The 526,550-nt window shown below is 46.0% G+C and overlaps 8 protein-coding genes and 3 long non-coding RNA genes across 23 annotated transcripts; 8 read left to right on the top strand and 3 right to left on the bottom strand.

Annotated features, from left to right (window-relative positions):
* The first annotated feature begins 5,798 nt into the window (after window positions 1-5,798).
* Window positions 5,799-33,211, top strand: LOC128413684 (2-hydroxyacylsphingosine 1-beta-galactosyltransferase-like). Its single transcript, XM_053387984.1, has 6 exons — window positions 5,799-6,071; window positions 19,531-20,375; window positions 23,571-23,710; window positions 25,731-25,807; window positions 31,078-31,297; window positions 32,557-33,211. The coding sequence occupies exons 2-6, from the start codon at window positions 19,539-19,541 to the stop codon at window positions 32,870-32,872; spliced, it is 1,590 nt and encodes a 529-aa protein (XP_053243959.1). The 5' UTR covers window positions 5,799-6,071; window positions 19,531-19,538; the 3' UTR covers window positions 32,873-33,211.
* A 19,707-nt stretch (window positions 33,212-52,918) lies between these two features.
* PITX3 (paired like homeodomain 3) lies at window positions 52,919-76,095 on the bottom strand. Of its 2 annotated transcripts, none has more exons than XM_053387981.1 (4): window positions 75,810-76,095; window positions 56,413-56,525; window positions 55,565-55,770; window positions 52,919-54,501 (listed from the first exon to the last, which is right to left on the bottom strand). In XM_053387981.1, exons 1-4 carry the CDS (start codon window positions 76,076-76,078, stop codon window positions 53,953-53,955), a joined length of 1,137 nt encoding a protein of 378 aa, XP_053243956.1. In that variant the 5' UTR covers window positions 76,079-76,095; the 3' UTR covers window positions 52,919-53,952. The 2 variants fall into 2 exon arrangements, with proteins under 2 accessions (XP_053243956.1, XP_053243957.1); XM_053387982.1 differs by lacking the exon at window positions 75,810-76,095 and adding an exon at window positions 57,858-58,019 and having other exon boundaries at window positions 56,413-56,548.
* On the top strand, window positions 53,497-64,083 carry LOC128413683 (uncharacterized). 2 transcript variants are annotated; one of them, XR_008330402.1, is made up of 4 exons: window positions 53,497-53,582; window positions 56,436-56,596; window positions 58,151-58,265; window positions 63,792-64,083. It is a non-coding gene; the product is annotated as an uncharacterized LOC128413683 (long non-coding RNA). The 2 variants fall into 2 exon arrangements; XR_008330403.1 differs by lacking the exon at window positions 53,497-53,582 and adding an exon at window positions 55,765-56,132.
* Window positions 76,096-79,791: 3,696 nt separating the features above from the next.
* On the top strand, window positions 79,792-165,786 carry GBF1 (golgi brefeldin A resistant guanine nucleotide exchange factor 1). Of its 7 annotated transcripts, XM_053387976.1 has the most exons (41): window positions 79,792-80,043; window positions 85,430-85,535; window positions 87,489-87,555; window positions 120,352-120,483; window positions 121,119-121,237; window positions 121,697-121,805; window positions 122,211-122,271; window positions 124,683-124,737; window positions 131,568-131,694; window positions 132,547-132,764; window positions 133,141-133,309; window positions 133,508-133,719; window positions 133,893-133,991; window positions 134,839-135,033; window positions 135,848-136,034; window positions 136,421-136,546; window positions 137,120-137,208; window positions 138,529-138,731; window positions 140,394-140,517; window positions 141,276-141,401; window positions 142,325-142,407; window positions 142,745-142,981; window positions 143,472-143,565; window positions 144,733-144,909; window positions 146,399-146,463; window positions 147,128-147,251; window positions 148,232-148,303; window positions 149,302-149,396; window positions 149,722-149,875; window positions 150,309-150,531; window positions 150,894-151,048; window positions 151,517-151,763; window positions 152,271-152,473; window positions 155,161-155,311; window positions 157,560-157,690; window positions 159,082-159,183; window positions 160,764-160,877; window positions 161,112-161,289; window positions 162,270-162,407; window positions 164,426-164,586; window positions 165,663-165,786. In XM_053387976.1, the coding sequence occupies exons 1-41, from the start codon at window positions 79,970-79,972 to the stop codon at window positions 165,678-165,680; spliced, it is 5,520 nt and encodes a 1,839-aa protein (XP_053243951.1). In that variant the 5' UTR covers window positions 79,792-79,969; the 3' UTR covers window positions 165,681-165,786. The 7 variants fall into 7 exon arrangements, with proteins under 7 accessions (XP_053243951.1, XP_053243948.1, XP_053243950.1 ...); XM_053387973.1 differs by lacking the exon at window positions 165,663-165,786 and having other exon boundaries at window positions 137,123-137,208; window positions 164,426-165,124; XM_053387975.1 differs by lacking the exon at window positions 165,663-165,786 and having other exon boundaries at window positions 152,271-152,461; window positions 164,429-165,124.
* An 8,015-nt stretch (window positions 165,787-173,801) lies between these two features.
* Window positions 173,802-226,500, top strand: LOC128413680 (transmembrane protein 150A-like). Of its 2 annotated transcripts, XM_053387979.1 has the most exons (7): window positions 173,807-174,406; window positions 196,134-196,181; window positions 209,993-210,064; window positions 211,413-211,480; window positions 212,838-212,965; window positions 217,554-217,733; window positions 223,312-226,500. In XM_053387979.1, the coding sequence occupies exons 1-7, from the start codon at window positions 174,342-174,344 to the stop codon at window positions 223,564-223,566; spliced, it is 816 nt and encodes a 271-aa protein (XP_053243954.1). In that variant the 5' UTR covers window positions 173,807-174,341; the 3' UTR covers window positions 223,567-226,500. The 2 variants fall into 2 exon arrangements, with proteins under 2 accessions (XP_053243955.1, XP_053243954.1); XM_053387980.1 differs by lacking the exon at window positions 196,134-196,181 and having other exon boundaries at window positions 173,802-174,406.
* Window positions 177,898-178,971, top strand: LOC128413681 (uncharacterized). The gene is made up of 2 exons (XR_008330401.1): window positions 177,898-178,057; window positions 178,644-178,971. It is a non-coding gene; the product is annotated as an uncharacterized LOC128413681 (long non-coding RNA).
* A 6,586-nt stretch (window positions 226,501-233,086) lies between the features above and the next one.
* Window positions 233,087-274,977, top strand: NFKB2 (nuclear factor kappa B subunit 2). The gene is made up of 23 exons (XM_053387966.1): window positions 233,087-233,192; window positions 233,957-234,026; window positions 237,097-237,172; window positions 237,472-237,512; window positions 237,652-237,750; window positions 243,612-243,763; window positions 248,749-248,855; window positions 251,794-251,952; window positions 255,006-255,110; window positions 256,336-256,421; window positions 258,668-258,806; window positions 258,910-259,029; window positions 262,004-262,213; window positions 263,740-263,881; window positions 265,386-265,500; window positions 268,097-268,304; window positions 269,950-270,119; window positions 270,242-270,344; window positions 271,610-271,830; window positions 272,481-272,559; window positions 273,102-273,274; window positions 273,378-273,489; window positions 273,582-274,977. The coding sequence occupies exons 2-23, from the start codon at window positions 234,003-234,005 to the stop codon at window positions 273,716-273,718; spliced, it is 2,778 nt and encodes a 925-aa protein (XP_053243941.1). The 5' UTR covers window positions 233,087-233,192; window positions 233,957-234,002; the 3' UTR covers window positions 273,719-274,977.
* A 1,839-nt stretch (window positions 274,978-276,816) lies between these two features.
* On the bottom strand, window positions 276,817-382,528 carry PSD (pleckstrin and Sec7 domain containing). Of its 2 annotated transcripts, none has more exons than XM_053387964.1 (16): window positions 381,560-382,528; window positions 381,337-381,439; window positions 374,370-374,844; window positions 363,739-364,185; window positions 350,137-350,337; window positions 349,485-349,565; window positions 346,103-346,215; window positions 342,967-343,025; window positions 340,208-340,297; window positions 311,661-311,704; window positions 287,410-287,588; window positions 284,235-284,305; window positions 281,023-281,180; window positions 280,428-280,572; window positions 279,840-279,983; window positions 276,817-278,497 (listed from the first exon to the last, which is right to left on the bottom strand). In XM_053387964.1, exons 1-16 carry the CDS (start codon window positions 382,526-382,528, stop codon window positions 278,273-278,275), a joined length of 3,504 nt encoding a protein of 1,167 aa, XP_053243939.1. In that variant the 3' UTR covers window positions 276,817-278,272. The 2 variants fall into 2 exon arrangements, with proteins under 2 accessions (XP_053243939.1, XP_053243940.1); XM_053387965.1 differs by having other exon boundaries at window positions 350,143-350,337.
* On the top strand, window positions 382,506-398,978 carry LOC128413678 (uncharacterized). 2 transcript variants are annotated; one of them, XR_008330400.1, is made up of 3 exons: window positions 382,506-382,614; window positions 396,800-397,209; window positions 397,604-398,978. It is a non-coding gene; the product is annotated as an uncharacterized LOC128413678 (long non-coding RNA). The 2 variants fall into 2 exon arrangements; XR_008330399.1 differs by lacking the exon at window positions 382,506-382,614 and adding an exon at window positions 383,860-384,038.
* Window positions 398,979-413,317: 14,339 nt separating this feature from the next.
* On the top strand, window positions 413,318-419,453 carry FBXL15 (F-box and leucine rich repeat protein 15). The gene is made up of 4 exons (XM_053387967.1): window positions 413,318-413,421; window positions 414,982-415,141; window positions 416,296-416,798; window positions 419,217-419,453. The coding sequence occupies exons 1-4, from the start codon at window positions 413,375-413,377 to the stop codon at window positions 419,404-419,406; spliced, it is 900 nt and encodes a 299-aa protein (XP_053243942.1). The 5' UTR covers window positions 413,318-413,374; the 3' UTR covers window positions 419,407-419,453.
* Window positions 419,454-420,235: 782 nt separating this feature from the next.
* Window positions 420,236-437,391, bottom strand: CUEDC2 (CUE domain containing 2). Of its 2 annotated transcripts, none has more exons than XM_053387968.1 (9): window positions 437,242-437,391; window positions 434,325-434,417; window positions 432,335-432,478; window positions 429,278-429,339; window positions 427,445-427,569; window positions 426,968-427,132; window positions 424,622-424,683; window positions 422,051-422,111; window positions 420,236-420,735 (listed from the first exon to the last, which is right to left on the bottom strand). In XM_053387968.1, the coding sequence occupies exons 2-9, from the start codon at window positions 434,396-434,398 to the stop codon at window positions 420,589-420,591; spliced, it is 840 nt and encodes a 279-aa protein (XP_053243943.1). In that variant the 5' UTR covers window positions 434,399-434,417; window positions 437,242-437,391; the 3' UTR covers window positions 420,236-420,588. The 2 variants fall into 2 exon arrangements, with proteins under 2 accessions (XP_053243943.1, XP_053243944.1); XM_053387969.1 differs by having other exon boundaries at window positions 429,278-429,336.
* Between the last annotated feature and the right edge of the window lie 89,159 nt (window positions 437,392-526,550).

Genomic DNA, 526,550 nt, shown 5'->3' with positions numbered 1-526,550 from the left:
TCCTGTTGCTTGGTCCCTGCTCCTGCCAACCTAGCAGTTCAAAAGCACACCAGTGCAAGTAGATAAATAGGTACCACTCCGGCGGGAAGGTAAATGGCGTTTCCGTGCGCTGCTCTGGTTCGCCAGAAGCGGCTTAGTCATGCTGGCCACATGACTGGAAGCTGTACGCCGGCTCCCTTGGCCAATAAAGCGAGATGAGCGCCGCAACCCCAGAGTCGGCCACAACTGGACCTAATGGTCAAGGGTCCCTTTACCTCTACTAAGGTCTAGGAGTTCTCCTGGATCTGTCAAGGTGGCAGCTAGCACACAGCCTTATATCCGGCTTTGACTGATTTGGGAACGACACTCTGTGCTGTGCAAGGAAGTATCTTTCACCACTCTCAGACGCACCATTGTTCTGTCCTGATTTCATGAAAAGGGGTGTTTGTCTGGCAGCAGTAAGAGATCTTTCCTGCCCAGGAGAGCACGCAGCTTCTGCGTTTTGTGCCAGCTCCCACCTAGGCAGCCAGGAGCAGGGCAAGATCTGGAACAATCCTCAGATAGCCTTAAAAGCCACCCTGATCTTTAAGGCGGAGGGTGAGGCACAGGGGACCAGAAGATCTTCTCCATCTACCCTACAGTGCCTTCTCCCACCACCCTGCTACAGTTAGGTTTTTAAAACCTCCCGGAGCCAGTAAGTGTTCTTCTCCAACCAGAAATACAGCATAGGCACAAGCTTGTTTTGTTGTTGGGGTTCCCTGCCCCTCACCCTTCTCCCGCATCTTGAAAATGCCAGCAACTGGTTTCCAAACCAAGCATTTTCCAAAGTATAATTGCCCTGTGTCTGCAATTAATTGCAGGAGTATCTTGACTCTTCCCACTGCCTGGCTCACACCCCACTCACTTTTGGAATGTGGCTTGCAACAAGAGAGTGAGAGTGACTCTTGACCCAAATAAAATGTCCAGCACCCACTTTTAAAGAACAACCTACCTCGCGGTTAATTGGGTCTCTTCCCCCCGCCCCAATACAAATCGTAACTGGAGTGCTAACTAGTTTTATTAGCTCTCACCTAGTCAAAATTAAGGACACCTGCTGCCCTAGCTGACACAGATGGAAGAGGAAAGTAGAACATTAAAAGTAGAACATCAAAAAAAAGAACTTTGAACACTTTCTTCATATGGCTGGTTTCCAGTGCAACAGCACCCGGACTACGAAATGGAAAGTTGTGGGAACTTCATGCCAAAGGAATTGCAGTCGTCTTATCACTAGTTGAGGCCTGCATTGGATCCGCTATAAAGCCATCCGTCTATTTCCTACCCAACACATGTGATCCAGGATCAGGCCCATGTAGCGTGTCAATTACATAGGTGCAAAAGGAGCGACTTGAAGAGTGCTAGTTAAATGTTAGGCCATCTAGTATCCTCCAGCAACTGTTTAGTTGTGAACGGCTCCTTGAGCAAGAAGGCTCACTTTGAGCCCGTTTATTTTCTGATATCCTTCATTAGTCTGCCCAATCCTTTATTTATTTATTTTTTAAGTCATCTCTGTTAATGGCCAGTACCATAACTAGAGGCGGGCACATCTCCTGCCCAGATACAGATGGGCTTATAGGTGCAATTGAGACGGGGGGGGAGTGTGTGTGCATAGTATCAGTTTAAAGTTGCAGGCTCTCTGAGCACCGGAAAGACTGCCTTTATTACTGGACGCAGCGTTTCCCAAATCTCCAATGTCCTGGAGCCATGTGGCAAACTCAAAAGTCAGCGATCTTAGGCAGCATCTGACAGGCAACTGCACATGTTCACTTAGGAGCAAGTTGGGTTGGATTCAGAGGGATCTGGTTCTCTGGAAATGTGAATAGCCTCATTCTGCAGCCCTAAGTATCTCCTGTTCTGCTACTATCCAAAAAAGTAATGGGCATCAGAGCATCTGAAATGTGTTTGCTACTCGCCTTCAGTTTATTCCTATTCATTTTCCCCTTCTGTGCTATTATGATGTTTGTTTGGGATTTGCATTACAGTGGTACCTCGGCTTAAGTACTCAATTCGTTCTGGAGGTCCGTTCATAACCTGAAACTGTTCTTAACCTGAAGCACCACTTTAGCTAATGGGGCCTCCTGCTGCCGCTGCACCGCCAGAGCACGATCTCTGTTCTCATCCTGAAGCAAAGTTCTTAACCTGAAGCACTATTTCTGGGTTAGCGGAATCTGTAACCTGAAGCATATGTAACCTGAAGCGTATGTAACCTGAGGTACCACTGTATTTAGATGAGATACCTCTTTTATAGGGACAGGGGTGGCGCTGTGGGTTAAACCACAGAGCCTAGGACTTGCCGATCAGAAGGTCGGCGGTTCGAATCCCCGCAACGGGGTGAGCTCCTGTTGCTCGGTCCCTGCTCCTGCCAACCTAGCAGTTCAAAAGCACATCAAACTGCAAGTAGATAAATAGGTACCGCTTCGGTGGGAAGGTAAACAGCATTTCCGTGCGCTGCTCTGGTTCGCCAGAAGCGGCTTAGTCATGCTAGCCACATGACCCGGAAGCTGTATGCCGGCTCCCTCAGCCAATAAAGCGAGATGAGCACCGCAATCCCAGAGTCGGTCACGACTGGACCTAACGGTCAGGGGTCCCTTTACCTTTTTACCTCTTTTATAATGCTCCTGCTACCAAATCTTCAACCTGAATATCTCGGGAGTCAGTAAGACCTGGCACACCAGAGAGCAGCATACAAACAGGCCAGAAGGGAGTTGTTTTTTTGAGAGGGGCTACAGCATCAACCTACCACACGTCCAAAGTGGGCATAACTAGAAGTCTAGTGCATTGCAATTGCTACAACAGGCAGAAAAACAATTGGGTGGTCTGCCCGTTTTCAAGCAGTCCATGTGGCCGTGGGCTGTTTGGAAACAGCTGGTCTGCACTTTGGCTGGAAGTAGCTTTCCTTAAGTTCAGACAGGGCTCTCTCTCTCAGCCCTACCGGGAAATGGCAGGACTTGAACCTGGGACTTGCTGCGTGCAAAACATGACCTGCCACTGAGCCCTTGCTCTATTTTACGGTAACCACTCATAAGAAAAATGACAACTCACGCTTGGTTCCAAGAGGGACTTAGAGCGGATCAGTCTGCTAGGGTTAGGAACCTAGGATTCTGGAATAAAAGAAGCATCTTCCAATGTAAGAGTAGGAAAACAAAAATTCTGGCTGGTAAATACACCATTCTCCTTAATTATTATTATTTTTAAATCATTGTGTTGTCACACCTAATGTTGAGCTGCATCTTTGTGTGGGGTGTCCCCAAGGGCTAAGTGTGCTCTGTCCCCAGTATCAAATCAGGTTCTCTTTCTCTCGCCTCGGTTCCCGAGGCTGTTAGGCAACAGGCAACACAAATTAAAGGGGAATGAACCTGTTCCTAGCGTGCAGCTTTAGTTACAGGCATACAATGCAGTTTTAATAGGGTGGGACACCGGAGGAGAAGAATGGAATCATTGTTGACAAGAGAGCATCACACACATGCGTCAGGGTGGAGTGTGTACCTGTTTGCTCTTCCACTCAGCCATGGCTTTCCATTCAGGTCAGTCTCCCATCTGGCTTTCCATTTCTCTCTAACATTTCGCAGCCACTGCGCCCGACAGTCCCCCATTGGCCTGGTTTGGTGGGCTTCTTCAGAATTGTTTTTCTTCTTCGACAAACTTTGGGGTTTCTCCAGATCTACTGCTACCTCATGCAGGGGTGGGGCCATTTGAACACCAGAAACCATTAATGAAGATTGTTTATTTTGCTGCTTGACGTTGCCCCAATATTGTGCCTCATTCAGCCTACTATTAATAACACTGTCTGAAGGCAAATCTAAAAACGTAGTATAAACTCCGACAAATGGGAAACACTTGCCTGTGAGCGCCCCAATTGGAGAACAGCCTTTATTAAAGGTGTCATGGGCTTTGAAGACACTCGAACTCAGGACGCAAGGGAGAAATGTGCTAGGAGGAAGGCACGCTTGGCAAACCCACACCGTGATCAACTCCCGCCCAGAAACCAATGTCCCCACTGTGGAAGGACGTGTGGATCCAGAATTGGCCTCCACAGTCACTTACGGACTCATTGTTAAAGCCGTGTTTATGGAAGACAATCTGACTCTGCTATGAGTGATCGTCAAAGAAAAAGATGATTAATAATAATAATAAATAATAATGTTCAATGGCAGCTCAGCCTCACAGAGTGGTTGCAATCCATAGCTTGTTTTTAGAGTCTGCTAGCCTGGTTTCAGTAACTCGTAATAATATGTTTTTAATAATCATAAATAATAAATTACAGTTAATAAGTTACGGGTTGCAACAGCCCCGTGAGAGGCTATGCCACTGAGCAGTAGTAGGTGTGGGATTGCTAATTTATTTTTATGCTGCCCACCCGACTAGGTTGCCCCAGCCATTCTGGGCAGCCTCTAACAATTAAAACATTAAGCACAGTAAAACATCAAACATTAAAAACTTCCCTGTGGGCTGTCCCTTCCAACCCTATAATTCTATGCTTCTATGAATAAGGGAGGCAGGGAGAGAAGGGATTCAGTCCTTTGCCCAGTGCCACTCTGCAAGCAGCAGAGAAGGTGCCAGGTTTTTCCCCCCAACCTGCAGGAAGACATCCACTTTGATGCTGATCCCAAATGTGAAACTTACTGGAGCAGCAGAAGTCAGCCTGCCCGCCCTCCTCGTAAAATTGAAACTGGGTGTTGTGGCAAATTGGTACCTTGGTTGCCACAGTTGATGAGAGGGAAACAAAGGCCGCCCCCTTCTCCCTTTGGCGAAGCTTTTCCTTCCGTGAATTTGGCAACAGGCAGCGAAAGATCCGGCTGAGCTTTGATGGGTGGGTTTCAAAGAAGGTGCTCCTGCTTCTTCCTCGCAATGAGAAACAGGTGCCTGCCCATCTTGTGTAGGCTGAATGGCAGCTTGCTGGCATGTCTGTTCCTGTCTAGTTGCACCTGCCGAGCAGCTGCCTCTCCTTAAAAAAAAAGAGAGAGAGAGAGAAGAGGGGTGGTGGTGAAATGAGACAGGCACACACCAGACGGCTTGCTTGCTTGAAGCATCCCCATGTTGCCTTTTGGGTCAGATTGCGCAGGGGGTGCCTTTTCAAACCGCTCTTCCTTTGCGTGCGGGGTCTCTGCGTTGTAACATTTACCTCCCAGCTCTCCTGCAAGGAGCCACAGGTGGCCCGCGGTTCCCCCATTTCATCCTCGCAGCAGCTCTGCGAGTTGGTTAGCGGGCGAGCACCCAGCGAGATGCGCGGGGATGCTAGCTAGCTTTGCTCTCCAAAGGCCCGACGGTGCAACACCTTCAGTCGCTACTACGCCACACTGGACCACCGGGGCCTTAGCTTCCATCTCCTCCTCCTAGAAATTGAACCAACCAGCCGAGCCCAGGATTTACTGGCTTTAAAAAAAAGTGGTGGGAGGAGAGAAATCCCACCACGTTCTTCTGCTTTAAGTCTGTTAGACGGCGAGGGTCCAACCACGCGCTGCGCTGTGCGTCTTGCGCGCGCCTTGGAGACTGGAGAGGTATCCGAAGCGGTGCAATTTTACGCGCTTACCCGGAAGCAAGCCCCACGGGACCCTGCCCCGCCAATTCCCTCAGAGGGCCGCAGAGGAGCCAACTCTTAGGGGCCAAGGTCCAAGCCCCTCAATAAAATATTCGAGGGAGCTGGGCCTCCCCGAAACTGATGGGTATTGCCATTCAAAAATAATGTGTGTGTCCGGGTCTTGCGATCCATTATGTAGGGCAGGGCTTACCTGGACACCCCCCCCAATATGTTATTCAATTGGCACTCCTGGAGAGGGCCCTCTCCCCCATGCTGGGCCAGAGGGACCCCATCTTGGCTTCTGGGCTTAGGCGGAGAGCAGGCAGGGCCGCCTCTGAAAGGCGGCGAGGCCTGGCCTCCCGCTGCTGGTAGGAGTGCCTCGTGTGGGCCGAGCCCCGCCCCGCCTGTTCTCCCCGCCGCCCGGGGCGGGAAGCGCAACGCAAGAAATGGGACAGGAGCAGAGCCAGCCCAGCCACCAGACGAGGCACCGGGGAGCACCAGACGGACGCCAGGGACCCCGCTTCCGCGGGCGGGCAAGGTGGGCAAAGAGAGTCCCGGGTGGATGGGGGTGGGTTGTGGGCTTTTCTCCTTGGGGTTTTCCCTGCTGCGTTGTCCTCCCCCCACCCCGCCACCTCCATCCCCCGTCTCTAAGGGACGCATTTACGCATTAGCATCCTCTTCCCCCTTCGCTTCAATGTTAACTCAACTCCCAGGGGCGCTTCCAGGCCGGGAAGGTGGGGGGGGGGGCTGGGCTCAATGTTTGTTGTTGTGTCCGACTCTTCGTGACCCCATGGACCAGAGCATGCCAGGCACTCCTGTCTTCCACTGCCTCCCGCAGTTTGTTCATAGCTTCGAGAACACTGTCCAACCATCTCGTCCTCTGTCATCCCCTTCTCCTTGTGCCCTCCATCTTTCCCAACATCAGGGTCTTTTCTAGGGAGTCTTCTCTTCTGATGAGGTGGCCAAAGTATTGGAGCCTCAGCTTCAGGATCTGTCCTTCCAGTGAGCACTCAGGGCTGATTTCCTTCAGAATAGATAGGTTTGATCTTCTTGCAGTCCATGGGACTCTCAAGAGTCTCCTCCAGCACCATAATTCAAAAGCATGCTTTGCAATATTTCAGCGATCGCAAACGGGACCTTGGCGGCAGGTTTGGCTTTTTCTAGTTCGCACGACGGGTGTGTGCGGAGGTTGTATGACGACGCCATCGAGTGATGGTCCTTTCTGGCTTGCTTGCGCCCCGGAAGGCTCTGTGACCTCGCCTCCAGCAGTTGACACCCCATCTTTCCCTTTCCCCTCACTTCCCACCAAGGGCGCTTCCTGGGTAGGATCTAATCACTGCCTGGCAAATGTAGCTACGAGTCTTTTAATCGTTTGTTGTGGGTTCGAGCCCTGCATTGGGCGAAAGGTCCCTGCGTTGCGGGGGTTTGGACTAGATGCCTCTTGGGGTCCCTGGAGACTCTGCAGTGCTATGATTCTAAATTCTGGTTGTGCAACTACCCTTGATGCGGAGGCCTTGTGCAATATATAAACCAGTTGCCCCGAAAGATTTGGTGATTACAACAGGGATGTGGAAATGCGCTGGATAATGCAATGGAGGTGACTGTTGCTTGGCTCAGCTTCTTTACCTAATCTCCTGGCAAACAAAGAAAGGATGGATGCTCTACCATCCGGTCTTTGGGAAGCTGAAAAATTGTGCAACCCTGCTCTTGTGCTACCCAGGAGAAGGAGATGAACATGGAGGCAGCAGACACTGCTGCTGCAGCAGCCACCTCTGCTCCTTGCTTGCCTGCGCAGCACAGGCAGGGCTAGAGAGGCAGTGTGGTGCAGTGGTTAAAATGTTGGACCCAGGACCTGGGAGGCAAAGGTCCAAATTCCTACTCAGCCGTGAAATCCACCAGGTGACCTTGGGCTGTCTCTCGGTCCAAACTACCTTACAGGGTTGTTTTGAGCATAAAACTGGGGAGGGGAAGAAGAGTTTGGATTTGATATCCGGCTTTATCACTACCCGAAGCAGTCTCAAAGCGGCTAACATTCTCCTTTCCCTTCCTCCCCCACAACAAACACTCTGTGAGGTGAGAGGGGCTGAGATACTTCAGAGAAGTGTGACTAGCCCAAGGTCACCCAGCAGCTGCATGTGGAGGAGCGGGGAATCGAACCTGGTTCACCAGATTACGAGTCCACTGCTCTTAACCACTACACCACACTGTCTCTCCAGAAGATCTGTGTAAGGTGCCCTGTGCTCCTTGGAGGAAAGGCAGGATAAAAATGTGAGGATAATTATAAGAAAGGCCCAGCTGGGAGCTGGAACAGCAGCTGCAGCAGCAGCAGCAGCAGCTGTGCTCACCTGTCAGCTCCCTCTGGCCAAGAACGCTGGGTCCATCTCATTCTGAGAGTCTGTGGCGGAGTGAGTGGAGGCAGCTGCTTCTTTGAACAGCCACTTACCTGCTTAAGGTAGGAGATGGTGCTGCTGGTTTGCTGGGAGGGAGGGCGCAGTGACCCAGCGGCAACTAGGCAAGATTTGGTTTCTCTAAATCAGGGATGTCCCTGGAAAACAGGGACACTTGGTCTTCCATCCCAATATTTTTGGACTCCAGTTCCCATCAGGTTCAGCTAGCAAGGCCAATTGATGGTAAGGGAAGATGGTGAGCAACATCTGCGGAAGGGACACAGGCTCCCTATCTGTGCACTAATTGGACAGACGAATCTTTGGGTGCCCCTAGACTGCTATTCTGGGGTGGGATTCAGTCACATAGCCATAAGCGCAGGTTGTTCATTTACAGTTCATTGGGATCTAAAGACCAGACTCATGGGCATAGCCAGGATTTACCTTGTGGAACACCCTCCCATCAAATGTCAAACAGATAAAACAACTATTTGACTTTGAGAAGACATATGAAGGCAGCCCTCTTACAGGAAGTTGTTAATAGTTGATGTTTTATTGTGTTTTTAATGTTTTGTTGGGAGCTGCCAAGAGTGGCTGGGGCAACCCAGTCAGATGGGCAGCTAATATTGTTATGATTATGATTATTTTATTTAGAGGGTGTCCCCCGCCCGCGACTGGGAAAGCAAGGCAATGCAGTACCTGACTTCTGTTAGCTTGGCTGTCAAAACCTGTGGCTGCCAGTATTAATCAAGATAGCAGAAAACACTGGAGGAATATTGCTTCATCAGTGTATGTGGTCATATTCCACTATCTCTTGGGAGCGGGATTATTATATTCTCAGGAGTATTCTGAAAAAGTGACGCCTTTCTTGCTCTGATTAAATAATCTTGGTGTGGAAGTCTGTCAAAAGCCGGTTTAAACGATGAAATATCTTAATCAGCTTTCTCACTGCTGGCTATAATTACCTAAGTAGGTGTCACAACTCTGCATTGGATTGGGTGTGCCTAATGGAGATCTTATACCTTTCGTCTGCTTGGCTCAAAACATGCCAAAATCTGAGCAGGGATTGTCTCTGCTCATTGCATAACAGGCCGGAGAGAAAGTAATTCAAAAGAAAGTGAGGTGAAACCTTGTGTTTGCTGCTCTTCGCCTGGAGTCTGCTAGCCTGCACCTTCCGAATTTTTGAACTGGGGCAAAACCCCATTCTTACTCTGGAATCTCAGGCTGGTGAGGCAAATGTGCCACTCTGTACCTCTCTCAGCTTGGCCCTCACAACACTACACAACTCACAATTCCTTCACCAGCTGCTCCCTCTCTCCGCAGGATACATTCCTTGCCAGCCCTGCTTTGCACCCTCCTGGCTGAAATGTGCCTTTGAACTCTGATAATGCCCGTCTGCAAGTTTCTGTAGAAACTAGCCTGCCATGCAAAATTAACATTGATGTTTGCTGATCCACCCACTTTTGCCTGTGGCCCACGGAAAGTTGCCCAGAAGCAAAGGTGGCCCTTGAGATTCCAAAGGGTTCCTCATGCAACCTCTGGAGAGATATCCAGATGCTTTTCCTTAGCATTTTTCTCATGTCAAACTCTGCCCACTGTGGCTTTTGTCGTCAGTTAAAAACTGCCATCTTGATCGGGAGCAGTTGGAAAGCAATGCTCCTCTTTTGGTTTCAGATAGTACAGGGTTTCCCAAACTTGGGTCTCCAGCTGTTTTTGGACTACAGTTCCCTCATCTCTGACCTTGATAGCTAGGGATGATGGGAGCTGTAGTCCATCGCCAGTTGGAGATCCAAGTTTGGGAGATTCTGACATAGTACATGGGTAGATAAGTCTGAAAAAGCCCCAGACACAAATTTTCACAGCCCTGTAGCAGGTATGGTGACTTTCATTTGCCAGAAGTAATGTATTTAGCGTTAACTCCGGAAATGTATACTCAATTCTCACCAAATTAAGCCTCCTGATGTATATTTTTCTCTCAGCTGTTTAGTTTGATCTCCGCCACCTTGGAACTGGACTGTTTTAACACACTAGCAACACATCTGTGGAATTCTATCTGTGATATTTTACCTGCACAATCAGAATGGATTTCAGGAGTGCGCTCCCATCGCTCGGTCCCAGCGCCTGCCAACCTAGCAGTTCGAAAGCACCCCCGGGTGCAAGTAGATAAATAGGGACTGCTTACCAGCGGGAAGGTAAACGGCGTTTCCGTGTGCTGTGCTGGCTCGCCAGATGCAGCTTGTCACGCTGGCCACGTGACCCGGAAGTGTCTGCGGACAGCGCTGGCTCCCGGCCTATAGAGTGAGATGAGCGCACAACCCTAGAGTCTGGCAAGACTGGCCCGAACGGGCAGGGGTACCTTTACCTTTTACCTTTAAGGTCATATTGGCCCCAAAATGGACACTAGGCGTTCTGTTTTGGCAACTTTAACCCTGGTTTAAGGAGCCATTTGGCACCTAGGTTATATATCTGAGTTTCCAACACTGCTGGAGGGCATTACTGCTTAAAAATCTCTACCTACCACCTAGGCAGCACAGTATTGTTCATTCTAAGAAAAGACAGGTGGAATTCCTATATAGAAAAGATGGAGAATCTGTGCCTCTCCCAGTGTTGGCAGACTACAACTCCCATCATCTCTGACCACTGGCTTTGCTCACTGGGACTGATGGGAGTTGGTGTCCCACAACACCGAGAGGGCACAGATTCTGTTATACAGCATATTAGGGAAGCGTTGCATCAACAGAGCAATTCAACTACCAGGTTACCCGACTTCCAACTACAGGTTTAAACTCGGAGATGATTCTTCTCTACTGTTTTCTTTCTTTTTTTTTTAAATTATGTTTATTAAAATTTTCAAAAAAATATAAGAGAAAAACAGAAAAGAAAAAAAAAGAAAGAAGAAAGAAAAGAGAAAGAAAAAACAACAGTTGAAAAAGTTTACCTTAATTACATTCCGTGCCCAATTTCCTTGACTTCCCCACACCTGCCCTTCTTGTTTTCCAATTCCAATTTTTAGCTCAGCAATTTTTGTCCCCCCACTTTACCTTGTTTCCTCTAATTCAATTTACTTAATCAAATTTAACTTCTAAACCTCAATCTTTATATTTCAAAACTTATTCTTAAAATACTTTTCCTAAATTCCCCCCATCAATTTAATTAACCTATTTTAACTTAATAATCTCAGTCTTTATACATCAACACTTATTCTTAACAATCTTTTACTAAGGTCGGCCCCAAATCCCTCCCCAAAGTCCCCATTTTTATGTTAGTGGCAAAACCAACTTAATTAAAACAGAATATATTTATACCCCCTTTGGATTCCCGAAGCCCTACCACCCCCTTTCCCGGTTTCGATCCCCAACCAAAGTCCATCAGTCCATCCGAAATCAGCCTGGCGATCTCACATCCGAGGCACTTAACCCTCTCTTAGTTTCTCTATGCCGGTTTTCTTGATAGTCCTTTATTTTAAATTCCGAATCTCGAAGAGGCTCTGTTCCAATAAGGTCCATATTTCTTCCAGCCAGAACTCCATATTTAACAATGGAGCCAAAATCTTGTTTCTTACTTCTCATAAGTCCAAATGTCCCAAAGGCTCCAAATTCTACATTGGCCATATTTGTATTCCATATGTCTTCAGATCCCCATAAGAGGAGATCTCTCCAATTTCCATTCTTCACTTCCAACCAGATTTTCATCGTCATGTTCTTATTTTCCTTTATGTCCAACTTAACAGGCCTCTGGCTCTCTTTAGTCGTCTGCAACATCACAGCGCCTCCTTCTTTCTCATGTTCCTCTTTATACGCCTCTTCAAATGACTCAGATTCCTTCTCCTGTTTGGCTGTAAGGATTTTTGGATCAGCAACAACACTTCCCTGTTCATCTGCAGGAGCTTGAATCATATCCTTTCCAGGCTCAGCAACTTTATTTACTGTTCCCTTCATTGTTATTACATTCACAGTCAAAACATTTGTCTGCTCCTGTAGTTTTCCCAAGAGAAGGAAGGTCTTTTCCAATTCAGCCAGTATTTTTCCACTTACAGCCATTTTTGTAATGTCCTGAACCCCCTCTAGAGGGATTCTAGTTACTTAATATCTTCCAATTGCCACCCAAAAGACAAATTAACCTTTTCTTCTTTATTTTTAACAATTTGTTACCAAATTGTATCAAATGTAACCAGCAAAGACAGCAGAGACAAAGTTCCCCTTTCCCCCCCCAACTTTGACAGCTAATTTGACAGCTGTCAAAATCTATAAACCTCTTCCGCAGGCTCTCTCCCCGATCGCTCCCGGGTTTTGGGGGAGGGGTGAATTCCGTTCTCAATGTTAGCTCTTATCCTCCAGCGCAGTCACTTAAATTGGCCCAATATAAAGTTAATTGCTTTCTTCCACAAAAAGAAAGGTATTCTCACAACCTTAGTAATAAAATCCTTGCTTTACGATGTTTACAAGGCGGGTAGGCTGACTTCCTTTTAAACACCTTACCCGATCGTGCCGAATTCCCAGAAATAAATTTCCCTTTTAAGTCCAATTACCGTGTTACTCACGGGTCGTTACTTTTGATCCAAATGTTCAAAGGAAGAAGTTAGCGCTCTCCGTCCATGGCATGCGGCTTCACTCAGCAGGGGAAGCAGTCGAACTCTCAGTACCACGCCGCTCTCCGTCCCCCGTTCCAGAGCCTTTAAAAAGGCTCCTTTGCGGGTCGGGGGGGCGCAAATGGTGCCCGCCGAGTCACCAGGTCCACAGGCTTCAGCGCCTGTGGTTTCTAAGGGTCCCCGCGTCGTCGCCGCGGCAGAACCCGACCCCTGTTGAGCAGATTCCCTCCGGAGCTCGGAGGGAATCCACCATTAGACGATGGCGCCAACCCGGAAGATTCTTCTCTACTGTTTTCTTCTTTTAGACAAAGGTTCTTTTTTTTAAGTCCCTCTGACCCAGGGAAACTTTTCTGGCCAGATTTGTTCCAGGGCCTTCCTGGAAAGATCTCAGAAGCTCACCCACAACCCAAGACAATGTGGCAGAGGCAGTTTCTGGGCACCGTGCTGCAGGGGCCACCACAACAGTGCTTTGAAACAGAGCGCGAGAGGCAACTGGCACTGAATGTTAGCATCACACAGGGTGTCGCTAAAATTTGAGAGCCCAAAGTCCACCACTGAATATTACACCTTCTTTTCTCTTCCAGGGGAGCCTCTGTATCTGTTGAGCATCTTTATGTTATTATTTAGACAATTTCTACACCAGTTGCTGTAGAACTTTGCTCCAAAGTGGTGTAAAGCAAACCTGAAAGAACTGCCACAAAAAATACACAATCATCTTCTCTTCTTTGGCGATCCCTCGTAGCCGAGTAAGATTGTCTTCCATAAACACGGTTTTAACAATGAGTCCGTAAGTGACTGTGGAAGCCAATTCTGGATCCAAACGTCCTTCCACAGTGGGGACATTGGTTTCTGGGCAGGAGTTGATCATGGTGTGGATTTGCCAAGCGTGCCTTCCTCTTAGCACGTTTCTCCCTTGCGTCCTGAGTTTGAGTGTCTTCAAAGCCGTTTATAAGTGGTCCATGTTTCACAAGCATACAGTAAGGTTGGTAGTACAATAGCTTTGTAAACAAGCATTTTAGTTTCCCTGTGAATGTCCCGGTCCTCAAACACTCTGCACTTCAATCAGAAGAAAGCTGCAATCACAGAGCTCAGGCGATGCTGGATTTCGGCATCAGTGTTGGCCCTTGTGGAAAGATAACTGCCTAGGTAGGAGAAGTGATCAACATTTTCCAACGTTACACTATTGAGTTGGATTTGTGGCACTGCAGAGGGGTTATTTTGTACTTGTTGGTGCAGCACTTTGTTTTTTTGGATGTTGAGTGATAGGCCATGCTTTTCGTAAGGTTCTGCAAAGATATTAGGATGGTTTGGAGGTCATCCTCTGAGCATGCGCACGCTACGTTGTCATCAGCATACTGAAGCTCTATGATGGAAGTTATAGTAACCTTACTCTTCACTTTCAGCCTCCTCAGATTGAAGAGCTTTCCATCTATTCGATACATGATTTCTACTCCGGTGGGGAGTTTCCCTTCAACAAAGTGTAGGATCATGGCAATGAAAATAATGAATAGAGTTGGGGCAATAACACAACCCTGTTTAACACGTGATCCCACTGTGAATGGTTCACTTTGAGAGCCATTGTTATCTGCGATTGTTGCTGTCATATTATCATGGAGGAGTCAAATGATGTTTACAAATTTATCTGGGCAGCCAATTTTCAGAAGGACAGTCCACAGGGCATTACGATTTACAGTGTCGAAAGCCTTAGTCAAGTGAATAAACGCCATATACAGGGGTTGGTTTTGCTCTCTGCATTTTTCTTAAAACTGTTGAGTGGTGAAAATCATGTCCACTGTCCCTCTAGAAGGCTGAAAACCATTTTGGGATTCAGGAAGTGTCACCTCGGATATTGTTAAGAGATGGTTTGCTAAGATCCTTGCAAGAATTTTGCCAGCTGCAGCTAACAGAGAGATGCCTCGATAATTTCCACAAACATTTCTGTCACCTTTTTAAAAGAGATTGATAATTTTGGCATCCCTAAAGTCTGCTGGGATCTCTTCTCTTTCCCAGATTTTTTGGATGAGCTTGTGAAGTTGTTGTGTAAGTTCAGTTCCGCCCACTTTGAAGATTTCGGCAGGTATCCCACCAGGTCCACTGGCTTTGTTGTTTTTCATTTGGTTAATGGCTGTACACAACTCTCCCAGATTTGGAGATACTGCAAGCTCATCTCTAACTTGTTTTTGCGGAATTTGAGAGAGGATCTCAGCCGCTACGGGGGAGTTGTGGTTAAGGAGATGTTGGTAATGTTCTTTCCAGCGCAGTGCAATAGCTTCTTTATCTTTTAGAAGTGTGATACCGCCTGCGAAGCGTAGGGGGCATATGCCATGATTTATTGGCCCATAGATGGTCTTTGTGGCTTTAAAGAAACTCTGTGCATCATGAGTGTTGGCTAAGTGCTGGATCTCTTGAGCTTTTTTAATCCACCAGGCGTTTTTTCGTTCCCTGGTTCTTCTTTGAACCTCAGCCTTAGCGTTGGCATAGGTTTTTTTCTTAGTGGCACAGTTTCTATCTCTTTGCCAAATCTGAATGGCCTTCCTTTTCCTGTCAATCATGCGTTCAATCTCACTGTCATTCTCGTCAAACCAGCCCTGGTGTTTCTTGGTTTGGTATCCAATAGTTTGTTCACAGGCTGCAATAATGGATGTTTTTAGCTTGGTCCAGTGTTCCTCGATGTTATCAGGGAATTCTGAAAGCAGATGGTCCTTAAGAGTCGTTTGGGAGCAATCCCACTTAAGGGGATCTTGAAGGGCTTGAGTGCTCATTTTGTGCCTTGGTTCACTAAGTATTGATAAGCATATAGTAATATCAGTTATGTCACCTTCTGATGTACACATGCACTCAATAACCCCTTGCTTCCTAGCTCTTGCCCGGGATCCCACCCAAGCACCCTAGAGGAGGAGGAGGAGTTTGGATTTGATATCCTGCTTTATCACTACTCTAAGGAGTCTCAAAGCGGATAACATTCTCCTTTCCCTTCCTCCCCCACAACAAACACTCTGTGAGGTGAGAGGGGCTGAGTTACTTCAGAGAATTGTGACTAGCCCAAGGTCACCCAGCAGCTGCATGTGGAGGAGCGGGGAAGCGAACCCGGTTCACCAGATTACGAGACTACCGCTCTTAACCACTACACCACACTGGCTCTCACCTACAGCCTCAACAAACTCACTGATCATCCCGCTGCCCCCCAAAAAAATCGCACTGAAGAAGGTGCACTCTAGGTTTCCCTTTACAACAGGCACCGAGGTTCATGGAGTTTCTGCAAACTGCCCATTCAGCACTGAACCAGCTGCACACCCAGTTGTTTCAGGCTGCAGCAGGCTGGGTTCGGTGACTTTCCCAGGGAGTCCAGAAGATGGCAAATAGCACACCCCTCCACTCACAGCTCTTTCTCTGCACACAGCTCCTCTTCCAGCCCCCTTCCTCTGTTTCTCTTATCGCTCTCTTATCGCTCTTCTCTTCTGCAACAACTAAATGATTGCCTGTAGCTGCTCCAGAGACCGCAGCAGAGAAGGACTCCTTATTCAGGCTAATGATGCACAAATGCCTGTGTTTTGTCATCTTCTCTGGAGTCATGTTTCTCATCTACCTTTCCAGGTAGATGCTGCTGGAACAAACACCAAAATGGCAAGTGGGTGGGAGCGAAAAGAGGCACGTATAATTCAGTGGCTCGGCTTGAAATCTGGAGGAGAACTCAGGGTGGAAATACTCGGCCTCATATTGAGAGCAAGCTTGGTGATTTCAAGCCTGATGTCTGTTGACTTTAATGGCATCTCTTGTTCAGTCTGGGACTTGCAGTGTCTGAATTAATGATAAGATATTGGAAATGTGGGATTGGAGGAAGAGGAGAGGACCTCTGCAAGTGTATGTTTACATGTTTAGCAGAGTTAGCACCGATTGCATTAAAAGCAGTTGCATAACTTCCTTAAATATGTAGATTACCTTGAGCTGAATGCATTTCTAACAGGTGCCTGTTTTAAAATAACTGCTTACTATGCAGTCAGGTTAGACTGGGTTACACCTTATTTTGCATGTTAACAAAATGCATAATGATGTTCCACCACCATCGCAATATGCTGATCTTTGGAACTGATAACAGTGCCTCTGAACTGTTGCAGTAGCCTTGTACATTTAATATATGTGCTATTATATGAAACAAATAATTGAAAAAGAAATGAGTGAATGAAGGTGACACAAAGTGGGCATAAACATGGGGGCAGCTCCACCACATCCTGAGGAGGACCAACTGCCATAATTTTCCAAGTCCTTTATAAAAGACCGTTGAAATATACTCGGAGTCGAGTGTGGATTTCATGCTCTTTATTCAGCTCATAGTGGTGAGGAATGAAAGTTCCCCCAAAATATCTGCTTTATATACATTATTTACACAATGGGTCGCACGTGATTGGCTGATTCTGGGATTCTCCTGTAGGCCAATCCAGTTGCGGATTCACTTCTACCTGGAGCTGGATTGGGTGGCTCCTGCGGACCAATCATACTGCTGCATTGTTCTAGGACCAATCAGACTGCTGAATTCTGGACCCTATTGTTCTAGAACCAATCAGACTGCTGCATTCTGAATCCTATTTGTTCTAGGACCAATCAGACTGCTGCTTTTTGGATCCTATTCAATTCAGTACATTACACCCGTATAACTTTACTATGGGAAAATGTATTCCTGATCCCCCCAAGGTGAAGAACATTTAGTTTTCTTTAGTTGATATATATTTCCTGGTCAGACAGGAAGATTTCTTCAGGCTTTACTGTGGAGGCATCGCCTCAGAGCTACTCTGCAAAGGTGCACAAGCAAATGCTCCAGTACTTGTAGTTTGCGCCGAACCTTCTCAGACCTGAAATTATGCCTGTAATCAAGCCTAAGCCTGTGGAACTGGGATAACTACATATCCTATGTATGTCTACCATAACTTTGGTAACTCCCATCACTCCAGGGCTGGGATTCAGGCTGGCTGGGGGTTGATGGGAGATGCAATTGACAACCTGAGGGAGGGCGCCATGTTGGCTGTCCCCACCTCCTCTTCATTCTTGTCCCCCTTTTTTCCTTGTCTCAACTTTTACATGGAAAGCCCATTAGGGTTTGAAATTCACCAGGCGCATTTTGCGCCTGGCTATCATTGGATCTGGACTGTTTTCATACACTAATACCCCATCCTGTAGAATTAATAATAATACAGTGGTACCTCAGGTTAAATACTTTATTCGTTCCGGAGGTCCGTACTTAACCTGAAACTGTTCTTAACCTGAAGCACCACTTTAGCTAATGGGGCCTCCTGCTGCTGCGCCGCCACCGCTGCACGATTTCTGTTCTCATCCTGAAGCAAAGTTCTTAACCTGAAGCACTATTTCTGGGTTAGCAGAGTCTGTAACCTGAAGCGTATGTAACCTGAAGCGTATGTAACCCGAGGTACCACTGTAATAATAAATTTTATTTATATCCCGCCCTCCCCAGCGAAGACCGGGCTCAGGGCGGCTAACACCAGATATAAAACAATTGATTAAAATACAACTTAAAAACAAGATTAAAATACAACATTAAAATGCAGCCTCATTTCAGTAGAAACTCAAATCAAAAACTATTGGGGGATAAAAACATCAAATCGTCACCGAGGCCAACTATCGAGACTGGTCCCATGTGGGCCAGAAAAAAAAGCCAGGGAAGTCCCCACAGAAGGAGAAAGGAAAGAGGTGGAGGGGATCAAGTTGATTCCAAGCCAAAGGCTAGGCGGAACAACTCTGTCTTACAGGCCCTGCGGAAAGAAATCAGATCCTGCAGGGCCCTGGTCTCATGAGACAGAGCGTTCCACCAGGCTGGGGCCAGTGTTGAAAATTCTATCAGTTATATTTTACCTGCACAATCAGAAGCAATTTCAGGAACTAAAATGCTTTTTCTGTGCAGCCTGAGCAGGAGCGGTGAACGACGTTACAGTTCATTGTTGTCTCTTGTCTTTCTTTACCCTGTCCTAGTGCCCTGCTCAAAGTTGTGGAGAATATTCTTACGTTATGAATGGTCCATGTCGTCATTAGGAAAAAGAGGTTGGAATAGGGTCCTATGACCCTGGTCCTCTGAACTAGCCAGGTGTTTAACTGAGAATCAATCACAGTCAGTCCATCCTTTGAAAAATAAGGCATTGGGGCCATCTTGCCCCAAAATGGCAACTAGACTTTCTGTTTTGGCAGCTGAAACTGGTTTCAGGAGCCCTTTGGTGCCTAGCCTGTGTATCTGAATTTCTAACAGATTGTTGTACAGATCTGTCGTCATGTGCACCCTGTAAAATGCCAGGCACACTGTTGGTGCTTCACATCTGTATGTATATATAAAAAAATTGCACAGAACTGCAGTTTGTGCGATCAAACACTTTGATTTGCATTACACTAAGTAAGGTAAAGGTAAAGGGACCCCTGACCATTAGGTCCAGTCGTGACCGACTCTGGGGTTGCGGCGCTCATCTCGCTTTACTGGCCGAGGGAGCCGGCGTACAGCTTCCGGGTCATGTGGCCAGCATGACTAAGCCGCTTCTGGCGAAAAAGAGCAGTGCACGGAAATGCCGTTTACCTTCTCTCTGGAGCGGTACCTATTTATCTACTTGCACTTTGACGTGCTTTCGAACTGCTAGGTTGGCAGGAGCAGGGACCGAGCAACGGGAGCTCACCCCGTTGCGGGGATTCGAACCATCGACCTTCTGATCGGCAAGTCCTAGGCTCTGTGGTTTAACCCACAGCACCACCTGCATCCAGTACATCACTTTAAAGGTCCCTCTGACTATGCCTATTAGGCAGTGGGGATGAGCAGACTTGAACTGGGGCTTTCAGGAGACACCCAGTGTCTCCACTTTGAATTGCTACCTTCTTTTGAACTGGTGTCCCCATTCCCACAGCACCACCCGCGTCTCCTAAGTAAGGTAGAAATGCATTTAATTTGCTCTGCTTCCTCCACACCTGGCCCGCACTGTGAGCCCTTCCCGACTTGCACTACTAAAGGATGAGGACTAACTCTTTCTCTTTCTCTGCAGCAATTGACATGAAGCATTGCCTACACCTTGTGGCCGCCCTCTTTGCTGCAGTAGCCATTTGCGTACTTCCTTGCCACAGTGCCAAAGTCCTGCTGGTGCCCACCATCGCCTTCGACAGCCACCTGCATAACTTTGTACGGGTAGCGGAAGCGTTAAGCAGCCGGGGTCACGATGCCGTCCTCCTCCTCCACGAAGGTCGAGTCGTGGAGCCTTTTCCCCGGGGCTACAGAGTGCAAGATTACCAAGGGGTCTTCAGCACGGAAAGCGCTGATGACTGGCTGCAGGAGTTGCTGAAGCGAGTGTTTGAGGGGAAGATGACCTCCATGCAGCTCTTTTCCATCCTGGAGAAGTACCTGGAGAACTGTGACTTGATACTGGGAAACAAAATCCTCCTGCAGCAACTTCAGAGTGAGGACTTCGACTTGGTCTTGGTCGATCCCAACGAAATGTGTGGCTTCATTGTCGCCCACGTCCTAGGTGTAAAATATGTGGCCCTCTCCACTGGCTTTTGGTTTCCTGCTGAGATTGGAGCCACTTCACCTGTGGCCTACGTCCCCGAATTTAACTCCCTGATGACGGATCAGATGGGCTTTTTCGGCCGGACTTGGAACATCGTGGTTTTCATCATCTCTCGTGTAGCCACCAGGCTGTTCATCATGCCCAAATTTGACCACCTAATGGCGAAACATGGAGTGGAGCCACAGAAATCCATCCTGGAGCTTATCCAGGGCTCGAGCCTCTTTTTCCTGTGCAACGAAGTGGTGCTTGACTTCCCGCGACCTTTGCTTCCCCATGTGGTTTTCACCGGGGGGATTCTCACAGAGCCTGCCAAGCCTCTCCCAGAGGTAAGTAAATGGAACGCGATACACCCAGTGGCAGATTTATGGTATGTGGGTGGGTGGATGTGGGGCATTTGTTCACCTAAATAAATGTGAATTCCTGCAAGAAGATGGGTTTATGCCTGGAACAGTCCCCGTGGTGGGTCATACAGAGGGAAAAGGTGATGGTGATAATCATGCCCTGCAATGGGTGCCACCCCCAAAAAAGTGATAATAATTATGATGGTGATAATGACTCTCCACTCTGCAAACAATTGGGGAGCAATCTGGGGAAAGCTGAGAATATCGGCAACGCCTTTGCACTGGCACCTCCCCCCACCCCTCAAAAAGAACCCAACAACTTGAGAACAATCAGGAAATAAATGATGGTGCGACCTCAGCACTGAGCTCCCCCCCCCCCCCGCCTCCCAAAAACAAAACTCGGGAACAATCAGAGGAAATGTGATGCTGAAAATGATGCCTTTGCCCTGGGCTGCATGCACAAATACAGATATGCGCCAACAATTTAGGAATAACTGCTGCTGTGCGGCAGGCATCCGAAACAAGAAGAGGATGCCACATCCTCCCATCACCCTCATATTCAGCTGTGTGTGTTGGGATGTGGAGGGAATTGCAGGAATCGCCCATCACTCACTTTGCTGCCTGCCACATGGCCGGCAGGCAGCAAAATGAGTGATGGGTGATTCCCACAATTTCCTCCACATCCCAACATACACATTTTTTTTTAAAAGTAGCCGCCTGCCGACAGCTTCCTGTGGGTGGATGGTAGCAAAACAAAACAAGTGGAGCAGATCCTGAGCATCTTCCTCCACTGCTCCACACACACATTCCCCCAAAACACTTCCATGAGCAGAGCAGCTCCCTGTTTGCTCCACGAAGCCACTGAGCAGCAAAGCAAAGAGAAGGCAAACAGGCCCCAGCATTCCACCTCCGGTATAGACAGCTCCCTGCACATTAAACTTTGAAATTCTCTTTCTAGAAGGGCTAAAGACTTCCTTAAAAAAAAAAAAAAAGCTCAGAGTCTGAAGCCCCTGCTGGCATGTGTCCTGGTGCAAGGTGCTCTACGTGGGGCTACCTTTGAAGGTGACTCGGAAACTACAACTAATCCAGAATGCGGCAGCTAGACTGGTGACTGGGAGTGACCGCCGAGACCGCATAACACATATCCTGGGCTGCATGCACACATGCACACTAAAGGATCTTCACTGGCTCCCAGTACGTTTCCAGGCACAATTCAAAGTGTTGGTGCTGACCTTAAAAACCCTAAACGACCTCGGCCCAGTATTCCTGAAAGAGCGTCTCCAGCCCCATCATTCAGCCCGGACACTGAGGTCCTCCTAAGGGTCTTCTGCTGGCTCCCTGACTGTGAGAAGCGAAGTTACAGGGAACCAGGCAGAGGACCTTCTCGATAGTGGCGCCCTCCCTGTGGACCGCCCTCCCTTCAGATATTAAGGAGATAAAGAACTACAGAACTTTTAGAAGACACCTGAAGGCAGCCCTGTATTGGGAAGTTTTTAATGTTTGATGTCTTATTATGCTTTCATATATGCTGTAAGCTCAGGGGATTCGAAGGTTGGCGGTTCGAATCCCCGCAACGGGGTGAGCTCCCGTTGCTCGGTCCCTGCTCCTGCCAACCTAACAGTTCGAAAGCACGTCACAGTGCAAGTAGATAAATAGGTACCGCTCTGGCGGGAAGGTAAACGGCATTTCCGTGTGCTGCTCTGGTTCTCCAGAAGCGGCTTAGTCATGCTGGCCACATGACCCGTAAGCTGTATGCCGGCTCCCTCGGCCAATAAAGCGAGATGAGCGCTGAAACCCCAGAGTCGGTCACGACTGGACCTAATGGTCAGGGGTCCCTTTATGCTTACCTATATGCTGTAAGCTGCCCAGAGTGGCTGAGGAAACCCAGGCAGTTGGGCGGGGTATAATTAATAAAATTATTATTATTACTCCAATTGCACCATTACAAATATAGACCTGATAGGGTTAGGGTTACTTATCACTCACAGCTCTGACTTCATTCATTGCTTAAATCACTGGCAGTGACTCATTTAACAAAGAATTTCTTAGACATTGCACATTATAGAACCATAGAACTATAGAGTTGGAAGGGACCTCGAGGGTCTCTGAGTCCAACCCACTGCAATGCAGGAATCCGTGGTGTGCAGTGAAATTTTTCTTAGAGGAATAGTTAGGGCCAGAGGCGCCAGCTTGCGAGGGCGATTGGGGAGGAGGAATGTCCCAATGTTGCACAGGTGAGCATCGCACCTCCCTAAGCGTGGGAGAAGCTTGCCGGAAGGAGGCGCCAGGCTTTAATTGAAATGTAAAGCAGTGCACAGGGATGAGAAATAAAACCACAGAATTGTAGAGTTGGAAAGGAACCCTGAGGATCTTCTGTTCCAACCCCCTGCAGGAATATGCAGCTGTCCCGTTTGGGGATTGAACCTGCAACCTTGGCATTGTCAACACCATGCTCTAACCAATGAGTGCCGTAGTTGAATTTTCTGTCACCGTTCAGGTCACTTTCCAGTTTATGGAAGGTGACTTTCTGCAGCAAGGGAACCTCCTGTCCCCTGCAAGTGCCTCTGAGCCTTTGAGGAACCTGATTTTCCAGAGTTACGTAATGTGTCGGAGCATCAGACTCCCAGCTTCAGGCCTTCCTAGAGTTGCGACGTGACCTGAATTGCAGCAGGAATGGAGCTAGCACATTCATCCCCACAACCCTCCCCCCCCCACACCATCAAATATTCTTTTGCCACGACATGGATGCTTTGTGTGAGCAAGGGAGGCCCGGGTAACAAGTGATTTTAAATAGTAATTGTCCCGCGATTCCTTTCCTCTTATATTCTTTCAGTGCAGAGAGATTTCTGAGTTTGGTGCTTTTCAGAGCCCTGGCGAAGAGGAAGCTAGTTTTGCGGCGTCTGCTGTCTGCAAGGATGGGGATCCTGCGGGAGAAGGGCAGAGAAGTCCAACTGCTTTGCCAGAATTCCTGGCAGGCCACCATGTATGGTCTTACCTGGGCTTCTATTCTCAGCTGAACGGTTTGAAATCTCCCATCCAAATACTAACCAGGCCTGACCCTGCTTAGCTTCCGAGATCAGGCACGTTCAGGGTAGTACAGCCATAGACCTGAAGGGCTTAAAGCGAGAAAGCTTGATATTGCTCTGATCTGCAAATCTGGGGGTACTTTTATACGTGCAGGGCCTGCGTCTCTGGATGGAAGCCGCAGATGCTGGTGTCGTCGTGGTCTCCTTTGGAATCGGTATACGAGTCCTGCCCAAAGACCTGGTGGAAAAGATGGCCGGGGCGTTTGCTCGCCTTCCCCAGAAAGTTGTGTGGAGGTAACACCCGTTATTTCGTGATCCGTAACTGCATTGTGCTTGCGGACAGCCACAAAGCAGAGGAGGGATGGCTCTGCACTGCCGTGGATTCGTGGAATCTACCCCAGATCCCAAATAAATGGGGGCCATGTTCTAGAGGGACAGAACCAATCTGGACACCCCATCAGGCTGCCTTTCCCCCTTTTTCTCTGCCTTCGATGTTTTGCTACCTCGGGGAAAGGTCAAGATGGTGCTGCGCATACAGAAGCCAATTGAACCGTCAGCTGGACCTTAACACCAAAGCTATTAATGGGATAGTGTCCACCATTGCACCTGACTAGGGTGGCAGAATAGTTATGGGGGTACAGGGTGGGCTCAGACAGCTCCATCTGCCACCAGCAGGGGCCTCAGGAGGAACAGTTGTGGGGGGCTGTCACAACTGCTTCCTAGCATCTGCCACCCCCCTTGAGGAGGTCATCTCACTCTGCCAAAGGTCCAGCCCTTCAGATGAGAGTCGCCATAGACATCAAGGACCAGGCTGTTTGAGAATGCACCCAGACACAGTAACAGCCCCTTCCACCTGCCAAAGATGGATCACGTGATCCTGTGCGCGTTTACTCAGAAACAAGTCCCGCTGGGTTCAGGCAGATTTGCTCTAAAGGAAGTGTTTATCTTTTTTCCTATACAGTGGTACCTCAGGTTAAGTACTTAATCCGTTCTGGAGGTCCGTACTTAATCTGAAACTGTTCTTAACCTGAAGCACCACTTTAGCTAATGGGGCCTCCTGCAGCCTCTGCGCCGCAGGAGCACGATTTCTGTTCTCATCCTGAAGCAAAGTTCTTAACCTGAAGCACTATTTCTGGGTTAGCGGAGTCTGTAACCTGAAGCGTATGTAACCTGAGGTACCGCTGTACAGTGGTACCTCGGAAGTCAAACGAAACCCGTTCCAGAAGTCCGTTCGACTTCCAGAACATTCAGAAACCAAGGCGCAACTTCTGATTCGCTGCAGGAAGCTCCTGCAGCCAATCAGAAGCTGCGCCGGACGTTTGGGCTCCAAAGAACGTCCGCAAACCTGAACACACACTCTGCGGTGTTCGGGAGCCAAAACCTTCGACTCGCAAGGCATTCGTCAACCAAGGTACGACTGTACCTGTTTGGCACACTCCTGCCACCACTGGTGTTCCCAGGAAAGCTGCTCTAAGTGGGATTCTCCTCCCCACATTTAACACAGCTAGGTTGCTTTCTCAAGCAGCTGGAGGGATGGTGTTCTTTGCCGTTGGAGAGGAGCAAACAAGAGAAATTGTTTGTGTGTGCACTCTGGCCAGAGAGACCAAGAGGTAGCATATAAAGTTAAAGGTAAAGGGACCCCTGACCATTAGGTCCAGTCGTGGCCAACTCTGGGGTTGCGGCGCTCATCTCACTTTATTGGCCGAGGGAGCTGGCGTACAGCTTCCGGGTCATGTGGCCAGCATGACTAAGCTGCTTCTGGCGAACCAGAGCAGCACACGGAAATGCTGTTTACCTTCCCACCGGAGCGGTACCTATTTATCTACTTGCAGTTTGATGTGCTTTCAAACTGCTAGGTTGGCAGGAGCAGGGACTGAGCAACGGGAGCTCACCCCATTGCGGGGATTTGAACTGCCGACCTTCTGATTGGCAAGCCCTAGGCTCTGTGGTTTAACCCACAGCGCTGGTTGCAATTTACCACTAAATCTTTAGTTGCAGTCAACTGGTATTTACTTATCTTGTCGGTATCCACGTTTGAGATACCTTCTTCCTGCCAAGCGTAAAAGCGGCTAGGGTAAGGTCTTGGTACGGGACATGGGAGAAGGGTTAAGTGGTTATTATATTTTAGACAGCATTTTTTTTTTAATGCAGAACCTGCACATAATTGGCACTTTCGCCCTATGTATTGTTACATCACACACTATGTATTGTTAAACATTTATCGTTTCCTCTCATTCTCCCCTGAGTCAGGTGGGAAGGAACTTATTTTAAGTGACGGATCTTTTGCTGTCCCCCTCCCACTGTCCTTTGGCAGATACTCTGGTCAGAAGCCACATAACTTGGGTGAAAACACACTGATGATGGATTGGTTGCCTCAGAACGATCTGCTGGGTAAGTGAAAAGGGATCAGCCAAATGAGGGGGTTGGACTAGATGGCATTTGGGAGTCCCTTTCAACTCTACCACTCCGATTCTATGAGAGCAAGTTACTTTTAATTGCCCGGAAGGAGAGAGCAAACCGTCCCCTTCTCCCTCCACACTCTATGTGAATAAATGAACTGCTCCAATGTTTTTTCCAGTCTTGGATAGCTGGCAAAGCTAATGGCTTTTTGTTTTCTTTTCTTTTTTTATAAAATTTTTATTGGTTTTTCAACATATAATATAAAACAATACAAAAGACAAACACAAACAAACAAACATATAAACATGTATAATTTCATAAATTTTTTCATATACCCAATTTCAGCGACTTCCCCATGCCCCCCTTTTCTGCATCCCTGTTTTGAACTTTTTTTTCCAGCAACCCCTGATCCAAATTACTTATTAATTCCTTTCTTTAACCTCTTTCTTTCCTCTTATCCAATCATTTATCGCTGCAAATCTGTTATGCTTTACCCATGACATTTTAACATTCAGTAATTTTACAAGAATTTTTAAGATAAAGTTTAAATTTCTTCCAATCTTCTTCCGCCGTCTCTTTCCCTTGGTCACGGATTCTGCTCGTCATCTCTGCTAGTCCCATATACTCGATCACCTTCGTCTGCCACTCTTCCAGTGTGGGTAGTTCTTGTGTCTTCCAATACTTTGCTAGTAGAACTCTCGCTGCTGTTGTAGCATACATAAAAAACATCCTATCTTTCTTTGACACCAATTGGCCTACCATGCCCAGGAGAAAAGCCTCTGGTTTTTTGTGAAAGGTACACTTAAGCACCTTCTTAATTTCATTATATATCATTTCCCAGAACGCCTTAATCCTTGGGCACGTCCACCAAAGGTGATAGAAAGTACCTTCAGTTTCATTACATTTCCAAGGCTTTTTGTTTTCTCCCATAACATTGCTGGTCCAGGATACCTGAACCGATTTAGGACCAGAGTTGAGCATAAAACTCCCCTCCCTTCAGCCAAATGCCAGCGATTTGTTCTTTAAAGAAACTTATGTGCTTAAGGGGACAGATAGCAGAGCAGCTGATGTTTATTTAGTTTGACCTTTGGGTGTTGCAGTGCCCTCTTCAGATTTTGGAAACCTTCTTCTTCTTCTTTTTCTTCTTCTTCCTCCTCCTCCTCCTCCTCCTCCTCCTCTTCTTCTTCTTCTTCTTCTTCTTCTTCTTCTTCTTCTTCTTCCTCCTCCTCCTCCTCCTCCTCCTCCTCCTCCTCCTCCTCCTCTGTTTGGCCCTGTATAGTGGGTTTTCTTTGTAACCCAAATAGATCTATTTATTTTTTCATTAAAGTATTTTTATACTTCCTTTTTGACCCTAACAAGAATTACATGAAAGCTCGCCAGTTTACTGCTCAAACATTCAGGTATTGCCATACAGTGGTACCTCGGGTTAAGCACTTAATTCATTCTGGAGGTCCATTCTTAACCTGAAACTGTTCTTAACCTGAAGCACCACTTTAGCTAATGGGGCCTCCTGCTGCTGCTGCGCCGCCAGAGCACAATTTCTGTTCTCATCCTGAAGCAAAGTTCTTAACCTGAAGCACCATTTCTGGGTTAGCAGAGTGTGTAACCTGAAGCGTATGTAACCTGAAGTGTATGTAACCCGAGGTACCACTGTATTGCTATAGCAGTCACCAGCCTATATCATCAGATATTAGGAGAGCTTACATAAATAATAATCTGATTAAAGAGCCTTTTAATAAGGATGTGCCAGCAATTTTAGGACCTCCCTATGATGGGATGGATGCATGGTTTGAGTTACTGTCTTCAGAGCTTCTGCAGCCTTATTCAGCTTCCGATCAGCCATGCATAGATATCAATACCATTTTTAAAAGTATCTAGTTACATAGTGTAAATCAGATGTGTCCACACCATCATTCGCCAACTCGGGGCTCTCTAGATAGTTTGGACTACAACTTCCATCAGCCCCAGCCAACATGGTTAATGGCCAGGGATGATGGGAATTGGTGGACAGAATGCCTGAAGAACTATGGATGGAGGCTCGTAACATTGTACAGGAGGCAGCAACGAAAACCATCCCAATGAAAAGGAAATGCAAGAAAGCAAAGTGGCTGTCCAACGAGGCCTTACAAATAGCAGGGGAGAGAAGGCAAGCAAAACGCGAGGGAGATAGTGAAAGATACAGGAAATTGAATGCAGATTTCCAAAGAATAGCAAGGAGAGACAAGAAGGCCTTCTTAAACGAGCAATGCAAACAAATAGAGGAAAACAACAGAATGGGAAGAACCAGAGATCTGTTCAAGAAAATTGGAGATATGAAAGGAACATTTCGTACAAAGATTACCATAATAAAGGGCAAAAGTGGTAAGGACCTAACAGAAGCAGAAGACATCAAGAAGAGGTGGCAAGAATACACAGAGGAATTATACCAGAAAGATATGGATGTCTCGTACACCCCAGGTAGTGTGGTTGCTGACCTTGAGCCAGACATCCTGGAAAGTGAAGTCAAATGGGCCTTAGGAAGCACTGCAAATAACAAGGCCAGCGGAAGTGATGGTATTCCAGCTGAACTATTTAAAATTTTAAAAGATGATGCTGTTAAGGTGCTACACTCAATATGCCAGCAAATTTCGAAAACTCAGCAGTGGCCAGAAGATTGGAGAAGATCAGTCTACATCCCAATCCCAAAGAAGGGCAGTGCCAAAGAATGCTCCAACTACCGCACAATTGCACTCATTTCACACGCTAGCAAGGTTATGCTTAAAATTCTACAAGGAAGGCTCAAGCAGTATGTGGATCGAGAACTCGCAGAAGTGCAAGCTGGATTTAGAAGAGGCAGAGGAACCAGAGACCAAATTGCAAACATGCGCTGGATTATGGAGAAAGCTAGAGAGTTCCAGAAAGACATCTACTTCTGCTTCATTGACTATGCAAAAGCCTTTGACTGTGTCGACCACAGCAAACTATGGCAAGTTCTTAAAGAAATGGGAGGGCCTGATCACCTCATCTGTCTCCTGAGAAATCTCTATGTGGGACAAGAAGCTACAGTTAGAACTGGATATGGAACAACTGATTGGTTCAAAATTGGGAAAGGAGTACGACAAGGCTGTATTTTGTCTCCCTGCTTATTTAATTTATATGCAGAATACATTATGCGAAAGGCTGGGCTGGATGAATCCCAAGCTGGAATTAAGATTGCCGGAAGAAATATCAACAACCTCAGATATGCAGATGACACAACCTTGATGGCAGAAAGTGAGGAGGAATTAAAGAACCTTTTAATGAGGGTGAAAGAGGAGGGCGCAAAATATGGTCTGAAGCTCAACATCAAAAAAACGAAGATCATGGCCACTGGTCCCATCACCTCCTGGCAAATAGAAGGGGAAGAAATGGAGGTAGTGAGAGATTTTACTTTCTTGGGCTCCATGATCACTGCAGATGGTGACAGCAGCCACGAAATTAAAAGACGCCTGCTTCTTGGGAGAAGGGCAATGACAGGCCTAGACAGCATCTTGAGAAGTAGAGACGTCACCTTGCCAACAAAGGTCCGTATAGTTAAAGCCATGGTTTTCCCAGTAGCGATGTATGGAAGTGAGAGCTGGACCATAAAGAAGGCTGATCGCCGAAGAATTGATGCTTTTGAATTATGGTGCTGGAGAAGACTCTTGAGAGTCCCATGGACTGCAAGAAGATCAAACGCATCCATTCTTAAGGAAATCAGCCCTGAGTGCTCACTGGAAGCACAGATCGTGAAGCTGAGGCTCCAGTACTTTGGCCACCTCATGAGAAGAGAAGACTCCCTGGAGAAGACACTGATGCTGGGAAAGATGGAGGGCACAAGGAGAAGGGGACGACAGAGGACAAGATGGTTGGATAGTGTTTTCGAGGTTACTAGCATGAGTTTGACCAAACTGCGGGAGGTAGTGGAGGACAGAGGTGCCTGGCGTGCTCTGGTCCATGGGGTCACGAAGAGTCAGACACGACTAAACAACTAAACAACAACAACAGCATCCAGCAGGCGCCAGTTCCAAAGATTGTTCTACACTTACAGCAATGGAATGGCTTGATTGGGGGGCGGGGCAGGCGGGGAATTCAAGGCAGCTGCTAGTAAGGTAAAATAAGGACACAAAACCGGCCGTGCAAACTTTTGTTAATCTTCACAGGGAGCACAATACCTTAATCAGGACTGAAAAGCACTGGTCGTGGTTGAGTTTAAGCGCTGGAATTAACAAGAGAACTTTGTGGTGACTGCATTGTGGCCAATGCTTTTTGGGGAAAGAGGGAGAGCTGTGGGGGGAGAGTGTCAACCCTTGTGTGGAAAAACTTCAACTTGCGTAACTTGGGATGCAACAAAATGTTGCCTGTAAACATATTGATAGGATAAGTTCAACTGTCAATAACTCAAGTGGTTCAGATTTAAGCGTTATATTTCCAATCAGTACAAAGGGCAATAGCAATCTTCCTTCAAATTACAAATTTGTCTGTGGGCTGTTGTAACGCAGCCATACGACAGAGAACCATAGAATATGATGTCAGTCCTTTGTAAAATTGAGGCCCGTGCATCAATAGCTTAGATTTTTCAGAGGAATGTCCTAGTTTTGGAATTGACTGATCCTCCTTACACAAATGTTTGGCTCCCTTTCATCTAATTACCCTATTTTTTGCTCTATAAGACTCACTTTTTCCCTCCTAAAAAGTAAGGGGAAATGTGTGTGCGTCTTATGGAGCAAATGCAGGCTGCGCAGCTATCCCAGAAGCCAGAACAGCAAGAGGGATTGCTGCTTTCACTGTGCAGCGATCCCTCTTGCTGTTCTGGCTTCTGAGATTCAGAATATTTTTTTTATTGTTTTCCTCCTCCAAAAACTAGGTGCGTCTTGTGGTCTGGCGCGTCTTATAGAGCGAAAAATACGGTAATTATAAAACTAGACTGCATCTGTCAATCCAATTTCAGCACAATTTGCAGAAAACATTTAACGGCAAATTTCTACAGTCCTAATCTCAGTGGACCTAATGGTCAGGGGTCCCTTTACCTTTTTTTAATCTCAGTGGATGGTTGTCAGCTAAGCTTTCCTCAGAGAAAACCATTGAAATTAATAGTATTAAGTTAGTTGTGCCTCTTAATTTCAACGGGTCTACTCCTCTGAATAGCTTGAGTGCCTCATAGTGAGTCAGAAAACTACATAATAGATGGTGTTTAGCAGATTTGGTAATTCAAGTAGATATTATGGATGCGAGCTTTTAACATTACTCGATTTCTGTTGCAGGCCACCCCAGTGTGAAAGTCCTTGTGAGTCACTGTGGCATGAACAGTATATTTGAAGCCATTTACCACGGGATTCCAGTTGTGGGCTTCCCTTTCTACGGCGACCAGTTTGATATTATGACGCGAATTCAGGCGAAAGGGATGGGTATCCTCGTGGATTGGGGCCGGGTGACAGAAGACAGCCTCTACCAAACTCTGTCCGCAGTAACAACTAACCCAAGGTAAGTCAGCCTATTAGTAGCCTTATTCAAAGAAGGGCAAAGGAGTGAATCTTTGGTTACTGCATTAAAGAACTGCAAGAGCGGCTCTATAGATAAGTTACTTTCTGTTTTAGCCCCGCCCCCTTTACCTTCTCTCAAAGAACCCTGGGAAGTGTGGTCTGTTAAGGGTGCAGAGTTGTAAAGAGACCCCTATTCCCTTCACACAACTACAGTTCCCAGAGTTGTCTAACAGTCAATCCCTCCCCAAAGGGTACTCTGGAAATTATAGCTGTGAGGTGACTTGGGACCTCCTAACAACTCTGACTTTTAGGAGACTACATTTCCCATGGTTGTTGTTTTTTTGCGGGGTTGGGGGAGGGTAGCCATGGCTGTTCAAAATGGTATGATATTGTTTTTACATAACAGTAGTGGTGATGAGGCCTATGGTTCTGTGACAGTGAATGAACCATGCACTTTATTTCTCCAGTTATATGGAGCACTACTCAGAGACACACACACACCCCGCGCGACTCAATTAACTGTTTTTGAGAGAGGCATTCAATTTGCATGTTTGCTTCTCCGTCTCATGGATTCAGCTGATATAGATTATTCTGTGGGTGGGTGCAGGCACCAGGAGAGCCTGTAGCGCTGTGCTGACTTGGCCAGGTACCAGTAGATGCTTCTGCTGAAGAGACACAAGTTTGTCATGGAGGAATCTGGGAAATATGCAGATGAATTATATGGTGTCCTGTCCCGGTCCTCAGAAGGAGCCCATGGGATGCAGCAAACCAGGCCACTTGCTGCAGCCACAGCACTGTGGAGAGCTCCGAGTGAGCCACATGCTTCAAGGAGGGCCTGAGGTGAGCTGAGGCCATTTGAGCCTCTGCTTCCAGTCCACCTCTCCTGAGCTTTGACTCCTTTGTTGGACAACATTGCTAATACTCTGGCTTGAAGATGGACACTTGACCTTCGCCCTCGGGCCTCCTGCCTGGTGTGCTTCTTGCACCACTGGACTGCAAAGCTCTTCACACCCAGGGGAAGGTCTCTGTGAAAGTCCAGGCCACAGTTCTATGGGTGCCGGGGCTGTGGAACCAAATTCCTGCCTCGGTTTCAGTGGTGGTCCTGTAGCTTCTGATTTAGTGTCCTGGTCCTTGTTGGACTCCAGGATAATGACTGATGGATCCTTTGTGCCGTTGAGTCCTGGCAAGATTTGGTAACGTAGCAATCAGTGGGGGACACATCGTTCTCCTAGCATTATTGTTGATGTTCCTCTTTTGCAGTTTCTCCAAGGTTGCCAAGAAGATCTCAGAAATCCACCTGGACAAGCCCATTCCTCCCCTCAACCGGACAGTCTACTGGCTGGAGTACGTCCTTCGCCATGATGGAGCTCCATTCCTCCGCCCGGCCCTCTACAAACTTTCCTTTTACGAGTATTACTGCTTGGATATTTTGGCGGTGCTGCTGCTGTTTGGGGGAGCCATCATCTATGTTGTCTTCAGGCTGAGCTTGCGGTACAGAAGGTCCGACGTCAACCCAGCACACCTGAATGGCCACATTTTGAATGGGCACGTCTTGGAAGGGAAGAAAGTGCAGTAGGACTTGGCCCTGATCTGAGTAGACTGTGCCTCTCTGAATAGAATAGATAAGGGCGGTGATAAGGCCAAAAATGGATAGGGCTGGACTTTGTGGGACCTTTGAGATGGGATCTAAGTCTCTGAAATGCTGGAGAGAATGACATCCTCTTTGCCATTCTCCCATGCTATGTAAGACAGTGAGGAGAGAGCAGAGATTATGCTTTTTAGAGTGAGTGAGTAGCTGTGGAATGCCACTGCCCCATATTGTGTAAGGATAAAGGGAGGTCCTTTATTATTATTGCAAGGAATCTGAAAAGTGGTGCTTTAAAAGTTTGTTTCAAACGGCTGGTACTCATCGGCTTTCTTTTTTTTTTTAAAAAAAAGATATTTATTAAGATTTTCCACCATAGTACAATAAAAAAATCAAAAAAGAGAAAAAACAAAAAAAGTTTAAAGACACATAAAGTTCACAATCCTTATTTTCTATAACATATTTCCCTGACTTCCCCACACCTCTCCCTCTTGTATTCCAGTTCAGATTGTTGGTTCAACAAGTTCTTATCCCTATTTTTAAACCTTTTTATATTTAGTTCTTTTTTAAAAAAAACAATTTTGCCTTATAGACTTCATATTTATACATCATTGCTTATTCTTTAAACCTTTTTCTAAAATCGGCCTAAATTCCCTTCCACGATTTCCCCAATTTTCATACAAATATCTAAACAAAATAAAAACAGAACAGGTTAAATTATACACCCTTTGGATTCCCAAACTCCACCCCCCCCTTTCCCGGTTTCAATCCCCAACAAACGTCCATCAGTCCATCTACTATCAGCCTGGAGATCTCACGTCCGAGGCTCTTAATTCTCTCTCAGTTCCTCTCTGCCAGTTTTTTTTATAGTCCTTGATATTAAACACCAAATCTTGGAGAAGCTCTAGCCCAATAAGGTCCATGTTTCTTCCAGCCAGACCTCCATATTTAAAAGTGGAGCCTGAATCTTGTTTCTTAATCCTTTCAAGTCCAAATGTCCCCAAAGCTCCACCTTCCACCTTAATCAAATTTGTAATCCTTAGGTCTTCAGATCTCCACATAAGGAGATCCCTCCATTTTTCAGTTTCCGATTCAAACCAGATTTTCATCATCAAGTTCTTATTTTCCTTTGTAGCCATCATGTCAGGCCTCTGGCCTTCCTTTATCTTTGACAACATTGCAGCTCCTCCTTCCTTTTCCTCAGGAACAACATATACCTCTTTCCCCTCACTCTCAAATCTCTCAAGTTTCTCTTCTTGGCCAGCTGCATAAGCTTCCTGAGTCAAATCCTTATCAAATTCAATGAATTTGTTTACTGTTAAGTCCAGAGTTGCAACATTTGTAGCCAAAACATCAACTTGGCCTTGTAACTTTCCCAAGAGAACAAAGACTCTGTCCAACTTAGCTTGAATTTCCCCTCCTTCAGCCATTCTTGTAATGTCCCAAAACCCCCTCTAGAGTGATTTTGGTTACTTAGTATTCCTTCCAGTTCAAATCCAAAAATCAAATTAGTTTGTATCAGTTCTTCCTTATTTTCGACAAAGTATAATTAAATTGTCACAGATATAACCAGCAGAAGCAGTAGAAACAAAGTTCCCTTTTTCCGTCTTGACAGCTAGTTTGACAGCTGTCAAATTCTTCAGTACCTTTCCAACAGGCTTTCTCGCGGATCACTCCCGGGTCTGAGGGGGGGTGGTACCTCAGCTCAAAATTAGCTCTTATCCTCCAGTACAATTACTTGTAGTGCCAAATCGTGAAATTAATGTCTTTTGCCCAATAAAGAGAAAGAATTCTCACGACCTTAGTTAGCAGGTCCTTGTTTTAGGTTGTTTACAGGACGGGGAGACGGGCTTCCTGTTTACGCCTTCCCCGATCGTGCCTAATTCACAGAAGATTTTCTTTGCAAATCCAAATTCCGTACTACTCACGGGTTGTTGTTTTGAAATCCAATTCTCAAGAAGAAGTCAGCACTCTCCGGCCATGGCAGCGCGGCTTCACTCCGCAGGAGAAGCAGTCGACTCTCAGCACCGCGCCACTCACCCCGTCCCCCGTTCCGTAGCCTTTAAAAAGGCTCCTTCGCGGGTCGGGGGGCGCTAATGGTGCCCGCCGAGTCACCAGGTTCACAGGCTTCACCGCCTGTGATTTCTAAGGGTCCCCGCGTCGCCGCGGCGGCGAGACCCAACTCCTACGGAGCCGATTCCCTCCGGAGCTCGGTGGGAATCCGCCATTAGCTGATGGCGCTAACCCGGAAGTCCCCCTCATCGGCTTTCATTGGCACACCGCACTCTTGCCTTTGTGTGATACTGCATCGTTTTTTTTTAAAAAAACCCGCAAATTGCTTCCCTCCAACCAGAGTGTGAATGTGAATTTGAAGGCAGAAGCAGATATTTCAGGTTTGCGGTTCTTGTTGGGATCGAGGTGCAACCAAAGGCAATTTGTCCTACGCTTCGTTTCAAGGGAGGAGCCCTCATTGCTCAACGAGAACGATCTAAATTATTGGGAGAAGTTGAGCAAGCAAGGTTCTGCGCCACTTGTTGTTTAGTCGTTTAGTCGTGTCCGACTCTTGGTGACCCCATGGACCAGAGCACGCCAGGCACCTCTGTCCTCCACTACCTCCCGCAGTTTGGTCAAACTCATGCTGGTAACCTCAGCTCTGGATCTACTTGTACTTGCCCTCCGCTCTTCCCCAGTAGCATGTTGGACGCCTTCCGACCTGAGGGGCTCATCTTCCAGCGTCATAACTTTTATATGCCTGTTGTCTTTGTCCATGGAGTTTTCTTGGCAAGGATACTGGAGTGGCTTGCCGGTTCCTCCTCCAGGTGGATCACGTTTGGTCAAAACTCTCCACTATGACCTATTCATCTTGTGTGCCCTGCTCGGCGTAGTTCATAGCTTCTCTGAGTTCTTCAAGCCCCTTCGCCATGGCAAGGCAGTGATCCATGAAGGGGCAAGGCAGTGATCCTTTCAAATAACTGAAGGAACACTGCCCTTTCCTCCTACATATTATACCTGCCTCTGATTTCACCCCTGAAACCAGCACTTTTGTTGTTGCTTCCCCAAGAACTGCTCTCCCCACTTGGAATGCCCCTGCGTTGTAAACTTGAAGGGGAAAGGATACAAACAGGGAATGGTCAAGGAAGGAGAGAGAGAGGGACAGGACGGGTGCTTCTGACCCCGTGGGCTCCTTTCTCCCTCGCTAGGCCTTCTCATTCTCCCTGCAGTGAGTTGCAAGAATAGCGAAGAGTCTCGCAGTAACTTGCAAGACTTGAAGGTGCCACAAGTCTGCTTGTTGGTTTTGCACAGCGTGCTAATGCAGCAGTTGTGGTTGTGTTTTGGGACATCCTCCTGGTTTCTTCTCAAGTTTTAGAAGCCTCCCCTCTGCAGGGTTATGGTTGCATAACCTACGACGTCGAAAATATAGCAATCACTGTGTTTTTCCTGCCTCCATCTCCATTGCAAACCCAGGCACTGTTTTGTGCTCTGCTCTCCAAGGCTGTCTTTTGAAGATTCCCCCCAAAAATCTCCTACAGATGCTTACTAGGCTACAAAAGGAGAAAATACACATTACTATTGCCATCTCTGTTGGAAGGGATCCCAAGGGTCATCTAGTCCAGCCCCCGGCAATGCAGGAATCTCAGCTAAAGCATCCATAACAGATGACCATCTAACCTCTGCTTAAAAACCTCCAAGCAAGGAGAGTCCACAACCTCCCTAGGGAGACCGTTCCACTGTTGAAGGTCTCTTACTGTCAGAAAGTGCTTCCTGGTGTTTAGTCGAAATCTCCTTTCTTGTAACTTGAAACCATTGGTTCAAGTTCTGCCCTCCAGAGCAGGAGAAAACAAACTTGCTCCCTTTTCCATGGGAGAGCCCTTGAGATATTTGAAGATGGCAGTCGTATCTCATTCTCCTCTTTTCCAGGCTAAAGATACCCATTTCCTTCAACCGCTCCTCATAAGGCTTGGTTTCCAGACCCTTCATCATCTTGGTTATCCTCCTCTGCACACATTTCACCTTGTCAACACCCTTCCTAAATTGTGGCGCCAGGTGTCGTCTGACCAGGAAGAACAGAGTGTGACTATTATTTCCCTTGATCTGGACGCTATACTTCTGCTGATGCAGCCTAGAATAGCATTAGCCTTTTTTGCTGCAGCATCACACTGTTGACTCATGTTAAGTTTGTGGTCCACTAAGACGCCTAGATCCTTTTCACATGAACTACTAGTAAGCCAGGTGTCCCCAATCATCTTATATTTGTGCACCTGGTTCTTCCCGCCTAAGTGCAGAACCTGACATTTGTCCCTGTTGAAATCAATTTTGTTAGCTTGGGCCCAGTTCTCCAATCTGTTCAGGTCATTTTGAATTACGATTCTGTCTTCTGCGGCATTCGTTACCCCTCCCAGTTTGGTGTCATCTACACATTTGATGGGACACGAGTGGCACTGTGGGTTAAACCACAGAGCCAAGAACTTGCTGATCAGAAGGTCGGCGGTTCGAATCCCCGCGACGGGGTGAGCTCCCATTGCTCGGTCCCTGCTCCTGCCAACCTAGCAGTTCAAAAGCACGTCAAAGTGCAAGTAAATAAATAGGTACCACTCCAGCGGGAAGGTAAGCGGTGTTTCCGTGCGCTGCTCTGGTTCGCTAGAAGTGGCTTAGTCATGCTAGCCACATGACCCAGAAGCTGTATGCTGGCTCCCTTGGCCAATAAAGCGAGATGAGCGCTGCAACCCCAGAGTCGGCCACGACTGGACCTAATGGTCAGGGGTCCCTTTACCTTTACCTTACACATTTGATGAGCATCCCCTCAATTCCTTCCACGAGATCTTGCTTGAAGCTGGCACCACGTTACTCCAGTAAGTGTTGAAACAGGACTGGCCGCCCTTGATTACAATCTCATCATTTTAGTCATGAGCGTAGCGGACAGTGATGAATGGAGAGGAGCATAGCAGCAGTGTAACGGGTGACCACCACAAATGCGGTGATAACAGGGCTTTCAAGTTTCACCGTTCCTTGTGACAGATTAGCACAGTGAAAATCATATTCTGTGACTGTCAGTCCATCCCAATAAATTGGACATCATGTTACATGCTGATGCTGTGTGTGTGTGTGTGTAGGATATATCGGAATCAATACAGTCCTCTGCATTTGGGGCGTCCCTCGAGGGTGTGTCTATGGGTGCTATCACAAAAATGTGAAAGTTTGAAAGAGATGGTAACATGACCGCTCTCTTGAGCGTTCTGAAATGAAATTTCAGAAATCTGCCTGATAAAAAGGTAAAGGGTCCCCTGACCATTAGGTCCAGTCATGACCGACTCTGGGGTTGCGGCGCTCATCTCGCTTTACTGGCCGTGGGAGCCGGCGTACAGCTTCCGGGTCATGTGGCCAGCATGACTAAGCCGCTTCTGGCGAACCAGAGCAGCGCACGGAAATGCCGTTTACCTTCTCACCGGAGCGGTACCTATTTATCTACTTGCACTTTGATGTGCTTTTGAACTGCTAGGTTGGCAGGAGCAGGGACCGAGCAACGGGAGCTCACCCCGTCGCGGGGATTCAAACCGCCAACCTTCTGATCGGCAAGTCCTAGGCTCTGGGGTTTAACCCGCAGCACCACATAGCTAGTGTTAAATTCGAACTTCAGCTTAGTCCCTGCGCTTCTGGTGTGGTGGGAGGACAAAAATGCAAAAAAACCAAACCTCCAGTGCCTTTTTTTTATGCATTTTGCCTTACTAATGACATGTATGTTGAAGCTGCTCCCAGTTTGACCCTTTTGTTTTTACTGTTTTCGTAGAATCATAGAATTGTAGAGTTGGAAGGGACTGTGAGGGTCATCTAGCCCAACCCCTTGCAATGCAGGAATCTTCTTTGCCCAGCATGGGATTCGAATCCACAACCCTGACTTTAAGAGTCATATGCTGTACGGACTGAGCTATCCACTATCTGCTATTGTCCTGTGAGTTTTCCTTTCCTAGGCATTTGGGGGGGCGGAGAGGAAGAAATAAACTTGCATATCTGAAAAGTTTGTCCTATTTAACCTCTTTTTCTTTTTCTTTCTTTCTTTCTCTTTCTTTACCCCCCCTTTTCTCTTCATGCTTATATTGTATTTAGAACAAAGTTTTAGTTTGTACAAAAAAGAGGAAAATATATTTAATATTAACTTTTGTAATTCTCTCTATAAACCCTAATAAAATGTATTCAATTTGTGTGTGTGTGTGTGTGTGTGTGTGAAAAGTTTGCCACAGGGCCCACAGCACTGAGACTAACCCCATTGGTTTGTAAGTATTTATTTACCGTATTTTTTGCGGTAAATAAGGGAAAATGTGTGTGCGTCTTATGGAGCGAATGCAGGGGGGAGGCAGGCAGGAAAAGCCCCGAAGAGCCACACACAAAGCTCCGCGCAGCTCTTGCAGGCTTTTCCCCAGGAGGGAGAAGGGACTGATGCGGCCAGTCAGTTCCCTCTTCCTCCTTGTAGAAAAGCCCACAGGAGCCGTGCGCTCCTTAAAGGGTGCACGGCTCCTGTGGGCTTTTGCGGGACATAGGGGTATTGCTGGCTGTCTTGGCTTCTTTGCTGGAGAGGTTGCGCTTGGCTAAAGAGGAAGCCAAGACAGCCAGCAGGATGGCGCTTCCCCTGTCAAGCTTCCCCTGTCAGCCCTGAGCGCAGCCTGTCCGCTTCTCTTTGGGGCTGGGGGGGAAATAAGATTTATTTTCTTGATTTCCCTCTCTGAAAACTAGGTGCGCCTTATGGTCCGGTGCACCTTATGGAGCGAAAAATACGGTACTTGCCTTTGGTGCCCAAGATGAAGGGCAAGTTGTACAGAAGCCAAGCAGACCAGCAGTTGACAGACTCCTCAATCGTGCCTGAAAGCAAGGAAAGTCATAAGGCACACACTATACTGTCTCCTGACATTTTCCACCGCTGCCTACTTCGCAGTATCTGCTGCCTGAGGTGTCTGTCTCCGTCCAAGCAGAGGCTGGAGGGGGCCAGTCTTGTTCACAGCCCTCCCTCCTTTCAGCAGGGCACCCAACCCCAAGCACCAACCAGACCCAGGCCTGCTTAGCTAACACTACAAGGGCCAGGACGCAGATAGCTTTATAAATTGCGGCTTCTACGAGGTATGAATGAACTTGCTTTTCCTGTTTGCCTTCCCCTTCCAATCAGCTTATTAAGAACCTCACCTAGTCATGAGGAAAAACTGCTTGCGGTGGCAAATGGCACCCGAGATAATTGTGATTACAGGAATGAAGAAACAAATGTGTGTGCATTTGGGTGGATAGTGGAACCTAAATATTAATAGAGTTGTGTGCCAGTTCTGGAAGTGTGTGTACCTATAAAGAGGAGTCTCTGTTGTATTGTGGCCGGAATGTGATTTGTGCGCTTCCTCCTTTCTGCTTTCCATAAGATGCTTTTGAAAATAAACAGCTGAGGTTTTTCCATAGAAATAAGTTGGGCTTTTGGGGGTTGTTGTTTTTTTAATTTAGATTTTCAGATTTACAAACAATCATCAAGCGAACAGATAAAACTATTTCCACAAGTTCCATTGGACTTCCCTCTTCCCCGTCTGTGGGTAATTTTGTTAACTTTTTCTCCTGCATCTTCTCTGTCAATCCAATTCTATTAAGTCTCCAATAAAACCATAGTCCAACTTTTAACTACAAGTGTTGTGTGTGTATATATATATATATATATATATATATATATATATATATATATTTCCCATTCCTGATTAACATTTTGGTCTTCCTGATTCCTAATTCCTCCGGTCAGTTTTGCCATTTCTGCATACTCCATCAGTTTAATCTGCCATTCTTCTCTGGTAGGTGTGGTGACTCACAACATAGGGAATGTGCCATAGTTGTGGTTTTGGAAAGAAAGGCAAGGTGTAACTATTTTAAGGAAATGAGGTTCATGGGAAACTTGGGACGAAGCGGGCAAGGCTTAGAAATTTGCATAATTTACCATCTTGCTGACACTATTACTTGTCAATGTCTGATAGCGTGTGCAGAATTCTTGGAATATTTTCGAGTAAGCACTTTACAGCGCTGAGGAAAGCATTTTTAATGTTTCAATTGAGAAGCACTAAATGCATGTTCAGAGGCTATTCTGAAATAAGCAAAAGTGAGACTTGCACAGATTTCAAACTGTGTATGTAAATGTAATATTGTTGTTGTTGTTTAGTCGTTTAGTTGTGTCCGACTCTTCGTGACCCCATGGACCAGAGCACGCCAGGCACTCCTGTCTTCTACTGCCTCCCGCAGTTTGGTCAAACTCATGCTGGTAGCTTCGAGAACACTGTCCAACCATCTCGTCCTCTGTCGTCCCCTTCTCCTTGTGCCCTCCATCTTTCCCAACATCAGGGTTTTTTCTAGGGAGTCTTCCCTTCTCATGAGGTGGCCAAAGTATTGGAGCCTCAGCTTCAGGATCTGTCCTTCCAGTGAGCACTCAGGGCTGATTTCCTTACGAATGGATAGGTTTGATCTTCTTGCAGTCCATGGAACTCTCAAGAGTCTCCTCCAGCACCATAATTCAAAAGCATCAATTCTTCGGCGATCAGCCTTCTTTATGGTCCAGTTCTCACTTCCATACATCACTACTGGGAAAACCATAGCTTTAACTATACGGACCTTTGTTGGCAAGGTGGTGTCTCTACATGGTCCTGTTACATGGGATCAATTCCAATCTGTTACCTCCGAGGATGTGGACAGGCTGCTTGGACAAGTGAAACCGACCACCTGTCTCCTTGATCCTTGCCCATCCTGGCTGATAAAAGCGAGCCAGGAAGGGCTGGGCGATGGGCTCTGCGGGGTGGTGAATGCTTCCCTCTGTGAGGGAGCCTTCCCAGACCCGCTGAAAGAGGCGGTCATTAAACCGCTTTTTAAAAAAACATCTTTAGACCCGGCCAATTTGGCCAACTATCGCCCAGTCTCAAATCTGCCATTCTTGGGCAAGGTGATTGAGCGGGTGGTTGCTGAACAACTCCAAGCACGCCTGGAGGAAACGGACCATTTGGATCCCTTCCAATCAGGATTCAGGCCTCACCATGGGACTGAAACTGCCTTGGTCGCGCTGGTTGATGATCTCCAGCGGGCTAGGGACAAAGGTGAGAGCTGTTTCCTAGTTCTGCTGGATCTCTCAGCGGCCTTTGACACCATCGACCATAACATCCTTCTGGACCGTCTAGAGGGGCTGGGAGCTGGGGGCACTGTCATACAGTGGTTCCGCTCCTTCCTCCTGGGCCGTGTCCAGAAAGTGGTGGTGGGGGATGAGTGTTCAGACCCCTGGGCTCTCACTTGTGGGGTGCCTCAGGGTTCTGTCCTCTCCCCCATGCTTTTTAATATCTATATGAAGCCGCTGGGAGAGATCATCAGGGGGTTTGGACTGGGTGTTCATCAGTATGCAGATGACACCCAGCTCTACCTCTCCTTTAAATCAGAACCAGTGAAGGCGGTGAAGGTCCTGTGTGAGTGCCTGGAGGCGGTTGGAGGATGGATGGCGGCTAACAGATTGAGGTTGAATCCTGACAAGACAGAAGTACTGTTTTTGGGGGACAGGGAGCGGGTTGGTGTGGGGGATTCCCTTGTCTTGAATGGGGTAACTGTGCCCCTGAAGGACCAGGTGCGCAGCCTGGGAGTCATTTTGGACTCACAGCTGTCCATGGAGGCGCAGGTTAACTCTGTGTCCAGGGCAGCTGTCTACCAGCTCCACCTGGTACGCAGGCTAAGACCCTACCTGCCCGCGAACTGTCTCGCCAGAGTGGTGCATGCTCTAGTTATCTCACGCTTGGACTACTGCAACGCGCTCTACGTGGGGCTACCTTTGAAGGTGACCCGGAAACTGCAATTAATCCAGAATGCGGCAGCTAGACTGGTGACTGGGAGTGGCCGCCGGGACCACATAACACCGGTTCTGAGAGATCTGCATTGGCTCCCAGTACGTTTCCGAGCACGATTCAAAGTGTTGGTGCTGACCTTTAAAGCCCTAAACGGCCTCGGTCCTGTATACCTGAAGGAGCGTCTCCACCCCCATCGTTCAGCCCAGACACTGAGATCCAGCGCCGAGGGCCTTCTGGCGGTTCCCTCATTGCGAGAAGTGAGGCTACAGGGAACCAGACAGAGGGCCTTCTCGGTAGTGGCGCCCGCCCTGTGGAATGCCCTCCCATCAGATGTCAAAGAGATAAATAATTACCTGACATTCAGAAGACATCTTAAGGCAGCCCTGTTCAGGGAAGTTTTTAATATGTAACGCTGTACTGTTTTTAACACTGATTGGGAGCCGCCCGGAGTGGCTGGGGAAACTCAGCCAGATGGGCGGGGTATAAATAATAAATTATATTATTATTATTATTATTATTATTATTATTAAAATGTACTTTTTATAGCACCTTACCAAATTGCACATTGTCAAACTTCTCAAATTTATACTTGCAAGCCATCCAGCATTGGTTCATCAGGACTACTTTTGCTGGTGCAGCAGATAATATTCTGTAACGTCTCTGGTGCATATCACTTGCAACTTTCCAGTTTCTCTTTCTCATTCCTGCTGGAAGATCAGGAACTTTGCCGTTGAGTCTTCCTCCATGTAAGGCACTCTCAACTGTACATGAAGCAGGTTGCTGCATCCAGGTTTTTTCCTGATGCAAGCAACCATGCAGTGAATTCATTGCAGTGATAATTTCTGTTCGTGTAGAGATCAAATTGCAATGTATTCAAGTTCTGTACCTTCAGATTTCCCTCATATAGGCATATTGGTGTTTTCAGGGCCAGATTTAGGTTTGATAAGGCCCTAAGCTACTGAAGGTAATGGGGCCCTTTATATGTCCAGCTGTCCTTTGTCAACAACAAATTATCACTATTTTTGTGTTGAATATATGCTATATGGTAATTTATGGACCTAATATGTATCTAAAGCCATTTCCACATAACAAAAATGTATTTTATCAAAGTAATTGTTGAACTGAAATACAATTAAGAAAAAGTATATTATGAGTGAAATACAATTAAGAAGAAGTATATCAATAGTGAAATAATTATTAAGTTCTAACTTAAAATGATTGGGGGCCCATTACTTACATCATAGGAGCCTACACAACACAAAACACTGTTGCTGTATATAGGTTTTATTTTATTTGTTTTTTTATCTTATATTTTAGAAATGTGCATTCAGTTTGGTTTTTTTCCTTTAATTTTTTTGGGGTCCCAATCCGGCACTGGGTGTTTTGCATCCCAAGACTATCATTCTTTCAGGACTCACATTTCCTTGTGATTCAAGCTGAGATGCCCAAATTAGTAATATTTCAGTTTCCAGAAGTGTCAAGATGCTGTCAATTGTCGATGCCAAACAAAACATTACTGGTGCAATACCCAGTAACTGTGCGTGCAAAGACTGTAATCTTGCACCTTTCTTTTCCTATTGATTCTTGCCAGGAATCATAGTCAGGAAGACTGCTGTCGCCCAGGCATATAGTCCCAACCTACAAAAGGAGTGTTTGTCCTTAACCCCCCAGGGAATAAGCTTATCAGGATAGGAGCTGGGAAAGTCATGAATTTCACTAGGGCATGGAATCTCCTGCCAAAATTCCAGGAATAAATTTTCAGGCCCATAGACCTCTCAGTCTATGAGAAAGTACAGATCATCACGGATCTTTCTAGAATCTTAGAGGTGCTGTACATTATATTCTTAATGGCCTGGAACTTGTACTATCTGTCTGTGGTAGAAAGGTCTTTCGAAGATCACCCTAGGAAGTGTGATATGAGCTGCTTAGAGCATTGCTCAGTGCAGTAATAATTTTTGTGCTATGTGATTCTTTGTGAGCCTTGCTGGAATATATGTGTTGCGATTGTAATCATATTTTGTCTAGTCTGTTGTAATAATATTTTGTCCATTGCCTCGTAGCTTCTTATCGGATGAGGTTGTTACAGTTGTGACCTTCAGCATTTTTGGGGGTTGTTATATAGCACTGGGGATGCGGGTGGCGCTGTGGGTTAAACCACAGAGCCTAGGACTTGCCAGTCAGAAGGTTGGTGGTTCGAATCCCCAAGACGGGGTGACCTCCCGTTGCTCGGTCCCTGCTCCTGCCAACCTAGAAGTTCGAAAGCACATCAAAGTGCAAGTAGATAAATAGGTACCGCTCTGGTGAAAAGGTAAATGGTGTTTCCGTGCGCTGCTCTAGTTTGCAAGAACTTGTGGCTTAGTCATGCTGGCCACATGACCCGGAAGCTGTACCCCAGAGTCGGTCACGACTGGACCTAATGGTCAGGGGTCCCTTTACCTTTACTATATAGCACTGTGCCTGTGATTTTGTACCTGACTGTATGCAGACCTAGACAAAAACCTCGTCCTTGATCTCAGGAACAGTAATGCAGAATTTGGCTATGATAGCCAAAGGCATAGCAAACAAATGACTCTCAGAAATGTATAGTATACCAGCAGCCTTAGTCCCAGCATCGATTCTTAATTCTAAGAAACTAAAAAATCAGTGCATTTTAAAAAGGTTCAGTTCACCATCTTGATTCAAAATGGCATCCACTTGTATCCAGGCGTAAATGAAAACCACACCTTGATCCCAGGAATCATAATGCAAAATTTGGTTATGATAGCTTAACAGGTGTTCAAATGTATAGTGATCAGACAAACGACCTCCCATTGACTACTATTGGCATGGGGTGGTAATGTGTGTCACAATGTCATGTGCTCAAATAAATTACTGGGACAGATGCAATGCTACGGTGTTTTGTAGAGGATACACACCTGATTGTGTTGGTGCATGGTTTGTGGTGACTTGAAGCTTATTGTGCAGTACACTGAACACCCCCACTTCCTTATTTGTAAGCATTGCCTGAGGTCGTTGCAAGTTAAAGGGAATTGTACAAAAACAAGTGTTTTGATTGGAGATCTTGTGGATTTTCAAAGGCATGGTTTCTCAATCATGTTAGCAGTTGGCACAAGGGATATGAACTACAGCTCATTCCGCAGTGTGTTCATTCAGCTTTGTTGCAAATTTCTGCTGGAAGTACAGTGGTACCTCTGGTTACGAACTTAATTAGTTCTGGAGCTCCGTTCTTAACCTGAAACCATTCTTAACCTGAGGTACCACTTTAGCTAATGGGGCCTCCCACACCGCCGCCGTGCAATTTCTGTTCTCATCCTGAGGTAAAGTTCTTAGCCCGAGGTACTACTTCCGGGTTAGCAGAGTCTGTAACCCAAAGTGTTTGTAACCCAAGGTGTTTGTAACCAGAGGTAATAAAGAAAATAATAAAGAAATGGGAAACCCCCCCCAGCTGAAACACAAACTAATTTTGAGGTTGAAGAAATGGCTTGAGAAAGAGTCATCGTCAACTTCAGCCCCATAAAACATTAAGAAATCGCTGCATAGCTGAGAGAAACAGAAATTCTCTATTCATGGGAGTTTCCATTTCCATTTTACACAAATATAGCAATGCAGAGAAACTCCTTTGTCAAGGGAGGCTGTCAGCACTTAGGAGATTTGGATCTGTGCATCCTTGACAAAATAGTCAAACTAGCCAAGACCAAGACAACACCGCCCGCCCCGCCCTCCCCCGCCCCCCACATTGGATGGAACTTAAGAGCAAACATAGACTTGAACCCGCCACAGTTAAAAGGGGGAGAGTGAACCACATTGTTTTATTAATCTGTTCCAATATTTCTTTGTCGGTGGCTTTTGAGATGTTGTCGCTCCATTCGTGTGAATTCAGCGGACACTTGTAATGCTCTGCTGCCACCTTCTGGCCAAATATATATTGCACGGCCACCCCCTGAGCAGATGCACCCCTCACTGGGTTGTTGTTCATGGGCGTAGCCTGGATTTTTTGTTGGGAGGGGCAGGCGTTTGTTAGGGAGCAGCAGAACCTCAGATTTGCATTGAGCTGTATTGATTTGTATTGACTGGAAGGACAGCTGCCCCCCCCCTTGGCTATGCCCATGCTGTTGTTGGCATCCGTCTGCCTCAAGAGGCAATGGAGTGCGCCTCCAGGGGTGAATTCAAACCACTGTGTTGCCAGCACTGAAGCCATCTCCCCAAGGCACAAGCCTGGGCAGTGTGTCTGGAGGTTCTGGGCTGCCTAGATAACAAGACCCTGCCGCCTTGGCCTCACTGATGTGGTCCAAAGGAAAGCAGAGCAATATGTTGGCCAATTGGTGCCAAAGAAAGACAGAACATTTTTCATGTATGCAACAACAGCAGCAAGAATACTTCTCGCCAAGTATTGGAAGACACAAGATCTACCCACACTGGAAGAGTGGCAGATGCAAGTGATCGACTACATGGAGATGGCAGAAATGACTGGCAGAATCCGTGACCAGGGGGAAGAATTGATGGAAGAGGATTGGAAAAAGTTTAAGGACTATTTACAAAAATATTGCAAAATGTTTGAGTGTTAACATGATGTGGGAAGTGAAGGTAACAGGGCATGTGGGATTTGGTTAAAAGTGAATGAAAAGAAGAATTTAAAAAAGGAGAAGGGGGTTATGAACAGAATAATATTATGTCATAGTATATAAGATGAGGAATGGGCTAAATAAGGGAAATTTGGGACATAAAAACTAGAAAAATATAATTTTAAGTATGGTTTGAATAAGGGTTTGAACTTGCTGAATTTGATCGGAATAAAGAGGAACACAAAAAAGAGAGATGTGAGGAGGTCAGGACAGAGGGACATGGAATTTTGTAATTTAAAAAGTGGATTTTTCTTTTTTCTCTTCTTCTTTTTTGTTATGTATTCTTGTTTTTTGTTTTTTCTGTGGGCTTTATCTAATGGATTGATCTATGTGAAATGATGAATTTTTTGATTTGTAAAATTTCAATAAACATTTATTTAAAAAAAACAAAGGAAAGCAGAGCAATATGTTTGGCTAGGTCTGCCTTTGAGGAACTAGGAGCCTTGGGGGGGATCCCCACTGATGTCAATAGGGACTCCCCCACCCTCCACAAAGTCTCCTAGCTGTGGGGAATAGTAGTGGGAGGGTGAAGAAATAAGTCTCCCTTGCCAACATGGCCTTCTCAGTAAGAGAGATGCGGGTGGCGCTGTGGTCTAAAAAACTGAGCCTCTTGGGCTTGCCAATCGGAAGGTCAGCGGTTTGAATCCCCACAACGGGGTGAGCTCCTGTTGCTCTGTCCCAGCTTCTGCCAACCTAGCAGTTCAAAAGCACAACAGTGCAAGTAGATAAATAGATACCACTGTGGTGGGAAGGTAAACAGCGTTTCCGTGCACTCTGGTTTCCATCACGGTGTCCTGTTGTGCCAGAAGCGGTTTAGTCATGCTGGCCACATGACCCGGAAAGTTGTTTGTGGACAAACACCGGCTCCCTTGGCCTGAAAGCGAGATGAGCGCTGCAACCCCATAGTCGACTTTGACTGGACTTAACCATCCAGGGGTCCTTTACCTTTTTTACCTTCTCAGTAAGAACTGGGCTCTTCTGTGCCTTGTGCACACGTCAAGTTCCCTGTTCCAGAGCCACACTGCTCTGCCACACACCAATATGAACCTGGAGGTACACCCCCCCCCCGGAACAAAAACAGAAAAGAGGTAAGGTTCGGTATTCAGGCCCAAGGACAGGGAAATAGGTTAGGGAAGACAGCCAAGTGGCAGGCAGAAGTCTATCAGGCAGGAGGCGAGTAATTTGGGTAACCAAAGGGAAAATGTGGCAATATCCCCTAAAATGCCAACTTTGCCCAGAATGAGGGGGTGCAGCAGACTGAAAACTTTACGGCAGGCAGCGACTTTCTGGTACGCCAGCTGACTCTAAGCCAATAACATTTTGGGGCCGTGTTGAGAATATCCCGATTTGACACACAACGCTGTTCACTCCTCCAGTCAGAGCTGGATATGCCGGACTCCCAATTTGAATTCATAGTGGCGGGGGGGGGGGGCAAAGGGACACTTGCACAAAAGTGAGCACTTTGCACAGGTAATAAAAAAAGCCAATAGGATCTTCTAGAGAAGAATTGAAGGCAGTTCCCTAAGCACTTAGACGGCAACCGGGAACCGCAGATCTGTGCCCGCGGCAGGAGTGAAGGGTACAAGAACAAAACAACCCATACAGGTTGTAGGATGTGAAACACAAGAGCAGTCAAGTACAACATTCCAAGAGTGAACATGTTTACACATGGGGAGGGATGTTTGTCCAGTCAGCAGGTAAACTTCCTGTTTCCTTCTGGGATGGGGCAGACTTCCTCTGCATGTGACTGGAGGTGAGTGTGGCCTCACCTGTGCAGGTAATGACAAAAGCACAGGGCAGGGCAGCCATCTCTCTCTCTCTCTTTCACCACATGCATAGAAGAAACAACATCTACTAAGCCAAAGATGTCCTCTTGGCTTCCAGCCAAGAGAGGACAAAGGGACTGTCTTCTTATGAGATAGATTCCAAGTGTATGTTACTTCATTCAGCTAAGTCTGCCTTCTGGGATCTGATTGTGAACAGAATGTAAGTAATCTCTTTTTATACTTTTGTAAAAGACTGTGCCGTCTCTTATATTTTATGAGGGAATAAGGGGAAAATACAGTGGTACCTCGCAAGACGAAATTAATTCGTTCCGCGAGTTTTTTCTTCTTGCGAGTTATTTGTCTTGCGAAGAACGGTTTCCCATAGGAATGCATTGAAAATCAATTAATGCGTTCCTATGGAAACCGCTTGCCGGGCTGGCGGTGCGGAGAAGGGCTTTTCTCCCCACTGCAAGCCTTCAGAACAGGTCCGGGAACAGAGGAGAAGGCGCGCAGCGCTTCTCCTCTGTTCCGAGGGCTTGCGGTGGGAGGAGGGTTTTTCCTCCCCACCGCCAACATTCAGAACAGCATTCTGAATGTTGGCAGTGGGGAGGAAAACCCTCCTCCCACCGCAAGTCTTCAGGACAGGTCTGGGAACAGAGGGGAAGGTGCGCTGCGCTTCTCCTCTGTCCCCGGACCTCTTCCAAAGGCTGGCGCAGGGAGGAGGTCTCTCTGCCCCACCGCCAGCCTTCGGAAGAGGTCCGGGGACAGTGGGGAAGACACGCTGCGCTTCCCCACTGTCCCCGGAGATTTCCCTATGGGCTTTCATCTTGCGAAGCAAGCCCATAGGGAAATTTGTCTGGCGAAGCACCTCAAAAAACGGAAAACTCTTTCTTCTTGCGAGTTTTCCGTCTTGCGAGGCATTCGTCTTGCGAGGTACCACTGTACCAGAACAGTTATTATAGAAGCTTTAGCAAACCTGAGCAAATGCACCAGTTGCAAAGTTTAAAATTAAGGGGAATGTTACTCTGCTGAAATTGTGGAACTTGTTAACACAAGTTGGATAAGGATATAATCAGACAATATATCCTCTCCTGCATCCCTGAACATTCCCACACAGGTGAGCAAAGGAGAAGGGATACCTGATGCCTCTAATCATCTTTCCTCCATCCATGACACACTCCCAAAGCAGGAACACTGAAACACCAATGGTCGCAAACCATTGAATAAACACATTGGATCAACTTCTCTCTCTCTCTCTCTCTCTCTCTCTCTCTCTCTCTCTCTCTCTCTCTCTTATGGGTTTATTCATCCAATACTGGCGAGATGCTCAGCTCTGTCCTATCCTCCTTTGCAGGAGGACAAGCAGAGGGCAGAAAATAGATCCACTAGCTTTCCATGCAATGCACTCTATTGTAAAGCTGCAGCAGGGCTCTATCAGCAAACAAAAATTCAGCCCACACTCACAACCTCCAAATCCAGATCCAGAGGTAAGGAGCGTTGAATTCCACATACATTATGTAAGGGGGGTGCAGGGAGGAAATAGCCTAATTTCCCTTGTTCTACATTTTGCTAGTTATGGGACACGGGACTCGTCCTTCAACCACTTACAAGATTGATTCTGTTCATTCTCTGGGTTGAGTAAAACCCATCTGTGGTCTATGGCAGCTTTTGCCCCAAAAAAGGTGTGCTCTGTGCTGGTGCTGATGTAGCCCCAGAGAGCATCAGATTGGAGAAGCCTGGTGAGAATTCACTGAATGTTCTTGTCCTGGGTGACATCGCTGACCTTTTCAGTCCATTGTCAGGCCACAAAGGGACCGAACCCTTCGCAAAAGTTGTGCTCTGTTGCTGAAATTTGCTGCCATCTGTACACTGTGAAATCCCTGAACAGCTGTCTGAAGTAAACAGTAATGGGCTGGATGAGGGCCAATAAGCTGGTCAGAGAGATCCTGTTACAAAAGTCCTCAGGCAACCACATTGCTTACCAGTTAGTTTCAAGGCCTGATTCAAAATGCTAGTATTGTATGTGAAGCCTCAAATAACGAGGCTATTCACATCCGCTGGGATTGTTAAAGGAGACACCGCTGAGAGTGCGAGACATACAGGTGGCCCCAGACCTCTGCCCAGCCATCTCTTGTACAGTAAAGTGGTAAAAAGGCAAGATTTGAAGATTAGGATGAACTTCACGTTAAAGAAATTAAAGTTTTATGTGCATAAAATGTTGTGTTTGCATGCATCATGTTTGAAAAGTTATGAGGTTTTCATTTGGTGTCTGCTAATCGATGACTCATCCCAGGGAACCGGAAGCCAGCTATCTCTCTCAGCAGGAGCAAGTTGCTTAGATGGAGCTCTCTCTGGGACCAGAGAGAATAGTTCCTGGACAATATTAAATAGTATGATCTTAAAAAGAAGGTTGGCCTGCATTGCTAGTTGTTTAAGAGCAATGTGTTCATTTGTTTTTGCAATGTTTATTTTGTAACTAGTTTAAGACAGTTTGCGGTAGAACTTTACTGTGGTGAGAGCTTATTGATTTATACTCTGCACAAGGTCCACATCAGGAAACTCCACTCACAGCAACTAACACTTCACCCCTGGATGAGGGAGTATTTATCGTGTTTCTCTGCTTCTGCATTGTCTTGTTTTGTTGCGTCGATTTAACGATGCATTGTTTTGGTGTGCAAAATATTTTACATGCTGTTTTGGGTTTGTTAGCAGGGTGCATGTAAAGAATGGAGCGATTAGCTAGCTTGCTTTTCCTATAGGGCAAAGGGGCTATGTCTGTAAAGGAATAGCTGTGGGAAAAGGTTTTGCCAGCTTGAAGGTCCGAAATATTATTTCAGAATTGGCTGCTACACCCAGGGAACCTACAAACTACCAGCATAACCCGGAAGTTTAGGTTTGTGCAATTAAAGTGGATTAAGACACTCGTTTCATGCCAGCACAATAAATAAACTTTTAGAAAGAAATTGATTTTTTTTGTGTGTGGCTTGGAAAATTGCCTGGGAAATGCATTTCAAAGTGTGGGGTGAATGGAAGATTTAATGGGAAGACATGTAAACAGCCCCAAAACAAATCTCGATAAACCCAGGAGGAATGCTCACTGTTATATAACATCCCTGAAAGCAAACCTGAACAAATGCTCAATAAAGACCAGGTACAATGTAGCCTCTGTGAAAGCTTTGTGGAAAGCAAATCACGCTCAATAAATAGGTTGTCTGGAGCAGTGACTGGGTTCATGCTACACGACTGAAGACAGTTTTTTTTAAAAAGGGTTCCCCACGTCAAGGCTGCAGTGAGAACATAATGGATAGACAAAATATACCAGATAAAAATAGGCGTACTTGTGTCAGTTTACATTTTAAACTTTAGCGGGACCAAGAATAGCCTGGGAATGAGACAGATTTCTGGTTTTGAAGTGTTCTCAGTCCACGTCCCCTTGGAACAGTGTTCCACATTAATTCAAGCTTCTAAACTTTTGGAGGCTCAAATACGACTCTCCAAAAACATTATAACTAAAAGCTGATGTAAACGAACACGAGTAAAATGTCAAGAGTACCAATATCTCGGCCTTTCAGTAGAAAACGTGCAATCTACCCAAATATGAAAATGTTAAGACCAACGATCTGCTGCGTGGTGCTATTTTTGACAACCTCGAGAGTAACACCTAATTTTTAGACACTGAGTTCTAGGATTAAAAAAAGGTCTGCTTTAACTTCAGAGCCCAGTTTCTCCACCTTCGGGGGGGGGGGGGGAAAGCAACAGAACGCTTTCATCCTGGGTATTGGCTCCACGTTGCTCTTGCAATAAACAGACACTCATAAAGATTGCGAGGATTTCTTCCGATTTATTTTGTAATGGAATTTATTGTTGGGAGCACGAAAGAGCCATTGACTGTAAGAGGAAAGCAATGGGGTTCTGTAGGTGGATATACTGATATTTAACTCCCGCCTGGTCGAAAATGAAATCCAACAGGGAATGTTTTACTTGCTCATATTTCTGTGTATCTTTTCACTCTTCCCTTCCACAGGTAGGCATGAGTGGGACTATGCAGCTCTCGGTTGTCGCTGTTGCTTTTTTTGCTAAAGTCAAAGTTCTGTATCCCTTTTGGCGACCTGCTAGCAGCTTCTGCTGTAGTCTTAGAAACCAGTGTAAATCGGGGGGGGGGCAGGATCTTATCAATGTGCCCGAGTGGATCTCTCTATTCAGCTGGGTTCCAGACCCTCCCCAAGGCTCATAATCCCTCTCTCGCCCCTGCCTTCACGAACCCTGAACCTTTCCATGAGACCACATCTTCCTTTGCCGACTCTCAACTACAAAAGGCCGAAATCTGCAAAGGAAAAGAAGCAGCAGCGACAGGACATTGTGCAAACATTCGTGAAAGAAGTCTAATCCTCAGTGCACCAATCTGTGGTCTTTCCAGCACAGCGTTTAGACCTCGGAGGGTTTCGTGTCGGCAGGCATGCAAATTGCCGCAGCGCAGAGACATACGTTGGTGAGTGGAATCGGCAGCTGCACTGTTGCCCCCCTCCCTTTCCTGGGTCTCCCTCTCTCCGTATTGTTGCACGAACGGGTTGCCTGTTCTCGGACGGGAGCAGGAGCAAGCCGAGAGCTATCGCATTTCAGCGCCGGATTGACAATGACCTCAGAGCCTGGCAGAAAAGTCCTCTTTCCCAAATGAGCTTTCAATGAGTGGTTGTGTTTACTTTCGCCAAAAACAAAAGAGAGAAGTCGGAAAGTTTATAACAGCATGGTCGTCACGGAGCACATCTTCCTGGAATTTGGTCGGTCTGGGTGTGGCTGTCGGGCTAATGGCCAAGTTCCTGATTATCGGGGTTGGGTGGGTGCGTAAGGGTCCTAGGCCTTCATACTGGCCTGTCCACAGCGTACTGGCAAGGGCTGAGGCTGGAGGCTGCTGTCTGCACTGCCGGATAGGTGAAGTTGGCGTGCTGCTTGGCCTTCAACCTCAGGCTAGCCAGGCTGGAGTTGCACGTGTCCCGGTACGTGTATGGGCTGGCTGGGGAAGCGTATGGGCAGGTACTGGATGAAACGGCCGAGTTAAGGCCGGGGCTGTTGAGGTTGTTGAGGCTGGGGCCTGGCACGCCAGTCACTGTGGAGGGAGCTACCATGGATGAAGGCATGGGCATGGAGCCGATGGAGCTGGGCGTGGAGAACATGGGCTGCGACGAGAGGGGGCTGACGTTCATCGAGTTGAAGAAGGGGAAGCTCTTTGCCGACAGGGTGCTGGTGGCAAGGCCTTTGGTGGCCCAGCTGTTGTACGAGTAGCCGCTGTACATGTCATCGTAAGGCTGCATCAGTCCATTGAACTGGGCTCCAAAGCTGTTCTTGCAGAGTTCGGCCTGTTGGTTCCTTTCTCGCTTCCTCCACTTGGCCCTGCGGTTCTTAAACCACACCTGTGAGAGAAAGGGAGTGTTTCCTTAAGTTAGCATTCTCTGTGTGTTAGCTTGGTGAGAATAATAATAATAATAATAATAATAATAATAATAATAATAATGGTAATAATTTATTATTTATACCCTGCCCATCTGGCTGGGCTTCCCCAGCCACTCTGGGCGGCTTCCAAAAAAATATTAAAATACTGTAATACATCAAACATTAAAAGCTTCCCTAAACAGGGCTGCCTTCAGATGTCTTCTAAAAGTCTGGTAGTTGTTGTTCTCTTTGACGTCTGATGGGAGGGCATTCCGCAGGACGGGTGCCACTACCGAGAAGGCCCTCTGCCTGGTTCCCTGTAACTTGGCTTCTCGCAGGGAGGGAACCACCAGAAGGCCCTCGGTGCTGGACCTCAGTGTCCGGGTAGACACCAGGCGGTGCTGAACTACAACTCCCATCGGCCTCAGTGAACATCGCAAAGGATATTGGGAGCTGAAGTTACAACGGGTCCTCAGCAATAGAACAGGTGGAACTTGCGACAAAATGTGGCAGGCATCCTCACTTCTAAGATGCGTACAGGATCCCAGCCAACCATCATTTCTCACCCCCCAGTGTTCCAACTTTCTTTCCCCTTCTGTTACTCCTCATTCCACGTCTACTGAGCATGCTCAGTCCACAATGGGCTTTTGTTGGTGTTCCTCCTCCCTGTACCCCCCCCCCGCCCCGTCCTTTCAACTTGTTCATGTTTGAGTGGGGAAATGTACTTCTGCAAACCTCAGGCCTTCCTCAAGCATGCAAGTATCTCCCCCTTGTTTCTTAGTGGTCCTACTTTGGTGGCACTCGCCGCTTGAGTTCACTATTAGGAGTGATTGTGAGAGGAGTGCCTCACTTTTTAAAATGCAAGATTTTGAGAGCAATCTGTTCCTCAGAAAGTACTTGCGCTGTATAATAGCTCACACAAAAAGTTAAAAGCCACATGCAGAGGCCTCTTCCATTCTGCTTGGTCTGCTATGTGGTTCGCTATCGAATCCTCAAATTCTGACCACATTAAGAGAAAGCAGAGCGGGTGTGAATGAGGCCTACCCGGACTCTGGCTTCAGTCAAGTTGGTCCAGACAGCAATTTCCTCCCGGGTGCTCATGTCCGGATAGCGGTTCCTCTGGAAAGTGGCTTCTAGCTCCTGGAGTTGTTGGCTGGTGAAATGAGTTCTCTGCCTGCGCTGCTTCTTTTTCAAGGAGCCATCCTCCGGATTGGAGTCATCGGTCTGGTTCTGCTGTGACTTTTCTGTGTCTGCGAAAGCAAAAGCAAGAGCACCGATTTGTTGTAATATATTACTGACTCACCATTGCGTGCAAGAAAGGGTTAACCTGAGCTCAGGTTGCCAGTGGGGGCGGAGCTTAGCAGGCTCCGAGTCTTTTCTCTTCCTGCTTCCTGGAACAAGCAAGAAGTCATGCGGTCATGGCTCCTGGCGAGTGAACCGAATCTCTCAAAAAATGAGATTTCGAAGCCTGTATCTTTACTAACCCAAAGATTGCATGGTCCTTTTTGTAAAGAAGCAAAATACTTTTCTTTTTAAGTCATTTGGAACCTTTTTCATCTCTGTTTTACTGCCAGTGGTTGGAGACTTATTTGCTGTAACTTCTGGAAACTTAGTAAAATATTCACTTACCTGCAAAGTCAAGTGTCTGTGATTTATTCTAGCCTAGGGGGTGGATTGGGGAGATGGCACAGCCTGGGAAATCCCTGAGGGCCAGCTAGAGGCCTGGATTTTGGCCTTCAGGCATGAGGTTCTAAAGCTCTGCTCTGCCAGTTATGATACGCTCATGTCTAAGAAACAAACAGAGCATCTCCCTTTCTAATCAGGCCGGAGCTGGAGGCTATGAAATGAGAAGCACGGTTTGCTGTTCAGAGCAAAGCCAATTTCGTACTTACCGCTGTGCTCTTGCCCCTTGCAGCTGTGCTCATGTTGTGGTGTCCCCGACTCTGAGAGGGAGAGATTGGGACTGTGGGCCTCTGAGTCAGTGAGCAAGTTGAACTCCATCGGCCTGGAATAGGAACTGGAGAATAGCTGAAAAAGAGGCCCAAGTGATGTCTGAGTGGCATATACAATTAGGAGGTCAGTTGACTTGGTGGGAATAAGTTCAGTTATGTGGGGTTAACGTCCAATAAGTGTGCTTGTTGCAGCCACAGGCTAACACTGTGAAGAATTACATAGCTGTCAAGTGTCCCTTATTTGAAGGGACAGTCCCTTATTCCAGCGCCATGTCCCACTGCTGTCCCTTATTGATAGATGTCCCTTAAATGATGTCCCTTAAATTTCAAAGGAAACAGCTCCTCTCCCTCCCTCCCAGCCGGCCAGGGCGGAGGGAAGCTCCAACTGTGTTGCTTGGCTGTGTTGTTCACCCAATATGAAGTCTAAGAACGACTGGGGGGTGGAGCTTGCATGCCTTGTGTGTGGCTAGTTAATGCAAGCTGAGGGGGGTTTTGAATGCTGGACGCCATTTTGTTGCACGTGCTGCTGCAAACTTTGCAGTGCAAAGCCAGGCCGGGGAGCCATCTTAAGTTGAGGCTGCATAGGCCTTGTGGTGCATGTGATTCAGATTCTATTCAGTTGAACCTCTGGTTACAAAGTTGGTTGGACAGTGTTCTCGAAGCTACCAGCATGAGTTTGACCAGACTGCAGGAGGACAGGAAGACTGGAGTGCCTGGAACAGGTGAGGCTGCTGGTCCCTTATTTTCAAATCTGTAAGTTGACAGCTATGGAATTAGTGTCTTTACTCCAGAACAGGTCCTATTGTGCACAGTGGGATTTACTTCTGGGAGTGCAGCTACTTTTCAAAGCTAACAAATAAACCTTCATGTTTGTGGACTGGTAGGTTCATGCCAAATGTTTGTGATCTGGTTACTTTCAGAAGCTAAAGACAGAAGCTAAGCCTCTGGTGCAAAATTTATACCCATTTCCTCAACGCAGGCGGTGTCAAAGCTGGGAGGCAATGCCTGCTTGTAAATTGGTGGCCATCTTCTTCTTTCCTTACCTCACATTTCCCTCCATTTTCATCCTGCACTGTTATTACAGGTAACAGCATATATGCAGTTAGAAATATTTGTGTCCCGTCCCCCCCATCCCCCACCGACTCCTTTTCTAAGATAAAAAAAGGTCAGTGTTTTTAAGAGAAAAAACCTCTGGACAGTTTTCCCCCTCTGCAGTAGACGTGAAGGCAAGCACAGTGGTTTGGCACATGTGCGCACGCATGCATAGACAAGCGCATGTGCGCACGCCACACACATGAAAGCGCACGAGTCGCCCTGGCACTTTGCGATGGTGCACCTGTACGTGAAACGCTGTGAAGGCGGGAGCCACGTTTGCCTCAGTATACCTTTTTCATGCAGCATTTTGTGCAAGGAGGCGAGTCCATCTGCGGCTCTGGCTATTGTCATAGCTTTTGCGTGATTCCTGGAATTATGCAGAAACGCACAGCACATTAATTCCTCGGATTAAGACTTGATTAAGATGTGTGTAACTTTGCAGTCTCAGAATTTATTAAGGCCCCCTTCTCAAGGAAGCAGCAGATGGAATTTCTTCCCAGTGTTTGTAGATGGTAATTCCACACACACACCCCAGCTATTTGCATATGACTGCATCTGCCGACCACAATTTCCTCTCTTCCAGGGATTGATGCTGCAAGGACCGGATTCAAATTTCTCCTTTTCACCTGCTAAAGACCTTAAGCGAGACAGTCGCCCCCTCCAGCAAGAGGTGACAAGTTTAGCCAACTTGCAGAAAGGTAAGTGGCATAAAAAAAGGAGATCTGTAGGCACCCCAGAAACAGGTTTTATTCTGTCTGAAGCAAAAGGTATTTTCTGAACAATTTTGCTTCTGTACAAGAAGCTACACATCACATCTATTTTTGCAGCCCTGGCCCTATGTGTTTCCATTGACTGAACTGGGACACGAACTCAAAAGGGTATGTTTCAGAATACAGCCTCAAATATTTGTTGCTGAGTGAGCAGTAACAGGCAGGGAATTTCTCGTTGTTCTATGCCCTGGCCCCAAATCAGCTTGTCTGCTTGTCATTGTTTTGAAAATAATATTTTTTTGCTCAGACTTGGTGCTGTTTGCTGGTATGAACTAAGTAGGAATTCATCTCTGGTTATTTCCAAGCACAAGAACTACATTTCACTCTTCTCCCTCATCACTGAACAGAAGTACAGTGGTACCTCAGGTTACATACGCTTCAGGTTACAGACTCCACTAACCCAGAAATAGTACCTCAGGTTAAGAACTTTGCTTCAGGATGAGAACAGAAATTGTGCTCTGGCAGCGCAGCGGCAACAGGAGGCCCTATTAGCTAAAGTGGTGCTTCAGGTTAAGAACAGTTTCAGGTTAAGTACAGACCTCCGGAACGAATTAAGTACTTAACCTGAGGTACCACTGTAGATGTTCCGAAGGAAGCCATCTTCCACTTGATGATGTAAATCAACACGCAAACGTATCAGCCGAAGGACAAGAACTACCCAAAGCACAAGAAGAGACGACACAGGACATTTTTAGCTCAACAACAGAGATAGGCCAAACCACAACAGAAAAAAAAACAACTAGAGCTAATTTGAATTAAAACTAGTGTTGTTGTTTTTCTGGTGGTACATGCCAGTACACAGGACCGGCACCCCCCCACCCCAAATCAAAGCCTTGCGCCTCCTTCCCAAAGCCCAGGAAGATTCTGCCTGGCTTACGGAGGGAGGTAAAAAAACACCTGGTCCTAACATCTCCAACATTCCCCTTCTTCTTTTTCCCATGGTTCCTCATGCTGCCTGAGTTGACTTTTGCCAATGGCAGTTCAGCCCCATTCCCCAATTCTCAGTTCCCGGGGAAAGCATTGACCCTACGTATGTGCAAAAGGAGGTGGGTCAATTTGGGGCCTGAGTCATTTGGGGCTTCAAACCCCAACACAAACAGCTTGAACTGGGCCTGGGAGGGAACCAGCAACCAGGGCAGCTGTTTTAAAACAGAAGGGTGTATGAGATCGAAATGGAACAGGAATCCGGATGCTGCATTTTGGGCCCATTGATGTTTCTGAGTTGTCTTCAAGGGCAACCCCACACAGAGAGCATTGCAGCCATTCAGTCAGGAAGTTGCCAGAGCACAGGGAACAGTGGCCAAGTCATCTATATCCAAAAGAGGTTGTAGCTGGCAGAGGCGGAGAAAGCCACTTGGGCGCCTGGGGCGGCATGCCCAGGGGCAAGGTGATCTGCCCACAGAGGCAGGGCGAGCCAGCCATAGGGGCAGGCCACACCATGGGGCCTCTGGAGTCTGCCTGCCTCCTCCCGCTCAAGACGTAACCAGCTGTACTTTTGAATAAATAAGGTACTGCAACCACTACTATGCTATAAGATCCACTATCCTGTAATATTACATATGGTATGTACAATTGTTTATTTTTTTTATATTAATTTTGCTGTAAAAATGTGTGAGATTACGATATTGTATTTATTTGCATTACCTAGAGCCTGTTCTACTGATGAAGCCTAGGATGGCGAAACAAGGCTAATATTCTGGAAATCCTTGTCTTAGTCTCTGTGAAAGGATTCTGTGGAACTGTAGCAACCCTTCATGTGGATTATTGGACTCTATGAACAGACAGGTGGAATAGATATTTATACATTTATGGACCTTATGCATGAACTGACTAGAGAATGAACTGATCCACTGGGTCATTTCTGCTTTATGAGACTTCCGTTGAAATCTACAATTTGATACAATGAATATTATACCTTATTTATTCAAAAGTACAGCCGGTTACAGGGACATGGGTGGCGCTGTGGGTTAAACCATAGAGCCTAGGACTTGCCGATCAGAACGTCGGTGGTTCGAATCCCTGCGACGGGGTGAGCTCCCGTTGCTCGGTCCCTGCTCCTGCCAACCTAGCAGTTCGAAAGCACGTCAAAGTGCAAGTAGATAAATAGGTACCACTCCGGCGGGAAGGTAAATGGCATTTCCATGCGCTGCTCTGGTTTGCCAGAAGTGGCTTAGTCATGCTGGCCACATGACCCATAAGCTGTACGCCGGCTTCCTTCGGCCAGTAAAGCGAGATGAGTGCCGCAACCCCAGAGTCGGCCACCACTGGACCGAATGGTCAGGGGTCCCTTTACCTTTTACAATCACTGTGCAGACTTCCACTCTGTTGCTCTGAAGCTGTCCATTCTGAGGCACCACCAATGGCTCTGTCTAGTCCACATTACTGCTTTAAACACATACCCTGCGCCACCAGGGGAGATGGTTTGTCATTTGGGCTATGTGTGGTGTCATCAGCATAAATATGCACTTCTCTGTCGAACCATGTTCCGGGGACCAGGGCAGCAAATTCAGATCATTTCTGATTTCGAACGTACATTCCAGAAACGCACAAAGTGGGAAAAGCGATCTAAGTTCAAGGAAAGGTCATGAATTTCTTGTATATAAGAATTGGGGGTGGCGGACGGGAGGATAAAGCATCAGGGCAATTTTCCTACACCTGTGATCTTAATGGAATTGAAACGGGAACCATGGGAAACCATTAATCACCGGAAGATAAACAGCCACGATTAGCCTGCTACTCAGAAGTAGCCGAGAGCCTGTCGGTAAGGCAAGGCAAGCTGTAACGTTTCTGCATTATCCAGTCCTCTGTTTCCACCACGTTTATTTGAACCAGCTACCAGTTCAAGGCACAGTGGTACCTCAGGTTACAGACGCTTCAGGTTACAGACTCCCCTAACCCAGAAATAGTACCTTGGGTTAAGAACGTTGCTTCAGGATGAGAACAGAAATTGCGCGGCAGCAGCGGGAGGCCCCATTAGCTAAAGTGGTACCTCATGTTAAGAACAGTTTCAGGTTAAGAACGGACCTCCAGAACGAATTAAGCTCTTAACCCGAGGTACCACTGCACCAGTTATTTAAAGCCCAGTCCCAGCGTAGCCTTAGACAGCACTCTCTCCTGTTTGTTGCCTCCATCTTTTGTGATCAGCAAGTAAGACCAGCAACTAAGGCCAAAGGACCTTTTGTTGTAAGAAAAGGATCATTCACACAACCTATTCACAGTCAACTTCCTAACAACTATATGTATTTTAAATTTTCTGTTGTAAACCTCTGAGCACCTTTTCGATGAAAGGAGCTATGCATTTACAATTTAATATAAAATAAATACGCTACGACTTATTTTTAAAAGTTGTGTAAGTTAAGGGGTAAATGGCCTGTGAAAAACTTGCAGTTCCTTCCTTCCTTCCTTTTATAGACCATGAAAACTACAGAGAGTAGAAAGTTAGAGAGAACCACCTCAATGTCTACATATGCTGTTTCATGCTGAATGTTTAAATGGTTTTCCCTGCCTGTGGAAATCAAATGAGAAACCCAAGGTTTTAATTTACCTGAGACAGGGCGACAGAATGTCCACTCCCAGACAAATTTTCTTTCTGACATATTTCTCTTATGTAAAACGTTAGTTTCAAGTTTGCCGACACTTTAAAATAATCCACCCAATGCAAATGCAGTCTGTGGACCTGAAATTTGAGGGTCAATGCATCTGGGACTGAGAGTGGCTTGTGAGAGTAAACTTCACTCTGAAAACTTCAGAGGGTTAGGCTGAGGCCAAAGGAGTTGCTTGCAGCATCACTGCAATGTGATCTACTGCTGTTGTGCTCTTTTTGAACACTGAAGAACTGTGCTGAAAAGAGCAGCTTACGATAGTCTTGCAATGTAAAGGTAAAGGGATCCCTGACCATTAGGTCCAGTAGCGGACGACTCTGGGGTTGCGGCACTCATCTTGCTTTACTGGCTGAGGGAGCCAGCGTACAGCTTCCGGGTCATGTGGCCAGCATGACTAAGCCGCTTCTGGCGAACCAGAGCAGCGCACGGAAACGCCGTTTACCTTCCTGCTGGAGTGGTACCTATTTATCTACTTGCACTGTGACGTACTTTCGATCTGCTAGGTTGGCAGGAGCAGGGACTGAGCAACGGGAGCTCACCGTTGCAGGGATTCGAACCACCGACCTTCTGATCGGCAAGCCCTAGGCTCTGTGGTTTAACCCACAGCGCCACCCGCATCCCTAGTCTTGCAATGTAGTCCAGTGTTAATATCATGGATCAAGTGGGACATATGCTGGTATGGATTTCTAGCCAAATTATGCCGCCCCCGCCCCCAAAAATAGATTACACTTCAAACTTCTTCGCAAGCCAAATTACTGCTTGTTCAGTTACTTTAAATATTTTATACTACCTTTCAATCATATTCTCGGCTGGGCTTACAAATCCAGAGATCAACTGAATTCAAAAGCCACATTGGCATATCACATTAAGTCAAGCCATGCAAACCCTCCAACATTTCTCCAATGAAAATAGGAACATTGGGGCATTCTGGGATCAAATCAGAAACCAGGACGGCTTCTGTAAATCCAGAACTGTCCCTGGAAACTAGGGACATTGGGGTGCAAATGTACTGGCAGGGGCAAACTTTGGTAATATGGCTCCCCGAGAGAGGACAAAATTTCCGCCTCCCATTTCTTATGATGGCAATAATTCTTTTTCCAATCCCAGTTGCTCTTTTTATGCATCTTTTCAGTAGGTACCTGTAAAGGTAAAGGACCCTTGGACGGTTAAGTCCAGTCAAACTTGACAATGGGGTGTGGCGCTCATCTCCACTTTCAGGCCAAGGGAGCCGGCGTTTGTCCACAGACAGCTTTCCAGGTCATGTGGCCAGCATGACTAAATTGCTTCTGGCACAACAGAACACCGTGATGGAAGCCAGAGCGCACAGAAACGCTGTTCACCTTCCCACCGCAGTGGTACCTATTTATCTACTTGCACTGGTGTGCTTTCGAACTAGGTTGGCAGGAGCTGGGACAGAGCAATGGGAGCTCACCCCGTTGTGCGGATTCGAACCTCTGACCTTCTGATCGGGAAGCCCAAGAGGCTCAGTGGTTAAATATTTGTTATTGTTGTTATGCACACACCCCTTGGCTCAGCGCCTGTGCGGGGAAACTGCCGGCATCGCCTTAAATCCAGCACTGCTGCTGGATCCCAAGGAGATGGTAGCTGCTTTACTCCTCCCTGGCCAAAGTTTGGCTCAACATGTCATCCAAACCCAGGTTTGTGATTTAGCCTCTTTAGCCTTTTATCCAAATCTGGAATCATGGTTAATGCAAGCCTTGAATTAGCTGCTGCCCTGCGCTAATCTGAGGTGAGACTTTGATCTGAGATGCTGCAGCCATCAGGGTAAAATGTGTCCCCACATATCACATGTTGTTGTTTTCATTCTTAACCAGCTCTGCATTGCTTTCAGACTGCTGTTTCCTGCACAACCGTGTCACACATACAACCTAGAATGATCTAACTATGGCAGGGAGTGACAAAGGACTAAAACAAACTTCCACGTTAAGTTAAGAGATGCTGTCTGGAAGCTTTCTAGACAATCATTTTCTCTGGTGTTCTGATGCCACTGCAAAGCCAAAGAGATCCATGGGCCCAGACAATTGCAGTAATGGGGGAACGTTTGATACCACATCCTAAGGTCCATGGGCAAATTAAACAGCAAAATAATGTATTATAAAAGTAATTTATGGATTTACAGTGGCTTATTGAAAGGCAGATCCATGTAGCAAGCTTGGAAGATTTGTCAAAGAGCACAGGCGTCCCTGCTAGCTTATCAAGTGGAAAACGCTTATCAAATATCACACACTCTATAGTCTAAAGATAGGGGGTGATGTATAGGTTCGCAAAAAAAAAGATGATTTTGCATACCCTTCAACATTTCACTCTTGTAAATGAGTGTGTAGTCCTAGGGGCAGAGTCCAAGGCTTGGATTTGCCACAACTAGAAAACAAGAGCTAAAAGCGTGCGCATGCACTCATTCCAGCGAGGCGATAAAAGCTGTGAGGCAAGCCACATACCCCACAGCAGTCCAAATACACATGAAGCACATGTCTATGCACATAGCTTCCTTTATGCAATTTACAACAGGAATTGGGGATCTGTGGCTCTTCAGCACTTAGCTTCCCAACTCCCATCAACCCTAGCCAGCATAGATAATGGTTAGGGATTATGGGAGTTGTAGTCCAACAACATGTGGAGAGTAACCTAGATTTAAGGTGCCATTTGGCACCTAGCTTATATATCTGAGTTTCTAACGCTGGGTAACTGACTGTGAGTTCAACTCAGTGGCTAAGGCACAGAATTCTTAAGCAGATATAAAGAGAGCACTTCTGCACATATGCAGACTGTTTTCCTCTCGCCACTGAGCAACTGCAGGTTTCCCCCTTCCCACACACTTAAAAGTAAGAAGTGGTGCTTACAGAAGGATGGCATATCACTCACACTTCTCATTTTAGAAATTAAGTACTGATCTAACATCAGTTGCAAGCAAATAATGACCAGAGCACATGTACATTCTGTTCTCCTTTCCGCAACACAATCCTGTTCTTGTTTTCCTTTCCCCTGTTAAAGGTAAAGGGACCCCTGACCATTAGGTCCAGTCGTGACCGACTCTGGGGTTGCGGTGCTCATCTCGCTTTATTGGCCGAGGGAGCCAGTGTACAGCTTACGGGTCATGTGGCCAGCACGACTAAGCTGCTTCTGGCGAACCAAAGCAGCGCACAGAAACGCCGCTTACCTTCCCGCCGGAGTGGTACCTATTTATCTACTTGCACTTTGACGTGCTTTCAAACTGCTAGGTTGGCAGGAGCTGGGACCGAGCTGGGACCGAGCAACGGGAGCTCACCCCGTCGCAGGGATTCGAACCACCGACCTTCTGATCGGCAAGTCCTAGGCTCTGTGGTTTAACCCACAGTGCCACTTGCGTCCCCAGTTACTCTTTCACAAATAGGGGTTTTCGTTAGCGGTGAATTTATTCTGCTTTAGTTCTGAAATGCTTCCCTACGCTATCCCTGTGTGGAGAGGCTATAGTGCAACAGAAGAAGAACAAAGATTTGCAGCATAAAAAGTTATGGCATTTCAGCAGGAAGTTATGGGATATGCACAGGTTGGAAATGAAGCTCCTGCTTTAAATCTCCTACATGCTGAAACAGGATTGGAAGCAAGACCAAGTAGGACCGCTCCGAGAACATCATCAGCACAAATCATCCTGTGTGTACATTAAAAAGGCCCTCCGGAGTGGCCCTTTGTTGTTCTGATACACAAGCCCACCAGAACTCAGCCTAGGGGATCTGATATGATACGAGATCTGAGTCCTAGAAGGTAGCTCCACAAATGCTGAATGCATTTTTCTCAACAGTTAACAGGGGCTGCCTCCCGCCTCCCCTCCCATTCAGAATTCAGGAGCTGGCTGTCCCTGAATACATGTTAACATTATTAGAGCTGCCTCCACAATCCGTCCCACACAAAAAACCCACTCCTCACCCTACTTTGCCTTCATTTCAGCAGCCCCAAAGGGTGTGTTTCTTACATCTCAGGAGAGTGGCACTTTTTATCTGTATTGATGTTTCCTGTCCGCACTAGTGGGTGGAGTTTGATAAGATGTGTTTGCTCACTATTTTTGTCCCCTCCCTGCAATTTATTGTGTCATTGACATGCTGCAGAATTCACCTGCAAAAACCCCCAGACCTGTCTGGGTGGGCTCTGGGACAGACCTGCAATGTGTGAGCTTAGGCCAAAAACTACTACGACTACTACTACTAATGTTATTATTTATACCCCGCCTATCTGGCTGGCGTTTCCCCAGCCACTTTGGGCGGCTTCCAACAAAAGATTAAAAATACATTAAAACATCAGTCGTTAAAAACTTCCCTAAACAGGGCTGCCTTCAGATGTCTTCTAAACGCCAGACAGTTGTTTATTTCCTTGACATCTGATGTGAGGGAGTTCCACAAGGCGGGCACCACTACTGAGAAGGCCCTCTGCCTGGTTCCCTGTAACTTGGTTTCTCGCAGCGAGGGAACCACCAGAAGGCCCTCGGAGCTGGACCTCAGTGTCCAGGTTGAACAATGGGGGTGGAGACGCTCCTTCAGGGATACATTAGTGGCTCAAAAAACAGAGAGGTCACCCCCCCCCCAGGTTACATTTCAAGTCACATTTTCACTCTGCTGTGCACCTCGGAGATGGGTGGGGATGCCTTCACCTGATGTGCATTGCCTCATTTCCTGCAATGTCCCCCCCAACTCCTTTTCATGAAACCGTCATTTGTGTAGACGCTGTCATCCATGCAAGCAGAACAGCTATCTCAAAGGTACATCTGAAGACAGCCCTGTTTAGGGAAGCTTTTAATGTTTGATGCATTACTGTATTTTAATATTTTGTTGGAAGCCGCCCAGAGTGGCTGGGGTATAAATAATATATCAAACAACAGTATTTCTCAAGACACTATGAGGTAACGTTGCGTGTACTTGGATTCAAAACCAGAGGCGGGGGCACAACAGATTAAGGTATACACAGCCTTAGAATAGGTAAAGGTAAAGGGACCCCTGACCATTAGGTCCAGTCGTGACCGACTCTGGGGTTGCGGCACTCATCTCACTTTACTGGCCAAGGGAGCCGGCGTACAGCTTCTGGCTCATGTGGCCAGCATGACTAAGCCGCTTCTGGCGAACCAGAGCAGCACACGGAAACGCCGTTAACCTTCCCGCCGGAGCAGTACCTATTTATCTACTTGCACTTTGGTGTGCTTTCGAACTGCTAGGTTGGCAGGAGCAGGGACCGAGCAACGGGAGCTCACCCCGTCGCGGGGATTCGAACCACCAACCTTCTGATCGGCAAGCCCTAGGCTCTGTGGTTTAACCCACAGCGCCACCCGCGTCCCACAGCCTTAGAATGGCAACAGTCAAATAAAGAGAGTGTCCCATTAGGATCACATTAACACTTCCCCCTAGGGGAATCATCCTGCAAATGTTATAGCACAGGGCTGTTCAACTTCCAAGAGACTACAGTGATCTACCCATTGGATTGACCAGAGTTGTTGAGCTTTTTTTGGGAAAGGGACCTGTGATCAACCAACATCGACCAGGGACATCCCACGATTGACCGGTAGATCTCAAGATTGACCTGTTGGACAGGCCTGTTATATTGGAACCAGTCCTTTGTAGCAAATTATACTCCTGGACCTGGAAAAACGCATGAAAATTTGGGTCACTGATTCTCAATCCACTCCTACTTTCTCCCAAGTGTGACACGGAATCACATTTTTGAAGGACTAAAGAGAGTGCTTGCTTGTGGATATAGGTAATTATTAAAGTAACAACAACAGAAATCCTGTTTGCTTTATGTGGGCTGCAACATTCCCATGCATATTAACGGACGATGAGTCAGTTTCCCTGGTGCAATATTCAGAGATGAAAGAAGAGAAGCCGGGAAAGTTGTTTTTAAAAATTATTTAAAGTCAGAAAGATTCTGATTCACTTCATTTCCTATGCAAGGTACAGTTAAGGCAGATTTCTTAGCAGCGGAGCAAAGAAACAGCATTTGGGGAAATGACAAGCTGGAGAGGCCTTGCCTTTTAGGTAAAGGGTTACCTGCTCCAGACAGCGAGCTGAACTTCGCGTCTATGAAACAGGGACGACAAAAGAAAAACGAAACACGCTGTGCTGTTGTTGTGATAGTTCATCTGTTCTGTAGGCTAGGTGGAATTTGCTGACTCGTCCTTCAGTAACCTCTCCGATGGGCTGCTGCAAGAGCTACTAAAACCATGTTAGGTGAGGAGAAGGGGAGACTCAACCACAATTGCTCCGATGGTGAGGTGCGGAGTTTCTCTGGTCTTGCAGCTTTTGAGATCATGTTCTTCTCCAGGGATGGGGGCTGTGACCCTGTGCTGCTGCTGCTGATGATTTCATTGCATGTATTATGATTGCTTAAATTTGTCCTGATGTTACTTGTACTGTATTACCTTGGAAGCTTTGGAAAGGTGAATTTATAATTTTTTTGAAGCAATGGCAAGGCTTCACAGAACTGCCGATTTTCATTCTTGCCCACCATTCAAAGGAAGAGCTCAAGTCCAGCTAAGGAGCTAAGGGTGGTTGATTTATCATTGCTGTTAAACATCCTTTACTCTAAAAGGTCTAAGAGATTAAATACTGAACATTCAGAGGAGAGATTGATAATGTCACTTGTGCTCTGGAACAATTCAGTGTATATTATTTATCCCACCTGCCCTGTTCAGGAAGACGTACAGTGGTACCTCTGGTTAAGTACTGGTACTTAATTTGTTCCGGAGGTCTGTTCTTAACCTGAAACTGTTCTTAACCTGAAGCCCCACTTTAGCCAATGGGGCCTCCTGCTGCTGCCACGCTGCCGGAGCATGATTTCTCTTCTCATGCTGAAGCAAACTTCTTAACCCGAGGTACTATTTCTGGGTTAGCGGAGTCTGTAACCTGAAGCGTATGTAACCTGAAGCGTATGTAACCCGAGGTACCACTGTACTATTTGGTACCATTGGTCCATGCTTACTCCGCGCCGCTGGAGCACGATTTCTGTTCTCATCCTGAAGCAAAGTTCTTAACCCGCGGTACTATTTCTGGTTTAGTGGAGTCTGTAACCTGAAGCATATGTAACCTGAAGCATATGTAACCTGAGGTACCACTGTACACTACTTTATTTTATCTCCTTAGGAATAGCTTGGAAGAGACATCAGGGCTGTTCATCTGTTACATTTAGTGCACATACAGTTTTTGTACAGTGTACACAAGATTGCTAATTTTTACACATATTAATTTATGGATATTCTATACATATTTGGTGGCATATGATCGCGTGCAGCACTTTTTGATAAAAGTTTTTTTCAAATTCTTGCAGAGCCTATTCCAAAGACACAACTATAATATATATTTTGAAATTAGATTTTTTTAAAAAATTGGTTGGGGCTAGAATGCTGCTTCTTAAATATTGTGGGGTGGTATCAAACATTCTGTCAGCTTGAATGGCTTGAAAATCTGGTAGATTGCGATTATGGCAACTTTTGAAGCACTCTCAAAAGCTACAGTGGGATTTATTGAAGCAGTTTTTAAGAATTGCTAAGAAATAGTCATTATGGCTACAATCCTACACACATTATAAAGTTTTTAACATCGTTACAGTTATTGGCATCTTTGGTCTTAATTTTTTTAAACAATATTACATTTTTATATTACGCTTGCTCTTTTTGTGGTATGGTTCTTTTTGTTTCAGAATCTTGTTTAATGTACGAAGAGTTGGACATTACTTTCTCCCATTTTTTCCTCTGCTTTCCCCCATTTTCAATTTTCTAATAAATGAATTTTTTAAAAGGAAGTGGGTGATAAGAGCTTTCAGCCTGTTTATTTCAGTGGGTCTAATGAGTCTAACTGGACGCGGGTGGCGCTGTGGTCTAAACCAGAGAGCCTAGGGCTTGCCGATCAGAAGGTTGGCAGTTCGAATCCCCGCGACAGGGTGAGCTCCTGCCAACCTAGCAGTTCGAAAGCATGTCAAAGTGCAAGTATATAAATAGGTACCACTCTGGCGGGAAGGTAAACAGCGTTTCTGTGCGCTGCTCTGGTTCGCCAGAAGCGCTACATGAGCTGTACGCCGCCTCCCTCGGCCAGTAAAGCGAGATTAGCGCCGCAACCCCAGAGTCGTCCGCGACTGGACCTAACGGTCAGGGGTCCCTTTACCTTTAGTGAGTCTAACTAACGTTGGACTTCACCCAGTTAACATTTCTCCAATTACAAACATTGATTTAACAAGAAGGGAAGAAGCAAAATAAATGGTTCAGAAACAAATATTCAAATTAATGTGGGTCTCTAAATAACTACAGCAACAAAAACAGGAGAGGATAGAGTTCAAAGAATCAGCTATGTAACACTGAGTAATTGGGGTCTCTTAGAGCAGTCTCTGTTCCCGCTGCTACAGTCTTGGACTGGGAAGCAGCTGTAGGATTCATCCTGTCATTCCCTGGCTGCAGAATAATGTTTTAGGACAGGAGACAGCAGTTCTCTGCTCCACTGTCTTATCTGCATGTTGCTTTTTACTCTCTGCCTCTCTCTCTGTCTGTCTCTGTGGTTTCACATGATCTTCCCTCTCCCAAATCTCCCACTCTCCCATCAAAACAACAACAACATGTCCTCTTAATCTCCTGCCAGCAGGCTCCTTAGTGCCAAAACACTTGTGTTCCAGGTATCCCACAGGAAGCCACACTTTACACAGGGTCATGTAAGGTTATAATGTGCGTCCCCATCAGTTCACACGAGGCAGAAGCATTTCAGGAGGGTGGAGAGGAGGGATGTGCCTTGTGGAGAGGGTCTTTGACCCAAGGAGGGGCACAGCCTGAGGAGAGTCCAAAGGACTGGACAGATAAGTTTTGGGGGCTGAATTTCCCCACCCAAATCAAGTAAATAAATAAAAATACTTAACTAAAAGTAGAAACAATCAGAATCATCTTTGAAACTGAAATACTCGCTGAGGTCACTTGGATTTTCAGCAAATCCAAGAAAACTTGTTTTAGTTTAGATTTTTTTAAAAACAAGACCCCCAAAAATTGTTCTTTGTAATTTTGCAATATATACTCGTTAACCACATGAAAGGTACTCCCTGATGTCAATATTTTATTTAGCTTCCTAGTTTTCAAACGACTGACGATTTTGACAGGTCTGTCTGAGCACTTGGGGTCAAAAGAAAGTAATTTGAAACAACTGTTGTTGAGACACTTCATTCTGAATCTGCTAGACCGAATATGGTGACAGGTAGGTGTCCTGCCCCCCCAACATAAATCATGGCTACGCCTATGATCCCCACATTACCTGTATTTATACATATGCACAGGTGTGGATAGGGACGTGAGTGATGCTGTGGGTTAAACCACAGAGCCTAGGACTTGCCGATCAGAAGGTCGGCAGTTCGAATCCCCACGGCGGGGTGAGCTCCTGCCAACCTAGCAGTTTGAAAGCACGAAGTGCAAGTAGATAAATAGGTACCACTCCGGCGGGAAGGTAAACGGCGTTTCCGTGCGCTGCTCTGGTTTGCCAGAAGCGGCTTAGTCATGCTGGCCACATGACCCAGAAGCTGTACGCCGGATCCCTCGGCCGATAGAGTGAGATGAGCGCCGCAACCCCAGAGTCAGTCACGACTGGACCTAATGGTCAGGGGTCCCTTTACCTTACAGGTGTGGATGTATACAATAGATCCCACAATATGTTGAGATTGGCTAGGGAGACCGGGCTTACATTCCTGACAGCCATGTAGCATGGCTGAAAACCTATGCAAGTTGCCTGGCTGGGCAGTAAGCTGCGTCAAACTCCCTGGTCCTGTCTTCTGACTGGTTTTGCAAAACAAAAAGCGCTTGAGTCAGCAGAAACACATTCTTTGTTTAGAATCAGCAACGCAAGCAAAGAAGTGTTACCATTGAGACTGCTAGCATGAGATGGGAACCCGGACAAAGGAAAAGAAAGAAGTATCTAGTCTGATTATTTCTCCACATCTTCTGACATCCTCTACGCTGGTCTGTCTCAAACAGCAGCAAAACTTGAATGCCTCGTTGTCACCTTGTTTACTTGTTGGAGAAAGGAGAATCATACCCCTGCCCCATTAGGCCTGAAAATACCCAGGATGGCCTCAAGTTTTCATACCAGAGAGAATTCAAGGCAACCCTGGTATTTTAGCAGACACAGCAATCCAGGAACATCTCAGGGCTGCCAACTCACAGCCCTGTCTGTGGCAGGAATCCCATTTTCCCGTCATGGATGCAGAAAGGGAAGAATAGAGATTTGGTTCCCATTTCCGGTAAAGTCCTAGTGAAATGACCTCCCATCATTCCCCTCCCCCAAAACAAGCCCGCTGAACTTTACACCACCTTCCCACTTAGCAAAGCTGCCTGCAGGTTAGTCAAAATCCACACACAAAATATGGGATGGGTCGCGATTTGTTGTTCAAGCCAGGGGTTCTCAAAGAATGTGGCAGAAAAAGATAGAAAGTGTGGCAGGAAGATTCAAGGGCAATCAAAGAAACACTTAAACATTTCAGTGTAGTATAGCATAGCATAGCCCAAAACAATTACCGTATTTTTCGCTCTATAAGGCGCACCAGACAAAACAAAACAAAACAAAACAAATATTCTGAATCTCAGAAGCCAGAACAGCAAGAGGGATTGCTGCACAGTGAAAGCAGCAATCCCTCTTGCTGTTCTGGCTTCAGGGATAGCTGCACAGCCTGCATTCGCTCCATAAGACGCACACACATTTCCCCTTACTTTTTAGGAGGGAAAAAGTGAGTCTTATAGAGCAAAAATTACAGTATTTTACTTGCAGAATATGCACAGATGTCTTTTTAAAATGAGAGCAATCCTACTTGTGATTTTATTTCCCAATACATTTCTTCTCATAGAATCATAGAATGGTTGAGTTGGAAGGGACCAAGAGGGTCATATTGTCCAAACAACCTGAAATGCAAGAATATTTTGTCTCCAAAGTGAGGCTCAAACCCATGACCTTGAGATTAAGAGCCTCATACTCTACCAAATGAGCTATTTCACCTGTCAATTAAAAAAACAAAAATCTTACAGCAAATTTTTATTCTGAAAAAAGTTGCCATGGGGGGGGGGAATTTGAGAACCACTGTTCAAACCCATCGGGGCCATCTCATGCGCCTTTGAAAGCCAAACCGGCCCCAGTGGAGCCACTCAGTCAGCACCCTTCCAACCCGCAGCGCTGAGCTCCCGGCGAGCAAGGGACCAGCGGGTCGCCTGCCGTCGAGGCTCGAGGGGGCGCCCCACCACCGCTCCGAGAGGGGGCTGGGAAGGGGCGTCTCTTGCTCCGCCCGCCCTGAGCAAAGGGATCAGGCTGCCAGGATGCGTAGGGGCCGCCTCGCCAATCGCCCACGAGGCGGGCTCTCTCCTGCCAAGCCGAAAGTGGCCACGTCGGGGCGGTCGGCAGCTGCAAGACAGCTGCGCCTTTTCTCGGCCGCGCTGTCCCCGCAAAACCAGGGGGAGCTGGTGGGGAGGTGCCACCACCGAACTGTGGATCGGGACCACGAAGTGCTCCTCCAGCTCCCTCCGCGGGGGAGAAAGTGTTGCAAAGCTTTAGCGGCGAATCGCGCCAGATCACGCGCGGGGAATAATTAAATTGGAGAGATTGGAGAGTTTAGAAGGGATCCGGGGGCGGGGGGGTCATCCAATCTAACCCGCTGCAACGAATGAGAGCGGGGGTGGGTCGGTGGGTGGGGGTCGGGGTGGTATGTCAAAGGGACTGCCTCTTTTTCCTGCCACCATTCCGCCGCTCTCGCTGAACTTGCGCGGAGTGCAAAGCGCGTAACTGACTCCTTTTTCTCTTTACCCAGATCCACTCTTTGGAGAACCGATTGCGGCCCAAACAGCTCCCCACAACCCCCATCCCCTGATCCGAAGCGAGGCAGCGGGGCTGCTCCCTGGTTTGCCCTGAGCTGGGCGGCCAGAAGGCGCCCAAGCACCGCCGCCACTGCGCACACGCGGTTCCGTGGTTGCGCCCCGATGGCAACTAAGACAGAGAGCAGGCGACGGCTTTCCGCCTTCTAAATGCTACGGTGCTTTCTTACGGTGTTTTATATGCAAAAGAAGCGAGCAAGGAATTGCGGAAAAATGATTAGGCAGCAGGGGCCGGCCTCCCCTTGCCCCCCTGCCCCCTTTCCCAACGCACAGCGTGGGGAGTTGGGTGGCGACGTGGGGGTAGTTCAGCTTGTGCGCGAATAGTCCGCCGAGTATTTGGCGTTTTCAGTCCAGATTAGATGTTGAGCTTTTCTTACCCGAGTCACAGTTTGCTTGTGGCACCGACTTAGCAATGCCTGCTGGTTTTTGATCATATGGGATGGGGGGAGTCATTTGTAAAGAGCACAATGTCCCCGCACTGGTGATCAAATGCCAATTAAGCCCTGATAAACTAAAACCACACAGTAACTTCTGCACAATATTCGTGGGGGGGGGGGGGAATGGTTATTATGGACATCTTTTTAATTACGGTTTTACTATGGACATAAAACTTTGCATACCGTTGCATTCCGAGTAAGAAAACAGGCAAAAACTGAAAAGGTACTTTGGTGTCACGAATGTGCAAATTACTGCATTCTATCTTGTTGAATTATAATTGCGATTATTTTAAATTAACGGACAAACGTATTGATATTGTGGTTTATTTAGATGCATTTACATCTTCCTAGTCGCCGTGGTTTTCATTCCGAAGAAAGTCAGGATGCAATATGTCTTTTGAACAATTTTACTGTTAAATTATTTTTGATTTGGCCTTTGAAAAATATTGTCTTCTGTACGTAATGTTAAATTATAAATAGAAACTTGAGTAGAGAAAATAGTCCCAAAACTATTAATCAATAACTATTAATAAAGTAACTGAATTACTAAGGTGACATTAACATGCATTTGGGTTTTGTTTTGTTTTTCGTTTGAGGCTTTCATTTTTGCAGCGGTTTGTCGATTTAATAATCATTCTTCTCTGAAGGGTCTCCTTCCTAGGCAAAATCCAATTTTTATTTTCGTTCACTGAGGACAGATTTTAACCAAAGTTAAAAGTCCTGCTGATAAGGAGTCGTATTTGCCAGCAAAAAGCGGATAAAAATTAAACAAGAGTTCCCAAGGGGAAGACTGAATATCTCCTCTTCTGGGAATCTGCAAGATCCCTCCGGTTGTAAACAGGAGCACGGTCCTTACATAAATATCATTTGTCTATCTGTCCAAAAGCCGACGGGCTTTCCCCGCGCCATTTCGCTTCCTCTCTCTCCCCACTCTCTTTCTCGCACACCCGCAAGCTTGTTTTTAGCAAACCGTTACCTTACAAAAGAAACCCCGGCTCATAATTTCGCGCGTCTACAAGCACCGTTTTTTCGACTCTGCGGCGTCTGTGTTGCAGTTTAGAAAGCAGAGTTTATCTGAGTCGGAGGGATCGCCTCGGCTCTCCTGCCCAGGCGCCTCGACTGTGCCCTAGCCACCGGATCAACTCACCCTCGGGTTCCCGAGCCCCGAGCCCCGTCCGTCAGTGCCTAGGAGCACTTCGCGAAGCCTCGACGGCAAGGAGAGCCAGTGCGCTGCCGGGGAACCGTGGAGTGGGGGACTTTCCACGACTGCAGAAAACCACGCCCGGCCCACCGGCTGCGGCAGGGGGAGGCTGAGCAGAAGAAAGACCGGCCGACCTCTACCACAGGCTCGACGGGAAGGCCGGGACCAAACAAAGGACAAGATGCGCCCTCACCTTTCCAAGAGCAACTGGCAGAATAGGCATCACCACACGCGGCGGCAGCAAGGCAAGGGGCGCGCAATGCAAGCCGTCGGGCGCACCCAGCCTTGTCCCGGCACCCCGCCCCGTCCCGCCCCGCTCTCGGCTGTCTCCGTTGCCTCGCTCCGCGGGGAGAAGCCGGCGCAGCGACCACTTACAGCGCGCGGCGTCCGGGCGCCCAGAAAGAGCCGTCGGCTGTCCTCGCCTCGCCTCCGCGCCAGCCTTCGGGGCTGCCCAGCTCCGGCTCCGCTCGTCGTAAGTCCCTGCGGAGTAGCGCTGCCGAGCTGCGTGCGCTTGGCCGCAGCCTGCTGGAGGAGGGTCCCGCCGTCGAGTGCGTCCCCTTCGCGGGGGCCATCGGCTTTAAGGATGAGGCCATCGGCGCCCCCAGGCAGCTGCCATCGGGCAGCGCGCGCCTAGCCCGCCCCATTCGCAGCCGCGCGGCTGGCCAAGCGCCCCCCGCCCCCTTCCAGCGGCAAGGCGAGGCGTCGTCGGGCCCCGCCCTTGCCAGACTCTGGCGCTCCCCGGGCCCGCCCCCTCGGAGGCCCTCTAGTGGGCAGGGGCCGGCCCGCTCCCTCGGGCGAGGAAGGAGGGGTCGCGGTGGCAGCGGCTTGCCAAAGCCTCCAGGTGACAAGGAAGGTCCCCGCAGGAAGGTTGTCCGTCCCCTCGGGGTTTCTCTGGAGCACCCAAAGACCAGAGAGTTAGTAAATGCAGGCATGACTGGCAGCCTTTTAAACGGTGAACATGATGATCAGTGCCGGATTTATGTACTGTATAGGCTAAGTAGGCTGAAACATAGGGTCTCTAAGTCTAGGGGGCCTCACCAGCCTGCCTTCTCCCCAGTGGGCAGTCTCCCCTCTCCCAAAATTGCAAACCCAAGACTTCATGCAAAGGCAGGGCAACTCAGGCCCAACAACTATTAGACTCAGGGCTTGCCAGTGGGTCCAATTTGAAACAGTGGGGTGTAATTTTAATATTTTTTTTTTTTTTGGTAGGGCCCCAGTTCACAGCCAAAGTCTGCAAAACTTTATATCTTATAGCTACAAATAAAATCAATCTAGATTGCCCTGGTGTGGGGGCCCCCTTAGGAGCGGCTCACGGGGCCCAATTTGGCCCTATTGCTCTAATTGCCTTAAGGTCAGCCCTGATGAGACTGTGCAGGGATTGGACTGACAAGCCCTGCACCTTCTAAGTCCCTGGTGTCACCATTCAGAGTACAAGACTCAAGGACTCGTTATGGAAATAAAGGGGGGGCACTTATTGGAAATCAGTTTTGTCACCTCTGCCTCCCCCAAACCCCGAGATGATGAGCCCAGCCACCTTTTATTCACAGTTGCATAAGCACCACACTACAGCATGGCCATAAACTTGTACATTCAACTGCTGAAATATATACCCAATATGTAACAATGGAGATTTATGTTACTGCTTTATGAATTAACACTGTGTGTTATGAATGGACTCTGTATTTTGTGAATTACCTAAGAGCCACCAATAGAGAGCTCCAGAATCTGACAGCTAACCAATTAGGTACTACCAAACAGCGACCCCTATTGCTGAAAGCAGGTAACCAGCAGGGAATGCTTCAGCTCAGACTTTGCACTGTTGACTGAACACCCCCTGCTGTGCAGATAATGGAGAATTGTATCCCTTCTGGCATCCTGGCCAACTCTATTACGCTGGTGTAAACCCTGGTGCACCAGAAGCCCAGAATAGCAGCAAATAAAATCGGCTCATATGTCAGCAACTGATAAGACTTGTCAACCAGTTCTTCCAAAGTCTTCCTAAATCAGAAAGCTCCAAAATACAGGCCAAAAGAGAGCAGGTCTGGGAAGAGTGAGGCATACAATGGGCACCACCAGTGAAAAGGCCCTGCTCCGTGTAGCTCCTGCCCTGTCATTTGATAGGGTGCCCACTTGCCCTCCTTCTTGACTTGGAATGCTCTCTATTGGAGTCTCCAGGTCCAGTACAAAGACCATAAGAAGGGAGAGCAGGGACCTTGAAGTTCCCAACAGCTGTTAATCAAGCAAGCACACAGGTCACCTTTGTCACAGTCAGGATGCCTATGTCCTGGCCAGGCCTGCACCCAATCTTGTTTTTGTACAATCTTGTTTGTTCTCAGTAACCAAAATTATATTATCAACATATACAAGCAGAAAGTTGTTTTCCTTCATTTGCAAGGAATTGTACAAAACAAAGTGGCACTAATAAAGAAAAGTTCCAGGGTGGCAACAGAAAGCAAACTAAAAATGCTTTTGCAGTTCATCAAAACTATCCAGCAATACCAGGTTATAGGGAAACTGGTGCTATTAACAGTAATCCTTCTAGCTGGTTAATTGGTTCGGCAACTTCCATGCAATTTCCATGTATGATGCTAATTATTTTCCCCAAGAGTTAAATGATTACTAATCAGAGGCAGCTACAGGAGAGCTATGAGATTCAGGTGAGGGTATATACCTGCTGGGATTGCCAAGGCATCTGACCCTCGGCCTGCCCAGGCTGGAGCCCAATCAAAAATGCTTCATCTAAAGATTTTAGCAGGCCTATGCAGAAGAATAAATTCCATCAGATATGTAGATCCCAACATATCTAGGTGGTTGTTGTTGTTGTTGTTTAGTCGTTTAGTCGTGTCCGACTCTTCGTGACCCCATGGACCAGAGCACGCCAGGCACCTCTGTCCTCCACTACCTCCCGCAGTTTGGTCAAACTCATGCTGGTAACCTCGAAAACACTATCCAACCATCTCGTCCTCTGTCGCCCCCTTCTCCTTGTGCCCTCCATCTTTCCCAGCATCAGTGTCTTCTCCAGGGAGTCTTCTCTTCTCATGAGGTGGCCAAAGTACTGAAGCCTCAGCTTCACGATCTGTCCTTCCAGTGAGCACTCAGGGCTGATTTCATTAAGAATGGATGCGTTTGATCTTCTTGCAGTCCATGGGACTCTCAAGAGTCTTCTCCAGCACCATAATTCAAAAGCATCAATTCTTCGGTGATCAGCCTTCTTTATGGTCCAGCTCTCACTTCCATACATCACTACTGGGAAAACCATGGCTTTAACTATACGGACCTTTGTTGGCAAGGTGACGTCTCTACTTCTCAAGATGCTGATCTAGGTGGTTAAAGTCTTGCTTTTGTGTGTGGTCTGCTTCCATTCTGTCCTCTGCACATATGCACTGTCGTGATACTCCCCCCCCCAGTTCATAGTTTTATTGTTCTATCCAAAGGTCATGACAAGGTTGTAGCAATAGCATTACTATTACAGAACATATTTCCATAATAAGTCGACATCCATGATGCCAACCATCTTATATGTAGCTTGATTTCAGATTAAAAACCTCTGACTCACCACAAGTATTGTAAAAGGTTTCTGTTGCATCATTGCTTCCCTAGAAGGGTTCAGTGCAGGTAAGAGCAATTCTTTATTCTGCTAATGTTCATCTGTTTTAGCGTTTTAACTTTTGCATGTTTTTTAGTAAGGTTGTATGTATTTCTGTGTTGCAGCAGGTTGGACTGGATGACCCTTGGATCTCTTCCAAGTCTACAATTCTATAATTTATCTTGATTTTATTGTTTTAGGTTTTTATTAATCCGCTTTAAGTTTGTATTTTTTCACAAATCAAGCAGTGCATACATTTTATGTAATAAAGAATAAAATTCAGTGTAACTAACACGTGACAAGGTAAAAATGTAGTAGTGCAGTAGCCAGCGATGCATTTCCTTATTTTGTTTTTTGGGTGGTAATTTTTGGGAGATCAAAACACACACACACAAAAACACCACACCAATGAGTTGCGCGTTTGACCATTCACACGCTCCCGCAGCCCAGAAATGACAAGCTGCACCCCATAATGCACAGCAAACCTTCGCTCTGCAGTGCAATCACGCTTGATTCTCTCTCTCCCCCGGGAGGCTGCTCACCTATCCGGAGGGTTGGCTTTTCCTTTCCTTTCTCTTTCCCACACAGCTATTGGCAACTAGCGATGCCAATATCGCCAAGCCTTTCTCCTGATTGGCTTTCTCGCTAGGGGGGCGGCGGCGGAAGGGTTTCGCCTTCCCGCCTCCCCGCCAACCTCCCTCGGAATGAGCCGATTCCATTGGGCGGCGGGTGTCCTGTCACCTCAGGTGCTGGTTTCGATTGGCCGAGGTCCCTCCCCGTCCCCGGCAGTAAACGGCGCAGCAAGCTAGGCTGCGCCCTTGTTTCCACGTCAGTGAGGGAGAAGCGAAGAGGGGAGAGGAGCCGGTTCCAGCCGTTCCGCAGGGCGGCTGCCTTTCTCGGAACTAGCGGGCTTTCCGGAGCGGGCCGCCGCCGGTCCGGCTCCCCGGCAATGCCGAGAGGCCCTCCGACGCCTCAGCAACTGCCCTCAGGCGCCGCCATTTTGGATGCCGGTTGGATGGAGGGGTGAGTGAGCCAGCCAGACATTCCCAGCTGCCCGGCCCGCAGCCTAGGTCGGGTTTTGCCTGCTGAGGGAGCCGAGGGCGTTTGGGCCGCGGGGCCTGTCCTGCGTGTGTGGGGGCCGGAAGGTAGTGTCCGGCCCAAGCGGGTCGCGAAGGCCGCGGGTTCCCTGTCTCGTTAGGCAGGGCCGAGGCAAAGTGCAGCAAGGGACCGCTTGACCTTCCGGCCGAGATTATGACTGTGGTTGTTATGGTTATGTATTTACTTATACCCCGCCTGGCGGGACTCGAGGCGGCTTGCTGATAAAAACAAGAACTGCTATAAAAGAAGAAAAAAATAAGCATCGAAATAAGCACCCTCAGCTCCTTGATGGACTGCAACTCCCATCACCCCCTGACCTGCTAGCTAGGGACTTTGGGAGTTGTAGTCCAACAGCTGCTGGAGACAGGGGTGCCGACTTGAATAAAATATTGGTGGGAGGGGGTAAGTCCCGCCCCACATAATAGATCACATGCCATGGTGCACACACGTTATTTGAATGGCAATGCACATCAACTTTGTGGGGACCCGGCCCCTTGAAATATTTTATTTTTTTAGGGTGGGGAGTTGGTTCCTATGGCTGGAGACCCAATAGAATTGAAAACTGCATACCTATCTAAGTTCTGTTTTGAAACATAACCAATAATCTCCATAAGATCAGCATGGCACCAGTCATTACAATAAGAGGCAGCGCTGACACCTTTAATTAAAAGCAGGCGTTCCCAAAGGCCTGTTGGAGTAAGAAAGGTCTTCTTCACCTGCTGGTTGGGAGGACAGCAAGGCGGGAGATGGTCCGGAGGAAGGGAGTTCTGAAGTTTCCTGGGAGCTGCCACCACCAATAAGGCCCTCTCTCATGACCCAACCAGGTGTTACTGTTGAGGGTGGCGGGACCAAGAGAAGGGCCTTCCCCCAAAGATCTCAGGGTCCTGTGCAGGTTCCCATGAGGGAATAAGATCCTCCCGCACTCTTGGGGCACCTGAGCTGAGGTGTTTGGTGACTCTTTGTGAGCCGGCCCAGTTTTGGCAGCCCAGCTGCTGTTGCTGGGGTGCCCTAAAAAGCATCAATGAAGGCCTTTGCTGGTGAAGGCAGTGTGCATTTTGCAAAGCAGAATGCCTGAGACTGTGCCCTCAGCTTCTCTGGTTAAAAGATCTGTGACAGCAGGGCTATAAAAACCTTGCTTGCCTAAGGATCTGGCCATTGGCTTGATTTTGGGACAAGCTTCAGGGTTGGGGAGGTATAGGCAAAACCCTGCCTGCTAGGGTCTGGGCACATGCTTCATTTCATTGGGTATTGTGAATGGTTTTGAAGGAAGTGAACATGTTTTAATTTGTGCTTGGTGCCTGGGAAGACCCAACAGCCTGGGGCATGCAGTTTAATGTGAGAGGAATGAGGCTTGTCAAGTACAGAGGATTTGGGGGTGAGGGGCAGTATCTCAGGTAGTCTGATTTGCACTTTTGGATGGGAGGCAGCATTAGGGTTTAGAGTTATCTCTGGTCTTCTTAGCATGAATGGAGAGATCTTACCATCACCCCAGAGTATTCCAGAGGAGTCCTGGGTGGAGTGATGCCATATGTCTAGCACAATTTTGTGTTTAGGTGGATGGACTATCCCCCAATGAGAGGGAGCACACTGCATCTCATCCTTGCCATTGACACTCCAAGTGACTTAGGTGTTGAGGGTATGGATGTTGGCTCAGTGACCTTCCCAGCTTGCCCAGGTGGGCCTGGGCTGGTAGTCATAAGGTAATGCTTTATATATTTACACACTTTCAAATATGGCTGTAAACACACCTTCAAATATGGCTGTAAGTGCTATTGGAACATGGGGGAAGAACAGATCTGTAAAGTGTCTGCTGGAAGTCAAAGAACTGGGTGTCATTATGAATGTGGAAGTACCCAGAACTGGCATTTGGGGCCTGTATACATGCCTCATGTCCATATAGTGTTCTTCGTTTTTGAGTTGGTGGTGATAGATTCCATGTGACACACAAACATGCCAACTCTGCCATCTTTCCAAAGACTAGTAGATTCAACTTGTCCTCATTACTTTTTGATACATTACCGTGTGGCTATCTAACTTGAACAGAGCTTCCTCAAACCTGATTTGTTGGAGGTTGAGTAATTGTAATGTTTGATTTTTGAAGTTGGGTAGAGTTGCAGCTTAGAGGAAATTGCAACTACTTATGACTGTTGAATATATGCAATATGGGGTAGACGCTGGATTACCTGAACACATTGTCTTCACTACCCAAATGTGTATTTCTATCTGACAAGCAGAAGGGTTAGCTGTCATAATATATATAGACCTCTTAAAGGTGTTTTTGACAGAAAGAGTTGAACCCTTGAGCTACAAAAGTAGTGACCAATCTTTTTTGCAAGTGTGCCACAAGGAAAGCTTAAACGTATGAGAGAATGCCAGTGTTAACAAACACTGGTTTTGGCTCAAGTCTCCTAGATTAGGGAGCAGACACTAGCGCACTTCAGCAGAGTTTGCTGTTCAGTATGCTTAATCCCACAGTACCTCCAACTAACATTCAGGTATGATGTAAACTCCTGCTGCCCATGCCACTTGTGGAGTCACCACAAATGCAGTATTTTATTTTTTCCAGAAGATTTGTATCCTACACTTTTGCAGTGCATTCACATTGCTCATTTTACAATGCCATCTTACAACGGTAGTATCATACTATCAACAATATAAGAATAAAACAATGTGAAAATGAAAAACAGTGCAGTAGATAAAAACCCTAAACAAGGTCCACCATGTGTCATCTGCCCAGCAAGATGAAAGCTTGCCAGGGGAGAAAGGTTTTCACTAATTGGCAGAAATGGCAAGGGAGGGGAACAACTAGACCTCATGTGTTCCATAATCCAGAAGGCCCTTTCTCTTGCCACAAACAATTGTGCCTCCATGACTAGTGCAGCCCAGATATAGGCCTCTCTACCGGATCTTAGGAATAGTAAATATCCAAAAACTTGCCAGTTCCTTGATTTTAATTTTATTTTAGGTTGGTTTTAATTGTGTTTTAACTACATTTTATGCAAGCTGCATTGAGGGCATATACATAAAAATACTATTGGATTTGACTGGAATAATGAACAAAACAATGAAATTATTTTAATTTTATCCTCTGTCCTAGGATTTCTCTCATGATATAACACTCAAAGGCCTATTTTCACCCTGGAATAAGGATGTCAAAATTTATACAATGAGTAGATAACTCAGATCTCTCATTTGTTTCCTTATACAGTGGTACTTCGGGTTACATACACTTCAGGTTACATACGCTTCAGGTTACAGACTCCGCTAACCCAGAAATAGTGCTTCAGGTTAAGAACTTTGCTTCAGGATGAGAACAGAAATTGTGCTCCAGTGGCACGGCAGCAGCAGGAGGCCCCATTAGCTAAAGTGGTGCTTCAGGTTAAGAACAGTTTCAGGTTAAGTGCGGACTTCCGGAACAAATTAAGTACTTAACCCGAGGTACCACTGTAGAATGTAGTAGATAAAGAAATATCAAATGCTGCTGATTCATTTTCAGTTTATTGCCTTTATACAGCTCATTACTCCATCCCGACACTGGTTCAAAACCAAAGCTGTATCTTATTTAGATATAACAGAGAAGCAGTGCTCGGGATTGCTGACACTGTGTCCCAAAGATCATGATGACTGCTCCCAACAGTTTATCTAGATGTTAAATAGTGTTGGGGACAGAATAGTTCCTAGAGAGTGCAGATGTCTGGACAGTGAGGTATGCTTACCCAGTGTTATTCCTTGAATCTTGTCCCACAGATAGGAATCTAAGCATTGCAACACAGCACCCGCAAGTCCGATCTCGTAGAGTTGGCCCAGGAGAATACCATGTTCAACGCTGTCAAAATCTGCAGAAATATCCAGCTAGAGTAACAGGGTTACTCTTCCTTTGTCTGTTTCCTAGTAAAGGACATCCATCAGAACAACTAAAGCTGATTCAGTCTGAAAGCTTGGTCTGGAACCCTTTCTAAAATGGGTCTAGATAATTGGTTTCCTCCAAGTGTTTCTGAAGCTAGGCCATTACCCCACCCCACTCCTGCACAAGCACCTTGTCCCTGAAAGGAGCATTTGTGATCAGCAGCAGTACTCAGGAATCTCAAGGTCCAGATTGGGCTTTTAAAGTAGGGGCTGTACCACTGCCTCTTTCAAGGTGGTTGGCACTACACCACTCATGCAGTGATCCATTCATCACATTCTAATTATCTCAGTCTTCTGCCTTCTACCCCTTTTTCCTTTAGTCCTCTTCCATGGTAGCCCATCTCTGTGACTTTATCAGTGAGATGTCCACCAAATGGTATGCAAATGTACCCTAGAAATTGGGGAGGGAAGCCTCGTCTAATGGGCAGGGTGTGCTTTTGGCTGCTTCCCAGATTGGTAGATATACCTGTGCTTTTCCAAATATTACACTGCTGCACAGATATACTACAGTGGTACCTCGGGTTACAGACGCTTCAGGTTACAAACGCTTCAGGTTACAGACTCCACTAACCCAGAAATACTACCTCAGGTTAAGAGCTTTGCTTTAGGATGGGAACAGAAATAGTGCTCTGGCAGCGCGGCAGCAGCAGGAGGCCCCATTAGCTAAAGTGGTGCTTCAGGTTAAGGTTAAGAACGGACCTCCGGAACGAATTAAGTACCACTGTACTTGGATTGTTCCTCACTTCTGTGTGCATTTCTGATTCTTTGCTTCCGGGCTGCTAACCACTGGCAGGCTTTACTCACTTTTTTTTTTTTACAGTGCTCAGTTGATTGCCAGATTAGTTGTATGCCAAGTACTAACCCATATCTTTCCTGTAGTGGTTTACTTAGCACAATCTGTGGTTTGCTGGGTCTAGACTGAAGTCATGAGTCCTTTCCCCCCAGGTTTATAGTGGCCTTTTAGGGTTTTCTTGCTTTTGAAGCGCTAAAAGTTGTACAGTATCTTAAAAGAAATAGTGAAACTCTAGATGTATTGTACATGTTGACCCTCATTTCCCCAAAGCAAGTGAAAGAAGGAAGGAAGGCTTGACTCTGATTAAACCTTTTGGTTTGATGGGTTCAGTGGCTTGAGAAACTAACATAAAAATGTTGTGTCCTGATTTGTGAGCTGCCTTGGGGTCTCTCTGTGAGCTAAAAGATAGGGTGGAATAGCTATTAATAAAAATATATAAAACAGACCGCACCAAGATAATTTAACTATTTCTCATTTCATGAAATATTTCTATCATTTTTGGCATCCAAAGAGTAGATTCTGGGACATACTTTCAAATTCCTTTTCCTGGTATGGAATAATAATGTTATTTTTTGTATTTGAATGGGTACTAATTTAGTTTCTCAATTCTAGGTCTGTCAGGATTGTGGATAAGAACATTTATATTATTCAAGGCGAAATCAATACAGTAGTAGGAGCCATAAAACGCAGTGCAAGATGGAGTACCCATACACATTTGGTAAGCTGCTGAGTGTTGCATGAAGTGAATCTTGAATCTGTCTAATATCAAACATATATGAAAAACTGAAATAGTTATTTGCTATATGTTGCTGTAGGCAGCTTTGATCTTCCATTTGTATAGGCACTTGTCTAATTCTGGTTAACAAAATAATTTGGAGTGTGGCATCTATTGTATAAGAGACTGAAAAGTGCTGAACTCTGGGACAGGGTACCAACAGGATATTGTGAGCCCACTCTACTGCACCCACATATTGGGATAATAATACTGGTCTAAATTGCAGGGTTGTTAGTATCACAAATATGCTCTCTGAGCACTAGAATTGTGCAAAGCAGTATTATGGGTGCTACATTTTTATACACCCATTCATATAATACCTACTATTTGCATAGTTCATGCATCTGATAAAACAAGATCCTGCTTACAAAAAGTTTATGTAGAAACAAATGTGTTAGTCTTTAAGGATCCACAGACTCCTTAGGTCTTTTTTATTTCACGTAGACTCTTCTAGCACTAAGCACCCTCCTGGCACTATCGCTACCCCCTTTGGGATTGATTGTTAAATTCTGTGTTGTTGGAGGGGTTGGTACAGTCTTTCCACACCTTTGAACTGGAATAAAGGGTTGTCACTTTCTGTTCTCAAATCCTGGTGCCTTGAACATTGTCTTTCAGAGCCTGTCTAAAATGCTTTCTCTCAAAAGCTTTAAAAATGCACACACCCATGTGATGTAATACTTCAGATCAAAGCTTTAAACTTCTGATTGGAGCAGTTTAAGAACTGAGAGACAACAATTTAAAGACAAAGTTCCTTTGAGTATGAAGTAAAGTTCAGAGAATATTGTAAATAAATAATAAAAGTATACAAATTCCTCCCCAGCTTTATAACCTTCTGCTGTGGCAATTGGCAATTCCAGTACAGTTTGCTGCCCAATGTGAAATTCAAATGAACATCCCATTTGAGATAGTCTAGGGATAGGGAGTATGTTGTTGGACTACAGATCCCATCGGCCCCAGCCAGCATGGGCAGTGGTCAGGTATGATGGGCGTTGTAGTCCAGCAACATCCAGAGGGCAACAGGGAGGGAAACCTATGCTAGTCCATCATCTGGAGGTGGGCCACAGGTTACTCACAACTGTGTTTAGCCATTCATACTACTTATTCCATTCATTTCTTAAGGCTGCTGTGAATCTATGCATACTTACCAAGGAGTAAGTCCCATTGAGCCCAGTGGGACTTCTGAGCAGGCCTACATAGGATTGTTCTGCATACCCACTCACACCCCTGCTGACCTGGATATAGATGCATTGTGTGTAGCAGCTGATATCCTTTTGGCAAAGGAACTGCCTGCTACCTCTGTGACCTTCCTCCTAACACCCATTTTGCACAATGCAATCGAGCTGGATTAGCAGCTTGGTGGGAATGGAGTGGCATGCCGGTGCTGCTACTGTTGAACTGGCACAACAGGTGGTGGGCTAGCAAGCTGGCCGGAGCACGAGGCAACATGCTGAAACACTCATTCCCAGCAGTCAATGACCATGTACTACTAGTAGGGCTGGGTGATGTCAGGTTTTCAATATTGTGATGCATCACCAGCCAATCTGGCGATACACCATGATGTTGAAATAACTAGCTGCATTGGCCTCAGCCAACAAGGCGGGGGATGAAACTGTTGCAGCTCTCACTGTGGGAGTTGAGACACTTTCACCCCAACGCCTGGCGGACTGGGGACAACGCAGCTTGTCTCAGCTGGGGAGCGGGAAGGCTCCTGCCCCCCAGTGAGTGAGCCCCAATTTTTCCCCTCTTGCACATGACCGGGAGAGACCTTGGGGCTTCTTTGAATAATGATCTGTTTAAGTGCTTATTGAAAGATGATATAAATATTTTCTCCCTCTTAGTGAGGAAGTTTTAACTTAGTCCAGTTCCTACTTAGTAACAACCTTTTCATGTGTTTAGGATGAAGACCGTGATCCTCTTTTGCACAGCTTCAGTGTTTTGAAAGAAGTGCTGAATAACATAACTGGTAAGCTGTTGATGTTTTTTAAGTTAATACTGGGTATGTAGAGGATCAAGGCACATACCTAAATTCTGCAGAAACAGATTTATTGTTTTTTAAAATAGGGATATGGATTATGTATCAGTACAGAACAGCATTGCATTCACAGCTGGCACCAAGACTGTGGAATCTAGGTTGACTTTCAAACCATTCCTTCACAGTGCAGTGTACGTAATAGGGTCAATACATACATGAAGGGAGACATATTAGGTGGTATTATAATGAAAGAGCATCTAGGCTTTGTAGGTCTGTCAAAGTTTTATGATTTAAAAGTGCAAAACAGCTCATAATTACATAGCCAAAAATAATGAAATGTAGCTTGGAAGATGTATGTTTTTTAAAGAACCTGCACTGATGGGCTCAAGTGCACTTCATTGAGTAGGGAGCTTTATAGCTGTGGTGCCATCATTGAGAAGACCTTGTCTCTTGTGCTTCCAACCTAACCTAGCATGGTTGTTCTTGGGCACCATCTGTAAATGTGTCCTTTCAGAAAGTGTCTAACTTTGTGCCTCTTCAGATCTGCTTTCGTTTGATCCACTTTGTTGTGTTTCTTTGTAATTGTATTGTTTAATCTATTGTGAGCCACCATGACTATTTTGTATACGGAAAAGTGGGGTATAAATTACTAAACCAAACTAATTAGACACTACCCTTTATGCTATTTTGCTGGGAATGGCATGTGAGTTCTTGACTCAATAATGTACCAAGTTTAAATCTTAACTCATGCATGAATGCATCAATGGCATTGGACAGGCAGTAAATGCTTCATTCTCTCCTCCTAGTATGCCACTGGGAGATAATGCTGACCTACCTTATGAGGTGGCTGTTAGGATTGCACGTGCTTTTAAGCTGATAGGGGCTACATCCTCCATGTGGTACAGAATACCTTTCCACATTCGCTGAGTAAGCATAGCGCTCCCCACAACCCTACACTATAGATACCTAAAATTTAGCTGTGCAAATTCATTTGAATTCATAAAATAAAATTGGAGTAGAATGTTTTGGCACTTGATTTTCATTGGCTAGAAACAGAGTGTCTTGCCCTCCATTTCCCTGACCGTGTTTTCTTCCGTCTTCAGTTGTGGATGTGACAATAGCCAAACTAATGACATACAAGCACACAGGAGGAAAGTGATGTAAGAAGATTTTGGGGGGCTGGTTGTTGTGTGTGCGTGCCAGCTGTATGGTTTGGGGCTGAGGGATGATAAAATATTTTCTTCACAAATCTCCTGATTAAAATCTAGAAGACTCTTTCATACTTCATGCTAGGAAAATACTCAGAATTTTGCTTTAGACTTTCTGCCATGATGCATACATTGGACTAATGTGCATTTGTGGAATCAGTAGTTAAGTTTCCTGGTATTCATATCACTTGTGAAAAGACCATGCCAGCCTTCATGTCTCCTGTGTGTAGGTTAATTCTGTCATGTAGCACTGACTGGAAATCCTTCCTAGGTGTTCTTGGGAACAGACTTGATCCTGGGCAGGGTATTGGTGGGCCCTGATGGCATGTTGTGCTGTTGTCAGAGACCTCCACATTCAAGAGGCAACACAGGGGCAGAGTTCAGCTCTTACTTGAATTCGGTTTGAACATTTCTTCATTAAGTTACAGAAGCAATGACTTTCATATTCAAATTTATTCAAGCAGTAATCTTTGACATTTGAGTTAGCTTTTAGAACAGTTTTGCATTTATAGTAATATATATTCTGTATTTCCTCAGTCCCTACTGAGTTTGTTTTAATCTGTGCTGGATGCAAATTTCCAACTGCCTTGTCTCATTTCTTCTCGTGTTCCTCTTTCCTTCTCCCCTCTGTGGACTATGTTTGATCAGGTGTGGCAGGAATATCCTTTCTCAAGCTGCGCCCTTTATATTAGTCAATATTGCTCTTCTCTCCCTCCCGTTCTCTTCCATCTCCTCTGAGCTTTATCAGTTGACTTATAATTTTGGAATTCTCATTGGAGTCTGTAATACAGTTTGTTCATTATTTAAACAAAATCTGTTTAATGAGCAGAGAGGGGCAATGTAAATGTTAGGCATGTTGCAGTAGAGTACCTTTGTTCTCCTTGGAGTCTTTGCTTATTTAACTGTTTAGGAATGATGTTTGGGGTGCCCTGATTTGGGAAAGAAGGTATACCATAGAGCCAACCTAGCCTAGGAATACAGTGTGAGTATCCTAACTCGCCAATAGATTCAATACCTTGTGGCTTTGGATTTGTGTTTTTATCTTGGCTTTAGTTTCTTACCAGTACAAAGTGAAGGTGCAAGTAGAGAACACCTTTTAGCCCTATCCTTGCTCTTTTTTAAACCAAGTCTATATAACACTGTTTCCTTTAATTTTTGGTGCAGGATGATGTGGTGGCCGATAAAACAATAGTTGAGTGATATCTCACATTGGCTACTTGCAGATTGGTTTAGAAACATATGTAACCTTCCTATTGGTACATAATACAAATCTTGAAAAAAGAAGAAAACTTTCTTTAAGTCAAAGAACTTACCTGGCTTAAAAACTTTCCTTTTTTATTTCATTTTTTAAATTAAATTAAAATTAAATTAAAAAGTCTATGTGGGAAAATATTTGGAATTATGAAAGAACATAAAAAAACATAAAGTAAGATCATGATCACACTTACATAGGAGCTTGTCATGGCTGGTGCCCTTTCACAGATTTTAATTGTCCAAAGAAAGGCATAATTCTTCTTGTCCAAACTGGCACCTATTTACTGTTTGTCTTTGGTCAATTTACTTGCAGTCTGAAATGAATGACCAGTCTTTGGAGCAACACTTCTTAACCCTTTACCCTCCACACGTCGCTGTACTGTAGTTCCCATCATCCCTGACCATTGGCCATCCTGGCTGGGGATGATGAGAGTTGTGAGTCGAACAACACCTGCAGGTCCACAGGTTCTCTAGGTAAAAAGAGCAGTTCCGTCTTCCTTCCCATAAAACCTGTGTGTGTGTGTGTGTGTGTGTGTGTGAGAGAGAGAGAGAGAGAGAGAGAGAGAACTATCCTTCCAGACTCATTTGGACTCAGCTGCATATCTCTTTTCCAATGACAAGGCTGAGCTGCAGAATGCTTGAAATAATGGGCAGTCGCTGAGTAGCCAGCCTATGCAATCTAAGGAAAGACTGGGAATGAAAATGTATACAAAAGCATTTCTTTTTTATGCTGACATACCTGTAACTTCTTCAAACCCAAATGGTTAAAGATTTAGTGACCTTTGCATTTCATTTTGCACCAATCCTTAATTATTTAGCCTTTGGGCAGGAGAAAGTAAACAGAGGAAGAGGATATTAATGTTGACTCTGAATCACTGTGGCAATTAGTGAGCCTCAATTAGGTGAGAATGACCTTACAAATCCTGTAGTGGACTAGGGGTGAATGGTGTGGTATTAGTAATATTTTAATAAAATAGTGAATAAAAAGTGTGCTGTTATCTGTTGTGAGCTCAAAGTACTCGCCATTGTGTGGAGCATGGGCAGCAAATATTTTTAAAAGGCAAGACATACTAGGTATGCCATGCAGATCAGGTGCTTTGATGTCTACTCCTGTGCTGGACCAAGTACCAAGGTGGGCATAGCTGGGAGAAACTAACCCCCTGACTTGCTCCTCACCCAGGTCCTGATTGTATATGCCAGGTCGGCATCCTTAACCTTGATTAAATTGTGGGTGAGGGAGATCTTAATATGGATTGACCTGGCATTTACAAGCAGCATATTGAGACCCAACTACATTGTTGACACAGCCACAAGCAAGACTTTGGCTGGAAAAAGGGTCAGGACGCAGGCTGAAACAGTCTGTGCCAGAGTCCAGACTTCAATCATATAAGTGAACATGAGAGAGGCAGATTACAGATTTGGAACAAAAATCTTCATCTTTCCATTTCCAATGTGTCATATTTCCATTTTAATTCTAACTGCAAGGCCACAGAGGACCAACAAGTGGGATACAAATTAAAAACATAAATTTTAAAAAGTGAATCTTTAGATCACAACTACTGAAATTGCCATGTGCTTGTGTGAGGGAATGAAGAGAAATTATTGGAAGGCACTGTTCACCCCCTCAGAGTGCCTGCCTGCAATGTGTGGTTGAAGGCTTTGCGTCCAAGTGTTCTGCTAAAACCGTTAGTATGCATGGCTGTGCTTGGACAAGGCAAGCATGTTAGTTTGCCAGGCCTGTTCACTTCAGAAGTGAAGTAGTTTTTGCTGGAACAGAAATGCTTGCTGCTGCCTTGTAATATAAACTCTCCAGGGCATTTGTTCCTTGGACCTAGTTTCACCCAGAAGTCATTCTTGTGCAGTATTTCTGCAGCACAATCACATTAGCAACAGACTTGCTCTTTTATGTGTGAAAAAGGAGAGCAAATAACTTTGGTTTCAATCTCTTATTTTTCTGAATATAAAAACTGGTCCTGTGTTCCAAAAAATGAAACTTAAAAAATAAGGCAAGAGGTGTTAAGCATGATCAAAATCCTGACAGGCTATAAATTATCTAGATTCTGTTTATAGGTTTTATAAATACAAAAACATTTGGGGTTTAGTTCAGAAGAAATATTATGTGGTTATGTTACATCTCTCTGTTATTAGAGCCAATTAAGTGCATTTTCTGCAATGGGTAATGCTCTGTCTTGACCAGTAGGAAGCAGACTATTCCAAATATCTTTCTGAAGGCTCTCTTTCAGCAGTCTCAGTCCTCAGATGTTTCACTGCCTCAGCAGTAGATGCTTTATTGTTGCTTAGAGGCAGTTAACAAAAACCTCAGTGGAAGAGCAGAAAGCCTGGTTTTCTTTTCCTGCCCTTTGGCTTGTCTCTGCCAATCTTTTAGGAACTAAGCAGAGAGTGCTGAGTAAGTGCTTTGAGGTGATCTTTGATCATTTTTGTTCAGCTCTTATTTTTAAGTGAGCTGACCTAATATGTGGATTGCAATGCTGTTTTCCTTTGGTTTTTCCACTTTTCCAAATGTTAGATATAGTTAATCAGCTCAAAAGAATGTATTAAAATGCATATTTAAATGTGGACAAACATTTATTTTATATTAAAATGCATTCAAAATGCATATTTTAGATTAAATGTGTATTAAAATACGATTTTTTTGTGGGTGAAAGTTTGCAGAAATGGGAAAGAATGAGCTTATGGCTGAACACGGACACAGACTAGAAATAGACTAATCTGTCCATCTCTACTTTTTGATTTGCCCCACAATTGCCATTTCTACCTGATAAGGCCTCAGAAGAGTGTCGCCACTTTTTGCTGTTGTTGAGCTCTGGTAATGACAAGGTAGTAACAGCATGGAGTTTGGTACTATCAGGTGGTGAAGCAGCTTGGAATTGGTGCTAGAGGCCCAGAAAGATGTGTGGTTCCTGTGATTATTGTGTGTTCCTTCTACCTTTTGGTCTTTGCATCGGTCTGATTTGTCTCTTCCTGGTATTGGTTTGAATGCCCACTTTAAAAAAAAAATCATTTATTTATTGAGCTTAAGAATCACCCTCCTCGGACGATGTACAAAAAAAGGATAAGCAGCAAAATTCTATCAGTAATTAAAACAAAAGCAAAACTAAAACATTCATAACTTGACAGTAATTAAAAACACAACCCATGCACTGCTGTTCAAGGCAAACATTAACTTAACAGATTATAAAGACCTGGGTAAACAAATGTATTTGGTTGATGTCTAAATCCCAATAATGAAGGGGACAGACACATTTCCAGTGGGAAATTTGCAAAAGAGTTTTCTATGAGTCTGGTCACCATGAATCCTTGGGGCTATGAGGAGTGCCCTACCCAATTTTAAGGATCTAGTTGGCTGGTATTGGAGGTGGCACTCCTGCAGATGCTTGGGCCCTGAAACAGGAAGCTGCCTTATACGATGGTCCATCTAGTTCAGTATTTTTTACTCCGACTGGCAGCAGCTCTCCAGGGTTTCTGACAAGGAATCTATCTCAGGATCTAACTGGAGATCCCTGGGGTTGAACCCAGGATCTTCTGCATACAAAGTTTGAAGATAAACTGAGTTATGGCCCTTCCCTGAGTTGTTTAGGGCAGTGTTTCCCAACCTTGGGCCTCCAGCTGTTTTTGAACTACAATTCCCATCATCCCTGACCACTGGTCTTGCTAGCTAGGGATGATGGGAGTTGTAGTCCAAAAACAGCTGGAGGCCCAAGGTTGGGAAACACTGGTTTAGGGCTTGATAGAGTCCTGGGTGTCCCATTCTTGTCCCTGCATCCCAAGTCCTCCAGGCACAGGCCAAGTGGTGTTTTAACCTCTTGGTTGATCTCTTTGATTCATATCAATCTGATTCAGGGGAATCCTCTCATACAGGAAGGGAGAAATTCCATAGAAATTCCGTTTTAGGCCCTTCTTCCCCAGCTTTAGTCCACATCTGTAAAGATAACAGTGCTTGACTTTGAGCCTCTTGAAACCCAAAAGCTGTAAGGGATTAGTATTTGCAAGAGCAGCTAGTTACCGTATTTTTCGCTCTATAAGACGCACCAGAGCATAAGACGAACCTAGTTTTTGGAGGAGGAAAACAAGAAAAAAAATATTCTGAATCTCAGAATCCACAGCAACAAGAAGGATCGCTGCACAGTGAAAGCAGTGATCCCTCTTGCTGTTCTGGCTTCTGGGATAGCTGCAGAGCCTGCATTCGCTCCATAAGATGCGCACACATTTCCCCATGGTTTTTAGGAGGGAAAAAGTGAGTCTTATAGAGCAAAAAATGTGGTAGTTTTCTAATGGCACATTTAATGTATTTTGTTCTTCAGCTAATAATAATAATAATAATAATAATAATAATAATAATAATAATAATAATAAATTTATTATTTGTACCCTGCCCATCTGGCTGGGTTTCCCCAGCCACTGGGGGCGGCTTCCAACAAAGATGAAAAATACACTAAAATGTCACATATTAAAAACTTCCCTGAACAGGGCTGCCTTCAGATGTCTTCTGCATGTCAGGTAGTTGTTTATCGCTTTGACATCTGGTGGGAGGGCGTTCCACAGGGCGGGCGCCACTACCGAGAAGGCCCTCTGCCTGGTTCCCTGTAACTTGGCCTCTTGCAGTGAGGGAACCGCCAGAAGGCTCTCGGAGCTGGACCTCAGTGTCCGGGCAGAACGATGGGGAAGGAGACGCTCCTTCAGATATACTGGACCGAGGCCATTTAGGGCTTTAAAGGTCAGCACCAACACTTTGAATTGTGCTCGGAAACGTACTGGGAACCAATGTGGGTCTTTCAAGACCGGTGTTATATGGTCTCGGTCTTGGTATTAGGCCACTATTTGATGAAAGGCTTCTGAAATCACACAACTGCTTCCCAAATAAATTTTATTTATTTATTTAATTCCATTTATGGGTTGCTTCCCGTAAATTATCTTGAAGCAGTGTTACAATAAAACATCAGCAATAGAAACAATTTCACATATAAAAAACAATTATTAGAATTTTTAAAAATTCATAACACTTTTTATGTGGAAACAATTTGAAATCCAATCCAGTGCAGACAATGATAAAAAGGAAGGCTTTTCTCTCTCTTTCCTGCTAAAGGTGAACAGCAAAGGAAGCCTGAATGAAAAGCACAACTATTTCTCTCTCCCTGCCCCCCTGTCCTCCTGGGCATTCTCTTGATTTTCCCTGTGTCCAGGATGATTGGCAGGAACATGTGCCTTAAGTACAGCTGGAAATATGCAACTGACCAAGTTGGGTTGGGTCAATAGCAGGAGCGGGTGGCTGTCAGTTCAAGAGACAAATTGTTCTGGGAAAGGAAGCTTTGTCTTTTTAACTGAGAAACAATTTCTTACCCTTCTGGGACTTCCAATATAGAAGTTGGCAAGAGGCTGTTGCATTTGCTACAGTCTATCTTTTAATCATTGTTTATGGCGACTATAAACAATAGGACCTCTATCCATATAATGGAAATGTTTCCTGAGGATGATAACACTGCTAGTTCCCTCCACTCAGACTATTTCGATTGAAAATGATTCTGAATGGCAAACAACTTTTTAGAAAACCTAAGGACAAGTAGGGCATACTTTTGTTTCTGCCTGTGAGAACTGTAATGTAGTCACATGGGTGGGTCTGAGCAAAAATGAAAGGCTTAAGGAATAAAAAGGGATGTGAGAGATTCCTGTATCCAGAGACTTTGGGGTGAAGTAATATGGGTTGCAGAGATATCTGGGAGTGGGGGAACCAGTGCAGAGAGGTCTGTGAGAATAAGGAAATAAGTAGCTGAGACAGAGATACAGAGATTGGTGGCGTGGAGGAAGAAAAAGGGGGATAAGAAATTGGGCTGCAGGAAAAACCTGTGGAGGTGCGGGGAGAACAAAAGAATGATAGAGAAGATTGCTGAGAGGGAAATTTTGGAACAAGAGGGAGATAGATTAAAACTGCAGAGTTTTGAAAAACTAAAAAACAAAGTGCGAGACTGGCTCCATTATTACCAAATAATGGAGGGATACAATTTGGACAAAAAAATTGGCTTCCAGGTGGAAAAATCAAAATTGGAAATAGAACTGTTAGATCCTAAAACTAAGAACTTGTCAAGAATGTACAACTTGCTGTTGAAATGGAACACTCAGGATGAAACGGTGAAATCAGCTATGATTAAATGGGCACAAGATGTTGGACATAACATTATGATAGCTGACTGGGAACAGTTATGGACCACAGGTATGAAGTTCACGGCATGTAATGCCTTAAGAGAGAATATAATGAAAATGATTTACAGGTGGTACATGACACCAGTCAAGCTCGCAAAAATATATCATTTGCCTGATAATAAATGTTGGAAATGTAAAGAGGCTGAAGGTATATTCTTTCACCTTTGGTGGACATGCCCAAGGATTAAGACTTTCTGGGAGATGATCTATAATGAAATGAAAAAGGTATTTAAATATACCTTTCTGAAGAAACCAGAGGCCTTTCTCCTGGGCATGGTCGGCCAATTGGTGCCAAAGAAGGATAGAACTTTCTTTATGTATGCTACAACAGCAGCAAGAATACTTATTGCAAAGTACTGGAAGACACAAGATTTACCCACCCGGGAAGAATGGCAGATGAAGGTGATGGACTACATGGAAATGGCGGAAATGACTGGCAGAATCCGAGACCAGGGAGAAGAGTCGGTGGAAGAAGATTGGAAGAAATTTAAAGTTTATTTGCAGAAACATTGTAAAATTAAGGAATGTTAGAAGGATGCTGGAATGAAATTATGTGGTTTTAGTGGAAATGTTATAAAGGATTAAGTAAAAATAGATTGTTAATTGGTGAAAGGAGAGAATGTAAAGTTACATCATATTAAGATAAATTATAGAACAAAAATTGGGAAAGATGGAAAGGATTTGCTGAAATAGCTAACTGAACTAGAATACAAAAAAGGGAGGTGTGAGGAGGTCAAGGAAACAAGCAAATGAAAGATAAGTTATGGGAAGGTTCGATTTGTTTTTTTAATTGTTTCTATTTTTCTGTTTTTTTATTGTGATGTGTTGCCTTGTTTTTGTTTAATTTGGTGTTTTTTCTTCATTTCTTTTTGTAACCTTTAAAACTTCAATAAATATATATATTTTTTTTAAAGAGAAGATTGCTGAGAAATGAGGCTGGGTGTAGATGTAACCGAGATGGGGGTGAAATAACATGATAGTGCAGAGAGAACATGCATTGGAGTCCTGGAAAAGAAAACAGAGTGTTATAGGGTGGAGAGAAAATGTTGGATAGCAGAGAGCGGTCAAGAGATCTGCAGTGATGAAGAAAACGAGAGGAAGATATCATGATGTGTGGAATGTGCATGCATGTACAGAAGAAGATTAATAGAAAATGGGTGGAAAACATTGACTTGAGATTGTAACAAAATGTTTTTTCACTGCAAGGCAGGGCTAGCACCAAACTTCAGGGGACCCTCAACCTCCCTCTAGTCTTATTCCCATCTTCCTCTTTGCAAAGGTCCTCCCTCTCCTCCACCCTGCCATACTTTTTTTAAAAGGGCCTTTTTTCTACCTAAATGGAATATTCATATTTTGCTTGGACCTGGAATCTACATTTTTGTGTGTGAAAGATGACTTGTACATAAGGCACCTGCTTCTTCTTCTTTAAAGCTTTAAATCCACCTCTTCTTCCCTTCCTTTTCTGTTGTAAAGGTCACTTTTTAACATCTGTGTGCATTAACAAGATTTAGATAAATCCTTTCATTTTTATTCATACACGTATTGGTGTTTAGTGAGTGGAAATTACCTTGGTATTCAGAGGCAGGCAGAGCTCATTACAGGTTAGGTACAGCAAAACACTCGGTTTCACATTGAATGCACCTCTGAATTTTAATTCTAAATCAGATAGCCAAGGAATGTTCTAGTGAGGACTAACTTGTTCATATCAGTTCTTCTAAAATCAGAATATCATTTAAAGAAGGATTCAGATGCTCTCACTCTTGTGCTTCTCACCAGCATGTGTGTGTGTGTGTGTGTGGCGTAGTCTCACCAGAGGCAGATCTCAGTTCATGAACAGGGCTATCGTGTGTGTGTGTGTGTTTATAAACATTTTAACCTGCCCTCCCTCAAAACAACAAACATAAAATAATAAATAAATTGTAGGGATGTTTTCAGTTGTTTAACACTCAAAGGGACTCTAGCCATCTCTTTAAGTATCTTCCCACACTCATTCCTTTTACAAAGCCTCTGACTATGACTAGCTCCAGGAATGGAGGCTGAACATAGAGCAGGAACAGGTGAACTCTAAAGAAGGCTGCCAACCCAGCAGAAGTACAGAAGAAACTTGCCTCTGTTTGATCCTCAGCTGGGTGATGGCTTGAAGCTTGGTCTCTCTCCTCCTGAGCAAATCTTATCTGGGATTTGGATAAAAGTAGACTTATTTCTTTAAACATTATGAGTTGGAGAATAACTTCTTAGTTAAAGATTTGATTTGTAATGCATCTGAGCATTATAAGGTAGACAGATACTGTATTCCTAGATAATGTATTATAAATCATATAGTACTGGAAAAGAACTCTGTTGTCTGTACCTATGTTAATCACTCCAGACTCTAGATTGCTTAGTGAGATATTTAGCTTTATGCCTAGTACAGTAGTGTTTAAAGATTTGGCTACATATTAGTTAATGAGTCAAGTTCAATGATTTCTGGTTGCCATTGAACACCCTAATAATTTGGTATCAGGATACATTGCAGACTGTGCCCCCTATATAAACCATTCTTTACAATCTTCTGAGGAGACTGTATTGGTCATTTCATGACCAGAAGATTTTTAATTAGTGACACTATAGAATCTGGCCTTCCTGGAGATGGAGCCCACCCTCTGGAAAGCCTTCCATTGGGTAGTTTATGAGGCAGAGACAGTATTGACTTTTAAATGCTTCTTAAAAACATGTATTCCCTACTCCCTGTAAGCTTTCCTGAACTCTTATATTTTTAATATTTCTATTGTACACATCTAAGTTTTATTTGTGTTATAAAGTACAGTTATGTTTCTATCTTTTTACAAGTGATTATATTGAATGTTGTTTGCATTTTCATTGTTATATTATTCTTTTTGTAAACTGTTTAGAGATTTAAGTGGTATATATATATATTTATAAATAAATAATGAAATAGTCACCCCGGAATGGTGTGGGATCACCCAGAGCAATCTTTCCATGAGAATATTAATATGCTCATATTTCTTTGGATAATATCTTGTGTCATTTAATTTATATTATTTGTATTCTATCTTTCAAAAATATATCCAAGGTACTTTACCATTAAACAAGTTAACTGCTATATCAAATCATTTATAAAGACGAAACTATTACGAATATTAGAAGCAGCAGTAGAATTTTGGTTTTTGGCATCCCTCTATCTTGGGAGACAATAGAAGAGTGCATCTTCAGGGATGAAGACAAACTGCTGGTGAGTTACAGCACCTGCTGTGACTGTAGAGACCTATATGGGAGAGATGTGTTTAATTGCTGCTGGGGCAGATGAAGGTGTCCAGTTGTGTTGATGCAGGTGTACCACGGCATTTCTTCTTTTTGCACTCCTCCCAATGATCATTCCATCTCTGGTCACTGCTGTGGATAAAGAACCTGATTGATTGTCTCCAGGGATTCTGACATAGTGGGGTTAATGTTTCTAGCCTAAGCACATTTCAGAGGCAATATCATGAAAAAGTGTACTGGAAAAGAATAGTGATCAAAGCCTGCTTAGTAGTAAGCATTTGTATGCTTATCTCTTTTGGGAGGCAATTCCACACCCCAAGTTCCTAAACCAAAAAAGGCCCCATCTCTTGTACACCTGTAGCAGAAGGGGAAAAGAAAGAAGGACCTCAGAAATTGAACTTTTTCTTAAGAAAGTCCATATGGGAGGAAGTGAAGTCTGAAATAGCTTGGTCCCAGGCCATTTTAAACCTTTAAAGGTCAAAACCAGCATCTTGAATTGTGCCTGGAAACAGTCTGGCAACCAGCACAGCTGGTGAAGAATTGGCAAAATGTGATTTGATATGCTAGTTCCAGATAAAACCCTATTGACTGCATTCTAGATCTCTTGAAGTTCCTGGACTTTCTTCAAGGGCAGTGCCATGTAAAGTACGTTACAGTAGTCTGACTTGGTAGTGACTGAGAAGTGAATGACTGGGCATGCCTCCTTCAGGAACGAACACAGCTGGCGTGCTGGAATAAGTTGGTATAAGGCAGTCCTTGTTGCTGCCTGAGCCATCTAGTCATGCAGCTGCATCCAGGGGTACCCCAAGCTGTGAACCTACTCCTTCTGAGGAGGTGTGAGCCCATCAGTATACAGTGGTGCCTCGCAAGACGAAATTAATTCGTTCCGCAAGTTTTTTCTTCTTGCGAGTTTTTCGTCTTGCGAAGCACGGTTTCCCATAGGAATGCATTGAAAATCAATCAATGCATTCCTATGGAAACCGCCTTCAGACCAGGTCCGGGGACAGTCTGTCCCCCGACCTGTTCTGAAGGCTGGGGGGGCGGATAAGGGCTTTTCTTCCCACCGCCAGCCTTCAGAAGGCTGTTCTGAAGGCAGGCGGTGGGAAGAAAAGCCCTTCTCCCCACCTCCCGCCCCGCAAGCTCCGGGGAAAGGAGGGCTTTGCTGCCGACCCCCAGCATTTTAAAAGCCCCCAGGACAGCGGAGGTCTTCTGAAGGCAGGCGGTGGGCAAAAGTCTTTGCTCCCCCCCCCCCCCCCGCCTGCCTTCAAAAGCTGTCCGGGATAGCGGAGAAACGCGCTGCGCTCTCCGCTATCCCGGGAAGGCAGGCAGGGGGGAGCAAAGACTTTTGCCCCCCGCCGGCCTTCAGAAGAGGTCCAGGACCTCTTCTGAAGGCCGGCGGTGGGCGAAAGTCTTTGCTCCCGACGGCCAGCATTTTAAAAGCGGTCCGGGATAGCGGGAAAGCGCAGCGCGCTTCCCTGCTATCCCGGACCGCTTTTAAAATGCTGGCGGTGGGGAGCAAAGCCTTTCGGCCCCCGCCGGCCTTCCTGGACCTCTTCTGAAGGCCGGAGGGGGGCGAAAGGCTTTGCTCCCCACCGCCAGCATTTAAAAGAGGTCCCCGGAGATTTCCCTATGGGCTTCCTTCTTGCGAAGCAAGCCCATAGGGAAATTCGTCTTGCGGAACGACTCAAAAACGGAAAACTCTTTCGTCTTGCGAGTTTTTCGTTTTGCAAGGCATTCGTCTTGCGAGGCACCACTGTACCTCTGTCAGATGATCCTGTTCCTCCCAGAATAGTTCTTCCCTCTTGTCTTGCTTCATAATTGCCCCCAGGCAATTTGAACTGTTATTTCCTCCCCAAGATACTAAGCTCTCTCTCATTGCCATCTGATTATTTTTCACATTCTGATTACTCCCAGTCCTAATACTCATATGACCTCGCCCAATCATTTCATGTAGAAAGTGAAGGCAGGCTAACATGTTACTAGCGGTATTTTGCTTATTAGGGTATTTATATACCACTTAATTAACAAAGCTTCTGAGAGTTTCTCAGATAATAATAAAATCACAGAAACAGAAATGGCCTGTGGGCATGTAATGCCACATTGTGACTAAGTAAAATTATATATTTTCTCCATTTCACTCTCTATGGGTGGGAACAAAAATTATTTGAGTTAAGAAAAGTTGTCATCCCTACAAGTTTAATGAAAATATTTAGCTTTTTGCAAGAATCAAGTAGGATCTCCATAGCAGTATATTTGCAAGTCAGCAGTGGTTTAATAGTTGTCATTCATACATTTAATTTAAACTTTTTTTTGCCCAGAAAATGGCTGTAGTATATAACTGCTGATTAAACTAACCTTCAGGAACTGTTAGTAATCCAGTCATGTGATATGTTGAATGGAATGTGGCAAATAACTAAATGGGTTTCTGTGAGGAGTCCTGAGCCTCACAAAGTTAAACAAGCACACAGTACCAGGCCTCTTTGTGTTTCTTTATTCTGATCAGGTGTCGGAAATGATTAGGATCAACTATTTTCTTTTTTTGTTTTGTTTCATTGGCTGATATCCCATGGTGTACTCGAGGAGAGAGAAAGGGGGACTAGGCTCAGCAGTTCTGCAGTGGTGTGGAGTGCATTAACTTCTGTCTGACTGCAGATGGACAAAACTGCAGCAGAATACTGATAGAAAACTTTTCTGAGTTTGGTGCCACTGTGTTGGCATCCACCGTTTGAAGTTACTAGAAGTGTTCTGCAAAAACTAGCAGCATACTTGTTAGCCTACCGTATGTGGTTGCAGATATATTTTTTTAAGAGATGAATTCTTCCTTAAATGCTGTGTGTGACATTGCCACAACTTCTGACACGCTGGCTCTCAACCCCCCTGGCATTTAACATCTTCATGCATCATCATTGCAGGAGATGAGGATGATCTCTGGAAGAAGTATGCCATTCTCAGTAACTGGTCATGAAATAGCAACCCAGGAGAAGATGCACATCTTTTCAGGTGTTCAGCAAAGGCTGTAAGGCCACTTTTTCAGGAGGACTTCAATGTACTGTTGCTAAATAGAGCTGTATCTGATTGCTTTTAATCTGTTTTTATGTTCTTTTGCTAATCTCGTGTGTGGGTTTTTATTAGGGCTGGCACTCAATTAAATATACTTAAGCTGTCGAATTGTATTATTTTTAATTGGTTAAATATGCAGAGGAAAAAGCCTGCTTGCATTTAGATGATGTGCATACACATGCACACAAAAGCTCATACCAATAACAAACTTAGTTGGTCTCTAAAGTGCTACTGGAAGGAATTCTTTTATTTTGTTTCGACTACGGCAGACCAACTCGGCTACCTACCTGTAACTAGAAATATTGCAGCAAGTATCGGTTTAGGAGAGACATTCACACAGGTGGGGCTACCTCTTCTAAGATGGTGGCGGTGGCGGTGATTATAATTATTAATAAATTATACAATACACTTTGTCAAATATAAAAATATGCAATATAAAAATCAAAACAGTTACATCAATCTACTTATAATAATAAATAATAATAATGGAACACAGATGATAAGAAAATACAGATTTTATTTGCTATGGGAAGTTTCTATAAGTACATCAATTGGAAATAATTTTAATCATTAAATTTTTTTTTATTAATTGGGGACACTTTTAATTGGATTAAAATGTTTTGATAGATTAAAATAACTAGTCAACCAAATGTTGCAGCTCTAATTTTTCCAGATTTTTGTTTTGTAACAATATTAGAGTTTCTGCAAGAGGTACAAATACATTAAAATATCAAAAATTGTGGTCAAACCTTTTGCTTTACAATGGAATCCTTGGCACCTTTTAGTTTAGCAACTAATACTGGTTTGCAGTGCTTTTAATATATTGCATCAGTTGAGTTTGACTCAAATTATATCATACCACCCTTGGGAAAATTGATGTGTTCAAGATGGCACTCATCAAAGCCAGAAAATAACCAAATATATTATTGCAAGACACAGGAATATTCCCACTCTCCAGGCTCTAATTGTAGGATTTGGGGTATATTGAGGATGTGCTTGTAGCCTTCTAACATATGTGAGAGAAAATAAACCACACCCAAATGAATTAATTACCTAAATATTGATAGTGCAGCACAAATATTAGAACTGCTATCATTTTCTGTTCCCTATATCTTGCAAAAATATACTACTTAGTAGAAGTGGTGTGGTTCAGCTTTCACACTCCTCATAACTAGGGACTGTGTGGTGATTCCATTTTTTCAGGGTCCACCTTGAAATGTTCCAGAACTTTTATTTCATGCAAGCACACTCCCAACAACAGTGCTTTTCACTTCTCTCCCCTTTTCTGTTTGAGGGAAGAGGAGGTGCTGGCCAGCAACTGATACATATGGTGGGGGACAAACTAAATTATTGGGGTACAATAGGGTAGAGGGACACATGTGGATTAGCTTTTTGGATGTAAGTTGCACTTGGTAGAATAAACCTCATGTTTGGCAAGAAGATTTCTCAGAACATAAAAGTTTTGAGAATGGTGTTGAAATTTTGTAAGACACATTATAATTATAAAGTTGGAAAGAATCTCAAATGTAATCTAGTCCAACTCTGCTGATTGCAGGAAACTCACTGTAACAGCATTCCTTATGGATGTTGAGTGCTATGAAAGTCTGGCAGCTGTGCTATCATATCAGAAACTTGAATTGGCAAATCACATCAAGCTTATTTATGTTTTGTAAGAGAATAAATGAAAGGAGAATTTCCATTGCTGATCTCTTGTTTTTTGTGGCATTATGCTCCATATACACTGTATTACTTGAGGGGGGAAAAGAGTGACTACCACCGTTGAAGACAAGGCAAGAGAAATACATATTGTGCCACCATCCAGATGTATGGAGTGATGTTTGATCAGACAAGTTTATAGAAATGACATTTATATGATGTGGACTCAACAAGAATGTCAGCTGGGCATGTTTAGCCTGGAGAAGAGGAGGTTAAGGGGTGATATGATAGCCATGTTCAAATATATAAAAGGATGTCACATAGAGGAGGGAGAAAGGTTGTTTTCTGCTGCTCCAGAGAAGCGGATACGGAGCAATGGATCCAAACTAGAAGAAAGAAGATTCCACCTAAACATTAGGAAGAACTTCCTGACAGTAAGAGCTGTTTGACAGTGGAATTTGCTGCCAAGGAGTGTGGTGGAGTCTCCTTCTTTGGAGGTCTTTAAGCAGAGGCTTGACAACCATATGTCAGGAGTGCTCTGATGGTGTTTCCTGCTTGGCAGGGGGTTGGACTCGATGGCCCTTGTGGTCTCTTCCAACTCTATGATTCTATGATTCTAACATATACACATTGGTGGGAACCACATACTTGTTTTTAGTCTGATCAGCCAATAGAGAGTGGATATACTCGTGAATCCATGACCCCATGAATCCTGATTATTGTCCACCTGGTGCTATGCTAAGCATCATCTTTAGTAAAAATCTGCCAAGAAAAAGTAAACATAGATGATGCACTGGTTAGTAGGTTTTGGGGGAACAAAAGCAGTTTGCCTGAAGGCTTCACTGAACCATTAAGTAGAAATGCCGTAACAATGAATACAATGTGTTCGTTTGGATTGCTATGTGTTTTAACAGCAACCTCATTTATTCCAGGGTTATGTGCTTTATGATGGAGTAAGATATGGACTTCAGAAACAGTTTTACATATGAGTTGGTATCGATACTATCATTATTGTCTTTGCAATTCTCATACCACTTTTGTCACTAAAGTCAGTATTAAAAAAAGAATTTGCAGCTGAAAATTCCCTTCAAGCATCACAGTTACCATTACAGATAGATATGTGGTCTTTTGGATTATCCATTGTCCATCACAAGATGCAATACAAGATTATGTTGACAGATTTGTAATTTACATTGTAAGAATATTGGTTGAATTTCCACGTATAAACATTACAAATAGTCACAGCAAATAGAGCATTAAGAGTACTCCCAAAACAAACCACTCAGGAGATCAAGAGGGCATATGGTTGGGCATATAGCCGCAAGGACCTTGTTCACATTAGCTGATTGCATTAGGTACTTCATCTGGATTGCTATAACTGTAGATTCAAAGTAACTCCAAAGGTGAGCAGTTTTATCCTCAAAATGTTTAACCAGTTGGTCACAGTGGGTCCTTGAATACTTCAGTATCCCCTTCCCCAGGTTGGTCAAGGGTGCCATTGGGTGGTCAATAGACATGCAGCCTCCCCAGTCTGTCTCTCCAGTCCAACCCTCTAAACCCACTCCAAGATCAAAAGCTTTTGTGGTAAAGGAGATGGTGCTTCCTTGGACAATAGCAACACCTGTTTGCTGTTGCTGTACTGAGTACCTACAGAGCTGAATTAGGCGAGGCCCACCCAGCTTACCCATAAATGTCTTGTTAATGCATGCTTTGTCAGCCCCTTCATCCACAATCAAGTTTTAGGTGAGCGTGGTCTTACTATGGACTGACGTGGTGTTCAGTAACAGCACCACCAAACCAGAGGACTCAACAAATAAGTTACCAGAAACTTTTAGAGGATCAGGAGGGCTGAAACAATGAAGTTCTGAAGATCATGAGCTGTAATTGTAACTATACAAGTGAACAGTCATGTTCGGTCGGAAGGTGTCACTGTGGTGCATTTTGAATTTGCCTGCTCTGATTTTTGCAGCTGTTACAGGACAAACAACTGCAGAAATAAAATGGAACAATTGTATTGGTAGCAGTGAGGAGAATGAAGACAACTACAAATACAGAGTCTAGATTTGATTAGCAATTTTGTGCAATTTCTTCATGTCAACCAATAATTGTATTGCTCCTTTGTGCTACTAATTGTGGTCACTTGCAAACACTGATACTCTTTTCAGTGTATGTTTATTAAATATGTTTGATTTCTTTTAAATTCAAATATATTTACAGAGGTAATATTAACAAGTCACAATGCATATCCAACTTGCCCAATTACTTAAGAATTCCTAGTATTACAGTTCAGTATCCAGTTAAAATTGGTTCTCTATTTCTGTGAGGGAGTTAAATAATGGCTAACTCAAAAATAAACATTGAAAGGGATGTGAAAGTCCTCTCTCCAAAAGCCCAATATGAGTGGAAAATTGCTTATAGACCACTTCTGTTTCAGATTGATAACTCAACTAATTTTTAATGTAGTGTGTTTTAAACATTCAAAGGTAAAGGAACCCAGGATGGTTAAGTCCAGTCAAAGGTGACTATGGGGTACAGCACTCATCTTGCTTTAGGCCGAGGAAGCCGGTGTTTGTCCACAGATAGCTTTCCTGGTCATGTGGCCAGCACATGATTTTAAAAATTATTGCTTCTCTTCACTCTTAAGCTGATGTACTGGTTTATATTGCCATCTCCAGGACTGGGATATATTTGTAATCACTGTTTCAGGAAAACTGAAATAACTTGTATACCACACATATGAAGCTAGGGAGATAATTGGCTCATCTAGTCTGGTACATTGTTGACAGCTTTCCAGGGTCTCGTGCAGAGAGGTCTTTCCCAGTACTCCTACCTGAGATCCTTTAACAGAAGCTGCCAGGCATTGAATCTAGGATGTTCTGCACATTAAGCAAGTACCCTCGCTGCTGTTACGTTCCTTGTCTTACAGAGTACTTTTTCTGTGTAAATTGCTAAAAAAGTTAGCAAATGACCACAGATTGATGTGTAATAAATGAAATGTTGTGAATTTCAGTACTTTACATTTAGCCTAGTGCTACATTTTTGCAATATAGTCGTATGAGTCATTTTTAAAAAGGGGACGACGACACCCAATTTCAGCATTTTAAGGATTTTTAACAAATAAAAGTTGTTATTTTGCTTTACCCTATGAAATGTTCTTTTCCTTCTAATCTTGGACTGGCTCATGTATTGCATGTTCCAGTAGCATTAACATTATTTGTTCCTAGGCATTGAAATATAGTTCAGAGGGTCTCTTATCTGTGTTACCACCTTTCGAGGAAATGTTATAACCTCCAAGAAATATTGTCTCTTTGGTGGTGTCCCCAGATCTGTACCATCGACTCCTTTAGGGAGATAGTGAAAAACTTGCTGCTTTACCTGGCCTTTGAGCCTTGAGTTCTATGCAGTTGATTTTGATGAACTATGTTGTACTCTGTTGTTGTTGTTGTTATTATTATAATAATTGATTTTTCATTGAATTGTATTTTGTGTTCAATTACTGTTAGTCATATTTATTAGTGGTTAGTCACCTTGAGGACTGTTGGTCAAAAAGTGAGAGATTAATGATATAATTGGAATAAGAGATCACATTTCTGGAAATGCCAATTAACTGCTATTTCCTACAGCTTAGATTCATGAATCCTGAACTCAAGTTAGTTATAACACTCTGAAATAATGATAATAAAATATCACTCACATGTACAAAACTAAAATACAATTGAACAACAGAACAGATATTAAAAATAGGACTATTAGATTATGTGGCAGGATTTAGTTATAACACTTTTTACTATTGAAATATTATTAAATATTGTCTCCCCATATTTCAGACTATTTTGTTCCCCAGCCTCCATTTGAAGGAGGAAAAAATTGAATATTTGTTCTTCCATCTTCCTGCGTTCATCTTTTTTGGGTGGCCACTTAAACTTGCACTGGAAATTCTGCCATTTCTAGTAGGCTGAGCCACAATATCATTTGGGTGTACAGTATGTCCAAATCAGTTTATTATTTTCAGATCTGGAACACTTTTTCCAGCAGTAGTTCCCATGCCATACAGTAATAAATGACCTTCAGAAACATTTCTGAGCGACATATTTGTAACCCTGTGTAGAATTCATACTACATGGGAGGCTGTTTTTAACATGTCATTGCAAGTAACTCATTTTCTGAAGTGTTTTCTGGATTTTGTCTGGGGCACTATTCTAAGTTTCTAAACTTGATTTTCCATTACAGCTGCTTTAGTACCTTCCTTGACAATATATGCAGAAGAGAAAACTGTTATCATGATTTCAGTTTGGCATTTTTCCCCTGTCTGTCATTCTGTAACTCCTGAATCCTGGGAAATGAACTGGTCTTCTTTGCTATGGCAGAGTACCTGCAGTGAAGGCAGGTATTCTGTGGAACATCTGTTTAATCTCTGAATGAAAACAAGGGTTGGGAACTGATTTTTAGAAGTGGAGAGGAATTATTTCTCAGCTTGTGGACATGGGAAGTTCATGAGGCCTGAAGATTTTCCTTCTTGTGGATTGCAGAGTACAAAATAGAGCATTGGACATACTCTTCTCCAATGGCTTTGAAGTATCTGCTGTAAACAACTGTCAGAAATCAAGTGTATTTTGTTGGGTAGGTTATGTGTTTCTGTTTATTGGAGGTGACATTAGCAGTGGAGCAATGGCAAAAAGGCCATGTTGCCATTGCTAAATATACATCCCTGGCAGTCTGATAATAGGTTCCAGGAAGTTCAGTGGAAAATTAAAACAAAGCAACATTTATAGCTGATTGAACTTGAAAAGCAGTTTTCATGCTGAATGGCAAATATGTGGACTTCAGCATTCCAGGAGTCTGATGCAATCCCCGCTGGATGTGACTGACCTTGTGTGTACAGAATGGACTGTGGATACAGCAGCATGCAAAACTGCTTCATCTCTAAAGTGCTGTATGGGAAGGCAAATTTTGCTCCATACACAGAAACAATTCTTCTATACACATGCCTATATTTATATAGTACACAGAAGACTAAAAAACTTTTCTTATTACTTGAAATTAACACTTCTTAGTCCCCCAGTGAATCATAAACTTGATTTCCCCCATAATACTTGCATGTTATGATAATGCAGTGACTTTGCCGATTGAGAGTGTGTTGGGATGTTAAAGTGGAACTATTCAAATTGTTTCAATAACCTAATAATTTGGAGACTAACAGTACAGTAAGTTCCACTGAGCTCAGTTCCACTGCATAGGTGGAGAGACTTCTGTGTTTAAACATGGACAACATTCTGAGGAATCAAGGTTTTTTGTGGCTTCCTGTAATGTTGTTTTGAACCAATTGAACATTAATTCCCAGTTCACACATTCTGTTCATAGACCATTTGGTGTATAGACTGATAAAATATATAAAAAGCAGAATTTGTGTACAGTGGTACCTCGCAAGACGAATGCCTCGCAAGACGAAAAACGTGCAAGACGAAAGAGTTTTCCGTTTTTTGAGTCGTTCCGCAAGACGAATTTCCCTATGGGCTTGCTTCGCAAGACGAAACGTCTTGCGAGTTCTTGCGAGTTTGTTTCCTTTTTCTTAAAGCCGCTAAGCTGTTAATAGCCGCTAAGCCGCTAAGCCGTTAATAGCCGCTAAGCCGCTAATAGCCGTGCTTCGCAAGATGAAAAAACCACAAGACGAAGAGACTCGCGGAACGGATTAATTTCGTCTTGCGAGGCACGACTGTATTAGCTATGAGTTACTTTTGGAGAAGTTCATAGTGACAAAGTTGGAGAACAACATCATGGAAAATCTGGAGGTATGTTCCCATAGGGACATGATGGATTAGAACAAATAGAGATAGGGGAGGCTACAAAGGTGTAGGAAGGGCAATATGTTAGTCCAAAGCATTTCAATCTTTCTGATTCTCTCTCTAGCAACTATAAATGCAAAATGTATTGCACTCCATTAATAATTATTCTGTGAGACCACTCAGATGTCAAGGAAATAAGCAACTATCCTACTTTTAAAAGGCATCTGAAGGCAGCCCTGTTATGGAAGTTTTTAATGTTTAATGCTATATTGTGTTTTTAATATTCGATTGGGAGCCGCCCAGAGTGGCTGGGGAAACTCAGCCAGATGGGCGAGGAATAAATAATAATAAATTATTACTACGCTGCAACCGCAGTGATAATCCCATATATGAGAATATTGCCTATGCCACCTTTTTTATTTGGCAAAATACAACTACTGAGCCTTTTTGTGGTTTTTTATCCAGGATTTTTACTCTAAGCTTTATCAAATATAGCTCAGTTGTAGAGCATAATACTCTTAATCTAGGGCTTGTGGGTTCAAGCTCCACCTTGGGCAAAAGATTCCTGCATTGCAGCTGATTGGACTAGATGACCCCCATGGTCCATTCCAACTCTACTATTCTATGATTCTATGAACAATCCTATGCACACATACCTGGGAATAAGTCCTGTTGAACACTATGTAGCTTGCAGGTTACAGGATTGCATTATTGTTCTTCAAGAAAAATAGGATTAAGTTAAATAAATGTTGAAAAAATTAAGTTTCTTAGTTTCCTCCATTATTCAGGCTACAGTTTATACTTAAATGTTCATTTTGTGATACTCTGCTTAGTTCTTAAGATTATAAAATGTTTCACTAATGGATTGCATATACATTTTGCTTCTATAGTTGCCCTGAGGAAGAGTCCTAAGATTTTAAATTAATAAACAGTGGTCCCAGGACAGAACCCTGTGGCATCCCACTTGTCACTTTTTTCCAGAATGAAGAAGAACCGTTAGTGAGCACTCAGTCAACCAGCTACAAAGCCACCTATCAGTTACCTTGTCCTTCTCACATTTTACCAGCTTCTCTGCAAGAATATCATGAGGGACTTTGTCAAAAGCCTTACTGAAATCAATATACACTATGTCCATAGCATTCCCCTGAGCCACCAGTCTTGTAACTCTCTCAAAAAAATAAATGAGATTAGTCTGGCATGACTTGTTTTTGAGAAACCCATGCTGGGTGTTAGTAATCAAAGCATCCTTTTGTAAGTGCTCACAGACCCTCTCTATTTTTCTGTTTGGTGCCTAGCTATCATGCCTTTTATCTGATGGTTAATAAGAAACATCCACACTAAGGCTTAATGTAGTAAACAGAATACTTCTATTAGCAAATAGTAATGCCAAATTAAGACCTAGTAACAGATTTTCTAGTGTACTAGGAAAGAAGCCTGAAGTAGTCTGAGTCAGAAAAGTTGGTGTGAAGGCTACTTATGAGTAAGAGAGATGAAATTAGTTTTAATATCTTACTCTGGGTTTTTAACTTTGTATTCTTCTGTTTCTCCTATGAGAAGGAGTTTTACTGTCTGATTTGACTGAAACATTATGATGCAGTTAATTTATGAATGAGTTGGAGAGGATGCTGAGAGCTGCATGGAATGGTTCAAGGAGATTGCGATAGTCTAGTGGAATTTTACTGTATTACACAATATTTTTGAAACTCCTCTTAGTTTGGAATTTGGTGTGTGCTGTTCAGGTTGTGTGTGTGAGGAAAGCAAATATCAAGTCCCCTTGCATACAGATCTAGAATCACAGTTCTTTTTATCTAGGCTGCAATGAAACACTGGGAAAGGGCTTGTGTAGTGGGGTATAAATAGTAAAATAAGGTGTTTCTCATGGAAATGAGAAGAGAGGAGCAGAGGGATGCTTTTCATTATTGGTCAATGGGTAGGCTTCAGTTGTAGTGACATCTGGTAGAATTTACAAATGTGGATTTCCTCCCTCTGGCTCTGGAATGATCTGGTAGTACTCTTTTGTACTTTAACCAAAATAGATGTCAGCTTAACATCAGAGATGGCATTACTAGAGTGTATTGAATTCATAAATTCAAAGTAATTTAACTGAGTAGCTGCCAAGTAGAGCATTTAATCAGGGCAGTTCTTACCATGGTCATACATACATAAGACTATTGACTGTCTTGACGATTGCCTTGTTTTGGCAGCTGAGGTTTCTTTTAAACAGAGACCACAAGGCACAAATTTGCTAGCAAATCTCAGTTTCAGGAATGTGACAGCTATCTTTGAACCATCTGACACACAAATGAGAGGAGTTCCAACCCTTCCCTTCCCTTTATGGGGAAGTAGAATTGGACAAAGTGCTCCCAAACCTACTCTCCTCTTTTCAAGTTCCTGTAACATTTTACAGAGTCTGTGCGCTTGGCAGTTTAATGGGAGATTAGCCCCCCCAAACTGAGTGTAAGCCACCTTTGGGATAGGGGATCAAGATAGCAAAAGGAGAGAAAGAGGTAATATGCTTTAGAAGTTTGGAGACAGCTAGTAGCTGGTGAGACAGGATGGGTCAATGGGTGTATTTTTAAGTACAGAGTGGTGTGCTTGAATGTAGTAGGGGAGGGTCCAAAGAAGAGGATAGATAATGGCAGCACATATAGCAATCAGGAGTTGTGAGAGATTATATCAGAAGGATGTTAGATGTGGAAAATTGGATAGTTACAGATAGGTAGCCATGTTGGTCTGCCATAGTCAAAACAAAAATTTTTTTTCCTTCCAGTAGCACCTTAAAGACCAACTAAGTTAGTTCTTGGTATGAGCTTTCGTGTGCATGCACACTTCTTCAGATACACTGAAACAGAAGTTGCCAGATCCTTCTATATAGTGAGAAGGTGGGGAGGGGTATTACTCAGAAGGGTGGTGGGAATGGGTGATTGGCAGATAGCTGTGATGAGCCTGTTGACGACTCTTAACGACTGCAATAGGTCTTACAGGAAAAAGCAAGGGGTGAGAAGGTGAAAAATGGCTTTGTCATGTATAATGAGATAAGAATCCAATGTCTTTGTTCAGACCAGGTCTCTCCATGGTTTTCAGTTTGCAATTCAGCAGCTTCTCTTTCCAGTCTATTTCTGAAATTCCTTTGTAGTAAAACAGCTACTTTGAGATCTTGTATAGAATGTCCTGGGAGATTGAAGTGTTCTCCTACTGGTTTCTCTGTCTTGTGATTCTTGATGTCTGATTTATGTCCGTTTATTCTTTGGCGTAAGGTTTGGCCTGTTTGTCCAATATAGAGAGCTGAAGGACACTGTTGGCATTTGATGGCATATACAATGTTAGACGATGAAAATTGGATAGTCATTTTGTCAAGTGAGATGTGTGGAAAAGGTTGAAGAAAGGTACCCAGGATAGCAGAGCAAGCAGGAGTAACAACAGGAAATGAGCTCCCTCCTTCTTATAAGCATATTCTCTAGGGGCTCATGTTGTCACAGATAGCCACCCTTTGGCAGCCATCTTCACTGGCTCTCCTGGATTGTGCTAGTTGAACTTGGTAGAGGAGTTGTTATTTTTTTTACCAAAATAAGCAAAGCAAAAGACAAACGCTTGGTGGTGTTTAATATAAATGGAGCTACTTTGTGTTGCAAACATAATGTTAAATTTCTGGCATTCGACAGAACTTTAAAAACGTTATAAAATGAATGATAACAGCAAGTGTCTCTTGCTGTATTAACATTTTTTTCCACCTTTGACACAAGAAACGGTAGCTTTCTATGAGTAGAAAATTCATTCCAACAGTTACTTGTGCAAGCAAGTCCATTGAAATGGCCATAATTTATGAGTTTTGTTCTGTGCTGGGAAATTGAGCAAACCAGCTGCTCTGTGGCCCTTGCCTATTCTTCAGGGTTCTCAGTACTACTGGTTATCAGCAAAAACAATAGTGAATAAGCATTAGCTATGCTAGCTTCAGCTGCCCAAAAGATTTGCAGTGGAGTGCTGGTATGACTGAGTCTGCTGGGGATTCAACGCCCCATGTACTGGGAAGGGGGGTGGCAAATATTTACAGGGTTCATTAATCTTCTTACTCTTGTTTAGGCTTTCCCATGCTGCCCTCTGGCTCTTGTTGGATGGAACAGTTACTATTTTTTGAATAACCTGAAACAGCCAAGATTAATATTAATCCCCTTAATACTGTCATCAGTACTTAGATGACTTTGATATCCTTCCCAGCTAACTGATGTGTTTTATTAAATGAACATGTAAGATTTAGACTGAATACAACTCATTAGAACATGCATCAAATGAATGTTTCTGACACATTGTTTTGTTTTGTTTACTACTCCTTGTCCATAGTTACCCACTTTCGGATTATCAACTGAATCAGCAATTTCATGTGTGTGTAGGGAAGGGAAGCAAACCTTATATATCTCTTATATACAAAATTAGAAAATAAAATTAAAAGATGGGTTACAAATGATATATCACTGAAATAATTCACAATGTATTCAATTTATTTGCTTTAATATTTAGTAATAATGGACACAGTATCTGTGATATTTCTTCCCAAACAAAATCCAGATTTATATTAGTGCTTTATAATCAAGAATTAATCAAAGTGGATCTTTGCCAGTTAGGTGGCAAGCAACAATATGATCTTGTGAATGTATGATTTTTCTGTAAAGTCACTGTAGAAAATCATGAATTAATAGTTATTGTGCATATATTGCCTGTTACTTCAGTTTGCAACATGACAACATGTGTTTGTTGTCACTTTTTGTCATTATTTGTGATCCATTTTATCTATATACCGGTATTTTGTACATTTGCAGTTATGGTTTTTTTCTTTCCTTTACTGTTTCTAACAGACAAACTCTTTTACTTGAATTCAAGTATAAATGGTGAACAAAAATAGAATGTAGCCCATACAGTGGTAGCTCAGGTTACATACACTTCAGGTTACAGACTCCGCTAACCCAGGAATTGTACCTTGGGTTAAGAACTTTGCTTCAGGATGAGAACAGAAATCATGCTCTGGCAGCGCAGCAGCAGCTGGAGGCCCCATTAGCCAAAGTGGTGCTTCAGGTTAAGAACAGTTTCAGGTTAAGAATGGACCTCCGGAACGAATTAAGTACTTAACCCGAGGTACCACTGTATTTTTATTTTCACATCTGCATGCATGATCCTGATTGCCCCCTGGCCTGGTTTCCCTCATCACCTCTGCCACTTTGGGGCCTGTGCAATTCCATGTATTTGTAGATGAAGGCATGTTATGCCGTTGCTGCCACTGCTGCTTCATACAACTGCAACAGTCTTTTTTTCAGAAATGAAAATGTTACTTTTGCTGCTGCCGGAACACATCGCAAAAATAGAAAGCGTTTCCCAAAACATTGCCCCAGAAAAGATACAGTGAAGATTTCATGATACAATTAAGCCAATTTAACCATTGTCTTTTGAGCAATATTCTGCCACTCTGCATAGCACAATAACAAGCTGGAAAGAGTATGTAGATGATTGGCATCCAGCAGTTTATCAGTTCTTTAAATAAATAAAATGAAATTGTGTAATGAGAAATAGGTGCGCATGTTGTGCACCCATTAAAATGCCTTCCCTATGTTTTGCATTGGACATTATGGTGGAAGTGGGAGGTGCTAACACATTTGCTTATCTGCATTTGGACAAATACTACTCAAGTCTTTGCAAGAAGATCAAATTACCTTAGATTTGTGTGTGTATGTGGTGCTTTATTTTATTAGCTTGAAAACTTCAATTAAGTTGGATGTTTCAGTAAAAAACAGAGGTGGGGATTGTGTCATGGTTCTCTGACATGGCCATGCTGGGTCCTCTTGCCCAGTAAATCCATGGAGTCACCAGACAACAGGAGAATCTGCCAGGTGACAGCTGCATTTCAAGTTTCTAGGCTGCAGCTGCTGCCTGTGTTATTATGCACACCCAGCTTCAGGGGGAAGCTGTCAGGAGAGACTTGTTGCAGCCTCTCTGCTCAAGCTGTGTGCTTCCTAGCTGCCCTGATCCAGGAAGTGGAGTGGGAAGAGCAGGAAGCCTCCTTTTGCAAGGCCTATCTTCTCATTCCATTAATCCCCCCCCACACACACACCTTGATGCTTATAGAGGAAAACTCTGGATACTGTCAGTGAATTATATTTACCTTGATCATAAGCAAGCCCTAAATCTTTAGACAGCATATTCAGAAGACAGGAAGGAGTTAATCCTTTATTAGAGGTGCATTTCCCTAAAAGTTTAAACATGTGCAGCAGCCATGACTTAATTTCACACTAGTTCATTTCAGCAGAAAACACAACCGACTGTGTTGCAGAGAAAAGGCAGCCAGCCGCCTTACACAGTTGTTTCACCTGCTGGGTTCTATCAGCAAAGTTAGTGACACATTCCAAGGAATGGCAAAGCCCTTCAACAGCACTCCACATGTGAAACAAAGTGAGATATAGCCATGCAAATGGCATGGGAGAAAGTAGCCTTACTTTGCATCCTGTTTTAAAGAACCATGCTAAGGATACAGTCACAAAAGGTACCCATTGGTAACAATTTGGAAATTGTAATATCCGTGTTTACCACTTCTTAAACAAGTTCTCTTCCATGTTTTTTAAAAAATAAAAGGTTACCTGTCCAGCTCCTCTTGTGTGTTTAAACATTTCTGTCCTTAGAGGTCCAGACATTTCAGCTACAGTGTGGTTCTGTCAACTCTCTTCTCTTTCTCCTCTTGCATGTTCTCTTCATTGTTTTCCCACTATTTACATTTACATAACCAAACCTTAGAAATGATAGTCAACAACAATAGAAGGTATGTCTGATTTTGACTGGAACTACAGCGTAACAAGGGGAAGCTTAATCCCTTCCCCAACTGTAATCCCACTGAAAATCCCTCAGCCTTAGAAAACAAGATCTCAATGACAACTTTAATGAAAGGCTACTATTCATGCCTGTGTGTGTTTCTTCACAATTGCAGTTTAGGAAGAAAGGGTTAAACCTTCTCTCTCCATGTGCTATGTAGTCCTGATGAAAAGCACCCCCCTTGTTTTCTTTAAAACCCTGGTATAGTTTCTAATGATCTTTCTAGCACTACATGTCTTGTCCTAAGATTTGCTGTTCTATTATATGTATTCATTCTTTCTCAGTTCCGGCTCTCTACCTGTGGAATTTGATGCCTCCCAGCAGATTATCATATATATTTTTTTAAAGAACCATTTTACAGCAGAATCTGCAACCCTATCAGTTTAAAATTGTTTTCTTAAAGTAAGAAAGAGACTTTGGCCTCCAATTTCCATGTACCTTATTTCTGCCATGAGAAGTGTTTGGTTTCTTGTTTAACTTTTATACAACATTTTGTTTTACAGTGCTATGGAAATGATATCAATAAATCTTATCCACAACCTTACATCATTAATGTACAAGTAATATATTTTAATGCATATAAAGATCGGAATAGTTGACCCAAGAATGGTTGTCCACTTTTTCACCTGTTATTTTACATGTCTGACCCCTAAGTTAGTCTTTCAGTGATTCGTATACAAAGACCATAATGTTTTTGGTACAATTATTAATCCTTGTTTTGGAAGAAAAGAGAACTGTAAAGTGTCCCTGCAGCTTTCTTTTTTGGCTGTGTTAACCTCTGACATTGGAAAATCTATGATATTGTACTCCTTTAAGGGTTGTTTCAGCATCTCCAAGGCCTTGGCCAAAGATAGATGAAGCTGCATTATTCTGAGTCAGATCATTGGCCTATATTGACCATTATTGTCTACTGTGCTCTAACTGGGAGTGAGGTCCCGAGGTCTCTGGTAGACGTATGTTAATCAATTTTTTTTCCTTGGTAGATATGTAATTACAGTATTGTGTAGCACCTTTTCATTTCAAAGAAATATCAAGGCGGTTTACAGAAAAGCTTTGAAGAAAAGCTAAGTAGACAGATGCAACAGCCAAGATAGTTAACTGAGAACAAAGCTGAAATTCTTGTTTTCAGGCTCTCTAGAACAATAGAATGGCACGCGGGTGGCGCTGTGGGTTAAACCACAGAGCCTAGGGCTTGCCTATCAGAAGGTCGACGGTTCGAATTCTCACGACGGGGTGAGCTCCCGTTGCTTGGTCCCTCCTCCTGCCAACCTAGCAGTTCAAAAGCACATCAAAGTGCAAGTAGATAAATAGGTACCGTTCTGGCGGGAAGGTAAACGGCGTTTCCATGCACTGCTCTGGTTCGCCAGAAGCGGCTTAGTCATGCTGGCCACATGATCCAGAAGCTGTACGCCGGCTCCCTTGGCCAATAAAGCGAGATGAGCGCCGCAACCCTAGAGTCGTCCGCGACTGGACCTAATGGTCAGGGGTCCCTTTACCCTTTGGCTAGAACAATAGAGCATTTTCTTTGACAACAGAGTGAATTGGGAATGAAGAAGTTATTCATAGTGTGCAAGCCATGAAGAGCTATGGATAGTTACTGAATTTAAAGTATTGCTGTAGAAGTTTTTAATTTCTCCTGGGCTTTTCAATTGTCTGCTTCCTTAGTTTTGGCCAGTTATCTTGAAAGAAAAATCTGGTATGAAATCCCACATTGGAGTAGTGACTGAAGAATTCCATAGTGTGTTACAATGTAATTGGTCTTTTTGACATGTGTCAATTTCTATTTGAAAGGTAAAATGAGTGCTTAAATTGACACACTTCAAAACTTGATTCAGAGCATTCTGTCTGTGCAGTTCAAAGGAATTCCTTTGGGTTTAATTTAGCTTTACTGGGGTGCTGGAGCAGTTGCTTTCTCAGTTAAGAGCAGTTAAGAGAATTTTGGAAACGTTGCTTTAATTCTTAGTAAATCCAGGATCAATAACTATCAATGTTTGGTCATGGGGCAGACACATTTGTCATGGGGGGATTGCTTGCATTTTGTCTTAGTTATTTCATTTGGAGTTAAAATCCGTTGCTATAGACAGTCTACAAGCACTGAGCCTTGAAGTTGCTGAGAATTCATTCATGTCAGGGTCACGCAACTCTCAGATCAATTACTTTATCGTGAACCTGTCTTTGAAAACAGTTTGGAAGCTACAACTGGTATAGATGGCAAAGACTTCCTATGAACAATCCTATAAAGTCTGGTTAAGGTGCACAAGTATTGCAAATATACTCCGTACTTAATTTGTTTCTAAATAACAGGTGTGTGTGGTTTTTTTTAAAAAAAATAATCATCAGAGTTAAGCTGGGAAAGGACAACTGTCAGATTCACATGAGTGAATTCTCAGCACCGCCACTGTTTGCCAAGGATTTACTAGATTGATTCTACTGCAGTTGAGTGGATGTCATTACAAAAAGAGGGACTCTCTATGATGCTGGCAAATATGGTTTCAGATGTATGTGTGTGGAAGAATCCTGGTTGTACACAAATTGAGAATATTTTATGCATTATAGCCTCCTCAGCTCTATTACTTATTTTTATATGTATTTCTTCTTTTATAGGATTGTACATGTGATGGGATAATGATTGGGTTCTGTTGCTTTTTATATTTCTTATGTTTCAGTTGTACAATGCTTTGCCTTGTTGAAATAGTCATGAAAGGCCATAACCCCCAAACGATGCCCTTCTGCCCATCGGAAGGCAACCCAGTCAGATGGGCAGCATACAAATAATAAAATTATTATTATTATTATTATTATTATTATTATTATTATTATATTATTATTATTATTATTATTATTCTGGTAGGCAGCTCATCTGATGGTTTCCTAATAAGCATGAGTGATTAGAGAAGTCTAGGAAAAGACTGACTGAACTTTGGTGTTGCAACTATTTATGGTCCTTCTACACTTTGAGAATCGTGTGTCTAAGGTTGTTTTCATTATGTGCTATAAAGGAAAGTAAATTGGTCTTCAATACATTCTTTTATATGTATTTGAGGTATCCAAGGCAAATTATTAATGACTGTTGTAGCTGGTGGGTGCTGAGTGGACCTGGATTTTTGTCTGTGTGGCTAATATGATTGCTGGCATTCAATCAAAATGCTACCATTTCTCTTAGTGAATTGGCCCCGGTATGCCCAGTATGCCACATGTTCGTATTTAAGCAGTGAAACTCGCTCAGGAGTTTACCAAAATATTAAGTTTTATAATCTCTCTGTGTTTGTGTTCCATCCTTCTATTCCCTCTTCTGGGCCTTCTCTTTTTAAATTTTTATTTTTTCCCATGCAGTGTTTAACTTATTTGAAACTTTACATTACATAAATGAAATTGCTCAGTGTGTTGAACCATGGGTTTGCAAGACTTGAGTCTGAGAAGGGGAGACATTGCTCTTCCTGCACTGGAGGTGATGTTACATGTTTTTTTTTTATAATGTTGTGATTTGTCTTTTGCTTTAGAGCTTTCATCCATTGAGCCTATTGTCTTCCTTCGACCTTTTCTGGAAGTTATTCGTTCGGAAGATACTACAGGCCCCATCACTGGATTGGCCTTGACATCTGTAAATAAGTTCCTCTCGTATGCACTAATAGGTAATGATTTGGAATAATTGTTTTGCCTTCTCATGTCAGCTACATAATTTCACGCAGCTGAGTGAATGTCCCAGAAGAAGGACCGCATTTCAATTCTGGGCATGGAGCAAGATACTTTATCTCCTCCCTGCCCTCAGCAGATATACCATATGCTTCTGGGGGAGGGAAACTGAGTCATTTGGAAAATACTGAAAACTGATTACAACTGAAGAATGGAAAGTATATAGAGTAATATGTAGTGGTACTTCAAAACCAATATCTTCAGGGATCCTTTTACATTAAGGGTGGCATAAAAATGCAGCAAATAAGGACTGATCTTTTCTACAACGAATTTTGATGCAGATTGCAAAAGGATTGGTATCGTGTGAAAACCAAGCTACCAAAGTTGGAACTAAAGATAATAAATAGCACCAACTAATTACTGGAGTATTAAATGCATGAAATCAATCCATTGCCAAATAAGAATTTATCTTTTGTTGAACCATAACTTGAACTGTGATTCTAATCTGAGTAAAGAGAGCTTTGGATGAAACGCAGGGAAGGAAAAGGAAAGCCATGGAAATAAGAATGGAGAATTTTGCTGTGGTGCAAAATTCCCCTGGTTTGATAATGTCAAAAAATTCTCTGTTATACAGATTCTAACCATGAGGGCACAGCTGAGGGAATGGAGAACATGGCAGATGCTGTCACACATGCCCGGTTTGTGGGCACAGACCCTGCGAGTGATGAAGTTGTCCTGATGAAGATCTTGCAGGTATGTGAAACAAAGGGGCAATTAGTGTAATGTCTTCTGCCTGGTGCCCTGTTAATCTTGTTCCATGGAGACCGGCTTGGGGAAGAAAAATGGTGTTGGGACTTCTACTTTAGTTTTCATCAATATTTTTAAACTTAGGACTCTTGTACTTGCACTAAAAGCTTTCCAGTGCAAAATAATCCTCAACTGGACTTAGAGAGGAGTTTTTTTGATCTTTTGTAGTGAAAATTAGGCTTCCTTGGTGTGGTAGAGTGAGGGGTGAGAGCCCAATCACAGTATGTGGCAAAGCATTGTTTGCTTTCATTCTTTAAGTGAGAGTAATAGCAGTTATGGCATGCAAGAGATGTAGTCCCCCATTCCCTTCCTTCAGTTGAAGTTTTCAGATATTCTCTGTTGTTGTACATGAGTTCTCTTCCTGACACTGCTGTTGGAATGTCATCTTTATTTGTTCTTTTTCAGGTCCTGAGGACTCTGCTCCTGACGCCAGTTGGAGCTCATCTCACCAATGAGTCAGTTTGTGAAATCATGCAGTCTTGCTTCCGTATATGCTTTGAGATGAGACTTAGTGGTAGGTTTTCAATGCAAGAAAGCAAACCCCAAACTTTCCCAGATGGGTAATGGTTTCTAGTAAATGACCAGAGTTCTGTCTGCAATATGAGTATGCGCTGGAACATAAACAAGCATAAAATATGCTAAATATGCGCAGTTGAACTTAGTAATAATAAAAAAGGTGTTTGCAGACCGCTTTTTGCTCAGTTGCCTGTGTGTTTCTTTCACTCACCCGCTGTTTCAGCTCTGTAGCGCCACTTAGTGTACCTTTGCACATTCTGCTGCGCAGCTGAGGCTGAAGCTGGTTTTAATAAATTTTCAGTAATCCTTTGTAAACAACACTTGGAGGGGAGTCTACTTGGAGAAGCCTCTAGATAATATCACACCAAGTAATGACACCTGTGTTATTTGTTTTTGTCTTCAGAGTTATTGAGAAAATCTGCAGAGCACACTCTGGTCGACATGGTGCAGCTGCTCTTCACAAGGTAAACCTCCTTGTGTTTGTCTCAGCACAGCTCAGGTGGCCCTTCAAGGACAGGAAGAATCCACACTTCAGTCGGGGGTGGGTAGGCAGGCAGGCAGGCAGGCAGGCGTGCTCCTGAATATCACCCAGTCCAAGCATTATCTGGTCCATGCAAATGCTTGGTCCTTGCTGAGGCTCATTCTTAGCATGCTAACTCTGGTTTAATGTGACATCCAAACATGGCAATAGTGTTGGAAATGGTGCAGAGCAATGAGAACATGAATGGTTTGCCACTATTAGTTTTAACTGTGCTGGTTTAGCAAAAGGGTTTATGTTTCAAACAACATGCATCTGAGACGCTTTTTTAAATGCAGGATCCAGTTGGCTTTTACTACTCAATGTATTTCTAGTTAAGATGATTTGTTCCTGCTTACTGAAGTACTTTTTCACCTTGGTTCACTGTGAATCTGGGAAAACTAATTTGGATAATTTGTCTGTGACAAGGAGTCTGTGCCTGAGTTATAAGCTTTCCAACATATCCTGATACACTTTCCAGTTACTGTACCACAGCATTTATTCTATTACGACCAAGGATTTTCAAGAGTATTTCATATGAATCTAGATCAGATTGAGTATTTCGTATATTTGCTGTAGGAAATTGGGACACATAATGCTTAGGTTTTAGAATGTAAAATGACATTGCTTACCTTTTGTACTGTTGTAGTTCTGATATTTTAAAAATGGGTTATTAATAGTTTTTTATCTATATTTCACTCTTAACTATTCAGTTGGATGTTTCCAGAAGATATAGTTAGCTTCTGAAAAAGACAGAAAGGCAAGCTACTCTGTGTACAAAGAGCTATAGGTTTCCAGCATCTTTGAAAGCCTGCTATCTCACTCAGTAAGGATGCAAAATGATAAATGATATATGAAAGAGAGCCCATTTGTCTGTGGTACTTTGTAACCCCAGACATCATTAGCATCCTGAGCTAACTATGCATTTCCTAGTTGCTACTTGCAGATTTTGGTTTAGACTTTTCAGGTAGGCCCTCAGATATTAAGCTGCCTCGATCAAAGGACTGTGATAGAAAGTGAACATTGAACACCATGCATTTTGCATATGGGAGAAGCCTACTAGAGACTGATATTGCAATAGAAATGACGCTAGTTGTTCATTGAGGGTAAGTCCTAGCAGGAGATGCCAAGTACTGCTTTACTCTGTGGTCTTTGACCAAAAGGGCCAAACCTTAGAAGGTGAAAGTTTCACTGAATAGCCTGGCAGATCACATGAATATCAAGAGCATTTCTCTGCCTTTTGCCTCAGTTTTTATCTGAGCTGTACAACCCACTTACCCACCAGCTGATTTAAAAGCTCCAGTACACAGCTTAAGGACCATTTTGAGTTTTAGGAGCCAAGAAGCTCTAAATGGAATTTCTTTGACCCAACTGAGCTAAAACTTGTGCAGATATATCTATCTTTCTATTTCTTGTTGTTGGTCTTGAACCATTTATGGGTATAAATAATAACAATACAAATTTATTAGATCTTATGTCTACATTGTTAGCAATATATATACTTCAGTGCTTTATTGTATTTTTCAGTTAAAAGATTTGAATTAAAAGATATCTTCAGTCTTCTGCAGACCTCAAAAGTACACTTGAAACAATTCATTAAGTTCTAATGAGTTGAGCTGGGGGACTTATCTGCAAGGACTAAAGAAAGATAGCTAATTCACAGTGGTTCTATGCTGAGGGAGGCAGTCTACCCCCCCACCCAAAAAACACCCCCCCCCCAAATAAATCCATTCCATCTGCATCCAGCAAGGCAGTTCTTAATTAGTTTTTACTATGTGGCCAACCCTGCATTTTCAGTAACAATAACCATGTTAGTTTGGCCTTTTAAAAGAAGAAGACTCTTAGCTATAATGTAAAATGTGAATATTGGTGAAAATGCTCATACATCTAGACATTCGACTTTGCTTTTCTCATCCATTCCAAAATAAGTGCTCTACTGAATTAATGGGTCCATATAGAGAAGGATTTCTTCTTCTTCTTCTGGACTGTTAATGTGTTTTAGATACTTCACTTTCTACCATGCTAGGGCTGGCAACACTCAGAGCTAAAGAGCAAATGTTTCTTTAAGTGTGTCTGTGTTAGGAGTCAAAAGATTAGACTTGACCCAGTCATTTTCTGAAAATGTGAATTCAAGTCAAAGCTCTGACCTTTAGTCATTACCCACGAACTGATAAGACCGATTATTCCTTTTTCTGATTATTACACTGTAGTGTAACTTTTGATCAGAAGAGGGCAGATAAACCATATTCCAAGGGGAAGCCTTCAGGGAACTGCAATTTTTCTCTATTTGCTGCCAGGCAGGAAGAAGGCCTTCCCTTATTCCTTGTCCTTAATATATGTATTTTCTTGTTGTTCCAGATTACCTCACTTTAAAGAAGAGCCTAAGAGCTACGTAGGGACTAACTTAAAGAAGGTAAGACCCAAACTGTTGATGGATTCTACTGCTTCTGAGTGTTTGTAGTTACGCTATTCTGGGGGCAAGTGGGACAAATGTACATATGTATCAGTGGCACAGCTCTGAATCTTGTGCAGGCTTATCTAAGAAATGAGTTTGGGTTATCGCTCTTTATGCCAGTGTGAATCAGTCAGTCATCAACTGTATCACTTAACCCAGGCATTGTAAGGAAGTGACTTCTGTGAGCCAGGTCTGTTGCCTCCTTCCATTAACTGGCAGCTTTTTTTGTAATCTTTGTGCACCTGAACAGAGTCAACACCAGGAAATTTTTAGAGTGGTAGCTAAGGAACTGACCTCATGTCTCCCTCCCAGAACAGGGATGTGCCCATACCTCAAAGGGTGGGCTGAATAGCTTCCCACTCAGTTCTTTTCTTGCTGACATGTGGGCAGCAGCTTGTGTGTTTTAGTAAGCATATAATTGTTTCTTTACTTCGGTCTATTTCTCCTGTTTCTCTGCCCCCTTGTTCTCCCGGCTTTCTTATTGGGCTCCAAACTCCTGCTCCGTCTCTCTCCTTTTTAAGGAGATAGGAATCCCTTTTCTTGTGACCACACATCAATAATTCAGCAGTCATCCTTCAAAAAGTGTTATTCTTGTGGGAGTAAATGTCCCAACCATCACCAAAGTCCCTGTCACCTGGGAGGGCGTGGGGCTGAACAGTAAAAAGAAGCAAAGAAACCTGTAGCTTAGCCTGTACTGTAATAACAGGGGTATTTTCTTCCCTGTCAAGTTATACAGGGAACTTTATCAGAATCATAAGGAATATTCAGGACAACATTTTTCCTATTTATAAATCTGATTTGTACAAGAGAGAAAATTCAGTTAACCTTCTGCAACTTCGATATATTCAAGAGCGAAGTGCCATAGGGTGCATGCATAGATCTCTTCCTAGATTGATGCATTAGGAAACATTTTGAGCTCAGGATTTGCACCAGCAGGCTCAGTAGTACTTCTGATGGTTTATGCTTGCAAATACAGGTATATGCTGTGTTCAGATTAAGAGTGTGTCACATAAAGCAAGCCTTAGATGTAAAAGGTGGAATGCTTTTCTGTAAGCATATCCTGTGTGAGAGCTTTTCATTAATCACTGGGTGGCTCCTTCCATCTCATAGAGGCCTTGGTTTTCACTCTTACTGTCCTGCTTTGCTTTTCATTATGTGCTTTACATCATTCCTTGCCTTGTTACATGGATTCTGTCTTTGGGTTTAGTTTTCTTTTTTCTTTTTCAAACGGTACATGTGACTGTCTTTCACAGATTTCTCCATATCTCCTCAACAGACTGGAACTATGTAATGGGGAACAGTCCAAAGCCCTGAACCAGTTAGAGAGAGTACTGCTCTTTAAGAAACTGAAGGTCTCTCTTTCTCTCCTTCCCTTCTGCAAGCATCTGTGGGTGGTAGTTATGTGTTGTGTAGCAAAAGCTTTCATTCATGTTTCTTATGCAGCATGGCTTTGGGGAAGAATGCATGTAGCAAACTGCTTCTGTTTGGGATAGTGTTGGGAGGAAGGCTTTCAATATAGAGGAAGTGACATTGCAGACATCAGAAATGCTGTTGTCAAAATATTCTGAGAATTTATAGAGGACATCAGCTAGAGATGGTGCTATCGATGGCCGGTTACCATCTCCTATCTTGAAAGCTATAGTTTAGTGCAGTTTATGAATTTCTGGAGATATTGGCACAAATGAATGATGGTGGTCATAACTATTTGCGGCAGGGAAACCGACTGCAACTGTAAATATTGCTAGGTTTTATGCATTGTCTAAGGTAGGGTACAAGGCTTAGTATATGGAATCATAGAATTGCAGAGTTGGAAAGGACCCCCCCAAGGGTCATCTAGGCCAACCCCCTGCATTGCAGGAATCTCAGCTAGAGCATGCATAATAGAAGGCCATCCAATTTCTGCTTAAGAACCTCCAATGATACAAAATCCATCACCTCTCATGGGAATCTGTTCCACTGTCGAACAGCTCTTAGCATCAGAATGTTCTTCCTGATGTTTAGTTGGAATCTCCATTCTTGTAACTTGAACCCATTGGTTTGAGTTCTGTCCTCCAGAGCAGGACAAAACAAGCTAGCTGCATCCATGTGATAGTCGTTCAGTAATTCAGTAAAGGAAAAGCTATATGCAGAACAGTATCACAAATATGCAGGATCCACACTTTCCCTTACCAGGTAGCCATTATTCTACAAAGTTGTTTAGCCAGAGCTAGAGTTATGTTTCCAAACTGATTATTACTCATAATAATCTAAGATAAAATTCCTTCCCTTCTAATGTAGCTGGATTCAGAGAGCTTAAGGCACTTCTTCAAACTTCATATTTTAACCATTGTGGTTTAAAGAGTTCCATTTAGAGCTGCATGATGAACACTTTTCTTTTCCACATAGGATTTATGTCAGATTAGATTGTTCTTTGTGGATAAGGCAACTAACAAGTGGCATAAATTGCAATGCAAATTGTGAGATTTCATTTTATGTCCGTGATGAAGGAGGATTACATTTAAATTTCATATTTCACGCTCCAGGTCTGCCCCTAGAAGCTCTGGATGGATTCCTTAGTGCAACGTGTGTGTGTATGTTTCTAGTTCATGTGGCTGCTACATCTGTTGAAGCCCTGCTCACATTGTGGGATATGTAGATGATTGAGGATATAAAGATTATCACTTCTAAGTGCCCTTCCACTGAATACAGCCCATTTGGCGTCCTGTTACACAAGGGTGCAGGAGGCAGCAAAGCAGATGTGATAACAACTTGAACACAAGGCACATAAAACTTGGGCCATAACTGTTCTAACACTGTGTGAGCCTACTTGGTGTCTGAGATGGTGCCAAATAAGCAATACCTTTTTTTTGTCACTGTTGCATCTGCATGGTTGCAGCCCAGTGAAGCTTTCCCCAGTCTACATTCTCCAGTCTACATTCTGATTTTAAGGAACCCTCAATAGCACCATGATTTATTTGCTAAGCACGTCAGGAATAAAAAAGCTTGTGTCTACCTCAACTTGAATGGCACTATTGTTCTTAGTATTGGCTTGTCACAAATGTTCCCTTTTAAGAGAAGGGCTGTATATCTGTTTCTAGATTAACAGTATTGGAAGAAGGACAGGAGGAATGTGACCCTGTTAATTCTCCTGGACCTCTTAGTGGTTTTTGAGTTCATCCACCATGGTCCCTTTCTGTACTGGAGGTTGAGTGAGGTTTGACTGCAACATGCTCCAGTGGTTGTATTCTAATCTGTATGGCTGCTTTCAGTAGGTGATACTTTGAGCCTGTTACTCTGTTCTAAGCCACTTGTACTATGGGTTCTGTCTCCCATACTGTCATCTGCATGAAACCAGTAAGTGAGATCATAAAGTGCTGATACTTGACTCTAATTAATGTGCTGATGATGACCACCTCTGTCTCTCCCCCCCCCCCCATTTTCATCAAATTCAAGTGAGGCAGCAGATGTGCTGAATTGGTGTCTGAGATCAGTAGCGGACAGTATAAGTGCCAATAAACTGAAGTTCAATCCAGATAAGATGGATGTACTGTCTGGATGGTATTGTATTCCCCCTAAAGAATTGGGTTCACATCTTAAGGTTGTTGTTAGACACCCAGAGACAGGACCAGATCTAAGTGTCATCAGTGGCACTTAATAATAATAATAATAATAATAATAATAATAATAATAATAATAATAATCATCTTTATTTATATCCCGCCCTCCTCAGCCAAAGCCGGGCTCAGAGCGGCTAACCTCAAATGTATAACACATTAACATTAAATCAAACAATCAATTAAAATACATCCTCAAATCAGATCAGGATCAGAATAAAATCCAATCAGATGGCAACCCGCAGATTAGGGTGGGGACCTTAAATGCTCACCAGGCCCAACTGTTTGTGCTGAACTTATATGGGCCTGTGAGAAAAATTGGGAGGCCACTTTCATGCAATTTCTTATGAAAGGGGAGAGGGAGTCAGACTGAACCCCAACCAAAGGCCTGGCAGAACAGCTCCGTCTTGCAGGCCCTGCGGAAAGATGTCAAGTCCCGCAGGGCCCTAGTCTTTTGTGACAGAGCCTTCCACCAGATTGGAGCCACAGCCGAAAAAGCCCTGGCTCTAGTTGAGGCCAGCCTTCCACTAGTGCTTTAGTGCTTCCATTAGTGCTTTCCACTAGCTAAGAACCCCTCTTGGCCATAATTATACATGCTCTAGTAGCATCCAAATAAGACTACTGCAGTGTATTATGTGCTGCCCTTGAAGTTTACTTGAAAATGCCATTTGGTCCAAATACAGCTGCTGGACTGTGGAATGGGGGCAGCTGGGCAGCACATACCTCACAAATTCTAAAGCAGTTTCACTGATCCTTAAGTCCATCTCCAAATACAATTCATTTTGTTGGTTTTAACCTTTTGAAGTCCAGTACAACTTGGGCCCTTTTTAAAAAAGCAACTGCCTGCTCACCTATCCAGCTATTAAAATAATGAGCTAAGGTCCTCCTCTGGGTGTGTTTACTGTAAGCGGAGGGGGTGGTGGTGATCAGGGAAGGGGCCTGTTAGTTGAAGTCCTCTGCCCTGGGAAATATCTTCTAGTGAAGCTCACCTGGTGCCAAGTTTAATGAGTTTTAGGTGCTGGCTGAAGTTCCTTTTATTTTCCGCAGACCTTTTCTTTTAAAATCATCATCATCATCATCATCATCATCATCATGCTGCCAGTTGCTGAATTTATAGCTTTTGCTGATGTTCTTCAGTTTTAGTGTTCGTGTGCTTAGGTATTTCCAAGTTTATTTTAGTTTTTGTTCTATTAAGTCATCATGGAAGATCATAGAATTGAAAGGCAGGGTAATAATTTAAAATGAGTGGTATTTTCCCTGCAAAGCAATGTTCTTGCCATCTTGGCTGTGAGTCCTGGAATACCTTCTTCTGGCCTTGTGGGTCTTTTCCCACCTGACCTGTGAGGGGCGGGGCCTTGACTAACTCCAGCTGCAAAACTGAGGCTGCTGACTCATGGGCTGCGGTGTTGTTGTGGGTTGGATGTTGTTGCTGATGGTTTTTTGTATCTTTGCTATAGATCTCGTTGCAGAAATTTTTCAGTTTGGTTGTGTATTTTTTAATGTTTTATTTATTGTTTATGACTACTTTTGTTGCGTTGCAGATATGTATTTTTTCATGTTGTAAGCCACCTTGAGCATAGTTATTGTGGAAAGGCGGCATACAAATAAAATTATTTATGTATGTATCTATGTATGTATGTATGTATGTATGTATGTATGCCTTGCCTACACGCCCCTTAAAATAAATAGATCAAATATACTGAGTATAGCTGAGATCATGCCACTTCAAGATTAGGAGTTAGAACTTGTGTTTTGGTGCCAAGTGACCTGCTCGCATCTCAGGTGCTATGCTTCTATTTCTCACTTTCTTTTCTCCATCAGAGGTTGATGTGTTTTTGCATCTCTAGAGCAGGCATGGGGAACCTGATCTGGCTGCTGGGCCTAATCCTTCCCCCCCTACCATCCACAGGCCAAATTTGGTAGGTGGCAGGGCCACTCACCTGTCCATTGCTTGCTGCCAGGTGATGACCACCAGGACTTTAAAGCACCACACAGGGCTTCTGATGGGCAGTAACTTCAAGCCTAGTTTATGTAGGGACTGGCTGTGCTTCTGCCTGCCCCATACCTGATGTCACAGGGGGGGCATAATATGGTGAGAACAGCCTTGTGAACTAAATTGGGACCTGCGGCAGGCCAAATATGACTCACAGGCCAGAGGTCCCCCACCCCAGTTCCAGAGGCAGAGCAAAATTGCAGTGCTTATTTAAAGAAATGATTTATTATGTGATTAAATGCACTTAAATCTATTAAGTTTCCTTTCATTTGCAACAAAGATGTTCAAGGTGGATTAGAAAGCTGTTTTTATTTAGGCATAGCTATCATTACATTCAAAAGTAATGCTGCCTTTGTAGCTTTTTAATTTGCAAAAGAGATTTCCAGGTTTAAAATCAAAGTTATATTTGGGTAGGCCTTCTGGAAGCATGCTAAGAAATAGCGGGGGAATGTAACTAGTCAAAAGGCCTACGATTTATTTTTTCACAACAGTTTCATAAAAATCTTAAGTGGGATTCTAAAATCCATGTAATAAAGAAAAGCTGGCAGCCCATAATGTAATGCTGCACATATATCCAGGCAATGTCACACACCCACTAGACAACTTACGCTCTTCTTTGTGGGAGGATGATGATCGGAGCCTTCCAACAAAAGAATAAAGAAATATTTGTGAGCAGAGAAGAAAGATGTCTCCACTACAGAAACATTTTTACCTGTTTTTTTAAAACTATGTAACACCATCCTCTTCAACTGTATCCCAGTTTGCAACTTGTTTAATTGGTCCCAGAGAACTCAACAAGAGAACTCAACTCTTCAACAAGAACTCAACTGAGAACAAACTGAGGCTCTCCTCACCTGCATAACTTGGCTTTTGATTCCATTTCTTTATTATGCGAGAATGTGGGAGAATGTTGAAGGAGTGGTTTGTTTGTTTGCATTTACATACATAGGCACACAACAATCAGATTCAGGCTCAACCCTAGACATATCTGTGATAACAATTTTTAATATATTTTATAAACTGAAGTAATACACAGATAATGAATTTCCAACTAAAGCTGGGCTAGATCATGAGTCATGCGATAGGAAGCATGGGTAAGCTGGCATGATCGTAGGGTTCTAGGTCTGATCAAATGCTGTTGCCAATTCTCTTGTGACGGTGAATGGCTATAAGAGATATTTTATGTGTTTTGCTGTTCACAGTTGAAAATGCGAGCAGGGGGAATGAGTGACTCATCAAAGTGGAAAAAGCAGAAGAGATCGCCACGGAACTCTTGCCATGTAGCCAAAGTATCTCAAGGAACAGAGCAGCTTGCTGCCAATGGGACAGGTACGGCAAGTGATGTAACATATAAATGGAAACCCAACTCTAATGATAACCTTAACCATGTTCTTGATAAAAGGTGTTCTCCAAAGATTCTGCAACCACAGAATACACAATAGTATGGATATCGGTGAACGAACAGAGCTGTGACTGTTGGGAACCCCACACCAGTTGGCTTCCTTGTTGGTCTTTGGCACATTATTGCTGGACAGAGTGGCCCACTGCTGTGGAGCCTGTGTTGCAACCACCTGAATCTTCCCCACCTCTCTGCTTCTTTGTTCCATGATTGTAAGGGAGACGAATAAAGTCTTCCTGCTTCGTTGTAACTGAATAGGGAGAAAATTATATGTGGCAATATAGGTAACAAAATTAAAGGGCACCTTAATGCTGCTGTCTTTGAAAGATCTACTACTTAATATACGACAGTTACAAAATACATTGTTTGCTTGACATAAGATATTTGAGAGTGGTACAACCATTAGCAAGTAAAGTATGAACAATTAGCAAATAAACTTTCAGTTCATCAAGAAAATAGCTAAGAAACTTGGGAGGGATTATACTACAACATTACATACATTTTTAAAAGGTGTTTCAAGAATAATAATTTTAAATTAGCAATTCCTGAACACATAGAATTGCACCTTGAATTGTGCCTAGAAGCCAACAGGAAGCCAGTGCAGCCCAGTGGAGTACACTCTGTGCAACCCATTCTAGTGAGGCAGGCCACTGTGTTCTGTGTCAGAAGAAGTAATGAGTGGCAGCCCAATGTACTGTGCATACACAAGTGGGAGTGTGGCCCTGAGCCACTTAATAATGGGTGCATAGCTACTACTTATTGCTGCTGTTTCTTATCAACAGGTGGAGTTAATTTCATTGATGTACCTTCTCCCGTCTCATCTGGAAGTTCAGAAAACGCATCTACTACAGTCAGCCCTTCCACTGACAGTGGCTTAGAGAGCTCCTCTCAGATCAGCTCCAAGGAAGATCTTACGGACTTGCAGTTGGTCAACCCTTTAGGAATCAGTACATCAGTGCCTTTAACTGAGTCTAGAGCTAGAGAGCAGCTAGAGCCCCAGGTATGAACTTAAGCTAGTTTCTGATAAACTGCTCATCTGGAATATAGTTTGTACAATCAGCTGACCTAAAGGAAAGTTCAGGCAACTCTGGTCTTCAACTAGTTGGATAGGTTTGGGTTAAGAATAACATACACATTCTGAAGTAGCAGAGCAATTCCACAACAGTATAAGTAGCCTAGCCTTCAAATATAGACCAGCATTTGCTGCTAATTTAGGTGTCTGATGTCTAGCCACTCAGCCAAACATTGAGGTACGTAGTCTGATTATGAAAATTGATATTATCTGAATGAATAGGGTTGCTTGTGTCAGTGAACTCTTCATGCAGCAATGATAGCTTATACTAATTTTCCTGTATTGTTAATTTGTGTGACTAAAGAATGAATGCCCCCGGGAAGAAAAGACGCCATCTGCCTCAGTGGAGTCTATCCCTGAAGTTCTGGAGGAGTGTACATCTGTAGCTGAACACTCAGACTCTGCGTCTGTTCATGACATGGACTATGTCAATCCCCGGGGAGTGAGGTTTACCCAGTGCTCTCAGAAAGAAGGTGAGTGCTTTGAAATAAAAGCAAGTTTCGTTTGCTTCTATCCATCCCACCCATTGATGGGGGGCGGGGAGAAGTACCTAGCATTTGTCTTTATCAGTAATATTTTTATTTAAAAAATCTCTTGGGCTTATTGGAAAGAGGTTGGCTCAGAAGTGCCATAATTGTGACCTTTCTACTTATACTCCCTCCCCATTCCAGGCACAGCGTTAGTACCCTATGGGTTGCCCTGTATCCGAGAACTACTCCGCTTCCTCATCTCTCTCACTAACCCACACGATCGCCACAACTCAGAAGTGATGATCCACATGGGGTTGCAGCTGCTCACTGTTGCCCTGGAGTTGACCTCTGTTGCAAACTGTCCATCTCTCCTAGGACTGGTGAAAGAAGAATTATGTCGATATCTCTTTCAAGTGAGTTTTGGATTTATCGTAGTCTTATGTCTATTAGACAATATCTGTAGGGATATAGGCCTTGTGTTAGTGTGGTCCGGAAGAAACACGTTGCAGTTTTGGTTTGCTTTTCAAATAAAGGGAAAATGAATATCTCTCCACTAACAATCTTTCAACTTCTAATTCTTTCCTAGTTACTGAATGTGGAGCGACTCAATCTGTATTCAGCTTCACTTAGACTTTGCTTCCTCCTCTTTGAAAGTATGAGAGAACACCTGAAATTCCAACTGGAGGTGAGTCTTTTGAAGTGTGCCTACCTTGTGTATTTGGAAGAGGTAATTTAAACAGCTTTGTGGCTTTGTTCATGGATGTGTATGAAATCCTGTCTAAGAATTTAGGAAAGTGTGTGTGAACTGGAGGTGACCTTGTGACTTTCTGAAGATTGGAAGGCGCTGTGCCTGGGAAGACCATGCCCATTGACAGAAGTGGTGGCTGCTTGGTCGCTTTCCCTGTCATCTCCCATAGAGGCAGCACTCAGATCTGTAGTTGCCTTGATTGGAATTTTGGAGTCTGAGCAGCACTCATGGCCAGATTTGCATGCTTCACTCTCCTCCTACTGACACTACTTTTAATTTCAAAGAATCTCAACATAGCGTTGCATGTGAACCAGAAATCCTGGTTCTTTGAATTAAAGTTCTTTGAAATGGGAAGAAATGGAAGGAGGAGCACACAAGCCTGACTCTTTGCCTGGACTCCCTGAGGATTGGCCACATGACAATAAACTAGGAGTCAGCAGTCAGTGACCCATGAACTGCATGCCACCTTTGGCTTCTTTTCGTGTGGTCCTTGGCATAATCTCATCCTGACGGTATGGAGGGGGAAAATAGGGAAAGGGGGTGGCAGAAAGAGAGAAAGAGAAGGGGTGTTGTTCCATCACTCATTCTAGCCCTGCCATTGCTGGCATGTGACCCCAACAAGTTGCCTTCAAAGGAATGCAGCTCTCAACATAAATATAATTTCTCACCTTTGTGCTTATGGATGGTTCAGCTGTGCTATGTGTAAACTGGTGTCCCAAATGAAATTAAATACTCTGCCTTGTTTTGCATCCCATATACTGAACTCGTCTCTTTTGTCTACCAGATGTACATAAAGAAGCTGATGGAAATTATCACAGTGGAAAACCCCAAGATGCCCTATGAGATGAAGGAGATGGCCCTGGAGGCCATAGTTCAACTCTGGAGGATTCCTAGTTTTGTCACTGAGCTGTACATAAATTATGACTGTGACTATTATTGTGCTAACCTCTTTGAAGACCTCACCAAACTGCTATCCAAGGTCCTGAAAATGAGCTATTTTGCTCTTGTCTTTCCATTAGGATGGCTCAGCAAAAAATAATAATACAGATGTAACTAGATCTGAGTGTGTTTGAAGAATGAAATATCAGCCATGTGCTGATGTGTTGGAGGATGGTCTGATCAGAACCAGGGGAGGTGTGGGTAACCCTCAATCAGTAAGGTATCTCTAGTCTTGCCCTCACAGGATGCAATCACCTTTGGTAGAGGGCACGAAAAAGAATTGCATAGTATCCAAGCTGGATCTCACCCCCAAGCTGCGCTTAAATAATAAAAAACAGCAGGAGAACCGATCATAGGTCTCCTGTCACATCTACTTTTACCAAAGGGATTCTTTCTTTAGAACAACAGACATACTTGATTGGAGCATTGTGAGGAACACAAAGTTTTTAGGGCTTATATCGCCAAACATGTGAGGCTCCACAGCTGATGCATTACAAAGAGCTGCAATTGACTGACTCTCTGATATGTGTCCTACTGAAGGTTTGGTGAGGAGCATTGTTCCTTCATCCTTCAAATGTTACCTGTAGGAAACATAGGTGTAAATGCAGCGAACTTGCCTTCCACCACAAAGTATAAATCCATTTCAGAGTCTTAGTGAAGTTTTACCTTTAATGGGCAACTTGAGAGAGAACATGTTATTTGTAGGGGAAGGATTTTTTGAGGAATGGGACAAATGTTAGGGAGGTTTGTGTGGATGTGTAGAGCTTTGGGGCTGAACAGCTTCTGTGTGAGTAGTTTTCCTTGCTCAAATGATTAAACCTAATTTAATGCTTAGCTATGCTTGATTTTCCCAGAATGCCTTTCCTGTTTCTGGACAACTGTACACTACTCACCTGCTGTCCCTTGAAGCATTACTGACAGTGATAGATAGTACAGAAGCACAATGCCAAGCCAAAGTGCTCAGCAGCATCTACCAGCAGGAGAAGGAAGCACTAAAACCAAGTACAGAAACTCCCTGTAACATGAAAGAAACAACCCATAGTGAGAACCTTTTATATGGTGCCTTCATCTTAATTTTATAGTAACGTCTGTCCTTCCTGACTGTGTTCTAGACAATACTGCTACCTTTGTCCATAAATCCTCCATCCTAACCTTGACCTGATTGCTTCAAAACATCTTAAATGATGCCTTCTTGCTTTCTATCGGATTTTTCTCAACAAGGAATTAATTCATCATTTCCATTTTTTTATTTTGTGCATGAATTTGAGCTGGTCTGTGGATATTCATTCTCTGTTGAATCATATTTCCTCTCTTTGAAGGCGAATGGTTAGGTTTCTTCAGAGTGAGTAATAACTGTATCTACTTAATAACACAGTGACTTTAAAACTTTGTCCTGGATAACTCTGGTTCTCTTCTTTCCCCTGTAGTTGTCGAGGGGCTGCTGACAGATGGCAAATCACCCGGTGCAGAATTGCCAGACACTAATGGCTCCTTGACAGCCAGCCACATGAAGCAGCAAGACAGTCTGAATTTGGAGTTGGGAAATAACGCAGGTAAATGATGAACATTTGTGTGCAATGGACACTTCAAATGTTGACTTCTTTTTGCCGTTCTGTAGCTGTACTACAGCTCGAGGTCTCTGGCACCAGGGAAAATGATGCACGTTTCCTTTCATGTTCTATATATTGAGTCAGGCATTTGTAGATTTGGGATGAGGGTGGTTAAATGTCACTGGATCATGTCATATGTTACAGTAGAGGTAAGTACATGATTTAAAATATATTCTATACCTTATTCTATCCCATAATGTGTGAGGCAGCTACATGTGTACTTGCCCTTTCCCCCATTACTTGTGGTTGCCTACATTGTGTTTCCACTGTATAAACAAAGTGATGGGGGAAGATAGCTACTTTCTCAAATTACATCGGAGAATATGTTTTGCTTTGTACCTCCATCTACTGTAACGTGTGAAGTAGTCCCTTGCAAGACTTGGGCTTATAGAGAAAAGCATTGATGCTAGGATGGGGTTGTGGGGTGGGGTCATGTGGAAAGAGAGTTGTTTTTATCTGTATATTGTAAATCATGGGAAAGGATCCACTGTGAAAACATTCTGCTTTTGTTTTTAGCAGAAAAGACCATTCCAAAGAAGCCTACTCGCTTTTCCTGCGTCCTACCCACAACACAGGAATTGATAATGATTAAGAGCAAAAAGAAGGTAAGGCATGCTGTTGATCTGAAGGATATGTGAGTAGGCATGACACATACAATAAAGAACAGACTTTACCCTCAGACTTACAATTTTAAAATATAAGAATATATTAGAGGAGCATGATGAGTGTTTTGACTGTATTTTAAATACATACATACATACTTTTATTATTTGTACCCCACCCATCTGACTGGGTTGCCAGCAGAGTATTAAAAAAACAATAAAACATCAACCAGTAAAAACTTCCCTGAGCAAGGCTGCCTTTGGATGTCTTCAAAAAGTCAAATAGTTGTTCATTTGTTTGACATCTGATAGGAGGGCATTCCACAGGGTGGAACCTTTTTCTTTCTGAACCTGCTTTCAAATGAGGTGTTCCTGCATGAAGCTGTTATGTTTTGAATCTTGAATGCCAATAACCAGTAATTGAAAATTGTGTTGCGGTGACTGCTGTACCTGGTGAGATATTGTGGGAAGCAGGACTTTGCCAGAGGAACAAAGAAGGATGCTGTTTTGTACGTATCCATAGGAATTGGTCTTACAGTCATCAAAGTGTTGTTTCCTGTTAGTGATGGGCAGTAACCGAGGACTGACATTTATTCTGGTGCTTTAGTAAAGTTCACATAGATGTTTGTGTTTGATCTCTAGTCACACACAACCTTTTAGTTAACCCTCTCTTGGGTAGCTGCTTATGACATTATCTACTTGTATTACGTATTCCTGAGCTTCAGAAACCCAGTTTTGACAAATGTGAATAGTGGTTAACATGTACGCTCTGTGTTTATTCAACAAGTGGCCATATACCTTTAGAAGATGAACCTTAAAAGATGAACTTGTTAAAATTTATTTATATATTGACAGTATTTGAATTGCTGTGACAACAGAGACCTGGTTGTCTTAAATTGTTTTTGGATCATCTCTTACTACTTTAGGTTTTGAAAGACTAGGGCACACCTTGTGCTGAATTATTCCTAAAGCAAAACAAAGTTATCATCCTGCAGCAACATTTTATGTGGATAGTGTCAGATGAAAACAATTAGACTCTTGTTTTCAACATTTTCAACATTCGACCTTACCTCCAAAAACAAAGACAAATACTTTCTATTCTATTTGAAAATACTGAAACAGGCTTTTATGACAAAGAGCACATTTTAAAAGTTGCTTATTATGAATGTGTTGCATCACAGAGGACTTTAGTCAGAAGGTAAAATGCAAATCTAAAAACCTAAAGGAAATAGGTTATTGAAGATATGATACAAATTGGCTATTAGGATAATATTAACTATGTAGGATGTCTTCTGTTAATTATATTATATTGACTTTTTCTAGCTCTTGATAAGTGGTTCAGAGCTGTTCAATCAAAAGCCAAAGAAAGGGATACAGTTTCTTCAGGAGAAAAACCTCTTGGCTACCCCCATGGATAATAATGAAGTAGCAAAGTGGCTGAGGGAGAATCCTCGACTGGACAAGAAAATGATTGGAGAATTTGTGAGTGACCGGAAGAACGTAGACTTGCTGGAAAGTTTTGTGGGGTGAGTAGAAATGTTTGGATTGGTCATAAACAGGAAACCGGTTAGAAAGTCCTGGCATGGGAAAATTCACCTTCCCCGGTGTTCTGGATCTTCTGCATGCTGCACTGCATGAAACCCTTAGCTCTAACCACCATAGAGGTAGCCTGTTTTTAAAGGACCTTGATTTTAATAAATTTAATTACAATACATTCTGTGGTGCTGTGTTGTTGTTGTTTTAACTTCATAATTAGTGATTTTTATTTCATGATTTTTATTTTGCATTGTAAAGGTAAAGGTAAAGGGACCCCTGACCATTAGGTCCAGCCGTGACCGACTCTGGGGTTGCAGTTCCCATCTTGCTCTGTAGGCCGAGGGAGCCAGCGTTTGTCCGCAGACAGCTTCCGGGTCATGTGTCCAGCATGACTAAGCCGCTTCTGGCAAACCAGAGCAGCACACGGAAACGCCGTTTACCTTCCCGCTGGAGCGGTACCTGTTTATCTACTTGCACTTTGACGTGCTTTCGAACTGCTAGGTTGGCAGGAGCAGGGACCGAACAACGGGAGCTCACCCCGTCGCGGGGATTCGAATTGCTGACCTTCTGATCGGCAGGTCCTAGGCTCTGTGGTTTAACCCACAGCGCCACCCGTGTCCCATTTTGCATTGTACTGTAATTTAATTTAATGGTTATGGCCTGGATTAAGCTAACCCAGCACGCTAGCAGAAATCAGTGCAAGGGCTCCTGCTAGTGCAATGCTGCTTTCCCCCCTTCCTCTTGTGCATCCTCTGCAACCCCCTCTCCCCTCCCACCAAATCCTCTCTGGAGGGTCAGGAGAATTCCCAGAACAGTGTACAGGGGGAGGATGAGGGGGCTCATTCTGTCCGACAAACAGAAATGCTTCTGCTGCCGTGCAGAGCACAACATTGGATTCCACCCTGTATTTTTGTAACCCATCCTGGAACCATTTGATAAATGATTACAAATAAAAAATGCTGACTCTTAGACAAAAGTGAGAGAGAAGAGCTTTCAGCAACAGCATCCGAGGTTGGCTGAGCCTTATGGCATGGGTGAGCTACTCTGCGGTGCAAAGCAATGCTATCCTCATCTCCTTTCCTTTGCCAGGATGTTTAGCATCATTGTAGGTAAAGGTAAAGGGACCCCTGACTATTAGGTCCAGTCGTGACCAACTCTGGGGTTGCGGTGCTCATCTCGCTTTATTGGCCAAGGGAGCCGGCATTTGTCCGCAGACAGCTTCCGGGTCATGTGGCCAGCATGACTAAGCCGCTTCTGGCGAACCAGAGCAGCACACAGAAACACCGTTTACCTTTCCGCTGGAGCGGTACCTATTTATCTACTTGCACTTTGACGTATTTTCGAACTGCTAGGTGGGCAGGAGCAGGGACCGAACAACAGGAGGTCACCCCGTTATGGGGATTCGAACCGCCGACCTTCTTATCGGCAAGTCCTAGGCTCTGTGGTTTAACCCACAGTGCCACCCGCGTCCCATAGCATCATTGTAGATTGTACATTAAAACAGGAAAAAACCAAAGCCTAGAGAAATTGAACTCCTTACTGTCAAGTCATAGTTTGGAAATCTTTTTTGTATTTTGACCCTTAAAGATTTTGGGGTATGTGACTGCTTGCAAGCTACTTTCTTCAAGCCACTTTTGCTGCTTATGTTTCAGGACTTTCGGTTTTCAAGGCTTGCGATTGGACGAAGCCCTGCGACTCTACTTAGAAGCTTTCAGGTTGCCAGGAGAGGCTCCTGTAATCCATAGGCTGTTGGAAGTCTTTACAGAACATTGGCGCGTAAGTTCTGAAATTGTCGAGAAGCAACACTTCTCTAGTCTTCTCTGCAGTAGTTGGTCAGCATGGGAAGAAATTACTGATTTTAGTCAGGATGTGTTCATTCTACCTCGTAGCACAGTGAGCTTGAATATTACGTCTGAGAGATGTTGTTGTTCTCACTAGTTTAATTTATTCTTTGCTTTTTGCAACAAAGGAGCCTCAAAGCAACTTAACAACAAAAATAAAAAACTGGCAGCAAGTGACAAGCTGAAACAAAAGTGAATGTATGTAACAAGAACGTCTGAGGTGATGGACTATACTGAAATGGTGAAGTTAACTGCCAAATTTAGAGGGCATAATGACAAAGTGTTTAAGGAAGAATGGAGACCACTGATGGTTTTTCTATCAAATTATCACCCATATATGAAGTCACGGGTCGGATTTGAAATATAAGCAGTGGATTACTGAAAGATTTAATGGTAGTGGGGTTTAGATAATACAAATATATGTGTTATAAAATAGCTAATAAAAAGAAGTTAAAAACAAACATCAGGAAAGGAGAGGCGGGAAGTCAAGAAGAAACTTCGGATGTTAAAAGAAATGTATATAATGATAAATGCTTTGAAATGTTTTTGGATACTTAATAAAAATAATATGAAAAAGAATGTATGGGGCAACATAACACTTGCCATCCAGATGTTAGAAACGACATAAATAGGAATTAAGTGTTGCATTTAGATTGTAATGTGTCCAATTTGTATTGTCATTTTACATTTCAGAAAGCGAATGGGTCTCCGTTTGCCAATAGTGATGCTTGCTTTGCCCTTGCCTATGCAGTTATCATGCTGAATACTGACCAACACAATCATAATGTTCGCAAGCAGAGTGTACCTATGACTCTAGAGGTGAGCTCTGATGTCTTCACACACCCTGCATATCTAGACGTTTTTGCCGGCTTTCACATCACTGAGGTCTATTCTTTCTCCACCACCATGCTTGCTCTTCTTTCTTTCTCTTTGACTTGTAGTATTTTAAAACATAATAGTAAAATAGCCCTCCAGTGGCCTTTCAGAAGGCACGTTGTTGCTGTACATCATACTAAAACTTGCTTGCAAATTGCCAACGCTCAAATATATTGATAACTGATAATTCAAGTGTACCTAAAAGATGCTTTCACCCCCTATATACCCACAAGGTGCTGTGCTTTGCAGGAAAGATTTTGCAGATACCATCCTGCCAAGAGAAAGCTGGCTTGGGATTTTAATGTAGTAGCAGCTACCTTCTAAAATTCCCTCTCATTGTATAAGGGACAGGCACCTTCCCTGTTGTATTTCGGTGCCTGTTAATGACATTCCTCTTTCAATGAGCTTTCTAAGTGGAGATCTTTGTTCCAATTTGTTTATGCATTGGATTTGAATGGATTTCATGTATGTGATGATGTTGTTTTTCCAAACAGTTTTTGCATATACATAATTGCTTTTCTTTAGATCAGGCATAGGCAAACTCGGCCCTCCAGATGTTTTGGGACTACAATTCCCATCATCCCTGACCGCTGGTCCTGTTAGCTAGGGATCATGGGAGTTGTAGTCCCAAAACAACTGGAGGGCCGAGTTTGCCTATGCCTGCTTTAGATTGTTTTTCTTTCTGCAGCTTGTTTTGTATATACTTTATTACGTTGTAAATTGATTTGGGATACCCCATAGGAATCAATTTGTTAGTGACATTTTTGTGCGCCAGTACCTAGCAACGTGTTAAAATAGTTGTGATGTCTGTTTCGAGGCGGCGATCACAACGTAATATTCTGCTCTCTGTTGCTACTGCTTAACAGGAATTCCGAAAAAATCTGAAAGGGGTAAATGGAGGCAAAGACTTTGAGCAGGACATGCTGGAGGACATGTACCATGCCATCAAGTAAGTGTTTTGGCGTTTCCCCTTGCAGAGGGAGGGAGTTATCAGTTCCACACACACTCACTTCTGGTGTGGAGAACCTTTGGATCTTCAGATGTTGCCCATCATATACTTGCTGAGGCTAATGGGAGTTGTAGTTCAGGCACATCCGGAGGGCCACAGCTTCCCCACACCTGCCCCTGGTTGATGTTAGGCCAGCCTTTTCTACCCTTCTTTCCCCAGCTCACTCATCTTGTTGTAAATAAGACACACACAGTGCATCATGTTGGGTACCAACACTTGTGCATTGATGCAGAATGTTAATATGTAAGCACAATATTTCTGTCCTCATCTTGGGTAGAAATGAAGAGATTGTGATGCCAGAGGAACAGACAGGCCTAGTAAAGGAAAACTACGTGTGGAGTGTGCTGCTGCATCGTGGAGTCACCGATGAAGGAATCTTTCTGCATGTCCCACGTGGAAGCTATGATCACGACCTCTTTGCCATGACCTGGGGGCCCACTGTGGCAGCTCTGTCCTATGTTTTTGACAAGAGCCTGGATGAAACAATCATTCAGAAGGCCATCTCTGGTTTCAGGTAATGCTCCTTCACAACATCCAGCAGAGACTCATTTTGTATATATAAATTGTTTTTACTTAGATCAAAGCTTTTTGCATCCAGGGAAAATTAGCTGGCACCGTCTAGTAAACGAGTGGAGCATATATTGCTTAAGCCTATTGAATATCTATTCATGGGTAGGCAAGACTGGAATATGAATTTCTTCATTTTTAAAAGTGTCTACTGGCAGACAGAAATGCTTATCCTAGATGTCATTGAGCTGTATTACCACTGTGGTTTCTGCCTCATTTAATTCACAATTAAGTTCCATCATATCCTGAGCTTCTGAAATTTGAGTGCCATCATTAAAACATACAAACACAAAATTTGTCATTTGAATGTTACCATCTAGAATTGAATTATCAAATTTGATGCAAGTTTTCGACTGAAGGGTGGTGTGAAGACCCTAGAGCTCCTACAGAAAATGCACTGTGTTTCCTCTTACATTGCTGTGGTTTGTCTTTTTCAGAAAATGTGCCATGATTTCTGCCCATTATGGCCTCAGTGATGTTTTTGACAACCTCATAATTTCTCTCTGCAAGTTCACAGCTCTTAGCAGTGAGGTGAGTCTGCAAATGAAAGGAAATGGTGTGAGACTGATTCTAAACGGAACCATGGTCAATACTCATCAGCCGATGGTGTGTTTAGGGGAGTTAACACCTGCTTTCTGCAGGGTTGAGCTCTGTGCGGGAGTTCCCTACAGCAGCCCCCATGTCACATATCAGCTGATGAGTGGGGGAATGGAGGATTAAATCCTGCTTTCTGCAGGGAACAACTGTATATCCCTGTTCCCCACAGCTGAATTGAATTGAACCCCTCCCCATCGGCTGACATTACTTGCCCTTAGGGTGATGTCAGCTGATTGTTGGGCTTTTTTTTTTTTAATGGCTTGGTGAACCAAATTGGAACCCCTGGAAGTTCCCCATTCTGGGAGTGACTTAAAAGAAATAAGGAAGGTGTTTGCATGGAAGGCCGTTTAAAGCATGAAGGGCAGCTAGGGGGAAAAGCCAAAATCCCTGATGCCTTCTGAGCCACTCCATTGAGAAAGTTTCTTACTTCTAGTACAGTGGTATCTCGGGTTACATACACTTCAGGTTACAGACTCCACTAACCCAGAAATAGTACCTCGGGTTAAGAACTTTGCTTCAGGATGAGAACAGAAATTGTGCTCCGGCGGCACGGCAGCAGCAGGAGGCCCCATTAGCTAAAGTGGTGCTTAAGGTTAAGAACAGTTTCAGGTTAAGAATGGACCTCTGGAACGAATTAAGTACTTAACCCGAGGTACCACTGTACAGCCATTGGGAACACCCTGCTTCACATATCTTAACATTCATCCTGGTATGATCATAGAGAATTGATAGTCCAATAAAGGTAAAGGCTCTGCTCAAGTTCCAATGAAATCAGATCACCTTGATTTACATAGGTGATAGACCATCTGTGAAATTGACAATCATAAAGGAAGCCTGACAGGAGCAGGTTGTATGCTTATGGAGGTGAAATCCTGAGCTAAAGATTTCAGTTTGTTTTAAGAGCTGTGCCACATAAAGCACATTACAGTAGACAATCTGTGAAATTACAGAAGCATGAATTCTGGTTCAAAGTCCTTCAGGAAGGGTCTCAGCTAGCATTGTGATCAGCCTGTTGATGACGTTCCACTGAATGGCCTGACTGGTTTGTGGTGAGCCTTCTCCCCACTCACCCCTGACTTCTCTTTACCATTTCTCCTGCAGTCCATTGAGAATCTGCCTACAGTTTTTGGAAGCAATCCCAAAGCTCATATTGCAGCAAAGACTGTGTTCCACTTGGCTCATCGCCATGGTGACATTTTGCGAGAGGGCTGGAAAAACATCATGGAGGCCATGCTACAACTTTTCAGAGCAGAGCTGTTGCCAAAGACCATGGTGGAGGTAAATTGATGGCAGATGCCGAGCTAATTGGGTTGAGAGCGTATGGGACATATATGGGTTGTTGAAATAATAATAGGATGAAATAAAGGATAGATATATCTTTAAAACTTTATTATCAGTAATAGACTGAGGAGGGGTTATAGTTCAGTAGTGGCACATTCCTTGCAGAACATCCCAGATCTGCATCTCCAGATGAATAAAGAATGAATGCTTGATAGCAGGGCTTAGGAAAGACTAAATGGGTCCTACCTGGGATAAGCAGTTCCATGTGCTCACGAATCTCTGTTCTTAGGTGCTTCACTATTGGCATGTAGCACATGTATAGAACCAAAATAACTTATTGTTAATGCTAGAGATGTAACAGAGATGATGTGGATGTTATATGCTTATGGATTTGATTACTGGAGAGATAACTGCACTCAATGATGATTTTTTCGTTTGGATGGTAGAAGTGGTCTAGAGCAGAATCTTGCTGGGCCAGAACTTCTAAATTGAGAAGAATATATTTTAAAAATTGGACTATGTGAGATGGGGAAAAGCACAAAATAGGACATTTTATTTGAAAACATGTGACTAAAAATCCTTAAAACATGTGACTAATAAATCCTTATAACCGGTTTATGCTACTAAAATTGCCTAACATTATGGAACTCTCATTCCTGTTAAAGATACTGCTTTGTGACCCTTCTCCTTCCTCTTTCTTTACTCTATAGACAGTGCAATAGCCATTAAAGCCCATAAACAGGCAAATAGTGCCTTCCCTAGAACCAGTGATGATTCATGGTAGGGTAGACATTTCTTGTAGGAGACCAGAAATAGAAAGATTCTTTAATTCAAAGTACCCAAAGTTAATCAAGCAGCATGGGAGTTAATTAACATCACCTAAAGTGTGCAGTAGGGGATGCGAGTGGCGATGTGGGTTAAACCACAGAGCCTAGGACTTGCTGATCAGAAGGTCGCGGTTCGAATCCCTGCGACGGGGTGAGCTCCCATTGCTTGGTCCCTGCTCCTGCCAACCTAGCAGTTTGAAAGCACATAAAAGTGCAAGTAGATAAATAGGTACCACTCTGGTGGGAAGGTAAACGGTGTTTCCGTGCGCTGCTCTGTTTCGCCAGAAGCGGCTTAGTCATGCTGGCCACATGACCCAGAAGCTGTACGCCGGCTCCCTTGGCCAATAAAGCGAGATGAGCGCTGCAACCCCAGAGTCGGTCACGACTGGACCTAATGGTCGGGGGTCCCTTTACCCTTTACCTTTTAAAGTGTGCAGTATCTCTGAACAGTAATCAGACTTGATTTAGCTTAGTTCCAAGAGGCACTGCCGTCCAAGGGGCAATCCTTTTACTTACAGCGGCCCATGGTTTGTTGTGCTAAACAGGGATGCTCTAATGAGAGCGTCAATTTGAGAAGGGAAGAGTGAGTTGTGAACCCAAAGGACCAAATTAAACCCTTGGTTTGGGTAATACACGTGACGTATTGGCTTAATTTCCAGGTTGAAGACTTTGTAGATCCCAATGGCAAGATCTCTCTGCAACGCGAGGAGACACCTTCCAACCGGTGAGTGGTCTGGAGAGTGTTTACACATTGGCAGGCAAATATGCTCTTCTGTTGCCAGGTATAAGCTATCAGGTGCTAGAGAACACAAGTAGGTTCTGTAACAAAATATTGTAATATGGCATGCCCCTGTTCCACCAGCCAACCTGCACAGTCATGCCCTATTTTGGGATACTCTATTCTATCCTCCCTGCCCCCCCCATCTTTAGATTTTCCCTTAATAGTCTAGTCATTATTTCCCCTAAGTCTTCTGGTACCTCCGTGTTGGGTGTGGATGGTGCTAGTTAGCATTTGGTGCCCTCTGAGCATGCACAGTCCTCATTGGGCTGTTTCTTTGGTTGGAGATGTGTTCCACCACTTGGTTCTCCTGCATGAAGATACTTCCCGCCCGCCCCCCCACTTCTGCAAACTTTTGGGGTTACCAGGAATCTTGTGTGTGTTGGTGTTGTCGTATTGGCTACATAAGCACAGGCACTTCCCCCCGAAGAACAGAAGTGGAGTAGAACAGGTGTGATCCCACCACAAAATGGAGTGCTTCTGCACAGGTGGTGCAGTTTTGGCGACATAAGCATAGGCAATCAAAATCTTGAATTGTTATGTAGATATAAGATATGATACCGTATATCCGTATGCCCTTGATATGACCGAATGTACTTTTTTCTTCTAGTGGCGAGTCCACAATGCTGAGTTTCGTTAGTTGGCTGACACTCAGTGGCACAGAACAATCTGGTATGAGGGGGCCATCTACGGAGAACCAGGAGGCAAAGAGAATGGCCCTGGAGTGTATAAAGGTAATTCATGGTCAGCAAGCTGGGAGGGCACATGTACAGGAGGGCAGTGGGCTCTGCCTGCCCACCTGCCAGAACTGCACTTAGACAGCTCTTGTTTGAACAGGCTCTCTTCTTATAGCACATGATGAGAATTAAATGCAACTTCTGTGTGCCCACATAGTTAGCATAATGTAAGTTTATCTGGGGCAGTGCCTTCTCTCCAAGGAAGCATTTATTTATTATAGCGGCTGGAGCTGTATCCTGTTCTCCCTCCGAAGAGCCGAAAGTTGTAGTTAGGCTGAGAGAGAATAACTTGCTCAAAGTTACTTGGCTGGGTTTTGTTCCCATGCCTAGCCCTGGTTTCAAACTGATGGGTGTGATTCTATAGGATAAACGCCTCATTTTTCTCCCCAGTCACAGTGGGTACAGTCCCTCTGGTTGCCACATGCCCTTCAGGGTCCTCTGGGGAGGCTTTTTTATGTCTATGCCCTTCATGACAAAAAAGTCATTCTGCCATTTAGACATACAGTAAAATGAGCTCCCTGCTGCCCTTTGTGAGCTGTGGGTGTTTCCCCCTCTCCTCTTGTCAGTATTGGGCAGATAGAAAAACCCAAAGAGCTTGCTTGGCAGATAGAAAAACCCAAAGAGCTTGCTTAAAGTTCTGATGCCTCAACACTGAACTAGGGTACTGTTGGTCAGTATGATGGTTTTTGAAAATATATATATTGAAGCTTTATTGAGCTATTAAAAAAAGTTTGGTGTACCTCAACTTGAGTGTTTTACGTCTTAATTTAAAAAAAAAAATGGTGCTGGGTTCAAATCAGAGGCCCTTCCCCTTCACTGGTGTGGGGGATTTGGTGGCAGGGCAGTTAATTCTTGATCTGCTCAAGGACACTTCCTCCTCCTTTTTTGTACTTTGTAAGTTCCAAGAGAGCTCGCTGGCACCGTTAGGCCTTGTTTTCTTCCAAATGCACATCCTTTTTTCACTTTCTCCTCTATAGCAATGTGACCCAGAGAAGTTGATAACTGAAAGCAAGTTTCTGCAACTGGAGTCCCTGCAGGAGCTAATGAAGGTGAGGGTGAATAAGTGTCCCATATAGGTTTGGTGTATATGAACTGCATGGGTATGATCTTGAACTGTGTGCTCAAGTCAACAGGGAGCCATCTTGCCCAAACACCATGGAAGTATTGCATGCTGTGTTGGCACACGTTGCCCACGGGAGACCTGGCCAGTTCCTGAGTTGGAGGTTTCCATGTGAGACTAATGAGCCAGAGGTTCATCCGTTGCAGAGGCCTCTGAACCCTTCTCTAGGTTGTTTTACAGTGTTACTCCAAACAATTGGGTTTCATTCCATTCCTTACCCTGATAGACAGACATATCAAAGTTTGAAAAAATGAGCACCTCCTAGGAGCTCCTTTTCATACAGTTTCCTAGTGGTTTGTTTGATTTTGTAACTTGGATAATTTGAAACATTCATTGTGAACTTGGATTATTTTTAATCTATTTCCCTGCCTCCTTTTTTCCTATTACATTTGTTCAGCATAATTCTTTTCCCTTGACTTTTCTGGCAATTTTGCAGCTCTACTATTAAAAGTTCTTTTTTTTTAGTGCCTGCTGCTTTGGAAATTCTGAGGTGGGGGACTGCAAAAGGGGGTGGGATTCCAAAGACGCAATCAGATTTTCTTCCTTTGATACAAGTCTAGCATATCATGCTGAATAGTGAAGTCCGGTTGTTTGGATTGGCACCATAAGTAAAACTAAGAGCAGCTGACAGATAAAAAACCCCAATTGGCCGTTCTCCTTAGCTCTGTAGCCATTGCTTTGGCTTTGCATCCCCAGAGATATAAATCCATCAGAACAGGAACTGGTGGTCCTGCTACTTCACAGCAGCAGTGCATCAAAGGATGTATGTACAGTGTTATGCCTACATGAGCTTCCTTGCTTTTTCATTTCCATTGCTGCTGCAAGAAGTCCTTGAAGAGAGATCGAGCAAATGTAGACTTCTGTTGTGGGGAATTGTCATTCCATATCATTCTCTAAATATGTCTGGGTATGATTTGCTTGCTTCAGGCTCTCATCTCTGTGACTCCTGATGAGGAAACATATGATGAGGAAGACTGTGCTTTCTGCTTGGAGATGCTTCTGAGGATTGTGCTGGAGAACAGGTGAGTCATACAGATGCACCATCAGAGGCATTCCAGCTTGGAACTGTTCTTTTTATGATCTTCCATATAGTTGCTTTATGTATAGATTTATATTGAACTCATACACTATCTTAGCTTGCTTTGTATTCATACAGTACTGGACAGGGGACATATTCTCTTATTCTTGCCATACCTATTTAGTTGTGGACTCGAGGGACCTGACTTCCCTCTTGGTGTGAATCTGAATATAAAAGTATTTGCACATGCCCAAATGGGCTGCAGGTCTTCTGAAGCTGTGCTTGCATGTGTCTTGTTGTCATAATGTCCTTTCTCCCTCTTTCTCTAGGGACCGTGTAGCCTTTGTATGGCAGGCAGTGCGAGACCACCTCTACCACTTGTGTGTTAATGCTGTGGAGTATTGCTTCCTAGTTGAGAGGGCAGTGGTGGGGCTGTTGCGGCTGGCAATCCGTCTTTTGCGCAGAGAGGAGATCAGTGCCCAGGTAAAGGGGGGCTTTATAGAGTGGTCTGCTCTTATCGTTGGACCTCTTGTTCATTGTATCTCTGGAATGCTGACTTTCTTCTTTAAGTTTTGTGGCTGAAGCACAGAATACCCATCATTCCCTCTATTTCTGAAGTTTAGCGGTGAATACTAGTCCTTATATAACCAAAACAATGACAGCCTTGTGCAAGAGGGAGGAAGCAGCCCACGAGAGCCCTAGGTTTGCATAAGGACTTTTTTTCTAAGGAAAATGTCAGGAGCACACACACAGACAGCTCCAATACCTAAAAGTCCTCCATTTATCCTCCTGTGTTGATAAAGGACCTTTTACATAACGCAGACTGTGGTCGGGGAGTAAAAGCAAAATGCAAGAGTGAAGCTGGTATAGAGATAGCTTGACACTCTAGTACTCACCTTTGCTTCTCTCTGAACAGGTGCTGCTCTCCTTGCGTATCTTGCTCATGATGAAGCCCAGCATGCTGAACAGGGCCAGTCATCAGATTGCGTATGGTCTTCATGAGCTTCTCAAGACCAATGCTGCCAACATCCATTCTGGAGATGACTGGTACACGCTCTTTAGCCTCCTGGAATGCATTGGATCAGGAGTGAAACCACCCCCAGCGCTGCAGGCTACAGCAAGGGCAGAGAATGACACAGGTAAGATTTGTCCTTGTCAGTGACCCCGTCTGTTGGTCCTAGGTTAGGAGTGAGCAGAGAGGTGGCCAAATTTGCTGATGATACTAAATTGTTCAGCATCGTTAAAACAAAAAATAGATTTTGAGGAGCTCCAAAAGCACCTCTCCAAACTGAGTGAATGGGTGGTAAAATGGCAAATGCAACTGAATGTAAACAGGTGTAAAATGATGCATTTTAGAGCCAAAAAATCTTTATTTCACATATATGCTGATGGGATCTGAACTGGCAGTGATATACACAGTTGCCACTAGCACAGCTCTTTGCTGCCATGAAATTGGTATTCCCTTGCATCTTTTGTCTTACTCCGTTTTGCTTATTTAAAGGGGCTCAGTCAGACAGTGAGATCTATCACCCAAATGAAGCCAGCCTAGATCGTGGCTACACTTCTGATTCAGAGGTGTATGCAGATCACAGCAAGCAAGGCAAAATGCATCGTTCTGTGACTGATGTGGATGTGATGAACAGCGGCTGGCTTGTGGTAAGTAGTACCAAGGGCTTCCACCTGCTTTATGCATGTCTTCGTTGAGGCAACAGGCTGTAGAGAAAGCCCAAACCCAAGTCAGATTTGAGGTTAGCACTGCATCAAGGCTCCTATTTCTAAGTCTGGAAACAGTCTTGTTTGCATTGCTAGTCTCTGGCAACCCTTTCACCCAGATTCCAGGGGAAGGCAAGTACAACCGTATAGTTCTGTCCAAAGACTGCAAAAACAGGCCTTCCAGACTTTTCTGCCAAGTGAATTGAGTGAACTGGCCCAAATCCAACTGTCTCCATAGGGATCTGGCTATTTATGAAAAGGCAACATTTTAAGGAAGCAGGAGCCCAGAGACTTGGAACGGCACATCAGGTGGTTATTGGAAGCTAGTACAGGCAATGCAGCCTATTCTCTTGGCTGTAGAGATGCCTGACGGTTGCCCTGTTGGACTCAAACATACTTTTCATTTCACAGGTTGGGAAGGATGACCTTGACAGCCCAAAGGCCATGGCTGGACTCTCCAAACTGGGCAGTTCACCCTTGGTGAATCAGTACAGCCTGACTGTGGGGATGGACCTGGGCCCACACAATACCAAGTCGCTCATGAAGTGTGTTGAGTCCTTGTCTTTCATTGTGCGAGACGCTGCCCATGTCACACCTGAAAACTTTGAGCTCTGCGTCAAAACTATCCGCATCTTTGTAGAGGCCAGTCTAAATGGAGGTGAGGCCATCACTTTTCTGTAACCTGAGTATTTGGCTGTGGAGCTCCAGGTTATATCAAATTAAGGGAGCAATCTACACCCATTAGGCAAGGGTTGGTTTTTTTGTTCTTATAAAAAAGACAGATCAACTAGACCTGCTGTCATGGGCTGGCTGAACACAGAGGAATGATGGGAGGCACCAGCTAGGGAACCCACAAGGGATGAAGGCTCGGAGCTCAGGGATTGGTGGTGGCAGTGAGTGGTCAGAGGGAGAAACCTGGGGGGAGGAGGAGGTGTTAGAAGCTGCAGAGGTAACATATCCTGTTACTGTTGCCAAGGACAGGTATGTTCTTTTAAGAATGACGTAGAACTTAGCATCCCACCACAAATGGTGTAGCTTTCCTCCTTTAATGCTTCACGCCTGGGGATCCCTGAGCTGAAAGTTTCAGGTTGTTTATTTAGCATTAGAATTAGGCACGAGGTGTTCCTGGAGAACCACAACCTAGAGAAATTCTTCTTGTTCTTAGGGTGCAAGTCCCAGGAAAAGCGAGGGAAGAGCCACAAGTATGACCCCAAATCGACCCGTTTCAAGAAGAAAGCAAAGGAGAGTTCCCTGAGGCACTTGAGGGCATCCAGCCAGCATCAGCACCGCTCGGCCAGTGATGAGGATGATGAAGATGAGAGCATCCCTGCCAGTTACCACACTGTGTCTTTACAGGTTAGTCAGGACGTAAGTATAGCCTGGATTTCTTCCTTGTCTTTCCCTGCGGTTATCCTGGTTGCAGTAGCTTTGGGTCAACCTAGGTGTGGCATTATTCATTTTCTTTGGCCTTGCATGACTGGGTTTTATTTTCAGAGTAGTCTGGGAAATAGCTGAGGTGGCAGCGGTTGGCAAGGAGAGAGTGAGTTGGATCAGGACCATGGCTCAAGGGATGAAGGACTTTAATCCAATACCCCCACTGTGGTCCTGATGCAAATCAAGGAAGACCCATGCCTGTTACTCGCAATGGAAGGAAAACATCCATTGGTGTCAGTAGAAACTTTCCTCCCATTGCAAATAGCAGGAGCAGTGGAAGGGGCTAATTCTATTTGGGAACACAATGGGAGCAAAGGTTAAAGCCCCACTTCACCACAGTTCCTGTACAATTTGCCTGCCACCAGCCAGCTATTGTAAAGCACACAGCAGCCAGCCACACAAGGCCAAACAGCATAAATAACATCGCATCTAGTTTGATCCTTAGTGATGCAGCACCTGCAGGGAGTTTCCCTATATTTTGTTTGATACTATAAAATATATGGATACTATAGTACAGTCTAGAGTAGTTTATTGGAAATGTATCTTCAGCAGAAATAAAAAAGAACCATCTTGAATAGGAAGATTTCCTTCCAGGAATATGCAGAAGCCTGCAGACAGTTAGTTCCCTTGATAACAGTGCAAATGAGCACAGAATGACCTCTATGATGTTGATACACCTGTAGGAATAGGACAGCGTTAGTCTGTGCTTCGGGTGACTGAGAAGCTACAGTACTTCTGTCCCTGAAAGGAAACTGAAGCCAAGATGTGGGATTGTGTCTAATGAAGCACACAAAAAGTTTTGAAAGCAAGCTGTGTTTGCTTGGAGGGTGAAGTTGGCAAGGGTTATGTAGGATTAGAGTTTCATTAGTGAAGAATTCTTAGGTGGGTGGGCACAATGTACTGAAGGTCATTGTTGATTGGTGACCTATTGGCCAAGTTCTAGTGCGAAGTCTTGGTGCCTCTTAGGAGCTGGGTTTCTAGTTAAGGTAGACCTTGGTCTATCCTAGCAAGGCACATTTTTTGCTTGAGTGTCTACTCAGGCTCTTTTAATACAGATCTCTTTTATTTTAACTTTTAAAGTGGAACAGTGGTACCTTGGTTTGCAAACAGCTTAGTTGTCGAACAAATTGGCTCCCAAACGCCGCAAACTTGGAAGTAAGTGTTGTGGTTTGCAAACGTTTTTCAGAAACCGAACGTCTGATGTGAATTCTGTGGCTTCCACAGCTTCTGCTTGAGTGCAGGAAGCTCCTGCAGCCAATCAGAAGCCGCACCTTGGTTTTTGAACGGTTTCGGGAGTCAGGCGGACTCCCGGAATGGATTAAGTTCGAGAACCAAGGTACAGTGGTGCCTCGCAAGACGAAATTAATGATGATGATGATAATAATAATAATAATAATAATAATAATAATAATAATAATAATTTATTATTTGTTATTATTTATTAATTCGTTCCGCGAGTTTTTTCGTCTTGCGATTTTTTCGTCTTGTGAAGCACGGTTTCGGAAAAGTTTTGGAAAAGCTTCAGAAATCACCAAAGTCTTCAAAAACCTCAAAAAAGGATACCACACTGCGTGCTATGAGTTGCTCCTCGAAGTCAAGTCGCAACTGTATTAACGGTTTTAAGAAAAAGTAAACAAACTTGCAAGACGTTTCCGTCTTGCGAAGCAAGCCCATAGGGAAAATCGTCTTGCGAAGCAGCTCAAAAAACCAAAAACCCTTTCGTCTTGCGAGTTTTCCGTCTTGCGAGGCATTCGTCTTGCGAGGTACCACTGTACCAGTGTATTGAGTTTGCACGCATACTTTATAGATTTAGCCCAGCCATGGGGATCCTAGGGAGAAAATCATGACCATACAAAACTGAAGTTGCTACACCCTTTGGTTAGACGGATGCAGGTAGTTGGGCGGGCTGTGGGGGGGTACCTCTGGAAAGTGTCCAGAGGGTTGGTGTGGGTGCAGTGTTCCTTTCTGTGGGAATTAAAAAGTGCCTTAGTTCTTGCCTGCATGGTTCTGTCTCTTTTTGGGGTTATGGGGGCATTTTGCTATGAATCTGTATTTTAATACAGAGTAACGCACCCAACTGCATATTCTAGAAGAGTGAGAAATTAAAAATAGGAATTCCCTTCCTATAGATTATGACTTCCTTAATCAAACCAATAATCAGTTGGAACTTCTGAACACGTTCATATACAGTGGCACCTCAGGTTACATACGCTTCAGGTTACATACGCTTCAGGTTAAAGACTCCGCTAACCCAGAAATAGTGCTTCAGGTTAAGAACTTTGCTTCAGGATGAGAACAGAAATCGGGCTCTGGTGGCGCGGCAGCAGCAGGAGGCCCCATTAGCTAAAGTGGTCTTCAGGTTAAGAACAGTTTTAGGTTCAGTACGGACCTCCGGAATGAATTAAGTACTTAACCAGAGGTACCACTGTACTTGTAGGCTTATTCCCTCAAGCCTGGGTGATTGCCCTGTTTCTTCTCCTTCTGATAATCAGATTTGTTTTGACACTACCACGATAACAGGACATTGCTTTTCCTCCATTCTGAGCATTGACGGTGGCTTGTTTTCATGTTGTTCATAGATAGGCAGGTTGTATGTTGCCAACTTACCTCTTCTATTGCAGCTGCTGGACCTGATGCACACCCTTCACACACGAGCTGCCACCATCTATAGCTCTTGGGCTGAAGAGCAGCACCATCTGGAGGCTGCAGGAAAGAAAATTGAAGCAGACTCTCAGACGTTATGGGCCAATTGCTGGTGCCCATTACTGCAAGGTAAGCCTAGCCCATCCTAGCATACAAGAATAGGGTGGTCCAACTTTTTACATCAAGTGGGCTGCAAGAGAACTTTGATATGGAAGCTGCAGGGGGAGGGGAGCGAGGGCAAAATTTGTCACCCCACCCCACCCTGCGCTCACACTGCCCTCCTCAAGCTGGCTAAGCAAAGTGCTGGGCTTTGTGAAGAAGGTGTGAGGCTCTGGCAGGGTCCTAGAGCCCTCACACCTCCTTCCCCAAGCTGGTAAAGTGCTAACGAGGCTTTGGGAAGGAGATAGGAGGACTTTAGGACCCTGTCAGAGACCTCAAGCTTCCTTCCCAAAGCCCAGCGTCTTGCTTACATGGCTTTGGAAAGACAGTGTGAGGGCCACGGAGGGGTGTCAAATGTTGCCAAAAAAGGCCTTGAGCATTATGTTGCATATTGGATCACCCTGGACTAGAAGATAGCAGCCACATGCATCAGAATTGGACATGAGGCAGTTGAAGTAATACACTTTAAGGGAAGAGTGATATTAAACAAAAAAAATGTTGCTAAGCACCCTGTGTTAATTATCATCATCATCACTTTATTATTCATACCACAACCATCTGGCTGGGTTTCCCCAGCCACTCTGGGCAGCTCCCAACAGAATATTAAAAACGTGATAAAACATCAAACATTAAAAACTTCCCTAAACAGGGCTGCCTTCAGAACACATATTCAGAACACGTTAAGAGCAGCTTCGGATGTGTGTTCACCAAAGCAGAGACTGGGCTTATTATATGTGCTTGATATTCTATGCCAGTCTCAAACATGCATTTTTTGAAGGGAGGTTCCATTCAAATCTAGTAGCATGATTAAGCTGCCTTTTGCTAGTAAGCATCTTGCTACCAACCCTGTTATTTACTTTCACTGCACTTTGAGAAGCTCAAATAGTATCCCCCCTTTGCTTTTAAGAAAGATTTTTATGCCAAAATATTATAAACTTTTCCTTACTGGTCCTGGTGGACTCCCTACTGTGATTCTTCTGATTCGTTACACACCGGAACATCTTTTTTAAAAAAATTTTTATTCAAAATTAAAACAAGACATACAGTGGTGCCTCGCAAGACGAAATTAATTCGTTCCGCGAGTTTTTTCGTCTTGCGATTTTTTTCGTCTTGCGAAGCACGGTGTCGGGAAAGTTTTGGAAAAGCTTCAAAAATCACCAAAGTCTTTAAAAACCTCAAAAAAGGCTACCACACCGCGTGCTATGAGTTGCTCCTTGAAGTCAAGTCGCAACTGTATTAATGGTGTTAAGAAAACGGAAACAAACTTGCAAGACGTTTCCGTCTTGCGAAGCAAGCCCATAGGGAAAATCGTCTTGCGAAGCAGCTCAAAAAACAAAAAACCCTTTCGTCTAGTGAGTTTTTTGTCTTGCGAGGCATTCGTCTTGCGAGGTACCACTGTATTATCAAAAAAATATCATCCTTGTTTTCTCCCCATTTCCCCCCCTCCCACACAACCCCCCCCCCGCCCCCACCCCCGACTTCCCTCAGTTTCAGTCTTTGGTTTCTCTGAGACTGCTGTTTTCTGCATGTTACAAAGTTTTATAGATCCTCAAACTGTTTAGCTGATTATTATAGATAAAAAGTTTGTAAATGTTTATTCAAAACCTGCCAAGGAGTCCAGTTCACTTTGTTGCGTCTTCAGATACTTTGTAAAGTTCATCCTTAAAGTCACAGTTATCCTTGTCCCGTAGCTTATATGTCAGTTTTGCCAGTTCTGCATAGTCCGTCAATTTTTCTTGCCATGATTCTTCAGTTGGGGTTTCTTCAGTCTTCCATCCTTGTGCTACCAGAACTCTCGCGGCCGTTGTCGCATACATGAAGATGTTTTTCAGCTTTTTTGGTAGGTCTTTCCCTACAATCCCCAACAAAAATGCCTCGGTTTTTTTAACAAATGTTACACACCAGAACATCTGATTTGAATGGCTCACACAAACAGTTCTCTAGATTACAGCCCTCCAGAAACTTGACAGCAACTCAAGATTGCAATGGAGTAAATTATATTTCTATGTGACAGGCCCATGGGTTGCTGTGACAGATTCATTTTTCAACTGTGCTGTTGTGGAAACCCAGGGCTCTATGCTGGTCCAGGACTACATTTAATAAGCATCGAACGGTTCTGTGCTTTTGGGGAGGTTGCGTGAAGGATGTAAGCAAGGGCTGGAGTTGCTTGGTGCAGAATGAAGATTCTCCCTCTTATTTTAACTTGCGCTCTTTGCAGGTATTGCCTGCCTGTGTTGTGATGCAAGGCGACAGGTGCGGATGCAGGCACTGACCTACCTGCAGCGGGCTCTCCTTGTGCATGACCTGCAGGCTCTGGATGCCTTAGAGTGGGAATCCTGTTTCAATAAGGTATTGTTATATGCCCACATTGGCAAGGGAGTGTGGGCGAATGGGCTCATCTTTCCAAAGGAGGCAATGGAAGCTTGTGGAGGAAGATAGGACTTCTTCTGACCCAAGACCTTGCTGAGTTCTGGTGCAATTTAAACCGTGTAACTTGCTTCCACCTCCTAGTCTTTTTCTTCCCCTGGCAGAATATACTTCTTGAGGCAGGGAGGACATCTGAGAGATTTGTTGAAGGTGAGACAGTAGATCTGCCTGGTCATGACTGGGCAAGGCTCAACCACACACTCTTTATCTGCTATCCTGGCAAATGGCAATGCAGAACAATGGTCAGGCATGAGGGAGAGTTTTCTGGGCTGCAAACGGACCAATTTGTTTATTAAGGTCCCAATTTAGTAATTTATTAAGGTACACAGATGAAAGGCTAAATGTTCAAGGCAAATAGAATGAATGCTCTGTTTTCCTTTATCTAAAAGGTATCTCACCTGTACATTTGAAAATCTAGGCAGGTTCAAAGCATATATTACACGTCTGATAGAAGGGACTGCCCCTATTTCAAGTAGAAACAGCAATAAATCCTATTTTTTTCCAGTTCTGAAGGCTTGGGAGAGGAGGGGGCTTTCATCTCCTTTGAGGGCGAGCTGAGTTTTCCCACTTCAAATTCAAAAAATCCAATGGGAAGCAGGACATTTAGACCCTTTACAGCAGGGGTCAGCAACCTTTTTCAGCCATGGGCCGGTCCACCATCCCTCAGAAACCATGTGGTGGGCTGGACTATATTTTGAAAAAAATATGAACAAATTCCTATGCCCCACAAATAACCCAGAGATGCATTTTAAATAAAAGGATACATTTTACTCATGTAAAAACACACTGATTCCTGGACCGTCCGTGGGCCGGATTGAGAAGGCGATTGGGCCGCATCCGGCCCATGGGCCTTAGGTTGCCTATTACTGCTTTACAGCATAGTTGTAAGTAGGCAGCAAATTCCTACTTGCATAGCATTTGCCAACCTGGTGCTTTCCTGATGCTCTGGACTACAGTTCCCATCAGCCATGGTCAGCACAGACCTTCAGTGAGCCTGCATCTTGCCTCCCTCAGTTGCAACCAATTCACTGGAAGATGTGCATCCATATAAGTCAATAGCAAACTAGCTAGGGTGAAGAGCAGTTCAAGGAGAATTGATATAGTTGCATCATCATTGGAGGAGGTGATTTGTCTTAGGGCAACCTTATTTTTCTTTGTCCCTCTGGACCCATTCCTAATAATCTTTATGTTGTTGTGATCATCTGCTGTCCCCTAGAAAAAGTCAGACTGCAGGAAAGCTTCTTGCTCTCAACCCCTACTATATTTTGCCTCCTGTCCTTATTTACCAGTGTGCTGCTTATCTTGGATAATAGGTGCTGTTTCCTTTGCTGACCAAACTCCTAGAAAATATCAGCCCTGCAGACGTCGGTGGAATGGAGGAGACCAGAATGAGAGCCTCTACTCTCCTCTCCAAGGTGCGAGGCCTCTTACTTTACTTTTCAGAGAGCAAAGCTTTCTAATGTTAAGTAAGGTAAAGGTAAAGGGACCCCTGACCATTAGGTCCAGTCGTGACCAACTCTGGGGTTGCGGCGCTCCTCTCGCTTTACTGGCCGAGGGAGCCGGCGTACAGCTTCCGGGTCATGTGGCCAGCATGACTAAGCTGCTTCTGGCGAAAAAGAGCAGTGCACGGAAATGCCGTTTACCTTCCCTCTGGAGCGGTACCTATTTATCTACTTGCACTTTGACGTGCTTTCGAACTGCTAGGTTGGCAGGAGCAGGGACCGAGCAACGGGAGCTCACCCCGTTGCGGGGATTCGAACCGCCGACCTTCTGATCGGCAAGTCCTAGGCTCTGTGGTTTAACCCACAGCGCCACCTGCATCCAGTACATCAGTTTAAAGGTCCCTCTGACTATGCCTATTAGGCAGTGGGGATGAGCAGACTTGAACTGGGGCTTTCAGGAGACACCCAGTGTCTCCACTTTGAATTGCTACCTTCCTTTGAACTGGTGTCCCAATTCCCAGTGGGAAGTGGTGTAGTAGCCTCCTGCCCTGAATTCACTGTCACTAAACAAAAACAAAGTCTATTCTCCTAGTAACTTTTTCTGTTTATATGTACTTCACCTGCAATCTCTGTAGCAGGGTGAGGACTTTGTTTTAGCTCCCTGTGGTTGGCTAACAAGCTTTAAGGAGCCAGAGAGGATTTATTTTAAGTTACTACATTTTCACCTTTACAGTTGAAATGAAAGGATAACTTGCAAAAAGACAACCCTGCTTGTGCAGGACACCCCCCGCCCATATTTATACACAGAATTTAAAGCTTAACAACAAGTAATATCACCCTGCCTGTCTTAATTCTGGCCATCTGTGTTAAGACTGTAGTGTGTGTACAACCTTGTTCATTTCATTAAATTGATTACTCTCTCAGGATTTAAGCATTGTGGCCCCATGGTCTGGTGATTTTTTACAAGAGGCCCTAAACAAGCTTTTGGGGCCAAGTGTGGCACAGCATTCCCAGGGTTTGGAATCCTTTAACAGGGCAGAGCTGTCTAGGAATAATAATAATAATAATAATAATAATAATAATAATAATAATAATAATAATTTTATTATTTATACCCTGCCCATCTGGCTGGGCTTCCCCAGCCACTCTGGGCGGCTTCCAACCGAATATTAAAATACAATAGTCTATTAAACATTAAAAGCTTCCCTAAAGAGAGCTGCCTTCAGATGTCTTCTAAAAGTCTGGTCGCTGTTTATCTCTTTGACATCTGGTGGGAGGGCGTTCCAAGGGTGCCACTACCGAGAAGGCCCTCTGCCTGGTTCCCTGTAACTTGGCTTCTTGCAGTGAGGGAACCGCCAGAAGGCCCTCGGTGCTGGACCTCAGCGTCTGGGCAGAATGATGGGGGTGGAGATGCTCCTTCAGGTATACTGGACAGAGGTCGTTTAGGGCTTTAAAATAACCTTAAACATACCCTGTGGTGTCAGAGCAGTCACCTTAGGTTCCTCTTCCTCTCATGCTATATGCTTACTGTGTGATCTTCTGTTCTATCCTAGGTCTTTCTGCAGCACTTGTCTCCACTGCTCTCCCTCCCAACCTTTGCTGCACTATGGCTGACAATTCTGGATTTCATGGACAAATACATGCATTCTGGATCCAGTGACTTGTTGGTATGTATTTGCTGCCCCTTCAGGTTTCTAGGATCTCTCCTTGGTAGGCCCATGTCTGAAATGCATGTTAACACCCCTCTGGGCCTTTCCACCCTTCTTGGTCTTCCAGTGATCCAGCCCCATGTTAACCTCTGATAGTGATCTAAAAACAGGACTTGAGGGAGCAGTTGATTCAGAAGGAAGAAAGTGTATAGGATCTCAGATTTTAGCTCTTAGATATGTCTTGCCTTGCAGCCAGAGGCCATCCCTGAATCACTGAAAAATATGCTGCTAGTAATGGACACGGCTGGAATATTCCACAGTGCTGACTCACGAACAGGCTACTCTGATCTCTGGGAGATCACCTGGGAACGCATAGACTGCTTTCTGCCAAAACTGAGGGATGAGCTCTTCAAACAGACAGTCATCCAAGGTATGCAAGCCAACCGCTTTGTGTTATGTTTAGAATCTGTGAGCAAGCTTCATGTTCTGAGAGAGGCACTTGGGGGTATGTAGAAGTGGCCATGCAAGGTTCCTTGCAGAAAGAAATGAAACAAACCAAACAGGAAAGCACCCTTAGTTACTCACTGATGCAAAGCTCTTTATTTTAGCTCAGCATGTTTGGTAGTAAAACTCCTTCAGGACCTTAAAAAATGTGCGAGTTCTTAAAATTTCAAGCCACCTTATTCTTCAAATCTAACCAACTTGTAAACCTAGTTCAGTATAGATGGCGAGGATTACATTCCTACTTTTTCAAGCTGGTTCTTGAGTTGGTTAGAGTTTGAGTACAAGGTGTTTTTGAACATTAATAACACAAGTTTTTCAAGCTCCCGAAGGGGCAGTGTTTTACTCTGAAATGTGTTGAGCTGCAATAAAGAGTTTTTCATCAATGAGCACCAGAGCCTGTTCTCCTTTTCATTTTGTTCTCTTAAGGCATTTCTTTTCCCCTTTTCTTGTGCTCCTTGCAGAAAGGAGCCAGTGCTTGGGGCTTGAGATGGACCCTAGAAAGCAGTAGATCTGAGGCTTTACTAGGCAGCAACAGAAATGGAGCTCCAAGCCAATCCCAAAACCAGTGTTGTGCATCTCTTGCTTTCTTTGCCTGAAAAGATGACTGGGCACAAACAGTCCTGATGGCTAAGTTAAGATTCACACCACAGTTCATGCCTTGGTTCCCTTGATGGTGCAGACTATTGGGGAGCGGGGCTGTTGCACAGATCGTGCTAGAATAGACTCCTGATGTCTTGTCATAGCAGAGAATACTCGTGTGTGGGTTGGTGTGTATAGTCTTGTCCCGTGTTGCCAGAGCAGCCTGATCTGACATGAGTGGGAGCCCGCAGTCTTGATTTAAGGGAAAGCCTTTTTCCTCGAGAGGTATAATCTTTTTTTTCTCTTTTGCTTGCTGTTTTTATTTAGACCCAGTTCCTACCTTACCAATAGAGATGCATCCTTCCAAGCCAACAGTATCTTCCCTGCCACATTCCCCTGGAGGGGATACAAGGACTGCCACTCATTCAGCTCCCTCTGAGAAATCTCCTGAGCTGGCGGCCATTGGTAAGTCCTACAGTTCCTGCAAGAATGAGCTGCTTCTATCACCACCACCACAATCTAATAAGACATAATATAAAAGGAATGGGAAGAGGAAGAAAGCATTGGAGAGGTGTTGTTTCACTGGCTAATGAATGGGATCATGTTTGTCTTCTTGCCATATTCTTCCTGAGAAGCAAGTGGCCTACGTCACTTAGCTGGTGGCAGAAACGAGAGTTTGCCACCTTTTCAGGCAGGCAGCGAGGAAACAAACCCCCTGCAGCTGATCCTTTTCTGTCTTAGGGGTGGGACCAGATCTCTTTTTTGCTGCAAACTGGTGGCAGTAGTAACAGCAGCAGCAGCAGCAGTATTGCATGAGTAATTTTTCAAATCTCCTCATCACTGAACATGATGCTTTACAAACTAATGCAAGTTAAACAAACAACAAACCAGCAACAAACATATCCCTGTTCCAGGTTACTTACAGTCTAAAGTCTTAGAATGTGGGAAGTACAGCAAACAGAGGATAGGAATCCGTATTTGTTAATTTTATATTCTTCCTTTCCACCAAATGGTGCTCAGGGCGATTAACGGCAGTAAAATACAAAGTAAAAATAAAAACAAGTAGGTAAAAACATCAGTAAAACGCATCAATTTGTATATTTACAGATGCCTTAACAAGGTGGGTAATGAGGCCACAGGCTTGTCTGACTAAAAGTGCTTTTGACTGCCGGCTGAAGGGTTAAAGATGGGGCTAGACCAAGAAGAGGTAGCGCTGGATAAAAGAGAGAAAATTCAGTTGCACTGCTTAAGCTTCAGTTAGAGGTTAAGCCAAAGCATTCTCATAAAAGATGAGTTTCAGGGTGAGGTTTGAAGGGGAGAAAGAGTTGGCGTCACATGTGTTTGTGTTCTGGGAGTTCCAGCCTAAGGAGCACCAAGGAAGAATGGGTAAAACGATTTAAGAGGGCAGGAATCTGTTGAGCTGCTAAAGGTGTAGAGTTAAAGAAACAAATATATGCAGAATGAGAAGCAGAATGGGAAACTAGTATAGGAATCGGAAGAGGCACGTCACATGGGGTGACTGAAGAGGCAGTGCGATGATGATGACGACGATGATTTATTAATTTATTGAATTTATATGCCGCCCTATACCCGGGGGTCTCATGGCAGTTCACAGAATAAAATCAAGATATAAAACCACATAATACCTAATAAAAATAAAAACAACAACCCAGTAGCTACCCCCCCAAAAAAACCACACATTTTAAAAGGGCATAGGATGTAAACAGGATCAACCAAAGGCCTGGTTGAAATTTTGCCTGGCGTCTAAAGGTGTATAATGAAGGTGCCAGACGAACTTCCCTGGGGAGAGCATTCCACAGATGGAGAGCCACTGCAGAGCAGGCCCGTTCTTGTGTTGCTACCCTCCGCACCTCTTGAGGAAGGGGGAACACAAAGGAGAGCCTCAGAACATGATCTCAGGGTCTGGGTAGGTTCATCTGGAAAGAGGCGGTCCTTGAGATATTGCAGTCCCTGGAACAGTTCCAAGATAAAAAGGAATGATTTGTGTGTACTTATACACACCCAGAGTGAGCTAGATGAAGCTTGGGGAGGTCATGGAACATATTAGGTAAAGGTAAAGGGACCCCTGACCATTAGTCATGGCCGACTCTGGGGTTGCAGCGCTCATCTAGCTTTACTGGCCGAGGAAGCCGGCATACAGCTTCCGGGTCATGTGGCCAGCATGACTAAGCTGCTTCTGGCGAACCAGAGCAGCGCACGGAAACACTGTTTACCTTCCCGCCGGAGTGGTACCTATTTATCTACTTGCACTTTGATGTGCTTTCGAACTGCTAGGTTGGCAGGAGCAGGGACCGAACAACGGGAGCTCACCCCATCGCGGGGATTCGAACCACCGACCTTCTGATCAGCAAGTCCTAGACTCTGTGGTTTAACCCACAGCGCCACCCGCGTCCCCATGGAACATATTATCTGGTGACTAATTTTCCTCTTGAACAAGTGAAAAATCTATTCTCTTCTCTCAGCAGACCCTGAGACGGCTTCAGTTCCAAGCAGTTCCAGTCTCTCTGGACCACAGTTTCACCCTCCAGCAGCAGCACCTGTGAAAGTGAGCTCGGCGAAAGATGCACCTCAAGCGGTGGCACAGCAACCTCTTATTCTTCAGCCTCTGGCCTCCCCCTTGCAGGTGGGAGTGCCACCTATGACTCTACCTATTATTCTGAACCCAGCCCTCATAGAGGCCACCTCTCCTGTGCCTCTTCTGGCCTCCCAGCGGCCGACTGACCCCATGACAGCTTCTGAAGTCAACTGAGGAGAGGAGTAAAGAGGACAGTTGGCTGCAGGGGTGATGGTGGTACAGGATGCTCTGTCTAGTAGAAGCCATGATTGCTGTAGGGAAGACCCTAGCAGAAGTGTGGAAGGCCACTATGCAATGTGGCTGTGCTCCCCAGTGGACCTAAGGCCAACATTTCCATCCCAGCTCATCTGTTCCATGGCCCTTGGCTCCTTTTGTGCAGAGGCAATCTCTGTGTGGGTAATGGCCAGCTTCTCTTCTCTTTAGAGTTAGGGGGCAGCAGTCAGTTTTTCAGCACACACCTTCTGCTGCCTGGGATCTAAAAGAAAAGAAAGAAGGTAGGCGTTTCCTGCAGAGTGGAGCAGAGGAGCTATATTCCCTAGGAAATTAAGCAGAGATGCTCCTATTACGGATATTTGCTTGCCTATTCTCATTGACTTGAGAATGTGACTTTTCCACTCTTTGGCTTGACTCTTCAGCTACTCTGCTGGGTAGCGAGAGCTGGGGGGAAAATATCTGCCCACTGGACAAGACCAGAGAATGTGGGACCGGAAGCAGAGGCCTGGGCCCAGGACAGGGAAGGGGAACCTCTGCAGTGCTGAGCGAGCTGTACCATCTTGACTAACCCTTCTACTGGAAGCTCTCCTCCTTTCAGTTAAATCTCACTGGGTGCCCTCCAGGCATTCTTTGCTTGCACTCACAATCACACAAGATAACTAGACTTGGTTGATTAGTGCCCGATAAAGTGAGAGGCTTCTGGGAGCAGGCAGGAATTGGCCATACATGATGCTCTAACTCATTTGGGAACAGGCTGCTAAATTTTCCTTCTGGTCGCTTTCACTTTAGGAGGATGCTGTTACCCCCTCCTGCACCTCTGGCCTCTTAGCACAAAAGCAGAGTGAAATGTGTCTCATCTAGTGCTTCCTTCCTCTTATGCGTTAGGCTAAAATTCTCCACATTTATTGCAGAATCCCATTGGGAACTGAAGCCAGTGTCTACTGTGTGGAACGGCAGGTGACTGTGTGTGTGTGTATATATATATAAGGAGTCTATTGACTTTTTACAGTGGAATAAATATGACCTGTAAATGAATTATTTTGGCTTAGCAGTTCTTCTCCCCTGCCCCATCCCTCCCCCACCAGGGGTGCCAACTTGAATAAAATATTGGGGATCCCAGGTAAGCCGCCCCCCCATATAATCAGTCACATGATGTGCCACACCCACCATTTGAATGCCTATCAACTTGGGGGGGGCGACCCCCTCAAATATTTTATATTCTCCTACCACATTCATATTTTGATGCCATTTGAGGGCGTGCATGTTTTATCACCCTTAACAATTGATGATAGCTCCTCACGGACATGAGGTTCTTGTCCCTACCTTGGGGACGCAGCCAATCCAGCCTTTTCAGGTGTTCCTTCAGGGTGGTGGAGGTGCTGCAGATGGCCAATTGTCTATTGTTGCCATTAGGTAAGCCCACATGGTGGCGCATACAGTCCGTTGACACCACCCTGCTCCTCACTCACCAATCTGCTTGATGCCCACTCAGGCATGTTGCGGTGGAGCATGTGCATCCCATGAACACATGGAGTGCACAGCCTGAAGTGCCTTCCTCTCTACCGCCTCAGTCTATTCTGCCTTTCCCGACAGTACTGCCTGCGATGCACTGAAAAGGAGATTAGGCAAGACAGCCAGTTACTCCAAGCCACTAATAAGCAAACATTACTTGGGGAGGGGGTGGTGTCAGGATGAATGGCCAGGGGGCTGTTTCCCCTCAACATCCCCCTCTCCCCTTTCTCACACTTGAGACTTGGTAGAGCACTCCTAGGTTGCAGTTAGGAAGGAATACAGATTTGTGTGTGTGTGTGTGCACCACAAAATTGTTGCCTTCAATTGCAGTGTGGCTAGAATCCAATTTCTGTCACTGTAAAGTAGGGATTAGCAATTATGAAGGCTTCGGGGTCAAGTCTGCCCCTCTGTGTGATACCAGCTGGTCTCCCAATTGCCCATATTAGTGCACATATTACAAAGATGTGCGTGCAAACATGTCTGTCTATATAAGCGGGAAAGAACATTAGCAATGGCATTCTGCTAAGACAGATTGTTTGCAAAAATTTGTACGTTAGGCAAAATGGCATAGAGAAATGGATGCGTGGGTATAAATGCACCAAAGTGTTATGAATTTTCACAAATATTCTTTTTGTAAAAAAATGCAAGCATATGTGAAGATTGAACAAACTGAACTTAAGATTGTAAAGATGACAAACTCAGAGAAACCGAGAATGAGAAGGTTTGTCAATCCCTCATAGGGAAGCCATACATACAGCATCCTCCACACTGTTCCATTCTACCGAGTATGTAGACCACCATTAAGCCTGTTACTGAATCTTTCCCACCTTAAAACTGCTGAAATTCCTGATACACTTTTGAACTTGAGTAGCATTAAAAGGCCACTTTCACAAAACGTGTCCACCTAGTTCTAACATCCCAGCTGGAGAAAACATTTTTTAGTGCAATCCATTGCTATGAAACTGTTTATCACAGGTTTGTGTTCAGCCTCTACCTGATAAGAACATCCAGAGTTTGCTGAAGTAAGCATAGGGATCCTCTCTGCTTATACAAATGACCCAAAGAGTGCAGTTTCTTTCCAGCTCAATGCGTGTGTTTGACAAGACTCGTGTGATTAGCTCCAATCACCCTATTAATGTATTTTAATCGTTATGTGAATTGAAAGTAATTGCAGTTTGAAAATGCAACAACTGGTACAGGAAGAATGAGGTATAGTTGCTCAGGGTAAAGACAAATGTGAACAAGCGGATTGTCCCCGAAACATTTGTTTGCTTTTAAGAGTCAGCAGTTATTTGCAGAATATTTACCTATGAATACAAGAGCTGTCTTGCAGGATCAGAGCAAGGTCCATGTAGTTCAGCGTTCCACTTATCACAACAGAAACTTGGATGCCGATGGAAGATCACCAGCAGGGAATCAAGATGCATAGAGCATTCTGGAATATTCTGCTTGCAAACTGAACTGTCATTCAGCTATTGCAGCTAATGGCAGAGACTTTTTAAAGCAGCCATCTCTGCTTGTGGTCATTACTACATCTTGTGGCAATTAATTCTATGTTACAAGAGTTCCACTGAATCAGACGAAGGGCGGATCTAATAGTTACCAACACTGCCCAGAAATTTATCCAGGAATCTGACATGTAGGGCAAGAAAACAACACCCCTCTCTCCTTGTGTTAGTTGCCCCTGCCCAAGCAAGTGGTGTTCTGAGGCTGTCTCTGAAAATGGAGATTCTAGTTTGTGGTCGTGGCTTAATAACAACTGATAGGCTTGGATCAGTTTGCCTGATCCTCTTTTAAGTGTTGGCCAGGCGAGTGACCATCAACACAACATGTGGCAGTGAATTCTCTGTGTGTGTTACGTGTTGTTTGGCAGTGGATGCAGGATACTTATTCAATCAAGTGTCATTGAGTGGTGCAGAGTTCTAGTATAATAAAGAGAAGGATATGGAATGAGGAAGTACCCAAAACATGCATTTGGGGTGGAGGTGAAGGAAGGGATGCTGCGCTGTGGACCAGATAGGAAAGCACCTATCAGAAATCATGCCAATCTTTTGCACTGTTTGTGCTACAAAGCCTTGGTTTTGTTTTGTTTTGTCAGTTAACACTGCTTTTAGGGAACTCCTTCCTCTGACAGTAAAGTCAGAAGATTAGTGTCTACATGTAAGCTCCAATTAAACTGCGGCTGTGTATTTCTGCCCTTATTGAAGAACTGGCTAAGGAAACTTTAAAAGTCAGCAAAATTGTTCAGAGATTATAGCTGGTAGAGGTACCTATTTTGACGGTGGAGATGATGGCATTGTGTACCTCTGCCACAGAGGTCTTGGCAAAGAGTGGAATCTATGCTTGAAAAACACCAAAAAGAGCTGGCCTCCCTGACAGCTAGAAACATGGCTCTGTAAGGGCAAAGTAATGTGACTGGGTAGGTCTTCCACAGTGCACACAAGAACACAAGGTAAACTGAATTTGTGATGGCTTTTTTCAAAGATCTGCTGTATCTGATTAAATGTGCAACTGGATCCTTTAAACCTTCACCTGCTGGAGGTATATTCCCCGAGCATCAACTTCAACATGTTGCACTTTTCCACCAGAGAAGACATTGTGTGTTGTGCAGCATAGAGGGTGACTAACATGAAATTTGCTCATTGCTCCTCAGGAGTTCCAGGGCTATTGCTGCATTAAACTATTGAACAGGGGTAGACTCTGTGCTGCTCTCGTTACTGTTCACTAAAATTCTGATCACCCCAACCATTGGCTATTATGCTGCCTGAGGCTGATGTAAGTTACAGACCAACATCTGGAGGCTACTACATGGACTAACACTACTATATTCATAATTAAAGATGACCGCTAGAGGGTCTGGAGAACCAGCATAAATGTTCATTCAAGTTGGACAAGTAGTCTCTCTTGTGTGTCTAATATTCAATGGCCTTTGCAGCTGAAGAGTGTGATGATCTGTGCCCTTTGTAGACTATGCAGGCACATACATGGGAAAACCCTGCACAAGGCATCTTCCTAGGGGTGGGCTCACATCTTCCCTGATTTTATTTGAGCACCACAATGATTTATGGTCAAGGTTATTTATGATTTAAGGTTCAAGAGGAACCAGGGGTGTTTCCAGACTGTTGCTGTTTTTTGTTTTTGTTTTGCATACTGGCAAATTCAGGTTGCACAAGTACAATGAATTTGGAGCTCCAGTACAACGAACCCGCACCCCCAAAGAACGGGCATTTTGCAATAAGGAAAGTGGTGGAGAAACGCACTGGAAAGTGTCAAAGGATGCTTGATTTGATGGAATATCATCTAACCTCCCTGCAAACAAACCATAATAAACTGGCCATTTGGAAACACTCGGCATCTATGTTTTCTTCCTTTTGGGTGTGTTTTCATTTTCACTGTGTTTTCCCATACTTGTGCCACCATGCTTTATGGCACAGCAGCTTCCTCCTTAAGGAGTGTATAGGATGTGAGGTCAAGCTGCTGCTGCCGCGCCAGCCATGGAGACAGACTTTTCTCCTTGTGGGGAACCTCTGACAGTGAACGAAAGAATCTACAAAGAGGTCCACCAAAGCCCTTCTACTTTTCTTTGTGGGACCTGGAAGGTGTGATCTCTTTCCTGGCGTTATAGTCAAAATGGAAATGGATGGAAGGGTTGCGAGGGTGGTGGGTTAAAAAGCAGGGGGAACAGAAGTGTAGTATAGAACAGCCCACAAAGTCTGACTGGCTTTTGGATCTGCTGGAAGAGACATTAAATGTTGCTAAACCTGTTCCCTTATGCCTTGGATGTCCCCCTTCTTGGGCTGTGTGTGGAGTAATTCTGGAACATTAACCTGGCTTAGATGTCAGATAGATCCTGAATGGGAGCTGGCGGGTAAGAAATGGTAAGAAACAAGTTGCTTCCTTTTCCCATGTCTTTAAATATGGCAGTCTGGATTTTAAAAAGGGCTGGGATGATGAAGCTGTACTCTCCAGTTAACATCATCCCTCACCAGCCCACACTAACAGGGTCTGATGGGAGTTCTCCAACAACAGAAGGACCCAGGGTCTCTATGCTTGGGTTGGGGGATCCTTAGGGTGCCTTTGGTGCTGAATTCTGCAAGACTCAACTAATGAAAGTGGGGGAGAAGGTTAGCAATTTGGAGGTCTGTGTACTTTATTGGATATTGAAGGTGGGATATGTTGGAATCACAGTGCAGCCTCCGCATAATAAACGGAGAGTTGATTGCCCTACCCAAAGAGGGCCAATCCAAGACATTTTGCCACCTGAGGCAAAGTCTCTCTTTTTTAAGGGAGGGGAAGGGGAAAGAGATCTGGGACTTGGTGCAAATAGCTGGGGCTCCGCCTTTGGGGACCACCCCCAATAGCACTCTGCTTCCATTGGCACTGATAGAAAGCTCTTTTCAAGCATAACTGCAGTGTAGGGTTTGGGTTTTGGTCAGAATACATGGGATGGGCGGGTTAATTCTTTTCTCCCCAGTTGTGAGTTAATATTTACTTATTGTTACAGTATATGTATTAGTCTTTTTTCTTACAAAATAATTTGAAGTAAATTACATCTTGAGCTAGGCAGAATTTACTCTCAGATGGCAGTTACTTTTAAAAGTGTGGCTGGGAGCAGGGAAGAGACTGCTGAAAGATCCAGGTCTTAATCCCTTTGGTGTCCCCCTCCACTCTGAGAATACTTGGGCCTGCGGATGTGGCAAGATGACCACGCATGTAGCCTATGCCTTCCCATGGAACTAGGGCTTTGATGAGTTACACCTATACGTGTAGTGTTCTGTCTTCAGTTTAGTAAGAGATTTACACAGCTAAGCATCTCTGAGATGCTTAAGTATTTTGCCACCATGCCTGAAGGTGTACCACAGGGCAGTCCAACATTTCATACCAAGTGGGGCCACAAGAGTAAAGGTAAAGGGACCCCTGACCGTTAGGTCCAGTTGCAGATGACTCTGGGGTTGCGGCGCTCATCTTGCTTTATTGGCCGAGGGAGCTGACGTACAGCTTGCAGGTCATGTGGCCAGCATGACTAAGCCGCTTCTGGCGAACCAGAGCAGCGCACGGAAACGCTGTTTACCTACCTGCTGGAGCGGTACCTATTTATCTACTTGCACTGGCGTGCTTTCGAACTGCTAGGTTGGCAGGAGCAGGGCCGAGCAACGGGAGCTCACCCCGTCGCGGGGATTCGAACCGCCGACCTTCTGATCAGCAAGCCCTAGGCTCTTGTCGTTTAGACCACAGCGCCACCCGCATCCCACTTTGACACAAAACCCACAGGCCACACACTGCCATCATCGTCATCATCATCATTTGTTTAAGAAGGCATGAAATTGATGGTGTGTTAGCCAAGGTATTTAGGTGTCCCCTAGTTTGTCCTGTATTTCCTGTGTTGGCATGGATTTGTTGTTTTTGTAGAAGTGTTTTAGACAGTGTAGACCTTTGGCTTGCCAGGTTTTTATCTGGAGGTTTTGTGCTGCGTGTTGGAATAGTGGGTGATAGGCCGGGGGGGGGGGTTAGTGAGGGTGGGCATGGGGATAGTTTGCCTACTTTTCCCTCCTGACACACACTGCCTTGTTGTGTGGCGGGGGTTGGGGGGAAGGAGCCAGGCCAAATTTGACCCTCCCATCTTGCAGCCCTTGCACTGCCATCCCAAAGCCAGCTGAGGTACTGGGTGTGTGAGGCTCTGGCAGGGTCCTGGAGCCCTCCCACCTCTTTCCTGACAAAGTGTTAACTAGACTTTAGGAGGGAGTCATAGAATCCCAGAATTGGAAGGGACCACAAGGGTCATCTAGTCCAGCCCCCTGCAATGCAGGAATATTTGGCCCAATGTGGGCTTCAAACTCATGAGCCTGGTACTAAGAGTCCCGGGCTCTATCAACGGAGCTATCCCAGGAGGTCCTTGTCAGTTGTCACAGCCCTCATGCCTCTTCCCAAAGCCTTGCTTACCCAGCTTTGGGAAGGCACAACGAGAGCTAGGGAGGGGGGCATGTTGGACAACCCCTGTCTACCAGGACAGGACAGGTGCTACATTGTAGAGTGTTGAGGTGGCTAAAATGCCACTTGCTCTCACCCAGGAAGGAGCAGTAGGGCACTACCACCTAGACTGGGCAGATCTATCCATACGAGTATAAGTTGTTTCAAACGATTTTCAGCACTATATTTTTTAATTGCTGCAACGTGTAACCTGTGCTGCAGGTTGAACTATTTTGGGGGGGGGAGGGGAGAAGCTAAGTCCCACAAGACATGATACAGGCCCACTATTTGAATGGCAATTCCCATCAACTTTGGTGGGGCCCGACCCCCTTAAATATTTTATTGGGGAGGCCGAAGGGACCTCAGCCTCTAGGAGTTCACTCCTATCCTGTCCTGGGACCTTTTGATAAACTGGGTAGGTAAGAAATCACCATCATACCCTGACTTACCGTATTTTTCGCACTATAGGACGCACCGGTCCATAGGACGCACCTAGATTTGGGGGGGGGGAAATAAAGGGGGGAAATTTTATTTCCCCCCCCCCCAGGCGCGGGGCTGGGGCGGGGGAAGCCCGAGCTTCCCCCTCCCCCAGAACGGGACCCAGAGCCATGCCGAAGCTGCGCGCAGCTTTGGCATCGCTCTGGGAGCTTGCGGGGCTGGGGGAGGAGGAAGCCCTCCGCCAGCCTCCAAACCATGTCGGGAGACAGCGGGATGGCGCGCTGCGCCCCTCCCGCTGTCCCTGAATTTGCGGGGCTGGTTACGGGGAGGAGCAGGCTTCTCTCCCCCCCCCCGCCAGCCTTCTAACCGAGTTGGTGGACAGCGGGAAAGGCGCGCTGCGCCTCTCCCGCTGTCCCCCGAGTTTGCGGGGCTGGCGATGGGGAGGAGCAGGCTTCTGCCCCCCGCCAGCCTTCTAACCAAGTCGGGGGACAGCGGGATGGCGGCGTTCCGCCTCCCCGCTGTCCCCCGAGCTTGTGGGGCTGGCGGTGGGGCTCTCCAGGCTTCAGCGAAAGCCTGCATTCGCACCATAGGACGCACACACATTTCTCCTTCATTTTTGGAGGGGAAAAAGTGCGTCCTATAGTGCGAAAAATACGGTAATCCACAGGTCTCCAACCCACCTGTAACCAAATGGAGAAAGTGGCAGCACTTTAAAGAAAAAAACCCTGCCCATTATGGCGGGGGAAGGGGATGTATAGGTGACTTAGCAGCCACTTAGTCTCGGCTAGGCCAGGTCACTACATCCATATGTGTGTGTGTGTGTGGAGAGAGATTAGAACCAAAGTTTATTGCGGGAGTGCGGCAGGGCTGTGGGTTCAAGCCCCGGCATCCTCAGATGCAGCTGAGGAAGCCGCTCCCACTCCGTGAAACTCTGGACCACTGTCTCCCAAACTTTGGGAATTTGGAACTACAATTCCCATCACCCCTGACCACTGGTCTTGCTAGCTAGGGATGATGGGAGTTGTAGTCCCAAAAAATCAGACGGCGACCCAAGTTTGGGGTAACCTTGCGCCTGGACCAATGGTCTGTCTCGGTCTCCCGACAACTTTCTTACGCTCTCCTCTCACACGCGTATTTGCCAGAAGCAGCGCCAACTCAACTTCCCCCTCTTTGGTAACTTTCCAAGCCTCGCCGAGCCGCAAGCGCGAAAAGCACAAACCAGGCCTTGAGGGGGAGAGACGGAGAGCCTCTTCTGCCGAAGAAGGGCGCTTTCCGGCGCGCCGCTCGCTCCCCTCAGGAAAGGCACAGCCTCTCCCTTTCGCTGAGGCGAAGACGAGCGCGCGCAGAGCTCTCCCTTCCCCGACCTCTCCAAGCCGGGGCGGGCAGCGCGCGGAGACCGGCCCCCGAGGCGGGGGCGCCCCGTCCCATGCCGGCCTCGCTCCTCCTCCTCGGGGGGCGGGAAGTTACGCTTTGGCCGCCGCCGGGCTGGAGCCCCGCCGACTTTGGCGCCGTCGTCGTCGTCCCGCGCTCCAGTCAGTCCGCTGCGCAAGGGGCCGAGGGCCTTGGTAGGGGCCGGCGCCAGGCGCGCTGCAGCCGACTCCCTCCTGGCGCCCACCGGACGCTGGCTGGGCGGGCGGGCGAGCTCCCCCTGTCGGGCGCGCCTCCGCCCCAAAATGCCCGCCTGGGCGATCCTGCCTATCGCCTTGCCCGCCTTCAGCATCACCGGCATGTGGATCGTGTGAGTAACACAGGACGGGGCGGGCGGCGGGGCGGGAAGGGACCCTCGCCAGCGGACCCGCGCGCCACGCTTCCAGCCAGCGGCGTTTCTGCCCCGAGTGGCTCTGGGGGCTCCGGCGCCGCCGGGGGGAGGCGAAGGTGGCGGGCTGCGCTCCGGAGCCGTGGCTGCCGCTGCTTCTCCGCGGCTCCGCCTGCCCGCGCCCTGCCCTGGCCTGGCCTCTCCGCTCGGCCCTGCGCCCGCGAGCCTGCCCTCCAGACGGAGCCGGGGATGGCCTTCGCGAAATCTCCTCGCATGGCCCCAGCCTCGGAGCTGCTCGAAAAAGCGCCTCCGCTTCTCCTCCACCCGTGCAAGGCGGGGTGGAAGTGAGGCAGTGCCAGTGGAAAGTTTCAGGGCTGAGACCTGTTAGGGTGGAGGGCAGCATCTGCGTGGAAGGATGCTTTGCGTGTCGTGTGTTTGTGTCGCGTCCGCCCGGAAATGCGCCCAGCCTGCCACATGTTTCCAGAGTGCTGCTTATACAGTAGTGCGATGCGCGCTCCTCGTGCGTGCCCGAGGTGTCTTCCCGACGACATGCTTATCAAGCATTCCTCCGGATTTGTTTTCGCGCAGTTTTGCGCACGCGTTGGATGGCGCCCCGGGTGTACTGAGCATTGATTCTGATTCGTTTGGCCAGAGATGTTCGGACATTGCATCAAGCAATGAAAGGAGAAAGGAGATTCCGTCAGAACTTCAGGAAGAACTCTCTTGTAGTAATAGATAGGTAGCCGTGTTGGTCTGCCATAGTCAAAACAAAATTTTTTTTTTCCTTCCAGTAGCACCTTAAAGACCAACTAAGTTAGTTCTTGGTATGAGCTTTCGTGTGCATGCACACCTTCCAGAAATAGACTGGAAAGAGAAGCTGCTGAATTGCAACTCATTACCAAACTTAAAACCATGGAGAGACCTGGTCTGAACAAAGACATTGGATTCTTATCTCATTATACATGACAAAGCCATTTTTCACCTTCTCACCCCTTGCTTTTTCCTGTAAGACCTATTGCAGTCGTTAAGAGTCGTCAACAGGCTCATCACAGCTATCTGCCAATCACCCATTCCCACCACCCTTCTGAGTAATACCCCTCCACACCTTCTCACTATATAGAAGGATCTGGCAACTTCTGTTTCAGTGTATCTGAAGAAGTGTGCATGCACACGAAAGCTCATACCAAGAACTAACTTAGTTGGTCTTTAAGGTGCTACTGGAAGGAAAATTTTTTTTTTGTTTTCTCTTGTAATAAGAGCTGTTGGACAGTGGAACAGTCTCCCTCTGGAGGTTGTGGTCTCTCCTTCCTTAGAAGTTTTTAAGCAGAGGTTTTTAAGTGCATTTCTCCTCTGTCTCCTTCATTTACAGTTGATTTCCTTTTTTTTATATAATATTTTTTATTAAGAAGTTTTTATAACCACAAAACATAACATAAACACAACAGATACATAAACAAACAAAAACAAAAACAAAACAAAGAACAAGTACAATTTCATATCTTAATTTCTTATACCTTTCTTCCCCGACTTCCTCATGCCTCCCTTTTCTGTATTCCAGATTCTAATCAATTATTCAGCAAATCTTCCCTTATTTTAATTTAAATTTAATTTAATCTTCCTTATTCTCCTTGTCTTAACCATTACTAATAGTAACCGTTTACTTTCCAGTCCAACATCATTCTAACTTTCATTAATTTTGTAGTATTTCTTTAAATAGTCCTTAAACTTTTTCCATTCTTCTTCCGCTGCTTCTCTTCCCTGGTTTCGGATTCTGCTCGTCATTTCTGCCAAGCCCATGTAGTCAATCACCTTCATCTGCCATTCTTCCAGAGTGGGTAGTTCTTGTGTCTTCCAGTACTTCGCAATAAGTATTCTAGCTGCTGTTGTAGCATACATAAAAAAAGTTCTATCCGTCTTTAACACCCCTTGGCCGACAATACCCAAGAGAAAGGCCTCTGGTTTCTTAGGGAAGGTATATTTAAATACCTTTTTCAGTTCATTATAGATCATTTCCCAGAACATTTACAGTTGATTTCCAAACCTTTGCAATGTTTGACCAGGAATCAATCAGTTACTGGTAAATTCCATTTACTTCATCATGCAATTGGGTTAGAATAGTAGAGTTGGAAGGGACCGCGAGGGTCATCTAGTCCAACCCCTCAAGGCAGGAATCTCAGCAAAAGCATCCGTGACAGATGGTCATCCAAAGGCAAGGTAACTGCTTTTTACAGAAGTGAAAGCCTTGCCAAAATGAAGGACTGACAGAACAAGGGCAAACCTTGTTCAAACCTTGCCAAACAATATGGCAAATCAGAAGGAATGACAAAAGGGCACCCCCTAAAGGTGCTTAGGCGAAATAATTGAGACTTCTTGAAAAATGCACCAGACAGGTACTGCAGCTGTTAAGATCAAAAAAGGTGTAAAGGGAGGGGGCAGGGAAATCACAGAACAGCTAAATAAATCCTTTGCCCCTGCCTACAGGGGTTTAGAGACCCACAAGTGAACTATATATATACATATATATATATATGTATGTGTGTATATGTATATGTATATGTATATGTATACACACACACACACACATTAGTACTGCACCTAAGACATGCAAAGGATGGGGCTACAAACATTTTAGAAACTGGCAGCTTAAAACCCAGCTTCCCATTGTCAGCTGGCATTTACCCAAGGAGCTCCGGGGTAGTTGGTTCCTTACAAGAGTGGAAGGTGCTCAGCGTTCCACTGCCCAACTTCAGAATTTTACAGGAACTCCTGAAGTCTATACTCTGCTGCTGAACTATTTCAGTAGCTATCGCGATAAAAAGCATTGATCTCAGAAGCCTAAGAAGGAGGAGGCTAGCTAAGAACAAGATATATCCTAAGCCTCCATTAAAGTTGGTTTGGCACCCTTACTCAACAAGCCTGATCCCCCCCCCTCCAATTGGACTTCTTGCTATAAGGAAAGTGACATGAAAAAGCACTGGAATGTGCGGCAGAACAAATTGCTTGACCCAGTGTCGTATACCCTCCTGGAAAACAAATTGGAGTAAATGTTCAGTACGCAGCCAGTCACTTTCTAAGCTCCCCACAAACTTTGCGCAGGCAAAATTGGGAAGCAATTGAAAGATTTTCCATAAGTACACTCAGTCTCTCTGTTTTCAAATAACAAAATGCTTCACACAGGTCCATTACAGTCAGTTTGAGATGTTTTTGTTGCTGTAGCAATGTGGGGTTGATGAAGGAAGAGAGATGGGGAGGGAGAAAGGAGAAAACAGAGAAAGAGAAAATAAGAGGGGGGTGAGGGACTTCCATTATTTACATAGTATATGAGTGGAGATTTTTTTGTCCACATCGCATGGGTAGGTGTCTTATTTTTGCTGGCAGAGCGAGAGATCAGAGGGCCCAAGTTATGGTTAGTTGCAGTTGACTGGTTGCAGGGTGTTTTGTTTGCGTATGAGAAGTGGGCATCACTGGGTTAAGTTAGCCCTATTGATTCATATGTTGTTAGGGCAGGGGAGGGGGTCATTGTCTTGCTGGCCTTTGTATGTGATAAAGAGGAGCCACACAAGGGGGAAGGCCTCCTTCTTTGTTTGATCCCATGATAGATTCAGTCTGCTGATTAGTTTTTCTAGTAGCGCTGTTTCCCATGCAGTTGTTTTTTTTTATAAAGATATTTATTAAATTTCCAATTTTATACAAACAAAAAGAAAAAAGCAAAAAGAAAAAAAAAACACATACAGTTCTCAATACTTAGTTTTCAATGACATATTTCCCTGACCTCCTCAAACCTCCCCTTCTTGTATTCCAATTCAAATTATTTACTCAGCAAATCCTTATCTCAAAACATTACAGCTGAAGACCCCTTAATTTCAATCCAACATCATTCAACATTCTTTAATTTTACAATATTTCTGTAAGTAGTCCTTAAATTTCTTCCAATCCTCTTCCGCCGACTCTTCTCCCTGGTCACGGATTCTGCCAGTCATTTCTGCCAATCCCATACAGTCGATCATCTTCATCTGCCATTCTTCCAGAGTGGGTAAATCTTGCGTCTTCCAATACTTTGCAATAAGTATTCTTGCTGCTGTTGTAGCATACATAAAAAACGTTCTGTCCTTCTTTAACACCAATTGGCCGACCATGCCCAAGAGAAAGGCCTCTGGTTTCTTCAAGAAGGTATATTTAAATACCTTTTTCAATTCATTATATATCATTTCCCAGAAAGCCTTCCCATGCAGTTTGGTACCAGTGGTCCATGTTCACTGCCAAAAGGCCTCTCCAGTGTCTGGTAAATATTGACCCATGCATTTTCCCCTGCTCAGGGGTGCCAACTTGAATAAAATATTGGGAGGGCGGACAGGTAAGCTCCACCCCACATAATCTATCACAAAACTAGGTACACATACAGTATTTGAATGGCAATGCCCATCAACCGGGGGGGCGGAGGCTCAAATATTTTATTGGGGGTGGCTGAAAGTACCTTGGCCCCTAGGAATTGGCTCCTGTGCCCCCCACCCTTTTACCCTTTCTGGGGGAAATACCCACAAAGTTTTTTTAAAAAAAAAAACAGCAGCAGCAGCAGGAACACCTTGTTGCCAAGAACCCTGATATTTCCTTGACCTGTTCAAAACATTAAGCCCTTCCCTGAAAACATGCACAGTCGCCATTGTTTGCCTGGCTTGAGAGTAAATCCTATGGATTAGTGGGATTTACTTCTGAGTAAGCATGCATAGTGTTGGGCTACTGGTTTCGCCTCGGACTAAAAGATCAAGCAACCTGTCTAGCAGCGGTGGGGCTCAGGGTTGCCTGTCAGTACCAGATGGCTGCCTACCCTTGATTGGTGTGTTTAGTTAGCAGATTCTTCCAAGCTGAATCACTTTCTAGGCTTCTTGTCAATTCTGGACAATGCAGGAGAGGCAGACGGTTGCCTCAAAACGTTTGCGGTGCCTCAGGCAGGAAATCTGCATTGTCAAAATATGCGGCTAAACTAAATTACAACTGGCTGCCCTTTACAGATATTCCGTAATGTGCTGCATGAGGAAGGCTGCCTCAACCTGACTGATTGGTATCTTGTTGAATCTGTCTTGTCTGGTTGTAAGGAGACAGTTGCCTGCCGTTCGTCAGCTGCAAGACAACGCGTTTGGGTTTGTTACGGAAAGGGGGGGGGCATGTCTTCTTCATCTTCTTCTTCGCTACAATATATCCATTTATTCCCAATTGTCAATGTCAAAAGGGACTAAAATCTATAAAATCCATAGAAAATCAACGTGCCAATTTGCTCAATTTCTCTAGGACTCTATGACACCTCCCCTGTCCTCCATAATCCCTCAAGTAAGGTGCTTTGCCAAGCCTTTCCTCCGGGCAATGCCAGGTGGCAGACTATGCATACATGGACCATTGTCTTCCCATCACCGGCACTCAGGAAGCGCTTATCTGCGCATATCTCCAGCTCTGCATATTCCCCCCTCCCTCCTCCATATGTTAATCCGGTGTAACCCAACCTCTCCTTAATGTATTCATGATGTAACTGGGATGTATTTTGCACTGTATTCTGGGACATGGGGGGAGTTTCAAAAGTTCATGTCACCCCTTTCTCGCTGTTCAATCTTGCCTTGAACCTGTTGCGCAATAAACTTGGATCTTCTGCAGTTTGCTCCTGTCCGGCTGAGCTCATTTTCTTCCGCAGGGACCCGCGGACTTACTTAGTCCGACGAGCTGGGTGGCAGAGCAGCCTCGCACCCAGATTTTACCATAGCAGGTTGTAGGGAGGGAGCAAGATGCAAATATTCAAATGACTCCAGGTATATAGGGACATAGGAAGCTGCATTTTGAGTCAGGCCATGGACCGTCTACCTCTGTATCACCTACACTGGCCAGCAGCAGTTCTCCAGAGTTTCAGATGAGGAACAAATAATAAGTCCCCTCTCGAATGAAAACCCAAGATGGTTCCTGAAATTCATTCTGACTGGGCAGATAAAATATAACAGATAGAATTTTGCAGGGTGTGTTGTTAGCGTGTGAAAATGGTCAAGCTCCAAGGAAGCCCAGGCAGCCACCTCTAGATGGTGGAGGCGCCAGGCGTCATCCTGGCGCCCGGGCATCTTCACTTGATTGCAAGTGGCTGTTAAAGGTAAAGGGACGCCTGACCATTAGGTCCAGTTGTGGCCGACTCTGGGGTTGCGGCACTCATCTCGCTTTATTGGCCGAGGGAGCCGGCGTACAGCTTCCGGGTCATGTGGCCAGCATGACTAAGCCGCTTCTGGCGAACCAGAGCAGCACACGGAAATGCCGTTTACCTTCCTGCTGGAGCGGTACCTATTTATCTACTTGCACTTTGATGTGCTTTCGAACTGCTAGGTTGGCAGGAGCAGGGACCGAGCACTCATCCCGTCACGGGGATTCGAACTGCCGACCTTCTGATAGGCAAGTCCTAGGCTCTGTGGTTTAACCCACAGCGCCACCCATGTCCCAAGTGGCTGTTAGCCAGGTGCAAAATATGCCTGGCAAATTTTGAACATTGTTCCTGGAGTGTTGGCTGCTGCCGTTCCCAGATGCTGAGTAGAGTTTGCAAGAAAATGGGCAAAGACTTCAGAAGGATTCACAAAAGTGAGGAGGGAGCGGGTAGGTTGGAGCTTCATAGGGCAAGGGATTCGCTTTTGGCTTGTTAATAAGCCAAACTACTCCCTGGTTTTTGGCAAAAGCAACTTGGTTTATTTCTGAGTCAGTGTTGATACAAGCCATAGGTGACTTGCCCATCACTCCCACCAATATAATGTGCTGCAAGGCATTTCTGGGGAGGCTGGCCAGAGATCCCCTATTTTATGTGGCCAACTTGCAAGCACAAGCAGTGGAGGTTTATGGTCTAGGTCTTAGGAGTATGAGAGCCTGTGGGGCCAGTTTTGGATGATCAGGTGCAGAGCTGTATATATACTTTTGCACACATTGAAGAGGCACTGTGTTTCACAGGCTGGTTTTGTAAAAACCAAAACCAAAAAACCATACCCTTTTGGACTGGCTCTTTTCGGACTCTTAGATGGCATGCCTCATCTGTTCCATACCTGCTTCTTACTGCAAAGCATCACAGTTTCCTTAACTACAACGGGGCACCTTATTCCAGTGGGTTCCCTCCTTTGAAGCGACCGTTAATAAAAGATAACAAAAAATCCTTGCGGCAGCTACTTTGTTGATGCAACCTTATTTTCAGAGTTGGTGGTGAGGTGGCACCTCTTCTCCCACTCCGGGTGTTTCCTTAAGAAAGGCCTTCTGCTCCCCCACCCACACTTCCCTTCTGTTGATCATTAGCTGTTGTTTATTGTCTGTCAGCCCATGTGACAGCACTTGTATCTCAGCCAGTTTGCATTAATTTCGAGAACAGCGTTGCATGAGCTACTGCCTCGAAAGCTCATAAGGCAACCAGCAGGAGTTACAACGCTGGGAGTACACGTCTGTCATCGAATTCTTCAGAATTCACACGTAGTCATGTCTTCCTGTTGTTTGGCTTGGGTTTGGTTTCTACCTGTAGATAGCTCAGCCTGTAGAGCATGAATCTCCTAATCTCAGGGTCATGTATTTGAGCCCCACATTGGATAAAAATTTTCCTGCCTTTCTGGGGCTTGGTGACCCTTGAGGTCTCTTCCAACCTTGTTTCAATGATTATCTACCTCCGCTTGCCAATCTGCAAAGCAGAAATACAGCGGCAGCTTCCTTAAGCTGGTGGTTGAGGATACATAAGATAATGCCATTTCCCACTTGGCTTGTGAAGATCAGCAGGTGGTCACTGCCAACCTGAGCTTTTTCTCAGGAATGCTACGCAACTAAACGAGATCTGCTGAGTGGAGGGGACTTCCGGTATGATGGCGACCAGCACTCTACTAATGTGAGCCTGTTGATTTTATCTTTTTATTCTCTCTTACTCCTTTTAAAGACTATTTTAATGAACACTGAGCTCAGATAAATTTAAGCTCCTCACCGCATTCTATCCCACGCTTTGTATTCCTGACTCTTCTTGGAAGTTTAAAGCTGAATTGACTATCTTATCACACTGCGAAGAGTTTACAGGAAGACTCATGGGCTGTTCCCACCACAAGTTTGGAGGCACAGACGGAGCATAATTTAGTGTTATGCCAATAACCTTTGGCACACTCCTCCTCCTTGAATAGGATACTTTCAAGGAAAATACTCCCTCGACTCTTTGAAAAACCTAGGGAAGATAGAAGAGCGAGGTAAAGGGAGAGATGACTCAGCAATTAGACAGCCCTGCTGATGCGAGGAGGGGAGTTGGAAAACGCTGCAGAGAATCTGAGGACTTAGAGGAAATGGCATGTTTGCCCCTCACCAAGCAAACCAAAATCAGCGAATTCTTTTATGGAAAAACAAAGGATACTTTTAATATTCCGACCTCGAATAGCTTCTCTCCATTAGCAGAGATAATAGATAAGGAAACTACACCGAAGGAACTATCCGCTAAACAACCCACTAACCCCTTAAACAACACCATCACGAGACCAAAAGGTCCCAAAAAAGTTCCAACTATGCCCATTCAGGCAGAAGACTGCATCAGAGAACAAGAAAACCATCTCTCTGAATTACTACTTGAACACTCTACCACGTTAGACCTAGTGGCTAAAACCGTGGACTATATCTTTAAATATATAAGAGACATCAAAGGCTCCCTAGAGAAGATTATATCCTTTATATCCCCAAAAGTTAATGTCAGCCCCGTAGATGCTTCATCGAAGGATAGGGCCGAATCAACACCTAGAGTACCTATCCTACTGCGCTCAACTTCGCAGACTGGCTGCAAATTTGAAAATGAACAAACTATGGAAGATTTACACACCATATCTTCCTACAATCTTTCACTACAAGCCACTAGACTTTGTTTAATTATCCTCCCCTTCAAAGGTCAGGTTGTTAACTGGTCGTCTATACATGTCGCAAGAAGGCATCTAGCTGAGCTTTTGGGTGTAAATCCCCTTTCCATCGATCTGAAATCCACTGTCCACATTTACAGCAAGCCACACATGCAGAGGATACTGCTCACCTTCGAATCTAAAAAGTTTCCAACTTATATGATGTCCCTACGAAGCTACCTGACTAATTATGGAATTTTTATTACAAGAGTTTTTATCAACACTAAGATTTGCCCTCTTATACCCTACTCTCCAGCTAAAAGGAAAGCAATTAAAAATGAGGGCACCCCACCTACTACGAGCTCTACCTCTCCACCCTCAGACTTAATAAGTTGGACAGAGACCCCCATGCCCCTCCTATCAAAGGCTACTCATCTAGAGAATTCGATGGAGCAGGAGTTACTTGTTTCCTTCTCCCATCTGCCAAAAGCCGAACAAACAGAGATAACGGACAGAATAGATGAGTTATTACTCTATCTCCACAACTCTGAAGACCTAGCACCCACAAAAGAGGCAAATACTCCACCTAACTTGGAGCGAAAAATGGGATATGAATCTCCTCAGGTCACGTCAGAACACATACCCCTACTCTGCCCAACTGAAATCCACGCCAAAATCTCTGTGGCGCCCCTAATCACATTACCGGAGACTTCACCATCCAATGGATGCATCTTCCACGACCCCGGGAAAGCCCTAGATGCTATCGAAGAGACAAAATGACTCTCACCTCTACTACTATCCTGGAACGTTGCTGGATGGCAATCGAAAACAATGGACAAAGACGTCCTAACCTACGTATCACAGTTCAAGATCATCCTGCTCCAAGAAACCTGGATGCAAAATCCTTTTGAACTACACAATTATTTTGCTTTCCATTCCTGTGCCTCAATCGGCCCAAAAGGCGGAAGACCGGTGGGAGGTCTGAGCACCTTCGTATCGACAGATCTAGGAACCTCCCCTATTCAATTGAAAACCGATAAAAAATGGATTTTGGCTGTTAAAATATTCTCTACCCACTTTAAGATCATATGCATCAATGTTTATATTCACCCACTTATGAAACAAACTGATCTTAAAAACATCTGGAACGAACTGGAAGATTGCATTCTCCTTCTCTCAAATAAGTTTCCCTCTGCCTCCTTAATTATTGGTGGGGACTTTAATGCAAGGCTAGGCCACTCAGACGAACAGCTAATCAACGAAAGTGGAATGGGTCCCCTAAATGCTAATGATGAACATTGGCCCCTATTCAGGCGTCATTCACTTGACCCAGTTACCAATTTTGCTGGTACATGTCTTTTTCTAATGGCATTTAGATTAAACCTTGTTATTTTAAACGGCCTCTCCTCGGGAGACTGCCCTGGCCAATTTACTTATTGGTCAGGCTTACGGCATTCTGTTATTGACTACATCCTTGTCTCCCAAGAACTCTTTGATGAATATATTGAATTTACCGTAGATATAAGAACCGAAAGTGACCATCTACCCCTAAATCTTAAAAGGACTGAATTTTGGGAACCCTCTAGATGTGGGCTCGCCCCACAGACACCTGATCCTAATGTTCTCCAACAAATAGGCAGATCCAGAACTAAATGGTCCCCTTATGTTAATAACAATTTTAGCATTTGGACACAATCAATGGAAGGTCAACTCCTCTGGGCTGATCTGACCTCCAACGACACTGAAGAGATCTCCCCAATTGACCATTATAACACTTTAATCCGAAAACTCCAACCGTTATTGTCAAGACTCAGGAGACCTAACCACAATGAGTCCCCTACCAACAAAAAATGGTTTGACCGCGAATGCATCCAGGCAAAACTTATACTCAGGGAATGCTTTAAGGTCTTCCAGCAAAATCCTAACCCTATCACCAAATTAGAGTTACAACTTAAAAAAAAGAACTACAAAGAGTTACTAAAAACCAAAAAAAGAACCGCAGACTCTCTCATCTGGCAGGCCCTCATAAAAGCGTCAATAGAAAAAGACAATACCAACTTCTGGAAAATTATCTCCAGTCAAACCAAAGCTCCTAACGAGGGCACAATAATCCCTGCAACTAAAATACAGTTTTGGGTTCCTTAGAGGAAAAGAGATCAGGCAAGCTGTAGCAAGAGTGGCTTTGATATAGAACTGTTGCGTCCAGAAGAAGCAGATGATGAGCTAGGTTTGCAGACTGCACTTCCTTGCTTATAGTGATCCCGGGGTGGTTCCCAAAATATCACAAAATAAATAGCAGTTACAAAAATATACAAGCCCTGGGTTTGGTTTTGGTTATGAGGTCCACGCTTTTGTTGCATTGGTGTGCTGTTTAGGGGCAAGTCAGGACAGTCCCTTCTGCTGCTTCAAGAGAGCTTCTGTTTTCTGAATTGGCCTCTTTCAGGATTGTATTGAGTTCTACCTAAACAGAAGAGGCGCTCTGTTTCTCCCTGATCTTGACTTCTGCTGTGATACTCATCCAGCTCTGTCCATAGGTATTGCAAGTTCAGAAATGCTTGCAAATATTTGTGTTTCTCTGTCTGAAAGTTCATTGGGCTTTGCTGCAGACAGTACCAGCAAGGTCGCTTCCAGACAACCTTCTTATCGAGCATCCTGATTTGTTTACCGGGGTGGTGCTGGTGGTCCAACTATTTATTGAGCATTCATTCAGATTTTTTGTTCACAGAGAGTTTAGACCATGCTGAATCAAGCAAATGTTACCCGCTTCACTTTTCGCTGCGTTTTTCTCTCACTTGGCTTTTCCACAAAAAGTCCAGTGTTTTGAGGAAGTTGAGTTTATTGCGCAAGGCTTCCCAACGAACAATAATTGCACAGCCTGAGTTTGCTAGTATGTGTTTGAATGCCACCCAAAAATATCAACAGTTGGGAAGCGCCCAGAAGAAACTATGGGTGAAAGCTGAAGGTATCAAATAAAGCAAACCCCCTCTGAGATCAGTGTTCCCAATTGGTTGGGCAGCGCTCATATCCTGTTGTGGGTCCTAGCCACTGAGGGTTAAGTCTTTTGGCGGGTCTCTTATACTTCTCTTAGGGGCAAAATCCAAAACTTTTGATCAGGTAGCCTACAATCCTTTTTTTCAAAACATGATTTAGATCTTCTTGCGGGGGGGGCAGTTGTGTAAATAATGGGTTTTTGTTTGGTAATTTCCACATACTACAAGATCATACAGGGCAAGAACATTTACAGTACAGTGGTACCTCAGGTTACAGATGCCTCAGGTTACAGACTCTGCTAACCCCAAAATAGTACCTCGGGTTAAGAACTTTACTTCAGGATGAGAACAGAAATTGCACAGTGGTGGCGCGGCAGCAGCAGGAGGTCCCATTAGCTAAAGTGGTACCTCAGGTTAAGAACAGTTTCAGGTTAAGAACTGGCCTCTGGAACAAATTAAGTTCTTAACCTGAGGTACCACTGTACTGGAAGACAAAGGCCAGGTCCAAAAAATATATATCATGAAACTAGTTACATGAGCCCAAGGGTCTCAAACAGTAACCTCTTTTTCTCATGTTACATGTTAAATTGGTTTTGAAACTTGAGTGCATGATGTACAGTATGTATTTTACAGAAAAACATTGGTTTGACAAGAGGGTCATGGACTCAGTTTTAAGAGATTGTGTGTAAGCTATTACAGACCCTCATTGAAATTCAAATTTTGCTTTAAACCACATTACTATACCATACCTTCCAACGTTTTTCTGAGGGACGTCCCATTCCATAATGATCATTTTACTATTTATACCACCACACATCTGACTGGGTTACCCCAACCACTCTGGGCAGCTTCCAACATATATAATAACATAATAAAACATTAAATATTTTTTAAAAAAACTTCCCTATACAGGATTGCCTTCAGATGGCTCGGGGGTTGGAGAATCTCATACCCTCCAACATTTCTCCGATGAAAATAGGGGCATCCTAAGGAAAAGTGGGACATTCCGGGACCAAATCAGAAACCGGGACGGCTTCTCTAAATCACGACGTCCCTGGAAAATAGGGACACTTGGAGGGTCTGCTGTACAACACAGTAAAGGATAAAACCATAAATAGAAGCAGTGGATGCAATGACATGAAGGCAAGCAGAGCAGACTGGATGCTATGCTATGCTTACACAAAGCAGGTTGGATGAGGACCGTAGATGAAGCCATTGTTGTTGTTTAGTCATTTAGTTGTGTCTGACTCTTTGTGACCCCATGGACCAGAGCACGCCAGGCACTTCTGTCTTCCACTGCCTCCCGCAGTTTGGTCAAACTCATGCTGGTAGCTTCGAGAACACTGTCCAACCATCTCGGCCTCTGTCGTCCCCTTCTCCTTGTGCCCTCCATCTTTCCCAACATCAGGGTCTTTTCCAGGGAGTCTTCTCTTCTCATGAGGTGGCCAAAGTATTGGAGTCTCAGATGAAGCCATGGCCTTGTGAAAAAGGAAGGAGCCCTATGCTTAGAATTTTGAATGTGGGCACCCAGCAACAGGAAGCCCCTCCTCCCCAGTACACCTGAGAAACTGCAGCTCCAGGCCCAGTCATAGGGACTAATTACAGCATTTAGCCAATTGCTAGTTTCTCTTGCATGATTCAGGACGTCTGTGGTTTCGTCTGGGCTCCTTCATCCCATCCAGCCACTATTCCTCCATGTTAATTTGCTTGGCTGGCGGTGCCGGCTGCTTATTATACCTCAGCCATAAATAATGGAAGTGTGGTTGGTAGCCTAGGGTGAATGATGCTTGTACGTGGCTGGGCATGGTTTGGGCACTTCTTGGGGTCTTGCCCGCTGATCCTACCCCCTGGAGAAAGCTGCTATTTGAAAAATAAAATCTGTGAACTTGGCATTGGCCAAAGCCATTCTGACTTCGAATCGTAGAATTGTAGCGTTGGAAGGGACCATGAGGGTCTTCTAGTCCCAACTTCTTGCAACGCAGGACTCTCTTGCACAACGCAGGGCTCAAACCCACAGCCCTGAGATTAAGAGTCTCATGCTCTACTGACTTGCACCATGGTAGTGCCAGTAATGTTGTCTTCCTGCCTTTGCCAGAGAGTGAAGGGAGCTATGAGTTTTGTTTAGCGGTAGGAGCAACCAACCTTTAGAACTGGCCGAGCAGTCTTGGATTTCTTGGACCTATAAGTAATAAGTAAGCAAATGAATGCTGGGATGCGGGTGGTTCTGTGGGTTAAACCACAGAGCCTAGGACTTGCCGATCAGAAGGTCGGCGGTTCGAATCCCCGCGACGGGGTGAGCTCCCGTTGTTCAGTCCCTGCTCCTGCCAGCTTAGCAGTTCAAAAGCACGTCAAAGTGCAAGTAGATAAATAGGTACTGCTCCGGCGGGAAGGTAAACGGCGTTTCCGTGCGCTGCTCTGGTTCGCCAGAAGCGGCTTAGTCATGCTGGCCACATGACCCGGAAGCTGTACACTGGCTCCCTCGGCCAATAAAGCAAGATGAGCGCCGCAACCCCAGAGTCGGTCATGACTGGACCTAATGGTCAGGGGTCCCTTTACCCCTTTACCTTTAAGCAAATGAAAGCTTTCCATAAAGCTATAACATCATAGACTGGGCGCTGCCTGTTATTTCTTTATTTATAAATGATGTGAATTTAAGCAAGCAGGTCTTTGCAAACAGAATGTTGCAGAGTGTATAATTGGGGTGCGTGCTTGTGGTCACTTCAGACAACCTGTTTACTGAACATCCAGATTTATTTGGACAAAGTTTGCAGGTAGGTTATATGTTTATTGAACATTCATGCAGATTGAATGAGGTTAAGTCAAGCAATGGTTTTTCCAGTACATTTCGTAACCCCCTTTCTTATTGCAAAAAGTCTCATTTTTTGCAGATAGGGGAGAAGCAGGTTTATTACATAAGAGCCCAAATCCACCATAATTGTGCAATGCCCACTTTCTGGTATGAATTGAAACCCACCCACAATACAGTGACAGCCTGGAAGTGCCTGGTGTTTCCTGTTTTACCCTGTGGTGAAGAGAGTTGAAAAAACACACACAACCCCATCAAAAATGGGTTGCGTGCGCTAATTTGGCTCTTAATTCACAAACAATTTTGTTTAGATTTTAAAATTTTAAAAGTGCAACCAGTCTGCATGCAAGTCAGCAAGCGATTGAGTTAAGTGGGTTTGGCCTGGGAGGACGTCTGACGGTGACTCTATCTCAGGGTTGGAATTTCACAGAGAGTTACTTTACAGGGCTTCTGAAAGCTGCCCTCCTTCCCACAACAGAGTGCAACAGTACACTATATCAGAGGGTTATTGTAGGCTACTCTCAGCCCAACCTGCAATGTGGTAGTTGTAGTGAAGGCCCAGAATCCCTTGTGCTCCGAGAGAATATTATGAAAATGATATACAGGTGGTACATGACCCCAGTCAAGCTTGCAAAAATCTATCATCTGCCCGATAATAAATGTTGGAAATGTAAGGAATCCAAAGGTACATTCTTTCACCTTTGGTGGACGTGCCCTAGGATTAAGGCTTTCTGGGAAGTGATATATAATGAATTGAAAAAGGTATTTAAATATACCTTCTTGAAGAAACCAGAGGCCTTTCTCTTGGGCATGGTCGGCCAAGTGGTGCCAAAGAAGGACAGAACGTTTTTTATGTATGCTACAACAGCAGCAAGAATACTCATCGCAAAGTATTGGAAGACGCAAGATTTACCCACTCTGGAAGAATGGCAGATGAAACTGATTGACTGTATGGGATTGGCAGAAATGACTGGCAGAATCCGTGACCAGGGAGAAGAGTCGGCAGAAGAAGATTGGAAAAAATTTAAGGACTACTTACAGAAATATTGTAAAATTAAGGAATGTTGAATGATGCTGGATTGAAATTGAGTGGTTTCTAGCTGTAATGATATAAAGGAATATGAAAAAAAGGATTGGATAGAAAACAAGGTGTTATTATAAGCTGTAATGCTTTAAGTTAAGGATTTGCTGAACAAATAATTTGAAATGGAATACAAGAAGGGGAGGTATGAGGAGGTCAGAGAAATATGTTATTGAAAAGTATGTATTATGAACTATATGTTTTTTTTAATTTGTTTGTTTGTTTTTTGTTTGCATAAAAAATTGAAAACTTTAATAAATATCTTTTAAAAAAAACAAACAGAATCCCTTGCGCTCCATTTTGCCTTGGCAAAAAAGGTCACATCCAGCGGCACGGCATCAGTTGCTGACACCCCAGGGGGGTGGGTTCACCAGCCCTCGCCACCAGAACGACCCCACCCCCTAGCGGGGCTGTGCTGAGCCATCTGCCTGCCTGCACAGAGGGGAGCCTGGCTGGCCAACATGACCCTTGATAGGCAGAGAGGAACATCAGGCCACTCTGCGGTGAGGTCACCTGGTTTGTGCCCACTCAAAAATTGTGTGCGGCACCCCCCCATGCCATGTCCCTGGTCACGTCTCCCCTTGAATACACAAAAGTACAGGGTAGGTTCAGGGATGCGGGTGGCGCTGTTGGTTAAACCACAGAGCCTAGAACTTGCCGATGTTGTAAATAAAACATTGCCTTTTCCCAGAAAGCAAAAAATTAGATTACCAGTCAGATGAAAATGGACTTGGCACAAAGACATCGGGTTTAGAAAAGAATTATTATTAAATAATACAAAGATATTATCAAAACCGCACAGATTACTACTGGACTGAAAAAATGGGAAAACAATGAAAAAAGGCTTAAAATTCAACATGTGCTATCTGATAAAAGAACTTGATGAAAATGACTTTCAACATGTGATGGACATGTCCCCAAAGTAACACACACACACACACACACACACACACACACACACACACACACTGACCTATGAGGAACCAAAAATAAATAAATGCTAAGACACACAATTTTTATGAAACCTGACAAATGCAATGACTTTTCTGAGAATCTTGGGTAGAGAATATTTAAGTTACTGTTTGTATCCCCCCACTTTGTGTGTGTGTGTGTGTGTGTGTGTGTGTGTGTGTGTGTGTGTTGTGGGAGAAAAGAAGGGACAAACACTTTGTTAGAGGTTCCCATATCCTGTTAAAAGGGAAAATTATATAACAAAACCTGTTATAGAATTTAAGTCCCTTCGTGGTCGCCATCTGTTGTAAATAAAAAATTGCCCTTTTCCCTTATGGGGTATCCAAGAGCCCATATAGAGGCCTTACATAGGTTCCCTATTGGTAGGAGAAAATAACAGGCCAACCAGAGAATATTGAGAAGCAAAGCAGCTAGTAAGCTTGATCTTTATTGATCTGTTGCAACAGGGTGCTCCCCTCACACGCAGGAAAGGAGGAGGACCCAGAAAAAATAGTGTGCAAAGCCTTATAAAGACTTTTGAAATTCCACCCTGTAGATCAAGACCACCCTCAGAAACATCATACATACATCACAGAAAAAGGCGGTCTAAACAGAAATTTAAATGTTGTTTTTCTCTTGTCCTTGTTTATCACCTGTCTGGCAGGTTACTTGATTGGATTGCCTGAGGAGCCTTTGTAGTGATAAACACTTATTCAAACACCCTTACACCCTTAAGACAGGATTTTTGAAGCAAAAGACAATGGGGAGACTTTTCCACTTTCACCATGCAGAGAAAACATTTGCTCAGTTTAGGAATAAAAATGGTTCCAGGTTGGCCTTCCTGTGCTGATCTATGTATGTGCTTGGTTGGTACACTTATGAACATTACCATATATCTAAGACCATAAAATTCCTATTACACCGCTCAGAAGGTCGGCAGTTCAAATCCCCGCGACGGGGTGAGCTCCTGTTGCTTGGTCCCTGCTCCTGCCAACCTAGCAGTTCGAAAGCACGTCAAAATGCAAGTAGATAAATAGGTACCGCTCCGGCGGGAAGGTAAACGGCGTTTCCGTGTGCTGCTCTGGTTCGCCAGAAGCGCTTAGTCATGCTGGCCACATGACCCGGAAGCTGTACGCCGGCTCCCTCGGCCAATAAAGCAAGATGAGCACCGCAGTCCCAGAGTCGGTCACAACTGGACCTAATGGTCAGGGGGCCCTTAATAATAATAATAATAATAATAATAATAATAATAATAATAATAATAAATTATTTGTACCCCACCCATCTGGCTGGGTTTCCCCGCCACTCTGGGCGGCTTCCAACAAAGATGAAAAATACACTAAAATGTCACATATTAAAAACTTCCCTGAACAGGGCTGCCTTCAGATGTCTTCTGAATGTCAGGTAGTTGTTTATCGCTTTGACATCTGATGGGAGGGCGTTCCACAGGGCGGGCGCCACTACCGAGAAGGCTCTCTGCCTGGTTCCCTGTAACTTGGCCTCTCACAGTGAGGGAACCACCAGAAGGCCCTCGGAGCTGGACCTCAGTGTCCGGGCAGAACGATGGGGGTGAAGACGCTCCTTCAGATATACTGGACCGAGGCCGTTTAGGGCTTTAAAGGTCAGCACCAACACTTTGAATTGTGCTCGGAAACGTACTGGGAGCCAATGTAGGTCTTTCAAGACTGGTGTTATATGGTCTCGGCGGCCGCTCCCAGTCACCAGTCTAGCTGCCGCATTCTGGTTTAGTTGTAGTTTCCGGGTCACCTTCAAAGGTAGCCCCACGTAGAGCGCATTGCAGTAGTCCAAGCGGGAGATAACCAGAGCATGCACCACTCTGGCGAGACAGTCCGCAGGCAGATAGGGTCTCAGCCTACGTACCAGATGGAGCTGGTAAACAGCTGCCCTGGACACAGATTTGACCTGTGCCTCCATGGGCAAGGATCTTTACCTTTTACAGGGTAGGTTCTGTCTGGCACTACTGTAGCCCATCTCCCGAAAGGTGCCAAACCATCTCCCTGACTGATGTGACTGACTTGTGAAGAGCTGCTGCCTTGCCACTCTGGCAGCTCCTGCAAGGGGCTTCCCCTCCCTGATCCACTCTTCCCATTGTGTTTACTCTGGTGGGATATAAATGACCTGCTACACATGCTATTAGATTGTAATTTTTATCTCGCTTGGACTACTGCAATGCGCTCTATGTGGGGCTACCTTTGAAGGTGACCCGGAAACTACAACTAATCCAGAATGCGGCAGCTAGACTGGTGACTGGGAGCAGCCGCCAAGACCATATAACACCAGTCTTGAAAGACGTACACTGGCTCCCAGTACATTTCTGAGCACAATTCAAAGTGTTGGTGCTGACCTTTAAAGCCCTAAACAGCCTCGGTCCAGTATACCTGAAAGAGTGTCTCCACCTCCATCGTTCTGCCCACACACTGAGGTCCAGTGCCAACGGCCTTCTGGTGGTTCCCTCACTGCGAGAAGCCAAGTTACAGGGAACCAGGCAGAGGGCCTTCTTGGTAGTGGCACCCGCCCTGTGGAACGCCCTCCCACCAGATGTCAAAGAGAAAAACAACTACCAGACTTTTAGAAGACATCTGAAGGCAGCCCTGTTTAGGGAAGCTTTTAATGTTTAATAGGTTATTGTATTTTAGGGTTCTGTTGGAAGCCGCCCAGAGTGGCTGGGGAAGCCCAGCCAGATGAGCGGGGTATAAATAATAAATTATTATTATTATTATTACCAAAAAGTTTGAGCCCATGCCTTTGCATCCAAATAGAAAGGTTCTGCTCACCTCTTGTTTTAGCAGGGGGCTGAAATTTAGACCCTTCTTTTCTTTGTTAGGTTTTGACAGAGGCAGAAAAGGATTGCCGTGGTTAAAAAAAATCAAGTGCATACAAATATATATGCAAATTGGGACTTGCATTCTTTCTCCCACAGCTCAAACCTGGCTTCACCACTGTTTTTGGACACAGATTTGCTGGCCAGCCTTTCTATTATTCAGGCAGACCGTTTGCATTTAAAAAGAATTATTTTAAGCACCGCCTGTTAGGGATGGGCAAGGATCTGTCGGTTTGGGCTTCTCTTGGGTTTTTCTCCCCTTCTCCACCCCCCCCCCCCAGTCTTCATTCAGTCCACCACATTTCTGCATTTTTATTTTGAAAAGTGAACGCAAAAATGTGTGAATTGATTAATACTGCTGTTATATGCTAAGAATGTGGAATCTTAGAAATTGGTGATTTGGTGGACGATCCTTAAACGTGCTGATGGTTATCATGCCAATTAACAATGTTCAATTAAATGGAAAACGGCAGTCCTGTGGCTGCTTTAGCAGCAGTGGTGAGCAGTGGTATGTGGATTGCCTTTCCGCACGTTGTCCTGCTAACGCAGTGTGCTGGTTACTGGCCTTGGGCTGCAACCTCCTGGAGTGCTTTTGCCTGGTTGGAATGTTTACTTGACCTCTGAACCTGGCTTCTTGCTTCTCTGGACGGAGGATGCAGAGGGATGTGCGATTGGGTCTAGAACAGCTAGTAGAAAGTCGTCTTCATTGCTCCACCCACTTTTGGCCCTGACCCCACCCACTGCTGGCATGTGGGCACTGCTGCCCAGAAGCAAATGCAGCCCTGAGGCTGAAAAATCTTCCTTAAAAGGTTGCTATCTAAGGGGTGGGGAGGCATTTGGAGCCGTTTTGCCTGGGATGCATGTCGGACTCTTATCACTAGACAAACACTGCCAAGCAGATAGTCTGCCAGGGGAAGGAGCTGACTCCAAGTGCAGGGGTGGCCCCCACCTTAGCTAGAGTGAGGCAACGGCCTCAGACAGACGATGCTATAATAAGGCACCCCCCTCCCACTGCCTGCTATTTCTCCAGAGTTCATCAGCTCTTCCCTTCTGCTGGAGGACAGCAACACATGCCAGCCCAGCTCCATTAACATGTGGACCCCAGAATTTCGGATCCCCCCAAAACCGATGCCAAAGCTTACTGCTGGTTTTCTGCCACAAATCCCGCGTTCCTTGCCGCGCCCCTCCCCCAAACCGAGTAATTGACACAGCAAATCGGGGTCACAAGTAAATAGCCAAAAACCCAACGTTGTCCGTTTGACTGGTGCCAAAGATGTGTGCTGGTTTTGTGCCACAAACCCCACTTTCTGTGCCATCCCCAAAACTCTGTAATTGACACTCAAATCAGGGGCCACAGTTACATCCCAAACAGTGTTCGAAACTCCCATTGTTCTAGGTGTGTTTTGCGACAGGGAATTTCATTAGCACAAGCTGTGTCTGAGCACTGGGCGCAGCACCGCACGTAAGATTTCAGATTAAAACTGCGGAGTGGAAGGAAAGGAGGACCCTTTTCTGCCTCCCTACTTCCAGCTACTCCCTGAAGACTGGAGAAGAGACCCTCTTAAGAATATTAGGGGGGTGGGCAGGGGAAGGACTAGACCATGTGAAAAATGAACCTAATATTTTAGCTGCTGTTCATTCATTTTCAGCTTTGTATTAAAAAAGCATGCCTAGATGTTCCGCTGTTGCGTCCATAACCTCTGTTTCAGGTGCCATTTAGCTCCTAGCTTTCATATCTCCATATCTAACACTGACCCCAAAGCCCAGGCTTGTCCGATTGACTGCACACTGGTGTCAAAGTTGTGTGCTGGTTTGGTGCTCTATCCTTAACACACCTGTTGCCTCCAGGTGTGATGGAGGATGCTACTCGGTTGCTTAGGCTGAACTGCGGTGCAGCATGACCCAGATTGCCTCAAAATCTCTACCAATCCACTTTATTGATGGACAGCAAAGGTTAAGAGAAATGACTTGCTGAAGGCTACGCACCGAATCTGTGGTTGAGGAGGCAGAAGTTTGAAGACTGACTGCCACCTTTGGCCTGAACACCCTGTTTACTGGTTTACTGTGCATTCTTAATGGAGGCTTGAGCATTGGGGCTGCTCCTAGGCTGCAGAGAACTGAGAAGCAGCCGTTGGGTGTTTGAGGAGAGCAGACACGATCACTTCTTTCACTTCTTTCTTTTATTCCCTACAGGTATGCCATGGCACTGTCCAACAATCACATCTGCCCAGTCCATAATTGGTAAGAGTTCTTCCTCCCTTTGCACCATGGCTTTTGTTGGTGGCTCTGCCTGTCTGTGTGGGTTTTCCTGGGCTGGTTCTAATATCCTTGCTCATTTGCTTGCATTCTGCTTCTAGCCAGGAGGGGAAAGACCTTGATCTGGTATTTAAAGCGCAAGATTCTACGGTTTACTTAGACTCTGTGCTTGCATAGTCTTTTCATTTTTTCCCCCCAACCCAAAGTCGGCCGCCTAGATGATGTAAGTAGCTAAAGAACTCTAACTATGAAAGCCTGAAGATGTGAAAGTTTGCAGTTTTGCCAACAATTGCACGGTGCACGTAGTCCGCTATTTAAAGCACAGAGTCTACTCACCCACTGCATTACAGGGTTTTAAAAAAACAAACCACCACTTGGTGGTCTTCATGCTTGTGGAGAAAAAAGGAGCTAGACAGTTTCACCTTAAGTGGCGGCGAACATCCAACCTGCAGGCATCGTAATTCAGATTGTTTTGCCCAAGGCATGCCCACTTTCCCTACACTTGATGCCATATACAATGATGCCTGGTGTGGTTTGCAGGGATCAGCCATCAAGCCGGAGGGGCTTGATTTCATTTTTTTTTTTTATAAAATTTTTATTGGCTTTTCAACATACATTATAAGACAATACGAACAACAAACACAAACAAACAAACATAAAAACATGTATAATTTCATGAATTTTTTCATGTACCCAATTTCAACGACTTCCCCGTGCCTCTCTTTTCTGCATCCCTATTTTAAACTTTTTCAGCAACCCCTGATCTAGATTACTTAAAAATTCCTTTCTTTAACCCTTTTCTTTCCTCTTGTCCAATCATTTATCTCTGCAAATCTGCTATGCTTTACCCATGACATTTTAACACTCACTAATTTTACAACAATTTTTAAGATAAAATTTAAATTTCTTCCAATCTTCTTCCACCGTCTCTCTCCCTTGGTCACGGATTCTGCCCGTCATCTCTGCCAGTCCCATATAGTCAATCACCTTCGTCTGCCACTCTTCCAGCGTGGGTAGTTCTTGTGTCTTCCAATACTTTGCTAGTAGGACTCTTGCTGCTGTTGTAGCATACATAAAAAACGTCCTATCTTTCTTTGACACCAATTGGCCTACCATGCCCAGGAGAAAAGCCTCTGGTTTCTTATGAAAGGTACACTTAAGCACCTTCTTAATTTCATTATAAATCATTTCCCAGAAGACCTTAATCCTTGGGCACGTCCACCAAAGGTGGTAGAAAGTACCTTCAGTTTCATTACATTTCCAACATTTATTATCAGGCAAATGATAAATTTTTGCAAGCTTGACTGGGGTCATGTACCACCTATAAATCATTTTCATGATATTCTCTCTTAAGGCATTACATGCCGTGAACTTTATACCGGTGGTCCATAACTGTTCCCAGTCAGCAAACATAATGTCATGACCAATGTCCTGCGCCCATTTAATCATGGCTGATTTAACCGTTTCATCCTGTGTATTCCATTTCAACAGCAAGTTGTACATTCTTGACAAATTCTTAGTATTGGGTTCAAGCAATTCTGTTTCTAACTTTGACTTTTCCACCTGGAAGCCGATTTTCCTGTCCTGTTTAAAAACTTCATTTATCTGATAATAATGAAGCCAATCTCTTACTTTAGATTTCAGTTTCTCATAACTCTGTAATTTCACATTTCCTCCTTCTTGTTCTATGATTTCCCAATATTTTGGCCATTTAGATTCCATATTGAGTTTTTTAACTTCCTTAGCCTCCATTGGTGACAACCACCTAGGGGTTTTATTTTCCAACAAATCTTTATAACGAATCCAAACATTGTATAATGCTTTCCTAACAATATGGTTTTTAAAACCTTTATGAATTTTTACCTTGTCATACCATATATATGCATGCCAACCAAACCTATTATTGAACCCTTCTAGATCCAAAATGTCTGTGTTCTCAAGAAGTAGCCAGTCTTTCAGCCAGCAAAAAGCTGCTGCTTCATAGTACAATTTTAAGTCCGGCAGGGCAAACCCCCCTCTTTCTTTTGCGTCAGTTAATATCTTAAATTTTATTCTGGGCTTTTTGCCCTGCCAGACAAATCTCGATATATCTTTCTGCCACTTCTTGAAACAGTCCATTCTGTCCACAATCTGCAATGTTTGAAACAAAAACAGCATTCTTGGCAAAACATTCATCTTAATAACAGCAATTCGGCCTAACAAGGAAAGTCTCAAATTCGACCATATTTCTAAATCTTTCTTAATTTCTGACCAACATTTCTCATAATTATCTTTAAATAAGTTCACATTCTTAGTTGTTAAATTAACCCCCAGATACGGAGGGGCTTGATTTCAAACCGTGCCGGCGAAGGGAGTGCGATGTGCAGGTGCTGCTGATCAGGTGCAAGTGCTGCCTGGAAACGATGCCTTATGAGGAACGGCTAAGGGAGCTGGGCATGTTTAGCCTGGAGAAGAGGAGGTTAAGGGGTGATATGATAGCCATGTTCAAATATATAAAAGGATGTCACATAGAGGAGGGAGAAAGGTTGTTTTCTGCTGCTCCAGAGAAGCGGACACGGAGCAATGGTTCCAAACTACAAGAAAGAAGATTCCACCTAAACATTAGGAAGAACTTCCTGACAGTAAGAGCTGTTCGACAGTGGAATTTGCTGCCAAGGAGTGTGGTGGAGTCTCCTTCTTTGGAGGTCTTTAAGCAGAGGCTTGACAACCATATGTCAGGAGTGCTCTGATGGTGTTTCCTGCTTGGCAGGGGGTTGGACTCGATGGCCCTTGTGGTCTCTTCCAACTCTATGATTCTATGATTCTATTCTATGATTCTATGATCAGCAGAATGTTGGCGCTTGTGAATACGTGTGACTTTGCCTGTGTGGTTTGAGTTGAAACTGCAAGGGTGAAGGAAAATGACATCGTCCTGATGTCAAAGGACTGACAGGTAGGTGGGCCCAGTCCTCCTGCCAAAATGGATTGAGAGACATAAGCACTCACCCTCCTGGCTGGAAAAGGGACCTCTTTAATCTTTAAAGGCTCCAAATCCTAAAGGAAGGAGGGGCTGGAGTCTTAGTCTTTATGAACCTGGATAGCTCAGCTGTTTGGAGTGTGGTGCTGATCAATGCCAAGGTTGCAGGTTCTATCCCTGTATGGGACAACTGCTTATTCCTGCAATCACAGGGGGTTGGACTTAGATTATACTCAGGGTCCCGTCCAAGTCTGTGATTCTCTTTGGGGGAACTTTTAACTTCTCAGCAGGATACGTCAGCGTCATGAGGAACCAATAGGCTTTCAGGATGAATAGATCAAGTAGTTAGTAAATAGAGACGCAACATAGACTGGCTACAAAGCATAGCATGAAAACAATATTTTGACTCCCTCCTCTTCACCGCTTACAAACCTCCCTCCACATTAAAGTATTTATTGTACATAAGGATATGTACAATTTTAATGCCCACAGTGCAGCTCCATTTATTATATGAAAGGAATGCCCTTTTTGACTAAAAATGAATATAAAAAATATTATTACACTTTCCAAGCTCTCCCTATTTTAATGTAGCACTTAACATTTTTTAGCAGGGTGCCAGTCGATGGACAATTTTGGGGCAGGGACTAAGGTTATTTTTTAACCCAAAGCTGCAGTCGGGATCAGAGGTTCATGTAGAGGAGACGTGGATATGCATATCTCTCTCTCTGTCTCTCTGTGGGCCTTATCTAAAAGATTTCAGCCAGGAGTGTTTCCTAGCCCTGTCTGGAGCCACCAGGAATTGAACCTAGGAACCTCTGCATGCTAGGGACAATTGCATGGATCCAACAGCTCTGGCATCCTGCAACTTTAAAGGTCCTGCCTCGCACTTGGAACAGGAGGTGCACAGAGGATCACCTTTCTTCTTTCTCACTAGGACACCCCACCTTCCAAAGACCTACCAACCAGTTGTTGTTGTTTAGTCGTTTAGTCGTGTCCGACTCTTCGTGACCCCATGGACCAGAGCACGCCAGGCACTCTTGTCTTCCACTGCCTCCCGCAGCTTGGTCAAACTCATGTTAGTAGCTTCGAGAACACTGTCCAATCATCTTGTCCTCTGTCGTCCCCTTCTCCTTGTGCCCTCCATCTTTCACAACATCAGGGTCTTTTCCAGGGAGTCTTCTCTTCTCATGAGGTGGCCAAAGTATTGGAGCCTCAGCTTCAGGATCTGTCCTTCTAGTGAGCACTCAGGGCTGATTTCCTTCAGAATGGAGAGGTTTGATCTTCTTGCAGTCCATGGGAGCCAGCTGCAAAATGCATGTGTTTAGAATTAAACAATAGGGTGTCTCCGAGAGCATTCAGACCCCAGGAATTTATTTTCAGCACCAGAACTGAACTGGGCTCACAGTCCTTTGGCACAAAAGTCTACCCCTTGTTTACCTTCCTTCATTTCAGCTAAGTTTGGTAGGAAATGTTAAGTCTGTTTGTTGTTGCTGCTATTGTTAAGAAAAAATCAGGCTCAGAAATCCTCTCTGATCTGCAAAGTCCATTCTACCAGCTAGTAGAATCTACTGTCTGCTCCCCCCTGCAACTTAGAGAATCCAGCTGCAGGGGGCCACCTGTGTGGACTTGTGTGTGTTGCATTCTTTCTTGCTCTGTGGCTGTGGAGTGTCTGTTCCTATCAGGGGAAGCAAAGAGGCACAAAGAGCCACCCAGACAGAGGATTTTAGAGAATGGAAATGGAGCAGGGCAAGTATATATTAAGTGAGTGAGCAGAGATCTCATGGAAAGTGGAGGATAGTGAGGAAACAGAAGGAAGTGTACCAGTTCGCATCAGGTCCTGATGAACCAAAGGGTTGTGGCGTCACATTTCAGCCATTATTCCCTCCAACTCCCTTTTCACAAATTGTCGAAACTTTATTCCCCACTCATATCCCATGTGCTGCTCTCTGAACACAGGGGGCTCTTAGGAGACCAGGTAGCTGCCTTCTGCTGACTGAGTCCATTGGGCCATCTAGCCTGATGGTGTTGTAAATAAAAATATGCCCTTTTCCCTTATGGGGTATCCAAGAGCCCATATAGAGTCCTTACATAGGTTCCCTATTGGTAGGAGAAAATAACAGAGGCCAACCAGAGAATATTGAGAAGCAAAGCAGCTAGTAAGCTTGATCTTTATTGATCTGTTGCAACAGGGTACTCCCCTCACACGCAGGAGAGGAAGAGGACCCCCAAAAAATGCTGTGCAAGGGCTTATAAAGACTTTTGAAATTCCCATCCTCTAGATCCAGACCACCCCCAGAAACATTATGCATTCATCACAGAAGGGGTGTAACCTAAGACCACCCCTCAGATAAGGCGGTCTAAAACAGAACATTTGCATGTTGTTTTCTCCTGTCGCTTTGTTTATTTCCTGTCTGGCAGGTTACTTGATTGGATTTCTTGGGGAGCCTGGGCAGTCTTTTGTAATGATAAGGCTCACACCCTTATTCAAACACAGATTAAGACAGGATTTGTGAAGGAAGAGACAATGGGGAGGCTTTTCCATTTTGACCATGCAGAGAAACATTTGCTTAGTTTAGGAATCAAAATGGTTCCAGGTTGGCTTTCCTGTGCTGATCTATGTACGTGTGGTTATGAACGTTGCCATATATCTAAGACCATAAAATTCCTATCACAATGGGCAGCAGCAGCCCTCCAGGGTTCAGACAGGAGTGTTTCCTAACCCTACCTGGGATTGAAACTGGGACCTTTCGCATGCATATGCTCTAAGACAGGCATCCCCAAACTTGGCCCTCCAGATGTTTTGGGACTACAACTCCCATCACCACTAGCTAACAAGACCAGTGGTCAGGGATGATGGGAGTTGTAGTCCCAAAACATCTGGAGGGCCAAGTTTGGGGGTGTCTGCTCTAAGATGAGGCAGGTGGCAGCTTTGGGGTGCCATCAAGGGCGGGAGAGTGAGAGACTTGTGCTCTTGGAGTCACACACACGTTCATGATGGAAATGGTGGTGGTGTTTTCACTTAGATGTTCTACTTTGGGCACCAAAATTCCTCGAGCTAGCCTTGTTTATGAATTGACCCCATATCCCTTGCAGGTGGGTGTTGGTAGAACCGGTTTCCAGAATTGTTGGCATCCGTGTGTCTTGAAAGACAATGGAGTGCTCCACCAGGGGTGAAGTCAAACCGCTACATTAGGAGCACTGAAGTGAACTTCCTGGGGTACAATCCTGGGCAGTGTGCATGGAGTTCCTGGGCTGCCCAAACAAGACCCCACTCTCTGGTCCAAAGGGAAGTAGAGCAATATGTTTGGCAGCAGCTTGGCTGCAGGAGTTGCTGGAAGGAGGCGTACAAGGCTCCATGCAACCTTCCTAGGGTCCTCACTCCAGATTTGTGTAGGGTTTACTCCTTAGCCGTTTCTTCTCCTGAAGACGTCCTTCAAAACAGAGAAGGTTTAGGGTCAGAGTTCTAGATGGGCTACTTTCCTAGGTAAATAGGACCGGGTGAACAGCTTTTTCAGCATTCTGTCATTACGAAGCACCATAAATTCTATTCAGCATAATATGATGACAATTTGTCCCCTCGGCTGAAAATTTGGCATGGGAAAATCTTCGTTTCCGCTGGAGAACAGTCAGTTTCTCTGGAGACTTCTCATTTTTTTGCTGCTGTTTTATTTTAAGTCGTCAAATAGCTCCAGTGGGAAATGCCAGGAAAGTGATCTCTGCTCCGTTTTTGTCATGCTAGTTATTTCATAGAATCGTAGAATTGGAAGGAATCCTGAAGGTCATCTAGTCCAACCCCCTACTTTGCAGGCTGTGTCCCTGCTCCAACTATTGGAGCATTCGTCTAGCCTTATTAATTATTATCATTTGAACAAATGTGCCCCTAGACACCAAAAGGGTGGCTCAGCTCAGTTGGTTAGAGCATGGTGCTGATAATGCCCAGGTTGCGGGTTCGATACCTGTAGGGGGCAACTGCATATTCCTGCGTTGCAGGGGGTTGGACTAAATGATCCTCAGGCTCCCTTCCAAATCTACAATTCTACGATTTCTAAAAGTTTATGTTCAATGCTCTTCCCACTTTTCCCTCTTTCCTCACTGGCATGTGGATACCAGAAAATTGCCCAGAAGGAATTATAGCTCTCAGGCTAAAAATTGGTCCCCAATTCCACCTTAACTAGTTAAGAGGGGAGCCTATTTCTCACCGCAAGGTAGCTTGTGGGGAGATGGACCTTATCCCTTCACGTATCAGTATGATTCCCTCCCATGCAACTAGGAAGACACCAATGAATTGTCCACACCCCAGTCTATTATGTTTGACAATTGGGCTTGTGCAGGGGTTCGGATCTGGCACTGACTTGTTGGTTGTTGTTTTTTATTTGTACGTAAAAGCCTTTAGAATTAGTTTTGATACAGCCAATATTTTTATTATTATGAAGAAGAAGAGTTTGGATTTGATATCCCGCCTTTCACTCCCTTTAAGGAGTCTCAAAGCGGCTAACATTCTCCTTTCCCTTCCTCCCCCACAACAAACACTCTGTGAGGTGAGTGGGGCTGAGAGGCTTCACAGAAGTGTGACTAGCCCAAGGTCACCCAGCAGCTGCATGTGGAGGAGCGGAGACGCGAACCCGGTTCCCCAGATTACGAGACTACCGCTCTTAACCACTACCCCACACTGGCTCTCAGAAAGGCTTCTGTTAGCTCCCTTTGAGTTGAATTCGGAGCACAATTATGCCCCATTTTTCGGCACAACTGCCCTTGCATTTTTTTCAGAAGTAGTCAAGGATGAAAATCATTCCGGAGAAGTTAACAGGGTGTGCTGGGAGATGAGTCGGAGAGATAGCAGAATATGTTTCTTGGAAGCTCTTTGTGGCCAGGCACTTCAGCCAAGAAAAAGACTTATATTTAGTTTGATTCCGCATTTCCAGCTGGGAAATAGCTGATAGAAAATATGGGTGCACATACTTGCCCTGGAAAAGAATCCACCAAGTTTTCTCAATTGCTTCTGTCGCATAAACAGGGGGGGAAATTATAATATTGAGCTGGGCCAAGAATGCTGTGGTTTGGGGGAGGTCAAGGAGGGAGAGAGGAGGAAGGAGGTTGCCACTGTTTGTGTTCCTGCCTTTAAATAAGTTCAGGGTGTAAACAAAAGAGCTTAGGAAGGAGATGGAGAGACACCAAATGTCATCTGTCTGGTTTTGTGGGGATGGGCTGAGGCTTAGGAGAGAATTTGCCATTTTAAACTGCACATTTCTGAGCCGGTTCAAATGAAAATATTCCCGGCAGTGCCTGTCTCTTGCTAGACTAGAACCTGAGAGAAAGGTAAAGGTAAAGGGACCCCTGACCATTAGGTCCAGTCGTGGCCGACTTTGGGGTTGCGGCACTCATCTCGCTTTATTGGCCGAGGGAGCCGGTGTACAGCTTCCGGGTCATGTGGCCAGCATGACTAAGCTGCTTCTGGCAAACCAGAGCAGCACCGTTTACCTTCCCGCTGGAGCGGTACCTATTTATCTACTTTCACTGGCGTGCTTTCGAACTGCTAGGTTGGCAGGAGCAGGGACCGAACAATGGGAGCTCACCCTATCGCAGGGATTCGAACCGCCAACCTTCTGATCGGCAAGTCCTAGGCTCTGTGGTTTAACACACAGCGCCACCCACGTCCCTGACCTGAGAGAAAGCAGGGTTCAAATTTCCACGTGGCCATGAAGCTCACTGGGTGAGCTTGGGCCAGTCACTGCCTCTCAGTCTAACCTACCTCACAGAGCTAGTGTGAGGATAAAACGAGAAGGGATCAAGCATGGGGGTGCCTGCGTTCTTGATCTCCCCCTGCCCAATTTTCCAGTAATGCTCTCGAGACATCTTTGTTTGAATAGCTCAGGTGGTTAGAGGCCGTGGTGCTGATAATGCCAAGGTTGCAGGTTCGGTCCCCGTATGGGACAGCTGCATATTCCTGCATTGTAGGGGGTTGGACTAGATGATCCGCAGGGTCTCTTCCAACTCCACAATTCTCTGATTCCATATCCGAGCCCTTTGCTGCAAATCATTTGCATGGCAGTCCTTCCAAATGCATGCAATTAGGAAAACCCTTGTTCTGCTGTGCTCATTCTTCCTCTGGCAATCCTGTCGTTCAAAATTACTGTATTTTTCACCCCATAGGGCGCACTGGCCCATAGGGTGCACTTATTTTTTGGGGGGGGAATAAAGGGAAATAAATTATTTGCCCCCTGAGCCCCAAAGAGCAATGAAGCCATGACAGTGAGCGGGATGGATCCCGCTAGCTGTCCTGGCTTCGTTTTTAGCCTTGGGAGCGCAACCTCGCCATCGCTCCCGGAGCTTGCTGGGCTGGGGCGGGGGAGGCCCGAGCTTCCCCCAACCCCAGCCCCCAGAACAGGCTGCTAGCCGCAAGCCGTGGGAGCATGGCAGGAACTCCCGCCGGTCTCTCCAGGCTTGCAGATATCTGCCCGAAGCCCGGGGCGTGCCCCGCTGCGCTCCCTGGGTTTCGGGTTGCAGGCTGCTGTCCGCAAGCCTTGGGAGCCCGGCGGGAACTCCTGCTGGGCTCCGCGGGCTTGCGGATAGCTTCCTGAAGCCTGGACAGCGAGAGGGGTCGGTGCGCACCAACCCCTCTCACTCTCCAGGCTTCAGCGAAAGCCTGCATTCGCCCCATAGGACGCACACATATTTCCCCTTCATTTATGGAGGGGAAAAAGTGCGTCCTATAGGGCGAAAAATACGGTAGTTCCAACTCCTGATAAGTTAGGGAATCGGTCGTCTTAAAAACCATTCAGCTGTATCATCTTATTTATTTACTGCATTTATATCACACCTTTTTTACTGAGACCCAAATTGCTTTATTATGTTTTATTATTCTTTGTGTGCTGTGTTTAAAACCCTATATAAGCTTTGTTACAATTTTGTTCTGGGCAGTCTTTTCTAACTGGTTCTGCTGAACGATTGGTTGGCAAGGCCGTCCTATTGCAATAGTTCCTAAACCAGATCCCTAACTGGATTCGCTGATGCTTGCTGCAATTCTCTTGGTTCCGTGTTTTATTTAAAAGGTGTTCCCTCACCTGGGCAATGAGCAGGTGGTGTAGAAGCCAAATTCTTACCCCATATGGAACAAGTTGTTTTGGCTTTAGCATCTTGCAGGGTGAAAGCAAGTGTAGCTGGAGGCTTGGCTGTGCCAGCATCGTCTTGGGAAACTCTGTGTGTACATATAATAAATCCCTTCATATTTTACAAAAACTATACCATTCAGTATTCCATTATTGCAACCATCAAAACTTATTCACACTGTTGAATTTATCTTAATGCTGCCAGCGTTTTCAGCTGTACACAGTTATTTCCCATATATTCAATAAACGTTTTCCAATCTTCTCTAAACGTATGCTCTTCTTGTTCTCTTATTCTATATGTTAAGTCTGCAAGTTGTGCATATTCTGTCAACTTAAGTTGGCATTCTTCTTTGGTTGGGACCTCGCTCGTTTTCCATTTTTGGGCTAACAAAACACAGGCCGCAGTAGTAGCATACATAAATAACCTTTTTTGACACCTGAAAATTTCAGTCTGAATCATCTCCAACAGGAAGGACTGGGGTGTTGTTGTTTTTTTAAAGTACTTTTGAACAATTTTTTCCGTTCATTATGGATCATTTCCCAATACTCGTTTACCCTTTTACAAATCCACCACATATGAAAGAATGTTCCTTCCACCTCTTTTCATCTCCAGATGCGATGCAAAGAGAATCTGCTTTTGTGTCTTAATAATCCTGCATTGAAAATTTATTTCCCTCGATCATTCTTCACCCATTCATAAGAAAAGAAATTGCATTCTAATATTACCAAAGGGGACTTTGGTGAAATTCTCATGCATGGAGTGCAGGGTTTTTGTCACACTTTATGTATCTTTTGATGGGGCCAAGGGATTTTGCAGATGTGTTTTTCTTCCATTTGCAAATCATCTCTCCACTGCATTCTGCAGTGAATGCCTGTCCCGAAAACCCCATGATGTCCTTGGCTGGGCTTTCTGGAAGCTAGAGAGGCTGTGCTCCTGACAGATGTGCATTGTTAATTCTTCTTAAGGGAAGTCCTTTTCTCTTTTAAAATACATCAGTGTGGAAAGATGGATTAGAAAACAGGAAAGACTTAGGTTAAAAGCAAAACCAACAAATGCGCCAGTCTCAGGGGCTTGGTAGTTAGCCTCCTTACCAGTTAAAGCCCAGGGGAAGAATTGGAGAGCACTGGAAAAACTTTCAATGGCAACTAAACACAAACACGGGACACGGGTGGGGTGGCACTGTGGGTTAAACCACAGAGCCTAGGACTTGCCGATCAGAAGGTCAGCGGTTCGCGGTCCCTGCTCCTGCCAACCTAGCAGTTCGAAAGCACGTCAAAGTGCAAGTAGATAAATAGGTACCGCTCCAGTGGGAAGGTAAACGGCATTTCTGTGCGCTGCTCTGGTTTCGCCAGAAGTGGCTTAGTCATGCTGGCCACATGACCTGGAAAAACTGTCTGTGGGCAAATGTCGGCTCCCTCGGCCAGTAAAGTGAGATGAGCACCGCAACTCCAGAGTCATTCGCGACTGGACTTAACTGTCAGGGGTCCTTTACCTTTACCTTTAAACACAAACACACACCACCCTCGGCCACTTCTCAACTGGTAAGGTAAGGTCATTCCCACAGCCATCAAAATGATAAAGGAAAGCACCCGTTAGTGAATGGGACAAAGAAACAGAGGCTTCTTTCATGGGGGGGGAAAGACTTTCAAGAAACTGGAAGACCAGTTTCAGCAAGTCCGGCTTTGTTTCCTCTCCCCCCTTGAGGTTTCCCCCTTAGGGCAAAGCCACCTTGTAATTTCTGGGAATGGTTGCATCCTCTGGCCAAACCCGTGCATGAGTCATGTCTATCCCAGGGAAATCTCTCCCCTCCTCTGGGCCATTTGGAGTCTGTTGAACTGGTGGCTCACTTCCGCTTTCCAGAACCAGCCTCAGGAAGGCCTGGCTCTGTTGCCTTTGAAAGGGAGGTTCCCCACCTGTTAAGTTGTGGGCGAACATATCAGACGACACAGTGATTCCTCCAAAGCAGCTCTTTAGTTGTAAGCTGGAACAGAACTGAACTGAGAAGCTCAGTCAGCCTGCTTATATAGAGCTCCACTAGAATGCAACAGTCACCATTTTCTGTAACTAGCCAATCACTGAACGTCACTTTCGATCCTTCATTTGCATACAAACTATCCAATCACTGAACGTCACTTTCGATCCTTCATTTGCATAACTATCTACAGTATCCCCCTGCTGGCCCAGGGTGAGAACTTCAGTACATAACACCACCCTCATCTGCATCTGATCTGTACAGTGGTACCTCGGGTTACATACACTTCAGGTTACATACACTTCAGGTTACAGACTCCGCTAACCCAGAAATAGTGCTTCAGGTTAAGAACTTTGCTTCAGGATGAGAACAGAAATCATGCTCCGGTAGCGCGGCAACAGCAGGAGGCCCCATTAGCTAACGAGGTGCTTCAGGTTGAGAACAGTTTCAGGTTAAGTACGGACCTCCAGAACGAATTAAGTACTTAACCCGAGGTACCACTGTATTTCCAAGAAGGCATCCGAGGAAAGAAGAGTGTTTGTTTTGTTTTGTTTTTTAGAGCTTTCAGGAGTGCTAAACTAGTCCACTATGCTTGGGGTTATTTGCCCAACACAGAGCAGTATCTAGGCAAGTTTTAAAAACACCAAGCTTCCATCAAAATGGCCACGTGAAGAGGAAAGCCTTTGTGGTACAGGAAAAAATGTCAGTGTCAGCACCAGGCAGGCTTCACTTGGGATATCAACCAATGATGAACTGAAAAGACTTCCCTAGTTGCCACCCTCCGAACCTCTCTGGGAGGGACACACAGATAAGGGCCTCAGACTAGGCTTATATGTTTGAGAAGTCTTTGGGTCTTCAGAATCCAGCCTTGTCCCTAATATTGTTGCTCTCCTGCTTCATTCAATGGCTGCAAATATGAAAAGAGCTGCTCTTCACAGCCATTCTTCATGGGTGTAATGGTTATGGGGTTGCTTGTGCGTAAGTTGCCGCCACTCCTGGGTAGGTGGCCTGGTTAAACCTTTCCTGGCTGGACAGCCCCTCACTTCGTGGCTGCTCAGTCGCTGGCAGAATCCGACAGTGGGCGTTTCTTCAACCTTTTCCAACATAAAAGTTGTTTGACGCCCAGTCTCCTCCTAGCCTCCCTGCGCGGAAGCCTTCTGCGCAGGGTGGGCGTGGGTAGCGGAGGACCTGTGCTCTCTCCGCTGGTGTCCAGTGAAGAGTCTCTGAGCCTGCTCTCCGCTTCCCCCATTGGCCCCCCTCCATCCCTGGTGTCGCGCTGAATTTCTTCCCCAACAGGAGACCTGCCTCTCTCCCTACTTGGCCCCTCTCCAGCATCGTCGTGGAGCCTCTCCTCCTCCTCTCGTTCCGATGGCAGTTCCCTGACAATGGGGATAGATATAACGTTTTTAAACAAAAAATTGGAATTCCATGCTTGCCCAGCTGTTGTGTGGCATTGCAGAATATCTGTCCTTGGGAATATATATCTAGTTGGAGAGTATGCTGCTTCCTGGTTCTTCTTTGTATTCTCTGTATTTGGGAAATCTACTGCACCTGTCATTCTTTGTTGCTGGCCCATAGAATTCGATGCTAAGTGATATTTGGGGGAGTTTGGGCCGTTTCTAGACAGGATGGCATCTTTCTGAATGGACCCAAACTTATTCTTCTGTTATTCCTCTTTGGGGGGAAAAAAGATTTTAAAAATGGTTTGCCTTGTTTAGAGGTGCAAAGCCTTCATGTTATGCGCTCTGCTTTCCTTTGCAGGATTTATAATCAGTCTTGTGAGCTGGATAGCCCTATTTCCTGCTGTACGTTGGATCATATCCCTCTTGTCAGGTAAGGAACGCTATTCCTTGCTCCCTGGGGCAAGTTGGTGGGTGATTTCTGGAAATCAGAAGCAGCCTTGCAGATGCAAAATTTCAGGCCAAATATAGCCCTCCATTCCTATCCAACTGGCCTTCAGGACTCTCCCCTGGCCACAACTTCTCACCAGCCCAGTTCTGCATCCTCCTCACATGCTTTTGCCTGGCTGGAGTGTGTCCTTAAATTGTACTATTGCTTGCTTGACCAGATGATTGCTGGGGCTTATAATAAAAATTTATTTTTTGTTCCCTGTCCATTCGACGAGGTTGCCCCAGTCACTCGGGGCTTCTTCCAACAGAATATACAAAAGCACAGTAGAACATCACACATTAAAAGCTGCCTTCAGATGTCTTTGATCAATTGTGTAATTGTTTATTTCTTTGACATCTGGGGGTACGACGTTCCACAGGGAGGGTGCCACTACTGAGAAGGCCCTCTGCCTGGTTCCCTGTAACCTTGCAGTGAGAGAACCATCAGAAGACCTTCAGAGGTGGACCTCAGTCTCTGGGCTGAACGATGTGGGTGGAGACGCTCCTCCGGTTATACAGGTCCAAAGTCATTTAGAGCTTTAAAGGTCAACACCAACACTTTGAATTGTGGTTGGAAACACACTGGGAGCCAATGTAGGTATTTTTGAACTGTTGTAATATGGTCCCGGCTGCTCAGTTTATAAAAGCCGTAAGCATATTTATAAAAGACGTAAGCACAAACAGATGGGCCTGGTGAGCATTCAATGTTCCCATCCCCTATAGTTATAATCCATGGGTTGCCATCTGATTTTATTCTGCTCCAATTTTGATTTTAAGTTGTATTTTAATCAATTGTTTGATTTATGCTTTTAATGTATCATACTTTGATGTTAGCTGCCCTGAGCCCAGTCCTGGCTGGGGAGGGCGGGGTATAAATAAAATTATTATTATTATTATCAAAGTGCAATTAACAGCACATTATAATAAATGAATCTTTGAGAAAGGAAAATATAATGTGGCTGTTGCATGCAAAGATTACAATTTAAACACTGCTGAATTGTACATTGCCCCTCCTTCCTTATTTAAATCTTCCAACATAATCTGAGCTGTCCTAACTACATGACCTTTTAGTTCTCTTGAGAGTTTATTTACCAGGTCAGAGTGAAATTCCAGGCTAGAATATAAGATCCAGGAAAATCTGAACAGAAAACTTTGTTTTCATGCCACAGTGAGGACTAAGGCCTCATGTGATGCAGTATTTGCCTGGGGTGCCAAAATTCCCCGGGCCTGTTCTCCTTATCTGGTCTTATGAGATAACATGCTTTGATACCTTCTCAATGTTCTCCCTACAGCAAGTGTGGTACATTCCCTCCAGAGAGTTGCTTCTTCAGCCTGATCTGCAGCTTGGGCTCATTCATGGGTGAGTCGGTGTAATGGAAATTGGGGTTGCTCGTGCGTAAGTTGCCGCCACTCTTGGCAAGGTTGCCTGGATAAACCTTTCCCTGACTGGACAGCCCTGACTCCGCGGCTGTCTCAGTCACTGGCAGAATCCGTCAGTGGGCGTTTCCTGAACTTCTTCCAGCATAAAAGTTCCTTGACGCCAAGTCTCCGCCTAGCCTCCCTGCGCGGAAGTCTTCTGCGCAGGGTGGGTGTGGGCAGCGGAGGACCCGTGCTCTCCCCGCTGGTCTCTGGCGAAGAGTCCTGGAGCCATCTCTCCGAAGCCCGCCTCTGCCTGCCTTCCTCCCTGGTGTAACGCTGATTTCCTTCCCCGGCCGATGAGTCCCCTCTCTCCCTGCTGGGCCCTTCTCCAGCATCGCTTGGGAGAGCCTTGCCTCCACTCCTGGCTCCGATGGCAGTTCCCTGACAGTCGGTTTGTCCCCAAGCAAATGTTTGGATTTGTTTGTAAGAAAAGAAGTGTTAGAGAACAAAAATGTAAGGGGGGGAAGAATGGGAAACTGTGAAGGAGTGGAATGGTCTCCCTCTGGAGGTTGTGGTCTCTCCTTCCTTGGAGGTTTTTAAGCAGAGGTTGGATGGTCATCTGTCATGGATGCTTTGGTTGAGATTTTGGGCCCTGAGTACTGTAGCTGTTTTGCTTTTGGTGCTGGCATGCTTTGAAATAGATAGATAGATGATCGATAGATAGATAGATAGATAGATGATAGATGATAGCTAGATAAGCCAAAGGCTAGGAATATCTTTTTCTCTTAAATGAAAAAAGAGATTTTTAGGCATTAGCTGCCTCATATATTTCATATGACGACTGGACCTAATGGTCAGGGATCCCTTTACCTTTATATTTAGGGACGCGGGTTGCGCTGTGGGTTAAACCACAGAGCTTAGGACTTGCCGATCAGAAGGTCGGCGGTTCGAATCCCCTCAACGGGGTGAGCTTCCGTTGCTCAGTCCCTGCTCCTGCCCACCTAGCAGTTCAAAAGCACGTCAAAGTGCAAGTAGATAAATAGGTACCGCTCCGGCGGGAAGGTAAACGGCATTTCCGTGCGCTGCTCTGGTTCGCCAGAAGCGGCTTAGTCATGTTGGCCACAGCCAATAAAGCGAGATGAGCGCCGCAACCCCAGAGTCGGTCACGATGGACCTAATGGTCAGGGGTCCCTTTACCTTTATATTTCATATGAGTTGCAAGAACTCATTTGGTGGGGCATCAACGTTCTTGCTCTTTTTCTGGCTTACGGTGGGGGCAGAAATGCCGGTCTTGTGTGGAAGTTAGGTGGAGGCTTTTCAGGCAATGGTTGAGGCTGATTCTTGCTTCCTTTTCCTAGTGATGCTGGTTGGCCTGCTGAGATATGCGCACGTTATAGAACATTACGGCTCTTCCCTTCTCAACACTTTGGGGCTGGCTTTAGGCTGGATCTGTGCAGCTGGCCTCATTATGGTGGGCAACTTCCAGGTAAGACGGCTGACTCCTCCGTTTGTGTAAAGTGTGGTAGGGACTCTGTGACCTTCCAGGTGTTGTTTGATTGTAACTTTTATCACCCCTGCCCATTGGCCATGCTGGCTGGGAATGTTGGGGGTTGTAGTCCCAGAACATCTGAAGATACACAAACTTTCAGTCTCTGATATAAAGCCTTAAGATAGGACAGGGCATTTTGAGTTTAAAGAGGAGAATGCATATCTCTTATCTAGGGTGCTCTGCTTTTGAGTATCGCACAACAGTGGCCTTGATTACCTAGTCATCTTATGCTTATATGAGCATTGTAGAGATATTTTATGTTATTTTTAGATAATTTCTGTGTTGTGCTATCACAGAGTGAGTGGGGTGAAATGTTAAATTTAAGTGGCATGTCTATATTTCAGGACACAGATTGAGGATTAAATCTGTAAATTAAAATTAAAACTTTATCCACGTGATGGAAGAAATACAAAAGTAAGCAGCCTGTGAAACCTTTTTAGCAGGGTAAAACACTTATATGTTTTGTGGCTTACTAAGGTTTATATGTTTTTAAGGTTTATATGTATATAAGGTTTATATGTTTTGTGGCTTACTAAGGACACAGGTGGCGCTGTGGGTTAAAGCCTCAGCGCCTAGGACTTGCCGATCGAAAGGTCGGCGGTTCGAATCCCCGCGGCGGGGTGCGCTCCCGTCGTTCGGTCCCAGCGCCTGCCAACCTAGCAGTTCGAAAGCACCTCCGGGTGCAAGTAGATAAATAGGGACCGCTTACCAGCGGGAAGGTAAACGGCGTTCCGTGTGCTGCGCTGGCTCGCCAGATGCAGGTTTGTCACGCTGGCCACGTGACCCGGAAGTGTCTGCGGACAGCGCTGGCTCCCAGCCTATAGAGTGAGATGAGCGCACAACCCTAGAGTCTGGCAAGACTGGCCCGTACGGGCAGGGGTACCTTTACCTTTAAGGTTTAGAAATTACACAATTACACCTTTTAATCCCTTTTATCTGCTGACCGCCCCCTCTTCACCCCCGTTGCAGAGAATGAACCACACGTTTTTAGTAAGATAAACAAAAAAGGCTTACTTACATTTCAATGCAGGCAGCAAATAGAACACAAGTAAGAAAACTTCTCAGGTACAAATTATAAAAAGTTGGCTTGAAAATTGACTGTGTGTGTCTGGAGTGCCTAGACGCGTCTGATCATTTTGGAAGCATGGTGGAGAGAGAGTCTCCTCAGAGGCAGGAGAAAGTATCAAAGGTTATCTCCTTTGTTACCAAATTCCCTCCCAAAGGAGGCAGGGGAAGTGACCTCACAGAAGGCCCTCTCTAGGAAGTTCAAGAACTCTCTGTGTAGTAGCCCCGTGCTTGTCTAGCAAAACATGCATTTGTGGTTTGGCTGCAAACTCCACATATATGTGGCAAAACTTCACTAGTGTTGAGCCTAGGGATAGGAGTGTCATTATTGACACTAGGATCCGTGGAGAAGGAAGCCATCGTAGCATGGTTAACTCTAGTGTCAGACACTGGCAGAGTTCCTCTGCTTTTAATAGTCATGGAAAAGGAGAATTCTTCCACCTGTGGCATTTTCTCTCACTGCCGCATTGTGACCTGGCAATTTTAAGGGTGCAATAAAGGTCAAGGAGCAGTGTGGGAAGCTGAGTGTCACATATATTTAAACCCGCCAACCAATTATTTGGATGCAGGTGTCTTGTAAATTTATTTAGCAGCCTGGCTATATTTGCTACTATATTTTTAGTTCCTTTTCTCATAATTCCTCATATTGCATTTGCCTTTTTCACCGCTGCAAGGCGCTGAATGGAACTTTTCATTGGGCTGCCCTGCCCAAACTCCCTCTTTTGTAGGTAGCCACAGCCCCATTCACTCTGAACCACATGGCCTGAATCAAACCGTTGTGGGTCAGACTAGACATGAAGTGGAAGCTTTGTGTTTGGATCTCCTAACACCCGTCCCCCCCTGAAAAATATGTGAGGGCATTTGGGATTGAAGTCAGGAGAGGGGGGTTAACCTTTCGCCCCTGCACCGTGGCCCCAGTTTCAAAACCCTCCTCAAGCTCTGATAAGCTGTGGAAGAGGAAATTTGTGGGCTTTAAGAACGCAAACCCAAAAGTTTTCCCTCTCTGTAGCTAGTAGCATATTTGGACGTGGGGCGAGAGGGATTTGGAGTTGCTTTGTTAGAAAGCAAAGTGTCTCCGGAGATACAGCCCCCTCTTCCGGTTTAGTTTGACACTGTGGCTTACACCAGGGATGTCCAATAGGTCGATCGTAATCTACTGGTAGATCCCCATGAGGTTTCGGTAGATCGCGGGTCGATCTCTGGCTCCCTTTCCTCAGTGTCATTGAAACTGACTCCTGCCCCGTCCCCTCGCCCTCCATTATTGTCTGATCAGTGGAAGGGAAGACTGAGCTTTCTCTCTGTGGCTGTTTTCATTCAAAGCGATATTATTATGAGTGACTTTTTCCCTTTGACCCTTGCCTTTAAACCCCCCCCCCCCAATGGAACTTTCCCCCTAAGAAAGTAGATGTATAAAAATGGGGCTTTTCTCCTCCCTAAAAAATTCAACAAATTTGACCTGAACCCCCCAAAAACGGGGGAGATCATTGCCAGATTTTAATTCTGAAAGTAGATCGCAGTCTCTCGGGAGTTGGCCACCCCGGCTTACACAATTGCAGTTCCTCTTCTGGCACAAAATCAGCTGTTCTTGATAGACCCCAGTCTCTGCCGCTGCTCACTCCCCCTAGAGTTTAATGATGCCCATGACTGCTTTAGCGGTTTGTACTAAATAAGCTAGGATGACAGAGCAGCCGCAGTGGTTGTTTTCATGGTGCCCAGGACGCAGAGGGCAAACAGAGCCTGCCGTGTGCCAGCCCAGCCCTTGCCGCCGATGCCACCAGAGCAACACCAGCCCAGTAGGCTGGGACCCGGGGAGGGCAGTGTGAGGATGCACCAGCCATGTGCCCTTCAACCCCAGCCCCTCAAGGGCAACGCTGTGATCGAAGGGCGCGTGGCAGCCTTCTTATGCTGCCCTCCCAGAGCTTTGCAAAGTGTCACAGGGCTGGCTCGGAGAGGGCGACATGAGCCACACGCCCCCCAGAAAAATGTGCCTGGGGCAATCGTCCCAGCAGGGCCCCTCCCCCACGCTACGCCCCTGGCATAGAGAATCCCTAGCAGGAATTGACTGGGAGACGAAATGTTAAAAGAGTGTCCCTAGACGTCCCTGGATGTCTGCAGATGATGTCTCTAGAACATGATGTAGGTGTTTTTAGGCATTTTCTACATTTGCACTCAGAAGGACGCGGGTGGCACTGTGAGTTAAACCACAGAACCTAGGACTTGCCAATCAGAAGGTCGGCGGTTCGAATCCCCGCGACAGGGTGAGCTCCCATTGCTCGGTCCCTGCTCCTGCCAACCTAGCAGTTCGAAAGCACGTCAAAGTGCAAGTAGATCAATAGGTACCACTCCGGCGGGAAGGTAAACGGCGTTTCCGTGCGCTGCTCTGGTTCGCCAGAAGCGGCTTAGTCATGCTGGCCACATGACCCGGAAGCTGTACGCCGGCTCCCTCGGCCAATAAAGCGAGATGAGCGCCGCAAACCCAGAGTCGGCCATGACTGGACCTAATGGTCAGGGGTCCCTTTTCCTTTACCTTATACTTGCACTCAAAGTTCCCCAGCATTTTGTGACACTTGGCTTCCTCCAGCAGCCTGGCCAAGCACTTTCTTTTCCTTTTGTTAGTTGCTGAGAGGCCTGGTAGCTGACTTGGGGGCAATGGGAACCTGCTGCACCCAGAGGAGCCAGGCATATTAACTGTGTCCTTGTGTTTGCTTTCCCTTCGTTTGGCAGTCGTGCTTTGGATGTTTGCTGTGTCTCTGTGAAGAGAGGAGAGGGAGGACGGGGCTGCCTGAGCAGCTGATGCTTTATTGCAGTGTCTGGCTTTCTCTTCCTGCCTCTGACTATTCTTAATGGGCGCGGAGGGATGTCTGTTCAAAGCCGAAGGAGCTGGGTCTGCCAAGGCCCGACCCCTGCAAATCATCCTGGCAACAAGCTCTCTGTAGCAACTGGCTGCGAAAAATGGAATCAGAGAAACATTCTCATTCTCCTGCACGTGTAGACTGGGCAACCTAATTGGTTGTGTACTGCTGGGATAGCTCCATTGGTAGAGCATGAGACTCTCAATCTTAGGTCGTGGGTTCGAGCCCCACATTGGGCTGACAGATTCCTGCATTACAGAGGGTTGGGTTAGAATCAAGGGTCAGCACACTTTTTCAGCAGGGGGCTGGTCCACTGTCCCTCAGCCCTTGTGGGGGGGCCGGACTATATTTTGGAAAAAAATAATGAACAAATTCCTATGCCCCACAAATAACCCAGAGATGCATTTTAAATAAAAAGGCACGTTCTACTCATGTAAAAACACGCTGATTCCCGGACCGTGCACGGGCCTGATTTAGAAGGCGATTGGGCCGGATCCGGCCCCCGGGCCTTAGTTTGCCTACCCATGGGTTAGATGACCATCGGGGTCCCTACTGTTCTGTGACTGCGTGTTTTGGATTCCTAATCAGGCACTGCTTCTTTCTCCTAGGTGGACCATGCTAAAGTTCTGCACTACATCGGGGCAGGTGTGGCGTTCCCTACCAGCATGCTTTTCATATTCCTTCAGTCCATCCTGACGTACCGCATGGCAAAATCCAGAGGACATTACTGGACTGGGCATCTGCGCAGCATCCTGGCAGCCCTGGCTTTCATCACCCTCATCTTCAGTATCCTTTCTGCAGCAACGTGGTTGTTGGTTTTTTTGGGAGGGGTGTGTGGAGTAGATGTATCCAGAGGCAAACAGGAGTGATGGATCAGATTGAATTAGAGTTTGGCCAGGCGAGCCGAGGCAGAGACTGCAGAGAGGTCTGCCTGGCTATAAATAGGGCCCTTAATGCATTTGGGTTGTGGAAACAGAAGGGCCAGACTGCGTATTAAATCATGTAAACGTTGACTCACAGCTACATCTCTTTGGGAAGAGCCATGCGCTTCCCCTAAATTGCAGGGGTCAGAGTCACATCGAGAAAATGGAGCAGAATGAACAGCTGATATCCTGCCCCACGCCACCTCTACTGCTGAGGTCCTTGTGCAATTGAGGAGGTGCTGTGGTTGAATTTTTAAGAAATGTAAATGGGACGCGGGTGGCGCTGTGGGTTAAACCACAGAGCCTAGGACTTGCTGATCAGAAGGTCGGCGGTTCGAATCCCCGTGACGGGGTGAGCTCCCGTTGCTCGGTCCCTGCTCCTGTCAACCTAGCACTTTGAAAGCACATCAAAGTGCAAGTAGATAAATAGGTACCACTCCAGCGGGAAGGTAAACGGCGTTTCCATGTGCTGCTCTGGTTTGCCAGAAGCGGCTTAGTCATGCTGGCCACGTGACCCAGAAGCTGTATGCCCGCTCCCTCGGCCAATAAAGTGAGATGAGCGCTGCAACCCCCAAGTTGGCCATGACTGGACCTAATGGTCAGGGGTCCCTTTACCTTTACCTTTAAATGGGTGAAAGAAACTGCCATGAACCTCCAGCGACTCTTCCAGTTGGGCCCTGGAATACTCATGCTGGAAAGGGTGGGCAGTTCTGCGATGGACCTAATAATAGGTTCCTTCTGGAGTCCACACTCCACACTCCAGCTCCTTGCAGCGTGAAACTTCATAGTGCCTGCTATAGGGGTCGGCGGGGCGGGGTGTTATAAATAAAAATATGCCCTTTTCCCTTATGGGGTATCCAAGAGCCCATATAGAGTCCTTACATAGGTTGCCCATTGGTAGGAGAAAATAACAGAGGCCAACCAGAGAATATTGAGAAGCAAAGCAGCTAGTAAGCTTGATCTTTATTGATCTGTTGCAACAGGGTACTCCCCTCACACGCAGGAAAGGAGGAGGACCCCCAAAAATGGTGTGCAAGGGCTTATAAAGACTTTTGAAATTCCCATCCTCTAGATCAAGACCACCCCCAGAAACATTATGCATTCATCACAGAAGGGGTGTAACCTAAGACCAACCCTCAGATAAGGCTGTCTAAAACAGAACATTTGCATGTTGTTTTCTCCTGTCGCTTTGTTTATTTCCTGTCTGGCAGGTTACTTGATTGGATTTCTTGGGGAGCCTGGGCAGTCTTTTGTAATGATAAGGCTCACACCCTTATTCAAACACAGATTAAGACAGGATTTGTGAAGGAAGAGACAATGGGGAGGCTTTTCCATTTTGACCATGCAGAGAAACATTTGCTCAGTTTAGAAATCAAAATGGTTCCAGGTTGGCTTTCCTGTGCTGATCTATGTACGTGTGGTTATGAACATTGCCATATATCTAAGACCATAAAATTCCTATCACAGGGGGGAGGAATTGGTTGGCTGGGAGAAGAAAGAGGGGCCAGGAAGTCCTGGACTTGTGGCATTTCTGAGGAAAGGACAAGGAGCAGTAGATGGAATGTGCAGAGAGCAAGAGGTTTGGGCTAAATATTACCCTAAACCTCCCTGGAAAGTTACAAGGTGCCTGCCTTGGGAGATTTAAATAAACAAAGGCGAAATGAGGTTTTATCAGGGTTGCTCAAGACAGAAGGCATCCTACCCCGGGGGTGGGGTGGGGGGGGTTGTATGGGAAGATGCATTAGAAGTCCTCCTTTCCTCAGAAGGTGAAATCACATGTTAGCAGAGTTCATTGCTGCTTTTTAGGGGTTGTTATTGTTTTCGCAGAACACCAGCTGACAAGAGAGCAATTTGAAAGGGGCTGGTGCGGAGGGGCTTCTTAATATTTTCTTCTTGGGCTGTTTTGCAGCTGGAAAACTGCATCCTAGCCGCTTTTAGTACCACTGGAGAAAGCCAATGTGCATCTCATTGTTTCCCCTGGCCAAGGGATAAATGGCGGGGGGGGGCATTTGTCACTGGAAAAGAGCCTACAGTGTGGAAGTTAAGAAGCCTTTTTCCTCCTCGGATTTCCAACTTGCAGCCACATTTTGCCAAAAGAAAAAGTCTCCCTAAAAAGGGATCTTTTCTCTCCAGAGATGAGAACCCTATCAATAGCGGTTGTTTTGGCCGACTGTTGGGGAACCGTCCACATGATTGTTGGGGAACTAGTCAAGGTGTGGAATCAAGCAGCCTATGTGAGTTTTAACTTCCACACTTCGTTCTGGCTGTGAGGCCAATAACACTTACATTGTCAAATGCTACAGAGGAGTGGCTTTCTGTGTGGCTGAAGTCCCCCACTACCCCCCCCCCATCCTCACTGCCATTGGATTTATAACTGATAATCAATATACATCCTAATATTCTATGATAGGCGGATGCTGCGATATCTGATGTGAAGGATAATGGAGGGAGCAGTCAAAAGCACTTGCACTCAGAATAAAAGTATCACTGCTGTGAAAAGGTATTTAAAAATGCTGACTGAAGGTACTCCATGAACATTCACTATAATGTAAAGGTTTCCTGTGATGAAGCTTCAGTCTTGTCTTAGTACAGAAAGATGTCCAAAACCCAGTTTGCACTGAGGGCAGTGTGTTGCCTGCTTTAAAACACTGGCCAAGGTGTGCTTTAAAACACTGGCCAAGGTGTGTATAGTTAGCTGTTTTGCAGACATGGGACATGCTCTCTCTTTGGGATATATAAAAATATATTTAATAACCATGACCTATGGGACGCGGGTGGCACTGTGGATTAAACCACAGAGCCTAGAACTTGCTGATCAGAAGGTCGGCGGTTCGAATCCCCGCGACGGGGTGAGCTCCCGTTGCTCGGTCCCTGCTCCTGCCAACCTAGCAGTTCGAAAGCACATCAAAGTGCAAGTAGATAAAAAGGTACTGCTCCGGCAGGAAGGTAAACGGTGTTTCTGTGCACTGCTCTGGTTTGCCAGAAGCGGCTTAGTCGTGCTGACCACATGACCCGGAAGCTGTACGCCGGCTCCCTCGGCCAATAAAGCTAGATGAGCGCTGCAACCCCAGAGTCGGTCACGACTGGACCTAATGGTCAGGTCCCCTTTACCCTTTACCTTTATGTTGCCTCTGAGGCAACAAATGTGCCACATTTAGTTGGGCACGAAGCCTGACACTCTAGATCAGGCACCCCCAAACTCGGCCCTCCAGATGTTTTGGGACTACAATTCCCATCATCCCTAGATCAGGCACCCCCAAACTCGGCCCTCCAGATGTTTTGGGACTACAATTCCCATCATCCCTGACCACTGGTCCTAGTTACAGGTAGGTAGCCGTGTTGGTCTGCCGTAGTTGAAACAAATTCCTTCAGTAGCACCTTAGAGACCAACTAACTTTGTTATTGTTATGCGCTTTTGTGTGAATGCACACTTCTTCAGATACACTGAAACAGAAGTCACCAGACCCTTATACAGTGGTACCTCGGGTTACATATGCTTCAGGTTACATACGCTTCAGGTTACAGACTCCACTAACCCAGAAATAGGTTAGTGCTTCAGGTTAAGAACTTTGCTTCAGGATGAGAACAGAAATTGTGTTTCGGTGGCGCGGCGGCAGCAGGAGGCCCCATTAGCTAAAGTGGTGCTTCAGGTTAAGAACAGTTTCAGGTTAAGTATGGACCTCCAGAACAAATTAAGTACTTAACCCGAGGTACCACTGTATATAGTGAGTGGGTGGGGAGGGGTATTACTCAGAAGGGTGGTGGTAATGGGTGTAAACAGGTAAACCTGTTGATGACTGTTAACAACTGCAATTGGTCTCACAGGAAAAAGCAAGGGGTGAGATGGCTAAAAAGCTTTATCATGTATAATGAGAGAAGAATCCAATGTCTCTAGTCAGGTCTCTCCATGGTTTTAAGTTTGGTAATAAGTTGCAATTCAGCAACTTCTCTTTCCAGTCTATTTCTGGTCCTGTTAGCTAGGGATGATGGGAGTTGTAGTCCCAAAACATCTGGAGGGCCGAGTTTGGGGGGGGTGCCTGCTGTAGATATTTAAAAAGTGGGGAATAAGTAGCTAAATACACTTGACGTGGCACATCTTTCCCTGTAAATGTGTAGTAGCAGGTTCTAGGTTGTTCCAGTTCAGCACCTCTCTAAACTATCCACGAATAATTAACTTGTAGGTTGCCGGGGCGAGAGGAGGGAATGAATGTGATGTGAGGGCACTGGATTTTCCCAGGGCTTGAGACGGGTAAAAAAAAGAAGAAAAGAAGCAAGGGTGTTAATATACATCCAAAGCCTTTTGAGGTGTGATGGGTGACAATTCCAACAAATAACAAGAGTGGTGTTTAGGGCCTTGCATTTTTTAAAAAGTTGTTGTTGTTTTCATGTTTATTTGAGTTAGTGTGTGATCTCCACGCCCCCACGCCATGGGGACTGTGTTTTTGTATTCCCCAGCCTTTAGCCCAGAAATGGCTCAAGACATTTTGTTGCCTGAGGCTCAGGATAAGATGGCGCCCCTCCCAATCCCATGTAAAGAGGTCGATTGGACTGGCAGTTGAATCTTACTTCAATGTGAGAGATAGGACAATGTCCTCAGCCGCTGCAGAGCAGGGCTCATGGCACAGAGAACAACTCTGCAGCCCAGGAAGAATGGCGCTGGGTCTGCTTCTTCCACCTCTTCCCTAGCATCTTCAGCCTGAGGCAACCATGACACTGCCTAATGGTTGTGCCGGCCCCTGACTTTACCTGGGATGGGATGCTTGGGAGACAGGCAAAATGAGGTGAGGTAGACCATTTTTCAGCTTGCCGTCTTCCTAATGGGCTGATATTGCCAGAGATACTGCAAAAGGAGAATTCATTAGCTGGGGGAAACAGCTAATTCTGAACAGCAAAGAGAGTATAGCTCATTCAAAAGGGAAACAAAACGTTTCACGTCAGATAGTGGCATTTAAAGTTGCTGCTGCGGTTTTTGCCTTTTTACAGTACGATGAAACTTGATGTCAAGAGGCCAGCTCAGTTCAAATAAGGTTTTATGAGGCTGAGATCATAAGGAATGCTACACTAAACGGCTGGGGATTTTCACAGGCGGTGCTTGCAGGCCCCTGTTTGAACTCTTCACTTTCTGTAAAATTAGTGAGTCTGCTGAAGTTCAGGGGAAAAAAACACCCCAAACAGGTAAAGCTGCTCAGAGTAGCATTCTGAATAGGTCTTTCTTGCCTTAAGATGCTTAAGTGTTTGACGAGGCTGTTACAGGTGTATATATGCCGGTTTTGCACTTGCGTGGGCTACTCAAAGCCAGCTGTTACCAAGCTGACGAGTCTGGATCCCGCTGATGGGAGCCTACCACCACTAATTTTACTAAGCCAGTTAGGCCCCGCCTTGTCCTGTTTCTGGTGAGATCCTTCCCAAGAGCTTGTTTGCCTTGACTTCAGCACCCCCATGTGGCGTATTTTTCATCCAGCAGAGTTTCATCCTGCAACACCTAGCCGCCCTCTGCGAATGGATGTTCATCATAAACGTCCTCGTCTTCTACGGCACCTTCACGGCTGAATTTGGGGCCATCTCCACGGACACCTTTCTGGTTCTCCTGAAAGCCAGGCGGACTCCCAAAAGCTTCAAAGTGGATAGCAGCACGCCGAGCATGTCACATGTTCACACCCATTTGGAGAACATGGCCATGATGGGAAGGGACGGCTAGGAAAGCGGTTCCTCGCAAGAGCCGGGATGAGCTGTGCTTACCAGGACTTCCAACGATACCAAAAAAGGGAGAAAAGACAGAATATTGTTGTGAAACTTGCCTTAAGAATCACCTCTTGTATTTATTTTGCCTATGTGCCACACTAACAGTGCCCTGGGTATTTTGCTCTGAAGGCATAGCCACATTCCAGTATCACCAGTGGCCTTTATGGAGCAAGATTTCCGTATCCTTGGATCAAAGACTCTCCTTCCAATGCGCGCAAGAGGAGGGAGAGGATGACAAACGGCAATACTAAGAGGTGTACGTGGGGTACTTGTTGCCATTTGACGAGAGTAAGACAGATTTCATTTTGGGTGGCACAGCGCACCTTTTTGGCACCTGCAGTTTAGTACCTGGGTTGAAGAGACCTGGATTTCAGACCCACAGCAGACATGGACTTTTTTCTTTTTAACCTGGGACTTGGAATCAGATGTGAGCTGTCCCTATAAAACGTGCTCCTTTCATCCAAGAAGTCCTCTTTTAACGTGGCCTTAATTTCTTCAGGACCAAAAGTATTTGTTGCATGACTTGTTGCTTTTTGCCAACTTAGTGCAGTTCTGTTTACTCGAGCAAGAGCAGTGAGCAATAATTACAAGAGGTTTTATTTTATGTTCCTTGAAAAAGTCCCAGCTGAGTTGGTGCCCGATTGCTTATCAAAGAAGTCTGGGGCAAGTCCAGAGTGTCTCCGATTAGAGATGCAGCGCTTTAGCTCTGGGCCTCATTACTAAATCTCACCGGAAGGATCCTTTGCAGCGCAAGTCGACAGCCCTGGTGGTGCTGCCCCACATAGGAGAAGTCTTGGGAAACCCAAATCTTCTGCGTAGCTTCCTTAGAGATGTCATCCTCTCCCTGTTCTAGGTGCTAGCAACGGTTGTTGCCTCCAAAGAGCTCAACGGGGACTGCCCTCCTGGTTTTCTTCGCTATGCTCCCCATCCCTGAAAATGCAGTTCTAAAACTGTAAGGACTTTGGGATACTTGTTTTGTTCCCAGCAGAGAGCTGGAAAGTCTGCAGACCTAGGGAGACAAACTGGTGCGTTCCAAGCCGTCACAAAAGTTGGTCAGATTCTGCACCCTTACCTTGTGGAACAAGACAAGACTTTGGTTCACCTAGTGCTTTACTCCATACCGAAATGCCTTTAACATGCTCAGCAGTGTTTTGTTCAGGAATTTCAGTGTTTCTGAAATCTGTGTTCTCTCACAGGCTCCTTTTGTACTACTCTTGATTATTCAGGCAGGGTTTCTCAGGTCTGCGTCTCATGTTACTTTGCCCTGTGTACATTCTAAAGATTTATGTGTGGGATGAAAGTCCCAAAGATGTGTGCCTTAGAATCTTTGGAGCGCTCAGCTAGACGGCGTTCAAAACTTCCCAGAAGCTGGTTCACAGAACCTTTGCCTGAAACACACGGCTGATTTCTTACATTGTAAGAGCTGTGAGATTCTGGTCAATCTGTGCCACACATTTAAAGCATATTCAACAAACGTTGAAAGCACATAGCTTTCCGCGAAGTGCAGTTGTTAAGGTTGCTGGGAACTGTAGCTCTGTAAGGGTGAAACTATAGTTCCCAGGATTCTTTCGTGGGGACTCATGTGCTTTAAATGTGTGTCGAATGTGCTTTTAAATATCTGGCATGTGTCTGCAGTTATGTTATTGCTCCTTCCTCCAAGATCCTCTTTGTAACATCATTGGAATGCCATGAAAAGGAGCCACACGAGAGTTTTAACACCACTGTTCTTGTAACAGATGAATTGGCCTTGATTCATAAAAGCAAGATTTTGGGAGCATTTTTTGCTACTTCCTCGCGCTCCTCTTTTGAACGAGTAAATGAAAGTACCAGGCAGAACAGCTTCACTTTCTTACGACATACTATCTCGAGACAAGACCAAAGTGCATAAACCCCACCGAATTATTCCAGTTGCATCCCGGCCCCCCTGCTCCTGTTAACCTGACACCCCATGCTAGCTGGAGTGTGATATCCTGTCCTACGCAATGGATGAGGCCGGGATCGCTGCTTTGGCGTTGGGAAACGCGTGTGCTATAGGGAGCGGAGATGGAGACACTGTGGAAATTGAAAAAGGAACAAGAAAACGAAAAACACAGCAAGCTGTTGCTGTGGAATGAGGAGTTAGACTTGAGGTTTGCCATGTGAAAACAATATTTAAAGGGCTGCAAGGATGAGTCTGTGCTTATGTGTCATAGTGGGGAAGTACCTACTGCCCAAAGCAAAGATGCAGAGCTTGCAGATGCTGTTGGATTGCACTCCCCTCCCACTCCAGCCTGACTGACCCATGGCCCAGGGGAACTGGAGTCCAGCGGCACCCAGAGGGCAACAGGTTCCCCCACCCACTGGTTCTTAAAATCAAGGATAAAACATTTTTGTATGTTTACAGAATGGTGCACATGGGGAGAAATGTGTCATTTCTTACCTATGATATCTCAGGCACGGTTGGATACCCGCTTGCGCAACGGCACGCCACACACAGCACTCGTGATTTCGAGTGACACCGTCACTTTGGGAAGAATCGCACTCAACCGCGGCAAAATAAGGACAGGGGAAATTTAGTATAGCGACAGTTAACAGCATCACGGTGGGGGGCGGGGAATAGGTCTGAATCCCATGTGACACCCGAGCTGCAGCTTGCGTTTTTATTTCACACCCTCGAAACAAAAATGAAAAATGACATCATCTAGAAAGCCCCTATGGTATCTCTTAAAAAAAAATAATACAAAGGGGAACTTGGTGAATTTGAAGTTCCTCTCTTCCCATTTGCTGCTTTATGTTTAGTGGAGCTGCTCCTCAGTTGAATTGAGCTGACCTGTATATACTTTCGAAAGGACCATTCTGAATATTTTATACATGTAATATATACAATGAATGTGCAATAATTTAAAACATAGACGTGGTGTGGTGTGTGTGTTCCCTCCCTCCCGCCCCCTCCCCATGTCCTGTGACTTATCTTGGAGATCTGTTCTGCTCCAAGATCCTTGCTCTGGAAAATGATTGTTTGTTCTGAGGAGCTTCGTGGTGGGATTTAGATCAGGGAAACTGGGCGAAGGAAGGTTTGTTCCACCCTTCCCCTGGCAGCTTCCTTGGCCTTCAAAGTAGGGACTATTTACCTTTAAGGAAGGTGGGTGGCCCTGTGGTCTAAACCAGAGCCTAGGGCTTGCAGTTTAGAAGGTCGGCAGTTTGAATCCCCGCGACGGGGTGAGCTCCCGTTGCTCGATCCCAGCTCCTGCCCAACTAGCAGTTCGAAAGCACATCAAAGTGCAAGTAGATAAATAGGTACCGCTCCGGCGGGAAGGTAAACGGCGTTTCTGTGCACTGCTCTGGTTGGCCAGAAGTGGCTTAGTCATGCTGGCCACATGACCCGGAAGCTGTCTGCGGACATACGCCGGCTCCCTTGGCCTATACAGCGAGATGAGCGTGCAACCCCAGAGTCGTCCGCTACTGGACCTAACGGCCAGGGGTACCTTTACCTTTATTGATTAAAAGGCCGGAGGAGCTCCTGAACATGCATCTTCCACACCATGTACCACTTGATCTACAGACTTAGGAGGACACCTTTCCATTTGGAGGGACACTGGGAGCAGCAGGTCTGGGGATCACCATCGAAATACAAGCACTGTCCCAGTCTATTTTTGGGACCCTAACCAGAGTAAGTAAAAGGGACAGGGCCGAGCAGGCAAGTAGAAGCAGCTCCAATCTATCCACCATCTCTCTTGCCAGTCCCGTCTGGAGGCAGCGCCCTGCTCACAACTTCCTGCCTGCCTCCATACCAATTTCCTCTGCAATTAGACTACAGCGGTACCTCGGGTTACATACGCTTCAGGTTACAGACTCCGCTAACCCAGAAATAGTACCTCGGCTTAAGAACTTTGCTTCAGGATGAGAACAGAAATCGTGCGGCGGCAGCGGGAGGCCCCATTAGCTAAAGTGATGCTTCAGGTTAAGAACAGTTTCAGGTTAAGAACGGACCTCCGGAACGAATGAAGTACGTAACCAGAGGTACCACTGCAGTAAGGTTTATGTGCAGCATTTGTACACCAACCAAAGATGCGCATCAGAAGTTCCATTGCCTCTCTCTCGAATCGAGGCAGCCTATTCCCCTTTTATGCATGTGCAGGACAGGAGGTGGGGGTTGCACCCCCCCCCGTCTCCCCGTTTTCTGCTTGACTGCAGGCTGCTACTATCCTTAAGAGTCTGCTGTACAAAGGGCAAAACTCTGCAGCCTTTCAACATGACAAGAGGAGATAGCAAGGATGCAGCTCGCTGCCTGTGGCTGGAAACACCCCCCCCCCATGAATTTCTGTTCCTGGGGACCTGCAAGAGAGGAGGAGTCATCCCAAACTCAGAGTGTCCTCGGAACCTCCGGGGAATAACATAATTATTATGTTGGCCAACAAGGAAACTGTTTCCATGTTCTCGTTTCTCTGGCGATTGACTAATCTGCGACCAACACTAACGTGGGGAGGAAAATGATTTTGAAACGAGAGTTTAATTGTTTCTTTTCTGATTTGGGGTTCTGCTAAAACGTCAGGGCTGCCAAATCCAGACTTCTGAGAACTGTGTAAATGTGTTTTTTTCTCCAGAGTTTGGGGGTATGGGGGGGAATTACAGTAGTAGAAGTAACATTTGACATCATTGCCCCTTCCTCATATTCTGGTGAGGAATTTGCTTGCTCCTTACTTTGAGTGTTTTACCACCCCTCTCCCAAAATATTGCAGATATCCATGCATACATAATTCCTGGATTACTGGAATGTACACTTCCTCCTTTTTCTCCCTATGTAGACTCCTTCTCCTCCTGGGGCGTGGCTGTCCTCTCTTGCCAGCTATTCTCTGAATTTCCTCTGGCACGCTGCTCCTGCTCTCCCTGTTCTTTCCCTCAGAGTCTCTCCTGCAACAACACCCTTCCCTGTGACTGGCTGAATAAAACCACTTAACAAGGGATAACTGCCAAAATGGGCTTGTGACCACTTGGTAAGGTGTCCTTCTGTGCTGCCTCGCCTTTTCTGTGGAATATTTCCTGTAAAATCACTCCAGGCTGGTTAGCCCAGCTTCCCCCACCCGCCTGCTAAGACCTGCTGATAAACCAGCCATTTTTAAAGAGAGAAGGAATGATAAGATTTCTTCAGCCTATGGAGTTGTGTATTCCTGACCTGCAAAAGTGTGGGTGGGGGAGATAGTAAAAAGTGGGGGGAGACATAGGTAGAACTCCGTCCCCCCCACAAATGATATATAAATCTTTTTTTCTTAAATTTTTTAAATTAGTTTTCACAATATTATAAACACACACACACACGACAAACATAAATCATAGCCTTGTTGAAAATTACACTTATTAACTTTGTTAAGTGACTTCCTCGCTTCCCCTTGGCTGAATTTCATTGCATGCCCTTTTAACGGTTTTCCAAATCCCAATTCTTATGAAATTTAACTTAAACATTAACATCCTTAAATCTTCACCTTATGGAATTAAGCATATTAATTCATCACTTAAATAAAATCCTAAGCCAATTAAGTATCTGCAAGCTATTTTCAGTTAATTTAACTTAACAAATTTAACTAGATAATCATTAAATTTATTCCAATCTTCCTGATACTCCTCCTCCTTCTGGTCGCAGACTCTTCCGGTTAGGTTGGCTAGCTCTGAAAAATCCATCATCTACAAAATGATATATAAATCTTAGGAAATAAAATAAATAACAAGAGATGGCTTTAAAAGGTAAAGGTAAAGGGACCCTTGACCATTAGGTCCAGTTGTGGCCGACTCTCGGGTTGCAGCGCTCATCTCGCTTTACTGGCCGAGGGAGCCGGCGTACAGCTTCCAGGTCATGTGGCCAGCATGACTAAGCTGCTTCTGGCGAACCAGAGCAGCGCACCGGAGTGGTACCTATTTATCTACTTGCACTTTGATGTGCTTTCGAACTGCTACGTTGGCAGGAGCAGGGACCGAGCAACGGGAGCTCACCCCGTCGCGGGGATTCGAACTGCCGACCTCCAATCGGCGAGCCCTAGGCTCTGTGGTTTAACCCACAGTGCCACCCGCGTCCCTGCCTTTAAAAGAGGATTAGACAAATTCACAGAGGCTAAGGCTATCCATGATTACTGGCAGTGTGCTTTTAATACCAGTTGCTAGAGATCACAAGAGGGAAGCGGCTTTTATGCATTTATGAGTAAAGCTGCATAGGACTGCCCTCTTCAAAAGGTTAGCTGAATGTTTAGAATTTACCCAGAGCAGAGGAAGTCTGATGTCACGACAAGCCATTTCCCTGGTTTTGCTTTTGGGCAAACAAGTTCAAGTTCGATCTTTCAACATTTCGGACTTATGCTTTTTTTTGGGGGGGGGGCCAGAATAAACAATTTGGAATTAAAAAGCATGTTGTTGATGTTTAGTTGTTTAGTCGTGTCTGACTCTTCGTGACCCAATGGACCAGAGCACACCAGGCACTCCTGTCTTCCACTGCCTCCCGCAGTTTGGTCAAACTCATGCTGGTAGCTTCGAGAACACTGTCCAACCATCTCGTCCTCTGTCATCCCCTTCTCCTTGTGCCCTCCATCTTTCCCAACATCAGGGTCTTTTCCAGGGAGTCTTCTCTTCTCATGAGGTGGCCAAAGTATTGGAGCCTCAGCTTCACGATCTGTCCTTCCAGTGAGGACTCAGGGCTGATTTCCTTCAGAATGGATAGGTTTGATCTTCTTGCAGTCCATGGGACTCTCAAGAGTCTCCTCCAGCACCAGAATTCAAAAGCATCAATTCTTCGGCGATCAGCCTTCTTTATGGTCCAGCTCTCACTTCCATACATCACTACAGGGAAAACCATAGCTTTTACTATACGGACCTTTGTTGGCAAGGTGATGTCTCTAGTTTTTAAGATGCTGTCTAGGTTTGTCTTTGCTTTTCTCCCAAGAAGCAGGCGTCTTTTAATTTCATGGCTGCTGTCACCATCTGCAGTGATCATGGAGTTTTGGTGCTGACCTTTAAAGCCCTAAACGGCCTTGGTCCAGTATACCTGAAGGAGCGTCTCCACGCCCATCATTCTGCCCGGACGCTGAGATCCAGCGCTGAGGGCCTTCTGGCGGTTCCCTCATTGCGAGAAGCAAAGCTACAGGGAACCAGGCAGAGGGCCTTCTCGGTAGTGGCGCCCGCCCTGTGGAACGCCCTTCCAGCAGATGTCAAAGCAATAAACAACTACCTGACATTCAGAAGACATCTTAAGGCAGCCCTGTTCAGGGAAGTTTTTAACGTGTGATATTTTACTGTATTTTTGGTTTTTATGGAAGCCACCCAGAGTGGCTGGGGAGGCCCAGCCAGATGGGCGGGGTATAAATAATAAATTATTATTATTATTATTATTATTATTATTATTATTATTATTATTGAGCCCAAGAAAGTAAAATCTCTCAATGCCTCCATTTCTTCCCCTTCTATTTGCCAGGAGGTGATGGGAGCATAGTTGTTATTAAAGACGAACATACTCCTCCTGAGACCCTTCCTCAAGCAACTCTTCCCTGAACCTGAGTTTTGTTTAGTTTCACAAGCCATGTGCCTCCACCTCCTCATCACAGGCAGGCTTTCTCGCTGTCTTGCCTTCCCAGAACTTCAGTTGCGAAAAGTGCTCTCCAGGACTCCGCATAGGAGTCCCATTTTCAGTAACAGCACCACTGAGTCCTCGAAACAGAAGTACCTCTGAGCACGTGCAGAGTGTGACTTCCCATTCCCACTGAATAAGGGCCGCCTCCTGCCTCTTCAGTACACTTTAGAATTCAGGAGCAGGATTGTTAACATTACAGTACAGCCCACAATCCTTTCCCTCCAGAACATACATACATTTAATTTCTACACTGCTCTTCACTCGGGGATCACAGTATAAAAACACAAAAATACACAACATAATAACAAACAAACAAAATACCCCCAAGTTTAATAATAATAATAATAATAATAATAATAATAATAATAATAATAATAATAGTTTATTATTTATACCCCACCCACTCTGGGTGGCTTCCAATCAAGTGTTAAAAACAATACAGCATTAAACATTAAAAACTTCCCTAAACAGGGCTGCCTTCAGATGTCATTTAAAGAGAAGATAGCTGCCTATTTCCTTCACATCTGAAGGGAGGGCATTCCACAGGGCGGGCGCCACTACCGAGAAGGCCCTCTGTCTGGTTCCCTGTAACCTTACTTCTCGCAATGAGGGAACTGCCAGAAGGCCCTCGGTGCTGGATCTCAGTGTCTGGGCTGAACGATGGGAGTGGAGACGCGCCTTCAGGTATACAGGACCGAGGCAGTTTAGGGCTTTAAAGGTCAGCACCAACACTTTGAATTGTGCTCGGAAACGTACTGGGAGCCAATGCAGATCTCTCAGGACCGGTGCTATGTGGTCTCGAAGGCCACTCCCAGTCACCAGTCTAGCATTCTGGATTAATTGCAGTTTCCGGGTCACCTTCAAAGGTAGCCCCACGTAGAGCGCATTGCAGTAGTCCAAGTGGGAGATAACTAGAGCATGCACCACTCTGGCAAGACAGTCTGCAGGCAGATAGGGTCTCAGCCTGCGTACCAGGTGGAGCTGGTAGTCAGCCGCCCTGGACACAGAATTAACTTGCGCCTCCATGGACAGCTGTGAGTCCAAAATGACTCCCAGGCTGCACACCTGGTCCTTCAGGGGCACAGTTACCCCATTCTGGACCAGGGAGTCCCCCACACGCTCCCGCCCCGTCCCCCAAAAACAGTACTTCTGTCTTGTAAGGATTCAACCTCAATCTGTTAGCCGCCATCCATCCTCCAACCGCCTCCAGGCACTCACTTAGTGAGGCCCCCAGATAGTTAAATGCCAAAGGCCTGGTTACAGAGGAAAGTTATTGCCCGGCACCTAAAGATATGTAGTGAAGGTGCCAGGCAAGCCAGGGAGCCACCACAGAAAAGGCCATTTCTCCTGTTGCCACCCTCCAGGCTTCTTGTGGAGGGGGCATTCGAATAAACACCGGGTCAGTTCATATGAGGAGAGGCGGTTCTTGAGGAAGTGTGGACCTGAGCTGTTTAAGCAGAGGCAAAACTAGGCCTTATTTCTCCCAGGTCAAAGACCCAGTTTGGCAGGGCATTCACCTACACACACACACACACACACACACACACACACACACACACACACGTTGGGAGCCTCAGTGGCGCCTCTCTGGAGGCCTCACCCTGGGCAAAAAACCCACTCGTTCTATCTATTGCACTGGTTCAAGCCTTTATGGGTCAAAAATCAGGACTTTGAACTGGGCGCAGAAACTGATCAGCAGCGCGCGATCTCCTTTTTTCGCCAGCGCGCGTCAGCTTTGCGCCTCTTCCGCGTTTAGTTTGCAAGCGGCCTTTGCGCCTCCCGCCTGGCGAGGGCGCGCGCGGGAGCGCCGGGCGTGCTTTCCGTTGCCCGGGCAACTAGTCCCCGCCCCTTCAGAGCGGCTGTCAGCTGATTGCTAAGAACCCTCGAGGGGGGAAAGGGAGGAAGGAAGGGCGTGGCTTATCCCAGGGAGGGGGACACCCAGAGGACTCCAGACTGGGCGCGACGCCGAGCCTCGGAGGGTCTCTGCCCCGAAGGTAAGCGGCTCTAAGGGTCTCCAGGCCAGTTCCCCTCTCTCCAAGCCCACCCTCCTTCCTCTGCCGGTGGAAAGTGAGCGTGCGTGCTTGCGGATCTCCCTGCTTCATTAGTGCTTTAATTGCACTGCAGGTGGGGTTGGACTAGATGATCCCTTGGGCACCCCTATTCCGACTCTGCGATTTGTATAATTCCGGTGGGTCTTTTTTAAATGCCCACAAACGGAGGCGAGGGGGGGTGGGGGCCCTGGGCTTGGATCCACTGCTAGAGGAGCCGTTTTGTTCTCTTGTTGCGGAGTTTCTGCTGTCCCGAAATGCCCCATCGGGGGTGGCGGGTGTTTGTTTCCCCGGAGTGGGACAAAATCGCACCCCCTTACTCGGGAGCAAGGGAAGGTGGAGGCCCCGAGTGGCCTGCCAGGGAGGCGATCGCTCGCTTTGTCTTTCCCTCGGCAGACGCGCAAAGCGCCGTCGGGGCGCCTGGCTGCTGGCTGTGCGCCCAGGGCGCAGAGCGCACGTGTGGATATTCCGGGGTTTCTGGAGCGCAGGCGGAGCGGGTAGAGTCGGGTCGGCGGGGCCGGGCCAAGTCCGTCGGGAAGAGTAAGCAAAGCCAGCCCCTCCCTCTCTCCTTCCGACTCGGCTGGGCTTCTAGGGACTTTCCATCGGCGTTTCCTCGCCCGCCCAGTTTCCGCCGGAGGCTCTTTCGGCAGCAGAGGCGGTGCTCGCTCGTCTCCTCTTGCCTTCCTCGGGCTCTCCGTTTTCTTTCGCAGGAAGCCCTAAACTCCGGGACTGCTGCTGCCGCCGCCTCGACCGGCCATGGATTGCGACGGCTACCCCGCGGTGAGTCGCCCACAAAGGGGTCCATCTGGGCTCATCTTGTTCGCTGGGGTGGGAGGGCGTGGAAATTCCCCCACTTCCCCGCCCCATTTCCCAGGTTGAGCCATATGCAAAAAAACCGGGGCCGCTTGGCTTCCCTGCAGCTCCCCTTCCGGCTTCTAGTCTCCAGAGGTTAACATTGCCGATTAGTAAGGCAGCACGCTCATTTTGGGAGACAGGAAAACCCCAAATCTCTGTTTTTTATTTGTTTTGTGTGCCCAAGACAACCGCAGCTCCTTGCCCGGATGGATAGTGGCCACGAGTCCCTTTCTAGTGAAAAAAAAAACAGAATATAAGTATTATAATAATATGCAAGAAGATGAAAATGGCTGAGTGATAGAACTAGTCAGTGCTTTTTTTGCTGGGGGTACTTGGTACGCAGAACCCCCCTTTCCCCAAATGTTAAAAGTGTGGCACTTACTATAACAGCTTCATGGTGAGTGCCAATGCCATTTTTTCTTTTTAAAACCCCCCGCACTGGAACTACTTAAGCCACAAGGAATAAAACAATCCAGTACCAGTTTGAATTGTAAACCACTTTGAGGTATTGTTGCAATCAAGCAGTATTATTACAATCAAGCCTTTTCTGTGGTGGCTCCCTGATTGTGGAATGCTTTCCCCAGAGAGGCTCGTCTGGCTCCATCACTACAGGCAGAAACATTCCTCTTTAACCAGGCTTACGACTATTAAATAATCTATGGCCCGTGAAAGTGTGTGTGGAGACAAACTGTTATTATGTTGACTGTTTTATGATTAGGCTGTCTCATGTCAGTAGGCTTTTTATTACGTTTTTATCATTGATGCTCTGTAATGTGTTTTTAATGTTGTACACCGCCCTGGGATCTTTTGATAAAATGTGGTATTATAAATTGAATAAAGAATAATAAATATTGTGAAAGCAGTTGATAACACTGTGCTCCTATTTGCCTAAAGAGCCTGTCCACAAAAGAGAGTACCTGCTGTGTCTTTGGAGGGAGGTAAAACCAAAGTCTGTGCTAGAGGCTGCTCTGTATTTTCCCTAAGCAGCGAAGGAGAGTGCCCTTTGCACCTAGCCATAAGGCACTGTTTTGCCTCTTTCCAGTTCGGAGGCACGATCACACCTGCTTTTCCTGAAACTTGGTAGGGTAGGTGATTTTTTTAAAACATCCTGAAGCTCTCCTGAGGCATTCCAAATTGGTGTTTGTGGGGGTGGTGCTACCTGGCCCCTCCACCTCTTGTCTTCCCATGACAGGAAGCCCTGAAGAGTGTTAGCATGCTTTATTGAAAAATTTCTGTTTCTGGAGCAGGTGGGAATCCTAATTGTGCAGGATTCAGTCTCCTGGGTCTGGTAATAGAGGCTTCATTTAGCTATCGCATACCCTTAGCAAATGGTTTAAAGCTTGCCTGTGCATCGACCTGTCTTGAGTTTATGTATTTCGTACAGTGAGGGGGGGAAAGTATTTGATCCCCTGCTAAATTTGCCCGTTTGCCCTTCTGACGAAGAAACGACCAGCCCGTAATTTTAATGGTAGGTTTATTGTAGCTGTGAGAGACCGAATAACAACAGGAAGACCCCCCCAGAAACCCAGAAGACAAAAGTCAAGAGATTGATGTGCATTATAATGAGTGAAATAAGTATTTGATCCCTTTGCAAAAGATGACTTAGTACTTGGTGGCAAAACCCTTGTTGGCAATTACAGAGGCCAGAGGTTTCTTGTAGGGGGCCACCAGGTTTGCACACATCTCAGGAGGTATTTTGTCCCACTCCTCTTTGCAGATCCTCTCCAAGTCAGTAAGATTTTGAGGCTGATGTGTAGCTACTCGAACCTTGAGCTCCCTCCACAGATTTTCGATGGGATTAAGGTCTGGAGACTGGCTAGGCCACTCCAGGACCTTAATGTGCTTCTTCTTGAGCCACTCCTTTGTTGCCTTGGCCATGTGTTTTGGGTCATTGTCATGCTGGAATACGCATCCTCGACGCATTTTCAGTGCCCTGGCTAAGGGAAGGAGGTGCTCACCCAAGATTTGACGATACATGGTCCCGTCTATCGTCCCTTCGATTCGGTGAAGGTGTCCTGTCCCTTTAGCAGAAAAACACCCCCAAAGCATAATTTGTCCCCCTCCGTGTTTGACGGTGGGGATGGAGTTCTTGGGGTCGTAGGCAGCATTCATTCCTCTGCCTCCAAACATGGTGAGTTGAGTTGATGCCAAAGAGCTCGATTTTGGTCTCATCTGACCACAACACTTTCACCCAGTTCTCTGGGTCATTCAGATGTGCATTGGCAAACTGCAGACGGGCCTGTACATGTGCTGTCTTGAGCAAGGGGACCTTGCGGGCTCTGCAAGATCTCAGTCCTCCACTGTTTTCATGGTGACTATGGTCCCAGCTGGCCTGAGATCATTGACAAGTTCCGCCCGTGTACTTCTGGGCTGCTTCATCACTGTTCTCATGACCGTTGCAACTCCACGAGATGAGATCTTACATGGAGCCCCAGACCGAGGGAGGTTGACAGTTATTTTGTGTTTCTTCCATTTGCGAATTATTGCACCAGCTGTTGTCACCTTCTTGTAGCCCAGTCCAGCCTTGTGCAGGTCTACAATCTTATCCCTGACATCCTTGGACAGCTCTTTGGTCTTGGTCATGGTGGCTACTTTGGAATCTGCTGGATTGATTGCTTCTGTCGACAGGTGTCTTTTGTACAGGTGCTGTAATGAGCAGGGATTGCAGGTAAAACCTCTCCCTTACAGCAGGTGCCTCTAATCTCAGCTCCTTACATACAGTGAAGATACCAGGTAGCCTGACATCTGGCTGGTTGATAGGGGGTCAAATACTTATTTCACTCATTATAATGCACATCAATCTCTGACTTTTGTCTTCTGGGTTTCTGGGGGTTTTCCTGTTGTTATTCTGTCTCTCACATCTACAGTAAACCTACCATTAAAATTATGGGCTGGTCATACTCCCCCCTGCCCACTGTAATTCTGTGGCCCTTCTGTCACACTTGTGCCAAATGTGTCGTAAGATTTCTGTCTTGTCCCCCTATTCTGTCTGCAGTGCTTGGACGGGATAGAATACGACGATTTCCAGTTTGGCCCTCATTTGAATGAGCATAAGGATCTCATGGAAACGGGTAATGAATGCTTTTGGGAGTTTATATGTGCCTGGGGGAATGATAAATTACAAGGGAGGGGAAGTTTCAGTTGAGCTTGTGCATATTGTCTTATGGCTATAAACTGTTGCTCAACAGTCGGTGCTTCTCAAACTTGGGTCCCCAGCTGCTGGGACTACAACTCCTATCACCCCTGACCTCTGGTCCTGCTAGCTAGGGATGATGGGAGTTGTAGTCCAACAACAATTGGCTTAATGGAATTGCATGTGGTTGTGTATACATTGGTCCAATCAGGATATTTTCTTTTTTTTTACCCACAGTTGAAGGCCCGTTCCTCACTATAATTGAGCAGCCAAAGCAGGTATGGATGTAATCATTTGTCACTGAACTGAGTTGCCCCAGCTATATATATGCTGTTGCAAGCATGCTTTCCCCAACGGCTTGGTTTGGTGGAACTGGACATGTAATGGGATGTCTTTGTTTTCCTTTGTCTTCCACAGCGAGGTTTCCGCTTCCGATATGGCTGTGAAGGTCCCTCCCATGGTGGACTTCCTGGAGCATCTAGTGAGAAGGGACATAAGACTTACCCCACAGTTAAGGTGAGCATCAAATATTTTTTAAAAAAATGTATATTCTTCATTGCAAGATAAAATGTACATAAGAGTAAGATAAGACACAAAAATGGGACGCGGGTGGCGCTGTGGGTAAAACCTCAGCTCCTAGGACTTGCCGATCGCATGGTCGGCGGTTCGAATCCCTGCGGCGGGGTGCGCTCCCGTTGCTCGGTCCCAGCGCCTGCCAACCTAGCAGTTCGAAAGCACCCCCGGGTGCAAGTAGATAAATAGGGACCGCTTACCAGCGGGAAGGTAAACGGCGTTCCGTGTGCGGCTCTGCCTCGCCAGGGTAGCTTCGTCACGCTGGCCACGTGACCCGGAAGTGTCTGCGGACAGCGCTGGCTCCCGGCCTATAGAGTGAGATGAGTGCACAACCCTAGAGTCTGTCAAGACTGGCCCGTACGGGCAGGGGTACCTTTACCTTTTAAGACACAAAAAGAAGAAATGGTACCCATGTAGAAAGCAGAACAACAACAAAATTGTATACATTATCCCCCAAAAACATTGTGGTTAACCAGACCTTAACCTAATACTGTACAGTATTTATAAAATGAATTTGAAATATTGTTGAATTTGTCCATGGCAAGTCTCCGTTTGTATGCAACTTGTTCATGTGTAGCGAGTTTGGACATATATTCAGTCCAGTCGTTGAAGGGAGCTGCTTTATTTTTCCCAGTTTGTCAATATCTGTCTTTTTGCCATAGGGCACGGAGAGTCCATTCATATTGTGCCAATTGTTAGATTCAGTGTGTTGAAATATAGCCCAACCAAATATTGATTAAACTGTCTGAAGGTGAGAGCATCAGATGGTTTAATCAGTATTTGGTTGGGCTATATTTGAACATCTTTAAATGATTTCCCCCCTTTAAGAACAGCCATACTCTCGTGGGCCAATGATATTCCCACTTAGAATAGCCTTTTTGACTAGCAGATGGGTATCTGTTGCTTTGGGAAGAGTACAAAGTGCCAATGAAATACTTTGTTTGTAGTCTTCATCTGCCTGCGCTTTAGGCCACACTTTGCAACATTATACCTGGCAGGTGTTGTGAAAATATCACCTTGCTCTTGTCGGCTGCTTTGCTGAGGAGCTGAGGTGCTTAGTTGCTTAGGGATCAAAGATGTTTTGCCATCCAGCTCTTCTGAAGGAATGGAGCATTTTCATTTAGCTTGAATCAGGGTGGATTTGATTTAAATCACTAGTCAGTAAGACTTGATTTAAATCATTTTATTACAAAAAGAGTCATTCTTGCTGGTATAATCTTCATACTTACAGCCAGATGGAGGGTTTCATTTTTGGAATTCTCAGAGTAGTTCTTACAGTTATATAAAAATAAACTGATTTGGTTATACTATTAGAAATACACAGACCGATAATTATGAAATTATTGTGAGGTTTAATAAGTTAACTGTTTATATTTGGATAACTTTTCTGCTGTACTTTATTGGAAGGAGAAAAACAATCATTTACTTTAAAACAATTAAAACAATTTATTTAACTAAAACAATAACATTATAGCATATGTATCCATGTTTGTTAACTGATGCGGTTAAACAATTAAAAAAAAAACTTAGTCGGAGTTTTAGCACACATGAAAAACTTAAATCCTTATTTCCTGATGAATAGCCTTTGGACTGTAGTGTAACTTAAATAGAAAACTATCTTTAGAACGATTTTTCCTCCAAAAGCATTCTATTTTAAAAATCCAATTTAAATAATAAAAAATCCGATTTTTAAAAAAATCTGGGTTTTTTTTAAGTTTAAAAAAATCATTGATTTTAATCAATGGAATTAAACATTGGGGGCAGGTTGAGTCACTGGGAATAAGTTGTGAAGAGACCCCAGAGGCAAAAAGTGTAGAGCGGATGGGTTGAGTCATCTGATGGGAAGGCTTTTAGTGGAGGGTGAGGCTTGAGGAAAAGGAGGTGGAGAATTGGGGAAAGAAGGGACTTAATTAGAAGGCATTAAAACTTCATAGTACTTAATATCAGGAATGTCTGTGTGCCATGAAGGAAGCGAGCGCTGGAGAGGCTGACGATTGCTCAGTTTCCCTTCAGCTGTGCAAAGCAGGCAAGGACATGAAAAGCAAGGATGTGAGGCAGTGCTGGATTTACATATTGCAGCCCAGGGCCTCGTAACCTAGTGGGGCCTTGGTCTCTTGCCATTTTTTGTGGGGGAAGGAAGGCAGAGTTTACTCTAGGCTAGGCATAGGCAAACTCGGCCCTCCAGATGTTTTGGGACTACAGCTCCCACCATCCCAAGTTAACAGGGGCAGTGGTCAGGGTTGATGGGAATTGTAGTCTCAAAACATCTGGAGGGCCGAGGTTGCCTATGCCTGACTAGGCCCAGTTGCTTTTGTTGTTGTTTAGTCGTGTCCGACTCTTCGTGACCCCATGGACCACAGCACGCCAGGCCCTCCTGTCTTCCACTGCCTCCCGCAGCTTGGTCAAACTCATGCTAGTAGCTTCGAGAACGCTGTCCAACCATCTCGTCCTCTGTCGTCCCCTTCTCCTTGTGCCCTCCATCTTTCCCAACATCAGGGTCTTTTCCAGGGAGTCTTCTCTTCTCATGAGGTGGCCAAAGTATTGGAGCCTTAGCTTCAGGATCTGTCCTTCCAGTGAGCACTCAGGGCTGATTTCTTTAAGAATGGGTAGGTTTGATCTTCTTGCAGTCCATGGAACAGTAAAAAAGAGAACAAGGTTTCGTTTCTCATGATCAGGTGCTGTTGAGTTTGGGCCTCCCAAAGTCTCCTAGTCAAAGGCATCCAATTGCTTTAATCTGGGCCTGATGTGAGGGAACAAAAAAGTGGCAGAGGCCAGGAAGATGGGGAAAGTAGTACAAGGCAAAATGGCACAGGGGCTGCGAGTGAGAGCAGCTGTGCCTTATTATTGGGAAGGAAATTGGCAGGTTGAGGCGTCCTGAAGGACTAGTGACTAGGCCGATGTACTGAGTCGAGACCTTCTGTCCTCCTGGCACTGATGGAAGTTGTATTTGAGCAACCCCAACCAGCACAGCTGGAGGGCCAGGGTTGGCACAAGACCATAGGGCACCTGAGGTAGACCACAAAATGGCGGCTGCTCTCCCCCGCGAGGGAAGAAGGTGTGGGTGATGATCTACCTCAGGAACAATAGAAGGGGGAAATAAAGATCTACAATGGGAACAAAGGTGGAAGGAGAACAGCAGTGTTTCTTAGTGGCATGAGATGGCACAGTGGGTGCTGCTAGTTGCAGGATTGCAGCATTGTGAAGGGGCAGCAGATACCTAGATGCGGCAAATCGCTTTGGGATTGAATTTCAGGTGAATTGGCCATTTTTATTTTTAGCTTCAGGCTTGTCATTTGAAGTTTCCTTGGGCTTCACAGATTGACTGGTATACCTGAGCGGTCCGTTTTAGGATGCATTGCTAAACGAAGGTGTTAATGATTTTCCACAGCTCCGCCTGGTTTTTCTCAGAACTTTGTTGCTGCTGCAGCCTTTATTTTGCGGGGCAAATTTTCCCAAGTGTTACTGGATGGGGGAAAAATAAACAATTGCAATAGATAGGAGTTAAAGCTCTTGTTCAACATTAGTGTGGTGAAATCGATTTCAGATGCTAAAAAGAAGTAAACAACCATTCCCTATCTAGTTAGTCTAATCCACTCTTCTGCCTTACTTTTAACATTTGTCTAACCCCTTCTTTATAAGTAAACTATTTTGTCTTTTTTTCTAGTTTTTCAGTTCTGTGCAGTTACTAGAGCTGCACGAAGTGCTAATATTGTCAAGACACCATTGATTGGTGACATTATTATTATTATTTATTCTATAACTCCTGAGCGCATTGGCTTTCTGATGGCTACTTATAGTGTAAAGATTCATTTTGTGTAAGGTTGCCTATGTCGGGATCTGTGGCAGCAGAAAGAAAAGTTGACTGTAGTCTTTGGAGATAATTTGTGCTACGTTTGTGTGAGGCCCATCCCTTTTAGACAAAAAGAAAAGGGGGGAAAAAGAGTCCTGTTTCAGGTGTACACAAAGTAGAGTCAGGCTTTGTTGTGAAGAAGCCCAAATCCTGCACCAGCGTTTTTTATCTTTGTAATAACAGAAAATGAATTACTTTGGCTACAATTGCATTGCATACCTTATTTTATCTGTATCTGGCTGCAATCTGCATTTTAAAATCTAAACTTCTAACATTTAATAATTTAAAATTGTGATTGTGAAATCTGGCTGTAATGTAGAGTCCCTTTAGAGGTGACTCTTAAAGTTTACACCAGACTAGTAAACTTACTTTTGTTACTTATTTCCGGACTGATTCAGGGGCTTGTCCTGAAATTTTTACTGAGTGCTTTGTTGGACAGTTGATGGTTGCTTTCAAAGAGCTATGCCTTGAAAATGGCTTTGTGCTAGGTAAATCGTGGCTGTGTTCCAGCACAATGCTAAACTGTGGTTTAGATTACAAGAATGTATAGAACAAAAAATAAGAAATGTTGGAAGTGTGGAGAGGTGGAGGGTGACCTCTACCATATGTGGTGGACCTGTAGTAAAGTGAAGGGCTTTTGGGAATTAATCTATAACGAACTTAAAAAAAATCTTTAAATACACTTTCCCAAAAAGACCTGAAGCTTTTCTACTGGGATTGATTGGAAAGGAAATTGAAAAAAAAGATAAAAACCTCTTTCTATATGCCACGACAGCAGCCAGAAATATGTTAGCTCAGAATTGGAAAACAGACATAATACCGAATATAATGGACTGGCAGGTTAAAATGATGGACTACGCAGAACTGGCCAGACTATCAGGAAAATTAAGAGATCAGGACGAGCAGAAGTTTCAAGAAAATTGGAGTAAATATTTGATGTATATAAGAAACAATTGTAAATCTTTGAAGACACTGGTAGGGTTGGAATAACTCTTACAGCGTGTAGCTGATAATATGATATATAGAGTACGTGACATTAGAACTTTATTTGATACTTACCAAAGAAATGGAGGGAAGTCAGAGACATGATAGAGCCTAAGTTAAATATGTAACCTATATATGTGTAATTTATGAATGCATGTATGTTTACTGAAAATCATTAAAAATTTAATTTGCAAAAAAAAAAAAATTCAACAATGAGCCTACCATCTTCCCTGACTTGGGTGCTGTCCCTCTCTGTGAAGAGATTGGAACCTTCTACTTCCACTTTGGATTAATCATAGCATAGCATGTTGTCTGAGTCCTAAACCAATTAATCTTAACTGTGGCTAGCAAAAACGACCCAGCTTCATAAACCGTGGCTTGAAGTTGCCCTTCTTCTGCTATCTGTGGTGAAGATTTAACTAGTTATTTCTACAGTCATACCTCGTGTTGCGTCCGCTTCATGTTGCGTCTTTTCGCGTTATGTCCTGCGGCAACCCGGAAGTACTGGCACAGATTACTTCTGGGTTTTGCCGCCTGCGCAGAAGTGCTAAATCGCACCGTGTGGCTGCACAGATGCAGCACTTTGAGTTGCGGGCATTTCACGTTACGGATGGGCCTCCGGAATGGATCCCGTCCGTAATACAAGGTACCACTGTATTTGGATGAAGCAGCAAGTCGCAGTTAAAAAATAAAATAAAATGGAATCTTCCACATTCCTTGCAGCTATGTTGAAGGAGGCTGGCAGGTAGTTGGGGTGGGAATGTACGAACCCAGGTTGAGGCGAAGTCTATTTTCACAATGCGAAACTGTGGCTTACTCTGGTTTCAAATTAACCCAGTAATATTGCTGATGGGAATTCTGGGGGAAAAAACTAATCCATAGGCCTAAAAGTATGTGTTACAAACAATTGTCCTCTCTCTGGCTGGACTCTAATCACTTGGACTTCTCTGTTCTTCTTTTTCATTGCCAGATCTCCAATTATTTTGGGATGGCTAGGATAGAAGTGGACCTGGTGACTCATACTGACCCTCCGCAGGTGCATGCCCACAGCCTCGTGGGAAAGCAGTGCAACGAAGCTGGCAATTGCATTGTAACTGTGGGCCCAAAGGACATGACGGCACAGTACGTATCAGCTGGCGGGTGGGGAGTTGTAGATAGCAATGCTTTTTTGTAAAATTCAGATTTTGTGAAAAGCAGAATTTTGACTATATTTTTGGCTCTGGCGAGCTAGAGCTAAGCGTTTCTTTAGGGAAATGGCACTTAACTCACAATACAGAGGTACCTCTGGCCTTGAACGTAATCCATTCCGGAAGACCGTTCAAGTTCCGAAACGTTAGAAAACCAAGGCGCAAAACCAAGTCAGCAAATTCAATTGAGAAAATTGAAAAACACACAGAGGAAACTGTTCAACTTCTGAGGTGTGTTTGAAAATGGAAGCATTTACTTATGGGTTTTCGGTGTTGGGGTTCCAAAACATTTGTCAACAGAGATGTTCGAGAACTGAGGTACCACTGTACAGCTGGATATTGTACACTGTACATTGCACACTTAACCAATTAGTTAGGAATTTTGGAACAGTCATTTATTGCAGTATAAAATATTGAGAGCATTTCCTCTTCCTGCACTTAGCTGGGGGTTGAACTGGCAACTTCTAGACCACAGCATGCTCTCAGAACCAGATGGCTGAGCCTTATGTCGCCGTTAGGCTCTGATGTCTTAATTAGTTTTCTTATTTTTTGTTGCACTTTTCTTTATTGTAAGATAAATTTGATGAGTTTAATGCAAGCATAAAACAGAATTGTTCTTTCTCAGAGGAGGAGGATACACTGTGAAGAGTAAGTTTGCCCATCTCTTTCTGGAGGCAAGTCTAGCTGACCATCACATCTCCACAATTCCAGTGGTTAAGAATCCTTCCCCAATTCTTAACTGACTTTTGTCAGGAGGGTAGAGTGTTTTTTTGCTCTAGAGCTATTGGCCCTATTTTTGCTCTTCAGATTCCCCCCCTTGCTCCCCCAGACTCAGATGGGTGCCTTTCTTTTCCTTTCCTGTGGGAAAATATATTGTTGAAATGCAAAGTAAGAGTAGCTTACAACTAGGAAGCTAACTCTTCTAGGTGATAACTTCATTGTAATGACTATACATTGTCCAGACTCTTTATATTCAAAGAGAACTTTACTTTCATTAACTGAAAAGAATGTATTCACAACCTCATGCTTATTCACTTTGTTCGTTATAGAGAGCTTCTGCACAGATTTCTTCTTAGTAACATTTAGGGTTCTTTTTCTGTCTGTTTTGAAGGAGGTGAGGACCTCCTGAAAAGGCTACAGTTTTGCTTCAGACAGCTCAGACTGACACAACATTGTCCTCAGCGGTATCCTGAAAAGTCTCTCTCAGCAGCCATTCTCACAGAGAGCAAAAAGCAGTTAAAAATGACAGTTACTGGAATAACAGTCACAACACAACAGAATGCCTCTCTCATGTGACTCACAGCCAGCCAATCACATGAGAGCTGCTGCAAAAGGAAAAAACCCATGTTAAAACTACACAGTAATTTTACATAAGTAAACATTCCCATTTCAGGAATTAAATCATTATCCTTAACGGGGGTGGGGGTGGGGGAAGGAGACGAGGAAGAGGACTTTGCACTTGCACATTGAGAATGTATTTGGTGTCGAGCCCATGTAAATAATGCCTTGAAAGCACCCATAAATCAAATTCTTTCCTTCAGTCAAGTCTGGATTGAGGCCTTTGTCTAGGCAGAGCAATCATCCATGGCATTTTTCAGTATCCTGGGTTTAGTCTGCAGCATGTCCACATCTTGCCTATGAATCATGCACAGCACTTTCTCAACAGTGCACAGATTTCCTGTATGGAAACGTTACTCTGTTTGAACTCTTGTCTCTCTTGAACCTGTTTGCATGAGTCCCATTAAGCACCTGACCTTTGGCTGTGTTTGGCTGGCTCATGGAGGGCTTTTAAAAAAATGTGTTTGTCTGTGAGTAAGCTAAGTTTGTGTGTGTGTGTGTGTGTGTGTGTGTGTGTGTGTGTGTGAGGAGCTACACTGTGAGCCTTGTCAATGGGTGGAAGACTCCCGCCCCATATTGTTTTGTGTTTACTTCACTTTCTTCCACTGCTAATTTTCTAAAATTCCCTCAGGTGCCAGAACTCACCACGAACTCCTTGCTTGTTCTCTTATAATAGCACCTGAGAGGTGCCAGAACTGAGTTTTGTAAATGAACTGGTTGGATGCTACTGGGAAAGTCTCCTTGCTCCTCCACCCATTAATGACTTCAGCTTTTCTAGACTGGTGCAGGATATGGCCTCGCAGCAGAATCAACACTGCAGCCCCCTTTCTGTTGCTTTCAATCCTTATTGGCTGCCAATGCAGCAGCACATCTCCCTTCCTTGTTCGGAGGAAGAGAAGGAGGCCCTTCCTCAGTTCTTTATATTTTCTTAAAGTATGCCTAACCACTTCCTTCCCTCAGAATAAGGCAGAGAGGAGGGGAAGAGGCACTGCTGCTCTGCTGCCATGTTGGCAGTAGTGAAACATTAAAAATAGAAGGAGGCTGAGTCGAGTGGCAGATGAGGCAGATGAGGAAGGGCCAGTGTGGTGTAGTAGTTAAGAGTGATAGACTTGTAATCTGGTGAACCGGGTTCGCGTCTCCGCTCCTCCACATGCAGCTGCTGGGTGGCCTTGGGCTAGTCACACTTCTCTGAAGTCTCTCAGCCCCACTCACCTCACAGAGTGTTTGTTGTAGGGGAGGAAGGGAAAGGAGAATGTTAGCAGCTTTGAGACTCCTTGGGGCAGTGATAAAGCGGGATATCAAATCCAAACTCCACCTCTTCTTCATTTTGATCATTTTCCAAGCACAATTCAAAGTGTTGGTGTTGACCTTTAAAGCCCTAAACGGCCTTGGCCCAGTATACATGAAGGAGCATCTTCACCCCCATCGTTCTGCCCGGACGCTGAGGTCCAGCGCCGAGGGCCTTCTGGCGGTTCTCTCACTGCGAGAAGCAAAGCTACAGGGAACCAGGCAGAGGGCCTTCTTGGTAGTGGCGCCCGTCCTGTGCAACGCTCTCCCATCAGATGTCAAAGAGATAAACAACTACCAGACCTTTAGAAAACATCTGAAGGCAGCCCTGTCCAGGGAAGTTTTTACTGTGTGACATTTTGATGTGTTTTTAATCTTTGTTGGAAGCCGCCCAGAGTGGCTGGGAAAACCCAGCCAGATGGGCGGGGTACAAATAATAAATTATTATTATTATTAATGAACTGGGCTTGACTGGGAGGTGGCTTCGTCCTCTTAGTGATGAAGACAGGACGGTCAAAAACCCTTGTTCCAGAGATTGATAGGTGGGGTCACCCTTCCCAGGACATTGTCCTAATGTTGAGGAGAATGAATGTTCAATACTCTAGTCATGGCAGCCCACTGGATAAATTTTACTGTTTCTTCCGATCATTTAGCTAGCTGCTGGTGCTCTAATATAGATAGGTTCATGGGTTCTAGTCAGATCTTGATGTCAATATTGTTTATCCAGATCCAGCAAAAAAAATGAAATCCGATCTGATAATCTTTATTGTCATTGTCCAATACAGAACAGTGGAATTGAAAAATCTACATAAAACATTCAAAACCTAACAAGCCTGCTATCCCAGCTATCCCTACCTGGTTAGCCCCTTAAAAACTCTGATACCCCATTTTAAAATACAATCTACTCCCATAGAGACTCCTTACACTGCGTTTAAAACCAAAATCGCATTTGGGTAGAAACTGTTTCTTAGGCGGCTTAGTCCTAGTCTTTATAACCCTGTACCTTCTTCCAGAAGCTGAAATAGATCATTTCTGGGGTGCGCACTATCCTGCACTATCTCTGCAGCTTCCTTATGGCATAGATTTGATCCAAGGTGGGAAGAGTGCACCCAATTATGCTCTCCACAGTCTTTACAACCCTGGACAGCATTGTTTTTCCCCTGACCGCACAGCTTCCAAACCACACACACAGACCATAAGTTAATGCACTCTCAACGGTACAATGGTAAAATGCCATCAACAGGTCCTTTGAGTGATTGTTTTTCCACCCTGACAGCATTTCCTGTAGGTAGTGATGCCCATAGCTCTAACATCCCTGTTGGAGCCACTGTTGGTGTCACCTCAAATCGGGCAACGAAGGTATTCAACTCTTCCACCAAGGAAGCAGTACTTTCTACCACTGATGAATTTCTCGATTTATAACCAGTCAGATGTTGAACTCCCTGCCACATTTGTCTAGTACCATGATTTCTCAGATGGTCCTCAATTTTTCCTCTGTACTCTGCTTTTCTTTCCTGATACCCCTCTTCAAGTTCGCTCTTTCTATACCATACAATATCCAAACTTAAAATGGAGATTTGACCAGGTAGATGTTTACTTGCACTGTTTGTTTTCACTGCACAGGAGGCCTGCAGAATTTAGAGCAAGCAAAGTACAGTACTCTGTAGCTTCTTCCATTTCTTTTAGAAGAGCAAAAGAGAAAAGCTGATGCATTTTAGATTCCATTGCGGTTAATTGATGCTGCATGCACAACAGCATGACCGCCTCTTGTTTATTTGTCATGCCTCTTTGTTAACACAGGAGAGCTCCCATTGCTTTGTCCCAGTTCCTGCCAACCTAGCAGTTTGAAAGCATACCAGTGTGAGTAGATAAATAGGTACCATTGCGGCGGGAAGGTAAACGGCGTTTCCATGGGCTGTGGCACTCGTCACAGTGTTCCATGCACCAGAAGCGGTTTAGTCCTGCTCGCTACATGACCCGGAAAAGCTTTCTGCGGACAAACGCCGGCTCCCTTGGCCTAAAAGCTGAAATGAGTGCCACACCCCATAGTCAAATTCAACTGGACTTAGCCATCCAGGGGTCCTTTACCTTTTACCTTTTATTAACACGGGGAGTTAAATAAGTTGTTTTTATTCTGACCTCTTGTTATCTGTGCTTTTTGTCTTCCATTAAATATTTTCAAGACGTGTTCAGCCCCAGAAGTGGTGACTGGGATCTCCTGCTCTTGTTCTTGGGTGCATCGCTGCCCAACTAGGCGCTTTCGCTGACATGAGGTGTTGATTTGTCCTTTCTCAGATTTAACAACCTGGGTGTGCTCCATGTGACCAAGAAAAACATGATGGAGGTCATCCGGGACAAGCTGAAGAAGCAGAAGTTGCGGACCAGAGTGCAGTCTCTGACAGGTGACCTTGAACTGGGAAGGAAACATCTGGGGAGCGGTTTGATAGGAACTGTCTGCCCCTCTACCTGTTACACTATTTGGGGGGTGGGGGGGTGTTGAGGTTCTATAACTGATTTGGAGTACAGTGGTACCTCAGGTTACATACGCTTCAGGTTACAGACTCCGCTAACCCAGAAATAGTGCTTCAGGTTAAGAACTTTGCTTCAGGATGAGAACAGAAATTGTGCTTCGGCGGCATGGCAGCAGCAGGAGGCCCCATTAGCTAAAGTGGTGCTTCAGGTTAAGAACAGTTTCAGGTTAAGAACGGACCACTGGAACGAATTAAGTACTTAACCCGAGGTACCACTGTACTGGATCAGTCCCAGTTCACTCTGGGACTAGAGGAGCAAGATTCATACCATGTTTCTCACTTGAAATGCACAACAAGTTAATTGGTGTAAAGTGTTAGCATGGCAGACAGTGGTTAAGCATGAATGAAAAAGTGTTACTGGCCAGTGACAAGAAGTTTCACACAATTTCCCTCTTAATAGCATTCTTAGTTTACAAAACATGACTGAGGTTTTGGATATGCCTGGCTTCCCCAAGATAGCAGTCAGAGAATTAGAATTGTAGAGTTGGAAGGGAGCCTGTGGGTCATCTAGTCCAACCCCTTGCAATGCAGGAATATGCAGCTATCCCATACGGGGATCGAACCTGCAACCTTGGCGTTACCAGCGCCACACTCTAACCAACCGAGCTATCCAGGTGATAATGAGTCTACGCATCTGACTTTAAAGGATCTTGGGTTTCAATGCAGAACTGTGCCTCTGAGCATGTGTAGAAGGCATTGCCCTCTATACAGTGGCTGGAATCTGATCCCACTACGTCTGGAATTGGAAGGAAGGCCCTTTAACTCAAAATCACCCCTTTCTGGGGTATGGGGGGGCTTGAAATCTGGTGTACCTAATAGGGGCAAGGTACAGGAAAGGGGAGGGACGCGGGGGTGCTGTGGGTTAAACCACAGAGCCTAGGACTTGCTGATCAGAAGGTCGGCGGTTCGAATCCCCGTGATGGGGTGAGCTCCCGTCTTTCGGTCCCATCTCCTGCCCACCTAGCAGTTCGAAAGCACATCAAAGTGCAAGTAGATAAATAGGTACCGCTCCAGCGGGAAGGTAAACAGCATTTCCGTGCGCTGCTCTGGTTCGCCAGAAGCGGCTTAGTCATGCTGGCCACATGACCCGAAAGCTGTACGCTGGCTCCCTCAGCCAATAAAGCGAGATGAGTGCCGCAACCCCAGAGTCGGCCACGACTGGACCTAATGGTCAGGGGTCCCTGAAATTAGGGGAAGACTGAAATTAGGGAGAGGAGAGTGGTGAAAGGGCAGAGCAGAACAGGGTTGAGAACAGAACACAGCATGTGAGAGGAATGGCTTGCTGGAGCTTAGCATGAGCTTCCCTTTCTATTGCCAGGCCCTTGGGCTTGAAACCTGGGAACAAACAATCGCATTCGAGCTTGTTTAATGTTCCTTTTTTCTTCGCTTTCTGTAAGATTGCCCCTTAAAATAGGGGCCAGCATTGAAGTATGACTTTCTAGAAGCTGGGCTCTTCAGTGGCCCTAGTGGGAGCTTTGTGCTTCCAGTGGAAAACTCACTTTCATGGGTTTGATTAAAATGGGGCAACTTGTTCATGTGTTTTTCCAGGAAGAAGGGCGTAATGGTCGAAAAGCAAGTCAGGGTCGCCCCTTGCTGTAGGTTTTGTTTGAGACATCAGAAGCTATTATGAGGGATTGACTGACATAACTTTCTAACCAACTCAGTTCTGCTTTTCTCAGTATGCCCGGTATAATGTGGACCTTTATGTCTTTTCTATATAATTTGTAAACTAGTTTCCTGCACAGTTATCAACCCAGTAAAGGTGCAGGAGCCCAGAAATTCTGGGTTCGGATCTTTGCCTCTGCTGTAAACTTTGTAGGTGTCTTTGGGCCAGTTGCAATTTCTTGACCTTGGATCTCCAACCTGTAATTTGGAGATCGTGATTCTGACCTCTCTTACGCGCAGTTATTGCAAGGATCATATGGAGCACTTCAAAAACTCAAGGCACTATGCAAGCGTTAGGTAATTGGCTTTCCGTTTGCCAACAACAAGGACACACTTCAACCCCCATCCTGCCACATGGGAGCCACTTCCAAGAAGCCATGTGCTTTAGTAGAGTGTGGGGAAAGCCCACCGGGGTCCCCCAGGGGTAGGAGAGAAGACACAGCAATTGCTGCAAGAGTCTTAGCGCCATGTAGATCCAAAATAATTTCTCTCCCAGCTGTTGGTTCATATGGTAGGCGGAGATTGCATACATGACATGCGTTTGCAAATCGCTGAGAGCATCCTGCCTCATGCATAGTTACTCTGATAGCAAGAGTAGGGCTGGGTGATATAGTGACATATCGCCCAAAACCGGTTTGAAGTCCATATTGTGATATCTGTTTTGTAATTTTTGACCTGGCAACATATCACAAGTCATGATGTGTGTGTGTGTGTGTGTGCTATTCAAAAATATGGGAAAAACTGAAGCCAGCCCAATGCCTCTACATAGCTCCATCCTTATTCCTGACATTCTGATATATCAGTATATTGCAATGTTTAGTTGGTGATATATTGTGATGTTTAATACCAGATATCGCCTGGCCCTAAACAAGAGGACCATTAAGCCGGGGCTGTTCAAACATATCTTTCAAAAAAACCTTTGGTGCCCAGGCTGGACAGATCCAATCATCAGAGATGGCATTATTTTCAAAGGCAGCCCATACAGCAGGGATGGGGTCCTTGTTGTCCTTCAGAGACATTATGAGATGACCTCTTGCCTTTGGTAGGGAAGGGTACACTTAAGACGTGGGCTATAGGACCCCCGGGTTTGTGGATGTAGTAGCCCTTGTTTGCCAGGTGTATAATTCAGCATCTACTTTGGCAGAATCTGAAGAAGAGGAGATTGAGCAAGAGGCTAAGGAGCTGAAGAAAACAATGGACCTCAGCATTGTCCGGCTGCGATTCAGCGCCTACCTTCGTGACAGCAGTGGGAACTTCAGCCTGGCGCTGAAGCCGGTTATCTCGGACCCTATCCATGACAGCAGTAAGTCTTCTCTCTTGGTCCATAGACTGACCTCAGTTGGGGTTTCACTCTTGTTTGGAGGAGTGCCATGGAGCAAGCAACTGCCACTGTGTCTGCTGCTTGGCCAGGTTTTGAACATAGGCATCTGGTTAGCCACAGTATGGTCCAAACCACTGAGCCTCTTGGGCTTGCCAATCAGGAGGTCGGCGGTTCAAATCCCCGTGACGGGGTGAGCTCCCGTTGCTCTTTCCCAGCTCCTGCCAACCTAGCATTTGAAAGCACGCCAGTGCAAGTAGATAAATAGGTACTGCTGTGGTGGGAAGGTAAACGGCGTTTCCGTGCCCTCTGGTTTCCATCATGGTGTCCTGTTGCACCAGAAGCGGTTTAGTCATGTTGGCCACATGACCCGGAAAGCTGTCTCTGGACAAACTCCGGCTCCCTTGGCCTGAAGCAAGATGAGTGCTGCATCTGCATAGTTGCCCTTGACTGGACTTGACTGTCCATGGGTCCTTTACCTTTACCATTTTACCTTGCTGGGATGGGTGGGGCTTTGACCTTATCCAGCTACTTATGTTCTTAAGAAGAGTTCTGTTGGCTCGCAGCAACTGGCTTCCATTTCACTTTTTATTTGTATACCTCCTTTCTATATTACTATATGGAAGGCAGTTTGCAAGCTGAAGAGATGACAGAAATCACGCACACACCTTGTAACAAGCTGATCAAGTACAAAAAAAGTCATAATGCATACATAACATTAAAATAAACAACTTACTTCAAATAAAGCAACGCTCAGTAATCCATTAGAATATAATGACTGACCGGACCCAAAGGGTGCTCACCAATGGTTCCTCTTCATCCTGGAGAAGAGTGACTAGTGGGGTGCCACAGGGTTCTGTCTTGGGCCCGGTCTTATTCAACATCTTTATCAACGACTTGGATGATGGACTCAAGGGCATCCTGATCAAATTTGCAGATGACACCAAACTGGGAGGGGTGGCTAACACCCCAGAGGACAGGATCACACTTCAAAACGACCTTGACAGATTAGAGAACTGGGCCCAAAACAAACAAGATGAATTTTAACAGGGAGAAATGTAAAGTATTGCACTTGGGCAAAAGAAATGAGAGGCACAAATACAAGATGGGTGACACCTGGCTTGAGAGCACTACATGTGAAAAGGATCTAGGAGTCTTGGTTGACCACAAACTAGACATGAGCCAACAGTGTGACGCGGCAGCTAAAAAAGCCAATGCAATTCTGGGCTGCATCAATAGGAGTATAGCATCTAGATCAAGGGAAGTAATAGTGCCACTGTATTCTGCTCTGGTCAGATCTCACCTGGAGTACTGTGTCCAGTTCTGGGCACCACAGTTCAGGAAGGACACTGACAAACTGGAACGTGTCCAGAGGAGGGCAACCAAAATGGTCAAAGGCCTGGAAACGATGCCTTATGAGGAACGGCTAAGGGAGCTGGGCATGTTTAGCCTGGAGAAGAGGAGGTTAAGGGGTGATATGATAGCCATGTTCAAATATATAAAAGGATGTCACATAGAGGAGGGAGAAAGGTTGTTTTCTGCTGCTCCAGAGAAGCGGACACGGAGCAATGGTTCCAAACTACAAGAAAGAAGATTCCACCTAAACATTAGGAAGAACTTCCTGACAGTAAGAGCTGTTTGACAGTGGAATTTGCTGCCAAGGAGTGTGGTGGAGTCTCCTTCTTTGGAGGTCTTTAAGCAGAGGCTTGACAACCATATGTCAGGAGTGCTCTGATAGTGTTTCCTGCTTGGCAGGGGGTTGGACTCGATGGCCCTTGTGGTCTCTTCCAACTCTATGATTCTATGATTCTATAATGGTGCACAATGAAATTAAATATCAGCAAACCGTAATTAAACATAAATTCTTAACGCCAGGGGTCAGCAACCTTTTTTAGCCGCAGGCTCATAGAATTAGAGTTGGAAGGAAGGACAAGGGTCATCTAGTCCAGGGGTCAGCAACCTTTTTCAGCTGTGGGTCGGTCCACCGTCCCTCAGACCATGTGGTGAGCCGGACTATATTTTGGAAAAAATAATGAATGAATTCCTATTCCCCACAAATAACCCAGAGATGCATTTAAAATAAAAGGACACATTCTACTCATGTAAGAACATGCTGATTCCCGGACTGCCCGTGGGCCGGATTGAGAAGGCAATTGTGTCGCATCTGGCCCACGGGCCTTAGCTTGCCTATCCCTGCTTAACGCTCTTAACAATTGCAGTAAATAATTACTAAACTTAGCAATAAAAAAAGAACAGCAAGTCACAATGTGTAAAATGCCACAATACATACAAAACCATGTAAAAGGGTCAAACAAATGCACACAACTTATCACGTTGTTGTTTTTAATCCTGGAACTCCTGTCGTCAGCGTGATCTCTGATATTGGGAAGACCACCACAGCTGCATTTAGGCCTCAAGGTTGACACATCTGTTGAGAGGAGTATGCCATCCTTCTCCCCAGGGCCTGATTGTTGATATTTCGGGTCTTACAGACTTGGTAGAACACTAATTTCAAGTTCACATTTGTGCTGGAGAGCTTACAAGCTCAGGTGGGGCGCGGGGAACTAGGCTGTTTGGGAGACACCACAAACTATGGCCACCAGGTGGCAAGTAGTAGCCATAAATCACTTCCTGTCTGAGCGTGTAGTGAGGCCTTCTACCAAGATCTCCTTGCATTGCACAGAACATGGAAGAGTTGAATCTCTCTCTGCACCACATTTTGGAGGTCCCCCCTCCTCCTCCTCCTCAGTTTCTATAGCTTCGCACAAATGGAAAGACTGACACATTCTTTCCCTGAACCTTCTGGGTGCATGGCTGGAGTACTTGAGAGGGGAGGGTTGATGGTAATCGCAAAAAAGAATGGGCTGCCGAGGCTAGCCAAAATTTGTGAACCTCTAGGCGCACATTTGGCTTGAAGTAATGTGGCTCTCGTATGGAGTCCCTTTTCTTACATTTGTACGCATGATTACATACAAAAACGCATCTCTCCAGCTGCCTGGATCTCAGTTACACAGCTCTGCCTTTTCCTTGCTCTTCAGAATCCCCCGGGGCTTCCAACCTGAAGATCTCAAGAATGGACAAGACAGCTGGCTCCGTGCGAGGCGGGGATGAAGTTTACCTGCTGTGTGATAAAGTCCAGAAAGGTGAGCGCTGTCCCTTATTTTCTTATCTTTCATTTGTTGATGTTTTTGGGGGAGTGGCATCCGAGGTCTTGAACATTAGGAAGCATCAGACGGGGTTGCCAACAAGGTGACTTGAGATCTTTCCTGGGCACCCAGGAAGCCACTGCCTCCTTGGTCGTGAGGTTATGATGATGGCTTCTCTCGGAAGATTTTCCAAGAGCAGTGGCACATTTATTATTTCATCTCTGCATGCTTCTGAAGGCTCAGATTGATTCACTTGTACTCAGATCCATTGGGAAAGAAGCCTGTGCACATGGTCCTTTTCTGTGGGCTGGGCTGGGGGTGTTGATCTGGAGGAACAGAAGTGACCAGAAAAGGATGTCCTCACAACATCCGTTCAAAAATCCATATGTGCCCACAGGCTTTAAGAGGTTGGAGGTACCCTGTCCAATTATGCCCGAGAGTCTTAAGAGCTTGATTCCTTGTACTCCTGTTAAACATTCTTCAGAAATCTGGATGGAGACCAAATTCCGACCCGGTTGTATTGGTCGTTTCTTTGTTCTCAAGTCTACTTCACTTGGCTAGGATTTTCCAAATACAGATATATATGTATTTTTGTTTGTTTATGCGCTTTCTTACCTGCCCTTTCATCTTAAGGTCCCAGGGAGCCCAGTTACAACCCTAGAAAATAGGATTGCGAAAAGTAAATAAATTAGAATGGAACAGGACAACTTGTTGCGTTTCTGCCAGGGTTGCTTCAGAAGAAGCAAGTGTAGACATTGCTTTTCAAGGCAGATGGTCCCTTTGTAAATTGGGCCTCGGAGGGCTCTTCATTAGCACAAGGAGAAGGAATGAAGGAAAACCCCATGTGGCTGCGGAGGAGACTTGTGGCCTGAAAATGGCCTGGGAAAGGGAGAAAATGATGCTCTAGAGCAGACATCCCCGAACTCTGCCCTCCAGCTATTTTGGGACTACAATTCCCATCCCTGACCACTGGTCCTGTTAGCTAGGGGTGATGGGACTTGTAGTCCCAAAACAGCTGGAGGGCAGAGTTTGGGGATGCGTGCTCTAGAGGGCTGGGCTGTGGTCACATAGAGGGATTGATTGCACTGAGAATGTATTGGGGGGGGCGGGGAGAGAAGACCTTAATAAATGAGACCCTGTTCTAGTTCAGATGCCTGGGACCTGAGACAGGGTGGGTTGGTGCTTGCTCACAAGGGAAATAATTTTTCTCTTCCTCCTCCAGATGATATTGAGGTGCGGTTTTATGAAGACGATGAGAATGGCTGGCAGGCCTTTGGGGACTTCTCCCCTACGGATGTACATAAACAGGTACCGGTTGGGTCGTGGGAGACCTGGGTCCCACTCAAAAGATCAGTCTTGCAGAGCAAATCCCTTGTCAGCTTGAGCAATTAGATGTCAAGATTGTGTAGCATTCCGTGTGGCACCAGGCTAAAAGACCACCAGGTTTTGTGTGCATAGGAATTTAAGGATTGTAAGTGTGTGCTTGGGGTTTCATCTGCCTGGGGAAAATGAGAGGTTCTGCTAGTATACATAGGTCCTAAGCATATAATGATGATGATGATGATGATGATGATGATGATGATGATGATAATATAAAGAACAACAACAACATCATCTGGCTAACAACAACAACATCATCTGGCTGGCTTTCCCCAGCCACTCTGGGTGGCTTCCAACAAAGCTTAAAAATACATCAAAATGTCACACATTAAAAACTTCCCTGAACAGGGCTGCCTTCAGATGTTTTCTAAAAGTCTGGTAGTTGTTTATCTCTTTGACATCTGATGGGAGGGTGTTGCACAGGGTGGGTGCCACTACCGAGAAGGCCCTCTGCCTGGTTCCTTTGCTTCTCGAAGTGAGCTTCTCGAAGTGAACTGCCAGAAGGCCCTCGGCCCTGGACCTCAGCGTCTGGGCAGAACAATGGGAGTGGAGATGCTCCTTCAGGTATACTGGGCTGAGGCTGTTTAGGGCTCTAAAGGTCAACACCAACACTTTGAATTGGATCATTGTCGCCTGTTAAACCTGATGCGCTTCGCAAGATCTTTGGAAAGCCCATCTCCTTTCCCTGGTTTGCTCGCCTCTCGCGACCAGTGAACACAAGCCCTGGGAAACTGGGTTTTTCTTCCAATAAAGCATTTGCTCGGAGTGCAATAAAACTCTATTCTGCATGGTTGTGTGACTTAGGTCATGAACCAGGCAACTACTTGCCCATTTTCATTGCTATTCCTGGGTGAGGTGAGTGACTTGGCAGCTGCAGGGGATCCAAGGACGAAACTGATTTCTTCAGACACATCAGTTGGGTCTCCGGGCCAAGATGTGGAATAAGCTGCAGCAGTTGTCCTAGTTGATGATCCATTTCTAGAGGTATATTTCCCTGGGTGCCTCAGCTCTGTTCAATATCGTAGGCTCGTGAAATCCTGCCGAGCTATTTTTGGGCACTACATTGTGATGGTTCTCCTCCTGGCTGGCGGGTTTTTAGAAGGGTTAATACTTAACTGGGCAACGGCTTTAGCTCAGTGGCCTTCTATGCAGTGGGTTCAATCCCTGGTGTCTCTAGGTAGGGCTAGAAACTTCTCCCAGATACCCTGGAAGCAGCTGCCAGACAGTGTAGACAATACTGAATAATAATAATAATAATAATAATAATAATAATAATAATAATAATAATTTTTATTTATATCCCACCCTCCCCAGGCAAAGCCGGGCTCAGGACAGCTAACAACAATAAAATAGTACAACATTCTAAAATCATTTCATTCTAAAATTAATTCAAATCAAATTGATAGCAACCATTAGGCTAAAGTTCTGTGAAGATTGCCAAAGGAGGGAGTCAGGCTGCGCCCTGACGAAAGGCCTGGTGGAACAGCTCTGTCTTGCAGGCCCTGTGGAAAGATGTCAAGTCCCGCAGAGCCCTAGTCTCTTGTGACAGAGCGTTCCACCAGATCGGAGCCACAGCTGAAAAAGCCCTGGCTCTAGTTGAGGCCAGCCTAACCTCTCTGTGGCCTGGGACCTTCAGGATGTTTTTGTCTGAAGACCGTAAGTTCCTCTGTGGGACATACCAGGAGAGGTGGTCCCGTAGGTACGAGGGTCCTAGGCCGTATAGGGCTTTAAAGGTCAAAACCAGCACCTTAAACCTGATCCTGTACCCCACTGGGAGCCAGTGCAGCTGGTATAGCACCGGATGAATGTGATCTCGCAGCGAGGACCCCGTAAGGAGTCTCGCTGCAGCATAAGACGGAGCGATGGTCTGACTCAGTAGAAGGCAGCTTCCCATATTTCTAATATTTTGCTGCTCTGTCTCATGGGAATTAATCTGTCGGGTGCTGCAAGAATATCTTTCTATCAAACCGCTATGGGTAGGAGGGAGCCTGTCAACTTTGAGCTCACTTTTCTCTGTGTGCTTATGAAATCCAACTCTGCTTTTGATTCTCCTTTAACCCACGGCAGTAGTTAAGTCCTTTACATTATGATACATCGACTCTGAATCAGTCGGAGCTGCCTCTTGGGTTGCCATTTAAGCCCTATTCAAGTGTTCACACTTTGTGTCCTTGCAGTACGCCATTGTGTTCCGCACGCCACCCTACCACAAGACCAAGATCGAGCGCCCGGTCACCGTGTTCCTTCAGCTGAAGCGCAAGCGAGGGGGTGACGTGAGTGACTCCAAGCAGTTTACCTACTACCCGGTGGTGGAAGGTACAGGGAGCTTGTACCAAGAAGTGTCTTGCTACTTCTGTTTGTCCAGTGCCAGTGCAGGGCCTTGTCTCTGACGACTCTCCTCTTGTGTTCTTGGTTGCAGATAAGGAAGAAGTGGAGAGGAAGAGGAAGAAGACCTTGCCCCAGTTCCCTCAGCACTTTGGGGGCGGCTCGCCTATGGGAGGCGCTGGGGGTGGAGCTGGAGGATTTGGTTCTGGCGGAGGTAAACGTTGCTCTTTGTTGACGGAGGCTTGGGGAGTTTGGAGTGCCTTGCTCTTTAGGTGGCTTCCTAGTTTTGAGATGGAAGGCTTTTCATTGCAATAGTTTTGGCAGCAGAGTATAGACTCCAGGAGAGCCTGTAAAATTCTGGCACTGGGCAGTGGAACCCTGAGCATCTTCCACTCTTGTAGGAAGCCAACTACCCCTGCAGCTCCTTGGGGGTAAAGGCCACCTGACCACAGGAAGCTGGGTTTTCAGCTGTCAGTTTATAAAACGTTGATAGGCCCATCCTTGCATGGATGTTGGGATACTGCCAGGGAGATAAAGTCCATCTGAGCCCCAAGCTCGGTGCCGGACGATCCATCGACCTCCCGTAGTCACGCAGTATCAGCAATCAGCGGCACGAAGCCTCAAGAAAAGATAGCCACATTCTTGGACTTGTGCACACTCTTTCAGCAGAATTCACACAGCAAAAGTTGCACAGCATGAGAGCATATTTACAGTTTATTTGGCGTTGGTCAGAACAAAAAAGACATGACCGTCTGCTCCGACTGCTCAGGCAAAACAGCAGAAAACGAAAGGAACAGACAACAGAAACATCCTGTGAGACAGGAAATGCGCAGGCTGTTATACAAACATCCTGCTCCCTTTTAAGGTGGAACGGAAATATCCTAACATGTCTTAGGTGCAAAAAATAAATGGGTTTGGTTGTGGGTCTCTCCCCAACATCATCTGACATGTAAGGAGGGGCAAAGGATTTCTTTAGCTCTTCTGTGATATTCTCACCCCCTCCCTTTACACCTTTTTTTCATCTGTCTGGTGCTTTTTAAAAAAAGGAGTCTCCATTATTTAGCCCAGTGTTTCCCCAACTTGGGTTTCCGGCAGTTTTTGGACTACAGCTCCCATCATCCCTGACCACTGGTCCTGTTAGCTAAGGATGATGGGAACTGTAGTCCAAAAACTGCCGGAGACCCAAGTTGGGGAAACAGTGATTTAGCCTAAGCACCTTTAGTGACGGCCTGTCGTCTTTCCTTCTGATTAGCCATATTATTTGGTTTACACTTGTTCTCCTGGTGTAGCACGTCCTTCATTTTGGAGAGGCTTTCACTTCTGTAAAAAGCAGTTGCCTTGCCTCTGGAAGACCATCCGTCATGGATGTTTTTGTTGACATTCCTGCCTTTCAGGGGGTTTGGATTAAATGATCCTTGGGTCCCTTACAGCTTGACAATTTGATGACTCAATGGCCACTTTTTTGCTTTTCTCATTCTGTGCTTCGTGTGATAAACATCTTCTCTGTGTTGGCTTAGAGATAAAACAGAGAATCTGCATAAGCAGTTTGGTGTAACGGTAAGGCAGGTTAGGACCATAAGAAGCTGCCTTAAGACTATTTGTCCACCTACCTTAGTGTTGGGACGCGGGTGGTGCTGTGGGTTAAACCACAGAGCCTAGGACTTGCCGATCAGAAGGTTGGCGGTTCGAATCCCCGCGACGGGGTGAGCTCCCGTTGCTCAGTCCCTGCTCCTGGCAACCTAGCAGTTCGAAAGCACGTCAAAGTGCAAGTAGATAAATAGGTACCACTCCGGCGGGAAGGTAAACGGTGTTTCCGTGCGCTGCTCTGGTTTGCCAGAAGCGGCTTAGTCATGCTGGCCACATGACCTAGAAGCCGTATGCTGGCTCCCTTCGCCAATAAAGCGAGATGAGCGCCGCAACCCCAGAGTCGGCCACAACTGGACCTAATGGTCAGGGGTCCCTTTACCTTTACCTTAGTGTTGCCTGCAGTTGCACTGACAGCGACTTGCCAGGAATTCAGGCAAGTCTCTCCCAGCCCTACCGGGACATGCTGGTGATTGGACTTGGTGTGTAATGCATGCAAAATAGAAGCTCTAGCCACTGAGCAACAGCGAGTCCCCATCCCACTAAAGAGTTGAGGGAGGGGGTGCTACTGTAGTTCAGTTCTACAACATTCTTTGATATGAAACGATTCTATCTCTGGTTTTAAGTGAGCCACTGCTGCTGATGGTTGGGGTGGAATTGCTAAAAGAGCGCAGAGTAGTTTACTTAATTAGACGTAGAGAGAGAGAGAGAGAGAGAGAGAGAGAGAGAAGGCTGATCTTCCAATGCAATTTGTTGAGGCAGTTCCAATTCCTGCAGCAAGTGGAAACTGCTAATTACCATTCGCTTTACACCTTTCCCCGTGACTCGGGAGGCGAGCGTTCTTTCCAAAGACAAAACCACGCACTCTTGAAGCAGGCAGCCCTCTGACGGAGTCATTATTTTAATTTACTAGCTTGTCTTTGGCACAGAGACGGGGGTCTGGATAACAAGGCTCTGCAGAACAAACGGCAGGCGTGTCAGATGTTGCAGAATTAGTAAGCACTGAGCTGAGCATGCCCAGGGGGCTGGTTTCTATTTTAAAAGGAGAACGTGCCGCAGATCAAGGTTTCTGGGTTGCAAAGCGGGGAGCAAAGTCTAGTCGCCGTTGACGACTAGAATACAGGCTCACAAACTCTCCTGCAGTAAACTGAGCAGTGCCGGTTTCAAATGTGATACCTGAAAGTCCTAGGTTGAGCGGTGATTTTGCCAGTGCGTTACTGGCTTGGGAGCTACTGCTGTGTCTTTGCTCAGCTGGTGACGAAGCAGTGCAGAAGTGCAGACCTGACTTATTGGGGCTTGCCCCCCTTCTGCTTTCCAACAGCTACAATTTGCGAACTGTGCGTAGGGGGCTTGCATGCTGGACATAACCGGACGTGGTTCGGACCGCCCCCTCTCCCACCCCTCTCTCTTTCTTCTCCCCTCTCTTCCCTGCTTTTCCACTAGACTGCCAGGGGAGGGATGGGTTCCTTTTGCTAGAAGTCTGAAATGTTTATCGAGGGCTCCTGAAATTTAGCCACGCGTCGCCTAACCCTGTGAGCACAACTGGGCTAATATAGAAACCTCTCTCTATCTCTGTGTTGTGTGTATACGCCTGCCTACCCCAGCTGGGAATCCTTGGCACTCAGCAGGATACAGCTCTTGCAGCAACAGCAGCATCTACCTCTCCGGCACCTACCCGATGGGCAACTACCAAGGAGGGAGGGGCATCCACATGCCAGGAACTTCCAAGCCGGAAGAGGGGGAGCAGCAAACATTAGAAGATGGGAGCCGGATCTCCGCGGAGGAAAAGCGCTACGCAGAACTGCTGCAGCATGGTACGTCTGTGAGACGAGTGCTGTCCAAAGTAGTCTGGGGTTAAGAGGTGTTTTGGAAGCAGCTTACCTGCTGGAGAGTTCTCTATACACGTATATAGAATGAAATATACACATTCTATATGAAAGAGCCACAAAGGGCAAACCACCTAAGAGGTATGCTGATGAGTTTGCTAAAACAGCTGTTGTTAGTAACTCGGAGAAGGTTAGGGAACCTTCAAGCTTCCAAGAGGTCCAAGATTTAACCTCAAAGGATGCAGGTAAAGGTAAAGGGACCCCTGACCATTAAGGCCCAGTCGTGACCGACTCTGGGGTTGCGGCGCTCATCTCGCTTTATTGGCCAAGGGAGCCGGCGTACAGCTTCCAGGTCATGTGGCCAGCATGACTAAGCCGCTTCTGGCGAACCAGAGCAGCGCACGGAAATGCCGTTTACCTTCCCGCTGGAGCGGTACCTATTTATCTACTTGCACTTTGATGTGCTTTCGAACTGCTAGGTTGGCAGGAGCAGGGACAGAGCAACAGGAGCTCATTCCGTTGCGGGGATTCGAACCGCCGACCTTCTGATCGGCAAGTCCTAGGCTCTGTGGTTTAACCCACAGCGCCACCCGCGTCAATGGATTCAGAGCCATGTTTAAAACCCATGAAGGCTGAACTTGATTCCTTAGAGAGGAACAAGAACTTGAAGAAGTTGTGCCAGGGCTACTACGAGTGGCTGCTGCAGACCCAGCAGGAGAGTGCCCTGATGGATCTCCGCAGCGGCAAGGCTGAGAGGGGAGATGCTCCAGCTGGGACCGAGCCAGCTGGCTTTTCATCCCCCGGTTCCGACAGCCATAGCCACAGCAGCCCATCTCTTCTCCTTCCTTCCCCGCTCCCCCAGGAGCCAAACCGATGGTGCTACAAGCTGTAGGACTCTGGCATGTGCACATAGCTGGGGGGGCACTCTTCATCCTCCAAGCACCACCGGCTTTTTAGTTCCACACTTATTTAATTAATCTGGGAATGTCTGCTTGTAAAAGCCATGTGCTCTACCACGGACCTGTGACCTTCCCCTGTTGCAGGGATGGGGAGAACTATTTTCAGCCAGGGCGGGGTGTGTTCAGCCATGAGCATCCATTTCGAGGGGGGGGTGGCACATGATGACACAGGGCCCAGAGGAAAAAGTGGGCAGAGAGACTCCCACCTTTTGTATCAGTAGGTTGCACTGCAGCCTCGCAAAAGGCGGTTTTCTGCACACACATTCTCCGCCCAGACAAGCAAGAAAAACATTATCGGATGCCATGAGCACGTTCCACCCAGGCAGAAGCAGCAAGAGGAGGTGGAGCAGGAAGGTGTGGGTCCCAATAGGAGAGAATGGAGGGTTGCATCTGGACCCTGTGGGGCCCCTCAACCCCCTGCCCTAGTAGGGCAAAGCTTGGCAAGGGCGGTGATGTGTCCAGGGGGATTCAGGCACAGTGACCGAGTGCAAGATGTCCAGTTTGGCCGCCGGCAGAGGGTTGCAATCACACAGTGCCTTTTCCCTGTCCCCCTAGCTCAGGAGTGCAGCTCGTGGATGCTGATGCTGGCTCGGCGCAGCTCCCGGGCTCTTCTCGACTACGCAGTCACGGCCGACCCACGGATGCTGCTGGCTGTGCAGAGGCACCTGGCTGCCTCTCAGGACGAGAACGGAGACACGTGAGTCTGCTGCGGACAGAGCGGGGCCTTTGGGGCAGGCGCTGTCTGGTGGGTGGGAGGAGGCGGGAGAAAGCAGGCTTCCTCAGAAACTCCACAATTTGGGGGACAGTTGCCCGCTTCCTGCAAGCCTTCAGGCAAGAGTCTGAAGGGTGGTGCTAGGGAGGAGCCACAGCCAGTGTGGTGTAGTGGTTAAGAGCGATAGACTCGTAATCTGGTGAACCGGGTTCGCGTCTCCACTCCTCCACATGCAGCTGCTGGGTGACCTTGAGCTGGTCACACTTCTTTGAAGTCTCTCAGCCCCACTCACCTCACAGAGTGTTTGTTGTGGGGGAGGAAGGGAAAGGAGACTGTTAGACGCTTTGAGACTCCCTAGGGTAGTGATAAAGCGGGATATCAAATCCAAACTCCTCCCCTTCTTCTTCTTCTTCTTCTTCTTCTTCTTCTTCTTCTTCTTCTCTCTGCCTCTTGAGATGTGGAAAAGGAAACAAGGGCTCATGGAAGGGAATTCTGCTGCCCGCTTGAACAATATATTCAGTCTCTCTCGGGCTTAGGAAACATTTCTCAATACCTTTTCCCCCAATCTAATGTTAATATTTTATCGGAAGGATTTCAGTTATAAAGAAAGTGATACAGAGAAGAAAAGGAGGGAGTGAGGGTGGGCAAAAGAACAAAGAGGTGTATAAGGGACAAAAAAACATACAAAAATGCAATGTATACAATCTTATTTAAATTGATATCATGTTATTTCTTAATACCTGATCTAAGCCCTTTAGTATAAGCTCCAAGAAACTGCCGATCCCTTAATATAATTGGCTAGGTTTTTAGATATGTTGATAAAAGCTATCCCCTTTTCTCAGTCTTTGGTTTGTGTCCATTTTTCCAGCTTTTTTCTTATACATTGCGCAGACTTGAAAATCTTAGTTTTCCTTTGAAATTCCTTTAAATTGTGAGAACAGCAGTTCTCACCAGATGGTGAGAACAATGGGTGCTTGTGGCGGCTGTTGGTTTGTATTGTTCTTGGGTTTTAGTACGTATTTTGTGTTTTTATTTTGCATTTTTATGCTGTGAGGCAGGTGAAGGGCCATGAGGCAGGTGAAGGGCCATGAGGCAGGTGAAGGGCAGGGTTACATATTTAATAAATAAATATAGTAAAACAAGTGAGCACAGAGCTGTAGCGGAGGCCTGACCAGAACTCCTTGTCTGGTCTTCAGCTCATCCTCTGCCGTTCCGCAGTCCACTCATACGAAAACGTGTCCCATTTGCAATATTTAATTGCCTCCAGTAGTTTCTGGAGCAAACATTTTTCTTCTTTGGACCAGAAAGCCCCCAATGTAGGGGGAGTTTTGGATCCTCCTTTGCAAATTGTAGAAGGGGGGACTTGGTGACGCACACAGACCATAGCTAGGAGTTGGACTCGCTTCTTGCCCCGTCTTCGACTGACTGCACAGTTCCCGAGAACTTCATCTTCCTGCTCTTAAGACAATAATTTTATCTGTCCCCACAGACCTTTGCACCTGGCTATCATCCATGAGCAGACAGCTGTGATTGCACAGCTGGTCCAAGTGGCAGTCAGCATCCCCAACCAGCAGATCCTCAACATCGCAAATCACTTGCAGCAGGTATAGTAGATGATGTTTCAGGGTGCAGTTTCCCCGCCCCCTGCCCCCCTAATCCTTTTGTCCGCATTCCCTAGCACTGTTTGGCTTGTGTGTGTCGTGAGAGTGAGAGAGAAAGGATCTCTCTCTTTTCCCTGAGAGCCAGTGTGGTGTAGTGGTTAAGACCGGTGGACTTGTAGTCTGGTGAACCAGGTTCGATTCCCTGCTCCTCCACAGGCAGCTGCTGGGTGACCTTGGGCCAGTCACGCTTCTCTGAAGTCTCTCAGCCTCACTCACCTCACAGAGTGTTTGTTGTGGGGGAGGAAAGGAAAGGAGATTGTGAGCCGCTTTGATATTCCTTAGGGTAGTGATAAAGCGGGATATCAAATCCAAACTCCTCCACACCTTCTCTTCACTAAATCCACCCATCCTTCCAAGTTCTAATCCTGACATGCCTTTGCTCTTGGTGAGCTGTGATGGCCTTGCACAGACTCCTCCTTGGCTTTGTCTTAAGAAGGAGCTGCTGCTGGACGATGCCGAATCACCAAAACTAGCAGCTAAAACAAGAGAACTTAATGATGACCGTTTTATAGAAGAATTGGAAGCCCTTTTTTGCACCATTTAAAGAAACGTTATAATGTGATGAAGATGTGAGCAGGATTTGAACTACGACAACAGAAAAAATGAGAGATTTTTGTTTTATGGTCATGATATAGAAGAGCGAAGAGTGCAGCAATGGGACAGATTTTTTTTAAAAAAAGAACACAGAAAATGGGATGGGAAGTTGACAAAACTAAAGAAAAAATAATTACGTATTGGAATTTTTTGTGAAATGTGCGGAAACACACACACACACACACACACACACACACAGAGTAGTACCTCGGTTCTCAAATGTAATCCATTCCGGAAGACCGTTCGACTTCCAAAACGTTCAACAACCGAGGCACAATGAGTGGTCTGCAAAATCCATTGAAAAAATGGAGAAACACGCCTCGGAAGTCACTCGACTTCCAAGGCGCGTTCGAAAACAGAATCATTCACTTCTGGGTTGTTGGTGTTCAAAAGCCGAAGCATTCTACTTCCAAAGAGTTTGACAACCGAGGTACCACTGTATAAAAGAGCTGCTGCTGGCAGAATCCGAGACCAGGGAGAAGAGTCGGTGGAAGAAGACTGGAAAAAATTTAAAGATTATTTACAGAAATACTGTAAAATTAATGAATGTTAGAAAAATGTTGGAATGAAGGTATATGGCTTTAGCAGAAATGTTATAAGGAATTAAGTACAAATAGATCTTTAATGTATTAAAGGGAAAAAATAAGGTTAGAATAAGCTAAGATAAATTACAGGACAGAAACAGAGGAAGATGGAAAGGATTTGCTGAAACAGTTAATTGAAGTGGAAGACAAAAAGGGAGGTGCGAGGAGGTCGTGGAAACAAGTGAATGAAAGATAAGATACTGAAATTATTGGATGTGTCTTAAATTCTGTTTGTTTTGTGTTGTTAATTCAATGTTTTAGTGTTAGTGTAATGTAGTGTTTTTGTATTGTATTGTTTTGTTGAATTCTTTTCCTCTCTTTTATAGTCTTTAAACTGTTAATAAATATTATTTTTTTTAAAAAAAGAGCTGCTGAAAGCAGACCCCATGGCGTTGGAACGTAACCCCATAACGAGTTAAGAAAATGAGCTGGTCCCAACTTTTCCCTTGTCTGCTGGGATTCTTCCTTGTCAACTTCCTGTTCACTTTGGCTCTGGCCAATATGGCGCCTCCAGCTGTTGCTGGGCTGCAACTACTTCTATTCCTCTCCATGGGCCGCCCTGCTAGTAGGAGTTAAAATCCAAGAACATCTGGGTGGAGGCACTGTGTCAGCCTCCCCTGCTTAGTTTGAGGGCAGCAGCGAGGAGTGGTCCTAGTTTCCTTGAACCAGTTATGAATCCACATAGAGTATGCCTGTCTGATCGTTGCTTGCGCAGGTAGATGATTGAGTCTTGTACGAGGAAGTGCCTCCTTCTCCTCTGTTACTCAGGTGGGAGTGGAGAGAAAGTGGCCACCCCAGAACGTTGCTTAGATGTGAAGGGCGTAGCTGTCAACTTACAGATTTGAAAATGAGGGACCAGCAGCCTCGAAAATAAGGGATCAACAGCCAAAATAAGGGATTTTAGTCAACTAGCTGAAATGCGAAGTTAAAAGGGACCAGATAATTTTGGAGAGCAGTGCTGGTTTTTAGCCCTTCATTTCCAGAGGTTGCTGCTCAACACACCAGCTGATGAAGCACTGCAATTAAATAACTACAAGCAGCAACCACTTTTCGCGCAAAACGAAGTCCAAGCTACGAAGATGCTGCTGCAGTTGGAGCCTCCCTCCTCCCTGGCCGGCAGGGAGGGAGGGAGAGGAGCTGCTTCCTTTGAAACCCGGGAAATTTAAGGGACATCATCAATAAGGGACAGCAGCGGGACATGGCGCTGGGATAAGGGACTGTCCCGCCAAATAAGGGACACTTGACAGCTATGGCGAAGGTGCGAAGGAAGTTTCTCTGGCCTCTGCACTTAGGACAAACACCTTGATTCCTTGCCCTGTTCTTTGGCTAGAATTAGACCTGTCTCCCCATTTTCTTCGCAGACACCTTTGCACCTGGCTGTGATCACCCGCCAGCCCAGGGTGGCTGGGTTCTTGCTGCAGGCTGGTGCGGACCCCACTCTGCTGGATCGCTATGGCAACTCCGTAGTGCACCTGGCGCTGCAGCTGGGGGATGAAGAGATGCTGAAGACCCTCCTCTGTCACCTCGGCTCCCACACCCTCCAGCTCCTGGAAACACCTAATTATTATGGTAAGCGGAGGGATAGTTTTGGAGGCTCAGGCAGGTGAGAGCTGGCTGGCTGGTTTCAGAGTGAATGTCTCGAAACAAGAGGGGAGGGCAGTGGATAATCTGCAGGAGGTGTGCTGTCTAGGGATGGGCGATATCTGGTTTTCAACATCAGAATATATCACCAGCTAAATATCATGATATTTTGATATACCGTCTTTTTCGCTCTATAAGATGAACCAGACCATAAGACGCACCTAGTTTTTGGAGGAGGAAAACAAGAAAAAAAATATTCTGAATCCCAGACACATTTCCCCTTACTTTTTAGGGAGGGAAAAACTGAGTCTTACAGAGCAAAAAATATGGCATATATCTGCGGTGGCAGAGAGCCCTGCTGGGCCTCCCTGCGGGGGCAGAGAATCCTGCCGTACCTCCCCACAGCGATGGAGGGCCTTGACGAGGCTCCCTGCAGCAGTGGAGGGCCTTAAAATGTAAAGTAGTAGATCAAATAAAAATATTAGATAAACTTCCATATATTACATTTAATATATTTTCAAGTGATTTACTAGTCAAGTTGCATCTGCTTCCCCACCCAGAGGTCTAAGTGGAATCTGTGCATGCATAAGTTCAACTAAACTTTCTTTTTCTACTTCCCTGGGAGTAAGCCCCATTGAATTCAGTAGGGCTTGTTTGTGAGTAGACACACATTTGCTTTCACTGTTTACTGAAAAACAGCCTCCCCGTCATTCTCGCATAGTACCCAACCTCCCATTTCAGCATAAGGCAGCTAGCTAAATCTTCTCCCCTCCATTTCCCCCTGACACAGAAGGACTCCCCTATCCCACCAATTTATCTTTTTTTTAATCAAAGGAAGGGAGGGAGGGCAAGCAAGCATGCAAGCAAAAGGATAAAGGTAAAGGGACCCCTGACAATTAGGTCCAGTCGTGGTCGACTCTGGGGTTGCGGCGCTCATCTCGCTTTATTGGCCGAGGGAGCCGGCGTACAGCTTCCATGTCATGTGGCCAGCATGACTAAGCTGCTTCTGGTGAACCGACCTTCTGATTGGCAAGTCCTAGGCTCTGTGGTTTAACCCACAGCGCCACCCGCGTCCCTTAAGCAAAAAGATAGTCTCATTTAAATTAAAAAACACCCTTTTTAATATGGAGGGAAGCTATTTAGGGGGGAGCAACAACATAATCACCGCCTGAAAATACTCTTCCCCCTCTTCTTTTCACTGGTGAGGGAAGAAAGAAGTGCTTTCCAGTTGTTTACTTCGCCTCTTGGGTTGCTCCTGAATTGTTAGCAGGCTCTGCATAATTAGCTGAGCTCTAAGTGGAAAGATAACTGGAAGCTGAAAGAGTTTGTTGGTTTGTGTGAGGGCTTATCTTCTTTCTTATTGGTTAGGAGGGAGAGAGCTTAACAAAGCTGGAGACATCAGTGCCTGCAAATTATCTACAAAGTATTGAGCTATCCCCGGGAAGCTGTTATGTCTCTACCTTTTATTCACGGGTGCATATTGCCTAGCTGAAACACTTATTTCAATACCTGTATTCAAATTCAATAATAAAACGATTTTATTGCACAGCCTTAGTGCTGTCCCTAGAGGGGTTTCCCAGTCAAAGGAAGCTTTTTGGTGCTTCAGTCCCACCAACCTTTGCTCCTTTCTTAGGCCTTTTCCCTGTGCACCTCGCTGTGAAGTGCAAGAACCCGGCCTGCATCGAGCTGCTTGTCGAGAAGGGAGCGGATGTGAACGCAGCCGAGCGGCAGAGCGGCCGGAGCCCTTTGCATCTTGCTGTGGAGATGGAGAACCTTAACCTGGCGACGTACCTGTTGAAGAAGGTATGCGGGGTTTGGCTGTGTGCAGTAATGGCTTCCCCATCCTCCTTCATGTATGTGGGAAAGGGTGGCTCTTTTCTGAGAACACTTGCCAGCCTTTAATCCGATGCCCTTTCTCTGTCCAGCTGGGAGCTGATGTGAATGCCCAGACGTCGGCTGGCAATACGCCTCTTCACCTGGCAGCAGGCATGGGCTCCCCCATCCTCACCAGGATGCTGATCAAAGCAGGTAAATCATCTCTCCAGGGTCCCTGGGACTCAGTAGGGCTCAAGGATTCCTCTGGGAGCTGGGGGGCTGCCCACGTTCTATTCTCACCATTCTGGTTTAAGAAGAGCTGAAACTTTGCATTGACCGAAAGTCATCTGACTTCCTACTAGGTATTTATTTCCACTTGATGCCAGACACTTATTTCCACTCATAGTTAAAGGTACCCCTGATCCATTGAGTCCAGTTGCGGACAACTCAGGGGTTGCAGTTCTCATCTCACTCTATAGGCCGGGGGAGCTGGCGTTTGTCTGCAGGCAGCTTCAGGGTCATGTGACCAGCATGACTAAGCCGCTTCTGGTGAACCAGAGCAGCGCACAGAAATGCCATTTACCTTCCCACCGGAGTGGTACCTATTTATCTACTTGCACTTGACGTGCTTTTGAACTGCTAGGTTGGCAGGAGCAGGGACCGAGCAACGGGAGCTCACCCCGTCATGGGGATTCGAACCGCCGACCTTCTGATCGGCAAGCCCTAGGCTCTGTGGTTTATACCTCAGTTACTTAACAGCAAATAACCCTCCTATTGCTTTGCATATCCGTTTGTATTAAGTGCTTCCCAAAACAGCAAACACGTTGAGGGTCCATCCAGCAGATGACCTGGGTCATCTGCAGCCATAACTTTACTCACTCAAGAGGGAGCAGTTCTTCCTGGGATGGGAGGTGGGGATCTTGGGACCCAGTCCATTCCTCAGGAGAGGAGCCCGTGCTCAGTTGCTCAGTTCTAAGGTCTCTCTGTCTTGTCCACTTATTTTTGGGTGCAGTCTAGACAAGAAATGTTGCATTAGTTAGACTGGGGTGGGGGGGAATGTGCTATGTAGTTGATTTCAAACGGAAGATGACATTGAATAAATATCCCAGACTTTTAAAAGTTTGGGGGAAGGAGAGGGTGGGCAACAAACTGGTACAGTGAAAGATTGGAATTCAGCACTGACAAGCAGAAAGGCTTGGGCTAATGGGACAATCTCTCATCTCCTCTACCCATGTGCTGTTCTGGGGGCGTTTCTGTGCCTCCAGTGGATTTGGGGGAAGAGATGGGGGAAAGCCTGTTGCACTAGTTGGGAGTCCTTGCACTGGCTTCCAGTAGCAGAAAGGGTTTGTTGAATCTGGCCCTAAAATTCCAGAACAAGGCGCAGATCAGTCACAAATGGAGCTGCCCGATAAACCCCCTGATATACTTTGTCCTGTTTGAAGCATTATGCCAGCTGAACTCCCTATTGAACTCCCCAGGGGCAGATGTCCTGTGTGAGAACGACGAGCCCATCTCGGCCCCCTCGTCTAACCCAGGCAGCGATGTGGAGTTGGAGCAGGAAGAGGAGGAGGAATGGGTCATGGAGCTGGGAGAGGCCCTGGTGGAGCCGGGTGCAGACAGCGTGGCTGAGCTGAAGAGCAAATGGCCTGAGAAGCAGGGGCGGGGGCACACGCCATTGGACTTGACTTCGAGCCAGAAGGTATGTAAAGTTTTGGGGGGAGGTTCAGATTGGACCCTTGCTGCAGTAGAGCCATTCCTAGTTGTAACGTATGCAATGTTATAGGCCAGACTTTCCCCAAACTTGGGTCTCCAGCTGAGTGTTGGTTGTGGGGGAGGAAGGGAAAGGAGATTGTTAGCTGCTTTGAGACTCCTTAGAGTAGTGATAAAGCAGGATATCAAATCCAAACTCCTCTTCTTCTTCCAGCTGTTGTTGGACTACAACTCGCATCATCCCCATCTAGCAGTACCAGTGGCCAGGGATGATGGGAGTTGTAGTCCAACAGCAGCTGGGGACTCAAGTTTGGGAAACCCTGTTCTGGACCAGCCTCTTCTGGACCGCAGCTCCCATCATTCCTGGCTGTCGGCTGAGGCTTGTTGTGTTACCCTCCCAGGTGTTGTGAGCTACATTGTCCACCTCTGGTCTATAGAGCGTCCTGCAACTAAGGCAGTTTGGATCATCGCCCACCTCTGATCATAATTGTGGCTCTCTGTGTACCCCTTTGCACCCCATGTTTTGTGATGGGACGGGCCCCATCCCCATGCACTCAGTAGAAGAAACTCTCTTTTATCTCTCCTGATATAACCTGCTTTGGGGACAGTTAGAGGTAACCAAGACTTCTTTCCTTCCAGGTGCGGGAGATACTGCAGCAAGCCTTGCTGCAGAACCCAGAAAGGGAGCAGTCTGCCGAGACTCCTGCTTCCAGGCAAGGTGAGTGAACGCTTCTGTTCCGCTTGGGGTCCCGCTGAGAAATAACCCCTGTGCATCGTTTCAGATTTGGACTCGGGGGTTTTGGCCATCCATACACATAAAATTCCAATACATATTAAAACATCTTTTCTTTTATGTTACTGACTTCCCACCCCATTTTCCGTGATGTTTTTCTTACCCCCCCGCTGAACCCTGCCCTCCCCTCTTATTTAACATAGTCGTAACACAATAATCTTTAGTTGTTACGTCGCTCACAGTTCAAAACCTGCTCGCGGATTCGTCCTGTTGTAGTCTTTCTTCAAATTATCTGAAAAGGGCTTTCATTCTTCAAGAAAAACAATTGTCACTAAGTTCTCTTATTTTAGCTGTTAGCTTTGCTGATTCAACCTATTTACTTATCCATTCTTCTTTAGCGGGGGCCATTGGTGCTGCTTTCCTGCTTGGGTGTGGGGAGGAGTCAATGGCTTTCGGGGCAGAGACTGGCACCTTTGTGCAGAGAAGCAATCGCCTGTCATCCTCTGTCTCTGATTTCTCTCCTCCAGGAAGCGTCCTGTCTCTGAATAGCGACACCCTCCAGAGTCTAGAGAAGCTTCTGAACCATGACTGCCAAGGGGCAGACTGGGCAGAGCTAGCCAAGAGACTGGGCCTCTGCAGCCTGGTGGAGACCTACAGAGGAGCAGAGTCGCCCAGCAGAAGACTTCTTCTGAGCTACGAGGTTAGTAGATCCTTCTCTGTCCCTTGCCCTTCCCCTCTCCTCTGTCACTGATTCCTAGCAGGTCCCCTCTGAACCCTCTATGTTTCTCTCTCTTCCCCCCCAGCTTGCTGGCGGCAGCCTCAAGGGTCTGCTGGAAGCGCTTGACTCCATGGGACTGACGGAGGGAGTGAAGTTACTGCAGAGACCAGAGACGTTCGTCAAGCTGCAGAATACAGGTACAGATACGGAACGTTAGAGCTGGGGTTGCAGGGACAGGAAGACTGCATCGGATAACTTGCTGACGGCTATCTCTGTCTGCCTCTCTCAGAGCTGAAGGAAGATAGCGCCTATGGGAGCCAGTCCGTGGAAGAGGAGCCAGCAGCCCTGCCTGGGAAGCTTCCACCAGCCTCCTCGCTGGAAGTCCCACCTTTCTTGCCTCACAGCCAGCAGGAGCAAGTGCACTGATACGAGAGAAGCCGGAGCCTCGCTGGGGGAGGGGTGATCTCGGACATGTGCCTCTTGGACCCAGGACTTGGGCATCAGGAGCTGGGAAGGCCGTGCAGAGCTCGGCGCAGCTCTGATTTTCACGGCTGGTCTGCACAATGTAGGAAGGACTGTTGCAGTTAGCTCAGCCCGCCTTGCATTCACCAGACCTTCACCAAATGTGGGAGATGGGGATAAGCAGTTGTTTTGTCCTGGTGCCTTTTATCCAATTCTGATTCCAAGCCTGATCAGGACTTTGGGTCTTCTGCTCTTCCTGAGACAACCTTGCTCCCCGGCATCAGCCATGTCACCTGTGATGGGTTAGGTTTCGTTGGACAATGGATGCTGTTTACTCCTGAGCTCCTGGACTGCCCCACAAATTGGTCCCCTTTTAGTGCCTTTTTATAGTCCTAGTGATTCAGGTGCCTGTCTTCTCCTTGGGAATTAATGGCTCTACAGAACTGAATTTTCACCTGTGGCTTGGTAATTTGGGGCAGAACCCCCAAAATGCGTTCAGACGAAAGAAACCCTACGTTTGGCACAACCCTCGTGTCATGCGAAGCAGGGTAACAGCCCTTTCAGAACCTTGTGAACAAATTTGTTGCTTAGTCCTACGATCTAATTTGGATTTGAGCAAACCCTTACGTAATGGCTCATCTTGGAAAATTTGCTAACATGCAATTTTAACAATTGCCTATCAGCAGGTGTCCAGTCTGCACATTGTTTTCAAGTGACAAAGAATGCCATTCAATGTCAGTAAGCAGTTTCGACAAGTGAAGCAAGAAGGATGTTCTGGCCGTTGGTAGCTGCTGACAGTTGTGCTTCCTAGTCAGAGGTGTGTGAGCGGGGAGAGCTCTTGCAATGTTGAGTAGCTAAAACTTTGATGTAAAGATTTGCAGTTAGGAATCCATGCTGGTTTGTTGGGGGGGGGGTCTTCTGAGCTGAAGATTCCAACCTTGGCTCAGAACCCCCCCCCCCCCCCAGTTCTGTTAAGGGAATAAATGATGCAAATTTGCATGTACACAGCAAAGAGGCCTTTTCAGGAGAACTTGGCCCTTTCGATAGAAGAAGGAAACCGGCGCATCAGAGGACAAAAGTATCGAGTGGATGACTGACAAGTTCTGCCACAACCGCACTCCAATTTCTAAGCCTTTGTAGTTTTCAAAAGACTTCTGTCATAGAGAACAGACTTGTGCTTTGTGGATAATTTTTTTAAATAAATAAAAATCCCAGGGTGATTATGTCTGCATCAAAAGTACATTCATCATTGATGCTTTAGCTGAGACTCCTGCAATTTGCAGAGGGTTGGACTAGATGACCCTTGGGTCCCTTCCAACTTTACGATTCTATGCTGATTAATGCAATTTTCTAGACCCTTTGCCTTCCAGGTGTCCTCCAGACGTTTTGGACTATCTCTCCAATCAACCCCAGTGTGGTCCAAAAGAATCTAGAGAGCATAAGGTTAGTGAATGCTGTTTTAGGCTGTTAAGAAAATGTTCTGTTAGCTTATCACAGGCTGTGTTTATATGTAAGACTAAGTCAAACCATTGTGAGCATGCTGGTTTCAGAGGAGGAGAGTGGCGCTGTTTGCCTCCTCGGTCCATTTTAGCTTAGTGCAACGTGGCAGTTTAGCCAAGGTTTTAGTGTGCTGTTTGAACCCAGGTTTGTGGTTGAGCTTTATTTCCCTCTTGGCCAGAGTTTCTGCTGCAAGGTTTTGTCTAGGCTGCAGATGGTTCTTGAGGAGGAGAGCTTAGTCAGGACCCCAGCAAGTGACAGACAAGTGGCTGTTGGGCAGTAAGAATCTGGATTGGTGTGTTGCTGTGGCTTCTGGCATTCAAGAGCAGAGTTCTCTCTTGCAGGGATGATGCTCAGAAGCCAGCCTTTCTTCCAAAGCAGAGCGGTTTATATATGTGCCACTTTTCTGCCAGCCTTGCTTATTAATGTTAGGGAAGATTCACTACCAGAAAAGGGCTAGTTGAATGATCTGGCCCTTTCCAAGTACCTCTCCTCTTCCACATGGCCCTGTGTTCCATGCAGTAAGCCTTTCGAACTGCTTTTACGAATCATCAGAGTAAAAATTGGAACCGCCATTCTCTACCCCTCCTCCCAAGTTTTCAGAACTTCCTTCCTTCATTGTGTTCTCTTACTGCTGTCGCTCTACTCTTCAGCTTCTCCTTTTATCCTGCTGTTCCAGACACACCTCTATTTTTGCTTGCTGCTTTATTTTGAACTCTGTATAGACTTTGCTCTAGTTCCTGTCTGATTCTTTTCATTCTCCAGTCTCTAACCTTGATAAACCCCGGGTAGCATCCAGGGAGTTGCACAAGTTGGAAGGCGGCTGGCAAAGCCATTTCCCTCCCACCCCTCTGCAGCTCCTTTTGGGCTGTGTTTCTTGGAGAATGGCAGCAGAGAGAGAGAGAACTGCCCCAAATTAGCTGGAGGGCTCTTGGGCCCTAAAACGTATTTCACTGTGTTGCTATTAGCTTTGTAGAATTCTCTTCCACCTGATAGCTGCCTGGTTTTGTCTGTTTCCTTCCTTAACCCTACTGTTGTTGTCACATGCTACATCTGATCCTTTCCCCGCTCCAGCTCAGCCCTTCATGGTGTCTTTCTTCAGGTCCCCCCCACCCCCCAGGTATGTCCATTTTGTTTGTGTATGCATAGCAACCATGCGTCTTTACTTCTTCTGTTTAGCTTTCTCCAGCCCCTACAGTATTTCATGTGTCTGAATAGTGGTGCGCCTTGTTCCCTGTGGCCATGGCCTTGCTCCAGGTAACTAGTTACCCAGGAGCTGCTTGACCTTTGCTCCTCTCAGCCATAGTAGGCAGCACGGCCAAATGGTCAGGGATGGTGGCAGTTGGGCATCCCAACGAGAGCTGTGGGATCCCTACTGTCCACAAGGGTCAGGCAGCTTCCTGCTCCTTATATGACCCAAGTGTGTTGAAAAACAAAATGGCCGCCCTTCTGCCATGGCAGTGGCCCCCTCTGGCTATCTTTTTTCAGTTGGGTAGGAGCAGCTGTTGTAGTTGGTTTAGGACAGCAGTGTCAAGATGCTTTTGGCTCAGGGAGAACCAGGTCAATGAAGGTGCTTGAATAAGTTTTACTTAGGTAATTAAAGGAAGAAACTGTACAGAGCTCTTTAGGTTTGTTTTTTTACAGTCAATTCAAGAGCAGAATAAAAAATGGACACATTCAGAGAGTCAGTGCTGGAAACAGCCAGCCAGTCCCCTGCCCCCCCCCACTTTGCCCTTCTTTATGTCTGCAGAATTTCCCTTTTGCTTTTGTCCCATTCCCCCCCCCCCCGACTGTCACCTGGGGCTTTCTTTAACCCATCTCCTGCTGTTTTAAGCAAGTATTGGAGCCACAGCCTTAAAGCCCTTTGAAGTGACACGTGAGAAGGAGCAGGCCGGCTGTGTGCAGCCGGGGGGGTTGCCGTGTTTTCTTAAACTTGGGTCCCTGGCTGTTGCTGGAATACAACTCCCATCATCTCTAGCAACAGACAGGACCCAGGTTTGAGGAAACACTGGCTGAGGGGTGGAAATGCTCCTGGCAATTTCAGAACCCTCCACCCACCCTTGTGAGATTAATCTATATGTATTCTGGCTAGGACTATGGGCCACTCAGTTCTGGCCCCTGCATTGTTTAAGCCCCACATCAACTAGGCCAAAAAAGAGTCCAGCATGCTCATCGTCCACAGTGATCTCCATAGGGGGGGGAGGAGGGATTAGAGGGGGTGTGCTCTTGGGGGGGTTCCCCACCCCTACTATGGCTTTGTCAGGCTGCCACCCGGGAGGCATCCGTTGTCCCTGGTTACCCTGTTAAGTGCTGGTCCCTTGAAGCCAAAGGGCAACCCCCCCAAGCCCCGAACAAGTATCAGGGTGACTCGAGGCCCAGCTTGTGCTGGTGGACAGCTGCTGGTGGTGAAGAAGAAATTGGGCATCCGTGCAGGAGTTGCTTGTGCTCCTGTAGGCAGCCAGTGCAAGCGTCGTGTCTGCAGGAGGGATCGGGGCCCTTGCCACCCCGAGCTTTGGGCCAAACGGTCCCTGCTTAAACGAAGCAAGTGTCTTTTTTTAATCTGTCGCCAGTGTGATTCAGTGTTGCCGGGTTACTAAAAAAATGTAAAATATTATCACAAAAACGGTAAGAAACGGGCAAGGAAAAGTGGGGTGGGGTGGGGTTGCAGTGTGGAGGCAGCCAGGATTCAGCCCTTTCCACCCCTTCTCACTTTTGCAAGAAATGGGGGTGGCGCAGGGGGTGGGGAGAAAAAGGAAGGTTCTTGCCGCTGTGTGTGGTTTGGAAAACAGCCCTGTGGTTTTTGTCGCACGAGGGTTTTTGGTCGCTTCACTCACGCACGAGACCAGGAAGGCTGCTCACGCTGGAACTGTGGTCGCCCCTCCTCCTGGCTGAAGTGGATAACAGGCTCTGTCCCGCAGCGAAGCCTCGGGCCTTCTGTGGTGCGGCTCCCGGCCACCGAGAACGAAATCATGCAGGTTTGTAGGACAGGCACGGCACCCTCCTGGCAGGCCCCTGACCCTTCTAGGACTTCTGCAGACCGCTGGCAGCTTGTCGGCTACTGCGCTTGATCCTGGGCCCCCCGCCGACCGGCTCCTGGCTCAGGGAAGGGATGGACTGCGACTTTTTGACACTGTTCTCTGCGCCGGCTGCTGTTTCAAACAGGGCGGCCTCTAGCACCGTGAGGTCCTCAGAGCCTGTCTTCAGCTTGGCCCGCATCAGGGTAGCGTAGATCCCATAGCGCGTTTTCTGCAGGGAAGGGAAACGTGAGAGGCAGCTGGTTGGGGGGGAACCCCTTTGCACATCACACCCCTTATTAAGCCTGTTTATTCAGATCCCATTTCTGCTCCAGGGAGGAGCTGGACTGCTCTCTGCCCTCAACAATAACCCTGAGAGGCAGTGAGTGGCTGAGTGGGGATTTGAGCCCTGCCCATCCTTTGAAATAACTGTGTGTGGTTCTTATCCCCCATTTCAAAAAGGGTATTGTAGAGCAGGGGAAGGCACAGATCAAAGGAGTCTCAGCATCTTTCCTACAAGAAAGACCTAAACATTTGGGGCTAGTAAGTTTACATGGGAGAAAGACTACTATGTGAAGGTTTATAAAAAAGGTGGGCAAGAGATAAAAATTCACAAACTGCTGGTTTGGGAGAATCAAGGGTGTTTTACACACAATGCATAATTACCCTAAGAAATCCAATGGGATAGGCAACAGAGACACATTAAAATGTTTTTAAATAGTGTGATTAGACACGGGGAAGGCTATAGCAGTGTTAGAAACTCAGCTATATAAGCTAAGCGCTAAATGGCAGCTTAAACCAAGGTTACAGTTGCCACAGCGGAATGTTTATTTGCCAGGGGGATTGGAATGGATGAGTCTTGGGGTCCCTTCCAACGATACGATTCTATGATCTCAACTACATTGCTCGACTGTAGCTTGCTCGTACCACAGTTTGCTTGTCCCAGTTATGCAAGGAGGAGAAACACACATGGTATGGACTAAGGCAGAGGTTTTAAAACTGGTCACAGGCCCAGAAATCTCCATGTAGTCGTAATTCAACCTGTGCCAGTAGCAAAATGTGCCTGGCTTGTTTCGAACAATGGGCTACAGGTGTCTCAGCAGCTGCTGAATGTACCTCCAACTACAGAGGAACTGTGAGCAGGATTAAACTATAACCCATCATGTCAATGCAAGGATTTCTGCTTGTGCAATGGGTCTCTGCCCCCTATGCTCTCCCCAAATCTGCTCCAGAAAGCTGGGGGGATTCAGGGAGAGGAGAGAGTTTCCCTTCCCAAACAGAAGCCCGTGTTGATGAAATGTTCACGTAACGCTACGCTGGGCTTCCACCCTGCTCTGCCTGCCAATGTCAGCTGCCTTGGGACATTTCTGCCTTGACTGTGGGTTTCCTGGTGGGCTTTGGTCTGATCCAGGAAGGGCTTGCAAAGCACGACTGTCCCTGGTGCCGGGTCACCTCTCTGGTGAGCAGCCCCAGTATAGGACTGATTTGGCTGTAAAGGTGGCGCTTCCCTTGCGAGAACTTCCACCACCAGGCTGTGGCAAATTCGGGGGGCACCTGCCCGCTCCCTTACTGACCTCGAATATCAGGTACTCCTCCTTTTGCTTCAGCTCTTCGTACTCCTTGCCCTTGACCTTCTTCTCCGGCAGGGAGGAGCGGTGCTCAAGCAACTCTGCTGCCATGGCTTTGAATTTGGCCTCGTGACTCTTTACTTGCTCCTCCTGGGAAAAGGAAGGAAAGAAGTTCCCTTGACTTCAGCTGTCCAGCCTCACCATCTAACTTCCTTTCCCTCCATTCCCCTGCACCGCAGCTCTTTTAAATTTGATTATAACCCCTTTTCAGAGAAGCTGAGAAGCTGCTGGCATGGGTTTTTGCAGCACCCCTATCCCCCCCCACTGAGCTAAACATGTACAATGACTTCCACCCATCCTTAAGTTGGTGCCTTCTTATGCTGTCTTCTGGAAGTATCTGCCCCCCCTCCACAAAGTTATGTAGACTGTGTATGACATCCCTGCCCCTCAAGGGAGCTGCTTTCTAAACATGGCAGTTCCTGCTCCATCCTTTGTTAGCCTTTAAGGTGCCCACAAGCCTCTTTGATCCTGCAACCCTACCACGTCGTCTTTCTCCAATTCCTCTCGGTGGCAGAGGCCTGGTCCTCCGCTTACCTGAGACAGCCGTGTGGTGGAGCTGGGCAACAGCGGGCGGCTAAACTTCTTCTGAGACCCAATAGCAGCTGGGAACGGGGGTGCGGAGAACATGGCTGCCACCACATTGATGCGTGTGATCCAGGAATTCATTTGCTCCGTGTTCCTGGAGGAAGATGCAAAAGTCAACAGATGAGGTTCCCCTTCCTTCCTTGCACTAGGACCGCAGCTTCTTCCAGGTTTTGTATTAAAAAATGGAAAAAGTGTTTTGTGTGTGTGTATGTATTTGTCTTAACAAGGGACAGGCCTAGGACAGGGCTGAACTAACCAAAGCATACTCTGTGACTGGAGAAACGCAACCAAATTGAGATGGAGATTGTAAGTGGCTGGGACACTTTTAAGGAAGGGAAAAATTAAAGCAGAGGCAACTGGAGCAGATCTGAAGCAAGGTCTGCTCTGGTTAAGCTCACAGAGGCGGAATCTGAGAAAAATCTGAGAAAAGGGGGCAGTGTGGGAGCGACAACTTCCCAGCACGCCATTTCCCTTTCTTGCTCTCCCTCCCCTCTTGTCTGGATGCCCAGGGCTTTCAACATGGGCCCCAAGACGATCAACTTACTGGGCCTGGAAGAGGAAGACTCTCCAGTCAGCCGTTCTGAGGTAGAAGACGTTGGGCCTCTTGTTGTAGTCCGATGCTTGGGTGGCCAAGGAGTGGTGGATGCTGATGGCATTCTTCAGTTCCTCCTCGGCCAGGGCCTTGCCAGGCTTGTACTCCTCCTGAAATGCAGGCAGGCAGACAGTGGGTGGGTCTGGTGAATTTGCTCCTCCTGACCCCAGCCTAAAGGGCATGGGGCTCCCCCTCCCTCGCATCTCAAGAGTCTGATCTTAGGTCAGAGTGTGATGTAACCAAGAGGCTTCTAGGACTGCAGATTGGGACTTTGTGCACATCCAGAAAATCCCAAATAAGGGGACCTCAGATCTGGTAGGCAGGACATTGGACTACAGCAGATATACCATTACATGTTTCAGTTGAGTTTTGTGTGTATATATACGTATATAAAATTTGCATCAGCTTAATTTTTACTTAGATGTGTCAGAAGGTGGGCATTTTTGTAAAAATGCATGGAAACCAGAGGAGCTCTCTGAAAGACTCTGGGTGGCATTTTTCTTCCCATTCATTATTGGTCTTGGGTTATGACCTGCTCTTGCCATTACGTACTGCAATATCCACTCTGCCCATTCTCCTAACCAAAATTCATAAACACTCTGCCACAAACATATTAAACATCCACATTCGGGGAGGGGGGATTCCTGTGCAAAATCTAAGTCATGCAGTTGTCTTGCTATAGCTGTCCAGTTCATTCCAATTAAGGCACGCAGTGCAGACCACAACTACCCTGGCTGACTGGCCCTTGCTTCTTTAGCAGCGCCCAAGGAGACAGCTAAAGCAGGATGTGTTTCTGCTTAACAACGTTCAGGAATAAATGAGTAGTCCCTCGCTGCCCAAATGGAGCTCTGGAAGTATTGACAGATATCCAGCATTTCACAGGACTGCTCATTACAAGGGCGTGGGGGCATCTGTCCCTGTTAGCTTCCAGCAGTATGAGTTTGGCGGTGAAAATAATTCCTTGATACAAATACGGCTTCTCTGAAATGGCTGCTCCTGCAAGGCCATCCTCACAGGTGCCTAAGAAGTGTCCCGATATATGAGGCCAAAGGCATAGCTCACCCAGCATCCCATTCCACCCAATGTTCCCTACCAAATTTGAATCATGTTGCATCTCTTCTAACACCCTATGCCAGCCATGGGCTTCACCGCCTCCTGTTCCTTCCTCTGCCCACTGGCATTGACTGGCACCAGTGCCACATCTCTTCTGTGGCAGACTGAATCTGAATCTGTCCCGACTGTTTGTCATCTCCCTGAGGCTTCCATCACACAGCCAAGTGGCTACCGAAAACTGAATCTAGGTAGTCATTCTACTTGCTGCTTAGCTTCCACTAAGATCAGGGCTTTCCAGACTGTTTTTCAACTACAACTCCCATCATCCCTAGCTAGCAGGACCAGTGGCAGCTCCCACAGCAATGGCCACCAACCTGGATGTCTTTAAAAGAGGATCAGATAAATGCATGGAATAAAGGTAAAGGGACCCCTGACCATTAGGTCCAGTCGTGACCGACTCTGGGGTTGCGGCGCTCATCTCGCTTTATTGACCAAGGGAGCCGGCGTACAGCTTCCGGGTCATGTGGCCAGAATGACTAAGCCGCTTCTGGCGAACCAGAGCAGCGCATGGAAACGCCGTTTACCTTCCCGCTGGAGCGGTACCTATTTATCTACTTGCACTTTTGATGTGCTTTCGAACTGCTAGGTTGGCAGGAGCAGGGACCGAGCAACAGGAGCTCACCCCGTCACAGGGATTTGAACCGCCGACCTTCTGATCGGCAAGCCCTAGGCTCTGTGGTTTAACCCACAGCACCACCTACGTCCCTCTCAAAATGCATGGAGAGGAGAGGGCTATTGAGGGCTGCTAGATACAACGGCTATGCTCTGCCTCCACAGTCTGAGGCAGCAATGCTTCTGAAACCACAAGAGAGGGGAGGAGTCTTGTGCTCGAATCCTGCTTGCAGGTTTCCCCAGAGGCAACTGTTCAGACACTGTGAGAACGTGATGCTGGACCAGATGTGCTGCTAGCCTGATCCTCCATGCTCTTCCCATGTTCTTCGTTTGCAACCCTTTGGGAAATTGTGCATCGCGTTGGCTGCATCAACACTGCCTGCCGAGTGGGGAATTTCTCTTTTTTTGCTGAAATAATTTCTCTCCCGCTGCAGTTCAGCCAGACTTCTGGTGTGGAAGCTGACATGTATGTAGGCCTGTCCCTTTTTAAAAAATGTGCACAATCATCACAATTATCTCAGGCTCGTCTTAAATTGGGGAGGATGATTCACCCTTCAATTTTTCTGGGTTAACGAAAGCAAGAAGAGTTGCAAGATGCCCCAAGAGTTCTAAAAAGGGAAATGATGCCGTTTCAGTTTGGATGAAGACCCGTAACACTTGAGAGGCCTACTACACAGGGCTATCGCGAGGCTAACTATAACAGAACCTGCAAAGTGTTTCGCAACCTTTAGCTGCTGCAGAGCAGAATCTGCGAAAATGCAGTATCCACATAAATTTTGCACGGCAGGAATATGAATGTTTCATGCAAGCTTAGTGTCCCGGTTTTTAATCCTCCGGACCCGGCCACCCCTGCAGGACCTAAGCAGTCCGGTGAAGTGAAGGGTGTCAAGACAGTACGCATCAGTTAGGCAGAAGCGGAGCTCTTTCCCCCTGATATTGCAAGAGACACTCGTCTCGACAGCACTAAGGCAGATGCAAAGCCAAGCCAAGAGACTGTCACAGCAGATGATCTTCTACATTGACTCTGGTCTGCGTGACACATGGCTGGACTTTCCATGCAGTCTCACTTTCAGTTCAGAAAGGGTCTAAACAACATCCTGAGGACAAGAGAATATAATTTCTCTGGCCGTGTAGGAAAGCTCATGCTATGGGCAGAGTTGGGAAAGATGTCAGAAATTGCACATGTACGTAAATGAGGGCAGGGGCTTGAGATCAACAACTTGGCAGATGGAGCAGGGAACTGGCGGGGAAAGAGGAGATTCCCAATGAATTCCATGCCCAGCCAATCTCAATACTCCTCGTCTTCAGTCCCAGCTTTCCTAGTCAACATTTCAGTTTAATGAACGGAGTTATTGGAAACAGAACAAAACATGCAAAAACCATGGGGAAAACTGGGTTGGCTCCCTTATTCCAGCCAATGGAAATCATGCTTTAGTTACCTTCTGTAGATACAGGATCATGCCCTTCAGGATTGCGTGGAAAGTCTTCCATCCCCTCTTCCCTCTTGGGGCTGCCAAGGAAAAGGGAGAAGAGTCATTGCAAAAGCTAAAGGCCTCAGTGAGAGGGGGGCAAGATCTGTGGAGGCATGAATTTCTGGGGGCCTGGGAATGAGCACATTCTGTATGGCGGGGCTGGCAAGGACAGGGCTGGTCCCATCCTGCTGTTTTCTAGGGCAGAGGCATCAGGAAGCTGTTGAAGCTCCACTGAGAGGAAGCAGGCGCAGCGAGTGGCTCCTGCCAGGTAATTCTGTCCTCGGCAACAGATACGAAGCATACAGGCACAGCATCTAATCAGATCAAAAAGGCATTAGCTGCCTGGGATTAGGAAGGATTTTGCAGGGAAAATGGAGGGCGCAGCGTGGATGCATACTTTGGGATGGGCAGGTACCTTCACACCAGGCAAATGACTTTGTTCCCCGAGTGCTAACTGCCCTCTGTGAACCTGGAAGAACGTCCTCGCCTTGCACCCCGCTCCCCTGCCCCTAATTGAAAACCATGCCCAGACAAAGTGACCTAAGGGAATAGGCTGTCACCTGGCAGAATGAGCTTAGTTTATACCCAGCAATCTCTCCAGTACAACCTTCCCCCCCCCCACCAACCGCTCTGTGCAACCTTCCCAGTGCCCTCCCTGAAGGTTATGCATGGTCCCATGCTGCCAGCCACATCTGGCACAAAATTGCAATGGTATTAAAAACCCAGCAACCTGCAGGAAACAAAAAAAAAAAAAAAATCCCCACATCCCGCCCCCTTGCCCCAGGCTAGAGATCTGCGGCAGCTTCCGCAATCCATCCTGAGGAAAAGCCATACTTGACTCGAACGTTCCTGACCTGCTCCTGCAACACATGTCGTTTGGACTCCACCCTAGCCTGCAATCCTATAGACACTTAAACTCAGTGGGGCTTGCTTCTGAGTACACATGCATGTGGACAGAAGTGCTTAAGTGGCCCTGTTCAAAGAAGCTGAAGATAAACACCAAGAACACTGCTAAGGCAAATATGAACCACCATTTATCCTTGGATAAGATGTTCTAAATAAGGGGTCGGCAACGTGTGGCCCATGGGCCGAATGCGGCCCATGAAGACCGTTTTACCGGCCCAGGAGCCACCCCTGAACTGAGCCACCCACTTGGCGAGTCCCCCTAAACCAGCGCGGCACAGGGACTTGCCGAGCAGCGCCAGAAATTGCGTCTGCACACATGCAGATACAGTGGTACCTCGGGTTAAGTACTTAATTTGTTCCGGAGGTCTGTACTTAACCTGAAACTGTTCTTAACACTTTAGCTAATGGGGCCTCCTGCTGCTGCTGCGCCACCGGAGCCCGATTTCTGTTCTTATCCTGAAGCAAAGTTCTTAACCTGAAACACTATTTCTGGGTTAGAGGAGTGTGTAACCTGAAGCGTATGTAACCTGAAGCGTATGTAACCCGAGGTACCACTGTACTGTAAATCGTGTCTGCGAATGTCCAGACGCTGAAAATTGCTTCTACGCAGGTGCGATTTTCAGCGTCTGAGCATGCGCAGATGCGATTTCTGGCGTCATGCTGTGCCAGTCCGGGCCACGGACGATCTCCGTGGGAGTGATCCGGCCCATGGCCGGTAAACCTTGCCGACCCCTGATCTAAACCATACCATCACTGCTTTTTTTGTTTGTTTTTGAATTGCAACCTGTTCCTCACCAGATTTCCACTGATGAAGCGGGAGATATTAAGACGCAGCCTGTATGTGGCGCCATCAACACAGTACAGCAACCCATCCTAGACCCTTTAGGAATGGCAGAGACTCCACAAGACTGCAGGAGGGGAAGAGTAACTTTGCAGAGCTTGTACAAAACACTTTAAGGAACAGGGAAGGACAAAGGACTGGCTGGAATTTGTGAACGGAGCCCCTTTGCGACAGCAATTGCTGGTTAAAACAAACTCCCATAGAATCTGAATCGGTCAGAAAAAATGGTGGGCTTTTGTTTCCGGCAAAAAAATTGCAACTCCCTTTGAATTGTTTTGAAATAAGAGAGGGGGGTTGATTTTAAATAGGTGCCCAATAGGTGCACCTCAAGCAAGATAATCCAAACAATATGCTGTGTGGGTAAGGGCAGAGGAGTTAGTCATACAGGGAGTTTCCATGAACATAAAAGGGGGGGGCGGGTCTTTCCTCATGTGAGACACGGACAAAGACTCTGGTGACCAACATCCTTTTTTTCCAGGTGCAGCAGACCTGGCTGCCATAGATGTTTCACCACACAATTCTGGACATGTGAGAACATCAGTAGCGGATCACATACTAGCCCCTCTGGGTTGTTTTTAAAAAATTAATAAATTACTGGGGAGGATGTCTTTCTGCATAAGCTTTTATACAACAACAACAACAACAAATTATTTATACCCTGCCCATCTGGCTGGGTTTCCCCAGCCACTCTGGGCGGCTCCCAACAGAATATTAAAAACACGGTAAAACATCAAACATTAAAAACTTCCCTAAATAATAATTTTTTGCTTACACACTCCTTGGCAAAGCTGAAATATTTGCAAGGTGTGTTTCTTGGGCCAAAGACAGGGCAAGGATCCTGCCTTCAAAGGCGATGCCATTTTAAAAGTTTCCTCCTGCCTGTGTGGGGCTAAAAGGAAGCGGTGCCCAGCGCAGACCAGCACCTCCTTGCTCACTTCCTCATGTGTGGTCAAGGGCAGCCCGTGCCATTGCCAAGAGGAAGCCCCCTCATTGCGCCGCACACCACCACCAATATCTTTTTTAAAAAAAAATATGTTTATTAAAATTTTCAAAAAAATATAAAAGAAAAACAGAGAAGAAAAAAAAGAAAGAAGAAAGAAAAGAAAAAGAAAAAAGCAACAGTTGAAAAAGTTTACCTTAATTACATTCCGTGCCCAATTTCCTTGACTTCCCCACACCTGCCCTTCTTGTATTCCAATTCCAATTTTTAGCTCAGCAATTTTTGTCCCCCCACTTTACCTTGTTTGCTCTAATTCAATTTACTTAATCAATTTTAACTTCTAAACCTCAATCTTTATATTTCAAAACTTATTCTTAAAATACTTTTCCTAAATTCCCCCCATCAATTTAATTAACCTATTTTAACTTAAAAACCACCACCAATATCAGACTTACTCTTCTTGCAATCTGGCTCGGCGTGGCTCTTGCGGACGAGGAGGCTGTGCTTGTATGTAGCGATGCTGGGATCCTGCGAGAAATCCAGGAAAGGGTTGCTGCAGCTGCTGATGCGCTTGATGGACTTGGGGTTGGGGTCTGCCAGTTCGGAAAGCGACTTGCGCAGTTCCTCTTCGTCTCTGCACGGCAAACAAGCAGCGTTTTAAAATCAGCTCAGGCCCCACACCGGCCCCACCAATAGCTCACCCTGCCTATGGTCCAGTCATTGTGCCTTGACCATTTTCAAGTGGACGAGGAGGAGGAAAGCCCTGCTGCAGGAAGACAAAGCCCTTTTCCTAGATCCTGGCTGCAGTTGCTTCTTCTAGCCTGGGGGTGAGGAACCGGTGGCCCTCGCAGTTGCTGCTAGACCGCAGCTCCCATCGTCTCCACCAACTGGCCTTGCTGCCTGTGGCTGATGGCAACCCATCAGCACATGGGAGGCCACAGGTCTCCCCCACCCATACACGCCAACGGCGATATGAAACTGACAAGACTCATTGTTGGCATCTGTCTGTCTCCAGAAACAATGGAGTGCACATCTGGGGGTGAAGTTAAACCACTGCATTAGCATCATCGAAGCAACCTCCCTGGGGTGCAAGCCTGAGCAGTGTGTCTGGAGGTCTTGGCCTGCCCAGTTGACAGGACCCCCTTCTCAGCCTCAATGATGTGGTCCAAAGGAAAGCAGAGCAATACGTTTGGCTTGGCTGCAGGAGTTGCTGGAAGGAGGCGTACAAGGTGCCATCCAACCGTCTTAGGTATTCTACTCTGGATCTGTGTAGGGCTTACTCCTTAGTCTTTTCTTCTCCCAAAGATAACCCACAAGGCAGCAGAGGTTTAACATCAATTATTTCCTTCTTCTAGATGGGCTACCACCCACCTACCTCCCACTTCCCTCTACAGCAGACGCAGAAACCACCTTCTTAATAATAATAATAATCATCAATCAATTGACATCGCTTGTAGGGTTGCAAGAAGTTTTGAATTATATGAATTATTGCGAAAAAGGACTAAGAAGGAGTTTATTTAAGCTTTGGATTTTATAGCAATAACTATTAAATTAAAATGCAAAATCAGAAAGAAAGTTAGAAAACCATTAGTCGAGGTTGACGGAAGTCCTAGGCTGTGATAGCCAAAGTTTTAGTTATATTGTATAAGATGGGATGTTATGTTTGGAAAACGTGTTCAAAACCAATAAAAATGATACATATATAAATAGCTGGAGGGCCAAGTTTGGCCATGCCTGCTGTAGGGTCATGTAGGGTCAAAAGTAACCAAATCTATTCACTGCATGATCCTTTCTTAAGTGTGGCAGGCATGTGGCTTCCTTTTAAGTCTTCGGTTTTCACCAAGACACATTTAAGGGATTTGCCAGGTAGAAAGGACCCTAGGAAACTGCTTTATACAAGAGTTAGATCACTGGTTTGTCTAGCCTGGTATTATACCCCGCCCTTCCCGGTTCAGGAAACTGGGCTCAGGGCGGCTAACAAAACACTTAATTGATACTACAAAAAAAGCATAAAATACGGTATAAAGTGTAAATAACAATAAAATCAAGAATCAAAAATCAATTTAGGGGGGAAATCCAGCCAATAAACATTGGGTGATCACCAGGGCTAGCTGGCTAAATTAGTCCCACTTGGGCCAGCGAGGAGACCAGGGGAGAACCAGCTGTGGGATCCCAGAGCGGGCAACCTTCACAAAAAGGGGAGGGGGAGGGAAGGAAGGGGAACAAAAGATCAGGCTTCTTGACGGTTGGACCCACTATTGGTCTTGTCCATTTAATCTGCTAGAGCCTGTCTTTGCATGGAGGTGAAGTCCCTAACTTACTGAGAGTCTGAGACTCAATGGCTACCCTCCCCTGGTTTAAAAGGTAAAGGTACCCCTGCCCGTACGGGCCAGTCTTGACAGACTCTGGGGTTGTGCGCCCATCTCACTCAAGAGGCCGGGGGCCAGCGCTGTCCGGAGACACTTCCGGGTCACGTGGCCAGCGTGACAAAGCTGCATCTGGCGAGCCAGCGCAGCACACGGAACGCAGTTTACCTTCCCGCTGGTAAGCGGCCCCTATTTATCTACTTGCACCCGGAGGTGCTTTCGAACTGCTAGGTTGGCAGGCGCTGGGACCGAGCGACGGGAGCGTACCCCGCCGCGGGGATTCGAACCGCCGACCTTTCGATCGGCAAGCCCTAGGCGCTGAGGTTTTTACCCACAGCGCCACCCGCGTCCCATCTCCCCTGGTTTAGCTGGCCAGAAAAAGTCAAAGAACCTAATTCTGGCTTGAAAGGGGAAAACACACACACACACACACACACACACACACACACAAATGGATTTTAAAAGTTAAGAAATTGCAGAACATGATTATCTAGAAAGAGGCAGCCTTTTGCTGCTTTCAAGATGAGTGCGTATGCAGACACTTTTGACTTAACCTTAAAAATCAAGAAAAAAACTGATCTAAACTTTGCATGTATATTACTCATCATGTGAGTCAAGGGAGGGGGGTTGTTGTTTTATTTTTAAAGAACTAAAATGATTAGTTGTAAGCATGCAAATGTCCTGTACATTACTTAAAACACAACCCACCCACCCACTACAGAAGTAGGAAAAAAATGCACAAAACTAATCTGACCACGGAGGAGTGGGGTGGGACGAGCTTTGTGGGTGGGGAATGTGTTGTTCATCACGGTAGCTGAGCTGAAAGAGCACAGTGAAGAAAAAGCAATGCCTATACTGTAGACAACGTTAGCCAAATATAAGAGAGAGAGAGAGAGAGAGAGAGAGAGAGAGAGAGAGAGAGAGAGAGAGAAAGCGCAGAACAGAATTCCTGCATTGCAGGGAGTTGGTCTAGATCCATGTTAGGAACTCGGATATATAAGCTAGTCACCAAACAGCTCCTTAAACCAGGTTACAGATGCCGAAACAAAATGCCTAGTTGGCTTGAGCTGAGATAGCTTGAAAGCCGTTGTATTTTCAAGACGTCTTTTTGGTTCCTGAAATTCATCCTGATTGTGCAGGTAAAATATAACAGACAGGATGTGTTGCCTGTGTGTGAAAGCAGTCAAGCTCCAAGGATCCCCAGACATGCACATCCAGATGGTGGAGACATCAGGCGCCATCCTGGTGCCCAGACATCTTCACTTGGTTGCAGGTGGCCGATCGCCAGGTGCAGAATGTCCCTAGTGCCTGGACTAGAAGACCCTTGGGGTCCCTTCCAACTCTACAAAATAGGATCCAAAATGCAGCAGTCTGACTGGTCCTAGAACAATAGGATTCAGAACACAGCAGTCTGATTGGTCCTAGAACAATGCAGCAGTATGATTGGTCTGCAGGAGCCACCCAATCCAGCTCCAGGTGGAAGTGAATCCACAACCTGATTGGCCTACAGGAGAATCCCAGAATTAGCCAATCACGTGCGACCCATTGTGTAAATAATGTATATAAAGCAGATATTTTGGGGGAAACTTTCATTCCTCCTCACCACTGTGAGCTGAATAAAGAGCATAAAATCTATTCTCAACTCTGAGTATATTTCACTCAATTTTATGATTCCTTGAACATAGTAAACCTATCAGGTTTATCCATCTAATCAGTCAATCAAGCCATCAATCGTCTATTGTCTTTCATTCTCCCCACAATATTCTACTAAGCTATCATCTGCACACAGCCCACAGTATGGTTACGGCTCGGGACGAGTTTGGGTTATTCTTTCTATCAGTCCCCAGCTTTGTTGAAATATAATTTTGGGGTCATAAAGGCCTCAGAGGCAGAGACTTGAGGAGCTGCAGCGAAGAACAGGAGGTAGGTTAAGTGCGAATGACCTGTTGCTCCTCTGCCTTATTTCCCAGCGCCCTTCAACAGAACCTGCTGCTTCTGCAGCCTTGGCAAAGACCTGCCTCTTATTTCAAAAGGAAGCTGGTGTTCTGCGCATCTCTTAATGCGGAAAGGCCTTGCAGCTCCCCAATATCAAAGGGATCTCTACAGAAAAAAGAGAGAGAGATTCGCAGATACGGAGGGAGGCGTCACGGACAAAAACCTGACCGCAAATGAAGACGAGAGTTGATTCTGTCTCCCCACCCCACCCCGCCCACAAAGGCGCACATGGAAAAGGACCCTAAAGCAGGCCGGGGTGTGCGCACACAGTGACACATCCCTTCGGGGTTGGGGACAAGTGACGGGTCTCTCCTGCGCCGTCTGCCTCATGAATCATGGCTCGGTACTGGCTCCACACCGCGCCAGGGCGGAGGGAAGCTGGCACGCTGCATTTTCCCTCACAAACACAACGCAGACTTAAATGCATCAAGCCCAAGCCGAGCTGTCTCCATGGCGACAGCCTCGGCGATGCTGGCTTGGCGCCAGGGTTGCAAACCAAGATGATTAATTCCAACAAATCCATTGAACAAGTCGGTGGGGAGGGAAGCCAAGTGGGCAGATGAGAAAGCTGGCACAGCCCACGTCACTTCAGGTTGGCGGAGAGCAAATGCCAGAGTGAAGGGCACTCTGTTTGCCCCTGCCCCTCCCATGGATCCTGTCCCAAGCTCGCCTTTCAGCGCAGCTTTTGCTTCCGAGGGACCAAAAATATAGCACAGGGCCCAAATCGCTAGGTCTGACGCTTCTGCGATTCATTGGATGATGGCAATCAATACTAACACTAATAATAGTACTTTAAAAACTGTATTATTTCTACCAAATATGGGATGTCTCGGGTTCCATGATGGATGGAAGGCAGCACATAAATGTAAGAAAAGGATAAAATAAATAATACAGCACTTGAAAACACAAAAAGCTATATAGAAGTTAAAAAACAACAACCAAATCTGTTACCCACAGGTTCACAATCTAATTACCTTTACAAAATGCTAAGCATGTTAGTAGAAACCACCTCCAAGTACAGTAGTAATAATCATAATAATTTATTATTTATACTCCGCCCATCTGGCTGGGTTTCCCCAGCCACTCTGGGCAGCTCCCAACAGAATAATAATAAATAATAATAATAATAATAATAATAATAATAATAATAATAGAAAAGCTGTAAAACGTTAAAAATCTCCCTAAACAGGGCTGCCTTCAGATCCTTCAGAATAGATCCAAAAGCATGGCTGCCCCAGCCAATCTCACGTTATGGGGTTCTGCAAGTGCTCCCTGCGATATCCAAGACTCAGACCACTTAATGGCTTTATGGTTTATAGACAGCACCTTGGCTTGGAAACATATTGGTAGCAGTATAAGGAAGAGTGCCCTCTCATCATTTTAGGACTGTATTGAAACCCCTCACTATGTATCCATGGTTTACATGAACTGCGGGGTAATCACCTTGGCGCTTCTAAGGCTTTCTCTCTGCCGGTATCTTTGGTGGCAGCCGCAAGAAGTGTGCTCTTATTTCCTCCGGAGAGCAGCCTGAGAAACACCAGAGTTGGATTTAATGCTCTTTATTCAGCTCATAGTGGTGAGGAGGAATGGAAGTTCCCCCAGAATGTCTGCTTTATATACATTATTTACACAATGGGCTGCACGTGATTGGCTAATTCCTGGACTCTCCTGTAGGCCAATCAGGTTGTGGATTCACTTCCACCTGCAGCTGGATTGGATGGCTCCTGCGGACCAATCATACTGCTGCATTGTTCTAGGACCAATCAGACTGCTGCATTTTGGATCCTATTCAACTCAGTACATAACAGAACCTGTTAGAATCATAGAATTGTAAAAGGTAAAAGGTAAAGGACCCCTGGATGGTTAAGTCCAGTCAAAGGTGACTGAGGTTGCGGCGCTCATCTCGCTTTCAGGCCAAGGGAGCCGGTGTTTGTTCACAGACAGTTTTCCGGTTTCTGTGGCCAGCATGACTAAACCACTTCTGGCGCAACGGGACACCATGCCAAGTGCCAGAGTGCACGGAAATGAAGTTAACCTTCTTATTTATCTACTTGCACTGGCATGCTTTTGAACTGCTAGGTTGGCAAGAGCTGGGACAGAGCTCACCCCGTTGCGGTGAATCGAACTGCCAACCTTCCGATCGGCAAGCCCAAGAGGCTCAGTGGTTTAGACCACAGTGCCACCTGCGTCCATGGCTTCCCGTCGGGGAATCGAACCCCGGTCTCCTGTGTGACAGATGGGGATACTTACCACTACAACCATGGTAGCTAGATTCATGAGACAGCCGTGTTTTGCTAGTAAAGGGACCCCTGATCATTAGGTCCGGTCGTAACCGACTCTGGGGTTGCGGCGCTCATCTCGCTTTATTGGCCGAGGGAGCCGGCGTACAGCTTCCGGGTCATGTGGCCAGCACGGCTGAGCTGCTTCTGGCGAACCAGAGCAGTGGATGGAAACGCCATCTACCTTCCCGTCGTAGTGGTACCTATTTATCTACTTGCACATTGATGTACTTTCAAACTGCTATGTTGGCAGGAGCAGGGACCAAGCAACGGGAGCTTACCCCGTCGCGGGGATTCGACCCACCGACCTTCTGATCGGCAAGTCGTAGGCTCTGTGGTTTGACCCACAGCGCCACCTGCGTCCCTATATGTTTTGCTAGGTTCCATGGCAAATCTGAAAAAGGCTACAGAGTGCCTTTAAATTGCCTAGCAACTGCAAAGGGTGCTATCACTCAGCCCCTCAGTCTTGCAACACAGCACGGATTCAAACTGCCGACCTTCTGACTGGCAAGCCCAAGAGGCTCAGTGGTTTAGACCACAGCGCCACTGGCGTCCCTCATAGAACTGTAGAGCTGGAAGGCACCACAAGCGCCATCTAGTCCACTCCACTGCAATGCAAGAATCTTTTGCCCAGCATGTGGCTTGAACACACAACCCTACTGTCAGAGGCTCAGGAGCAGAAGCACAGGGGAGAGAGCAAATAGAGAGCGGAGGAGAGGAATCCGAGGGGAGCGTAGGGGAATATGACAGTGACCCGAGAGATTCCATGAGCTTCTCCAGCGAATCAGAAGATTCCCAGAAGGGGGCGCCGATGGTAAGGGCAAGGGGGGTCCCAGGGGGGACGCACCAGAAGCAAGGGGCCAGCGGGGACTCCCAAGGGAGCAGCGGAGGATCAGGACCAGCTCCCCCACCAGCGCGCAGTGGGGGGGAAGAGTCACATGAATCAGGACCAGCCTCTCCTCCAGCGGGGAGAGAAGATGAGTCAGGGCTGACCACGCCCCCATCGGAAAGTGGAGAAACGGAGGGGAGGTCAGGTCCAGCTAGCCTCCCCGAAGGAGGGAGCAGTGACACAAGTGTAATGGTCAGAAGGAAAGTGGGAGGCTGCGCGCGCGCGCCAAGTTCAAATGTGGAGGAGCGCGGGACAGCAGAAAACCCGGATTGGGAGCCAGGTCCTAAAGCCCGAAGGAGGGAGGGGGAAGAGTCAGGGGACTCAGCGTCAGAAGAGTCTAGGAAGGGTGAGACCCCGACTAGCAGGCGGACCCAGAGAAGGAAGGAACAGAGGAAGAGGTGGAGTAAGGCTAGAATCTTAAACTGGTGTCAGGGGGGAGGAGATTCAGACGGAGCTTCGGCGGCCTAAGGTTACAGACGTAGCGTTGCACGCTGCGCGTGTGGAAGTGAAACTGAACTTCAATAAAGACTTTTATACTAAAGAACGAAGCAGCGTTGGTCTTGTGTGAGCTGGGACCTCGGGCAGCGCTGACACCTACGCTTAAGAGTCTGGCCCTCTACCGACTGAGCTACCAAGTGTTCAAGAGCCCCCAACAAAGCAGTCCTCCCAAATTCAGGTGGTTGGTAAAGAGGAGCCCACTAAGGAAGGTAGTCTTGCCCCTCTCCTTGGTGGCATTCTGAAGTCTTGTGAGGACCCTTTTCCTCTTCTAGAAGAAGGTGTTTGATGGTCAAAGCCATTGACTGCTTTAGTACCCTGACATACCAGGGGGTATGTTTTGTCTTAAATACAGTGGTACATACGCTTCAGGTTACAGACTCCGTTAACCCAGAAATAGTACCTCGGGTTAAGAACTTTGCTTCAGGATGAGAACAGAAATCGTGCAGTGACGGCATGGCGGCAGCGGGAGGCCCCATTAGCTAAAGTGGTGCTTAAGAACAGTTTCAGGTTAAGAACAGACCTCCAGAACGAATTAAGTTCTTAACCCGAGGTACCACTGCTTGCTGTCGTATTTTCCTATTTCTTGTTTTTACTGTCCCTGGTCTTTAAATCACTTCACATGCCACCTTGAGCTTCTTAAAGGAATGGCAGAGCATAAATTTTTCAAGTGAATAAATAATAAAAGATTAACTAACTGAAAAATGGCAAGGTTTAGCACTAGTGTAAAACATAAAGCAATGAGGGAAGGGGAAAGGAGTAAAAATGGCGCCCGCCTGAGAGATGCCAGAACTGAGTTCCTGTGAGTTCCGACTAGGTAAAAATGCCCTCAATAAAACTATTTTTAAGTTCAGCAGCACACTAATATCACCAAGGGGCAAATTCCAGGCCTTGGAATTGACTGCAGATGCAGCCCTGACTTTTCCACACTTCCTATATCTTGCCAGAGGCAATGGACCCAAATAAATTCAAACCTAAGGGGTTTGATCCAAATGCTTACTTCGCTGCACTCAGAGCGAATATGTCTCAGCAAGGGACCTCCATTTTGCTATCTACTCTACTTCTTTTCTCTCCGGTGGAAGTTGCGACTCTCCTGGGACCGGGGCTTCAGAGATTTGAGATTCATTGCCTTGCTCTCCGCCGCCCTTCTAAGCGCTGCCTCAAATGTGCACATTCTTAGTTCCACGTGTGAAGGCGAAATTGACAACGCAACCGTTTCATCCTGGTCCCAGACTTAGTGGGTTGAATTTACTCAGAGTAGAACTATGAAAATGAATGGACCTGAGTTAGATGTGTCTATTAAACTTCCACTCTGAGTGGAATGGGTGTTGAATACTACCAAATAGTCCAAAATCAAACAAAACTTTGTAGGGGGACCACTTCAACTGTGTTCCAAACAGATCTACTCCAGTTCGGACTTCAGGGGAGAGGAACCACTCCTGCTCCTTTCTAATTGTTCAGAATACCTGGAGCCAGGCGGTACTTAGGGTGAACAAGGTTACATCGCAGACAGGACTGCTGCTTTGCAGTTCCTTACTTGGGCAGTGAGGATGTGTGGGTGTTTTGGAGAGCGACATGAAAAACTGCATGTGAATTCCTCAGATTTGTAAATGGAAGGAAAGGGACACACTGATAATCTGATTTAAACATGAAAAGAAACCCAGTTCACTCTTACTTTCTATATTGTCTTAACAATCTTCCGAAATGACTCACTTTGAGACTTTCAGGGTATGTAAACTCCTTTCCATCAGCTAGTAAATTATATGGTAAGTGGGGGGAAATGACCTTAAAGAAATGCCTACCATCAGAGCGGGGGAAAGATATCTAGTAGTGCCCCCCCCATTTCTGGAAAGAGGAAGAAATACGAGAATTGCTACGGAAATTCCGATGAGCTCTGAGTGAATATATTGGGGCAGCCATGCAAATAACCATTGACCTAGTCATCAGTGATGAATAACAAGAGAAGACAGATCTTTCTAATGTTTTGAGCATTAGAGTGATGAGTCTCACTCCCCCTCGGTGCCATTCCTACTCTGGCTCCCTCACCTGGAATTGTAGGGATGAAGCCTAGAAAGCAATCGTTCTGCCCCAGCTCCCAACAGCTGCACAGCGTTGGAAGAAAAGCCCCTCCCTGCTGCAAACCAAGAGGGAGGCAGCTCCAGCGCAGAAGTAGGGCTAGCTACCGTGGGAGTAACTCGTTTCTATGCACGAGTTAACATTGCGCAGGAGAGGGGAGCGGCCGTGGGGAACAGGATGCGAACGGCATGACTTGGCAGAAGACAAGAGATCCGTTCCATGTCAGATGATCACAACGAGATCCAAACCTTCCCATCCTGCCAAACGTGCCGCTTTGCACCCGTTTCTGCTGCGCTGCAGGGTAGCCGGCGTTTCTCCTCCCTGTTCTCCTGGCAGGCGCTGATCATGTAACACAGTTCATTGCTGGGATTCGGAAACACAGGCCCAATTCTTGCTAGTCCAAGGGAAGAAAGGGGGAGCCTGGACTGCACTTAAGGAGAAGCACTGTTCATCGATACAACATATCTTCTCTATACACAGCAAAGGAGGTCGCACAGAGCTGGCGATGTTCCTGTTCACCTTGTAACGTTCCTTCCATTTTTGGGGGCTTGAAGCGCCTCTCCTAACTGAAGCGTGTAACGCTTTTCACTTTGCACCTTATGGCCGTGTTAGTCAACGTACAGTGGTACCTTGGTTCCCGAATGGCTTGGTTCCCAAACAAATCAGCTCCCGGATGCCGCAAACACACAAGTGTTCCGATTTACGAACGCTTTTCAGAAGCCAGACGTCTGACGCGGCTTCCGACTGAGTGCAGAAAGCTCCTGCAGCCAATCAGAAGCTGTGCCTTGGTTCTCAAATGGTTTTGGGAGTCGGACAGACTCCAGGAATGGATTAAGTTTGAGAACCAAGGTACCACTGATGTGCTGGCTTCCTTCTCTGGCTGAGATGAGGGTCCAGGAATCTGAATATGCTCACCAGCTATTGGTTCTAGGCCACCAGCACCTTCTGTTCTCCAGCAGAAATGGTCCCCAAGCAGCTCAAGAGGAATGTCACCATCCCTATTCCCATCTCCTTCCTGTTCTACTGCTTCCACTCTACTTGGATCTGGTCCCATGCCCTCCCCCTTTCCTAGATGTGACTGAAGCTTACTTGCATCATTTTGCATTTTAGCTATTGCCCCTGAGCCCTGACAAGAAAGGCTCCTACAGTTTTCATTGTACTGATCTCTGGAGCTTTCATGTACTGGAAGCCAATGGTCTCCAGTCAGACCCTTTTACAGATCTACTTTCTGAATGAAGCATTGAAGGTGGCAGTTGGAGGATGCAGTTATCCAATTAGGTCTCCTAGCATCCTGAGTGGCATCAAAAACACATGATATATGCACCACCACCAATTCCCAAGCGACGGCATCAAGAACGGCAGGCTGTAACATCATGGCTCAGTTCAGCTGTTTGTTTTCTTCTCTACTCTACCTACTGAGCTGAACCAGTCTGAACTTTCTCTCCAATCTCCTTAATTCTGCCTAGCTGTTCCTTCTGCCGAAATTCCTTCTTTGCCTCTCTCGGAGTTTCAGAATCAGATATACCGTATTTTTCGCCCTATAGGATGCACTTTTCCCCCTCCAAAAATGAAGGGGAAATCTGTGTGCGTCCTATGGGGCGAATACAGGCTTTTGCTGAAGCTTGGAGAGCGAGAGGGGTCGGTGCGCACCGACCCCTCTCGCTCTCCAGGCTTCAGGAAGCTATCAGCAAGCCTGGGGAGCCCGCGGGAGTTCCCGCAGGGCTCCCCACGCTGCGGATAGCAGCCTGCCGCCCGGCGCGCAAGGTGCCCTGAAGCAGAGCGCCCCGCGTGCCGGGCAGACATCGGCCAGCCCCATAAGCTCAGGGGACAACGGGGAGGCGCAGCGCTGCCATCCCCCGACCTGGTTTGGGGGGGAAATAAAGGAATTTCCCCCCCTTTATTCCCCCCCCCAAATTAGGTGCGTCCTATGGGACGGAGCGTCCTATGGGACGAAAAATACGGTACTAACTGAAAAGCTGTTATCGTATTAATCCCACTGCAGAGACATCACATAGAAATGTACTGTATGCCAGCTTTCCAAACTTTTCACGTTGGTGACACATTTTTAGACACACATCATTTTGCGACACAGAAATTCAGTTTTACTAGCAAACCGGAAGTTAAACTAACCTCTTTCCAGCCCTGGGAGGAGTACAGGGTGCATTCGTGCAACACACCTACACACTGCAGCCGATACACTAATGTGTCGCGACACACAGTTTGGAAAGCTCTGCTGTACGTTGTGATCCAAAATGCTACACTAAAAAAATACTGTTGAGGAACCCTAATAAAAATCTTTTAAAAAGTATGGTTGTATTCTGGGCGGGGGTGATTGTTGAATGGTTTATTTAAATGTAAAGGTTCATCATTGTTGCACCCGATGTGTATGTCTTTAAGGGGCCAGAGCAAGGGCCAGAGTAAGATAACGAGACCCAGCTTTACAGCTGTGAAACGTAGCAGGTGCTGCTGAGTTGTATTTGATTAAGGTGTGTCAGCATTTGGGTGTAGTATATAAGGAGCAGCACCTAGCTCTCCCATTACCCTGGGGGATGGGTTGGTGGTTGGGTCTGGTTTGGTTGTTAATGTACTTAGTGTAAAAGGAGTTTTTGTTTTTCTTATTAAAACCTTTTTTAAGTTATTTTTGAGTCCTTTATTTTTTAATGCATGGTCTCCCCAGCAAGCTCTCTGCGCTACTAAACTGCAAACAGCCAACATCTTTGGTTATGGGCCCAGTTGCTGAGTGGATGACTGCATATTTTTGGACTCTGAGAAAGGTTTGAAAACTCCTTCTCCTGTTAGCGTAGTTCTGTGGGTCTGGAAGAGTTCCAGAATGGTTGACCGGGTTCCTGAAGCTGAGAAGGCTCTGGTCTTCCCACAGCTAACAGATGAGAACTATAGTTTATGGTCTTTTCGGGTGGAGGCGCTTTTGACCTCTAGAGAAGTATGGACCTATGTAACTGATGACCCTCCTGACCCTGTGACTAATGCTTGGTCAAAAGGAGATGCAAAAGCCAGGGCGATAATTAATTTGGCAGTCAGTGACCAGCAAGTAGTCTATATAAGAAATAAGAAAACTGCCAAAGAAATGTGGGACAGTCTTGCAGCAGTGCATGTTAGAAAAGAGTCAGCATCTGCATTGACGTTTTTCAAGCAGTTGTACCAGACGAAGTTGCAGCCTGGTGGTGATTTGGCAGCACACTTGAGACGTCTGGAAGCAATACGCGGTGAATTAATTCGAAGGGACATGGACATACCTGATATTCAGTATGTTTTTATCATTCTATGTTCCCTTAATGAGGACTTCGATGGTATAGCTAGCCAGATATCTGCCGTTCCACCAGCACAATTAACTGTGGAAGGGGTGACGGCAAGATTAATGGGCGAGTTGGACAGAAGGGAGGCTTGTGCCATAAGCACTCCTATTTCCAGAAGTAATGAGGAACGCCATATGCAAACCTGTGGTGATACAACTGCATTTAAAGCAGCAAAGCGTTGTTGGTTCTGCAATAAGCAAGGACATTTTGCAAAGGACTGCAGATCCAAAAGAAAGCAAAGTACTCCCAAGCCTGTTTCTGTTCGTCAGTCACGGTCGTCAGCCCAGCAGCCGACATTGTATAGTAGAGACAGAAACGAGCCGCGAGTTTTCCATGCTAGGACAACAGATCGTAAAAGACTTAAACGTGCCAAGTGGAAGTCTTTTGTTGTGGACTCAGGAGCATCTCAGCATATTTGCAACGATCGAAGCTTGTTTATTTCTTTCGAAGAGGAAATTGGTAATGTACATTTAGCCAATTCACAAGTCTTGCAGTCGCTTGGCAGGGGTACCGTTAAACTTGACTCTTTAAACATTACAATAGCGAACTGCATTTACTGCCCGTCAGTGGACAATTTATTGTCAGTAAGGTGCTTTGCTCGTCAAGGCATAACTGTGCGTTTCTTAAAGTCAATGTGTGAGTTTTTCGATGGGAACAAACGTCTATTATATGCCCGGGAATCTGATGGTTTATATAGACTGTATTTTCGCACCTACTCACAATTGCCTATTAACTGCAGAGCAGCACAGTCAAGCCAGGGGTTGAGGAATGTAAGGCCTCATTCCGGGTGTGTCCACGAGGCACACAGAATTCTGGGACATCTGAATTTTGCTGATGTGAATAAGACAAAGAATATTGTTAATGGCCTCAACTTAAAACCATGTAAATTCTTTATGCAATGTCTATCCTGTTGCAAGAATAAGATTAAGGTTGCACGCAAGGGTAGGTGCTCAGATAGGAAAGTAACTGAGCCATTTGAGCGTGTACATTGTGATTTAGTTGGGCCACTCCCACCTTCATTAGGAGGTTCTAAGTACTGGCTCACTCTGATAGACCAGTATAGTAGATATTGTTGGACTTATGCAATAGCTGAGAAGTCCCAAGCACTTGAGAAGTACAAAGTTTTTTGCAACTGGGTAAAAACGCACTTTAACAAACCAATTAAGAACCTATTTTCTGACCGGGGCGGGGAATTTGTTTCTGAGGATTTTGAGAAATTCCTGGAAGCGCAGGGGACTACTCATGAGTTATCTTGCCCCCGAAGTCCCTGGCAAAATGGGCTTGTTGAAGTTGTGCAGCGTGACCTACAGGCAGGGGTTAAAACGTATCTGCACGATGCTAATCTGCCCAAAGACTTTTGGGCTGAAGCGCTTAATGCGTTTTGTTATGTCAGAAATCGCAGTTATCATTCTGGTTTAGATGTCACCCCCTATGAGAAGCTGTTTAAAAAACGCCCTAATCTGAAATACCTACGCATTTGGGGTTCAGATGTAATTATGCATTATCCCGCTAAGCAGAAATTGGGTGAACGTAGTGTCCAGGGAAAATTAATGGGCTACCAGCAGGGGGCATACAGAATTTACGTACCAGCAACTGGCAAATTTCATATTACCAGAAGCATGATACAAACTGTAAATTGGAATGGAGTTGCTGTCTTCCAAGATACTGATGGTATAGATAATACTGAGGAAGAAGAGGAAGAAGAAGCAGCAGCAGGAAATGGTGCTTCTGAATTAATGGAAAAAGACAAAAAGTCTGTTGAATCTGATTTGTTTGATGATTTAAAGTCACAGGCACCCAAGGGGAGGTTAGATTCTCTTGAGTTTTCTGATCGTGAGCTTAGCCTACAGGCATCTCTTCAATCTGACAATGGTTTACAACCTGAAACTAGTGGTTCACTTAGTCCCATTAAGTCTGAGGAGTCTGACTCTCCTTCCGGACTGAGACGTTCAGATAAAAAGAGACAGAAGCCACAACGTTTTGCAGATGAACATTTTAATACTGTGTATGCCAATAAGGCAGTTTTTGAGCCAAAAAGCTACAATGATGTTCAGAAATTACCTAAGCAACAAGCTGCAAATTGGTATAAAGCTATGAACTCTGAGATAGCTTCTTTAAAAGAGCATAACACTTGGTCTCTTGTACCACAAACCCCAGATATGAGACTTATTGATTCAAAATGGGTTTATAGAGTTAAAATGAATGACAAAAATGAAGTTGTAAGGTACAAGGCTAGATAGTTGCTAGGGTTCTCAACAAATTACAGGTGAAGATTATGATTTGTGTTATTCACCAAGCGTAAAATTTGAAACAGTTAAGCTTTTGTTAAAAGATGCATCACAACGTGGACATTCTGTTTTGAAAGACATGTACAAAGTATGCTTTATGTTTTTGTTCCACAATGATGAACCGCAGGGGAAATGTTGAATGGTTTATTTAAATGTAAAGGTTCATCATTGTTGCACCCGATGTGTATGTCTTTAAGGGGCCAGAGCAAGGGCCAGAGTAAGATAACGAGACCCAGCTTTACAGCTGTGAAACGTAGCAGGTGCTGCTGAGTTGTATTTGATTAAGGTGTGTCAGCATTTGGGTGTAGTATATAAGGAGCAGCACCTAGCTCTCCCATTACCCTGGGGGATGGGTTGGTGGTTGGGTCTGGTTTGGTTGTTAATGTACTTAGTGTAAAAGGAGTTTTTGTTTTTCTTATTAAAACCTTGTTTAAGTTATTTTTGAGTCCTTTTTCTTTAATGCATGGTCTCCCCAGCAAGCTCTCTGCGCTACTAAACTGCAAACAGCCAACAGTGATATCCGCCCCATTCTGTTGATAGCAAGGACAGAACATAAATGCATATGGTAATTTGTTAAATGAAATCATTGCAAGTGGGGTTGACTTCTACAGATGACCGACACAGTTGTTGTGCGTGATGAAACACAAATTCAGATGACATAGTCACACAGTCGTGCATTAATGGGACAGTCACAAAGTTTTGCGGCATTCATCAAGATAAAAGGAAGTCCCTGTGAAACCCTCTAAGTCTTATACCACACCGCCCCCTAGGGTGGCCAGGTGAGAAAAAGAAAGAGAGAGAGGCCAGGACTTCTGCACCTTCAGAAGTTGGGTAGAAGAGGAGATCACAGAAAGTGTTCCTTGAACTACAAGCTACAGCTGATAAAATTCTCTCTTACATGCAGTTATTATAGCTGCAGGACCCCTGTTTTCTCTTTTTCACCTGGCCACCCCACTGCCATCCAACTAGAAAATAATTCATCCCTTTACATTATAGGTTCATTAGTAAATATTGGAGAAACTGTAGCATCTGTGTCTTGTAAACGCTTGCAACACTTGAGATGTGTATTTTTGAGATTATATGTTGCTTTAAACTGTTTTTAATATAATGTTTTAATGCTCTGAGACCTCGGGGTGAAGAGTGGGTTGTTGTTGCTAAAAGTATAGTTATACTTTTGCCAACAAAGGTCCATATAGTTAAAGCTATGGTTTTCCCAGTAGTGATGTATGGAAGTGAGAGCTGGACCATCAAGAAGGCTGATCGCCGAAGAATTGATGCTTTTGAATTATGGTGCTGGAGGAGACTCTTGAGAGTCCCATGGACTGCAAGAAGATCAAACCTCTCCATTCTTAAGGAAATCAGCCCTGAGTGCTCACTGGAAGGGCAGATCCTGAAGCTGAGGCTCCAATACCTCATGAGAAGAGAAGACTCCCTGGAAAAGACCCTGATGTTGGGAAAGATGGAGGGCACAAGGAGAAGGGGATGACAGAGGGCGAGATGGCTGGACAGTGTTCTCAAAGCTACAAACATGACTTTGACCAAACTGCGGGAGGCAGTGGAAGACAGGAGTGCCTGGTGTGCTCTGGTCCATAGGGTCATGAAGAGTCAGACGCGACTAAACGACTAAACAACTAAACAACAACAACAACAACAAATACTTTTAAGCAGTGCTTTTTTTCTTAAAAAATGTTTAGGGGTACTCTTCTTTTGACTCAAGGAAATCACCATTTTATAGTTCAAATTGGGGGAAATAAATACAGTAAACGGACAAAAGTACAAAGATTCACAAAATGTTTAGGGGTATGCATACCCCTGCGTACCCCCAGAAAAAACCACACATTGCTTTTAAGTATAAACAAAAAGGATCACAATAGCAAAATATTTAAAAAGAGAAAAGGGGGATATTATACTTGTGCATAAATATCAAACAGCAGCATTTGCATTATTTGCCAAGTCTGAGATTAAAGGTAAAGGTAAAGGTACCCCTGCCCGTACGGGCCAGTCTTGACAGACTCTAGGGTTGTGCGCTCATCTCACTCTAGAGGCCGGGAGCCAGCGCTGTCCGCAGACACTTCCGGGTCACGTGGCCAGCGTGATGAAGCTGCTCCGGCGAACCGGCACCAGAGCAGCACACGGAAACGCCGTTTACCTTCCCGCTAGTAAGCGGTACCTATTTATCTACTTGCACTTAAGGGTGCTTTTGAACTGCTAGGTGGGCAGGAGCTGGGACCGAACGACGGTAGCTCACCCCGCCGCGGGGATTCGAACCGCCGACCATGCGATCGGCAAGTCCTAGGCGCTGAGGTTTTACCCACAGCGCCACCCGCATCCCTAAGTCTGAGATTAGAAGACATCTATCATTCACGTGCCTCAGCCAAAATCAAAGAATATTGCTAAATTTTATATATTCTTTAAAAGTTCTATGCCACCCTTCCATAGAAATTTTCAGGCAACTTAATTGACCTTCAGAAAAACAAACAACACACCTGAGTAACAAGTTTTAAAAGCATTAAAATAGTGGATAAAAACTGGGCAGCAGTAACATCATCACAGTTAAACAGTGAATGCCTGGGAAAAGAAAGCGATTATTGCTAATTAAAAATCTGGTGCCCAAAAGATAGCAAAGTGGGTACCAGACGGGCCTCTCTGGAGAGAGAATTATCTAAGTAGGGCACCACAATTTAGTAGGAGTTACCTAGCATTTTGGGAAAATGTAATTAGGCAGACAAATTATTTGATGCTCTGGGATGGCAGAACTGAAGAAATGCATGTTTTGGCTCATTAATCGGCCAGGGAACCAAGGACTGTTCAGTTGTGTGGGTTTGGGGTCTGCGTGTCTTTGTGCATATATATATATGTGTGTGTGTGTGTGTGTGTGTGTGTGTTTATTTATTTATTTATTTATGTGCTCGCTTTGGCAGCACATATACTAAAAAACTGGAACGATATATATTTGTGTGTGTGTGTGTACACATGTACATTATTACAACTGATTGTAAGCTGCCGAGAATCATTTGTTCAAAAGGCAAGGTATATATCAAATGAATAAGCTAGCCGGTTTGCAGGAGAGCAGAAAAGTAAATCAACTCCATCAACAGACCCATCAGCTATTATCCAAAGGCAATAATAATAAATCCTTAGAGCACACAGAAGCAGGTCCTATTGTGCTCATTGGGGTTTACGCCTTATGTCTGAAAGTCATCTCTTAATGCCAAATAAATGAAGATCCCATATAGTATGCAGTGGAAACAAAGTGTTCTAGGATGACACTGAATTTTTGTCAATGGTATTAAAAAAAAAATAAAAAAATTCCAGACATTTATGTCTGCTTGAAAAACCAACCCTCCTAATATCAGCAACACTGCAGGAATGGGACAGAATGAAAAAGATACATCTAGTTTGTCTTATTACCTCTTTGTTCCTCTTGGATTTGTTATAACGTAACTAGATTCGAAAATACACTATCAAACGGGAACTGTATAATTCATGCCCAAATTAGTACCGAGGTGGAAATCAATGCCTTGTTGGGGTTACTTTATTTTCAGTTGTGGAGTTTCATATTGTAGATCCTTAAGTCTGGGAAGGTGAAAGTAGAAACATCTCCCTTCAAGGAGATTCATTTGTCATGGATGCTTTGAGTTGAGATTTCCTGCATTCCAGGGGGTTGGACTAGATGTCCCTCAGGGACCCTTCCAACTCTACAGTGCTAAAACAACCATAACATTTGTGATATTACCATGCAAAAATGACAAAAAATTAGTTGGGGGAGGCAAGGGATGGGGTCCCCGGACCCCTAATAGGGAACCACTGCTTTAGATCCAAACTGAGGCTTAATCCAGACAAGACAGAAGTCCTTTTGCTTAGTAAGAACCAGTGCAGGGTAGGGTGTTGAGTGTCGTTTTGATGGAGTGCATTTGTCCGGCTTCAGCTTGGGTGTCAGCTGCAACTCTTCCTGGAGAAAGCAGATCTGGGCCTTGAAATGTGTTTGGAAACGGCAGCGGACGCAGGAGCTGTTTTGCCAGAATGCTGATGGGAGCCTGGGCATATTAAACTGATATAATAATCCAATTTTCACTGGCCCCCAGTTTATTTCTGAGCCCCTTTCAAAGTGTTGGCTGTGTTTTTACGCCTTTAAAGTTCTAAATGACTGGGACTGGGGTATTTAAGAAGGGATGCCTACATGATTCTGCCTGCCCACTGAGAACTTCAGTGAAGGCTCTCTTTTGATGTACCGGGTAGGTCATTATCTGGTTTTCAGCTTTGCAATCTATCACCAGCTAAACATCACGTTATACAGATATATCACAGTGTCTGAAATAAGGATGGAGCTATGTAGAGGCACTAGGGGACGCGGGTGGCGCTGTGGGTTAAACCACAGAGCCTAGGACTTGCTGATCAGAAGGTCAGCGGTTCGAATTCCCACGATGGGGTGAGCTCCTGTTGCTCGGTCCCTGCTCCTGCCAACCTAGCAGTTCGAAAGCACACCAGTGCAAGTAGATAAATAGGTACCACTCCAGCGGGAAGGTAAACGGTGTTTCCATGTGCTGCTCTAGTTCGCCAGAAGCGGCTTAGTCATGCTGGCCACATGACCCGGAAGCTGTACGCCGGCTCCCTCGGCCAATAAAGCGAGATGAGCGCCGCAACCCCAGAGTCGGCCACGACTGGACCTAATGGTCAGGGGTCCCTTTACCTTTACCTTATGTAGAGGCACTAGCTGGTTTCACAGTTTTCCCTGCATTGTGATTTTGGCCAGTGCCTGCTCTTGTGATTCACTGCCTCCCACATGAGGCAGGGGTGAGATGAGGCAACTGAGTCAACAGGGGCTGCAGGAATTGAGAGAAGCATTGGCTGGTTTCATGGCTTTTCCCACATTGTGATTTTTGCATAGCATACGCACATACGCACGATGTTTCGCAATATATTGCCAGGTCAAAAATTATGAAACTGATATAATGATATGGACTTCAAAGTGGTTTTGGATGACATATACTGGATGATTAGTTTGTTGTTGTGACTAAGTATTGACCATGTGACATTTTTGTTGTTGTTGTTGTTGATATTGAATAGCTTAATCATTGACCCAAATGGTCATCTATTCCACCCCCAGCAAAGATCTCAGAAACCCGTTCCACAGCAGCTTGGAGCAGGACTTTTAGTGTTGCTGCCCTTGTTCTATGGAATAACATTCCCGTCAAAATAGGATAGGCACCCACTATCGGTGCTTTTTTGTTCTGAATGGCTTTCCCAGACAGAGAAATGGGTCTTTATCTTGATAAGGCTACTTTGTATGGTTTTAGCTTCATCTTAAAAATATTTGCTGTTTATGACTTTTAAACTCTCTTCAATTATCTTTAGTGTGCATCCCCTTGAGATGATTGTTTAGAATGTGATTAATAAGTCAATTATATCTTTATTTTTAATAATCATCATCAGGGTTTTTTTCAGCTGAAACTCGCCGGAACTCAATTGCGGCACCTCTCAGGTGGGCGCCATTGGCATTCTAAGAGAACGAGGGAGGTGTTGATGGTAAGTTCCGGCACCTCTTTTTCTAGAAAAACAGCACTAATAATAATAATGATGATCGTGATGTAAGTCATGAGTCTACCCAACTCTTTAAAGTACTCGTAAATCCTGTGGAACAGCTTTTCCCAAACTGGTGCCCTTCCAGATGCTTCCAAAATCATTAAATAAATGTCCATTTTAAGAAGAAAACATAAACACAGAACTGAGCAACAGAAAATAAAGTATAGTCAGCCTAACTAACCTTTTATTCTGGTTTAATCTGGGCAATATTTTTAAGCCACAGACCTACAAAACTGAGTTAACTACATTGGAACAGTTGGAGATTTCCACCAAAAAGAAAGGACTTACTCCCGAAGACAGTGACCAAGAACGCAATGTGGCAGCTTCACACTTTTAAATGATGCCCGATGGAAACTGACTTAAGTTCTTGTAAATGGCAAACCTTCTTTCTCAAAACATTCACCACAAATTAGACACTTGCGCTCCGAAGACCTAAACCAATTGCCAACCAAACCTATATGCAAGATTGCAATTTCACAAAAGGACTGTGGTGTGCAGTTTGATTTTTTTTAACACTCAAAAAGCAACTGCAGAAGGCTGGAATCTTAAAGAGGGAACTGGTGGGTGGGGTAATTTTCCAGCTACTTCTCTCCCAGAGGAGAAAAAGATATGGGAACTTGTATCCTTCTCTCTTTGGGAAGAATAGAAGCGGGGTGGAATGTTGAGCAGAAAAAAAGAACTGAGTAACTCTTCCCCATCCACTCATTGCCTGCTTAAGACTGCAGCCTCCTATAGCTACTTTTCGTTTAACAACAGCAAAAACGACAGCCTGGCACCTCAGTTTGGTCCAAAACGAGGCAGTGAGAGATTTTACTTTCTTGGGCTCTATGATCACTGCAGATGGTGACAGCAACCACGAAATTAAAAGACGCCTGCTTCTTGGGAGAAAAGGAACGACAAACCTAGACAGCATCTTAAAAAGCAGAGACATCACCTTGCCGACAAAGGTCCGTATAGTTAAAGCTCTGGTTTTCCCAGTAGTGATGTATGGAAGTGAGAGCTGGACCATAAAGAAGGCTGATCGCCAAAGAATTGATGCTTTTGAAATATGGTGCTGGAGGAGACTCTTGAGAGTCCCATGGACTGCAAGAAGATCAAACCTCTCCATTCTGAAGGAAATCAGCCCTGAGTGCTCACTAGAAGGACAGATCCTGAAGCTGAGGCTCCAATACTTTGGCCACCTCATGAGAAGAGTAGACTCCCTGGAAAAGACCCTGATGTTGGGAAAGATGGAGGGCACAAGGAGAAGGGGACAACAGAGGACGAGATGATTGGATAGTGTTCTCGAAGCTACCAGCATGAGTTTGACCAAACTGCGGAGGCAGTGGAAGACAGGAGTGCCAGGCGTGTTCTGGTCCATGGGGTCACGAAGAGCTGGACACAACTAAACAACAACAACAAGGCACCCGGCTAGGTGGTTTAGAGTTGCAGGAATAGTCCATGAGATAAAAATTTGACTCCTTTATGCTTGTCTAACATAGATCAATGTTTTCCATCAAGGCACAGGTTGCATTTAGTTTTACTGGCTATAATGCTAGCATCTCTGCCCCAATTTCTAACTTTCCTTTTATACTGCAGTACCTGTTTGCTTTATGGAAGTGTGGCTTTTTGATGCTACCACCAGGGCATGCGAAATTTTGCACAGTGGGAAATAACCGTTTGCCGGAATATCACCCCAAAGTAACGGGTGGCATCGTTGTTAAAACCACAGGAAAGTTACAACTGAAAGCTCCTGCGATCTTCCATGGTAACAGAGTTGTAGATCATAGAATCATAGAATCATAGAGTTGGAAGAGACCACAAGGGCCATCGAGTCCAACCCCCTGCCAAGCAGGAAACACCATCAGAGCACTCCTGACATATGGTTGTCAAGCCTCTGCTTAAAGACCTCCAAAGAAGGAGACTCCACCACACTCCTTGGCAGCAAATTCCACTGTCGAACAGCTCTTACTGTCAGGAAGTTCTTCCTAATGTTTAGGTGGAATCATCTTTCTTGTAGTTTGGATCCATTGCTCCGTGTCCGCTTCTCTGGAGCAGCAGAAAACAACCTTTCTCCCTCCTCTATGTGACATCCTTTTATATATTTGAACATGGCTATCATATCACCCCTTAACCTCCTCTTCTCCAGGCTAAACATGCCCAGCTCCCTTAGCCGTTCCTCATAAGGCATCGTTTCCAGGCCTTTGACCATTTTGGTTGCCCTCCTCTGGACACGTTCCAGTTTGTCAGTGTCCTTCTTGAACTGTGGTGCCCAGAACTGGACACAGTACTCCAGGTGAGGTCTGACCAGAGCAGAATACAGTGGCACTATTACTTCCCTTGATCTAGATGCTATACTCCTATTGATGCAGCCCAGAATTGCATTGGCTTTTTTAGCTGCCGCGTCACACTGTTGGCTCATGTCAAGCTTGTGGTCCACCAAGACTCCTAGATCCTTTTCACATGTAGTGCTCTCAAGCCAGGTGTCAAGCCAGATGCTTCCCCCCCGCCCCCCTTTCTGGAAGCAGTTAACATAGAAGTGAGCCATAAATTTAGATTCCGGAAATGGCTTCCATAGTGTGTAAAAGATCACACAAAATGCAAAAAAATAATAATTGACAGAATAAAGTGCCATCTGAATGCAGCAACATTGCAGACAATGGAAGGAAAGTGATGGGACTGCAGTGAGCCTTCTGTCTACAACAAACCATTTCCCTTCCTCGTCCCCCAGTCTTTTGCAGGAGAGCGATGTGGATATGCAAGAGCTCCGAAAGACAAATACCAATTTCTGTAATTAATACAGGCAGGACGTTACACGCCTGCAGCATACTTATTGCACGTGCTTCGTTCTAAGGACAAGCTTGCCTTTTTCCTGCTATAAATGCTGAAGGTAAATGGCTCAGGACCGCAATACCTCAAGGACAACCTCCCAGACCCAGCGATCATCATGTGTGGCCCACCTTCGGGTGCCTCCTTCACAAAAGGTCTGGAGGGTGGCAACACGAGAACAGGCCTTCAATATACACCTTTAGGCGCCAGGCAAAAATGTTCCTCTTCAGCCAGACCTTTGCTGATTGACACCCGATGCCCTTTTAGATGTTGTTGTGGGAGGGGAGATTATTGGCTTGTTTTCATTCTTATTTTTATTATGCATTCTGTGTTCTTTATATTATGCTGTGAACCACCCTGAGATCTACGAATGAAGGGTGGGATACAAATAAATAATAAATAATAATAATAATAATAATAATAATAATAATAATAATAATAATAATTTGTACCCCGCCCATCTGACTGGGTTTCCCCAGCCGCTCTGGGCGGCTTCCAACAAACATTAAAAATACATCAAAATTGAACAAATAATGATGACAGCAAGAGATCAAGGAAGAGGAGAAAACAAGAGGCTGTTCAGAGAAAGGGAAAAATAAGCAGAGGTACTCACATAGCCCACTGTAGCTTTTCGTTCTTGATGGAGCTATACAAAGCCTGCGGAGAGAAAAAGAAGAATAAGTGTCGTCAGAATTTTAACCGAGTTTAACAAAGAGAAAAATGAGTGGAGTTCAACCAGGGACAGTGCTCCCTCAGAACCAACTGTACTGAAATTCTCACCCTGGGCCACCAGGGGGATACTGTAGATAGTTTTCACTCAGGTCCACATATGCAAATAAGGGATTGAAAGTGACGTTCAGTGATTGGATAGTTACAGAAAATGGTTACTGTTGCGTTGTAGTGGAGCTCTATATAAGCAGGCTGGCTGAACCCTTCAGTTCAGTTCTGTTCTGGCCTGTGAATAAACAAGAGCTGTTTGAAGAATTGCTGTGTCGTCTGATATGTTCACCCACAACTTAACACCAACATTTCTGCTTCCAATCCAGAGCAAATTCCTCTCTCTCGCCCCTCTGCGCACTGTTCTGGGGGTCCTCGGACCCTTCCAAGGGGATTGTAGGAAGTTCCTAGCTTCACTAGCAGGGCTTTTGGTGCTTGCTTCCACTAGTGCAACAACTCGGCCCAGTGTTCTTAAGATGCATATATCATTCATGTTTAGAGTAACGATAAAAGGCAACTCAGCATTTAATCCTAAGCAGTGGATGCAGCCCAGTTTGAGATGTCAAGTGCTTGGAAACGAGAACCAACGCTAGCCCAGTTCGTATGCATGGGAGTGAAAATTGTTCAGAATGTGCAACACAGTGATAAGAAGGGATTAGATAAAAGGGAGCTGAAATGGCAGAGGGGGGGAATCAGGAAGGTCAACTGCCTCCAGGAAGACCAGAGGTTATTTTTTTTTTAAAAAAACTAATCACAGAAGCTCAGATAAAAGATACGCAATCCAAAATGATGCTACAGATGAGTAGCAGAGGCAAACAAGCTACGGGAGCCAGAAAGGCAGTTTCCAGGGGTTAGCAGCGCTGAAAATTTCTCCTCCACAATCAGTGGAAATTGAATTCGTAGCTGTAGTGTCACAATCTTGCACGTGCTTATGTGAAAGTAAGCTTCGCTGAAAACAGAGACTTTCCTCCGGGGCAGGGCCGTCTTACCCATAGGCGCTAGGGGTGCGGGGCACCCAGGCGCCTGGCTCTCAGGGGCGCCAGGCCGAGAGTCCAGGGACCAAGAGTTGAGTCTGGGGTCAGACGAAATTAATGGACTATGGGGCTATCTGTTTAGCCCATTTTAGTGTTGGCTAAGTTCTAAAATCTTCCTGGATGTTTTAACAAATGTACTTTTTTCTGCTCCATGATCACTGCAGATGGTGACAGCAGCCACGAAATTAAAAGACGCCTGCTTCTTGGGAGAAGGGCAATGACAGGCCTAGACAGCATCTTGAGAAGTAGAGACGTCACCTTGCCAATAAAGGTCCGTATAGTTAAAGCCATGGTTTTCCCAGTAGTGATGTATGGAAGTGAGAGCTGGACCATAAATAATAATAATAATAATAAATTTTATTTATATCCCGCCCTCCCCAGCCGAAGCTGGGCTCAGGGCGGCTAACAACAATAAACAATACAAAAGTACAACACAAACAACACTCTAAAATCATTCATTATAAAATTAATTAAATTCAAGCCACTGGCCACTATTGGGCCAGAGCTCCGCGAAGATTGCCGAGGGAGGGAGTCAGGCTGTGCCCTGGCCAAAGGCCTGGCGGAACAGCTCTGTCTTGCAGGCCCTGCGGAAAGATGTCAAGTCCCGCAGGGCCCTAGTCTCTTGTGACAGAGTGTTCCACCAGGTCGGAGCCACAGCCGAAAAAGCCCTGGCTCTAGTTGAGGCCAGCCTAACTTCTCTGTGGCCTGGGACCTTCAAGATATTTTTATTTGAAGACCGTAAGTTTCTCTGTGGGGCATACCAGGAGAGGCGGTCCCGTAGGTACGAGGGTCCAAGGCCGTATAGGGCTTTAAAGGTTAAAACCAGCACCTTAAACCTGATCCTGTACTCCACCGGGAGCCAGTGCAGTTGATATAGCACCGGATGAATGTGATCTCGCAGCGAAGACCCCGTAAGGAGTCTCGCTGCAGCATTCTGCACCCGCTGGAGTTTCTGGGTCAGTCTTAAGGGCAGCCCCACGTAGAGCGAGTTACAATAATCCAGTCTGGAGGTGACCGTCGCGTGGATCACAGTGGCTAGGTCAGGGCGAGAGAGGTAAGGAGCCAACTGCTTAGCTTGGCGGAGATGGAAAAATGCCGCCTTTGTTATAGCTGCAATCTGCGCCTCCATGGAAAGGGAGGTGTCGAAGATTACACCCAAACTCTTAACGGACGGTGCTGGCACTAACTGCGCCCCCGCAAGAGATGGGAGTTGCCCCCCCAATCCCATATCGTCCCGTCCCAGCCACAGGACCTCTGTCTTCGAAGGATTTAGCTTCAACCGGCTCCCACGTAACCATCCAGCCACAGCTTCCAGACATCTGGTCAGTGTGTCTGGGGCCGAGTCAGGATGGCCATCCATCAACAGATAGAGTTGGGTGTCATCGGCATACTGATGGCAACCCAGCCCAAAACTCCGGACAAGCTGGGCGAGGGGGCGCATAAAGATGTTGAAAAGCATTGGGGAGAGTATCGCACCCTGAGGTACTCCACACACCAAGGAGTGGCGCGATGACAATTCCCCCCCAAGCGCCACCCTCTGTCCCCGACCAGAGAGAAACGAGCGCAGCCATTGAAGGACTGTGCCCTGGATCCCCACGTCGGCAAGGCGGTGGTCCAGAAGTTCATGATCGACCATGTCGAAAGCTGCTGACAGATCTAGAAGAATCAGCAGCCCCGACCCGCCTCGATCCAGCTGTCTACGAAGATCATCTGTTAGGGCAACCAGAGCTGTCTCGGTCCCATGACCAGCGCGGAAGCCAGACTGGAATGGATCCAGAGCCGATGTTTCATCCAGAAACCCACCAAGCTGTTCAGCAACCGCTCTCTCAATCACCTTACCCAGGAACGGAAGATTCGAAACCGGGCGGTAATTGGATAGATCTAAAGGATCTAATGATGTTTTCTTTAAGAGCGGGCGCACCACTGCCTCCTTCAGTTCCCCTGGGAATGTCCCCGTGCCAAGGGACAAATTGATGATATCCCCCAGGAGGGCCCGCACCTCGTCTGGACACGCTCTAATCAGCCAAGACGGGCACGGGTCGAGAGGACAGGTGGTGGGCTTTCCAGCTCGGAGGAGTCTGTCCACATCGGCTGGGGATATCCGGTCAAAGTGGTCCAATACTGGACCCGAGGACAGTCGAGGGGCCTCCAGTTCCTTTATTGTATCCAAATTGGCAGGGAGGTCATGGCGGAGCAACAAGACCTTCTCCGCAAAAAAGCTCGCAAATGCCTCACAGCCGAGTGTCAAATTGTTATTTAAATTTGGCTGTCCTTCAAGGGACGTTAAAGACCTGATTATACTAAATAATTGCGCCGGGCGAGAGCTAGCGGATGCAATGGAGGCCGAGAAGTAAGACTTCTTAGCAGCCTTCACCGCCATCTCGTAGGTTTTCATAAAAGCCCTATAAGATGTTCTTGAGGCTCCGTCACGGGCACCCCGCCATACTCGCTCTAGCCGTCTGAGGTCCCGCTTCATTTTCCGGAGCTCCTCGGTAAACCAGGGAGCCCGGTTTCTGCGGGGTCGCAGAGGGCGCTTCGGTGCGATCTCATCGATGGCTGCCAGGAGCTGGATATTCCAGCCCTCAACAAGCTCAGTCAATGAGTCGCCAGGGGGAGCAAGGTCCCGCAAGGCTTGGCGGAATCTATCAGGGTCCATCAGCCTCTGCGGGCGAGCCCAAATCGGCTCGGCACCTAAGCAGGGTGGGGGTGGAAAGTCAATCCTGGCTTTCAGAGCGTAGTGATCAGACCATGGCACCTTCATCGAAGGAGACATGATCACATCTATACCTACACCAAAGATCAAATCCAGCGTGTGGCCTGCTTGATGTGTGGGGCCCGAAACAAACTGGGAGAGCCCTAGTGTCGCCATGGAAGACACCAGGTCCAGAGCCTGTGAGGAGGGAGTGGCATCAGCATGGATGTTGAAGTCCCCCAATACCAATAGGTTAGGGAACTCCAAGGCCCAGCCGGCCACCGTCTCCAATAGGCCTGACAGGGTGGCTGCTGGTGCGCTAGGTGGCCGGTACACCAGCCAGACAGCCAAGCTCTCCTCGGAGCCCCACACTAGGCCAACACATTCAATGCCGGGGATCGATGGTGATGGTAGAGCCCTGAAAGAACAATCTTCCCGGATTAATAATGCCACCCCTCCCCCCCGGCCCACAGTTCGTGACTGGTGGAGGACGGAGAAACCCGGGGGCGCCATCTCTCTTAAGGTAGCTGTTGCCCCTTCGCGCACCCAGGTCTCCGTCACACAAGCCAGGTCGACCCCCTGCGAGATAAAGAAATCTCGCAGGGTGGCGGTTTTGTTGCCTATAGACCTGGCATTGCACAGCACCAGTGACGGAGGTGAGTAGTCCTTGCTCGCCCTACCCTCGTCCCTCGGGATGAGGCGCAGATTGGAAGGGGTACGAGCATATCCATATCTCGATCCCCTTCGCCTATAACATCTGCCCCCACCGCCATACCTCCCTCGCCCCTCCACGGTAGCAATCCCAAGCCTCATAGTAGCCTCCATTGATGGCAATTAATGTTATTCTTTCGCAGCCTAAAACAATAAAACCTTAAAACAATAAAAACAAAAAACAAAACAACCCAGAAAACAATAAAACAATACAAATAAAAACTGCAAAAATTACAAATTCATCAAAATCTAACGCATTCCCAAGCCCACCCAAACATCCATCCCACCCCCATATATAAAATCTAAAGGGAAAGGAACATTTTAAAACATGTTAAAAAGAACTCTGCGCCCCTCCGGGTCCTCCTGGGCAGTAGCAGCATCAGTGGCAACAACCGTCCCTGTGAGGCCCCACCTGGGCCAGATAGTGGCAGGAGCAGTCCTTGTGAGGCTTTAGGCCCCGCCCAGGCCAGATGGTAAGTGGCAAGAGCAGGACCCTCAGACATTCACAGGGGAATCCTCCTGGGCAGCAGAGCAGTCCTTTTGAGGCTTCAGGCCCCACCCCAGGCCAGATGGTAAGAGGCAGGAAGGAGCAGGACCCTCAGACACTCACAGGGGAGTCCTCCTGGGCAGCCGAGCAGTCCTTTTGAGGCTTCAGGCCCCGCCCCAGGCCAGATGGTAAGTGGCAAGAGCAGGGCCCTCAGACACTCACAGGGGAGTCCTCCTGGGCAGCAGAGCAGTCCTTTGAGGCTTCAGGCCCCACCCCAGGCCAGATGGTAAGTGGCAGGAAGGAGCAGGACCCTCAGACACTCACAGGGGAGTCCTCCTGGGCAGCAGAGCAGACCTTTGAGGCTTCAGGCCCCGCCCCAGGCCAGATGGTAAGTGGCAGGAAGGAGCAGGACCCTCAGACACTCACAGGGGAGTCCTCCTGGGCAGCAGAGCAGTCCTTTGAGGCTGCAGGCCCCGCCCCAGGCCAGATGGTAAGTGGCAAGAGCAGGACCCTCAGACACTCACAGGGGAGTCCTCCTGGGCAGCAGAGCAGTCCTTTGAGGCTTCAGGGCCCACCCCAGGCCAGATGGTAGGTGGCAGGAAGGAGCAGGACCCTCAGACACTCACAGGGGAGTCCTCCTGGGCAGCAGAGCAGTCCTTTGAGGCTTCAGGCCCCACCCCAGGCCAGATGGTAGGTGGCAGGAAGGAGCAGGACCCTCAGACACTCACAGGGGAGTCCTCCTGGGCAGCAGGGCAGTCCTTTGAGGCTTCAGGCCCCACCCCAGGCCAGATGGTAAGTGGCAGGAAGGAGCAGGACCCTCAGACACTCACAGGGGAGTCCTCCTGGGCAGCAGAGCAGTCCTTTGAGGCTGCAGGCCCCGCCCCAGGCCAGATGGTAAGTGGCAAGAGCAGGACCCTCAGACACTCACAGGGGAGTCCTCCTGGGCAGCAGAGCAGTCCTTTGAGGCTTCAGGCCCCACCCCAGGCCAGATGGTAGGTGGCAGGAAGGAGCAGGACCCTCAGACACTCACAGGGGAGTCCTCCTGGGCAGCAGAGCAGTCCTTTGAGGCTTCAGGCCCCACCCCAGGCCAGATGGTAGGTGGCAGGAAGGAGCAGGACCCTCAGACACTCACAGGGGAGTCCTCCTGGGCAGCAGGGCAGTCCTTTGAGGCTTCAGGCCCCACCCCAGGCCAGATGGTAAGTGGCAGGAAGGAGCAGGACCCTCAGACACTCACAGGGGAGGCTGATCGCTGAAGAATTGATGCTTTTGAATTTTGGTGCTGGAGGAGACTCTTGAGAGTCCCATGGACTGCAAGAAGATCAAACGCATCCATTCTTAAGGCAATCAGCCCTGAGTGCTCACTGGAAGGACAGATCATGAAGCTGAGGCTCCAGTACTTTGGCCACCTCATGAGAAGAGAAGACTCCCTGGAGAAGACACTGATGCTGGGAAAGATGGAGGGCACAAGGAGAAGGGGGCGACAGAGGACGAGATGGTTGGATAGTGTTTTCGAGGTTACCAGCATGAGTCTGACCAAACTGCGGGAGTTAGTGGAGGACAGAGGTGCCTGGCGTGCTCTGGTCCATGGGGGTCACGAAGAGTCGGACACGACTAAACGACTAAACAACAACAACAACAACAACAAACTTTTTTCTGACTGACGGTCGAATGGACTATGCAGAATTGGACAAAATGACAGGAAGGATTCGAAACCTGCGGGACCAGAGATTTACAGAAGATTGGAAGAAGTATATGAATTATTTGAAGAGCAACTGCAATCAACAAATTATGCTAGTAGGACTACAAGAAGTTTCGTAAGGAGAAATATACGAAGTGTTACAAAGTAGAAAAAGATAGAGATATTGGTTATGAGTTTGAAAGGTAATAGGGAAGATAAGACATGCATACTGAGAGATTAGATTGGAAAATTTTCAGACAGGATTGATGGAAGTCAAAAATTTGAATAAGATGTGAAAGTATGTTTAACTACTGTTGAAAATGATATGTTAAAAAAAACAACTAAATTTTTTAATTATTTTTTTTTTAAGAGAGAGTTGAGTCTGGGGTCTCAATCTCCACTGGTTGGAGCACTGCGCCAGGCTCTTCTGCTGCGGGCAGCTCTGTGCTGTGAGTTTGGGGGAGACCAAGCCAGCGAGACACTAGGGCAGCCGGCCAGCTCAGCCCTCCTGCGTGCCTGGGACTGGGCAACCTGGGGGGGGGGGCGCCAGGCGGATCTTTGCACCCCGGCGCTGCATATGCTTAAGACAGCCCTGGTCCAGGGTCCTTGTACATACCATTGCATTGCTAATTATAGTGTTTACCCTCATTAACAGGGAAGAAGAAGAAGAAGAGTTTGGATTTGATATCCCGCTTTATCACTACCCGAAGGAGTCTCAAAGCGGCTAACATTCTCCTTTCCCTTCCTCCCCCCACAAGAAACACTCTGTGAGGTGAGTGGGGCTGAGAGACTTCAGAGAAGTGTGACTAGCCCAAGGTCACCCAGCAGCTGTATGTAGAGGAGTGGGGAAGCGAACCTGGTTCACCAGATTACGAGTCTACCGCTCTTAACCACTACACCACACTGGGAGATTGCAGGCTTACAGAGAGATCTCAAGAATGTTTACTCCGATTATAGAAGTCACAAATTTAATAAAAAAAGATCTGTATATCATCAGCATATTGCTAACAATGCACCCCAGAAACCTACTTTACCAGATACAGGAAAAACGGTAGATCTATTCTATGTGGGCTAACCAAAAGCACTGGAGGGAATAATTATGGGACTGGAAGTGATGGTCCTCAGCACCATTTAGGGGGCTGGATCTTAGCCCTCTGGTCAGCTGGCGGGTCTGCAGGCTGGATTGATTCTCCAAATGCAACTGCTTCGAAACCCCAACGACCCTGCCAAATGCCAAACTACAAGTGATGAAAAGCTTTCCTCCGCTTCATTTAAAGGGGAACAAAAATGTTTCCAAAGGTTACAAAAGAGAGCCCACATTTTTTAATTGTTAATATCCAGGGCAGTGGATGTATTAAACCAGGCATCCTCAGCCTGCAGCCCTCCAGATGTTTTGGCCTACAACTCCCATGATCGCTAGCTAACAGGACCAGTGGTCAGGGATGATGGGAATTGTAGTCCAAAACATCTGGAGGGCCGAAGGTTAGGGATGCCTGTATTAGACTGATATCTGAAGCTCAATTCAGGTAAGGCTGGAGTTCTGTTAGTGTGTGGGGTCCTAGGCTGGACAGATGAGGCACGGCCTGTTCTCCTTGAATTACATCCCCTCTGAAGGTGCAGGTGCATAGCTTGGGGGTACTTCTGGAGCTATTACTGTTGCTTGAGGCTTATGTGGTAGCATGAAGGGCCTTCCATCAGCTTGGGCTGGTGGCCAAGCTATGTCCCTATCTGGACAGGCATATCCTTACTTTTCTTGTCTACGGAAATGCGTTATAGGTGGGGCTGCCTTTGAAGACAGTTCAGAAACTGTGGCTGTGCCCCATCTGAGAGAGGTCCAGAGCATGGGTAGGCAAAAGGCCCGGGGGCCGGATCCTGCCCAATCGCCTTCTAAATCCAGCCTGCAGACGGTCCGGGAATCAGCATGTTTTTACATGAGTAGAATGTGTCCTTTGATTTAAAATGCATCTCTGGGTTATTTGTGGGGCCTGCTTGGTGTTTTTACATGAGTAGAATGTGTGCTTTGATTTAAAATGCATCTCTGGGTTATTTGTGGGGCCTGCCTGGTGTTTTTACATGAGTAGAATGTGTCCTTCTATTTAAAATGCATCTCTGGGTTATTTGTGGGGCCTGCCTGGTGTTTTTTACATGAGTAGAATGTGTGCTTTTATTTAAAATGCACCTCTGGGTTACTTGTGGGGAATAGGAATTCGTTCATTTATTCCCCCCCCCCCAATATAGTCCGGCCCACCATGTGGTCTGAGGGACAGTGGACCGGGCCGCTGCTAAAAAAAAGTTTGCTGTCCCCTGGTCCAGAGGGTGGCAACTCAAGAACAGCCCTTCTCTATGGTGGCTCCTCATTTACGGAATGCTCTTCCCAGGGCATCACACCTGGCACCATCACTGCCTTTTTTTTAGGTGCCAGGCAAAAATATTGTTATTCACCCAGGGCTTTGGACCTTAATTTTCTACCTATCTTTGAGTGGGGTGGGGCCGGATCTGTTTAATCCGGATAGTACTTGCGTGTTTTAGGATACCCATACTTATTCAGAGATATACAAAAAATACATGCCTGTTACAAAGTATCTTTTTTATAATAGGCTGATGTAAAATAGCTACTTAGTCTAAAAAAAAAAAAGCAAGAAAGGAGAAAAGACGAGGGGAAAAAAACCTAAAGAAAGAAAGAGAGAATTAAGAATAAAGAATAAAGATACAGTATTCAGTCTGTAAGATCCAACCATTCTTTCTATAAACCAGTATTTTCCCCCATTTTCAAATCCAGCTACTACAAGTTCATTTTCTCTTTCACTCAAAAGGTCCGTAAGAAATTTCTAATCCTTAACAAATGCCAGTAATGGCGTTTTCGCTAATTTTCTTTAATTAAGCATGTTAACTTTGCCATCTCAGCCAAGTCCAATAGTTTTACCAGCCAGTCTTCTATAGTGGGTAAGGCTGCATTTCCCCATCTTTGTGCATTTTTATATTTGTTTCCAATGTTCATTTTGGTAAGCTGCTTTGAGCTTCACTTTTTGGAGGGAGAAAAGTGATGAATAAATATAATAATAATAATAATAATAATAATAATAATAATAATAATAATATTAAGTAGGCTGTTTGTTTATTCTAAACAGAAGTCTGAAAGAGCAAAAACCATGGAGCAGCTTATGTAAGGTTGCTGATAAGTAAAATGCAGACACCTGCAGGCCTTGCCCTCAATATGGTAGGTTTTTTTTTTTTAAGGAGGTGGGGTTACTCCCCGACGTATATAAAAAAAGCAGACTTTAAAAAAGATATGCTTTTGGAGTTTCAGTTATAATAAGTGAGTCTTTTAAAACTGATTTAAGACAAGACCAGCCTTTTAACAGAAATATGTCAAAAAGCCACACACCTCTTACAAGTCAACCCAATACTTTCTATCCACACACACTGAATAAAAGCCTGCTTTTATATCTCCAAGGAAAACAAGAGCAGAAGATCTGGGAATAGATGCCTGACCCTTCCCTACGATTCCCATCATCCCTGACTCTTGCTAGCTAGGGATGATGGGAGTTGTAGTCCAAAAACAGCTGGAGACCCAAGTTTGGGAAACACTGTAGGGCAGGCATGGCCAAATTCAGCCCTCCAGCTGTTTTGGGACTACAACTCCCATCATCCCTAGCTAACAGGACCAGTGGTAAGGGATGATGGGAATTGTAGTCCCAAAATAGCTGGAGGGCCGTATGTTCGATAAAGAGATTTATAAGCATGATAAAAAATTGTTTTTATATGTGACAACAGCAGCAAAAAAACTATTAGCCCAGCGATGGAAGCAAGAACAACTACCAACAAAAGAAGAATGGCAAATGAAACTGATGGACTATGCCGAGTTGGCGAAATTAACTGGAAAAATTTGGAACCAGCAAGACCAGACTTTCCTGAAAGATTGGAAGAATGATATATTTGAAAGGCAATTGTAATCAATTGACATCGCTTGTAGGGTTGCAAGAAGTTTTGAATTATATGAATTATTGCGAAAAAGGACTACGGAGGAGTTTATTTAAGATTTGGATTTTATAGCAATAACTATTAAAATAAAATGCAAAATCAGAAAGAAAGTTAGAAAACCATTAATCGAGGTTGACGGAAGTCCTAGGCTGTGATAGCCAAAGGTTTGTTATATTGTATAAGATGGGATGTTATGTTTGGAAAATGTGTGCAAAACCAATAAAAATTATATATATAAAAATAGCTGGAGGGCCAAGTTTCGCCATGCCTGCTGTAGGGTCAAAAGGAACCAAATCTATTCACTGTATGATCCTTTCTTAAGTGTGGCGGGCATGTGGCTTCCTTTTAAGTCTTTGGTTTTCACCAGGACGCATTTAAGGGATTTGCCAGGTAGAAAGGACCCTAGGAAACTGCTTTATACAAGAGTTAGACCACTGGTTTGTCTAGCCTGGTATCATTGACACTAAACAGCAACTTCCTATGGTTTCAGGCAGGGGTCTTTTCAAACCTGAAAGAGATGCTGGGGACTAAATTTTTACAGCTAAATTCTACAACTAGGCTAGGGCCTTCCCTGGGCTACAACTCCATTTTCAAGGGGGAAACTAAATCAGAGCTGGAATGCTCAACTATGGGTTACATCTACTATGCAGTGTTAGAACCCCAGATATATAAGCTGGGTACCAAATGGCTGCTTAAACCAAGGTTACAATTGCTGAAATTGAAAGTCTAGTTGCAATTTTTGGGCAAAACGGCTCTAAAGTCTTCTTTTTCAAATGATGGGAGTGACTGTGATTGATAGACTATTGTATTTTAATATACACTATTGTATTTTACTATTCTGCTGGAAGCCGCCCAGAGTGGCTGGGGAAACCCAGCCAGATGGGTGGGCTATAAATAATAAATTATTATTATTATTATTATTATTATTATTATTATTATTATTATTATTATTCTCAGGTAAACAGCTGGCTAGTTCAGATGACAACCTTGAGCTAGGTTAAAAACTCTAAGAACTTAAGGAAGGAAAGTCACTTGATCCAGGGCCAGTCCACATATCTATTGACCTATTCCGAGCTCTTTTTCTTAATGGTGACATGAACCATTCATAAAATAAGAATATTCTTCACAACTGTGAGCAGGACAGATGGGTGGTTAAGTGAAAACAAGCAACAACAGTTAACTGTTCATTGCTCCTGCTCAGGCTAACAGCATTTAGGTTCCTGAAATTCATTCTGATTGCGCAGATGAAATATAACTGATAGAACTCTACAGGGTGGGGTATTAGTGTGTGAAAACTGCCCCGATCCAATGATCCCCAGGCATGCACCTCCAGATGGTGGAAATGTCAGGCACCATCCTGGCACCCAGACATCTTCACTTGGTCTCAGGTGGTGGTTAGGGGACCCCTGACCATTAGGTCCAGTCATGACCGACTCTGGAATTGCAGTGCTCATCTCGCTTTATTGGCTGAAGGAGCCGGCGTACAGCTTCCAGATTATGTGGCCAGCATAACTAAGCCGCTTCTGGCGAACCAGAGTAGCGCACGGAAACGCCGTTTTCCTTCCTGCCGGAGCGGTACCTATTTATCTACTTGCACTCTGACGTGCTTTCGAACTACTAGGTTGGCAGGAGCAGGGACCGAGCAACGGGAGCTCACCCCGTCACGGGGATTCGAACCGCCGACCTTCTGATCGGCAAGCCCTAGGCTCTGTGGTTTAACCCACAGCGCCACCAGGTGGTCGTTAGCGAGGTGCAAAATGCGCCTGGCTAATTTCAAACACTGCTGTTAATGTTATGTGAACCTCTTGCACTTTGAGCTGAAATCACTCACAAAACCAGCTACCATCGTTAAATTCACGGATCCTTTCCTCCTCATATTTGAAACCTTGAAGAATTTCAACCAATGCACCATTCTGCCCCCCGGGAGATGAAATGTGCCGTCAAAAATAGAAGCAATTATATAGCTGCCCAGGATGAGGCTTTATGAACCGTAAGAAAAACAGCTTCATTTTTCTTCTCACCTGAGTTAGTTAAAAGCTCTTCATTAACTCTGGGCAGGCAGACGTCAAAAACTAAAGCAGCCACAGCTATATTGATGGGAGAGACTTTTTAGGAAGGTCACAGCCTTCTCTGGAAGAGCGCAGAACTTGCTGGCCTCACCAAAAATGTTCTTCCCTCAGCCTGGGGCAGGCAATTTCCAAAACCTCAGGGAAAGAGATAAACTGTTGCCTTCCAGATGCTGGAAGCCTCATGTTGCAGTGGGTTAATGCACCTGGCTGCTAACCAGAAGGTTGGTGGTTCGAGCCCACCCAGCGATGGCTGTGGACAGGTTCCTGCATTGTGATTCTATGAAATCTAAGTCCTTTCACCCTGACCAGTGGCCATACTGGAAGCAGGAGTTCCACAACATCTGGAAGCCCTGAGGTTAGCCACTCCTGGCGTAGAGGAAACACCTGCGACCCATCGGCAGGCTGTGCAGACAGGATACGAGCAGCTTTCTAAAGCAAGGCAAGGCAAATATTTGGCTGAACAGTGAGTAAAGCAAAATCAAAGAGGTAGCCTTTCTCACCAGATAATTCACCTGTCTCCCTCACCCTGGGGAGAATGATTTGCAGAAGGAAAGGGAAGCTGAACATCTCAATCAATCCATCAAGTTAGGGGTAATTGCATTCCTCACCTCTCAAGTAATGGCCTCTGTGTGATGATGGGGAGGATGGGACGGGACCTGAGCTCTGCCTGCAAAGGGGAAAGATAACTCTAATGTTGTGGACGTGTTAGCAAAGAGCTGGTGCTCTCTGAATCAGGCCCACATCAGCAGCTGTGGTTCTTTTCCTTACGCTTTTCTCCCTGTTTGTCCCAGAACCCGCATTGTCCTATATACTTCCACTTACTGAGCTGCGGCTGGGGGGAATGACCAGGGGAGACAGGGAGGAGGAGAACTCAAGGGAACTAATTAGCCGCTCCTGCTCTTCCTCCAGGAAGTCCCTTGCACCTCCAAGGGATGGCTGGGGGACACATTTCATTGAATCACAGACAGTCGTACCTTGGAAACCGAATGCCCTGGGAGTTGAATGTTTTGGCTCCCGAACCCGGAAGTGAGTGTTCTGGTTTGCAAACGTTTTTTGGAAGCTGAACGTTTGAAGCAGATTCTGCGGTTTCCGACTATGTGCAGGAAGCTCCTGCAGCCGATCAGAAGCTGCACCTCGGTTGTCAAACGTTTTCGGAAGTCGAATGGACTTCCAGAATGGATTCTGTTCAACAACCAAGGTACGACTGTAATTGCAAGTTAGAAGGCTCTCCAAATGGCCGTGCCTTCGGGTGAATTATCAGCTTAACTACCGTTTTTTTCGTTCTATAAGACGCACCAGACCACAAGACGCACCTAGCTTTTGGAGGAGGAAAACAAGAAAAAAAATATTCTGAATTTCAGAAGCCAGAACAGCAAGACGGATTGCTGCGCAGTGAAAGTAGCAATCCCTCTCCCTGTTCTGGCTTCTGGGATAGCTGCGCAGCCTGCATTCACTCCATAAGACGCACACACATTTCCCCTTACTTTTTAGGAGGGGGGAAAGTGAGTCTTATAGAGCAAAAAATACGGTACCCTACCTGGTCCTCGGGCGCTCCTTGGCCACGCCCATCCCCCAGGCCACGCCCTTCACAAGCCCTGTATGATGCCACCCTTGAGGGCTTCTTCCAGGCTGGAATGTGTCCTCAAACTCTGATGGTGCCTCTTGCCTGGATGGAAGTTGGAGAAGGGGCTTGTGTAGAAACTAGCCTACACAACTGAGGGGCATTTTTACTGCTCCGCCCACTTCTGGCTTTGGTCCTGCCCACCACTGACATATATATATATATATATATATATATATATATTTTGCTGAGAAGTGAACACGCTAGCCGTCGTTCCACGCGAATCCTGAATAGCTGCCGCTGAGTGTTGGGTGCCAAGAGCTGCTGCATGCTGGCAAACATGCTGCAGCTTCTGCCTGGAAGCAAAAACGTGCCAAAAATCTCTATGCGCGTCAGCTGAGCGACGGAAAGCACCGAGCCTCCAACTGCTCCACACTTTCATATGGAGTGCGCCATTAGGCTTGGTATCCTTCCCTACCCCACCCTCTCAAAAAACACCCCCTACTCCCTTGTATGAACAGAACTGAACGCTCACACACACACAAAGATAAAATAAAAATTAGAAGAAGTCCAAATCCCCAACTAACTGGATCATAAAGGTAAAGGGTAAAGGGGCCCCTGACCATTAGGTCCAGTCATGGCTGACTCTGGGGTTGCAGCGCTGATCTCGCTTTATTGGCCAAGGGAGCCGGTGTTTGTCTGCAGACAGCTTCCAGGTCATGTGGCCAGCATGACTAAGCCACTTCTGGCAAACCAGAGCAGCGCACGGAAACGCCGTTTACCTTCCTGCCAGAGCGGTCCCTATTTATCTACCTGCACTTTGACGTGCTTTCGAACTGCTAGGTTGGCAGGAGCAGGGACCGAGCAACGGGAGCTCACCCCGTCACGGGGATTCGAACCGCCGACCTTCTGATTGGCAAGTCCTAGGCTCTGTGGTTTAACCCACAGCACCACCCATATGGTCCCATAACTGGACCATAAAGATGAGTGGAAAACTAATCAAATAGTGCTGCATCTCTTCATAAAAATATTGTGGCCCGAAGCAGCTCTGAAGCAGGAAAGAAAGAAAACTTGACATGGCCACTTTTATTTTGAAGACAGGCAGCTCTGCGCTCAGCTGTTGAGTTAGAGAGCTGACCAAACAGCTTTTCCAAACCTCCCAGCAGAGTTTAGAAAAAGCAGGAGGGAGAAAAGGGCACCCCCTAACAAAGTCAGGAACCTCCCATAAACTCCCCTTCATGTTTGTTTTGTGCCCTATAAGGCTCTTTTTCCTTCAAGGAGCTCAAGGTACAGCATGTCGTTCACCCATTCCTCATTTAATCCCACAAACAACCCTGTAAGGTAGGTTAGGCTGAGAGCGAGGCAGTGACTGGCCCAAGTGGGGATTTGAACCCTGATCTCCCAGGTCTGAGTCCGACACTCAAACCACAACACCACTCTGGCTGTCTTGCAGCTCTCTCCCTCTGAGCTGAACTGTGGTGGGAAGCAAAAAGAAGGCGGCAGCGGCAGCTCCTGTCTCCTCTTTTAAGCAACGCAATATGGAGTAGCTAGGCTGGAAAGAATGTTCAAGTTGCCACTGCTATCTGCGCACTCTCTCTCTCTCTCAGTGCAGCTTAGAGGGCTGAGCATGCAAAGGGAAGACACCTCATCTTTGCGGGTACAGGTTCTCTTTCTGGGTGCTGCAGCACTGGGGATTCAGCCCAGCCAGCCCAATCCCTCTCGCAGGGCCACCCAGAGGGAGACGGAGCCAGAGGAAGGCAGCTGCTAACTCTGTACAATTGCTCAGCTTAGTTTTCTCTAGGCAGCAAGGACAGGGCAAGGGTTGGTTCCTGCTGCCAGTTCTCCACCCCATTCCTCTGCCCTCTCTTTCTCTCCCACTTGGCAGGGCAGCAAGGAGGGCTTCCCAAATCCAGCGCAATCCCCAATGATGCACCACCCAGAGGCAGACTCCGCACACAAATTTCAAGTTCCTAGGCAGCCCCATGGACCCCGTTTCTCCGCCAGTGCTGCTACCCACTCCAGACTACAATGAATTATGACGCTTAGCCCAGAGAACAAAACAGAAACCCCTTCATTTCCGAATCTCCCTTTCCCCAGCCCCATTTGTCAAAGGACAAAATGTACAAAAAGACTACAGAGTAGAACCAAGTAGAACCAATATATTAATTAGCTGCAAACTAATTTTTCTATATCTTACAGCAACCAGTTAGCAGTGTGGAGGAATTTCTCGTTCAGAAAACGTACGAGCTGCGAAACGAGAAACTTTTTTTTTTAAAAAAACCCCACCACTGATTGAAAAGGACTATTTACGTCAGCACGATTCGTACCAAGCCCATCGCCCCTGCGCGAAACAAATGTACCCGAAGGCGTGCACCCAGAGGTGTGGGTGTCGATGGGAGCTACCCAGGGCTGTGCGTGGGTTTGCCACATGGCATGCCTACTCTGACTCGCAGGATGCAAGACTGTATGGGCGACAGGGGCGGTATGGGCGACAGGAGCTGCCATCCTCTGCGCACCTGCCCGCTGCATTTCTAACTATACGTGCGTAAGGTGCAGCCGCGAGTCTGCAATTGGCCACGAGACGAGGAGGAAAAGGAGGGTGGGGGAGAGAGGGAGAGGCGTCATCCGTGCTCTGCTTTCAACTCATGCCCGTTTACACCTGTGGGGAGGAAGCCTCAGGTGCCACGCGGCCCCAATCGTGTGCGCAAGAGAGAGAGAGGAGGGGCAGCCAAGCCCCCTCCGCCTGGGCGTTGCTGGGTGTGCAGGGATGCCAACTTGAATAAAATATTGGGGGGGGGGAGAGAGTAAGCCCCGCCCTGCATAATCAATCACAAGATGCCGTGCACGCACATCTGAATGGCAATCCCAATCAATTTTGGGGGGGGGTCGGTCCCCTCAACTATTTTATTGGGGGGACCTGTGCCCTAGGAATTGGCTCCAAGAATATTTCACTGGAAGGGGTGGGGAAAGGGGCCTTAGTCCCTAGGAGTTGGCTCCTGTGGCTGGGCGGGAGCGCGTGGAGCGGAGAAGCGAGGCCGGCGGTGGCGCAGACGCGCGCCACGCTCCGGCTTTTTCCGACGGCAGTACCCGGGGCGAGGCTCCCTCCGGCGGCGGGCCGCCTCCTTTTCCCCGTTGCCCACCCCACCCGGCGCCGCTCGATCCCTTACCGGCTGCTTCTTCTTCCTGCGACTCTGCAGGCGGCTGACCACCAGGTCGGTGTAGAGCACGGGCTTGAGGGTGCGCGAGCGCTGCGGCCAGCCGTAGCAGAAGGTCTCCATGCCGCGGCAGTTGCGCCCATAGCGCACCGAGCACATGGAGCGCGAGCGGAGGCGCCCGGCGCTGCCGCTGCTGTTGATGCTGTTCACGCCGATCATCGCGGCCGGTGCGCGGCTCCGGCAGGCCGGCTGCCTGGCCAAGAGCCTCGCCTCCCGGGAACGGGGCTCCGCGGGCTTGAAGGCGGCGGAGCCTCCACCCTAGCGCAGGGAATCGGGGCCCGGCTCCGCGCAAGGGCTGGCGAGCGTCTCCCGGCTCCTGTCTCGCCCTCTCCGCAGCGGCCAACGGCGGGCGGGGAGCGCTGCGCAGCCAGGCGAGCGGCGCGCCGAGGAGGCTGCCGGAACGCAGGGGAGGGGGAGAAGAGAGGGAGGGAGGGGAGGGGACTGAGATCGGAAAGGGGGAGGGCGGCGGCGGCGCTGCTACACGTGCGACCTCCAGAGTCGCGCTTGGAAGACGGAGGAGAAGCGAGCGCAGTGCCGAGAGAAAAGGCGTGCGCCGCGAGGAGAAAGGGAGCCCTTTTCCAAATGACCATCTTGTTGCTAAGCCTTAGCGGGGGTGGGGGGTAGCCAGGTTTTTCTGCCCCGGGTGCAGCCTTCAGAGGGGCGCCATGGAAGCTCCCAACCTCTGCCTGTGTATTCAAATATGTGGGGAGGGTGCCAAACTGTGGGAAAGAAATTCTAGTTTCGGCCCTGCCTTGTTGCAGCGCGGGGCTTGCAGCTGTACAGCGCCTTTCCTGCAAGACAGACCCTTGTCTTGCAGGGTTTCGGGACAGTTCGGGCCAAGCATGCTTGCTATAGGCCACGGGTGCCAACTTGAATAAAATTGGGGGTGAGGTGGGGTGGGGTAGATAAGCCCTACCCTGCATAACCGATCACATGATGCCGTGCACACACACCGTTTGAATGGCAATGCCCATCAACTTGGAGGGGGGGCAGCCCCTTCAAATATTTGGGGGGGGCAAGGCAAGGGACCTCAGCCCCTAGCAATTGGCTCCTATGGCCCATAGCTTTTAAAAACAAAAAGCGAAGCAAGCAAACAGGTGGTGCACATTTCAATGTTTGGGGCAGAAGCGCATCCCAAAAGACGACAAAAGTGGAGAGGAAACTTCACAAAATGGAAGAACTGTGAATTGCCCTCACCCTCGCATTTTAGCGGGTATAGTGGACGGGTAAAGCAAGAAACACTCGCCTGAAACAAGACAAAAAGGGAGGTACAACAAAGAAAATGGTACCCACCCTTCCTGAGGCACTCATTTCATTTGCTTCTTCCATTTGTTTCCAATCAGCCAACTCCTGAGAGACTTGACAGCATTTGCCACCAAGAATGGCAGCCGAACTAAAACTGGAATCCTTGCTCACTGGGTAACCTTGTGCCAGTTACTGTCTCTCAGCCTAACCTACCTCACAGGGTAGCTGCGAGGATAAAATGGGGAGTAGAGAACCATGCATGCCCCATTGAGCAACTTGGAGCAAAGCTGGGATATAAATAAAAATAAACAATACTCAGTTCAGCTGGGGCCACTGCAAGGGATTTCAGAAGCTCTGAGCTCCCACACTTTGCAATCAGACTCAACTGAAGGCACAACCAGGATTCTGCCCACAACACTTTTAAGAAAAACTATCCCAGATGAATTTTTTGTGGGAGGTGACTTTTGTATTATAATTTGTATAGACAATGTGGAGGGGAAAACAGCCAAGCATGTCTCTGCTTTTTATCCAAGTTCTGGCTAACACAGCTGTGCAAATGCCCCAAAGGTTTAAGGCTCCAGGGAACATGCAGTCCCTGGGCTAGACCACAGTGCCTGAGCCTTGGAAACACTAAGGATCCATCGTTCCTGAGCTTATATGAGCAACGTAAACGAGTTTGAGGTTAGGCAGAGCCTTTATACTCTTTGTAAGACACCCAAACCCAAGTCATGAGAACTGCAGTTGAAATGTTGCAGAAACTGGGGGTGGTGCAGAATGCTGCTGCCGGTTTATTAAATGTGGAAGTCTGATGGAACCCTCATTCCATCGAACACTGATCCCAAAGCTCTGAGCTCAGTCCCAAGTTGTTACTAATGGTTTACTGCATGCTAAGCTAGGGATGATGGGAATTGTAGTCCTAGCTTCCCTGCTAGCTAGGGATGGTGGGAATTGTAGTCCAAAAACAGATGGAGACCTAAGTTTGGGAAACTGTAGTTTACCAAAAGCCCTAAACTGCTTGGTAGCCAAGTATCTGCTGGAGTGCCTCCTCCAATACCAGCCAATTTGATGCATAAAATTGGTGGGGGAAGGTCAGGCTCTGTTTGCAGTCAACAGCAGGATTTGGGGAGAGGGGACAAATGGGAGGACCGTCTCCATGGTGAAGCCCAACTTCAGAATGATTCCCCCATTACAGCCAGGCCTGTCACCCTCACTGATAGCTTTCAGACATCAATAAAAATGTTTTTTTATTTACCCAGGCTTTGCGGTGTGACAGTGCGATGTTTAATCCTTAGTAGCAGTATCTGGTTAGTGTTTTAATTACCTGTTAATATGTTTCATGTTATGTGTTTATCGTAAATCCATATTACCCAATGACCCTGTTCGCATTCCCCCCCCCCCTCCTTCGGCTTAGATTTTAATCCAAGCTGGATAATAAATCCAGTCAGCCAGCCTGCTCTCAAATCCCCACTTACTCCATGTGTCAGCGTGAACTGATGGTAGAAAACTGAGTGAGGTCTTCCATTTCCCAATCTGTTGTTCTAGTTGCTTTGCTTAGCAATGCAAAGTAGCCTCTGGGAAATAATGCAATAGTCCTTGTAAACTAAATTCCAATGTGTTCTTTGGCTTGGTGCATCTCTGTCAGGTGGTCCAAAAGGAGGAGAGGGGGAAATGGAAGACCTTTCTGCTGCTTGGGGTAGGAAAAATGGGGGGTTATTAGGGGATAAGTAGGGTGGGGGAAAGGGCTGGGTAGATAGGGAGATGAGTTAATGACTCAGTGGGGTGGGGTAGAATTCAGGTTGTCTTGGGGAATGAAAACTCATCCATTGCTAACGGAGACTGTATCAACAGACGCCGACAAAGCTCCGTTTGGTCAGGGAGACTCTGAGAAAATGGAATTGCAAATTAAGGAATGATGAAGGTCATTTAAACCCAGTTTTGGGGGAATGCCTTAGTTGGTGGACTAACTCAAGGTTTTCACAGTGCTGCAGAGTTCTAAAAGCCAGCCTTGTGGACTTGATTAATATAAAGAAATATGCATGAGAAATTGTTTGAAAAATAGATGACATTTCAAGGAGCAGTGAAAAGCAGATACAAAAAACGTGGGGTGGTTGGGAAGTGGTCATGAAAGTGAAACGTAACAGTTTCAGCTAAGTCAGGGGTAGGCAACCTAAGGTCCGTGGGCTGGATGCGGCCCAATCGCCTTCTCAATCCAGCCCACAGACAGCCCAGGAATCAGCATGTTTTTACATGAGTAGAATGTGTCCTTTTATTTAAAATGCATGTCTGCGTTATTTGTGGGGCATAGGAATGCGTTCATCTCCCCCCCAATAATCCGGCGCACCACATGGTCTGAGGGACGGTGGATTGGCCCACGGATGAAAAAGGTTGCTAACCCCTGAACTACCGTATTTTTTGCTCTATAAGACTCACTTTTTCCCTCCTAAAAAGTAAGGGGAAATGTGTGTGCGTCTTATGGAGCGAATGCAGGCTGCACAGCTATCCCAGAAGCCAGAACAGCAAGAGGGATTGCTGCTTTCACTGCACACCAATCCCTCTTGCTGTTCTGGCTTCTGAGATTCAGAATATTTTTTTTCTTGTTTTCCTCCTCCAAAAACTAGGGGCGTCTTGTGGTCTGGTGCGTCTTATAGAGCGAAAAATACGGAAAGTTGTACTGGAGATGTTGCATTGCGTTGTTCCATACAACACCCCCCGGTTACAGATTTAGCATATCGTACAGGGCAGGAAGCAAATTGCATTTTGTCACTGGAACCTGATGCAGAACACCCCATGTCTGCCAGTGTGCATCAGTTAGGTGCTTGCAAGAGCCAAGCATCGCCAGCTCATACAGGAAGCCATGGTGCAGATGAAAAGCTGCTAACATCTTCTGTTTGGTTTAGGAAAAGCTGTTCTTTTTAGTGCAGAGATCTGAAGGAACAAGAGATCTGAAGCCCGAGTGAGATGTTAAAGAGAGATGTGTGGGCATCACTGATCCACACCTCCCCAGTAATGTTGAATTGAAAGCCTGTGCGGTGTGACATTATCATATTAGTGTGTTCCTGTTCTGCAACGCTGGCTCCTGCTCAATAGACTGAGAAAATGCTAACTTGGATGATCACATCTCCCTGCCCCCCCCAGCTACACTTTATTGGTGAGACATGTTTTGATGGTACCCAGTGCATTTTCCTGCAGCAAGCACACTGGTCCTGGTGCAAATGTATGCTAGCAGAGGAATGCAGAATCATTTTCAACCTGCATTCCCTTCTGAGCTACCTTCCACAAGCCGGTAGTGGGAGGCAAGAAGCAACAGTGGGCAGTGCGACAGGTGTGGATTTTGCCGTTTCTATACACACACTCACCCACCCCTCTCTGGCCTCCATCCAGGCAAACAAAAAGGACGACCAGGGTTCAAGGACAGCGCTAGGCCAGTGAGGTGTGTGGTTGGTGTGTGTGTGGCCTGAAGAGATAAATTCCCGATAGGGATGGCCTGGAGAGAAGCATTTGGCTCCTGGACCAGGTGTTCCCCATCCCTCTGCTGGAAGGATGGAAAGAGGAAGTGCTTGCAAGGGCCAGTGTGGTGCAATGGTTAGAGTGTTGGACTAGGGCCTGGGAGAGCAGGGTTCGATTCCCCACTCGACTACAAAGCTCACTGGGTGAGCTGGGGCCATTATAAGAGAACAAGGAAGGTGTTCATGGTGAGTTCCGGCATCTCTTTTTCTAGAAAAATAGCACTGGTTGTGAGGATGAAACAGGGAGGAGGAGGAAAACCATGCATACTACCTTGAGATTCTTGAAAGATAAATGCAACACATAAATAAAACATGGGAAAAGCACCAAAGTCATGTGCCCTTCAAATGGTAATGCTTCCTGAAGTGAGTCTGAACTGCAGTGGACCCAGCAGTGTGTGGACAGAATCTGGAGGATCCAAAAACTTTTGTATGCCAGGCTCTTGGCACCTGCAGGAAAGGTCACTTGATGTGAGCAGAACAAGAAAACCAAGCTGGATTCTATGATGACAGGTAAGGCACAAACAGGGATGGTCAAATTTCAAGGATGCATCGCAGCACGCCAAAACACTCCAGAAAGATGCAATACAAAGAGTGAAGTCTGACATGGGGTTAAAATCAATCCCACCCAACAGATATCATTTAGTATAACTTGTCCACAAAAGGAAGTTCTAGGCAAACACAGGTCCACTCACACCTTGTCTTTGGTTGTGACTCTCATTTGGGCCCCAAAGGTGGGTAAGGGGGAAAAAGATTTGGTTTAAAGAAGCAGCAGAGAAACTGCTTTTCTGAATCCAGTGAGTCAATCTGGGTGTTTGGGAACACATGGGATATCAGGTGATTTGAAAGTGAATGTCTTTTCAAAAGGTGAGTTCCAGGTGTCACAAACAAGTGATTATTCTTCCTGAGATGCCTTCCTTCCAAAGGTATCCCTGCTTCCCCAGAGCTCAGGTAGCAATGGGCCCTCACCCAAAATGTGCCCAGAGCAACAACGGAGAAAAAGCTGCGCAACTGCAGCTGCCCAAGCCCAGCCACACCAGATTGCAACAGTTTTTAGGAGTTACGTTCTTTTTTTTTTTTTAAGAAAAAAAGTCTGTCAATGGGAAGCACTCACACTGCTGTGCCACTAAAGGGCAGAAGCCCCCGGGGGAGCACTTCAAAAAGGCAGCCACAGGGTCACCTACAATAATGCATCACTATCTCTGCTTATAGGGGATGCGGGTGGCGCTGTGGGTTAAACCACAGAGCCTAGGACTTGCCGATCAGAAGGTCGGCAGTTTGAATCCCCGTGACGGGGTGAGCATTCAAAAGCACGTCAAAGTGCAAGTAGATAAATAGGTACCACTCTGGTGGGGAGGTAAGCGGCGTCTCCGTGCGCTGCTCTGGTTCGCCAGAAGCAGCTTAGTCATGCTGGCCACATGACCTGGAAGCTCCCTCGGCCAATAAAGCAAGATAAGCGCCGCAACCCCAGAGTCGGCCACGACTGGACCTAATGGTTAGGGGTCCCTTTACCTTTACCTCTGCTTATATTTTCTTCCTAATTCTAAAAATAAAAAAAAATCTTTCAAAGGATGTGTCCAAATATATGAACCAATTGTTGCTGGCATCTGTCTGTCTCAAGAGACAATGGAATGTGCCTCCAGGGATGAAGTTAAACCCCTGCGCTAGCAGTGCCAAAGTGTGTATGGAGGTGCTGGGCTGCCCGGATGACAAGACCCCTGCCCTCTCGGCTACGCTGATGTGGTCCAAACAAAAGCAGTGTAATACGTTTGTCACCACCGTGATGGAAGGAACTGCCAGGAGGCAGACAAGGTGCCACCCAACCATCTTAGGGACTCCACTCCTGATTTGTGCAGGGTTTACTCCTTAGCCTTTTCTTCTCCAGGAGATATCCCGCAAGGCAGCAGAGGTTTAGGATCAGAGTTTTCCTTCTCCTAGATGGGCTACCATCCCAGGTGGACGAGCCCCATCTGCCCATCGGTTCCCTCTACGGCAAGTGCAGTAACTGCTGCCTTGACCACTGGACCCACTATTCGTCTCGTCGGCTCAATCCACCACAGCCTGTCTTCCCAAGTCCCTAACTCGCGGAAGGTTCGAAGCCTATCAGATACCCTCATCTGGTTTGTTGGCCAGTTGAAGCCACCTTCCAGGGCACAGGTGCCAACTCCCTGGAGCCCTGGGTGCCCAAGCACCCACAAAATTTGCCATGAAGAGGCCAAGCACCCACAAATTTCAGTGCCAGGGCCACGCACGCTGCACGGCACTCATGGTCCCGGGCACCCACGGTTGTGGGGCCAAGTTGGCAGGGTGTGGCCGCTGTCGCCTACGGACAGCTTCTAGGAGCCACAGGTGAGAGATGATTACAAGGTGGGGACCAAAAGGGTAGACAAACAACCCCTGAAGGAGCACAACATATCTCCCACCAGAGGTACTACCACTCCCCTAACACCCCAAACACCCCAGCATATGGGGCGAAGAAATATCCTGGCGGAAGGGACCGCTCTTAGGCAGAGGCTGTGACCAGCAGCTGAGAGAGACCTTGTGCTCCTACGTCCTTGGAGCACTATTGAACTATGAATCAGAAGCTATTCTAATTTACTTAGCCTCACTGTCTAAGAACACCATTTAGCTGACGCCGAGAAGGTCAGCGACCGTACCCACTGTCTTGGTACGTGTGGGAGAGCAGGGGCGGGGGTCCTCTTCGCTGCTCTAATTGTGGAAAGAGTGATGATGGAAGAATTTCAGGCTTCTACTCAGACGCCTGAATCATGCCGGTGATGCTCTTATTCCTTGCTTGCCGAGGGCAGATGAAGCCCCTTGCTAACTGGCTGTTTGCACAAGTTGTGTTAGTGCGTGCAGGAGTAGCAGGAGATCTGAGCAGGAAGCCATTGCAGGGCTGCATCGCTAAGCCAGCAAACCTTTAAGAGATGTCTAGCCTGTTCCAGGACCTCTGCAAGACAGAAGGAAGAGGTGCAAAGCTCACCTACCCACCTCCTTGGCAGAAATGGCTGGTTGCTCAACATGCATTTCTTTTGCATATTTCTAACTCACCTTTCTTCCTGGGATTCAGTGCCAAGAGATACAGCACCACCCTTCTTTTCTTATGTAGAACAAGTGTGGTGTGTTCTACAACCAGGGACACCCTCCCTCTCCGGTCAGCCATTAACCTCACTGGGTGACCATGGGGCAAATACCAAAACTCTCAGCCTAACCTGCTTCACAGGGCTGTTTTGTGGATAAAATGGGGAGGGGGAAGAGAACCATGCATACCAGCCCGAGCTCCAAACTGTGTGTGTTCAGGACATCCCTGACGGGAACGGGTCCTTGCAGAATTAAGTGGGGAAACTGAGGCATGGGTGCTGCAGAAAGCACATAGCAGCAGATCTGTATATGGAATACAAACTGCTTAACTGCTTCCTAGACCGATGTGCTACTGAGAAGATGAAACTGTTTCTTTCTGTGCGGCACCATGAGACTGGTGTCAACACAAAGATGAACAAGCAGAACAGAAGAGGTTGTCCTCTGACACTTGCACTGTGTGTACTGAGACATCGCTTCTTGCGAAGAGAAAAGAACAGAGAAAGCACACGGGTGCAAGGGAGAATAAAGGCCGTTGTCTGCGACATGCTTGTTTCGTTCAAGCCCTGGCTGCAAGATGGGATCCGTAGGCAATCACACCTTCCCGCCCCCAGTATACAACCACGCTGAAGCAAGAGCAGTGAGAATGGTTCCCGAATGCGTGCTTCCTTCTTCCCTCCTGAATAACTTTGATTTTTGCTTATTTTCTATTAGGCTGTGAGCCTATGCTCAGAACGGTCTTATTTTACGATGCTGTATAGCTCTTAGAAATGGGACGCGGGTGGCGCTGTGGGTTAAACCACAGAGCCTAGGACTTGCCAATCAGAAGGTTGGCGGTTCGAATCCCCGTGATGGGGTGAGCTCCTGTTGCTCGGTCCCTGCTCCTGCCAACCTAGCAGTTCGAAAGCACGTCAAAGTGCAAGTAGATAAATAGGTACCGCTCCGGCGGGAAGGTAAACGGCATTTCCGTGTGCTGCTCTGGTTTGCCAGAAGTGGCTTAGTCATGCTGGCCACATGACCCGGAAGCTGTACGCCGGCTCCCTCGGCCAATAAAGCGAGATGAGCGCCGCAACCCCAGAGTCGGTCACGACTAGACCTAACGGTCAGGGGTCCCTTTCTTTACCTTTTTATAGCTCTTAGAAAATGTGTGTGTCGGGGGGGGGGCAAGCGTTTTTCATAAGTGTTTATTAATAATAGTGATCCCTTCTTGCCTCCTGATTCTCCTCTTCAAATGCTTCCCTTCCTCAGATCTTAGATTAGTGATATGAAGGAAATGAGGTCAGAGGGGTTCCCCCCCATAAGGTCTAGTTCTGCCCTAAGATGGTACCTGCCACCCATAGTTCCTGTACATTCTTGTATTGAAAACACCGTATTTTTTGCTCTATAAGACTCACTTTTTCCCTCCTAAAAAGTAATGGGAAATGTGTATGCGTCTTATGGAGCAAATGCAGGCTGCGCAGCTATCACAGAAGCCAGAACAGCAAGAGGGATTGCTGCTTTCACTGCGCAGCGATCCCTCTTGCTGTTCTGGCTTCTGAGATTCAGAATATTTTTTTTCTTGTTTTCCTCCTCCAAAAACTAGGTGCGTCTTGTGGTCTGGTGCGTCTTATAGAGCGAAAAATACAGTAATTAAGAAATGCCCTTTGAAAGAGTCACCTTTTAATTGCTCCAAAGCATGATAATTGGATAAATGTTGTAGCCCTACTTATTACAGGTTTTGGCTTTTTATCAGGCTCAGCCATCAGAGGAGTCGGGAGAATTCCCGTTTCAGCAAAATAAAGACTTCTTGGCTATGTCTGACACCATATTTCCCCTTATTATATATTGAGTAAGTTGACAGGAAAGTGGCCAGGAAATCGCAGCAGAAATGCATATTTGAAATGTGACATTTGAACCACATCTTGCAAAGACCTCCCCTCACCCTCCAAGATCTTCTAAAAGGTGTTTGGGTGTAAATTTGTATGTTTTGGTGTAAATTTTCAGACACTGCAAAAAATGCATTTCTTCATCTGTTTCCTGATTGCTTCACCCAATTTTAAGGGCAGCCCAACTTTGTGACAGCAGGGGGAGTCTTTGAACAGAGCTGCCCTTGGGCTTTAGGGTGGCTGAGTCAGGACCAGCAGAGCTCTCTGTACCTCTGCCTTACCCCTGTTCTTTATCTATTTGCCACCCCTGGTTAGCTCAGTCCCCAAGCAGTCTGTTTATGAAGGGCTAAGCAACTTGAAAGAGCACCCCTCTTTCCAAACTTTGTGAGCTGGTGGCCCCTGCAACTTCTTCAACCACCACCAACAGCACTACCCCCCGTGGGAAATTCACAGAGGGCCAACCAGCTATTTATCCTATGGGTAGGTTAGCCCTGCAGGACACAGAAACTCAGGTCATTGGGAAGTTTTGGCAGACACAGTATGTGCATTTTCAAAGAAGTCTTCCCCAATACAAGGCCTGCATTTTATTTAGAGGTGGGGAGCCCTGAAGAAGCCAGAGGTTTTTAGGGTTCTTAGCCACATACTAGATTCCATGAAGGCAGTGGCATAGCATGGGTTGCTGGTGCCCGGAGTGGGGCAAGTGTTGCACCCCCTTGTGGACTGGGCAGCAGGGATGGAGGCATGCACCAGTGGGTGGGTGGGGGAGACTTCCCACATCAGGTGCTTTCCTGCCTTCCTCTCGGCCAGGCCAGGTGGCACGTAGGTGGCGGTGGCGAGGTGCGGGGCTGAGGGGCATGCTGGTAGGCATCTGAACCAGGAGAGCTCAGGGCTGCCCTCGCGTGTCCTCTTTTGCCTTCCAGCCATAGCTCCCTGCTGCTGGCGAGCTCAGCACCAGGAACACTGAGAAATTCTGGGCCCGGGGCCACCCTCCCCCATGCTATGCCACTGCATGGAGGATTCTGCTCACTTTGATAACTACCAGTGTGCATCTTCAGTGTGGAGAGTAGAGATCCTCTTCTGTTTCCAAGCATAGCAATCTCATAGCCATATCGCAGAATAAACGTCCTGGCTTCAGAAAGCCTCTGTTTGAAAACGTTGCTGGCCAGGACAATGGTGCCACTTTTTCCTATTCAAATGGCCTCTCTTGGATTGAGGAGTAGAGAAGCCCCTATTGGCCTGGGCAATTGTCCCAGAAATAATGCCATGCAAACAGATACCACAGCCTCTCCTTGCCCTGCACAAGAAGAGCTCTTAAGGGATTTACCTTGAGCAGTTCCCGGGGGAAGTCACTGCCTTCGTTGAGTCCTTCCAGGTTCCCAATGAAATCCGAGCAGGACATCCGCTTCCCAATATTCTGTTGAGGAGGAAAGGGGGAAGGAGTAAAGAGTGACAGAGTCATGAGAAACAGAAGCCATGAAGTCAGATTTATTAGGTTAAGATGTCAGAAGATATGGTGATAAGTGCTGGGTTGTATAGCATTATAAAATAAAAATGCTTAGGCAATGTAATGGAGGATAGGTGTCCAATGTTGGCATTTAGCCATGGTTGCTTAACACAATCTACATATCTAAGGTGGCAGCTGCTTGTTGCAGTGTGGGGTGCTGAGGTGCAGTGTTGGAAGACATTGCTGTATGGAATGATGGGGGTATTCTGTCCCATTGCCAGAGGTGAGGAAAGATTCAACTGTCATTCTGGTCACCTTCTTTATGTGAAATTCAGCTTGGGTGTGTAGGGATCTTGTCCTTTATCCAGGGACGAAGCATGGGAAGGGCCAGGGGGCGCACAATTTTGAGAGTGCGTAAACAAAGTGCCCCCATGCAGGCTCCCCGTCCCGCCCTGCTTGCTGTCAAGGGTCTCTAGGTGGCCCTGAAGCCTGGCCTGGCCGCCACGTCCTTGACCCCCTTACTGAATGGCCGCCTGGCCAGCATTGGGGGGATCCTCCAGCCAAGGGCCGCATCGGCTGGGCGCCCCCCTGTGTAGGTGGGTGGGTGGGCAGGCACAGCAGTGCGGCCCCGTGAACCCTCTGTGCAGGGCTGTCTTAAGCATATGCGGTGCCGGGGTGCAAAGATCCACCTGGCGCCCCCCCCAGTTGCCCAGTTCCAGGCGTGCAGGAGGGCAGAGCCGGCTGGCTGCCTCAGTGTCTCGCTGGCTCAGTCACCCCAAACTCACACCGCAGAGCCACCTGCAGCAGAAGAGCCCGCCGCGGTGCTCTGACCGATGGGCGGGCTCTTTCCAGGACTCAACTCTCGGGCCCCGGACTCTCGGCCTGGCGCCCCTTAGAGCCCGGCGCCCGGGTGCTCCGCACCCCTAGTGCCTATGGATAAGACGGCCCTGCCTCTGTGGCCTGCACCCGGCTGGCAGCATCGGTGGCAAGGGCTGGGCTGGTGTGGCAGGTTTTGTTCGCCCCTGGTCCTGCCCAGCACACATGCCCCGGGCACTGGCGAACGACGCAACGGCACTACCTTTACCTCTGGCTGCAAAATGTACTGAGCTGATTCTGGCTCGGAAGCATTTGGAGACCTTTCTAAGTCTTAGAACAACCATCTCTTATTCTGGGATGCTGCAAGTATGTATGCATGTATATATACATATGTCAGGGGCTCAGGAGCAGAAGCACAGGGGAGAGAGGAAATGGAGAGCGAAGGGGAGGAATCCGAGGGGAGCGTAGGGGAGTATGACAGTGACCCGAGAGATTCCATGAGCTTCTCCAGCGAATCAGAAGATTCCCAGAAGGGGGCGCCGATGGTGAGGGCAAGGGGGGTCCCAGGGGGGACGCACCAGAAACAAGGGGCCAGCGGGGACTCCCAAAGCAGCAGCGGGGGATCAGGACCAGCTTCCCCACCAGAGCATAGTGGGGGGGAAGAGTCACATGTGTCAGGACCAGCCTCTCCTCCAGCGGGGAGAGAAGATGAGTCAGGGCTGACCACGCCCCCATCGGAAAGTGGGGAAACGGAGGGGAGGTCAGTTCCAGCTAGCCTCCCCGAAGGGGGGAGCAGTGACAGCAGCAGTGTAACGGTCAGAAGGAAGGTGGGAGGCTGGGCGCGCGCGCCAAGTTCAAATGTACAGGCGCGCGGGACAGCAGGAAACCCGGGTTGGGAACCAGGTCCTAAAGCCCGACGGAGGGAGGGGGAAGAGTCAGGGGACTCAGCGTCAGAAGAGTCTAGGAAGGGCGAGACCCCGACGGGCAGGCGGACCCAGAGGAGGAAGGAACAAAGGAAGAGGTGGAGCAAGGCTAGAGTCTTAAACTGGTGTCAGGGGGGAGGAGATTCAGACGGAGCTTCAGTGGTCTAAAGTTTGAGACGTAGGGCTGCACGCTGCGGCTGTGGAAGTGAAACTGAACTTCAATAAAGACTTTTATACTAAACAAAGAAGCAGCGTTGGTCCTTTGTGAGCTGGGACCTCGGGCAGCTCTGACAACATACATCAGCCAATCTTTCCCCCTTGCCTTCCTTTGTGTTGGTCATCTTTTGCCACCCAGTCTTTTCAGTCTCTCACCTCTTTCTCCACACCCCCCATGCTTACTTAATTTTGTCCCCATCCTTGTTTACAACCCCCCTTCTCTTAAATCGCCCCTTCTATTTTGCTGCAGTGACATGGAGCATTGTGCCATATTCTGGGAGGTGGCTCATTGCGAGCCAACCCTCCTCTGCACCCCCTTCCAGACTCAGAATCAGGATGTATTTCAGCAAATGCCATTATTCTGCTTCTGAGCTAGGTCAGCTGCTGGCATTTTTAAAAATCCCCCATGTTCCTTTGATTTGCCATGGGGAAATTGCCACTGTGTTCTGGGCAGCAGGGAGTTCTAAAGGAAGGTTGTAGGAAGCAGAACAGGCATATTTGGCACACAGGGGAGCTTCCAGACAATTGCACAATCTGGCTGCGACAATACACCATAGCTCATTTAGCTTAGCAGAAAGCCTTCCCAGCTCAGCAAAGGACATTTTCCTGCATAGCTGCCTTGACGTATGTCAGTAAAAGGCTTTCAGCATACCAGCTAGAGAGTGGGAGGATAGAAGCACTTACATGGCCGTGGAGGTCTGTGTTTAAGAGCATCAAGGCGCAGGTCAGAGTGTGGGCTCCATCTGTAGCACAAGCACCAGAGAGAGAGAGAGAGATCATCAGCCCCCCATCCAGCCACCCTTCAATTTAGCAACCCCTTTTGCAGCTCGGTTACTTTCTCTCTGCCATGTGTGTTTACATGCTGCGTGAACCATTCCAAAATTTACATGAAATAAAAGAGGCCTGAGAGACCAATACCTCAAGAAAGCCTTCCCAGACCCTGAGATTGTCCCCTGTGGACCTTCTTCGTGTGCCTTCTCTACAAGAGGTCCAGAGGGCAGCAACATGGGAACGGGCCTTTTCTGCAGTGACTCCCTGTTTGTAGAATGCTCTCCCCAGAGAAGTTTGCCTGGCGCCTTCATTACACACTTTTAGGTGCCAGGCGAAGACGTTCCTCTTCAACCCGGTCTTTGGCTGATTAGATGTGTTGTGGGCAGGGAATTATTGGTTTGTTTGTTTTTCTTATCTCGATTACCCATTTTGTGATTTTTATTTTGTAATTTTATGTTGCGAACCAGCCTGAGATCTACGGGTAGAGAGTGATATACAAATTTAACAAATAATAATTACAAAATGTAAGTTAAGAAAATAGAGCTTGATCCCAGTGTTACAGGATTTGGCCATTGGTTTGTGGCTTGATATAGGTAAAACAGCATTCTTTAATAGAAAAATATGGCTGAAGTGGGCAAACCTGTTTCTTTGTTGGGTTTGGGTGGGGGGGGGTTGTTGCTTTTGCTGTTTGTTGCTATGTTATGCATTTTTGTGTTTTTATAGTGTAAACTGTCCTGTGATCCTCAGATGAAGGGCAGTATAGAAATTTAATAAATCATCATCATCACTGGTCAAAAGCTTCCCCAATGAGGACCACACCGGAGCTAAAAAAAACTCTTTTAACTAGCTCAAAGGGTTGGAATAGTTCAGTCGACAGAGCATGAGACTGTTAATCTCATGGCCCCATGATGAGCAGAATATTCCTGCACTGCAGACTAGATTACCCATGTGGTTCCTTCCAACTCTAAGATTCTATGTCTTGCGTGCATGGCACATATAGGAAAGTGAACGTGAGACAGGTTAAAGCCCCTGTACAAGCAACAACAACCCTGAGAACTAGATTCATAGCCACATGAGTGGATATTTGGAAGGAAAGCAACATGAGGTTTTTGCACACCACAAGTGACTGAAGCAGTTATCTCCTATATCTACATATTGCCCAAGGAGTTTAGAAGGGGGCATTTGATCTTAGAATTTTCATTTAAGATGGGAGAAGTTGCTTTCCTAAGCTCTTCCATAGGCACCTGCACACCTGCTGTCACTTTCAGATAGGGGCATGTTTTAAAATATTTATTGTGCCATGTTCATCTTGGTTTTAAAATTCAAAAGAGTGTTGTCTTCTTCTCAAGCGCTTTCAGCTTCGTGCACAAGTCAAACATTCAATATTAGCTCTTGGGTGAATCATTGTGTTTTCTGTGTATTCCTGGTGACAATGTGAGCTTCCATAGCAGCAGCTCATTATGCTGTGATTCAGGCAACCATTCCTTTTGTTAGGCACGTTGCTTGATATTTCATCAATGGGAGCTAATGGATGGGAGGTTGCCCCTCCCCCCCAGTTGATAACCTCTCTGTGTTTTTGAATGAGCTACCCAGACAGGCTGTATGCAGCCTAAAAACTCAGTGCGGGGGAAGTTTTATCCCCGGTTACACAATATGCTTTACCTGTACTCATTAAGGCTGTATTAATTACAATGAAAATGATCATTATTACTGTTACCTGCACAGGCGCTGTAGGGACAGCAGGCTAGGTTGGAGTGGCCAGAGCATCCTTCAACTGCCTTTCCCTCTATTCTTCACCTCTTCCTTTTCATCCTTCTATCCAGCCCAACCTACTCCCTCCCTCCTTCTCACAACCCTTCTGATCTTTGGAAATTCAGCTTCTTGGCCTTCGCTTCCCTTTTGTGAAACAGCAAGTAGTGCCTCAAACAACTCACTCCAACCCCATGAAGCAGAGGTTTTCAAACTTTTCAGGTCTACGGCTCCCTTGACCAACTACCGTATTTTTCACTCTATAGGACGCACTTTCCCCCCTCCAAAAATTAAGGGGAAATGTGTGTGCATCCTATGGAGCGAATGCAGGCTCCTTGGCTTCAGCGATAGCAACACAAAGCCTCTGAAGCGCAGAGGGAGCGCTCCCTCCGCGCTCCAGAGGCTTCGCATTGCTTTCGCTGAAGCCTGGAGAGTGAGAGGGGTCGGTGCGCACCGACCCCTCTCGCTCTCCAGGCTTCAGGGATAGCCGCCTGAAGCCAGGAGAGCAAGACTCTCCTGGCTTCAGCAGAGAGGGAGAGCTGTGCAGCACCCCTTCAGCCAAGTGGGAGGAGAAATGGAAGGGGCTCCATTTCTCCTGCCGCTTCGCTGAAGGGGCGCTGAGCAGAGAGGGGGAGATTTTTTCTTCTTCTTGTTCTCCCCCTCTAAAACAAGGTGCGTCCTATGGTCCGGGGCGTCCTATAGAGTGAAAAATACAGTACATTCTTTCTGTGACATTCCTGTGGGGCTCAGGAGCCCACTTAGGGCCCTTGCTTGCAGAGCTGGCAGCCCTTCACCCTTTTTCGAATGCCCTCCCTTGTAGAGTGTTCCCTCAGCCTCCTCTCCACTTCCCTATCCTTGGGAGTCCTCTGGGCAGCTGCAGCTGCCACCCCTGGTCTCTGAGCCAGCCCCCCCTGCCCCAAAGAGAGGCGCCTCCTCACGCTGCCCCACATGGGCCTAGGAAGCACTCCCTGGCCAGCCCCAGAGGCGCCATTCACCTGGGGAGCTTGTAGCTGGGGCTGCTGCAACAAACAGCTGTGAAAGCCTTTGGGAGGCAGAGATGTGAGAGGGCATCAGAGGAGGGAGGGAAGGGAAGAGGGATTGAGGCCAGTGTTGCCCGCGGCACCCCTGACCATCATTCAAGGCACCCCAGGGTGCCATGGCACGCTGGTTGAAAACTACTGCCACGAAGCATAGAGATGCCTGCTTGTGGCACTGCATGAGACGTCTCTGTGAACAGAAGCAACTTTTTGGTCCAGGAACCTCAACTGCCCCTTTCCTCCTAGTTTCACAATTATCTCACCCTCAGAAGAGATGGCCTTGGGGTTGCACTCATAATAACGCTGCGAAAAATGAGCCAGGACTCTCTCCCGCTCCTGAGTCTCACCCATGAGGGCCAGCTCCTTTAGAAAAGATCTGGAAAGGAAACAAAGTGATGGTGACTCCTCAAAGCAATACCCATTGCCCTCTGACATCCTGATGTTTGAGCAGAGCACCGGAAACCTCTCTTCCTTCGGAGGTACGAAGTTTAAAGCGGCATTCACAGTGCTGTTACCACGGCCACCTGATCGTCCCATCTCTCCCTTCTTATCAGGTGCCGTCAACACCCAGGGACGACGCAGCACCCTTGTACAGTGGTACCTCGCAAGACGAATGCCTCGCAAGACAAAAAACTCGCTAGACGAAAGGGTTTTTTGTTTTTTGAGCTGCTTCGCAAGACGATTTTCCCTATGGGCTTGCTTCGCAAGACGGAAACGTCTTGCAAGTTTGTTTCCTTTTTCTTAACACCGTTAATACAGTTGCGACTTGACTTCGAGGAGCAACTCATAGAAAGCAGTGTGGTAGCCTTTTTTGAGGTTTTTAAAGACTTTGGTGATTTTTGAAGCTTTTCCAAAACTTTCCCAACACCGTGCTTCGCAAGACAAAAAAAATCGCAAGGCGACAAAACTCGTGGAACGAATTAATTTCGTCTTGCGAGGCACCACTGTATCATCTTCATTTGATTTAAAAAGGTAAAGGGACCCCTGATCATTAGGTCCAGTCGTGGCCGACTCTGGGGTTGCAGCGCTCATCTCGCTTTACTGGCCGAGGGAGCCGGCATACAGCTTCCGGGTCATGTGGCCAGCATGACTAAGCTGCTTCTGGCGAACCAGAGCAGCACATGGAAACGCCGTTTACCTTCCCGCCGGAGCGGTACCTATTTATCTACTTGCACTTTGACCTGCTTTCAAACTGCTAGGTGGTCAGGAGCTGGGACTGAGCAACGGGAGCTCACCCCGTCACAGGGATTCGAACCACCGACCTTCTGATTGGCAAGTCCTAGGCTCTGTGGTTTAACCCACAGTGCCACCCACGTCCCTCATTTAATTTACATGCCTCTTAATTGCCAAGGTGGTTTGCCAAGAGGTTGACAAATAGGAAACCAGTTGCAAAGACTAAAATCAAACGCAATTACAATACCATACCACCCAACATTCCTCAGGTGAAAATAGGGACCTTTCTCACCCTCCCAACTGGCCCTCCTTGACCCCCCCCATTTTTGTATCTTCCCCCTCAGAGCACTTCCACCACCATGACACCAATGGGGCACAGCACACATGTCCTCCGCTGTCCTGAAAAAAAACCCTTAATCCTGATTTTATTTTATTCTTTGGCAGACTGACAAAAAGAAAAAGGCACACCAATAAATAAATTTTAGAAAGGGGCAAGATTAGACACGGATGCACAAAGCATTTTTTTTATTTTAAATCAAGACTCCTTGTACTCCACTCCCCCTTTCTTCTCGCTCAGGGTGCCCCTGCCCTCTGCATGCCCCTCGAAACTGGTGTGTCACTCAGGACTGGGCCTCGGCGGCTGTAGTCTCTCCTCCTCCTTCACCCACCCTCCAGAAGCTGCCTTGAGCCGCCCAAGAGAGGAGGCTGGTAGTGGCGGCCATGGAGAGGCAATGGGATGCGCCATACAGCTGCCACTGCTGTCATCGCCACACAGGACAAGCACTGGCTCACCCTCTTCCCCAAACTCGGTGGTGGTGGTGGCGCTGGCGGGGGGAATGGGGACATTCCAGAATCAAATAGAAGCTGGGACAGCTTTCGTAATTGTGGGACTGCCCCTGGAAAACAGGGGCAATTGGAGGGTATACAATGCATGATCAAACTACTCAATCTGAACATTAAAACAGACATCTGCAGTAAAAATGGACAGTAAGAGAAACCCACGAGCACAGGCAATGGAGCGCTGCCGGCCTGCGGGCTTGTGTGGGTCGGCAAACTAAGGCCCGGGGGCCGCATCCGGCCCAATCGCCTTCTAAATCCGGCCTGCGGATGGTCCTGAAATCAGTATGCTTTTACATGAGTGGAATGTGCCCTTTTATTTAAAATGCATCTCTGGGTTATTTGTGGGGCATAGGAATTTGTTCATCCCCCCCCCAGTATAGTCCGGCCCCCCACAAGGTCTGAGGGTCAGTGGACCGGCCTCCTGCTGAAAAAGTTTGCTGACTCCTGCTCTAGACTAGGGTTGCCACCTTTGTTCTAGCAAAATACAGGACAGGACAGGGTGGGGCGGGGCAGTTGGGAGGAGATTCCCCCCCCATCCGGTGCTGAAGTGACTTCAAAGCAATCCAGTACAATCTATTGCAGGGACGCGGGTGGCGCTGTGGGTTAAACCACAGAGCCTAGGACTTGCTGATCAGAAGGTCAGCAGTTCAAATCCCTGCGACGGAGTGAGCTCCCGTTGCTCGGTCCCTGCTCCTGTCAACCTAGCAGTTCGAAAGCACGTCAAAGTGCAAGTAGATAAATAGGTACCGCTCCACTGGGAAGGTAAACGGCGTTTCTGTGCGCTGCTCTGGTTCGCCAGAAGCAGCTTAGTCATGCTGGCCACATGACCCGGAAGCGGTACGCCGGCTCCCTCGGCCAATAAAGCGAGATGAGCGCCACAATCCCAGGGGTGCCTTTACCTTTACCTACAATCTATTGCAACCTAACAGGACGGCGCTTCTGGAATCTGTCACACACACATGTGTGCACACACATAGATGTGAATTTATAAATCTGTGCTTTGCTACCCAGAGCTAAAATACATGACTTTTCAGATGCCCTTTCAAGCACATGCATTTGAAGAGGATCCCTATCTTGGGGCGGGGGGGGGAGACCTGAAATACAGGACAAACTGTATCAATACAGGACATAGCATTTACCTTGCAATATGGGACAAACCTGTATTATACAGGACAGGTGGAAACCCTAGCCTAGACGCACTTCGAAAAAGAATAATTTGTATATGCCCTGCCTAAGTCAGGCCCCCTTCTTAGTGGAGACGACCCACTATGCATTGTGGTCTACCAAGAGAAAGACCCCACCCCACCCCAAAACCCTGTTTTTGCAGTTCCAGGTAGGCTTTAAAAACAGGAGGCTTATCCAGTGCTGGTGAGTTACCATGAACTTCTTTGAGGTTTCTGCACAGTCAAGAAATGTATGGATTTTATGAACCAAAGAAAGAAATGGCTGGCTTCATAAAAGGACAGATGAAAGTACGTGAGTGCTGCCGCATTCTTTAAAATGCAAATAAAGGGTAATCCTGAAACCAGTCTCACTGCTGCTCCAGAAGGTTCCATTTCCCCCTTGAAGTTCTACTAAACTCCCCGCAACCCTCCTTACAGATTTCTGGAGATTTCACCCTTAAACACTTACCTAAGGGCTTGATCCAGACTCATTCCAGTGAATTCAAAGAACTTGAGGTACTCGCCTGCTACCATCTTACTAAAATCGTTACTGGAAAGGAGAAAGGTGGCGGGTGGGAGATAGATAGATACATTTTAAAACCTGTATATATTAACACAAGAGAGGGACAAAGATGGAGGAGATGAGATCTCGGGGAACATCAGGGACACTGCAGCAAGGGAAGAGGAAGGCAGAATTATTGAGGCAGGATACACACCACTAGATCCGCAAGAAGCATGCACAGGTCTTTGGCGAAGGACTTTGTCATGCGCCCCTTTATGTGCCTTAATCTCTCGGGAGAGCTTTTATTCTCCCGTGACCATCTGTGTTAGGAGCGGAGGCGCATGTGGCGAGTGCGAATGTTCCTGTCAGGCCTAGAGGAGACAGGCCATCCCTAGGGCATAACTATGTGGGCCACAGAGAAAACGCCGCCTTCCTAAGAGTGCCTGGTGATGAAGGCAAGCTAGCCAAAGCTTTGCTTGTCATTCTGGAGGGAAGGCTGCCTTCTGAGGGTTGTCCTCCTCCACAAGACTTCCCTGTGCTTAGGGTGTTAGCAGGCTGTCGCATTCCCTCGGGGAATTAACAAAGCTCTGGGGGAAGAATCTTTTCTCCTAATACCCACACGTACTTCTTCCCCAGGTGGCGGGCCACGTCTGCTTTTTTGAAGCCATCCAAGTTGTAGAGCCTCTTTGCCAGGCGTTTAGCGGCCTCCAGATCAGCCTTGTGCCCATTGGAGAGGGTGTCTGTGCTGCCCAGGGCGAGTTGCTCTGTGCTGTCCATCTCGGAATCAGAGTCAGAGACCAGCTGGCTGAGAGGATGTTCACTAAAATGAAACAAACACAAACACACAGAGAGAGAAGCTGTCACAGAAGCCTTTGTGCTCTTGCCCTTCCCCGAAGGTGCATCTGTCATCCCCAGCTTGTACAGTTTTGCACCTGGAGGGCACCAGGTTGACAAAGGCTACATAGACAGGAGTTGAGGCATGTGCAAACTGGTTCAAAGTCGATATCAGGATATTGGCTTCATAATTTTTGACCTGGCAATATATCACGAATTGTGATGTGTGTGTGTGTGCTATGCAAAAATCACAATGTGGGGGAAACCGTGAAGCCAGCCAATGCTTCTCTCGATTCCTGAAGCCCCTGTTAACTCTGCCAGCTCATCTCTTCCCTGCCTCATGCAGGGAGCAGCGAATCAAAAGAGCAGGGGCTGGCAAAAATCACAATGCGGGAAAAACTGTGAAGCCAGCCAATGCCTCTATATAGCTCCATCCTTATTTCAGACATTGTGATATATCAGTATGTTGTGATGTTTAGCTGGTGAAATATCGTGATGCTGAAACCCAGATATCACCCAGTCTTAGGCGTGTATGTGTGTGACGTATGCCGATTGGGACTGTGGAAAATTGTTATGTACTGAGTTGAATAGGATCCAAACTGTAGCAGTCTGATTGGTCCTAGAACAATGCAGCAGTATGATTGGTCGGCAGGAGCCACCCAATCCAGCTCCAGATAGAAGTGAATCCACAACCTGATTGGCCTACAGGAGAAGTCCGGAATTAGCCAACCACGTGCAGCCCATTGAGTAAATAATGTATATAAAGCAGATACTTTGAGGGGACTTCCATTCCTCCTCACCACTATGAGCTGAATAAAGAGCATGAAATCACATTGCGACTCTGAGTATATTTCAAAAATACTGTTCTGGTTACTATTATTCCAAATAGTAAACCAGAGGCTAGAAGGAGCAGCGTGGGTGACAAAAGTATTTGGTATCCTGAAGGATCTTTCCCCTGCCACTCCCAGTTTTGTGTTCCAGGGCTAAAGACATCACCAAAATGATATCCGGAAGCCAGAAATCAGCAGGCAGCAATTTTGGAGGCCCCCCCACCATTTAAACATGAAAAGAAGTGGTTCCAATTGGAAATGTTCCACCTGTTTGTATGAATGAACTGGTTCAAGGAGACAGGAAATGGAAAATCTCCACTGCGTCTGTGGAAGGTGTTGTCATTTTTTCTTTACAACAATCCTGTGAGGTAGGTTCGGCGGCGAAGTTGCAATTGGCTCAAGGTGAACGATGTCAATGTGAATATGACGCCTCTGTGTGTGGCGAGATCAAATGCGAGAGAAGCTTCTTGAGGTAGAAGAGGATGCTCCTATCTTCATTGAAGAAATGTTGGGAGGGGATGGAATTAATTGGCTCCGCTTGGGTCTGGGTCTGGCTTCCAGCTACAGTTTGGGCTCCTTTCCTTCTGCCTTACCTGTCACAATGGTCACCAGCCCGCCCCCTCCATTCCCACCTGGCTCCACTATGTCTGACAGTTCTTTCGTAGGCAGGAAGATGAAGAGAACTATGTAGCCTTTATGGATGTCAAGGCGGCATTTGATAAACTAAATGGAAAACTTGTTGTGGGAAAAGTTATCCAGAACCAATCTGACTACTCTTACCCTAGTTGTAAAATGTATATTCTGCCACTACTCTAGTTGTGTTCAAGAGCAACATCCCCCTATAGAACAATGTGAACCAAGGATACACAATAGCTCCTTTTCAGATTACCTTCTTTATCAATTGCATGATTTATGATTGTCAATCCTGAAGGCGCTAATCTAATTCTAATCTAAACTCCATCCAAAGCTCATTTTTGGAACTGAGGTTTTGGGGATTTAATGTTCTTTCTGTGCCAATAAAAAGAGTATTAAATGCTATCTTAAGCACCTGTGGGTGTTTAATTATGGGATTAAAATTACAAAGATGACAACTGAGAGCCTCCCTAAAGTGTGTGTGTGTGGGGGGGACTCATTCTGGTCCACCCACATGAACCCAGAAATTCATTCAGATGAGCCACTGGCATGAACTCCGTTTATGATCCACATAGCCTGGACTTTAACTTGTTTATGTAGCAGGATGTCTGTCTGTTAGGAGCAGAAGAAATAGCACCGTGGTACAGAAGCAGTTTTAAGTTTTAACACAAACTGGAGAACTGCTTGGTAGATCATTTACACTTCTTTATATTTTCAGCTAGGCTTAGATATAGATATAGATATAGATATAGATATAGATATAGATATAGATATAGATATAAATATAGATATATAGATGATATAGATATAGATATAGATATAGATATAGATATAGATATAGATATAGATATAGATACACACACACCCCAGATTTCGGAAGAATATGCAAACTGGCCAAGCCAGTAGAAATCAGAATGGCTTTTGACAAATGATAGTAAAGACACCTCTTGCTGCTTACGGGCTGGCAAAACCCATTAATGAAAATGTGTTGATTGCAAGATGGGCTTCTACGCTAATTCATTCTGTTTCAACCAGTATGATGTTCAGCTGACTCTTCTTCTTATGCTGGTTTAGCCGTTCCATCTTAATTTGCAGTTCGTTTCTATGTAGTCTATGGTGAAAACAGCATTTTCATTCTAAATGTTGTAAGAGAAATTGCCCAGCATCTCCCTAAGCTTCCTTTCTCTGCAGCTCTGCAGCTTGCTCTGACTGGTAGCGCTGAGTTTATTATAGATCCGGAAGCGGTTGGCTCTGCGTGTCAAAATATTTCCTCCCAGCCCTCAGGCCATCGTCTGGAGAAGAGAGATCTATAGCTATCCCTGCTTTCGACAAAAGCCAGCCACAGACACAGCTTCTAAATCACAGGACAGGAAAGCACTGGCTTTGCCCCTTGTTGTGGAGAAAAGTAATTATTGGTAGCTTGCTTAGCACAAGGAGAATTACCACTTTATTAGATTTCAAGCATGAGATTAGTGGGATGGGAAGGGGCCTCCGCACGTGCGCAGGCTGCAGTAAACGTCGCTCTGATCACTGGCAGAGGAGAGATTGTGACTTGAGGGCAGGAGACAAGTGAGGCTGTGGAGGGTCCTCAGAACATAGCTGTCAAGTGTCCCTTATTTGAAGGGCCAGTCCCTTATTCCAGCGCCATGTCCCGCTGCTGTCCCTTATTGATGGATGTCCCTTAAATGTCCCTTAAATTTCAAAGGAAGCAGCTCCTCTCCCTCCCTGCCGGCCAGGGAGGAGGGAGGCTCCAACTGTGTTGCTTGGCTGTGTTGCTCACCCAATAAGAAGTCTAAGAACGGCTGGGGGGTGGAGCTTGCATGCCTTGTGTGTGGCTAGTTAATGCAAGCTGAGGGGGTTTTTGAATGCTGGACGCCATTTTGTTGCATGTGCTGCTGCAAATTTTGCAGTGCAAAGCCAGGCCAGGGAGCCATCTTACGTTGAGGCTGCATAGGCCTTGTGGTGCATGTGATTCAGATTCTGTTCAGTTGAACCTCTGGTTACAAAGTTGGTTGGACAGTGTTCTCGAAGCTACCAGCATGAGTTTGACCAGACTGCAGGAGGACAGGAAGACTGGAGTGCCTGGAACAGGTGAGGCTGCAGATCCCTTATTTTGGCTGCTGGTCCCTTATTTTCAAGGCTGCTGGTCCCTTGTTTTCAAATCTGTAAGTTGACAGCTATGCCTCAGAACCTCTGGAACCAACAAGACCACTCTCCTAGGCAGTATCAACCCAGATAGAATCACAGAATTGTAGCTGGGAGGGACCACGAGGATCATCTAGTCCAGCCCCCTGCAGTGCAGGAATCCTTCACCCAACATGGGGTTTGAACCCACAACCCTGAGATCTCATGCTGTACTGACTGAGAAGTGTGTGTAGTGGGGTGTTAGGGGAAGGGTAGTGGGGGACACTTTCTGGGGTCGTTTGTCCACCTTTGGTCCCCACCCTGCACTCCGCTCTCACCTGTGGCTCCTAGAAGCTGTCATCATGCAACAGCGGCCACACCCTGGGAAATGCCTTTGACTGGCCGGTTAAACCAGGTGAGGGTCTCAGACCCTTGGTGAGCTATGGACGTCCCCTGCATGCAAAGACAGAGTCTGGTGGATTGAGTGGATGAGACAAATAGCAGGTCAAGAAGGTGGTTTCTGCATGTGCTAGAGAGGGCAATGAGGGGGCAGATCCTAAACCTCTGCTGCCTTGTGGGATATCTTTGGGAGAAGAAAAGGCTACACAAATCCGGAGTGAAGTCCCTAAGGTGGTTGGATGGTGCCTTGGGAAGGAGGCATGAAGCTCTGGCAGGGTTCCACCTCTTTCCCAAAGTTGGGGAAGCTTTAACTAAGCTTTGGGAAGGAGGTGGGAGAACTCAAGGACCACGCCAGACCCTGTGTGTTGGACCATTGTGATCAGTACCCTCCCCCTTCCCTTATTGGACTTGCCAACAGGAATATTGGTGTGGAGAGATGCAAGTTTCGGGAGGAGCAAAGGGAAAGGCTGCTTCTGCTACTTCCATCTTGCACAGCTCTCCAGGATCCCCCTCTCCACCTCCATCCCCTCCATATCTTTCTCCCACTCCTCTTCCAGTTGCTCTCATTCTGCTGCCATCTCCCAACGGTCCTGCTTAGGATTCTGCTGCCAGACCCTCCTTGTTGCTAGGCACCCCCTCCATCCTTCTCCTCGTTGCCATGGCACCCACTGTTAAGGTAGGCAACAAGCAGGAGAGAGCAGTGAGCAGCAGCAGAGAGCCAATTCTGGTAACTAACCCATCTTTATTAATTAACTGGCGCTGTGCCTGCCAATAGGACGGATTGTGATTACTCTCTCCCGCAGATGTCCACGGGAGCCGCTGAGGGGGTCACAAGAAAAAGCACAGGGGCTGAATGAGAGGCAAAGTTGAGGCAGGAGCCAAAAGTTCCCCTGGCCCCACATCTTGGCTCATCCAGACCAGGGGCAGGATTTGCTTCTCCACTGAGAACCTTTCCCGACGCAGCTAAATTTCCTTTCCCCTCGTAAGTCATGAAGGAACCGCTGGGGTGTGTGTGTGTGGGAACAGAACGGGTTCTCTCAGGGTCACAGCGGAGGCGAAGACAAAACCTGCCTCCCACCTCAGCAGTGATTTACTTCCTGTTGCTGACGGCTGCTGTTCACTTCTGCGGCAGAAAATAAAGCAAGTTGCGGGCAGAACTTCAGAGAAGCGGTAGTGCGCAGGAAAACCATAAATGAAAAGGCTAGCCACAGGGTAGATAGGGCTTCATCTGCACTATGCATTTCATAGAGTTAGAAGAAAGCACAAGGGTCATCTAGTCCAGGGGTCAGCAACCTTTTTCAGCCGTGGGCCGGTCCATCGTCCCTCAGACCATGTGGTGGGCTGGACTATATTTTGGAAAAACATATGAATGAATTCCTATGCCCCACAAATAACCCAGAGATGCATTTTAAATAAAAGGACACACGCTGATTCCTGGACCATCTGCGGGCCGGGTTGAGAAGGCAATTGGGCTGCATCCAGCCCACGGGCCTTAGGTTGCCTACTCCTGATCTAGTCCAACCAAACACTGGACTTGAACCCACCACCCTGCGATTAAGAGTCTTATGCTCTACCAACTGAGCTATCACTATACAAAAAACGCTCTTGAGCTTTTTTTCTACAATCAACTGGTATACAGTGGTACCTTGGTACTCAAATGGCTTGGCTCGAACAAATCGGATCCCGGACACCGCAAACCCAGAAGTAAGTGATCCGGTTTGCGAACGTTTTTCGGAAGCTGAACGTCCAGCGTGGCTTCCGCTTGAGTGCAGGAAGCTCCTGCAGCCAATTGGAAGGTACACCTTGATTTTCAAACAGTTTCAGGAATCGAATGGACTCCCAGAACAGATTACGTCCGAGAACCAAGCTACCACTGTATCAATTATTTTGGGAGGGGGAGAAGCAGTATGATATCACTATGAACAGGATTCCTCCAAAGAATCCTGGGATTTTTTGTTTGTTAACGGTGCTGAGAAGTTTCTTTTTAGGAGGCCCCTATTCCCCTCAAGAGGGACGTGCGTGGCGCTGTGGGTTAAACCACAGAGCCTAGGGCTTGCCGATCAGAAGGTCAGCGGTTCGAATCCCCGTGATGGGGTGAGCTCCCTTTGCTCGGACCCTGCTCCTGCCAACCTAGCAGTTTGAAAGCACGTCAAAGTGCAAGTAGATAAATAGGTACCGCTCCGGCGGGAAGGTAAATGGCATTTCTGTGCGCTGCTCTGATTTGCCAGAAGCGGCTTAGTCATGCTGGCCACATGACCCGGAAGCTGTACACCGGCTCCCTCAGCCAATAAAGCGAGATGAGCGCCGCAACCCCAGAGTCAGTCACGACTGGACCTAATGGTCAGGGGTCCCTTTACCTTTACCTTTATTCCCCTCAAAGAGGTACAAGTCCCAGAGTGGTTTAATGATCAACCCTTCTTCGCAGGGAACTCTGGGAACCGTAGCTGTATGAGGCGAATAGCGGGTCCCCAAAGAACTCTCAGTCAACACCCTTAACAAATTATAGTTCCCAGGATTCTTGCAGAGAGAGGAGCCGTGACTGTTGAAAGTGGTATGATACTGCTTTAAATGAACAGGTGGATCTCATCTTATGTGGAGGTTACATGATATCCTCCAACATTTTCCCAATGAAAATGTCCTAAGGAAAAGCGGGACATTCAGAAACCAGGATGGCTTCTGTAAAGCTGTAACTGTCCCTGGCTATCTCAGGTACAGCAAAATCGCATAAGCCCATAAAAACATTTTTAAAAGCCCAGCAAATCCCTCCAACATCCTCTGCAACTCTCTCTGGCCTCCTCTGATCTTTCTCCAGTCGCTTCCAAAACTCTCTGCGACCTCCTCTGCTCTCTCCCCACACTCCACCGACTCCCCAACCACACCCAACCACTTTCCTAATGGTACCCCGCTGCCCGCCAGGGAAGACGGGTGAGTGAAGGATCTGCTGGTCCTAAGGATCCTGCCACCTGAGGTGGTTGCCTCACCATGCCTCATGGTTGGGCCGGGCTGGAACACCCATCAGTTTTAAGTTATGTTGCCTGCCGTAGTAGAGGCCAGAAAGTGTAGGCTCTCTGAATACAGATCAAGCCAGGTATGTAAATACACACTGGAAAGAACACAGTTAAGTCAATACATCCATGAGATGGGCTTAAGCATGATCACTATACATCTCCAGCAATACACAGTCCATTTAAAAACTAGAAACCCCACACCCATAGATGTGAATGGGCGTTTCCCTGCCTTGTGTCCTTTCAAACACTTTTGCTTTCAAAACTTACATCAAACCTGCAACCTTGACATTATCAGCATCAAGTTCTAACCAACCGAGCTATGAAGTAGAACCATGAAGCACCCACACTTTACTGGCTCTAGAGACATTGTGCTCAACACAACAGAGGATAACAGACTTGGAAGGGAGTCATAAGTCGGTCAGTTAAGCCTTCTTCTTAAAAGCAGGATTATCATGCCACCAGCAACAGCTTGCCTTTCTAACCACCCAGCGTCTGCAGAGCAAATACCCCAAGGAGGAAATAGCTCCAAGCAGGTGGCTGATCATAATTTTTGTGGGTACATACCAGCTACGGATTAATCCCAGAATCTGTACTCTTAAAAAAAGAGAGTACATTTGAGCACCTATAGAGCTTATTTCCCTTACCAGAGAATAATCACAACCATCCAAGCAGGAATAAAAGGAAGGGCCCTGGATCTCAGCTTCCAGGGAAACTTGACTCTTGTAACTTTTCATTATGATCTATAAATACCAAATCCAACATAGCACCATGAAAAAGCAATTTTGCACGTAGGAGGGCAGGTATATGGGCCGGGGGAGAAAGAGAGAGAAGCTGGGAAAAGAGGGTTGAAAATGTACATTTCTCGTTGAGTCAGTAAACCTGTTTTTAGGCTGAACGACTTCAGACAAAGCTCACATGACTGAATGCCCTTACATACAATAAAATATTCCACGCACTGCAACAAAATGTCGAAGTATCTCTCTGTGCTTAAGAGGAGTGCTCCTCTCCAGGGTTCCAGCCATCCTGGGATAAAAGCCTTTAGCTCCTCTTCAGGCATCTTAGAGAAGAGTGAGCTTGTGGAAGGCAGAAAGGGAAAGGGATCCTTTCCCCCTCTTCTCTTTTGGGGTCCCAGGCTGGTGGACACAATCCCATTCTGCCCACTCCATGCATTCAATGAAAGTGCTTCTTCTCAGGTGAGAACTGGGCATCTGAGTACTGTATTTTTTGCTCTATAGGACGCACCAGACCACAAGATGCACCTAGTTTTTGGAGGAGGAAAACAAGAAAAAAAATATTCTGAATCTCAGAAGCCAGAACAGCAAGAGGGATCGCTGCGCAGCGAAAGCAGCGATCCCTCTTGCTGTCCTGGCTTCTGGGATAGCTGCGCAGCCTGCATTCGCTCCATAAGACGCACACACATTTCCCCTTACTTTTTAGGAGGGAAAAAGTGAGTCTTATAGAGCAAAAAATACGGTACTTTTACATGCCCACATAACACCCAAACTTTATTTCAAGCCCGATTGTTTTAAAGGAACATTTAGTCTGACTGGTTTCTAAATAACATTTTAAATGGAAAAAAAATAAATGGGGGAAAAATATGACTCTTCAGTTTTAAAAGAACTATTGTGGTGTTTTTTTAATCTGTGCAGACATTTGCCGCTCTTTGAAAAAGCATGGCTGAATGAATCTCCCTTTGCGGAGACTGTGCAACCACAGGGAAGCAGACTACCTCCAAAGGAATTTCCTGCTTTCTTCCTCGCACCTTGGGAAAGGGAGAAGCATGTCTGCATGTTAGAAAACAAACTAGAATCCATAAATACAGGGAAGAGGATGCTGTAAGATCTCTTGGCCGGCAGAGGTAAGATTCCCATAACACTGTGAGCATGATCAATGCGCTGCTTGAAAAACAAGTGATACATCACCCTCAGGAGAGAACGGCAGACTGGAGAAACGAGATCCTGTGCCAAGCTGCTAGCCTGCAAATGTTCTGGGTGATGGCTAGAGCTCCCTCCAGCTCCAATCAGCATGAACATAGAATTGCAGAGTCAGAAGGGATCCCTAAGGTCATACAGTCCAACCCCCTGCAATGCAGGAATCTCAGCTAAAGCATCCATGACAGATGGCTACCCAACCTCTGCTTCAAAACCTCCGAGGAAGGAGAGTCCATAACCTCCTGAGGGAGACTGTTCACTGTCAAACAGCTCTTACTGTCAGAAAGTTCTTCCTGATGTTTAGTTGGACTCTCCTTTCTTGTACAGTGGTACCTCGGGTTAAGTACTTAATTTGTTCCGGAGGTCCGTTCTTAACCTGAAACTGTTCTTAACCTGAAGCACCATGTTAGCTAATGGGGCCTCCTGCTGTTGCCGCGCCGCCAGAGCACGATTTCTGTTCTCATCCTGAAGCAAAGTTCTTAACCTGAAGCACTATTTCTGGGTTAGCGGAGTCTGTAACCTGAAGCGTATGTAACCTGAAGCGTATGTAACCCGAGGTACCACTGTGTCTTAAAGCCATTGGTTCCTCTCAGTCTTCTCCCTTCCAGCTGAAACATCTGGCAGGCTGGCCTCTGTTCCGGGTTGACACCTTCCTTTCACAAAAATTCTGGCACTTAGAGCTAAGGGTCTCTGAACATGTACAGAGGCAGTTTCCTTTGTGAAGAGAATGTCTCTCCACATGTCCTGAAAGAGCAAAGGCTCAGGCTCTGCTCAGGCACGCAGTCACACAAAACGTACCCGAAAGAGGTTCTAGCCCAGTGTTTTCCGAACTTGGGTCTCTAGCTGTTTTTGGACTACAATTCCCATCACCCCTGACCACTAGTCCTGCTAGCTAATTTGGGAAACACTGCTCTAGCCACATCTATGATCTTGTTATTATGGGATGGAGCACTATGTGGTAGCTGGGAATATCGCCGGCATTCATATTCTATGGCTTGGAAATATGTATATCCATGGCTCAGAATGCTCACCTCAAATAAAAGATAACACTGCAGCCCCTAAAGTTCTTCTCTGGCTCAGATTTAAATTTAAGCCAGAGGAAGAAAATGTCCTCCCTTTGGCCCATTTCCTTGCTGCTTTTGGGCAATTCAGTTCTTTTCTCCAAACTGCACAGACATCTCCCTTGAACAATATTCTGCAGTCTGCATGAGAGAAGGAACTCATCCTAAAGCTGCAGCTGCAGTCAGCTAAACCCTGATCCTCCTCATCTCTCTCTCTCTTTGCCCCAGAGCTAGGAAATTTAGTACAGTAAGTGGCAGATGCCACCTACTGGGGAAAATAAATAATTGCATGGGAAATGGGGGAAATGGATGGAGGACCGGCAAACAACTTCTTGGCTGGCATCTCGAAGACAGTTGCAATTTATAGATTTTCACATTCCCAAGATGATACACCTCGCTCCTCATCTGCACATCAGACCAATCTTGCCCTGAATGTTCACACGCACAAATTATGCGAAATCACAGTTCTTTGCACAAGGAAATTCGAATCCGCATTATATTCCAATGTGGACAAGTCCTGCTGGAAAAGAATTTTTTGCAACAGGCTTGGAAACCAGCTCAATTTGATAGTACCTACGCTGTGGGTTAAACCACAGAGCCTAGGACTTCCCAATCAGAAGGTCGGTGGTTCAAATCCCCGTGACGGGGTGAGCTCCCGTTGCTCGGTCCCTGCTCCTGCCAAACTAGCAGTTCGAAAGCATATCAAAGTGCAAGTAGATATATAGGTACCGCTCCGGCGGGAAGGTAAACGGCGTTTCCCTGCGCTGCTCTGGTTCGCCAGAAGCGGCTTAGCCATGCTGGCCACATGACCCGGAAGCTGTATGCAGACAAACGCCGGCTCCCTCGGCCAATAAAGTGAGATGAGCGCCGCAACCCCAGAGTCGGTCATGACTGGACCTAATGGTCAGGGGTCCCTTTACCTTTAGCTTTAAGAGCATCTCCGGAAAAAGATTTATATTCAAATCATACTGCTGTGCATTATGGGGCACAGAAAACTGTCACATTCATGAGTCTTGCAAACCTTATGTCTTGTGAGAGCAGTATGCTCTGATAGGAGAGCATTGGCACTAAATCACAGAGAGGCAGAAGCTCTGAGCCTTTTCAATGAACATTGCTGGGAAAGCCTGGCACTGCCCCACCAGCCTTAGTTTAGGCTGAATCGACAGAAGTATAGTGTCCCGATCCTGTAAACGTCCCGCTCTATTCTGCCTTGGTCAGGCCGCACCTGGAGTCCTGTGTCCAGTTCTGGGCACCACAATTTAATTAGGATATTGACAAGTTGGAACATGTGCAGAGGAGACAACCAAGATGGCAAAGGGTCTGGAAAACAAGCCTTATGAGGAACGGTTGACGGAGGTGGGTATGTTTATCCTGGAAAAGAGGAGACTAAGATCTAAAGGGCTGCCACATGGAAGAGGGAGCAAGCTTGTTTTCTCCTCACCGGTATAAAGTTTACAGCATGTAATGCCTTAAGAGAGAATATTATGAAAATGATTTATAGGTGGTACATGACCCCAGTCAAGCTTGCAAAAATCTATCATTTGCCCAATAATAAATGCTGGAAATGCAATGAAACGGAAGGTACTTTCTACCACCTTTGGTGGACGTGCCCAAGGATTAAGGTCTTCTGGGAAATGATCTATAATGAAATTAAGAAGGTTCTTAAGTGTACCTTTCATAAGAAACCAGAGGCTTTTCTCCTGGGCATGGTGGGCCAATTGGTGTCAAGGAAAGATAGGACGTTCTTTATGTATGCTACAACAGCAGCAAGAGTTCTTTTAGCAAAGTATTGGAAGACACAGGAACTACCCACGCTGGAAGAGTGGCAGACGAAGGTGATAGACTATATGGGACTGGCTGAGATGACTGGCAGAATCCGTGACCAAGGAAAAGAGACGGTAGAAGAAGATTGGAAGAAATACAAAGTTTATCTTAAGAACTGTTGTAAAATTAATGAGTGCTAAAATGTCATGGGTAAGGTAAAACAGAATTGCAGTGGTAAATGATTGGGTAAGAGAAGAAGGATTAAAGAAAGTGAATTATAAGTTAATTGAAATCAGGGGTTGCTGGAAAATTTTAAAACAGGGATGCAGAAAAGGGAGGCATGGGGAAGTCAGTGAAATAAGGCTTAAGAAAAAGAGGTTATGAAATTATACGTGTCTATATGTTTGTTTGTCTATGTATTGTGAGTTGTAATGTGTTTAATTCATGTTGGAAAACCAATTAAAAAAAATTTTTTTTTTAAAAAAAGCTTGTTTTCTCCTGCTCTGGAGGGTAGGAACCGAACCAATGGCTTCAACTTACAACTAAACATCAGGAAAATCTTTCTGACAGTAAGAGCTGTTTGACGGTGGAATGATCTCCCTTGGAAGGTGGTGGACTTTCCTTCCTTGGAGGTTTTGAAGCAGATGTTGGATGACCATCTGTCATGGATGCTTTAGTTGAGATTCCTGCATTGTAGGGGGTTGGACTAGATGACCCTAGGGGTCCCTTCAAATTCTACGATTCTATGATTCTAGAATTAGTTGGATCTGCCTGTGATTGCCTCTGGCTCTTCTATCATTGCCTGCAGCTCTAACTACCGTTTGTCTCCCTGTCTTCTGCCCTACCAAGTCCCAATGGGCGTCAGCCATCACTGCCTGCTGCCACCACTGGCTTTGCAATTCTGCACAAGCCACACACCCTAGGACAGGCACAGGCAAATGCGGCCCTCCAGATGTTTTGAGACTACAATTCCCATCATCCCTGACCACTGGTCCTGTTAGCTAGGGATGGTGGGAGTTGTAGTCCCAAAACATCTGGAGGGCATAGTTTGCCTATACCTGCCTTAGGATCATTGTGAAACTCAGGCCCCTCTCACTGTCCGCAGAGCGGGAATTTATAATCATCACCCTTATCGTCGTCATCATCTAGGCACACAGTAAGAGACTTCGAAAAGTAAAATGCATAGCAACAACTTGGCAGGTGGACAGTGAAGACAGGATCCTTTCAAAAGCATATAATAAACAGAATCAAGGAAACATCAGCTCAGGTGAACAATTGAGCCACACTTGCATGGGGGGAAACCCCCACTGTGAAACAGTGGACGACCGTGTTTTTCACAGAGCTTTAAAAACCTGTCAAAACAGCAGCTTTCACAAGGCTATGAAAATGCACCACAGAACTCTAGCAAAGAGCGATACGCCCCATTATAAGACAACATCTGCCAGGTGCCTAAAGATCATTTTCTAAAGGTCTGAGAGGAAGGGTCGTGGATGATCCCTTCATCATCCTTGCCAGTTTGTGAGATGGCAGAGTTGTTGCAGAGTCCACAGGTAAAATAAAAGGTCAGCTGGGATCCTAAACCACCCAACGATGTTATCTCATATACCCCCTGGATAGAATTAGCTTCATTCACTCACCTTATGATGGAGGCCAGGGGAATTCCTAGGCTGTCGTCGGAGTGACAGGGACTCTGTAGGCTGCCTTCCCCACCTTGTCTCGGCTCCTCCTCTCGCTCGGTCCAGGGGGCATCCGTGGCGGAGCTTGTCCCGGAGTCTGGCTCCAGGTGGGCCAGGGGGGCGAAGTTCTGCTCAATGAGCTTGGCACTGTCTCGAATTTGCTCTTGTACTTCCGGGGTGAGAGTTGGGAGGTCGAAGGTGAAGTACGTTCCGCTGTGCGTTTGGGCCGGGGAGGACAGGATGTCAATGGAGTCAAGGCTGGTGTAAGAGGTCCCTTTGGCTCGGTGAGACTCCATGATGCTCTCAAAATGCCTGCTGAACGAATCCATGCCGTCCCTGGAGAGGCTGTGTCCAAGGAGAAAGGGCACTGGGGACTTGAGCAGCCCTTGGGCGTCTCTGTTGATGATCCTGGAGATTGGGGATGAGGTGGTGAGAAAGAGGGAGCCACAGGTTGCAGAGAAACAGACACAGCAGTCAGCAGCATGGGCATAGCGGGGGGGGGGCAGGAGGGAAGCTGCCCCTCCTGAATCAAGTAAATAAATAAAAAACCTTAACTAAAGGACCAGGGAGAAGAACTGATGGAACAGGACTGGAAAAAGTTTAAGGACTATTTACAAAAATATTGCAAAATGTTCGAGTGTTAACATGATGTGGGAAGTGAAGGTAACAGGGCATGTGGGATTTGGTTAAATGTGAATGAAAAGAAGAATTTTAAAAAGGAGAAGAGGGTTATGAACAGAATAAAATTATGTCAGTATATAAGATGAGGTATGGGCTAAGATAATGAAAACTTGGGACATAATAATTAGGAAAACATAACTGTAAGCATGATTTGAATAAGGGTTTGAACTTGCTGAATTATATTGGAATAAAGAGGAACACAAAAAAGGGAGATGTGAGGAGGTCAGGACAGAGGGACATGGAATTTTGTAATTTTTTAAAGTGGATTTTTCTTTTTTCTATTTTTCTTTTTTGCTATATATTTTTTTGTTTTCTGTTTTTTCTGTGGGCTTTAATTAATGGAATGATCTATGTGAAATGATGAACTTTTTGTTTTGTAAAACTTTAATAAACATTTATCTAAAAAAAAAAAAACCTTAACTAAAAGTAGAAATAATCAGAATATTCTAGTGATTCTTCTTGCGGAAAGTAATGACCCGGCTAAGGTAGACAATGACAGGGGAGCATCTCAACTGGCTATGCTTACTGAAAAACTGCATTGGGGGAAAAAAGGAGTACTGGTAAATTGAAAAGGAAGTACTGAAAAGATTTTCAGCAAATCCAAGAAAACTTGTTTAGATTTTTAAAAAAGATGAAAAAGGTGTGTTCTTTGTAATTTTGCAAAATATACCTGTTCAATACATGAAAGGGACTCTCTGGTGTTAATTTTTTATTTGACTTCCTAGTTTTCAAGTGACTGGGTATTTTGACAGATTTTTCTGAGCGCTTGGGGTCAGAACAGAAAGTAATTTAAAGCAACTGTTGTTGAGACATTTCATTCCAAATCTGCTAGACAGAGCAAGACATAGGATGATGGCAGGTGGCTGTCCTGCCCACCCCCAACAAATCCTGGCCATGGTCAGGAGCTAACCAGAGTCAGCCTCTCTTCTGCCAAGCTAAGGTATAGGGAAGATCTATGGATTCTGGCTCTCCTGTTGGGAAGGGAAGTTTTTGAGGTCTAGCCCAATGGACTGGTGTGTATCTGCACTGAGCTTCTTCTGCAAGTTTTGCTGGGACTAAATCCCTTTTTGCTTAGTTTATGCAACTGACATCAAGAATGTATAACTTGCTGTTGAAATGGAATACACAAGATGAAACGGTTAAATCAGCTATGATTAAATGGGCACAAGACATTGGTCATGACATTATGTTTGCTGACTGGGAACAGTTATGGACCACCGGTATAAAGTTTACAGCATGTAATGCCTTAAGAGAGAATATTATGAAAATGATTTATAGGTGGTACATGACCCCAGTCAAGCTTGCAAAAATCTATCATTTGCCCAATAATAAATGTTGGAAATGCAATGAAACGGAAGGTACTTTCTACCACCTTTGGTGGACGTGCCCAAGGATTAAGGTCTTCTGGGAAATGATCTATAATGAAATTAAGAAGGTTCTTAAGTGTACCTTTCATAAGAAACCAGAGGCTTTTCTCCTGGGCATGGTAGGCCAATCGGTGTCAAGGAAAGATAGGATGTTCTTTATGTATGCTACAACAGCAGCAAGAGTTCTTTTAGCAAAGTATTGGAAGACACAAGAACTACCCACGCTGGAAGAATGGCAGACGAAGGTGATAGACTACATGGGACTGGCTGAGATGACTGGCAGAATCCGTGACCAAGGAAAAGAGACGGTGGAAGAAGATTGGAAGAAATACAAAGTCTACCTTAAGAACTGTTATAAAATTAATGAATGCTAAAATGTCATGGGTAATGTAAAACAGAATTGCAGCAGTAAATGATTGGGTAAGAGAAGAAGGATTAAAGAAAGGGAATGTTAACTGAAATGAGGGGTTGCTGAAGAAAATTTTAAAATAGGGATGCAGAAAAGGGAGGCATGGGGAAGTCGGTGAAATAAGGTTTATGAAAAAGAGGTTATGAAATTATACATGTTTATATGTTTGTTTGTTTGTCTATGTATTGTGAATTGTAATGTGTTTAATTTATGTTGGAAAACCAATAAAAATTTATTAAAAAAAATAGTTTATGCAACTGACAGCCCACACTGGCCCAAGGGCTTTTGACGAGTACAGACAATGTTCTTTGCAGTGGCGCTACCTCTAATTCTGTCTTTCTAAGAAACCGAGGGAACCTATCCAGTTCCATTCTTCTCCTCTGGCAGAGAAAGTGATCTCTGCAGTGGCTCCTGGCTGCTGTGGCCCCATCTTTCCTTTTAGCTAAGAGGAGTGGAAAGGATAGAGGTGCATACACTCCAACATTTTGCCAATGAAAATAAGGATGTCCTAAATAATAATAAAGGGACGTGGGTGGCGCTGTGGGTTAAACCACAGAGCCTAGGACTTGCCGATCAGAAGGTCGGCGGTTCGAATCCCTCCAACGGGGTGAGCTCCCATTGCTCAGTCCCTGCTCCTGCCAACCTAGCAGTTTGAAAGCACATCAAAGTGCAAGTAGATAAATAGGTACCACTCCGGCAGGAAGGTAAACGGCGTTTCCGTGCGCTGCTCTGGTTCGCCAGAAGCGGCTTAGTCATGCTGGCCACATGACCCAGAAGCTGTACGCCGGCTCCCTCGGCCAATAAAGCGAGATGAGCGCCGCAACCCCAGAGTCAGTCACGACTGGACCTAATGGTCAGGGGTCCCTTTACCTTTTAAATTATTATGATTATGATGATGATTATTATTTTACTATTTATACCCCACCCATCTGACTGGATTGCCCTAGTCACTCTGGGCAGCTTCCAACACATATAAAAACACAACAAAACATTAAACATTAAAAAACTTCCCTATACAGGGCTGCCTTCAGATGGCTCAGGGGTCGGATAACTCCATACCCTCTGATGAAAACAGGGACATCCTAAGGAAAAGCGAGACACTCCAGTATCAAATCAGAAATCGGGATGGCTTCTGTAAATCCAGGACTGTCCCTGGAAAACAGGGACACTTGGAGGGTCTGGAGTTGTGCATCTTCACCCAGATTTGCCTTGAGATATGATTTGTCTCCAAGCCAAGTGCACACGACATGTGTCTACCATTTCAGTATTCTGGGGCTGTATTCTTTTGGCCTGCATAGCTGGTCATCCTTCTCCCATGTCTCTGAGAGGCATTTTACTCTCATAAACTCCAACTCCCGCTGTTCCTTGGTTACCCCTTTTTCTCCTGACACCACACTGCTCTTTCAGAATTCAGAATCAGAAGAATCTTTATTTATATCAGCCACTAGCCCTAGCAATAAAATAAAATAAAATGTACTGAAGATAGAGGTAAAAACTTAACTATAGGAAGTACATTTTGGGGGTTTACATCAATAATCAAATAATGGATCATATTCTAATTGCCCCCGCTAGAATTTTTGCAGTTTTTGCTGTCACCTGATCATCTTGATCTGCTAAAAGAAAAGGACACAATAGCAATGGTTGAGCGACAATAATAGAGGGGTAATAACCTCACTGCTCAAATCTTTATAAAGAGTGCAAGCCAGAAGCACATGAGCCACGGACTCAATGCTGCCATCTCCACAGGGACATAGCAGCTTTTCTGGAGGAATTTTTTGAAATCGACCCTCAAGTAAAGCCAAAGACAGCATATTCTTTCTTGCGAAAGTGAAAGCATGCTTGCATTTTGGAATTCACAAATAGGGTGCCAAAGTGTCAAAATGAGGACTTCCGGGTTAGCGCCATCGATAATGGCGGATTCCCTCTGTCTCTGAGGGACCAGCTCCGCGGGATCGGGTCTGACCGCTGCGGCGAAGCGGGGACCCCTCTAAAAATCACAGGTGGGTGAAGCCTGTGAGCGTGGGACTCAGTGGGCACCTTCAGTGCCCCCCCAATTTGCAAAGGTGCCAAATAGGGTGCCAAAGTGTCAAAATGAATAGGTGGAATATAATCATACCACAGACAAAATTTCCTTATTGTGGCCAGATTATTCTGTCGTTCGATATCATATAGGTGTTGTCTAATTAAATTATTTGCTTTGCTTTTTTTTTTAAGATATTTATTGAAATTTTCCACTTTAATACATTAAAAAAAACCCAAAAAGGAAAAACAAAAAAGTTTAAAAACACATAGAGTTCACAATCCTTATTTTTCTATAACATATTTCCCTGACTTCCCCACACCTCCCCTTCTTATATTCCAATTCAAATTGTTAATTCAGCAAGTTCTTATCCCTAATTTTTTACCTTTTTCTATTTAGTTCATTTTAAAAAAGCCAATTTTACCTTATAAACATCAATATTTATGCATCAATACTCATTCTTAAAACCTTTTTCTAAAGTCGACCCAAGTTCCCTTCCACGACTTCCCCAATCTTCATACAAATAACAAAACAGAATAAAAACAAAAACAGATTATAATTATGCGCCCTTGGGATTCCCAAACTCCACCCCCCCTTCCCGGTTTCAATCCCCAACAAATGTCCATCAGTCTTAATCTACTATCAGCCTGGAGATGTCACGTCCGAGGCTCTTAATTCTCTCTCAATTCCTCTCTGCCAGTTTTTTTTGATGGTCCTTAATATTAAACACCAGATCTCGGAGAAGCTCTAGCCCAATGGGATCCATGTTTCTTCCAGCCAGACCTCCATACTTAAAGGTGGAGCCCGAATCTTGTTTCTTACTCCTTTCAAGTCCAAATGTCCCCAAAGCTCCAACTTCCACCTTAATCAGATTTGTAATCCTTGGATCTTCAGATCTCCACATAAGGAGATCTCTCCATTCTTCAATCTCCAATTCAAACCAGATTTTCGACATCCAGTTCTTATTTTCCTTTGTAGCCATCATGTCAGGCCTCTGGCTCTCCTTTGTCATCTGCAGCATTACAGCTCCTCCTTCCTTTTCCTCAGGAACAACATATATCTCTTTCTCCACACTCTCAAAGCTCTGAAGTTTCTCTTCTTGTCCAGCTGCATGGACTTTCTGAGTCAAGTCCTTATCGAATTCAATGAGTTTATTTACTGTTAAATCCAGAGTTGCAACATTTGTAGCCAAAACATCAATTTGGCCTTGTAATTTTCCCAAGAGAACAAAAACTCTGTCCAATCTAGCTTGTATTTTCCCTCCTTCAGCCGTTCTTGTAATGTCCCAAAACCCCCTCTAGAGGGATTTTGGTTACTTAATATTCCTTCCAGTTCAAATCCAAAAGTCAAGTTAGTTTGTATCAGTTCTTCCTTGTTTTCAACAAATTATAACCAAATTGTAACAAATATAACCAGCAGAGACAACAGAAACAAAGTTCTCTTTTTCAGTCTTGACAGCTAATTTGACAGCTGTCAAACTCTTCAATACCTCTTCAATAGGCTCTCTCGCGGATCACTCCCGGGTCCAGGGGGGTGGCACTTCAGCTCCCAAAATTAGCTCTTATCCTCCAATAAGATTTCTTATATTGCCAAATCGTGAAATTAATGTCTTTTACCCAATAAAAAAGAAAAGATTCTCTCGACCTTAGTTAGCAGGTCCTTGCTTTAGATTATTTACAAGACGGGGAGACGGACTTCCTGTTTGCGCCTTCCCCGATCGTGCCTAATTCAAAAAAAATTTTTCTTTGCAAATCCAATTTCCGTACTACTCACGGGTTGTTGCTTTAAAGTCCAATTACTCACAAGAAGAAGTCAGCGCTCTCCAGCCATGGCAATGCGGCTTCACTCCACAGGAGAAGCAGTTGACTCTCAGCACCGCGCCGCTCACCCCGTCCCCCATTCCGAAGTCTTTAAAAAGGCTCCTTCGCAGGTCGGGGGGGCGCAAATGGTGCCCGCCGAGTCACCAGGTTCACAGGCTTCACCGCCTGTGATTTTTAAGGGTCCCCGCGTCGCCGCAGCGGGAAGACCCAAATCCTGCGGAGCCGATTCCCTCCGGAGCTTGGAGGGAATCCGCCATTCGCCGATGGCGCTAACCCGGAAGTTCAAATTATTTGCTTTGCTAAAGCCCAGTGTTAATAACTGTTGTGGTGATAAACCAGGAAAGTAAAGATTTTGGTTGACAATTTTAGTCTAAGCGCTCTCATGACAACCTTGCAATACTAAGGGTAGTAGACCAGTGGGGTTTAAATTTAGGCAAAGCCAATGATTAAATGTCCTACACCAAATCTGTAATTCAACAGAGGGGAGGTCAGGACACTGCTATTTATTAAAATGTTCTCCCTCTTGGAAAATGGTGCAGAGTAAGCCATGGGCATTGACCAGGCTTCCCCTTCAAAACAGGTGGGAAGAGTGGTTCTTAACCCTTCCTGCCACTTTTATTCTGCAGTTGCTTCTTTTGATTTTGCAAGTAAGTTGGAAATAGGGGATATTATTCTGGTCATCGCTAGACTTCTCTCTGACCTCCTTTTTTTTACACCCCAGTCTTTCTACCTCTAGGCACAATTCTGCCATCAAAACCATTCCTATCTCTCCATTGTTCAAACCATTCAACTTGCCCTTCCTCAAATCTTTTCAATGGCTTCTCTTCCCCTTCCGCCAGGACCCAAAACTCCCTGTGTGCTTTGACAGCTCAGCTGCCGACAGAGGGAGTCACTATACAGGATACCGTTGCCTAGACAGGGATCTTGCTGTGCTGAGACAAGGCTTTAAAATCCTGTCAGAATCTGAAGTCTGCTGAGACTACTGAGATCAGCACACTTTAGCATGTATGGAGCATTTTCATGGAGAGCTGAGATTTTCAGGGTCAAGAAGAGTCGGCGGAAGAAGATTGGAAGAAATTTAAGGACTATTTACAGAAATATTGTAAAATTAAAGAATGTTGAATGATGTTGGATTGAAATTAAGGGGTTTCCAGCTGTAATGATTTGAGATAAGGATTTGCTGAGTAAATAATTTGAATTGGAATACAAGAAGGGGAGGTATGAGGAGGTCAGGGAAATATGTCATTGAAAATTAAGTATTGAGAACTGTATGTGTTTTTTTTCCTTTTTCCTTTTTCCTTTTTGTTTGTATAAAATTGGAAACTTAATAAATATCTTTATAAAAAACAAAAGAGAGATTTTCAGGGTCGAAAGGAAGGAGCCACATCTGACATAGCCAGAGAAAATGAATTTCAGCTGCTTTTTCTACTCATAATCAGTGGAGTGCAGAGTCTGCAGCTAGGAACAGGGTTTCCATGAGGAGTAATAATTAATAATAATAATAATAATAATAATAATAATAATAATAATTTATTATTTATACCCCACCCATCTGGCTGGGTTTCCTCAGCCACTCTGGGCGGCTTCCAACAGAATATTAAAATACAATAGTCTACTAAACATTAAAAACTTCCCTAGAAACGAAATACGCAAAAGGTGAATTTATCCCCCAAGACATGTTTGTGGGTATACTGAGAGTCAGGGCCGGCTTAAGACATTTTGGCACCTGAGGCAGACCACAAAATGGCGTCCGCCCTCCCTGTGAGGGAAGAAGCGGCAAGTGAAGGTCTACATCAGCAACAAGCGAGGAATAAAGATCTACATTGAGATCTGCTGCCCCTGTGGATGTTGCCGTCTGAGGTTGTCACCTCACCTTGTCTCAGGAGCTGGTCTATCATGCTGTGAATCTTAATAAATTTTCCCCCCATGGGCTCAGGACAGGTTAAGAACTCTTTTTTTTTTTTGCAGGGATGGAGGGCATACCCAATAATACAAATATATGTGTATATTTGATCACGAGTGATTTGCCTCATCTTCAGCTGCTGAATGCCAATCCAAATAGGAAAGTCTTTCAACATTCCCAGAAGGAATTTAATGGACCTCTAGAAAACAAGAATACCTTAGTTTCCAAAACCCTACACCCCCCCCATGTGTGTGTGTGTAATTACCGTATTTTTCGCCCTATAGGACGCACTTTTTCCCCTCCAAAAATGAAGGGGAAATGTGTGTGCGTCCTATGGGGCGAATGCAGGCTTTCGCTGAAGCCTGGAGAGCGAGAGGGGTCGGTGGGCACTGACCCCTCTCGCTCTCCAGGCTTCGCGGACCTCTCCGCAAGCAGCGGGAGCCAGCGCTGGGCTCCCACGGCTTGCAGAGAGCTGCCTGTTTGGGGGCTGGGGTCGGGGGAAGCTCGGGCCTCCCCCGCCCCAGCCCCGCGCCTGGGGGGGAAAAATAATTCCCCCCCTTTATTTCCCCCCAAAAAACTAGGTGCGCCTTATGGGACGGTGCGTCCTATAGGGCGAAAAATACGGTAGATGGTTAGTGCAGGATTCAATTAAGATGTTGTGCTTGCATAAGCCAGAGCAAGGATTCCTGCTAGTGCAATGGGGCTTCCTCCCCCCCAAAAAAATTCCCCTGTGTGCCTCTGTACCCTCCTCAAATCTGCTTGGAGAACCTCCAGAACAACACACAGGGAGGAGGGAGGAGATACCACCCTGAGACCTCTGGGTATAGGGCGATATATAAATCCAATAAATAATAATAATAATAATAATTCCACCTTGCAAGCAGAAATGTTTGCACTGATGACACAACCTCCTCAGTACAACATTGCATTCCACCCTTTGTCTTGCATCTCAACATCATTTGTTCATTGAGTTTCCCCAAAGTAACCAGGTAGCAACCTTGCCACCTGTTGCGTCCTAGCCTCTGTTTTGTTGCCTACCTTTTCTCTGACCTGATTTGTGGCAATTGTTTTGAGTTAAAACGCAACTGCAGCCTAGCCTGTCCAAATCTCACAGTGCTGTTGAGACTTGCCAGAACCTTTAATTTTCTGCCCCAGCCTCTGTCACTTTAAGTGGTTGGTTCCTGTTCACTGACATACCCAGCATTTCCCTGAATCTGCCCATCAGCCAGTCACTTCAAAGAGGGACAAGTTTAATTATTGTACTTTCCCCTTGCGGCCAGAACAACTGTTCATTACTATTATTATTATTGAGTTTTTATGAGCTGAATTTTGCCCCTGTGATACTGAAAATGAAATAATTAATGAGCAATTGATCTGGCTTCAAAGAGGACACAATTTTCTCTCTCTCCTTTTTACTTTTGGGTTAATGTTTGAGTTTAGACAAAGAAGATTCCAATGAACTCCTCTCACATGGGAAATTCAGGGCTGATTCAGGAACATCACCCATATGAGTGAAAAGGAAGCTGTCAAAGTGCTAGAAACAGAAGCTACTTCAAAAGAAAGAAGAAAACAAAGGGATAGCTGCGGAAAGAAGGGTGCATTTGCCCAAAAGAATGGATTTATAATAGATTCTTGCCGATGGAAATGGACACTGTGAGATTTGCTTTATGGGGAATATGCTGTGTGGAACAGCTCTTCTAATTTGCTGCAGCTAATTGCAGACAACCAGTGCCTTTGTGGCACCAAAGTGTCGCAGTATTGAAGCAACACAATGGGAAGCTGCTTCGCTCCGCCTCCACTTTGTGTCCGAGAAGTTCATAATGACAATTGTCACCAGCTTCAATGGCTGAAAAGGTTCCCCAGATGAGTTTTGGCAAGACCCAACCCAGCCTTAACAGGAAAGAAGTAGCTTTGTATGAAGAGACTAAGTCAAGCAAGTAAAGCCTATGCTTTGTTTTGAGCGTCTCCACCCCCATCGTTCTACCCGGACACTGAGGTCCAGCACCAAGGGCCTTCTGGCGGTTCCCTCACTGCAAGAAGCCAAATTACAGGGAACCAGGCAGAGGGCCTTCTTGGTAGTGGCACCCGCCCTGTGGAACACCCTCCCACCAGATGTCAAAGAGAACAACAATTACCAGATTTTTAGAAGACATCTGAGATCTGTTTAGGAAAGCTTTTAATGTTTGATGTATTACAGTATTTTAATATATTTTTGGAAGCCGCCCAGAGTGGCTGGGGAAGCCCAGCCAGATGGGCAGGGTATAAATAATAAATTATTACCATTATTATTATTATTATTATTACTATCTCGACCTCTGTAAGAACAAAACCAGACAATATTGCTCAATACAAGGGACAAGCTTGGTACTGACCAGACCAGAGAGACCCTCACCTCTCCTGATGCTGTTGGATGGCTTCAAATACCTCGTCATCTTCAATGTCCTGTGTCTTGTTTCTCAGACACTTGTCATCATCTTCTCTTGTGTGCTGAGCAAAGGGGTCTCCTGGAACAGCACACCCTTTCCCCAAGATTCCCGTGAAACTTGGATTGCTCTCGCTGTCTTTCTGGCTCTCGATGGCTGAATCCGCTTCATCTTTCTCAGCCAATATATCATCGATGTTGGTCTCGTGGTAGCACCTCAAAGGGACAGAATCCAAGTCAGTCTCTGAGTACTTTATGGTTCTGCGGATAATCCCCGTTTCACAGTTTCCAGGTTTTGCACTGCCTGGTGGAGCCATCTCAATTTCCACCTCCACGTGGCACAAGCTATGCTCGGGTCCCGTCCAATCTGGCTTTGGCTGAATCTGGTGGTTGGATTTCTTGAGCTGCTGAGGTGGAGGATCGGGTGTGTTATGAGGACGCATCCCTGGAATAGAGAGATCCCGGGTTACAAATAAAAACTACTCACTAAGTCCTGGCAGATGCTGGATCTCTGAGCCTTACATGAGAATCATGGAACTCACAAAGGGGGGAAAGGACCCCTGGACGGTTAAGTCCATCAAAGGTGACTATGGGGTTGTGGAGTTCATCTCGCTTTCACGCTGAGGGAGCCGGCGTTTGTCCACAGACACCTTTCCAAATCATGTGGCCAGCATGACTAAACCGCTACTGGCACAACAGAACACTGTGATGTAAGCCAGAGCGCATGGAAACGTTCGTTTACCTTTCTGCCACAGCGGTACCTATTTATCTACTTGCACTGGTGTGCTTTTGAACTGCCAGGATGGCAGGAGCTGGGACAGAGCAACGGGAGCTCACTCCGTCTCAGGGATTCGAACTGCCGACCTTCTGATCGGCAAGCCCAAGAGGCTCAGTGGTTTAGACCACAGCACCACCCACGTCCATATGTCAACACCTCTGGTTGTACAGTACAGACTGTGTATCCCAATCAGACAAAGAGAAAAATGGAGAAGAAAAACAAAAACAGACAGCGGAAGGAAGGAAGGAAGGAAGGAAGGGCCAGGTTCCCCCACATTCTAAAGTGTTTAGCATTTGTTAAAGGCTCCATTTATTGAGATTAATCCCAATTTGCTTGCCCAAAGCTTATGCTGAGGTCAGACAATATCTGGTCATTACTGAGCATTCAATTCAACTTGTTTATGGGGAGGTTATACACCAATGAACCTGTTGGAATCATAGAACTGTGGGGTTGGAAGGGACCACAAGGGTCATCTAGTCCAACCCCCCCTGCAATGCAGGAATGTTTTGCCCAACATGGGGCTCAAACCCATGACATTGAGATTAAAAGTCTCGTGCTCCACCAACTGAGCTATTCCTTCATCCTGAATTGCCAAGTGTATGGTAAGACTTATTTCTGAGTAGACATGCCTTAAGCTGGGGTGGGGAAGACTGTTTTGAATTGGGTAGGGTGAGCAACAATGGTTTGCTCCTTTCTCTCTCTTACTTTAAATAGTTTTTTAAAGTTACAACTCTTGACAAGATGTATTTTTTATATTTGCAAGAGCGCAGTTGTTCTTGGTGGCTGCCATCATCATCTCCCAGAATATTCCTGAAGTGACACTGCTTTCTTTCTTTCTTTCTTTCTTTCTTTCTTTCTTTCTTTCTTTCTTTCTTTCTTTGTAAACTTTTAAAGGAGAGGGGTGGGGTTTACTTCAGGCAACCTGTTTATTCAGCATTCATTCTCATTTGCTTCGCACAGAGCTAACGCAGTGGCTAGATTATGTCTGGCCTATATTGAACATTCATCTTGGTTTGTTCTCGAGGTGTTTCCACATCACCCTTTTGGTCAATCGTCCATCTCACACTTATGAGTGCATTTCCCTGTCACATTCCTAACTGCAAAAAGTCTGTCCTTTCTTTCTTTTTATAGTGAATTTGTTGTGCTAGAGCAACAGAGTGCTTTAGTGCGCTTTAATTGAGCAAACCCAAATTTCTGTTGTGAACTTGAAACTCTCCCACAAAATAGTTTTGCAATTCCCATCATCCCTGACCACTGCTAGCTAGGGATGTTGGAAGTTGTAGTCCCAAAACATCTGGAGGGCCTGCCTAAGCCATATGAAGAATTTTGCCCCCCTCCAAAAAAGTCAATGAAATCTGCCTGCAACTTGCCCTTGTATGGGCACCTTTTCCAGCGCTACTTTAAAGGTACAGTGGTACCTCGGGTTACATATGCTTCAGGTTACATACGCTTCAGGTTACAGACTCCGCTAACCCAGAAATATTACCTCGGGTTAAGAACTTTGCTTCAGGATAAGAACAGAAATCGTGCTCCGGCGGTGCGGCAGCAGCGGGAGGCCCCATTAGCTAAAGTGGTGCTTCAGGTTAAGAACAGTTTCAGGTTAAGAACGGACCTTCGGAACGAATGAAGTACTTAACCCGAGGTACCACTGTATCCCTAATATATTTTAACAATCTGCATATGCGGTGTTATGTATTCCCCCCTCCTTCAAATAAGAATTTAATTTATCTCAAATAAGAATTTAATTCCACCTTTTAACTTCGTGATTATTTGTGTATCAGCTAAAACACACATTATTCAATCGTCATAACTTCCTTGAAATTGAATAGTGCTTGGGGAGTAATCAGAGTTCTAACTCCAATTTCACAGACTGTTAAATCTTTTAAGGACTGTGGGGGTGATGGAAAAATCATAAGCAGAAGCTCTTTCTGAAATACTTCCCCACCATTTTTTATATTTATGTTTTCTAATGGACTAACTGATATAATTGAAAAGATTGATAGGAAGGAAAGCATTTATTGTTCCTTTTCCTAATTAGTTCTTCATATCTGCAAATTCCCCTTCTTGCTTTTAATCATTTTAGTCCACTGAAACCAATTCTAGCATTCATCAAGGTCCATCCCAAATTCTTCAATGTCAGTGTTAATTGTCTTAACAGATACGCATTTCATCTTGCAGTTTCTTTATCTCATTCTCATTATTGTTTGTTTGTTTGTTTCTTTCTTTGTTTGTTTATATCAGGGGTTGGCAAACTTTTTCAGCAGGGGGCCGGTCTGTCCCTCAGACCTTGTGGGGGGCCAGACTATATTTTGGAAAAAAAAATGAACGAATTCCTATGCCCCACAAATAACCCAGAGATGCATTTAAAATAAAAGGGCACATTCTACTCATGTAAAAACACGCTGATTCCCGGACTGTTCGCGGGCTGGATTGAGAAGGCGATTAGGCCGCATATGGCCCCCGGGCCTTAGTTTGCCTACCCATGGTTTAAATAGCTCAAGACTGGAAAAAAACATCTTAGCTCACTGAAAGACCATATTCCCTCATACAAACCTGCCTGGGTCTCTGAGAAGGGGGGGGGGCGCTTCTCTCAGCCCTGTCACCCTCACAGCCATGGTTGGTAGAGATGCAGGAAAGGGCCTTCTCCGTGGGGGCTGCTCCCAGACAACTTTGGAACTCCCTTCCTCAGAGAACCCAGACTAGTTCCCTCTGTGCTATTCTTCTGCCGACAGCTGGAGACCTTTTGGCATTTGGGAACCGACTGATTTTACTGAGGGGGCTGGTGCCAGGTTGTGTTTATGGTACAGTCATACCTCGGGTTGAATGGGTTGAGCGCGTTCGAGTTGCGCTCTGCGGCAACCCGGAAGTAACAGAGCACGTTACTTCCGGGTTTCGCCACTTGCGCATGCGCAGACGCTCAAAATAATGTCACGCGCATGCGCAGAAGCGGCGAAAAGCGGCGTGCGCGTGCGCAGACGTAACATCACTAGTTCCATTTGCTTCTGGATGCGAATGGGGCTCCGGAATGGATCCTGTTCGTATCCAGAGGTACCACTGTAATTATCTATATGTTTTTAATAGCTATCAGACACACACAGAGTTGTTTTTTAACGACCCCCATATTTAGTTGTTCTTATTTTATCTTTAAGACGCCTTAAGTCCCTGTCAGGGTAAAAGGCGGGGTATAACTAAAGAGATAATAACAACAATAATAATCTCTACTTGATTCTATATTCAGGTAGGTAGCCGTGTTGGTCTGACGCAGTCGAAATAATAATAATAATAATAAAAGTCCAGTAGCACCTTAGAGACCAACTATGTTTGTTCTAGGTATAAGCTTTCGTGTGATGCACACTTCTTCAGATACACTGAAGCAGAAGTCACCAGACCCTTATATATAGTGGGAGGGTGGGGTGGGGTTTTTCTCAGAAGGGTAGTAGGAGATGGTTGATTGGCTCAATGGGCATGGTAAACCTGCGGACAACAGTTAACAACTGCAATTAGTCGATACCCCACCCCACCCCACCCCACCCCACCCTCCTACTATATAAAAGGGTCTGGTGACTTCTGTTTCAGTGTATCTGAAGAAGTGTGCATGCACACAAAAGCTTATACAGTGGTACCTCTAGTTAAGTATTTAATTTGTTCCGGAGGTCTGTTCTTAACCTGAAACTGTTCTTAACCTGAAGCACCACTTTAGCTAATGAGGCCTCCAGCTGCCGCAGCACCGCCAGAGCACGATTTCTGTTCTCATCCTGAAGCAAAGTTCTTAACCTGAAGCACTATTTCTGGGTTAGCAGAGTCTGTAACCTGAAGCATATGTAACCTGAAGCATATGTAACCTGAGGTACCACTGTACCAAGAAGAAACTTAGTTGGTCTCTAAGGTGCCTACTGGACTATTTTTTTTTTATTTTTTATAATCTCTACTTGAGACTTTATAAGTCAGTCTTAGGCTAGATGGGCCAATATTTATGGATGCCGCATTAGGCAGCTTCACACAATCAGCCTGCAGGAAGGGGGTTAAGAAGCACCAGGCGGAATCAAACAAAGAGCAGGGCAGGCTCTGGTGCTTACTGATAAAAATATCTTATCAGTAAGCACCCGCTCTCCTCTTTGTTTGAAGGTTCATGCAATCACTCTGCCATGTCACATACTTCCATGGCGACTGAGGTTGTGCATGGATGAGGCCATTCCTTTCTTTTACATCGCTCCACTTGGTCGCTGTATGTTTGCGCACTGTTCTTTGTACGGGTGCAGTCAAGAAAGATGTGCATCACTCACAAGTGTAGCTCTGCTGGGAAGCTTATGGGTAGATTTTTGGGGATGGAAACGCTTCCGTTTGCTCCCTTTTGTGCCTGCAGCCTCTTTTCCTTTTTTGTCTGCCCACAGTCACAGCATCCGCTTGCAAGGAAAGGTTCTTGCCCAGCTTTTCCCAACTTGGTTCCCTCCTGGTGCTTTTGAATTACCACGCCCATCAACCCCTGCCAGCATGGCTATGCTGACTGGAGCTTATGGGAACTGTGGCCCAAAACCAAGAGGGGACCAGGCCTCTCATGTAACACTGTCAATCTCTTAGTTAATATTTCCCTTCCTCGCCGAACAGTGACCTGGTTAGCATATCACTGCTAAGTCAGAGTATGGCTTATTGTGACTTCACAAATGGCCTGGCTCCCAGAGAGTAGCTCATCCCTGCTTCACTCCTCCCCTGACTTTTGAGGTTAGTGCAGGATGGCAGCTAAAACGTAAAGGGACGCCTGACCATTAGGTCCAGTCGTGGCCGACTCTGGGGTTGCGGCGCTCATCTCGCTCATTGGCCGAGAGAGCCAGCATACAGCTTCTAGGTCATGTGGCCAGCATGACTAAGCTGCTTCTGGCAAACCAGAGCAGCGCCCAGAAATGCCGTTTACCTTCCCGCAGGAGCGGTACCTATTTATCTACTTGCACTTTGATGTGCTTTCGAACTGCTAGGTGGGCAGGAGCTGGGACCGAGCAAGGAGCTCACCCCATCGCGGGGATTCGAACCGCCGACCTTCTGATCAGCAAGCCCTAGGCTCTGTGGTTTAACCCACAGCGTCAACTGCTAGGCTACAGTTAACTTAGCATTTTGCCCAAACTCAGGATCATTCTTATAACCATAGGAGGAACCCTGGCTATGGATTGTGGTTAAGGTGGAGAGATGCTTAGCCATGCTCTGGGTTCAGACGATGCACTAAACCAAACCTTGGCTTAGCTGCTGCACTTATTAAAAAAGTCCAGGAAGGAGCAAAGTAGCTGCAGATTCCTCTTCGAGAGGCAGCACTAAGCCACGGTTTGTCTTAGCATGATGTGCAAACGCAACCACTGTCTATCTAGACACTGCAAGGAACGTATTCCAGGGGAAAAGAGCACCTCTCTCCATTTTTACAAAGCTTGCTGTTGTTGTTAAAATTTGTATACCACGCTATACCTGTAGAACTCAGGGTGGATCACATCCTAAAAAGCTGTAACAGAGTCTGAATGAGGAGCACCTCTAGCAGGAAGTATAGAGTGTATCAGTTGCTTCTGGGGCATATCCCAAGAAAAATAGCTGGAAAACCACTATGGAAAACCACTTCCAGCTTTCCTAGCCCTCAGGCCTTTGCACGCAACATCCCAGGGATGCACCTATGAAAAAAGGAGGAGTTTCTCAGGATCTCTAGCAAATGGTAAGTCCACTTCCTCATAGGAAGTGAATGCTGCAATTCACATTTCAACACTTACAAAGGGTTGGACGAGGGTCCACCTGTTCATCTCAGGTCTTTCCCATAGCTACCTGTGCCTTGTTCCACACCCATGAATTTGATTCTTCCCTCCTTACATATTTCCCTTGTTGAATTTCAGTTTATCACCACCCAACCAGCAGCCCAGCTAATGAGAGCCCATTTTGCATTTCAAGCCTGCTATCTAAGGGTGCACGTCTACCGTTCCTGCGTTGTCTGAATCTGGCAGCCACACTGGACATTGCTTTATAAAAGTCTTCAACCGCCAGCATCCAAATGCCCCCCTGCTGTGACAGCATCCACCACAGTATGTGGAACCTGAGCCAGGACACCGTTTGGGAGGGTCGAATGTTGCAGAGATGCTGATTTTCATACATGCAAACGCTCTCCCCTACCAGTACTTGCATCGAGCCCATTACCTGTTCCAGGAGGGTCCAGGGAGCCATAAAAGAATTCCCACTTAGCCTTGGCGATGCGCTGGGCGTGGGCGGAGCTCTCTCGGGAATATGCCCATGGACTCCCCTGTAGAAAAGAGAGAGAGAAAATGCTTATTGGTGAGGTTCCTTGCATGGGATGGAGGAAAATGGAGGAAGAAGGGGCAGAGGAGATGCCATTCCTGGCAAGGAAGGGACTCTGAAGTACCTGGTACTGGGAGTCCCCGCTCTGTGGGCTTCTCCGTAGCGCTGAGATGTCGTTGGAAGGGCTGATCATGCCGTTGGTAAGGGAGCTGGAGAGGCAGTTGGCATTGAGAGAATGTGGGCTCCCATTGCCCAGGCTCAGGGAAGACTGTGCTCCCAAAAGGAACCTGTTTCCAGCCAGGAGAGGGTCCGAAGCAGATGTCTCCAGCTTCAGCTTATGACTAGGGTGCTCCTGGCCTTTGCCACTGAGGGCCAGTGGAGCCTGTTCCACAGCAGGACCAGTACCGGCCAAGACGGACTCGTTCGTCTTCACTTTGATGCTCTCGCTTGCCTCTTGAGCGACAGGCTCCGGGGACGCTGCGGTGTTACGCTGTGGGGAATGCAGATTTTGGGCCACGGGGCAACCGCTTCCCTGCTTCCTTGCCGGGCTTCCAAAATGGAGGGCTTCCCCAAGCTCCAGACTCCTGCTCAAGCCACTCTCCTTCCTGGACTCCACCAGAGGGAGGCCATTTAAAGTTTTGACGCTGGCCTTCTCGATGAAGCGGAAGGTCACCACAGAGCTTTGACCGCCGGGGGCTGAGGCGACCAGGGGGATGCGGCTGCCTGGAGAGCCCAGCGAGGGCGGAGGCTTGCTCCTCAGCGGTGTGCATGGAGCTGTCACTCTCCCTGAGTTGGGGCAGTTGCTGTTGCCAAGGTAACCCATCTCCGTGACCTTCCGGATGAGGGAGCCGGTGCTGTTATACATGCCCAGTTGGGAGCGCTTGGCCTCCACGGTGAGCCCCTTGCGGAGGAGGTGGATCCTGCCGGCGTTGAGGTTGGGCGTGAGGCAGTGCTGGGGGTTCAAGGCAGCAGGTTCCGCATTCTTGGACGGCGACAGCCAAGGCCTCCTCTTCAGCTCTCGGGCAAAGCGCTGAGGGGACATGGCGTGGTCTCCCTCAGGGTGGAAGCACATGACTGCTCCGGCCTGGGACATCCTGGAGGAAAGAGCGGGCGAGACGGATTCGGAGCCGAATGGGGAAACGTGAGGAGCAGGAGCAGAACTTCCCAAGCAGTGCTGAGGTAAGAAATCCAGCGGGAGTAAGCCGTGCTACGTGGCCCTGAAAGCGATAGCAAAAAGTCAGAGGTGAGGATCTCAGTGGCATATTTGATTTAGAGACATTCTGAGATAGGGAGGGAGAGCTTGCGAACTGACCCGACATTGCAGGAGTCCACAAACAAGGCTAGAGAACAAGGAGCCGGGAATGAGGGATAGCTCAGTAGGTAGAGCACGAGACTCTTAATCTCAGGGCTGTGAGTTCAAAGCCCGCATTGGCAAAATATTCCTGCATGGCAGGGGGTTGGACTAGATGATCCTTGTGGTTCCTTCTAACTCCATGATTTTAAATTTAGAAGGAAAAACCCCACATTTTTCCAGCCTGGAGGCCACATTCTCTTCTGCGCAACTTTCTGAGGGCCACATGGCAGTGATGGGCAGGGCCAGAGGCAAAAGTGATCAGGGCAAAAATGTATATATATATTTACTTGGTTTCATGGTTTATTAAGCATTCTTGTGAGTGAGTTACTTTGAAATTATGTTGCCCAGTCATCCCGTTCTTGGAAAAATCTCTAAAACAAAATGATTTTATTTTACTTATTAAAATATTAATAGGCTGCTATTTCATTCACAAAAGCAGTTTACAACAAAAAATGTGTAACACCACAGAAAAAAGTTAACTACAGACATCAATTAACCAGTGCAGAAAGATGTATTCTTAGTTGGCTGCACAGGCCTGGAAGAATAGAAAAAGTTTTATGTGTAGTATTTTATTGCCTTTTATACCCCACATTTCCACAAGCAGATCAAGGTGACGTACACGATTCCCTTCCTTCCATTTTTATCCCCACAGCCACCCTATTAGGTGGGTTCAGCCGAGAAGTCCAAGGTCACCCTAGGAGCTTCGTACCCAAGTGGGGATTTGAACCCTGGCCACTCAGGTCCTAGTTTGACACTCTAACCACTACAACATATTGCAGGCGTTCGGAAGTTTAAACAGAAGGTGCCCGCTGAACCTCTAGTGACAAAGTGTCCCACAATAATGGTCCAACAATACTATTTCATGTTATCAAGTGAGCCTCGCCAACTCGGGTATAAGGGCTCAGGCAATTCCTGAGGTAAACCTTGACCTAAGTTGTTCAGTTATGCAGATAATGTTTGGAGAAGCCTTATTTGATTAATAGAATACCCGGCCTCTAGTGGGCAGGGCTTTTAGGCTGCGATCTAGAATCTAGAATCGGCTCCTCCAGGTTGTCAGTTTTTTCAAAAAAGAGGCTAACTGTCACATACCTCAAGGTGTTTCATTTCTCTCAGCCAGTATGTTACTATGCTACATTTCTCTATTAATGCTTTGTTACACACACACACACACACACACACGTGTGAGCTGTTTGCTTTACTGAATGAAAAGAGAAACTAAAGAAGAAGAAGGTGGAATATCTTACACTGGGTGAGTAATGAGATAGATCCCATTAATCTCATACCCTCCAACATTTCTCCAATGAAAATAGGGATGTCCTATTTAATAATAATAATAATAATAATAATAATAATAATAATAATAATACCCTGCCCATCTGACTGGGTTGCCCCAGCCACTCTGGGCAGCTTCCAACAGGATATACAAAAACACAACAAAAACATGAAACATTTAAAAAAACCTTCCCTATACAGGGCTGCCTTCAGATGTCTTCTTTTAGGTTGTATAGTTACTTATCTCCTTGGTTCGGGAGTCATGTAACTCCATACCCTCCGACATTTCTCCGATGAAAATAGGAACATCCAAAAGAAAAGAAAGACATTCCAGGACCAAATCCAAAACTGGGAGGGCTTCTGTAAATCTGGGACTGTCTCTGGAAAATAAGGACACTTGGTGCTGTGATGTAGTATCGATCTCAGGGAAAGAAAGAGCACACATGTACCATTCATCAGGTATGAGGAATGGTGCCATGGTTATTTTGCTCCTCCAAGTGCTCAGGTTGGGAAGCTGATGAATAATAAATAATAATAATAATAATAATAATAATAATAATAATAATAATAATTTATTTATACCCCGCCCATCTGGCTGAGTTTCCCCAGCCACTCTGGGCAGCTCCCAATCAAATGTTAAAAACAGTACAGCATTAAATATTAAAAACTTCCCTAAACAGGGCTGCCTTCAGATGTCTTTTAAAGATAGGATAGCTGCTTATTTCCTTCACATCTGAAGGGAGGGTGTTCCACAGGGTGGGCGCCACTACCGAGAAGGCCCTCTGTCTGGTTTCCTGTAACCTCACTTCTCGCAATGAGGGAACCGCCAGATGGCCCTCGGTGCTGGATCTCAGTGTCTGGGCTGAATGATGGGGGTGGAGACGCTCCTTCAGGTATACAGGACTGAGGCCGTTTAGGGCTTTAAAGGTCAGCACCAATACTTTGAATTGTGCTCGGAAACGTACTGGGAGCCAATGCAGATCTCTCAGAACTGGTGTTATGTGGTCCCTTATGTGAAGAGGCTCTCGCCACATAGAAACGACATCCGGCATGAAGTGGCCATAGAAAATATCTTGAGCTCACCCAACATGCGTTGGTGCTTGAGGCTTATAAATGAGAATGGGGCCTCCGCCTATCTCTAGTGGGTACATACTAATGGTTGTGTAAAGCTTATGTCCATTTTAGTGTTATGTGCCTGTGCAAGAAACACTCCCAGTGTAGTGTGCAAGATTTGTCTGCCGCCCACTCCACCTCCCCAAATCTTCTCTCTCCGCCTCTGACAGTCCCAAGTACCTGCAGCATTTTCTTCAAGATGGCCCTGGAGATTTTAGCCAGAAGCTGCCATAATAAGCTGCCCGAACGTAAAGAGGCTTTGTTAAAAGTGAGGGCAAGGACCAATTACTCTCATCATTCAGCACAGAAAGAGCAAGAGATTATGGGATAGCAGTAATGGGCTTTGGCAGCATCTGGCAAAAAAAGGGGGTGATTAAGAACCTGCTCAGCAGTAGATGGCCTCCCCAGCAAGTCACAGCACGGATTAATCAAGACCTCCCATTACTTATGGCACAGAAAGCTCATCAACAGGACAAGTAGAAATGTCGGGATCAGCATCTTCTCTGGTGGGGGAAGGGATGAGCAAAGGAAGATGCTCACGATAGCCACCTTGCCTGCCGAGAGTAGAATGCGCTTTATTTTTCTTTATTAAAGGCCAGTCTACAATATTGTTTTCCATTGGATTATTGGAAATCCCATTGAATCGTTCCACCGGCATAAATCTGGGAAGTAGAGTGCTCTCAAGAAGTGAGACGTTGCTAGTGCCACAAATGCACACCAATAATAATAATAATAATAATAATAATAATAATAATAATAATAATTTATTATTTATACCCCGCCCACTCTGGGCGGCTCCCAATCAAGTGTTAAAAACAGTACAGTGTTAAATATTAAAAACTTCCCTGAAATAAATCACTCTGGACCACAGTAAGGGGTCACAAATTCAGCTGATAAACAATTCTGAACAGGAATTGGCACCAGTACATTCAGAAAACTGATGGGCTTAGTTTATGTCCTTTGGAGGGAAAGGGCATCAAAGACGAGGCGTGGTTGTACGCCATACTTCTTGTTCCCAGTTTCTCCATAAAGGAAGTCCAGTTTCTATGCCCCAACCCACTCTCATTGCGATTGCAAAAATCATAGGTTCCAATATATGATTATGGTGGTGAGACTTTTATATGCACAAAAATGGAAAGACACGTCATTACCAACAATGGAGGAATGGTTGTTAAAATTATTGGATGTAGCTAAGACGGCAGAATTGACATGTTTCATCAAAGAAAAGCTATTGCTAACATTTGCTAAAGAATGAAAGCCACTTATCGACTTTTTGCATGAAAAAGAAAATGAATTAACAACATTTGGGTTTGTGGATTGAAGATATTGTTGGTTCATAGAAAGTAGTTTTGTTGGGTGTTATATTGGAATGGATGAATTGAATAACTTATATATAGCTGACAGGTGCAGAACTGGAAGTTCTTTATTTTCTTAACTTTTTCTCCTTTTCTTGTTTTCTTTCATTAATTTCTCTCTCTCTTTTCCCTTTATCATCCCTCTCTCTATCTTTCTTTTCTTTTTGGTTTGTGTTTTTAATTAGATAAACTTTTAGTTTCGATAAAAACAGATATTTGATAGTAATCTCTGTATCCCTTTTTTCCATATTCTATTTTTTTTAAAAAAGAGATTACAAAAATCAGACTTAATATAAAATTGGGCTCTTTATAAAAGTTGTACTGTGAAAAAAAGGAACAATGCAGTAATGGCTTCATGTACCAGGGGCAATGAGGAAGAATACAAAACCCATGTGCCCAACAGCTGTGGTATCTGGAGACTTTTGTAAGTATTACTTGCCCGTTATCAAAGTCTACTTCTACGTCTACAGTATTAGAAAATATGGAAAATATGGAAAAGAATTAGTAGGAGAAAGAGCATTTGGTTTGGTGGCAGGACATGAAGAAGAACCAACAGAAGTGGAGAAAAGAGATAAATAAAGGACAAGATGGTGTTGAAAATCTTAACTTGGAATGTAAATGGACTCAATAAAACTAAAAGGAATAAAATCGAACATGTGGCAAAAAAGTTAAATTTGGACGTGATCTGCTTTCAGGAAATGCATATTGTGAAGATACATAGAATAATTCTGATCAATAGAAGATTGGGAAAGGACCTTGTGGCCTCTGACGTAGGAAAGAAGAAAGGCATGGTAATGTATATAAAACCAGAATTAGATCCAAAGCAATTATTTAAAGATGAGCAAGGAAGAATATTGATAATACAGATAACATCACAAGGAGGAAAAAAAATGTTAATAGGCGTATATGCACCAAATGAGGAAAAAACCTGACTTTTATAAGAGACTTGAATAAATCCTATTTAAATATTTGAAGGAAAATACAATCTTGATGGGAGATATGAACGGTGTAGCTTCCCTGGAATGGGACAGGACTACAAGAAGAGGCGATACAAAAGAAGGGAAGTTACCCAACAGGCATGGGGGCAGAAGTGATTGCACACAGAGCAACTGTGACGAATTCACAACACACAACTGTGCACCTGCAATGTCCCATTCGCTTTTGCGACCACACTTACCAGTGCAACCCTATTGCCTCTCTGGGATCTTTGCTATATTCAGGCGCTGGAAATCCCAAACCCCAGCACTGAACATTTCTTCTGCCTACGTGCCAGTTCACAAGGCAGATGCTAGAAGAATGACCCAGTGGGTGAATGGAGCTGTCTAGGTCAGGCATAGGCAAACTCCAGCCCTCCAGATGTTTGGGACTACAATTCCCATCATCCTTGACCACCGGTCCTGTTAGCTAGGGATGATGGGAATTGTAGTCCCAAACATCTGGAGGGCCATATCTGGCCTTGCCTGCCCTACAGTGTTTCCCAAACTTGGGTCTCCAGCTGTTTTTGGACTGCAACTCCCATCATCCCTAGTTAGCAAGAGTCAAGGATGATGGGAATTGTAGGGAAGGGTCAGGCATCTATTCTCAGATCTTCTGCTCTTGTTTTCCTTGGAGATATAAAAGCAGGCATGTGTAGATAGAAAGTATTGGGTTGACTTGTAAGAGGTGTGTGGCATTTTGACATATTTCTGTTTAAAGGCTGGTCTTGTCTTAAACCAGTTTTAAAAGACTCACATAATATATATCTGGAGGGCCGGAGTTGCCTATGCCTGGTCTAGGTTGAAGGTGGAAACTTTTTTTCCTGGGAAAGTGGTCCTGGAGTTATTGGATTATTGTCTGTCTGTCCCCCGCTCAAATCCCCATAGACTTTTTTTGTTCACAGTTGTAAACAGTAATCATGGACCACTAGAGATGGACTTTCCCAGTAGTGATGTACGGAAGTGAGAGCTGGACCATAAAGAAGGCTGATCGCCGAAGAATTGATGCTTTTGAATTATGGTCTGGAGGAGACTCTTGAGAGTCCCATGGACTGCAAGAAGATCAAACCTATCCATTCTTAAGGAAATTAGCCCTGAGTGCTCACTGGAAGGACATATTGTGAAGCTGAGGCTCCCATACTTTGGCCACCTCATGAGAAGAGAAGACTTCCTGGAAAAGACCCTGATGTTGGGAAAGATGGAGGGCACAAGGAGAAGGGGACGACAGAGGACGAGATGGTTGGACAGTGTTCTCGAAGCTACAAACATGAGTCTGACCAAACTGCGGGAGGCAGTGGAAGACAGAAGTGGCTGGCGTGCTCTGGTCCAGGGGGTCACGAAGAGTCAGACACGACTAAACGACTAAACAACAACAACAGAGATGGACAAAATCACTGGGTTCCAAAAGATTATTCCAAAACAATTTTTGATTTCTCAACACCACAGAGTCAAAACCTTTGGGAGGTTTAATAAAACAGACAAACATTGGAGGCAGGGGTGGGGAAGTTGGTTTTTATCTAGATCCGCATTCTCCCAGGATAAGCTCTCAGGCTGCAAATTGGGGTCACCTTGTCTTTCTCCCTCTTTTCCTGTCCCAAATTTTCTCTGCCTCCTCTTTTCTTCACAGCTGCCACCCCAACAAAAATCACCTCCCCCTGCCCTGTGCGGTACTTAGGCTTAGAAAGAAGACCCCCCCCCCAAATTGCCAAATTGTGATGAGTGGGACTGAGGAGAAGAGGCCACAAGACCTGACCTGTGGGCTGCTGGCTCCTTCTCCCAGACTGAAGCCTTATCCTAGATCACAGCAGCTGAATTAGCAATTTATGCATATAGTTATAATTCATTGTTTTTGTAATATGCCGAGGACAGCTGTCAGTCAAAAACACAGCACTGAAATGTAATTAAGTGGTGTGAGATAAGCCTGACACCTTGAGCTGAACTGGGAATGGATTTTTTTGAGGATCCAGGTTATTAGGTCATTAAAGGTCACAGTGCTAGCTTCTGAATGTACAGTGGTACCTCAGGTTACAGACGCTTCAGGTTACAGACTCTGCTAACCCAGAAATTGTACCTCAGGTTAAGAACTTTGCTTCAGGATAAGAACAGAAATTGGGCGGTGCAGCGGCAGCGGGAGGCCCCATTAGCTAAAGTGGTACCTCAGGTTAAGAACACTTTCAGGTTAAGAACGGACCTCCAGAATGAATTAAGTTCTTAACCCGAGGTACCACTGTATCTAACTAGCTTAGGTGGGTCTACTGTTTTGCTGCTGTGGCTCCAACAATTTGAATGGAAATCGCATAATTTCTTTATAAATAATGGAAATCTCCTTAGTTCTGTTGCCAAGCCCAAAGGTCTACCCGTACCTTAATTTCTAGGAATTGTTAACCAAAGAAATGCACAAATTAAATCAGAATTAAATCTTTGACCCAGAAGCTTTTACTGCCTTTTAATGGACATTTATGATAAATACACAATACAATTCCTTAAGTTACTCCTTACCCCATTTAAGCACCTTGCCTTGCTTACATGCCCAGTTCTTAACGAGAATTTTCCCACCCCAGGATTTCTTAAGCATGATAGGGGCAAGTGTGTTCAAGGAAAATCCACCCTGAGCCAGAGGGGAAAGCTTAGGTGAACGGATCAGCTGACTGGAGCATAACTGCTCCTGTGAAATAACAGCCACCACTGATTTTCCCTTTTAAATTTGAAATGGGATCTTCCTCCCATTGTATATGGAGGTGTTCTTATTGGAACCATATATGCATAGGAGACCTCCACAGCAAAGAGCACCTATCAACAGATTCAGCCGTTGCATCAACTGCACCCTGTTTTGGATAGGGATAGCTTGACCACTGTGATTGACACATCGGTAACCTCACATTTGTACTACTGTAATGCATTATATTTGGTGCATTCCTTGCAGCTGATCTGCAGGCTGCAGCTGGTGCAGAATACTGCTGCCCGGGGAATGAATGGTGCGCCATACCATGCCTGTGCTAAGGCACTGGCTGCCTATTAGCCACCAATCCACTTCTAAGGCCTTATTACTCACGTATAGTTCAGTCAGTTAGAGCATGGTGCTGATAAGGCCAAGGTTGCAGATTTGATCCCCGTATGAGACAGCAGCATATTCCTGTGTTGCAAAGGCTTGGACTAGATCAGGAGTGTCAAACTCAAATTCATCGGGGGCCGCATCAGCAGTTTGGTCACCCTCAAAGGGCCAGTTGTATCTATAGGACTCAATATGCGCTCAATATAAAAACAAGTGGAGGTTTCCTGAATGCATGTAAAGTGGAGGTTTCCTGTGTAGAACAGCCGGCGCCGCTAGAGGGCAAACGTTCTCTGGCTTGTAGGCTGCCGCGCATGCGCTGAAGAGGCGGCTTTCTTGTGTCAAAAAAAAAAGGGGGAGAATAAAAGGTGAAGGCTGGCGGCTGCCGGTGGCTACACGGGCCACATGACGAAGTCTGGCGGGCCGGATTCGGCCCGCGGGCCTTGTGTTTGACACCCGTGGACTAGATGATCCTCTGGGTCCCTTCCAACTCTATGATTCTATCTGTGTGCAATCCTGACCCCCACAAACTCCTCATGATATAAAACTCTGAGCAACTCTGGACCAGCTTATCTGAAAGACTAACTTCCCCTCCATTGCCCAGTAAGGGCATTATGGTCAACAAGTGGAACCTGGATAGTCATACCACAGCTTACTGGTTATCAGCTTGTGGTGATGTGGACATGGGCTTTTCCACTGATGGCACCAGAGCTGTGGAAGGCACTCCCTGCTGAAACAGGAGAGACTCCATTTGTGCTGGCATTCCACCGACTTCTGAAGATGCACCTATTTACATAGGCATTCCTTTGATCTCTTGACCCAAGTCTTTTGTGCAGTGCAGTTTTAATAGGATTGTTTTACTGTACTGCATATTTTTAAAATGGCTGGTTATATTGTAACGTTTTAATGGGATTGTGTTATTGTGTATTTTGATTGCGCCGTGTTTTCAATTATTGTCTCAAATCTTCCATTCTTGGGCAAAGTGATTGAGCGAGCGGTTGCCGAACAACTCCAGGCACGCCTGGAAGAAGCGGACCATTTGGATCCCTTCCAGTCGGGATTCAGGCCTCATCATGGGACTGAAACTGCCTTGGTCGCACTGGTTGATGATCTCCGGCGGGCTAGGGACAAAGGTGAGAGCTGTTTCCTAGTTCTGCTGGATCTCTCAGCGGCGTTTGATACCATCGACCATAACATCCTTCTGGACCGTCTTCAGGGGCTGGGAGCTGGAGGCACTGTCATACAGTGGTTCCGCTCCTTCCTCCTGGGCCGTGTTCAGAAAGTGGTGGTGGGGGATGAGTGTTCAGACCCCTGGGCTCTCACTTGTGGGGTTCTGTCCTCTCCCCCATGCTTTTCAACATTTACATGCAGCCGCTGGGAGAGATCATCAGGAGGTTTGGGCTGGGTGTTCATCAGTATGCGGATGATACCCAGCTCTACCTCTCTTTCAAATCAGAACCAGTGAGGGCGGTGAAGGTCCTGTGTGAGTGTCTGGAGGCGGTTGGAGGATGGATGGTGGCTAACAGATTGAGGTTGAATCCTGACAAGACAGAAGTACTGTTTTTGGGGGACAGGAGGCGGGCAGGTGTGGAGGATTCCCTGGTCCTGAATGGGGTAACTGTGCCCCTGAAGGACCAGGTGCGCAGCCTGGGAGTCATTTTGGACTCATAGCTGTCCATGGAGGCACAGGTCAAATCTGTGTCCAGGGCAGCTGTTTACCAGCTCCATCTGGTACGTAGGCTGAGACCCTATCTGCCTGCGGACTGTCTCGCCAGAGTGGTGCATGCTCTGGTTATCTCCCGCTTGGACTACTGCAATGCACTCTACGTGGGGCTACCTTTGAAGGTGACTCGGAAACTACAACTAATCCAGAATGCGGCAGCTAGACTGGTGACTGGGGGCGGCCGCCGAGACCATATAACACCGGTCTTGAAAGACCTACATTGGCTCCCAGTACGTTTCCGAGCACAATTCAAAGTGTTGGTGCTGACCTTTAAAGCCCTAAACAGCCCTGGCCCAGTATACCTGAAGGAGCGTCTCCACCCCCATCATTCTGCCCGGACGCTGAGGTCCAGCGCTGAGGGCCTTCTGGCGGTTCCCTCATTGCGAGAAGCAAAGCTACAGGGAACCAGGCAGAGGGCCTTCTCAGTAGTGGCGCCCGCCCTGTGGAACGCCCTTCCAGCAGATGTCAAAGCGATAAACAACTACCTGACATTCAGAAGACATCTTAAGGCAGCCCTGTTCAGGGAAGTTTTTAATGTGTGATATTTTACTGTATTTTTGGTTTTTATGGAAGCCGCCCAGAGTGGCTGGGGAGGCCCAGCCAGATGGGCGGGGTATAAATAATAAATTATTATTATTATTATTATTATTATTATTATTATTATTATTATGTATTTTAACAATGTTGTGTAATTGGTTTTTATGCTTTGTGAACTGCTTAGAGGTCTATTTGGGCATTACACAGTATCCTAAATTCAACAACAACAACAGTTGTCCTGTTCTTCACAGGGAAGCTACGCTACAATTTTTTAAAGGCTCTTTTAAAAAGCCTTAACTGGTGTAAATCTGTGCTTTAGGCGGATGCACTGCACACATTGGCCCTACCCTCAGCTCAGTAGTAGTAGTTGTTGTTGATAAAATTGGTATACCGCCCTATACCCGCAAGTCTCAGGGCAGTTTGCAACATAAAATCACAATATAAAAAACTACAAAATACATATTGAAAATAAAACAACAGCCCAATAATCTCCCCTCCCCAACACATTTTAAAAGGAAACCGGATGTCAATTGGCCAAAGGCCTGGCTAAAGAGGAACGTTTCTGCCTGGCACCTAAAGGTGTATAATGAAGGCACCAGCCAAAAGCTCCCTAGGGAGAGGTTGACTGCACTAAACAGGAACAGAGGTCAGGTCTGTTAGAGTCATGGAGGGATGTACAGGCATTCCTGGTTCATTCCCAAAGGGGTTAAGGTGGAGTGTGTCTGCTGCATATACGCCATACGTTCAAAGCACACCCTCCTCCCAAGAAACCTGGGAAGCGTAGTTTACCTCTTGCAGAGCTACAGTTCCCAGCACCTTCAGCAAACAAAAGTCCCCAGGATTTGTGGTGTGTGTGTGTTGCTTTAAATGTATGGTGTGTATTCCAGCCTTACCTTTGGGCAGGCAAAGGGAAATCCAGAGACAGCAGTAACCACAGGTGCGCTCAGCAGAACATTTTGCCTTGTTTTGTTTTTCCTACAAGGCCCCAAGGGAAACTGCACCATTTATGGGGTGGGGCTTCTCCCTGGAATAGACAGCAGCAGCACTTTTCCACTGGGAAAGCTGGAACCCAAAATCTCAGCCCTCAGGGGCGAAAAAGATGTGCTGCTGAGAGCTGGGAGCACCTGCAGTTGCCACCACCCCTTCAGGAAGGCAGAGGCTCCCAGGATTAGGGCTGACACTGCTTGTAGTGGTCACCTTGATCCTTTCAGGGTGAGCGGGGAGAGAAAGAGAAAGATGGGGCAGCATGCAGGAATGGAAGCAGGAGAAGCAGAGTCAGAAACAGAACACAACTCCCACTTTAGATTTTCCACGGATTTTTTTCCACTTCTAAAAATGCATTGTTTCATAGGATTAATTAGAAATGTAAGTAATGGATGCAATACCCATAAATAAGGAAGTTTCAAAGTTGCTGTTTACTTTTTCAGATAACCATGTCTCTCTCTTTATTATAAAGGAACATGGGGTGCAGCCTAGAACTGAGTTGGACCACTGGTTCATGTAGCCAGGGGCATAGCACTGGGGTGCTGGGGGGTTGTGGCCCAGGGGACACAATTTTTGAGGCGGCACAAACCAGGCGACTCCACGCAGGTGACCCCAGCATGGCAAGGGCTGGCACTCCCTGCCCAACACATGCACCCTCCTGCCTGGCACACACCCTGGGCGCCTGCAACCAATGCTACACCACTGCATGTAGTTCAGTATTGTTGACGCTGAACAGCGGTAGCTCTCCAGGGTTTAAGGCAGGGGGCATTCTGGCCCACCGGGAGATGCCAGGGATTGAACTCAGGTATTTTCTGAAGGCAAAGCAGATGCTGAGCTACAGCCCTTCCCCCAATGCAATAAGTAGGATGGCAACTGCGGACCTGGGCTTCATCTCTGAGCATTTTGCAGAAGGTGAGAGCAGGTTGTATATATATATAGCAGGACTGTACCTTGGTATGACTGGGGTTTCCAAGCATCTCACACAGAGATCAGTGTGCAATTCTGCCTCCCCCCCCGCCCCCCACTGCATGCATTGGACAAACATGTGGATGCAACATGAGAAAGGAGTTCATACCCATGAAATACCTATATACATCCATGCAGATCTCTTTGGTGTGAACAGCTTTCCTGTTCTACATTTTGTTCTTGCATTTGAATAATGCAAGGTGAAGAACATGCCACTGAATTGTCAGGTCTTAACATATGTACAGGTATCTCCTTCATTCATTTGAATATAACGACAACATTCGTGTCACAATTCTAAACACACATTAGAGACCAAAACTCATTTTATCAGAAAATACTCATGATTGCACTGTAAGTGTGCTTTGATTCCACCTCTGCCTCCCTGTCAACTATCTCAGTGGTTGTTGGAAAAACTTTGATATACTTGTGAAGTATATCCTACAATTAAGATGTTGCTTTGTTGGTTTATTTATAAGTCAAATAAACACACCAAGTCAGATTCAAAGTGATTTAGGGCACCGGACTCCCCCCCCCCCCCAGAAAACCCACATCATTGAGTAGAGTACATGTTTTACAGCAGGGAAAAGACTTCATGATAAGGGACCAAACCCCAAAGAATCATTTAAGTTCTGCTCAAGTATGAATAATACCTTGCCCAGCACACATTGTGCGCACATCTGACTGCACTCATATGCAATCCTGAGACAAGCTCATACTGCTTAACTCTCCACAGATGAATCTCAAAGCATCACCATCCTCCATATACGCAACCCCACAAACTAGAGTTACCCTCCACACATCAATATGGGAAATATATAGGAAGAAATCCAGTTTTCTTAAACCAGTCTTTAACCAAGCTGATTAGGATTTCCAAATTGTATTATGGGGGTTACCATCAAGGGAGTCTCTTGAACTAGGCATAGATGAGAGGGCAGCACACAATGAAAGAAGAAGGGTCTCTCACACACAACACAGCATTCCTGGACTTGGGCATAGTCCTTTGCCCTTGCTACCTCACCTCACCAAGCCTCGCCTCCGGCCAGAGTGATATTTACAGTTCTGCCTGCCAGTCCCTCCCACCTGCCTACTGGGAGACACACAGCTGATCCTCACCCCGGATCGGCCCAGTTCTCTTGGCTCAGCAAGGATCAGCTCTGAATAGATGTGACATCCATCTGTACCAGCAGGGAATGAGCTCCTGGAGAATCCAAGAGACAGTAAACAAGTTCCGAGCCACTTTTAACCCTTAGGCTCCAAGGCTCAGAGAAAAAGCCAAGCAGGTGAAGGTGGCCCTTCCAGGGTCACGATGGGAGAGAGCGTCAATTGATGCAGGTTAGGTTTAAGTTGGGGAGGCAAAGGAAGCTTTTTTAATGACTGTGATGGTATCTTGCCAAGGCAGCTGTTGATATGATCAGGAACACACCTAACAGATAAGTAGCAGAGCAGGTCTGGTCTTAATAGCTATACAATTAATTCCGCCTTTGATAGTGTGGAGGCTACTGGCTAAAGCGCACACAAAGTCAAGGATGGGTGCTGGGGATTGCTGTTTCGAGAAGGATGGGCCTACCTGCCAGGATTCTTTTTAAAACCCATTGGTAACATATATACAGTACACACTCATCTTCTTATTAGGAGACAGGGTGTTTGGATCTCCTGGGGCTCTTGTGTCCAGGCTTACGGGGCTCAGCTCCTTCTGCTCAGAATGCAAATGTCAGAGATGTACTGAGTAGCAAACTGAATAGCTTATTCTGCTATCTGCTTTGCACACCCCCACCCTCATGCTTTAGGCAGGCTGTCCTTTATTTTTAAAATGCCATATGTAATTCAATGACTTAAATGTATGTTCATCCCCATAATTTAAAATAATAATAATACATTTCTTGGGGGGGGGATTGCTTCAAGGAGTGGGGGGTGAAGAAGAAAAGGTGGCTTTCTGGTATCTCCAGTTCCAGGAAAATGCATAGATGGCTTCCTGCAAGTATTTATAACCAATCTCTCTCTCTCTCTCTCTCTCTCTCTCTCTCTCTCTACCTCCAGCTTGATATGGAAGAAAAGATGGCACATTTGAAGAAAATATGTTGAGTGCACTTTCGCAGCATAATTGCCACCACTCCAATTATGTACAGTTATATGAGCCCATAATCTCTTTTGTAGTTGCTGGATTTCTCATTAGAAGCTCCTGCTGTTTCGTTTTCCACTTCAAGCAAAGAAGCCATTTGGGATGTGCTAAGCAACTGTCCAACTCTATTGAGTCACCTACCCAGGTGATGAACATCAGGCCTGTGTTGAGCTGTACTCGTGGTTGCTTATGAGAAAGATGCCAGCACGCCTTGAGGCCATCCTTTTCATCCAGGAAATGAGTCTCAGCATATTTGTTGATTCAGGCAAGAGCTTTGATGGGCTCAGCCCATGACAACATCAGATGCACGAAGCAACTACCTTTGTAGGTAAAGGTAAAGGACCCCTGACCTTTGTAGGTAAAGGTAAAGGACCCCTGACCATTAGGTCCAGTCATGACCGACTCTGGGGTTGCAGCGCTCATCTCGCTTTATTGGCCGAGGGGGCCAGCATACAGCTTCCAGGTCATGGGGCCAGCATGACTAAGCCGCTTCTGGCGAACCAGAGCAGCGCACGGAAACACCGTTTACCTTCCCGCCAGAGCGGTACCTATTTATCTACTTGCACTTTGATGTGCTTTCAAACCGCTAGGTTGGCAGGAGCAGGGACCGAGCAACAGGAGCTCACCCCGTCGCGGGGATTCGAACCGCCGACCTTCTGATCGGCAAGTCCTAGGCTCTGTGGTTTAACCCACAGTGCCACCCACGTCCCTTACCTTTGTAGGTAGATGGTAGAATTCCCAAGCTGACCCCGAAATGGCCTGGAAGGAACGCAGCTGGTGCCATGGTCCCTATCACTCCAGGCTATACACCACAGCGTGGGTGCTGCTCATATCCTCAGCTTGCTCTGGACACAGGACCAGTGCTCTTGCACCATATCCTACTACTACAGCAGACCCTTCTGACAGAGCTGAAAGCTGGGGGTGTCAACTTGGAACAAAATATTGGCCCAGGTAAGCCCTTCCTGCATAATTGATCACATGTTGAAGTGCACACACATCATTTTGAATGGCAATACCCATTGACTTTGGGGCAGGGGTTAGCCCCCTCAAATATTTTATTGGGAGGCGGGGGCTGAAAGCACCTTGGATCTGCCTCCTCTACTTAAGGAGCTGGGGGGGGGGTCCCCAGAGCCCCTTCTTATGGCATTTCCCCTGATTTGCTGGCCATGTCATTGGCAGCTCTCGAGGTGTCTCCCATACATAGATCTCAATCTTTCTGTACACTGCTATTGCAGATATGGATGCAGACGTGGCCCCCCTCACCCTGTTCTCCTCCACAGAGCACCGTCCAAGCAGCTGGGTGCAAACTTCCCCGATTCTCTACCCCACCCCACCTCAATAAACTCGCGAGCGGCCCCTCCCGCGCAGTCCAGGCATGATTTAACCATAGCAACCCCTCCCCCTTGCAGGTGGATGCAGGCAGAGCATCTTCCAGCTGCCACAAAGGCTGCGTGGAGAACGGGCAGCTTCTCTCTCTGTAGCCACCAACCCGTGCAAGGGTGCCAACTTGAATAAAATATTGGGGGGGGGGGGGAGGGAAGGAAGCCCCACCCCGCACAATCAATCACAAGACACAGGGAGCACCTACCATTTGAACGGCAGTACCTATCACACGGGGGGGGAGCTGGACCCCACAAATATTTTATCGGGGGTTGGCTCCTATGCACTCTGGGGATTCCCTCTTCACGGAGCTTCGCAAGACTCAAGGACCTCACCAGTACTGGGAGAAAGAGAGAGAGAGAAAGGGAGGGAGGGAGGGAGAGAGGACCCCCTCCCAAGGCGCTGCTTGCCCGTCTGCAGCTCCCTCCCTCCCTCCCTCCCTCCATCTGTCCGTCTCTTCCTCGGCAAGCTAATTCCCTGCTATTCTGGAATCGCAAAGCCTCGCCTGCCTGCCTGCCTCTCCCCGGCGCGGATCTCCGGGCGCAGCGCTCGGTGGCCGGGCTGCAAGAAACAATGACGGGCGTCGTGCTCCGGGCAGCCCGGGGGAGCAGCGCAGCGCAGCCCAGCTCGGGCGCCTTTGTCTCTCCCTTTCCCCGGGCTCCACTCACCTCTGGCAGGCTGGTGCTGCAGGCTCGCTCGCCCGCCTCCTCCTCCTCCTCCTGAGCCCGGGCGAGGGGCCGGCCCGACCCGCCAGGAGGCGTTTTGTATGAGGCTGGTGGAGGGGAAGGTGCCGCAGCCGCTCCGCCCCGCTCAGCGCGCGCGGAGCCACCAGCAGGTAGCGGCCAGCAGCGCCACGCTTGGGCCGCGGAGACCCCGCCCTCCCCGGATGCGCCACGCCCACTCGGACACCCCCCCCCCACTAGCAAGGAGCCAATCAGTGGCCGAGGTGGCAGCCCTCCTCTCCTCCCCCGCAGCTGCTAGAGTCCCGCGGTGCACGAGTAGCAAGCCAAGGTCAGCAGCGGGCTGCACTTCTGCCCAGCAGTGATGCCCAACAGTAGAGGGCAGCTCTCCTCCCTGCCTTTGGCTCTGACCCACCCCTTGGCCTCATGCTTCCGACTGAGCTAGCCGGCAATGTCTCAGAAACTTTTTCAAGGGATGTAAGAAGGGCTCCCCAAGGTTCATCTAGACCAACCCTCTACAATGCAGGGAATCACTTTTCCTATAACTTGAAGTCATTGGTTCAGGTCCTACCCTCCAGAGCAGGAGAAAACAAGCTTGCTCCATCTTCCATGTGACAGCCCTTAAGATATATGAAGATGACCACCGTATCTCCTCTCAGTCTCCTCTTTTCCAGGATAAACATACCCAACTCAAGTTACTGTATACCTAGCATAAGAAACTGCCAATTGCTCCAGGACATGTTGTTGTTGTTTAGTCGTTTAGTCGTGTCCGACTCTTTGTGACCCCATGGACCAGAGCACGCCAGGCACTCCTGTCTTCCACTGCCTCCCGCAGTTTGGTCAGACTCATGTTTGTAGCTTCGAGAACACTGTCCAACCATCTTGTCCTCTGTCGTCCCCTTCTCCTTGTGCCCTCAATCTTTCCCAACATCAGGGTCTTTTCCAGGGTGTCTTCTCTTCTCATGAGGTGGCCAAAGTACTGGAGCCTCAGCTTCAGGATCTGTCCTTCCAGTGAGCACTCAGGGCTGATTTCCTTCAGAATGGATCGGTTTGATCTTCTTGCAGTCCATGGGACTCTCAAGAGTCTCCTCCAGCACCATCATTCAAAAGCATCAATTCTTCGGTGATCAGTCTTCTTGATGGTCCAGCTCTCTCTTCCATACATCACTACTGGGAAAACCATAGCTTTAACTATACGGACCTTTGTTGGCAAGGTGATGTCTCTGCTTTTTAAGATGCTGTCTAGGTTTGTCACTGATTTTCTCCCAAGAAGCAGGCGTCTTTTACATACCCAACTCAAGGTACTGTATACCTAGCCTAGGCTGTAGAAATCTGCCAATTGCTCCAGGACATAGCTGCTAACATGTTCTCTCTCAGCTATAGGGTCGCTGTCCATGGTTCTGAAACTTAGTTGAAGATTTCTCTCCAAGGTACTGATCCTGCTTTGCTTCGCCTTCCTGTCTCCTTGAAACATTGTGGTTGTCACCCCATGGGTCAGGACAGCCCAAAGCAGAGAGGAAGTGGAGCAAAACAACAAGGAAGGCTTGCACTGGAGAGCCCAGCAGCCCAAGCTAGGGTGGGTCACAATCATACCATGTAATCCGCAGAGCTTTGGAAATAGCAAATGACAGAAATATCACAGGTGCATGGGAAGGAATGGATGGGGAAAGCTCCAAGCCACCGTCCTGTAAATACATGCTCCTCCCGCAGGACAACAGTTCAGAAAGCACAATACAACGTAAAACAATCACCAAATACCCTGCTCCACAGCATGGTCAATGAAGCACTTGCTGTCACATGCCCGATTCCATGCTTCTACATTGGTTACCAATGACAGAAATCTCCAGTTAACCCCATCACAGGCTTATAACAGGTCACTTGGGGGCAGACTGGGCAAATAGCACCCGTCAATACCGCCAGCCATGATACCAGCTCCTGAGCCCACCCAAATGCTGAAATAACCTGACTTTCCTCCCATGACTGAGGCAAACCACACAGTCTTGCTGCTAATAAATTCCAACGTAACCACCATTGTTCATCTTTCGAAGTTATTTCCAGATGGCAGGATGTTGTGTTCTGAAATTGTTCTAGTCTCATCCAAAACAAGATAAGTCTTTTTCCAAACCTCTGCAAAAATTTGTAAGAACATTAGGTAACGGTAAACGTACCCCTGCCCGTACAGGCCAGTCGTGACCGACTCTAGGGTTGCGAGCTCATCTCGCTCTAGAGGCCGGGAGCCGGCGCTGTCCGAAGACACTTCCGGGTCACGTGGCCAGCGTGATGAAGCTGCACTGGCAAGCCAGCACCAGCACCGCAAACGGAAACACCGTTACCTTCCCGCTAGGTAAGCGATCCCTATTTATCTACTTGCACTTAGGGGTGCTTTTGAACTGCTAGGTGGGCAGGAGCTGGGACCGAACGGTGGGAGCTCACCCCACCGTGGGGATTCGAACCGCCAACCTTACGATCAGCAAGTCCTAGGCACTGAGGTTTTACCCACAGCGCATAAGAACATTATGCATATGTAAATGACTCTGTCCACCACCTCCCACTTGCCATCATAACACATTACCTCTTTTGCAAATGTATTTTATTTTCACTGTGGGACATTGAGGATGGGTGATGGAGGGGAATATTGTTAACCTTTCCCCATATTGTTCCCCCAAAGCTGCTATTTACCCTTCAGGGGAGATATGCAGACACAGTATCATATACACATCATATAGTTGTGACCATAATCTTGTAAATCATCTCCTTAATTAAATAAAAGCATTCTTCTGGCATATTTCTTCCCTATCCTTTTTGTCCAAAATTGCATTCAGATTCCTCCATCCCTCTTTCATAGATACACTGTATTTTCTTACATCTTACCTGGGATAAAAAAATTAATAAATCCCAGAAATCAAACTTTTAGATGTAATATTCTGTGCCAGTATAATCTTTCTCCATTTCTGCAAAGCTATAGGAAAGGTAATGAAATGATGCATCCAAAATTTAAATGATAAATTTTAGCTGATTTTAAGTCCCCACTATTAAAACATTTGTCTCAATCTGTCCTCTTATTACCTCTGCTTCCAAAGACAAGGCAGCTGACAAAAGAAGAAAGGTCCTTTTTGTGGTGACACCCTGCCACAGATATCTGACAGGCATCTTCATTGTTAAATTTTAGGTACCAGTTTTAAAACTTCTTATTTGCTGAAACTTCAAGTATTTTTCTTGCTTTTATCAGCTGATGATTTTCATTAATAGATACCGCTTTTTAAAAAATGCTGCTATTGCACTTCATTGGGTTGCTGTTTAAATCATTTTTTTTTTAAAAAATAAGTGTATGCTGATTTGGAAACTAACTGCATTTAAAAGCATCATATAAATCTTTGAGATAAGTTATTTTGAGGCTGGCCAAACCTAGAGCAAACGCAGGAGGGAATAATAGCTTCTATTTTTATTGAAGACTTATGTGGAGTTGTTATGGTAACTGCACATAAGGCAGCAGAGAGTACAGTGCCCATCTTCCTTATTTTACTCCTTTCAGCTAAATAAGCATTGTGGATTTATGCATGTGATGGAGACTATAATGCAGCTGCGCTGTTAGTACACAGTCCCATATTTGACAAGAAAACGATAAAACTGACAGATTCAACTCACCAGAGCTGACTTTCTTTTTGCTGCCCCCTTTATATCATGTAGACTCCACATCTATTCATTCTTGTAGCAAATGGAATTTCCCACCTGAGGCTTCACGATGTATTGATTGCGTCCTACTGGACAATGTATCCTCTTCTTCCTCACAATAATTCATATCTAAGGCTTCAATTGGGGGCCGGAGCAGGAATTTCCTTCTCAAAAAGGACCTCTCTGCTTTGAAAGTTCCACATCCTCAGAAATTGGGTTCCCTGTGACCGGTGATCTTAGTCTTGTCTGCAGCATGTAGAAATCCTCAACATCTGTGTCAATATCTGCAGTGGAGCTTCTGTTTAGCATTCATGGTAGCCATTCTGGGTGGTGGTGTATGTGTGGCTTCTACTTACATACCCAAGTGAAAAACCCCAGTTCTGGGACTTTGGCTGGAAAAGCTACTGTGGTGCTGAAGGGACAGCTCCGGAACACATGGGCAAAGACAGCAGCCATCAATGGCCACTGCCCTACAAGGGCATTTCCAGGCAGTCGAGAATATGCAGCAGTTTCCAAGGTACTGTGGTCAAATCAGATGCCATTTTCTGGGGAAATCTTTTTGTCGCAGGGATATGGTATTTTTTTCAGCACTTAAAATGGGATGCTATGTAGCTCAGAAAATACAATTTCTCTCTACTCCCGCCCAACCTCCCTTGCTATTGTCAGTGCCATATGGAACGTGGTTGCATGGCTGTCACAGGCACATTAGAATTTATTAGATAGTTCCTCTCATTCTGCTACAGAATATTATTTTGCATACCCAATAATCTGAAATTACTGTAAAAGCCCTGGGATCCATTATATACGGCTTCATCAAGGAGCTAAAAGTTCTGTTATCTTCGGCATCAATAATTTTGCAGCATGACCACTGAATTTATAATATGATTTTCAAGGCTTTATATGGTACTTTGCTTTCTGTCCTTTCTGGACCAGAACATTTGTCTTGGGTTGAAGATAGCCTGCCCATAGAGGCACTGGCATACGATCCTGCCTGACATGAAATGTGAGCAATCACTCTTATTTTGTCAGAAATCATTAGGGCTAGGATCTGGAATCCTCAGCTGTCTGCAGCTGCCTCTTCTGGGTGAACCGCAGAACTGCCGCTTGGAGCATTTCCCAGACTGGCTTCACCCACCCAGACAGCCCACTGGTCTCTCTTAGACAGAAAGAGCTATAAAAGATTTCCTCTTTGGGCTGAGGTTTGGTTAAGGAGCCATGGTCCTCTTTATGGTTGTGTGTTCCAGTGAATTCTCTTTGTTCTGACTCTCAGCTTGATCCTGCAGTTCTGTACACAGCACAACTCCTGGCTCTCCTCTTACAAGTGTACACTTCAGGTTTGTATAAAGGTTTCATGGAGTGCTGTTGACTCTAATACAATTTATGGTGATGTTAGAGGAAGTGAGTGATTTGTCTATCACAATGTCATTTTTTTCAGCTCCTGAAATGTCACAAGGCACTTAATGAATCTGAAACCTTGTCTCTGTTCATGGGAAGATCTTTGCAAAATGTGTTATTGACTTGCCCTCTTCAGAAGAATCAGTCAAGTCCTCATATTTGATTATCGGCTTTAATGCTGAACTATCAGTGCCAGAGACAAGCTCGCTGCTGTGTACAACCAGGAGGATGTTTGCAAATGTTACAGTTGATGAACAGTTAGTGCCATTCAAAGGAAAATGTCAGGGAGGCAATATGCTGTCCAAACCTCCAAGATACAGTATAACATCCTGGTTTGTATTGCAATTCCAAAATGCAATATGTTTATAATGCATTTGATGGCTGAAAGGCACTGTTCCTGGCAACTCTGGGTTTTCAGACTGTTTAAACTGTTTTCAGATTTTTATTTTTTTTAATAAAATGTTTCATTATTGAAAGGTCTGCCACCCTGGGCTGCTTTGGGAGGAAGGGCAAGATAGAAACTGAAATCATACTAATGTATAGAGAAAGTACACCAACTGCTCAAAACACTGGCCAGAAAGTGGCTGAGAAACTAACAACATATTTAGAGCATTCTGAATGGGATACAACAACTGAAAACTTTTTTAAAAAAAACCAGTGTGCCATTGGTTAGGGGATAAGCTAATATAAATCTAACTCTAGTTGGCCCTTTGAGAGAATTTCTGGTTTGATTGTTGATATTTTCAGAGTTCCTCACCCAGAAATCCAGAAATTCCAACAGCAGCAATTCTAGTTTTCAGGAAGATTTGACATTTGTAAGTTATGTGCCAGGGAAAGAAAGGACAGTGATTATCCTTTTCTCAATGCAACAATTTCAGACCAGAATTCCATGCCTGAGATAGTTCTTTATTATATTAAAACCAAATAGGTTATGGACACAGGTGACTAGATGCCAAATACACTTCCTCTTCTTCTTAAAATATGGGGATGGGGGGGGGTTACTGTCTGCTTCTTAAACTTAGTGCTGTGGTCTTTAATGGTCTTTAAGAATTAAAACTCTAATTATTAGGCTGTAGTGGAATCATAGAATTGTAGAGTTGGAAGGGACCACAAGGCTCATCTAATCCAACTCCCTGCAATGAAGGAACTTTTGCCCAATGGGGGGCTTGAACTTACCACCCGGAGATTACGGTAAGTGTCTCATGCTCTACCAACTGAGCTAGCCGGTCACAGTAAGGTGAATTATTTGGGTCCCAAATATATGAGACTGCATCCTTCCCTACAGGCCCTCTCAGGCATTAAGATAAGCAGAGAGGACCCATTTGGCAGTTCTGCCACCCTCAGTAGTTCAGGGGGTGATAGCCCAGGAGAGAGCATTCTTTGTGGCAGCCCCTAAATTGTGGAATTCCTTCCCCATAGAGGTGTGTGCCCAGCATCTTCACAATACAGCTTTCCATATACGCTGAAGGCACACCTGGCCTTTGACACCTGAGAGATGTGTTTTCAGGACCCGCCCTATTCGTGTGACTACAATAGGTTTGAACTGTTTTTAATTCTGAATATTAAATTGTTGCAATCTGCCCTGGAACCTGCTGGTGAAGAGCAGGCAATTGATTAATTGCCGTAAAAGAGCCTGAGTGCCAAAGGGGTGAACCTAATTTTTTTGTGGTGCAAACGTGTTTTCATGGTTTTTGTAACTTCTTTATGTGCAGGTGCCAAAACCATATCTCGGTAACCTTTGGGCAATTTGAAATACAGTCGTACCTTGGATGTCGAACGCCTTGCGAGTCAAACATTTTGGCTCCCCAACGCCGCAAACCCAAAAGTGAGTGTTCCAGTTTGTGAACGTTCTTTGGAACCTGAACGTCCGATGTGACTTCCGCGGTTTCCAATTGGCTGCAGCAGCTTCCTGCAGCCAATCAGAAGCTGCACCTTGGTTTCCGAACGTTTTGGAAGTCGAACAGACTTCCGGAACGAATTCTGTTCAATTTCCGAGGTACCACTGTATTTGGCTCCAAGGTTTCAGCAACTGAGAAAACTGAAAATGCTCATGTAGTGTCAGGGAACTGCCATCGGAGAAGCAGGAGGTGAAAGGGCTCACAGAGGCTGAGAGAGACTATTCAGCTGGGGAGGGGACCAGCAGGGGGAGAGGTGGAGGAGTTCCAAGGGAAAGTGAGTTGGAGGGAGGGCTCAGAGACACTTCCAGCGAAAATAGTGGGGAGGTTTCAGGACCTCCCATAGGGACACCTACTCCTCGCCGGAAACTGTCACGCCGAGAGTCCAGAAGACGCGTTTCCGTTAAGGAGCTTTTATGCTGGAAGAAGTTCCGTAAACGCCCACTGTCCGATTCTACGAGCGACTGATGGAGCCATGCTTAAGGAGCTCCGTCACAGACAGAGGTTTGTGGACTTAGCCAAACTCTGAGGGACTAGGATTTTACGCACAAGCAGCTCACCATCCCATCACATGTAGTAAAGCATGCATGGAATATGTAATGTAGTAAAACACACATGGAATAGGTAATAGCTGCACTACAATCTTTCTGGCACCAGGTTACAAACTTTGGGTGTGCCCTCTTCTGCTTCAAGTATTCTTATTATTTTTAAATTGTTTTTCTTTGAAGGAGATTATGTTGTTTCCTCACACTGTGCTAGAATGCCCTGGAGGAGTTTAGATTTTTTTTTAAAGTAATTAAAAATGAACAGAATAAAATAGAAAGATATAAAACACTAATATTTAGAGGAACAATGTATTTCAGGGGGTGGACTTGATGACCCTTGGGGTCCCTTCCAACTCAACAATTCTATGATTCTATGAATGTAAATTGTTGAGCAAGGTTGCTAAGTAACAGTAATGGTGACATGTCTTCCATTGTGACACCTCCCCCTGCTGGAACACTTGTCAGATGTCTTTGGAAAAAGCAGGTATTTGAGCAGACTTAAGAGAGGGACGCGGGTGGCGCTGTGGGTAAAAGCCTCAGCGCCTAGGGCTTGCCGATCGAAAGGTCGGCGGTTCGAATCCCCGTGGCGGGGTGCGCTCCCGCTGCTCGGTCCCAGCGCCTGCCAACCTAGCAGTTCGAAAGCACCCCCAGGTGCAAGTAGATAAATAGGGACCGCTTACTGGCGGGAAGGTAAACGGCGTTTCCGTGTGCTGCGCTGGCTCGCCAGATGCAGCTTTGTCACGCTGGCCACGTGACCCGGAAGTGTCTCCGGACAGCGCTGGCCCCCGGCCTCTTAAGTGAGATGGGCGCACAACCCCAGAGTCTGTCAAGACTGGCCCCTACGGGCAGGGGTACCTTTACCTTTTAAGAGAGGGAAAAGAGAGGGTAGTTAGGAAGTTACAGCCCATCCACACTTCTGTTTGTCCCGTGATTTCAAGTGATTTCAAGTTATGGGTCCAAGAGGCTGTTTTGGTCCCATCAGCTCCCCATCCAATGGATGTTTGTTCCAATTCAGCAGAAAACAGCGGGTTTTCCAGGATAAAGTGGTGGGACAAAAAACCCCCATCTCAGATCTGTGACTTGAAATCAGGGGATAAACAGGAGTATGGAGGGAGTTACTGGGTTAGTCACGTTAGCTAGTATTTTTATTAGCTAGAGCTTTGTGGCACTAGAGGGGGAATTATACAGAAAAACATCACATCTCTTAAAATGTAAGCTGAATTTCTTTGTGGTTTCTGTATTCTGATTCTGTCACTATCCATGAAAATTCAGTTACAGAAAGGTAGCCGTGTTGGTCTGCCATAGTCAAAACAAAAAATTTTTTTCCTTCCAGTAGCGCCTTAAAGACCAACTAAGTTAGTTCTTGGTATGAGCTTTCGTGTGCATGCTACTTTGACTTAGTACTTTGACTTTGTACTTTTACTACAAAGGAATTTCAGAAATAGACTGGAAAGAGAAGCTGCTGAATTGCAACTCATTACCAAACTTAAAACCATGGAGAGACCTGGTCTGAACAAAGACATTGGATTCTTATCTCATTATACATGACAAAGCCATTTTTCACCTTCTCACCCCTTGCTTTTTCCTGTAAGACCTATTGCAGTCGTTAAGAGTCGTCAACAGGCTCATCACAGCTATCTGCCAATCACCCATTCCCACCACCCTTCTGAGTAATACCCCTCCCCACCTTCTCACTATATAGAAGGATCTGGCAACTTCTGTTTCAGTGTATCTGAAGAAGTGTGCATGCACACGAAAGCTCATACCAAGAACTAACTTAGTTGGTCTTTAAGGTGCTACTGGAAGGAAAAAAATTTTTTGTCATGAAAATTCAGAATCCTAGGGGAACATCCCTCCCCAATCATGGCTGGATTATTCTCAAAACATCGTTTTCAGGACCAGCTTACATGCTTTAAGTGAAACGGCTTGCTTTCTCCTTCATGGGCATATTCAGAAGAAAACCATATCCAGGTTTGGGAGGGTCTTTTGACAAGCTATTCTCAGTGGACCCAACCCCTTCTTGAACTCTCCACAAGTGTGACAGCAAATTCATGTTAAGTCTGGAAGTGTCAGGTGTCCCAAGTTTAGTGCGGCGATATAGAGAAACCAAACCCCCAGTTCCTTACCACCTTCTCACTCTGTCTTAGATTGAAAATCTAAGTATTTGTTTTTGGAGTGTTTGTTTCAGGAAGAAAGAAAGCTCTGCAGAGATTGAGGAGGATTTTTGGCATCGCTGCTGAAAACTTAAAGTCTATCCCTTGGCCTATAAGGATGAGTCCAAGTCCACATCATTTTTGAGTGGCCTACTGCCCCAGGGATGGACAGGACTAGCTCAGATCCTTCAGGTGAGAAAATTACCTGTGCTGATGGAGAATTGTTGTGATGCCAGTGAGAAACTGGCTCATTGGGTAGGGAGGAGGCATGTCTCTGATTCAAGAAAACTTCAGCGGACTGCAATAGCATCCCGTTTGAAGAAGATAGAAAAGCATTTATTTTTACTTATTTTTCATGAGCAAGGTTGCTTGATTCATCCATTTATTTGCTCCCAAAGGGGCCAGAGAACAAGCAAAGGGCATCAAGCATCTTCGAACCAGGGAAAAGGTATGAACAACAACAACAACTTTCCTCACTGCTTTTGAGTTGAAATCCTGGCACTTATAGGGTCAGGGTGGTGCAGAAGTTACAGCAAGGGTCACCAAGTGACCAGAGGAGAAATGACTGCTTGTAGGAGCACAGAGAGAAGAAAAGCCATGGCACACCTGTAACAGCAAAATGGGATGCCTTCCTCTGCCCCAGCTGCAATAAAACATGTCTCTCCTGGATTGGTCTCTACAGCCACTGCAGGCGCTGTAACTCTCCAACAATTTGACTTTACCCTCGATGGTGCACTCTTTCATTGTCTCTTGAGACAGATGGATGTCAATATCTCACCCACTATTGGCATGCGGCCCCTGGAAAAGTGGCCACTCAGTTCCCCCCACCCTGTTTTAATACCACAGTCTAGTGTCCCTGGACAGCAGTATGTCCAACCAGTAACAAAAGGGAGCAGCAAAAGGGAGAGTTCACACTCTTTCTAACCCAACTCCTATTTTTTTGGTGAAATATATTGCTCCCCATTTAAATGCCCACTTTAAAGTCTGACTATTTAAATGCCTCACTCACTGGATCATCACCTCATTGTGGTGAGTGGGCTTGCACGTTCCTGTGATCCTTGTGAGTGAAGCTGTCAGGAGTCTCGTACTCTCAGCAGGGTCACCCAAGGCAGTAAGCTCAAAGGGGAGGAGCTAGACAAAGAATGATCCAAGAAGTCTTCAACGGCAGAACAGGAGAAAGATAATAAGTGGCATGTTACAACGGCTGTGAAGGCAGATGAAGGCTGCAGCGGATAGGAATCTACCGGTTGTTTTGATACTCTTGCCATCGGAATAGAGCCTTACTGCAAAGACTGTGCATTGGTCAGCGTGCACTGATCTACACACACAACCCAAAAAAGTCCCATGATGATTGGCAAATGGTAATGGGGGCAGGACCATGAAATCTGAAAGCCCCTAGTCATGAACTAGCACATGGGCGGTGGATACAGATTCAGTCATTCTGACTCAAGGAATGTGGCAGTTGAGTATCTTGGCAGCTGTATCCATGACTGAGCAGTCCTATTTAGGATCCACTCTGGTCACCCTGAAAAGGGGGAGAGGCTAGAAAAGGTGCCATATATATACACAAAATCTACCTTCCATTTTCCCTGACTGGATTACTGCACCCAGTGGGGTCACCACCCAGCGATTATAAAAGACAATTGAACTTTGGAACATAGAATATACGGACTTTGTTGGATAACACAGATAATGAACATCCCAAACGCAGGACTGCCATCATTGCAAGCGAGTTGTGATGTTTTAACATCAATATTGCAGCGCTTCAAGAAACTCAAAGAGCAGGAGAGGGACAACTGAAAGAAGAAAGAGGAGGCTACACTTTTTCTGGAAAGGTCTACCTGAACAAGAACGTCAAATACATGGAGTAGGCTTTGCTATCAAAAACAATCTTGTGAAAAGTCCCTATTGGAATTAATGAGCGTCTTTCAACCCTTCAAATAAAACTAGCCAAAAACCAACAGGCTACTATTCCAAATGCTTATGCACCAACACTGGATGCCAATGGAGACATTAAAGTAAACAATTTACTCTCAGCTGGATACCATCCCATCAGAGGAGGATATCCTCTTGGGGGATTTTAATGCAAGAGTTGGGCAAGATTTCGATCTGTGGCCTGTGACTATTGGTAAAGAAGGAAATGGCAACATTTGGAATCTTACTTTAGACTACCATATTTTTCGCCCTATAGGACGCACTTTTTCCCCTCCAAAAATGAAGGGGAAATGTGTGTGCGTCCTATGGGGCAAATGCAGGCTTTCGCTGAAACCTGGAGAGTGAGAGGGGTCGGTGCACACCGACCCCTCTCACTCTCCAGGCTTCAGGAAGCTATCCGCAAGCCCGCGGAGCCCGGCGGGAGCTCCCGCCGGGCGCCGCAGGCTTGCGGATAGCTGCCTGAAGCCCAAAGTCCAGGGAGTGCGGCAACCCACTGCGCACCGACGGGCCCCGCAGGCTTGCGGATAGCTGCCTGAAGCCCAAAGTCCAGGGAGTGCGGCAACCCACTGCGCACCGCCGGGCCCCGCAGGCTTGCGGATAGCTGCCTGAAGCCCAAAGTCCAGGGAGTGTGGCACTTTGCACCCCGGGCTTAGGGCAGCTATCCGCAAGCCTGTGGGGCCCGGCGGGAGTTCGCAGTGGGTTACAGCGCCACGCTCCCCAGGCTTCGGATAGCAGCAAGCTCCGGGAGCGATGGCGAGGTTGAGCGCAACCTCGCCATCGCTCCCGGACCCGTTCTGGGGATTGGGTCGGGGGAAGCTCGGGCTTCCCCCGCCCCCAGCCCCGCAAGCTCCGGGAGTGATGGTGAGGTTGCCCAACCTCGCCTTCGCTCCCGGACCCCCAGCCCCGAGGCTATAAACGAAGCCAGGACAGCTAGCGGGATCCATCCTGCTTGCTGTCATGGCTTCTTTGCTCTTTGGGGATCGGGGGGGAAATAATCCCCCCTTTATTCCCCCCCCTCAAATAAGTGCGCCCTATGGGCCGGTGCGCCCTATAGGGCGAAAAATACGGTATATTGTGCAGCGCACAACCTTGTTATTACAAACCCACTCTTTCGACAAAATAAATAAATTTATAAAGCCCAAGCTCTCTGGAAGACTGTATTCCCTCATACGAATCTTCCTGGGTTTTGAGATCTTCAGGAGAGGCCCTTCTCTTGGTCTCACCACCCTCCCAGGCATGCGGGAAAGGGGCTTCTTACTGGTGGCTGCTCCCAGAACTACCTCCCTGGAGAAGCCAGACTGGCTCCTTCCTTGCTGTCCGTCCTTCTGCCAGCAGTTGAAGACCTTCCTATTACAACCGGCCTTTGGCAACTGACTGCTTTTCATAGGCGAAGCCGGGAGGCCAACTGTCTCCACCTAAATCAAGTAAATAAATAAAAATAATTAACTAAAAGTAGAAATTGTAGAAAGATTTTGACAGATTTTTCTGAGTAGTTAGGGTCAAACGAAAGTAATTTAAAACAGCTGTTGTTGAGATATTTTGTTCCGAATCTGCTAAACAGAGCCGGACAGAGGATGACGACAGGTGGGTGCCCTGCCCCCCCTCCATAAATCCTGCCTACGCCTATGGTGCTTAAAATGAAAAGGTTGGTGCCATGCTGTTTTTATTATAATAATTTGTATGTTTTCAATAGATCAGACACACACACATACAGAGCAGACCCTGCAAGTGTCCAAATTTTCCAAGGACAATCCCGGATTTACAGAAGCCGTCCCGGTTTCTGATTTGGTCCCGGAATGTCCTGCTTTTCATCAGAGAAATGTTGGAGGGTATGGAGTGACATGACCCCTGAGCCAGGGAGATAAGAAACTATACAACCTTTAGAAAACACCTGAAGGCAGCCCTGTATAGGGAAGTTGTTTAATGCTTTATTATGTTTTTATATATGTTGGAAGCCTTCCAGAGTGGCTGGGGCAACCCAGTCATGTGGGTGGGGTATAAATAATGTTGATGATGATGATGAATAGGGCGTCCATAGTTTCACTGGAGAAATGTTGGAGTGTATGACACAGGAGCAACAATTTAAAAGCAAATACATATGTTGAATTGCTTTTTAATGATTGTCTCCTCCCTGTCCATGTTTTTACGTTCCCATATTTTATCTGTAAGCTGCCTTTTAATCCCTGTAAGAGGGAAAAGGCATAAATAAGTAACAACAACATTTCATATTAAGACAACTGGAGGGGTTTACTCCTCCCCCCCCAATGTATTTAGCTTCCCTTATTTTATATCAGCTGCCTTGAGTCTCTGTGAAGGGGGAAAGGCTGGGTATAAATAAATACGTAATAATAGTAATAATAATAATAATATTTCACATTAAGACAACTGCGTGGGTTTACTCCCCACCCCACATGTTTTTAGCTGCCCTTATATTATCTGTCAGCGGCCTTGAGCCCTGTGAAGGAGTGGGAAAAGCAGGGTACAAATAAATAATAGTAATAAGAATAACAACAACAACTCGCATTAAGACAACTGGCTGGGATTGCTCCACCCCTCCCTATTTCTCCAGCCGCCTTTATTTCATCCTTCAGTCCCTGTGAGTAATTAAATGCAGAATACTGGCGGTAATAATAATAATAATAAAAATATCAGCAGGACAACCTGGGCGGGTTTACTCTACCCTTCATAGCTCTATGCGCGCGGTCCTTCCCTCCCGCCGGGTAAGGAAGCGGTGGAGGCCGCAAAAAAGAAGCGACGCTTTCGACGCCCGTGACGTCACTTACGCGACGGTGGCTGCGGCTGTCTGTCTGACGGTGCAGCTGCCGGCAGCTCAGAAGGATGGAGCCTCCGGGCGGAGCGCGGCACTCGGGGCCGGCGGGCGCCAGGTGCGGAGAGGAGGGGGGGATGGGCGTCTGGAGAGTGAGGGGGGGGGTCTGGGGAGGAAAATAAACCCCTCCCCACCGAGTCATATAATAGACCTGCCTCGGTGGGGGTGGAGAGAGCCGGTGGCGCGTCTGTCTGGTACCGGAAGGTGGGCGGTTCGAGCCCACGCAGGGCAGGATTATCTGCATTTTGGGGGGGGGGTTGGACTAGATGACACTCCCCCCACCCCCCGACTCCTCAGGTTGTACGATGTTAAGTGGAGGTTGGATGGGCATTCGTCATGGGTGCCATAGTGGAGATCCCTGCATCGCGGCGGATTGGACTAGATGACACCCCCGTAAAAGGTAAAGGTAAAGGGACCCCTAACCATTAGGTCCAGTCGTGGCCACCTCTGGGGTTGCGGTGCTCATCTCGCTTTATTGGCCAAGGGAGCCTGTGCACAGCTTCCGGGTCATGTGGCCAGCATGACTAAGCCGCTTCTGGCGAACCAGAGCAGTGCACGGAAACGCCGTTTACCTTCCCTCCGGAGTAGTACCTAATTATCTACTTGCGCTTCTTGGTGTGACTAAGCTTCACCGTTTACCTTCCTGCCAGATTTACCTACCTATTTGTCTATTTGCACTTTGACGTGCTTTCGAACTGCTAGGTTGGCAGGAGTAGGGACCGAGAAACGGGAGCTCACCCTGTCGCAGGGATTCGAACCACCGACCTTCTGATCGGCAAGTCCTAGGCTCTGTGGTTTAACCCACAGCGCCACCCGCGTCCCCAATGACACCCCGGAGCCCCTTCCAACTCCACAGTTCTATGAATCCCAACCTGGCCAACCCACCAGGGTGGTTGTGCCGGATTTATGTATAAGCTAAACAAGCTGTAGCTTAGGGCCCCACTCAGTTGGGGGCCCCCAAAAAAATTAAAGAAAAAAAAACCCCCACTGGATGTACATTTCTAAGCTATAAGATAAAAAAAAGAAATTAAATAAAACCTACATACAGCAACAGTGTTTTGTGTTGTGTAGGCTCCTGTGATGTAAGTCATGGGCCCCGCCTGCTAGCCTGCTCCCTAAAATATCACTGGTTTGCTCATTTCTATATATAGGGTGCCTGCATTCTGCATGTGCAAATGGCATTAGATACCTGTTAGGTCTATAAATTACTATATAGCATATATTCAACACAAAAAACAGCAACAATTGGTTGTTCAACATATAAAGGGCCCCATTACCTTCAGTAGCTTAGGGCCTCATCAAATCTAAATCCGACCCTGGGGTGAAGGTAAAACTTTGGGTTAAATGATGTTGCCTGAGCTAGGAGACCTGTGCAGGGGAACCTGCCCACACTGTCCTAAATCCGGCGCTGCTCTGTAGGTGGGTGAGATCCTGTCAGGGAAGAAGGGGACATAAATTTATCTATTTATTTATTTACATATATTTATCTATCTAAAAGTTCACACGCTGCTTGATTGTTAAAGCAGTTCTCTTAAGATTACTTTCATGCAGTGTGGGCTGCCGTGCCACACTCCTTTTTAAGCAACTGCTTTCTTGACTTCCTTTTTTTTTATTCCAGAAAGCAGTTATTGGACCTGCCCTGGGAAGACATCCTCTTCCCCCACGTTCTCTCATATCTCCCTCTGAGGCAACTCCTGAGCCTGCAGAGGGTCAGCAAGGCGTTTCAGTCTCTAATTCAGCTTTACCTCACCAACATGCGCTGCTTTGATTCTAGGCAGGTATGGGTAACGGTGTGCATGTGGTAAGAATGTGTGCATTCAGTCACATGGTAGAGTGAGTGTGGGGCTGATTGTTTTCTGTTTTGTTGTTTTTAATATAACAATTTAGCAAAAGATACTGAGCGGCAACACCATCACTATCTGCCGCGCTTTGTGAAATTAGTTGTAGGTGCTTGGATCAAGCTCTCTGGTTTCTCAATTAGTGTTGGGAATAAGTCAGTGTAAGATAAGAGTTAATATTCCTGGTGCTGAACTTTTGAGCTTCAGCAGTGAGTTTGTTCAATAATTGATCCTGGGCAAAAAAGAATTTCAAGCCTAGCTGTGCAGAAGAAAGCAGGGTGACACGAGAGACAATTTATTTCTAGGAAAAATAAACTGTTATCTGATCCTTATTCTACCAGATTTTTGGATGTAAAATATACCGTATTTTTTGCTCTATAAGACTCACTTTTTCCCTCCTAAAAAGTAAGGGGAAATGTGTGTGCGTCTTATGGAGCGAATGCAGGCTGTACAGCTATCCCAGAGGCCAGAACAGCAAGAGGGATTTCTGCTTCCACTGCGCAGTGATCCCTCTTGCTGGCTTCTGAGATTCAGAATATTTTTTTCTTGTTTTCCTCCTCCAAAAACTAGGTGCGTCTTGTGGTCTGGAGCGTCTTATAGAGCGAAAAATACGGTAGCTTGAAAGTTAATAGTTTTACAGGGATATTTGGTCATATAGAAATTTTGACATCTATATGTGATGTGAGCATTGTGTACGTAAAGTTGGTGCTTAAATCTCCAATTATGCATATAAACTTCACAAATTGACTTTTTTTAAAAAAAAGCATTCTCCAGATTATAACAGAAGTTTCTAGAAGAGTTTGCTTACTTTAACGCACTTAAGCCTGTAGTTTGAACTCTCCAGAGGAGTATGCAGAGTCCAAACAGGAATAGTTACTTTATGCAAAGTAATTTTAGGATGGTTAAAATACTCTTGCTCCCTTCAATTTTTAAATTATTATTTACAGATATTATCTTTCTGTAATTTACACCCTACCCTTTAATGCCAATTGCATTTATTAGCTCTGCAAACAAAAATTAGGGCTGGAGGAGAGCACGCTTGGAATATTAAAATGCTGCAACAACAACCCATTTTGTCTTCTTGCCTATGGCAGGTGGGACCAAACATTCCGAAAGCTGCATTCTGCATCCTGCTAAAAGACAACGAGGTGTTGCAACAGCTGGCACTACAGAACTGTTCCGATTGGCTGTCTGACAAGGAGCTGCTTCCTGTGATTGGCCAGAACCATCATTTGCAGCAAATTGAGTTGAATGGCTGCGTGCAGCTGAGTCGCCATGCCCTGGTGGCCGTCTCTTTGAGCTGCCCCAATTTGCGCCGGCTTTCTCTGGCTCATTGCGAGTGGGTGGACAGCCTCTCCCTGCGGAGCCTGGCTGACCACTGCAAGGAGCTGGAGTCCCTGGACCTTACAGCCTGCCGGCAGCTGAAAGATGAAGCCATCTGTTACCTTGCACAGAGGTGTAACAGACTGAAGTCCCTCTCGCTGGCTGTCAATGCGAATGTGGGTGACGCGGCAGTGGAGGAGATTGCCAAAGCCTGTCCCGAACTGGAGCACCTCGACCTCACAGGCTGCCTGCGGGTCAAGAACAACTCCATTAGGTAACAGTTGGACACATGGAGTGCAGCAGTTGCGTGTGTATTTAATGCGTTTGTATCATGCCTTTGGGACGCGGGCGGCGCTGTGGGTAAAAGCCTCAGCGCCTAGGGCTTGCCGATCGAAAGGTCGGCGGTTCGAATCCCCGTGGCGGGGTGCGCTCCCGCTGCTCGGTCCCAGCGCCTGCCAACCTAGCAGTTCGAAAGCACCCCCGGGTGCAAGTAGATAAATAGGGACCGCTTACTGGCGGGAAGGTAAACGGCGTTTCCGTGTGCTGCGCTGGCTCGCCAGATGCAGCTTCGTCACGCTGGCCACGTGACCAGGAAGTGTCTCCGGACAGCGCTGGCCCCCGGCCTCTTGAGTGAGATGGGCGCACAACCCCAGAGTCTGTCAAGACTGGCCCGTACGGGCAGGGGTACCTTTACCTTTACCTTTTATCATGCCTTTGCGTTTGTATCATGGGACACGGGTGGCGTATGGGACATGGGTGGCGCTGTGGGTTAAACCACAGAGCCTAGGACTTGCCGATCAGAAGGTCGGCGGTTCGAATCCCCGAGACGGGGTGAGCTCCCGTTGCTCGGTCCCTGCTCCTGCCAACCTAGCAGTTCGAAAGCACGTCAAAGTGCAAGTAGATAAATAGGTACCACTCCGGCGGGAAGGTATACGGCGTTTCCGTGCGCTGCTCTGGTTCGCCAGAAGCGGCTTAGTCATGGTGGCCACATGACCCGGAAGCTATACGCTGGCTCCCTCAGCCAGTAAAGCGAGATGAGCGCCGCAACCCCAGAGTCGGTCACGACTGGACCTAATGGTCAGGGGTCCCTTTACTTTTACCTATCTTTCTTTCACCCAAATAGCTCAAGGCAAAATACAGGGTTTCATCCTCTTAACAACTCTGATAAATAGCGACTGGCCCAAGGCCATCCTGTGCACCTTTTGGTAGGGTGGGTTTTAAAACCCAGGTCTCCCCAGTTCTAGTTGGACATACTAACCACTAATCAATATAAATCCTATCCTATTATGATAGCTTTTATTCAGTTTATTGCTTATAACCACAGGTCATTCCAATATAAAACACCAGGTGAGGTGGAGGATGATAGATTTTATATGGCAAATGAAATGAGAAATCAATTAAAAACAGTCAAGCATAAATCAATAAATTAAAACATGGAGGTCTTCTCAAATTACCTGGCATGCAGTCCTTTTTCGGCCATTTTCATGAAGGAGTAAATCACATCTTCCATTGATGGATGTATTTAACATGCCACAAACTTTCCACAATACTCTGCAGCTGTTTTTTCTGGTTATTTTTATAGTTGTGTCCCCTCCCGCTCCACTTTTGTTCCTTTAGCTTGAAAGATGTGGAAGCTCCAGCCTTTGAAACTTATATCCGTCCCACTATGTTTTAAGCTTTAACTAAAAATTGCTTTTGCCTTACAATGTTTTCACCACAAGAGCTACATCTTTATTTTTGGAATGCGGATGTTGACATTCACTGTGCTGGTTTTTGGTGTTTCCTTCGGTGGGATTCTTAGATGAACGATGATTCATTAGGACCTGTCAGTTCTAGGCAGGGTCAGCTTGATTTTGAATGTTTAAATAGTGTTGTTACCCTCCTGATCCAGGGAAAAAAGTAAAAAAGTAAAACATACACTGAAAAATCAACCTTGGATTCTTTTGGCTTTTCATAAAGGCAGTAACAGTACTGGAGTTTGTGGAATCCTATACCAAAAGTACAGATTCTGTAGCCTGTAGCCTAAATTTCTCCAGCCGCAGTAAATGCAAATTCTACAGCATCGTGGGCTTACAATTTGTTTGGGCATCTCATTTTGGCTGGGCCAATTTTCAGAGACCAGCAAATGGAAAGAGATTTCTGGTGTTCTGAAAGGCTACTTGGAGACTTGTGGGCTAACGGAGGTAGGGAAAGCCATGGGGAAGAACACCAAATACCCCTCTCCTTGATTACCAGAGACTTTACTCTGCCCCTCCAAGGGTATTTACAGCCACGTTTCATTTTACAAGATGGAACGTCTTCTTGTAACCTCGGGCCAAACTGACTAATTTACAAGACCACGTTCTGAATTTCTTATCAAAAGAACTGCAAAAACACCACACGTCGTACAGCAGTTATGTAACTTAATCCCTCGCTGTCTTTCTCTGCTATGATAGGCAGAGACAATTTGCTGGATATTAGCTGGACAGTAGTAGAGATGAGGGATGGAGGTTTTTTGCTGCTTGCTGTTGAATTTCTTGCAGGATTCCTACAGGTATTGACTCTGGGACCTTCTGAATGTAAAATGTGTGCTTTATTGCTGTAGCCCCACCCCAACCCAGCCAACCCTAAAGGAATATCATGCTGGTTTGGGCAACTCTGATGCTGGCAGGAGACTGCGAACTTAAACTTCTTGCATCTTCTCTTTTGATAGGACCTTGGCAGAGTACTGCCCCAAGCTGCGTGCTCTGAAGGTGAAGCACTGCCACGACGTGGTAGAATCCAGCCTCAGCATCCTTCGCAATCGTGGTGTGGAGGTAGACGTGGAACCTCCACTACAGCGCGCCCTGGTTCTCTTGCAAGATGTAGTGGGTTTTGCACCTTTTATCAATCTTCAGATCTAATGAAGGCAAGGCACTGTCCAGTGGTCCCTGGTGGCTGCCTGCAGGAAGACCTGTTGGATACTGCTGCAGAGGAGCTCAAGAGGCAGAGAGGGTTTACGTCTCATCCCTTCAAGCCGGGCTGGTTCTGAGCTACCAATACCTTGTTGGGAACCTGTACGCGCATTAGAAAAACAAACCCACTTGCATCACAATGGACAGCAAGGATGTGTTTTGATGCATCCTAGCTAACAGATACATAGCATGTACATTCAAGGATATTCTAGAGTTGGATTTTGGGCTTGCTGCTGTGAAGCGACCGCTGACAGGCAGTTGCATTGATGTTGAACCCATTTTACCCAACTGCACTTCATGTGGACCTCCAAAGATAAATAGGGATTTTGGGGTGGGTGGGCAGGCGGGCGGGCGGGCGGAATCTATGATAACTGGAGAGTAAGGTTGACAGCTGGCAATATTAGTATGACTTCCTTTCTGCTTTGAGTTGAGTGCTGGAGAAGTCCTCACCCTCCTAGAGAGAGTGGGGAGAGATCCTTCAGGTGTGCAACAGACTGTTGTGCCCTTAAAGGCTTCAGGATAGATAGTGCTGGTGCCAGAGTGCTGAGTGGCATTCTCCAGATACCCTCCTGCTTTTAAGGGCAAATGTGGACCACACCTGTGCTGGTGCATGTAGCTTCTTCTGTGTATGCGGTTAAAGGGGGGGGATATTTATTAGATTCTCACCTTCTCGCAGCAAAAGGTGAGAATTGGATGAACGAGTGAAATTCTTAGAGCCGATCTTTTAGAAACCAGTCGGAAAATAGCTTTCTAAAAGGAAGCACACTTTTTGACTCAGTAGCAGTCATGGAAGCTAGCTTTACTGTGTTAGGCGAACATGATCATACATTATGCACAAATTTCAAATGACTTGTTATAAAACAACACAAGCAGCACACTAGCGTAGTAAACTCCTGTAAGGAGAAGGACAGAGGAGGAGAAGGAGCAGCAGCAGCTCCTATAGTCACCATAGGCCCTGCTTCTGTATACGGAGAGTTAGTTCTCAAGCATGTAAACACAAACTTCTAATTCTAAATTTCATCCCCCAGATAAATAGGCAGAAGGGTTTCTTCGCTCTTGGCTGGTAGATGGTGAGAAAATGGTTAAAACGAGTACCCAAGCAGAAGGCATGTGATGCGACTTTAGTGGCCCTTAGTGGAATTTATATTTCCTGGCTGGCTTGAGACTGATGTACGTTCTCTTCATTTCTTCACTCTCTGCCTTCTTGATATCCTTGTATCGTTCCCCTTTTGTACTTACTACCTGATTGTCAATGTAGCGAATCATCTTCTTGGGAGCCTAAGGGCAAAGAACGAAAACAGAAGCTGAGTTGCTTTCCAATCTGAATGGGCTGTTTCTTTGTGAATTGGTTGGTGGAATAGTTAATTTCTTGCACAAATTAGTGCACTAACGCAAGGCTCCTGGGAGCTCAAGATGACCCATCCACAGTGGAGACTGGCTGCTACATCTTTGCATGACTCACTGGAAGCTTGAAAGACCAGAACACACGGCCTCTGCTGGGAATTGGGCTGTGGTTGCATTATTTAATGACCTACAAGACAGAGACGCAGCAGAATCTGCTGTTTAAACAAAACGTGTGCTCAGAGGAGTGACATACATAGGGAAATGGCCTCTCTTCATGCGGAGTGTCTTCAGTTTCGGTGCAGAAAATGTGCTTCAGTTATACTTTGGGGAATACTATACTGCATGTAAAGGACTCGTTCCAAAAGGGCTGCTGTGTTTAGATAGGAATTCATTGCAGTGGGGCATCCTCTTTGGGGTTACAGTAACTTAAGATGTAAAGCTATACATCTTGCTGTATTCTAGAAGGGTAGGGACAGTACTTGAGTGATACACTCTGACAAATCACCATAAAAAGAGGGTAGCTTGCAGGATGTAATTGGATTCTTTTGCTTGAAGTTATTTGCTTTTATGAACAGTTCTGGAGGACATCTAACTTGTGATCTCACTTAACTGAAGAGACTGAGGGATGTTGGATTATGTGGACTGGGTTCCCTTCCAACTATTTGTTTTTCATAGGGCCCCCTCCCACCCCACCCCAAAAAAATCCTGTGATGTGAAACCTGGCCTCTTGAGTTCATGGAACTCATGCAGAGCAAATAGTTTTTCCCTACCATTTATTTGCAAGACCCCTACAAGACTTGCCTGTCCCAGAGATTCCTTTCTGAAGCAATTGTATATCTGGAAAAGCATGGCACTATCTGATCTCAGTGCCTGGATGAATGCTTACTGAAATCTACTATTGCCAAGTCCTGCGTGTACATAAAATAGCCCCGATGACATTGGCATCTGTTGCAGTTTACTAAAAATGAACACAAAGACAGTAAAATGAGGCTAGCAATAGTCTGGTGCTAGAGACGTTGCGATGGGGGTGGATGCAACTTTTTAAGCTGTTGTCCACCTCCCCTAGCTCTGAGTGGCAAATCTGCTCTAAAGCCATTTGTCTGCTTTTTGCTGGTTCCAGGCTAGATGCCCACAGTTTTTCTGCCCGACCTCAAACCACTGTAAATAATGATACAAAGCAGTGAGGCTGGGTTATAAAAGTTCTTTCCCCTATTTCAGCTATTGGCGTGCATACGTTTGTGTTGCTTACCTCTTTGGGGGGTGCTGGTCTGTGTGTTTTCTGATCCTCTTCGTTATCTACCATCATGTACCTAAAACACACAAGAAATGCACAAAGCCCTCTCAAGAGCTGGGTCTTTTAGGAAAGTGCAAAACGCTTTGCCGGTCGAAAGTTTCCCCTTCTTCCTTTGGAGAAAAGTTCCCACCCTGTTGGTTTTAAAGTTTGTTATATAGATGACACCCCCTTTCCCACATGGCAGAGCCATATGTGCGATCCACAGGTAACTTAAATTTACCAGCCAGTTCTGCCATGTAGTGCTGATTCCATTGACTCTTCTGTGGTAAGGATGCAGATGAAACAGCATATAGATTTTTAAATAAAAATGCCTCCGCAAAGCTTTGTGACTCTACCTTTTTGCTGTTGTCTCCCCCACTAGGTCCTGCTGTACAGAAATAAGCACCGTATTTTTTGCCCTATAAGACTCACTTTTTCCCTCCTAAAAAGGGGAAATGTGTGTGCGTCTTATGGAGCGAATGCAGGCTGCGCAGCTATCCCAGAAGCCAGAACAGCAGGAGGGATTGCTGCTTTCACTGCGCAGCGATCCCTTTTGCTGTTCTGGCTTCTGAGATTCAGAATATTTTTTTTCTTGTTTTCCTCCTCCAAAAACTAGGTGCGTCTTGTGGTCTGGTGCATCTTATAGAGTGAAAAATATGGTATTTTGATCATCTAAGGTCAAATGTAGAGAGAGATGTAATCTTCTTCTTGATAGTACAGCTGGACCTGTTTTATCCTCTCACATTGTTCAGTTTTCTTTCCAGCCACAGAAATTCAATATATCGGAAATACAGTGCGTCTTGCACTATAAAGAGAGCCCAACAGGGAATTGGGAACACACCCAACTCCTTTCTCTTGACCGAGACCCATTTAATACAGTCCAGGATGCTTAGAACAGTGATTTTGCTTGAAATCCATTGGTTAATTTACCTATTTAAATCAGCCTGGATAGCTCATCTGGTTAGAGTGTGGTGCTGATAATGCCAAAGCTGCAGGTTCAATCCCCGTATGGGACAGCTGTATATTCTTGCATTGCGGCAGTGGCGCCCACCCTGTGGAACGCCCTCCCACCAGATGTCAAGGAAATAAACAGCTGTCTGACTTTTAGAAGACATCTGAAGGCAGGCCTGTTTAGGGAAGTTTTTAATGTTTGATTTTTTATTGTGTTTTTAATATCCTGTTGGAAGCCGCTGAGTGTGGCTGGGGAGGCCCAGCCAGATGGGTGGGGTATGAGTAATTTATTATTATTATTATTATTACAACTACTATGGGGGGAAGGGCTTGGACTAGATCATGGGTAGGCAACCTAAGGCCCGGGGGCCGGATCCTGCCCAATCGCCTTCTCAATCCGGCCCACAGACGGTCCAGGAATCAGCGAGTTTTTACACGTGTAGAATGTGTCCTTTTATTTAAAATGCATCTCTGGGTTATTTGTGGGGCCTGCCTGGTGTTTTTACATATGTAGAATGTGTGCTTTTATTTAAAATGCATCTCTGGGTTATTTGTGGGGCATAGGAATTCGTTCATTTCCCCCCCAAAAATATAGTCTGGCCCCCCACAAGGTGTGAGGGACAGTGGACAGGCCCCCTGCTGAAAAAGTTTGCTGACCCCTGGACTAGATGATTGTCAGGGTCCCTTCCAACTATACGGTTCTGTGAAAGCTGATGTTTGGCACTGATGTTCATTTTTGGTGTCCCAAGCTCATATCGAAAAAGGCAAAAATTGTCAGAGTTGCCTTGTGCTTCAGGGTCTCACCTAGCAGTCATATTTAGTAGCATGAGACTTGGCATCTGTGCCCCCTGCTGAACGACATTAAACTGCAGTAGAATAATGTACACTAATAATACTAGCACTTATGCTGTGTTTATAGGGACGCGGGTGGCACTGTGGATTAAACCACAGAGCCTAGGACTTGCCGATCAGAAGGTTGGTGGTTCGAATCCCCGTGACGGGGTGAGCTCCCGTTGCTCAGTCCCTGCTCCTGCCAACCTAGCAGTTTGAAAGCACGTCAAAGTGCAAGTAGATCAATAGGTACCACTCTGTCGGGAAGGTAAATGATGTTTCTGTGCGCTGCTCTGGTTCGCCAGAAGCGGCTTCGTCATGCTGGCCACATGACCTGGAAGCTGTACGCCGGCTCCCTCGGCCAATAAAGCAAGATGAGCGCCACAATCCCAGAGTCGGTCACAACTGGACCTAATGGTCAGGGGTCCCTTTACCTTTACCTATATTTAAATCAGTATTTGCATTTGACACATCACCATCCATGCCTGGGGTACTGCATTCACTGGGGGATAATTCACTATTGCTACTGTTTTACGGATGGAAAGCTGAACATTCAGGGAACAGGCCTGGAATGTCTCTTATGGGGCAGACCCCATATATAATCCCTTGCTGGTGGCTACAGCCCTGGCAACGCTGACTGCAAGGAAGCTTTTTCCCAATTACAGGTGACACACACATATTTCTAGAGCTGGACTGAAAGCCAAAATCAAGCCCGACCGCTTTGAACCACACTTCCTGAATTGATTTTTGTGGCTTGTTACTTACTTCTCCAAGATAAATTGCTTTAATTCGCCTTGCTTGGGTGTCTTCTGGGATCTTGAAGCTTCCTGAAAGGAAAGAGCAGGACAGGAAACGCAGAAACAGAAATACGAGAAGGTGAGACTCGCATTCAGCTGTTGCCTGGGGAGTATTAATACAGCTTAGACTTAGAGAATACTGGATATTTGTGAGCATCATGATCCCAGCAACCAGTTTCCATAACTGCTATTATGCAGGGAAAGCTGAAAGGTGCCTTGTCAAAAAGAAAAAGAAAAAAAGAGTGTGATCTAAAGTTTTTGAGGTCCATCAGAGAACTATCCATCCCCTGCACCAGGTTCTAAAATAAATATATTACGTGCATGGCTGTTTAAAGCTTGATTATAACACAGAGGTAGAGACATCACCTTGCCAACAAAGGTCCGTATAGTAAAAGCTATGGTTTTCCCAGTAGTGATGTATGGAAGTGAGAGCTGGACCATAAAGAAGGCTGATCGCTGAAGAATTGATGCTTTTGAATTATGGTGTTGGAGGAGACTCTTGAGAGTCCCATGGACTGCAAGAAGATCAAACCTATCCATTCTGAAGGAAATCAGCCCTGAGTGCTCACTGGAAGGACAGATCGTGAAGCTGAGGCTCCAATACTTTGGCCACCTCATGAGAAGAGAAGACACCCTGGAAAAGACCCTGATGTTGGGAAAGATGGAGGGCACAAGGAGAAGGGGACGACAGAGGATGAGATGGTTGGACAGTGTTCTCAAAGCTACCAGCATGAGTCTGACCAAACTGCGGGAGGCAGTGGAAGACAGGAGTGCCTGGCGTGCTCTGGTCCATGGGGTCACGAAGAGTCGGACACGACTAAACAACTAAACAACAACAACAACATAACACAGAGGTAGGAAAAGGACATGGTATATTGTAGGAGTGGGAAGGCTAAGATCAACCTGAAGGAACAGGAAATGCTGGAAGGGCTCCAACTGCACACACCGACAGATCTTGAACTAATCAAACCTTTAACATTTTAAAGCAGAGCTGGGACACCTTTGTTTCATAGGCCGAGTGTGGCCCCCCAGGCGTCTCTCTCAGGCCCTTGGGACCCTCCCTAGGCCATGCCCCTCTCCAGTCTTGCTCCGTGCTGTTCTTGTGTGCATGGCCGCAACACAGCCTTTGAAATGTGATAAGACATCGTTTGCCCGGATGGATATACGCACATGCATAGCAACCTCTGGCTTTCCTGGCTCTGACATGCAGCATAGACTGGCACCTGTCACTCTGCTTGCTGTGGCCTTGCTGTGCAACCTCTGGAAGGAGGAATGCAGCTTGAGAGCTGAAAAGGGTTCCCCACTCTTATTTTAAAGGTTTTATGGATGAAACCTATATTCTCCAATGATAAAGAAAGTGGAATCACGCACAGCTTCTGTACTGAAACGTAGACTTTCTAACAAGCTACCATTTGAATTTTGATTCCCAGCACAGGTGGAATACTTGGCAGTTCGGTCCAGAAACTCCTCTTTCACCTGGCTGAAAATGACCTGGTTTCTCCCAGTCTGCTTCCTGGCATGGCATGGCTATGGGACAATACCAGATTCTCTCCCACTTGGGACTACAGTGGTACCTCGGGTTACGTACGCTTCAGGTTACAGACATTTCAGGTTACAGACTCCGCTAACCCAGAAATAGTACCTCAGGTTAAGAACTTTGCTTCAGGATGAGAACAGAAATCGTGCTCTGCCGGTGCGGCGGCAGCAGGAGGCCCCATTAGCTAAAGTGGTGCTTCAGGTTAAGAACAGTTTCAGGTTAAGAATGGACATCTGAAACGAATTAAGTACTTAACCCGAGGTATCACTGTACTGCAATGTGCTCTACGTGGGGCTACAGGGTGACTCGGAAACTACAACTAATGCAGAACACAGCAGGTAGGAGTGGCCACTGGGAACATATAACACCAGTCCTGAAAGACCTACAGTGCTGGAGCTGACCTTTAAAGCCCTAAATGGCCTTGGCCCAGTATACCTGAAAGAGTGTCTTCACCCCCATCGTTCAGCCCAGACACTGAGGTACAGCTCTGAGGGCCTTGTGGCACTTCCCTCATTGTGAGAGGTGAGGTTACAGCAGGGAACCAGGCAAAGAGCCTTCTCAGTAGTGGCACCTGCCTTGTGGAACACCCTCCCATCAGATGTCAAGGAGATGAGTAAGTACATAAGCTTCAGAAGACATCTGAAGGCAGCGCTGTATAGGGAAGACTTTTGATGTGTAATGTTTTATTTTGTTTTTATATGTGTTGGAAGCTGCCCAGAGTGGCTGAGGCAACCCAGTCAATTGGTGGGGCATGAATAATAAAATTATTACTATTACCTGTATGGTTGTATCCAGGGTGTTGAGTTGCACCTTCTCCTCTAGGATGAGTTGTGCTGCCTCCTCCAGGTTCCCCAAGGCCATGCCTAGAGCCTTTTGGGCTTGGCTCACCGTGCAAGATGGAAACATCTCCAGAATCACTTCCACTGGATCACCATGTGTTTCCTGGTCAAGCCAAGGAAGAAACAGAATGAATCGTAGAGTTGTAAGGAACAACAAAGGTCATCTTGTCCAACCCCCTGCAATGCAGGAATATTTTGCCCAACCTGGGGCTTGAACCCACAATCCCGAGATGTTCTAGCAATGGACCAAACACACATTTATTGCAACCCCACTCTGCAAAGCAAACCCTCTTGGTTTTTAGGGATGTAATCAGATGCAATGGCACGGCGGACAGGAAAAAAAGAATTTCACAAAGAAATCCACCAACCAGAGTTAGCTGAAGAGGCCACTAAAGTTGAACCTCCCAGTCCATACCTCTGCTGGGGCTCCCTCGACCGGGGAGCACGACAGCCTGTTGTCCTCAGACACACTTGCTCCCTCTTCACGAACATGGGCCGTTGCTTCAGATTTTACATGGCTCCTGCTCTGCATGGTGTATTCTGGAAGATGCACAACACCTTTAGACACAAAAGACCCTAGCAGACCCATCTACCTGCCACTCAAAGAGAACAAGACAATTTGTACCGCTTTATTATTTATTTTTATTAAATTTTCTGTTTTACCACACAGTGGTACCTCAGGTTACAGACGCTTCAGGTTACAGACTCCGCTAACCCAGAAATAATACCTCGGGTTAAGAACTTTGCTTCAGGATGAGAACAGAAATGGCACAGCAGCAGCGGGAGGCCCCATTAGCTAAAGTGGTGCTTCAGGTTAAGAACAGTTTCAGGTTAAGGACGGACCTCCGGAACAAATTAAGTACATAACCAGAGGTACCACTGTATAAAATATTCATTTAAACCACCTTAAAATATCAGTGACTTCCTGTCTTCTTTTTCCATGGTTCCTTTTGCATAACATAAATCCCTGCATATTTTATATCAACTAAACCATTCAGTATTCCATTATTGCATCCATCAAAACTTATTTACACTGTTTATCTTAATGCTACCAACATTTTCAAACATACACAATACCCCCCCATATATTCAATATATGTTTTCCTATCTTCTTTTAAAGTATGTTCCTCTTGTTCTCTTATTCTATAAGTTACATCCACAAGCTATGCATATTCTATCAGTTTCAGTTGCCATTCTTCTTTGGTTGGGACCTTTTCCCTTTTTGGGATAACAAAACACGGGCTGCAGTAGTGGCATAAATAAATAACTTTTTTGACACCTGGGAATTATCCCCAACAGAAAGGACTCGGTTTTTTTTTTTTTAAAAGTGCTTTTAAACATCTTTTTCAATTTATTATAAATGATTTCCCAGTAGTCTTTTACAGGTCCACCACATAAGAAAGAACATACCCTTTACCTCATTGCATCTCCAGCACTTATCTGCTTCAGTCTTATACATCTTAGCATGCCATGTGAAACACTGCCTAGGCAGTTTTGTATTTATACTAGACACACTGTTTTTATAGCATAGCATATCTAAATGATGTCAAAATGGACCGTGGACCTCTCACATTTTAAAGCTGCACATATGGGCGAGGTAGCCTGGCTTAAATGAGAAGTTGGCGGCACAGAACTCTACACAAGTGTTTTCATATATCCAGTGTCATGTTTCACCGTGAAGACACTGGCTTGTCTCTTCTGGCACTATTACAGTGGTACCTTGGGTTAAGATCTTAATATGTTCTGGAGGTCCATTCTTAACCTGAAACTGTTCTTAAAGCTAGTTCAACTCTTGACATCTCCAGTTACCATCATTTGTAAGTTTGATTTATTACCTGCCCCCCACCCTAAGCACCATATATTAAATACAACTTTAATATAGTAATCAAGTATTAAAAGGTCAAGCTAAATATTATTAATTATTATCATTCACTGAATTTGTTGGTCGCTTTCTCTTGCCCAAGGCAACTCAAAGCGACTCACAACCCAAAAAAGATTCAAAATGGGTGGCAAAATGCCAGCTGTGCTGGTGTTTTTGTATTCCTCAAGGGCCAGGCCCGGTGTCTTCCCACCCACCCAAAATCACTTTATACTAAGAAATTATGTGTGGTATCCAATACCTTGATGTATCTTAATTCTACCTCCTCTTATTCAGTGTGCTACAAGCTTGTATTCCAGTTAGCTTCTTGGACAACACCTTTAGCCAGACAACACTGCCTGTCACCCGGGTGCTCATCACATGACTTACGTTTACTGCGGGCTTCATGGAGCCTTTCTGAGAGAGAAACCATCATTTCACAAACGTTGCTACTGCAAGAAAAGGACAGCGCGTTATTGGCAGAGACCTGATTGAGGAGAAACTGGGAAATTTCCTCTCCCATCGAAGTATCCTGTTTAGTGGTGTGGCGTTTGCCTCCTAGGTGTGTGACATCATAAAAAAGGTAAAGGTACCCCTGCCCGTACGGGCCAGTCTTGACAGACTCTAGGGTTGTGCGCCCATCTCACTCAAGAGGCCAGGGGCCAGCGCTGTCCGGAGACACTTCCGGGTCACGTGGCCAGCGTGACATCGCTGCTCTGGCGAGCCAGAGCCGCACACGGAAACGCCGTTTACCTTCCCGCTAGTAAGTGGTCCCTATTTATCTACTTGCACCCAGGGGTGCTTTCAAACTGCTAGGTTGGCAGGCGCTGGAATCGAGCGATGGGAGCGCACCCCGCCGCGGGGATTCGAACCGCCGACCTTTCGATCGGCAAGCCCTAGGCGCTGAGGCTTTTACCCACAGCGCCACCCGCGTCCCGTGTGACATCATACTGGGCTCATAAGAAAAGGGTTAACTAATTGTAAAATGACTAACCTATAGGAACCCAAGGGGAGGAGTTAGAGTTAGAGTTGTTAAGAAGTCAGTCTGGAGTTAGAGAAGAGAGAGGGAGGATAAATCTGTGGGTTGGGCTAGTCTGATGTGAGAGAATCTGTTAAGAGGAGTCAGTCAAACAGTTGAGATAATCAGTCAGAAGGTATTAGGAAGGTATAGGCTGGTAAACAACAACAACAACAACAACAATTTATTTATACCCCACCCTCCCCAGCCAAGACCGGGCTCAGGGCGGCTAACAACCAGTAATAAAAACAAGTTGATTAAAATACAATTTAAAAGATTAAGATACAACATTAAAACATTAGGATGCAGCCTCTTCACAGGAGGAAAAAGGAAAAAGAAAGAGAGGGAGGGAATCAAATTGGCTCCAAGCCAAAGGCCAGGTGGAACACCTCTGTCTTACAGGCCCTGCGGAAAGAAATCAGATCCTGCAGGGCCCTGGTCTCATGAGGCAGAGCGTTCCACCAGGCTGGGGCCAGTGTTGAAAAGGCCCTGGCACTGGTTGAGGCTAATCTAACTTCCTTAGGGCCCGGGACCTCTAGGGTGTTGCTATATAGGGACCTTAAGGTCCTCCGTGGGGCATACCGGGAGAGGCAGTCCCATAGGTATGAGGGTCCTAGGCCGTGAAGGGAAACCATAAACTTGTTAATGCTTATAAATAAACTTGTTTATTTGGTTTAATGTTAACAACTGTCTGGACTCAGTGTGTACCCGAGAGTAACAGGTTGGTGGCAGCGGGGAAGCGAGCACAGTGGTGGCACAGGGATCAATAGACTGTCAAATGTCCGGGGACCCTGTGTGATTGCCACAAGCGGAGACACAGGTAAGGAGAGCAAACGCCAAGGAGACTCTATTCATCGCCAAACATTCCAAAATGGCAAAGGCATGCAGACCAATATAATTTGCAGCCACATGATCATTCTGAATAACTTCAGTCAAAATGCTTTGTTCAGACCCCACTGTTTGAAATCTGCAGGACTGAAGTAGCGCTGGGAAAACCTAGACGGACTATATGACGATGACTGTATTACGTGAGACCTCCCATTAAGACATGAGTTCATAAGGCATGGAAGTTCAGTAATTCCTGATGGAAAGAAGACAAAGTCCCTACTAGAGAGGAATGGCAAGCTAAACTGATGGACTACGCTAAAATGGCAAAGCTGACTGGAAAACTCAGGAACCAAGAGGACAAAAACTTTTTAAAAATGGGGGAAAATTATAACTTATATAGGAGACCACTGCAAGAAGATGGAAACATTAGCAGGATTTGAAACCAACTTGTTTGTAACAAATACCATGGATAATATGGATTGATTTAAAATCTAGAATATGGAATATGCAGCTGTAAATGTTGACAATACGACCCATAGAAGGGATGGGGTGAAAGTCTTGAGATTCAGAGTAATCTCTCTATATGGACATGCATTTGGATGTTATAAATTTGTATCTGTAAAATCAAATAAAAATGATTTTTTTAAAAAAGGAAGTTCAGTAACCTCACCCCCAAAAGTTAGAACACAAGTTCAGAAACTTGAAAGCAGGAGACTTTTGTAGGGACGACCTGCCTATTATCTAATTTGTCTCCAAATTAACTGGGGACAAAGTTGGAAACAAAAGATTGACACTTGCTGTAAAATTAATAAGCCGAAATTCTCCACCACTGAAATCTAGCAAATACGAGCAGAAGGAGATCCAAATGTTGACAACAGGAGAGCAAGACTCTGACAGGTATGGCCTAGGCAGCACATATCTTTTTTTTAAAAAAATAATTTTTATTGAATGATTTTATGTTACAAAAAACAATACAGCCATACTACCACTAAATATAATTAAGAAATAAAAATTACATACATCAATATTTAGTTTGTTATTTGTTATTTACCGTCTTATTTCCTCCCAAACATTGCATACAACAACACACATATGTGCAGACACCCGCACACAAAATGATAATAATGAAGGAAAATATTTCCCCCCTTTTATCTTCCAAAATCTTTTCCTCAACTTTGACTTCCTGTCAAGTCCCTTTGCATATCTTTTATCTTACATTTGAATGTACACAAAACAATAAACCTTTCTATATAATTTTTCTAAAACATTCTGAAAACATAATAAATCCTTAATTGTTGTCCACCTCCTTTTAGTTCCTTTATCACTTGAATGCTAGCACGGAGTCAAAACTATTATTGTATTTTTGAACATATCTTCTATAACCATCCCATTTTCCCGCAAATTTTTGGTTTGAGTTTCCTCTGAGTTTACTAGTCAGCTGAGCCGTCTCCACCAATTCCTGTAATTTGATTTGCCAATCTGTTATTTTTGGAGCCTCGTGATCTTTCCACTAGGCAGCACATATCAGAAGAGCTCACTCACTGAGCTCAGTTGGTCCAGCCCCAGGTGTGATCACATCTTTTAAAAGCAATAACATTTACCTGTTGATTTCCGCAAAGCCAGGGACGTACGCTCCCATCATTTCCATAAAGGTGTCCATGTCAAAATTCTCTTCAAACGACTCATGGGACCCAAGCCCTTCCAGGACGCTTGCCATGTAGGAGAAAACAATGTCATCCAGACCACTGGGGTGGGGAAAGGAAAGGAAAGCAAAAAGATTATAGAAACCCGACAAGTTCCATTTGCTTATCACACCCTGTTGGATAAAAGCCACCTGATTCCTTAAGGGGAACTGCAGTTAATGTTTCATTTAGATTTCTTCCCCAATCAGCTTTATAAAACATGTTTATGTTAAAAAGCCATGAACGGAACAATAAAAAATATTGGCGCTCCTTTTTGCTATGTTGTTGCAGCGACCCAAACATTTTGAATCTTGTGAGCAATGTGCTTTGTTAAGTCACTATTCAATAAGCACTGTGCAGTTTTCTTTCCACCCTAGTCAGATTGGCCAAATGTGAGGGATGATGGGAGCTGAATTGCAACAATATCTGGAGGGCTACAGATCTCCCAGCCCTGCTCTAAATTCTTCACCATCGGCCAGGTATCTCCAGAGAGGACCGAGAACGAAACCTGCCTGAGACAGCGTAGACCAAGGTTTCCCAAAGCTGGGCCTCCAGCTGTTTTTGAACCACAACTCCCATCACCTGTAGCTAGCTGGACCAGTGGTCATGGATGATGGGATTTGGAGTCCAAAAACGGCAGGAAACCCAAGTTTGTAAAATCCTGGCATAGACAATACTGAGCAAGATTGACTAATCCTATGAGGCAGCCTATTAAGTCCCTATGGAAAAGCTTTTGCTGCAGCCAGGAACGTATTTTTTTATTTTTTAAGAAAACCTTTGATTCAAAGGCAAAGCCAGAAATTAAAACTGGAAATCCATCTTCAACAATCTCTTCAGCCTCTAGAATAATTCAACATTTGCTGCCTGCTCCCCTACTCTGCTGTCCCAATAATGGACATTTTAAAAATAACTATTTAAAATATCCACATCAATGATTATTTACAGTTCATAGAAATGGAAGCTGAGGGATACTATTTCCACATGAAGGTTGGCTCAGAAATGTACAGTTACACTGCTTATGTAAAATACTGGGTTTACCATAATTTGTGTGTCTATAAAATTATGATTTTTCGTTTTTTAAAGGAAAGAGTCTGACCTTTCCTGAAGTCCAGAGTGCCAGGTAAGCTATAGACAGAAGGAAAGCTTACTGGTGAAGAATAGAGAGGGGAGCAGATAATTATTTTGACACTTAAGCTTCTCCCACGAGACATTTAACAATTATGCAATTATTTTTCTACTGTAGGCACTCATAGCAATTAACAAATTATTAATTAAATGTTACATTCACCATTAATGATGATATCATGTCATCTGACATCTATGAGTACAGCTAAATAAAGACTGAGGAGTACCTATGGAAGTAGGAGAACCAATATGCCATGACACCATTCTAATACTGCGAATAAGACCCTCTTTAAAAAGCATTCAGAGGAAAGGGGGAAAAGGAAAGGAGAGAAAAGGAGGTTGCATCCATAAATTAATTTGTTTACACATCCAGCTTACTCAACCATAACAACTTGTTAAAATTATACACTCCATCACTCTAATTTTCTACAAAAACAAAACATATCGAACCCCCCCAGTGCTACAGCAAGCCAATTTTGGCTTTGCTCCAGTACAGTAACTAAAAATAGTCATTATGTAAAGTTTGTGGTTTCAGAAGAAGGAAGCCCTACAGTTGGACAACAGGCACCGTGAAGGCCGCTCCATGCAGTTTCAGTTTAGGAACTGGATTTGGAACTAAAATATCACCAAAGGGGTCCCAGGGACACAAAGGCTAGTAGATGCCAGCCCACTCTGTAACGCAGTTGCGACACACCGCTAATGAAAATCCACACAGTGATTCCACATGGAAAACAGGACACGCTTCTGTATGGCTGTCCTAGACCCAAAGTGAGATAAAACATACCTCAAGTCAGCACCCGGGATATGATTCTGGATGAAGACTGACAAACTATCTTGGATTATTCTCTCTGGCTGCATTTCCTTTGAGGAGTGGGTGCTGCGGAAGAGAAAACACACACACGCACACAATTTCAAAGTGCAAACTGACACAAGCTCCAATGTGTAATGCTGAATTTGCAAGCCAAAATACGAGACGTGCTCCCTCTGCCAGATCAAGGCACCGCTCAGGTGATTTTGTACTGTACTGAGTGGATGCAGGCATTTCCCAGCAAATGCAAGTATTCCCCAAATCTAAATGTGCCAAGAAAGATCACAGGCCCCAGCAGTTCTTCCCTAGGGAAGCTACTGATTTTGAGCCACAGCCTCAGGAGAAGGAGAAGTGGAATATTCCAGCCAAGAACTCAGCTTAGAGCCAAATTCTGCATGCTCAATGCACGAGTGCATTTAGCATACCAGGTGGGCTTTCTCTCTTAAGCCACCAGGAGTCATGATCAGGATCATGCCCCACTGCATGCAATGATAATAATAATTTATTCTTTCTACCTCACCCATCTGGCTGGGTTTCCTCAGCCACTCTGGGCAGCTCCCAGCAGAATATTAAAAACACGATAAAACATCAAACATTAAAAACTTCCCTAAATAGGGCTGCTTTCAGATGTCTTCTAAAAGTCAGATAGTTGTTTATTTCCTTGACATGTGATGGGAGGGCATTCCACAGGGCGGGTGCGAATACTGAGAAGGCCCTCTGCCTGGTTCCCTGTAACCTTACTTCTCGGAGTGAGGGAACTGCCAGAAGGCCCTCGGAGCTGGACCTCAGTGTCTGGGCTGAACGATGGGGGTAGAGACGCTTCTTCAGGTATACAGTGGTACCTCAGGTTACATACGCTTCAGGTTACATATGCTTCAGGTTACAGACTCCGCTAACCCAGAAATAGTGCTTCAGGTTAAGAACTTTGCTTCAGGATGAGAACAGAAATTGTGCTCCGGTGGCACGGCAGCAGCAGGAGGCCCCATTAGCTAAAGTGGTGCTTCAGGTTAAGAACAGTTTCAGGTTAAGTATGGACCTCCGGAACGAATTAAGTACTTAACCTGAGGTACCACTGTACATGTGTGTCTAGGAATACAATCCTTTCCCAGTCTCCTGTTGAAAAGCACCCCCCTCACCCCCACTACGGACACCAATAGTACTTGGTGTGTGATTTTCATCAGGTAAACATTACATAAACCCCCTCCGCCCTGGAGACTCAGTCCCACCTGCAATTTATTTAGCTATAGATGAAAATGTTTCAGGGACAGAACTGCGAGGTAGGAATAGCACATTCAAGCATTTGTTTTTGCTGTGCTCGTATCGGGATGATGTGATTAAAGCTGTCAAAGGCTCCGTACGTAATCATTTGCGTTCCAGATGTTCCGGAATAACGACAATGATCTGTCTTGGCGCACGGCGTCAAGTACCCGGTATATCCAATGGAAAGGAAGGAGTACCGGGGGAGTAAGCGCATTGATACAAATGAACGTCATTTAACTAAAACCAGGTGTACATATGTGCAAGTACCACAACGGTAAGAAGGATTTTGTGTCCTGCGTTGTAAAGAGTGCCATAGAATACTTTCCCTAGCATGGCAGTGAAGTCATGGGGGCGGGGTGGGGGGGGGTGGAGAGAAAGGTTGTCACCAACTCAGTTTCTGCATGTCAGGCTGCCGTGAAAAGGAACTAAAAAAGGAACAATTTACAAATATGAAGGACAGCAGGACCATAAAGAAGCTGGATATTTCTGCAGTCTGTTGCAAAAGCACACACACACAAATAATTATCATAATATTAATAACCACCAAAGAGATGTGTGTGCTTTTGTAATAATTTGTAATTTGTAACACCAAAGAGATGTGTGTGCTATATCAACTGCACTGGCTCCCGGTGGAGTACAGGATCAGGTTTAAGGTGCTGGTTTTAACCTTTAAAGCCCTATATGGCCTAGGACCCTCGTACCTACGGGACCGCCTCTCCTGGTATGCCCCACAGAGAAACTTACGGTCTTCAAATAAAAACATATTGAAGGTCCCAGGCCACAGAGAAGTTAGGCTGGCATCAACTAGAGCCAGGGCTTTTTCGGTTGTGGCTCCAATCTGGTGGAACGCTCTGTCACAAGAGACTAGGGCCCTGCGGGACTTGACATCTTTCCGCAGGGCCTGCAAGACAGAGCTGTTCCACCAGGCCTTTGGCCAGGGCACAGCCTGACTCCCTCCCACGGCAATCTTCGCGGAGCTCTGGCCCAATGGTGGCCAGTGGCTTGAATTTAATTAATTTTATAATGAATGATTTTAGAGTGTTGTTTGTGTTGTACTTTTGTACTGTTTTATTGTTGTTAGCCGCCCTGAGCCCGGCTTCGGCTGGGGAGGGCGGGATATAAATAAAATTTATTATTATTATTATTATTATTATTATTATTATTATTATTAATTTGGAAAGGGTGTCTAAGCAGCCTCTGAGCATCCTTCGCCCAGGCAGGATAGGAGAGGCCATCATTAGGGTGCCATCATTAGGCCAATTAGGCACTGGCCTTCAAGGGGCGCAGTTTTAGGCAAACTAGTTTTCTTTCGCGCTTGAGAAAGGCAATTTAAGATCGAGGCGCTGCTTTTTCTTGCCATTTAAAATAAACTTTGCAGCTTCAAGTTTTCATTCCGCCCCCCCCCCCACCCTGTAAGGCTTTTGAAAATCGAAGTTAGCAGGGGAGGGGGGCGTTTTGGGTGCGCGCGCGCGCAAGTATTTAGCTTCGCCTAGGGCGCAAAACAGACCCGGCACCGACGCTGCCGCGAGAGCAGCAGGGGACTCCGCCGGAGGGTGAATGCACTCTGCACATGCTCAGGAGGCGGCGCAAAAACGACAAGCAGCTAAAGCAAAGGGCTTCTGGTAACACTCACTAGGGGCGTGCCTGCCTGTAGGTCTGTCTGTCTGTCTGTCTGTCCGTCCGCCGGGCGACCTGCGCGCCTCCTCCGCCCGCTCCCGCGTAGAGATGTTGAAAGAATCACGTGGTTCCGAATCCTCCTTCATCCCAAAGCGGGAGGAGGAGGAGGATGTGGTCCAGATTAGCATCACTGCGCATAGACTTAGAAATGCAGACTGATCACTCGCATCCGAATAGGAGACTTCCTGGTAGCTTTGGAAGACTCACTCGCTCCTTCTTCTGTCAGAGCCAATGTGCGTCTTACTAGCGGGCTGCTAGCGTTTATATTGCGAGTTCAAATTGGATGGGCACATGTGAATAAATCAATCCAGTAAATCAATGCAAAATACACCATGAGAAAGGAGAAGGAACTCAGCCAAGAACAATTAGAAGAGCTGAACATAGCAGACCAAGTAAAAGAGGCAGAAATCTTTCACCCCACCACAAAAAAAGTTCTGCTCGTTTCTGCTGCTCAGCCGCGAACCGAGTGGCCATTCAGTACCTTATGGAGAATAAAGACCTGGCAAAGGTCGACAATGACAGAGGAGCATTGCGTCAGTGGGTGTGCTTACTAAGTGTGCAGAAAAACCACACTGGGCAAACAGGAGGAATTTTAGGTTTTCAGCAAATCAAAGAAAATGTATTTTAGTTTAGATTTTTAAAATATAATTTTGCAAAATATACTCACTAGCTGCAGACCCTCCAAGTGTCCCTATTTTTGAGGATCAGTCACAGATTCACAGAAGTCATCCCGGTTTCTGATTTGATCTCAGAATGTCCCTATTTTCATCCCTATTTCCCCTGGGGAAAAGTTGGAGGGTGTGGAGTTATGCAACCCCAGAGCCAAAGAGATAAGTAACTATGCAAGTTTAGAAGACATCTGAAGGATGGCGGCTAATGGACTGAGGTTGAATCCTGTTTTTGGGGGATAGGGGGCGGGTGGGTGTGGGGGACTACTGAATGGGGCAACTGTGCCCTTGAAGGAGCAGGTGTGCAGCCTGGGAGTTATTTCGGACTCACAGCTGTCCATGGAGGCGCAGGTTAATTCTGCATCCAGGGCAGCTGTCTACCAGCACCATCTGGTACGCAGGCTGAGACCCTCCCTGCCCGCGGACTGTCTCGCCACAGTGGTGCATGCTCTAGTTATCTCCCGCTTGGACAACTGCAATGCGCTCTACGTGGGGCTACCCTTGAAGGTGACCCGGAAACTACAACTAATCCAGAATGCGGCAGCCAGACTGGTGACTGGGAGTGGCCACTAAGACCATATAACACCAGACCTGAAAGACCTGCATTGGGTCCCAGTACGTTTCCGAGCACGCCAGGCACTCCTGTCTTCCACTGCCTCCCGCAGTTTGGTCAAACTCATGCTGGTAGCTTTGAGAACACTGTCCAACCATCACATCCTCTGTCATCCCCTTCTCTTTGTGCCCTCCATCTTTCCCAACATCAGGGTCTTTTCCAGGGAGTCTTCTCTTCTCATGAGGTGGCCAAAGTATTGGAGCCTCAGCTTCACGATCTGTCCTTCCAGTGAGCACTCAGGGCTGATTTCCTTCAGAATGGATAGGTTTGATCTTCTTGCAGTCCATGGGACTCTCAAGAGTCTCCTCCAGCACCATAATTCAAAAGCATCAATTCTTCGGCGATCAGCCTTCTTTTTGCTCCAGATCTCACTTCCATACAGCACTACAGGGAAAACCATAGCTTTAACTAAACGGACCTTTGTCGGCAAGGTGATGTAATGGTTTTACATTCTGTTAATTCAGGAGCATGAAATATTGCTGAACGGGTATCTGACAATTTCTGTCTTTGCGTTTGGAAATGTTCCTTAAATCGCCACTTCCCGATTTTGGCCCTGCTGCACTATTTATGACTACAAACAATAACGTCAATAGACAGCAGTGCCACATTTCAACACTTGATGTCACTCCAAGGCCACATTATTAGCAGCAAGGGTGCTTCCTGCAGAGTTGCCAAAGGATCCAACCCATAATGACAGAACTAGCGCTACGCATAGCAAAATGTCCCCATGGGGGAATTTTTTTAAAATTTCTGTTTTAATTTAGTTTCATCAGCATTAAAGAAAGAAAGAAAATGAAACCTGCTCTTTCAATTCTGGTTCAGACACAAAGTTTCCAAAATACTTCAGCAGCCAGTTTCAGCCACTTTGAATCAGTAGGGATAGATTTTAAACAGAGTATACAAAAAAAAGGGGGGGGGAAGGTTTAAAATTGCAATTTAATTCCCACAAGATAAATACAACAAATATTTCATTTAAGAAAATATAACTCAGCATGCTGTTTTCATGCACCACCAGAAAATCAGGAAGTCATTTACTTGTTTAAGATGTTGCTTTTTGGAACAATCGCCACACAAAGCGATGTACAATCTTTAAAATTCATAACCGTTAATGCCACAACGAAATCCACCAAATTTATCCACCGAAAGGACAGAATGATTTTAATCCCTAAATGTTCTTTTCTGCATTCATTTATACCGCAAGAACTTTAGCTCATTTTGAGTATTGTCCATTTTAAATCTCCTGTTGCTGTAATGCCATTATATACAGGATTCGTACAGCAATGTTTGGAATACTTTGTATGGATACCAGAGCTCAATGAAAGTATATCATGGAGCCATGAAAGTGGCAGAAAAGAAACAAATGGCCAGAAGGAAGAAAAAGAGAAAAGGAGTTGGAACTGACCAGAGAGTATGGTGGTGGGCTTCCCTGTATTGGGAGAGATTCCGCATTCCCCCCCCCCCCGCCCCGCTCATAATACTAGAAATCAGAGATATGCAATGACGCCGATCAGCAACAGATTCAGGATGATACATTCAAGAAGGAAGCAGTTCTTTACAAAGTACTTAACTTGCCACAAGATGTGGAGATGGCTACACTCTTTAGATGGATTTAAATGGTTCGGGCAAGTTCACGCAGCATATGCCAGCCAAAAGTAATCCACCGTGATATTTAAATGGAATCGCTATGAACTGCCTCTGTGTACAGCAGTGGCGTAGCGTGGGGGGTGCAGGGGGGGCCGGCCACACCGGGCGCAACATCTGAGGGTTAGGGTTAGGGGGCGCAAATCCACGGGTTAGGGGGCGCAAATTACTTGCCTTGCCCCGGGTGCTGACAAGCCACGCTACGCCACTGGTGTACAGTATCTATCTATACTGTATAGCAGGAACCAGAACCGGCCCACCCATGAGGCAAGATGAGTTGACCGCCTCAGGTGGCAGGATGCACGGGGGCAGCAGATCCTGATGCAGATCTTCATGTCCCCCTTGTTCCAATGTTTCTTCTTCCCTGGTGGGGAGGGTAGGAAAAAGTGCTTCTGGCTACATTCATTCACCGTAAGTGGATAACTACGTCTTGTTCCATGAGTTGCGGCATTTTCTATTTCCATTTATAGCAAGTACTTAAAACAGAAATGTTTGGCTTCCCACTTTATCTTTATGGCTTAGGCTCATTGGCGGCAGCTGCCCACTGTTTCTCGTAGGGAGAAGATCTATCGGGGCTGTCTTACCCATAGGCGCTAGGGGTGCAGGGCACCCAGGCACTAGGCTCATATCTGTCAACTTACAGATTTGAAAATAAGGGACAGGAGCAAAATAAGGGATTTTCCAGGCACAGGTATGTTCAACTTCTGAGCCAAAGGCAGAAAGCCCAGCCAGCAGCCAAACGAAGCCTCAAGTGGTGGTTCCCACAGTGCAGCAACCCGGCAAAGGGGATACAGCAAGGAAAACCACCGTCACCTCTCCGCTGGGAAGTGCTGAGCAAAGACGAGTCCCCAGGCAACGCGGCCGATTTGATCAGCACAAGGCATGCAAGCTCCATCCCCCAGTCGTTCTTAGACTCCTTATTGGGTGAGCAACGCAGCCAAGCAACACAGTTGGAGCCTCCCTCCTCCCTGGACGGCAGGGAGGGAGGGAGAGGAGCTGCTTCCTTTGAAACCCGGGAATTTTAAGGGACATCATCAATAAGGGACAGCAGCGGGACACGGCGCTGGGATAAGGTAGTTTCCCGTCAAATAAGGGACGGTTGACAGCTATGACCAGGCTCTCAGTGGCGCCAGGCCGAGAGTCTGGGGACTGAGAGTTGAGTCGGGGAAGAGCCCGCCTGTTGGTTGGGGGCGACCGAGCCAGCGAGACGCTGAGGTGGCCGGCTGGCTCCGCCCTCCTGCACACCTGGGACTGGGCAACCGGGGGAGGGCACCGGGCGGATCTTTGCACCCCGGCACCGCATATGCTTAAGACAGCCCTGAGATCTACACAACTCTTGTTGTTTTGCTGAAACAGACTAATACAGCTGCTGCTCTAGAAGTTTTTATCCTCTAAGCCACCCAAACCCTGCTAAAGATTTTGAGCCTTTTCTTTTTTTTCTTTTCCCTCCAGCAACATCCATCTTTAGGGGCCCTCCTTCTGTTAACATTGATCTACAGGGGAAATAGAAAACATGGCCGTGTTGTTATATACCCGGTTTCAATTTCTGCTGCGATGATTGAGTGTACGTACAGAATCTTTGAAACATGGTCACTCTAACTTATTTTGTCTTCCTGTCAATAGCACGACACTTGTTCAAATAATGGGTCGATAGCAGCTGATCTTTTTATGTTAAACTGCCATGGAATTGCCTCTCTTATTAGAGATGCAGTTTTTCTCCTGACAACGTTTAACTCAAGAATTTTGGGGAGGGAAATGGGGAGGAAGGGATTGGTTAGGTGCAAATTATTATCATCGTTATTATTTTAAAAGAGGAATGTGTCCACAGAAAGAAATATAGACAAAAATTTATCCTTAAAGTGGATAAATGTTGTGTGTCACAAGGGCACACAACACTGTGAATTTTAAGGGGGGCAGATCTGTGCTGGGAAGTCCCAGTTACTGGCAAAGGATCTCTGAAACAAAGGTTCTCTCACATGTTGTGTTGAAACATTCACAAACCAAGGTCATATGTACCTGTCCAGCCAGCGATATGGTCATGATGAATCCTTCTCTTTCCAGGTGTAAAGAAGGGTTGTTTTGTAAGGATGAGACATGTTTTTCTCTGAAAATACATAATAGAGATGGAAGGATCACAACTTTCTTCTATCTGTTGTGAAACATCAAAGAATATCATGGAACTTTTAGTTTGGGTCTGACTACGGCTATTTCAGAAACAACTGTCAAACCCTTTCTTTCATTATCTTGAAAAGTCATCGTTCCATATGCGCTGCTTAATTTTATTACTTTTTCTATTGAACCATGTACTTGGAGACAGGAGCAGCATTAAAGGTATAAGAGATAATAACTGTCTGGGGGCAGCCCAAGAGAACACATGTTTAAGGAGAGTGATTTTCCGTGGACTTCTGTCATTTTCTGTTTGCTCCCGGTTCTAGTTTTCCCATTAAAAAAAATATTAATCCTCAAGTTTAAAATATTGGGTGAAATATGGAAGGTAATATGAAAGAACTGCTTTCAAGAACTGCAGGATTAATGACAGAACATGAGTTTATATATGTAAATTTGGCGGGACATTCCCAGGCAGGGATTGGGGAGGAATTTGTTTGATTTGCATTTTTATGCAAACTTGCCTCATTCACATTTCTCAAATGAACAAGTTAACCAAAATATAGCTCTCTTTCAACACTTGCAGCTCTCTGAATTTTGTGATGCAGTTCTTCCATGTATCCATGTATGCACAAAAATGCATATATCTGGGGAAATAATATTCAGAACTACATTACCTTAGTAAAAATTGTTTTTAATAAAGTGCATATTAGGCAAAATTGCACACAGAGGAGCATATATTAGGAGAAATGTGTTTTTTTAAAAATCACAAATTGATGCAAAAATTCAATGAACTAAAGATTGGGAAAATGAGAAATGCAGAGAAACAAAAACTGGTAACATCAATCTATACCCCCAGACTCAACTACCTATTCTAAATGCATGATGCACAGTAATGAATTCCATACAAGCACTAAAAGAGTTTGCAAAGGTTGAACTGGAATCTCCAGGTATTTCAAACAGTTTCAGTTTTAAATATTGTAATATCATTAAGTATTTTTATAATTCCAACAATATGCACGATGCAAAATATAAGCTTTAAAAAAAGCTCAACAACTTTTGTGTCGAGATTTTCACTTTCTCAAATACAGCAACCCTAATATATGATAAAAGATAAATGTTACTGGTCCTATAAAGCCAACGATAAAAATCACTGGTCTTCAAATAATCAAATGAAGTCAGATATACAATGTCAGAAGTCAACTCTCAAATGCTATCAGTTGTCAAATTTCACATCGTGCCAGATGCTAAATAGGTGTCAAACAAAATGCCACGTGTCAATCATCAAATAGCCTCAAATACCAAATAATGATTTCACTGGATGTCAGATATTGACACCAAACACCAGATACTGAATTTTCAAATGGATATTTCACCGTAGAATCGGCAGTGGATAATTTTCAGGAGGCAAAATAGCCCTGGCTGTAGAAGGCATTTGTATGTCTTGTCTGAGCTTCACAATGACCCTCTGCTTTGCTTATCCAAACTATGGTCAATCTGGGAGGCACTTGACTTCACAAACCATTTGCAGGCTCCAAGACATCTTGTCCCACGCATGCTCTACACAAACAAGCCTTTGTCTCTCCTGAGCATTTAAGAGCTCTTGCTCCCGATGAAGAACCTCTTGTGCCAGACAAGTACTCTCTCAAGACGCAGCTGAAACCATGATTCCTTCCCATTCGCCTAATGAAAAAGAAACACAGGATGTGGCCCAACATATTTCCCTTTATCTTGCCTTTGGCTGTCTGTTCTATGCTTCTCTTTGGGTGACGATATCCAACTAAGGCGTACTCCTAGGAGACCCACTGAAATTGGTGTGGACCATGGATACTGAATACCCTCCAATACTTATCTGAAGAAAATAGGGACGTTCTATTCCATAATAATAATTTTATTATTTATATCCCACCCATCTGACTAGGTTGCCCTAGTCACTCTGGGCGGCTTCCAACATATATAAAAATACAATAAAACATTTTTAAAAACTTCCCTATACAGGGCTGCCTTCAAATGGCTCAGGGGATGGATAATTCCAGACCCTCCAACATTTCTCCAATGAAAATAGAGACATTCTGGGATAAAATCAGAAACTGGGATGGCTTCTGTAAATCCAGGACTGTCCCTGGAAAATAGGGCAACTTGGAGGGTCCGTACTGAACAAAATAGTTGCATACCCTCCAACATTTCCCTGATGAAAATAGGGACTTATTCAACAACAACAACAATTTTATTATTCATACCCAGCCACTCTGGGTGGCTTCCAACATATTAAAAAAAAGAACAAAACATTAAGAAGCATTAAGAAACCTATACAGGGTTGCCTTCAGATGTCTTCTAAGGTTAAGATTCTAAATATAAGATAGTTACTTATCTCCTTCCTGCCAGAGTGGTACCTATTTATCTACTTGCACTTTGACGTGCTTTCGAACTGCTAGGTTGGAAGGAGCAACGGGAGTTCACCCCGTTGCGGGGATTCGAACTGCCAACCTTCTGATTGGCAAGTCCTAGGCTCTGTGGTTTAACCCACAGTGCCACCCGCGTCCCTGGATACAGTGGTACTTCGGGTTAAGTACTTAATTCGTTCCGGAGGTCCGTTGTTAACTTGAAACTGTTCTTAACCTGAAGCACCACTTTAGCTAATGGGGCCTCCTGCTGCCGCTGTGCCACCGGAGCCCGATTTCTGTTCTCATCCTTAAGCAAAGTTCTGAACCTGAAGCACTATTTCTGGGTTAGCGGAGTCTGTAACCTGAAGCGTATGTAACCTGAAGCGTATGTAACCTGAGGTACCACTGTATATTCAACTGAGACCAAACCAAAATGATCTATCTTCCCCATTCACAGGCAGCAAACAGGGAGCATTTTGACCAATTTGTGTTGGCCAATTTGTGATGGCAACAGCATCCCACCCCTTCCAGAAGTCCCCACCAGGGCAATGCTACATCATTGCGTAATGTCACTGTTTGGGAGAAGAAATGGGGGCTAGGAAAAACGTCACCATCAACCTTCAGCAGTGGATGCTAAATCCTTCTACAGCGTCACCCCCACCTCCTAACTTTTGCTGGAGTTTGGCTCTTCCAAACCACAAAAAGCTAACTGAAGGGTCTTCCCTGCTTAATACGCATCTGGACCATTTTGTAGCATACTCCAAGCATCCCATTTTGAGTCTGCCATGTTTTGGGGCATGACCATGTCCTCGCCCACCTCTCCTCTCCCATCTTCTGGCACCCCCAAGAGACCGGCCTCTATCCCTCCCTTTTTCTCTTACCCGGACGCCATCGGTTGGTAACCCACGGCGTCCCCACACCTATTCCTTAGAACAATTCTGACACTCCTCCTCCCACCGCCACCCAGACTTGGGCCCTCGTAGAGATGGTGACATAACAGCGGGAAAGTAGAAACCCCCCCAGCCCAAAGTCTCACTGATTATCCCAACAGTCGGTCTCTCCAGCGTCATTGGGGGAGGATATTCCTAATTAACCGTCAGACAAAGGAGCAAGGAGCTGGGGTCCAGGAATCCTGGGGTTTGGCCACCGCTGCTCATGCGTGCAAGCTGCTTTTTGGCTCCCTGGTCAGCCTGGTTCCATGCAGACACCTCCACCCACTACAGCCCACCCCCCCTTGCAACCCTCCTACCTCTCAGGCATGTGGATTTTATGAATGAAACTTTCTGACAGTTATGGCTTTGGCAGGATCCCATTCATTCCGCCAGGGAATGTGTGACCATCAGCCTTCATTAGAGGCTTCTTCCAGTCAGCTGAGAGCTCATTAACTTAAAGTGGCCTCTTGTTTTAAAAACTCTGAGGCAGAGGTTGGGGGCTCCGAGAAGGGGGAGGTGGGCCGGGGGCCGAGGGTCCATTGTTCCACATGCCACCGCTCCTGTGAGATTAGGTGCCCTTGGAGGCGTGTGAGAGAGGCTAAAACAACTTTAATTAGTTATTTTCAAAGATTTCTTTCCCCTTTCCCTCCCCCCCTTTTGTGTATATCAGAGAGGGGGGTTTCTTTCTGTGGTAGTTTTTTCTGCATGAAAGCATTTCTTGTTATTATGCTTAAGTCGAGGTCCTTTGCCTTTGTCTTCCTCCCAACAATAGGAGTTGGTCAAAAGCTTCTTCCTAAATTCCTGGAGATCTGCTGAAAGAGAAGGGCCATGAGGCTACAGATCCCTTTGGTACTGATGCCTTTTCAAAGGCTGCTGGGGGTGGAGTGGGGTGCCAAAATATTTTTTTTTAACTTTAAAAGCTGGATGGTTGGCTGAGGCCCCCACCGTGAACACTGGCCAATATGGTACTTTATGGAGATAAGAGGGGTGACATAGATTGCACCCAAACAAGGAAGTAGATAATGTGTACTTTGTTCCATGGACTCAATGATGGCTGTTTCCCCACTTTGCTTGGTAGTCATGTACAATGGAAGCACAAAGTCTCAGGGAAAGCAAAAAGACACTCCGAGGAGCTGCAACCTGCTCCTTGTGGAAAGTGCTTTCAGGGCACTTCTGTTGTGCCAAATCAATACTGAAATGAATGAACATTGCCCAAGCACAAACACGGCTTATACAAGATGCTACTTAGCTGGTCCCATCACCTCCTGGCAAATAGAAGGGGAAGAAATGGAGGCAGTGAGAGATTTCACTTTCTTGGGCTCCATAATCACTGAAGATGGTGACAGCAGCCACGAAATTAAAAGACGCCTGCTTCTTGGGAGAAAAGCAATGACAAACCTAGACAGCATCTTAAAAAGCAGAGACATCACCTTGCCAACAAAGGTCCATATAGTTAAAGCTATGGTTTTCCCAGTACTGATGTATGGAAGTGAGAGCTGGACCATAAAGAAGGCTGATCGCCGAAGAATTGATGCTTTTGAACTATGGTGCTGGAGGAGACTCTTGAGAGTCCCATGGACTGCAAGAAGATCAAACCTATCCATTCTGAAGGAAATCAGCCCTGAGTGCTCACTGGAAGGACAGATCCTGAAGCTGAGGCTCCAATATTTTGGCCACCTCGTGAGAAGAGAAGAGAAGACTCCCTGGAAAATACCCTGATGTTGGGAAAGATGGAGGGCACAAGGAGAAGGGGACGACAGAGGACAAGATGGTTGGACAGTGTTCTCGAAGCTACCAGCATGAGTTTGACCAAACTGCGGGAGGCAGTGGAAGACAGAAGTGCCTGGCGTGCTCTGGTCCATGGGGTCACGAAGAGTTGGACACGACTAAACGACTAAACAACAACAACTTAGCTGGTACTCCTTCCTCCCCTGGTTAAAACACTTTATCCATAGCCTAGAGCAGGGTGTCCCAAACTTTGGTCTCCAGCTGTTTTCAGACTACAATTCCTAACATCCCCGACCATTGGTCTCGCTAGCTAGGGATGATGGGAGTTGTAGTCCAGAAACAGCTAGAGACACAAAACACTGGTCTGGTGTATCTCTGGAGCAAAGGGTGGATGGGGATGGAGAACCTTTTGTGAAGTGAGATGTTAAGAAAGACTATGGGGGAAAGAAAGGTACCACTTGAAGCACACCCACCCTTCTGCTTATCCTGTTTACCGTTGAATTGGAGCAAACGTCTATTGGGTTTTCTCCAGACTGATGTTTGCTCTCATTTGGTGCTGAAGAGCAGGTTTTCTGGGGGGAAAGTGGCAGGCCAAACAGAAGTGTGGGCAGGTACATAAAATCAGCGCACTTTTGCCAAAAAATTGATGCTTTTGAATTATGGTGCAGGAGGAGACTCTTGAGAGTCCCATGGACCGCAAGAAGACCAAACCTCTCCATTCTTAAGGAAATCAGCCCTGAGTGCTCACTGGAAGGACAGATCCTGAAGCTGAGACTCCAATACTTTGGCCACCTCATGAGAAGAGAAGACTCCCTGGAAAAGACCCTGATGTTGGGAAAGATGGAGGGCACAAGGAGAAGGGGACGACAGAGGACGAGATGGTTGGACAGTGTTCTCGAAGCTACCAGCATGAGTTTGACCAAACTGCGGGAGGCAGTGGAAGACAGGAGTGCCTGGTGTGCTCTGGTCCATGGGGTCACGAAGAGTTGGACACGACTAAACAACAACAGCAGCCTTGGGCACCTCAAGCACACAGATTTGAGCAGGGACATGGTCTGAAAATTGTAAGTAGAATGGTGTCAGTCTGTGCATTTTGCAAGACGATGCCCCACACTTAGTTGCATCGCAAGGTTGCCTACAGCCTCTGAACAGTCAAGGCCCGGAGCTGAGTAACTACCACCCTCTCGATTTCCAGTTTTGAGTGAGTTATTACAAATAGTTTGAGTGAGAGTCTGTGACTGGGGTGGACTGTGTGGATGTTCATGAATGGAGAGTACATGAAGTATCTATTGTGTGAATGGTTTGCATGTGCACCCTTGGCTATGGTTACCAGATTTTTTCCAATGAATCCGGGGACACTTTTTTTTTTTTGAAGCTGAGTAGCAACAGGGAGTCAGTACTGGGGATGGTGAGGCAAAAGATCCTGGGCCCAAGCACACATGCATATTGTATAAGGGTGCAAAGCCCTTCTTTCGCATCCTGCGAAACATAAATGTGCAGAGTTTTTTAAAAACTGGGCAACGGCCGACCGCCTGCAACTCCCGAGTCTCCCCCAATCAGTCAAAACAAAGGAGGAAGGGGGCAGAAGATATATACTGCTGGACGTCCCTGGTTCCCCTTCAGCAGTGGCAGCAACAGCGGCAGTCAGCAGTCCGGAGCCAGCCTGGTAGTGCCAGTTTGCCTCCCAGAAGTCCCCATATGATATGTCTTGTGCACAACACATCATATGGGGACTTCCGGTGAGGAAAAATGGCGGGCGCCACAGCAGCGAGCAGCAAGCAGGTCCTGAAGCCAGCCAGAGCCAGTTGCGCTACCAGGCTGGCTCTGGGCTGCTGAGGCTGCCGCTGCCATGTTTCCCGGGGACAGATTTGCAAATCTGGGGGCGTCTGGTAACCCTACCCTTGGCCCCACTCATGTTAGGATTTGACCTTGTCCAGCACAGCCTCCCTTCCTGCCCAAGGAGACCCAAGAGACCATGTGGTTTTCAGGTGAAATGTGACCCTAAGTTCCTTCCTTCCTTCCCTTTCCCTCAACACTCCATACCTTATGGAAGTTGCAGATCCCTGTCAGTCTGTTTTGGGGGTTAAAAAACATTTTTCTTTAAAATTTATAGACTAACATGTTTCCACATGTTGCTCCTCAAATTTATAGAAACTACAAGCTTCCAGGTGGCTGCATTCTGCCACCAATCTAGTGTACATCCAACCACCTCAGTTCGCTCTTAGAGGGATGAATGCTTTCAGTTCTCGAATTCAGTTTGCAAGCCTTATCTGAAGCTATAGAAGACTATCTTGTGCAAGCTGAACGAAAGGTAAAAGTAACAAAACAGCCATCCAGCTATCAGGACACCAGACTTGCTCTGTTCTGCTTGTAAATTCTAAAGATGTAATTAACATTTTAAGCAGAGGCAACTTGCTGAAAAGGCCAGTCCTGTGCATGTTTACTCATAAATGCAAGACTCACCTCCTCCTTCCTGTTGCTGACTTGTGCGTCACCCTGTCATGAAGCAGTCACATGCTCCAATGCCCACCTGGCCCCAGTCTTCCGTCGCTCTCTGCATCCACCATCTATCAAACTTATTTCCCTCCCACCTTCTGCAACCTGTCACAATTAACGCATGGCGTTCTCCCTACCCCAACTTAAATATAGGGAAAACACAGGGACCTCATGTCTGTTTCCCCATACTAGGCCAGTCATAGAAACAAAACACATGCATTTTAGGGGACAGGCTCCCCTCCGCCGATTTAGTAACAGCACTGGGGAGATATTTTAGCCCCAATGTAGAGTCTCACAGTACCGACAAGGCAGTGAGTAGTTTCAGTCCATACAGCTGGTGGACTGAGCAAACAGAAGGACTTTCCCCAAGGTCGAATAACCCAGGTGCAAGTTAGTCCATCCCTCCCTACTAGTGGTGTAGCAAGGGATATTCAGCAAGCGTTGGCGTGGAGGAATTGGGTAAATCAGTGCCGGATTTACGTATAAGCTAAACAAGCCATAGCTTAGGGCCCCACTCTCTTGGGGGCCCCCCAAAAAATTAAAGAAAACAACAACTGGATGTACATTTCCAAAATAAGATAACAAATAAAATAAAATCTACATACAACAACAGCGTTTTGTGTTGTGTAGGCTCCTGTGATGTAAGTCATGGGCCCCGCCTGCTAGCCTGCTCCCTAAAATATCACTGGTTTGCTCATTTGGGTGCCTACATTCTGCATGGCCATTCTGCATGGCAAGATGTGCTGGACATATAAAGGGCCCCATTACCTTCAGTAGCTTAGGGCCTCATCAAACCTAAATCCGGCCCTGGGGTAAACCCATCCCAATGGTCAAACTCTGGCAGGCATTCAACCGCTTCAGATTGTCATAGTCCTGTGCTGCCAGCCATGACAGAGCTCAGGGGAGGGACAAGCCAGCCAACTGGCCGAGTCTTAGGCGGGTACCTGCCTGGAGACAGAGTCTGTATACAAGGTTCAGTCCAGTCCTAAGGTCAGGAATATCTCTGTTCACGTAGCCAGATGATCTGGGGTGTGTATGTGTGTGTCAAGAAAGCCGAGGGTCCAATGTCACAAGAAGCAGCAAGGTCTGGCCAGGAATGTTGTTTCCAGCAACTGACTGAGGCTGGGAACCCTGCTTAAGAAAGCTGGAGACAGCTGGTTCTCATCAGGAGCAAGAAGGCTGATCAGCAGCAGGTGGAGTCCCTTCGCCTTCTGCTCCTTCAGGCTGCTGCTCAGCAGGTGAAGCCGACTCTTGGCCTATGACAGATAATGGTCAGGAGTGGTGTTTCAGCAAAAAAAATGTTTAGATTGACATTTGTAAAAAAACCAAGCATTTTTGTTAGGTAGGACAAGATCTGCCAAGAAAAATAAAGAACTTTTTTATGTATGCTACAACTGCAGCGCAATAAATAAATAGGTACCACTCTGGCGGGAAGGTAAACGCCTTTTCCGTTCACTGCTCTGGTTCACCAGAAGCGGCTTAGTCATGCTGGCCACATGACCCAGAAGTTGTATGCCGGCTCCCTCGGCCAATAAAGTAAGATGAGCGCCACAACCCCATAGTCGGTCACGACTGGACCTAATGGTCAGGGGTCCCTTTGCCTTTACCTTTACAACTGCGGCAAGAATCTTGTTAGCACAAGGATGGAAGAATGACGAAATCCCAACGAAAGAACAGTGCCAAGAAAAATGGATGAGTTATGCCGAACTGGCCAAATTGACATATAAACTGTGTGAAAAGGACAACTGTGACTTCAAGGAAGAATGGGAACTTTTTACAAACTACAGTGGTACCTCGGGTTACATACGCTTCAGGTTACATACGCTTCAGGTTACAGACTCCGCTAACCCAGAAATAGTACCTCAGGTTAAGAACTTTGCTTCAGGATAAGAACAGAAATCGTGTGGCGGTGGCAGCGGGAGGCCCCATTAGCTAAAGTGGTGCTTCAGGTTAAGAACAGTTTCAGGTTAAGTACGGACCTCCGGAACAAATTAAGTACTTAACCCGAGGTACCACTGTATGGCAAAATATGGTTGTAACTCACACCCCTGTGCCAAAATTCTCCAGGAAAATTGGCCACGCTTTTAGACAGGGTATACAATATGTGGGAAAAGTTCCTAACATTAGAGAGCTGTGCCCAGCCAGAGGAGCACAGCACAGGAAATATTCAACGACAGGACATTTTGTTATCGTGTGTCATACCCAGGAGGTGGAAGAAATAACCATGGCAATAGAAAGCTATTTTCCCTTAGGCTCCATATTTTATAAAGGCCCTAACCCAGCCTGGACTTGAGAGTGAATTTATTTGTGGAGGAATTGTTAATTTCAAAATAGTTTCAGGTGTTAATACCAAGGATTCCGGAACCCTTCAGACCTGTATAAAGCAGATACTGTTTTACACAGCCCAGGGGTTACCCTCCACTGTCTCGGATCCTTTGACATACATGGAAGTGACAAAGAGAAGCGGTTTGTGCTCATTGTGTATATGATATGAGGTCATAACCTGAAGTCTCATCATTGAGGGGAGTAGCTGTCAGAATGGGAAGACAGAAAACAACGGGATGAATGGAAGACGTGTTTGAAGACACAGGATGTTGCTTTAAGACCTGATGCCAAGCCATATCATGTACAAACAGACCATACAGTTCCCATTTGGTTGCTCTGGAGCTGTAAAGAGTGGAGAGATGTGGTATAATTTAAGTCAATTGCCAATCCTCCCTTGTGTTCACCAATGGTCACCAAGAAACAAAATGGGAGAACAGGCATCTGTGCAGATTTTTTTTAAAAGCTTAATGAAGCTGTAGTCAGAGATAAATATTTATTTCCGGTATTAGATGACCTTTTCCCAAAAGGGACAAGTGCCAAAGTATTTTCCAAATTAGATGCCCCAAGCTTTTTTTTTTTAATTTTATATAATAATATTTATTAGGTTTCTTGCACATGTAACACATACAGTAAAACAATTGAAACAAAAAAATAAAAAAGAAAAGTAAAAAATGAAACAAATACAACAAATCACAACAACAACAAAATATAAACAATACAGATTAATTAATTAATTAAACTTCCAACCTCATAAACATATTACTTGACTTCCTCTAATCCTTCCCATCTGAATTTCCTTGTAACTGAATGTAGCAGTTTTCCAATATCATTATTCAAAAACAATATTCTAATTATAATCAATTTTTCAAACTTTTCTTAACATTCTAAATCTCGTTTATTTAATTAAGTCCTAATTTAATCCTAGGCCTAATTGGTACTCTCAAGTAATTTCTAATCTTTAATATTACAATATTTATTCAAATAATCTTTAAATTTCTTCCAATCTTCTTGAAATTCCTCTTCTTTCTGGTCACAGACTCTTCCAGTGAGGTCAGCTAACTCCATAAAGTCCATCATCTTCATCTGCCATTCTTCCACCGTTGGTAGTTCTTGTGTTTTCCATTTCTTGGCTAGATGCCCCAAGAAGCTTTTGACAAATGCCCTTGACAAACAGGAGTGCTAAATTGATTGCACTAATCACAACGTTTGCGATATTTTGTTTTTAGGGTTTGCCATGTGGAATCACAAGCGCTTGCAAGTTTTTTCAAAGGGAGACGACAGAACTCCTTTGAGACATAAAAGGAGCCATTGACTCCATGGGCAATATATTAATATTAATATTAATATGCAAAACCCTCATTTTAAATTGGCTCTATGGATCTGGACTGGGAGCTAAACAATAAGTGTGTGTTTTTAATTATTTTTAATATTAATGCATAGCACTTTGCAGTAACCTTTCCCTACCTGAGACCCCTCCAGATTGTGCTCTCTGGGACTTATAGGAGTTACAGTGGAACAGTCTCTCTTGGGAGGCTGTGGACTCTCCTTCCCTGGAGATTTTTAAGCAAAGGTTGGGTGGCCATCTGCCATGGATGCATTGCAGGGGGTTGGACTAGATGACCCTCGGGGTCCCTTCCAACTCTACAATTCTACGTCTCTATGAATGGTTGATCACTGCAGATGGTGACAACAGTCACGAAATTAAAAGACGCCTGCTTCTTGGGAGAAAAGCAATGACAAACCTAGACAGCATCTTAAAAAGCAGAGACATCACCTTGCCAACAAAGGTCCGTATAGTAAAAGCTATGGTTTTCCCAGTAGTGATGTATGGAAGTGAGAGCTGGACCATAAAGAAGGCTGATCGCCGAAGAATGGATGCTTTTGAATTATGGTGCTGGAGGAGACTCTTGAGAGTCCCATGGACTGCAAGAAATCAAACCTATCCATTCTGAAGTAAATCAGCCCTGAGTGCTCACTGGAAGGACAGATCGTGAAGCTGAGGCTCCAATACTTTGGCCACCTCATGAGAAGAGAAGACTCCCTGGAAAAGACCCTGATGTTGGGAAAGATGGAGGGCACAAGGAGAAGGGGACGACAGAGGACGAGATGGTGGGACAGTGTTCTCGAAGCTACCAGCCTGAGTTTGACCAAACTGCGGGAGGCAGTGGAAGACAGGAGTGCCTGGTGTGCTCTGGTCCATGGGGTCACGAAGAGTCGGACACGACTAAACAACTAAACAACAACAACAACAATGAACGGTTAGTGGTGATGCAAATAGTTACAGATCAGATCATGCACTTCTACACCTTTTGTTGTCACCTGGAAGCACGTGGAAGCACCAGAAACAACCCTCTGGAAGGCTACATCTTCCTCCTCTCCTTATTATGATTAAACAAACTAATAGGCCGCTTCATGGCAGTAAGCCATTGCAAGTTGAAAACAGAATAAAACGCAAAATAAAAATAAAAATCAAGCTCTGAAAAAAAAAAACCAAAACCATCCATACAAACTCCAAAAAAAGGAGGCGAAATAATTGGAGCTAATCAGCATTTCAGTGTGGGGGGGGGAAAGGGGGGGAGCATTCAGACTGAGGAAATGTCATGGGAAGAAAGAGTTCAACGTCTTCTCCCAAAGCACCACTTCCCTGATCTTCAAAGTAGCCTTGCGGAGCTGCTAATTGGTTAAACAAAAACTGTGCGAGAGCCTAATCACATTATCGTCCACATCATATCTAATGGTCAGAGCGAAGAGGGTGGACAGGGGAGGGCATGGCAAGGAGGCGGGAGGGCAAATAATGCCGCAAAATGCAGGAGCCTCAGGTGTTGTGCCAGTTCACACCTGAAACGTCATATTGGAAGCATGGGGCACAGGAATGGAGAACAACAGGGAAAACACTGGAAGGCTGCCATTGTTTGAGGAACAGTGCCTGGATCCCGATGAATACCGTATTTTTCGCTGTATAAGACGCACCAGACCACAAGACGCACCTAGTTTTTGGAGGAGGAAAACAAGAAAAAAATATTCTGAATCTCAGAAGCCAGAACAGCAAGAGAGATCACTGCACAGTGAAAGCAGCAATCCCTCTTGCTGTTCTGGCTTCTGGGATAGCTGCGCAGCCTGCATTCGCTCCATAAGATGCACACACATTTCCCCTTACTTTTTAGGAGGGAAAAAGCGAGTCTTATAGAGCAAAAAATACGGTAAATTGATGAACACATTGTGTCAATACCAGAGGAGAAGGCAAGTGTGGCTATCTTTGATCACTGGCTATCTCCAAACCCCATTTGCTTAGCTGAACAGTTGTGGCAAATCCTGCTTCCAGATCTCACCTGCACATCCATCCTAGGGATACCAGGGCTGGATCTAGACACATAAAAAAAAAACACGCTTCAGGAAAACACGTTGTAAAGCTCATAATGGAAAATCACATCAAACTCTACAGTGCCACCTGGTGCCACAGTGTTATAACACATTTAAAACACCTTTTTTTACTAATGTAGCTGAGTCCCAGGTAAACATGGGTTTGCAAACGTGTAGTTCCATCCTGATGAAGCAGCGTAATTGCATCGCTTTATTCACTGATTGTGTTTATATCCCACCTTCTTCTCCAAGGAGCTCAAAGTGATGTACGCAGTTCTCCCTCCCCTCGTTTCACCTCCAGAACAACCCTACGAGGTAGGTTAGGCTGAGAGTAAGCGATTAGCCCAAGGTCACCCAATGAGATTCAGGGCTGAGTGGGGTCTCCCAGGTCCTTGTTCAGCACTCTTAACCACTATGCCACACTGTCTTCTGCAAACGCGCTGCTCCTTCTGCATTTTCTGCTCCATCCCAGGATGCATTGCAGAAGTGCATCCTTATGCTGTGAAAATGGATGTGGGCCAGAGGCAGGGCACACATGCAGAAGATAATAATAATAATAATAATAATAATAATAATAATAATAATAATAATAATTTATTTATTTATACCCTTCCCATCTGGCTGGGCTTCCCCAGCCTCTCTGGGCGGCTTCCAAAAAAATATATTAAAATACTGTAATACATCAAACATTAAAAGCTTCCCTAAACAGGGCTGCCTTCAGATCCAGTAAAGTCATCGGACATGACCCAAAAAATGGGGGGATGACACAGGGACCTTCTTGAATTTCTGGAAGAGAAGAAGAAAAACCCGCCAATTGAGATATGCAAACTCCATACCCTCGGACATTTCTCCGATGAAAATAGGGACATCCCATTCCATAACGATAATTTTACGATTTATACCCCACACATCTTACTGGGTTGCCTCAGCCACTCTGGGCAGCTTCCAACATATATAATAACATTTAAAAAATTAAACTTTTTTTTAAAAAACTTCTCTATGCAGGATTGCCTTCAGACAGCTCAGGGGTTGGATAATTCCATACCCTCCAGCATTTCTCCAATGAAAATAGGGGCATCCTCAGAATGCCATCATCTCTTGTGTTTAAGTGTGCAGTTATAGTTTTGATTTGTACCTCTCAGTGGATTAATGACATCAGCAACCTTTCCATTACCATCAAAGACCAGGGTAGGTGTGGATAGGTTGGGAGGGGTGGCGGATGAGGCCCGAGGCTTGCAAGCGGAAAGCCTCATGACCACGGCATTGATAAGGCTAAAAGATGAAACAGAGCTTCATTGGCAGAAGAGAGGCCAGGAAATGCCACGACAAATTAGCCCTCAGCTTCACTGCTTTCTCCTTCATTATCCAAGCCCCCTCCGGAGAAGAATGGAGGAGGTTATGACCCTCTCCTGGCAAATGCACTGCTCTGCTTTTCCGTGTCTTCCTCTCAACAGCGATGGATGGAAGGGGCGCAGGGCCCTCTGATGCTTTGCGTTCAGGGGCGGAATCTACACACACATTAAAAAAGTGAAAATGCTTTTTTAAAAATAATAATAACCGTTTTGAAAAATGCGTTGAATTTGCTATAACTCACAGTTGCCATCAAGTGTCAGAATTGCATATTGCACTTCACAACACATTCAAAACATTTTACAGTGGTACCTCGGGTTACATATGCTTCAGGTTAAATATGCTTCAGGTTACAGACTCCGCTAACCCAGAAGTATTACCTCAGGTTAAGAACTTTGCTTCAGGATGAGAACAGAAATCGTGCTCCAGCGACATGGCGGCAGCGAGAAACCCCATTAGCTAAAGTGGTGCTTTAGGTTAAGAACAGTTTCAGGTTGAGAACGGACCTCCGGAACGAATTAAGTACTTAACCCGAGGTACCACTGTATTTGCAGTTGTATAGCTGAGATTGGGGGTTTCTACTCAGGTGACTCCCGCATCAAGCTCCCCACTTCTTCCTCAACCTCACCCAAACAAAGAGACTCCCACAAAGGCATCCCTCCTCTGGCCCACTAATCCTAAAGGTAAAGGTAAAGGTACCCCTGCCCGTACGCGCCAGTCTTGACAGACTCTAGGGTTGTGCGCCCATCTCACTCAAGAGGCCGGGGGCCAGCGCTGTTCGCAGACACTTCCGGGTCACGTGGCCAGCGTGACTAAGCGGCATCTGGCGAGCCAGCGCAGCACACGGAACGCCGTTTACCTTCCCGCTGGTAAGCGGTCCCTATTTATCTACTTGCACCCGGGGGTGCTTTCGAACTGCTAGGTTGGCAGGCGCTGGGACCGAGCAGCGGGAGCGCACCCCACCGCGGGGATTCGAACCGCCGACCTTTCGATCGGCAAGTCCTAGGCGCTGAGGCTTTTACCCAGAGCGCCACCCGCGTCCCACTAATCCTACATCGGTGCAATTCTCCCCATGGGCAACATGAAAACAATATTTAAAATCCTTCCTCGGTGGATTCTCTGTCCTGTGACTCATGATCCAAGCATTCCATCACATAGGTAAAGGTAAAGGGACCCTGACCATTAGGTCCAGTCGTGGCCAACTCTGGGGTTGCGGCGCTCATCTCGCTTTATTGGCCGAGGGAGCCGGCGTACAGCTTCCGGGTCATGTGGCCAGCATGACTAAGCCGCTTCTGGCGAACCAGAGCAGCGCACGGAAACGCCGTTTACCTTCCCGCCAGAGCAGTACCTATTTATCTACTTGCACTTTGACGTGCTTTCGAACTGCTAGGTTGGCAGGAGCAGGGACCGAGCAACGGGAGCTCACCCCGTCACGGGGAGTCGAACCACCGACCTACTGATCGGCAAATCCTAGGCTCTGTGGTTTAACCCACAGCACCACCCGCGTCCCTTATTCCATCACATACCACACAGTTAAACTATGGGCTTGTCCATACACCTGCCTTTCCCACACCTAAAAAAGCATGGATCCGAGTGGTTTTCTGCTGCTCCAGGTTGCTTTCTCGGCATAGGTCCCGGGCAGTTTTGCCTTTGTCCCACTGCTTACCCCAAGAAAGCTCTCTCTTTAGCACTAAATCGGAACCAACGGCAATCGGGGAAAACCAAACTGCCCTTTGTTCCAGTTCTGCGCTAAAGCACAAATTTGCACTGGGGGGAAGCAGCAGGGAAATGGAATTGTGGGTGAGCCCTGTGGAATTTGCCCCCAGAGGAGGTGGCGATGGCTTTAGCAGACAGTGTGCCAAATTCATGGAGGGCGAGGCCAGCGATGGCGGCTGTGTTCTGCCTCCGTTGGTGGAAACAATATGCCTCTGAAGACCAGTTGTTGGAAATTCCCAAGTGGCGCTTGCTGCTGTTGCTTGCAGGTTTTCGCAATGGTACCTGGGGTTGAGTCCAGTCAGGGAGGAAGGTGGCGGTGCAAATAAAAATATGAAAAGAATAAGAATCGGGTTGGAAACTGTGAGAACTCAGTGCAGGATTAGGTGGGTCCTTGGCTTGATCCAGCATTGCTCTTCTTATCTCTTTACCTTGACTATTATCCATGGATAACCTTCTTGAAGGGACTGGGGTGGCGCTGTGGGTTAAACCACAGAGCCTAGGACTTGCCGATCAGAAGGTCGCAGTTCGAATCCCCGCGACGGGGTGGGCTCCCGTTGCTCGGTCCCTGCTCCTGCCAACCTAGCAGTTCAAAAGCGCGTCCAAGTGCAAGTAGATAAATAGGTACCACTCCAGCGGGAAGGTAAATGGCGTTTCCGTGCCCTGCTCTGGTTTGCCAGAGGTGGCTTAGTCATTCTGGCCACATGACCCGGAAGCTGTACGCTGGCTCCCTTGGCCAATAAAGCGAGATGAGCGCCGCAATCCCAGAGTCGGTCACGACTGGACCTAATGGTCAGGGGTCCCTTTACCCTTTACCTTTACCTTAGCCTTCTTGAATCTGTCTAATTACCCCTTTATATCCATGAAATTAGTGTGAAATATTTCCTTTTGTCTGTCCTGAACAGACCAACATTCAACTTGATAGGATGAACTGCAAGGCCTAGTATTATGAGAGAGGGAGAGAAACTCAACAGTGTGCATAATTTCATATACCTGGCTTGTGTCTCCCCTTACGCGTCACTCCAAATACCATATTTTCCCATGTATAAGAGGATGTTTTTTGCTCAAAGAAATTGGGCAAAAATTGGGTGTCGTCTTATACACGGACAGCGAATGCAGAGGGGGGGATGTGCAATTAATGACAGCAGCAAGCAGGAGAATGGCAGCGGCGATTGGGTGGGGGATTGGTTGCTGCGGCAAGGCCTGCTGGTGATTGGCTGTTGCTGCGGCAATTGGGCAGGTGATTGGCAGCTGTGGCGAGGCAGGCAGGTGATTGGAGGGTGGGCTGTTGGTGGCGGTGAGCGGGCAGACGATTGGCGGCTGCGGCGAGGTGTGCGATCGGCAGTGGCAGGCAGGTGGGTGAGCGATTGGCAGAAGTGACCCCCCCCACCCCCCAAAAGCTAAACAACTTCACTTCCTAATTTTGGGTTAAAAATAGGCATTGTCTTATACATGGAGGCGTCTTATACAGTGGTACCTTGGGTTACATATGCTTCAGGTTACATACGCTTCAGGTTACAGACTCCACTAACCCAGAAATAATACCTTGGGTTAAGAACTTTGATTCAGGATGAGAACAAAAATTGCGCGGCAGCAACAGGAGGCCCCATTAGCTAAAGTGGTGCTTCAGGTTAAGAACAGTTTCAGGTTAAGAATGGACCTCAGGAATGAATTAAGTACTTAACCCGAGGTACCACTGTACATGGAAAAATACGGTAGCTTTTCTTCACAGGGAATCTTCCCAGTTCTTACATCTCACACCAGATCCCAGCCACCATTTAGGATTAAGTCTGGGGAGATTTCCTTTCTGGTTGGTTCCATGATGAACTGCTCTAGGGCACAGAAATTAGGGCATCTAGAAGTTTTGCATCTTTGTGCTTACCAGAACATGTGGAGGGGCAGCCAATATTGTACCTATCAGATGTATTGGACGCTCAACACCCATCAGCCCCAGTCAATGCAGCCAGCAGTCAGAGATGATGGGAATTGCAGACCATAATACTAAGAGAGCACCAACTGGGCTACCCCTAATCTAGCGTATGTAAAGGTAATGGACGCTAACCATTAATACCACACTTCCTGTTTTGTATGTCTCCATGATTTCTCTCTCCATCTCCACCTCCATTGGCTAGGGTTGCCAAAATCTGTTGAGCTTTTTGGCAAAATCTCCAAAAAAAGAGAGAGAAGTTTTAAGGTGTGCGTGTGTTTTTTTTGAAATTTGCAAATAAATCAACAACACTTTTGATATGGGCTGTCATACGCCCAGGTTTCCCTTGACATTTTTATGGATGCCATTTTTGATGGGCAAATCCTGGACGTAAGGCAGCCCTGCCATTGGTACTCTCAGAATTTAGTTGGTGGGGGGTGTAGCGGGAATTGTGTCTGAAGTACTTTTGAATACAGTGGTCCATCGGGTTACAAACACCTCGGGTTACAAGCACTTCGGGTTACAGACTCCGCTAACCTGGATGTAGTACCTCGGGTTAAGAACTTTGCTTCAGGATGAGAACAGAAATCACTCGGCAGCAGTGCAGCGGCAGCAGGAGGCCCCATTAGCTAAAGTGGTGCCTCAGGTTAAGAACGGTTTTAGGTTAAGAATGGACCTCTGGAACAAATTACGTTCATAACCAGAGGTACCACTGTAATAATAATAATAATAATAATAATAATAATAATAATAATAATACAATAATTTATTCTTCATATGCCACCCATCTGACTGGGTTTCCCCAGCCACTCTGGGCAGCTTCCAACGAATTAAAACACAGTAAGACATCAACACCATTAAGAACTTCCCTATATAGGCCTGCCTTCAGATGTCTTCTAAAACTCAGATAGTTATTTATCTTATTGACATGTGATGGGAGGGCATTCCACAGGGAGGGTGCTTCTACCGAGAAGGCCCTCTGCCTGGTTCCCTGTAACCTCACTTCCTGCAGGGAGGGAACCGTCAAAAGGCCCTCAGAGCTGGACCTCAGTGTCCGGGCTGAACGATGGGGTGGAGAAGCTCCTTCAGGTAAGTCGGAGTCTGGTATTACCACCCACACAGGTTTTTGGAGGAGTGTACTCCTCATGTGTTTTCTAGTTTAGGTGTTCATGGGCCAGAAATATCATCAGAAGAGTGTTGGTCATTGAAGTGTGTATGTACATCTGTATCTGCCTATATAGATATCTTGCGAATACAGAGAGAGGAAAGATTTTTGTCCCCCTTTTAACAAACTGGTGCTGAAAGGCTAAGAAGCAGGAGCAACAGACCCTCCAAGTTTCCCTGTTTTTCAGGGACAGCCCCAAATTTACAGAAGCTGTCCCGGTTTCTGATCTGATCCCGGAATGTCCTGCTTTTCCTTAAAGGTAAAGGGACCCCTGACCATTAGGTCCAGTCGTGGCCAACTCTGGGGTTGCGGCGCTCATCTCGTTTTATTGTCCGAGGGAGCCGGCTTACAACTTCCGGGTCATGTGGCCAGCATGACTAAGCCGCTTCTGGTGAACCAGAGCAGTGCACGGAAGCGTCGTTTACCTTCCCGCCGGAGCGGTACCTATTTATCTACTTGCACTTTGACGTGCTTTCGAACTGCTAGGTTGGCAGGAGCAGAATGTCCCTATTTTCATCGGGGAAATGTTGGAGGTTACGGAGCAACAGCAGTAGGTGTGTCGTGTGGAACACAAATGAGATCTAGGCCAATGAAGGCAAGTTTCACCCCTCACAAGGATATCTCAACCCCCTCACTCCTCCGACTGGTTCCTGAGCACACTCAAATCCCGCAATGCTGTTACAGTGGTACCTCAGGTTACATATGCTTCAGGTTACATACGCTTCAGTTTACAGACTCCGCTAACCCAGAAATAGTGCTTCAGGTTAAGAACTTTGCTTCAGGATGAGAACAGAAATCGTGCTCTGGTGGCATGGCGGCAGCAGGAGGCCCCATTAGCTAAAGTGGTGCTTCAGGTTAAGAACAGTTTCAGGTTAAGAACGGACCTCCGGAACGAATTAAGTACTTAACCTGAGGTACCACTATACCTCAATCCCCTCACTCCTCCGACTGGTTCCTGAGCACACTCAAATCCCGCAATGCTGTTATTTGTTTTGGAAGCTGTTTCCACCGGGTCTTGGGGATGCAGCAGTCGAACTGTGCTGGCTAGGGTCCACCACAAGAATCTTCTTCTTCTTCTTCTTCTTCTTCTTCTTCTTCTTCTTCTTCTCCGTCGTGCCCCCCCACCCCCCCACTCCAAAGTGAGTAATTGAATGAAAGAGGCAGTCGGTGCTGATGCGGGGAGCTGACTTCCAGCCCAACATCATTAGGAGAGCTGCACACAATGGGGGATGACAGGGAGATTCAAGTGTCCAATTTCTCTCTTGAACTTTCTAAACAGGAGGCTCCAGTCAGGGAAGTCCCCTGCCCGCCCCCCCGCCCATCCCTCCCTTCCCTTCCCTGACAGTTTCTTTATTAATTAACAGAGTTGGCCAGAGGACGGAAACAGAGGACAATAATCAACACAGATGGGGCCATAGACCTATTTTTAATAATGTGCATTGCATCCATCCTAATTGGGAAAGAAACACTGACCTGATTGGAATGGCTGGGCGGGAGCCCCTTGGGCTCGCTTTCTTTCTTTCTTTCTTTCTTTCTTTCTTTCTTTCTTTCTTTCTTTCTTTCTCCCTGTACTCCCAATTTTTGTTTGGTGTAAAAAAATCTGACTCGGTGGGGGGACAGAGGGGCCGGTGCGTAGGAAAGACAAAACCCCGAGCCTTTAAGGGGCAAACGTTGAGAGCGGAAGGGTGGGCAAACTAGGCAGAGGAGCTCAGGATGGAGTTGAGGGGGGGAATCGCCTCATTTAGTGGCAGTATCACAAAAGGAGAGGCGGAAGAGCCCAGCTGCTACCTAGGGAGATGTGTACACGGCCTAGCAGGAAGCCGGGGGGGGGGAGGAGGGGAGGAAGGCAGAGAGGGGTGTACGTGTTTGAGTGTGTGCAAGAGAGCAGGGAATCTCATCGCAAGGGCCAAGCTGCCCGCTGAGCAATTATTACAACCCACGCTACTGTAGCACTTGGCAGCCTTCATAGAAAGGCAAGCACTAGGATCTATATGAGTTAATTTTTTTCTTTTATAAAAAGACATATTAATGGCAGGGCCAAAAATAGCAGGGTGTGTGTGTGTGTGTGTCATAGAATGAGAAGCAGCAGCATAGCTAGGGTGGGTGGTGGGATATAGTAGGCTTGACTTATCTCAGAGTTTTGTTGCCATCCAGTCTGCCCAAGATTTTCGCCTGTCTTCATCCCCTGTCCATTGGCTCAGTAGAGGCCATGCAGGAGAAATGCCGGAGGGTATGGTAAGGTAAAGGTAAAGGGACCCCTTACCATTAGGTCCAGTTGCGGACGACTCTGGGGTTGTGGCGCTCATCTCGCTTTATTGGCCGAGGGAGCCGGCGTACAGCTTCCGGGTCATGTGGCCAGCATGACTAAGCCGCTTCTGGCAAACCAGAGCAGCGCACGGAAATGCCGCTTACCTTCCCGCCGGGGTGGTACCTATTTATCTACTTGCACTGGTATGCTTTCAAACTGCTAGGTTGGCAGGAGCAGGGACCAAGCAACGGGAGCTCACCACGTTGCGGGTATTCGAACCGCCAACCTTCTGATCGGCAAGCCCTAGGCTCTGTGATTTAACCCACAGCACCACCCACGTCCCTATAGGAGGGTATGGTAGGACACTCCTATTTTCATTGGAGATATGTTGGAAGCTATGGAGTTATGCGACCCCCAAGCCAACAAGATAACTAACTCTACAACCTTTAGAAGACATCTGAAGGCAGTCCTGCATAGGGAAGTGTTTTTAATGTATAATGTTTTATTATGCTTTTATATATGTTGGAAGCCGCCCCATCAGATAGGTGTGGTATAAATAATAAAATTATTATTAGTAATATTATGGAATAGGACGTCCCTATTTTCATCGGAGAAATGTCCTTTTCAACATGTTTGTGGGAGGTGGGCTCTTGGTTTTGTCTGTTTTTCTTCTTGCTTTTATTATTTATTGTGCTTTTTCATTTTGCATTTTTATGCTGTGAACCGCTCTGAGATCTTCAGATGAAGGGCAATACAGTGGTACCTCAGGTTACATACGCTTCAGGTTACATACGCTTCAGGTTACATACGCTTCAGGTTACAGACTCCGCAAACCCAGAAATAGTGCTTCAGGTTAAGAACTTTGCTTCAGGATAAGAACAGAAATCGTGCTCTGGCAGCTCGGCGGCAGCGGGAGGCCCCATTAGTTAAAGTGGTGCTTCAGGTTAAGAACAGTTTCAGGTTAAGAACGGACCTCCAGAACAAATTAAGTACTTAACCTGAGGTACCACTGTATTAGAAGTACCTTGCGCAAGTCCCATTCTGAGGCATGGAAGTTCCCTACTCACTCTGGCCTTGCCATTTCCCATCTTTTCCACCCATGGGAGGCAAGGGCGAGTGTTATACCCTCCACCGACAGACGACAAGGACGACAGAAGAATGAGAGGGAATGACGATGGCGCCATGTCATGTCACCTCAAGGAACTTGCCAGTACACCATATAAATCAAGGGCAACACTAACTAATTTCCTGGGTCGTTCATGATGAAAACACCACATTTCATGGCTTGTTGCCTATTCATGGAAAGCTCCCATTAAAACTTGGCAGATTATTGATACAATTTAAACAAACAGCGATAAAAATTGTGCGATATTCGGTGGGCAACAAAACGAAGCTCTGAATATTGAATATGTCGCTGGAATATGTGGTAAAGAGGAAAGGAGACGAGCTTCTGCAGTTCCCCCCTGCCTTTCCCTCTCCACTCAGGAGTATGCCAGGTGGCCTCTAAGCTCTTGCCGGGGTGGGGGGCAACCCTTCAACTGAAATAATTCTAATATAATTCTGTGTCCAGGGCAGCTGTTTATCAGCTCCATCTGGAACGCAGGCTGAGACCCTACCTGCCCACAGACTGTCTCGCCAGAGTGGTGCATGCTCTGGTTATCTCCCGCTTGGACTACTGCAATGCGCTCTATGTGGGGCTACCTTTGAAGGTGACCTGGAAACTACAACTAATCCAGCTAGACTGGTGATTGGGAGCGGCCGCCGAGACCATATAACACCTGTCTTGAAAGACCTACACTGGCTCCCAGTACGTTTCCGAGCACAATTCCAAGTGTTGGTGCTAATCTTTAAATCCCTAAACGGCCTCGGTCCAGTATACCTGAAGGAGTGTCTCCACCTCCATTGTTCTGCCCGGACACAGAGGTCCAGCGCCGAGGGCCTTCTGGCGGTTCCCTCATTGCGAGAAGTGAGGTTACAGGGAACCAGGCAGAGGGCCTTCTCGGTAGTGGCACCCGCCCTGTGGAACGCCCTCCCACCAGATGTCAAAGAGAACAACAACTACCAGACTTTTAGAAGACATCTGAGGGCAGCCCTGTTTAGGGAAGCTTTTAATGTTTAAGAGACTATTGTATTTTAATATTCTGTTGGAAGCCGCCCAGAGTGGCTGGGGAAACCCAGCCAGATGGATGGGGTATGTATGTATGTATGTATGTATGTATGTATGTATGTATAAATAATAATAATAATAATAATAATAATAATAATAATAATAATAATAATAATAATAATTTATTATTTGTACCCCGCCCATCTGGCTGGGTTTCCCCAGCCACACTGGGCGGCTTCCATAAAAACCAAAGATACAGTAAAATATCACAGATTAAAAACTTCCCTGAACAGGGCTGCCTTAAGATGTCTTCTGAATGTCAGGTAGTTATTTATCCCTTTGACATCTGATGGGAGGGCGTTCCACAGGGCGGGCGCCACTACCGAGAAGGCCCTCTGCCTGGTTCCCTGTAGCTTTGCTTCTCACAATGAGGGAACCGCCAGAAGGCCCTCGGCGCTGGACCTCAGTGTCCAGGCTGAACGATGGGGGTGGAGACGCTCCTTCAGGTATACTGGACCGAGGCCGTTTAGGGCTTTAAAGGTCAACACCAGCACTTTGAATTGTGCTCGGAAACATACTGGGAGCCAATGTAGGTCTTTCAAGACCGGTGTTACGTGGTCTCGGCGGCCGCACCCAGTCACCAGTCTAGCTGCCGCATTCTGGATTAGTTGTAGTTTCCGAGTCACCTTCAAAGTTAGCCCCACGTAGAGCGCATTGCAGTAGTCCAAGCGGGAGATAACCAGAGCATGCACCACTCTGGCGAGACAGTCCGTGGGCAGGTAGGGTCTCAGCCTGCGGACCAGGTGGAGCTGGTAGACAGCTGCCCTGGATACAGAATTGACCTGCGCCTCCATGGACAGCTGTGAGTCCAAAATGACTCCCAGGCTGCGCACCTGGTCCTTCAGGGGCACAGTTACCCTATTCAGGACCAGGGAGTCCTCCACACCAGCCCGCTCCTTGTCTCCCAAAAACAGTACTTCTGTCTTGTCAGGATTCAACTTCAATCCATTAGCCGCCATCCATCCTCCAACCGCCTCCAGGCACTCACACAGGACCTTCACTGCCTTCACTGGTTCTGATTTAAAAGAGAGGTAGAGCTGGGTATCATCTGCATATTGATGGACACCCAGTCCAAACCCCCTGATGATCTCTCCCAGTGGCTTCATATAGATGTTAAAAAGCATGGGGGAGAGGACAGAACCCTGAGGCACCCCACAAGTGAGGGCCCAGGGGTCTGAGCACTCATCCCCCACCACCACTTCTGTAAACCTGTCCTTGGAAAATGGAGACCTTTGGAGGGCCTGCCGCCTGCCTGCCTCATGTACCTGTCTTTGCCTCCCTTGGTCTATCTTGCTTCTCCCTTGTAGAGAACTTGCTTTACATGCAGAGAGTTCCTGGTTCACTGCCTGACATTTCCAGGTATGACTGGGAATGTGCCCTGCCTGAACCCCCGGCAGACAATATTGAGCTCGATGGACCAATGGTCTGGTACAATATCAGGCAGCTTCCTGTTCCCCAATGTCAATCTTCACCAGTCCCACACAACTGACATCATCATCCTGTCCCTTCTGCCACAGTCACCCAGCTGAAGTCCTTTTCCACTGCCGAAGACTGAAGCAATTACTGAAGAAATGAACCGACCTTTCGATGTTAAACCAGTGGTGAAGAACTAGTTTTACCATTCTGAAGGAAATCAGCCCTGAGTGCTCACTAGAAGGACAGATCCTGAAGCTGAGGCTCCAATACTTTGGCCACCTCATGAGAAGAGAAGACTCCCTGGAAAAGACCCTGATGTTGGGAAAGATGGAGGGCACAAGGAGAAGGGGACGACGGAGGACGAGATGGTTGGACAGCGTTCTCGAAGCTACCAGCATGAGTTTGACCAAACTGCGGGAGGCAGTGGAAGACAGGAGTGCCTGGCATGCTCTGGTCCATGGGATCACGAAGAGTCAGACATGACTAAACGACTAAACAACAACAACAAACGTGGAGAATGAGGGACAGTGCTTTTCAGGCAAAGCCTGGACTTTCCAGAGAGGAAGTTTTGGTTGCCAGATATCTTACTGGAAACTCTCCTGCCCTGCTTTTGTCATCGGTTTGATGCGCAGAACATCAGGCGGAGAAGCTGCTCGCAACAGGGGGGTATGCATTATCACCCAATGATGCCTGCACATCAAGCTGCTGTTGGAAGTCAGTCACAATGATGAGCTGAAAGGCTGGCAAGCTTTGCTGAAACATCTCCGACAGGAAACAGGAGTGAGGAATAGGAGGGAAATGGAATGGATGATAGCTCAGATGGACCACTGGATAGTACAGTGGGTTAGAACGTGGTGCTGATAATATCAAGGTCGCAGGTTCGATTCCCGTATGGGACAGCAGCATATTCCTGCATTGCAGGGGGTTGGACTAGATCAGGTTTTCACATACAGTGGTACCTTGGGTTACATACGCTTCAGGTTACAGACTCCGCTAACCCAGAAATAGTGCTTCAGGTTAAGAAATTTGCTTCAGGATGAGAACAGAAATCATGCTCTGGCGGCGCGACAGCAGCAGGAGGCCCCATTAGCTAAAGTGGTGCTTCAGGTTAAGAACAGTTTCAGGTTAAGTACGGACCTCCAGAACGAATTAAGTACTTAACCCGAGGTACCACTGTACTTGCGTCTTTAAATGTTGTTGGACTACAACTCCCATCATCCCTAGCTAGCAGGACCAGTGTTTAGGGATGATGGGAGTTGTAGTCCAAAAACAACTGGAGATCTGAGTTTGGGAGACCCTGGACTAGATGATCCTCAGGGACACTACTTCACCTCCAGTTTTTTGAACCAGCAAAGATTCAAAATAGGAGCAAAATTGGCGGTGCTTTGGAACATCAAGTACTTTAGGCCTGCTTTGTCCTTTTGAAGGACAGTGGGTCACCGTGCCTGCTGCCTGCAACATTCAAACAAAGGCTTTTAAGAAGGTGAGGAGGCCAGAAAGCTGGATTGACCACCTGGGTTTGAAAAAGGTAATTGGCCAGCAGGGAGCACCATAACCTTTGTTTTTGCTCAGCGCTTCTCACTTGACTGGGAAAAGGCAAACAGACAGCCGCGCGTTGTGTGTGCAAACACCCACAGACTGCGTTCCTGCAAAATAAGTCCAGCTCCTCTCTGCAACCACTGAGCTCTCAAGCACCCAAACGTGTGACCAAAGGAAGGCATGAAGCACGTTCACTCTCAGAGGAGCTAAAGCAGTTCCTTTCAAGAGGAACTCTTGCCTAGCGCAGGATGGGGAAAATACATATGGCACATATAGGAGACAAGGTCTGCTCTGTTGTCCAGTCTAGTTATATCTCACGGCATCAAACAGTTTTATTATTTCTAAGGTTTCAATAATTCCTGGACAGATATAAGCTGATCCAGGTCCCTGACTCAATCTTGAGCCACAATATAGCAAAGGAAGGCAAATATGTTGGCATTATCATCTGCAAAGTAATGATATTTCCTAGGGGGACAGGGGCTGGGTGAGGGACTCCCCGGTCCTGAATGGGGTAACTGTGCCCCTAGAGGGCCAGGTGTGCAGCCTTGGAGTCATTTTAGACTCACAGCTATCCATGGAGATGCAGGTCAGTTCTGTGTTCAGGGTAGCTGTCTACCAGCTCCATCTGCTACGCAGGCTGAGACCCTACCTGCCCGCAGACTGTTTCACCAGAGTGGTACATGCTTAGTCCCACTTGGACTACTGCAATGCAATCTACATGGGGCTACCTTTGAAGGTGACTAAGAAACTACAACTAATCCAGAATGCAGCAGCTAGACTGGTGACTGGGAGTGACTGTCGGAACCATATAACACTGGTCCTAAAAGATCTACATGGGCTCCCAGTACGTTTCTGAGCACAATTAAAGAGTTGGTGCTGACCTTTAAAGCCCTAAACAGCCCTGGCCCAGTATACCTGAAGGAGCGTCTCCACCTCCATCGTTCTGTCCGGACACTGAGATCCAGCTCCGAGGGCCTTCTGGTGGTTCCCTCACTGCGAGAAGTAAAATCACAGGGAACCAGGCCTTCTCCGTAGTGGCACCCACCCTGTGAAACGCCTTCCCATCAGATGTCAAGGAGATGAGTAACTATACAAATTTCAGAAGACATCTAAAGGTAGCCCTGTATAGGGAAGTTTTTAATGTTTGATGTCCCTACCCTCTCTTTGCTACTTTTACCATGAAAAGCTAAATGGATGAAGCTGTGAACGTATGATATTCCTGTAAAGCACATTTGAAGCACATTCCCCCCCTCAAAGAATTATGGGCACTGCAGTTTAGCCATCACAGAGTTACTACTTCTAGAATCCTTTGACAAACTACAGTATCCAGAATTCATTGAAGGGGGAAATGTGTTTTGAATATGCTTTGAGGTATAGTACATAGAGATCCAAAAATTCATTGGACTGCTGGTATTCCCCACCTTTGAGCATAGATGCCTGTCTTTCCCCTGTTTTGGCATGTACCTATTTTTCGCTCTACAAGACGCACCAGACCACAAGACGCACCTAGTTTTTGGAGGAGGAAAACAACAACAAAAATATTCTGAATCCCAGAAGCCAGAACAGTGAAAGCAGCGATCCCTCTTGCTGTTCTGGCTTCTGGGATAGCTGCGCAGCCTGCATTCGCTCCATAAGACGCACACACATTTCCCCTTACTTTTTAGGAGGGAAAAAGTGAGTCTTATAGAGCAAAAAATACGGTACTTTAATCAAAAAGAGATCCTGATCTGCTTACACAAAATAGAATAAAATTATAGATAGTAGTCCAATATGACAATGATTAATTACAAACACAAAGATGGCATCTCAGTAGTTAAAAGCTTGAAACTGCGTGCTTCTCCAGAAAGCTCCAACGACGGAAGAACTTACATTACCCAAACATCCCCCACTTGTGGTAAGTACTTTTTCTGCAAAAGTGCAGGAGGAAACGGAGGCCACTCAAAACAAAACGTCGTATGACTACATGACATGTTCAAATTGATCTATATCTCTTGAAGAAGTTATAAAAAGGGATGAGGTGAGGGAAAGCAGGTCTTAAATCAAGGAGGCTGAATCACTAAGTTTCGGAGCAAAGACAAAAATAGTACAAGAACTCCAAGCCTTAATCATATAATAATAAATTGTACAGTACAAGACATCCAGATATTAAACTCTATATCTAAAGCATTATTTAAAGGTGCCCTCCCAGCCAAAATGATTTTTTTTAAAAATCCAATATATTTTGGATCACAAATGGAACAATGTAAGAACTATTGACCATAAGCAATTCACACCTAAAAATATTGTTATACGGCTATAGTTCACAATGACGATATAAACTATGGTTATGTTTAATGGTATGTTTAAAACAGGGGTGTCCATGGAAGACAAGATTTGGTTCAGACCTTGCTCCGCTGCTTTGCATAAAGGTAAAGGTAAAGGGACCCCTGACCGTTAGGCAGAGTAGCAGACGACTCTGGGGTTGCGGCGCTCATCTCGCTTTACTGGCCGTGGGAGCCGGTGTGCAGCTTCCGGGTCATGTGGCCAGAATGACTAAGCCACTTCTGGTGAACCAGAGCAGCGCACAGAAACGCCGTTTACCTTCCTGCCGGAGCGGTATCTATTTATCTAATTGCACTTTGATGTGCTTTCGAACTGCTAGGTTGGCAGGAGCAGGGACCGAGGAATGGGCGCTCACTCCGTTGCGGGGATTCGAACCGCCGACCTTCTGATCGGCAAGTCCTAGGCTCTGCGTTTAGACCACAGTGCCACCCGCATAGTGGGGTGATTTGGTGCCAACTGCTTTGGAGACCCACTTTCCATTGAGTCAGAATTTTGCTGAAACTTCATGTCTCCACATTTCAGATCATGGGGAAAGACAGACCCTCCAAGCACCCCTATTTTTTAGGGACAGTCCTAGATTTACAGAAGCGATCCCAGTTTCTGATTTGATCCCAGAATGTCCGTATTTCCATCCCTATTTTTCTTGCAGAAAAGTTGGAGGGCGTGGAGTTATGCAACCCCCCCAAACCAAGGAGATAAGTAACTATGCAACCTTTCGAAGACATCTGAAGGCAGTTAGTACTGTATAAGGAAGGTTTTTTTTAATGTTTACTGTTTTATTATGTTTTTATTTATGTTGGAAACTGCCCAGAGTGGCTGGAGCAACCCAGTCAGATGGGCGGGGTATAATTATTAAAATCATCATCTTTCTTTATCGTCATCATCATGATGGAATAGGGCATCCTTATTTGCATCGGAGAAATGTTGGAGGGTATGAAAGCGGTGGGGAAGCAGGAATGTAGATCAGCCCTGAGTGTGGGGTTTCCATTTCTACTCTAATGTTGGGTTGGAGCCTGAACTGAGAAAAGTTACATGGTTGTAGTCACAACCATTGTGTACCCTTGTGATCCTCCAGCCAGTCTATGTCAGATTTAGATAAATGTTTATTAAGGTTTTACAAATCAAAAAAGTCATCATTTCAGATAGAACATTGCCATGAATAAAGCTCACATAAAAAACAGAAAAAAACAAAGATATATAGCAAAAAAAAAGAAAAACAGTAAAAGAGAAAAAAGAAAAATCCACTTTTTTAAATTTACAGAATTCCATACCCCTCTGTCCTGACCTCCTCACATCTCCCTTTTTTGTATTCCTCTTTGTTCCAATCAGATTTAGCAAATTCAAACCCTTATTTAAACCATGCTTAAATTATATTCTTGTAATTATTATGTCCCAATTTTTCATTATTTTTGCCCATTCCTCATCTTGAATACTATGACATAATATTATTCTGATCATAACCCCTTCTCCTTTTTAACATTCTTCTTTTCATTCACATTTAACCAGATCCCACAAGCCCTGTTACCTTCACTTCCCACATCATATTAACACTCAAACATTTTGCAGTATTTTTGTAAATAGTCCTTAAACTTTTTCCAGTCCTGTTCCATCAGTTCTTCTCCCTGGTCACGGATTCTGCCAGTCATTTCAGCCATCTCCATGTAGTCAATCACTTGCATCTGCCATTCCTCCACGGTGGGTAGATCTTGTGTCTTCCAATACTTGGCAAGGAGTATTCTTGCTGCTGTTGTTGCATACATAAAAAATGTTCTATCTTTCTTTGGCACCCGTTGGCCAACTATGCCCAGAAGGAAGGCCTCTGGTTTCTTAGGGAAGGTAAATTTAAATACCTTCTTCAGTTCATTATATATCGTTTCCCAGTAAGCCTTGACCCTTGGGCACGTCCACCAAAGGTGAAAGAATGTTCCCTCAGCTTCTTTGCATTTCCAGCACTTGTTGTCAGGCAGGTGATAAATTTTTGCAAGCTTGACTGGGGTCATGTACCACAGTCTATGTCAGATTTAGGAAGATATGCACATTTCACAACTTTTTATTTTATTTTATTTTTACATCTAATGCCTAGTATTCTAGAGTTTGGATCTCGTGGGAATTTCAGAGATTAGAAGAGGAACTACATGCCTGCCTGAGCTATGGCGAACTTCGTTACTGCGCTGAAAGTTCGTCTGCCCTGGGTAGTACAGTCATACCTCGTGTTGCGTTAGGTTCATGTTGCGTCTTTTCAGCTTGCGAACGCAGCAAACCTGGAAGTTTATACTTCCGGGTTTTGCTGCACGCGCAGAAGCATTCTGCATGCTTCGCACATGCGCAGAAGCGCCACTCTGGTTGCAGACTTTTTGGGGTGCAAACGACAAAACAGATCGTGTCCACAACTAGAGGTACCACTGTACTTGGACTTGGTACCATTGCGTTTATGGGCCATCTCTCTCTTTTGAACTGAGCTCGCAAACTGCCTGCTTGCACAAAACACATGCCACCCCCATCCCCTCCACAAAGAAACTGGGGCGATGCTTTTGCAAGTCCCGCACAAATGGAAACATTGAGGCTCCGTTCTGGATCTTAAACAAAAGTTAAGTCATTTTGCAGTAGAAGAAAAAGCATTTTCAAAGAAATTGTTCCAGAATATTGGCAACCTTGTGTGGCAGCATGCCAAAAAATCCCACAAATCAGCAACTACAGCACAAGACTATAAGGGGCGATTGCAGAAAGTGAGATCTGTAGTCCTTCTATCCCAGTACTGTACTTCCTGGTGTGACTGGCAATGGCTTTCCAGGATTTCAGCATCCTTGAGATGCAGGAATGGAACCTGGGACCACCCGTCATCCACATCACGGCATCTTCTGTTGTCAGCACTGCTTCTTAGCTGAATTGAGTCTGTCTATAATTTTAGCGCCCGTGGCCATGAGGAGCACGAGGCCATCCTTACTGCCTCCAAAAGGGCTTGTCCTTTTCTTGTTTTGTTTATTACAGTTAGTTAAAGTTTAAACAGAATAATATCCAAAATACAGAGTAGATTCACTGAAATCAACAGACTTTGTCTGCTCTGGGCGTGCTGGATATCACCAGTGCTTTTTTAAGAAAAAAATGTTTAGGGGTACTCTCATTTTGACTCAAGAAAACCACAATGTTCAAATTGGGAAAAATAAATACTGTACAGTAAATGGGCAAAAGTACAAAGAATCACAAAATGTTTAGGTGTGTGCGTACCACTGCGTCCCCCCAGAAAAAAAGCACAGGATATCATTCCCCAAAACTAATCTTGTGTACGACAATCATAAAAGCTATGCAGCTTGCCATCATTGGGGTGGGTATTTTTCAGTATTCATCCTGTTTTGACAATCAAAAAAGAGTACCAAAACTCATCAAAATGTGCTTGCATTAGCTTTGCCTTTCCCCAAAATTTCCTTTTTTATTGAATTTTATTTATTTATTGAAATAACAATTTTCATTGTTTATTGGCATGAAAGCATCTTAGCAGCACAAACAGAAAAATACCTCCGATTCAACGTCAATAATGTTTTGAGAAAGTTGGTATTACTATGACCCAATATGGTCCATTTCTAGCCATATAAGCTCAAAACTGCTTCTTTAAAGTTTAAAAAAATTAAAGATTTTGGACTGAGAGACCATAAACAACATTTTGGTTTAAAGAGACATAATTTCCTCAGATATAATAGTAACAACAACAATTTGTAAACTGTTGTATACCCATAGGTCTCAGGGCGTTCACAGCAGAAAGTTACCATATAAAAGCACAACATACATAATAAAAATAATTGAAACAACAAACAATTCTAATGTATATAAACTAATGAAAAATACCCTCCCCAGCAAAAGCCCCCAACAGTCCCCCCGGCAACAAATACAAAAACCCAAATTAACAAATACAAATACGAGAATCCAAATTAACACTTAACATTTAAAAACAATTTAGAGCAACCTCACCCCCGAATAAAACAACACCCACCCGAGTTAAAACCCCATCTCCCATTAAAACAATATAGCAAAAACAATATATAAAACTTGCCACCTCTTCTTGCTGTAAATACGGCGAATAAACGAGCCCCTGCCCTGTGCATTGACAGGCGTCTATTTCAGCCTATAATAATATTGTTTTAAAAGGTGTAGGCTGTGGGTTCCTAGATAGCATCATCTGTAGGGCTGCCATACATCCAGACATTAATGGGATTTCAAAGACGGAATTCATGCCTGTTTTGGATTTTAGACAAAAAAAAAAGGGTGTGTGTGTGTCCTGGTTTTTGCTTTTTGAAATATGGCAACCCTAATCATCTGTTGGTTTTGGGAGGCCTCCCAGTGTGCTGTAATTGCTTTCTGTCTCAAACCTTTGCAGTGATTGGGAATAAAAAAACCGCAACTATTACCAGAGCTTCTAATTGCTGGTGTACATTACATTTCAGGTGGTGAGTGCAGAGGTGCTTTGTCATCTTTCCGTTGCTTTTGAAAGCAGTTGCTAACGATAGTTTAAGATACAGGAGCAACAACGGAGCGTGACATTCTAGAGTGTCCATTTTTCCTACCTAACAGAGAACAGTTCTCTATTTTGTGGTCTGTCAGAGAATCATCTTTTATTTGAAGGTTCCATCAGTACGAAAGGCTGACTAATCTGTGTCTGGGGAAAAGATAAAAACCCCCAAGAACATACCCTCCAACATTTCTCCGATGAAAATAGGAGAATGAGGATGACCCATTAGCAATGGCAGTAACACAGCTTCTTTCCTTTTCGATGAAGTTAATCTAGATGAGATGTGCTTTCTTACGACTTTTCTCCAGTGAAAATAGGAGAAGCGGGTCTCTCTGGGATTATATCAGAAACCATGACAGCTTCTGTAAAACCGGGGCTGTCCCTGGAAAATAGGGCACTTGGAGGGTCTGCAGTTGTAAAATAAAATGCCAGTTAGAGTCTGGGACCCTTAACACCAATCACAGCAGAGACAGGGGTTTTTTGTGTGTGTACGGCAAGTAGTTTAGTGTTTGGTTCAAACAGTAGAGCAGGGGTTCAGCAAGGCCAGCTTTGGAAAGACAGTCCAAATAGGGAGGATTGTGAGGAATTCTTTCCCCAAATTCTATACAGTGGTACAGTCATACCTCGGGTTGAATGTGCTTCAGGCTGAGCGCTTTCGGGTTGCACTCCGCGGCAACCTGGAAGTAACGGAGCGTGTTACTTCCGGGTTTTGCCGCACGCGCATACGCTCAAAATGACGTCACGCGCATGCACGGAAGCGGCAAAACGCGACCCATGCACGCGCTGTTGCACCATCGCGTCTTATGTTCTGTTCAGGATGCGAACGGGGCTCTGGAACGGATTCCGTTTACATCCCGAGGTACCACTGTACCTTGGTTTAAGAACAGTCCTGTTGATGAACGATTTGGTTTACGAACTCTGCAAAACCAGAAGTAGTGTCCCGGTTTGCGGACTTTACCTCGGTCTAAGAATGGAAGCCGAACAGTGGAAAGGCACCGACGGCGGGAGGCCTCATTAGGGAAAGCGCGCCTCAGTTTAAGAATGGTTTCGGTTTAAGAACGGACTTCTGGAACGGATTAAGGTCGTAAACCGAGGTACCGCTGTATATGACTTTGCATTCCAATTCTTGATGGTCTTGCTTTACACAAGTCTGTGTCCTTTGTGTTGAATCGTGGCCCCCCAATGCCCCCGCCCCCCAAATGCAGCATATTCCCTGCATTAAGGAGATTGTTCCTTCTCCCTCAATGGCCTTCCCCTGTGTGCGCACCAGCTCCTTTGGCCTTGCCTGCCGAATTTATGAAACGCATCCCCCGGGCTTGCGGGAGTCAGCCCTTCCTCCCCCGAGTGTGCTTCTGTGCTCGTGTGAGAGAGCTGATAATTGTGAGCGCTCCCTAGGAGAATCTGTGGGGCCATGGGACACAATAGGCAAGGTTTGAGGGTCTGAAACTGTAGACTTTAATAAAGCCACTGACAGCAAATAAAGAGTCTGACATGTGACTCAGATTACGGACAACAAGGGCTGCTTTGTAGCTCCATCTGCACCCTGATCGGGTCCCATACAGTAGCTGAAAGAACAGAACAAACTGCTGCTGCCTCCAGTAAATACAAGAGTGACACAAAGGCGGCCAAACAGACCAACTTTGTGCAGCTCTGCTACAGCTGAGCTGACCTCCCACCTTCTCCTGCCCTCACCCCCATCCCTAGGCTCAGCCTTCCCTGGGTCCTTCCTTCCCATTGGGAATAACCAGGTGCTAACTAAATATAACACGCAGCCATATGAATTAAAAGCCTGGTTGTTTGTTCCTTCTGCTGAGAAGCAGCGCCGGGAGGGAGATCTCAGAACAGAGGGTGGCTCCCTGCTTTCTCCACCCACTGGAAATCATTTGCAGCGTTCCAGACACGTTGACCTCACAGACAATGCATCTGGAACCCTGCAAGGTTGGGAGAATGACGGCCACTTTCCGTGGAGGCAGGGAAGGTCTCAGGAGTAGCCATCCCCCTGCCAAGGTGCCTCTGACCCACACTGCTTTGCAGGAAACCAGCTTGCCTATAATGTTTAAGGTAAAGGGACTCCTGACCATTAGGTCCAGTCATGACCAACTCTGGGGTTGCGGCACTCATCTCGCTTTACTGGCTGAGGGAGCCGGCGTGCAGCTTCCGGGTCATGTGGCCAGCAGGACTAAGCTGCTTCTGGCGAACCAGAGCAGCGCACGGAAACACCGTTTACCTTCCCGCCGGAGCGGTACCTATTTATCTACTTGCACTTTGACGTGCTTTCGAACTGCTAAGCTGGCAGGAGCAGGGACCGAGCAACAGGAGCTCACCCTGTCGTGGGGATTCGAACCGCCAACCTTCTGATCGGCAAGTCCTAGGCTCTGTGGTTTAACCTGCAGCGCCACCCGTGTCCCTTCTATAATGTTTAGTTGCCATTAATTGATACTTCTCTGGATCAGAGCTGATTTAATAACCTATGTGCATATGTTGAAACAGACAGCATAGTGCATGTTGAAGGAGACCATATATTGCTTTTAAAAACAGCAACCCATTCTACCACCTGTTTGCACAGCAAAACAGGACTAGCTCTGAAACTTGCTGCGCCAGTCCATTCTCCACTCAAGCGGCTTTCGATTCTTTCGGAGCGGCATGCAATGCAAACAAGGAATCTTCTCATTCAGCACTCACCACCCTTGGGGCCTGGATGGCTACTGGCAGTGGCGTAGCGTGGGTTGTCAGCACCCGGGGCAAGGCAAGTAATTTGCGCCCCCTAACCCGTGGATTTGCGCCCCCTAACCCTAACCCCAGAAGTTGCGCCTGGTGTGACCGGCCCCCCCTGCACCCCCCACGCTACGCCACTGGCTACTGGATCAGTGAAGCATTGGGAACTGGCCCAATGGAGTGAATGGGGCACCCCCCCAACTTCAGTCTGCCCTTAGCCAACCCCCATCTGCCTGCCTTCTTACTTACAACCAGCCCAGGGTGTGGCATTGGCTCTCAGATTCCTCCCCCATAGTCACTGATATATAGTCACTCAACAGCAAGGAAGATGGCGGTTGGGAAACAATTAGTCATCTGTACCTATCATAGGCTGTGTCTCCGCCTTCTGTTGGCTTCCTTGACTTCTGCCTTATCGTTCCTAATGGGATTCCATTGCACCTCCAAAGAGGATTCCTCCAGGAGCAGGAAGCTGTTCCTATCAGAAGCACTGCTAAAATGGAGGGTTTTTTGCTCCACTGTAGCTGTTAGGGACGCGGGTGGTGCTGTGGGTTAAACCACACAGCCTAGGACTTGCCGATCAGAAGGCTGGCGGTTCGAATCCCTGCGACGGGGTGAGCTCCCATTGCTTGGTCCCTGCTCCTGCCAACCTAGCAGTTCGAAAGCACGTCAAAGTGCAAGTAGATTAATAGGTACTGCTCCGGCGGGAAGGTAAACGGTGTTTCCGTGCGCTGCTCTGGTTCACCAGAAGCAGCTTAGTCATGTTGGCCACATGACCCTGAAGCTGTACGCCGGCTCCCTCGGCCAATAAAGCGAGATGAGCGCCGCAACCCCAGAGTCGGCCACGACTGGACCTAATGGTCAGGGGTCCTTAGCTGTGGTTTCAATGGAAATTGCTTCCTGCTCCCATCAGCTGATGAATGGTGAGATTGTGCTTTGCTCCAGCAAACTGGGAGCAACCAGGAGCTCACTTTAAGCTTCTGACTGTTCCTTGAAGCCACATCTGCAGGAAAAATCTGCAGCCAAAATGCCAATTTATGTTTACTGTGCAAGTTTATGAAGAGAGCTGAATGCCTAGAGAGAACACCTCCGTGATATCATTTCCTTTTAATTCTGTGGCGGGAAACTTAGGCAAAAGATTTAAATCTTTAGTATTTCCTCCTTGCCTCAGATCACTCTCTTTTTCATCTGCCTGCTGGTGGAGATGGATGTGTCGTTTGCTGTTAGCACATTTTAGAAGCGCCACAACCCCAGAGTCGTCCGCAACTGGACCTAATGGTCAGGGGTCCCTTTACCTTTACCTTACCCATTGGATGTGTCCGGTTCATAGGGATGCCAGTGTTTTTGGCAATTATATGTGTTAACGGCAACAACCAGGAGAAATGTTGGTCTTTCCCTGTTTTCTAGTCATCTGCAACAAGATGTCTGGCTCAAACTGTTTCCAAACCATAAGGTACCCTACAGGAGCATGCAACTACCAGCCTTTGTAAAGTATGAACAATTGTGGAAAACAAAACTTTGGGAGATTCCTAAATTTAGACATTTGACCTTGAAATTTGAAATGCACCAAAATGCATGCTCGCTTTGTATGCAGTCTCTTGGTTCTGGTGAGGTGTTTAGGGGATACAGTGGTACCTCAGGTTACATACGCTTCAGGTTACATACGCTTCAGGTTACAGACTCTGTTAGCCCAGAAATAGTGCTTCAGGTTAAGAACTTTGCTTCAGGATGAGAACAGAAATTGTGCTCCGGCGGCGTGGCAGCAGCAGGAGGCCCCATTAGCTAAAGTGGTGCTTCAGGTTAAGAAGAGTTTCAGGTTAAGAACAGACCTCCGGAACGAATTAAGTACTTAACCCGAGGTACCAGTGTATTTTTGTAGGAGAGAAAAAGGGAAAGCTCGGACTGCTAAGGCAGTCTTGATAAGCATATTTAAGGCTAAACAGCCTAGTCTCAAGTTTCCATTTTACTCTGCAAAGGGATGGCAATATTTTAAATCAGTAGAGTTCTAAACCCCACTCAACTGAGACTGGGGAGATAAATTAAGTTTTATATATCCTCTCCTGCTTATTGAAATCCATCCAACAACTTTGGTACGTGCTCTATAGTAAAGGTAAAGGTAAAGGTACCCCTTCCCGTTCGGGCCAGTCTTGCCAGACTCTAGGGTTGTGCGCTCATCTCACTCTATAGGCCGGGAGCCAGCGTTGTCTGCAGACACTTCCGGGTCACGTGGCCAGCGTGACAAGCTGCATCTGGCGAGCCAGCGCAGCACACGGAACGCCGTTTACCTTCCCGCTGGTAAGCGGTCCCTATTTATCTACTTGCACCCGGGGGTGCTTTCGAACTGCTAGGTTGGCAGGCGCTGGGACCGAACGATGGGAGCACACCCCGCCGCGGGGATTCGAACCGCCGACCTGACGATTGGCAAGTCCTAGGCGCTGAGGTTTTACCCACAGTGCCACCCGCGTCCCTACATGCTCTATACCTGACATAAAATGTGATATCAGATAGGGAGTAGTTTGGTTCGTCAGGAAAAACACCCCCATGGCGGGTCGATTTGGGACCCCCCCCTGGGCCAAATTTGGCCTGTAGATTGGAGGTTCTCCACCTCTGCCCTAAACGATCCAGGATTGGAGTATCTGAGTAATTGTCTCCTTATGTATGAAATTGGCCAAACTTTAAGATCTCCTAATAGGCTGCTCAGTATCTCCCACTTGTCGGTGAAAGTATAGTAAATAGACACCAAGGAGAGAGTCTTTACAGTGCCAAGAAAATGGACTGCCCTATCCAAAGATGTTTGTTTGGCCCTGCTCATCTTTTGGCAGGCAGCTAAGATTGCTTCCAGGGATAGGTCTTCTTAGGCACAGTCTTTTGAAACGGGTTTTGCTTTGTATCTTTGTGTCTTTAAAAATTCCAATCTGTTTCTGAGTCACTCTGTTTCTATCTGTATTTCGGGTCCTGAGCTGCTTCGTATAAAACAAAGCTCTGTGATCTCTATTCATTCTAACGAGGAATCTACAAAGCCTAACTTTTCCCCCTTGGGGGCCAAAGTGGATGAAATTTACAGGCAGAGCCCATGAACCTACAGAAATATAGAGACAGATGAAAACATAAAGCTATACGGTACAGGAACAGCATAGTAGCATCAGGCTTCGTGGGGACCCAACTGGGTTGGGTATTGTCAGGGGCTCAGGAGCAGAAGCACAGGGGAGAGAGGAAATGGAGAGCGAAGGGGAGGAATCTGAGGGGAGCGTAGGGGAATATGACAGTGACCCGAGAGATTCCATGAGCTTCTCCAGCGAATCAGAAGATTCCCAGAAGGGGGCGCCGATGGTCAGGGCAAGGGGGGTCCCAGGGGGGATGCACCAGAAACAAGGGGCCAGCGGGGACTCCCAAAGCAGCAGCGGGGGATCAGGACCAGCTTCCCCACCAGAGCGTAGTGGGGCGGAAGAGTCACATGTGTCAGGACCAGCGTCTCCTCCAGCGGGGAGAGAAGATGAGTCAGGGCTGACCACTCCTCCATCGGAAAGTGGGGGAATGGAGGGGAGGTCAGGTCCAGCTAGCCTCCCCGAAGGGGGAAGCAGTGACAGGAGCAGTGTAACGGTCAGGAGGAAGGTTGCCGGCTGGGCGCGCGCGCCAAGTTCGAATGTACAGGCGCGCGGGACAGCAGGAAACCCGGATTGGGAACCAGGTCCTAAAGCCCGCCGGAGGGAGGGGGAAGATTCAGGGGACTCAGCGTCAGAAGAGTCTAGGAAGGGCGAGACCCCGACGGACAGGCAGAACCAGAGGAGGAAAGAGCAAAGGAAGAGGTGGAGCAAGGCTAGAGTCTTAAACTGGTGTCTGGGGGGAGGAGATTCAGACGGAGCTTCAGCGGTCTAGAGTTTGAGATGTAGGGCTGCACGCTGCGGCTGTGAAAGCGAAACTGAACTTCAATAAAGACTTTCGTACATAACAACGAACCGGCGTTGGTCCTTTGTGAGCTGGGACCTCGGGCAGCTCTGACAGGTATGTTACTGACATCACACTTCAACTTGGGGGGAGAATACCCATCACCCCAACAACTCATGTCTCATTATTTGGTTCCCCCAAAGAGCTGATGTGGACCCCTAGCTTTTACTGCTGCTTTTATTCCTTTGTAAACTGCCTTATACTTTAGTTTTATTTTAGAATTGCATCATCATCATCATTATTTAAAATGCTACCATAGGTGGTCACCTTGATTCTATTGTTTTACATAGGAAAAAAACTGGTTTTAAATGAAATAAATAAATAAATGCCCACCTTGTTTGAAGAAGAGAGTGATCAGGTAAACAATTTACTGACTCCTGACTGCTTTAGATGCCAAACAATCCTCACGGTGTCTCTACACTATGGAAGTGCTCACATGCACTTTTAAAGCAGGAGAAACGAAAAGCTCCTGTTTTCAGCAAAACTGCAAGCCTGTCCAGTTATGGGCCCAGTAAGCTGCTGCTGCTGCTGTTCTTTAACAGAATTTATATACCGCTGGATTGTAAAACAAAAAAACAAGCCCCACCTCTAAAGGATTTACAAAGATATAAAATAAAACATTAAAACTATCATTACAACGTTAAAGAAAGAAGAATGCACAAGTAAAGTGATGGGCTATGCTGAACCGAGCAAGTTAACAGCTAAGAGAACTTAATGATGATTGCTTTAAGGAAAAAATGGACTATTTAAAGAAATATCATAGCAAATTATTATTTATTGGAATGTTTTTGTGAAATTTCTGGAAATTTAATAAAACCTATCTTAAAAAACATTAAAATTATTGTATTTAAAAATATTCAGAAGATGATTAAAATCAACAGGAGCTAAAATGATAAAGCACATGTAACTGATATGTGTCTGGAAAAGTTTGCCTGATTAAAAATATTTTTAGAAGGTGTTACCAAATAAAAAGTACAGCGAAGATGCCTGTCTGATGTAAATAGGTAGGGAGTTCCCAAGTTGTAGGTGTCACGGCACTAAAAGACTGAATGAGCATTAATTGGCACCTGTAACAGTTTGAAGCCAGATGAGTTGATGGGAGTGGCTGCCGAGACCATATAACACTGGTCTTGAAAGACCTACATTGGCTCCTGGTATGTTTCCGAGCACAATTCAAAGTGTTGGTGTTGCTCTTTAAAGCCCAAAATGGCCTCGGCCCAGTATACCTGAAGGAGCATCTCCACCCCCATTGTTCAGCCCGGACACGGAGGTCCAGCTCTGAGGGCCTTCTGGCGGTTCCCTCCCTCCGAGAAGCGAAGTTACAGGGAACCAGGCAGAGGGCCTCCTAGGTGGTGGCACCCGCCCTGTGGAACACCCTCCCATCAGCTGTCGAGGAAATAAACAACTACCTGACTTTTAGAAGACATCTGAAGGCAGCCCTGTTTAGGGAAGTTTTTAATGTTTGATGGCATTTTTAATATTCTGATGGGAGTAGCCCAGAGTGGCTGGGGAGGCCCAGCCAGATGGGCGGGTATAAGTAATAAATCATCATCATCATCATCATTACTATGATCCCGCAAGTGAAAATAAAGAGAATCTTGGACCCTTGAACGGCCTTGGGATTTTGAACCTCATTAGAAAATGAGTGTGAACGATTTACAGCGAGGGGAGTGGCCACTGTGATAGGAATTTCATGGTCTTAGATATATGGTAATGTTCATAAGTGTACCAACCAAGCGCATACATAGATCAGCACAGGAAGGCCAACCTGGAACCATTTTGATTCCTAAACTGACCAAATCTTTTCTCTGCAAGGTCAAAATGGAAAAGCCTCCCCATTGTTTTTTCCTTCACAAATCCTGTCTTAAGGGTATGTCTGTGTTTGAATAGGGTGTGAGCCTGTGACATGGCCCAGGAACTAAGTATTTATCATTATGAAAGACTGGCCAGGCTACCCAGGAAAACCAATCAAGTAACCTGCCAGACAGGAGATAAACAACAACAGGAGAAAAACAATATTAAAATTTCTGTTTTAGACCGCCTTTTCTGTGATATAGGTGTGATGTGTCTGAGGGGTGGTCTTAGGTTACACCCCTTCTGTGATGTATGTATGATGTTTCTGGGGGTGGTCTTGATCTACAGGGTGGCAATTTCAAAAGTCTTTATAAGGCCTTGCACACCATTTTTCTAGGTCCCTCCTCTCTCCTGCAGGTGAGGGGAGCACCCTGTTGCAACAGATCAATAAAGGCCAAGCCTACAGGCTGCTGTTTTGCTCCAAGTAATCCTGGTTGGTGTCTTTGTTTTTTTGTCCAAGGGAGCCCTTGGATTTTCCCGTTAACACCACCCTGTCCTGTGGTCTTGGGGAAGGAGAGCGGTGCCCGCAGGAGAGGAAAGGTCCCCGACGAGAAGCTGTTAGCATCTTTCAGGCCTCGAGTGCAGGAAAAGAGAAGCTGCCCTAGATAACACCAATCAAGAGCAATTTCCCCGCTGAAAGGTGGCCTTGCCGAAGGAGGAGTACCCAGGAGCAGCTGCATGCCACTGCTGTCAGAGTTGGCCAGGTCTGTCAATTAAGAGAACACAGAGCAATCTGTGATCGCTGAAAGAGATCCCTTCAGCCTGCTTGGCGGCTGAGAGACAGGCCTTTTGTCTGCCTGCATGTCTCAAATAGTTTCAGGGTCCTGATAAGAAGGCATCCCATAAAAAAACCGGCCTTATGTGGCAGCTCCGGCATACCTCAGCTGGGGCGCAGGAGGTGGGTGGGAGAAGAGGGAACAGTGTGCCTTGGTTCACCAGGAGGCAAGTTAGTGACAGATGCCTGGTTTGGTGGTCGCCGCGTAAAAACCTGCTGTCACAAACTCTTGTTGATGGATAGCGTAATTTACCTCTCCCATCTCAATGGAGTTTCATAATGGACGAAAGGGTTATGACAGCGCAGAACAGAGGGGCAGATCATCAACTTTCAACATGTAGCAATGCCGGCGATGAAAGCCTCTTTGAGTGGGGAGCAGGGAGAGGACCACCAGCGTTCTTTGAACAGCGTACAGGATTTGAACCCAGCGCAGTTGTGAGATTGGGAGACAAGAGAGAGAATCATGGGACCTACTGGGACGCTGCTTGTTTGAGATGCTTCCTTTCTCTGCCTTGGACAAAGATGGCGTTACTGCAATCATGAAAAAAGATTTTTTAAAAAGTGTGCCAGAGGCAAAATCGTATAACTGCTTCTGATTATTTGACATTTGCAGCCACTATCCATTGGATCGGGGGACGAGGGTGGCGCTGTGGGTTAAACCATAGAGCCTAGGACTTGCCGATCAGAAGGTTGGCAGTTCGAATCCCAGCGACGGGGTGAGCTCCCGTTGCTCGGTCCCTGCTCCTGCCAACCTAGCAGTTTGAAAGCACTTCAAAGTGCAAGTAGATAAATAGGTACCACTGCGGCGGGAAGGTAAACGGCGTTTCCATGCACTGCTCTGGTTCGCCAGAAGTGGCTTAGTCATGCTGGCCACATGACCTGGAAGCTGTACACCGGCGCCCTCGGCCAATAAAGCGAGATGAGCGCCACAACCCCAGAGTCGTCTGCAACTGGACCTAATGGTCAGGGGTCCCTTTACCTTTACCTACCCATTGGATGTGTCCGGTTCATAGGGATGCCAGTGTTTTTGGCGATTATATGTGTTAACGGCAACAACCAGGAGAAATGTTGGTCTTTCCCTGTTTTCTAGTCATCTGCAACAAGATGTCTGGCTCAAACTGTTTCCAAACCATAAGGTACCCTACAGGAGCATGCAACTACCAGCCTTTGTAAAGTATGAACAATTGTGGAAAACAAAACTTTGGGAGATTCCTAAATTTAGACATTTGACTTTGAAATTTGAAATGCACCAAAATGCATGCTCGCTTTGTATGCAGTCTCTTGGTTCTGGTGAGGTGTTTAGGGGAAACAGTGGTACCTCAGGTTACATACGCTTCAGGTTACATACGCTTCAGGTTACAGACTCCGTTAGCCCAGAAATAGTGCTTCAGGTTAAGAACTTTGCTTCAGGATGAGAACAGAAATTGTGCTCCGGCGGCGCGGCAGCAGCAGGAGGCCCCATTAGCCAAAGTGGTGCTTCAGGTTAAAAAGAGTTTCAGGTTAAGAACGGACCTCCGGAATGAATTAAGTACTTAACCCGAGGCACCACTGTATTTTAGGGGACGCGGGTGGCGCTGTGGGTAAAACCTCAGCGCCTAGGACTTGCCGATCGCATGGTCGGTGGTTCGAATCCCCACGGCGGGGTGCGCTCCCGTCGTTCGGTCCCAGCGCCTGCCAACCTAGCAGTTCGAAAGCACCCCCGGGTGCAAGTAGATAAATAGGGACCGCTTGCCAGCGGGAAGGTAAACGGCGTTCCGTGTGCTGCGCTGGCTCGCCAGATGCAGCTTGTCACGCTGGCCACGAGACCCGGAAGTGTCTACGGACAGCGTTGGCTCCCGGCCTATAGAGTGAGATGAGCGCACAACCCTAGAGTCTGGCAAGACTGGCCCGAACGGGCAGGGGTACCTTTACCTTTACCACTGTATTTTAAAATTTGTTAATATGGTTTCCCGTGTCTTGAAGCTTCCTAGCTGGATCGGAAATTGTGTGAAGAAATGAGGGCTGCTCAGAGTGAGGAGTCTCCCCCCCCCCACCTATTGGCCGTTTGAGACAGGCTTGATTGAATCTCCCCTGCACCTCTTTTCCCATCAGACACTTGACTGGTAGAATCCAACTAAGTTTGCCCTATTTTGTACAGGTGTCTTGCAAATAAACTAAAAAGAATATACCAAGAGCTCAGGCCACAAGTTTCAATATAAGGAATAATTCCTACTCGAGAGTTGAAAAGAAAAACGTGTATATTCTGCTAAGAATAACAGTTTGAAGCTAATAGTAAATTTAAACACAACGTGTAAGTACGATAGTTTTAAGGTAAAACGTTTAAGTACAGAAATAATGAGTTTCAAATATGCAGTGATATAGTATAAAGGTACATAAAATACCAGTACACAACAATTATTTTGTACAAGTCTCAATGGCAGTCAAAAGGAGTCCATATTATATAGAATCAGAATAAAGAAGAAAGAATCAAATAGGGCCGAAAAGGAGTATCTGGAGTGTGAATCAGATGTACGACTCAGTAGTGGTGACCAGGACAGGGCCCTGTTTCGGAGTAAACGCCTTCTTCAGCTCGGTTTTTTGAGGACTATAAATCTGTTGGAAGTCTGTATCATTTAATTCTTTTATGTTTCTTTTTCGACATGCGTCTTAGATAATGGAATGCTTCCAAGTTTTCTTGCGTTTCTCTGTGCGTTTCTTTTTAGTGTCTTGCAAATAAAAGCACAGAGGCACTGCTGTTGTTGGTAGCTGCCTGCCAGTGCCCTGGGGCTCCTCTTCCATTGTTTATTTTCCTCCCTGCTTAACACCTTCCCCTCCCAATGCTGGGTGTGTGTGGTTTTCATCAGAACTGCCGCAGAAGGGTTAATTTCTCCCTCCCTGCTTCCCGAAGTCTTGATCCTGATTACGCACCCCCACCTGCTATTTGCGGTTGCTAAAAGATCCACACATCTTAAACCAAAGCACGCAGTGCCACAAGTCGCTTAGTCCTGAAAATCTCCAGATTTTCAGTAAAAGAAAGCACTGTTTAAAAAAGACAAAAGAAGAGACTTGACCTCTGCTAAATGCCTCTTGCGTGATTCTCATAAAGCACTTGATGTGAGAGATCACTTCTCATGGGCCTGTTTCATGTCTGAGTGCTTTGCAAAAATTTTGTGTCATTGTATTTAACTGTTGCTTCTACTTAACACCCGCAGTTTCATGATAATAGATATCCTTGTGTCTACCTTGGAACACTTAACAGATATCCGAAGGATAATTTGATGTTGTTCTAGTAAGGGGCAGCTCAAGACGTTTTGCCGCCCGAGGCAAAGGACAAGATGGCCTCTCCTCCCGGTTTCATGTGTAGGAGCCAACTGGACTGCACTTAAATCTTGCTGCAACACTGGTGACAGGATAGCATCCCACCACGCCTGAGACAGCGGGCCAGATGAGAAAGCACAGAAGAGGTCATGTGGCAACAAAGGAGAATAGTTGGGGGTCCAGAACCGAGGGGCTGCTGCTGTCCTGTGAGCATTTGCCACCTATTTCCCTCTGCCTAATGGTAGGGCTGGCCCTAGCTTTAATTCTTTTCTCTTTATTGCACAAGTCTGTGATTGATCTGGCCTGTTCGCCGTTATTTCATTAACTAACCTCCTTTCGCCTTGAAATCTTTTGATTTATGTACATGTGAACAAAGCTGTAGCATCGCTTCTGTGCTGGTCAGTGTCCGGTGCAACGGCATTTTGTGCATCCCCCCCCCGCTATTGATTTATTGCTTTGGGTGTTTCCAATAATCTACATCATGTCCACTTTCTGGAACAGTGTAATATATGTCACACCTCTGCAGCTGTTTATGGCTGATGTGTGAACACGTTGATGCTGAGTCACAGAGTTTGCAACTAGGAGGAGCACATCCTTTTCACCAACCACTGAAGGTGCAAAGGGATGCTGGCAAAGGAGAGGGCTGCCAGCCTGCTTTTTTTATTACTTTTTTATTCAAAGTTAAAACAAAACATATTGTCCAGAAACATATCATCCTTATTTTCCCCCTTTTTTCTCCCTCAACCTCCCTCCCCCACAGAACCCCCCCCGACTTCCCTCAGTTCCAGTCTTTGATTTCTCTAAAAATGCTGTTTTCTGCATGTTACACAGTTGTATAGATCCTCAAACTATTTAAATAATAATTATCAATAAAAAGTTTGTGAATGTTTATTCAAAACCAGCCAAGGAGTCCAGTTTGCTTTGTTGCGTCTTCAAATACTTTGTAAAGGGTTCCCATTCATCCTTAAAGTCACAGTTATCCTTGTCCCGTATCTTATATGTCAGTTTTGCCAGTTCTGCATAGTCCATCAATTTTTCTTGCCATGATTCTTTAGTTGGGGTTTTTTCAATCTTCCATCCTTGTGCTACTAAAACTCTCATGGCCGTTATCGCATACATGAAGATGTTTTTCAGCTTTTTTGGCAGATCTTTCCCTACAACCCCGAAGAGAAATGCTTCAGGTTTTTAAACAAATGTTAAACGGAACATTTTCTTCAATTTATTATATATCATTTCTCAATTTTTTTTTAATTACCTTACAATCCCACCACATATGATAAAATGTCCCCTCCTTTTCTTTACATTTCCAACATATATTTCAACTAGTTTTGTACATTTTCCCTAACTACACTGGTGTTATATAGCATCTGTACATCATCTTCATGTAATTCTCCTTCAGTAGGGAACAATCTGTAAATTTTAAATCAGTTTTCCGTAATTTTTCCCAATCTTCCATCATAATATTGTGACCTATACCTTGTGCCCATTTAATCATAACTGATTTTACCTCTTCATCTTTCGTCTCCCATTCTAATGCCAGCCTGCTTTCTGAATTAACACAGACCAGGACAGCTCTGTTTTGGGACTCGTTCTAGAACAGAGTACTATTTCAGAGCCCAACTTTGACTTCTGATTTGCTGCCCTGTTTCCCAGATTAAAGCAGCCATCCTTCATTCTTCCTTCCAGGTGATGACCCTGATATTCCTTCCTACTGCCATGAAACTTCCATGATTGCCTTGAGTCTATAGACTTAGGATCCAGTCCTGCCTGGATCCTCAGTTATAGTTCCAGACCCTCAAGTGTCCCTATTTTCCAGAGACAGTCCCGGATTTACAGAAGCCGTCCTAGTTTCTCATTTGATCCCGGAATGTCCCGCTTTTCCTTAGGACTCCCCTATTTTCATCGGTTAAATGCTGGAGGCTCTGGCAGGACATCCCTATTTTCAGTGGAGAAATGCTGGAGGGTATGGAAACATGCAGGGACGCAGGTGGCGCTGTGGGTAAAAGCCTCAGCGCCTAGGGCTTGCCGATTGAAAGGTCGGCAGTTCGAATCCCCGTGGCGGGGTGCGCTCCCGCTGCTCGGTCCCAGCACCTGCCAACCTAGCAGTTCGAAAGCACCCCCGGGTGCAAGTAGATAAATAGGGACCGCTTACTGGCGGGAAGGTAAACGGCATTTCCGTGTGCTGCGCTGGCTCGCCAGATACAGCTTGTCACGCTGGCCACGTGACCCGGAAGTGTCTCCGGACAGCGCTGGCCCCCGGCCTCTTGAGTGAGATGGGCGCACAACCCCAGAGTCTGTCAAGACTGGCCCGTACGGGCAGGGGTACCTTTACCTTTACCTTTTTATGGAAACATGCATGTCTGTTTCTGGGAAGAATGTATGGAGCACTGTACTATCTGCAGTGCCAGGATTCCCATTCCATTCTCCTCTCCTTTCTGCAACTCAATCGGTTTTTTAAAACCTCAATGGCAATAGCAAGGGCTCCAGCCTAAATCCTGTCCCCCTGCTCTCAGTATACGGTACATGCTTTAATTAAAAACATCAAAGGGGGTGCAGGGCCGGGGGGTGGTGGCTTCTCCTGCTTCTGCCACCCTCATAGGTGGCCATGGGTTTTGTGTGTGTTTGTGTGTGTGTGGTTTTTTTGGTTAAATCTTATGAAGAAAAAACGAAGCTCAAGTTTCCACACACTGGTAGGTCCCAAACCTGAGCTGAATGAACCAGTTCAGCTCCCCTCTCCACTTATCTTCCACTGCAGGTGGCAAGGAGGTCGCAGAGAAACTGTCTCCTGCAGTGGTATAGACCATGGATAGACAAAATAAGGCCCGGGGGCCGGATCCAGCCCAATCGCCTTTTAAATCCGGCCCGCGGACGGTCTGGGAATCAGCTTGTTTTTACATGAGTAGAATGTGTCCTTTTATTTAAAATGCATCTCTGGGTTATTTGTGGGGCATAGAAATTCGTTCATATTCCCCCCCCCCAAATATACTCTGGCCCCCCACAAGGTTTGAGGGACAGTGGACCGGCCCCTGCTGAAAAAGTTTGCTGACCCCTGGTATAGACTCTTTCTCTTTCTCATAAAAAAATCCGGGGGAGAGCAGGAAGACACCAGAAAGCAGGGGGTGTAGCAGGTGGAATTAAAATATATAAACAAATAAACAAACAACAATAACAACAACAAGTGCTATTTTTCTAGAAAAAGACATGCCAGAACTCACCATGAACACCACCCTTATAATGGCAATGGCACCCACCTGAGAGGTGCCAGAACTGAGTTCTGGCTGAAAAAAGCCCTGATAATAATAATAATAATAATAATAATAATAATAATAATAATATACCACCTTCTTGCAAGGATACATGTCACAATGCCTGAAATAAGGACGGAGCAATGTAGAGGCATTTGCTGGCTTCACAGGGCTTCCCACATTGTGATTTTTGCAGTGCTTTTTTTTCTAAAAAAAAATGTTTAGGGGTACTCTCATTTTCCTACTCATATTGAAATACTGCCCCTCAAGGAGGCCAAACTTAAGATTCACAAAACTTTTAGGGGTATGCGTCCCCCCAGGAAAAAAGCACTGGATTTTTGCATAGCACACACACACATCATGACTCGCAATATATTGCCAGGTCAAAAATTATGAAGCCGATATCACAATAAGGACTCCAAACCAGTTTTGGACAATATATCGATACATCACTCAGCCCTAGTGCAAACTGGAGTGGATATCATCCAGTCGCAGTGAATTAAAGTGTACTCATTTGAGAGAGGCAGTGGTGTAATTATTTCAAAACTTGGTGTCAATTCTGCAAAGAATGGTTCTCCGGGGATAACTGAGACTGCTCAAAGATCACCCAGCGACAACAACATGAGATATAATATCATCAACCTACAGATTGGTAGCTCGTGGGAAGAAGCTAGTTCAAGTGCATTCTTGGTGAATCTCTTTCTCTCCACCTTTAAGAGACGATTCTGTTCCTGAATGGCTGAAGAAGGAATTGGGCCTCTTTGGGGCTCTTAATGTCTTCACTGCCTCTAGTTTAGCACCTTTTATCTCTTAATGCCCTTAGCCAGCCAGCCAGCCAACCAGCCAGGGAGGTAGCTGAAATCACCACCCAGCCATTTGTGTTTCCTTTATTTTCCCTGGTTGCCTCCCTGTGTGCGAAGAGCCTGATTTCAAGAGAGAGGGAGAAAAAGAGAAAAGAAGGGAGAGAGAGGGAGAGGCGCTAAAAGCTCATTTTCCTGGTAATTTACTCTTCTCTTCAGTTGGGTCCTGCTGCTCAGAAGCCTATTCCTGTTACAATATTAGATATAAACAAGTAAACTGTGTAATGGATCACATTAAGCAGACCCTGCATCTTGAGGCAGGATTTAATTTGCATGGCAGATTATCTTGTCTGCAGTAGGAGAGACGCCCTGGGGCACCAACCGCATTAATAGGATCTACTCTCTTAAAATCCATTAAGTCAATTGAGTGGACCAGTCTATAATCTCATTTCAAATACAGCGTGAAAATGCTTAAACACTGGCCCCTATGACATTGACAGCAGCGGGGAAGGGGCTAAAGGGAAGCTGGAGACCTCACTGTACCATATTGCTCGCCTGCCTGCGGCAAGAGGGAGGGCGAGGGGAGGCGATGCTCTCTTTCAGCAAACTCTGTTCGCAAAGAGCTTGACAGCAGGAAGGAACGGGGACCAGAACAGGAGGCAGGGGCTGCACAGGGAATGAGCCTGGGCTGCGTTCCAAGTCACAGAGAGCTGCTGGAACCAAAGCGCGCCGTTTTCCTACGAGGGTCTTAGGCCTAGGAGAAGGCAGAGTAATGGCAACTTGGCTTTTACGCACCTCCTCACAGTTCTCTGTTTATCTACACACCTGTGCCGATCCCTGCTTGGGTTACTTTGCTCTCGTTCAGACGTACAGTGGTACCTCAGGTTACATACACTTCAGGTTACATACGCTTCAGGTTACAGACTCCGCTAACCCAGAAATAGTGCTTCAGGTTAAGAGCTTTGCTTCAGGATGAGAACAGAAATCGTGCTCTGCCGGTGCGGCAGCAGCAGGAGGCCCCGTTAGCTAAAGTGGTGCTTCAGGTTAAGAACAGTTTCAGGTTAAGTACGGACCTCCGGAACGAATTAAGTACTTAACCTGAGGTACCACTGTATGTCGTAGTTACTCACAAAACAGGGCTCCTAAGTTGCCACAGGTTCTCCCCACACACCATGTGCCAGAACCGAGAAGATGCTGTGTTTGAGGAGGGCGTGCCTGCCAAGCATTTAAAAATACAGTGGAACCTCGGTTCTTGAACGTCTCCGCCGACGAACAATTCGCAACCCGAACGCCAAAACCCCAGAAGTAATTGCTTCGGTTTTCAAACACGCCTCAGAAGTCAAACGGCTTCTGAGGCATGTTTCTCCATTTTTTCAAAGGGTTTTGCTGACTGCCCTTTGATCTTCAGTTTTTGAACATTTTGGAAGTTGACCTGTCTTCTGGAACGGATTACGTTCAAAAACTGAGGTTCCACTGTATTCTGTCCCATACCTTGTTGATCTGGGCCAATTGTTAAAACAACAACAACTAAAGACTTATATATGAAATTGAAAGAAAGTAGAGAGTGGCAGGAGATATGATATTGTTGCCCCTCTTGCCTCTTGTTTAGCCTTGACCACAAAGAACCATCTCCACTGATGGTTAGGAGGGGGGAGATACCAAGGCCTTTGACTTGAGATGGATTTCTCAAGAGAAGGTATTCCACAATCACATGGCAGCAACTGGGAGAAGAGACATTGACTCTCAGGGTCCTGCTCCCCTTTCTGCGCTTTTTCTTCAGCCTTGGAGCACTTGCAAAGAGCATTGGGAAGGTGTTGGAGAACTAAGGGCTGAGTTTCTCCTGAAAGATGTCAACCTCTGAAGATGCCTTCAGCCTTGGCCACAGTACAGATAGAGTTCCACAGGGGAAAGCAATGCATCACCTCATTTTCCAAGAGATTGCAAGTTAGGTGACGATTATTGTCATTCTTCAAATAGGGGAAATGAGGCACAGGTGAGTTGGAATGTTCAACCTGCACACTCTTTCCAATGGACTTGCCTTCTTCCCACCTCAGGGAGACACCCTTGAAGAATGGGTGTGTATGATATTTAGTACATGTGTCTTTACATGGGAGAGCAAGCAATGGCTTGGACCCCAATATTTTGCTGCATGGACTACTACAAAGTTCAGGAGAATCCCCAGAACACCTTATGAGGTAGTGGGTGGTGGTGATACAGATATTGTGTGTGTGTGTGTGTGTGTGTGTGTGTGTGTGTGTGAGAGAGAGAGAGAGAGAGAGAGAGAGATATGCAAACAACAATTTCCCTACTTCAGGCATGTCCAAAGTCTGGCCCAGGGGCCTAATCCGGCCCACCTGTCGAATGAATCCGGCCCCTGTGTCAGTTTATTTTCTTAGGTAAAATCCTAAAACCAGGCCAGCAGCTTCAAACCTAAAAAAAGATCGGCAACTTTGGGGGGAAATCCCCCCAAAAGTTCAACGACTTGAATCCTAAAAAAAGCTAAAGAACCTCAATCGTTAAAAAAGCTGAACAACATTGATGTAAAATCCAAAAAGAAGCGCAACAACTTCAATCCTAAGAAAAGGTCAACAACTTTGGTCGGCCCTCATGCATGTTCACGTCATCAAATCTGGCCCTCTTTGAAAAAAATTTGAACACCTCTGCCCTACTTGAAAGATGGTAGCAGAGGTTCCCTTCTGCTTGAAATGATTGGAGTAATGGATATTGAAATATTATTTCAAACAAATAAGTTGCAGTGAGTTTCCCAAGAACTGATAGTCCTTATTTAAAACAACAACTCTGGAAGCACGTGGTGTGTGTGTTTTAAAGGAGATCTAAGAAAAGCTGCACCTTAAAGACCAACTAAGTTAGTTCTTGGTATGAGCTTTCGTGTGCATGCACACTTCTTCAGATACCTGAAGAAGTATCTGAAGAAGTGTGCATGCACACATATCTGAAGAAGTGTGCATGCACACGAAAGCTCATACCAAGAACTAACTTAGTTGGTCTTTAAGGTGCTACTGGAAGGAAAAAAATTTTTTGTTTTGACTATGGCAGACCAACATGGCTACCTTTCTGTAAGAAAAGCTGCGTCATCCATCATTAAAGAAAGGGCTGACAAAGTGAGGGCCGGAGGTGAGCCTGCAAAACTCACGTCTTTTTACAAAAGGTGTTAAGGGCAATCATGGGAATTACAGGTCTCAATGAGCCTCACATCTGGAGCAGGAAGAATTGCTGAGTAAATCATTAAAGGCAGAGTTATAAATGTCGAGATGTGCAAGGATAATCTAGTCGAGGGAGGCCAGACAGTTTCTGATTGGTAGCTCTTAATCTTGGCTGTGAGAGAATTCATGAAAAACAAAAATAGAAAAGAAGGATACGGACTAGAAAACTACAGAATTGAAAATGGGGCCTTGTCTTGGTATCCTTCACCAACCACCATGGGCATAGCCAGGATTTTTTTTTTTTGGGGGGGGCAAAATCTAAAAAATGCTGAACTTTTTTTGGGAGATCACAGACATTTTCTTTAAAATGTAAAAATCTGCCCTCCCCCAAATACATTACGGGGAGCAGACTTTTGTTTTTTTGGGGGGAGACTTCTGCTGGGGGTGGTGGAGGCAGAATCTCAGTTTCTTAAGTATTTTTAATGCTTTTTAATACTTTTGGAGGATTTACACCCATGCCATGAATAACAATAAAAATAAAAAATCAATTAGATAATCCCCAGGGCTAGCTGGATGAATTGGTCCTACTTGGGCCAGCGAGGAGGCCAGGGGAGAATTAGCTGGGGGTAATGCTTTGGATCATGAAGCTGAGGCTCCAATACTTTGGCCACCTCATGAGAAGAGAAGACTCCCTGGAAAAGACCCTGATGTCGGGAAAGATGGAGGGCACAAGGAGAAGGGGACGACAGAAGATGAGATGGTTGGACAGTGTTCTCGAAGCTACCAGCATGAGTTTGACCAAACTGCAGGAGGCAGTGGAAGACAGGAGTGCCTGGCGTGCTCTGGTCCATGGGGTCACAAAGAGTCGGACACGACTAAACAACTAAAGAACAACAATGCTTTGGAAAAGTAGTACATTGCAGCTATAAAGTTTTGCAGTGCAAAGGAGAGAGATTTCTTTCTCTCTTGAGCAGAATGGCATAAACTCACAGACAAGACAGTAGAAGATCGAGTCACACACATTTGTGGTGTGCGGAGGCCATCCCAGTTTGCCTTCGGGAGAGTGGAGAAGGGAGAAGCAGTTTTGTTTTGCTCTGAGTTGGCCGAGAATCAGTTCTAGCACAACTTTATGCTGCACCAACGTTGATAAATAATGCATTCTGTCCAATGGTAAGGCATCTATTCATGGGACCGAAAGGGAAGTAATTTTCAGTTATACATCCCCCCCTAAGCCTGATTCAGGAGATTGGGGGACCCTCAATAGCTGACACAGGGGGTGAAGGGGACTTTAGTGGGGAAGTGGGGGATTGCTGAAAATTGTTTCCTTCCCCATTCCATTGACGGAAGCCTTATTGTTAAGTCTCACTGTTGGATCCAACCCCCCCAAAATATGTAAAAGAGAGCATAAATCTCCATCAGAGGAAAGCACAGCATGTAAGTATGTCTCCAGTACTGTAATTAGTTGGAGACTCTATGCAGGGGCAGCCAAAATGGCACCCATTGGATATTGTTGGGCTCCAACTCCCAGGAGCTCCAGCCAGCATAGCTCATCAAAGATCATTGGAATTAGCGTCCAAAAACAAGTGGAGAACACCCCATTGACTCTCTCTGCTCCATACCCACAGCTGTAATCCATGTCTCCAGATGACACCCTACCTGAAGGAGCTTCAAGAGGAGTGCTCTTTATTAGGAACCCCATCTCAGCTGCTGTTGTTGTTTAGTCATTTAGTTGTGTCTGACTCTTCGTGACCCCCTGGACCAGAGCATGCCAGGCACTCCTGTCTTCCGCTGCCTTCCGCAATTTAGTCAAACTCATGCTGGTAGCTTCGAGAACACTGTCCAACCATCTTGTCCTCTGTCATCCCCTTCTCCTTGTGCCCTCAATCTTTCCCAGCATCAGGGTCTCTTCCAGGGAGTCTTCTCTTGTCATGAGGTGGCCAAAGTATTGGAGCCTCAGCTTCAGGATCTGTCCTTCCAGTGAGCACGCAGGGCTAATTTCCTTAAGAATGGATAGGCTTGATCTTCTTGCAGTCCATGGGACTCTCAAGAGTCTCCTCCAGCACCATAATTCAAAAGCATCAATTCTTCGGCAATCAGCCTTCTTTATGGTCCAGCTCTCACTTCCATACATCACTACTGGGAAAACCATAGCTTTAACTATATGGACCTTTGTTGGCAAGGTGATTTCTCTGCTTTTTAAGATGCGGTCTAGGTTTGTCATTGCTTTTCTCCCAAGAAGCAGGTGTCTTTTACTTTCATGACTGCTGTCACCATCTGCAGTGCTCATGGAGCCCAAGAAAGTAAAATCTCTCACTGCCTCCATTTCTTCCCCTTCTATTTGCCAGGAGGTGATGGGACCAGTGCCATGATCTTAGTTTTTTTATATTTGTTGTGTGTGTTTGGGTAGAAATCGGACAGGAGAGACAAGTCCAGCTCCAACATTGGGCAGAGTGAGCCAGCTACCTCAGATAGAAGATGCTGGGGTGGAGTAAGGAGAAGCACCAAGTTCAGGTGATTGGTAACATAAACACCTTCCACATGCATATTTGGATTATTGCACCTGGTGGCCCAAGTCTAGTGTGAAGAAGGAGAAGCACGCTGGACAAAGGATAGCTTGGAAGTAGGCCTGTTATAAGTAGTCAATTAATTGGTTAGGTTAATTTCAAAAGAGCTTTCATAGAATGTAGCCATCTTTTACGGAATCATTGTAAAAGAGTCATTCCTCCTTTGACAGTTGGGTGCATCATCTAAAAGCAACACACGCTTCCCACCCTCCAGAACTTCCATTTTAATTATATGCAAACCGTCCAATTAATAGATAAAACTGACATGATTAATCAAAACTCCTTGAACAGGGAGATGGCCTTCATTGCAAGCCTTCTTACACTAGCCCCTGCAAATAGCTCAAGCCCTCCTGAAATCAAGGGAACGATGGTGGAAAAGCTACCCCAAAGAACAATTTCTTGCTGTTGAGCAAAGCCAAAGCAGAACCCTCATCTGCAGGAGCTTCTCCTTCAGAGGAGCAGATCATACTCACAGCGTCTCCACCTCCATCGTTCTGCCCGGACACTGAGGTCCAGCGCCGAGGGCCTTCTGGCGGTTCCCTCGCTGCGAGAAGCCAAGTTACAGGGAACCAGGCAGAGGGCCTTCTCAGTAGTGGCACCTGCCCTGTGGAACGCCCTCTCACCAGATGTCAAAGAGAAAAATAACTACCAAACTTTTAGAAGACATCTAAAAGCAGCCCTGTTTAGGGAAGCTTTTAATGTTTAATAGGTTATTGTATTTTAGTGTTTTGTTGGAAGCCGCCCAGGGTGGCTGGGGAAACCTAGCCAGATGGGCGGGGTATAAAAAATAAATTATTATTATAACAACTGCCATTGTAGCCAACCAAACACTACTTAATGAATCTACTCTACGTTAACCAGATCCATTCATGTCACAGATCTCTTCTGAGTAGGACCCACACTGGATACAGTTGTGGGCTCCTGAATAAAACAATTTCCATGGAGTACAACTCCAATTTCTGCGGCAGTTTCAAAAGCTGTGGACATGTTTATTTGGGAAAGAATTCATTTTTCCCAGGCAGAAAACATTCTGCTTTGCACCTTGACTGTTATCTGTTCAACAAGAAGTACAGGGGGCAAAGTGGGGAAGCAGACACACCTTTCAAACAATATTATTGGGCAGCAAAAAATATTGGAGACTGGAGACAAACAGTAGAAGCATTTTGAAATTCAGTCTTACACACAGTATCTCAGTATCCAACATTTTGGTTCCTGAATCTCACACATTACATTTCAGAATCCAAATATAATTTGAAGAATACATTTATTTATTTTGCTGGGGGGGGGGGATAAAGGTAAAGGTAAAGGGACCCCTGACCATTAGGTCCAGTCGTGAGCGACTCTGGGGTTGCGGCACTCATCTCGCCTTATTGGCTGAGGGAGCCGGCATACAGCTTCCGGGTCATGTGGCCAGCATGACTAAGCTGCTTCTGGCGAACCAGAGCAGCGCACGGAAACACCGTTTACCTTCCTGCCGGAGCGGTACCTATTTATCTACTTGTACTTGGACGCGCTTTCGAACTGCTAGGTTGGCAGGAGCAGGGACTGAGCAACGGAAGCTCATCCCGTCGCGGGGATTCAAACCGCCGACCTTCTGATTCGCAAGCCCTAGGCCCTGTGGTTTAACCCACAGTGCCACCCACGTCCCGGGGGGGGGGGTATTTTCCATTAAAAAAGAAATCAGTACCAAATCAGACCTTGTCTACAAGCAGTGAGATATCATGGCAGACGAAACAACTTCCTCTCTGAGATATGTTGGCCTTCAACTTCACCAAGGGGTGCGCTTCAAGATTCCGTTTTCGAAGTCTCAAAACACCTGATTTTCACTGCGAATCCAGTTCGGTGTCACAGTTTTCTTAAGCTAATTTGAGGTTTTTGCTGGGTTATAGATTTGGGCGGATTGTCTAATGCACTTCTATAAAGCCCTGGGATTCTCTTAAACAAAGAAATGTTTGGAGTTCAGTACCTAGGATAGCACATCATGTTTTAACTAATTTTAATGTATTTTTACATGGTTGTAACTGGCAACTTCCCCTCCCTCACCAAAAATGTTAAAAATGTGGCATTTACATAGCCACTCTCCCCTAGTGAGTAACTGATTCCATTTCCAATACTTAGCCACCAGGATGGTTATGTAAGTTCTCAGAATATTCAGAATTAGCCAAATTGACAGACATAATAAGACAAAAACCAAAAAGTGAAGTTAAAAAAAAGAATGGGAGTGCCTAAATGAATACCTTAAAAGTCAAGGTTCGAGGACAGAAATCTGGCTGAGTCTGGAATAACCTTGTGAAGTGAAAGGATAAGAAAGAGGGATTTAAATCTAGATGTTAGGATAGAGATGAGAAGGAAAACAGGAAGACACAATGAGAGATAAAGGAGGTGCTGTGGGATTGGTGGAAGTCAATGTTTGTTTTTCATTTTAGTGTTTATATTATTAACTTGTAAGATATGGATTTGTTTTTGTTTTGTTTTTTGAATGTTGGTTTCGGTATTTTGTGTATTGTTATTCTTTGATATTTTTCGTGTTGTTGTGTGGAAAATACTAATAAAATTTATATTAAATAAATAAATAAATAAAGATTTATAGTAAGTTTACCACTTTATGGTGAGTACTGGCTCATTTTATTTTATTTTAAAAAGTCCTGGAATCTTATTCTGAAGGGCAGGTAATTATGATGATGATGATGATGATGATGACTTTTAGCTGGTATATAAATACAGAGGAGCAAAAGGACAGAAATTATAGAGGTGCTCCCACTGTTTACTGAATTGTTCCTTCCATCCTTCCGCCACCACCCCCTCGCCCCCAATCTGCCACAATAAAATTGCAGGTATTGCTGCTTCTCTGCCCCTTGTCATTGGGAGTCAGGCAGAAGGGAAAAAAAAAGCAGAAAGAAGGGCAAAAGGAGAAGCGGAATAGGGAGAGAGATTCAAGAGCTGGCTGGCTGCTGTGCGGTGAGCCTTGTGTGTGGCAGAGATTTGTGTGTGTTTGTGTGGAACAGGCACTGTTTAGATAAACAGATGGCAACAAATGGCATAAAATTATATACCCATAATGTCAGTTCATAACATTTTGTTCGACATACTTGATTTAATCGCCTAGCTGACGATTTTGCTTTTGGGCCCATATGGTGGCAAATGGCAAATGAACACTTTTACACAGTAACTCCAATCTGGTACTTTTTTTCTTTTTTTATCACGGAGACTTGGGGAGGAATCCAGGAAAGGAGATGCAGATGGAGGCTAGATGAGCAAAAGCAGTGTGTGGTGTGTGTGTGTGTCTGTTTTGGGGTGGTGGCACTCCAGTCTGAACTCTGGAGGCAGGGGGAGAGAGAGAGAGAGAGAGAGAGAGAGAGAGAGAGAGAGAGAGAAGGAAGGAAGGAAGACCAGGACCCCCTTCTGATTAACAAGCAGCAAATTAAATGGATGACCTTTAAAGATGGGTCTGGCGAGGTTTCCTTGAAAAAGGGGGAGAGCGAGGAGACAGGCAAAGTCAATTGGCAGGGGGGGAAATGAAGGAATTTCAGGAGGAAAGAGACGGGAGAGCGCAGCTCAGTGAATGAACTGGACAAAGCAAACTCTCAGCCGGGAGGGGATGGATGACTGCTAAGGCTCTTTGACAAAAAGAGCAGATAATGTGCAAACTCAGTGCAGGATTTACGTATAAGCTAAACAAGCCATAGCTTAGGGTCCTATTCCCTTGGCCCCCCCTAAAAAAATGTAAAGGAAAAAAACCTGGATGTACATTTCCAAAAAAACAAATAAAATAAGACCCTAAAGAAGGCTGATCGCCAAAGAATTGATGCTTTCAAATTATGATGCTGGAGGAGACTCTTGAGAAGATCAAACCTATCCATTCTGAAGGAAATCAGCCCTGGGTGCTCACTGGAAGGGCAGATCCTGAAGCTGAGGCTCCAATACTTTGGAGTAGAGATGTATGGAAGTGAAAGCTGGACCATAAAGAAGGCTGATTGCCGAAGAATTGATGCTTTTGAATTATGGTGCTGGAGGAGACTCTTGAGAGTCCCATGGACTGCAAGAAGATCAAACCTCTCCATTCTTAAGGAAATCAGCCCTGAGTGCTCACTGGAAGGACAGATTGTGAAGCTGAGGCTCCAATACTTTGGCCACCTCATGAGAAGAGAAGACTCCCTGAAAAAGACCCTGATGTTGGGTAAGATGGAGTCCACAAGGAGAAGGGGACAACAGAGGACGAGATGGTTGGACAGTGTTCTCGAAGCTACCAACATTAGTTTGACTAAACTACGGAAGGCAGTGGAAGACAGGAGTGCCTGGCGTGCTCTGGTCCATGGGGTCACAAAGAGTTGGACACGACTAAACGACTAAAAAACAACAACACATACAGCAACAGTGTTTTGTGTTGTGTAGGCTCCTATGATGTAAGTCATGTGCCCTGCCTGCTAGCCTGCTTCCTGAAATATCCCTGGTTTGCTCATTTCTATATATAGGGTTCCCCTTGAACCAGCATGGACTGGTTGCATGGCAACATGTGCAAATGGCTTTAGATACCCATTAGGTCCATAAATCACCATTTAGCATATATTCAACACAAAAAACAGTGACAATTTGTTGTTGACAAAGACAGCTGGACATATAAAGGGCCCCATTACCTTCAGTAGCTTAGGGCCTCATCAAACCTAAATCCAGCCCTGTGCAAACTGGATTCTTCACAGGAGACAGAGGCTAAAAAGCAGGGTTGGAGATGGGGCATGGGGACTATCTTCTAATGTCAACCAAGATCAGGCCCGCTATTGGAAATGATGGGCACAGCACCTGCTTGTGCCAGGCGTGATGTTCTGGGAAGGCACCAAGCAAAGGGATACCTAGGCTCCTGAAATATACTCGGAGTCCTGTAGTGATTTCATGCTCTTTATTGCAGCTTGTAAAACAGTGATTGAATTGCCCCCCAAACCTCAGACTTTTATATACATTATTTACACAATGAGTCCCATCTGATTGGCTGATTAACTTTCTCCTGGAGCCTGATTGGTCTTTTCCTTCAAGCCAATCAGTTGTTGCATTCTACGATCCTACCAGCCTAATAGGCTGATTAATTTTCTCCTGGAGCCTGATTGCTCTTTTCCTGCAGGGAAGATAGATATAGCTTTATCTATTACACAAAGTTTCTCCATTACAATTATTTTATAGTTCTTCTTCCACTGAGTTTATCTCAAATCCTGCCCGCAATTTCATTTGACCACAGTAATTTTTAAAGTAGTCCACAAAAGGCCTCCTTTCTTGTGTGAAAAGTTCATCATTTTGATATCTGAATAGAAACCACCTTTGGTCTCATCTGCTCAGTCCACCAGAGCTTGTCTTCGCTTGCAGGGGAATTCCTCCCAGCTGTATATTCCCTTGTTAAGTTACTGACACCTGTATGGAGCCTGAATTCCATAGTCAAGATTCAGACAACACAAATGAGAGCCACCACATTAGCTTTCTGTGATTCCACATGGTGTCGTGTCTCTATATGCTACACTTCCATCTTGGCTTGTGTTTGGCATGTGAATTTTGGCACAGTGGTATGACACAATAGCTTCAGGATGTTTTGCAAGAGGGAAGGAAGATGTATGTCAAAGTACTGAAGGGGTTTTAAGGAAGCTTGATTCTTCCTGCTTGACTCCAGAAGTGAGTCCTGTGTGTAGTCAAGGGGAACTCTGCCTGAAAACCAACATCCAGTCCGGATATTTGGTAAAGGCAGCCAGCCCATAAAATGGCATTGGCCCTTTCTGGCACTGGTGGGGAAAGTAGAGTTGTTGCAATTCTGTTGGCATTTGTGACTGTGAGAAAGAGATGCACAGCCGCTTTGTGCTGGCAGGGGGTAAATGACCGCAGACATGAGTTATTGGAGTACTTGCATTACCAGATTCTCCCAAATGCAAGGGAAGGATAAACTGTTGTTTTGCAAAGAAGGGGGAGCTTGTCGTTTCCTCAGTACCGGTGATCTGTGCAGCATCCATGTTGCACCTGAGTTCAGGATAACAAATGCAAGACCAACAAGCAGAGCTTCTTATACAGTCATACATTGGGTTACATACGCTTCAGGTTACATATGCTTCAGGTTACATACGCTTCAGGTTACACACTCCGCTAACCCAGAAATAATACCTCGGGTTAAGAACTTTGCTTCAGGATGAGAACAGAAATCGTGCTCCGGCAGTGCAGTGGCAGCAGGACACCCCATTAGCTAAAGTTGTGCTTCAGGTTAAGAACAGTTTCAGGTTAAGAATGGACCTCCAGAACGAATTAAATACTTAACCCGAGGTACCACTGTATAGTGATCTCCAGCGGAAGATTTTAGTGGCAGCTTCCTTTCTGGGTGCAAACAATGCACAGCATCAAACACCTCTACTTTCTCTCTAGACCATGTGGTGTGTGACCCCCTCCTTTCAGTCCCAGTGTGTTCCTAAATTGCAAGAAGTCAGGGCCCAGAAAGTGCTTCATGGGATGAAGAGGGTACCTGAACCAGTAGCCAGAATCCCCCCTTGCAAATATTTCTGAGAGACGTTGCAGAAATTAGAAGGTCCTGTTGGCAGTTGCTAAAACTGCCTACCCTCCAACATTTCTTCGATGAAAATAAAGGTAAAGGGACCCCTGACCATTAGGTCCAGTCGTGACTGACTCTGGGGTTGCGGCACTTATCTTGCTTTATTGGCCGAGGGAGCCGGCGTACAGCTTCCGGGTCATGTGGCCAGCATGACTAAACCGCTTCTGGCGAACCAGAGCAGCGCACGGAAACGCCATTTACCTTCCCGCTGGAGTGGTACCTATTTATCTACTTGCACTTTGACGTGCTTTCGAACTGCTAGGTTGGCAGGAGCAGGGACCGAGCAACGGGAGCTCACCCCATCACGGGGATTCGAACCGCCAATCTTCTGATCGGCAAGTCCTAGGCTCTGGGTTTAACCCACAGCGCCACCCACGTCCCTAATGCAGTAGAATAGGTTTGGGTAAAAACACCCATGTAGGAAAAAGGAAATGTCTTCGGATGCAGAGCATTTGTTCCCTTCTTTTGTGGCATAATGCAGTTCACTTCGACTGCAGATTCCTGCTTGGCACCCACCCTATTTTCTGTGACTCTATTTTTTATTGTAAGTTTTAAAAGCTGCCCTTAACGTTGCATTTCAAATTGTCATAAGTAACCCACCTTGGGATCTTAGGCTGAAGAGTGGATAATAAATTAATACAATAGGAGCGTAGGTTGGTATTTGGAGATGCTGTCCCTAAGTGAGATGGTTCTGGATTAGGGTTCGCCAACGTGGTGCCCTCCAAGATGCTGTTAGTCTGCAAGCATTGCCCATGCTGGCTGGGGTTGATGGGATTTGTAGTCCACTGGGACGGCACCGAATTGGCAATCCCTGATCTCGATTGTGTCCAGTCTCCATCCCGCTCCTGGGCTGGGCTGGGCTGTGAAAAAGAACAACCTGCCTCTGGCAGCAGCATTTGGTGCTCAGCCAGCTCTAATCTCTGGAACGAATTTCTTCGAGATCCCTCTTTTGTCCGAGCCCCTGCTCTGCTGATTCAAAGGGAGCTGCCAGCCAGTTGCAGCCGCCGCCCAGATCCTGCTGAATCAGCTGTCCACTCGGGTGGCAAGCGTGCCTCTGCGTCGTATCTGATTGCAAATGAAGGACACCCAAACTGGGTCTCTCTGCAGCGAACAGTCTCCGGGAATGGGATCACTCTTTGGCACGTACCTACCTGCTCCAAGATCCCGCTTAGCATCATCTCTACTTGTGAGGGCTCGGTTTACAAGGTAATGAAGGGGATCTTGCAACAGAAGACTTCATCGTCTTCCCCTACACCTCCAGCCTCTGGCCCCGGAACTATCCACCCTTTCTTTTTTTCTCATTTCGTACCATTCCTGGCAGTTGGCAACAGAGACTGCTGGAGACAAGAGAAGCTCCCTGGTGCCTCTTTTAATTGCCATTTAGTTAAATGAGAACAGAGACCTACAAATAAACGTCCCCCCCTCCCTTCCCTACTCCCCACTGCCAGAAGCTCCGCATTTCAGTCAAGTGCTCACTGGAGAATTTGCCCATTTACTCTTGTTATTTGCATGATAAAGGCGGCTGTGCCAGCCTTGGCTCTGCTGCACTCAGCTCGAAAACCCACCAAAGTTGTCCCGAGCAGGCAAGGATAAGGGACGGAAGGTTTGCGGAGCGCAGCTGAAAAGTCCTTTTTTAGTTTCGTTTTCAGTCTTGTCCAAAAGCAGCTGCGCTTGTCAGGGTGGAAGGAACTTTTAGAGGTGTGTTCTATAAAATGGATCAGAAGCTCCCCTAAAAGGCTCCCCTGTAAAGGGAATATCTGGAGCCCATTGCAGTGCTTGCAGCCATAGGAAGAAAGAAGACAATTTTCAATTATGCTGAAGTTTTGTTAAGCTAAGGGACGCGGGTGGCGCTGTAGGTAAAACCTCAGCGCCTAGGACCTAGGTTGGCGGTTCGAATCCCCGCAGTGGGTTGAGCTCCCGTCTTTCGGTCCCAGCTCCTGCCCACCTAGCAGTTCGAAAGCACCCCTAAGTGCAAGTAGATAAATAGGTACCGCTTTATAGCGTGAAGGTAAACGGCGTTTCCATGTGCTGCGCTGGTGCTGGCTCGCCAGAGCAGCTTCGTCACGCTGGCCACGTGACCCGGAAGTGTCTCCGGACAGTGCTGGCCCCCGGCCTCTTAAGTGAGATGGGCGCACAACCCTAGAGTCGGACACGACTGGCCCGTACGGGCAGGGGTACCTTTACCTTTACCTTTGTTAAGCTAAAACTGCAGCAAACGTATACAAAATGCAAAGCAACACCTGAAAGCTGATAATGATCTGTTACAGGCATGGGGAAACTCAGGCCTCAGAGTCAAATGTGGCCCTCAAGGCCTCTGTCTGGCCCTCAGAGCTCTCCCCATTGTTTTAGCAGGGGATTCCATGGAAGCCCCCCTGAAGAGGGGGAAATCCTCCCTTTTAGCAGCAGCTTGCAAGGTGCTTTGAAGTCCCAGCTTTGGGACTTCAAAGCCCCTTAACAAGATATGATTGTGAACTGATGTGATTGACAGGTGCGTAGCCCTGCCCACACATCTGATTTGGCCTGTAAGTGCTGGATGCACTTAAAAAGGCCCTGTATAGGGGCTCCAGTTATGCAGAGTAGCTTACATGCTTTCAACTTACAGGTAGGTAGCCGTGTTGGTCTGCCGTAATAATAATAATAATAATAATAATAATAATAATAATAATAGTAAATTTTATTTATATCCCACCCTCCCCAGCCAAGACCGGGCTCCGGGGGGCTAACAACCAATAATAAAAACAAGTTGATTAAAATACAACTTAAAAGACAAGATTAAAATACAACATTAAAACATTAAAATGCAGCCTCTTCACAGGAGGAGAAAGGAAAAAAAGAAAGAGGGGGAGGGAATCAAATTGATTAGTAGTCAAAACAAAATAAAAAAATTCCTTCCAGTAGCACCTTAGAGACCAACTAAGTTTGTTATTGGTATGAGCTTTCGTGTGCATGCACACTGCATGTCTTCCACCCAACAGTCAAAGGTCTGGGGGTGGAGCCACTGGGGGCAGGGAAGGCTGAGCGTGGGGCCAGCACCCACAGACCCCCTCTTACCTGCCTGTGTTCCTGGAATCTCTGAAAGCCGCTGTCGTGTCTCTTTGCTGCAGTGCCTTAGACCCAACAAATCATTCCCCGTTATTTTCCCCAAACTATCAGATTGGGAAATCCTAACCTGCCCTTTTCTACAGCTTGGCATATTGTATTAAATCACTCCCATACCACCTTACTGTCTTAACAGCATATAAACATTTATTGATTTCTTTTATAACTGAGGATTTTAACAAGGACCTAGGTAGAATTCCAATGATCAGATGAGGAGGCAGAGAGTTAGGTGGGGAAATGAGAAAAGGGATCGTCCCTAGAAAAAGAATACAGTCCCATCATGATAGGCCAGTCCAACTGGTCTGCGATCTGGACATCAGTTGGTCTTGAGCACAGAAGGAACGACTTCACATCACAAATTGGGGCTTTTGTGTGTGGCGGTGGTTCTACTGCCTGTCCCCAAGAAATGCCCCAAGATGTTTTGGTGGCCGAAGTAATACACTGTAATGACACTATCTGGGCGATGACATAAATGGTGCAATCCTATGTGTGCTTATATGCCTGTTGTCTTTGTCCATGGAGTTTTCTTGGCAGGGATACTGGAGTGGCTTGCTGGTTCCTTCTCCAGGTGGATCACATTTGGTCAAAACTCTCCACTATGACCTGTTCATCTTGGGTGCCCTGCTCGGCATAGTTCATAGCTTCTCTGAGTTATTCAAGCCCCTTCGCCACGGCAAGGCAGTGATCCATGAAGGGGGGAAAGAGGAGAGCGCAAAATATGGTCTGAAGCTCAACATCAAAAAAACAAAGATCATGGCCACTGGTCCCATCACCTCCTGGCAAATAGAAGAGGAAGAAATGGAGGCAGTGAGATATTTTACTTTCTTGGGCTCCATGTTCACTGCAGATGGTGACAGCAGCCACGAAATTAAAAGACGCCTCCTTCTTGTGAGAAAAGCGATGGCAAAGCTAGACAGCATCTTAAAAAGCAGAGACATCACCTTGCCAACAAAGGTCCATATAGTAAAAGCTACGGTTTTCCCAGTAGTGATGTATGGAAGTGAGAGCTGGACCATAAAGAAGGCTTATCGCCGAAGAATGGATGCTTTTGAATTCTGGTGCTGGAGGAGACTCTTGAGAGTCCCATGGACTGCAAGAAGATCAAACCTCTCCATTCTGAAGGAAATCAGTCCTGAGTGCTCACTGGAAGGACAGATCGTGAAGCTGAGGCTCCAATACTTTGGCCACCTCATGAGAAGAGAAGACTCCCTGGAAAAGACCATGATGCTGGGAAAGATGGAGGGCACAAGGAGAAGGGGACAACAGAGGACAAGATGGTTGGATAGTGTTCTCGAAGCTACCAGCATGAGTCTGACCAAACTGCGGGAGGCAGTGGAAGACAGAAGTGCCTGGCGTGCTCTGGTCCATGGGGTCACGAAGAGTTGGACACGACTAAACAACAACATGTGTGCTTATTCAGAGCAAGAGAGAGTCAGATGGAAACAGGGTGATCATAACTGGGCTTTCAGATTTCGCAACCTCAGTAGGCAGAATTTTACTGGTGTGCTGGGCTCCATAACTCATCAAACCTCTGGCTATTTTTCAACATCATTCAGGGCATTTGCTGGTCTGGCTTGACTTTACTCTGACAAGAACTTCCAAATACACACAGTACTCAATCTAGCTCTGACTTGGGGATATGCCCTCACTGTATTGAGGAGGCAATCTATGAGCCATGCTGCGCACCAGGTGACCAGGCTGACAGTTATATCACCTTGAGCTCAGTCACAGGTCGGTAGTTGAAAAATGTTGTGAAGGTTAAATTACATGAGGAAATCAGACACATGTTCAGCGTTTTTCCATTGAACATTGGAAGGAAGGAAGGAAGGAGGAAGAAGAAAGAAAGAAATAAAGAAAAGGAGTGCTTTTATCTAATTCATCAAGTGTCTTACTGCAGTGGTGAATCAATTCATGATGCTATCCGAGTACATTTGTGTCCTGACAAAATAATTCTCTGGTCTTTCAAAGGAACTTGGTGTTTCCCTGCCCATAGATGGTAGAAATTCCTCCGGTTTACCTGTTTGGCATTTTGAGGACTCAGACTTATCATTATTATTATTCAACAACTACCAGACTTTTAGAAGACATCTGAAGGCAGCCCTGTTTAGGGAAGCTTTTAACGTTTGATGTATTATAGTATTTTAATATTTTTTTGGAAGCCGCCCAGAGTGGCTGGGGAAGCCAGCCAGATGGGCGGGGTATAAATAATAAATTATTATTATTGTTATTATTTATCAGTGTTGTATGCTGCCTAGGGATAAGCTGTGCGATCTGAGGACCTGGTTAAGAGTGTTTCCTTATGTATGAGTCTAAAGGGACTAGAGAAGCTGGTTTGTTAACTTCTCCTTTAGATTAGTGGTTCCAGGGCAAGCATTTGTGCGATACGATGAGGGGTGCATGGGCCCAACATCACCATCTCTAGGTCACTGTGGGCCCGAAAGCTGATTTTCAGGTCTGGGTGGGATTTTTGGAGAACTACAATGGGGTATTGTTCCGAAGGGATGAGATACTGTTTGAAGTTGAGCTGCAGCCTCCTTCTGATTTAGCTGGCAGGTGGTGTCCCCAGGCCTGCCCTCCAGAACAGGGAAGGGAAGGGGTGATTAGAGACCTAACTTTCCTACGATTCCCAGCCCCATTTTAGTCACAGTTCACCTGTGTGCCGAGGAATTTTCTAATTGCGCAATGCATTTCTTGTGGAGGAATTAGGCCCCTGCCCTTATTAATTCCCTTACTTCTAAGTCCTCCAGGATTGTGTGATTTGTTAGGAATGTATTTTGTGGTGCTTGCAATTCAATATTTTGTTTGTACCACAGTATGTTTCCAGCATGGATGGTGGCATAGCCAGGGCCCCCTCACATCACCAGGTGGAGCATTTTCCAGCTTCAGCTCTATCAACGATTTACTCTTTTTTTGACAGTGCATAAATGGCAAGGCCAGGGCAGGTTATGAGGTATGATTAAGCTATGGATGTTGGCGAGTAAACCCAGGCATCACTCAAAGAAGGTTTCTCCATAATGGTCTTTGGGGTTACTTGGCTTAGGGCACTTGGCACAAGAATCCTCTACTTCATTCGCTAGAAAAGCAATGACAAACCTAGACAGCATCCTAAAAAGCAGAGACATCACCTTGCCAACAAAGGTCCGTATAGTTAAAGCTATGGTTTTCCCAGTAGTGATGTATGGAAGTGAGAGCTGGACCATAAAGAAGGCTGATCGCCAAAGAATTGATGCTTTTGAATTATGGTGCTGGAGGAGACTCTTGAGAGTCCCATGGACTACAAGAAGATCAAACCTCTCCATTCTGAAGGAAATTCTGAAGCCCTGAGTGCTCACTGGAAGGACAGATCCTGAAGCTGAGGCTCCAATACTTTGGCCACCTCATGAGAAGAGAAGACTCCCTGGAAAAGACCCTGATGTTGGTAAGATTGAGGGCACAAGGAGAAGGGAACAATAGAGGACAAGATGGTTTGACAGTGTTCTTGAAGCTACGAACATGAGTCTGACCAAACTGCGGGAGGCAGTGGAAGACAGGTGTGCCTGGCGTGCTCTGGTCCAGGGGGTCACGAAGAGTCAGACACGACTAAACGACTAAACAACAACAACAACTTCATTCGCTTGGTGCTGGGGGACTCTATTAGGCCTTTTTTGGCCCATCTTCGATGTGTGGCTCCCCATAGGAGTGTGAGGAAGGCAGTCGTTTCTCACTCTGTTTGATTTAGGTACCTTGATTTAGGTGTTGATTATTTAAATAGAATTAAAAGTGATTTTAAAAAAAGCACTGCACATCCTTAAGTTAACCAATCAGGCTATAGCCTTTTGTTTTCCATTGTCTTGAACCCTGTCTCTTCCTGTGTGCTATTGTATTTCTTCCTGAAGTCGCTGCAACTTTGTGCATTGTCTCTTTCCCTGTTGCAGCTCTCTGGAAAGTGAGGAAAGAAAAACAGAAAGTGTGGGGTGGGGGGTTTAGGAGAAGCAGCTGTTTCTCACCGTCTCCTCCACCCACTTGCTTGATGGGGTCAGAGGTCAGGCCGGGCAGCTTGCACCCAGCAGACTCCATGCTGTCCCTTCCAAGAGGAGTTGTGTTTTTATGACTGCCTTGAATTAAGATTGATTTTCCCAGGGATTCGCAGCCGCTTCCCCTGGGTCTACCCTCCAAATACCAAGTGACATAGAATGGACTAATTAAAAGCACCATTTATCAGCCTTTCAAAATAGCACTTAGGAGTTTATTTAGGATTTGCTCTGCCCCCCCTTTATTGCTAAGGAAAACTCTTGTGCTTAATGTACTTGTATGCCCCCCCCCAACAGGGGACATTTCAACTGCCATGGGAAAATGGTTAAATCACCCTCTACCCTGCGCCGCCATTTCAATCTGAATTCAACTCCTCTTCCATTTTCTGAAAATGTGGCAATCCCTCCATCTTGTCTCTATGCTTTAAAACACATAGCTCCGTCTATGGGGGCTATTACAGGCAATGGGGTCACCAAGCTAGAAACATGAGGGAATAATATTGGAGAAGGATCTCTGGAGGCTTTGACCAAGCACCTTTCTTACCTGCTGTCAGTAGGTAAAGGGACCCCTGACCATTAGGTCCAGTCGTGGCCGACTCTGGGATTGCGGCGCTCATCTTGCTTTACTGGCCGAGGGAGCCGGCGTACAGCTTCCGGGTCATGTGGCCAGCATGACTAAGCCGCTTCTGGCGAACCAGAGCAGCGCACGGAAACACCATTTACCTTCCCGCCGGAGCGGTACCTGTTTATCTACTTGCACTTTGATGTGCTTTCGAACTGCTAGGTTGGCAGGAGCAGGGACCGAGCAACGGGAGCTCACCCCGTCGTGGGGATTCGAACCGCCGACCTTCTGATTGGCAAGCCCTAGGCTCTGTGGTTTAACCCACAGCGCCACCTGCATCCTGCTGTTAGTAGAGATGCCACCAAATTTCACAACCATATTATTCCTCTACAGCTCTCTTTCTAAACCTGGCATCGTCCAGATGTTCTGGACCTCAGCTCCACCATTCCTGAGAGCTTATGTGGACACTGACCAGAGATGGACTCCCAAACAGCTGAAAGGAACCAGGCAGGGCAAAGGCTGCTGTAGAGAAACTGCTGTTCCAGCCCATTTCCCCCCAGCATGGCGAATGGGAACCACATGCAAGTATAAATGAAGATATCGGGTCAAGCAATAGGTTTTCTTTGAAGAGAAATGATAGGCAGTTAGTTGGCTACAGGAAAGAGGTAGGTTCCGGGAGAATTTCATCCAAATGGTAAAGCTGTGCAAAAATTCCCCAGAGAGGAAAATTGGAAAAGGAAGGGGAATCTTCTAAATCTGAAATTATATTACTAAATAGGAAAGGGATAAATAGCCCTAATAAGAACAAATTTTTGTTTTTAAAAAACAGGGAGCAATATGAAAGGATGGTAGGTATTTTCTAATAAGTTTAAGTATGCAGTCCTAAACTCACTAGCCTGAGAGTTTTTCCCATGGAACTTTATTGAAAAGGATTTACTTCTGAGTAGACATGTATAGGATTGCGCAGCAAGGCTGTAATCCCATGCACACTTACTTGGGAGTAAGCATCACTGAGTTCACAGGCATACGAGTGGGTTGCTTGGTTGGGAAAAGTCTGCGCCGTATCCATGAAGCTCATGAAAAAGAGGAATAGCTATGATAGCAAAAGTGCCTTATCTGTTTAATGTAGAAAAGGTCCTGGTAGATGATAATAGTGTATAGCTACTGGAAAAAAAATAGCCACATTTGGGGCTTTTTGTTTTAGAACAACAAAGGTGTGTGCACAGGGGAAGCCCAATTGCAGCTGTCTGCACAACGTGCAGGAAGTGAATAGAGCTTTTTCTCCTTCAAACACAGGGTCATCAAATGAAGCTTAATGGTGGGAAATTTCAAGAGACATTAAATAAATTTCTTTATTTAATAGTTAAACTATGGAATCTGCTACCATAAGCTGCAATGATGGCCGCCAACTGTGTCATTGTGCTCTCAATTGGATTAGATAGATTCATGGAGAATAAATAATAATAATAATAATAATAATAATAATAATAATTAATAATAATAATAATTTTGTACCTTGCCCATCTGGCTCTAATGGTCAAGATTCCAGAAACCATCCACGGGGGAGCACAAGCAGGATAATGCTGTTGCTTTCGTCTAAACCACTGAGCCTCTTGGGCTTGCCGACTGGAAGGTCGGTGGTTTGAATCTCCACGACGGAGTGAGCTCCCGTTGCTCTGTCCCAGCTCCTGCCAACCTGGCAGTTTGAAAGCACGCCAGTCGAAGTAGATAAATAGGTACCGCTGTGGCGGGAAGGTAAATTAAGTTTCCATGCGCTCTGGTTTCTGTCACGGTGTTCTGTTGCGCCAGAAGAGGTTTAGTCATGCTGGCCACATGACCCGGAAAGCTGTCTGTGGACAAACATTGGCTCCCTTGGCCTGTAAGCAAGTTGAGAGCCACATCCCCTTAGTCACCTTTGACTGGACTTAACCGTCCAGGGATCCTTTACCTTTACCTACTTTGGGGTTTTCCAGACACATCTGGTTGGGCACTGTAGGAAATGGGATGCTGGATGTGAAAGGCCTTTGGCCTGATACAGTTACAATAGTCATGGCACAAAATAAGGGTGTAAACGAGAGATTTCATTGAAAGGATGGTGAGGAAGGGCCCTATTTTTGTAATGTTCTAAAGGAAGAAGCAGGGACATGGGTGGCGCTGTGGGTTAAACCACAGAGACTAGGACTTGCCGATCAGAAGGTCGGCGGTTCGAATCCCCGCGATGGGGATTCCCTGCTCCTGCCCACCTAGCAGTTCGAAAGCACGTCAAAGTGCAAGTAGATAAATAGGTACTGCTTTGCCAGGAAGGTAAACAGCGTTTCCGTGTGCTGCTCTGGTTCGCCAGAAGCGGCTTAGTCATGCTGGCCACATGACCCGGAAGCTCGGCCAATAAAGCGAGATGAGTGCCGCAACCCCAGAGTCGTCTGCGACTGGACCTAATGGTCAGGGGTCCCTTTACCTTAAAGGAAGAAGCAACCGACTGGAATTGGGGGTCAAAAGAGAGGAGAAGAAAGCAAGGGCCTGATGAATTAGGCTTCTGGTGGTGTTCATGGAGAAGATGAGGGCTTGGGAGGAGTAGTGGGAAAGATGAGAAAGTTGGTCTTGGACTTGACAAACTATACCGGCTGGGCTACACACGAGGAACCTGTTCCAATGAGCTGGATAAAAGAATAGATCCGGTGTCTTCTAGGCCCCAGTGCTTGGAAGACACTTGCTCGGGATCAGATGCTGACTTTGTGGGCTGGTGTTCCCTGTGGGCCCCCTGCAGACTGAGCATCGCTTTCAAGGCACGGGTAGGGCATGCTTGCAAGGTGGCCAGGTGCTTCTCAGCTGAATGCATTTGTTCCACAGTATTACAGCCGGCTGTTTCTTTTCCCCTGCTTTCCAAAGCTGCTGCAACAGACGGTTGAGGCAGGCACTTGGGTCGGGTCCAAGATCTCGTGCAGTTCGGTCTCTTCTCTTCTCGGATTCTCACTGTGCACGGAGCTGGCCCCCCTGCCGCTCCGTTTCCAGCTTTTACAGCCACCCTGCCTGTCAGAACAAATGGCACAACTCAGAAAATAAACTTATCTCATTTGTATGAAAACACAACCCCTCCGGTTAGAGTGCTGTGCTGCTGCTTTTAACAAGGCTTTAAGTTCTCTGATTCAGAACATATAACCAGTCTCCAAAAACTGGTCCTGTCCAAAAACTCCCCCACTTCCATATTTGCATGCTCACTAATATACCTAGAACGTAATTATTGTGCTTAGAACACTCTGCAACAGTGTTAGAAACTGAGACAGAAAAAGCTAGGAGCTCAATGGCACTTTAAATCTAGGTTATGGGAGCCACAATGGAATGTCTAGGCGTGCTTTTTTATAACAAGAATGCACAGCTGAAAATGAATGAATGAAGGCTAAAACATTGTGTTCATTTTTCACATGGTCTAGTCCTTCCCCTGCCCACCCCCTAATATTCTTAAGGTGGGTCTCTTCTCCAGTCTTCAGAGAGTAGCTGGGGAAGTAGAAAAAGCTCCTCCTTTTCTTCCACTCTGCAGCTTTAATCTGAAATCTTAGGCGCAGTACCGCGCCCAGAGCCCAGAAACTGCTCACACTACTGAAATTCCCTGTCACAAAATGCGCCTAGGACAATGGGAGTTTCGAACCATGCTCTGCGGACTGTAGAAAGGCAATCTATAACTTCCAGTTACATTTTACAATCATGGCTTTCTCCCTGAAACGAAAATTATAATAGCTTGTTTTTAAAATCTCAGATGTACTATTTATTAAATTTGTATACTGCCCTCCATCCGTAAACGTCGGGGTGGTTCACAACATTAAAAAAAATGTATGGAGAAACTGGTTCTGTGATGAGATTATGCATGGCCAGATGTGTGTGCGGCTTCAACAGTGGATTTCAGTCCATGCAACAATTTCTTTCTTTCAACACCACCTTCAAGAGCCTGTTTCTGTTCTCGCACATCACTTTGAATCATAGTTAAAAAACAAACAATGCCTTATTGTCATAGCTGTCAACTTACAGATTTGAAAATAAGGGAGCACCAGCCTTGAAAATCAGCAGCCAAAATAGGGGATTTTAGTCAACCAGCTGAAATACAAAGTTAAAAGGGACCAGATAATTTGGGAGAGCAGCGCCGGTTTTTAGCCCTTCGTTTCCAGAGGTTGCTGCTCAAGACACCAGCTGATGAAACACTGCAATTAAATAACTACAAGCAGCAACAACTTTTCGCGCAAAACGAAGTCCAAGCTACGAAGATGCTGCTGCAGTTCTGTATCTTTTCTCTCGTGCTCCATCTGCAGTTCTCAGTTCCATCAGGCGGGGCGGGAGGAAGAGAGGGTGGGGGGAAAATAGCGCCTGAAGTAAACCCGCAGATCAGATGATCTATGCTAGTCTACCACTACAAATCTATGGGAGAAGCGCTTGCGGGCCTTCCTCCGCTCCCCCCCTCTATGGTTAGCACTTGGAACACCTGTCTGCGCCTCCTCCTCCTCCTCTCTCTGAACTGCTTTCTCTATGGTTGTCCTTGCTCTCCTCTCAAGGCTCCTCAGCAATTCATAGGCCGCGCCAGGCTGCCCATCTCATTTGGGTCCTTCGGTGGCATAGCCACAGTACGGCCTAGCGGGAGCGGTGGTGGTGACGGGCAGAGGGGAGGCCCCAGGCAGAGACGCTCAGTTCGGCGGCCGCGAGGAGGATGGCGGCGGAAGGGCCCGAGGCTCCCACCAGTCCCGGCGGGGAGGGGCTCCCGGGGGCCAAGGCTGCTGAGAGGAGGGGGGCGAGCCGGGCAGCCTAGCAGCACAGTTGGAGCCTCCCTCCTCCCTGGCCGGCAGGGAGGGAGGGAGAGGAGCTGCTTCCTTTGAAACCCGGGAAGTTTAAGGGACATCATCAATAAGGGACAGCAGCGGGACACTGCGCTGGGATAAGGGAGTTTCCCGCCAAATAAGGGACGGTTGACAGCTATGCTTATTGTGAATGAGCAGTGGGCTGGTTCATGCTGCTGAAAAGTTATCAACCTGCTTCTCCCCCTATGCCTACTGGCACACTGCCGGGAAACATGCCAGAGACAGTCGGTGAGCACTCTGCATATGCTAGGAGATGAAGTTGGGGAGAGCTAGAGCAGGGGTGGATGGTACACAGAGCCAGTGCAGGAGTTGGGGGGGGTACCAAGGGAAGGATAGAATAACTGTATGCACAGGGTGGTGAGCAGCGATTGCTACTGGTGCCAGAGAGCTGGCTTTGTAGACAGAACTTGGACCAGGGATGCTTGTGTCCAAATCATCACTCAGGCATAAAGCTTATGTCATGAGCAGCCTGGGACTACTCACTGTCTTCCAGTGTGACATGGGAGGATAACACTCCGTGGAGCAGGGGCAGGTTATAAATACGATAAAATAATTAATAATACTGCAATAACAAATAATGCATAAATAATACTGTCTTGGAAAAAGAAGCTCAAATCTCCAACTTCAGCTCATGTTAGCTTTTCGACTTTTCCTCATTTGCTCCGATGGAATTTGTCTAACCTCAGAAGTGGTGTTGATGGTGGCAGTGCCGAAAATATGAATTTGAGCTCTCACATCGTAATATTTTCAAATTTTTATCTTTTTATTTAATGCAAATGGGATTTTTTTGTTTTGTTTACTCAAGTACACCCATCTCTCTGCACAGAAAAATATTAATGCTAGATAGATCTTCCCAAGAATTGGTAGGATTGTTCCTTGCTGGCTTTTGCAATGGGTCCGACAAAAACTTTTATCAGCTGAGATTTGTTGCTATTTCTCCTTTAAAGGTGTCTGCATTAAATCTGGAATCATGGAGCCACATGATGTGGAAAAACATATCTTTCCATAATGGTTAACTGATGGTCTCTGATTTATTTATTTTTAATGTGTTTTTATTATATATAGATATCACTGTAAACCACTTTGATATCTTGTTATGATATGGCAGTATATAAATAATTTTATTTTAAAAATACAACCCGAGATCTCTTGACATCTTTTCATTTACATAAAATAGACATGAGGGGAACCTGATTTGGAACAAGGCTGTGGCACTCTTATCGGGGCTAGGGGAGCTAACTATTTCCTCCATGCAAGTCCCCTCCCCGCACTTAGCTGGGAAGGAAGAAACACAGAGATACAAGTTTCTAGCTAAAAGCAGCTCCATGGAGAGGGAGGAGCGATTTGCATCAGAGGATCGGTATGTCTTTAAGGCCTGATTCATCTCTCCTTCAGTACTGGGCCTGCAAACCAAGTTGCCCCTCCATATTAGCTGCTTTTAGGGAAATAGCAGATTGTGCAGAACTGAACTGTAGACTGGAAAACGAGAATCAGAAACGGACATGTTTGCTCCTCCATAGTCTGGTAACAGACTAAATCCACTGTTAGCCTTTTGTGCAGGGCCGGATTTAGGTTTGATGAGGCCCTAAGCTACTGAAGGTAATGGGGCCCTTTATATGTCCAGCTGTCCTTTGTCAGCAACAAATTGTCACTGGTTTTTTTTTGTGTTGAATATATGCTATATGGAAATTAATGGATCTAATAGGTATCTAAAGCCATTTGCACATGCAGAATGTAGGCACCCTATATATAGAAAGGAGCAAACCAGTGATATTATAGGGTGCAGGCTAGCAGGTGAGGCCCGTGACTTACATCATAGGAGCCTACACAACACAAAACACTGTTGCTGTATGTGTTGTTGTTGTTGTTGTTGTTGTTTAGTCATTTAGTCGTGTCCGACTCTTCGTGACCCCATGGACCAGAGCACGCCAGGCACTCCTGTCTTCCACTGCCTCCTGCAGTTTGCTCAAACTCATGCTGGTAGCTTCGAGAACACTGTCCAACCATCTCGTCCTCTGTCGTCCCCTTCTCCTTGTGCCCTCCATCTTTCCCAACATCAGGGTCTTTTCCAGGGAGTCTTCTCTTCTCATGAGGTGGCTAAAGTATTGGAGCCTCAGCTTCAGGATCTGTCCTTCCAGTGAGCACTCAGGGCTGATTTCCTTTGGAATGGATAGGTTTGATCTTCTTGCAGTCCATGGGACTCTCAAAAGTAGGTTTTATTTTATTTGTTTTTTTATCTTATATTTTGGAAATGTGCATCCAGTTTTCCCCCCTTTAATTTTTTTGGGGGGTCCCCAAGAGAGTGGGGCCCTAAGCTATAGCTTTGTTTAGCTTACACCTAAATCGGGCACTGCTTTTGTGCCATGTCAGACTGTGAATGATCTCTGCCTGTAGAATTGGGGGGGCAACCTTCAAAGATTTCCTTCCAGAAACAATTCTTGTAAAGAACAGGCCTACCGGAAGTCGGTTTACCTGAGCGCCAACCTGGTGAAGGGACAGCAGCTCCACAGTGCAGGATCCTCATTTATTCCTAGACAATATAGAGCCGAAGACCTTGAATCATCACTTTGGCCTGCCTGGACCATAGCCCAGAAGAGGGTGAAGCGAGGCCTGAGCTGAGTCAGCGTTCGTTCCTCTCCACCTTGCCCATCTCCTTCAGCCGTGGTCTCAGCTGTGCTTCTCAGAGGGCAGAGCGGCTGCCTCAGAGGGAAGGAGGCCAAGCTAAAGCGATTGTTGCTGCCCACAACTCTCATATTTCATGTCATGCGGAGGAAGCCTGACCGCAGTGGCCAAGGCCTGACTTGGCTCAGAGATTGCCTCATCTTCTTTCCTTTGCTCGGAACCGCCGATTAAATCTCTCTTCTCTCCTTGACGTCTCGAGGGTTACCAAATCCAGGGCTACCAAATCCAGACACGCACTTGTAAGAGCTGCATACAGTGGTACCTCGGGTTACATACGCTTCAGGTTACATACACTTCAGGTTACAAACTCCGCTAACCCAGAAATAGTGCTTCAGGTTAAGAACTTTGCTTCAGGATGAGAACAGAAATCGTGCTCCGGCGGCGCGGCAGCAGCACGAGGCCCCATTAGCTAAAGTGGTGCTTCAGGTTAAGAACAGTTTCAGGTTAAGAACGGACCTCCAGAACGAATTAAGTACTTAACCCGAGGTACCACTGTACATGTGTGTCTAGGAATAAAATCCTTTCCCAGTCTCCTGTTGAAAAGCACCCCCTCACCCCCACTACGGACACCAATACAGGCAAGAAGTTGACCGGGTGCGGCTATTCTCACCAGTGGCATAGCATGTTGCCCTGGGCACAAAATTCTTAGGGCCACAAAATTTCAACGCCTGGTACTCCCTCAATACAGTGGTACCTTGGCTCTCAAACTTAATCCATTCCAGAAGTCCGCTCCAAAACCAAAGCGTTCCAAAACCAAGGCACGCTTTTCCATAGAAAGGAATGCAAAATGGATTAATCCGTTCCAGACTTCTAAAAACAACCCCAACACAGCAATTTAACATGAATCTTACTATCTAACAAGACCATCGATCCATAAAATGAAAGCAATAATCAATGTACAATTAAAATTAAAAACATTACTTACCTGCACTGATGATAGTCATTGTTTGGATGGGGGGGGGGCTTTTATCCATTTCCGCAGTCACACAATCAATCAATCAATCAATCAATCAATCAATCAATCAATCAGTAGCTGAACTGGGTTCCAGACAGTCACAAAAACAAATTAACCGAAAAAATCCGTTCAAAAACAAAAACGCAAAATAGCAAAAACAAAAGCGGAAAACTTAATCTGCTGTGGAAGTCTGTTTGACTTCTGAAATGTTCGAAAACCAAGGTGCATGTGCCCCAGAAACAATGGCCGACAACCACATTGGATGTTCGGCTTCCGAAAAACATTCGAAAACTGAAACACTTCTGGGTTTTCAGCATTTAAGAACCACGGTACCATTGTACAGCTGTGTGCTTCTGTTGCTGGGCTCTGTTGAAAATGGCTTCTTCATGTGAACCAGGAAGTGACCTCTCCAGACAACAGTCGCAACTCTGCAGCTGTGATCTGCTGGGTGATATGGATGCTGTGCCCATTTCCATCCCCACTCCCTTCGCGGGGGCCCGGGCACTGGCAACCCATGACACACCACTGTTTCTCACCCCAGGAGGGACTGCATCTGGCAGAACTTTCCCCACGAGTTTTTTCAGCTTTGCACTTCACTTGGTCACCTTGCCCACACATCTTTCTGGATCCTGTATCTTCCTGCCTAAACAGGATCACCACATTTTCGTTTTCCAGCCTGCTTCTGCTCCTTTATCATTGGTGAGGTGCAAAGCAAGTGAGAATTTTTACCATTGGTTTGCTTAAAAAGAAAAATGCTTGGCTCGCTGAAGGAGGCACAGAAAAAGTTGGCAACCACACTGTCCACTTGTCTGTGGCCCTTTGTGTTCTTAGGGTTGCCAATTTTTCCTTAAGCTAGGGCTCCTGAATCCTTACAAGCTACAAAACAGACCTGTATGTTTGCCCATAACACCACCATTTTCCCGATCTCTCCCTTTCCTCAGCACCATCCATCCATGTGCAATTCATCTTTAAGGTTATGGCATACACACAAACATTACTTATTTTTAGGTGCCAGGTGAAAATGTTAAACTTCAGCTAAGCTTTGATCTGATTAATATTCTACAGCCTCTCAAATGTGTCTGTGGGAAGGGGGGGGGGTATTGTTTTGCTGTTTTGTTTTACTTGTTTTTATCCCGTACTTTAGGGACGCGGGTGGCGCTGTGGGTTAAACCACAGAGCCTAGGACTTGCGATCAGAAGGTTGGCGGTTCGAATCCCTGCGATGGGGTGAGCTCCCGTTGCTCGGTCCCTGCTCCTGCCAACCTAGCAGATCGAAAGCACGTCAAAGTGCAAGTAGATAAATAGGCAGGAAGGTAAACGGCGTTTCCGTGTGCTGCTCTGGTTCGCCAGAAGCGGCTTAGTCATGCTGGCCACATGACCCGGAAGCTGTACGCCGGCTCCCTCGGCCAATAAAGCAAGATGAGCGCCGCAACCCCAGAGTCGGCCACAACTGGACCTAATGGTCCCTTTACCTTTACCTTTACCCCGTCGTTTTTCTGTGAACTGCCCTGAGATCTTATGACGAAGGGAGGTATACATACCCTCCAACATTTCTCAAATGAAAATAGGGACGTCCCATTCCATAATGATTATTTTATTATTATACCCCACACATCTTACTGGGTTGCCCCAGCCACTCTGGACAGCTTCCAACATACATAAAAACATAATAAAACATTAAACATTTTTTAAAAAACCCCCGTCCCTATACAGGATTGCCTTCAGACGGCGCGGGGGTTAGCTAACTCCACACCCTCTCAACATTTCTCCAATGAAAATAGGGACATCCTAATGAAAACTGGGACATTCCTGGATCAAATCAGAAACTGGGATGGCTTCTGTAAATCCGGGAACATCTCTGGAAAATAGGGACACTTGGAGGGTCTGCGGTATATAAATCTAATAAATAAAATAAACTGGACAATCTAGACCTGCTACCTGAACCTAAATCATCTCTATCTTTTTCCTCACAAGTCCAGCAGTGAACCACGTTTAGGGAGTTGTCTGCAATGAAACCTGACAATACTTTACAAAACTCCACTGTTCTTGTCTTCAGCGGATGGCTTGCTGGCTCTTTATGGATGCTGCATTCTTGTACGGTCTGTGCCATTTCTGGGCATGCCAAGGCTGTGGACCTGTGGCGGGCAGTGAGGGGAGCAAGCAAGTGGAAGAACAGGATGAGCGACCGGAGGCCATGTGCCCAAGATGGCTACTTTTTAGTTTTGTGCCATGCATGTTCCTTGGCAAACCATGGCAAGGGATACGGAATGCCACAAGTAGTCATCGAAGTTGGTGTGTTCCGGCTCTCGCTATATGAGTCACCCCAACAGCCCCCCCCTTCCCCAGGCAATGCAAAGATGCCACCAAAAACAAGGAGGAAAGAAAGCCTAAAAGGGTGAAGAAGGATTTTCATTATGAAGTTAATTAGCTTCTCTGAGTCAAGCTGCACCTTTTCAAGAGGAGGAATTAGAGGGATTTAATTGCTTTATCAGCCTTCTCTTTGATTTTCAGCAATCAGGCCGATTCCATTTAATTTAACTGCCACAGATGAGAAGAAAATTGATGCACTCACCTGCCTTGGAGCAGAAAAGAGAAAGAGAGATGGGGGGAGGGGGTGGGGAGGAAGGAAAGGAAAGTCAAGAAATTGGCAGATTAATGAAAACCAACAGCATTTGCTCCCATTTGGAACGATGTGCCTTGCCCCGAGGTGTTGGGATCTTTGTGTGTGTGTGTATGTGTGTTTCTGCAGTGAGGTGCACAGCGATGCGAGACCCATCTTAATGGTAGCAATGGGGAGAAACAGGGGGCTGCTCTGCCTTCGGGAAGCAAGGGAATGCATTCTCAAGGAGGTCGGGGACCAATTAATGCATATATACATGGATGATGTCGAGGAAGAACAAATTATGGCTCAGGAGCTGGTAGCCTACAAAGTCTTGGCTCACTCTTGGCAAGTCCTTCCATTGGGTGATCATCAAATACCAACCGATGCCAGTTCCAGGCTATGGAAATTGTAGGCCTTGCCTAGCTGAAGAACATTTACCACAGGCTTTCTCCCCAGAAAATCTACTTTTATTTATACCTACTTAGTGCCTGATCCCCTCATCTGTCTCCTGAGAAATCTCTATGTGGGACAAGAAGCTACAGTTAGAACTGGATATTGAACAACTGATTGGTTCAAAATTGGGGAAGGAGTACAACAAGGCTGTATATTGTCTCCCTGCTTATTTAACTTATATGCAGAATTCATCATGCGAAAGGCTGGGCTGGATGAATCCCTAGCCGGAATTAAGATTGCCAGAAGAAATATCAACAACCTCAGATATGCAGATGACACAACCTTGATGGCAGAAAGTGAGGAGGAATTAAAGAACCTTTTAATGAGGGTGAAAGAGGAGAGCGCAAAATATGGTCTGAAGCTCAACATCAAAAAAACGAAGATCATGGCCACTGGTCCCATCACCTCCTGGCAACAGAAGGGGAAGAAATTGAGAAAGTGAGAGATTTTACTTTCTTGGGCTCCGTGATCACTGCAGATGGTGACAGCAGTCACGAAATTAAAAGACGCCTGCTTCTTGGGAGAAAAGCAATGACAAACCTAGACAGCATCTTAAAAAGCAGAGACATCACCTTGCCAACAAAGGTCCGTATAGTTAAAGCTATGGTTTTCCAAGTAGTGATGTATGGAAGTGAGAGCTGGACCATAAAGAAGGCTGATCGCCAAAGAATTGATGCTTTTGAATTATGGTGCTGGAGGAGACTCTTGAGAGTCCCATGGACTGCAAGAAGATCAAACGTATCCATTCTTCAGGAAATCAGCCCTGAGTGCTCACTGGAAGGATAGATCCTGAAGCTGAGGCTCCAATACTTTGGCCACCTCATGAGAAGAGAAGACTCCCTGGAAAAGACCCTGATGTTGGGAAAGATGGAGGGCACAAGGAGAAGGGGACGACAGAGGACGAGATGGTTGGACAGGCTACTAACCTGAGTTTGACCAAACTGGGGGAGGCAGTGGAAGACAGGAGTGCTTGGCGTGCTCTGGTCCATGGGGTCACGAAGAGTCGGATATGACTAAACGACTAAACAACAACAACTTGGCTGCATACACTATTGTATTGAACTTTATTACGGCCATTGGCCCATCACACGACAGTTTCCCATACCAACATAATGTACTTAAAGCTCCAAATTTAAAACCGCTAAAACTTACAAAAAAACAGACAAGAACCAAAGCAAAACAAAAACAACAGACCAACATCATACAAGGCTGCATACACTCGTACATTTCCATTCGCAGCATCATTGAGGCACTTGGTTCTTTGCTGTTTCCCAGCATTCTTTGTTTTGAATATTCACAGAGGCATAAGTTGGAGATTAATAGGGGTTCTTATCATCACATCCTTATTAATTCATAGAAATATTTATATACTATTACTTCATAAAATTTATCAAAGCGGTTTAAAACCAAAGTACATAGAGCCATATGGTAGAAACCATGTCAAAAAGATTAAAAGCCAGCCAGCAATTAACTATTGTGGAAAGATACATTTTTAATTGCCTGCACAGGCCTGGCGGAATAGAAAAGTTTTCAGTAGGCGTTTAAAAGGGGAAACAGAAGACACTGCTGAATCTCTACAGGTATTTACAGTCACCCATAACACTGGACCAGTGACACTAAAAGCTCTATTTCTTGCTTTCAAACGAGTCTCACCAACTTGAGGAATGACCAACGGACCTCTAATGAAAACCCTATTAGAAGAAGATTATGTGGATTGTTTCTCGTGTTCAAACATACTTTCCCTTGAATTCAAATCATGATTAATTTTCCAGATTTTGAAAAGTGCCCAAGTGTTAATTATAAAAGAACAACACAGGAACCGAGTGTGTTGTGACTTAGAAACAATTCTGTCCATGGTACTGTTGACTGGATTTGTTGTTGTTGTTGTTTGTTTAGTCGTTTAGTCGTGTCCGACTCTTTGTGACCCCATGGACCAGAGCACGCCAGGCACTTCTGTCTTCCACTGCCTCCCGCAGTTTGGTCAAACTCATGCTGGTAGCTTCGAGAACACTGTCCAACCATCTCGTTCTCTGTCATTCCCTTCTCCTTGTGCCCTCCATCTTTCCCAACATCAGGGTCTTTTCCAGGGAGTCTTCTCTTCTCTTGAGGTGGCCAAAGTATTGGAGCCTCAGCTTCACGATCTGTCCTTCCAGTGAGCACTCAGGGCTGATTTCCTTCAGAATGGATCGGTTTGATCTTCTTGCAGTCCATGGGACTCTCAAGAGTCTCCTTCAGCACCATAATTCAAAAACATGGCGAACAGCCTTCTTTATGGTCCAGCTTTCACTTCCATACATCACTCCTGGGAAAACCATAGCTTTAACTATACAGACCTTTGTTGGCATGGTGATGTCTCTACTTTTTAAGATGCTGTCTAGGTTTGTCATTGCTTTCCTACCAAGAAGCAGGCATCTTTTAATTTTGTGACTGCTGTCATACAGTAAAACATACGGATTTGTTGTTAGTAGTGTATAAATTGAATCACTTATGATTTGAATCATAGGGCTGGAAGCTCATGTGATCCAGCTCCCCACCTT

This window comes from Podarcis raffonei, chromosome 5, assembly GCF_027172205.1.
Source record: "Podarcis raffonei isolate rPodRaf1 chromosome 5, rPodRaf1.pri, whole genome shotgun sequence".
NCBI lineage: Eukaryota > Metazoa > Chordata > Lepidosauria > Squamata > Lacertidae > Podarcis > Podarcis raffonei.
This window is presented reverse-complemented; position numbering and strand designations above follow the sequence as displayed.

Bases quoted from the DNA above. Each gene is read 5' to 3' on its own strand.
- LOC128413684 (XM_053387984.1), top strand. From the start codon at position 19,539: ATGAAGCATTGCCTACACCTTGTGGCCGCCCTCTTTGCTGCAGTAGCC. The intron at 25,808-31,077 runs GTAAGTGAAAAG...TTTCTGTTGCAG, and splicing joins GCCTCAGAACGATCTGCTGG to GCCACCCCAGTGTGAAAGTC. The intron at 31,298-32,556 runs GTAAGTCAGCCT...CCTCTTTTGCAG, and splicing joins GCAGTAACAACTAACCCAAG to TTTCTCCAAGGTTGCCAAGA.
- PITX3 (XM_053387981.1), bottom strand. From the start codon at position 76,078: ATGGGGCGGGCTAGGCGCGCGCTGCCCGATGGCAGCTGCCTGGGGGCG. The intron at 56,526-75,809 runs GTAAGTGGTCGC...TTCCTATTCCAG, and splicing joins GCGCCCGGACGCCGCGCGCT to GCCGATGGAGTTCAACTTGC. The intron at 55,771-56,412 runs GTAAGTACGAAA...TTGCTTTCGCAG, and splicing joins CAAGGGGCAAGAGCACAGCG to ACACAGAAAAGTCACAGCAG.
- GBF1 (XM_053387971.1), top strand. From the start codon at position 79,970: ATGCCGAGAGGCCCTCCGACGCCTCAGCAACTGCCCTCAGGCGCCGCC. The intron at 160,878-161,111 runs GTATGTATTTGC...CTTGCCTTGCAG, and splicing joins CTGGATCCAGTGACTTGTTG to CCAGAGGCCATCCCTGAATC. The intron at 161,290-162,269 runs GTATGCAAGCCA...GTTTTTATTTAG, and splicing joins CAAACAGACAGTCATCCAAG to ACCCAGTTCCTACCTTACCA.
- LOC128413680 (XM_053387979.1), top strand. From the start codon at position 174,342: ATGCCCGCCTGGGCGATCCTGCCTATCGCCTTGCCCGCCTTCAGCATC. The intron at 174,407-196,133 runs GTGAGTAACACA...TATTCCCTACAG, and splicing joins ATCACCGGCATGTGGATCGT to GTATGCCATGGCACTGTCCA. The intron at 212,966-217,553 runs GTAAGACGGCTG...TCTTTCTCCTAG, and splicing joins TTATGGTGGGCAACTTCCAG to GTGGACCATGCTAAAGTTCT.
- NFKB2 (XM_053387966.1), top strand. From the start codon at position 234,003: ATGGATTGCGACGGCTACCCCGCG. The intron at 234,027-237,096 runs GTGAGTCGCCCA...TTCTGTCTGCAG, and splicing joins ATTGCGACGGCTACCCCGCG to TGCTTGGACGGGATAGAATA. The intron at 255,111-256,335 runs GTGAGCGCTGTC...TTCCTCCTCCAG, and splicing joins GTGTGATAAAGTCCAGAAAG to ATGATATTGAGGTGCGGTTT.
- PSD (XM_053387964.1), bottom strand. From the start codon at position 382,528: ATGTCCCAGGCCGGAGCAGTCATGTGCTTCCACCCTGAGGGAGACCAC. The intron at 343,026-346,102 runs GTGAGATAATTG...CTTGTGCTACAG, and splicing joins CAAGGCCATCTCTTCTGAGG to ATGGAGCCCACACTCTGACC. The intron at 340,298-342,966 runs GTAAGTGCTTCT...CCTCCTCAACAG, and splicing joins ACACAGACCTCCACGGCCAT to AATATTGGGAAGCGGATGTC.
- FBXL15 (XM_053387967.1), top strand. From the start codon at position 413,375: ATGGAGCCTCCGGGCGGAGCGCGGCACTCGGGGCCGGCGGGCGCCAG. The intron at 415,142-416,295 runs GTATGGGTAACG...TGCCTATGGCAG, and splicing joins GCTGCTTTGATTCTAGGCAG to GTGGGACCAAACATTCCGAA. The intron at 416,799-419,216 runs GTAACAGTTGGA...CTCTTTTGATAG, and splicing joins GTCAAGAACAACTCCATTAG to GACCTTGGCAGAGTACTGCC.
- CUEDC2 (XM_053387968.1), bottom strand. From the start codon at position 434,398: ATGCAGCCAGAGAGAATAATCCAAGATAGTTTGTCAGTCTTCATCCAG. The intron at 429,340-432,334 runs GTAAATGTTATT...CTTTTCTTGCAG, and splicing joins GGCTTTGCGGAAATCAACAG to TAGCAACGTTTGTGAAATGA. The intron at 424,684-426,967 runs GTAATAGTAATA...CTTTCCTTTCAG, and splicing joins CCCTGGATACAACCATACAG to GAAGCTTCAAGATCCCAGAA.